This window comes from Microcaecilia unicolor, chromosome 2 (assembly GCF_901765095.1).
Source record: "Microcaecilia unicolor chromosome 2, aMicUni1.1, whole genome shotgun sequence".
Lineage (NCBI taxonomy): Eukaryota > Metazoa > Chordata > Amphibia > Gymnophiona > Siphonopidae > Microcaecilia > Microcaecilia unicolor.
This window is the reverse complement of record NC_044032.1, coordinates 183,081,241-183,657,956: the sequence shown is the minus strand read 5'-3', so window position 1 is coordinate 183,657,956 and position 576,716 is coordinate 183,081,241. Positions and strand designations below refer to the sequence as shown.

The 576,716-nt window shown below is 42.9% G+C and overlaps 3 protein-coding genes across 4 annotated transcripts in view; 1 reads left to right on the top strand and 2 right to left on the bottom strand.

Annotated features, from left to right (window-relative positions):
* Nucleotides 1–90,988: 90,988 nt before the first annotated feature.
* PRDM6 (PR/SET domain 6) lies at nucleotides 90,989–349,320 on the bottom strand. Of its 2 annotated transcripts, none has more exons than XM_030193545.1 (8): nucleotides 349,216–349,320; nucleotides 348,318–348,729; nucleotides 334,526–334,833; nucleotides 207,811–207,938; nucleotides 185,564–185,688; nucleotides 175,147–175,486; nucleotides 121,052–121,228; nucleotides 90,989–91,860 (listed from the first exon to the last, which is right to left on the bottom strand). In XM_030193545.1, exons 2-8 carry the CDS (start codon nucleotides 348,721–348,723, stop codon nucleotides 91,746–91,748), a joined length of 1,599 nt encoding a protein of 532 aa, XP_030049405.1. In that variant the 5' UTR covers nucleotides 348,724–348,729; nucleotides 349,216–349,320; the 3' UTR covers nucleotides 90,989–91,745. The 2 variants fall into 2 exon arrangements, with proteins under 2 accessions (XP_030049405.1, XP_030049404.1); XM_030193544.1 differs by having other exon boundaries at nucleotides 349,220–349,320.
* Nucleotides 349,321–411,089: 61,769 nt separating this feature from the next.
* On the top strand, nucleotides 411,090–458,510 carry PPIC (peptidylprolyl isomerase C). The gene is made up of 5 exons (XM_030193542.1): nucleotides 411,090–411,267; nucleotides 429,588–429,701; nucleotides 449,233–449,326; nucleotides 455,485–455,669; nucleotides 457,400–458,510. The coding sequence occupies exons 1-5, from the start codon at nucleotides 411,145–411,147 to the stop codon at nucleotides 457,532–457,534; spliced, it is 651 nt and encodes a 216-aa protein (XP_030049402.1). The 5' UTR covers nucleotides 411,090–411,144; the 3' UTR covers nucleotides 457,535–458,510.
* A 2,129-nt stretch (nucleotides 458,511–460,639) lies between these two features.
* SNX24 (sorting nexin 24) overlaps nucleotides 460,640–576,716 on the bottom strand; it is a 349,428-nt gene continuing 233,351 nt past the window's right edge. Inside the window, exons 5-7 of the mRNA XM_030193543.1 lie at nucleotides 482,171–482,203; nucleotides 481,504–481,568; nucleotides 460,640–460,920 (exon numbers count right to left, since the gene is read on the bottom strand). Coding sequence (XP_030049403.1) covers nucleotides 460,850–460,920; nucleotides 481,504–481,568; nucleotides 482,171–482,203 — 169 coding nt within the window. The 3' untranslated portion in view covers nucleotides 460,640–460,849. The remainder of the gene's footprint in view (nucleotides 460,921–481,503; nucleotides 481,569–482,170; nucleotides 482,204–576,716) is intronic.

Here is a 576,716-nt window from a genome sequence, read left to right as displayed (position 1 = left end):
GTACCGGGAGCCTGTGGCTGGAGGAGATTGTTCTATCCTTGACTGCACAAGAGAGGTACCTGGTTACAATCTGTATTGTATCACCTCACTCTCTCCTTTTCTCTAGCATATAAACAGAGACGGATTAAGAGGCATAGGCAAATAGGCATGTGCATTGGGCCCAAACGTTTAGGGGGGGCCCTATCAGATGTGCTGAGGACTCAGGAGCCTTGGATTGCCAACTGTCTTTTTTTTAGGATTCTACAAATTTGTAAATTATTGGGCTCAAAGTCAGAATGATGGCTAAAGTGTCTGGATAATTTTCACAGTTTAGCCCTCTGTAGCTCACCACTCATCCTCCCCTTCAGTGAATACACTGTGGTAAGATCCAGGCAATGAGGAGGCTTCTAGTCATAGGAAGGAGGGGCTCAGCTGCAAGAGCTGGAATAGGTGGATGCTGACCCCAGTATGGGGTTTTGGAGAGAACTGTGGAACCAGTGAGTATTGTGGGGGAACTGATTGTTGAAAGGGAGTAGGAATTTAAGAGGAATGAAAGAAAGTATGAAGAGTCTGTTGCAGGATGAGGAAAAGAAATGGTGGCAAATGCACTTGTATATGTTTCTGTGTGGTATAAATAGAGCCTCCCTTTGAAAATGTTGGCTGAGCTTCCCTTTAAAAATCTTCCCTTTGAAAGTCCACTGCTACAAATGTACCTGTACACATACTAAATGACAGGAAGTTTTCAGACCAGGGAATTTACCCAGCTAGCTGTTAAGTTTCTTGGGCAAATGCCTTTGAACACAAGGAAGTCTTGCCTTACCAATTTGCTTCATTTGAAGGCGTGAATAAAAAAATAAAGGAGATTGAACTCCTGTCATATGAGGAAAGGCTAGAGGTTAGGGCTCTTCAGCTTGGAAAAGAGGCGGATGAGGAGAGGTATGATAGAGATCTACAAAATCCTGAGTGGTGTGGAATGAGTAGAAGCGAAAAAATACAAAGACCAGGGGACACTCAATGAAGTTACATGGAAATACTTTTAAAACAAGTAAGAAGAAATATTTTTACACTCAATGAATAATTTAAGCTGTGAAACTCATTGCTGGATGATGTGGTAACAGTGGTTAGTATATCTAGGTTTAAAAAAGGTTTGGACAAGTTCCTGGAGGAAAAGTCCATAGTCTGCTACTGAGACAGACTTGGCAAAGCCACTGCTTGCCCAGAGATTGGTAGTATGGAAAGTTGCTGCTATTTGGGTTTCTGCCAGGTACGTGTGACCTGGATTGACCACTATTGGAGACAGGATACTGGGCTAGATCCTACCACAGTGTATTGGTCTGACCCAGTATTGCTATTTTTATGTAATACTGCCTTTTCTCTGTCTATATCCTTTCATAAACACCAAAGAAAATGATTTTTTTTTTTATTTTGTTGCATCTATTTGTGACACTTTTCTACCAGAGGCAATGGAGGGTGAAAATAACTTGTACAACTTCTTTAGTTTGACTCGCTGCTGCAGAGCTGCCAAATTACCCAGCTCCAGGAAGGAGGCCAATCTGGTGCCTGAACTTGCATGCCAATTTGTAGTCTCTGATACTACCAAGTTAAATCAGTGCTTCATGTCCCATAATGTACCAGGACAGGGTTGCAGAAATCCAGGACGTCGGATGACGTCAGAAGAAGGCGGGACACTGAGTGAACCAATGGAAGGCTAGAGACGTCGGGACTGGGAGCGCCGCCTCCTTCACTGACGCTGCGCTGCCGGAGGAAGGTAAATTTAAAAGAAAAAAAAAAAGGAAAGGGATCTTGGGGGGGAGAAGAGGGTGGGCAGTTCCTACATGGGAGCGGGAGGGGCAAGGTAAGCACGCATCAGCACGGCCCTGGGGAAGGAGGCGTGGCTGAGAAAAGAAATAAATTCGGAGAAGGGGGAAAAGAAAATCCTGGTGGGGGGGGGGGGGCACAAATATATGTTTGCCTAGGGTCCAATATAGTGTTAATCCAGCCCTGCGTATATGTATGTATGTATCTATCTATCTTCATATTCAAGTCCTCCAATCTCTACTCATATGTCTTATGGCACAAACCAGGTACCACTTTTGTCACCTTCCTCTGAACCACCTCAAGTCTTTCTATGTCCTTGAAGAGGTGTAGCTGCCAAAACTGAATCTAATACTCCAAGTTGACTCTCACCCACAACTTGTACAGGGGCATCAACACCTCCTTTCTTCTGCTGGTTTTGTCTCTCTATACGGCCTAGCATTCTTTGGGCAACAGCCACCACCTTGTCACATTGTTTTGCTAGCTTGAGATTCTCAGACACTATTAGCTCAAGGTCTCTCTCCTGATCCGTTTGTGTCAGTCTCTCACCCCATAGTGCATATTGTTATTTTGGATTTCTGCAACCCAAGCATCACTTTGCATGTCTTCACATTAAATTTTAACTGCCCAACATTTGACCATTCTAATTTTTGTAGATCTTTTCTTATCTAGGACTACTGTAAAAGTGTCCAACCAGGTTTGAAATTTGGGAATTTCTCTGGACTCTTCTTTATCTTTGTTTTAATACTTTATTTATAAGCTTTTAACAACAAAACTGAACAGCAAATGCAAAGACAAACACAAGGCGATCAGAACTCCCTCCCACCCCCTTCCCATACCACCCAATAGCAAGACAATAGTTCCATCCAGTAACACAATATAGAACAAATCAACCATTTAACACCCAACTCCGAGACATATGAATCAGCGTGGACCAGAAAGGCTCCCATCATAATTGCAGCCTGTGGTCTAACGTTGTGTCCCAGTCTTGCACAGCTACCCGCTCCAGCAATAATAATTGAATCATATAGCAACACTAATGGGACAAATAAAGGAGGTCCGCTCTCAACCACTTAGCCAGGATGGCTTTCAAACCCAGGAGCACCACACGCTGAAGAAAAGGTTTCATACCTTTAGGAATTGGATGAGAAATATCATAAATCCTAAAGAGGGATGAGAAATATCATAAATCCCAAAGAGGCTGTAAGTGTTGCAGTGCCACATGACTCTCGTATGCAAAAAGCATATAGGCGAAGTGCTGGACATGTATGAGGAGCCTGATGGGGACAGGCACCTCTAGGCACCAACCCGCTCAAAAGGCATGCCAAGGAGCAATATACATCCGGAAGAGGAACTTATAACCCAGTGAGTATCATCTGTGCTCCAGTTCTGTAAAGACTTCACATAACGTTGTAAGTGCTCAGCTTCACACTTCAACTGTAACTCAGAACTTCACTTTTGGGCCAAAGCCACATAGTCCACTTCAGGCTCTCGCTCCTGGAGGTACTTATGATGACACCACAAGGGCACTTCCAACTGTGTCCAAACAATACAGCTTTATAGGAGTTTTACAGACCTCCGAAGACAACATCGCTGGGGGCAGTTGTGCGACATAATGTTTCAATTGTAAGTAAGGAAAAACATCAATCACTCTGAAGTGATGTTGATCCTGCAGAGAGGATCAGTACTGCATAGAACCCTCATCCGAAAGCACCTGATATATATAAGCAGAGCCTCTGTGCAAGCCAACCCTGAAACATCTGCGTTGTGTGACCAGGTATAGGTAAAAGTGGGGAGGTGTAGGGAAGTACACCATGAGTTCAGGCAAGCCAGCACCAGGATACCACATTTGCAGCAGGGGTCAACTCGACTCCCTAATGACTATGAAAATCACAGATTTTTGAAATTTTTATTAAAATGAAGAACAGTTGTCAGTGAGCAAATTGTGGCTCAGGTGCTAACCTGCACCTCCACTGAATGAATGACAAATCCTCAGCCCAACAAAAAACTCTACTTGTCTACAACTCTACATAATGTCACATCACCATCTTTCCTCATAATAAGATAACTATACATGTGCTACAACCTCTGTGGTAAACATGTTAAAAAATGTTCTTCTATGCTCTTCACTTAATGTAACTTGCACATGCCCATCTTCAAAGAATGAAACATTGAAACTAGAACACTTATCTTTGTGTAGATAAATCCAAGCAGGCATTTTGTGGCTCCACACCACTGCATCATGGATTTCAAGTAGGACCATGTAAGATCAAAATATAACCTTATGAATCAGCATGCCAGCACAACAATTTTCTAATCATAATTGATTTCCAGAAAAAAATCTCACTTATAGTGGCTCCAATCGTACAGCATGTCCTTTTGAGTGCTACAAAAAATGGTGTCTTGGCAACTTTTAAAACCCCATATACTCACCTTAAGTATACTTTCCTCTTGATTGGGCCAGACATATGTCCATCAAAAAGTAAAGCCAATCCAAGTCACTTCCTCCTTAAAGTTTTCAAGTGTCCTTAAAGTTGCTGCATCTCAAAGCAGATATAGTTCAACTGGAAAAAGAACAGAGAAGGGTAACTAAAATAATTAAGGGGATGGAATGACTCTCATGAAGAAAGGCTAACGAGGTTAGAGCTCTTTAGCTTGGAGAAGAGATGGCTGAGGGGAGATATGATAGAGGTCTATAAAATCTTGAACTGAATGGAACAGGTAAATGCAAATCGTTTACTTTATCAAAAATTACAAAGACTAGGGGACATGCCATGAAGTTACATAGTAGCACATTTAAAACAAATAGCAGAAAATATTTTTTTCACACAATGTGTAAATAACGAGAGACGCTCAACTTGAAAGGTTGCTTCTGTGCCAAGAGCTGTATCCCCCTGGTGCATGAGTTGAAGCCCCAGCATCTTCCCCTAAAAATTTACAATGACAAATGTGTGCTTACTTAGAAAGAGAGCATCATGCTTGAATCAATTACCCAGTCATGCACCTTTTGCAAGGTGCAATCAACTTAAAAGACAATGGGAGTGGCCTAGTGGTTAGAGTGGTGGACTTTAGTCCTAGGGAACTGGGTTCAATTCCCACTTCAGGCACAGGCAGCTCTTTGTGACTCTGGGCAAGTCACTTAACCCTCCATTGCCCCAGGTACAAATAAGTATCTAAGCCACATTGAGCCTGCCATGAGTGGGAAAGCACAGGGTACAAATAAAAAAAAAAATAAATAAGACTGGTGAAAGGGAGGGGCCAATAAAACAACATAGGAATCAGATTTTGTCATAGAGGCTTCTGGACCAGTCTACATTAAGGACAGTTTAATATTCTGTAACACAGTTGAATCCTTACAGAATTTGGCTATGGCAAGGAACTTCTATTTGCTAAACTTTCCCAGTTATCTCTTCATGAGCTGTTAAAAGTCTGAAAGAAGTGTTAATAATCTTAAGTGAGAAAGTTGTTCAGGGTCTCCAAGATGTGCAGCATTTTATACTAGCTACAGGATGTGGGGAGAATATAGTGGAAAGTGCTTTCAATGCCCTCATATCTACTGCTAGCTTGGATTTGTCTTTCTAGAAGTATCTCAATCTGATGTATCATTAGAGCTACATGAATATGGACTTGATGCTTCAGTTCTACTTTAAGTATAAGGATGTTTCTTTTCATGGCCATAAAAGAGAGTATTCCCAGTTTAGGTTGTTACTCCAGGTGGCCATTCAAACTTTTATTTTTTCTGAAATTACCATTAAGAGGCTATTAATATAAAACAGAGAAAATCGGCCATTTTATGGCTGTGGTAAAAATGGCCTTAATGCGCATAAGGGCATGCTAAGGCCACATTTTGCCGCAACTTTGTAAAAGGACCCCTAAATGTATTATAACTTATCATGGGAACAAATTTACTTTTATTAATCCTTTTCATTTTGAACCTGTTTTTTATTGATAAAATTGTGGTTGAATAATGTTCTAATGTGCTGAATATCTCGCTGTCACTTTATGAGGTAAATACGTATGAGTAGGGGTTCACACTAGAATATATCATGGTTGTTTACTTTTTCTTGATGTTTTATTTTAATTTATGTCCCCCTACACCTTCCCCATGTAGACTGATATTTGGGGTAATTCATTTTTCCTATTTTACTTCATTTTTTCCCTTTATTTGTTTTTTTGTTAATAATTAGTGTTTTTTATATTTTTTGTTTTTGAAACTGGACAAAATTTCAATTAAAAAAAAAAGAAAGAGTGTGGGTGTGTGTGTTTAGTGTTTTTCTATTTGGTTTACAGCGTTAGAACTGGACTGACCAGAAATAAAGACGTGGCATCGAGTACTGAATGATTTCATGTATTTCTGAATCCAGCCTGCAAAGCCAAACATACATAGTTATGAAGCGCAATGAGAATTACTGTCATGGTAATTAAATTTGATGGCTATGTTGGAAAAGTAGTTTAAGTACATATTGTTATCAGTTGGCACACAGTTCTTCCCAGATAACCAAATTTCTCACATCCTTCATAAAACACTGGGAATGTGAGCAATGCAGAAGAATTTCAAGTACTAAGAAACCCCACCCCTGCCTGTATTCTATTAAACGGCCTATTTGGTCTGATAACCATTCACGTTCCTCAGAGAGCCTGTGTACACAATATAAATAGACCAAATAGAAAAGAAAGATTAGCAGATGCAAAACAAGGACTGCATTTCATAATCATCCCATTTTTATTTTCTTTATTAGGTCACTGTTCTGTTCTCTACTTTCCCACATGCATTAAGGTTTTCATCGAATGCTGTGTTGTATGTATAGATTTGGTACTATATTTAGCATGCGGCATCATAAAAGACTTTGGGGGGGTCTTTTACCAAGGGACGCTAGTGTTTTTAGTGTGCGCTAAACACTAGAAACACCCATAATTCCTTTGGGTGTCTCTAGCATTTAGTGCGTGCTTATTTTTAGTACACTAAAAACACAATCACGTCTTTGTAAAAGGACCCCTTTCTGTCTGCTCCTGAACAGCCTATGATGAGATGTCCAAAGAGGGTGTTGGATATTATGTAATCTCACCTTGGACGATTGAGGCTAGATAACTGGGCTCCAATGAGATTATGGTGAACACTTTAGTGATATTTTACATTACATACCAGCTTCTGAGAAACAGCAGTTTACAGTAAATTAAGTTAGTAACCATATATATTGTCATTATTATACATCCGTGCTTCTCAACCCTCTCCTAAAGGCACACCTGGCCAGTTAGGATTATCACAATGAATGTACAAGAATAAATTTGCATATAGCAGAAACCCATAATATGCAAATATACCTCATATATATTCATTGTACTGATACTGAAAATCTGACTGGCAAGGTGTGCCTCCGGGAGAGAGTTGAGAAGCACTGCAATACACCCATAAAAATACAGTAATACATTTCTTCTTGTAAACTAATTTAATAAACATTTGAACAGTTATCTGAAATTTATGTTCTGTTTGCCTTCTTTTTAAATAATCATCAAAATTAAATACATTATACTAGAAATAGAGGGGTAAAAATCCAATGCCAAACTGGTCATTTTTGATACAGAAAAATGCCCTATTTTAGATTTTTTTTGTGCTCAGTGCATCTTTCTTTTAAAGCCGTTTTCAAACAAAAAATGTCCAAGGGAAAAACGCACAAAAGCAAGACATTGAGATGTGTGGGGGCCAGCAGTCTTACTCAACAGGCCACACAGATATCCCAGCAGAGCAGTGGGCAGCCTAAGGAGAACTGTAGTGAACTTTATATAAAAGGTCCCAGGTACACATCTGTCACGAAATGCCTAGCCACCCGCCTGGGGTTACCCTGCGGCCACTTAGAGGATCTACCCCAGCACAGCTCAGGTCCGCCTGCTTGCCACTTGTGCTCTACACTAACACCTCCTTCCCACCGACTGGGTCACAACCACCTCTGGGCAAGTCTCCCGCTCTCCAATTATCCCCAGTGATTTCTAGGTTACTGTAGCCACACTCCCAGTGGTCCCACTGTTCCCAGAAAGCACTCACAGACCCAACACACAAACCACCAGGATTTTTTATCAGTCCAGACAAACAGGGCAAACAAACAATTTTGTTTATTCTCTTAAAAAACTATTGAACAGTGGAACAAAATAGTGCAATTGGCAAACAATAACAGGTAACTGAAATAAGGATCAATCATAACACTAACTAAATACTTGCATACTTCCTAGAAAGTACTAGGAGAGATCAGGGCATATATCTGTTCACAGAGCTTCAGCTAAAGAGATCTCTCTCTCCTTCTCCCAGGCTGAAACTGAAGCAACAGCCAGCATCTGCAGGGTAATTTCAAAATTCCATTTCAATCAGAGTCCAGAAAAGTTAAGTTTCAAATAAAAACTGGTTACATTACTAAAGGCATTTTCTATTATCTGTGTGTCAAATAAAAGAAAGAGAAGTCAGTCCTCTGTCACAGCTTCAAGCATAAACATGCACCATCTGCTGACCAAACAGGAGAAATACACATCAGACATATTTAAGACAGGAAAATATCCAATACATTTTACAGGCTTAAAACACACTGTTTCTTCATAACATCACATCATAACCTTATATTGTGTGGTGAACCCTCCAGGAATAGCAAAAAAATATACTGTACCCAACTGTACACCACTACAGTAGCCCCTATGCCTGCAGGTGTTACCTATATGAGGGTTTAGTAGGAATTTTATAGTTTTTGGGGTGCTCACACTTTCCACCACAAGTGGAGCATGAAACTTCTTTGTCTTCCCCTTTCACAAACGCTCTGCTGTGTCTGGTAGCTAGATTTGTGACCCCTGAAGGTAAGACTCACATTGCAAGTTTGGTATCTGAAGCGCCATGTGAGGACAGGGCACAGAGTATTTGACTTCCAGGAGAGACAATGAGAACTGGGTTTACAGGTCCCACGACAGATTCTCTGGATCTGATTTGGAATGTTTGGAATGCCATTCAAGAGTTCAGTGTGACTCTGAAGAAGACTGCTTTGGAGGTAACATCTTTGGTCTCTATAACACCATCTCTCTCAAGGAGACCTGTGTGTGTGTGGGGGGGGGGGGGGGGGGGGAGAGAAATCCCTTCAGAGCTTGAGTAAACAAACGCTGCACAAAGCAAACACATTCTGGACCTATATAGAAAACCTGTTCAAATGAAAGAACAGGGGATGGGCAACTTCAGTCCTTGAGGGCTGCAGGTATTCAGGATATCCCCAATGAATATGCATATGCACCAGTTATCTGAGTATCTTGATTTCAATCTTGTTACAATATAGCTATTCAAATCCAACATAACTACTACACTCTATAAATAGTTATTTTATTGTTTTATTGAAAATAAACAGTATTACAATACAGTTCTTATAATCCCATTATAATCCAACATCTATCCTCACCATCACCTCATACACAAAATTCATACCACAGTCAAACCTGTAGGAACTGCCTGCTGTACTTTATAAGCTTCGTGACTTATACCCTTAACATACTCAGAATGTTCCATCATTCTATTACAAAACATTACTGATGTTTCTATCAAAAAAATCAAGTATTTTTCTTTAAATGAATACCCCTCTCATTATGTCTCAACACGTGTCCATCATATATCCATGGATAAACCACTAGTCACTTATCTTTAGTACTCGATTTCAACTTCCTAAATCCTGCATGTGTCCCTGGTTCCAAAAGTCTGCAATCCCACATATAGTATCTCCACACACCATATCCTGGGTGGATTAATTAAATTATTCCAGCAACCATCAATTCACTTTTCTTCCAATGTGTTCTTTTGCCAACTTGAAGAACTTTCCAGTGCTCAAAAACGCCGTCAAACCCTACACAAATTTGCACTTCATTAATGGTGTCATCTAAATTTTGACTAAAAAATACAGATTAGTGAGGCTGTCAGATTTATGCCTATATAAATTAGTAAACTTTTCAACTTTTATAAATGTAGACTTTAAAGGTTTTCATACCTTGCAGTTATATATCAATGGTCTAGCCGCTATACCCAAGCAAAATTCCAACCGGCAGCAGGGTCAATGGCGTCACAGAAGTTGACAATGCCGTGCATGCGCAGATCTCACACTGCTCATTTTGAACTCTAGCCCACCCACTCCACTTCCTTATTCAATCCTAAAGGGACCACAGTCTTCCACTCAAAAAGAAATCGCTGTTCCATTTGAAATATTTTTTGTATAATATTGCTCCCCTTTTTCACATCAAATTGAAGTAACACTACAAATTTCAAATCTGCGATTACATGATGCTCTTTAATCCAAAGTTCTACCAGTGGAGTTTCCACTTTTTCCAATTGAATGTTACTCAAATGTTCGGCTAGTCTGTTTTTGATCTTCTTGACTGTCTGTCTTATATACATTAAGCCACAAGGGCATGTAATGACAAATAACAAAAGATGACACATAATTTGTTCTTGACGTTAAATACAATTTTTGTAGTGTGCATTGATTGGAGATTGAAATCCATTGTGTTTCTATGGCATGCATACAATATCTGCCATCACACTTAACTTGTCCACTGAAGATTTTGTCTCTATTTCTCCTACAAGATCATCTTTCTGCATCAACATTTCCTGTCTGTACTCCCATCACCTTCTTCCCTTCTCATCATCCCCTACCCCAGTCTCTATTCCTACTCTTTCCTCTCCCTCACCATTTCTACTAATAATCTCCTGATCTGATTTTAATCAGGCATCTCTAACTTGCCTCACTAGGCTCATTTCCTCCTCTAATGTAACCACCTGTTCCCTAGATCCAGTCCACTCTGCCTGGTTCAAAATCACTTCCTAAGGCCTGGCTCCCTTTGCCCTCTCTATCATTAACAGCAGTTTGTCCTCTGGTGCTGTTTCCACAGCTTGGAAAACAACCATCATCTGGCTAACTTTGAAGAAATTTTACTTAGAGCTCTGTCGAACTACAGATTTACCTCTAATCTATCTTACCTCTCCAAACTCACTAACTTCACCCAATTGCTTCAGCATGTTGAGTGCTCACATGTCCTACACCAAAGTCAATATGGTTTAGGCTGGGCCATAGCACAGAAAGCCTGGTTACACTTCTTATCAATGATCTTAATATAAAATAAGTGTTATTGTTTTATGCTTTGTCAAATTAATATGGTTTTTGTTTTATGTGGTATTAGTCCCTACATCGACTTTTATTTTAAAACACTTTAAAACCTTGGCTGTGTTAAGTAAACGGTATGGTAAATTACTAAATCAAATCAATCTCCATTCAACCTTTGATTCAGGTAAGGTGGCCCCAGTGGTCTTCCTGAACCTGTCTGCAGTATTCAATTTTGTAAAGTAGACCACAATATTCTTTTGGCATGTCTATCTGCCATTGGCATTACTGGAACAGTCTTTTCTCACTGGTCATTCTTTCTTGGTTGCTTCGCCCTCCTCCAATTCTGCCCTGTACCCACTATTCTGTGGTGTCCTCCAAGGTTCTGTCCTAGCTCCAGTTCAACATTTGTCTGAACCCCCTTGCAACTCTTGTTCAAACCCTTTCACTCTCTGCATTCTACAACACAGACTACATAATCCTCATCTCTTAGCATGACCCTTACAGTCTAGACCTTACTACATTTCAGTCTTGCCTGAATTCAGGTTCTGATTGGCTTCTCTCCCACCATCTAGTCTTAATCCTTCTAAGATCATCACCTTATGGACCACTGGCCATCTCTTATGTCTTTCACATGCCTCCTCTATCATTGGCACACCAATCACTCTGATTAACTTTCAGATATTTAGGTGTTCACCTCTCAACTATCTTTCCAGATAGCCCCTGTTGTCAAAACCAGCTTCTTGGCCTTTTGGAGTTGTATAGATGAGACTGCTTGCTTATCACTTCTCTTTGCCCTAATCATCTAGGTTCAATTACTATAACATTGCATATGCTGGTGTCATTTATGCTGTCCTCAAAAGATTGCAGTTGGTACAAAATGCCTCTGTTTGACTTCCCATTCATGCACAATATTTCAATCATGTCACTCCATTATTATTCTGTTCCCATTCCAGTCTCTTTTCGGACTCAGCATAAAATCCTGACTGACTCATGTAACGTTCTGTAGTAAATCCCACTCTTATCTTGCTGCAGTAATCACCCCTTAAACCCCAACTAGGGCTCTGCCCTCTGTCTCCAAGCACTCTCTCTCCAATCTATCATTTTCTTTTTTTCGTTCTCAGCTAGATTCTGCCAAACAAAGTACATTCTTCTACATTGCTCCATTCCTCTGGAACTCTATTCCCCCTATGCAAAATTCAGGTCAGTCCTAAAGATCCATTTGTTTCTCCCAGGCATTGCAGGGATTTTCCTCATCTGTTAGGATCACACAGTGCCTGTAACCTATTCTAACCCACCCTTGCTCCTTCGCTGCCTTCCCCATTCTTACCTCCCCGATAGCTTTTCTACCTATAGTTTGTAGTTGCTTTCCTTTTCTTATTATTTTTTACATTGTGAACCAATTTGATTGCTTTTATAGAAAGGCAGTGCATAAAATACCAGTAAACCTAAACATACACATAATCTGTTTGATTCAATTCCATCTTTATTTTTATTTATTTATTGCATTTGTATCCCACATTTTCCCATCTATTTGCAGGCTCAATGTGGCTTACATAGGTCTGTTATGGCATTGCCATTCCAGGGTGTCAGATACAAGTAGTAGTTCAAGGGAATAAGGATGGGGAAGAGGTTCTAAGAGGATGGATATAGAAGGGTGACTTTCAGACTTGGGCGGATTGGTGAGGTGGTATAGTTGAGCTATAGGTCTTCTTTGTAGGCTACATAAAGGGCCACCCCTTCTCTAATGTGTTTCACCCTATCATTGCAATATAATTTGTTTCCTGATATTGCAGTATCCCAGTGGTTACCCCCCTTCTGCTAGGTCTCCGAGATGCCTGTTATATCTACCTCTTCATTTAGTGCTATATACACTAACTCTCCTATTTTACTTTTTAGGCTTCTATCATTTGTATACAGACATTTCAAAGTGCATTTTTGTTTGTATCTACAACCTGCCTAGCTGTTCGCAGGGGTAATTTACAATCGTTACGCTCTGTTTGCTGTTCTCTTAAAGGCACCTTGCTTACTTTTGCCTTTGTTACAGCTTCTATTTCAGGATGCCCTAACGTCCCTACTTTGATAGTATCCATTAAAAATACTTTACTCTGAACCATGCAATCCTCAGTGACTGTCAGCTTTCCTCCAGGTACTGCTGTAATAGCTTCACTAGTTTAAAAAATATACTGACTGCTATATGAGGCAGGTATTAAGTCACTTGAGGGTCCTTTTACAAAGCCGCAGTAAAAATTGGTCTGTGGTAGTGTGGGCGCGTCTTTTAGGCTCGCGTTGGAACGTTTTTTTACCACAGCTGGGAAAAGGGGTATTTTTTTAATGGGCTGGGAAATGGGCCTGCGCTAATATTAAAACTAGTGCATGCCTATTTATGACCCGAGCCCTTAATGCCACCCACTAACCTAGCGGTAAGGGCTCACGCATTACCCAAGCAGTAACCATGCAGCGCGCGCCAATGTGGGCTCATGCTGCCAATTACCACCAGGGAACGCCCCCACGGTAAAAAATTGAAAATTATTTTCTACAATAGGATTTGGTGTGTGCCAAAATTGGAATTTCCACTGGGTGCATACACTATCACAGCGGTAGTGCCAACGAGGAAAATCTTTTATAAATTCAAAGTTTTACTATATATAAATGTTGATATTTTCGGTCAACAAGTTATATGTACATGTCTTATTTTATTTTATGTAATGGTGAGAAAAATCTTTTATAAGTTGGAAGTTTTTTTATATGTGCATGTTTTAATTTTATGTATAATTGATATATTTATATGTTGTTTTGTGTTAGACCCCTGAGGCAGGCGCTTGTGCCACGGCCCGTGTCGGGTCATTTCCGCAATAGAGGGGGGCACTGATTATTTCAATCGTGAAGGCCTAGTGTTGCTTTTTTTGTTTTTACATCAACATAAACCACATACATACTTAATGGAGCAGAAAAAAACAATATTTTTAAATATAGTTACATTATGCCACAATCCATCAGAGTCATTATTTTGATTACAAGAGTAATCAAAATGCTGGTTGGTGGTGGGTTGCTGGGTGGGGGTGAGCTCTTCACTGCCTAGGGCAAAAAAAGGGTATATTTAATCATTAAATATACCTTTTTTTGCCCTAGGCAGTGAAATGCTTACCCCATCCAGAAGCCCACCACTACCAGCCAGCATTCTGATTACACTCTTGAGTCTGGACGTATTACATGACATGTTAAAATTAAAAAAAAATGTATTTTACCTGCTGGGCAGCTTCTTGCATGTGGTGCAGAAGAGAACCCTGGCTCCTGTACCTGTGGGGCTGCGGGGGAGTGCTGCTGCGATCAATTCGAGAATCGAGAGGAGACTAATAAATAAAATCATCTAGACCCAGCCGGCAGGCACAGTGTGGGCCTTGGAGAATCCGTGCTCGTGACACAGCCGGCAGCCTTTCCCATGCATCACTGCGTGTGGCTCCATCATGCCGTGTGCACTGCGGGGAGCAAGGCAGTGCAACAGGCAGCTGAGCTTCCTTACATACCAAAATAAACAAACCAGAGCGGCACAGGCGCAGCGGCCGAGAAGGTAATAGTTGGACAGATCGGAGACTGAGTACGAGCTGTGCGGCATGGGATGGCAATGCAGCGCTGGCCTACGAGGACTAGAAGAGCTGCCAGTGCTGACTGCCAAAAAGCAGGCAGGAGGTGGCTGAGCCGCGATGGCAGAAAGGTTGTGACTGTGTACTTTTTGGTGCTTAAACTGAGTGGGCCTGAGTCAAGGTTGTGTGGGCCCAGACCCACCTGTAGCTATGCCCCTGATTGTGGCTATTTTTCAGCTCAGCCTTTGATTGGAGGATGCCAAATGGTAAGGCAGCACTATGCTCTTACTTCATGCTCTTTCAGATCTGTGAGAAATAGAAGATTAAAGAAATCCACTGGAGTAATGCCCCAAACTAACCAAACATAATTCTAGCGAAAGCAACATAAAAATAAGTAAATAACTATTTCAAACTAAATATATTTGTTCACATCCTTTTGTGAGATATTAAAGTTTGAAAATAGCACATTGTGTCAGCAAACAGTAGCTTAATTGGTAGGAAAGGTTAGGAATGATGACATGCAGGAGCTCAGGAATGATGACATGCAGGAGCTCAACACTTTAAAACATTGTTTTCTTGCAATGATTCAAACTTTCTAATTGATTAGAAATGGAACCTTAAATTATTGCCAGGCGACTGATTGGTAGTTGCTGTATTTGTAAGGAAAATTGATGTGATTATGAAAATGGAAAATCATTGTATGAAACAGTTTTAGCTCTGAAACTTCTAGTTGGAATATGGCCATAAGCTGCATTTATTTCATTCAATTTTGCATTAATCAGCACACCTTGAAGATTATGTTCTGTAATTTTATTTAGTGGTCCATTTATTATACACATTAAATGTTAAGTGTTTTGAAGAGAGGGAGTAAAAATCTAGTATAATGCCACAACACGTTACAGACAAAAGCCTTGATTACTTTCGATTAGAATGGACTTCACTGTTCCTGTTTTAACACTTTCCCTACAAAGTATTTTCTTGATCATTTTCTAGGCTTCTTTTTACAAATATCAGGTAAACAAGAGAGTATGTATTTCTGAATAAGTCAGTTGCCAAGTACATTTTCTTAGGGGCCTTTTTAATAAGCCACGTAGGTGCCTACGCACACCCAACGTGCGTCAATTTTGAGTTACCATGTGGCCCTTGCGGTATTTTTGACACGTGGCCGCTATGCGTGCCAGAAAATATTTTTATTTTCTGTGCATGGGCAGTAATCGACATTTTACGCATGTAGACCATTACCGCCCAGTTCCCGCGTGAGACCTTACCACTAGGTCAATGGCTGGTGGTAAGGTCTCAGACCCAAAATGGATATGCGGCAATTTTCATTTTGCCGCACGTTAATTTTCGGCAAAAATTTTAAAAAGGCATTTTTTACGCGCACCCAAAACACGCGTCTACACTACAACAGGCCATTTTTCAGCACGCCTTTGTAAAAGGGCCCCTTAAATTGAAGAATGATATGGTATCTGACTACTATACTTGAATGTAACTTACCTTGAGCTACTGAGAAAGGTGTGAGCCAAATTTTTAAAAATGGGCAATGTGGGGATTGCTATTGATAAGAATTCCTTCAGCTTTAGTTTGAGGAACTCCAAATTGGTCAGATTTTCATGCCAACCTGAATTAATTGGTATGAAATTTATTTGCATCCAATAGATACACTATCCCCTAGATTCTATATAGGTCGCCAAAATTGGGCACCCAAATTTGGGCATGGATCCCAGATCTGCATGAAAACTAATTAGTTAATGAGCCATTAACAATCAATTATTGGTATGAATTGGCGCTTGTTAGAATATAAGAACATAAGAATAGCCATAATGGATCAGACCAATGGTCCATCTAGCTCAGTATCCTGCTTCCAACAGTGGCCTATCCAGGTCACAAGTACCCAGCAGAAAGCCAATTAGTAGCAAGATTCCATGCTACCAATCCTAGAGAAAGCAGTGGCTTCTCCCATATCCATCTCAATAACAGACTATGGACTTTTCCTCCAGGAACTTGTCCAAACCTTTTTTTAAACCTAGATACATTAACTGCGGTTACTACATCCTCCGGCAATGAGTTCCAGAGCTTAGCTATTTGTTGAGTGGAAAAAGTATTTCTTCCTATTTGTTTTAAAAATATTTCCGTGTAATTTCATTGAGTGCCCCCTGCTCTTTGCACTTTTTGAAAGAGTGAAAAATTGATTCACTTTTACCCATTCTATACGACTCAGGATTTTATAGACCTCAATCATATCCCCCCTCAGCTTTCTCCTTTCCAAGATGAAGAGGCCTAACTTTTTTAGCCTTTCCTCATATGGGAGTAGTTCCGCCCCCTTTATCATTTTGGTCATTTGGGATTATGTGCGGTTCTGCCCTGCTATATTCTATAAAGTGCACCTAAATTTTATTGTGCGCAACTCAAAAGGGTGCATGGCCATGTGAGGGTCATCTATGCACCCAACTGCCATTAGTTGTACCCCAGCATTTACACATACACTCTGAAATGATCACTGCATAAACATGCAGTCCAATAAAAGTAACAGCACTAGAATGTGGTAATTGAAACACCCATCAATAATGTTATGAGTGTAAATTAAACCGCAATATAAACAAAAATATAAGCTGTGCTCACCTCCAATGCAATGTATGCATAGACTCCTGATGCAGGCCCAAGCTGAAACACGTCCGTGTAGAGTCATTCGAAGGTTTGGAATAAAGTCATTCTTGTTCTTTTCAACCGACTGAAAATAATAAGAAACAGCATAAGGATTGTCAAGTCAAATGCAAAGCACGGATACAGCAGGCAAAGAAGGACTTCAAAAAAAAGATTGCATCGGAGGCAAAAACTCATAGTAAATTTTTCTTTATGTATATTAAAAGCAGGAAGCTGGCAAAAGAATTGTTTGGACCGCTGGATGACCGAGGGATAAAAGGGGCGATCAGGGAAGAAAAAAGCCATAGCGGAGAGATTAAATGAATTCTTTCCTTCGGTCTTCACTGAGGAAGATTTGGGAGAGATACGCGGGAGGTGGTGGAGAGCAAAAAGGTAACGGAATTCAAACATGCGTGGGATAAACATAAAGGAATCCTGTTCCGAGGGAATGGATCCTCAGAAGCTTAGCTGAGATTAGGTGGCAGAGCCGGTGCTGAAAGGCGGGGCTGGTGGTTGGGAGGCGAGGATACTGCTGGGCAGACTTACATGGTCTGTGCCAGAGCCGGTGGTTGGGAGGCAGGGATAGTGCTGGGCAGACTTATATGGTCTGTGCCCTGAAAATGACAGATACAAATCAAGGTAAGGTATACACAAAAAGTAGCACATATGAGTTTATCTTGTTGGGCAGACTGGATGGACCGTGCAGGTCTTTTTCTGCCGTCGTCTACTATGTTACTATGTTATGTTGTTCTTTTCATCACCTCCATTGTGGTGTTTTCTTGCTGTTTGCTGTGGAGTGTGGTTTACTTGCACCAGCATTTACACCAGGTTTCAACAGGCATAACTGCGGTAACCAAAGTTAGGCAAGAGATCTGCGCTAAACTATTTTTCTATAAAGGGTTCTTCACACAGAGCGCTCTGCAGAATACCAGTTTAGTGTGAATCTTCTAGGCGCCTAACTTTGGGTGCCATTTATAGAATTCCCCCCTATGTATGCAAATCTGTCTCATTAGGAATTGAGGCCTTCAAGGACTGGATTTACAAACTGATGATTGGTTTGAGGCCCCAAGGACCAGATTTACACACTCTTGACCAGTTTGAGGCCCCCAAGGACTGGATTTACACTCTCTTGCTGAATAATGCACAATTGAATCTGGAGCTTTAATAGCCTGTGCTGTAACTGGGAAATGCCTGAATTGAAAAGCAATTCCTGTACAATATGTTCAGGTATGTTGCATCTTACATACATAAGTACATAATTATTGCCATACTGGGAAAGACCAAAGGTCCATCAAGCCCAGCATCCTGTTTCCAACAGTGGCCAATCCAGGTCACAAATACCTGGCAAGATCCCAAAAAAGTACAAAACATTCTATACTGCTTATCCCAGAAATAGTGGATTTTCCCCAAGTCCATTTAATAATGGTCTATGGACTTTTCCTTTAGGAAGCCGTCCAAATCTTTTTTAAACTCCGCTAAGCTAACCGCCTTTACCACATTCTCTGGCAACGAATTCCAGAGTTTAATTATATGTTGAGTGAAGAAAAATTTTCTCTGATTCGTTTTAAATTTACTACATTGTAGCTTCATCGCATGCCCCCTAGTCCTAGTATTTTTGGAAAGCATAAACAGACGATTCACATCTACCCGTTCAACTCCACTCATTATTTTAGACCTCTATCATATCTCCCCTCAGCCTCCTTTTCTCCAAGCTGAAGAGCCCTAGCCGCTTTAGCCTATCCTCATAGGGAAGTCGTCCCATCCCCTTTACCATTTTCGTCGCCCTTCTCTGCACCTTTTCTAATTCCACTATATCTTTTTTGAGATGCGGCGACCAGAATGGAACACAATATTCGAGGTGTGGTCGCACCATGGAGCGATACAAAGGCATTATAATGTCCTCATTTTTGTTTTCCATTCCTTTCCTAATAATACCTAACATTCTATTTGCTTTCTTAGCCGCAGCAGCACACTGAGCAGAAGGTTTCAACATATCATCAACGACGACACCTAGATCCCTTTCTTGGTCCATGACTCCTAACGTGGAGCCTTGCATGACGTAGCTATCATTCGGGTTCCTCTTTCCCACATGCATCACTTTGCACTTGCTCACATTAAACATCATCTGCCATTTGGACACCCAGTCTCCCAGTCTCGTAAGGTCCTCTTGCAATTTTTCACAGCCCTCCCACGATTTAATGACGTTGAATAACTTTGTGTCATCAGCAAATTTAATTACCTCACTAGTTACTCCCATCTCTAGGTCATTTATAAATATGTTAAAAAGCAGCCGTCCCTACTCAGACCCCTGGGGAACCCCACTAACTACCCTTCTCCATTGAGAATACTGACCATTTAACGCTACTTCCTGTTTTCTATCTTTTAACCAGTTTTTAATCCACAATAGAACACTACCTCCTATCCCATGACTCTCCAATTTCCTCTGGAGTCTTTCATGAGGTACTTTGTCAAACGCCTTCTGAAAATCCAGATACACAATATCAACCGGCTCACCTTTATCCACATGTTTGTTCACCCTTTCAAAGAAATGTAGTAGACTGGTGAGGCAAGATTTCCCTTCACTAAATCCATGTTGACTTTGTCTCATTAATCCATGCTTTTGAATATGCTCTGTAATTTTGTTCTTAATAATAGTCTCTACCATTTTGCCCGGCACCAACGTCAGACTCACCGGTCTATAATTTCCCGTATCTCCTCTGGAACCTTTTTAAAAAATCGGCGTTACATTGGCCACCCTCCAATCTTCTGGTACCACGCTCGATTTTAAGGATAAATTACATATTACTAACAATAGCTCAGTGAGCTCATTTTTCAGTTCTGTCAGTACTCTGGGATGAATACCATCCGGTCCAGGAGATTTGCTACTCTTCAGTTTGTAGAACTACCCCATTACATCCTCCAGGTTTACAGCGAATTCATAAAGTTTCTCTGACTCGTCAGCTTCGAATACCATTTCTGGCACTGGTATCCCACCCAAATCTTCCTTGGTGAAGATCAAAGCAAAGAATTCATTTAATCTCTCCGCTAAGGCTTTGTCTTCCCTGATCGCTCCTTTTACTCATCAGTCATCTAGCAGTCCAACCGATTCTTTTGCTGGCTTCCTGCTTTTAATATACCTAAAAAATTTTTTACTATGTGCTTTTGCCTCAAACGCAATCTTTTTCTCGAAGTCCCTGTTAGCCTTCCTTATCAGCACTTTGCATTTGACTTGACATTCCTTATGCTGTTTCTTATTATTTTCAGTCGGTTCCTTCTTCCATTTTCTGAATGATTTTCTTTTAGCTCTTATAGCTTCCTTCACCTCACTTTTTAACCACGCCAGCTGTCATTTGGTCTTCCGTTTTCCTTTTTTAATACACGGAAATTATTTGACCTGGGCTTCCAGGATGGTGTTTTTGAACAGCATCCACGTCTGATGTAAATTTTTGACCCTCACAGTCGCTGCTCTAAGTTTTTTTTCACCATTCTTCTCATTTTATCATAGTCTCCTTTTTTAAAGTTAAACGCTAATGTATTTAATTTCCTATGTATACTTACTTCAAAGCTAATATCAAATCCGATCATATTATGATCACTGTTATCAAGCGGCCCCAGCACCATTACCTCCTGCACCACATCATGCGCTCCACTAAGGACTAGGTCTAGAATTTTTCTTTATCTCATCGGCTCCTGTACCAGCTGCTCCATAAAGCTGTCCTTGATTTCATCAAGGAATTTTACCTCCCTAGCGTGCTCTGATGTTACATTTACCCAGTCAATATTGGGGTAATTGAAATCAATGCTGGGAGGCGGGGCTGGTGGTTGGGAGGCGAGGATACTGCTGGGCAGACTTACACGGTCTGTGCCAGAGCCGGTGGTTGGGAGGCAGGGATAGTGCTGGGAAGACTTATACGGTCTGTGCCCTGAAAATGACAGATACAAATCAAGGTAAGGTATACACAAAAAGTAGCACATATGAGTTTATCTTGTTGGGCAGACTGGATGGACCGTGCAGGTCTTTTTCTGCCGTCGTCTACTATGTTACTATGTTATGTTGTTCTTTTCATCACCTCCATTGTGGTGATGCACTGCAGATGTTTCAAGAAGATGAAGTGTTTGTGACTCAGTGGAACATGATTTTGAACAGGTGTAAAGAGGTCACAGGAACAGATTGTAATTGAGAAACAGCAATGTGATGGATTATTAAAAGCACAAGAGACATCTAGTACCTATGCAGAAGATTTGAAAGATCTTACATATAAAATTGAAAAATTTCAAAAAGAATTGAAAGTACAAAAAATAAAAAAATTCCATCGTGATGAACGAGATTATGGGGAGGGATATGTATACCCATGGATGAAGAAAGACCAAGGTGAGAGAGGTAACAAGAAACAGACAAGATTTCAGTTTGCTTCTAATAGTTCCTCTAGTGGGGAAGAGATAAATGATACATCTGGGGAAAAAGAAACCAACACTCAAGGAAAATATGGAAACCGAGGCTGGCGTGCTCGAGGGAGAATGAATCGAGGTCAAAGTCAACGACCTCAAACGAGATCGCAGAGACACGCTCAGCAGTGGTAAATATATCAAATCGAACCCTAAGTAGAGATGAGATTAGTGTGTTGAGTAAGGGTCTCACATTAATTCCCACGGAATTTCATGATGTTTTTCAAATAAGGATGGAATTAGAGAAATTCATCCGGAAATTGAATTTAAAACTGTATTTCTCTACATTGGATCAAGAGCCGATGCCAGATAGATCGGTAGTTAGTGAACCTTCTAAATGGACCCCTATGGGGGCTTTAGATGCTGGCTTACTTACTTTTAAAAAATGTATCCTTCAAGAATTAGAAGAAATGGAATCTGGACTGCCTAAACGGAGTTTAAACTTACATAAAAATGAGCGTATAGCTTTGTTTAATTTAAAGAACGATACAGATATTGTGATTCGGAGAGCCGACAAAGGTGGAGCGGTGGTTATCCAGAACACAACAGATTACATGGGGGAGATATATCGCCAATTAACAAATGAGGATACATATTTTGAAATGGATGTAGACCCGTCAGATCAGATTCAACAACATTTACAAGATCTTATAAAAGAGGGAAGGAGTGAAGGGTTTTTGACTAAAAAAGAATACTCTTTCTTGGATTTTCAAGGTTTTAAAATCCCGGTATTTTACACTCTCCCTAAAATTCACAAAAATGTAAGAAATCCCCCGGGCCGCCCTATTGTGGCGGCTAGAGGTTCGTTGCTCGAACGTCCTGCTCAATACATAGATAAGATACTGCAACCATTTTTACAGAATATTAAATCTTATATACAAGATGGTTCTCATTTTTTGCGTTTATTTGAAATGAAAAAAGCAGAAATAAGCAATACCACGATGTTAGTGACTTTAGATGTGGTAGCGTTGTATACGTCAATTCCTCAAAATGAGGCTATTCAGATGCTGGAACGGATTTTGGAAAGCAGGGCACGTCCTCATCTGGTTCCCACTGATTTTGTATTGCACTTGATTGAGATCACGTTGACAGAAAATTATTTCACGTTCAACAAAAAATATTACATACAAAAAACGGGAGTTTCGATGGGAGCAGCATGTTCCCCTACGATTGCGAATTTATTCATGGAATCCTATGAATGTAAATGGGTTTATGAATCCTCATGGATGAGTTTGATCAAAAGTTGGTGGAGGTATATAGACGATATTTTTATGCTATGGGGCGGTACATCTACGCAATTACAAGCTTTTGTGACATATTTAAATGGATGTCATGCCAATATTAAATTTGAATACTGCAGTAGTTATGTAGCCATTTCGTTTTTAGATGTACAATTAACTAAGATCAGAAATAAATGGGAAACATCGGTATATGTTAAAGCTACCGATCGTAACACTATGTTGCACTTTCAAAGCATGCACCCGAGTCACTGCAAAACGAATATTCCTTTTGCCCAATTTTTACGGTACCGCAGAATTTGTTCCTCTACTGACATGTATTTTCATCAGACATCTTATCTTCAACAGAAGTTAGAAGAAAGAGGATATCCTGAAAAATTAGTAAAAAAAGCGAGGAAAGGTGCCTCGTTCAATCATAGAGAATAGTTATTGCATCCTGTGAAGGATAAAGACGAGCGAGATGAAATGGTTACATTTGTAATGAAATATAATGCACATTCAAATAAAATGGTGAAAATTATTAAAAAACATATGGCCATGCTGAAGATTTATCCTTGTTTCCGTGATTTTAAAATCATGTTTGCTTACCAAAGACAGAGTAATTTAAATGATGTTCTGTGCAGAGCTGACACGTGGAACAGACGTAGTACTAGTAATATAATTAGGGGACATCATGGCGTCTGTGGCCATTGTACAGTATGCTCAAACATGATGAACTCAGATGTATTTGAGGATGTTCATACAAGTAGAAGATTTAGATTAAAAGCTATCACTGATTGTCAATCTAGGAACGTGATTTATCTTTTGAAATGTCCTTGTGATCTGTACTATGTGGGGCAAACGTCACGTATGCTGAAGACAAGATTAATTGAGCATCGTCATTGCATACAAGCTAAAAAAACATATGAACCTTTGGTGTCTCATTGTTTATTGAAACACCATGAATTTGCAGAATTACGATGTGTTGTGTTGGAACAAATTTACACTACTGAACGTAGAGGAGATGTGAGGAAATTATTAAGACAAAAAGAACAACGATGGATTTATGCATTGCAAACTGTGATTCCTAAGGGTTTGAACATATCAATAGAATGGAAAGCTTTTTTGTGAAAGATTTCTAACCTGATGCAAAGTGAGAGGTATCCTGGCACAACATTGACGTCATGAAGGAAATGACGTGATAGGAAATGACGTTGGAGTGTGTGTCGTATATAGGGGAAAGAAGCCATTCGAAGTTCAAAGACGCCAACAAGAGGCAAGATAGGGGTGAAAGTTTGAAGCTTGAAGATTTAAAATACTAGCCCTTGAAATAGCCCGGTGGTGGCGAAACAGGGTTCTCCTGTTGGGCGTTTAAGTATTGGACATCATGGAAAAGAATGGATGTTCAGAAGATGCAAGCTAAGTTATATATTTTGAATAGATTCACCGTTATTGTGGCGTGATAAATAGCCTCTACCTTTTTGTATTGGTTAAGGTGTATGCACAAGTATTTTATGAATAAGAAGAGTGGAGTTTTTTTTGTGAAGACTAGTGATTGAAGAAAGGAGTTCTCTTAACTTGGAAAAGTATTGCTTTAAAGAGAATTTTCCGGTGGTTTCTGAAGTCTTTTTTTCTCCACGTATTTTTCATAAATATATGTGAATTCACACCTGCAATACAGGGTCCTAAATAGTAGAATAGGTTTAATTGATTTTGGATACATATTCTACTAATCCTTAATATATATCGGTAATTGAAATCACCCATTATTATTGTGTTGCCCATTTTGTTTGCGTCCCTAATTTCCTTTAACATTTCTGCATCCGTCTGTTCATCCTGGCCAGGCGGATGGTAGTACACTCCTATCACTATCCTTTTCCCCTTTACACATGGAATTTCAATCCACAGTGATTCCAAGAAGTGTTTTGTTTCCTGCAGAATTTTCAATCTATTTGATTCAAGGCTCTCGTTAATATACAATGCTACCCCTCCACCAATTCGATCCACCCTATCAGTACGATATAATTTGTACCCCGGTATTACAGTGCTCCACTGGTTATCCTCCTTCCACCAGGTCTCAGAGATGCCTATTATATCTTCATGACTTCTCAGTGTTATAATTGATCCATATTTCAGTTACCTGTTATTGTTTGCTAACTGCACATTTTTTGTTCTGTCTTCAATTTTTATGAGAATAAACAAAATTGTTTGTTCGCTCTGCCTGTCTGGACTGATAAAGAATCCTGGTGGTTTGTGTGTTGGGTCTGTGAGTGCTTTCTGGGAACTGAGGGACCATTGGGAGTGTGACCTCCAGTAACCTAGAAATCACTGGGGATAATTTGAGAGTGGAAGACTCACCCAGAGGTAGCTGTGACCCAGTTGGTGGGAGGATGCTAGTGTAGAGCACAAGCGACAGGAGCAGGCGGACCTGAGCTGTGCTGGGGATAGACCCTTTAAGTAGCTAGGCATTTCGTGACAATAGCCATGTTTTAAAGCTCTTCCTAAACCTCTGAAAGGAAGTTTCCATCCTTAAATCAAGCAGTAAAGATTCAAAAACTTGAAGCCATAAGAGAAAAGGATGATTTATTTATTTATTTATTTGTAGCATTTATACCCCGCTCGATAGCAGGTTCAGTGCGGCTTACAAAGTATCACGGAGATAATACAGGTATGGAAACAATGTATCACAGAGATGACATAATTACACAGAGTGAGTTCAGTGCTTAGACTCCTTAGTTTCTTCCATGATTATACTCAGTATTTGATGATCTGGCATCTTCCAACCTAATCTTGGAAGGAGGAGATAAGGCTAAAAAAAAACTTCCCGTGATGACCATAAGGTCTGCAGTGGCTGATAAGGCACCACTGCTGGGACAAAATAAAAAGGGAGAACAGTAAAATAAACTTTAACAGTAAGCATCAGGATCTCAAATTTGACTCTTGTGGAAATAGCTAATGCTCGGCCCTCAGCAGTGGAACCATATGGTCAATACAGGAGCTTTCCGGCAGTATTTTGCAGTACCTAACATGTTTCAAGTTTCAAGTAATGCCAGCCAGCAGAGAATTACAATAGTCTAGCCTGTTCAACAGGAAGGCATGAATCATAAGTCCGAGATAACACTGTATTTCAATAGGGATAGATATACCAAATAATCCTCCATGCAAACATTTCCTTAGGAACTATAGTTGAGACGTAGCTCTTCAAAGTCAATTGACTAACTCCAACTCCCAGAACTGAAATAGTATCATTAAGCACACTAATCTTAGAAGTCCTATTCATGAATCACATGCAGATAAGCCGACATTTACAATATAAATGGCATCTTCATGTTAACTGTGGGTCTGATATTTAAAATTATTTAAATGGCCAGGAGAGACTCTTGGTCATTTATTTCACCTGCCTAGAGCTAATCAGGCATATTCAGCAGCACTTAAATGGATAGTGCCGCTGAAAACGCCCAGTTAGCTCCCAAGCCAAAACCAGCTATTTTGGGGGCAGTCTGAGGGCAGACTCAGCAGAAGACCATTCAGTGCTGAATAACAGCACTTAACCAGCCAAGGTAACCACATAAATTGGACTGTGTAAAAATTAGTCCTATCTTTTTGCAGATCACACGTGGAGGGGCATAATCGAACGCGAACGCCCATCTCCATGGGCGTCTATGTCCGAAAATGGGTACGTGAAGAGGCGGGACAGACCGTATTTTCGAAAAAAATGGTTGTCCATCTTTTTTTTCGATAATACGGTTTGTACCGGCCAAATGCATCGGATTTGTGCGGATTTGAGCTGGGCGGTATCGTTTTTCAGCGATAATGGAAACCGAAGGTGCCCATCTCAAAAACGACCAAATCCAAGGCCTTGGGTTGTGGGAGAGGCCAGGATTCATAGTGCACTGGTCCCCCTCACATGCCAGGACAGCAACCGGGCACCCTAGGGGGCACTTGTAAAACGTAAAAAACAAAAGTAAAATACCACCCAAGTCCATAGCTCCCTTCCTTTGGCTGCTAAGCCCCTCAAATCCCCCCCTAAAACCCACTGCCCACAACTCTACACCATTACCATAGCCCTAAGGGGTGAAGGGGGGCACCTACATGTGGATAGAGTGGGTTTTGGGGGCGGTCTGAAGGGCTCCCATTTACCACCACAAGTCGAACAGGTAGGGGGGGATGGGCCTGGGCCCCAGCTGGGTGAAGTCCACTGAACCCACTAACAACTGCTCCAGGGACCTGCATACTGCTGTCAGGGAGCTGGGTATGACATTTGAGGCTGCCATACAGGCTGGAAAAAAAGGTTTTTCAAGTTCTTTTTTTTGGTGGGAGGGGGTTAGTGACCTCTGGGGAGTCCGGGGAGCTCATCCCTGATTCCCTGCGGTGGTCATCTGGGCAGTTGGGGCACTTTTTGGGGACTTCGTGAAAAAAAAAGGGTCCAAAAAAAGTGACCCAAAATCGCGGTAAAACCGCCTTTCTTTTTTCGATTATCGGCCGAAGGCGGCCATCTCTCCTCAGCCGATAACCACGCCCCAGCTCCGCCTTTACCATGCCTCCGACATGCCCCCGTCAACTTTGGTCGTTCCTGCGACAGAGTGCAGTTGAAGACGACCAAAATTGGCTTTCGATTATACTGATTTGGTTGCCCACGGGAGAAAGACGCCCATCTCCCGATTTGGGTCGAAATATGGGCCTCTTTCTCTTTCAAAAATAAGCTGGCTAGCCAACTATATTTTTGCCACCCCTTACATACCTGGAAATTCAAAGCTGGAGCTCGGACTTGGCCCAGTATTGAATTTCCGGAGATAATCTGGCAGCAGTCAGCAAAACACTGATTGCCGCTGGCTGAATATCGGGCTCTATGATTCTAGAAAGGCTGCAACATGGATGTGGATGTGATGGGTATATATTATGGGTGGTGCCCATGTAGAACCAATTTTGCAAAGCCACCTGTGTGCAGAGTGAGACATTTATATGTTAGGATTTACAACAGCTATAAGGTAGATACAACTTCACTTGTCTTCTGGAATTGCTTGTGTTGGTGACGACTGGAGGAGATCTGATTGTGAGTTGTCTGTCTCTCTGTCCACATAAGTGTGTCTTTGGTTGCCGTTTATTCCACTCTACTGTGTTTTAACCTTTTGATTTACCTGTTCATCCTATTTCCCGCTCCTGCCTTTCTTCAACGTATACATATTGAGATCTTTAAAGTCTGTCCCCATACGCTTTATGATGAAGACAGCTGACCATTTTAGTAGCCACCCTCTGGACCGACTCCATCCTATTTATATTTTTTTGAAGGGGTGGTATCCAGAATTGCACACAGTATTCTAAATGAGGTCTCAGCAGAGTCTTATACAGGGACATCATAGCCTCCTGTTTTCTACTGGCCATTTCTCTCTCTATGCACCCAAGTACCTTCCAGCTTTTTCTGGTACCATTTTCTACCTGTTTGGCCACCTTAAGATTGTCACATATGATCATAACCAAGTCCCGCTGTTCTTTTGTGCACAAATGTTCTTCACCCCCTAAACTATACCGTTCCCTCGGATTTTGCAGCATATTCTGCATTTTTTAGTATTAAATCCTAGCGGCCAAATTCCACACCATTTCTGTAGCTTCACTAAGTCCTTCCTCGTGTTATCCACAATGATACTGAGCTTGATAGACTTTTGTTCTGACCAAGTATGGATGTTCTTATGCTCTAATCCTAAATCTGACTGTTCTGTCCCTGACTGATTACAAACTACTGACAGCCCTTCACCACCCACTTCCTTCCCTTCCAATAAAATAAGACAGTTGGGCTGACAGCCCCCATCCTCACCCCTCCTACCTGATGCAAAGGAAAAGACAATGAGACGAACAGCTCCCCATCACCCCCCCCCCCCTCACATGAAAAACCGACAGTACGGCCAATACTTCCCACTTTCCTAACTTTTCTGTGGTCATCAGTGCAAGTTTTGAAAATAATGGTTTTTTTTGCCATACTTTTCTATTTGTGTGCCATTATTTCAATATATTTATGTGCAGTACACTTTGGTTTTAGAAACATGAGGACCCATTTTAGATAGATTGTAATCAATAGAAATCAAACAAAATAAAACATGGAAAAGAAAATAAGATGATACCTTTTTTATTGGACATAACTTAATACATTTCTTGATTAGCTTTCGAAGGTTGCCCTTCTTCGTCAGATCGGAAATAAGCAAATGTGCTAGCTGACAGTGTATATAAGTGAAAACATTCAAGCATTACTATGACAGTCTAAGGAAACAAAGGGGCAGACGATCTGCAAGCTCCAAGATGGAAAATATACAAAGCAGATCGTTGATGGATAAAAATGATTTTAATAATAAATTAGAATATGCATACAATAGCCCAGTAGGGCGAAACACGGCCTGTGTCGGGCTATTGTATGCATATTCTAATTTATTATTAAAATCATTTTTATCCATCAACGATCTGATTTATATATTTTACTATGACAGTCTGACAGGGTGGGAGGATGGGGGTGGGTAGGAGGTATGCATGGGGACATCAAAGCATATCATTGATGTCCTCATGCATACCTCCTATGCACCCCCATCCTCCCACCCTGTCAGACTGTCATAGTAATGCTTGAATGTTTTCACTTATATACACTGTCAGCTAGCACATTTGCTTATTTCTGATCTGACGAAGAAGGGCAACCTTCGAAAGCTAATCAAGAAATATATTAAGTTATGTCCAATAAAAAAGGTATCATCTTATTTTCTTTTCCATGTTTTATTTTGTTTGATTTCTATTGATAACCTTAAGAGTGGACTAACACGGCTACCACACTCCTCTACTTAAGATAGATTGTAGAAATTGGAATTGATACATCCAGGTTGAAATGTGTACAGTTTGGTACTATTTTAGAAAAGGATCTACTGATGTAGAGCCTTTTCTAATATGCAGGAGTGCGCATATAAAAAAAAAAAAATCAATAAAGGAAAATTGGCTGACACACATTGAACATGGTATGTCAGAACTTACATGTGTATGTTAACCATTTTGAAAACCTACATATTTGGATGCTGCCAATTAAATACAGAGGTTACGTTTAATCTTTATTTTCTGCTTAGGAGGGGAAATACGCAATGAGAGATTATGGAGGATACCACCCTTAATAACCCCCAATAAAGGGCAAGCTGAATCAAACATTTTACACGAGCAGCTATAAATCCTGATGTTGAAATATTGAGACATATATGTGCGTTCCCTTTCTGAAATGGGGAACACATATAGATTTTGGTCCCTCTTAAGCCTGTCCAAACCATTGCCCCTTTCAATTTACACATAGTATGGATTTCCACATGTAAATAACACTTCTCTGAAATCAGAATCTATGTGTGTATGCCATATTAATGTGTAAATACTGCTATAGTATTTACATGTGGAAATCACAAATGGAACTTCTAAAATAAGGGTCAATATGTGGTAATTCTGTTTTTAAGCAGCAATCAGAACAAGTGGAAAAGTTGCAAAATATAGATTGCAAAGGACAAGAAACTCAGCACCTCCTGGGCTGCGGATAAGTACATACCAGATTTATTGCTTTAGGCTTCACTTAACACAAGACTATTTCTACTTCAGAAAGCAGTCAAAATCTTTGCTCTTCTCCCAAGCCTTTAATGGAAGAAGAAAGTAACTAGCTAGTCACAAACACCAACTGAACATACTATAGAAGGACTTTCTTATCCACTCCTTCTCTAACTGAATTCATTTTTCTGCACCTTTTGTCACTTCATGTACAATTTTTCCTGAAGTTAGCCACCCTTATGTTCTACCTATCTCCTGTTACTGTATCTTATATGTCTTTGTTCACTTCTGCTAACATTTTTTTCTGTCTGTTAAGATGTTTTAATATGTATTGTGTTGACGTTGTAAGTAGTATACCATGCTATAATGTGTATTGTTATTTGAATATGTTTACTGCTGTAATTGTCTATTGTCTATGTTCAGTTTACTGGGTGAATATCTTCAAAAAGGTGGTAAATAAATCATAATTAATCATTGAAAATTCTATAAAACTGTTACTGTTCTTGGAGCCACACAAAGCTGATGAAGCATCTAGATGAAAGCAAATGTTAGGTTTTCATCCAGGCCCAAAAAAACGACCCACTGGTCAAATCTGCAGCAAAATCACTGTAAAGGTTTTGAAAATTTATAATCCATACAGAAGAAACATTGTTATAAAAGCCTTACCAGGTCTATAGGGTATTCTAAATTCCCAAATGTGAAGCCAGGACAATTTATGGCAATGTTACTAGATGCTGGGGCCAGGCAAGTTCACAGTATTGATCTTAGTTGTGTTTAAATTTCTCTTCCTTTCTGGCACTTTAGCCTTAGTGGAAAGAAATCATTTACTCATAACAGAGTTAAGCATTTAGTAACTCATGGGTTCTGGGGCTAAGATTAGGAAGTTAAACATTGTTTTTTCATAATTTGTATTTGGGGAACAATTTTATAGGGGGTCACTTAGTTTTACATGGCAGGAAAGCAAGTAAATGGTGCATTCTAGTCATGTATGTGTATAAGTTAGTACTTAAGTGCTGAAATTACCTTTGATACAGAATACTAACAGAAAAGTACATGCCTAGATTTCATGCCATTGCCACATTTTCTGCCAGTGGTCATATGTATAGGCGGAGTTTGGGCAGAGTGTATGTAAATTCTAGAATCCTGTAATTTGCATGCATTCTAGCACACATTTAGGTGTGGGCATGTACACCACCTATAGGGCAGTCGTAATTGATCACACTCAAATATATTCACATTTTCAGCCATTTTTGCAAATATTCTATTAAAAAAAAAGTAGGTGTCTACTTATAGAATAGGCTTGAAATAGGCACCTGCTTGACATCTTATCCTAGGTGCTCTGTTGTAGAATTATGATGTACAGCAGGGGTTTATTAACCCAGTCCTCGAGACACACCTAGCCAGTCAGTTTTCAGGATAGCCACAATGAATATGCATGAAACTGATTTGCATACAAGGAAGGTAGTGTATCTTGTGCATATTCATTGTGGCTATCCTGAAAACCTGACTGCCTAGGTGTGTTCCGAGTACTGGGTGAGAACCCCTGACCTAGAGGGAAATTCTATAACAGACGTCCATGTAGTGCCTGTTCTATAAAAGAAAGTAGCTGCCTCCGAGTGTAACTGGGTATCTATGTGCAGATGCAATTAGACATGAGAACTTAACGCTGGCCAGAGACTTGGTGTAAGTGTTCATGCCTAAATATTGGAGATACATGTGTAACTTATAGCATTCTATAAGGCACACACATAAGATTAAGCCCTGCCCCCCTCTGCCCAGACTCCACCTATGTGAAATATGCACTATATAAGATGCGTGTATTTACTGAATAGCACTTCGGCGTATTTTTTTACATTTACGCACATAAGTATGTGCACACGCATGCACACACACACACACACACATTTATATATATATATATATATATATACTAGTAAAACAGGCCTGTTTCTGACACAAATGAAATGGGTGCTAGCAAGGTTTTCCTCGGAGTGTGTATGTTTAAGAGAGTATGTGTGAGAGTGACTGTGTCAGAGAGAGAGAGTGAATGTATGAGTGTGTGTGTGTGACAGAGAGAGATTGAGACTGGGTGCGAGTGTGTCTGTGAGAGAGAGAGTGTGTGTGTGAGAGTGAGAGTGTTTGCCAGGTCCCCCCCTCCCAGTTCCAGGGTCGTCCCCCCCTCCCCTCTCGTCCCCTCCCCCGAGTTCCAAACCCCTCTCCTCCACTGAGTTCCAGACACCCCCTCCCTCCCCCGAGTTCCAGGTCCTCCTCCCCCGAGTTCCAGCCCCCCTCCAGAGAGAGTGACATGAAATCAACTCTGGCTAGTCCACACACCACTGCAGCCCAGCCCTGCACCTTATCACCTCCTGATCCAAAAGTTGTTTTTGTAGTTTGGATTTCTTTTGCCTCGACAGCAGGTAGGCACAATGATGGAGCCTGCAGTAGTGTAGGAGGTCCAAGATGAATACAGGTGAGGCAGAGCAGGCAGTATCAATGCCTGCAGCACATGGGACAGGTTTTCTTCAGTCAGGAGGTGTGCTGCTGTAGCGACGGCCAGTGTCTTCTCAGCTGGAGATCAGCAGTGCTCCGAGGGCAGGAGGGCGGAGTGAGAGGGGTGGGAGGGCGGAGCGAGAGGGGCGGGAGGGTGGGACACGGCGTGAGGAACTGATCCAGGTGGCTGTGTGTTCAGAACAGCAGGGCTCCGAGGGTGGGAGGGCGGAGCGAGAGGAGCGGGAGGGCAGGACACGGCACGAGGAACTGATCCAGGTGGCTGTGTGTTGAGATCAGCAGGACTCCGAGGGCAGGAGGGCTGAGTGAGAGGGGCAGGACACGGCGCGAGGAACTGAGCCAGGTGGCTGTTTTTTCATATCAGCAGGGTTCCGAGGCGGAGCGAGAGGGGCGGGAGGGCGGACCCTGTCGTTCACGTTCGAGTACGCTGTTTGGGCTGTTTTTTCAGTCCGTTGGTGTGCCTCGTGCTGCTTTCATGTGGTTGGCCAGTGTCGCTGGTGAAATACCAGGAAGTACTGACGTCAATTCATGAGATGGAGAGCACGAATGCCTCAAGGTTTAAGTGCCACGGAGTCAGCTTCAGAACGTTGGAGGTGCTTTTTATTATATAGGATATATATATATGCCATTGTTGTAATGTAATTTGTACATGTACTCAGCGCATAGATGTTAGCACTTATTTTACAGAATTACACACTTAGGGCTAGATTCTATATATCACGCCTAAAAAAACCGGCGCTGGAAAAAAATATGCCTAGGCGTATTCTATAAAATACACTTAAATTTAAGTGTACTGTATAGAATATGCCTAAATTTCTGTGTGGTTTATAGTAAATGCCGAATGCCCATCCATGCAAGTAAATTTAGTCACGGGCAGTTACACCAAGTAAAACTTTGTGTAAATGCTGATGCCTAAATTAGGCAGACTGGGTGTTTTCTATAACAACATGCCCATGACCCGCCCATTCCACACCCATGGTCACGCCCCCATTTCAACTGTGCAATTTAGAATTTACGCATAGTACATTACGTGATATGCTAACACAGTTGTTCACGTGAATTCTAATGAATGCCAGTTAGTGTCAATTCTTGTTAATTGACAATTATTGGCACTGATTGGCTTTTAAACTAATTAAGTTGGGCAAGCAAATCCAGAATAAAACCGGATTTGCACGCGCAAATTAAGTCATGCTGTGTAGAATCCGGGGATTATTGTATAAACTACTTTTCTTTATTTTTTTGTCTTTTTAAAGGGGCTTTCTCCCTAGCCTCTTAGTATTTCCTGCATCTCCTTTTTAATTCCATAGCTTTTTCTTTTATTGTGAATGATTGCACATTATTTTAAGCTTGAGTTTGTTGTTGTTTATGTCTTTTCTGGTTTCTGAGTTTTCAGAGGTTGTATTTAAATATATTATAAAAAGAAAATTAAAAAAATAAAATAAAATAATGCATGGGACCATTACCCATATATGTGGCAGCAAATTTAATAAAATGATCTTTCTACATATAACACACAATTTTACATATAGAAAGCCTTTATTAAATTAGGCTCATAGGTGCTTGAGCACAGTTAGCATATCCTTCCTTATCCAAATCTGTTTTTGTTGTCTTCATCTTTGGTTCTCTACCATCCTAGCTAAATAAATGTACAAGATCCCTTACTTAGATAACTCTAGGGGCCTTTTTATAAAGGCGCGTGAGGGCCTACGTGCATCCAGTACGTGCCAAATCGGCATTACCACCTGGCTACCACATGCCCCAGGCAGTAATTCTGAATTTGGCGTGTGATGAAAAAATATGGTAGAAAATAGTTTTCTACCGAGGGGGTGTTCCTGGCAGTAATCAGTAGTTGACGCATACTGGACAGTTACCGCATGGGTAACGCGTGAGCCCTTACCACTAAATCAATGGGTGGCAATATGGGGCTCAGGCCATAAATAGTTGAGCGCTGGTTTTCATTTCACCGCACGTCCATTTCCTGGCCCCCCAAAAAACCTTTCTTCCAGACGTGGTGGAGAAATGATCCAGCGCATGTCCTATACATGTGCCCACTCTACTGCAGGCCACTTTTTGGCGCCCTTGTGTCCTTAACAATGCCGAAATTAAGAAAATACCATGAATTTAATGATCATCCCTTAGCTGCTTCATCAAAGAGATCAAGCATTTTACCTCTGTCAGATTTTAGGATGATGCATGGGAAAATGAAACTACAAGTGAGGATACCTTTCTCATTGGAATGGAATGGCATTCCAAGGTATTATATGATAAGTTCTTATATATGACAGATCTGATTTCTGTCCTTGATGGTTTCTTCTGCAGTCTCTTTTTCTGTCACGAAAGAAAGGAAAACTTACTGGCCTAGAAGAGCCCCTCATGTTGTTTCAGAACCCAACCCTTTTGCAGGGAGTTCTGCCAACTACAGTGCCAGGCAGCCAGCCTACAAAACCCACGGGGGCACTGATAGATGATTTAGTACTGATTCTGACATATATGATTGATTCGTCTTCTTTTTCTTAAAAATGACTAAGAACTGAAAGCCTTGCCCTACTCAGCCAAGCTTCCCACACATATCCTTTGAACCTCCAGTGCTGCCCTTGAATCCAAATATCTGTTTGACTCCATTTACAGTTATTCATCTCATAATGGGAATAATTTCCAGAAACTGGACTACTACTACTACTATTTAGCATTTCTATAGCGCTACAAGGCGTACGCAGCGCTGCACAAACATAGAAGAAAGTCACTGCTCAAAGAGCTTACAATCTAATAGACAAAAAATAAATAAAGTAAGCAAATCAAATCAATTAATGTGAACGGGAAGGAAGAGAGGAGGGTAGGTGGAGGCGAGTGGTTACAAGTGGTTACGAGTCAAAAGCAATGTTAAAGAGGTGGGCTTTCAGTCTAGATTTAAAGGTGGCCAAGGATAGGGCAAGACGTAGGGGCTCAGGAAGTTTATTCCAGGCGTAGGGTGCAGCGAGACAGAAGGCGCGAAGTCTGGAGTTGGCAGTAGTGGAGAAGGGAACAGATAAGAAGGATTTATCCATAGAGTGGAGTGCACGGGAAGGGGTGTAGGGAAGGACGAGTGTGGAGAGATACTGGGGAGCAGCAGAGTGAGTACATTTATAGGTTAGTAGAAGAAGTTTGAACAGGATGCCAAAACGGATAGGGAGCCAGTGAAGGGTCTTGAGGAGAGGGGTAGTATGAGTAAAGCGACCCTGGCGGAAGATGAGACGGGCAGCAGAGTTTTGAACCGACTGGAGAGGGGAGAGGTGACTAAGTGGGAGGCCAGCTAGAAGCAGATTGCAGTAGTCTAAACGAGAGGTGACAAGGGTGTGGATGAGGGTTTTGGTAGAGTGCTCGGAAAGAAAGGGGCGGATTTTACAGATGTTATAAAGAAAGAAATGACAGGTCTTGGCAATCTGCTGGATATGAGCAGAGAAAGAGAGAGAAGAGTCAAAGATGACCCCAAGGTTTCGAGCTGAGGAGACGGAGAATGAGAGAGCCATCAACAGAAATAGAAAACGGGGGGAGCGGGGAGGTGGGTTTGGGGGGGGGGGGGGGGGAAATGAGAAGCTCGGTTTTGGTCATATTTAATTTCAGGTGGCGTTGAGACATCCAGACAGCAATGCCAGACAAGTACGCTGAAACTTTGGTTTGGATGCAAGGTGAGATATCAGGGGTAGATTTGGGAGTCATCAGCATAGAGATGGTAGGAAAAGCCATGGGATGAGATTAATGAACCAAGGGAAGAAGTGTAGATAGAAAAGAGGAGGGGACCAAGAACAGAACCCTGAGGTACGCCGACAGGCAGAGGGATAGAAGTAGAAGAGGATCCACCAGAGTGAACACTAAAGGTGCGGAGGGAGAGGTAGGAAGAGAACCAGGAAAGGACAGAGCCCTGGAATCCAAGTGAGGACAGGGTATCGAGAAGTATGCTGTGATCGACAGTGTCAAAAGCAGTGGAAAGATCAAGAAGAATGAGGATGGAATATTGACCTCTGGATTTAGCCAGTAATAGGTCATTGGAGACTTTAGTAAGCGCAGTTTCGGTTGAGTGGAGAGGGCGAAAACCAGATTGTAGTGGGTCAAGAATAGCATGTGAGGAGAGAAAATCAAGGCAGCGGCAGTGAACAGCACGCTCAAGTAATTTGGAGAGAAAAGGAAGGAGGGAGATGGGTCGATAATTAGAGGGACAAGTAGGGTCGAGTGAAAGCTTCTTAAGGAGAGGTGTGACCACAGCATGTTTAAAGGCAGCAGGGACAGTCGCAGTGGAAAGTGAGAGGTTGAGAATGTGACAGATAAAAGGAATAAGAGCAGGAGAGATGGCATTAAGAAGGTGGGTGGGAATGGGATCAGAGGAACAGGTGGTACATTTTGAGGAAGAAAGGAGAAGTGTAGTTTCCTCAATAGTAACTTCAGGAAAGGAGGAAAGGGAATGAGGGGAAGGAGAGAGAGGGGAATGGACTAGTGGAGGGAGAGGTGGTGAGGTAGAGAAAGCAAGGTTTATCTTTTGAACCTTGTTGTGAAAGAATTCAGCAAGGGTCTGAGGAGATAATGAAGGGGGAGTTGGGGGAGGGGGCACCTTGAGGAGAGAGTTCAATGTGGTGAAGAGAAGTCGAGGATTAGAGCCAAGAGAGTTGGTCAGTTGGATATAATAATCCTGTTTGGCATGTAAAAGAGCAGATTGGAAGGAGGTCAGCATGAACTTAAAGTGTAAGAAATCAGCAAGGGCCCGAGATTTCCGCCAGAGGCGTTCGGCGGAGCGGGTACAGGAACGTAGGACTCTAAGGTAACTAAATGGACAAAGTTATTTTGAGGGATATTTTGGAATGTGTGATAAGATAGAGGGATGTGTCATAAAACTTTTGTATTTCATTAGATTAAAATTTTCTAGACAGATAGAAGCCCTTTTCAAAGCAAACTGAAGGATTGTCCCTCCAATAGAAGAGAGTTGGTCATCACAGAAATGAGAGATTTCCTTAAAGATTGTCCCCCTCTCTATATTATGATGAGGTCCCTAAGCATCATGGAGTGGATAGATAAGGCATGGCCTAATATTAGAGAAATACATACTGACCTGAGTGACAATGAAACCACAAGGGTCACTCTTACTGTTGAAACAACTTTATTCATGGAAGTGACTAGTGGGTCATTTTTTTCACTCCAGAACAAAGGTACATAAGTACATAAGTAATGCCACACTGGGAAAGACCAAGGGTCCATTGAGCCCAGCATCATGTCCATGACAGCGGCCAATCCAGGCCAAGGGCACCAAGGTGGGTTTTTTTCTTCAAAGCATGCTCTTTTGCAGAGTGCAGGTCACAAGAAGACCGATATGCGTTGGATGGCAAACTGCTGAATTTGCTAGAATTGAAGAAAAGCGGATCATTTTTAAATAATATGGCATTTACTGCACCTTGTAAACCCATATCAACTTAGATCACAAAATGATTTACGTTGTAAAGAAGCAGAATCTTTGGGGGCAATATTCGTTAGACAAAACCCAGCAGGCACTATAAATATAAAGTCAATATTCAGCAGTACAGCGAATGTATAATTTAAAAAATGTGTATGTTAGGTGGCGCCATTGAATATACCCATAAATGGGGCATTTCTGTAAGTGGGCACCTCCCAATAGATCAGAGGTGTCGAATCTCGGACCTCGAGGGCCACAGTCCAGTCGGGTTTTCAGGATTTCCCAAATGAATATGTATGAGATCTATTGCATGCACTGCCTCCATTGTATGCAAATAGATCTCTTGCATATTCATTGGGGAAATCCTGAAAACCTGACCTGGCAAGACAAGAAAGCAGATCAGTAGTTGATATACACAAATTTTATTAGTAGAGTCGCACACAGAATATATTGCCCAACACAGATCGTGTTTTGCCCAGCAGGGCTGCGTCAGGGGCTACAAAATAATAAACAAATAAAATAGGTTTGAAAGCCATATCAAACAAATAAGTTTTCAGCAAAACCTTAAATTTAATAAACAACAATTTGGATTGAATTTGGGGGAGGGGGGCCGAGGGAATTCCAGAGTGAGGGAGCAAGAAAATAAAAAGCAGAAGAATAGGTGGATTCATAGTGTGCAATTCTGGGAAGAACTAGCCAGTGAGAATCTAGTGAGCGAATGGCACGAGAGGGCATGTAGGGCATCACTATGGAAGCAAGATAAGCTGGGGTACCAATGTGTAGGGCTTTGTGAGTTAGGCATAAAACCTTAAACAAATGTCTGTATTGCACTGGGAGACAATGCAGTTGAAGAAAAAGGGGGGGTAACGTGATCGTATTTTTAAGTCAAGGCCACTTTGAATCCAAATGAGTCGAAGGACTGCTGCAAAATATCTTCCCATGCGAGGCCGCAACACTGCTGACCAGTGTTTGTTAATTATATCTACCTCACCAGCGTGCCTTCAAACTGTTATTGAGGGCATCCTCAAGGAGGTGGGCATTTCAAAATGCATTCTCTTCATGTACTGAGAATGCTTTATCTTTCAAGCATGCTGCTTTTCCTCCCATCCACTTTCCCCTTTCTGTCATGAGCTTGGGTAGAGAGGCAAAGAGTAGCAAAAAAAAAAAAAAAAAGCCAGAATGATGACGATGTCCAAGTCAGAGGTCTCCAGGGGCCGCCATTGGTCCCCAGACCTTGCATTGAAGAACATTAACCTATTCTATAACTGCATCTGGACACCTTAGAGCTGGTATAGCTGAGCACGCCTAAATGTGGCAACGGTGCATGTAACTAATAGTATTCTATAGGTTGCATGTTCACTCAGAGGAAGGAAAGGTGAGTAGTGGAGTGCATGAAGGATCAGTGCTGGGGCCAATTCTTTTCAATATATTTGTGAGTGACATTGCCAAAGGGTTAGAAGGTAAAGTTTGCCTTTTTGCAGATGATACCAAGATTTGTAACAGAATGGACACCCTGGTGGGAGTGGAAAACATGAAAAAGGATCTGCAGAAGCTAGAAGAATGGTCTAATGTTTGGCAATTAAAATTCAATGCAAAGAAGTGCAAAGTGATGCGCTTAGGGAGTAGAAATCCATGGGAGGCATATGTGTTAGGCGGTGAGAGTTTGATATGTACAGACAGGGAGAGGGATCTTGGATTGATAGTATCTGAGGATCTGAAGGTAAGAAAACAGTGTGACAAGGTGATGGCCGTAGCCAGAAGGATGCTATGCTGCATAGAGAGAGGTGTAACCAGCAGAAGAAAGGAGGTGTTGATGCCCCTGTACAAGTCATTGGTGAAGCCCCACCTGGAGTATTGCATTCAGTTTTGGAGGCCGTATCTTGCTAAGAATGTAAAAAGACTTGAAGCGGTGCAATGAAAAGCTACAAAAATGGTATGGGATTTGCATTACAAGACGTATGCGGAGAGACTTACTGACCTGAACATTTATTCCCTGAGGGAAGGGAGAAACAAGGATAATATGATACAGATGTTCAAATATTTAAAAAGGTATTAATCTGCAAACAAACCATTTCCAGAGATGTAAAGGCAGTAGAACTAGAGGACACAAATCGAGGTTGAAGGGGGGCAGACTCAGGAAAAATGTCAGGAGGTATTTTTTCACGGAGAGGATGGTGGATACTTGGAATGCCCTTCTGCGGGAGGTGGTGGAGATGAAAACGGTAACGGAATTCAAAAATGCGTGGGATAAACACAAAGGAATCCTGTTCAGAAGGAATGGATCCATAGAAGCTTAGCAGAGATTGGGTGGCAACACCAGTAATTGGGAAGCAAAGCTAGTGCTGGGCAGACTTCTATGGTCTGTGCCCTAAAAATAGCAAGGAGAAATCAAGGTCAGTTATACATATAAAATAGCACATACTTGAGTTTTTCATGTTGGGCAGACTGGATGGATTGTAAAGGTCTTTATCTACTATCATCTACTATGTTACTATCAGGCTCATTTTTGAAAGAGAAGGACGTCCATCTTTCGACATAAATCGGAACATGGACATCCATCTCCCAGAGATGTCCAAATCGGTATAATTGAAACCCGATTTTGGACGTCTCTAACTGAAGTCCATCGCAGGGATGTCCAAGTTTCAAGGGGGCATGTCGGAGGTGTGTGAGTATAATGTACTGTTCAATGTTTATGTCCAAAAATACAATAGAACTATAAAAAATAAAATCAGATTAGGATCCCAAGACGGTGTCTGATTAACAGTGTGAGGTTGGAATTCTGCAAGCCACCTCTTTAATTTATTACCTTTTGGGATCTTCATTCTTTCTGCATTTTGCTGCAAGGATTCCTGGAGCCTCTTCAGCAACTACTTCATCTAATTTTAGCCAGATATCGCTGGATACCCATCTGCATACTATACCTCAGGGCATTCCTGCTGTGCCAGGTTGGGGACTTGGAGCTGGCTCTGGCAGTGAAGTTTCACTGAGCTTTCCATGCCCTGTACTGCCCTTGAAACTTGCTGATTCCCCCAGAACTGCTTTGCAAGGAACCATGGGCGTAGTTTGACTGTTTCATTTGGGGGGGGGTGGGGGAAAGAATAAGAATAAATCATTAAAAGGCAGCTGCTGCAGTAAAATCCCAGCATTAGTTGTGTAACACAGGAGTGAGCAGGATTGGGCATGGCATGGAGGAGGTGGTAAATGCAGCTGTGTTACCGGCAGTGAAGTAGCACAGAGCCCCATCATTTGGTGAAGCGGCACCTCCCTACATATTCCCCCCCTTCTGATTCCCACAACATCCACTCAGCATCCCTCCCGATAACCCTGCAGCATTCAATCTCCTCCCTGAACCCTTCACAGCATTCAAGATCGTCACCAACTCCCTCCCCTCAAAGCATCCAGTCTCCTCACCCAACACCCCTCACACATCAGATCCACTTTCCCAAGGATCACCCCTGAAGGTCTTATCCCCTGTGCACAAAACCTCATCCCCATCCAAAAACTCCGCATCTGAAAAACATTGTGAATCCCGAGTCTGCCCTTTCCCCCCCGACCCTCCCCAGAATCTATTGATGGGTTGCCAGTAGTGATACAGTGGTGCCTGGGTGGGAGCAGCCCCCCTCTGTTCCCACCTGGGCCTCAGCTGGGATCCTAGCAGTAGTATCGCAAACAGAGGGGAGATGGGCAAACTGAGGGGGAGTTGATAGCTTTCTTCAGAGGTAAAGTTTCTGGAAGTAGGTGGGGTTTTGTTCATGGGGGGATCGAGCCTTCAGGAGGGGCCTTGGGATGGGGGATGCAATGAATGAGGGTTGTCGGGTGAGGAGGCTGGGACGGGGTCGAGAAGGGACATTCGATGCAATGGAGTTTCAGGGGGGATGTGTCGGGAGGGGGGAGAATCAAAAGGCTGGGAAATGTGTTGGAGGGGAGGGGGTGCGCTGTGGGCCAGCACCACGTATCAGTAGTGCCTGTGCAGTAACTGTTTGCCCTGTGTACTAAATGCAGGGCATGACCCTGCATTTACTGCACTGGCTTTGTACTTAACCATACCTTAAGTTTTGCACTTAAGGTGCGGTAAGTGTAAAACCATATTGCACTTTAGTAAAAGAGTCTCATGGTCTCATATCATTTTAAAATGCAAGTGTAAATAAAAAGATCAACTTGCCTGTTTCTTAGCATTATTCCTTCATGTCCAAAACTTCCTTCTCTAAAAGCATCCTCCAGTTGTTCCATTAGGATGTCATCACAGGCTTTTGGTGACAATCAGCATAGTAGCACCTCAAGTTGTTTACCTGCTTTACAGTGGAGCTGTTGACAAAGGGAGCCTTTGGAAACCCCAAGATCCATTTCTACTTTTGAATGCAAAAGAATGAGAGAATGGGAGAATGTTATTCATTCTGTTTTGATCTGACTGCTGAATAAGTTATTTTAAAAATGTGCTCTGTAGGTAGTACTTTGCTTTGAGAGCACAGCAGAATCATCTTGCTGGTTCTTTAATGGTAGATGAGTTGCCTATAAGACACAGGCAAGCAAGACAAGAAAAAAAGAGGTGACAGCAAAGGCCATGTTTATTGATCAATAAATCACAGTCACTGTAAAATGACCTGCAGATTTCAGGATGCTTAGGTCAAAGAACCCTGTGCTATTCTGCAGCTTCACCTCTTTACCCAAGCCTCTTAATCAAAACTGTGTAGCCAGAAAGAACACCAAGCAATCAAGGTTTGGGATGATTGGACCAGTTGCATGAAATTAAACATCAAACCTCTGGGCATTAGGGATGGATTCACCATTCTGGTTCAACTAGATTCTCCTGTTATTTCAACTACAAAGAAGCACAATTGCAATGGAGAAAGAAAGCACTATGAAAGGAAGAAAAATCTGATGAGAAAATAAAAATGTTATTTACATACCATCTACCTATGGATTGTCATTGAATTCATTTAATGCCAGAATTTTACTTTTTTTTTTTTGAAGGAGGTATACAAAATAAGGGGCACTTTTACTAAGGTGCATAGACGTCTGTGCGTGTCCAATACATGTCAGTTTGGAACTACTGCCTGGCTACTGCATGCCCACATGGCCATGTGGGGGGAGCACTTAATGCCACCCATTTAAGGTTGCGGTAAAGGCTTCTACGCTAACCCAGTGGTAACCGGGTAGCACACTGGGCTGCCCGATTACCACCGGGTTAGCAGCTGTGGAAATGTTTTTTTGAACATTTCTGCTAGTGTGCAAATGGCATGCACTGGGGCTGGAACTACCAGTGTTTTTGTGGCACTATGCTTGATGCAGTTCCTGTCTGTTGAACTCCGATCTGCCATTGTCCATTAAAAGTTTGAAGGTATTATGGGGGGTCTTTTACTAAGCGGCAGTAAGTCCAATGCGGGCTAACCGCGCGCTATCCCAGACATACCGATGGGCTACTGCAGCAGCCCAGCGGTAGTTCCCACCCCTAGCACTCGCTATTTCCAGTGCTACAAAAGTGTTTACCCAGTGGCAATCGGGCAGTGCTGCATGCTACCCAGTTACTGCCAGGTTAGCATGGGAGTCCTTACTTCCATTAATTCCTCCCCCCTAAATAGCCACGTGGCAAGTGCTTCACTTGCCGCACAGCACTTTCTTTAAAAAAAAATCCTTTTACCCGCTGCGGTAAAAGGGAGCCTCAGTGCATGTCAAAAACACGCACTGATGCCAGCAAAGGCCCCTTTTGCCGTAGCTTAGTAAAAGGACCCCTATATTTTTAAAACTGTTCAACAGGATGGGATTATATTTGGAGTGTGCTTACAGCATGTGTTGTGATATGCTCTTAGTTTGCAAAATCAACCCCTGAAGATGCTTTTATGCAAAACAAGCACCATGTCGGGTTGCAGGTTTTTTTAACAGCTTTGGGCAGAGGAACATATAAGGTTTAATTAATCACATGAATGTGGAGTGCAGGGCCGGTCTTAGGCAGGGGCAACAGGGGCAGTCGCACAGGGCCTCGCGCTCTTAGGGGCCCCGCATCCCTGGCACGTCTGTCCCCTTGTCTCGGAACACCTCCCTGCTTCATGTCTTAATGTGCATCTGCGTTTCAGTAGAGAGCGGCAGGCAGCAGCAGCAATTTTCAGTTCCCATCGGCCACTGAAACCAGAGCCTCCTCACTGCTGCGTCCCGCCCCCTTTGATGTCACTTCCTTCTTCCGCAAGGGCGGGATGCAGCAGCAAGGAGGCTCTGGGTTCAACGGCTGATGGAATATGAAAATCACTGCTGCTGCCTCCAACTATGTATTGAAACGTAGTGGATGCATGTTAAGGTATGGAGAGAGTGGATTTTAATTTTTAAAAACCTTTGTTTACAGAGGTGGGACTAAGTAAGGGAGGGGCTATGTGGGAGGCAGAGCAGGGTGGTGGCAGGCAGGGGAAGAGGGCCCCACTGAAGTGGTTTGCACAGGGCCCCGCAATTGCTAAGACTGGCCCTGGTGGAGTGGATTGAATCAGACTCAAGGCTGACTGGGAAGCACATTTGGTGTTGAAGACAAGATTTTAGACTGAATAACAACTCTGTTATCAAAGGAATCCCGAGAAGATGGTTGTTCTATGATTCTGGTATAATCTTGCAATGTAAACTTCAACACTGGCGAGCGTAATATTCAAATGGAGTGATTGAAAATGGACTCCGCTGCTAAAGTATGGATTGATATTTTATTGAGCATGAATAGTGCTGCCTATTAGCTTTGAACTGTTTTGACCTCAAAGGTTACAGGTTTATGTATATTTTCACATATTATGTTGATAAATTGATTTTAGCACAATACACGTTTAGGGATTGTAAGATTTTTTTGTGAAAATTGTTAATAAAGTTTTTTGGATTGCATAAACATTGCATAGTTTCATAATATATTTGATGTAATAATTGTAACTATATTGAAATTAGTAATACCCAGTAGTAATATATTATAATAACTATGCACGAGATAGATTTGCATGCACACTGCTTCAGTTGTTTGCAAATCTATTTCATACATATCCATTAGTAATATCTCATAAACCTAAGCAGATTGGTGTTCATTTGTACTGGGCATTACCTACCCCTTGTTCAAGTAGATCTTTTTCAAGAAGAAAAATCTCAAAAAAAGGTTAGGCTGTTTCTTTGGTCTTTCCATAAAAATCTCCTTTTGCCTATAGATGAAAGACATTGTTAAGGCTGGCTGTAGCCACCTTCTGAATTTTGTCTGCTTTTTGAATGTTTTCTTTAAATTTATTTCCATATCTTGGTCTAAATTTGCTTATAATAGTGGATGTATGTATTAGAACAATTTTCTTGAATTGTTTTTCTTAATTCTTTATTTCTTTAGTTACATCAGTTACATTCATAGTGATGTGATTATATTATTTGGGGTTATTAATAAATAAGATAAAATAAAAAATCTCCTTCTGCCATTCCATAATATTTTTCTTACGATCTACCATAAAATATGTGGTAGAGAAAATATCTTAAACTCATACGATTTATGGAACGAGCTGTTTGACCTCCACATCTCAATGATATATGGTTGGTTCTTGCAGATGTCACAGAGAAGCAGCTAGTTTATGCTGGAATGGAAATAGTGTGAACCAAGCCCTGGGGAGACTTCAAATATTTATTACAGTGCAGAGTTCTAGTGGCCATATTGGTCCTCGAGAAAACTGGGATGTTTGCAGGCTGTGACATCTCTTACTGGGCCACAGAGCTGACTCAAGAGTGATAAACACCCTAAGCAAACCTTCAGCCTTAAAATCCAATCCTCTCTACCACACAAACACAAATTTATGTTGGCCATGAGTATAAGTACGTATTCTGCATTTATGCTAATGGATTTATTTTACATCAAAAATGAGAAAATAACTGTATTTAAAAATAATATATAAAGAGACATTCAAAATGCAGTATTCTGAGGTAAAACTACCACTTATTGTGAAATGTATATTCTAGTAACATGCTGTATGGTGGTGAGAACCAAAACAATTACTGAAAATCCAGCAAAAAAACACTTGGCACCTATGTTTCAAATACACCATGCCAAAACAGCACCAAATCTCAGGACTCACAGAGTACTGTGAAGGCAGATCTGTACATAGTACACTGGGCCTTAGGCCACCAGGACACCTCCTACTGGGAAAATGGAACAAGCCAGACTTTGACAGATCACTGCAGAGGAACTACATGCAAGCAGAATCCTTCACCATGGATAAACATGCAGAACCCAGCCAGATCCTCACCCAGTACAGAATAAGGAGCCACACAGAAATGTATAGACAAAATTGATCTGGAAAACCCAAGAAGCCAGCCTGTGACAGATTCCAACATATAACCTACATGCCAGCATATAGCATGCACTGTAGAAATAAAACAGAGAAAGGCATGTACTCTTATACAGAGCAAAATACAAGGACATAAGAAATGCCTGTTCCCAAAGCTGACATATTCCAGTCACTAAAAACTCAAAATAAAAGAGTTTTCTTTGTATCCTGTTGTCTGATTATTTTATTTTTCTAATCCTTTTGGTCCTGGACTTTTTTTCTCTACTTTTCTCTTGATGATCTTTTCCTAAGTCCTTTTTCAGAGTGTCTTCTATTTTTCTCATTTCTCCACTGCCTTCACTCACTTCCATCTGTCTCTTATTTTTTTTTATTACATTTGTACCCCGTGCTTTCCCGCTCATGGCAGGCTCAATGTGGCTTACATGGGGCAATGGAGGGTTAAGTGACTTGCCCAGAGTCACAAGGAGCTGCCTGGGCCTGAAGTGGGAATCAAACTCAGTTCCTCAGGACCAAAGTCCACCACCCTAACCACTAGCAACATTCCATGTAGAAGTCGGCCCTTGCAGATCACCAATGTGGTCGCGCAGGCTTCTGCTTCTGTGAGTCTCATCAGACTCACAGAAACAGAAGCCTGCGCAGCCTTCTACATGGAATGTTGCTAGTGGAATAGCAACATTCCATGTAGAATCTCCAATAGTAGCAACATTCCATGTAGAATCTCAAATAGTATCTATTTTATTTTTGTTACATTTGTACCCTGCGCTTTCCCACTCATGGCAGGCTCAATGCGGCTTACATGGGGCAATGGAAGGTTAAGTTACTTGCCCAGAGTCACAAGGAGCTGCCTGTGCCTGAAGTGGGAATCAAACTCAGTTCCTTAGTTCCCCAGGACCAAAGTCCACCACCCTAACCACTAGGCCACTCCGCCACTCCCTTAGCCAGACTCCCATTCCCCCTTTTATATTCTCCATCATCAGTGACCCCCTTCAAAGATTCACTGCCTTTACTCTATATGTCACTGCCTTCAAAGCCCCCTCTCCCTTTCTACTGCCTCCTATCCCCTCCTAGTCCCTTCAGGTTTTTCATACCATCTCCCCATATCTTTCACCTTTTTTTTATTTCAGATAGTCTCATACTCTACAGACAATTTGGCACACCCCTGCTCAAAACTTCTCTCTATTGTTTTGTTCTCACTGTCCTCCTAACTGCAGACACCCCATTCTGCCCCTCCTAATCCCTGAGCACCCCGCTTTCCATTCTACACAATCACCATCCAAGTACTAGGTCCCCACGTTCTTTCCAATCCCCAGCAATCTGGGAGTCTGTGCTTTTCTGATCTACCGCCCAATCACTGCATCCCCATCTCACTCTTAGTCCCTGCTCTCTCACCATCCCCAGGCCCTGAGTATTTGCTCTCCTGTCTCCTTTTCGTCTTTTTCCACCATTCATTCCTCCCTGCATCTGTTTCTTTCTCTTTCCCAGCATCTGCCCCACCTCTTGCTATCCCTCCTCTAGCATCTGTTCCCCACTATCCTTCGAACTTATTAAGCAGCAAGAAGAGCAGCTAGTGTCAATTGCTCTACTCCCTACCCTCTGCTGTATGTTAAGTACATGCACCACAAACACTTTCAATATTTGTGGGCGGGACTTCCTATTGCTGATCTAGAAAGATCAGACACATAATGCCCTACCCGAAAGACTGCTTTTTAACAGGTGTCAGTGCACTAGGGTGTGAAGGGATTGACTCCCGTTGCTCCTCTGGCTAGTGGTGAATGGCAGGGAGTTGAAGAGCAGGAAGGCAGACAGAAGGCAGCTGAGCTGATTGGACCACTCTTCACATTTGCCACTGTATGCTACCACCTACTTCACCTAGTGGTAAAAGTCGCCCTGCTGGACCATCTTCAGTACTTTCTAAAACTATTTCTTGTGCATGTGTTTTTGAGATCACATGGATGCCTTTTTTAATTGACTTCAGAAGGAAGGACATATGTGATCTGACAAATTCATGAGCAAGAAACAATTTTGGCTAAAGTTCAGGTTGGTAAGAGATAATTCCAGTCAGCCAAAAAGATTTGCTCTATTGATTTACAACATGTTAAGAATTCAGCGGCAGTCCACTCCTATAAATTGTTGTGCAAAGGTTACTTCCTTAATTCTCGTTTCCAGCAATACTTTTTTAAAACTGTAATGTTACATTTTCAAATACTTGACAAAGAAGTGCAGTTTTTCTTGATTTATAGTTACTAATTCCTCCTAGCCACATGGCTGAATTTTTTTCTTCCACAGCAAGTCTTGAGACCATTGGGTGGAGTAATTGGGCCATACCTGGCAACCATGTGCTTAACTTCACCATTTCATCCTTCTTTTCAGAAGAATAGGGTAGGCAGCCAGGAATCAGTTGTTTCCTTTGCTCTCCTGCAGGATTTCAGTGTTGGACAACTGAATCCATTATTGGATATCTTAAATATGCAATGTTTGTGTATGATGGGTGTTCTGTATTAGAGGCCCTTTTACACTTTAGAGCTACCATGGCATTGTCACATACCAATCTGGCACTACTCTGCTTAAGATAAGTACAATTTATAATAAAGTTTACAATTTAAATTGGACGGATTACAAGATTTACATATACAAGAAATTGTTAGTATTTAAGTCATAGAGGGGCATTCTCGACCGGGGACACCCACCTCTAACGGCGTCCATCTCCGAGGACGGTGCCGCGAAGGGGCGGGCCAACATAATTTTCAAACGAGATGGGCGTCCATCTTTCGTTTTGATAATACGGTTGGGGCCAGCCAAATGTCAGAGATGGCCGGCATCAGTTTTCGCTGATAATGGAAACCGAGGCCGGCCATCTCAAACTCGGCCAAATCCAAGGCATTTGGTTGTGGGAGGAGCCAGCATTTGTAGTGCACTGGTCCCCCTGACCTGCCAGGACACCTAGGGGGCACTTCTAAAAAAAAAAAAAAAAAAATACAAATAGCTCCCAGGTGCATAGCTCACTTACCTTGGGTGATGAACCCCCCAAAACGACTCCCCACAACTATACACCACTACCAAAGCCCTAAGGGGTGAAGGGGGGCACCTACATGTGGGTACAGTGGGTTTCGGGTGGGTTTTGAAGGGCTCCCAGTTTCCACCACAAGTGTAACAGGTAGGGGGGATGGCCCTGGGTCCGCCTGCCTGAAATCCACTGCACCCACTAAAACTGCTCCAGGGAACTGTATACTGCTATGATGGACCTGAGTATGACATTTGAAGCTGGCATACAGGCTGCCAAAAAAAGTTTTTAAAGTTGTTTTTTTGACGGTGGGAGGGGGTTAGTGACCACTGGGGGAGTCAGGGGAGGTGATCCCCGATTCCCTCCAGTGGTCATGTGGTCAGTTCAGGCACTGTTTTGGGACTTGGACCTGAAAAAAAGGGACCAAATAAAGTGAACCAAATTCTTACCAGGAACGCCCTTCTTTTTTCCATTATCGGCCGAGGGTGTCCATCTCTTAAGCATGCCCCGGCACGCCCCTGTCCCGCCTTTGCTACCCTTCCGACATGCCCCTGGGAACTTTGGCCGTCCCGGCGATGGAAAGCTGTTGGAGCCGGCCAAAATCGGCTTTCGATTATACCGATTTGGCCGGCTTCAGGAGATGGCCGGCCATCTCCCGATTTGTGTCGGAAGATGGCCGGCAATCTCTTTCGAAAATAAGCTGGATAGTGAATTGGTGAATTGGCGAATTGGCATTTGAACCCTTTGAGAACCGATGATGAGGTGGGTGCCGAAATCCTTGCATTGAAAGTTTTATATATGCAGGGTGCACCACTGAGGTTTTTGGGGCTCGTTAAAATTTCTTGTGGGATGATATTGAAGATACGGACTTTTAATTAAGCGTCTCCCACTGTAGTATTAAACCTATATTGAAGTATTTATTTTAAGTTATTCAGCATATTTAGCAAAAGCAGTTTAGGGAACAGTTACTATTACAGTTTCATATATAATCTGTTTTAGAGTGTAGGCTAACATTTAAACTCACTGTTTTAGAGTTTATGATAGCATCAGTGTAGAACACAGCTAGTAGTTAAAGGAAACCTCTGCTTAGTAGAGACCAGCTCAAGACTCTACAACATAGTTGAGACGATAAAAGCGTTCTGCTCATAGGACCATGCCAAGGATTTGAAAGACATAGACTTGAGGGCACGGCACACACTGCAGTGATAAAATACAGTGCCCTGTTTACTAAGTTGTGCTAGCATTTTTAGCGCACGCTAACCGCTAGAGACACTCATATATTCTTGTGGGCATCTCTAGAGTTTAGCGCACGCTAAAAATGCTAGTGCGCCTCTAGAACGGCTTAGTAAACAGGGCCCATTGGCATTTGCTACATGATGAGTAAACATTTCCCTTCCTGTTGGTATAGGAGTCAGTATGGTTCATGTACTGGCAGGAAGGGAGATAAACAAAACAGGCTGATCCCCTGATTGCCTTCCCTCACTCCCAATCCTCTCCCCCAATTTTCCTTGTTCCCACGCTCTTCACCTCCCGATCCCACAAATCTCTCTGGTGGCCCGTGGGACTCCCACTGCCCACAAATGTCCCTTAGTCCTTGAATCTCTTCCCCAATATTCTCCCCATACTATCAGATCCCTCCTCACATGCACCTCCAAAACTGGAAGGCAAGACCAATGTCCACATTTGAAATTCAGGAAATCAGAGTCTTCTTTGTGGGTGTTAGGCTGCTGTTGGTTTAATTCTCTGGTTAGTAATGCATGTCCATGTTCTCTGAGGCCAGAAACAGTGAAAACAGAAGGACTGCATCAAGGAGGAGATTTTATATCAAAGTAAAAAGGTGTTTTTGAAATATTCTGTATGAATTTGCAAGAAAAGTGAACAAAAGTTGTAAATGCAGTCTGCGGAGCTTATAAGCATGCAAGGTGGAAAGATATTGCAGAAAAAGGGCACTAAAATAGAAAAATATATTCTGCAACTTCAGTAAATCTCTCCTAAGTGTGCTGATTAAGACACTCAGTAAAAATGTGTGAAGTTTTTAAACAAGCATATGAAGTATTCGGGGGGGGGGGGGGGGGGGGGGGGGGGGGGGGGGGGTTAAAGGGCAGCCTTGATTTCTCAGAGCAATCTCAGTTTAATTACTAGCCTTTGTATTACAAATCCAGTAATCCTGGGGATACTGCACTGAGAGCAGCTGCCCCTCCCCTCTATATTCTGCCTTGCTCATGAAATCAGAGACACTGTAGTCTCTCTTAGACAAAGGGAGATAAATTGCACTTTACTGGGAAACTATCCAAACTCTAACTTTGTTAAAAGCTGTCTCATTAACACAAGCATGGCTGCTGAAATGAATATGTAGACTGAATCAAAGCATAATCTAAGCACAACTAGAGCACCACCGAACCCATGATATTCCATTTCTGTTGAAACCGAATCTGTGACCGAAATTGGCTGCTCAGTTTTGGCAGTAACTAAAACTATAAATGAAACTGCCCCACCACATCTGACCAAAAAAGCCCCCCTCTGGAGCCCACCCCCCAGTGGTGGCCTCCTAGTCTACACCCCTCATCCCATCCAACCACCAAAGATCCTCCCCAGGCCTACCTTAGGAAGCCCTGGTGATCTAGTAGCCTTTTCAGGAGCAGGAACAAACCCCACTCATTCCTGCCCATGCTGCTGTTCTGATGCAATGGCTGCTGAGACGTCCTGCAACAGTCTTGCGAGACTGCTGTGGAATGTCCTGCAGGCATTTTATAATTGGAACCAGCATGGACAGTGAATCAACTGCTCATGCTGGTTCCAATCTTAAAATGGCTACCAGGACCTCCTGCAGCAGTCTTGCGAGATTGCTTTGGGAAGTCACGACAGCCATTGCATCAGAGCAGCAGCTTGGGGCAGAAACAAGAGAGGTTTATTTGTGCCCCCGAAGAGGCTCCTAGACCACCAGGACTTCCTGCGGTAGGCCCAGGGAGGGCCTACGGGTGTTCGATGGGATGGGGGGAGAATGATTGCGGGAATGGAGAGTGAGTTTTGGGTTTAAGCTTAAAAGCTTACCCAAATAACCCAACTTAATTCTCGAACTCAAACCACACTACCCATACTCCAATCCTCTCCCACACATCCCTCCCTATTGTCCTACTCTTTCCAACTGGATCATCTCTGTGATACTTCATACCATACTCTGTGTTATCTCTGTGGTACTTTGTACCACACCTTGTACCTTACTTTGTGTTATCTCTATGATACTCTGTACCACATCCTGTAAGCCGCACTGAGCCTGCTATCGAGAGGGAAAGAGCGGGGTATAAATGCCATAAATAAATAAATAAATAAAATGTACCAACATTTATGGCTGAAACCCAAACCCGGATTTCAGTCTGGTTTCGGTGCCGAATCCAAAACCAAAACTAGCCTCTAAGCACAGCATTTGAAAAACCTGTTCAGTGTGAAACAGAGCACATCCAGAAGAACCTATAAATTGACTCAAATGGTAAGGGAGAACTATCAAGCAGATGAAGAGAAAGAACCCTCACAGACTAATGTATTTGAGTGGGTTCTTTCTCTTCATTTGTTTGACATTACCAGTTCAGAAGAGATGCTGTGAAAAGGACTTGCTGAAGGAAGAAAACTTTCACTTGTATTTTAGCTGCTGGGAAATTGCATTTCAACTTGAGAAAAGATAAACTTAAGTAGCTAACTCAGTGCCTTTATTTTAAGTTATTCAGCTTATTTAGCAAAGGCAGTTTAGGGAATAGTTTTAGCATTTAAAGTCTCTATTACAGTTCCATATATAAGCTGTTTTAGAGTGTAGGCTAGCATTTAAATTCACTGTTTTAGCATTTATCATAGTATCAGTGTAGAGCACAGCTAGTAGTTAAAGGAACCTCTTCTTAGTGGAGACCAACTCAAGACTCCACAACATAGTTGAGGTGATAAAAGCCTTTTCCCCATAGGACCATGCCAAAGATTTGAAAGACATAGGGTTGAGAGCAAGGTACACACTGCAGTGGTAAGATACAGCCGTATGCTACATGATGGGTAAACATTTCCCTTCCTGTCAGTGTAGTAGCTGGGAATGGTTCATGTATTGGCAGAAAGGGAGATAACCTCAAGAAGCATGAAACATACAGTTTGCTAACAAAATGGCTAACACAGACTATTGGGGGTGGGGAGAGGCTACAAGAATCTCAAAATGTAAATAGCAAGGCCTCAAAGATCAAAAAGCATTGGTCTGACCAAATGTGTCAGTTTTCCCCAAAGAAATTCCCAGATATTATCATTAGCCTCAATAAATCGTCAAACTGCAGAAAAAAGAGAGCAAACAAAAAACTCCCAAAAATGGAGAAAAACGTTGCTCACCAAAAACATGGAGAAAAATAGCCAAAACCCACACAGTCTGTTTTAGTCATCAAAAAACAAACATTCCCACATCAAATCCCCATTAGTCCCAATAAACACCACTGGTAATTCATGAATTATATCAAAATACAGTTCCACTAATACTTAGCTTGTTGTAAAGATCAGGGAAGTTTGTCCCACATATAGTAAACCACAGGGACACCAGATAACATAAATTACTCTCACAGATTCACAAGTTGTCTCACTCTTAAACTGAACCCATTTGTTGTTATTCTTATCATAAAATGAGGTACATTCTTCAGTAATCGATCAGATAGAGCACTTACCACATTTCTGATGCCCCCCCCCCCACCCAGTTTTACTGAACTGATCGACCAAACATCAGACTTACATAATCTGTCAGCTAAAAAATACTTAGACAGCGAGAGCAGTGCTGGATCTTTTCTCTTAACACTGTTGAACCTATGAGTTTGAATATGGCTGTGGAGTGGCAAGCCTTTTATTGAATACTTCGCCTTTAAGAATTGACCAGTCTGTGATTGGCTGTTCCTGTGCGGCCATTTTGGATAATCTTTTGAATTTTGGTTCCACCTGCTGAAGCAGTGGGTTTGCGAGACAAGTGCCCCTTGTCGAGGTTTTGGACAGCAGGAATATGTTATGCATCACAGCACTGGAAGAGAGTTCTTTTATGCACTGGAGTAGTAGTGGCTTTGACGATCCGGTATGGGGACAGGATGCCTCTTCAGTCAAACTAAATATTTGTGCAACTGTATTTTGATATAATTCATGAATTACCAGTGGTATTTATTGGGACTAATGGGGATTTGATGTGGGAATTTTTGTTTTTTTGCTGACTAAAACAGACTGTGTTGGTTTTGCCTATTTTTCTCTGTTTTGGGGAGTGTTTTTGGTTGCTCTTTTTTTCTGGAGTTTGATGATTTATTGAGGTCAATGATAATATTTGGGAATTCCTTTTGGAAAACTGACACATTTGGTCAGACTGATGCTCTTTGAGCTTTGAAGCATTATTTAAATTGTAAGATTTTTGTGCACTCCCCTCCTCATAATCTGTGTTAGCCATTTTGTTAGAAAATTGCATGTTTCGTGCTTCTTGAGGTTATTTTGAAAGTTTGCTACCGCTTGTGTATTTTTTCAGATTTGAAATTGATTGGAAGGGAGATTCAGGTTGATCCCTGATTACCTTCCCTAATTCTAAATCCTCCCCCCCCCCCTCCTAATTTTCTTTGACTCCTCACACTCCTCACCTCCTAACCTAGCAAATGTCGCTGGAGACCCATGGGACCCCCGCTGCCCACAAATGTCCCTTAGCCTTTGACACTCCCCAATATTCTTCCCATACTACCAGATCCCTTCTCCCATGCCCCACCAACATTGAAAGGCAAGAGCTATGCTTCTGCCTCCATGCTTTCATCTTGAGAAATGGTGGTGTCTTACTCCATGCTGTGTGACCTGATGCATGAGGTTAGGCATCATCATTTTTCAAGATGGCATGGTAGAGGCAGGAGTGTGTGGGCATTGTGCCTGCCTATCGATATTGGAGGTGTGAGGGGGATATTGGGGGTACAGGTAGAGTGTGGGGAGATTAGGAGGTAAAGGAAGGGGCCACAGGCCACCAGAGACATTTGTAAGGATAGGAGATTAGAATATCCTTTAGTTCAGTGGTTTTAATTGAGATTTATGGTTTATGGTTTATATTAGCTGAGTCAAAGCAGATTATGAAATAACATACACAAAGAACTATAAAATAAATAATAGCATAACTAAATTGGAATAAATATAAATAATCAGGCGACAAGCACTAGAAGTTTTTCTGCATTGGAAGTAAGATTAGTGCAGGGAAATTTTGAGCAAACTTCTGCACTAAAGAATGGCACACATGATATTACCCTGAGTGGTATGTTCTTTCATTATTACCGTACATATTTGTTAACATTTGAAATGAACGTTTGCATAAGCATATGCTATATTCACCCTTAGCACAAAGCTGAATGGTCACTGCTTAAATGAAAAGGGTTTAGGAGTGATATGATAACCATTCTTTATCTTATGCCTTTCAAATCTGTTGAAAATTGAGTAACTGGAACTGCTAAAAAAGTGAGCAACCAGGGTGTTTAAAAGCTGTGTGGTCACAAATCTATAAAGGCAAGTGCCCTGCTGGTGTCTGTGTTGTCTCTTACTGCAGACAAGATTAGTGGTAAAAACAATTGGGACAGCAGTTAGTATGGAAACAGTGCTTCCCCTCTTTGGTCATAGAGAGCAAGGCAATAGAAAATAGAAAAAATAAACTGAACACTTACTGACCATCAAGCAGCCCAGTGTTCTTCTCCTTACCACTTGAGCTTGTCAGATTTATAAATTACACAACTCCCCCCTCCCTACATGTACCCCCCCCCCAAAAAAAATGCAAATTAATTAAAAAATGTTGTTAGGTCTGAAAAAAATGTTTGCAATTTAAAGCATGGCACAAATTCTGTGCACAGCAGAACCTCCTAGACTGCCCACCACAAAATTAAAAGAGTGTCAAAACACTGATCCAGAACAAAAGTGTAAGGCATGCAAATGAGCCGTTTAACATATTAGGGTGTTAATTGCCTAAGTGGCACTGCAGTAGCGTTCAGATGCTCATGTTCTGGGTTCTTCCCTCAGAAACTGTTAGAAAGCACAGTTTAAGACAAAAAAGCATGCTGAGTCCTGTTTTATAGTCTCCTTATGTTATCTTTTCCTATCTTTTATTTTATTATATTTTAGGTTTTTTAAAAACCTTTTCCTGGTTATTTGGGACAACAGAATACAGAGGTTATTTTGCAAACATCTCTACATATAAGTAATGGCATTTACACTTTTGTGTAGACCTACAAATGGTGATTTCAGAAAACTGATGTTTTTATGTGGAGATGAACACTTTGCAGAGATTTCAAGGGAGCGTGGATGGGGTGTATGTATGGTGAGCCCTCCAGGAATAGCAAAAAGTCTACTGTACCCAATTGTACATTACTACAATAGCCCTCAAGCCTGCAGGTGTCACCTATATGTGGGTACAGTAGGTATTTTGTGTTTTTTGGGGGTGCTCATACTTTCCACCACAAGTGCACTAGTTAGAATGGAATATGGACCTGGATCCCCTTCTCTACACTCCACTGCACTGACCACTAGGCTACTCCAGGGACTTGTTTGCTGCTCTAAGAGTACTGCCCATTATATCTGATGCTGTCATAGAGCCTGGTATGTACCATCTCTTTCACTTCTTATGGGAGTGGGAGAAGGTCAGTGACCATTGGGGCCATGCCTTCATCCCTTCAATGGTCATCTGGTCAGTCTGGACACCATTTTAACACTTAGAGCCAGATGCACTAAAGTCGTCGTTAGAGCCGTTCCCTACCGAATTCCATAGCAAATTGGTAGGGAACGGCAATGCAACAAAAAAAGGGAATGCAAATGAGCTGCTCGTTGCAGCTCACTACATTCTCTACTCCCTCTTAAAACGGTCGTAGAATCGGCCGGTAGAGCATGCGCAGAGCAGCCAAACGTTATGCTGGCTGCTCTGCGCATGCCAAGGACATCAAAAATAAAACAAACAAACAAAAATGAAGTGCCTATGGATGTCCTTATGGATGTCCTTTATAGATGGCGTTCGCCCCCCCCCCCGCCCGAGGTCGCTGCCGCCACTCCCCCTGCATTGAAAGAGCTTTCCGCAGGCCGGCCCCCCCCCCGAAGTTGCTGCCGCCGCTCCCCCCTCTCTTGAAATGACAGCTTCCCCGCCATCCTCTGGAAGGTCCTAATTTTACATTACCCACACAGCATCTTATATGGCCAAAAGTTATGTGAAGAAGGCCTTAACTCATAAGGATTATTGAATATTGGCCCCAAAGTGTTTTATTGGGATAAATATAGGTTTACCACATAAATATTGCCCTCTTGAGCGCATGTAGTTTTCCCAGCACAAAAAAGGAGGATGGATGCAGGTCAGTTGAGGGAGAGTATACCCAGAGGTTGCTTTTTCAAACCTCTAAGCATACTTCTTCTAGCATCAATACAACTGCAAAGCACATGGATACGTTTATTTATTTAAATAATTTTTTATCCCACACTATCCTACCATTCTAGGCAAGTTACAAAAAGCATACATAATAAAATTCATCAAAACATAACCAAAACAACCTAGGTAAAACAATACACAATGTGATACAATAAATAATTAAAGTGAAAAGGCCTTCAAAAACAGATACGCCTTAAGCTATTTTCTAAACTGAATCACAAGGCTAATTTGTCGTATTTTAAGGGGTAGTGTATTCCATAAAATGGCACCTTCTACACATTTTGTATCAGTGTTGTATATACTGGTGGCATTTTCAAACAAAAGGTCCCCAAGGTGTTTCCCTTTGAAAATGAGCTTGTAGTCCCTTGGGGTGTTTCAAAATTGTCCTCACAGCACGTTGTGTAGAATACTTGTATTTGGTATCTTAGCACCTAAAACTATGTGTGTCCATTTACTATGGACAAAACTATGTGTGTCCAATGAAAACATGGTGAAATCCTGGTGCAAAGATTTAGGTGCACTGAACCATATTGTATAATTATGCGTATAAAATTTGGAATGCTCATGAAACACTCATTTCCCCACCTATAACCACGCCCCTTTTTGCCTGTCTGCATTAAAATTTAGAAGCAATGCATTACAGAATACGCTTAGCAATTTGTGCATGTAAATTATAATTATTGTCAATTAATGCTCATTATTGCTTGTTAAGTGCTGTTAACAATGCTGATTGACTTGTTAAGCCAATTAAGTTATGTGCGCACTCATAGAATCCGCTTGGATTTTGGTGCAGAACGCTAGGCGCACTATATAGAATCTGGGGGAAAGTCCCATTGCACATGTGTACATTGTTCTTATGCCTGTGCTCTGCCCAAATTCTGTCCCAGACATCCCTATAGATGGGTCACAAAAAGTATACACCTTATTTCCTTCATGTGTACTGTTACATATATGACACTGGACTCATCTTATAAAAGCTCTCATATGCCAAAAAAAGTTTATAAAATTATCCCCAAAAAGACTTATTTTTTCCTTTGTATGTTTTTTTCTTAAATTCTAAATGAGATTTATGACATACATTTAATAGTATGGTACATAAATAGTGCTATAAGCAACAGGGAAACCACTTCCTTCCCACTCATTCTTTCCAGTGTAGGAATTTGAAGAAAGCAAGATTATGATGATAAATCACCTAAACCATATACAATTATGAATACCTGGTGACATCAACTGTACTTCTGAAATTCATATAAAAGCTAAAATATGTGGAGGACACTTAAGGGGCTCTGGGGCATTATAGTGGAACTGGGAGCCCTGGTGCATTAAAGGGCTTGGATTAAGATGGCATCCTGGCCTTGTTGGTAACTGGAAGGCAGCCATTACAGTCGAGATTCTGACACAAAAAAAAGCAGGGAAAGTCTAGCTATTAAACTTTGCCCCATCTTTTCACTGCTTGTGGTAAGCCTTCCTGTCCCTTTTAAATTCAAAGCCCATACTTTCAAGCTGCCAGTATTCTAGGTTCTTTTGAGAACTGCCAGAAACCAAATTTGGCCTGTACTTGTAAAGGTGGGGTGCTTCCTGAATAAGGTTAGTCTGGGCCAAAAAGTGAGCCTCCCTGCCAGCCAGTGGCATGTATTTTCCAGAACACTGAGGAGTCCTAGCAGGAAATATCAACATCCATCACCAATCTTGGGCAAGTCTTCTGAAAAACAGAAGTCATAAATGATGGTCCACCAACGCAGGCTGGAAATAAGCATCAGAATTCATCAAGCAGCATAATAAACTATTGACAGATACAGAAAAACAGCTAGATAGATCACAAATACAGTGAGAACTACAAAGGTGTAGGGAAAAGGAATGTGATTTTAATATATCACCTTTCTGTGGTTATAATCAAAGCAGTTTACATATTATATACAGGTACTTATTATGTAAGTGGGGAAATGGAGGGTTAAGTGTCTTGCCCATAGTCACAAAGTGCTGCAGTGGGAATTGAACCCAGTTCCCCTGGTTCTCCGGCTACTCCTCCACACCTACATCAGCCTGTAACCCAAGACCTGAATGATGAAACAGGGAAAAATGAAAAGATGAGAAATTTGGCAAAAGACAGTAGAACACATACAATAAACAAACTGGACAAACTAAACATGTCAGTTAAGTGGAGCACAGCTGGAGGCAACTCCAACACAATTATATGGTGGAGGATCTTCATAGCAGTCTTTGCATCTCTTGCCATGGGAAGAGGGTATGAAGGGTCTGGATTGTGGAGATTTGCGTCTAACACAATCATATGGTGGTTATGCCAAAAATCCTGCAGACAAAAAGACACATTAAGATAATGGGATCATTGTAAACACTATGACATCCCTACACCAGATGCACAGTGAGAGAGGGCCAGAGAAGCATAGAAAAATGACATCAGATAAATACACTATGGCCTGTTCTGTCTGCTCATCCATATCAATTACTAAGCTCCACAACCCCTTCTTCTCCCTCAGAGATTCTCAATGTTTTTCCCCAACCTTCTTGAATTCAGATACTGTTCTCATCTCCTCCACTTCCACTGGGTGATTGTTCCACACATCTACAATCCCTTTCCATAGAAATATTTCCTTGGATTACTCCTGAGTCTATCCCTTTCACTCTTATCTTATGCCCAGAGTTTACTTTCAATGAACGAGGCCCACTTCCTGTGAATACATGCATTGTAGTTTTTATATGCCTGCCTCTATCATATCTTTCCTATTTAGCCTTTCTCCAAAAGTATACATATTAGCCAGCCAATATTCAAAACAATATTCAAAATGATTTAACCAGTCAGAAATAGCCGCCAACCGGTTAAATTGCTTGTTCACATCTATCTAATCATTTTCAGCAACACTTATCTCCGCTGAAAATGACTGAATTCAAAAGTGGGCCTTCCAGGGGTGGAGTTGCATTGAGTGCCGATATTCAGCATCTCACCACATAAGTAAACCATTTAAATTAGACCTATCTTTAAGCGACTTGGCTTATGTGGCCAAGGGCTGAATATTGACTTACCTGGCCAAAGAAAAACGGATATTCAACGGACAGGGCTCGGCATTGAATATCCGGGAATAATGCTGGTGGCAGGCAGCAAATTTCTCACTGCCACCAGGTGAATATTGGGGATAGATCTGTCAATCTGCCTCCATATGCTCTATGAGGAAGACAACTGATCATTTGACTGACTCCATCTGGTTTGTATTCTATTGAATGTGTACTTCAAAAGAGGCTTCATTGGAGACTTATACAGAAGTGCCATCACCTGCTTTGTCCTGCTGGCTATTCCTCTCTGTATGCATCCAAACAGTCTTCTGGATTTTGCCATCACCTTTTCTACCTGTTTGACTACCTCAAGTTCATCAGATGTGGTCAAGCCCAGATTCCACTTTCCTTTCATGCTCAGGAGTACTTTGCTTACTATAATGTATTTTTCCCTTGGACTTTTGTAACTCAAAAGCATGGCCTGCATTTTGTAGCATTATATCTTAGCTGTCAAATTCTGTTCCATTTCTTAAGTATTGCTAGACCCCTCCTCATGTTTTCTGCACTTTTAAAGATATCAATCTAGTTGCAAATTTTGGGTAATCCATGGAACTGATTCCAGTCACCTATTTATTTTATTTTATTGTACTTTCTGACAAAACTAAAAATTAAGGCTGCACATTAATCACAATTAGCACCATGATCAACTAATTATTTATTAGTCATAATTTTAAAAATGAATTGCAACTAATAAAATTCATTGGCCACAGAGTCTCCCCCCAGCATCTCCCCCACCCTTCTTCCCTAAGGTACCTTTAATCAGTCTTCTTTGTCCTGGCAGCGGCAGTGATACTCTCTCGCTGCCTGCATCCAGCTTTGAAGCTTTCCCTTTGACCCACCTGTCCCTTTTGATGCAACTTCCTGTTTCCTCAGGGGCAGGTGGATCAGAAGCAAAGCTTTGGGGCAGGCTGCAGGCAGCGAGAGAGTATCACTGCAGCCATGGCTCAGCTACCTGGTGCTTGCCTTGAGCTTGCATAAGTAGGCCAGCAGGACAGTGCCGCTGGTGCTCAAGCACTGCACACTCAGCTTGAACTACACTTTGGTAAAATGCTCTGGGGTGTGCATGCTGGTCAGTACGCAAACCTCCATCAGCAGCTTCAGGAGAGGCTCTGCAACAGTTCGAGCAGCACAGGCAGGCTCAGCTAAGCCAGAGGCACTGTCCTCAGCGTGGCGCAACTCTGCTCCACCTTGTGTAGTGGTCCACAGGGCCCATCAGGGTGGCCTGAGCCCCTGGCGTCTCCACGGCAGCCAGGGACATAGTGTGGGAGTGCAGTGGAGGGAAGAAAGAGAGAGAGAGAGAGATTGTACACCAAGAAGGGGGAGATGGGAGGAAATGAAGAGAGAGAGAGAGAGCTGAAGGACCTGAGGAGGGAGGGCAGGGAAGGATAGATAATGGACAATGGGAGGGTGGAAGTGAAGAGAAGGAGAGAAATATTGGACCTGGGGGCAGGAGAGAGGGAGATATTGGTCCTCTAATCATGTTTATTTATTTATTTGTTTGTTACATTTGTACCCCACATTTTCCCACCTATTTGCAGGCTCAATGTGGCTTACATGGTACTGTAATGGCGTTTGCCAAGTCGGTTGATAACAAATACAAGATTATATTGTGGTCTAATGAGGTAGGTGTGGATCAGACACCTTGAAGGTAGAAGGGAATGAGGATTGTATATTGTCCAGGACGATCATAGGTTATGCTGTGTTGCTGGGTGTGGGATTTTAGAACTCACTTGCCCTGTACCTTTTATCCCATCTTTAATTTCCTTGCCTCTTGCTTGTTCTGTCTGTTTGTCTGTTCTATTTAGATTGTAAGCTCTTTGAGCAGGGACTGTCTCTTCATGTATGGTGTACAGCGCTGCGTATGCCTTGTAGCGCTTTAGAAATGATAAGTAGCAGTAGTAGGATCGAGGGGGTAAGCCTTTTTGAAGAGGTTGGTTTTTAGTGATTGCCTGAATTTTAGATGGTCGTTGTTTTCACAACTTTTGGGAGTCCATTCCATAGTTGTACGCTTATGTAGGAGAAGCAGGATGCATACATTGTTTTGTATTTAAGTCCTTTACAATTTGGGTTGTGTAGGTTTAGGTATGATCGTGATGATCTGATTCTGTTTCTGATTGGTAGATCTATTAGGTCTGTCATGTATCCTGGGACTACGCCGTAGATAATTTTGTGCACCAAAGTGCAGATTTTGAAGGTGACCCTTTCTTTGATTGGGAGCCAGTGCAGCTTTTCTCGGAGGGGTTTAGCACTTTCGAATCGTGTTTTACCAAATATCCGCCTGGCTGCTGTGTTTTGGGCAGCTAGGCTGATAATCGCAATTAAAATGTTTAATTGTGCAATTAATTGTGATTAAAGGTTTTAATCAAAATGCAGCCCTACTAAAATCATACTCTACAAAGTAAAAAATAGTGAAACCAGGACAAAATAGCAACGAACTTAGCTACCAGCACAAGCCTGTATGGAGAGGTGAGTTTTGAATGCTCTATATAAAGGTAAATGACAGAAAACCAGATCTAGCTACAAATGAAAAACACACATCCTTTGACTTTGTTTATGGAAAATATCAATGCCATGCTCAGGTTCAGTCATATACAGTCAGTAGATTAGCTGCCTCCGTATTCTATTCTTTAATGACTGTCTCGCTTGCAAAAATGACCCTTCTGGAAGTTCCAGTTATTTATTAAAAAAATATTTATATTCTGCATACTCCCACAGTTCTAGGTGGATTTCAAAGCATGTACATACATAATTAAAGGATAGTCATTAAAACAACACAAGCATCTTAAACAAACATAAACAAATGATAAGCCCTTATTAAAGGAGTCAAATCAGCATTCCAAGTATGCAGCATAACTGTACACTCCTCCCACACACTAAAGCAGGTATGATAGTAGTGTACCTCACTGCGGGTGTCTTTTACTAAGGCGCGCTCAAATTTTTAGCGCACGCTAAAATTGTGGGCACGCTAAACTTTAGAGATGCCCCTCTATGAAAATGCTTGGCTCATGACGAAATGTATTAGCCATTTAAGAGGTGGATATGTTGATCTGATGATCCTTTTATGACTGTCTGATTATTTAGACCTGGATACATTAGAGATAAATTAACAGAGAAGTTGAGCATATATAATGAGTAATTGAAAGCTCCCTTCACTATATGAAAAAATAAGGGTGTCATTGTTGGCTTCATAGGAATGCATTGGCATCTCTAATTTTTAGTGTGCGCTAAAAACGTGAGCGCACCTTAGTAAAAGACGCCCTACATTTGTCAAAATTATTTGATTTTGGCAGGTGACACGCTCACTTTGGGGTTTTCAGCCAATCAGAAGTGAGGACATGCCCAAGCAATGCCCACTCCCAGCCCCCTTTCATGATGTCACCATCCAGGCCATACCCAAGCCAAGTCCACTGACCTCCCCCTTGTATGACATCATATGATATAACATCTTGATTCCACCCATACCCTGCTCCTTTTGCATAGCCACGCCCCTTGCACCACCTTATTTGTGTAGCTCCTCCCCATACCTCACCTCTTAGTACATAAGCACATAAGTGTTGCCATACTGGGAGCATCCTGTTTCCAACAGTGGCCAATCCAAGTCACAAGTACCTGGCAAGATCCCAAAAGACTACAATACATTTTATGCTGCTTATCCTAGAAATAACCAGTGGATTTTCTTAAGTCCATTTTAATAATTGCTTATGGACTTTTCTTTTAGGAAGCTAGCCAAACCTTTTTTAAACTCTGCTAAGCTAATTGCTTTTACCACATTCTCTGGCAAATAATTCCAGAGTTTAATTACATGTTGAGTGAATAAATGTTTTCTCAGATTTGTTTTAAATTTACTACTTTGTAACTTCATTGCATGACTCCTATTCCTAGTATTTTTGGAAAGAGTAAACAAGCGATTCACATCTACCCATTCCACTCCACAGTATTTTATATACCTTTATCATATCTCCCCTCAGCCGTCTTTTCTTCAAGCTGAAGAGCTCTAGCTGTTTCAGCCTTTCCTCATAGAGAAGTCATCTCATCCCCCTTATCATTTTTGTTGCCCTTCTCTGTACCTTTCTAATTCCATGATATCTTTTTTGAGATGCGGTGACCAGAATTGTACATAATATTCAAGGTGCGGTTGAGCCATGGAACGAAACAAAGGCATTATAATATCCTCATTTTTATGTTCCATTCCTTTCCTAATAATTCCTAATATTCTATTTGCTTTTTTTGGCACCGCAGCACACTGAGCAGAGGGTTTAAAAGTATTGTGAACGATGACATCTAGATCCCTTTCTTGGTTGGTGACTCCTAATGTGGAACCTTGCATGACGTAGCTATAATTCGGGTTCCTCTTTCCCACGTGCATCACTTTACACCAGGGGCGCATCTGGAATCTGGCGGTAGGGGGGGCCAGAGCCAGAGAGAGGGGGCACATTTTGCCTCCCCCCGCCGTCGCCTCTCTCCACCCCCCCCCCGCCGTCAACCCTCCCCCGCTGCTTACCTTTGCTGGCGGGGGGCCCCAACCCCCGCCAGCCAAGGTCCGACCCGAAGTCTTCATATTTTGTCTTCCTCCGATTCCTCTGTGGCCATACTGTAAGTAACGCTGCTGATTCGTTGAATCCAGTTCGGAGTCTGACTTTGCAGCACATTGTACGCGCATACAACGTGCTGCGACGTCAGACTCCGAACTGGATTCAACGAATCAGCCGCGTTACTTACAGCATGGCCATGGAGGAGTCGGAGGAAGACGAAATATGAAGACTTCGGGTTGGACCTCGGCTGGTGGGGGTTGGGGCCCCCCGCCAGCAAAAGTAAGCAGCGGGGGAGGGTTGACGGTGGGGAGGGGGGCCAGGGTGAAATCTGCGGGGGCCCAGGCCCCTGTGGCCCCACGCAGATACGCCCCTGCTTTACACTTGCTCACATTAAACATCATCTGCCATTTAGACGTCCAGTCTCATAAGGTCCTCTTGTAATTTTTCACAATCCTCCCGCAATTTAACGACTTTGTATCGTCAGAAAATTTAATTACCTCACTAGTTACTCCCATCTCTAGGTAATTTATAAGTACATAAGTAATGCCACACTGGGAAAAGACCAAAGGTCCATCGAGCCCAGCATCCTGTCCACGACAGCGGCCAATCCAGCAGCCAATAAATATGTTAAAAAGCAGCGGTCCCAGCACAGACTCCTGGGGAACCCCACTAACTACCCTTCTCCATTGAGAATACTGACCATTTAACCCTACTCTCTATTTCCTATCTTTTAACCAGTTTGTAATCCACATTAGAACACTACCTCCTATCCCATGACTCTCCAATTTCCTCTGGATTCTTTCATGAGGTACTTTGTCAAATGCCTTCTGAAAATCCAGATACACAATATCAACTGGCTCACCTTTATCCAAATGTTTGTTCACCCCTTCAAAGAATTGTAATATATTGGTGAGGCAAGATTTCCCTTCACTAAATCCATGTTGGCTTTGTCTCATTAATCCATTCTTTTCAATATGCTCTGTAATTTTGTTCTTTATAATACTCTCTACCATTTTGCCCAGCACCGATGTCAGGCTCAGCGGTCTATAATTTTCCAGATCACCTCTGGAACCCTTTTTAAAAATCAGCGTTACATTGGCTACCCTCCAATATGCCGGTACCATGCTTGATTTTAAAGATAAATTACATATTACTAACAATAGTTCTGCAAGTTCATTTTTCAATTCTATCAATACTCTGGGATGTATACCATCCAGTCTTGGTGATTTGCTACTCTTCAATTTGTCAAATTGCCCCATTACATCTTCCAGGTTTACAGAGATTTGATTCAATTTCTCTGACTCGTCAGCATTGAATACCATTTCTGGCATTGGTATCCTTGGTGAATACCGAAGCAAAGAATTCATTTAATCTCTCTGCTATGGCCTCATCTTTCCTGAGTGTCCCTTTTACCCCTCTGTCATCTAGCGGTCCAATTGATTCTTTTGCCGGCTTCTTCCTTTTAATATACCTAAAACGTTTTTACTATGCGTTTTTGCGTCCAACACGATCTTCTTTTCAAAGTCTTTCTTTGCCTTCCTTATTGGCGCTTTGCATTTGACTTGACATTCTTTATGCAGTTTCCTATTATTTTCAGTCGGATCCTTCTTCCATGTTTTGAAGGATTTTCTTTTAGCTCTAATAGCTTCCTTCACCTCATTTTTTAACCATGCTGGCTGTCCTTTGGTCTTCCTTCCTCCTTTTTTAATACATGAAATATATTTGGCCTGGGCTTCCAGGATGGTATTTTTGAACAGCATCCATGCCTGATGTAAATTTTTGACCTTCGCAGCTGCTCCTCTAAGTTTTTTTTTCACCATTCTTCTCATTTTATCATAGTCTCCTTTTTGAAAGTTAAATGCTAACATATTGGATTTTCTGTGTGTACTTACTCCAGAACTTATATCAAATCTGATCATGTTATGATCACTGTTATCAAGAGGCCCCAGCACCATTACCTCCTGCACCAGAACATTCGCTCCTCTAAGGACTAGGTCTAGAATTGTTGGCTTCTGAACCAGCTGCTCCATAAAGCAGTCCTTCATTCTATCAAGGAATTTCACCCCTCTAGCATGTACTGATGTTACATTTATCCAGTCAATATCGGGGTAATTGAAATCACCCATTATTATAGTGCTCACCAGTTTGTTAGCCTCCCTAATTTCTGATATCATTTCTACATCTGTCTCTTCATCCTGACCAGGTGGATGGTTGTACATGCCTCTCACTATCCTTTTCCCCTTTACACATGGAAATTCAGTCTATAGGGATTCCAAGATGTGTTTCGTATCCTGTAGAATTTTTAGTCTATTCGATTCAAGGCCCTCCTTGAAATACATTACTATCCCTCCACCCCTTTTTTTGCATAGCCCTGCTCCCCCACCCCTTCTTGTGATGTCACAGGAAGTGACATCACAGCCACACCCCTTTTCAAGATGGCGGCCACTACTGTATACATCACGTCACTTCTTGTTCCATTACTAGTCACTATCTTGGATGGGTCATGTGATGGAAAGTGTCTTCAAAAAACCCCAACACTGCCCACTACAGCCTCAATGGAATTTAGTTGTGCATGCTTAGCTTAACCTTTTTTTCTCATAGGAAAGAAAATAGACATTTTGTTTTATTTTTCTTATAATTTTTTTTTCTTTCAAAAGGATACCTTGTGCTTACTTTTAAAGCTGCTGCTTTACTTTTTTTCTCACAGGAGAGAAAATATTTTAGTTTATTTTTCTTATAATTGTTTTTTCTTTCAAAAAGATGCCTTGTGCTTACTTTTAAAGCAGTTTTTACTGAATGACATCCGTTTTAGGTTTCAAAACAAAAGAATAGACTGACCATCCTCCTCCTCTTTGCTTTTAACTTACATAAGAAACTGTAGGGATCTGACTCATTAGGTTTTCAGATCTGCTTACATAGGGGCAGAAGCCTGTGGGCTGTGCCTGCAAGAGCTGGCCCCCCTCCTGGAATGGGTAACTTGGCAGCTCTGAATAACCTGGCAGTAGATGAGTTCAAGAAATTAAGAGAGTATCTAGAGCAGTGTCAAAGACAGGGGAGTTTTCTGATATTCCCCACATGTGGAGTAGCATTTTACAAAGGAAGTCCAACTCATATCGCATATAGATGTCCATTTCTCATGTATCTTAGAACAGGATTTGCTGACATACAGCCTGTTCTAAAATATGCAGGAAATGGACATCCAAATGTTGGCTACATCAAGAATGAACTTCCATTTTACAAACTGAAACATCTAAACTATGACATGGACAGCTTTGTAGCAGTATAGAAAGTGTCATATTATAAAATATTCACAAAGCTGGCCATGTGGAGTAACCTAGTGGATAAAGCAGTCAGCTGTAACCCAGAGCAGAGATTCAGAGGTTGGCTGGTTCAAGCCCACTCAAGGTTTTCGTAATTTGTTTTCTTTTTCTTTCCCATCTCTCCCCTTTTTTAAATGTTTTAATTGTGAACCTTCCAGGTACAGGAAAATACCTTCTGTGACTTCCCTTTCTCCATTCACTTGAAAACTGCTCAATTAGAGCACCTTTCTGTAATCTGGACATGCGAAGTACAAGGTTTAAATATGGACATTCCTTCCCGTTCTGCAATTGGAGTTGGCCATTCATCTTTTGACCCCTCTCTAGTTCAGCCTAAAACGTCATCCACGCCATGAATGTCTAAATACTGGTTTTCAGATGTCCAAAACATGAATAGAGTTTCTAAAATAAGCTACATAGTAAGGGGAAGAGAATGTGAACGCAATTCTAAAACCATTTCTGTATGCAAAGTAGTATTATAGAATTAAGGGGTGAAGTAGCCTCCAAAAGGGAATTCAGGATCCCAGTAAGCTTCATAGCTAACATGTTCACTTGTGAGGAGGGCTATAATTATGATACAGAGGAGGCTCATGAATAAACTGAGCAGCCTATGTGTGGGCCCCAAGATGGCTGACTGAGTCAGAAACCAGATGAATGATGGGATACAGAGAGATTAATAAAAATCACTCCAAGGCAAGAAAGGTTCTTACTAGATTGATTCACGATCAGTCCTATTCACTATTTTTATTAATGACTAACTAAAAGGAAATGGTAAAAGAGAGGTAGTAACTGCTGGGATGAAAGGACCCACACAGCAGGAAGACTGATGGTGGGGCCAACATGGAAGACTGAAAGTAGCAGTGACCTGTCTCGCTCTATCACTTTCCTCAATGAATGTCTGACTAGAGTCTCTGCTTGGCTTAACACAAATCTCCTTTTTCTTAACGCTACAAAATGTGACTCTATCTGCTTTCGCTCCTCACACGGAACTATCCCTCCGCCCCCCCCCCCCCCCCCCCCCCATTGAGAATCAATCTTTACCTTTTAAAGATTTCATTAAGATTTTAACATTATCTTTGACAATAAACTCATTTTCAATCACAAATAGACTCGGTCATTCGGGCTTCGTTCGGTCATCTCCACCATAGTTGTTCAGTAAGGCTTTTCCTTCCAATTTCCCTTCTTTGGCCTTATTCATATAGTAACATAGTAGTCCATCCAGTCTGCCCAACAAGATAAACTCATATGTGCTACTTTTTGTGTATACCTTACCTTGATTTGTATCTGTCATTTTCAGGGCACAGACCGTATAAGTCTGTCCAGCACTATCACTGCCTCCCACCCATAGGCGTAGACTGGGGGGGGCGAGGGGGGGCAATGCCCCCCCAAACGACGATGACGTGGACTGGCGCTAGAAGTGAAAAAAAAAAACAAGCAGGCACGCGCTCGTCTCCGTCCGCTTCGCTGCTTCCCTGGCCTCTCTGTCTGCGTCCCGCCCGAAAGGAAATGACATCAGAGGAAGGCGGGACGCAGACAGAGAGGGCAGGGAAGCAGCGAAGCGGACGGAGACAAGCGTGTCTATCTACCCCCTCTCTTCCTACCCTCCGGCGCAGGCAGCACCAATCTTCTCTAAGTCTTTCTTGTTCCTGGCAGCGGTAGCGACGTACACGCTGCCTTCAGCTCTGCCCCGAAGCCTTCTCTTCAAGTTCCTGTTCCCGCATAGGTGGGAACAGGAACTTGAAGAGAAGGCTTCCAGGGCAGACCGAAGGCAGCGTGTACGTCGCTACCGCTGCCAGGAACACAGAAAGGCTGAAGAAGACTGCTGCCTGCACCGGAGGGAGGGAGGAAGAGAGGGGGTAAATGGAGTCACGATCCTGGACCTCGCGGGGGGGGGGGGGGGCAGCAGAGGGAAGATGAATGGGACTGGGATGGTGGAGAGCAGAGAGAAGGAGTAAGAGATGGATGGGACTGGGAGGGGTGGGTGGGGAGCAGAGGGAAGGACCAGGAATTGGATGGGACTGGGAGGGTGGGAAGCAGTGGGAAGGAGCAGGAGATGGATGGGACTGGGAGGGGTGGGAAGCAGAGGGAAGGAGCAAGAGATGGATGGGACTGGGAGGGGTGGGTGGGGAGCAGAGGGAAGGACCAGGAATTGGATTGGACTGGGAAATGAGGTGAGCAGAGGGAAGGAGCAGGAGATGGATGGGACTGGGAGGGGTGGGAAGCAGAGGGAAGGAGCAAGAGATGGATGGGACTGGGAGGGGTGGTGAGCAGAGGGAAGGAGCAGGAGATGGATGGGACTGGGAGGGTGGGAAGCAGAGGGAAGGAGCAGGAGATGGATGGGACTGGGAGGGTGGGAAGCAGTGGGAAGGAGCAGGAGATGGATGGGACTGGGAGGGTGGGAAGCAGTGGGAAGGAGCAGGAGATGGATGGGACTGGGAGGGGTGGGAAGCAGAGGGAAGGAGCAAGAGATGGATTGGACTGGGAGGGGTGGGTGGGGAGCAGAGGGAAGGACCAGGAATTGGATTGGACTGGGAAATGAGGTAAGCAGAGGGAAGGAGCAGGAGATGGATGGGACTGGGAGGGGTGGGGAGCAGAGGGAAGCCTACTGGAAAGAAGACACTGCATAAAACAGAAGACACTGGGACCAAAGCGAATAGAAAAACTAAATGATCAACAAAGGTAAAAAAGTATTTTATTCAGAATATATTAATTGAAATATGTCAGCTTTTTGAAATGTGCATCTGTGATATTTTGCCTGTAAATTTCAATTCCTTCCTCCATATTAGCATATTCATTTGCATATGTATATATGCAAATGAATATGCTAATATGCTCCGCCCCATCCTTTGCCCCCCCAAATGAAACAGTCAAACTACGCCTATGCTCCCACCACCGGCTCTGCCACCTAATCTCAGCTAAGCTTCTGAGGATCCATTCCCTCGGAACAGGATTCCTTTATGTTTATCCCACGCATGTTTGAATTCCTCTCCACCACCTCCCGCATATCTCTCCCAAATCTTCCTCGGTGAAGGCCGAAGGAAAGAATTCATTTAATCTCTCCGCTATGGCTTTTTTCTTCCCTGATCGCCCCTTTTACCCCTCGGTCATCCAGCGGTCCAAATGATTCTTTTGCCAGCTTCCTGCTTTTAATATACATTTAAAAAAAATTTACTATGAGTTTTTGCCTCCGATGCTATCTTTTTTTTGAAGTCCTTCTTTGCCTGCCATATCCGCGCTTTGCATTTGACTTGACATTCCTTATGCTGTTTCTTATTATTTTCAGTCGGTTCCTTCTTCCATTTTCTGATGTGATGCATGTGGGAGAGAGGAATCCGAACTAAAGCTACACGATGCAAGGTTCCACATTAGGAGTAACCGACCAGGAAAGGGATCTAGGTGTCACTGTTGATACATTGAAACCCTCTGCTCAGTGTGCAGTGGCGGCCAAGAAAGCAAACAGAATCCTAGGCATTATTAGGAAAGGAATGGAAAACAAAAATGAGGGCATTATAATGCCCTTGCATCACTCCATGGTGCGACCGCACCTCGAATACCGTGTGCAACTCTGGTCACCACATTTCAAAAAAGATACAGTGGAATTAGAAAAGATACAGAGAAGGACAACAAAAATGACAAAGAGGATGAGACAACTTCCCCATGAGGAAAGGCCAAAACGGCTAGGGCTCTTCAGCTTGGAGAAAAGACGGCCTGATTATTATAACTGCCTTTTTGCTGGAATCCCTCTTCAATCTTTTAAGCTCATTCAGCTCATTTAATCAACATCAGTCAAGATGCTGTATGGTGCACACCATTTTGACCTGGATTGGCCACTGTTGGAAACAAGATGCTGGGCTTGATGGACCTTCAGTCTGTCCTAGTATGGCAATAGTTATATACTTATGTACCCCTCTGCTTAAGCTTGAATACTGGTTTCCAGTTACTGCATGTATCACTTTTAAACTTCTCGCTTTGATTTATAAATCATGCTCGCCCTCTGCTCCCTCAATAAACTTCTCCTCTCCTCTCCATTTCCTCTGTTCTGCTGATCACAATCTTCTCTGGCTGCTGTCACCCTGTGAACTTTATCTAACCTCTTCACACTCTACTGCCTTCCGCTTGGTTGGCCTAAAACTGTGGAACAACCTCCCACGTCACATCAGGAACCAATCAACTCTCTCAGCATTTAAGAGATTGCTCAAATCTCATCTGTTTACACAAGCTTTTGGCCAAGGTAACAACTAGTTGTGTATTTTTTTTTCTCTCTCTCCTTTTCTCCCCTTTTCTTTGATTGCATTGTAAACTACTTTGAAACCTAGTACAGGCCACATGGCGGTGTGCCAAGTGGAAATAAATAAATAAATAATTGTAGAGACAGGAAGAACTGGAAGGTGAGAAACAGTGAAAGGTAGAAGTAGATTGAGGAAGAAAGAAAAGAATAGGATGAGTTGAGGTGTGAGTAGAAGGAGAGAGTGAAACAATAGTCATGTGTGGATGGGATTTAGAGGTAGATGTAAAAGAAATGAAGGAAAATAAGATGAAAGGAAAAGGGATGCCGAGGGAGGGAAGGTAAGAGATAATTAAAATGAACAAAGTTAGGAGAAGAAATTCCAGAGGAAATCATAAACAAAAGATTGCAACTAATGCAAAAAAAAAAGAAAAGAAAAGAAAAAACATCCACCCAGATAACAAAAGTAGAAAAAACATTTTACTTTTAGTTTAGCGATGAAATATGACATAATGATCTAGTAGCTGGCTCTTATGGCTTTTGGGGTATACTGAATTCACTGCAACTATGACGGCTTGTATTGGATCAATTATTACCAAAATAATAGGCATGAACAGCTTACACACAATGTTTAGGAGAAATAAGAGTGAGATGCTGATATGGATCAAGAATCTTTACCTTTATTGAAATCCAGTGACAAGTCGAGGTGGCCATGTTTCATCTTTAGGTTGCCTCAGGAGAAACAAATGGACACAACACCTTTCTTTAACATCTTTCACAGAATACAATCCTCTTGATCAAAGGCTCAGAATATCAAAAGGGAAGTTCTTATGTGGGTTGAACGACTGGGTTTTGTTCTTGTAAGAGCTGATGCAGATGTGTGCATACCTATCTTTGCCCGGTTAGCTATCTGGCACTGGCTCTGAATATTGCTTGTGTCCAGATAACTTCCTGTTATGGCCTGAGGGGTTCTATGGTTCTCCTTCCCCTAACCTCCCCAATTATAATTCCCACCCTTCCTCTCCCTAAAGAAACCTACATTTCCCAGCAAGATCCCTGACCCCCCAGCTTTCTGGGCCTACCTTTAAAATGATTGGGTCCATTGGGCAGGAGCAATGCCCACTTGCTCCCACCCCCTGCGGCTCCTGCTCTAAAGGCAATCTCGCAGTACTAGTGCAGTGCTAGTACCATAAGACTGCTGCTGCAGGTCGTGGTGGTCATTTTAAAGCTGGAGCCACAGGGGGCAGTGGTGAGTTGGCATTGCTCCTGCCTAATGGACCCTTATACCATCAACAATCTTAAAGGTAGGAATGTGAGCGGGGGCTTTGGGTGTGGGGGATTTGCTGGGGATCTAGATCTCTTTGGGAAGAGGGAAGGGGAATCAGAAATAGGGGGTGGGAGGTAGCATTGGAATCATGCAGTGAAAGCACCTACTTTTCTTTTTGCAGGTCCCGGACAATATTCAGCCAGGGCTTGTATAAGTGTCTTATCTGGGCCCTGGTTGAATATCAGCTGGGATCTGCATAAAATCCCTTGACCACCACATGCCCTTATGACCCTGATATTCAATTCCAGTGCACAGACATGGCCTGGCATTGAATATCAAGGCTAAATTCAGCCAGCGGCACTCAGCTTTTAAAAAGACGCTGACCGCCTCCAGCTGAATATTGACTGATTGGTATATGCAAATCTGTCTCATGCATGTTCATTGTGGTGACCCTGAAAATGGAACTGGATAGGTGTGCCTCTAGGAGAGGGTTAGGAAACACTGCCTTAAAATCTGCTATGTATAATAGGTCTTTTACAAGAGCATTACTATGCATCAGATTAGGGTAGATAGAACTGCTGGCTCAAGCTAGTATTTGCTAGCAGTCTTGAAATCATAAGTACATAAGTATTGCCATACTGGGACAGACTGAAGGTCCATCAAGCCCAGCATCCTGTTTCCAACAGTGGCTAATTCAAGTCACATGTACCTGGAAAGATCCCAAAACAATACAATGCATGTTATGCTGCTTATCCTAGAAATAAGCAGTGGATTTTCCCCAAGTCCAATTTAATAATGGTCTATGGACTTTTCCTTTAGGGAGCCATCCAAACCTTTTCTAAACCCCGCTAAGCTAACTGCTTTTACTACATTCTCTGGCATTGAATTCCAGAATTTTATTACAAGTTGAATGAAGAAATGTTTTCTCCGATTCGTTTTAAATTTACTACTTTGTAGCTTCATTGCGTGCCCCCTAGTCCTAGTATTTTTGGAAAGAGTAAACAAGTGATTCACATCTACCCGTTCCACTCCACTCATTATTTTATAGACCTCTATCATATCTCCCCTCAGCCGTCTTTTCTCCAAGCTGAAGAGTCGTAGCCGCTTCAGCCTTTCTTCATAGGGAAGTCATCCTCATAGGGAAGTCGTCCATCCCCTTTATCATTTTTGTTGCCCTCTCATTAATGAGAGATTGTGTTCAGCACCTGACAATTTATGAAACAGTACTGCTGGAATGAAGTATCTGGGTATTTTTTTTAAAGAAATAAAAATTATAGAAGTGATGTGCATTCAAATTTAATCCTGATCTTTACTAAAGCTAAATGGTCTTTTACCTTGGTCAGTGAAAAGAGGATCTGGTATATTAAGATGAGAGAAAGAAAAAAAAAAAAAGGTAATCTACTCTATATTGTCATAAATGGTTCAGTTTTATATAGATTCCCTTCATTGTACATATTAGAAGTCATGACAAATGGGCATTACAAAGAGAATGAATTGTTGCTGATTTTTGTTTTTCCAGTTGAGTGGGAAAACCAAAGCAACAGTGATGACCCAGTAGAGGTTTGACTTAACCTGGCACAGATCCTCACCAGAACTTCCAGCGTTGAGATTTCTCATTGATGGATTCTGTGCCGATGAGAATGTTTTGCTGTGACCCTGGATAGGCCAGACTTGTTGACTATAAGATTAGAATAAGTAGTAAGAGTGTCTAATTCCATTATGTGACTGTTGGAGAGAAAGATCCTACACTGATAAACTTTGGAGCAAGTTTATTAAAGTTTTCATGTGATGCACAAATTGCTCCAGACTTTCCATGAAAATATCCTGGTATCCTCAATGTTATAACTACCACAGAAAAAAATGGAATTAATATTAGAATTGATTAAAACAATAAATCAATTCCTCAGTTTTCTTGAATTCAAAACAAGTAAAATAAAAAAAGCATGATGTTTTGAATTTGCTTTCGGGAGTGTGTGTGTGTGTGTGTGTGTGTGTGTGTTGGGAGGCAGGGTGTGATACACAGGATAGAGTCTGAATTTCATAAGAAACTGCATTTTTCTTGTAAGAACTTCCAAAACTAGTTTAGGGGGCCCAACAGCCAGTCAGACCTTCAGTATATCCACAATGAATACTTACCGCTTTGCACTCTTTTATGTGGTCATTTTTTTCCACTTCTGGATAGACAACTAATGTGGGGTCAGTTTCTCCAATTTCCGTCTGTGAATTCGACTTTTTAGACAGCTATCTTCATCTTTGTCTTTGTCTCTATTTGGAATTCTCTTCCTTCCTTAGGGGCCCTTTTCCTAAGGTGCGCCTAAAAGTGGCCTGTGCTGGTGAAGGCGTGTGTTTTGGACGGACGCAGGTCAATTTTTCAGCACGCCTGCAAAAAAGACATTTTTTTTTTGGTGGCCGAAAATGGACATGAGGCAAAATTAAAACCAGTGCGCTTCCATTTTCGACCTGAGACCTTACCGCCACCCATTGACTTAGTGGTAAGGTCTCACGCCCTAACCAGGCGTTAAGTGGCCAGCGCGCTTAAACTGCTGATTAAACAGCTGTAGAAAATAGAAAATATTTTATACCGTGTGTTTTTGGTACATGTCAAAAATGGAATTACCCGCCCAGGGCACGCAGTAGCCGGGTGGTAGTTCCAATTTGGCATGTGTTGGATGCACATAGGTGCCTAGTGTCTTAGTAAAAGGGCTCCTTAGTGCACTGTCAAGGAGAGTATTGGTGCTTTCATAATCAAATTAAAACTTCTTTGTTTAGGAAGTGTGTAGGCTGAATTGATTTTATGATATGTTTGTTTGTTGTCCATGCCAGATAAATTATTCTGGTAGTCTCTAGCTGTTATCTGCATTGAACTGTAAAGGATATTGCAGAATATAAGACCAGTGGTGTGCTGGAGCCGGCTCACAGCAGCTTGCAAGAGCCGGTTGTTAAATGTTTTGGCATCTTGCGAGCCGGCTTGCCTCTCCTCCCCCTCGAGCTGCAGGGTCACGGACTCCCAGTGCTAGTGCTTTTTTTGTGCCGGTATGGCGTACCAGCACCTTTTTTCCCTGCCCCGGCTCACTTGCCCGCCCTCAGCTCCCTGATAGCCCTCCTTTCCTTCCTGCCGCTGCCCTGCATTTAGATCTTTTATTTTACCTTGTCATGGTGGCGGCAGACCGGCAGTGAAAGCAGCAGGCTCACCTCCAGCCTTCCCTTCCCTCTGTGTCCCGCTCTTGCCGAAACAGGAAATACATCAGAAGAAGGCGGGACACTGAGAGGGAAGGGAAGGCTGGAGGCAAGCCTGCTGCTTTCACTGCCACCACCGCTGCCACCGCCGCAACTTGAGTTAAAATAAAAGATTTAAACGCAGGGCGGTGGCAGGAAGGAAAAGAGGGCTATCAGGGAGCTGAGGATGGGCAGGTAAGCTGGGGCTGGGGTTGGAACTGGAACTCGGGGGCTGAAAAGGGGGGTAGGTGGAGGCTGGGGCAAGTCACTGCACATGGATGGGAAGGGAGGATAGGGGGCAAAGGAGAATCGCTGGACATGGATGGGAGGGGAGGATATGGGCAAAGGAGAATCACTGGACATGGATGGGAGGGAAGACAGGGGGGAGAGAGGAGAGTTGCTGGACATGGATGGATGAAGGGGAGGGCAGGAGAAATGTTGGACATGGATGGAGGAGAGGGTAAGACAGGAAAGAGATGCACATGGATGGATGGAGGGGAGGGGAGAGAGGAGAATTGCTGGATATGGATGGAGTGGAGGGCAGGGAAGAGAGGAGAAATGTTGGAGGGAAGGAAAGACAGAAGAAGGAGATGCACATGGATGGAGGGGAAGGAAGAGAGGAGAAATACTGGACATGGATGGAGGGGAGGGAGGGAAGACAGAGGAAGTAGAAAGGCTGGAAATAAATGGAGGGGAGGGAAGACAGAGGAGGAGATCCACATGGATTTAGGGGAGAGAAGAGAAATTCTGGACATGGATGGAAGGGAGGCAAGAAAGAGGAAGTGAGATGAACATGGATGGAGGGAAGTAGAGAGGAGAAATGCTGGACATGGATCATGAAGGGGGAGAGGAAAAAAGCTGGACATTGATGGATGAGAGGGAAGAGAGAGAAAGGAGATGTATATGGATGGCCAGGAGGGAAGAAAGAGGAGGGAGATATCTTCCGAGACCGCCCTTGTAAGTCTTGGCAGCCATTTTAAAGAAGGAGGGTCAGCGCCGGCAGCGGGCAGGAAAGACTGGGGATCTTTCTTGCCCCGAAGAATCCACTAGACCACCAGGGACGCTGCCTTCAGGTATGCGCTGGGAGTGGGACCCTTTGGTTTGGGGGAGCGGGGAGGAGGTCTGTAATAGGTAGGTGAGGTGGGGTGGGGAGGATACTGTTAAATGTTTTAAAATGCCACCGGCTTGTGCATAGGGATGTACACAGAGGAAATATAATAAGGGAATAACTTTTCATAGGTAGAGTAGCAATTTGTTATAAATCGTAATCAGTGTGTCATTTGGAGGGACTGGTTATAGGGACACCCTAACTCTGTTATTGGTGCAGAGATTTTTTTTTCTCCTGGTAAATCAGGTGCTCAACGTTCAGAGTTTCTACCTATTTATTTACTTATTTATAGCATTTTATCCCACATTAAACATGAATTAGATTGGAGCCTGGGAGCATTTAAATTTTTTTTCCCAGAGAGAGTAATGCATTGCCCCCACAGGCTCTCTCTCTGGGTATAGCCAGCTCTACAATTGGGGGGGGGGGGGGGGGGGGGGGGGGGGGGGGGGGGGAGAGCGCAGAGGTGGACCAGGGAGAGAGCCTGTTGTTAAAAATTTACCAGCACACCACTGTTTAAGACCGACTTGGAATGTAATGTAATGACAGAAATTTGCATATGCTGGATTTCCCAATGTATGCAAATTTATCTCATACATATTTGTAGAAAATATTCTGAAAATTCAATTGGTTGTGGGGTCACCAGAACAGGTGTGGGAAGCTGTGATCTATGTATTAATCATAGCTGCCTAGTGATTGCTGATTACCCATGAGATTTTGGGACAATCATTTTTAAACTGTTATTTGAAAGAATTACGATGGTTGTAGTCCTATTTGTTATTAAACAAATCTGAATTCAGACTGTGGTTCCCAGGATACATAGAAGGTTAATTTTAAAAATAAACAAGCTTGGCTGATGACCACATTGTGTCCTGTGGGCCTATGAATTATCCTTGAGCAGAATACAAAATGACGCTAGTGAAATCAGTTTGCAAGTTGGCTAAAACATGTTGGCTAAATGTTCAATACATATTTTGGTCTTGCTGGTACGGGTCGCCTCACTTACTTCCAAGTCAACCCCAGCAAAGTGTTATAGTCTTGGTTATTTTCAATTTCTTGCAGAAAGTTACGAACATAATTATTGCCTTACTGGGAAAGACTGAAGGTCCATCAAGCCCAGTATCTTGTTTTCAACAGTGACCAATCTAGGTTACAAGTACCTGACGAGATCCCCCAAAACTCCTTACTTCCTAACATTTCTCACTCAAAAGCCCTCACTTTTATTAGTTTCCCCATTGGTGTCCCAGCCAGCTTCAAACCTGCGACCTTTAGATTACAAGGCAGCAGTCTTCCCGCTGCATTTCTCTACATTACACCACATCCTGGATTGTGTTTTCTGTCAAAGTAGAAACAGAGAGGCCTGTTTATTAAGTTCCATTAGTTGTCTGAAACAGCTTGTAGCATGGGCTAATAACATATACCACATTAAGGGGGTGATTCTAAAAGGAGTCACCTAGGTTTAGGCATATAAGTGCTGGAATTGAAGTCATGTATGAGCATTTGTTGACACGTGCATAAATTACTATTTTCTAGCTATCTCCTGATTGATAAGTGTGCACCAATATTTGATGGCAGGTACTTTTTAGGTGAGTATTCATATGAGTAGAGTTTGGGAGGAGTATGAGCAGGGCATGCATGCATGTGTGTATATTATAATACAATAATATATGTGTATTTTAATAACCTAAGCATGAGCTGTTACATCAGCACCATGGCTGATAATAATATTAAGTGCTTCTGCCTAAAAATGGAGGTGTGGAGGAGTAGCCTAATGGTTAATATAGTAGGCTAAGACCAAGATGAATTGTGTTCAGTTCTCATTGTAATTCTTTGTGACTCTGGGCAAGTCACTTAACCCTCCATTGCCTCAGGTACAAGATAAATAACTGTATATAATATGTAAAACACATTGATTGTAACCACAGAAAGGTAGTATATAAAAGCCCTTCCTTCTTCCTTTTAATTAAATATAGGTGCATTTTAACTTAGTAGAGTAGGTTCCAAAAAGTTGTGTTCTTAGGGCCTCAAAATAAATGCTCCCATATAGGATTACCCTCTAACTGTTAGGGGTCCTTTTACTAAGCTTGCAGGAAAAAGGGCCCTGAGGTAGCGGTGGGGGCCATTTTTCCTGCATGCCAGGGCCTTTTTTAACACAGCAGATAAAAAGCCCCTAAAAAAGTGTCCATGTGGTAAGATTACTCTTATTGCATGTCCATGTAGGGAGGAGTACTTACCACCACCCACTGAGGTGGCGGCAAGGGCTCCTGGAGTAACCAGGCAATGTGTAGCGATGCCGGATTACTGCTGGGTTAGCACCGTGCTATAAAAAAAAACACACATTTTTTCCTGCACGCTGCAAATGGTTCACGCTCAAGGCAGAACTACCGTCGGCGGCTGCGTTGGATCAGCGGTAGCTCCGAGTTAGCTTGCGGTAAGCTCGTGTTGGACTTACCGATGCTTTGTAAAAAGGCCCCTTAGGTATTTCACACGACAATTAGCATGTGCTAATACAGAAAATGCCCTTTTGAAGTGGGCAATGGGCAGGGACTGTGCCTTATAGTTAACGCAGAAGTGGTTACAGCACATTAATCGTTATGATGAAAGATGACACAATCAATTAATATTACCTCAGAAGTTGTAGCTAACTGCATTGAACCTTAACAGCTTATTATTAATCAGCAGTAGTGATGTTTTTCTGCATTAATCCCTAGATTCTATACAGGTTGCTCAAATTTGGGTGCAAATTTCTGATGCATGCACTAACTAATTAGTCAAACAGATGCTGACAATCAGTTATCGGAGTTAATAGGTACTTAATTTGCATCCATTTGGATCTGCCCTAGTCACTATTCTATAACATCTGTGCCTAAATTTCATAGCTTGCAACTGGGAAAGGGGTGTGGCCATGGGAGGGGCATGGGCGGGTCAGGGGGCTTTCCAGAAATTAGATGCCGTGTTACAGAATACTTGGATTTGTGCGCCCAACTGCCATCACTTGAGTGCAAGGATTTAGAGCGGGCTTCAGCAGGCATAAGTCCTTAGGCGCTGGAATCCGCTCTAACTGCCATTTCATAAAGATCGCTTAGTGCTAAGCAACCTTAACAGAACTGGCACTTAGTACAGACCTTAACGGCATCTAATTTTGGGCAGCATTTACTGAATCCGGAACTAACTGCACAGCAACCCTTCCCGAAATACTGGGAATGTCCCCCCCCAACAGCACAGTTCCCATGAACTAATTCTGGCTATTACTTCACAGTAAAGGTGAACACAGCACACTTTATTAAACAGGGGCCAAAGTATCGACATGTGTCATAGACATTTTAAATACTCAAATCCAGGGCTCTGATCTGTTTGTCCAGTAAACCACTTTAAGATGCACGTAATAACACTGATACCATTATTCTTTCACCTCTTTTCATTTTAGAACTTGCCGTGCAGTGATTCATGAAAATTCATGCATCATATCATTTTTTTTTGTGCGTTGTTTCACACACTGGGCTTATATGTAGGTGAGTCAGGTAGAAAATGATGGCAGTACAAACTTTGTTACAAAACAGTAACATACTAAATGATGGCAGATAAAGACCTGTACGGTCCATCCAGTCTGCCCAACACGATAAACTCATTTACATGGTATTTTTATTTATTTATTTATTGCATTTGTATCCCACATTTTCCCACCTATTTGCGGGCTCAGTGTGGCTTACAATACATTGTGAATGATGGAAATACAATTTGTCACAGTACGGTTATGGGTTACATTGTGAAGAGTTATGGGAAGACAAAATCAAAGTCAAGATATCATTTGGGAATAGAACAATGGAAAGTAACAATGGGGAAATGATAGGGCGATAGAACAATAGCAAGAGGGCATTAGGGTATAACAATTTTATCTGTGGGTAGAGTTTTAAGTGTGGTGAAAGTATGGGGAAGAGGATTCAGAAGAGAGTGTATTGATGCAATTCTATTAGTGTGTGTGTGTATTTCATGTGTTTTGATCCTTGCAGTAAATTTTCTCAAAGAGATGAGTCTTCAATAGTTTACGGAAGTCGGTTAATTCATAGATCGTTTTCAGGTTGTGTGGTAGTGTATTCCAGAATTGCGTGCTCATATAAGAGAAGGTTGATGCATGCATTACTTTGTATTTTATGCCTTTGCACTTAGGGAAGTGGAGATTGAGGAAAGTTTGGGATGATCTTTTAGCATTTCTGGGTGGCAAGTCTATTAAATCTGACATGTATGTAGGGGCTTCACCGTGAATGATTTTGTGAACTAATGTGCATACTTTAAAGGTGATACGTTTCTTGAGTGGGAGCCAGTGTAGTTTCTCACGTAAGGGTTTTGCACTTCGTATTTTGGTTTTCCGAAGATGAGTCTGGCTGCTGTATTCTGGGCTGTTTGAAGTTTCCTCAGTATTTGCTCTTTGCAGCCTGCGTATAGTGAGTTGCAGTAGTCCAGATGACTGAGTACGAGTGATTGCACTAGGCTGCAGAAGACAGATCTCGGGAAGAATGGTCTTATTCTTTTCAGTTTCCACATGGAGTAGAACATCTTTTAAAGTATGTGATACTTTAAATGTATACCTGAGTTTGAATTGTCCTTGCCATTCTCAGGGGACCGACTGTAGAATTCTACCCAGCACTGTTCTTGTACTAAGTTCTGGAGCTAACATCGAAGCCCCTTAAAATTTATACTCCAGCCCATCCCTATCTATTCAGTCACAGTCAGGGCATAGACTGTAGAAGTCTGCCCAGCTCCCATTTTGTTTCCCAATTACCGGCGTCACCATCCAATCTCCGCTAAGATTCCACGGAACTATTCCTTCTAAACAGGATTCCTTTGTGTTTATCCCACGCATGTTTGAATTCCATTACCGTTTTCATCTCCACCACCTCCCGTGGGAGGGCATTCCACATCTCCACCACCCTCTCTGTGAAAAAATACTTCCTGACATTAGTCCTGAGTCTGCCCCCCTTCAACCTCAATTCATGTTCTCTAGTTCTATCACCTTCCCGTCTCCGAAAAAGGTTAATTTGCAGATTAATACCTTTCAAATATTTGAACGTCTGTATCTTGTCACCCCTTGTTTTTCCTTTCCTCTAAGGTATACATGTTCAGGTCAGCAAGTCAAAATGCTTATCTACAGCTTCCTGAGGAAGCTGCAATATTGCTTTTGTGAAGATTTTAGCATATGTATTTTAACTTTGAGGCCCTTCTACCAGTGGCATAGCTACAGGTGGGCCTGGGTGGGCCACAGCCCACCCAATTTGGACTCAGGCCCACCCAAAATTGTGGGTGGTGGGAATCCCCAAAGCCTAAAGATTTCCTCCTTCTCAGGCAGCCAATGCTCTTCCAAACGGCAGCTGGCACCACACACTCTGCACATGCTCAGTTTTCACCAGGCGGAGGCACTGAGCATGTACGGACTACTGTCAGCGGCGTCAGCTCAAGTGCATCTGCTGTGTGGAAGAGCACTGGCTGCTTGAGAAGGAGGAAATCTTCAGCTGGTGCAGTTTGGGGATCGCCACCACCACCTCAGATATTTAATATTTTGTGTTTGAGGGTAGGGGAAGAGGCAGAATTCAGAGAGCAGAGTGGAGGGGGGCCAGGAGGGACTGAATTCTGTGCCCATCCATTTTGGGCTCAGGCCCACCCAAATTTGGCTGCCTGGCTACGCCCCTGCCTTCTACTGAAGTGTGGTAAGCAGTTACTGTGTGAATCGGTGTGTGGTAACTGTTAGTGCGTACACCTGACGAATCAAGGAAGGATTCCTTATCAAACAATACTTTCCAAGAAGAAGGGAAGGGACGTTAGGCAACCAATCCAAACAGGACTCCAGAGGTTAATGAAGTAAAAGTTGTTTATTGCAATAAACAAATTTAACTTCATTAACTGTTGTTGCATAGTCATGGTCACTGTTCCCTCTGAGCTGAGCAGGAGTCCTCCAACTGCATTGCTGCCAGTGGGAGGCGGTGCTACAATATTGCATTTTCAACCACTAGGGACAGGCAGGTTCCCTTGAGTCCTGCAGAGCTTGTCTGTCCCTCACTTTCTAAAAAATGTGATAGTGAAACAGCACCCCCTACTGATAGGGCTGTAGGTGGAGGACTCCCGCTCAGCTTAGAGGGAGCAGACGTCATGGTAACCATTACCATGCTGGCATGACAGTGCACACTAATTCACAGACAGTGTTATGGGGTGGGAAATGGGCTGGTTACAAGCAAGAAATGGGCTTGGATTACGCTGTACAATTAACGCACAGTAACTTATCTAATAGGAGGCGGTATGTGCATCCTCACTGTTTGTACTTGCACTTAAACACTTGGTATTTCTCTGCTCAGCAATTGTATGGGAAAAAGCTTGGAATGCCCCAAAACAGTTACCGCAGAGGCTTTGCACATACCATGTGCTAACTTGGGCACTTACCATGCAGTAAGAGCAAAGAGTTACTGAGCTTTACTACAAGGACCCCTTTGTAGAATTGTGCATTGCAATGACTCAGGTAAAATGATAAAGGTGATGGACCTCCTCTCATATGAGGAAAGGCTGAAGAGGTTAGGGCTCTTCAGCTTGGTAAAGAAATGGCTGAGAGGAGATATGATTGAGGTCTACAAAATACTGATTGGTGTAGAATGGATAAAATTGAATTGATTTCTCAGTTTTTCAAAAAGTACAAAGACTAGGGGACACTAAATGAAGCTGCATGGAAATAATTTTAAAACAAATAGGGGAAAATATTTTTTTCTCTCAAAGAATATTTAAGCTCTGGAACTCTTTGCCAGAGGATATGGTATCAGCAGTTAGCGTATTTAGGTTTGGACAAGTTCCTGGAGGAGAGGTCCAAAGTCTGCTATTGAGACAGACATAGGGAAGACACTACTTGCCCCGGGATTGGTAGCATGGAATGTTGCTATTTTTTGGATTTTTGCCAGGTACTTTTGACCTGGATTGGCCACTGTTGGCAGCAGGATACTGGGCTAGATGGACCACTGGTCTGACCTGGTATGGCTATTCTTATATTCATTGACATCATTTTACAAGGCAAAGGAAAAAATGCCCATGTTAAAATTGCTCTTTGTAAAAGAAAGCACAGTTTTGCATTAGTTCTAACAGTGATTTTAACATGCAAACTTACTTTTACAAGTGTTTGTGCACTATAATGTATAGGGGCCAGTAGAGAAAAGTATACAAATATTATTTAGAGATTTGTACAGTCCAAAAATGTTAGATCTGTTTGGCTTTTTTGCCAAACCTTTGGGCATTTTTGCCAGACTTTGGGCATTCATTTCAAACATTTGTTTTAATTACCTTTTGAAGACATAAGGAAATTGATTGTATCATGTTAGTTCATAAATAAGCACCTGTTAAATTGAATGGATAATATTTTTTTCTGCACATAAATTCTGTTCACAGTTTGAATTTTCAAAAGAGACATGAAAATAAGACCCCCACCCTGGAGAATACCTCCTCAAAGAGCCAGCAAACTGACATATGCACAGACTGTACACACTCCAGCCATTTGTATCTTTAAAACTAAAAATCCAAATTCAAATTTGGAAAGGGAAATCAGAGGCCCCCTTCAAAACCAGGATCTGGTTCAATGCTTCTTTCTGTCTGTGTGAGTGGGCAATAAACCTATAAATGTTAAACATAGCGGTCTCTTTTAATACCAAATCTGTTCATAAAAGAAAATGTAATTTTAAATAAACTAAAAGCCTAATCAAACTTGTTTTGCATAGGACAGTGGTTCCAAAACCTGGTCCTGGAGGCACCCCAGCTAATCAGGTTTTCAGGATATCTGCAATGAATATTCATGAGAAAGATTTGCATTTACAGGAAGCAGTGCATGCAAATTTATCTCATGAATATTCATTGTGGGTATCCAGAAAACCTCAGGACTAGGATTGGGAACCACGGGTATAAGATTTTCTATCACAGAAAAAGAAAAGGTTGAGTAACTAATCTGTTCAGTTTCTTGCAGCATGTATTACAGTGATCAAAATTTACTAGGACAAACTCATTTTGCAGCAGATAAAAACAGTGGGCTGTCATCCTTTATGAGACTGAAGGCAGGCATTATATTTTTCTGCACGTGTCAAGGTACAGAGGCCTATGGGAGTTATTTTAGAAGCAGCTCTACCTGTAAAAATGAGCATTTAAATATATAGATTATATACATGTGTAAATAAAAATTTCAGAAAGCTGCTATTTACACGTTGAAATCCATACCACGCAGAGATCTCAAGGAGGCTTGGTGGGGCATGACTTGGGCAGTTCAAAAACCTACACATGCATTCCCCAGTTTCTGATCTGTAATTTTCAGTTTTGTTATGTGATTTTATGGTGTATGTAATGAAAATTATGAATTTAAGTTGTTCTCCTCCCAGAACGGTAGATGTGTGGAGTAGAAATCTTTTAAACAAAAATATACATATGTGGGAAAAAATATCCCCTTCAGATTTTACACTAGCTCAAAGGCACACGCAGAGCTTTAAAAAGTGTATGTTTTACCCATGTTTTTACTTAAGATTAAAAGATATATTCGCTTTAATCTCCCATTGTTGATTTCTGTCTCCAGAACAAAGCAAAACAAAAATTGTAGTCTCATACCATTTAAGGGCCTAGTAGTTATCAATGTGGACTAATGAAAAAACATGCTGTTTTAATACTAACTCATGCTGTTTTAGCACTGGTCTCATTTTATGCAGTGAAAACTAGTTACTAATAACTGGGATTGATAGTAAACGAACACTTCTTAACGGTAGCCATGTTGATAACGTCCCTTTTACATATCTAGGGGGCCCTTTTACTAATCTGCGTCAATTTTGAGTTACCGCCCAGCTACCGTGTGGCCCTTGCAGTAATTTCATTTTTGATGCATGTCCTCTACGCGTGCTGGAAAATAATTTTTATTTTCAGGCACACAGCAGAAACCGGGCGGTAATTGTCATTCTACACGCGTAGATGATTACTGCATGGTTAACGTGTTAGAACTTACTGCTAAGTCAATGGCTGGCGGTAAGGTCTCAGACCCCAAATGGACACGTGCCAATTTTTATTTTGCTGCATGTCCATTTTCGGCATGCTGAAAAATGGATCTGCGTGTGCCCAAAACCCATGCCTACACTACGGCAGCCTATTCTTTGACGCACCTTAGTAAATGGACCCCTAGGTTTGTAAAATGAGACAGCTACATGTTGACTTACAAAATCATAGCATCTGCATGCTTATTTTTTCCACAAGAGGTTGTAAAATGGCTACTCCTGCTGTGCATGCCAGCAAGTACACGGACACTCCTGCATGTCCAAATAGGCATTTTCTAAAAGGTTCCATATTCAGTAGAGCCTTTTGTAAAATATTGCCGGAATTGAGCATGTCCCGACCTGGGCACTGAAATCCAATCTTAGAGCTCTTTTTACTAAGCTATGGTGAAAACTAGTGCGTGCTTACCGCAGCTTAAAAGAGTTTACCGCTTGATGGGCTGAGGCATCCCACAATAATGTTGCAATCTCTGGCGGTCTTTAACAAAGGCACACTAGCGTTTTTAGCGTGTGCTAAACACTAGAGATGCCCATAGGAATATAAGCATATTCACTAGGCACATACAAAATTTTAAACAGTGAAGGGAGTAGTTCAGTCAATTATCTCATTATACTCAGCTTCAATATCATCTTAATAATGTCATATTCAGAATAGCATGGTCTAGTTCAAGTTTTTTTTAAACCACTTGAAGAAAACAAGAGACTACCTTGACACAGCGCATTGCGAAACATGGATCTATGTCGGAGAATCTGGGTCTCCACTATGCAAGCTGAAGCTTAAAAGCTTAAAGCTAATTACAAAAGTTAAATAGATATCAAGCTTAACGTATAGCTATGAGAAAAAAAAGAAGAAAAAGAAAAAACTCTTGAAAAATATAAGTAAATAATAAGGATCGATGAGGATTACAATAACACCTCTAATTTGTGCTTGGCTCACTTAAGCCATTATTGAGGTAGTTACGTGGATCTGATGATCCTATTAAAAACTTGAACTAGACCATGCTATTCTGAATATGACATTATTAAGATGATATTGAAACTGAGTATCATAGGAATATAAGGGCATCTCTAGCATTTAGCGCATGCTAAAAAATGCTAGCACACCTTTGTAAAAGGACCGCTTTATGCGCAAATTGCATGCTAGGAAATAATTTACACAGAGGGAATGTCTGGGGGTGGAGAGTGGACATTTCTGTGCCTATCACCACATCTGCATTACCGTGTGCTGATTAACGCAGCATTAGCGCCTAAGCCCTTCCCCCGGCTTCTATATATGGCACCTGAACATTCACATGGAAACCCAAGAATATTCTACAGCAATGCACATAACTTAATTGGTTAACTAGCTAATCAGCACCTTTAATTGAATGTTATCAAGCAATTATCAGCACCAATTGGCATTAATTGAGATTTATGTTCACAACTTGCTAAGTGTATTCTATAGCGTGATACGCCTAAATTCTAAGTCGCATAGATGAAAATGGGGCATGGCCATGGGTGGAGCGTGAGTATTTCTAAAATCTATGACCATTATTTTAGAATACATCCACTCTGTGCCTAATTTAGGCATTGGGATTTCCACCAAATGTGGCCTAAATGAACGCGACCAAATTTAGTCACGTGGTGAGCCGCTTGGCGTATTCTGTATACCGTGTGGAAATTTAAGTCTATTATTTGTGTACTTTAGAGAATACGCCTCGGTGTAATTGTTTTCTGCGCGGATTTTTCAGCTGCCATATATAGAATGTAGTCCTTACTGCCTACGAAATAGGTGTCGGTAAGTGCTCATGTGCTAATTTTTGTTAATGGATGCATGCTAAAGCAACATAAACAAACGGCCATTAATTTGGAAAATGGAAAATTGGTCAATTTCTGGCTGCACTAAAAATGGCCTTAGTGCACTGGAAAGACCTGTGTAAGGGTGTGCTAAGGCCACTATTTAGCACAGCTTAGTAAAAGGAGCCCTTAATGTTTTATGAAAGCATGTACTGCAGGGGAGGGGAGATATACGAAAGGGAACACCCAAGTTACATATAAACTGACAATACCAGGAGACTATAAATCATGCAGTAAGAGTACTCTTACTGCGTGGTCATGGGGGGGGGGGGGGGGGGGGAAGGGAAGCACTTACCGCCACCCATTGAGGTGGTGGTAAGGGCCCCTGCGGTAACCAGGAAGTGCGCAGTGATACTCGATTACCAACAGATTAGCGCTTCGCTATTAAATAAAAAATATTACACCAGAAATGGCATGCGCTCGAACCAGAACTATCATCAGCGGCCACGTACGATATCCTAGAACTACTGCTGGCCCAACATAGCCGCTGGTGGTAGTTCCTGCTCGAGCACGTGCCATTTCTGGCGTTACGGGAAATATTTTTTTATTTAAGAGCGTGGCACTAATCTATTAGTAATCGGGCACCACTGCGCACTGCCTGGTTACTGCTGGGTTACCAAAGGAGCCCTTACCACCACCTCAATGGGAGGCTGTAAATGCTCTCTCCCCTCCCCCCACCCGCAAGACCACGCAGTAAGAGTACTCTTACTGAATGGCCATTTTTTAGGGGCTTTTTATCCGCTGTGGTAAAAAGGGCCCTGGTGCGTGGGAAAAACAGCCCCCACTGTTACTGCAGAGCCCTTTTTCCTGCAGCTTAGTAAAGTTTACAGTTCCATAGTATTTCACATGATTTCACTCATTGCTTTTTGAGTTGATTTGGTTTTATGAAACCACAAAAAACAAATTTACATTATTTAACCTTTTTGGCCACGTTTCACTTAATAGTGCGGCATCAGGGGTCAGTGGACATTTTCAAAGTACAAGAACAGTATGACCAAAGTCTTGCAACATAGAGAAATTAACCAACCACTCTATAAATATCTTTCTCACAAAATGAGGGCAGGGAACCACCACAGTCGCTGAAATAGTTGCAAGTGCTTTTGACTGTTTCATCGGCAGTGGAAGCTTTATGGAGTGGCTGGTTAATTCCTCTTATATTGGAAGACTTTTGCCATAATGTTCTTGTGGTTGAAAACATCCACTGACCCCTGATGCAGTCTTATTAGGCAAAACATGGCCACGACAAGCATATGTTTAGTTATAAACTTTGGAACTCCGTTCTGGACTTCTTTGTTTCCTGGTGCTTCCATTGTGGTAGGTTAGCAACAAGCCTCCATGTTTGTTTGCCATGATCTACCTTTCTGCAGAAGAAACATGAAAGCTCTGTGCTCTGAGAGGGCATCTTCACCCACACAATTGCACAAAACAAAATAGTTTTTATTTCATTTGTAATATTGCAACGCTTTTGAAAACTTCCTGCTTTATAGCCACAAACATAGGCGATGAAACATTTCACATGAAAAGTGCACAAAACATGATTTGAACGGGAAAGGGGGAGGGGCATTTTGAAGGTGGAGGATGGGTAATAGCATGTCCTTCTGGCCTGAAGCTAATGGAGTCTTGGCTGTGTTTCTTCAACGCTTGCCACCTCACCCAATCAGACACAACAATTTCTTCTGTAACCATGTTGTGATAAAACAAAACAAAATGATCATAATAATAATAATCATAATAATAATAATAATAAAAGGAACTGCATCAGGGTCCCTTTGAGTCATGCTACAAAAAAAAAGGTGCAACATTAAACAAGTCCATGTGCATTCGCAGTTATAACTTTTGGCAGGAGAACCCGGTAGATTCCTTGCTTTGGTATTAAATAACAATTAAAAAGGCTTTTAGAAATAAAGCTATACATAGTGGGGGCTTAAAAGGTTAGCAGTCCCCAGGTCACTTGTCCGTTGAAACAAGTCTCATCCCTAGTCATAAATAAATAATCTCCTTCCTGGTCTCTCTTCCACGCCAGGATCAATATCTCTTAACATCTTACTTATTTTATTACTGCTTTTGGTTTTCTGGGGCTGATTGAAAGTTGCTCAGAGGAAATCTTTGGTTTTGCTTAAGTGTCCGTGACATTTAATCATGACTTTCCTTGCAGTTTAATTCCAACCAGTCAATCAGTTAATCCACTTCAATTGATTCTGTGCTCTCTGTTATTGGCTTGCACTCATTGGGCATCCTCTGGTGTCGGCTCAGCTGGGTGGCCTGTGTGAAGCTCCTCTCACACCTCTCGCACCTGGTGGAGGCAAGAGAGAAAATTGAGACTGGGGAGCTGCACTGTGGTGTGATGGGCTTTGTCTCATCCTGCCTAATCAGAACAGACACTCAAAAGTGGCTTTAGATTTCACTGGCTCAAGAGGTTTAATTGGTGGATACTTCCAGAGGCCTTGAGGCCTGTGATGGGACAAGGCCTGACTGATTCAGAACAGAGGAATCTGTCAATAGGCAGGGGGGGAAGGTGATTTCTCCAGAGAGGCCTGTCCCCCCCTCTAGCTCTGATCACTGTCACTTCAAATAGACAAAGAACAAAAAGAGATTTTTAGGAGTGAGTCATCAAAGAAACAGCTTGTCTGCAGTTCTCTGTTCTGTAATCCCAAAGAGAAATTGATGACAAATAGAATTTCACTTTCTGATAATTTAAAATCTGGCACTCAACTAGCTGAGGCAGAGAAGAGCCATAGGGTGAAAGAGAGAGATTCTTATAGTACAACCAAGAGAAATCTGTTTCTATCCTTGAAATGATTAAGCACAGTTTTTTTAAAACAGCACAGTAGTAGGATGAATCAAGTTTTCTGCTGTTCCTCCCAGAAGCTGTTATTTGCAAGGAGCAAGGTTTGTTTCATATACACTCCTCTCACAGGTTATAATTACAATATGTTACCATTCATTTTGCAGCTGCACAGTTGATTTTCTGTTTGGCATGAGAAATAAAGATAAGCAAATGAGTGATAGGTGACACCCTTTTATTGAACTACGTCTAAATGGACTAAAATGACAACCACACTACCACGCTTGGAAATAGATGTTCAGTTTCCAATTTGCAATGAATTCAGATTTAAAAGAGCAAATATTCATTACACACCTCAAAAATGTGATAGCAATTGAGATTTGTAGGCCAAAGAGGAATGTCTCATTCTCTTATTGACTCGCTTTAGAGTTGCAGAATCTTTAGAAGGCAGTTTGTAAAAATATAAGTGAATATCATGTCTGACCACCTTGGTACTATCTTGGTACTGGCAGGGTGGTCTGGGGGTGGATCTATGGCAGAGCTTTAAGTTCTCCAGAGCCTAGGTACTAGCTCTGAATATTGGTGATACCTGGATAATTTCTGGTGGCTGGCAAATACTCCAATTTCCAGCACTGGTAACTGGTATTTGGGTATATCTCAGCATTGAATATCCAGGTATAGAAAAAAAAAGCATGGCGGCCGACATTTATAGAAACACCGACCAGCATGGGTTAAATATATCATATAAGATGGATTTCCTAAATCTGTATTGGCATTTAGGTGAAAAAATGGCCGTCCAAGTTAGGATGTTCAAAATTTGCAATGGATTTTATAGATGGCTTGCTGAACATGGAGCCCTTTCTAAAATGCATACAGGGCCACGGAAAGAAAATACACATCAGAAGAAACCATTTTGCAAAGAAACTTAGAAAAACAAGTGTGGTTTCACTTGGGTCTTTGTGCATATAAGTAGACCCATTTACATGTGTAAGCAGCGACTTTACTACGTTACATGAACAAGTGGCATTACGTACACATGTAAGCAGGGCTTTTTTTGAGGGGGTTCTTGGGGGTACTGAGTACTGGCACCTTTTCCATTGTCTGCTAAAATTGACCCATGGAACCCAAGTTTTAAGGATAGAGCTCGGGTTCTACATACCAATTCTGTCTTGTCATAGATTCTGTGACTGGTTGCAGGGGGCCTGGCTATTATGGGGTGGGTCCCTCAGTGATCACCCTACTCCTGAAGGGTAGCCTTTCATTTGAGTACTGGCACCTTTTTGGCTAGAAAAAAACACACTACATGTAAGTGGTGGGTTTTGCAGAGCTGCAGGTCCAGTGGAAACCAATTAAGAAGATGAAGCTAGCTAACTCAAAGCAGGTGTAAAGGCTGATCTTGAAATTGTTCTAGGTACATACGCACTGTTGTTCTAAGATACAGGATATATATATATACTCCTAAGACATGTTCAAACCATGTTCCTGATACAGCTCTATAAAATCTGTGTGCTGCTGGTATATACATATATGTGGCACCGATGCCCAATTTAAGGGCCAGATTCTATATAATTCAGCACTCAACGCTATGACGGGTGCTTCAGGATCAGCACTCTATAGAACAGTGTTGAGTGCCGAATTCAGTGCTCAATTTTGGGTGTGAGGCCTTACACCGCCTGAAATCTGGCATAAATCCTGCTGTGCAAACTGGGCATGGATCCTCACTATTCCGTAACACTGCATGCATCTTTTGTGAATGCATCTGACCCACCCTTGCTCCTCCGATGGCCACACCCCCTTTTGAGTTGCACACGATCCAATTTAGGTGCCCATTGTGGCAGAATAGTGCGTAGCCAGGTCAGCGCCCAAATCATTAATTAAATCATTGGAGCCCATTAACTAATTAGCTTGTGTACCCAAATTTGGGTGACCATTGTAGAATCCAGGGGTAAATGTGTAACTGGCTTTTTTTTCACTCATAACATTCTTCACGAATTGCCTCCATATTCTCCGAGCAAAAGAGGACAGGGTTGAGAACATTTCAGACTGTGCATCACCATAGCCACAGTATCTTTACATCTATATATTTTTTCCAGATATGTAGATCTGTTTACCAAATATTTTTCCATCAGCATATTATAGAAAACTTGAGCATTACATGTAGGACATGACACACAGTATATTTTCTCATATCCTTTGCTAAGATGTATAAGTTAATCAACTCAATGTAAGGTTGAGAATAAAGGTCTTCAATGAATATCTAATTACTTCTGGAAACGTTTAGAACATTCAGTTTACACCATCTTATTTTCTCATCTCTTTGAGACAATTAAGGTGGAGTTCTATACAGTAGACACTAAGGGCTCTGTTTACTAAGCCGCACTATAGGTGTGCTAGGGTTTTTAGCACACAGTTGTGTTTGTAAGCAATATATGGGCGTCTCTAGCATTAGCATATGCTAGTTTTTTGCTAGGACTAGGGGGCACACAATGAAGCTACAGAGTAGTAAATTTAAAACGAATTAGAGAAAATATATCTTTACTCAACATGTAATTAAACTCTGGAATTCGTTGCCAGAGAATGTAGTAAAAGCAGTTAGCTTAGCAGGGTTTAAAAAAGGTTTGATGGCTTCCTAAAGGAAAAATCCATAGACAGTTATTAAAATGGACTTGGGGAAAATCCACTGCTTATTTCTAGGATAAGCAGCATAAAAAATATTGTACTGTTTTGGGATCTTGCCAGGTATTTGTGACCTGGTTTGGCCACTGTTGGAAACAGGATGCTGTGCTTGATGGACCATCGGTCTGTCCCTGTATAGCAACAGTTATGTACTTATGTAATTGCGCGCCTTAGTAAACAGGGCCCTAAAATTTATGCACCAATTATACATAAATATTTTGAATACAAGCATATCAATGCATATGAGGACACATACATGCATATATGCCAAGAAGCTGCCTAAGCACTACCCCTGATTCTATAAAGGGTGCAAAAAATTGTGCATGCAGATTTAGATGTGTTCCCAATTTGTGCGTGCAATTTTAATTGAATAAAGAGCAATTATTGGCACTACTTAGGTTTAAATGGGACCAACATATGTAAAGTTAGGCATGGGATTTGCACCTAAAATTTACATATTGTCCAAAAAAGGGGACGAAAAATGGGAGGGCTATGGGCGTTTCAGGGTGGAAAAGAGCATGGCTTCAAGTTACATGTGTAATTACAGAATATTGGTGCTCTGCGCATAAATGTAGGCACGGGTATTTGCACCATGTTCTTGTTGGTGCAACTGGCCAAACATAAATTTATGTGCCATTCTCCACTTAAACATGTATTCTTATAAACCGTGCCAAACTTTAGACGCAGCTTATAGAATACTGCGTAAGCAGGGATTTTTGGTGCCAATTTTTTAGGTGCCATTTATAGAATCTAGACCTATATGGTAACTACATGTATATCTTCAGCAATGTGTGGTTTCAAGGTAGGTGTACACATGGGTTGTGGCTGGGCAAAACCATAGGCAGGGTGCACAATTACACACTAGATTCAGCAAATGATGCACAAATTTAGACGCTGAATAAAATGAGCGCCGGGTGCTATTTTATAAATAACACTCTGAGTTGGGTGTCGTTTATAGAATAAGGTGTAGTGCCAGGATCCATGCCCAACTTTGAGTGTGAGGATTTACACCAACTGAAACCTGGTGTATTTCCTCACGCGTAAATTAGGTGTGGATCCCTCAAATTCTATAACAGAGCGCACATCTTTAGTGAATGCCCTTGACCCACCTATGCCCGTCCCATAGCCATGCCCTTTCTTTAGTTGTGAGCTAAAAGATTTACGCATGCATCTTTATAGAATAGCACCTAGCAAGATGCACGCGTAAATCCAAACTGTTGCCAATTAGTACCAATAACTGATTGTTAGCACTTAAATATTGCCAGTAATTGACTCATTAATTAAATTGCACATGCAAATTGGACGTGTGCCCAAATTTACAGCCCGCAACTTTGAGCACCATATATAGAAAACTCCCCTGATAACTTATAGAATACTATAAGTTGCATACATATTGCCAGAACTTAGGCGAGAGCATTAATACCAGTTCTATGGCTGGCATAAGGGCTTGTGCCTATCTGCATACATGTGTATAGACCATATTAAGCTTGCATTCCATCAAGGAAAGCAAGTGCCTTATTTCCTTTGTGGAATGGGCACCTAAAATATAAAGCTATAGAATTACCCACTTTGGGCCCGAATCTATATATGGCGCATACTATTAACGCGCTTTAGGCAATTATGCCTAAGCTTAGTCTAAATACTGCATGTTAATCTACACACAGTATTTAGAATACGCTTAGGCGTAGTTCATACACATAAATCTACGTGTATCCATTTACACCAACGAAAAGCTGGTGTATAGATATAGAATACACCTAGATGCCATAACTCTAGGTGAACTGTTATAGAATCCAGGGGTTAATGTGAAAATTATTCTCTCTTGTCACCTAGGGATCCTTTTACTAAGCTGCAGTAAAAAGGGGCCCTGCGCTAGCGGCGGTGGCCATTCTTGCCGCACTCTAGGGTCCTTTTTACCGCAGTGGGTAAAAATAGTCAACAATGAAATGGCCACATGGTAAGTTCACACTTGCTGCATGGCCATTTCGTCGGAGAGCACTTACCAGAACTACCACTGGCACCCACATTGGGCCGATGGTAGTTCTGGATTGCCGTGCAGCAAGCCTGCAGTGGGCTTACCGCTGCTTAGTAAAAGGACCACATAATCAGGGGCGTAGCTACTATGGGGCCACGGGGGCCTGGGCCACCGTAGATTTGGCCCTGGACCCCCCTGCCGACGACCCTCTCAACCCCCCTCCCACCATCAACCTGCCGTCGCCGTCTGCTACCTTTGCTGGCGAGGGACCCCAACCCCCGCCAGCCGAAGTCTTCTTCCTTCGTTTTGTTTCTGAGGCTGACGTCCTGCATGTTGTACGCGCAGGACGTCAGAAACAGAACGAAGGAAGAAGAGGACCTCGACTGGCGGGGGTAGGGGTCCCCTGCCAGCAAAGGTAGGCGATGGCGGGCGGGGGTCGAAAGGGTGTCGATGGGGGGGGGGTCAAAGTTGTTGTTGGTGGTGCTGGTGACATGGGGGTGCCGGCAATGGCGGCGGGGGGGGGGGGGGGTCGGCGGCGCCGGGGAGGGGGCTAAAATTTGCCCCCTCACCTCAGGCTCTGGACACCCCTCCCGCTGAAGTCTGGCTACACCCCTGCTCATAATGACTGCTTTTTAAAAATGTGCTATAAATAGAAGTGGATAAATATGATGTTGTGACTCTTATAAACAGATTCAGTAGAATACAAAAAGAATATGGTTGTGTATGTAAATATGTGTGCATATAGTTGAGTGTTTGTATAAATATCGGGGTCAATATGCAGCTGGCAGCATTGAGCGTTTTGCTGACCGCCACTGATGTTATCCCTGGATATTCAATGCCAGGTCAGGTCTGGCCTTCAAATTGAGGGCCCCTTTTACCAAGCTGCAGCAAAAGGAGGCTGGCGCTGGTGTCAGTGCGTGTTTTAAACGCACACTGAGGCCCCCTTTTACTGCAGCTGGTAAAAAGGAAGTCTTGCTTTCCTACAGGAAATGGCCGTGTGGCAAGTAAAGCACTTGCCGCGTGGCCATTTCAGGGGTGAGCCCTTACTGTCACCCACTGAGGTGGCGGTAAGGGCTCCCACGTTAACCCAGTGGTAACTGGGCAGCATGCGGCACTGCCTGATTACCGCTGGGTACACTCCGGCGCTACAAAAATAAATACATTTTTGTAGTGCCGGAAATGATGGCGCTCTAGGGGTGGGAAGTACACTTAGTAAACGGAGCCCTGAATATCCGGTTTATGCGGAGACGGCTAATGTGCAGCTGCTTAAGTCAATATTCAGAACTTAAATGGCTATGAGTTAGCCCATAAACACGGGACTGTGATTTATGCTGAATATTGGCACATAACCGCTAACTGCTGAATCTGCCCCCGGAAAACACCCCCAAATAGCTGTTTTCACTTAGGTGCTTACTGCTAATTTTCAGCGGTGATAACCCATTACGTGCCGCTGAAAATTTGCAGACAGCCCCAAACAAGTGATTTAGCCTGTCAGGGGCCAGTTAAACCGTTTTAAATGTCGACTGGATTGTTTTCATGAATTCAATATATGGAGACTGCAGTTTCATTTTTTCTATACTGCTGTGCCAGCCTGGTATGTTAGCACAGAATACTCTATGCTGTTCTGCTTGTCTTTCTGGGAATATTTTGAGCAGTCTGCTTCACTGTTAAAAACTACACTGTGATCTTGATGAATGTAGAATGTCAGCGTTAATGTATCCGAGCTATCAGCTCAATGAGAATAACTCAGAACTATTGAACGGCTAATGATTTCTGGTGTATTCATTAGCGTCCCTGTGCAGATCACCCTCTCTCTGGAGCTTCTGAAGCGCTGATGACACATTAGTCTACTGCTGATTGTTTATTAGAAAACTGATTAGTTACTGGATTAGGGTGCCAAAATATACTACCTTTCATCGCTTGACAAACTGGCAAATTATTATATTTGGGAGAGGGGGCTGGGCGTTTGTATCATGAAGGCAGCAGAATCAATTTCTAGCCCTCGGACCGGCTGAAGCTATATGATATATAGCCATTCATACAGATTTGAAAGTAAGTTATTTTAAGCTTTCTCTCACCTCTCAATGTCTCTGTCCTTACTGCTAGTTAGTTATTTCCAAAGTGAGAAAATATAGAAAAACTCATCCCAATTTTATGTTCTGTTAATAGAACATAAGGGAAGTAGTAGGGGAAAGCAACAAAACAGATGAAGGGGTTGAGCAACTCCCTTATGAATTAAGGCTAAACAGGTTAGGGCTCTTCAGCTTGGAGAAAAGATGGCTGGGAGGAAATATGATACAAGCTTATAAGATCATAAGCATTTGTTTACTCTTTCAAATAGTATTACAGCTAGGGGATAGTTCATGGAACTGACAGGTAGCAAAAAGTCTCTTTTTTTCACTCAGTGCACAATCAAGCTGTCACATTTGTTGCCAGAGTTGTGGTCAAGGATAGCTGTGGTTTAGACAAATTTCTGGAGGAAAAGTCCATAAGCCATTATTAGTCATTGGTTTCACCTTTGCTTCAGGGAGAACATGGGTTGCCACTTTCAGCTCGGATTCATTATAAGTTTTGTATTCTTGTTTTCAAATCTCGTTTTCCATCTTCTCTGGACTATCTTTCACTTCTGTTTATACCCTATGATCCTTCTCGGCCTCTTATGTTTTCTACTACTAACATACTTTGGTTACCACCACCTTCTGTTGTTTGTCTTGATGTTACTCGCTCCGCTGCTATCAGTTATGCCAGTCTACGGCTCTGAAACTCACTTCCTGCCCACGTATGCTCAGAATCCTCCTATGTGAAGTTTAAGGCAGCTCGAAAGACACACCTATTCATGATCACATATCCTACTACTCACTAACTCTGTGTGTTTTCCTTACCCTACCTCTAGTCCTCTTTTCTTTCTTTAAGCAGCTTTCCTTTGTTGTAAACTGCATAGAAGCCATTATTTGGCCCATTGCAGTATATCAAGTTATTGTAAATAAATAATAAATAGACTTAGGGGAAAGTCATTGTTTATCCCTGGGAGCGGTACAATTAAATGTCCTGCAGTAGTATAGGCATGTGTTTTGGGCGTGCACAGATCCATTTTTCAGTGTGCCTGCAAAAATGCCTTTTAAAATTTTTTTGCCGAAAATGGACGTGCGGCAAAATCAAAATTGGCACGTGTCCATTTTGGGTCTGAGACCTTACCGCCAACCATTGACCTAGAGGTAAAGTCTTATGCGGTAACCGGGCGGTAATGACCTATGTGCGTCACATGCCACTTGGCGCTCGTCCGATACCCGCATCTAAAAGTTATTTTTCAGACGCATGCCAAAAATGAAATTTCTGCAAGAGCCACGCGGTAGCTGGGTAGTAACTCCATTTTGGCACATGTTGGGCATGTGTAGACGCTTACATGGCTTAGTAAAAGGGCCCCTAAGGCTGGGCTCACTGAATCTTTGATCTGACAAAGTATGGCACAGTATCAGGCCTATTTTCGAAAGAGAAGGACATCCATCTTTCAACACAAATCAGGAGATGGGCATCGTTCTCCCAGGATCACCCAAATCGGCATAATCGAAAGTCGATTTTGGGTGCCCTCAACTGCTTTCTGTCACGGGGATGACCAAAGTTCCCGGGGGCGTGTCAGAAGCATAGCGATGGCGGGACTGGGGCGTGCTTAACACATGGGCGTCCTCGGCCGATAATGGAAAAAAGAAGGGCGTCCCTGACGAGCACTTGGCCAACTTTACTTGGTCCATTTTTTCTTGCGACCACGCCTCAAAATGGTGCTTTAACTGACCAGATGACCATCGGAGGGAATCGGGGATGAGCTCCCCTTACTCCCCCAGTGGTCACTAACCTCCTCCCACCCTAAGAAAATTTTTTTGTAAATTTTATGCCAGCCTCAAATATCATACCCAGCTTGATGACAGCAGTATGCAGGTCCCTGGAGCAGTTTTAGTAGGTACTGCAGCGCACTTCAGGCAGGTGGACCCAGGCCCATCCCTTCCCCACCTGTTAAACTTGTGGTGGTAAATGTAAGCCCTCCAAAACCCACCAGAAACCCACTGTACCCACATCTAGGTGCCCCCATCATCCCTAAGGGCTATGGTAGTGGTGTGGGGAGTGGGTTTTGGGGGGATTTGGGGGGCTCAGCTCACAAGGTAAGGGAGCTATGCACAGGGAGCTTTTTCTGAAGTTCACTGCAGTGCCCCCTAGGGTGCACGGTTGGTGTCCTGGCATGTCAGGGGGACCAGTGCGCTACAAATGCTGGCTCCTCCCATGACCAAAGGGCTTGGATTTGGTCGTTTCTGAGATGGGCGTCCTCGGTTTCCATTATCGTCGAAAATCGGGGATGACCATCTCTAGGGATGATCATCTCAAAGGTTGACCTAAATGTTGAGATATGGGCATCCCCGACCGTATTATCGAAACAAAAGATGGATGCCCATCTTGTTTCGATAATATGGGTTTCCCCGCCCCTTCGCGGGGACGTCCTGCGAGGATGCCCTCAGGAAAACTTGGGCGCCCCGTTCAATTATGCCCCTCCACATGTCCTATTGTGTCATCAAATCCAGGTACGTAGATACATATGATTCCCACATCCGGAAAGGTCTCTTTCTGGTCAGAGAGGTAGACAAGACTGAACAGAATGGTATGAAAGAGGGTATAATTGTACTGAGGCCCTAACTTTGCAGAGAGACCCAAAATTTCAGAGATACACTGAAAAATAGAGAACAAAGGGCTGAAATAATTTTTAGGAACGCTGGTCTAAAGTTGCCAATATATTTCCAGAAATGGACTTCAAATTTGAGTAAGGAACACATCTTATAAGTATATGCCAAATGTTAACCATGAAGGGTAATTATATAAAACGTTACCTAGGTTGGGAGGCCAAGTGGCCATCTTTTGGAGCCTATATTATAAAAGACACACAGGAGCTTATTGTGCTCATTTTCAAAGCAGATGGAAGCCTCAAAATGCCTAAAAAAAGGTCCATCTGCTAAAAACATCCAAATCCCAATTTTGGAAAGTCAGAATTTGGATGTTTCACCCTGCAGTTCATCCAAATAGCAAGGGTGTGTGTTGTGGGCGTGGCTAGAGAGGGCCCAAAAAGAGGACGTCCATGTCTAAAAAGAAGGACGTTTTTATCTAGAACTGTTTCAGTCACGTCCAAGTTACAAAAAAGTGCTTTGACTGAGCAGCTGACCACTGGAGGGATTAAGGGATGATCTCTCTTTAATCCCTCAGTGGTTGCTGTCCCCCTCCATCTCCCCTGAAAGTGAAACCTGAAAGGAAAACCAGGCTCTGTCAGCTGCAGGTATTATGGGCATTCTGAACAAAGTGACAAGCAGGACAGAGGAATAGCCTAGTGGTACCCACTGTAACTCTAGTAATTATTTTTCTGGGGCTCCCTCCAGGAACAGAAAAAATACTCACTGCACCTAAAGATATGACACCTGCAAGCTTGAAGGATACTGAAGTGGAGTACATTCAAGTACGGTAGGTATTTTCTCTGTTCCTGGAGGGATCACATTTTCAAAAAAAAATTTAAAGTGAAGTTTGACCCTGTGCTCCTTGGTTTATAGTCCACTGCATTAACCACTAGGCTACTTTTCTGTTCTAGAAAGAAGTCTGTGTGGCTATTTCATTAAGAATGCTGCCAGACAGATGCCCCTGTGCCTTGTTTCCCCCTGTTTATAATTTAAATGTTTCAGTTTCTAAAATGGTTGTTTAGGATGGATGTCTCCTCGAAAATTGCTGTGAGATGGATTTTTCTTTTAATGTTATGAGCAGGATATCCTAATTCTGGCTTGGATGTTCTTTGAAAATGCCCCTCCACATATCTATATATAATACTAGCACAAATCCTGAAGAAATTGCGGGTAAAATAAACCCAGGTACATATTGATACCTGCTCAGAAACCGGTTAAATTTCCTATGTAGAGAACACAACTGTTTGTTCATTTGAACGACAAGGTTACCACAGGAGTTTTATCCAAACACTGCGTCTGTCTTTGTCGACAGACACGCTCATTTTGAAGAATTTCTTCAAGTTTTTGAGGAATTGGACTTCTTCATTTCGCATACTTCATAATTATAGCCCGACCCCTGAGGCAGGCGTTGTTTAACGCCGAAACATGGCCCGTGTCGGGTCACTTGTTAATAAAGGACTCCTGTTGTCTCAGTCTTGAAGGCCCAGTTTTGCTTTTTTTTGTTTGTATACTTTCTGTGTATGCTGCATCACCCTCTCTGTTTGCTAGGTGTAGAGAACACCCATATGCCTGTATTTCATAAACTATAACTGTTCAAACGAACTCAATCTACAAACGTTAAACTTTGAATGCTCTGTTATGCATAATTTTATTGACCTAGATGTCTGTTTAATATATAGTTTGGAACACAGGCACATGATACAAGATACCACGTAATCTGGCTCATGTGTCATATTCCCCTGGATTCTATATAGTGCACTTAGATTTAGGCACCAAAACTGGTGCAAAGTCTATAACACTGCATGTAACTTAATTGGCTTAACAAGCTAATGAGCGCTGATATGAGCACTTAACAAGCAATAATGATCACTAATTGGCATTGATTAGAATTTAGGCACACAACTCACTATGCATATTCTGTAATGATGTGCGCTAAACTTCTGACGCACACAGACAAAGAAAAGCATGGTTATAGGCAGGGAAATGGGTGTTTCATATGCATTCTGAAATTTAGGAGCCTAGTTATAGAATATGGCCCAGTGCACCTAGATTTAGGCATCGATTATAGAATATGCTTAGTTGATATTTCAGCGCCTAAATCTACAGGTGGTGCTAAGGACTCCCTCAGGAGATGGCCACATGGCAAGTATTTAACTTACTGCATAGCCCAGTGGTTCCCAAACCTGGTCCTGGAGGCACTCCAGCCAGTCAGGTTTTCGGGATATCCACAATGAATATTCATGAGAGAGATTTGCATGCAGTGCCTGCATTGCATGCAAATCATGAATATTCATTGTGGGTATCCCGAAAACCTGACTGGCTGGAGTGCCTCCAGGATCAGGTTTGGGAACCACTGGCATAGCCATTTCCTCTTTTTTTTTTTTAAAAAAAAACCTCCTTTTACCAGCTGTGGTAAAAGGGGGCCTCGGTGCACAGCAAATCCAAGTGCCAATGCCACCATAGGGCCCCTTGGAAAAAAGGCCCCTAAATAAATGAAATGATTTTATAAATGTTAACGAAGCTACACTATGTTCCCAGGTCTTGACTTTTTCTTTTAAAGGCACAGGAGACTCACGTTACAGAACAGAGACACTTTGGTGTCTTTTCAAGAATAATATTTATTTTAGGGCTAAAGAGAGGCAAGAAATGACAGTTTAATAGCTTAGACCTGTCTGAGGGCTTATTGCTAAACAGACATGATGGTTTGAAAATCAGCATATGCTTAGTTGATATTTCAGCGCCTAAATCTACACACTGGGATTTATGCCATGTTTTAGTTGGTGTAAATGGATGCGCTCAGATTTAGGCGCTGAAATATCAACTAAGCATATTCTATAATCGGTGCTTAAATCTAGGTGCTGATTATAGAATACGCTTAGTCGGCACTGATTTCAGTGCCAATTTTTTAGGTGCCATATATTTAGAATCTCTTTCATTATGTCTCACTCTTTCCGTTATTCCGATAAACAATGTTTTAATGACAGAGATTTGTTATGTCTAGACAAAACTCCAATAAAGGAGTCCAATGAATATGTCACCTGTGTGATAAAATATAGAGCAGGAGGCACTCAGGTAGTAGCGATTATCAGAAAGCCCTGGAATGTTATGTCAAGTCTTCCAATGTTTTCTGATAAAAAAAAGTGAGATTAGCTTTATCAGTGTGGCAAAAATCCAAAAGAACAATTGAGAGCTCCAGTATTAGAAGACAAATCAGTTGTGGAGAGTCAGGGGGACACACTCCCTGTCTGATGCGTTTGGCATATGAAATTAAGCTGTCAATACCGGTTTTTGTTAATCCAAATGATGGCAAAGAGTTATAAACTGAGACATAATGGGTTAGATTCTATATATCATTCCTTCTATCTTGCTGCACCTTATGCCTGGAACCGTCTTCCTGAGCCCATATGTCTAGCTCCATCTCTACCTGTTTTTAAATCTAAGCTGAAGGCTCACCTTTTCACTGCTGCCTTTGGCTCCTAGCCGCTACTCATTTGCCTTCCGCCTCCCCTATTCGTCTTTACCCTGTAATTCCCTTGCCCGTAATGTCTTGTCTGTCTGTTTTATCTAGATTGTAAGCTCTTTGAGCAGGGACTGTCTCTCTATGTCAAATGTTCAGCGCTGCGTGCGTCTGCGTCTTTTTCACAATAAAAGGAGGGCTATTATCTCTTTCTTGAAGGCCCAGTGGTGCTTTTTTGTCCGTGCTGTATATTTGTATGCTGTATTACCCTCTCTTTTGTTACAGCGCTATATAAATACCATTAGTAGTAGTAGTAGTAAAACGGCGCCAAAAAATACTCCTAGGCATATTCTATAAAATACCCCCAAATTTAGGCGTACTTTATAGAATACGCCTAAATGTCCATGCGGTTTATAGAATACACTGTAGCAAATACGTAAATTCAGCAGGAAATACAAATTGTTACTCCAGGAACCATTCATGGATTAACACCAGACACATGAATGGTAAGGAGAGGTGAATTGAAACCTAAGGATGAGCAATTGATCATTGCAGCCAAGGTCAGCGGATTACGGACAAAAGAATGTAACTCACCTTGAGCTACTACTGAAAAAGATGTGTGCATAATCCAAATAAATAAATAAATAAATAATTGTGTATTGTGTTGAAATTGTAATCTAGCATACTATGCCATACTGTGTAATGTTGTTTGAATATTTTTACTGTTGTAACTGTCTATAGGTTATGTTTGAGTTGTTCTTGCTGTACACCGCCTTGAGTGAATTCCTTCAAAAGGCAGTAAATAAATCCTAATAAAATACATAAATAAGATACAGCAAACATTAAAAAAAACTGGTGCAATGACATCTGCAGAGTCTGTATGAAAGAGCTAGAAACAGTTACTCATGGCTGGCTGAAAAGTGCTGATGGTGCAAAATGTTTATATAGAAAGGCACAACAAGGTGGTACGTCTCATTCATTGGAAACTCTGTAATCATGACTTCAATGTACCGACAAAACATTGGGATCATGACCCTAAGAGAACTGTGGAAAACGAAGAGGTTATGATCACCTGGGACATCCCCATCTCAATTGATACAAAATTGGATGCTAGAAAGCTAGATATAGTAGTAAAAGAGAAAACCACCAGAACGGCATTGGTTATAGAGGTGTCGGTCCCGAGCGATTATTCGGTGAATCACATGGAGAGAGGAAAGATCCTCAAGTATCAAGAAATGCAGTCTGAGACTAAGGAAATGTGGCAGAAAGATACAGAAATATTTCCCATTAAAAAGAACTTCCAAATGTACCTGAATAAGCTCTTTGGCACAATGCAAGTACTATGGTGAACATTAGCAGTAAATTTGAGAGACTGAGATCATACTCCATATGCCCTGGCTTAGGAGTGAGGCTCATTCGTGTCATGGTATGCACAAAACTAACCCATTTTGAGAAATTGCCCCCATGAATGATCTGTGATTAGTTGAAAGATGATATAAATGAAACTAAACTAAAATGCTGACCTATATTTAGCTGGTCATTAGAAAGAACGCAATGTGGTGTGCTGTGACTATGGACTTAGAAACAAAAACTGTTTAATTTTTATGAAAGCAAGAGTTTAATGGCCTTTTTTGTGTATTGTTTGATAGCTATATGCCCAGTTTCCCTGACGCAGTGATGATGACACTGCAAAACACTGATCACCACTGGATTGAACACAGTGGGCTTGCACATTGCTGTTTTAAACACCAAAGTTTGTTTTTTTGATTAATCACAGTATGATAAAAAGATGATATAGAGGTTTATAAGTTTAAAAATACAAAAGGTTTTTAATGCTGTATTTGAATGCAGCGTGAATACTGTTTTCTAGTGCTCTCTAAGGGCCCCTTTTACCAAGCTGCGGCAAAAGGGGGCCAGCACTGGCATCAGCATGTGTTTTACATGTGCGTTGAGGCCCCCTTTTACCTCAGTTGGTAAAATGGGAAGTCTCGCCTTCCTGCAGGAAATGGCTGCGCAGCAAGTAAAGCACTTGCCACGCGGCCAGTTCATGGTGGAGCCCTTACTGCCACCCATTGAGGTGGCGGTAAGGGCTCCCGTGTTAAACCAGCTGTAACCAGGTAGCGCGCGGCACTGCCCAATTACTGCCGGGTACACTCCAGCACTTCAAAAATAAATACATTTTTGTAGCGCCAGAAATGATGGTATGCTAGTGGTGGGAAGTACCGCTGGGCTGCTGCTGTAGCCCGACGGTACTTCCAGTATAGTGAGCGGTAAGCCCGCATTGGGCTTCCCGCCGTTTAGTAAAAGGAGCCCTAAGTTTCTGAGGCTTTTCCTTCTGTTTTCTCACATTCACATTCAAAGTTGAAAGTTTGTAGATTGAGTTCTTTTGAACACAGTTATAGTGAAGTGTTATTATCAGAGGTGACTGCTTTAAATTTTACTCACTGACTATTTGCTTGTATTTCATAAACTACGTGGCAGAGCCGGTGGGGGGAGGTGGGACTGGTGGTTGGGAGATGGGGCTAGTGCTGGGCAAGACTGCTATGGTACAAATACAGATACAAATCAAAGTAAGGTATACACAAAAAGTAGCACATATGAGTTTATCTTGTTGGGCGGACTGGATGGACCGTGCAGGTCTTTTCCTGCTGTCATCTACTATGTTACTATCATGACTCTGCCCATGCTCTACCCAATATCTGCCCTCGAGGATGCCTACACCAGAATCACATAAAAGTACACACCTTCTTATCATTACATGTGCTGTTACACTGGGGTAATTTTTATAATATGCATTTTGCGAGTGTTTATAGGTATGCGTGTGAAAAAGCTCTTATGAAATTACCCCCCAAAGAAAGTATCCAAGCCAGAAAAGTAAAAAATCCTGAAGATTTCTAAATGAAGGCTAGAATATCAAATGAATATAAGCAAATAAATATATAGATATTAGATAATTTTGCCTAGGTTTGCGAATATGCAATAGCTGATATTAATATTAGCATAATAATTTTTCCTTTTTGGGCAGCCAGCTTTGGAACGCTTTACCAAGATCCATCCGAACAATCAAAGGCCATTTACCCTTCAGGAAAGCGTTGAAGACCCATCTCTTCAAGAAAGCCTACCCTAATGACCCAACTTAACTAAAGCCCACCCACATGATTCCTGTCCTACAATTGTTATACCTTAGACCATGTCTCCAATCTCCTTATGCACATCCCCAATCTTTTCCTCTCCATCTTTCTATGCCTTACCTTCCCCAAATTCTTCTCCTGTTACACATCCTATCCTTGTTTACCTCTCCATGTCCAACTTACATATCCTTTTACCCCTCTATTACTATGTTCACCACAATTTGTAATTGGAGGAGTGGCCTAGTGGTTAGAGTGGTAGACTTTGGTCCTAGGGAACTGGGTTCGATTCCCACTGCAGGCACAGGCAGCTCCTTGTGACTCTGGGCAAGTCACTTAACCCTCCATTGCCCCAGGTACAAATAACTACCTGTATATAATATATAAGCTGTATTGAGCCTGCTATGTGTGGGAAAGCGTGGGGTACAAATGTAATAATTATAAAACTAAATTTACCAATTTTGGACACCGTTAAAAATTCTCGGAGTTACCATTGATCGGCACCTAACACTTGAGAACCACACGAAAAACACAACCAAAAAGATGTTCGATTCAATTCAATGTGCAAATTAAAAGAGTAAGACCATTCTTCCCAAGGACCGTCTTCCGTAATCTGATACAATCACTGGTACTCAGTCACTTAGACTATTGCAACTCACTATACGCTGGCTGCAAAGAGCAAATACTGAATATTTATTTTATTTGTACCCCACGCTTTCCCACTCATGGCAGGCTCAATGCAGCTTAGGTACTTATTTGTACCTGGGGCAATGGAGGGTTAAGTGACTTACCCAGAGTCACAAGGAGCTGCCTGTGCCTGCAGTGGGAATCGAACCCAGTTCCCCAGGACCAAAGTCCACCACTCTAACCACTAGGCCACTCCTCCACTCAAAAAACTCCAAACAGCCCAGAACACAGCAGCCAGATTCATATTCGGAAAATCAAAATATGAAAGTGCAAAACCCCTACAAGAGAAGCTACACTGGCTCCCACTCAAAGAATGCATCACGTTCAAAGTATGTACCCTAGTTCACAAGAACATACATGGCGATGCCCCAGCATACATGTCAGACCTGATAGAGCTACCACCCAGAAATGCTAAAATATCATCCCGTACATTCCTTAATCTTCATTTCCCCAACTGTAAAGGTCTAAAATACAAATTAATGCACACATCAACCTTTTCCTATATGAGTACACAATTTTGGAACGCGTTGCCACACAACCTAAAAACTATCTATGAACTAACCAACTTCCGCAAACTACTGAAGACCCATCTCTTTGACAAGATATACCACAATGATCAACACATGTGAAATTCCCCACACTTATCCAGAAATGTCTTATAATGTTTTCTGTTATATTACTATCATGTATTTCTTTACCATGCAACCAATATCCTTCTGTAACACCATATATCTATTCTCTTCTTATTTCCACTATTCATGATGTATTGTAAGCCACATTGAGCCTGCAAAGAGGTGGGAAAATGTGGGATACAAATGCAATAAATAAATAAAAATTATGTCTGAGGCAAACAAAGCAAAACTGGTTTATTTGAAGGAACAGACCCCTAGTGAATACAGCGCACCGATGTCCCAGATTTCTCATGAGAAGTTTGTGTATACAAGAAGACAACTATGCAAACAGACATGTTCATATTTCACGGCAGCGTAAAGGAGCAGATCGCAATAGAAGAATGTCTTTCAAAACGCTTTGAGGCCCTTTTACTAAGGCGTGCCTAAAAGTGGCCTGCGCTGGTGTAGGCATGTGTTTTGGACACGCGCAGGTCCATTTGCTCACCGTGCCTGAAAAAGGCAATTTTTAGTGCCGGAAAATGGACGTGCGGCACAATTAAAACCAGCGTGCATCCATTTCGGGCTGAGACCCTACCGCCACCCGGGCGGTAAGTGGCCAGAGTGCATAAACTGCCAATAACCGTCAGGTAAGTGCCAGGCGGTAGAAAATAGAAAATATTTCTACCATGCGTTTTGGGCATGCATCAAAAATGGAATTACCGCCCGGGGACCACGGTAGCCGGGTGGTAGTGCCAATTTGACATGTGAAAAACAGAAAAGCCTTTTCTGTTTTTTACGCTTTTCTGATTTACTGCTACATTTGATTTGCATTAATTATGCTTCACTACAGCTAATAGGACTTTTCACATACTGTGTAACAGTTACCACACGGCCTTTAGACTGTTTCTAGCGTCATGTATTGTACCCTTAATGCAGGCTCAGCCAAAACATGGCCATGTCAGGTTTTATGCTCTTGTAATTTATTATTAAAGTGTTATTTATTTATTGGTTCATTTATTCAGTGCATTTTTTTCTAGCAAAAAAGGTGCCGGTACTCAAATGCTAGGCCACTCTTCAGGGGTGGGGTGATCACTGAGGGACCCATCCCACAAAAGCCAGACCCCCTGCAACCAGTCACAGAATCTGTGACAAGGCAGAATTGGTTTGTAGAGCCTGAGCTCTTTCATTAAAACTTGGGGTCTATGGGTCAATTTTAGCAGACAATGGAAAAGGTGACGGTACTCAGTACCCCCAAGTACCCCCTCAAAAAAAGCCCTGCATTTATTTATTCTGCTGCTTTTCATCTTGTTGGTCTGCTGCTTTCTGACTATTCTTTTATCTATGTGGACCGGTTGACTCTGTCCTATCTCACGACTTACATTTCTGTACATAAATTAGATCTGGTGATATCATGAGACTGTTAACAGTCTCATCTCATCACTTGTTTGTGTATTTTTACTAGAATATGAGATTGGCTGTTGACAGCTGAAAGCAAAAAATGTTAACTGCCAAATAAAGTTATACTGTAATGTTCCAACTCTAGGTGATATGCAGGAAACATAGCCCAAGAGTCATTGCACATCACCACTTGTTTTAAATAAACGGCCAACACACATAGAAAGGAAAAGATAACATTAAGGGACCTTTTACAAAGGTGCAGCAAGCCTACCGTGGGCTTGCTGTCTGCCAATTTGTCACTACCGCCAGGCAGTGGCGTAGCAAAGGCGGGGCGGTGGGGCGGTCTGCTCTGGGTGCACGCTGCTGGAGGGTGCAGAGAGCAGCCGCGCGCCTGTCGGCTCCGCTGGTTCCCTGCTCCCTCTGCTACAAATTGGGGGGGGGGGGGGGGAGGCCCAACTTGCCAGGATTTACACCTGGTTTCAGGAGGTGTACTTCCTGCTGCTTAATTTAAGTTGCGGGAATCGGTGCTCCGTGCTATTCTATAAAGGGTGCTCATCCCGCAATAACACTGAGTGTCAAATTTTCCTAGCACCTACTTTTTGGTGCAGTTTACTAAATTTGGCCCCTTGTGGATCAAATTCTATAAAAGGTTCCTTAAAAATTGGTGCAAAAAAAGCGATTCTATAAACTATGCCTAAAGTTAGGTGTAGTTTATATAATATTCTCACATGCTACTCCTGTGACTAAATTTAGACGCACCCATTTAGGTCACCTAAATCCAGGCCTAAATACCTGTGCAACAACAAAAGGGAGGCGGAAGATATCCAGAAAGACCAAACTAAAATCCCAGATGTCAAAAAGCCAAAATCCTTTATTAAGACCCTACACTGTCCATGTTTCGGCTAGAGAGGCCTTCCTCAGGGGTCTACAATTTGGCATATCCAAAGGTGCTCACAAATTGAGACAATCTCCGGGTGCTATCCAAGCAAAACATAAACTCGCTTGGCTTTTTGACATCTGGGATTTTAGTTTGGTCTTTCTGGATATCTTCCACCTCCCTTTTGTTGTTGTCTTGTTTTTTGCGGGAGATTTGGACTCTCTTTGTTGTTGCTAAATACCTGTGCCTAACTTAGGTGCTGCTCAGGTGTATTCTATAATAGTGCACATAGTTTTTTTGAAATGCCCATGGCCCGTACATTCCACGCCCATGGCCATGCCCCCTTTTTGGTTGCACACATTAGAATTTACACGCACCATGTTATAGAATTCACCTAGAAAGTTGTGTGCATAAATTCTAATTAGTCATTTAGTGCTGCTAATTGGTTGTTAAGTATCAATTTTCAGTGCTGATTGGCTTGTTAATCAATTAAGTTGTGCACGCAATTTGGCCATGCAGTTAGCACAAATAACGTAATGTGCCATTTATAGAATTTGGGGGTATGTGCATTAAATATGGCCTTTTAAGTGCTAGCTCTATAACTATTCACCTATATTTATGTGACGTCTATTCTAAAAAGGAAAATATGTGTCAACTTTCCTTTACTAGTATAACTGGGTATATTTATTTATGTATTATTTAATAGGATATATTTATTGCCTTTTTGAAGAAATTCACTCAAGGCAGTATACAGCAAGAATAAGTCAAACATAAGCAACAGACAATTACATCAGTAAAAGTATTCAAATAAATATAAAGTATTGCATAGTATACTACATTACAATGTCAACACAATGCGTAATAAGACATTAAATAGACAATATAGGGTGTAAGCAAAGCTTGAACATATAGATAGATAAGATAGAGTAACAGGAGTAAGAAAATAAGAGGCTAATTTAAAGAAAGTTGCAAGTAAGGTCCGAAAGGTGCTTGACTATTAGCTAGGGTAGGAGTGGATAAACTTGTCCTGCTATAGTATATACAATACCAACATCAATACATCTCTTATATACCGCTATATTCCCATATCTGGGTCCAATGTGGCTTACATCAAATAACATAAATACAATATAGCATCAATAAAATTCATCATTAAAATTCATCACAACTGATCATCAAATTCATAATCTAGAGCTTCTTATCAAATAAAAAACTTTTAAGCTTTTTACGGAGATCAAAATAAATCAACTCAGTTCTAATTCCCAAAGGTAAAGAATTCCGATAGGAAACTGCAGAAAATGAAAAAATAGTATCAACTATCCTGGAAAACCTTATTCCTTTAAAAACTGGAGGATGAAGAACCATCACATTTTGCAAACGGAAAGAAGGTCTAAAAAGAGGTAAACAAACCAGATTAGTTACTAGAACAGATGTAAGACCATAAATAGCCTGAACTGGAAGCCAGTGCAATATTGCTATATGAGATGAAATACTATCAAACGTTTTAAGTTTAAAAATCAACCTGGCTGAAGTATTTTGGATTAGTTGAAGTTTCCTTTACAATTTAGCACATAAACGTAGGTAAAGGACATTACAGTAGTCCAAGTGTGTCAATACCAACATCTGCACTAAAAATATAAAAGCAGACTGTTCAAAATATGATCTAACTAATCTTAGTTGTTTCAATTTGAACATCGCCTTTTTTCCAAAGCTAGTTTATTTGCGGCTGATATGCACTTAGGGGGTCTTTTATAAAGCCGCAGAAGCATTTTCAGCTCGTGATAAAAATCAGCTGGCAGCAAACGCTGAGACGCCTGGGCATCTCAGCGTTTATTGCCAGCTGATTTTTACCGTGAGCTAAAAATGCTAGTGTAGCTTTATAAAAGACCCCCTTAGGCATGAGCACTTTATCCAGCCATAGATCTGGTACAGAATATGCAGATAACTTATAGTAATCTTTATGTTATGCATGTAAGTGTGAGTCCCGCCCACATTCTACCCAGACTCCGCCTATGTGTATGCTCACCTGTAAAATACATGCTATGTACAATACCTGTTTTTAAATAACACTTTGGCGGATTTGGGGCATTTATATACATATCTGCACACATACATGCATATATGCCATTACTATAAACATTTATGTGGTACTTTGCATATAAATGTTAGTGTATATTTTATAGTAGAACAGGAAAAACCTCTATGACGAATCCACACAGTACAAAGAAAGTAGAGGCTGACTACAGACTAAGACCAACTCGGGAGATGATGATGGAAAATTTTTTGATAATTCAAGGGACCCGACACGGTCCGTGTTTCGATGCACACAGGTGTCTGCCTCAGGGGTCACACAGGATATTCAGTAGAGAAGAGAACCAACAGCATAACGGCAGGAAATACTGCTCATGTGTGCATTGAAACACGGACCGTGTCGGGTCCTTTGAATTATCAATAAATTTTCCATCATCATCTTCCGAGTTGGTCTAGCCTGTGGTCAGCCTCTACTTTCAGTGTACATTTTATACAATTAATCCCTTAGGGGGTAAATTCATAAGGAGTCGTCTAGTAAGGTACTTTATTATTATTATTATTATTAACATTTGATATGCAATTTCTCATAAGAATGCATTGAAGCAGTCTACAACAAAATTTCACATTTGTATCAAGTACTCAATAAACCCCACTCTGGGCATTTTTTAAGGAGGGAGGTCAGATGCTCATAAGTAGACACATAAGCGTATACATGATCATTTTCAGATTATGAGCTATTCTGTAACAATGGTGTGCACTTGGGCAGAGTTTGGGAACAGCATGGGTGGGGTACACAATATATAATACTCTAATGCATGCGCGTTCTTTAACAATCTTGGCACAAGCATTTATACCAGTTTTATGGCTTCTGTGATTGCACCTAAAAGATAGGCAGATTTTTCACCTATTATGCTAGTATTCAATAAATAAAACTAGGCACCTACCTACATAACATAAGAACGTAAGCACCGCCATACTGGGAAAGGACCAAGGGTCCATCAATCCCAGCATCCTGTTTTTGACAGTGGCCAATCCAGCTTCAAGAACCCGGCAAAACCCATTAAAATTTTTTTTTAATAATGTTCAATGGCCTTTGCCCTCAGGAATCTGTCCAAACCCCCTTTAAACTCCTTTTTTTTCGTAAATAGTATAGGGTCCAAATAAGCACATTTTATAGAAATATTTTCTTGGGGGTAATTATATAACAGGATGCCTATTATAAGCAGGTGCCTACTTTTCTTTATAGATTAGTAGCGTAAGTGGTAGAGAGCTGCATACATGTATTCACGACCACCTACATCAGTCCTATAATTGGGGTAATTGCCCATACCAGCATGTATGCATGAATGCACATTAATTACAGTAGTCTATAATTTATGCACATACATATGTGTCCTGCTCATACTCCATAAAGGAAAGTGGGAAATGGACCAATGACTTAAGAGACTGGGAACTGGGTCTTTTCGATGATTGCTTAAAAATTTCAAAAACCTTTTCCACAAAACAACAAAATATCAAAATATGTATTTGGCATAAAGCAATAGTTGTCTCAAACACATTTCAAAGAGCTCCAGGATCTAATAAATCCTATAGAGCTGAAATAGATCGTAACGATCACAAAGAGCTCCAGGATCTAAGAAATCCTATAGAGCTGAAATAGATCGTAATGATCTATTTCAGCTCTATAGGATTTGTTAGATCCTGGAGCTCTTTGAGGCCTTTTTCCTTCCTTGTCTGAAATGTGTTTGTGACAACTATTGCTTTATGCCCAATACATATTTTGATATTTTGTTGTTTTGCGGAAAATGTTTTTGAATTTTTTAAGCAATTAAGTATTTCCACACCCACCTTATACACTCTTTTCGATAATTGCCACTGCTGACAGTACTACGTGACGTGCGGTTGCATGTTTACTTTGCAAGACTTTTCAAAGGTCTTTTTTAAGACCATTTTGTTTTCTATTGAGAAAGTTGGCTTATTTTGTCAAACACACCATAAAGACTCCTGAGGCAGGCCTGTGGCCGAAACACAGATCTGTGTCGAGTCTGTAATAAAATATTTCCTGTATGTGATCCAGCTGTTCCAGTCTCTTAAGTCATTGGTCCATTTCCCACTTTCCCTTATACTCTATTGATTACGTGGGATTCTGTTGTCCATCCACCCAGGTGGATTTTCCTTCCCTGCTCATACTCCACCCATACTCTACCATACACACGCTCACTGGCAATGTGTGTGCCATCCGAGCATGGTCCTTTTCCTCTAGTTGGCTCATGCATGAAAATGACTAGAATATCACCATTTATGTAAGTTTTTGCTGCCTAAAACTAGACAGCTCTATATAGAGTTACCACCTACCTGAAAATTGAGGATTAAAAATTTATGCATTTGTTGCCTGCCTGCCAACACATAATTTGTTTTGAATAGCAAGCCCCTTTGCCTTAAAATATCTTCCCTTTATTTAAGATGTTTAACCTTTCTGCATACTTCAGATATACCTGTGTAGTACTTAAGCAGCTGTGTGTTGCCGATGAACCCAACATCATCAAGTCTTGATATTACTGCAAGGCTTACCAAACTTGCCCTCGTAACCTCACAGCCTGTTGGGTTTTCCTGATATCAACAATGAATATACATAAGAGAAATTTGAATATGCTGGGTCTCCAATTTATGTACATTTATTTCAAGTGTATTCATTGTGGATGTGCTGAAAACCTTATTGTGAAGTCACCATGAGAGATTGGGGAGCCTTGTGTCAGAGCAAAACACACTTCAGATTTCCACCAAAATGGCAAAGACTTGGATCTTTAAGGAGCCCTTTTACTAAAGGGCATTAAACCCTAATGCACATTTGGCATGCCAAAAAAGGCTTACCGCATAATGCATTAAAGCATTTTGCAGCAATTTGCCTGTTAGTGTGTACTAATTGAGCGTTATTTATTTATTTTATAATTATTTTGGAAGGGAGCGCGCCATGAGTGGGGAATGGGCATGTAAGCATTATGCAGCTAGCACATTTTGATTAGTACACTCTAACTGTATAATGTGGACTTAATGGGAGCACTTCACACTTCCTAAACTGGAGGCAGTAACCCCAAAATATATATCGCACCTTAATTTCTGTGTGGAAATTGAAGCATATTCTATAACAATGTACGTAACTTAATTGGTCAACTAGCTAATCAGCGATGTCAGTTGGATGTTAACAAGCAATTATCAGCACAGATTGGCATTAGGATTTATGCACACAACTCACTAAGTGTATTCTGTAACGTGGTGTGTGTAAATTTTAAGTCGCATAGTTGAAAAGGGGTGTGGCCATGGGCAGGGTGTGGGCATTTCTACAAACTATGCACATTATTATAGAATACACCAGCTCTGCACCTAATTTAGGCATCAGGATTTATGCCAAGTAAAACATGGCCTAAATGGGTGTGACCAAATTTGTTCATGCAGAGATGCGTTCGGTGTAATCTATATACCGTGCAGGAAATTTAAGCCTATTCTATAAAATTTAGGCACACATTAGAGAATACGCCTAGGCGTATTTTTTTTCTGCATGGATTTTTCAGGCGCCATATATATAACCTAGCCCTAAGTGCTTCTGCATTAATTTTTTGCAAGTGCCGCATACTAATGGAAGATGGGCATGAGACCTGCAAAAAAGCAATTTAAAAAGCCCCAAGTACTGCTGTGGAAAATCTGGACTTAATATGGGGGAAAGTCCTATGATAAAACACATTAAACCCAGATCTTAACATATTTTAGTAACAGAGCCTCTAAATTTATTCTGAATTATCATTTGTTTGTTTTTTCTTCCGAGTTATCCATCAAGAAGGAACACTCTGCTTAGAGCCGCTGTTCTTTTCAGCAAGATTGCTTCTTAAAGACACTAAACACAACAACAGAAGCAGCAGCATGAGACAGAAAGAATAGGCCCTACTCAGATTTAGGTTTTATTAGTAATCCTAGTCACTCTGCTAAAATTAGAGAAGTACACAGGGAAAAATTAGTTTGTTTTCTATTCATATGGTTTTTTTCCCCAATTTTGGGAAGCTGTTTTCAGTTCATTTCACACATTCAGGTTAATACAAATTGTCTAATACACATTAGAAGTTTGCAAACATGCAGATGGACTTTGTACTGTATGTGTTAATTTCCAGGTTAACATGCATTAAATTGATTTTGTGGACACAAACATCTTTAAAGACATGCTAACAAACCAAATACATGCTGATGGATGCATCCCTATTAACGAGCTGTCTTCCAGATACGTAGCCTGTGGTTGTGGATGAATATGAAACCTCGGTGATGTATGCAAGACAGAAAACCTGGTAAATTGTAATGTGTAGCTGTGGATGGGAGCTCAGGATACCATAAAATGAAATATATACCATGGGCATAATTGGGGAGGAGGCATGGGGATGTAAAATAAGAACAAACACAGCTGTGCCAACCTCAAGAACTATATAGATGGCAGAGAATCAGAGCATGCACGGTGCTGGCAGTCTTATGGCCCCACCTCTTTCTATTGCTTGATTCTTTTGTTAAAATATAAGTGTACATAGAAGGATGTGAGGGGCTGGGAGATTGGCAATACTGTGGCCCAAGCTATTGGGTACATGGAATGTGGGAAGAGTCATGCAAGACTTGAAAGGAGAAGACAGGAGGAGAGATGGTGGAAAAAAAAACAGGTAGGGGATTAGTGAGGTAGGGAAGGAGTGTGATGGGGTGAGGGTGATAGAGATGGTGGAGTTATGGGTTTGAGCTAAAAGGGGAAGGGAAAGATGAGTCACAGGAAAATATGAGAGTAGAGGGAGGCGGAAGAAAAGAGATGAGGAAGGGGGAGATGGAAGGGAAAGAGGTAAGAGAAGAAGGCAAGAGGAGGGGAAATATGAAGAAGAAGACAAGAAAAGGGTGAGGAGGAGAAATGAGTTGGAAAGGATGGAAGGAGGAATGAGAGGAGATGGAGAGTTAAAGGAGAGAGATGAGGGGATGGTATAAAAAGGAACAAGGAGAGAGAAGGGAGGGAAAATAAGTGGATGGGGTAGAACTGGTGAGGGGGAATGGGGGAGAAAGAAGGGTAGTGTGGAGGAGAGAGATAAGTAAGGAAGAGTGAAGAAAAAGTGAGGGATGTGTGATAGGAGTGGGGGGGGGGGGGGGGGGGGGGGAGAGCAGTATTTGATAGGTGGGGAAGAGTGAGGATACGAGAGGATGAGGTTTATTCATTAGGACTCCCTACCCTATCCCCCCCCCCCAGCCAAAAAAGCAGGCAAACTATACCTATGAAGAAGCAGGCTGTGACATGGCCTTTCTTGCCTGTATTGAATTACAGAAATTAATTATGCAGACATCATCCTCGAACTGCTATATATACCCCAGATCCCAGACAACAACCTCTTCCCACAGACAAATATAAAAAGAAAAATGCTGCATGAATGTAAAATAATGCTGCTTTTTTGCAGTCACCTGTTTCTGTAGAACAGTAAAGTGATTGCAGGTCACCTTCACAAGTGATATATGGCATGAACTCCAGTCTCTAGTCTATTCTATAGCACAGAGGCTCAGTTGGAATCCATAACTGGCTATCCATTAAAGAAAAATTTAAAAAAAAATCCCCATCCGTTATCTGCACCCAAAGTCGTAGCTAATCATGCCTTCCTACATATGTACGTATGTGATCAGGATGAAGCTAACGTCAAAACCATTGTCCATAGCAGGCTACTTCTTTTTTTCTGACCTGCAGCATGGCGGAGAAAAGTGAGCATTCTCCAAACATGGGAGTCCCTCGTCATACCAAAACACCAACCACATGCACTGTTGTTGCTAATTTTATTTTATTTATCAGCAAATCATGGCAATATGTGAAGCATTTTACAATAAACAGGTAATTTGACAACTTATCAAAAGCTCCCAAAATGAATCAGCATGCTCCTGGTTTTTCGTATTTATTTATCTAAATTATACCCCCTTTTTAGATGGAAAATGGGAGTCTAAAGTTCTCTTTTCCGGGCTGCTCAATGAAGATAAATCATACATGCAGGGAGATTTTTTGGAGAGTGTGAGGGGAAAGGTTACACCAACGGACTTTTAAAGTTTTGCACTTTTTAAGTAAACATGCACTTGAATGTCCCTCACAAATAGAAGCGGGAGGAAGCAGCAGAGGTTAAGAGAGCAATGCCTTGTAAACAGAACATTAAGCACACAGAGACACTGTAGGAATTTACTCTGTCCATCTGAATTCTTTAGCACGAAAACATCTGGTTATCAAAAATATTCAAGTAAAGGAAAAAGGTTGTTAAAAAAATAATAATAATGGAATGGCTTGAAACAGGGCAAAATGTCTGCTTTTATTGGAAACATGACAAAAACAGAATGTTAAGAAAAAATATTAAGCAGAGTCAACAAGGTTACACGTAAGTAACACCTTCGCATTAAAAGAAATCTATTTTCCATTTTGACCCTGAAACCTCTTCAATTAATTACTAAAATCTATTTACACAGCAACCAGATAAAATCAATCAAATTGCTGGCACTATTTTTGGCTTGTGTTAATATGTTCGCTTCTCACAACCAGCCATTTTCTGTTTAGCCAAGATCTTTCTGAGTCAGCATGGGAGACACGTTGGATAAATTTAATGAGTGTCATTTTTTTTTCAACAGACACGCACACACACATATACAACCTTTTTCTTATTTTCCCCCCACAGTGTGTAAATAGATCATGTTAAATTATTGACATGAAGTAATCAAACGTTGCTGTTTCGGTTGACTATGGACAGCCCATCAAGACAAAACCAAATGATCCCGTGTCAACGGAATTCTGAAACCCAGACTTCCTCAGTGTTCTCTATATTCCTTAAAATTATGAATAAGTTGTCATTTAACTAAAACAGTGATAGGTCTGTATTGGATGGCAGAATTTTCAAGCAGCTGCATGTTATAAATCTGCAGCTGTGTCTGACTGGATGAGTCTCAATTCTGGGTCATGATTTAAACCACAGTAACCCATGTATGTGAATCTTGGTCTTGACTTTTTCATAAGAGCTTCTCCCATGAGCTGGGCTGGATGAACCGCTGCTGGTGGGCAGGTGGCATGCCGCTTCCCCTCCCTGTTCATTTGCTGCTAAAATGCCTTAATGCCACAGTTACTTACTTAAAAGGCTTTTCCCCTGTGTGAGTCCGGATGTGGTTGTTGAGTGTTGTAGCACCAGCAAAGGCACGACCGCAATAGCCGCACTTGAAAGGTCTATCACTGGAGTGGGTGACAACATGATTCCTCAGTTCTGATGGCTGGGAGAAGGACTGGGAGCAATGGCCGCACTGATAAGGCCTGGAACAGGTAGAAATATCACTCAATCACTATTCCATTCTTCAACAAAGGATAAAGAGCAGTTGGGAAACGTCAATGAGTCTTTATACAGGTAACCAGTGCCACATAATGTAAAAAGAAATCACACTATAGAGATTAGCTGAGATATACTTAGCCCTAAATAGTGGGTAAAGCGGTGGGGTAGCTGTGTTAGTCCACTTTTAAAGGTAATACATAGAAGTGAGGGATTAAGTTGGTCTAATAAAAAAAGGTATCATCATATTTTCTTTTCTTTGTTTTATGTCTATTTATTACCCTGAAGTGAAAACCACAAACTACCATAAAGAAAACGACACCGAAAAAGACATTCTCCAGCTGATTTCCATCAAACAACACCATCAACCTAGTATACATGAAGGATTCCACTGTTTTCTAGATTATGTTGCATTTTTGGCAAGAAGTGGAAATGTATCTGTTGTATTACTAGTGGATTTCAACATAATAACTTGATACTTTCAAACTACAGTCGACTAAATAGGGTGTTTAAAAAAAACTTGGTACTATGTTTCATACTTGGAAGGTCTGTGTATTGTATATTTTATTTAATTAATTTTAATTTATTTTATGTATTTAGGGGCCCTTTTATTAAAACAACATGTACTAATGGACATTAATGCACTCTAAATGCTGCATATCCTATTTTCTACCCATGGCACTCAGCGCATGGCTTTACTAAAAGCACCCCTTAATTTCTGACATACCACCTCTGCAAGCCTGAAAGCTATCAAAGCGGTGTACATTCAGATACAGTAGACATTTTTCTGTTCCCGGAGGATTCACAATCTGAGTTTGTACCTTGTAACATATTTTGGGACTCTATTTATAAAAATAATATCAAGTTTAGACTACTTATGATATAAAATACATATATATTCTTTAATATGTGTAATAATAGTATGTATTATAACTAGAGCAGTTGCAAAAAAGTTCTGATGAGGGGATGATTGATTATGCAAAACATTTTCATATAAGCTTTAGACACTGATAAAGAGAGATACACATATGGTCACAGCCCGTTTAACAATTAAAGCCTGACAGATTGTATAAACTTAGGGCCCCTTTTACTACACAGCGCTAGGGATTCCCATGTGACAAACGTGACGAAGCCCATTCGAAGTGAATGGGCTGCATCACATTTGCTGCTCCGGGAATCAGTAACATGGTTTAGTAAAAGGTGCCCTAAGTACCTGAGCCAGTGTCTTAGCCACAGGTGGGCTTGGGTGTGCCCAGGCCCTCCCCCCCCACTTTGAACTTAGGCTCACCCAACAGTGGAACAGTAGTAAGGTGACTAGCGGGGATCCCCAAGCCTCGCCAGCTGAAGACTCCCAGCATCTCTTCCAGCAGGAGATCGGGGGGGGGGGGGGTCATTAACTCCACTCTTCCAACCCTGTGATACCTTTAAATCCTTTAGTTCTTCACCGGGAGCGAGCAGTAACATATTTACCCTGCTCACATCAGCCTGAGCCTCCCTTTTGGTGCAACTTCCTGTTTACGAGACCAGGAAGTTACATCAGAGGGAAAGTTTGGACTGGGCATGAGCAAGGGGAATGGTGGGGGAGGGAGAGATGCCAGGTGGGGGCAGGGTTGTCGTGCCCACCCACTTTGGGCTCAGGCCCACCCAAAATTGGGTGTCTGGCTACACCCCTGATCCTGAGCCCTCCTTATTTATTTATTTATTATTTGGATTTATTTACTCCTTTTTTTGAAGAAAATCAGTGAAGGCACTGTACAGCAAGTGTCCCCAGATGAAAGCAATAAACAATTTCAGGAGACAAACAACAGTATATAATTTATATAATTACAGCTCCATTATATCCCACCTTTTAATGTCCAGCTTAGAATTGGGTAGAAGGACATGACAAGAAGGAGGTGCCTTCAGTATCCCACCTTTGAACAACCTCTGGAACAGTGGCCACCATAAACAAGTAAAGACGTGACCCAGTGAAAGATCATGTTGATTGGGCATCACTAGATATCCAGCTAGAAGCCAACAAGGCTGCCAGCCATCTGGGTCTCTGTTGGCTTGCCTTCTGGCAGCAGCTTCCAAAGCTTGGTCCACATGCAATGAGAAAAACAATTGATGATCTTGTTGCATATCTTGTTGCAAATCCAGGAATATGCCTAGTGTGGGCCACTATGCTTTGCTGCTTTAATACAAATGCCCTCATTGGTTTGGATTTTGATATAGATCACCCCTCTTTCAATAGTAGTTCAAGGTGAGTTACATTCAGGTACAGGAGGTATTTCCCTGTCCCTAAAAGGCTTACAATCTAAGCCTCTCTAGCAGCTGCCATGTGCTAATGCCGACACAAGCCATTCACTTTGAATGGGCTGTGTAGCCATTGATGAAGTCTAGATTCCCTGGTTCTTAGGCTGCTGCTCTAATCATTATGCTTCCCCTTCAGGTCAGATGCTAGGGTACATTTCAAGACTGATGGTTAATGATTTCAACCACTGCCAGGTTGTTACACCAGAATTCCACGCCCTTTTTAGTCATACAATTGTCCCAAATTTGCAAGGCAACCACAATTGAAAAGAACTCTTAAGAAGATGATATTTCAGGTGGTCACGGAAACAAACCAATCACAAACTAAGCACAATGTCTATACTCCCTCAAGTGTTGGAATAATGCTCCAAGGGTCTATTTACTAAAGGCTTGCTCCCATTCTGTGTCTATCGGGAAAATGCTTAGTAGATAGGGCCCTTTAAATCTGTGTTGGGCATAGGGTAAGACAGCCATACTATGACTCCATTGAAACTCACCATGAATGCTTCCATGAATGCCAGGTCTTCACACAGATGCTTCACACTCTTATTCAGTGGTGATTAAGTTTCACATGTATTGTAGTGAGGTTGAGCTTTAGAGGGATAACCCTGTAAGCAAAAGCTACATTCCCAATAAAGGAGCTCATGTGTCTGAATGATGCTTTGTGGGTTTGGTGCACTAATGCAGGGAGCTTCACTAATTTGTCACTATCCAGAAATGTTATCATCTTTGTTGGTCCTTCCAGTTTTCCTACCATTGAGGCATACCAAAATTCATGGAAAAGCTCCTGGTAGGCTGTGCAATCTTGTGAGCCACAAAAACAGGAAGTTACCTAGATAAGAAGTCAAATTTGTGATTCCCAAACAACAGGAAGGAAACATGGCATTTTATTATGATGTATATGGGGAATATGTATGACCTTGTTATCTGCATGTCGTCATTTGGGCTTAATCCCCTTGTGTCCCAAAGCTGTAAACACGCTATGTTTCCTTTCTGTTGTTTGAATGCCACAGCACAAGAATAAATGTATGTAGACTCTTCACTTCTGACTTCTTGTGGTCTAATGGATTCTAGTGGTGGAAATGTTGTGAGTACTGTATAAACCACCATGACACATTAATCATACTCTGATAGGTTGGCCTTTAATCATAGATATTTGACAATAAACATGCTCAATGGAATTAAGACTTAAGATAGGTTGGTGTACTATGATATTTGATGACAATGGGATGGCATATATGCTGGCAAGTACAGCGATAGGTATAGCATTGCATATGGGTTCCGTACTGGTGGGCAGGCCTTGTCTTCTTTGCACTTTTTCCTTTCTATTCCTTCCATCCCTGTAATTGTCACGTAGAAATCCAGGTGCCATCCTTCACCCTACTCGGCTGTCTGGCTCCTTGACTGGCCCTCCCCTATAATATGTTAGCACGGAGATCCATCTTCCTCAGTACCTGCACCATGCAACAGGTGATACAAGTGATGTACACTCATAAGAAACTTCTAGGCTTTAAGGCACTTACTGCAGCTCTTTTGTCAAAACAGAGTTTGGTATTGCTGATGTAGGTGTGCAATGACTAAGGCCCTGACCAGAGCAGCCAGATTTGTGTATAAGAATGTAATACAAATGTCATGTGCCAGAAGTGCTTCATGTGAGAACTCCGCTCTCATATCCCCCTACTGATTGTACACAGTGGTATCCCATTGCAGAGAATGTGAGTTACTGTGATTCATGCCATGCATGTCATCTATGACTCATCTTGACTCAATGTTTTGACCTATAGCAGTAAAGGTGTTGTCATAGCTCTTATAACATCCCATATTTATCCCAATACCATATATGTACCGCGGTACCCATATGAATGTCTGTGAAGAGTGTATGATCAGATATCAGAGAAATGGTAGTATATAAATGAGGGGTATATGTCATATATAACAGGTACTGGGCCTGAAGCCACCAATAAACACATGAGATCGAATTATAATTACTTCTGTATTAATAAACTGGCCCCAACAATGGGCTTTTTCACATGTATAAGACATTGAAGAAGCATAGTAAACAACATACAAATAAAAATAAAATGCAAATGTTCAGCTAAAGATAACAAGGCTGCCTACTCACTGTGGCCCAGGAGGAACAGAGCTATGTGTCTCCAGCTGCTGTACCACATCTAGGAGGGCATATAGCTCTGCTCTCATTTGTTCCAGACGGGTCATCTTTTGACCCATCAAGCTCAAGATGTCACAGAAGTCCTGTGTTATTTTCTGCCACATAGCTGTTATGTGATACAGGACTTTTAGATCACTGAACTCAACAGTATCTGGTCCAGTAAGGAGGCAGTGTTCGGGGTGGGTGACCAGGCACTAAAGGGAATTCACAGCCTATCACTCTGTTTCCATCTCCTCCTCCTCCACAAATGAAAGGATTTTTTTTCCTGCTCCTTGATTCTCTGTTCCTCCTCTCTCTTTGTAGGCCCAGTCTACTCTTCCTCCTCTGCTGCTTCTTTCTTCTCCTTCTCTTTCTCCTCTCCTTCTGTTTTTTCTGCCTCCTCATCCTCCTCTTTCTCCTCCTCTTCTGCTGCTGCTTCTTCCTCCTCCTCTTCCTCCTTCTCCTCTCCTGCCCTTCTGCTGTTTCTTTCTTGTCCTCCTCTTTCTTCTCATCCTCTGCTGCCTCTTCCTCTGCTACTTCTTGCTCCTCCTCCTCTTCTTCCATTTCTCCAGCTGCTCCTGGGAGGAACTTCTTGCAGACCTATCAGCTGTTAGAATAGAAACATACAGATTAGAATATGGAGCAAGTATTTGACTTCCTAGGAACAACACATGGCAAAGAGCACCAGAGAGGAAAATAATGGCCATGGCAATGATGATATCCTCAGGACAACCTAGCAGTGAAGACATAGCACTTATTATACATTGATGGACAGGGTGGGGGTGGGGAGTTGGATCTACATGCTGAGTGCTTCTAAGTAGTGTAGTGGCTGCTGTTGTAGCCTTACCCATAAATGGTGTAGCCTGGAGTAATACTATGTAATGTTTCAGATGCTGTTGCACTGCCATAACTCAGGATCTGCCACAAGGTTTGCTTGTCTCACCATCTGCAATGGTTATAGTGAGCAGCCCTTGCAAGAGCTCCCTTAGAGCCCATACTGATGGGATTCATTGCAGCTGGTGATTTCATGACTTGGTTCTTGTTTTTCAGACGCCATTTGACTGTGGGAGCTTTATCGTTGTTGATGGGTGGGAGACTGTACATGTGGCAGTTTCAGCCACGTGACTGATATTTGACATGACAGACTATGTGCTGTGTGGGAGCCAAGAAGCATGGAGATTCAGCTCTGCATGTGTAGGAACATTTTGTTGATGGGTTAGTGGCACTACATCACTGACTGCCTTCTCCCCAAGTGTGTGTGTGTGTGTGTAACTAATATGTGCCAGTGTGCAGACCTTAAAAGGGGTCTGTGGCCAAGCTCAGTGGTATGGGCATGGCCTGGCACTGTAAATATATTTACACCTTGATGCTATCACTGCAGTGATAGGCACCCACTTTCTAGTAACGATGCTCCTACAGCAGTTACATACCTTCCTCCTCTGCTAGCTCTTGGTGCATTTGCTGCAGTACTTCAGGGTGGGTCCTCTCAACAACCCTGAAGCACATTTTAGTGCCTCTATGTCCAAGTCAATCTTAGAGTGCCTAGAGGGAAAGAGAGAAGTGAACATTTTTAGTGACCAGCTACCTCAGCCTAGATACTCAATGACACCCTCAAACCACGTATTAACCTGCTAGAAAGTGGATGGATATTAGTGTGTTAGTTTAAGTGGGTCCAGCGCCATGTTGACAGGCAGGGTTTGACTCATGCTCCTATCTTAACCTACTGATAGGATATCATTTATGAGAAAAATGGTATTCTGAACTTCAGGGCCGTTTTTGACAGCTCTTTGGATGTGATACACAATTACTTTGTATGTACAAATTGGATATAATTGCATAAAACAGTGTGCATGCATTATTTATGTGTTCTGTACATAAGTTGGGGGAGGGGGGGGTCTGTCTGCCTCCCAGCCATACTTAAGGGGCCATGCCGGCTGACAGATTCTATGTGGCTGTTGTGTCCATGTGAGCAGCAATTAGGAGACATTGGCCTCTGACCATATGGCTTAACTGTACAGCATGCCTACTCTAATGTTTTCAAGACCTGAGGCAGCATGACACTCTATTTCTGTGTGAAGGGCAGGATCTCCTGCAGGATGGCAAAGGAATCCTTGCATTTCTGTAATTTGCTGAATACCCGATAGGTGTCATTCCTCTACTAGATTGCTATATAACAGTCATTAGAGTAGGTGTATAGTTAAATTCTTTATGCTTACATCGCCAATGTCATCTGGATGCACTCCCACACTCTCCATACTCCACCATTGTCCAGGCACTACCCTCTTGGGTGGAAAAGGGTGCTCTCATTAGAGAGCACCAGATATACCAGGAGATCACTCTCAGCATTCAAAAAGTTTCTCTCCCCCCTCTCCCCCCCCCCCCCCAGCTGCCATTTTGTTGCTCTTTAACAAATGCCCACTAGAGGCTGCTTGAACAGATCAACAAGGTTCCCCAGTGCAGGCAATATTACACAAATCTACAAAGCAGGTAGACACATATAAGCCTAAGGGTCAGTAGTGGATAGAGATCCTGGGGAACTGGGTTCAATTCCCTCTGCAGCTACATGTGACCTTGTACAAGTCACTTAACCCTCCATTCCTCCCAGGTACAACAAACTACTAGGTTGTGAGCCCATTTGGGACAGTGTCAGAAAATAATAAACTGCTTAGGTCTAGGTGGTATATAAATACTTAAATAAATAAAATAGTTCCCAAAAGGCCCTTACATGTGTAAACTACATATGCAGTGCACTGCTATAGTCATATTTCCATCTGCAAATATCCATCGACCACAGTAGGTTTGGCACGTGCGGGTTTCTGCCCCGGTCCAAGATGCATGTGTATCTTTATTTTTGACAGTACATCCATGTGTTTGTCCCCTTCTTCAAACTGGGGTACTGTTCATGTCAAAGTGGTGTTATTCAAGATCTCTTTCATGTTTATCTTTAGTGGGACTTTTTTTTTCATTCATATATTCCAGGGGTGAAGATATGCTGCTCTCCTTAAGAAGCCTTCACTTGACCCTACTTGTCCCTCTAATTACCGACCCATCTCCCTCCTTCCTTTTCTCTCCAAATTACTTGAGCGTGCTGTTCACCGCCGCTGCCTTGATTTTCTCTCCTCACATGCTATTCTTGACCCATTACAATCTGGTTTTCGCCCTCTCCACTCAACCGAAACTGCGCTTACTAAAGTCTCCAATGACCTATTACTGGCTAAATCCAGAGGTCAATATTCCATCCTCATTCTTCTTGATCTTTCCGCTGCTTTTGACACTGTCGATCACAGCATACTTCTCGATACCCTGTCCTCACTTGGATTCCAGGGCTCTGTCCTTTCCTGGTTCTCTTCCTACCTCTCCCTCCGCACCTTTAGTGTTCACTCTGGTGGATCCTCTTCTACTTCTATCCCTCTGCCTGTCGGCGTACCCCAGGGTTCTGTTCTTGGTCCCCTCCTCTTTTCTATCTACACTTCTTCCCTTGGTTCATTAATCTCATCCCATGGCTTTTCCTACCACCTCTATGCTGATGACTCCCAAATCTACCTTTCTACCCCTGATATCTCACCTTGCATCCAAACCAAAGTTTCAGCGTGCTTGTCTGACATTGCTGCCTGGATGTCTCAACGCCACCTGAAATTAAATATGACCAAAACCGAGCTTCTCATTTTCCCCCCCAAACCCACCTCCCCGCTCCCCCCATTTTCTATTTCTGTTGATGGCTCTCTCATTCTCCCTGTCTCCTCAGCTCGAAACCTTGGGGTCATCTTTGACTCTTCTCTCTCCTTCTCTGCTCATATCCAGCAGACCGCCAAGACCTGTCGTTTCTTTCTTTACAACATCCGTAAAATCCGCCCCTTTCTTTCCGAGCACTCTACCAAAACCCTCATCCACACCCTTGTCACCTCTCGTTTAGACTACTGCAATCTGCTTCTTGCTGGCCTCCCACTTAGTCACCTCTCCCCTCTCCAGTCAGTTCAAAACTCTGCTGCCCGTCTCATCTTCCGCCAGGGTCGCTTTACTCATACTACCCCTCTCCTCAAGACCCTTCACTGGCTCCCTATCCGTTTTCGCATCCTGTTCAAACTTCTTCTACTAACCTATAAATGTACTCACTCTGCTGCTCCCCAGTATCTCTCCACACTCGTCCTTCCCTACACCCCTTCCCGTGCACTCCGCTCCATGGATAAATCCTTCTTATCTGTTCCCTTCTCCACTACTGCCAACTCCAGACTTCGCGCCTTCTGTCTCGCTGCACCCTACGCCTGGAATAAACTTCCTGAGCCCCTACGTCTTGCCCCATCCTTGGCCACCTTTAAATCTAGACTGAAAACCCACCTCTTTGACATTGCTTTTGACTCGTAACCACTTGTAACCACTCGCCTCCACCTACCCCCTCCTCTCTTCCTTCCCGTTCACATTAATTGATTTGATTTGCTTACTTTATTTATTTTTTGTCTATTAGATTGTAAGCTCTTTGAGCAGGGACTGTCTTTCTTCTATGTTTGTACAGCGCTGCGTATGCCTTGTAGCGCTATAGAAATGCTAAATAGTAGTAGTAGTAGTAATTTTACATTGCACCTACTATACAGCTCAACAAACACCTGGCATTTCTCTACTATCTCCGGGAGGAGGGGGGCACTTGCTTTTCAAAATCCCAACTTGTGTCTTGATATTGTTGTCTCCTGGCTCATGTCTCATTAGCCAACTTTATATTTACAAAAACAGAAGCCATCTGGTTCTCTAGCAAGAAATCTTCCATCCAGTTCACACCAATAATAGCTAAAGATTAAAATGAAGGAGGCTGTCACTATTCTTACTCTCATTCCTGATGGTCAGCTACTTCTTAGCACTCCAGGGGGTCCTTTTACAAAGGCATGCTGAAAAATGGCTTGCGGTAGTGTAGGCGTGGGTTTGGGGTGCGCGTCAATCCATTTTTCAGCGCACCTGTAAAAAAGCCCCTTTTTTGCCGAAAATGGACGTGTGGCAAAATCAAAATTACCACGCGTCCATTTTGGGTTTGAGACCTTACTGCCAGTCATAGACCTAGCAGTAAAGAATCTGGGCGGTAATGACCTACACGCATCAGATGCCACTTGGCGCAAGTCTATTACGTGTGCCAGAAAATCAAAAATATTTTTCAGATGCGTGTAGCAGACGTGCACCAAAATTGAAATTACAGCAAGGGCCACGCAGTAACCGGGCAGTAACTCCAATTTGGTGCATATTGGGTGCGCGTAGGTGTCTATGTGGTTTAGTAAAAGGGGCCCCAGATTTCTTCTCTAACCAAAAATGCCTTGTACCTTTTGAGAAAGAATTGCTGCTTGAGAACAATTACAGATCACATATTTCTCTGTGCCCTGATCATGTCTTTGTAATAATTGGTCTTTATTACTGCAACTTACTCTAGGGCTGACAGTCAAACACTGACGGATGAGTGTGCAACCTGATGACATGCAGCCAGTATGTATTCTTCCTTCTCTTTCTAACCATAGTTCAGTTATAGAGTCGCCTTGCTGAGATTCGATATAGATGTCAATCTTTGACGGTACCCAACAAGACTTGGGGAGAAACTTTATTCTCTCCCTCTCAGAGATGAAAAGACAGAATCCATCAGCTGCTGCTGAAGTTTAGGCTACGCTCCCTTTTGATCCCCTGCAAGAATTAAATTCAAAATTCTTATGTTAGGCCATCATGCTAGCGAAACTGGTTTCCTTCTCTGTATAGCATCTGTATTTACCCACTATACTCTATCAGGATCTCTCAAATCTATATGGTGAGTTTCTATTATTTTTATTAATGTTATGAGATGATGTAATGTTGCACATATTTTATCGATTTGTATGTATATTCTATATTTAATTGTTCAAAACACATTTATATACTGCAACACAAATAATATCAATAAAAAAGTAGTAAAGCATGAGCAGCACCTGGTCAAAAGAAACCAGACAAAAAAGCTCCAAACAAACAAAAAAAGTTCCCGACATAAAAGTCCCTGACAAAATAGACTCCCGACAAAAGGGCCTGATGAAATAGATTTATTTTTGAATGATATGAATTTGAAGGGTACAAAGAAGTGGAGGAGCCATAAATTACTGAGAAAGTCCACGGCTTGTCACTTGAAAGTCCTGGCACCTGCCTACAGCTTGACTTCACTATCCACACTTGGTATCTAGTGAGAAACATAAATCTGCTTGAAAACATAATCCAGCTTGATTAAGAGTCTATTTTGTCTTGGGTTGTTTTGTTGTGGGGGTTTTTTGGGAGGTTTTTTTTGTCATGGTCTGTTTTGGCTTTAGTCTGTTTTGTTGGGGGGGGGGGGTTTGTCGGGTTTTTTTGGTATGGTCTATTATGTCGGGGTGCCAGCATGAGCATCTCTAGCGTTTAGGGCATGCTAATCATTAGCATGCATTAAAAACGCTACTGCGCCTTAGTAAAAGACTCCTAAGGGCCCTGTTTACAAAGGCGTGTTAGCATTTTTAGCACACGCTAGCTGAGGAGACATCCATAGGAAAATTATAGACATCTATATGGTTAGTGCATGCTAATTTTTAGTGCATGCTAAAAATGCTAGTACACCTTTGATAAACAGGGAGGTAAACCATAAAGCTCTATTAAACTTTACATGTTGGCTATTATATAACAATTTAGTTAATGCCTCTGGGGTCCTTTTACTAAGGTGCGCTGAAAATGGCCTGCGGTAGCGTAGACACACTTTTTGGGCGCACACCGAATTATTTTTTAGCCAAATGGATTGAAATATATAATAATATAGAGAAAACCATGATAAACAGATTGAAATGCATAATTATAAAGGCATAATCATGATTTATACGGGTCTTTTCCACGTGCTAAGACCACTTTTTGCTGTGGCTGGAAAATGTCAAATTTTCCATTTTCAAATTATTTATTTATTTATTTGCTGCATTTGTACCCCACATTTTCCCACCTATTTGCAGGCTCAATGTGGCTTACACTATGTTGCAAAAGGTATAATCATAAACAGAGTAAGAGGTATGGTCTAATTTAACATATTATTGTGTAAGAAATTAGGTAGAATTATTTACATAACACAAAATAAAACAGGTAAGATATAATGACCAATAGTGATAATGTGATTAACATAATCAAATTAGAAGGGATCAGTATTAGTTGGTTTAGATATAGAATGGAATCAAGTCATTAAGGAGGATTTTTATTGTAAGTCTCTTCAAACAGGTGTGTCTTCAATAACTTCCAGAAGGTTGTCAAGTCATGTGTTGTTTTTACAGCATTCGGTAGTTTATTCCATGATTTTGTGCAGAGGTATGTGAAGGTAGATGCGTGTAGTGATTTGTATTTGAGTCCTCTACAATTGGGGTAGTGGAGGTTTGAGAAGGTACGTGATGAACTTTTGATGTTTCATGCAGGTAAGTCAATTAGGTCTGAGATGTATGATGGAGCTTCTCCATGGATGATTTTATGGGTTAAGGTGCAAACCTTGAATGCAATTCGATCTTTTAGTGGAAGTCAATGTAATTTTATATGTAATTTTAAATTTAATTATAATGGTCATGTGCCAATGTTGCCATTAGCATGCAACCATTAACAAAAATTAGTGAATGAGTCCTTACTGCCACCTATTTTGTAGGTAGTAAGGGCTCATGTACTTATCTTGCACTAATCCAGTTGCACATGGTAATGTAGCTGCACTGATTAGCACAGACATGCCCAGTCTCTGTCCCCAGACACATCCCTGAAGCAAAAAACCTAAATTTTATTTTTTAGCGTGCCAGAAGTGCACGAACATGTGATCTAGTGCCTCCAAACCTCCCCCCGTACCTTGAAATGATGAGGAGGGAGTAGCACTCCCTCCTCCTTTCAGCGTCACCTTCAAAATGGTAGCGCCCTGCCCTGCGCAGATGCGCTGCCATGCTACTCCCTTCTCATCATTTTAAGGTATGGGGGGGGGGGGTCGTGAAGCATTAGACCATCAGCCCTTTCTTCTGTCACGGGGGTTGGGTCTTCTGTCAGGGGGTTTGGTCTGGGGGTCACGCCTTCTGTCTGGGGAATTGGGTCAGGTCTTCAGTCGGGGTTCGGGGGCGCTAGATCAAATTGATCATCAGGGCCTCTCCAGGGATGGAGGGGTTGGGGAGGGTCTGGAGGTCTACCGGATCTCTAGCCCCTTGCGTTGTTAATGTTTGACAACTCCGGGCTTTTTTTTTGGGGGGGGGGGGCAGCCCAGACCTGTCAAACAACTTCTGTGGGAGGATTGTGCCTTGGGCACATGCCCACGCACAATCCTCCTCCTGCAGAAGTACCCCAATGATCAGAGCTAACAGTGCGTCTAAATTTGCATGGTATTAGCTCTGATCATAGGGGCATCATTTCTCCACGCTGTTTGGAACAGCGAGGGGAAATTGATCATCAAGGCCTGAGAGAGCAGGCTTGTATATTTTCTGTGTATTAAAGAACAAGAAAAGTCAAGGTGTCATCCTGAGGGATATAAATGAGTCAACACTGAATAGTGGTTTCAGGCATAACTGTCACTACTTGCATGTCTAAAGCCAATGGCTAATACAGTCTTAATTGCTGCCCTTTTAACAAATGTGTGTGTTTGTGAAAATAAGTAAGAACCCGAACGAGGACAACAACTCAATTAAGCACAGAATAAAGCACACATTCTCATTTGTCATGCGAGCTTCTTAATTGCGCTTCTTTGCATGGCTGATCAGAGATTATCATTTCACAGTGACTCGGGGCGCTGAACACCTTGTAGAAAACTTTCTGACTTGATAAAACAGCTTGCATGGCTGGGTACTGCCTACAATTTGTTGTTTACATTTGAAAACATGTTTTACTGTGATGAAAGAAGTTTCACAGATTTATATGAACACTGCTGCTGTAAGTAGCATCACCTAGCCTAGATGAAAAAGACCGTGGGCCAGATATTGAGAGAGGGCACATAGCACATAAAGCAACAACATCAGCGCTTAACTTTATGCTTCTATTGAAAGGTTGCTGCTCCATGTGTGTGCAAGACACAGCTGTGTTGCCACTCATATGCATAAATTAGGACTGCTTTTACACTGGTCTAACTTATACATATAGGCAAAGCCAGTGGCATATCCATTCAAGGTGTGTGTGCTGCATAAGGTCAGTTCCTTCCTTCTTCCTACTGCTGTATCATTCCCTTCCCGTCTCAGCCTTGCAAAGCTCTTGCAATCCCTTACCCCTCCCCCAAATGCCTTAAAACGACCTCCAGTCTTTGCCTGGGCAGCACCAGCACCAGCGGCACTCAAAGGCTGCCTGTGGCCTGCACTAGGGCGTTCTCTCTGAACTGTTCCACCCCTTCTGATGCAACTTCCTGTTTCCTGAAGGGCAGGACTTTTCGGAGAGAAGGTCCTGGTGCAGGCGCTGCCCGGATAAAGACTGGAGGTGATTTTAAGGTACCGGAGGAGGGGTAGCATCGGGAGGGAGATGCCACTATCAAAGCAGCTAAATTTCACTCCTAAACATATAACTTTCATGCTGACGTCAAACCAGCCTCCACTCCCCAAGCATACACATAAGTTTTATGCACAGGGCAGTCTATGCATAAAATTATGTGTAAAACCATAGCACATTATATATACATGCTTTTCCTGTTTATCACATATTTATTTAAAATCTTGCTATATTATGTCTCTCACAAGGAATCATAAAAAAGAAGAACAACAAGAAATTATTTAAAAATTAAAAAATTGTGTGTCAGCACCAACTGGTATAAGTCTTTTTTTTTGGTTGATAACACCCTCATCGTCCCCGTCTCATCTGCCCGCAACCTCGGTGTCATCTTTGACTCCTCCCTCTCCTTCTCGGCGCATATCCAGCAGATAGCCAAGACCTGTCGCTTCTTCCTCTACAACATTAGCAAAATCCGCCCTTTCCTCTCTGAGCACACCACCCGTACTCTCATCCACTCTCTCGTTACCTCTCGCATTGACTACTGCAACCTACTCCTCACTGGTCTCCCACTTAGCCACCTATCCCCCCCTTCATTCCGTTCAGAACTCTGCTGCACGTCTTATATTCCGCCAGAACTGATACACTCATATCACCCCTCTCCTCAAGTCACTTCATTGGCTTCCGATCAGGTACCGCATTCTATTCAAGCTTCTGCTACTAACCTACAAATATACTCGATCTGCAGCCCCTCCCTACCTCTCAACCCTCATCTCCCCTTATGTTCCTACCCGTAACCTCCGCTCTCAAGACAAATCCCTCCTTTCAGTACCCTTCTCCACCACCGCCAACTCCAGGCTCCGCCCTTTCTGCCTCACCTCACCCCACGCGTGGAACAAACTCCCTGAGCCCATACGCCAGGCCCCCTCCCTGCCCATCTTCAAATCTCTGCTTAAAGCCCACCTCTTCAATGTCGCTTTGGGCAACTAACCTCTACACCTCTACCCAGGAAAGCTAGACTGCCCCAACTTGACATTTCGTTCTTTAGATTGTAAGCTCCTTTGAGCAGGGACCGTCCTTCTTGGTTTATTTTGTACAGCACTGCGTAACCCTAGTAGCGCTCTAGAAATGTTAAGTAGTTAGTAGTAGTAGTCTTTTAAAATATTGGGTGGATAATTTTATTACCAGAGACGTTAAGTAGACGCAGCAATAGGAATAGCAGCAATTTTTAAAAAGAGAAAATATATGTACTTTCCATGATAAAAAACATTACTCATAAGTGGAACCAGTGGCAAAAGCATAACACATAGATTTGCGGCAGCTCCAGAACAGCCATAAATATACACATGAACAGCTGCTGGGCATAAATACATAGTAGCAAATATTGAAGGCCGAAGTGGAGAAGGATTCCATTTGAAGAGCAGTTGAAAATGAGGAGGGTGGTGAGTGCATTTGCACTGAGGAGGTGGTAAGTGCAGCCGTGCTATCTGCACCTGTGACAGCATGTGGTAAGTTACTGTCTGTTGACTGCAATGCACAGTCCACGCCAAAGGAATTCACTACCGCTATTAGATGTGAAGCTAATTATTTAAAATTTTGGAAAAACTAAAAAGCCTGGCTGTTTGAAAAATATTTAAACAACTGATATTAATTTTTAATCATTTAAGATAATCATTAGCTCCCAGATTCTATAAAGTTTCTATTTAAGGATTGTGTTAATAATATAGCAGGAATTCAAGTCTGAATTTACTCCGATTCAGAGGTTGATGTGTCATAAATAGTGTTCCTAGGAGTGAATGCTTATGGATTTTGTAATGAGTGTATGTTGTAAATGGTATATTGGAATTGCTTTTACTTACTTAATTAATTATATTATATTATATTATATTATATTATATTATTGCATTAGCAGATTTCTATCCGAAAGTATCTGTGAACTCTAAGTGTGTGACAATCATAATAATAAATTTTGAAACAAACTGAACTAAAAGTACACATAAAAATAATAAAAGGCTAATATCACAAAAACATAAAATCCCACATTGCACAATTTAACTTTCAAAAAGAAGACTACGATAACATGAGGAGAATGGTAAGGCATGGATGCTATTTAAAAATACCATCCTGGAAGCCCAGACCAGATATATTCCATGCAGTAAAAAAGGAAGAAGGAAGATCATCTTGGGGGGGCGTGACAAGATGGCGCCGTTGAGCTGAAGACGCAGAGACTGATCGAGCGTTTGTTGAAAAGTTTTTCCTCTTACCTGCTATGCCGCATACAAAAAGAAAGGGGAATGTTAGGGGTAAACCCTCCACCACCTCGACATCTTCCCCGAAGCAACTTACAATCGACAGCTTCGCTCTGAGGCAGCCACCAAATCAGCCTGGAGTTGAATTTCTGCTAGATGTCGGGGCAGGAAACCCGACACCTCAGGAAAACAATATAACACTCTCTCCTCCAGCGCCCGACAACCCACCGTGCCCTGCCTTACTACGGGAAGGTAAAGCTGTTAATCAAGACCCGGAAGGCGGAGAACTTGGTCTCAGCGGAGGAGGTTTCCTCCCGGAATCAAAGGCAGGAGGGACAGGAGGTAGGGTGGAAATCCCGATGCCTCCTACGGTGGTTACTCTCGAAGCTCTTTGGCAGGCTATGGAAGGTCTGAAAGATATCGTAACTAAATCTACTCAACAAACAGCAAACTTAATTGTAACTGTGGATCAACTCTCTAAATCAATAGATAATTTAAAGGAAGAATTCAACGATCAGGTACGGATGTCTCAAAAAGATATATCTAAAATGCAAGAAAATATGTCTGTGATAATTAAAGATAATTTGAACATTAGACAAAAGATCGAACAAATAGAAAATTATAACAGGAGACTGAATATGAGAATATTAAATTTTCCTAGACCAATTGGAATTCTTCCTCTGGAACTCTTTAAAAAATATTTGACTGAAAATTTGAAAATGTTACCTCAAAACCTTCCCCCTGTGAACAAAATATATTATCTTCCTAAAAAATTCCAGGAAGAGAACCATGCGGCTCTGGATCATGGAAATCCTGATGAATTGAAAGATATTTCTTTAATTTTGGAGGACTCTCTATCCGAAGTAACAAATAGGGCTACACTTTTGGTCTCATATGTGTTTGAACAAGATTTAAATGCGGTAATGAAACTTTACTTTAAAAATATGCATCAAACATTTTGTGGCCAGAAGATATGGATATTTCCGGATGTTACCAAAGTCACACAGGATAGAAGGAAAAAATTTTTGGATTTAAGAGAGGAGACACGGTTACTGGGTGCTACGTTTTTATTAGCTTACCCATGTAAATGTATTGTTAAATATTTAGGACTTAAATATGTTTTCTTTATGCCAGAACAATTGAAATCTTTCATAGACCTGAAAAGAGTAGTAAAGACATAACATCTGAAGGGCAAATTTCAAAGTTATTTTGGTGGAGAGGCAGCCATGTCTTACTTTAGTACCTTTTTCTTCTTTTTTAAATTTAGATTTTTCCTGATCTTTACTTTTACACCCCCTCTCAAACAGATTTGTGGTCTAAGGAAGAGACAAAGAAATAGATAACAACTTTTCCTTTTTTGTTATGGAGATATACTATGATGTTGGTATATATGTATATATATTTCTTTATTTCTTTGTGCTCTGAATTACATGTAACAAGTTTTATGCTTGTGTTAATTATATAAATGAATAAATAAAATAATAAAAAAAAAAAAAGGAAGAAGGAAGACCAAACAACAGACGGCATGGTTAAAAAGTGAGGTGAAGGAAGTTATTAGAGCTAAAAGAAAATCCTTCAGAAAAAAGAAGAAGGATCCGACTGAAAATAATAGAAAACAGCATAAGGAAATGCACAAAGTGTTGATAAGGAGGGCAAAGAGAGACTTTGAAAAGAAGACTGTGTTGGAGGGAAAAACATATAGTAAAAACATTTTTTGGTATATTAGATTCAGTTGGACCACTAGATGACTGAGGGGTAAAAGGGGCACTCAGGGAAGTAGAGAGATAAATGAATTCTTTACTTTGGTCTTCACCTAGGAAGAAGTGAGAGAAATACCAGTGCCAGAAATGGTATTCAATGCTGATGAGTCAGAGAAACTGAAATACATCTCTGTAAACCTGGAAGATTTAATAGGGCAATTTGACAAACTAAAGAGTAGCAAATTGCCTGGACTGGATGGCATACATCCCAAAGTACTGATAGAATTGAAAAATGAACTAGCAGAGCTATTGTTAGTAATATGTAATTTACTTTTAAAATAAATCATGGTACCATAAGATTAGAGGGTGGACAATGTAACAGCAATTTTTAAAAGGGTTCCAGAAGTGATTTGGGAAATTATAAACTGGTAAGCCTGATGCTGATGAGGGCAAAATGGTAGAGAATATTATAAAGAACAAAATTACAGCACATATACATAAGTATGGATTAATGAGACAAAGCCAACATGGATTTCTTCAAGGGAAATCTTGCCTCGCCAATCTATTATTAAACATGTGGATAAAGGTGAGCCAGTCAATATTGTGTATCTGGATTTTCAAAAGGCATTTGACAAAGTACCTATTGTGGATTAAAAATTGGTTAAAAAACAAAACAGAGTAGGGTTAAATGGTCAGTAATCTGAATGCACAAGGGTAGATTGTGGGGACCGCTGCTTTTTAACATATTTATAAATGATCTAAAGATGGGAATAATTAGTGAGATAATCAAATTTGTAGATGACACAAGGTTATTCAAAGTTGTTAAATTGCAAGAGGATTGTGAAAAATTGCAAGAGGACCTTATGAGACTGGGAGGTTAGGCATCCAAATAGCAGATGACGTTTAATATGAGCAAGTGCAAAGTGATGCATGTGGGAAAGAGGAACCCAAATTATAGCTACGTGATGCGAGGCTTCCACATCAGGAATCACCACCCAGGAAATGGATCTAGGAGTCAACGCTGATGATACATTAAAACTATCTGCTTGGTGTGCAGCAGCAGCAGCTAAGAAAGCAAATAGAATGTTAGGTAATATTAGGAAAGGAATGGAAAACAAAAATGAGAATGCTATAATGCCTTGAATATTGTGTGCAATTCTAGTCATTGCATCTCAAAAAAGATATAGTGGAATTAGAAAAGGTACCGAGAAGGGTAACAAAAATGATAAAGGGGATGGGACAACTTCCCTGTGAGGAAAAGCTAGGGCTCTTCAACTTGGAGAAGAGAAGGCTGAGGGGATATATGATAGAGGTCTATAAAATATTGAGTGGAGTGGAATGGGTAGATGTGAACCGCTTGTTTACTCTTTCCAAAAGTACTAGGACTAGGGGCCACGCAATGATGCTACTAAGTAGTAAGTTTAAAAAAACCAGAGAAAATATTTCTTCATTCAATGTGAGAGAATGCGTTAAAAGCAGTTAGCTTAGCAGGGTTTAAAAAAGGTTTGGCTAACTTCCTAAAAGTCCATAAGCCATTATTAAGGTGGACTTGGGAAAATCCACTGCTTATTTCTAGGGATAAGCACCAAAAGATCTATTTTACTGTTCTGGGATCTTACCAGCAGTGTTGTTCAAAGTACTTGGTCAAAGTACCTAGGTAAAAGTAAAAATAAATGTATATTTTAATACTTAAATAAACGTACAGTGAAGAACACATTAAAAATGTAATTAAGTGAAGGTAAAAAAATGTATTGCCTAATATAATACTTTTTGAGTAAAAAGTAAAAGTACCGCAACTTCAGTGATTACAACTGTTATGATATCAGTTTAATTGTCAGAATTATTGAAATATGTAGCAGAACTATTGATTATGCTGAATCAGATACAAATATATACTGTACCAATATAAAAATACAGTTTTAAAAGACTTATTGAAACTGCAGCAGAGAAATTGATCTAAGATCCCAAGTCCCTCTTTCCCCCCTCCCTCTGGGAACCCTTAACAAGACTATTCAATCACAAACAAAAGGCTATTCAAAAACAAATACAGGGCTGCTTCAAAGAGTTTTAAACTTCCTCTGATCAAAAGCCTTCCTGAGGGTGAACAAAGGATCAAGGACAACCAGCAGACACAAGGAGACAGAAAGACTATGGAGGTATGACTCCACACACCTATTGACAAAAGGGAAGCATAAATAAGACCATCTGCTGGCTACCTCAGACAAATCTTATCAGATCTGCCACAGAGGTCCAAACAGGAAGCCTTTTGCTTCAATAGACCATTTGTCAGCAGAAGTCCAGACAGGAAGTCTTATGATGTCATGAAACATTAAACCAAGTGCAAATACCCAGGGTCCAGTGCAAACCAGGAAGCAAGTGCTGAAATTCATGTGATCGTGTCTTCCTGCAACTTGCAATGTATAAAAGGCAGGAGCTGTTCCACACAGAGACAGATTTTCTTCTCCCTTGCTGCAGCCCTGATTACCTCCCTGCCACTGCCACAGAGACTTTTCCTCCTCCTGCAACCATGTGCTCATATCTCAGCTAAATAAGCAGGCATCTCCAGACAGACTCTTCTCTTCGGCTGCAGCCCAGATCCTTCTCCTCTGCTGAAGCCCTGCTACTGCTCAGATAGGGCCATGCCTAGGGTCTCTGGCACCCTCCTGCAGACTATCAGTTGGCGCCCCCCCCTCCACCCCCCGGTGAAATGATCGCTCACCACTTGCCACACTAACAGGAATTGTCAGCAATATTCTTAGAAACAAATTGCTATACATTGCAAAATAAGATAGCAGATGTAAATTCTCAAAGTGGACATATTCCAAACACTAAAATGAAAATAAAATGATTTTTTTCTACCTTTGTTGTCTGGTGACTTTCTTTTTATGATCATGCTGGCCCAGTATCTGATTATGAAGCTATCTGTCCTCTTAACTCCGTTTCCAGGGCTTCCTTTCCATATATTTCTTTCCTTTCCTCCTTTCTTCTTCATTTCTGGTCCTCAGCTTCTGCCTATTTTCTTCATCCATGTGCAGTTTTTCTCCTCTCTTCCTTTTCCCTCATTTCATCTCCTTCATCTCTCTTCCCTCCCCTTTATGTCCAGCAATTTCTCCTCTCTCCCTGAGCCCTGCCCTGCAATCCATATCCATCCATGCCCATCTGTCCCCTGCCCCCTCCATTCATCCCTATCCAGCAATTCCCATCTCTCCCTGAGCCCCACCCTCCCATCCATCCATGCCCATCTGTCCCTTGCCCCCTCCATTCATCCCTGACCCTATCCAGCAATTCCCCTCTCTCCCTTCCATGAACCCTGCCCTCGCATGCTCCTCTCTCCCCTGCCCTCCTGCTCCCATGTCCCAACTGCCCGCCCTCTTCTCCCCCCTTCCAACATCCCTTTCCTTTTTTTTCTTTTAAATTTAACTCAATCCGGCAGCGCAGGCGCAGTGTCAGTGAAGGAGGCGGCACTCCCAACGTGTCTAGCCTTCCCTTCGCTCATGTTCCGCCTTCTTCTGATGTCAAGGAAATGATGTCAGAAGAAGGCGGAACATGAGCAAAGGGGAAGGCTAGACAGTAGACACGTCGGGAGTGCTGCCTCCTTCACTGACGCTGCGCTGCTGGACGGAGGTAAAATTAAAAGGAAAGGGATCTTCTTGCTGCGGGAGTGGGAGGGCGAGGTAAGCATGGTGCGGCGGCGCCCCCCAAAGGACGGCGCTCCCCTGCCATGCTTACCCCACTTACCGTATTGGCACGGCCCTGGCTACAGACTCTCTCACCTCTTACCTCATGCTGCTTATCAATCAGCTGGACCACAGCATGCTTTGTAACAAGGACTTTCTTGTAAGTTAACCTGATTTAAACCTGTTACCTTGTTTTAAAGCACAAATTCTCTGTAAAGGTCCTTAAGATTACCTCTTGTTTGCAACATTGATTACATTAACCGTATTATAAATAAACCCCTTTTCTGAAGCTAAATATATGGTCTTTTCCTGTTCTTTGCACATGTTCTTAGACCTGGCAATGAAGGTTAATGTAATTTAATAAATATAGCATTTACTTCCTCTTATTCTTGCAATTGTGAATCTTATTACCTTAATAGGTAATTGGTGGAGAAATAACTAATAAATATATATCTTAAAAATTATAAATACAGCGAATGCTCTGAGCAATTTCCCCAAATTAAATATTATTTCTTGTAACACAACTATTGTTGATGTTTTTAATCCCAATAACTTTACTGCTCTACAATTCAATCCACTTTGCTTTTAGTAAAACTACATTTCTGAAAATGACTGTCATCACACAATTGTGCTTGTAAGTGGACAGTTCAGTCTGATAAAAAAATTCCTTCAGATCAGGCCAGATTGCAATATTATTGATGTCTTCTGACTGGGTCTGCAGGTTTTGATCAAGAGAATCTCTGAAACAGTTGATTTCCATATAGCAAAGACTACTTTATCAACATTATTTTCATTATCATCTGCATTAGAAGTAGTGCTGTCTAATTCATCACTTGCATATTCATCTTTATCTTCATTATCATGATGATAATGAAGATAAAGATGCTGTCCAATGGCTTTTGCAAAGTTGGAATCATTGCCTATTGTTGTTCTAACAATTTTTCGCCTGCTGGCAAACTCTCCCCCTGTTTACTAAGCTGCATTAGCGGCTGCCAGTGTGCTTTTAATGGGCTATGTCGGCATTGCTGCGTGGCAGCCACTAGTGGAGCTTAGTAAACAGAGGAGTCTGTTTGAATATCTTCAGGAACTGATTCAAGAACATTTTAGGGCAGACTGGATGGACCATGCAGGTCTTTTTCTGCCGTCATTTACTATGTTACTATCTAATGTATGAGAACCCTTCAGACCTAATACCAGACAAGCAGATTTACTCTCTAAAGACTCTGTCAAGTGGACAGTCACCACAGTATAAAAGTTTCCATGGGATGACCAGCAGTCTGTTGTGATAGAGACATATGTCTGTTCACCAAGAATTGCTAAATAGTTTCAGCTTCATCTCTGTTTTAAATTGACCAACTCATCACTATTCTGTTTAGCTGAAAACCAGTGACTAGTTCAACAAACACAGGCAATTCCATTGTTCTTATAGGCTATATTCACTGAACAGCAACATTTAAGATGAGATGATCCACTGTTTGCATGATGAGGTTTGCAATAGCAAAATCCTGTCCCTGGTTTGGCTGTTTCATTTGGTTTACTGAGGAATCATCATTTACTTCACTCTCCCGCTTTTACATTTTACTTTTAACTGCAAGCATCAGATTTAACTGAGTAAAAGTAGAAAATTGGTGAAATTATTACTTTAGTAAAAGTGAAAATAACACATGTTATCCTGTACTTCTTTACAAGTAAAAGTGACAAATATTTACTTAAATACAGTAACTAGTTACATATACTTAGGGCCTCTTTTACAAAGCCGCACTACCGATTCCCGGTGCGGCAAATGAGAGGAACCCCTTTCAATTCATATGGGCTTCCTCTCATTTGCCAAGCAGGACTCGCTACTAGTTACTATACAACACTTCTTGCCAGGTATTTATGACCTGGATTGGCCACTGCTGGAAACAGGAGACTGAGTTGGTGGACCTTTGGTCTATCCGAGTATCCCAGCAGCACTTATGTTCTTATCTGAACCTCAAGAAAAGCTTTCTGAAACATGTAAGCCTTCCATTGCTTCCTAAAGGAGAGCAATGAAGTCACCTGCCTTAATTTTAATGGAAGGTTGTTTCAGACAGTAGGTCCTGGTGGTGAATTTTAGAAATTGTTCTATGAAGTGTCGGTATCTAGATGGACTTGGTAAAATGTGGAGACAGAACAAACTTCTACCCTAATACCTCAGTGAACATGTCAGTTGATAAATTTTCAAACAACACAATGATCAAAGGTGCATCATTGCAAAGAGCTTTATAAACTAAAACCAACACTTTAAACTGCACACACCAAGTAATAGAAAACTAATGTAATGCCTATAAAACTGGAGTAATCTGTGCTAATTGTGATACTCCCATATTACACGAGCATTTAATTTAAATGTTAGCATTTATATTCTGCTTAACCATTAAATTCTAGACGGAGTACAATCAACTGAGAATCCATAATAGAACAGTCATTTTACATAAAATTGAAAAATAGAGTACAGACAAGTTGAGATTAACAAGGAAACAGTGGGGCAATGAAACAATGAAAGCAGGGATTACAGACCTAATAAGCATTCTGGACCATTTGAAGAGCTTGCAGTAGTCAAACTCTGGACTACAGCACAGAAATTCTCAAGGCTCAAGAGCTTTTCCAATCTAGAAACAATTCTGAGTTTATAGAAAATCATCTTTATCACAACTCTTATTTGTGATTTAAAGAGAGAAAGAAACAAAATGAGCATAGCCATCTAAGTTACTGCTGCTTACTTATGAAAATCTGTGCATGCCATAGATATAAAGCATCACCCAGAAATGTGGTACTGTATTCTTCAGTTGTAGGAAAGATTTTTAAAAACCATACAGATTATCCACTCAACTCATATTACCTAATATAAGTCCATCCATCAGAATGTAAGAAACTTGAATTGAAGTTTATTATCCTAATATGGGCTATGGAGTGGAGGAGTGGCCTGGTGGTTAGAGCACTGGTCTTGCAGTCCAGAGGTGGCCAGTTCAAATCTCATTACTGCTCCTTGTGATCTTGGGCAAGTCACTTAACCCTCTATTGCCTCAGGTACAAACTTAGATTGTGAGCTCTCCTGGGACAGAGAAATATCCAGTGTACTTGAATGTAACTCACCTTGAGCTACTACTAAAAAAAAGGTGTGAGCTAAATAATACCAAACCTTTATCTTTTAACTGCAGGAATATTTCCCTGAGGCAGCAGAGCGAAACATAATGCTATGTCAGATGGACATTTTTCTGTGTGGGATTCAGAAGAAGATTTTATTTTAAGATAAGTGCATGCCTTTAGTATGTTTTTGCAATTTAAACTGTTGCAAACATATGCTGGATTTTTGGACGTTTTCAGATGTAGACATCACATCGAAAATGCCCCTCATTAGGATCTTTACTGCTGTAAAAGATATACAAGAAATACAGACAAGACAGTGCACGTAGAAAAATCAAGGTTTGCCAACAAAGAATACAAAAATGTTCTGTACGGAGACTGAACCTTTTTAACTGATATGAGTATATTAAGATATGTCATATTCCATCTGTAACAATTGATTTTTTCTAATGGTAAGAAGGGCTATTAACATTTATTAGCCACTGGTTATCTATTTCAGCTGTTCCCATAGTCAACAACAAGCCACTTATTAAAATCAATTAATCTTTTATTCTTGTAAGTGCTGCCTAAAGTACTGGATATGATTAATTTCCCAAGAAGTCCTCTTTGAATTGGGTTTTTGCAATGAAAGTACAACTGCATCCACTTAATGAGAAACAAGACAGAAGTCCAGTTACAGTGTATGTGATTTCTGTGCCAGGAAAAGTCAGATTCACTGCTCAGACTGACGAGAGCTCATGGAATGTCTACAGCACATACTGCAGTCTGCTATACTTCCTGCTAGGTATCTTTTAGTTGGCTTGACCCGATAAAGCAAACCACTCTTGGTTTAGGGGATCTACATTCAATTTTCCAAGGATATGGAGCAGAGAAAGGCAGGGATCAAACGGCAGAATGCAACAGGGGAAATCGTTCTCAGCATAATTAGGAATGAAAAATCATTTTTATTGCTTATCTCAAGAACTGAGGTCTCGCTTGCAGACACTGTGCCTCTGATATATTCCAGAATTTGGGAATTACTAAACAAAAAAAGAGTTTTCCATGTGCACAGAATGGGGAAACTCTTTCCACAGATATCATGAGATGTGCGATGTTTATCTTCTTAAAATAGTAATGTGGCTCTAATGCTCTTTTTAGAGTTCTACAGGCAAAGCCATTAGAAGAATTACAAGCTCTCCTACTGATTTAGAGACAGCTACCACTCATTGACCACTGATATTTGGCACATGTGTCACTAATATATGGTACTTAGAAGAAGTACAAAACTACAACCTTACATCATAACTCTTACCTCCATCCCCAAATCCTACAAGTTCCTCTCCCACCAATCACACAGACCACAGTTCTTTCACATCCTAGTTTCCTAAAACACACGTTTTTGCATCTCATAACACCACCAACTCCTTCCCCACCTCCAGATCACTGCTCCTCTTTCCACTTTCTTTATCTCTCCCAAGGAGGTTTGAATGACAGGAGACAGTGTCACATGACAAGGCTGAAGCTATCTACACCCAAGGAGGTTTCATTGCTTCCCTAGGCAGCCGCCATCTTGATACACTCAAAATACATTACTTTGTATGGTTGCAAGCTCCACCTACTGGTTTCTGGCCAGATAATGGGCCAAGTTTCTATCTGTCTTCATCCTGATCCTGACTTTATATTGCTTAATGTGCACTGGAACATCCTGTCGGCAGAATTGGAGAGAAGTACAGAGATCGTAGATGCCTGTTAAAGTTCCTTGCTCAGACAAATGGTGATGGAATACACGAGGGAAGGGTTGACTCTGGATCTAGGGCTCACAAATTGAGGAAGTGTTTTCAATGTCCTGGTGGGTGCCCACCTAGGCAATAGTGATCATCACACAATATGGTTTGATATAAGAGCAAAGGCAGCTTGCAGATGCACAAAACTCAAAGTGCTGTATTTCAGACGTACTGATTTTGGTAAAATGGGGGAATACCTGAAGAAGGAACTGATTTCATGGGCAGGCGTAGGTGAAGTGGAAGCACAGTGGTCTAAGCTGATTTAAATATGGCAACTGTCTTGTACAAAAGGAAAGTAAGCAAAAACAAGAGAAACAGGAAGCCTATATGGTTCTCCAAACAAGTGACTGAAAAAATAAGGGCATAAGAAGCTTCGTTCCAGAAACAAAGAAGAATACAACAAGAGGATCACGGAAAAGATTACCAGATTAAACTCAAAGAAGCGAAGTGGGAAATATAGCTAGTGAAACACTGGTAGAGGAAAAAATGGCTAAAGATGTAAAGAGAGGTGACAAGATCTTTTCCAGAAATATTGGGAAAAGGAGAAAAGATAGGGATAGACTTGTAAGACTAAAAGATGCAGAGAATGGCTATGTGGAGAGTGATGAGGACCAGTAAGCCTTATGTCTGTGCCAGGCAAAATAGTGGAAACTGTTATAAAGAATAAAATTACGGAACACATAGACAAACATGGGGGGTTCAGCCAAGGGAAGTCTTGCCTCACCAATTTGCTTCATTTCTTTGAAGGTGTGAATAAACATGTGGATAAAGATGAGCCGGTTAATGTAGTGTATCAAGATTTTCAGAAAGCTTTTGATAAAGTTCCTCTTGAGAGACTCCTGAGAAAATCAAAGAGTCATGGGATAGGAGGCAATGTTCTGGTATGGATTAGGGATTGGTTATTGGACAGAAAACAGAAGGTAGGGTTAAATGGTCATTTCTCTCAATGGAGAAGGGTGGAGTGCCAAAGGGATCTGTACTGGGACCGATGCTAGTTAACATATTTATAAATCATATGGAAATTGGAACAATGAGTGAGGTAATTAAATTTGCAGATGACACAAAACTATTCTAGGTTGTTAAAGCACATGCAGTCTGTGAAATATTCCATGAAAACATTAGGGAACTGGTAGATGAAATTTAATGGAGACAAATGCAAGGTGATGCACATTGGAAAGAATAATCTGAATCATAGTTACCTGATGCTAGGGTCCACCTTGGGGGTCAGCAACCAAGAAAAAGATCTAAGTGTAGTTGTAGATAATAAGCTGCAATCTTCTGCTCAATGTGTGGTGGCAGCCAAAAAAGCAAACAGGTTGCTAGGAATTATTAGGAAAGGGATAGCAAATAAGACCAAAAATACTATAATGTCTCTGTATCGCTCCATAGTACAACCTCACCTTGAGTACTACATTCAGTTTTGGCCACCATATCTCAAAAAAGATATAGCAGAATTAGGAAAGGTTCAAAGAAGAGCAACAGAAATGAAAAAGGGGATGGAATACCTGTCATATGAGGAAAGGCTAAAGAGGTTATGGGTCTTTATTTTGGAAAATAGACATGAGGAGAGATATGATTGTGATCTACAAAATCCTGAGTGGTGTAGAACAAGTAGAAGTAAATCAATTTTTTACTCATTCCAAAAGTAATGGCAGACACTCAAGGAAGTTATATAGAAATACGTTTAAAACAGGAAATGTTTTTTCACTCAATGAATAGTTAAGCTCTGGAACTCTTTGCCAGAGGATGCAGTAACAGCGGTCAACGTATCTGGGTTTAAAAAAGCTCCTGGAGGAAAAGTCCGTAGTCTGCTATTGATACAAACTTGGGGAAGCAACTGCGTACCCTGGGATTGGTAGCATGGAGTGTTGCCACGATTTGGGTTTCTGCCAAGTATTTGTGACCTGGCTTGGCCACAGTTGGAAAAAGGACTGGGCTAGATGGACCATTGGTTTGACCCAGTATGGCTACTCTTATATTCTTATGTGCTAAACAAATACTTCTCTTCAGTGTTCATGGAAGAAAATCCTGGAGAAGGACCATGGTCGGCTGCCGAGGGTATATCTGGGAATGGAGTGGATATTGCGCCGTTCACGGAAGAAAACTTTTATAAACAGCTTGAAAATCTGAAAGTGGACAAAGCTATGGGGCCAGATGGAAATCATCCCAGGATACTGAGGGAGCTCAGAGAAGTCCTGGTGGGATTTTTAAATAGATCTTTAGAGATGAGAGAGGTTCCATGGGATTGGAGACAAGCTGATGTGGTCCCTCTTCACAAAAGCGGAGACAGGGAAAAAGTGGGAAACTACGGGCCAGTAAGCCTCACGTTGGTGGTAGGAAAAATAATGGAGTCACTGCTGAAGGAAAATATAGTTAACTTTCTAGAAGTCAATGGGTTACAGGATTCGAGGCAACATGGCTTTACCAAAGGAAAATCTTGCCAAATGAATCTGATTGACTTCTTTGATTGGGTGACCAAAGAACTGGATAAAGGGCATGCACTAGATGTAATCTACTTGGATTTCAGCACAGCCTTTGATATGGTCCCTCACAGAAGACTCATGAATAAGCTGAGAGGGCTGAATTTGGGACCCAAAGTGGTGAACTGGATTGGAAACTGGTTTACCAACAGGCAGCATAGGGTGGTGGTAAATGGAATCCGCTTGTAGGAAAGGAAGGTGAGCAGTGGAGTGCCTCAAGGGTCGGTGCTGGGGCTGATTCTGTTGAATCAAGGCAATCAAGAGGTACTCCAACAGTCACTGTCAATTGGACACCTGACCCAGCTACCTAATAAAATCCGCCCCCACCGCTTCATAACAGACCTCACATCCTACTTAAACTTCATACTTCAACAAGGTACCTTCCCTAAAAAAAAAGGCAACATCTTACTCACCCCAATACCAAAAGACACTAAGAAAAACACAAGTGACATTACCAACTACCATCCAGTAGCATCTATCCCACTGGTAGTCGAATTAATCGAAGGCTTGGTAACCAAACAACTAAATGATTACATAGACAAATTCACAATACTACACGAATCACAATCAGGATTTCGTCCCCAACACAGCACCGAAACAGTATTACTTACTCTCTTAACTAAATTCAAGCAAGAAATAGCAAGAGGTAAAAGCATACTTCTCCTACAATTTGACATGTCCAGTGCATTCGACATGGTCAATCATAATATATTACTCCACGACTCCTAGATTACTTCGGAATCAGTAGAAATACACTCAAATGGATCAAGGGCTTCCTATCCACAAGAACATATCAAGTTAAAGCTAACACAAACATACCTGGAATGACCTACCGTAATAGGTGGTGGAAATGATAACAGTAACAGAATTCAAAAATGCATGGCTTAAACAGAAAAGAATCCTGTTTAGAAGGAATAGATCCAAAGAAGCTTAGCAGAGATTAGGTGACACCAGTAACTGGGAAGCAAAGCCAGTGCTGGGCAGACTTCTACAGTCTGTGCCCTGATTGTAGCTGAATAGATTTGTATGGGTTGGAATGGAGCTTTTCAGGGACCTCGATGACAACTTCAGAAGTTTTAGAACAAGGACCATGCCGGGCAGACTTCTACAGTCTATGCCCTGAAAATGGCAAGGACATCTCAAGATCAGGTATACATATGAAGTATCAAACTCATTGCATAAACTGTGTTACTATCCTGCTTATTTTCGAAGGAGATCGCCGGCCATCTTCCGACACAAATCGGGAGATGGCCGGCGATCTCCTGAACCCTGCCAAATCAGTATAATCGAAAGCCAATTTTAGCCGGCGCCAACTGCTTTCCGTCGCGGAGCCGGCCAAAGTTCAAGGGGGCATTTCAGCAGGGTACAGAAGGCGGGACGGGGGCGTGGTTACAAGATGGCCGGCTTCGCCTGATAATGGAAAAAACAAAGCCGGCTCTGATGAGCATTTTGCTGGCTTCACTTGGTCCCTTTTTTTTCAGGACCAAGCTTCAAAAAGGTGCCCCAACTGACTAGATGACCACCAGAGGGAATCGGGGATCACCTCCCCTTACTCCCTCAGTGGTCACCAACCCCCTCCCACCCAAAAAAAAAAAATATATATATATTTTTTTTGCCAGCCTCTATGGCAGCCTGAAATGTCATACCCAGCTCCCTGACAGCAGTATGCAGGTCCCTGGAGCAGTTTTTTGTGGGTGCAGTGCACTTCAGGCAGGTGGACCCAGGCCCATCCTCGCCCTACCTGTTACACTTGTGGTGGTAAATGGGACCCCTCCAACCCCCCCCCCCCCACCCACTGTACCTACATGTAGGTGCCCCCCTTCATCCCTTAGGGCTATGGTAGTGGTGTAGAAACTGATGCCGGCCATCTCTACAGCTGGCGCAAATGCTGAGATTTGGCCAGCTCCGACCGTATTATCGCAATGAAAAATAGCCGGCTATCTTATTTCGATAATACGGTCAGGGTGCTGCTTTACGGCGCCGGCCATATAGATGGCCAGTGCTGTTCGATTATGCCCCTCCATGTTACAGTTGTTTTCAGGTTATAGAAATTGTTTTTTGTCTTTACCTTCTGACCTTGTGAGAAAACAATTATCCAGACCAGTATGCATGAAAATGGCCTCTTAATATGGTCATTCTTAAAAGTATGTGCGGTGCAAGCTGGCATGTACTTGCAGAGTAGGCCTGCTTAGGGGTGAAGTTAAGTCAGAGCATAGGTGGAGTCACTGTTTACATGCATTAAATATATGAAACATTAATGCCTACTTACGATTTAGGTGCATAAAGTACATGGTAACATTTATGTTTGTAGCACAAGAAACAGTAGAGATGATCAAAAATGTCAATGGTGTATAGCTGACTTTTATTGAACGTCTTCAAAACATGACTCAACATAGCCCATGTTTCAGCTGTAAGGCCTGCATCAGGAGTCTTAAATTTCACAATGCAGACACTGGAGAAAGCTGTATGGTCAGGCTGTGCAGAGGCTTTGGGTGAGGGGAAAGAAGAACTACATTCTAGCGGTTTACCTCAGCAGACAGTGTGAGGCAGAAATCAAGTCTTCTGGGAGAGGTAATTCCAGTCCCCATTTATGTCTACTCTCAAGTAGGCATAATATCTATGTTTTCAGGGGTCCTTTTACAAAGGTGCGCTGAAAAATGGCTTGAGGTAGTGTAGGAGCAGGTTTTGGGAGAGCACCGACCCATTTTTCAGCGCACCTGTAAAAAAAAGACCTTTTTAAAATTTTTGCTGAAAATGGACGTGCGCATCCATTTGGGGTCTGAAACCTTACAGCCAGCCATTGACCTAGCGGTAAAGACTCACGTGGTAACTGGGTGGTTATGACCTACACGCATCAAGTGCCACTTGGCATTCGTCCGATATGCACGTCTGAAAATAAAAAATATTTTTCAGATGAGTGTATTGGATTCACACCAAAAATGAAATTACCACAGTAGCCACACGGTAGTTGTGCGATAACTCCATTTTGGTGCACGTTGGGGGCGTGTACATGTTTACACAACTTAGTAAAAGGGCTCCTCAATTTAGGCAGGATTTCTGCAGGATTTTTATAAAAACACAGATTCAGAGGCTAAAATAGGAGTTTTCTTGCCCAAAAGATTGTTAAAAGGCTATCTATTTGCGGCTGGCCTGAGGGATTGCAACCAGTTACCCTTGGTGATTAAACAGCAACGTGACAGTTTCTTTTAAGACCGTGTTAAAAAGTTACTTGTTTTGGAAAACCTATTCATTGAACTAGGACTGAAATGAGAGATGGCACTAGTCCAGCATGATATAGTGATGACCTGTGTTATTTGAAGTTGTGTTGTTTATTGTAATGGATTGTTTTGCAGTATAATGTTTTAATTATGTATTTATTTTATTTATTTAGATTTTGCTCACACCTTTTTCAGTAGTAGCTTAAGGTGAGTTACATGCAGGTACACTGGATATTTCTCTGTCCCAGGAGGGCTCACAATCTAAGTATGTTTTCCTGTTCTCTGCCGTGGGTAAAGGCAGAGTATAAGTAATAACCTAGTGGGCCCTCCTCTCGGAATGCTCCTTCTATGCCCATTTTTCCACACACATAAAATTAGGTGTACACTGGAGTGTGTGCCTAGTTTTATTCATGTAGCTCCTCTGAAAAGAAACTCAAGTGACACTTAAGATATCCGGCACAGCTCTGAACATCTAAGTGCCGCTTGACAATTGACCCTCATATCTCCAGATTAAACTACTTGGGATCTCAGAGTAGCACGGAACCCAGAGACTATATGCACAGGTCTACCAATGTGTAGGCATAACCTGACATTTTCTCAACCGTGCTACATTATTGTCCAAATGGACTGAACATACAGTTGCAATCACCAACACCATGTTGCAGCAGCAAAACAAGTACAAAACTTACTAAAATGTACCTCCATAGTCCAAGTAATGGCATCTTTTAGACTATCCAACTAAATGAGCGCTGGTAGATACTATGACGAAGGAGGAAGCAGAAAGATTCACCACACTAGCATGCCCAGCTCCAATACTTATTTTCACCAGCAAGCACTTTAGAGATATTTTATGGAAGTACTGTTAGATCTGTCAGATAGCCTAATGGTAGAAGCCTGTGTATCTGACAGATCCAACGATACTTCTATAAAATAAATAAAACAAGTAAACAAATAAAATTTTAAGGATTTCTGAAATAAAGCATATGATGACATAGACCTAATGTCAGTTGGCAAACCATTCTAATATTTTGTTGAAAGATATGCTAAAGTCAGATCATTCAATGTTTTAAATCTAATGCCTAAGGGTGATGGGAAATCCAAATCCCAATAACTTCCTTTTATTCTTCTGCTTCTCATTTTTGGTAATAAGATCCACTGATTTATATAACCAGGCATTTTTCCCATTTATAAACAAATAAATCATTTTGCAAATTTTAAAAATCCCTCTCACTTCAACAGGAAGGCAATACAATGCAATATACAGTGGAGTCATTTTCTCATATTTGGATTTAGATAACATCAATCTAGCCACTACATTTTGTAATGTCTGAAATTTCTTCTTCAAAGAGTTTGAACAACCCAAACACAGTACATTGCAATAATCGATTTGAGACAATATGAGGCATTGAACTAGAAGTCTAAAATTATCAACATTAAAGCAATATCGTATTTGCCTTAATTTCTTTACCCCAAAAGTCTTTTTTACCAGTGACTGACATTGTTTCTCTGACATCAAATGTTGATCTATCAGAATCCCAAAACGTTCAATTCAGTTTCAACCTTCAAATAAACACCATTAAGGTGCAACCGTATGTTTCATGCATCAATTTTAGGTGCAGATAAAATCAAAAATCTGGTTTTATCATGATTAAATTTAAGATGTACACAATTTGTCCATTTCTCAACCATGGATAATCCTTGTTCAATCATCATATTAACATCATCTTTATCTTAAAAAAAAGAAAAGAAAAATATAACGTAATATCATCAGCATAGGTAAAACAATTAATGCCTTCTTTCTCCATGTAAAATCCCAAAGATGACATCAAAATGTTAAACAAAATTGGAGAACCTTGAGGAACACCAGTATATACTATCCATTCATCTGATAGAATTCCATTCATCTTCACACAGTAGGATCTATTAACTAAGAAACCTCTAATCTAATCTAATACCTGACCCCCAATTCCAAATGCATCGAGTACATCCAATAATACTCTATGATCTACAACATCGAATGCACTAGAGAGGTCAAACTGCACCAATAAAATTTGTTGACCATAACTCATTGATTTCCTGAAGGTATTAACTGAAGTACCTAGCATCGTCTCAGTAATAAAAGTTTTTCTAAATCCTGACTGATTTTGATGTAACAAATTATGCTGTTCCAAATAATCTACAAACTGAGTTGTAACAATACTTTCTAAATTTTTAATATGCAAGGGTATAGATGCCACAGGTTTATAATTTGTTACATCTCCTAAGTCATACATCATATTTTTTGGAACTGGAGTAAGTACGATTTTGCCAAGTTGTTTAGGAAAACAATCAAAGATTCCATAATCCATTTATACCCTAACTGCAAATAACTTTTAGATGGACATCTTAACAAATAAACCGGACAGCTATCAATCGAACACTGAGATCTAGAGTATTTCAGTAAAAGACTTTTAAAATCCCCCTCATCCACAGCATGAAACCTGATCCAAATTCTTTTTACTGCAACTTCCCTCTTCAACTGTCTCAAAATATCACCACTAGAGAAGATGTCCTCATATGTCTGTTGATCAACCAAATTACAATCTACAACTGACCTGATATCCTTAATTTTAGCATCAAAATGGTAAGCCAATTGTTCTACAAAGAAACTCAACATCGCTAAATTTAATGATCTAAGAACTCAGGAGGACTCAGAATATAAACTCAATGCACAACTCCCAATTTCTGCTTCACAGATTCAATCTGTGAAGTGGCATGGAGCAAATTTTTCAATGCAACCTACTTTGCCAGAGTTAATTTTCTAAGCTTTGTCTAAAGGAAATATAATGATTGCTTTAATGACATGATGCTGAAATTGCTCAAGTTCTAGATAGGACGCACATACATGTGATTTTGTTATATGTGATATACTGTAAATAATAATTGTAGTATCCCATGAAATGGGTATTACTAAAGCAATAGATTTATCCAGAGCCCTGGGTGAGAGAGGTTTTTGCTAGAGGGCTGGAGTGGTAGGATGTTCCTGGGAGGAAGGAGGCCCAGCCCATGTAGAGTGATTTTGAAATAGAATGCAGGAGAAAAAGTTGCCCTTGTAGAGAATGACAAGGGGGAAGGAGTTACAAAGGGGATAAAGGTTGGAATTTTTCCCATGAATGGGGACTTTAGTTGCCTGATGGTCCCCTGCCAAGAGATGAGGAGGAGAAAAAGGGACTTCTAGATGAGGAGTATGATCACTTGCTGTAAAGGAGGGTTGCAGCTTCTGAAAGTAGCAACTGGGAGATTGTGTGTGCTACGGGTGGGAAGAGGAGAGACCCAGCCTGGGAGCAGGGGATTGGCGCCAGGGAGAGCTCGGTCCCAAGACCAGGGTGGATCCAGAAAGGGGTCACTGCTGGCAGAGGGTCAGACCAGAGGTGGGTCTGAACAGAATTTGACTCTGTACAGAAAAGGAGGAGAAACAGTCAGGGGGAAGAACACTGCCCAAGGGATAGGCATGAACAGGAGAATTGTATATACATATATGTTCCTTATTGGGAACTTGCCCTTGTAAATAAACTTGAGGAGAGAAGTGGTAAAGGCATTCCCCTGAGGAACAACAGAAGAACTGGAACAGAGTTTGTGTTTACCTGGAGTTGGATCACAAAAGATAGTTTGATGTTGCTTCCATTGCAAAGTTGGTAGATAAAAATTGGAGTTCTTGCACAGACTATGGATTACAGTGTATCCCTAGGGACTGAGAGGCGAGAGTGAACTGATCCTCGAGAACGTGTCTCCCAAACTCCCAGATCTCTGTTCCGGACCATTGACCCCCTCCCAAGCTGGACTGCATGTGTGCTGGAATTGATGAGTGAATGAGGGGAGAGTAGCCTTAAATGTGACTGATGAGACGCAGGTTACATAATGAATTATCTAAGTGGTTACTCCATAGTTGACTAGTTCCCAAGAAAGAAGAATCACTACATCTTTTGTAAGTCAAACAATACGTTCAGGAGCAATTCCAGCAAATGATAAACAAATGATGAGAAGAGAAAACAAGAAACCTGCAGGATAAACTGAGCTGTATAGGACCATGTATCACATAGCATAGCACATGCTCATTCAGCATATAGGAGGCAATTCTATAAGTGACTGCCTCCATTTAGGTGCCTTGGGACTGTTTAGTATGTGTTCTATAATGGAACTGAGATGCCTAGATTCCGTTATAGAATATTAGTATAGCCCAATATCAGTGCACTTAATATTTAGGTGCCCCTAGTTACACCAGTCTTAGAGCTGGTGTATGTGTGAGCACAGGAACAAGCATAATTGACAGTATTCTGCACGCTACCTATTTAAGTGAGAGTCATGCCTAAGTCCCGCCAGTACTTCTTTCCTTTGTGCGCCCCCTGCAAATACGTGGTATGTACGTTGTGCAGATATTTGCAGAATAGTGCATTTATATGATATGTGCACATAAATGCTAGTATTCTAAACATTTACCCATGCAACGTATCTGTAAATGCACTCATCTAGGTTACAGAATTGCTCTTATAGAGGACAATTGCAAACAAAGGTATCAAGGAGGCACTATTTGAAGCCTAGTCTATATAAAAAAGTTGGCACCAGTGGTGTTCCTAGATCGGTTGGCACCCGGGGCAGAACGCCGCTGTGCAGTGGCATAGGAAGGGGGGGCAGGAGGGGCGGTCCGCCCTGGGTGCATGCGCTCGGGGGGTGCCGGCCCCGCTGGTTCCCTGCTCCCTCTGCCCCGGAACAGGTTACTTCCTGTTTCGGGGCAGAGAGAGCAGGGAACCAGCAGGGCCGACGCAGCTCCGAGTGACATGCACTTGGGGCGGATTGGCCCTCCCGCAGGTAAGAATGCGGTCCGGGGGGGAGGTTCGCTCCATAGGGGGGGTGCGTCGCAGAGGGGGGGAGGTCACGTCGCGCTGCACCCGGGGTGGGGGGGTGCGCAGCGACGACCCGCCCCGGGTGCCATTAGCCCTCGCTACGGCACTGCCGCTGTGCATCCCCCCGGTGAATCATACCTCCCTGCAAATCACTCCCCCCCCCAAGCACATTGCTCTAACCTCCTGGGGTGCAGGCAGCAGTCGCGTGGCTATCGGCTCCACCAGTTCCCTTCCCCAGAACAGGAAGTAATGTCAGAGGTAGCAGGGAACCGGCGGAGCCGACAGCCGCGCGGCTGCTCCCTGCGCCCCCTTGCAGTGTGCACCAGAGGCAGACCGCCCCACCACCCCACCCTTGCTACACCACTGGTTGCTGCCTACCACTGTTCCCTCTAAGCTGATCAGAGTCCTCCACCTACAGCCCTGCCAGTGAGTGGTGCTGTTTCACTATCATATTTTCAATAGTGAGGGACAAGCAAGCTTTGTAGGACTCCAGGGAACCTGCCTATCCCTAGCAATCAAAAACAGAATATTGAAGCACCCCCCCCCCCCCCCCCCCCCCACTGGCAGCAATGCAGTTGGACTCCCGCTCAACTTAGAGGGAACAGTGGCACCTGCTTTTTTTTTTTTAATAGAATACTAGAATAGCAGGGCAAATATGCATGTATATTTTTAGGCAAAACAGCTTATATCAGCCATAGAGCTGGTGTAAATCATTGTTTCCCCAAGTACGATCCTGGAGTACTGCTTGCCAGTCATGTTTTCAGGATATCCACAAAGAATATGCAAGAAAGACACTTGCATATAATGGAGACAGTGTATGCAAATTAAGTTCATGCATATTCATTATGAATACCCTAAAAACTTGATTGGCAAGGGGTACTCCAGGACCGGACTTGGGAAACACTGGTGTAAATGCTCATGCTTAGAATGCTAAAAGGAGTATGTAAATGATAGCATTCTATAATTTATGCTTATAACTGTGTACCCCCCCCCCCCCCAACACTCTGCCCAGACTCGTGTACGCTCACCTTCAAAATATCTGTGGTAGCATTTAGGCAATATTTTACAGAAATGTGTAGCCAGAATATTGCCATTTATGTACATTCTTGGTGCCTAAATTGTAGTAATGTTAAAATCCTGACAGACAAGGCCTAAATTATGAATTCTTGGGAAGAATAACATTTCAATTCTCTTCTAAATCTTTCTTTCACTATGTCCCAACATGCTCTGAATAATGTACCCCAATAAAATACTAGTAAGCCTGAACATAACACCATCTTTGCCTGAGTTCAGTAAAACAGTCAGTCAAATGTTAGCAAGAAAATACCCAGGTCCAGGTAGCATACCATCCAAGATTTTCAAATAAGGAGATAATTACAATCTCCTAACACTTGCACAGCTCTGCCAATATATTTGAAGACATGGGTCTTTGCCCCAGAATTTCAAAGATGCATTAATTATCCATCTGTATAAGAGGAAAGGCGGCAAAAAAACATGGAATTTCTCTGCTGTATACTGCTGGGAAAGTACTGGAAAGAGTAATTTTTAACAGAATAATGGACCAACTTGCTGACAGCATCTTCCCAAAATAAGTGTGGATTGAAACATGCCTAGGGATAATGAGCATGGTGTTCTTGGCTAGACAAACTCAAGAAAAATGTCGAGCAAAATCAAGATCTATTTGTGGTCTCTATTGACCTGACAAAGGCCTCTGATACAATCAATCACAATGGTCTGTGGGAAATTCTCCAGAAACTTGGTTGCCCAGAAATTTTTGTTGTCCAAGGTACAGGAATGCAATGAATTCTCTTAGTCCTTCTCACTCTCCAATAGCACAACACAAGGCTGCATATATTGTCTTTTCCACGATGCTCCTGTATGTCTTCCAGAACATGGATTGGGGAACTTACATTCAGTCATGAACAGGTGGAGGGATGTACAGCCTCGTGTCTACAGACTAGCTCTACGATGGTGGAATAAGTGGGCAAAAATTGTTTGCACATGATTATGCACTACTAGCCTACTCACTGGAGGACATCCAGATTAACATGCACGATTTTCTCAGCCAGTTAGATCTTTGGGCTCTCGAACAGTCTGAAAAAAAATAGAGGTCATGTATCATCCAGGAGTTCTCACCCTAGCCCTCAGGACATACCTCGCCAGTCAGGTTTTCAGGATATCCACAATGAATACTTATGAAATAAATTTGTATGCACTACTCTCATTGTGAGGAAATATGTCTCATGCATATTCATCATGGATATCCTGAAATCCTGATTGGCTAGGTGTGTCCTGAGGATTGCGTTGAGAACCACTGATTTAAGCCCTATGTCAAGCCTACGGTTTTTATTGAGGGCGCTCAACCAAGTGCATCTGGTAAATTCTGGAAATATTCTTTTTAACCCTGCAATACATTTCAAAGGCAAACTCTTCCTTTGGCAGACTCTGCCATCATCCACATATGACAGAGGGGTGAGACTGCTCACTAAAATCAAGGTGTACCAGGCAGTAGTGTTGTCCATAATGCTGTTCAGGTGTGAATCTGGGATGCTATACTACATACACCTCAGGCAACTCAAGCAAATCTATCAGTGCTCCTTGCTGCACGCCGAGGCTTCCTTTTACTGCAACGGGTAAAAGGATTTTTTTTTAATGGAAATGGCCGTGCGGTACATAAGTATTGCCATACTGGGAAAGACCAAAGGTCCATCAAGCCCAGCATCCTGTTTCCAACAGTGGCCAATCCAGGTCACAAATATCTGGAAAGATCCAAAAAAAGTACAAAACATTTTATACTGCTTATCCCAGAAACAGTGGATTTTCCCCAAGTACATTTAATAACGATCTATGGACTTTCCTTTAGGAAGCTGTCCAAACCTTTTTTAAACTCCGCTAACCACCTTTACCACATTCTTTGGCAACGAATTCCAGAGATAAGCACTTGCCACACACCATTTCCTGGGAGATCTCTTAATGCTTCCTGTTTAGGAGGAATTATCGCCGGGTAAGCCCCTGGCACTACAAAAATAAAATTAGTTTTTTAGCGTCAGAAATGGCTTGTGGTACACACCGGCACTACCGCCAGGCTCCTGCAGTAGCCCGGCGGTGGGGCCGATTTGCCACAAGCCATTGCCATGGTATCACTACTGCGGCTTTGTAAAAGGGCCCCCCAAGTGATTTAACCAGTCAGCAGCTGGCTAAATCGCTTTGAATATCAGGCCCAGTATAAATAGGGAAAAATGGGTGAGGGAGGAGAGAGAGAGGAGGGTTACATTTATGCACGTACCACAGCTTGCTAAGGCACTTGCAGTTTGTCTTATGATTATACAAAATGATTATTTTTCCCCGAGTGTGTGTTTGTGTTTGTACTTTTCCTGTTGAACCTGATGGAAATGAGGCGAATAAGGGATTCAGAGGGTATGAAAATAAAGTAGTGTAGAGAGTGAAGTGTGGGCAGCCTTTGGTTTCTTGACCTTTGCACTGGTGTCATGGATCACACATACACAATGCAGTTTCCCTGTAATTTTCAACCACCCAAGTGTCTTTGCATATCTGAAAAGGGATAGTCACGGCTACCCACAGAGAAACAAAGCAGCAGATAGCAGGCCAAGCCCAAAATGCTTCATTATATGTTTATTATTTCCCAATTTGCTGATTATAACCTCCCTGCAACCTGTGCTCCGTTTTGAGAGCTTTCCCACCACGTTGATATTTACCATAGGTTCTAGGGATGTGAATTCATTTTTGAATTAATGGTAAAAATGTGACAGATACGTGAATTTTTGGGCTGCATACTTTTAAATGAAGTGAATAGGAGAGAGGCCAGTTTGAACGAAATCCTCATTTAATCCATTTATTTTCAGCTGCAATTTGCACCCGCAGAGAGGTGGAGGGCAGAGAAACCAGAGCCACTTTGGCAGGAAGAGAAGGAATAAGTACAAGGCACTTCACAAATGATGTCAAAACTTTGTGACAAGCAGCCAAACAAGTCTATCCCCTGCCATCCTTCCCCATAATTCCATGGCTGATGATCAGCATCAGACTAGGAAAGTGAAACAAAGTTATAACAACAGCATCATTTTCTGTCCAGCATTCAAACAGAGAGGACAAAAAAGATACTAGCCTGGAAGGGCTCTGAAAGTGACACAAATAGTACCAGCACTGTTTTTCTTTCAGTGTCACAGCAAACTGACTCCTGCAAAAATTTCTTAATTTCTCTGAGTGTGGATCCAGAGCCATATACTAAGCAGAAATGATTAGTAGTAGCAGTAGGGCAAAAAGAAAGAGAGAGGCAAGCTGATTCTTTATTAGTGTCATAGCAAAGTGACTCTAGCTGTAAAAATCTCTCAGACTATCTGAGGGTGGGAGAAAAACAAACAAACAACACAGGACAAAGAGATACATGCAGGCTGGTTCTCTGTCAGTATCACAGAAAACTGACCCCCCTCCCCCGCTGATATTTAGTCAGTGACAGTCAAGTGTTTTCAAATGCCTGACTGTTGTCAGTTGAATTTTGCAAGGACATTTAACGCCAGGCATAATCTGAGCACCCGAATTGAATACCCAGTCTTAGATGACCACCAGAATTTATCTGTGTACAGGTGATATTCAGACTGGTACCCAGGTAATTGCCCAGATTAAGTTAGGACAGCTTTATCCAGGCACTTCCCCCAATTAGAATATCTCTGTTAACCAGGTAGATCCTATCACTGCCCTGATTCTGCCTGCAGTTTACCCCCAGGCTACCCCTGCAGTACCTGATAGTGCCACCACAGACACACTGGATCCAATATTCAGACCGCAGGAGGGAGTCTGGTTAAATCCCACGGGCGGCAGTCAGCCTGGATATTCAATGCCGGACCATTTCCGGTGATCGGCATTTAATATTCGGGTGTTTTTTGGCTGGTTTGAATTTAACTAGCCAAGCCAATATTCAGGGCTTGCCAGTTAAGCTCAAACCGGCCAAAGATATTCCTGCTATTTCAGCGGCCTAATTTGGCCGCCAAGCTTAGTTGACGATGCGCTGAATAATAACAGATAGCTGGTTATATCACACGATATACCTGGTTATCCGCTAAGCGCTAATCGGTGATATTCAGTGGGAAATAACCGGCTATCTCCTGCTGAATATTGTCAGCTAGCCGGTTAAATACCATTTAACCGGCTAGGATGGCTGGTTAAATGGTTTTAAATATTGGAGGGACTGGCTTTTCAGCAACACTGTGCAGTTAGGTGCTGCTGAAAATCCAGTCATGGCCTACTCACTGTGATTTAACCAGACAGAAGCTCTCCTGCTGGCTGTCATTTGCTCTTCTTTCCATGTTTTATTAATATGTAGACTACATCTGATCTGGGCTTCCAAAATGTTTTTTTAAACAACGTCCATGTCCGATTTAAAGTTCTAACTTTTGCAGCTGAGCCTTTCAGCTTTTTTAAAAAACAATTTTCCTCATTTTATCATAGCTACCCTTTTGAAAATTAAATGCTGCTACAGTAGATTTCATTAGTGACTGCACTCCACAGTTATTTAGTCAATTTGATCATGCTGCTTTCTTTGTTCTACTACTTAACAATGTAATCACTCTTAAAGTTTTACTGTGTCAATCTACTTTATTAAACCCTTATATTTAGATTACAAATACAATTAATTAAAACTTCCTCAATCCTAGCCTCATTCATACACACAATCACTCCTACAATTCAAATCGTACTTGGTTATTGCACATAAAGCGCACATCGTAGTACATCTATGAAATGATGACTAATCTTCATATACAACATCATCCTGTCTTTAATTAAATGAATATTTCTCATCAACTGCCTGTGGGATATGTCCAATTATCTCATAACCCTGATACTTCTGTTCTTCTTTCCTTTTTTCTTTTTTCACTGTCTAACAATATCACATAGGTACCATCAAAGTGCCTTCTTGTTTTTCCATTGAAAATGTGTTCTTATATTGTGCCACATCGTTTACGACTTATGATAAAAGTCAATTCAATTCTGATTCTAATCAATTACGTCTATATCTTCTCTGTTCTTCCATTTGTCTTCCAATCTCTCCTCGAGTCTCCTCTCCTTTACTTAACACTCTCCTCCCTCTGGAGGTATGGGTCCAAACTCCTGCCACACCCTACACAAATGTGTTTCACCGAAATGCGTCTTCAGGGGTTGTAACTTCACTCTGCTCGCTTATGTTCCTAATTATATTCAGACAGGTCCCAGAGGAACCCTCGCTGAGAATAGGGAGAAAATGGCGACCAGGCGTCAACTGACGACATTTTCAATGGAAAAACAAGAAGGCACTTTGATGGTACCTATGTGAGGGCTTGGGGCCTGGAATTTAATTTAAAGAAGCCACAAAACTGAAGAGCAACTAATACCCTCACATCAGCTCTACTTAAGGAGGTCTTTTACAAAGGCACGCTAAATGCTAGAGATGCCCATAGAAATATACTGTGATATACTATGCATACTATTATAGCTACATTTAAAGGAATTTTTATACATCAATACGTTTTTTTGAATGTGAAAGTTAAGTAAATAGAAAATTTAAAAAAAAGAAAAAACTTTTGTGGATCAATGAAAATTTGCGCCACACTGCCGCTGAAAAGAAACAAAGATTTCTAACAGTGTGAGCTGCAGGATATTCTGATGATCCCCTCTACAAAAATTTAAAATTTCTAAGTGGTATCTAGTATGATATTAAGAAAAGTGCTGATAAGTTGATATGTAACATCTAAGAAGCGAGCTCCTTTATTAATTGTGCACTTATTAGTTTCATATAGTGTCTGGGATGGTGAGATTTGAACATATGTGATGTATAGTTCCCACATGAAAAATTTGTAAATGGTCCTAGGAATTGGATTCATAGGAATATATGGGCATCTCTAAAGTTTAGCACATGCTTATTTTTAGCGCACTAAAAATGCTAGCACGCCTTTATAAAAGGGGCCGTAGATGACTAATGCAGAAATTTCTGTATCACTATAAGGATGTGGTGTACCCATACAAGTACAACAAACTGGCTTGCTTTGGCTAAGTATTCTCAAGATATGCAATGGTACAAAGCATGTAGAATACTTGCTTCCGATACCCATAAAAAAAGAAACAAAATTCTTCATTTACTTGGGAAGCTATTAAGGTGGTCATTTTAGAAGTCCTGTTCACATTTTAGACCTCAGACAGCCTAAAAATACTCGGCATCACAATTGACCGCAACCTTACCCTTGAGAGCCAAGTAAACTCCGTAATAAAGAAAATGTTCTATTCAATGTGGAAACTTAAACGAATAAAACCTTTCTTCCCGAGGGAAATCTTTTGAAACCTAATACAATCAATGGTCCTAAACCATGCAGATTACTGCAATGCAATCTATGCGGGATGTAAAGAACAACTCGCAAAAAAACTCCAGACCGCCCAAAACACAGCTGCCAGGCTGATATTTGGTAAATCACGCTTCAAAAGTGCTAAACCCCTCCGAGAAAAGCTGCACTGGCTCCCAATCAAAGAACGCATTATCTTCAAAATCTGCACCTTTGTCCACAAAATTATCTACGGCGTAGTCAAAGGATACATGACAGACCTCATAGATCTACCAATCAGAAACAGAATTGGATCATCACGATCATACCTAAACTTACATTACCCAAATTGCAAAGGACTTAAATACAAAACAACTTACGCATCCAGCTTCTCCTACGTAAGTGCACAACTATGGAATGGACTCCCAAAAGCTGTAAAAACAATCCATGACCATCTAAACTTCAGAAAATCACTAAAAACCAACCTCTTCAAAAAGGCTTACTCCACTGATCCAACGTAAATCCCCCACACCCAGCAACACAGCACAACTAATGATCGTACAGGACAATATTCAATCTTCATTCCCTTTGACCTTCACGGTGCCTGACACACATCTACCTCTTTCGACCACAATACAACCTTGTATTTGTTATCAACCGACTGGCGAATGCCTTTACGGTATTATGTAAGCCACATTGAGCCTGCAAATAGGTGGGAAAATGTGGGGTACAAATGTAACAAATAAATAAATAAACCATCATTTTGGCATATATTTTGTATATATATCTAAATCGCGGTTTTAGGAAAGCAGAGTATAACATCCAAATTGTGAAAATCGCATTTGGCAAGGAGGCATGGTGTGAGCATTTTTGGATGGGAGTAGGGCAGGCCAAAAAGACACATGTGTATTCCTCGATTTGGCTGGCAGCCCTGTAGATGTCCCAGCCACTGTGACCTCATCAAATTGAGCCTGAACCAGTGGTGCTCTGGAGCCTGCTTGCAAGCCAGTTGTTGAGCCCTCCAGTACAGCTTGTGGAGCAAGAAGAGGTCACAGCAGGTCACTTCCTCCTCCTGCGCCAGCTTAGACCCAACTGTTTATGTGAACCGCAATCCCGCAGTTCACATAAACAGTTGGATCTAAGTTGGTGCAAGAGAAGGAAGTGTTCTTTTGTGCAGCCGGTCCCTTCCTCCTTGCCATAGCCAGCAGGGGAGGAGAAGAGAAAGCGCATCCCAGTCTCACACCTGCTTGCGGTCCAGCACCTAAGCCCTCCCCCCCCCCCCCCCCCGTGTTTACTTTTTGTAAAGGCATCTTTCTCCACTAGCAGTAGCCGCTCCTGAAGCCTTCCCACCACTGCGTTCAACCCCTGTGGATGTCACAGGAACTGACAGCGGCAGCGGGAAGGCTTCAGGACCGGCACTGGCAGTAGTGTGTGAAACGTTACTGCTAGCAGCAACCTCTGGAGGGGAAAATGCATTTACAGGTAAACACAGGGGGAAGGGGGGTGTAGGATCACATGAGGAAGAAAATGCTGACTTGCAGGATGGGGGATGGCAGGAGTGGGACGCGGCTGCATCGGGCTCCTCAGAGGAAGGGCTAAGATCAACCACATGAAACTACATGATATATACATAATTAAAAGGGTGAGTATGCCGTGGGGTGGAGAGTTTGGGGGCAGAGTAAAATGGTGAGTGTGCCATGGAGAGGGTGTTTAAGGGCAGAGAAAAGGGGTGAGTGTGCCATGGGATGGTTTTGTGGGGGGGGGGGGGAGGGGGTTGGGGGCAGAGTAAAAGGGTGAATATGTCATGGGGTGGGGTTGGGGACATAGTAAAAGGGTGAGTGTACCATGGGGTGTGGGTTTGGGAGCAGACAAAAGTGGTGAATGTGTCATGGGGTGGGGTGGGGGGTTAGGGACAGAGTTAAAGGGTGAATGTACCAAGAGGTGGGGGGGAGTCTTCCCGGGGTTTCCTTCCTGCTAAGACCGGTAAGGGAAGGGCAGCATTGCTCTATGTGCACCAGGGGGGCTTTTTGTGGGGGGGGGGGGGAGAGCCTCTTGTAAAACATTTACCAGCACATCTATAATGCCCTGGGGCCCCTCCGAAGGGACACCACCTTGTAAGTGGTGGAGGGGCTTCCGTGTTTCAATGACTCAGAGGGCTATGCTGTAGGGTTACCCATATCAGACAGGCCTCTGAGGAGAAACCAGACAAAGAGTGTCCCAACCTGGAGGATCCAAGATGGCGTTGAGGGAGGACGTATGCTAGTTGAGTTCCCGTTTTACACCAGAATGCCTGAAGAAGAGGGCGCGCTCCCCAGAGAATGGGGAAGAGAAAAGGCAAAGCCGTGGTGCTGTCCTCCTCGAACACGGCTGGGGTTCCCACCACTTCTCAGTCTATTTTGAAGAGATTCGGGGTCATAACGTCGGGGATATCGGTTCTTGCTTCGGGGAACAGCAAGGCTTTATTGCCAAATCTCAGTGGAGGGAGTGACTTTGAGTCCCCCTGTTGGCACGACCACTCCAAGACCCAGAAATAGTAATGCTTCGCCGTGGAGGTCAATAATGGAAACACCCGAAGTGGGTTAGGATTTTCATGGGACCCGAGGAGGTCCTGGCGAAGCATCGACTCAGATAATAAACCAACTGGGGGATTGGAGAGTGAGCTCTTCCCCCCGAAGATATATGGAGCGGTTTCTGTGGAGAAATTGGACTTAGTGAAGCCAATAATGTAATAATGGACGTACTATAGGAACTGCAGCAGAATGTGAATAACTCTCTTCTTCAGATGTTTAAAATTTTTCACAATGTGAGTTAAAGAATTTATATTAATACTTATCTAACAAAGTGGAAGTCCAAGATATAAAAATAGAGACTTTGATTACAGAAATGGCTTCTCTATGAAAATCAGATAATTTGGTAATGAAGAATAGTTATCTTTCTTGTAAAAATTGGACTTTCTGGAGAACCAATTAAGGGAAAATAACTTGAGAATGATAAATTTACCTATAATATCCTATATATCATCTACTGAATTCTTGAAGAAATATTTCTCTGATACTTTGCTAATACCTTCTGATAGCCATCTTTTGGTGACTAAAATTATATTTCCTTTAAAATCTTCTTTATCAGAGAAAAGAGATGTAAGTTTAACTGACATTTTGGAAAATTCAGAAGTTATAGATAGAGTTATTATTAGTGACTTTCGTCTTTGATTTAGATAGGAACAATGTTTTGAAATTGTATTTCCGATACATGGGTTCAAAGATGCATATATTTCCTGACACATCAAGGAAATCGCAGACTGGGAGGTGTGAGGTCTTGGCTTTTAAGCCAGGAATCATTGCCCTAGGTGGGACCTTCCTAGCGCGATTCCCTTGTAAGTGTTTTATTTCCTTATTACTTATTTGTTTGAACCTAAGAAATTATAAGAGTTTGTAGAAACAGATGAAGAATCCTCTGCAGCAACTTCCTTCAGTTACCACTGTACCGGCTGCAATAACCGATTAACCTTCCTCCCTCAGAAAATGTGAAGTGTAAGATTAACCATTTTGAGTTTTTCTTACTTTCTTTAAGGTTGTTTTCCTGATCTTGGATCTTCCAATTGTGGACAATTATGTAAATATATATTGTTGAGAGAAAATGTTTTCCTTTTTATATTAATTTCTGTATTTCCTCACATTTATGTGATAAATGTGAATGTAATTAAGTAAAATGATAAATAAAATAAAATAAAAAAAATCTATAATGCCCTGGGGGACTTCAGGAGCTCTTTCTGAAATGAGGCTAAGTATAGTTTTAGAAGACTAGGAAAAGATTTCAAAATAAAGTTATCAAATGGGGGAAAAGAATGCTTGTACAATGCATGCTTCTGCCAAATGTAATTGGTGCGTACACATCCTTTCCTGCATTTATTTTAGAACAGGCCCCTTTTCTAAAATACTAGTGGGTGCAGGGCAAGGAGGCATGGCACCACATAACATAGGCAGCTGTGACCATTCCCCATGCCCTGCCATTTCTGTCTTTTGCCTTTCCCATTTGCCTCGGCAGGCGATGGATAGCTCTCTACCAGATGAGGATTGACCAGTGGTAAAACATTTGGCCGTAGCTTTATTGATACATCAACATGTATTAACAACTTAGTACACACTCGCACATTCACTCTCTCACTCTCACACACACTCTCTCAAACATACACACTCCGAGGAAAACCTTGCTAGCGCCCGTTTCATTTGTGTCAGAAACGGGCCTTTTTTACTAGTAAACCATAAAATTCTACAGCTTTGTCACCCTCTTATCACCATGCATCTCTCCCTGTCTCTCATCCACCCAGCTCCCATGTTTCACACCTTACCCACCCCTCCCTCTTCCCGTGAGGCTGTCCTTGGAATGCATTGATGTTTCACTTATATATACTGTGATTTACCAACATTTGCTTATTTCTGATCTGAAGAAGAAGGGCTACCTTCGAAAGCTAATCAAAAAATGTATTAAGTTAGTCCAATAAAAAAAGTATCATCTTATTTTCTTTTCCACGTTTTATTTTATTTCTATTGATTACCTTTAAAAGTGGACTAACAAGGCTACCACATCACTCTACTCTAGTGGAATTTGAAATAAATAGCCAGACTGAATGTCTCAATTCCAATTTCTATGTCCTTTCTAAAATCTACCTCCACATGTGCTTTGGCTGACATTGCTGTTAATGTTGTGTAAGTTAAAAAGTGGTTTAATAAGGATGTCAGGAGTGGGATAGAGAAAAGGCCCCACAAAGCTCCACTGGGTCATGTGTACCTGTGTTCCATGAGTAGTCACACTGACACGCATGTTCAAGCACCTTTCTGATCTCATTTGCAACTTTCTTTAGTCCCTGATTTTCTTGCTCCTGTTATCTATCCATATGTTCCATCTTTGTTTACACCCTATGCTGTCTATTAAAATGTTTTATTGCGTATTATGTTGACATTATAATGTAGCATACTATGCCAAACTTCGTATGGTTATTTGAATATTTTTACTGCTGTAATTGTCTACTGCTTATGTTTGACCTATTCTTGCTGTACACAGTCTTGAGTGAATTCCTTCAAAAAGGCAGTAAATAAATCCTAATAAATAAATAAATTACATAACTGGGTGCTTCCACTTAGGTGTCCTGATTTGGTGTGAAAGGAGCCAGTTCAATAATGATCTAGGTACTGAGGTGTCATGAAAGAATACTAGTGTAACCCAGCATCAGCGCACCTAACATTTATGTACCTGCACTTACCCCTTGTGTAAATTTAGGTGCCTAAAAGTAGTAGGGATGTACATAATTTACAGTACTCTGTAAGTTATGTTTATAACTTGGAGCCCCGCCCATGTCCTGTCATGCTCCACCCACATGTACGCCATCTTGGCAGTTAAACACCATAGCACTTACAAATGTAAACATCCTCAGTGCTATTCGATAAGGATGAATGTAAGTGCTAAGTTTTTGTGCATTTACTAGCAGAAGGGCATGTAGCCACAGGTATAGAGTTATAGAATTGCCCTTTGGTGTTGGGTAACCAACTCTATAATCTTAACCAATTATCTCATTTCCAAATCAATTTTTTTTTTCAGTTAAACTCTTTTGAATTATGTATTCCTTCATGTAGCATTGGTTTGCTGGTGTTTACTCAAAAATAACTTTTCTTCTCAGATATCTAAATATAACAGCTCCACAATTATAAAAATAAATTTAGCTCATCTCTGTTAAGAATACAGCCAAAATGTTATATATCTTCAGTGTATTTTTGAATGAATGACTTTGAGGGGCATTTTCAATCTGACACCTAAGTCCAATTTTGGACATTTGACTGAAAACATCCAAAAATCAAGTGGTGAACATAGTGATTTTCGAACCAGAAAAAGTCTTTTTGTTTTGAAAATGGCCATTTGCTAGATGTTTTTGTGCTCAGTGTGTCTGTCTTTTAGGACCATTTCCACACACACACAAAAAAAAAGGTCAAGGGAAAAATGCACAAAAACAAGCCATTGGGATATATGGGGGGGGGGGGGGTGGAGGGTGGACCCAGCATTCTTAGTAGACTGGCCACACAGACATCCCAGCAGAGCAGTGGGGCATCCTAGGAGGTAATTTTGCAAAGCATTTTCCAGTTATAACGCGTGTTTGACATGAGGAAAATGACTCATAAAAACTGCATGGGTGCATATATGCATGATAGTACGCAGACAACAAAGGTCCTACATATACTTTTATAAGATCCATGTTGTCATGTACATATGTGTTTTATAAAATGAGTGCATGTAGGCATACAGCACACACATTTACGCCTGTCTCGGAGTACCTATGCACTGTTGGGGATTACTTAATTCAATAAGACAGCTACGGTGCCTTTATCAAGCAGCAATGAGATAAGTGCATTTCTGAGATTCTTCTGTAGGTACCTTGTTATAAAATTACCCCCATGTATAAGCTGATAAAATTAGATCAACAATGCAATCACTCAGATATGCTTTCAATGTCAATGCACATTCCACCTATGTTTCCAATTCTGTACCAAAGGAAAAGTCACCAGAAACTATGTGTGTGTGCCTATGCATGCATTATGCATCCTCTGTAACCCCATACGTGCTATGTGCATGTATCAGAGATTTATTTTTTTAACATTTAAACAATGTTACACCACTATTTCAGTCATACATTCTGCTGTTGTATTGTTTCCCCCCAAGGTACCCCATAGTTGTACTTTTGTCTTCATCAGCTGATGAAGTAGAGACAAAGTCGCTCAATTTTGCATTGCATTAATTTCATTTTCGCCTTTTGTTTTGTCAGCTATCATGGCTGTCAGAGAAACAAGCTTTGATTCATGAATAATGGTTCCATTATTGCCACTGTGCCACTGGCCAGAGTACCTGAAATTTTAATTCACTTGTTCAGCTAAATTTCATCCCCTGTTCATGGCCATAAAATTCTTTATTGACAAACTTTCAAACCAACTTTGACTCTGAGGTATCTAGTCAACATTTTTCTTCTGTATGGATATTAGTTTATTGAATAAGTGGCATCTGTTTTCCTCCACATCAACATGGGAGTAGGTATTTCCTTTTTGACAGCTGTGCACGATTTACGGTTTTGCATGCTTCGAAGAAAAATAGGGCTAAGCAAAAAAATTCCAATTCATTACCTCTTCGTACTTAATTAAATTCAGACACATTGCATACTATAGGTGAACCCTGAAATTTTGAAGGAACGACAACAGAGAGAGGGGCATATTATATTATCATTGGAAGCCCAAAGGAGGGGGCTGTTTAATTATTTTTTTTTTCATCTGTGATAGCAATAGATTTTGTTCCAACTTCCTGCACTGTCACGGACAGAAAAATCTTGCAGAATACAATACTTGTACTCTTCGTAGCTGCTTCTGGATGTTTTTACAAAGAGCATGGCTCACCTCTGAATATTATTAGCTCCTGGCAAAACTAAGGGCCCCTTTTGCTAATGTATGTTAAAATTTTGCAGTTTATTTATTTATTTATTAGGATTTATTTACCGCCTTTTTGAAGGAATTCACTCAAGGCGGTGTACAGTAAGAATAGATCAAACATGAGCAGGAGGCAATTAGAGCAGTAAAAATATTCGAACAACAATACAAAGTATGGCATGGTATACTACTTGCAATGACAACACAGTATGTACTAGAACATTATAATTGGTAGTGAAGGGTAAGGTGATTGATTTGAAGAAAGTTGCACGTGAGGTCAGAGAGAAGGTTAAATATTATCTCAGCTAGGGTAGGAGTGGATAAACATGTCCCGCTGCAGTATGTGCAGCCCGAGTCAATCCTTGTGTGTGTGAGTGAGACTAACAGGTTAGTTACTTCTTCCATTAAAGGCATGGTTGAAGAGCCAAGCTTTCACCTGCTTCCTAAAGTAGAGGTAGTCTTGTGTTAAGCGGAGCCTTTCAGGCAATGCATCCCAGAGTGTGGGGGCTACTCTGGAGAAGGCTCGCTTGTGGGTATCACATCGTGTAATGTCTTTTGGAGAGGGTGTAGTTAGTGAAAGTCCTTGGGAGGACCTTAGTGTCCTTGGCGGTGTGTGGCGGATCATCCTATTCTTCAAATACTCGGGGTCATTTCCTTTCAGGGCCTTGAAGATTACAGTTGCATTGTGTTAATGACAAAATGAGCACACAGTAACTTTAAAGCCCAGCATCTTCCCCTCCAGTTAACTCAGGGGCAATACACTCGCAGTGTGTTAAATGCATTGCAGATCACGTGGATGTACTTAACTCCACTATCAGGTGGCATTAACTGTTCTACATTTACCTCAGCATATTACCATACTGCACATTAAGACACAGACCCTGCCGATCTCCCCTTTACATTTGTCGGTTAACATAGGGCTCCTTTTTTTAAGGCATGCTAAATGCCATGCAGTCCATTATATTCCTATGGGCTGCATGGCATTTAGCACATGTTAATCATTAGCATATGCTAAATCCATTAGCGTACCTTAGAAATTGGTGCCATGTTCCAAGCCACTGCATTAATTGTTAGTGTGGGTGTGTGTTAACAGTTAGTGTGTGCTACTTTCACATTAAGGGCAAGATTCTATAGAAGGCGCCTACAAAATCCGCACGGCAAACACTTCCGGCTAAGCGTATTCTATAAGTGGCCTAGTTGATATCCCCGTGCCTAAAACTATGCGCCTCCTTTTGCACCAATGAAAATGTGGCGTAAATCCCTGCCCACAAAATGCCCATTTCTTCCCCATGACCATGCCCCCTTTGAACCGCACGCATTAGAATTTAGGCGCAGTTCATTACAAAATACGCTTAGCGAGTTGTGCAAGTAAATTCTAATTATTGCCAATTAGTGCTCATTATTGCTTGCTAGGTGTTGTTATCAACGCCGATTAGCTTAAGGCAATTAAGTTATGCACGTTGTTATGGAATTTCAGTGCACAATGCTAGGCGTGCTATATAGAATCCGGCAGAAAAGGGACAATTCTATAAGTGGGTGCCTCCTTTTAGACACCCCAATGCTGCATGGTGAGGTTCTATGCTATATGAGCATCTGGGCACCCAGATTCTGTTATAGAATATTAATGTAACCCAGTATCTGTGTGCCTTTCATTTAGGCTCATGCAGTTACACGAGCCATAGACCCGGTGCATGCACTGGGTGCGGCTAAATGTGGCAAGGGGATATATAACTTCCTGTATTCTTTAAGTATCATGCATAACTAGGAGGCCCAGCCATGCTCTGCCCAAACGTACACTCCGTTACATTTGTGCACGATGCCACTTACAAGTAGCCTTATAGAATACCACTTACAGGCGTAAGTGAAAAACTTTTTGTACAATTATGTGTGCACAGGGACATGCGTCCTTGAGCACTTTGTTATAGAATTGCCTTTCATTTGGTTAATGTACTTCAGTTTAAAAAAAAATGAGACCCCCAAATGACACAGAGATTTCAAATAACTGCTGCTCAATAGTTTTACATATGAAGGAAAAAAAAGCACATATGTACAACACATTACCATTCCTGCCCACTTTGCCAACATTTTACAATTCAGTGGAATCCATACAGGTTTAGTTCCCTCTTGACTCAAACTTCTCCAATCCTGGCAGCTAACTCACTGCTCCCTCCCCCATGGAAATGGTGATTTATTTCTCTTTACCTGTCCGGATTCTGTGTGCAGACATGCATCTGTAAGAGAATGCGTTGGGTGAACGTTTTAAAGCACTGCCCACACTTCCACAGGTGCCAGTCACTGAATTCAGAATTGAGTTGGCTCGTTGAAGTCGGGCTTGCGAGAACTCGTTGGTTTTTGATGTTGACCTGGTTAAATCCTCCATCAGCTGGCCCAGACTTATCCAAAAGAGAAAAATTTCTGGTGCACGGAGTCTGTGGGAATACAATGGACCGCTGCAGGGCAGCAGAGGGTAGTTTATTTTTGTTAAAGGGCTGCAGTGGGTCTTGTCTGGACATGGCCTCCATCACAGGAGAAGGAACATTCACTGCAAAAAAAAAAAAAATACAGTTCAAATAAATAACTGGGGTTTTTGCCATATTTGCATTTACATACAGACAAAAAAAACATAACACCATGTTCCCGATGTTCAGCGCTATTTAACCAGCCAGGAACAGCTCCTGACCAGTTAAATTGCACTTAACCAGCTATCCACAAACATTCAGAGGCAGATAGCCGGTTATGTCCCGCTAAATATTCCTGGTCACTGCTTAGCGGCTAACCGGTTATATCATGCGATATAACCGAATATCTGTGAATATTCATTGCATCACCAGCTAAGTTTGGTGGCCAAATGGGGCCACCCAAATAGCAGGTCTATCTTTGGCCACTATCCGCCCAAAATTTAAAGGGAAATGACCGCCAAAACAGCACCTAACTGGCTATCTGGTGATATTCAGCGCCAGATAGCCAGGGCTGAATATCGCTGGTTAGCAGCTTAAAGATAGCCAGTTATATCACACGATATAGCTGGCTATCCCGCAATTTTTACTGCGGAGCCGGCTAAGTTTGGCAGCCATATTTGGCTACCACAATAGATGGAATAACTTTGGCTGGCTCCAACTTAACCGACAGACTGGTGCTGAAAATCAGCTTGGGCAGTTAATCTGGATATTCAATGCCGGTCACCGGAAACAGCCTGACTTTGAATATTTGAGTTCAGTGTGGACTGCAGAGACAGCCGGGCTATCTATCTCGGTCTTAATATCAGGGCCTATAAACTTAACTGGCCAGTCCTGAATATTTGCTTGGGTGGTTATGTTTAAACCAGCCAAAAATAAACTGGAAATTCAATGCTATTCACTGGAAATGGCCCGACACTGGATATCCGGCCTCACCCACTACCGACTGTGGGAGTTAGAGCCGGGCTGCCTCCCTGTGGTCTGAATATCTGCCCCCATACATTTATTTCTGTGTATTGCAGAAAATAATTGAATTTCACTAATGCGCTTTCTGGATTTTTTGGATGCCCCGAGTATGGAAATCTAGCATGGCAATGCATAACAATTTCTGCAGCCAAAATGAACATCTACTGAAAGAGTAAGACAGAAAAAAGAGAAAGGGCCAAATGTACTAAGTATTTTTTTTCCTGATTCACAAAATTATACTTAAATCCTAATGCACATTTTACAGTATAACACTCTAGAAAAACATACAATAGAATAAGCTTTTGTTTGGACAGCCTAGAAACGTAGTTTAAATGCCCAAACCAAATGAAATCTTTTAAGGGGAACAAAGGTGATAACAATGTAGGTATGAAGAGAAAGGAGAGAAGGAGCCAGGAGGTTAGCAGATTAATAAAATGGTGACAAAAAAGCATCATGGAGTAATTGACTAACAGTGTTAGCACATGCTATCTGTTGCAGGGTCTTTTCTATTCCTATGGATCTTGCAGCAGATAGTGCATTCTAGGATTTAGAAAATGGTCCCCTTAATGAATCAGAAAACCCATGTTTCTAATAAGTCTTTTTAAGGGCAATCAGGTAACCGGAGAGTGCATGGTAGGAACCTATTCAATAAAAGAAAGTAGGTGCCTGCTAGTATAACTGGGTATAGATGCAGATATACACTTAGGTGTGAGCTCTTATGCCATCCATAGGTGATGTAAGTATTTAGCACCTACATGCCGCAGAGTGGAGTAGAGGAGAGGTGCCCGGTTCAAATCCCACTGATGCTCCTTGTGATCTTGGGCAAGTCACTTAACCCGGCCTCCGTTGCCTCAAGTACAAAATTAGATTGTGAGCCCTCTAGGGGCAGTGATATACTCAGTGTTCCTGAATGTAACCCACTTTGAGTTACTACTGAAAAGGGTGTGAGCAAAATACAATTAATATAATATAATATAAATATCTCCATAAAGTACAATATTCTTAAACTTACTGTTAATCAGGTAGTGAGCCCTTGATGCCCAGGCCGAGGCCTAGCATAGGATCTTGGCCAAGGCCTAGGGTAGACCAAACGGGCACTACGCACAACCCCAGCCACCAAGCCCCGCATACACAGGTCAATCAACTAGCACCACCAGAAAATGGGAGATAGAGCATTCAGGCGGGCCTCACGGCCTATTGGGAACCCACTCGTACAGAGTCCAAGCATGCAGGCCTCACGGCCGAACAGGAACCGAGGCATACACTGGGAAGGGAGAAAGAACAACGAGGGGTTCCCAAAGGGACTGGAGCACAAGCAACGCACACAACGTTAGCTAGAAACATAAGGGAAAGGGCAACAGACAGAAGCTTCTATAGGATTACACAAGGCTGTGCCACATGGCAGTCAAGGATAGTGGAAGCCACTCAAGGGAACACTCTAGGCTGTACTATACAGCACACAAAGGTAAAGGGAAACCACATATAAGAATACACAAAGCTGTGCCAGACAGCACACAAGGGTAAGGGAACTGCTTAGGAATATACAAGGCTGTGCCACACACAAGAATGCACAAGGTTGGCCCCACAATACACAAGGATAAGGGAACTACTTATAGGGATATACAAGGCTGTGCCACACAGCACTCAAGGATAAAGGGAAGAGTAAGCAAACAGAGAAAGTTGCCTTAACATACAAAGATCAGATAAAGAGCACTGCTCACCAATCAGGAGACAGACTCAGCAAACAAAGGGGAAAACAGGCTAAGGGAAAAGGCTACTCCTGAAACACCGAACCGCAGGAAGCAGAGCTATACGGAAGACAAAGGTGAGAAAAGCAAAGGGAAACTTAAACAAACAGCATACACACACAGAATCAACAAACTACGAGGAGAGCAAGCCAAACTCCAACGTATACACAAAGTGCCCAAGCACAAACAGAGAGACAGAAGCAGGCTTCAGCTGACAGCAATCAAATGCTAAAGCAGGGGTTGTAGGGAGATGTAGGCTTAAATAGATCAGGCTTCAGATAATAGCTCAACCCCTGCCAGGCCAATCAGGAGCAAGTCCCAAAGATTCCCCTGTCTGCTAGCTGAATCATAACACTTACAAATATAAGTTTGAGTTCTACCCATACTCCATACAAGCTCTGCCTATGTGTACACCTCCCCCACCCCTTGGAAATACACACTATGTAAGTCACATGGGTATTTACAGAATAGGGTACAGTGGAATCCTGATATAATGCTATGATTGGGATCCATAAAATATCATTGCTTTAAATGTGGGGTTGTGTTACTGCAGGGGTCAATAGAACATGAACAGAATTGAACCAAAAATTGCAAAAGGAGCTGAATGTCAAAAAAAGGGGAATCAAGAGATGATATTATTATATGCAGATTTGTGTTATTACAGGGCACATTATATCGGGGTTCAGCTGTAGTTACAGAATAGGGCAGGGGTGTAGCCAGACACTCAATTTTTGGTGAACATGGACCCAAGGTGGGTGGGCAGCAGAACCCCTTCCCCGTCCCACAGGCGATTCAGTTTATGAGGAGAAGGAACAGTCAAAAGATGATGCTCAGATGAGTGGAGAGTTCATAAAGGACAGTAAGGAATAAGAGTATTAGACAGAAACAACGCAATACCTGAATAGAAAACCTGATGAACTGTCTGCAGCTTCATTTTAACCACAATTTCTGTAGCTTATGAAGGGGCAATTTAATAGATAAACATGGGCACCTACTTGCCTTCCCAATGTAAGCAACCTGTTTTAAAATAACATCCAGTATTCAAAGTGATTTATAATATAATATAAATATAACGTTCTATTATGTATTGTGTTGAAATTGTAAGTTGTATACTATGCCATACTTTGTAGTGTTATTTGAATACTAGTAAAAAAGGCCCGTTTCTGACACAAATGAAACGGGCACTAGCAAGGTTTTCCTCGGAGTGTGTATGTTTGGGAGAGTGTATGTGAGAGTGTCTGTGTGTGAGAGAGAGAGTGAAAGTGTGAGTGTGTGTGTGTGAGAGAGAGAGAGTGAGTCTGGGTGTGAGTGTGTCTGTCAGAGTGTGTGTGTGAGAATGAGAGTGTGTGCAAGTGCGAATGTGAGAGTGTGTGTGTGTGCGAGAGAGTGTGAGTTTTATTATAGTAGATATATAAATAAAGAATATCTACCCCCCAAAATTGTAATGCACCCAAGATCAGGAAGAAAAAGGATTACATCACAGCCTTCAGAGCTGCCAAGGACTCATGTCAAGAGCTTCCTCCTTGACACACACACAAAAAAAGAGGAACAATCCGGAAATCTAAAACTATTCAAGGCAAAATGAAGAAAAATGATAGCCGCAGACAGATCACTGCACGTTCCCCAACCCTTAATTAAAAACATAGCACTCAGCTGACCTTAGGGAGCTCTATAGGCGCTCTGAGTCAGGATATAAGAGACACACCCTCTCCGAGCAGCCCCCGGCTTACAGCCCACGCCAACGGGGCTAGGCAGGATTGCCTACACAACCACCACCCCGTGCTGTACCGGGCCTAGCACCTCCGCCTTCTCTAAACCACCAGCACTCCCTACCACCCCTCATTTCCTCCCTACCTGCACATAGTTGTTCTCACAATAGTCAGCGACACGGCTCAAGTTTTGGTAGCTTTCTATGAGCGCCCCCTTTGCCGGCGGGGATTTCCTCCTCTAGCAGCATTTGCAGTTTGGCTGACTCCAGCGATCTTCGGCGTTGCTTGCTAGCCTGTGCAGGGCGGGGTTCTGTGCATCTGACGTCCTGGACATGCAGGACGTCAGACGCACAGAAGCCCTGCCTGCACAGGCTAGCAACGCCGAAGATCGCTGGAGTGAGACTCAGCAGACAACACAGGACTTCTGCTGGCGGGGTTTCGGGTCCCCTGACGGCAAAGCAACGCAACGGTGGGTGGCTTGGGGGGGGGGGATGTTTTGTTGGGGGAGGTGTTGGGGGGGTGTTGCACCTCCTGCATTCTGTGGGCGGGGCTACTTTTCAACTGCAGCTTTGGTGGGTGGCTTGGGGGGGGGTTTGGAGTTGGTTTCCCTCAAGATTTTTTCCGCGGGTGGGTTGGGAGGTTGGTAGGCTGCGTTTCCTAGGCAGGGGGAGGAGTAGGGAAACACGCGACTCCTCCACCTGCTTGGTTGCGATCCCCATTCCCTTCCTTTAGTTTACTGTTCTGAAGACAACGTTCTGACGTTTGACGTGTGGGCGGGGCACGGGTCAGTGGAGTGGCTTCATCACCATGAATCCACAAACTCTTCAGGGAGTGATTGAGTGACTTCAGAATGTTGTCTTCAGAACGTTGAGGGTGAGTTTTATTATAGTAGATTTTACTGTTGTAATTGCTTATTGCTCATGTTTGATCTATTCTTACTATACAGCGCCTTGAGTGAATTCCTTCAAAAAGGCAGTAAATAAATCCTAATAAATAAATAAATAAATAAATAAAGCAGCAAGAGAGGCTCCTGCCCAATAAAATCGCTCTCAAGTGGCCATCCGCTGATATTCATCAGTACTTAACCAGGTAGTGCTGCTGAATATCAGCTAAGACTGAAGAAAGCAAATCCATCTTGTGAAGGGGGCATTCTGGGGGAACTTGGGGAGGAGCCATAGAGATACAATTACCAGCAATACTCAGTGCAGATGCCTGCATAGCTAACTGGGCAAGTAGAACCACAAAAATAACTAACTAAGCAAAGTTAGAACTGCTATATGGGTGCTGGCAACTTCTGGGTTGCATCCGCTGGATCACCATGCCAATCCTGCCCCCCCCCCCCCCCCGATCTCCCTGATACCTTAGTTGCAATCCACCCATACCCCCTGTTTGATTCACACACACATACCCACCAAATCAGCACCCTCTGATGCGCCTCCTCCAACCTACCCGACCCCTCTCCCAATGCTGAAATTACAACATAGGGCCTCCTGATATTCCACCCATTCACCCAACTCCTCTCCTGATGGCCAAAAATATAACAGAGCCCCTTCTCCTGAAATGCCTACCTCCTACTCAACCCCCATCCCAATGGCCAAAAATACAACAAAGAGCCCCCTGATGTTCCTCCCACTCACCCAACTCCTCTCCTGATGGCCAAAAATACAACAAAATGCCCTCCACTGCTTCTCCCACCCACCTGACCCCGTCCAAATGTCCCCAAAGCCCTCATTCCTCTCCCTACCAATCTGATTCCCCCCCCCCCCCCCCCCCAAGAAGTCCCAGGGCTTACTCGGGAGCATCCATAGTGATATACTTAGACAGGGTAGAGGTGGTTCCCCTCTGCTCCTACTCAATCTGGCTCTAGGTGCCATTTGGCACCTGATCCCGCAATAAACTAAGCTGCAGTAAAATTCAACATTTTCTGTTGCTTAGTAATGTCCATCCTAAATAACACAATGCTATGCACTTTCTAAACTTTTCTCTTCTGCTCTCATGGAGTAAAAGATACTCAGGCCCAAACCAAGTTTCCAAGTTTATTCAGCATTTATTACACCGCTCTATGGGAGCCGTCAGGACGGTTTACAATCTAAAACAGAAAGCAGGGAAATTAAAGGAAAAAGGACAACAGACGAGGACATTATACAGTAGAAGCAGGGGAAGAACTACGATCAAGATAATAAAGGGTGGGGGGGAACAATAGGGACACTCTAAAACAGCCAACCACTTCAAACACGCAGAAAAGGATTACTTATAAGCCTCTGCTCTCATTGTTCAGATCTCTTCTTGATATACAAATAAGGAAAATCAAGTCAGTAACATATACAATGAGCTTGATTTACTTTGGGGAATGTGTCACAGAAGCAGCAGCTACAGCAGAACACCCCCCCCCCCCCCCCCCTCCACCAAGCATCCCAGCAATCCATGGGCCTTTCTGACAACCTGCTTAATCTGGGCTCAAATTAAATCAAATCGTGGGATTAAATTGTAGTAGAGAATTTTTAAGTACAAAAGAAAAAGTTGTCTCAGGGTACTCATTTAACTGGTATTAGCTGGTGATGTGGTTGAAACTCCATCATGGAAAAGTTTTATGAGCAGATTAGGTAAACATCTGTCAGAGACAGTGCAGGCCATTAATAGGAGAAGCCATACTGCTACAAAATAGGAAGTGGAAAAACTAAAGGAGAAATATATAATATAGATCATAGTCTTAACAATTATAAAAATCAAATACCAACAGATACAGTAAATATATATAGGGGCTTTTTAACTAAAATGAGGTACATCTGAGATCAGGCCTACCCAGCAGTGGTGTACCCTTGCCGATGCCAGCATTAGAGAGCAAGCTAGGCTCCAGCCACTGTGTTTTTATGTCCCTCAGTGCCTGTTTAAAGCTTTCGCTCTGCCATGTCCCCCCCAACCCTGATGCAATTTCCTGGGAAGAACACGGCAGAGGAAAGGCTTCCAGGCCAGCCGGGAGCAGCAGCAGCAGCAGCACAGGGGATGGGTGATAGGAGAGAGGAAGCATTGTTGGGCATGGGGGTGGAGGGGAGGGAGAGAAGGAGAGATGCTGAACAGGGGAGGGGGAGAGAGCAGTGGCATTCCTATGTCGTCTGCCACCCAGGGTGGATCGCCACTGTAACCCCCTCTCCCCAGCGCATCACCGCCCTGGCGCATCACCTCCCCCAGGCACATCACCCCCCCCCCCCCAGCACATCACTTCCACTTCCACTCCCCTCCAGGCACATCACCTCCTGGGGGTGGAGGGAGAAGTTACACAGCTGTCGGCTCTTAGGGTTCCCTGCCCCTCAACAGGAAGTAACATTAGAGGGAGCATGGAACCAGCGGAGCTGACAGCCTCATGGCTGCTTCCTGCATCCCCTTGCAGCATGCACTTGGGGTGAACTGCCCCATCCTTGGTACACCACTTGGAAAGAAAGGGATAATTGTTGGGTGTAGAGTAGGATGGGGAGGAGAGGAGAGGAGAGTGAAGGAGAGATGCTGCAGAGGAGTGTTGAAGGAGAAGAGAGGAAGAAATGTTAAATCTGAAATGGAGGGAGAGATGCTGCAGAGGGGAGAGAAGGATGACGGAGAAATGTTGGACATGGTGGTGGAAGGGAAGGAGAGATGGAGAAATGCTGCAGGGCACAGATAGATGTTAGACTTGGGATGCAAGAGAGAAAGAGAGAGATGGTGGACAATGGGAGAAAGGGAAGAGGATAAGGAGAGGGAATGATGTTGGACATAAGAGTGGAGGAGATAGAAGGAGAGATGCTGCACAAGAGGGAGGAAGAAGTTGGGAGATGTTGGATCCAGGGGCAGAAGGAGTGAGAGAGAGATGCTGGACTATTGGTGGGAGGGAAGACAGAGGGAGAAATGCTGGCCCATGGGGGAAGGGGCAAAAGGAAAGAGAGAAGTGACAGGAAGATGCTGGGAGGGAGTGTAGGGTGGGGAGAGGAGAAAGAGGGAGATGATTCTAGGCTAGAAGGGAGGAGGGAGACTCTAGAAATGGTGGAACCATGTGGGAGAGGCCAAGAGGGGTGGCAAGGAAATGAACGAGAGGAGGATAGTAATTACAGGGGGTAGAAATTTGATAATGGGGAGTTGATTGAAGATGGAAAGGAATGGAAGGCTGGGGAAGGAGTGAGATGGGGAATAGGAGAGCTAGTAAGTGAAAGAAGGAGATGGAAATCTGATAGGTATCTCAAAAGTTAAAGGAAAGAAAGGGGTTAGAAAGAGGGTGAAACTTTAGTGGATAAAGAGCAGAAGAGAAAGAAAATTGAGGAAAGGGCTAAAATGGAAAAAATGATATGTCAGAGGCAAGTGCACTGAGGGAATGGAACAAGAGAGAAGAAAAGACAAATGGACAGCAGCTACTTGAAGGAGAATCAGCAGAAAAACAGGAAAATGGAAAAGAGAAACTGAAGCCAATATGACAGAAAAATAAAATAACCAGACAACATAAGGCAGAAAAGGCATTCTTATTTTGAATGTATTAACTGAAATATGTTAGCCTGAGAAACGTGCATAATGGATGTCATTTTATTGTGTTCAATAGAAAAGAAAATACATTTCTATTTTTATTTCTCCACTAGTGCAGTACATGCCAAGGTTCCCAGTTCAATTTTTGTCTACATATTTTTATTTGTAATTTATGATCCCTTGTTCTGTATTTGATGAGGGTCTGTTGGTGTGATTGTAATGGCAGGTGGGGAGATTGGAGAGGAGACAGGGAGGAAACGGAATTGGGGGGGGCTTCTTTATTTTCCCCATGGGTCCTAGCATGTCTAATACCAGTCCTGACCCTTGCAGTAGCTAGTGGGAATCCCCAAGCCCCAAAGCTGAGGACCTCTCTGAAGGCAGCTAAAACTCCCTTGTACGAAGCTTGGCAGATGACGGCAACATCCTTGAGCCACCGATAACTAAGCATGCATGGGGTGCTGGCATTGGTGACTCAAGGAGTTGCTGCTGCTGCTGCCAAGCTTGGTGAAAGAGAGTTCTGGCCATCTTCGGAGGACATCTTAAGCTGACAGAGCTTGGAGATCCTTGTGAGCTAAAGTATATTTTGAGTTGGGAGGTGCCGGGAGAGGGGTGGAGAATGTGGAGAGGAAGGGGTCAGGGGCAGGGAGAAAATTTTGTGCCCACCCACTTTGGGCTCAGGCCCACCCAAAATCGGCTGTCTGGCTATGCCACTGCCCCTTATCGACTAGGTTAGGGGTGCGCTGGGGTGGAGTGTGGTCAGAACATCAACTTAGCTGCTTAGCAGCGATATTCAGTCTACTAACAGGCAAAGTAACCACATAAAGTTAGGATGGCAAAACACTGGTCTGAATATCAGTCAATGCCTGGTTAACTTCCGGGTCAGCACACAAACCCAGGTATTCAATGCTGGGAGCCACACATGCCCCTGTGTTGAATATCTGGGGTTAGGTCAGTTCACGGCTAGAACCAGCTTGCAACCCGCATACCACCACAGGCTGAATATTAACCTGATTATATCATTTTCCTTTAGTTCTGCACCTGTGTTTTCGAAAAAGGATTCTGCTTGATGGCAGAAGATGGACTAGATAACCTGCCTCATCTTTTAAAGAAGTTTAAAGAAGGCCCATTAAAATATTCATAGCTTAATGTTTTTTAATGTGAGAAATTCCAACAAGAGATGAGGAGTTAATAAGCAAGGAAAAATACATTTTCAAGCTATAAACTCTGCAATCTGGCAAAAGCAACATTATGTCCTTACAGTTTTCATCTTGCGCGATGCACTGCAAAGGAATTCCGAAGAAGGAAGTGTAGCTATCATTGTACCATACCAAGAGCTCCGTGCCTCTGGGGATATCGATGCAGGCTCTGTAAAATATGCTTGACCTGTTCAAGACAAAGCAAGACAGAGACCATATCAGCCAAAATGCAGGAATCCTTTTCCTCTGCACAAATGATACATCTTTTAAGTTTTTGCTAATTAAAAAAAAAAAAAATCATTGTTTATGCCATGACCACAATCCGACGGATATTCAGACCGCGGGAGGCAGGTCAGCTAAGTGCTGCGATCGGCGCTGAGCCTGTATTTTCAATGCCAGGCAGTTTCCAGAGACCAGCATTGAATATCCATTTTTTTTTAAATTTAGCTGGCTTAAACTTAACTGTCCAAGTTAATATTCAGAGCTGGCCGGTTATAGCAGCCAAAGATAAGATTGCTATTTAGGTGGTCCAATTTGCCTGCAAACTTAGCCAGCAAAGCTCTAAATATTCATGGTTAGTCAGTTGTATCACACGATATAGCCAGTTAACTGCTATGTGCTGCGTGCCTATATTCAGTGGAGATAACCAGCTATCTCACACTGAATATTAGCACTTAGTCGATTAAGCGCTATTTAACTGGCCAGGAGACATTCCTAGCTGGTTAATAGCGCTGAATATCATCCAGAGTGTGATTTCTGTTGCAATATATTACAGTCTAGTCTCTAGGAACACATTTGTAGTTCAGTATTTCAGGCTGCTTGCTGTTTTGCTTTCCTATGGTTCAAAGGCAAAGGTGGTAGAGCCTGGCAAGGGCAGGAAACACCATTTACCAAAATGGTCCTGTTAGCCCAGGAAGAAACGCCCAAAATGCAAGTCGTGATTAAGTGCAATTAATCATGCGATTAAAATTTATAACTGTTGCCCGCCCCTAATTAGGATGCTTCAACTACTCAGTCTTCTGCAGGAAAAATAATGTCGCAAGATGCAGAGTGCATAACATATTTTTATACTGAGTCTATAAAAAACTTTGGTATAAAGAATTGAAAGATCTCTACTAGAGAAAGCTCTTCTACGCTTTATCCTCACTGATGGGAAGAAATGATTGAGAAGTTAAATAGAGAATACAACCTGGGTAGCAGTAATTATCAACCCATACACTTCTTGATTCAAAGAAGAGAAGGAAGAAGCATAGCAAAATAAATAACATGACCTTCACGACAAGTGACTATAGCAAAATAAAGAGCACGTCAACTCCAAGGCAATGGCCATTCTCCACTTCCCACTACATTGTGCATTAGGCAGTTAGGGCTAAATTCTATATATCATGCCTAAAAAATTGGCACTCAAAAATATATGCCCAGAAGTATTCTATAAAGTATGTCTAAATTTAGGCATATTTTACAGAATATGCCTAAGTTTCATCGCAGTTTACTGAATATGCCTAGCGCCCGTCCACGCAACTAAATTTAATGTATACCTTGGAGGAAAGGAGAAACAGGGGTGATATGATACAGAGGTTCAAATATTTGAAAGGTATTAATCCGCACATGAACCTTTTCCGGAGACGGGAAGGCGGTAGAACTAGAGGACATGAATTGAGGTTGAAGGGGGGCAGACTCAGGACTAATGGCAGGAAGTATTTTTTCACGGGGAGGGTGGTGGATATGTGGAATGCCCTCCCATGGGAGGTGGTGGAGATGAAAACAGTAATGGAATTCAAACATGCGTGGGATAAACACAAAGGAATCCTGTTTAGAAGGAATGGTTCCATGGAATCTTAGCGGAGATTGGGTGGCGACGCCGGTAATTGGAAACAAAACGGGAGCTGGGCAGACTTCTATGGTCTATGCCCTGATCGTGACTGAATAGATAGGGATGGGCTGGAGTGTAAATTTTAAGGGGCTTCGATGTTAGCTTCAGAACGTAGTACAAGAACAGTACTGGGCAGACTTCTACGGTCTGTGCCCTGAGAAAGGCAAGGACAAATCAAACTCAGGTTACATATAAAGTATCACATATTATGTAAAATGAGTTTATCTTGTTGGGCAGACTGGATGGACCATACAAGTCTTTATCTGCTGTCATTTACTATGTTACTCACGTTAATCATGGACAGTTACGCCGAGTAAAACTCGGTATAAATGCCAATGCCTAAATTAGGTGCATACTGGGTGTATTCTATAATAACACTCATATATTCTATAATGATGCTCATAAAATAACTCTGCAACATGGTAGACACCCCGGAAGGGGTGGATGACAAGAGGAAGGACCTAGCAAAACTTGAGGAATGGTCCAATATTTGGAAACTGAGATTTAATGCTAAAAAATGCAGGGTCATGCACTTCGGTCAGAAGAATCCGAGGGAACGGTACAATATAGAGGGTGAAGTGCTTCTGTGTACAAAGGAAGAGTGGGACTTGGGGGTGATTGTGTCTGATGACCTTAAAATTTCCAAACAGGTGGAAAAAGTGACGGTCATATCCAGAAGGATGCTTGGGTAGATAAGGAGAGGGATGACCAGCAGGAACAAAGAGGTGATTGTGTCCTTGTATAAGTCTCTGGTGAGGCCCCATTCAGAGTACTATATGCAATTTTGGAGACCGCACCTACAGAAAGATATAAACAGGATGGAGTCGGTCCAGAGGGTGGCTACAAAATTGGTAAGCAGTCTTGGACATAAAACATAGGGACAGGGTCAGGAACCTCAACATGTATAGGCTGAAAGAGAGGAGGGAGAGAGGAGATATGATAGAGATGTTCAAATATCTCAGGGGCATTAATGTACAGGAAGTGAGCCTTTTTAAAATGAAGGAAAACCGTGGAATGAGGGGGCATATGATGAAGTTAAGAGGAAATAGGCTTAGGAGGAATCTAAGAAAGTATTCATTCATGGAAAGGCTTGTGGAAGTGTAGAATGGCCTCCCAGTAGAGGTTGTGGAGACGAGGACTTTAAGAAAGTGTGGGACAAGCATGTAGGATCCCTTCGGAAAAAGGAAGAGTTAGTGGTTATGGGGCATGGGCAGACTGGATGGGCCATTTGGTCTTTATCTGCTGTCATGTTTCTATGTTTCATAAATTTTAGAAATGCCCATGACTTGCCCATTCCACGCCCATGGCCACACCCACTTTTCAGTTATTCGTCTTAGAATTTATGCACATCAATTTACAGAATACGCTTAGTTGTGTGTGTAAATTCTAATTAATGCCACTTAGTGTCAATAATTGCTTGTTAATTGGCAATTATCAGCACTGATTAGCTTGTTAGCTAATTAAGTTGTGCGTGTAAATACAGAATACAACCAGATTTGCATGTGCAACTTAAATCACACTACATAGAATCTGTGGGTTAATGTGGGAATTACTGCACGCTAACTGTTAGCACACGCTAATTCCAGCCTTAACTACATAGTACACTTTAGTAAAGAGGTCACTAAGGGAACTGGTAGTAAGAGCTCATGGCAAACAAACCTAAAAGAAAAAGGAGTCAATTGAAAAGGTCTGACTGTTCCTAAAATAGACAATACAAGAGACAAAAGAATGAACTGCCCTTATGCACACAAAATATAAAAAAAAGAAGAAGAATGGACCAACAGCTAGAGTAACTAATGTGTGCTACAGGGCCGTAGTTAGCTACATGTGACTGGTGAGGCTGCACAGGGGGGCAAGGGAAGCTAGGGAGCCATAATTGCGCCCTATCCATTGGCTTCCCTTGCTGCCATCATAAAAGTGGGCAAGGCGGGAACATGATGGGAGTACTTGGAGGCGTGTTACACAGATTTGCAACGCTCCTAGTGTGCTACCATGTTAGGACACACTAATGCAATTCATATGCATTGAATCAATAAAATAACTTATTTTAATGGTGTTAGTGTGCCCTAATGTGGTAGTACACATTAGTAACTCTGTCTGTCTGCTGGCTTAATGAGTTGTTCAATGCTCAGAAACTGAACTGGAATCTCACGAAAAGTAGAAAATAGATTACACCATGATGGGAATGGATTTTGGCTTATGCCTTTTCCAGTTTTGGCTGAAGGTGAGCTACAGTCAGGTCCAGGAGGTATTTACCTTACCCCAGTGGGCTTACAATCTATGGACCCTGTTTACTAAGCTATGCTAGAGGCACATTAGCATTATTAGTGTGCACTAACAGGGTAGATGCCCATAATTTCTTTTTTTGTTACATTTGTACCCCGCGCTTTCCCACTCATGGCAGGCTCAATGCAGCTTACATATTGTATACAGGTACTTATTTGTACCTGGGGCAATGGAGGGCTAAGTGACTTGCCCAGAGTCACAAGGAGCTGCCTGTGCCTAAAGTGGGAATTCGAACTCAGTTCTTCAGGACCAAAGTCGATCACCCTAACCGCTAGGCCACTCCTCCACTCCTATGGGTATCTATATGGTTAGATATTCCTATGGGTATCTATATGGTTAGCGTCAGGGGCATAGCCAGACTTCGGTGGGAGGAGGGTCCAGAGCCCGAGGTGAGGGGGCACATTTTAGCCCCCCCTGGCATCGCCGACCCCCCCTCCGCCATTGCCAACCCCCCCGCCGCCGCCGCCACCACCACCACCACCACCAACAACAACAATTTTGACCCCCCCCCCCCGCCGACGACCCTCTCGACCTCCCCGCCGCCAACCCTCCCCCGCTGCTGCTGTCGCCTACCTCTGCTGGTGGGGGACACCAACCCCCGCCAGCCGAGGTCCTCTTCTTCCGGCGCAAGGCTTTGTTCAGTGCAGGACGTGCAAGACGTCAGACTCAGAAACTGAACGAAGCCTTGCACTGGAAGAAGAGAACCTCAGCTGGCGGGGGTTGGGGTCCTTCGCCAGCAAAGGTAGGCGACGGCGGGTTGGCGGAGAGGGGGGGGGGTCGAGTGGGTCATCAGCAGGGGGTCCAGGGCCAAATCTATGGGGGCCCAGCCCCCCCGTGGTCCCACGTAACTATACCACTGGTTAGAGTATGCTAATTTTTAGCATGTGCTAAAAATGCTAGCGTACTTTAGTAAACAGGGCCCTATGTTTGTGCCTGAGGTAATAGAGGGGTACATGACTTGCCCATGACCACAAGGAATGGCAGTGAGATTTGAACTGGGTTTCCCTGGTTCTCAGCCCATTGCTCTAATCATTAGGCTATCCCTGCCTTATAAAGAAAAATAGTAAAAGTCCAATGTAGAATCAATGTAGGAAAATGTTTTGAGGAGCAAGTCTGATTAGCTGACGTAGGGGTCCTTTTACCAAGCTGCGGTAAAAAGGGCCCTGCACGAGTGGTGGGGGCCGGTTTTGCCGCACACAGAGACCCTTTTTACCGCAGCAGGTAAAAAGGCTGAAAAAAAGAAACGGTCATGCGGTAAGATGTCACTTACCATGTGGCCATGCAGAAGAGGAAAGACAGATGTCCCAGGGAAACTCCAGACCCCTCTTTTATATGGCAACATCATATACTGGCTGCATAACTGTCTTTATTTGAATTTTCCAAGATGTGCAATGGATATATTTTTTGACATATAAATCAAAATGTATCTGTATGTCAGGAGGAGGAGCTAGGATGCTCCAAGGTTATATGGCTAACCTTAATTATACAAATGACTAGACTGCAAAAAAGTAGCAAGGATATTCAGCAGTCGAACTTATACAGATATCACCATTGACTATCACTGGACTTAGGGCCCCTTTTACTAAGGTGTGCTAATGGATTTACAGCATGCTAACTATTAGTACACACTAAATGTTAAGAAGCCCATTTTATTCCTATAGAATTCTTAGCATTTAGTGCACGCTAAATCCATTAACACACCTTAATAAAAGGAGCCCTTAGAGATCAATATTCAAAGGGTTTATTATTCCTTATTTGTTTAAATAAAAAATGAATCATACAGTTGATTTCAAAGTTACCTACTTAAATCCTTTTTTTTTTTCAAAATTTGAAGCCAATCAACACTAAGGTTAGCTCAAGATTTTTAATATTGAGAAATTCTTTTCAAAAGCTATAGAAGTATTGAAATAAAGAATAGGATTTGGGAGGTTTTTGACTGATGAAAGAGAATATGGGGCTAGATTCGGTAAATGGCGCTCAGAAATTAGTGCCACAAAATCTGCGCTCAATGTGCTCAAAGATGAGCGCCCATTTCAGGGGCGTAGCCAGACTTTGGCAGGAGGGGGGGTCCAGAGCCCGAGGTGAGGAGGCACATTTTAGCCCCCCCCCCGTGCTGCCGACCCCCCCGCTGCTGCCGCCACCACCACCAACTTTGACCCCCCGCTGCTCACCCTGCCAAGAGTCTCAACCCCCCTCCCACCACTGACCCTGCCGAGAGTCTCGACCCCTTCTCCTGCTGCCAACCCTCCCCCGCCTTCGCTTACCTTTGCTGGCGGAAGACCCCAACCCCCGCAGCCGACCCCTGCCAGCTGAGGTCCTCTTCTTCCGGCGCAAGGCTTCGTTCTGTTTCTGTGAGTCGGCTGGTGGGGGTTGAGATCCCCCGCCAGCAAAGGTAGCCGACAGCGGTGGCGGGGGAGGGAGGGTCAAGAAGGTCATTGCCAGGGGTCCAGGGATAAATCTAAGGGGGCCCAGGCCCCCATGGCCCCACATAGCTATGCCACTGGCCCATTCTAGAAGAGTATTGAGTGCTGATTTCAGTGCCCAAAATTGGGCAGCAGGACTTACACCTGCTAGAACCAGGTGTAATTCCTGATGCCCAATTTGTGCACACATCCCCAGTATTCTAGAACACTGCGCGCAAATTTTAGGAATGCCCCTGACCTGCCTATGCGTCTCCCATGCCTCTTTGTGGGTTGTGCACTATGGGATTTGGGTGCACTTTGTTATAGAATAGCACGTAGCAAGATGTGCACATAAATTCAAATTGATGCCATTGAAAATTAGCACCCAATTATTGGCAGTTATTGGTTCGTTAGCCAATTTAGTTGGGTACACATCCAGGAGATGGTGTCCTTGAAGTGCTGTTTGTTTCTGCTTTCTCTGGACATCTGAGGTCTTTCCCTCCTTTTTAATAATATTTTATGACCCTTAGATAAAGAGAGATCTTTTTGGTTTTGCACTTTGTGCTTTTGGTGGTTTGCTTTGGACACAGTGTTACTCTCATCACGTATAGAAGATCTTATAGGGCACCCTGAAATGGACAGTTTTAATGGGACCTGTGTCAAAGAGAAAAATAGCTCCAGAACCCCCTGCCCCCCCCCCCCCCCAGTAATGTTAGTCAAGTGCTTGGCCAAATGAAGACAGAAAAATTATCTCTTTACCTGATAATTTTCTTTCCATGAGTCTTCCCAGACCAATCCAGACCAAGGGTTATGTTCATCCACCAGCGGATGGAGACAGAGAAAAAGTAGTGTCAGGTTTTCAGGTTCAGAGCCTGCGGGGCCGGGCTCTAGAGCAAACGTAAGCCCTTGGGCTGCTGACGAGGAGCGACAGCAGCAGGCAAAACCCACCAACCAACGCTGGGCAAGCACACTGGCACCGGCAGGGACTGCAGGCACCGCCCAGCGAGCCGGAACACATGGACTGGAATCCCCCGGACTGGAGGACACAGGACTGGAACACTGGACTGGAATCCTCCGGACTGGTGGACACAGGACTGGAATGCTGGACTGGAACACTGGACTGGAATCCCCCGGACTGGAGGACACAGGACTGGAACACTGGACTGGAACACACCGGACCGGAACACACTGGACTGGAGCACCCTGGACTGGAGCACACTGAACTGGTCCGTACAGCTTCACCTGCACTTAGCCACTGCCCCCAAGGGTTGAGCCCCTGGGTTCGAGTGGCCGGCAGGACTTACCGGATACGGGATGACATAGGGACCAGGACTAGAACAAGCTGGAAACAGCAGTACTCCTAAATCCTAAACTGACATAAGTGCTCCCAAGCCCTAACCAACAGAAGAACTCCAAACAGAAACCAACAAAAGTGTTCCTAACAATAACCAACAAAAGGACTTCCTAAACCCTATACTAACAGAAGTGCTACCAATAGCACCACTAGGAAAAGCAGGGGAGCCACAGGGAAAGAGCAGGGAACCTAAACACATAAACTATCGTGTTTTCCCGAAAATAAGACACTGTCTTATATTTATTTTTCCTCCCCAAAACGCGCTAGGTCTTATTTTCGGGGGTATGTCTTATTTTCTGGGAAACATCGGTCGCCCCCCCCCCCCACCCGAGGTCACCTGGCCCCCCCTCCATCGCTCCCGGAACTAACCTGAAGCTCCTTTCACCTTCGCAAGTTCGGATTCGGAGCAGCAAGCAACAGCAGGGCAGACCTCTCCTTCCTTCCGTGCCCCGCCCTCGCCTGACGTTATGTTACGTCAGGCGAGGGCGGGACATGGAAGGAAGAAGAGGTCTGCGATGCTGCTGCTCCGAATCCGGCTTGCGAAGATGAAAGGAGCTTCAAGTTAGTTCCGGGAGTGACGGAGGGGGGGGGGCGCGACCTCGGGTGGGGGGGGCGGCCTTGGGTGGCTCTCGGCGGCCCTGCTTAAAAAAAAAGTTTGGTAGGTCTTACTTTTGGGGAGATGTCTTATATTTTAAATTTGCAGGAAAACCCCGGTAGGTCTTATTTTCGGGGTAGGTCCTATTTTCGGGGAAACACGGTAGCACAGGTGCTCCTAAGCACCAAGCACAACAGCTCTACAACCCTAAACTAACTACGGTGCTCCTAAGCACCAAACTACCAGCAGAGCTCCTAGCACTAAAAGGGAAGACAGGGGAGCCACAAGGGAAAAAACAGGGAAGCTAAACACAGAAGTCAGAAGTGCTTCTAAAGCACCAAACACAGAAGTGCTTCCAAAGCCCCAGACACAGAAGTGCTTCTAAAGCACCAAAAGGGAAAGCAGGGGAGCTACAAGGGAAAAGCAGGGAAGCTAACAGTAACACAGATCAAAAGTGCACACTGCACTACCACTAACCTGGACCTAAAGCAAACGACTAAGCAAACGTTGCAAAGGCCCTGAAGGGAGGAACACCACTTCCTTATCAAGGCCCTGCCTGATGATGTCACCACTATCAGACCCAGGCAGACAGTATACTGAAACAGAGCTAGAGCTAACTCAGGCTTAACCCCCACAGCTGCAGTATAGCAGAGCAATTAGAGCCACGCTGGAAGCAACCAGCACACAGAGGCAGCTAGCTCAGGTAACACACACTGCTGCAGTATAGTAAAGCAATTAGACTCATGCTGGGAGCAGCCAGCCCACAAACACAGAGCCAGCTCTAGCAACACAGAAAGAAGAAACAGAAGCCAGCACAGAAGCTGACCACCAGAATAAGGTAAGTCTGGGAGAGGTCACAGCCACAATCGTAACAAGTAGTTCCAAGTGAATTGACCCTAAAGGGTATCATGAAGCATAGCATGTTCAGTATGTCGAATAGCCAAGCAATGGTGCTCCCAACCCCATGATGAGCAATATGGAAACAGCCAGGGGCCATTGTCATACAGGAATGATCCCTATAAAGGAGTGAGGCATTTTTCTACTGATATAGAAGTAATTCCACCAAGTCAGGAGACACGATTCCTGATAGGAAAGGAGGAACAAATGGAGAAGAAACCAGTCCTGAAAGAAAACACAAACACCATGCAGAGTCCAAAAATCAAATAGAGAAGAATTCTGGACTGGTCTGGGAAGACTAAAGCAAAACTATTATCAGGTAAAGACAATTTTTCCTTCCTTGTCGTCTATCCCAGACCAGTCCAGACCAATGGGATGTAACAAAGCAATGCCCCAAATAGGGCAGGAATAGCATAGCAGAAAAGAATTCCTATGGAAGCATCGAAGACTGCCACAGCAGGAGAAAAAAACCACTGAGTAACCTCAGGAACCAGAGTGAAAACTACTGGGAAGAAGATGCAGAAGACACCCTTAGGTGAGAACAGAAGCATGACAACAAGACTAGTATACAATAGCCTACAAAGGACAAGACTGAACCAAAGGCTACTATCCAGCATGGAAAGAAGCATGGAGTAGTAGGAAATAGCTGTTGAGCCTAAGGGCCATTTGAGAAGCCAGGACCTGTACGCAGGAAGGTCAAAGACAGGATCCTAGTTGTGCACAACAGCAGTTCTACACCAAAGCCTGACGTGACTGCACCTTCAGAGAATGTGTGTACAGACTACTGATAAAACATACCCTCCATGAGCCTCCTACAAATGATGAATAAGAAGGACTTGGAGGGAACACTACACCCAAGGCTAGAGGGGTAGAGGTGAGTAAGAATCCAAGCAACACATGAAAACAATATGTTGGAAGCCACTGACAGAATGAGAAAACCACTGCAGATCACACCATTGGAAGCTACCTGTGGCATAAAGATGTAGCCCTACAAAATGGCTCGCAACATGACCAGATGACCACCGGAGGGAATCGGGGATGACCACCCCTGACTCCCCCAGTGGTCACTAACCCCCTCCCACCCAAAAAAACTTTAAAAACTTTTTTTTCAGCCTGTATGCCAGCCTCAAATGTCATACCCAGCTCCATCACAGCAGTATGCAGGTCCCTGGAGCAGTTGTTAGTGGGTGCAGTGGACTTCAGCCAGGTGGACCCAAGCCCATCCCCCCCTACCTGTTACACTTGTGGTGGTAAATGGGAGCACTCCAAACTGCCCCCAAAACCCACTGTACCCACATTTAGGTGCCCCCCTTCAGCCATAAGTGCTATGGTAATGGTGTAGAGTTGTGGGGAGTGGGTTTTGGGGGGGATTTGGGGGGGATTTGGGGGGCTCAGCACCCAAGGGAAGGGAGCTATGGACTTCAGAGGCAGTTTGCTTTGTTTTTTTAATTGTTACAAGTGCCCCCTAGGGTGCCCGTTTGGTGTCCTGGCATGTCAGGGTGACCAGTGCACTACAAATCCTGGCCCCTCCCACAACCCAATGCCTTGGATTTGGTCGTTTTTGAGCTGGGCGCCTTTGGTTTCCATTATCGCTGAAAAACGATACCGCCCAGCTCAAATCCGCACAAATCCGATGCATTTGGCTGGCACAAACTGTATTATCGGAAAAAAGATGGACGCCCATTTTTTTCGAAAATACGGTTTGTCCCGCAACTTCACGTACCCGTTCTCGGAGATAGATGCCCATGGAGATGGGCGTTCGCGTTCAATTATGCCCCTCTGTGTGTACTACGTGTATAACAGTAGGGCAGGCATGAGGGGGAGAGGAGGGACTCAGCACTGCCAGGTGTCACCCTAGCTGGGGGATGAGGGATCCAGCACCACTGGGTGTCATCCTGGCTCAGATAAACTCCACAGAAATCAAACGAGCAAATATCAGCATTCAACCCCGTTCAACTGACACCTGGTATTAGCCAAGGCAGGAACCCAAAACATAAGCACCAAGAAGGAGCCACATGATCCATCCAATATCTACTAGGAGACAGAGAAAATACTGAACATGCTATGCTGCACGATACCCTTTAGGGGGCAATTCACTTGGAACTATTTTTTCTCTGTCTCTTTCCGCTGGTGGATGGTCATAACCCATTGGTCTGGACTGGTTTGGGACAGATGCAAAGGAACTGCTGTTACAAGTATTAGCCTGAAGTTCAAGATAAGTGTATGAAAGACTGGTAAGCCTTAAATTTAGCCTTTCTGTAAAGAACTGGCTATAGCAATTTGTCCCTTGTACAACAGTGTAGATATAAGGAGAATTCTTCACCACATTTTTTATGACAGTGAGATATGCACTTGTCAACATATTTTGTCACTGCAAAGTGGCTCTTCACAACAGGATCATAATGATCGATAAAAAAGTGCAGATTCTCAATATTTTACTTGAAGCTGCAAAGATTTCATTTGTCTTGTTTCATTCCTCACTTACTGCCATCCTGTCTCACGAGGGCACTGCTGGTTAAGCAAATGTTTTTTCCCAACATTCCACAAATAGCTGGCAAAAACTCCTGCTTCTCCTTAATTCCCCTTTTTCTGTCGCTCTTTCCTTTTCGTTCTTCATTTCACTCCCTGCAGTATGTACCACAGTTGTAAATTTTGATAATTTTTTTCTTTCCACCGCTACAGTTTTTTTTTTTAAGAAAAGCACTAACACAAATTGAAGTTGTACCAAGCAGACAAATCTATGCGCCTCCTGTGCTTGAGCAAAATCCTCTCTGCTTTGCCCTCTTAACTTTACATCTCTCAGTTTGGCCTCCCCTAACATAAACACGGCAGTGTAGCATTAAACCTACTGAAAATCAAATGATACACTTTACTGCTGAAAGAGCAGAACTCTTTTCTAGCAATGGGTGGTCTCCAAGGGTTGGAGTAAGCCAAAGTCAGAGGAGGGGGGGGGGGGGTGAACAAAAAGTGTAAGCATACACCGTTTCTTACAAGCAAACGGCGTTTCCAAGACTCGCACACATCTCTGCGTGCTGAAGTACATCAAAGAGATTTTTTTCTTTTCGGATAATATTTCCTTTGCTGACATCTATTTAGTAATGTGGTTGGATGACTCATAAAGATAGCTTCATGGCGTCCCAACACAGTTGAAGCAGAACACATGCCAACGAACATTATTGTCAGCTTCAAAACAAAAAACAAAGTGTTCAGCGAAGGGTCAATCAATCACAGGTCCCTTTGAAGAAAATTCCATTTAGATATTACAAATCATAACACACAGAATTCAAACCAGCTGACTTTTTGTGTAGAGGACATTCATGTGCAACAAAAATTGGGTGGACCCTTCAGTATCCAGCCTTTCTTTTTTTTCTTACACTGGGACACAGTCATCAGTGATGGATGCCAGGATTTTTATTATTGTTATTATAATTTTACTTTTTAAGTTCATTTTATGAAGATCTGGGGTAATCAAAAACAGATCAGCTTAGAAAACTCTAAGCTAAAAGACATCCACTGGGAAAAGAAAATGATAAGATGCTTTAATATTGAGTCCCCTGCCTACCTTTCTCTTCCCTTTTTTCCCCCCCATAATTTAATGCTAAAAGAATCTCACTGCTAGGGCCAATGCAAAGGTATTATTGCCCTAGGCCAGTGGTTCTCAAGTTAGTCCTGGAGTACCCCTTGCCTATCAGGTTTTCAGGATATCCACAATGAACTTGATTTGCAAACACTGCCTCCATTATATGCAAATCTCTTTCATGCATATTCATTGTGGATATCCTGAAAACTTGACTGGCAAGGAGTACTCCAGGACCAGACTTGGGAAACACTGCCCTAGGCAATACTTCAGCCTTGTGCCCCCCCCCCCCCCCCCCCAAGTAACTTTCAGCCCCCTAGTTCACTTCACTTCCTCCCTCGGATTTTTACAATTAAACTCAATGATGATCACCCCAAAGCCACACCTCGCAGAAGTATTCTGTAAAAACATAGACTTGGACATTATAGTTTTAAATATTAAATTTTACTTCACCTATATCTATCTACACACACATTCATACACAGCATACATATAGGGAACGACATTCAAAGTGATTTCACCAGGCAGGAGAGGATCCTGGCCAGTTAAATTACATGTGCAGGACTAACCCCTTAACTGGTTAGTGCTGTTGAATGTCAGAACTAACTGCTAAAGCCAAAGCCACAGTTGCGTAGCTATGGGGGGCCTTGGGGGCCTGGGCCCCCCAAATTGGATCCACGGCCCCTGGTTTGGCTGGCAGGGGTCCACAATGCCCGCCAGCTAAAGTCTTTCTCCAGCACTAAAACCAAACGTACGCGACGTGAGAGTAAGCAGGGCAGGCAATGTGCAGAGAACAACACTGGAGAAAGGATTCAGCTGGCATTGTTGGGGACCCCCGCCAGCCAAGGTAGGTGGGGTTGCAGTGGGGCAGGGGTTGCAGCAGGGAGGCAGGCCAAACTGTTCCCCCCCACACACACACACTTTGGGCTCCGGACCCCCCAAACGTTGAGATCTGTCTACGCCCTTGCGTAGACACCTATTTTGTAGGCAGTCCGGGGATAGAGATGGCACTTATGAGGTTAAGTGCCAATATTCAGAACTGAACCACTTATGTTAATCAGAGAACTCAGGCTGCATAAAACTCAGTCCTATCTTTATCCAATTTCGCTTAAGGGGTTAAGTGCTCCATATGGCCCTTAACCTGGTAAGGGATAGCCAGCCGCAGAAACCCAGATTTTCAATGCCGGTACCTGGACATGGCCTAGAATTGAATATCCGGATGTAATGCCGGTGATGGTAAATAAAAAACACTGACCACTGCCAGATGAATATTTACAACAACAAAAGCCAGAAACAAAGAACTTCCACAAAACAAAACACACAAACTGCACAGGAGTGGAATGAGCCGGCAGCAGCAGTAAAAAGTGCACAGGCCCTTACGGAAACAGGAAATGAGGGCGGGACCAGAGCTGAGAGAGGGGAAAGGCTGAAGCGCTGAGCCTGCACGCTTTCCACTGCTACTGCCAGTGTAACCCCGACGAGGTAAGATGACTTTTGAAATTCGGAGGGAGGGGGGCCCTGGAACTGGAAGGGAGGGAGGGAGGGAGGGAGGGAGGGAGGGAGTGAGGGTGACCGAGGAGGACCCTGGAACTTGGATGGAAGAGGGGGAGGGAGGACCCTGGAACTCGGAGGGGGGGGGGGGGGGGAGTACAGTACATATATGAACTTCGACCAGACCAATATGACAAAAATATTCGAACCCATGAACAAACTACTGAAAACCCAGAACAAATTGGCAACAACTGAAACACCACCAACTGCAGACGAGCTTGCACAATACTTCAAAAACAAAATATGCAACACAAAATATGCAACACAAACGATATATTGATGATATCTTGTTTGAAAAGGTGATACAGGATCATTACATTTTTTGACTGGCTAAAGACTAAGGATCACAATCTTCATTTTAAAATACAATATAATGAAAAGGAAATCCGTTTTTTGGATTTATTAATTAAAAATGATGATTATCATTTCACAACTACATTATTCAGAAAATCAACAGATCGCAACGCATTTTTGCATTGTAATAGTTATCATCATCATACATTGAAGAAAAATTTACCTCTGTCAATTTTTAAGGTTAAAAAGAATTTGTACCAATTTTGAGGACTTCACTTAACCAATCGAAAATGATGGCACACAGATTTCAAAATAGGGGTTATCCTATGAAACATATTAAAGCAGGGTATCTTAGAGCAGCCGCTGAGGATCATGACCTTTTACTTAACTCAAGACCTGAAAGGCAAGCGCCAGATATCGTATGTTTTGGCGTAATTCCGCCTGTGTCAGGGGTCAGAATCGTTCCAAACTCCTGTTGTCTTGTGGAAAAATGACAAGCCTTAGATAAAGATAAGCGTCACTCTAATTGTCTGCACAACTACGAGAATGGTATGGGATTTGCGTTACAAGACGTATGAGGAGAGACTTGCGGACCTGAACATGTATACCCTGGAGGAAAGGAGAAACAGGGGTGATATGATACAGACGTTCAAATATTTGAAAGGTATTAATCTGCAAACGAACCTTTTCCGGAGATGGGAGGGCAGTAGAACGAGAGGACATGATATGAGAGTGAAGGGGGGCAGACTCAAGAAAAATGTCAGGAAGTATTTTTTCACAGAGGGAGTGGTAGATACTTGGAATGCCCTCCTGCGGGAGGTGGTGGAGATGAAAACGGTAGCGGAATTCAAGCATGTGTGGGATAAACATAAAGGAATCCTGTGCAGAAGGAATGGATCCTCAGAAGCTTAGCCGAGATTGGAGGCGGGGCTGGTGTTTGGGTGGTGGGGCTAGTTCTGGGCAAGACTTCTACGATCTGTGTCCTGAAAATGGGGCTAGTTCTGTGCAAGACTTCTACGGTCTGTGTCCTGAAAATGGCAGATACAAATCAAGGTAAGGTATACACAAGAAGTAGCACATATGAGTTTATCTTGTTGGGCAGACTAGATGGACCGTGCAGGTCTTTTTCTGCCGTCATCTACTATGTTACCACGTTACTATGTTACTATGTTAATTGTTGAAGAGTATTGTCGCTTCTCAATTGGAGGAGCGCCATTGGTGAAGTGAATACCACCAAAGTATTTTCTTTACCGACAGTGTTCTGCTGGTCGAGAGGCGGCAATGCTTTTTTGCGTTTGTGCAGACAGAGTGACATCATTACGTCTCCTCCGATTTTTGAGAGGAGCCTACTCTTCCTACTCTTTGCTTCTAGATACAAATCAAGGCCAGGTATACATATAAAGTAGCACAAATGAGTTTATCTTGTTGGGCAGACTGGATGGACAGTACAGGTCTTTTTCTGCCGTCACTTACTATGTTACAAGATCAAACCTTGCAAAACCACAAATAAACATCACAGACTACCTACAGGACTGCAAAACACATGACAACCACACCACAGCAGACAGAATATGGACCAAAACAATGGAAGATCTAGTAACACAGCAACTAATGGAATACTTGATAAAATTCTCAATTTTTCATAAATCCCAATCAGGTTTCAGACCACAACACAGCACTGAGATGGTCATAACCACTCTGATAATAAAATACAGAAGCATAATATGACAAAGGACAAAACGTATTACTGCTACAATTCGACATGTCAAGTGTGTTTGACCTGGTAGACCACACCACACTAATGGCACTGCTTGACAACATAGGAATCAGAGGTGCAGTGGCAACATGGTTCAATGACTTCCTAAAGACCAGATCCTACGTTGTAAAGATGTCCAACCAAACATCAGCCTCATGGTTCTCTGAGTGTGGGGTACCACAGGGATCGCCAATGTCACCAATACTGTTCAATGTAATGATAGCACCACTCGGGAAAAAAACTGGAATTAATGGGCTTCAATCCATGTATATATGCAGATGATATCACCATCTTCATACCTTTCCAAAACAATATCACAAACATACAGGACAAAATTTAAAAAAAGGATTGGACCTCATGGAAAAATGGACAACTCAAACTAAACAGAGACAAAATGAAATTCCTAGTACTATCCAGCCCACACAATCCCACATCCTACCAAAAATTCACAATCAACCAACAAACATACCACATTGAAGCACAACTTAAAAATACTAGGAATCATTCTCGACAAACATCTAACACTGGACAATCAAATATCAGCAGTAACATCAAAATGCTTCAGAACACTATGGAAACTGAGACAATTTTTCCGGATACTGGTCCAATCAACAATACTATTGCAACTAGATTACTGCAATGCAGCATATGTAGGGTGCAAGGAAAACACACTAAAATTACTGCAAACAGTCCAAAACACGGCAGCAAGACTGATTTTCAAGAAATTGAAATACAAAAGAGCAACCCCACTGTTTGAAACACTACATTGGCTACCAGTCAAGGCAAGAATATTTTTCAAAGTGAGCACCCTAATCTTCAAGATACTATTTGGACTGGCACCTGAATATATGCTTAACATGATTGAACTATCTTCAAGAAATGCCAGACCAGTAAACAGAAACTACCTACTCCTACATCTACCCAACTGCAAAAACATCATTTACAAAACTATCTACACAGCAGGATTTAGCTACCAGGGTTCCAAATGGTGGAATTTGATACCAAAACCCATAAGAAGCACAACGAATCTCCTCCAGTTCAGATAAGAAATGAAAATGTACCTCTTCAAAAAATTCTACAGCTTATCACAAAGATATTGTCGCCTTCATTTCAAATCTACTTCTTCAAAAACTATGGGCCCTGTTTACTAAGCCACGTTATAGGCACGTTAGCGTTTTTAACACGCATTAACCATGTGCGCATGTTACCCGTGTACCTACATTATCCCTATAGGTGCCTACAAGGTTAGTGCATGCGCTAATTGAAGGTGCATTAAAAATGCTAATGCGCCTTAGTAAACAGGGCCTTATATGAATAATCATCACCAAAATTCTACAACTGAACACAAAAGCTACCACTACCTTTTCCTCATCAAATTTATCTCTTCAAAAACTCTATGAATAACCAAGATGCCCTCTCTACATTGCACAACACTATTGTAACTCCACCAAAATGTAAATTGTAAGCCACTTTGAACCAAAATTTGTTTTTGGATAATAGTGGGATACAAGAATGCATAAATAAATACATACATAAATACATAAATAAATCTGTTTCAATGGGTGTGAGTAGTTGCACATCATCAGCATAGATGTAAATTTTGTGTCCTTCAACCGAAGTACCTCAGCCAGAGGTATATTATTGGGGGTTGGTTGGTTGATATGGATTTTTCCATTGGGGTTTTTATGTGTTACCATGCTTATAGCTGCCTGGGTTACTATAAAAAGTACTTGACTGGAGACCATTTCTATTTTTATGAAGTAGTGAGCCATCCTGAACAGCCCTAGAGGATGATACACAAATGTTTAATATTAATAAAATTAATTCCATATCACTTTTCATTCTTTAGTTAATATGGGGCCTTATGCAGCAAATCCACAGGCACAAAGTGGGACAGATCCTTTTTGAATAAAAATAAATCACTCAGCATTGTGGTAAGAGTTTTTTTTTTTCAAGTTTTAGTACTTGTTTTAATTCCTTGATGTCTGTCTAAGAAGGGGGTGCAAGCAGCACCCATTCCTCATTCCCTCCATAACTCAGCTTGTCACACAACAAGAATGCTGTCCTTCACTGGGGCAGTTCATTTTTTTTTCCTTAGGAGCTGACCTCCATGGCACGGGATTAATGGTTCTTTCTCTACAGGCTAATCTTGCAAAGATGTTTATTTTAATAATAGCACACTTTCAGTTTCTTAATGTCCCTTGATGAGTAAGTATGTGCTTGAATTTAAAATACAGTATGGAATGTCAATGGCATTTCTCACTTTGTTGTATATTGTTTTTTTAAATCACAATTCACATTTATTTTATATACCACAAATAAAAAAATAGCTAAGTGGTTTACATTGTGAAATATCTGGGGTAGGAAGAAAGGAAAATGAAAACAAAAGAGGGCCTAGGTTACATTAATGTGTATATACAGAAAATTAAACAGGATAGTGGCACCTAAACATAGAAATAAAAATTATGTCACATAAGGAGAGTAGGAAGTGCAAAGAATAGATGTGGACCTTGATGAGGCTCCCCTATCATGGGATGAGAAAAAAAATTGCTATCAGGTTGAGGATGGGAATGCCTTAGAAAATAAATTTGTCTTGATTATTGCTTCACCTACTAATTAAACCACAAACAACATTTTAGAAAAAAGTCCCTTGCCAGGTCAGCCAGAACCATTTTGATGCATGAAACTGTGGTACAGCAGTGCCTGGCAATTAATCCTATCCTCTTTGGCACTCCACTAATGGAGTAACATGCAGCGAGAAGAGTCTGGGTTATGGGCTTGGAGGTCTTTTTCTAAATATTTGTCCCTACATATGCCCATGTTTCTTCACCTTACCCCAACAATATCTGTCATTCTCCTCATTCTCCCAACACCAATGCCCTTCTCCTATCCCCTGTATCAGGCCCATCTCCAAGCCAAAAGTCCCATCTGCCACCTGTTAGCCCCCAGTCCCCTTTACCCAGCCCCAGCATCAGACTGGGCTCATCAGCCCCTTCTCCTATCTGCCCAGCACCACTAAATCCACTGCAGAGAAGGGAGCTCCATTGTTAGCTCAAGCCAGTCTAGCAACTGACACCATGCAGGAATTGAAAGAAGAGAATAAATACTTCCTGTACCGCACATGAAGCAACAAGTAGATTCTCTCTGATATTAGCAGTTCTGTGGTGCCAGCAGCCAGAGCAGCTGGAGTGAAGACAGGCGCTCCCCACTCTATAGTTGATTTAGTGGCGCCAAACCAAGCAGATAGTAGAAAGGACCAGCTGGCACAAGTTTTGGTGGAAGCAAAAAGAGGCTGGTGTAACACAATAATATGAAAATGGTGGCCCACCCAAAAGTGACATTCACCACCACAATTATTTTCTACCGGTGCATCTGGGATATACATTTAGAAAGATCTGCATGTTTTGCTTTCTAAGTGCTGCAGAGACTCTATGGCAATGATTCTCAACCTTTTTTCAGTTAGGACACACTAGATGGATGATGCTCATATATGTGACACACTGTATATATGACCCTCAGGGACCTTTGGTCCAACACAATATAGCAGTTCTTATGAGTTAATGTAACCATGCTGTGCATCCACAAAAGTCCAACCACCCCCCCCCCCCCACCCCACCCCACCCAACTAGGACATTTCTCCATGGAAGTCACAATGCAATTATTCTGATTCTCATGTCATCGGAGTGTTATTAGGAAGGGTATGGAGTCCAGGTGTGCGGATGTTATAATGCCGTTGTATCACTCCATGGTGCGACCGCACCTGGAGTATTGTGTTCAGTACTGGTCTCCGTATCTCAAAAAAGATATAGTAGAATTGGAAAAGGTACAGCGAAGGGCGACGAAAATGATAGTGGGGATGGGACGACTTTCTTATGAAGAGAGGCTGAGAAGGCTAGGGCTTTTCAGCTTGGAGAAGAGACGGCTGAGGGGAGATATGATAGAAGTGTATAAAATAATGAGTGGAATGGATCGGGTGGATGTGAAGCGACTGTTCACGCTATCCAAAAATAATAGGACTAGAGGGCATGAGTTGAAGCTACAGTGTGGTAAATTTAAAATGAATCGGAGAAAAATTTTCTTCACCCAACGTGTAATTAGACTCTGGAATTCGTTGCCGGAGAACGTGGTATGGGCGGTTAGCTTGACGGAGTTTAAAAAGGGGTTAGATAGATTCCTAAAGGACAAGTCCATAGACCGCTATTAAATGGACTTGGAAAAATTCCGCATTTTTAGGTATAACTTGTCTGGAATGTTTTTACGTTTGGGGAGCGTGCCAGGTACCCTTGACCTGGATTGGCCACTGTCGGTGACAGGATGCTGGGCTAGATGGACCTTTGGTCTTTCCCAGTATGGCACTACTTATGTACTTATGTACTTATGTACTAATCAGTCTACCAGGGTCATTGTGAAAGGCAAAACCTAAAGAAAATCCAAGCTCAGCATACATTTAGCAAACACATCATACAACAGTAGCACTAATGCTATGATTCAAACAGCAAGAACCCTACCTATTACCCCTGGGGAAATTTGGCACAAAATGAAAACTTCCCCCAAGGTCTCCAGCTTCTCTCTCCTTTCCTTCTCCTACTCGTTTCAAGCTTCTCTCTCCTTTCCTTCTCCTACTCGTTTCAAGCTTCTCTCTCCTTTCCTCCTCTTCTCTAAGGTGTCCAGCAACACTCTCCTTCACTTCCCTAATGTGTCCAGCATCTCTGCTTTCCTCCTCCAGCCAAGTTGTTCAGCATTTCTCCTTCTTTCCTCCCCCCAAGGTGCTCAGTATCTCTCTTCTTTTCTTCCCCTCCTCTAGATGTCCAGCATCTCTCTCCTTCCCTTCCATCAAGGTGTCTAGCACCTTCCCCCTCCCCTTTATCCTGCCACTGCTGTAACCACTGTTGCCTCCCTACCATCATGGGATCCCAAAGGAAACATAGCACAAGTGAGCCTTTGAGCATTTATACTTGCATGGTCAAGGTATGCCACATTAAAGGGAACAGGACATGGTAGGCCTTGAGTATATGCACATGAACAATCAAAGTTCTATCACTGATAGTGGCTTTACAGGGCTGCTCTGCCACTATCTTTGGTGGCTGTGCCAGTGCTATGCTGCTATCTCTTTTCCCACCCCCACCGCCAGCCTGCTGTCCTAGGCAGATGCCTAGTCCACCTATTGGTAGGGCAAGGTCTGCCTTTTAGAATAGGTTACCTTTCATCAATATGTTTATTCAGTTACAGTAAACCTAAAACCATCTTCCCTACAACATCATCTCATCCAAGTATTGAGAAGCTGGAGCTCTGCCTGCCTCTGGGGTCCTGAATTTAGAACAGGGAGCATTTCTGAAATTTGCTATGCTGGACATTCTGGATTTTGATTTTTTAGTTAAAAGCTTAACTTCCTTTCCACATTTTTCCATGATTAAATTGTTTGCATGTGCAGAAGTTCTTTCCAGGAAAAATCAGTGGAAAGAAATTGTCATCAGTTTGACCAGAACCTTTTGGTAATGTTGCGGTTTTCCTGTAAGCTTTTTGTGGCACAAGATTCATATAGTGTGGTACAATAGCTTCAAAGCGCAATGTACAGTAAAAAACATAAATCCTTTATCTGAGGCCTGTTTATAGGTTCATATCTACATATCTGTATGCCTGTGTTATGTACATGGGTAGCTTTGAATGTCTATTAACAGTTCTTTTAGTGTTTATTTTAACATTAAATGGAGGCACATACTTTACCTGTACTGAACTACTGTTAGGTTCTGCTCCCCGCAGTGTCTTGCACATCGAACATACCTCATCCAGCTTGACTTACTGGGTTCCCCGCCATCAATAAAGTGCTGTAGGGTCCCATCTTGATCGTATATCTGTAGAAAGATGAGAATATTAAGCAGTTAGAAGAGATCACCAGCTTCTAGTTTCTTTGATTTGCTAGTGTTTCAGCTGAAGAAATGTACTGCCATGAAGATCAACCAGTGGTTTCTAAGGATGTGCATTTATTTGAAATCAGGTTCATTTCTCGTCTCATTTCATGTTGTTTTCACACTGAAAGGATACAACATCCCACCCACCCACCCACCCCCAAAAATTGTTTTTGTTTTTTCCTGTGTTGTCAATAGTGTATATTGCTCAACTGTGCACACTAATGTTCAATAATGTGCACTATTTATCAATAGATACACTATTGAAGAATAGTGCACACTACTGAGTAATAAAGCACACTATTTGAACAACACATTTAAAAAATTAAACAACATTGGAAAATAAACAAAATGAAAATGTGTGGCTTGCACACCCTAGTGATTTCACGGGTACCACTAGAAACAAGGCTGAAACAGCATTGAATGATCGCTCGTGCTTTGTCTTATCAAACCAACCTCTTTTTTTAACATTGAACATACCTGTGGTAACTCAAAAGATGTCATTATATTTCCCAAAAGAACATTTAGCTAGTTCTGACAGAGTACCCATAATGAATGTCTGGACAAACAAGAAAATCTGGATGTAAAGACTGCCAGTAAGTGGCACTGTCCTAGAACCAATGTCAGAACAGAACAAAAAGTACAAGTGGACCTCCAGGAATAGGACAGAGAGAGTGCTTTATTGAAAGGACCTGACAAGGGCCGTGTTTCGGCAACCAAGCACTTGCATCAGGGGTCACAACAAAATTCAATGTCCAAGTACAAAAGCTTTTCAACGCGGTCACTTCTCTTGTAGTTCAGTTCCCAAGTAGGGTTTCTCTCTCCTGCTCTGTCAGATTGAGGGCCAAGCTTCTGCTCCACTCCTGGAGCAATGGCGGGTTGATTGATGGCCAGAATCATAAGGAGCTGAAGTGGGAATTGAACTCCGTTCCTCTGCTTCTCATGGCACTGTGTTAGGCCACTCTTCCACTTCATTTTCAATCTGGGACTCTGCTAGGCCTGAATTTAAGATTTTGGCAGGACAGGACAGTAAGGAAGAAGAGGGAAGTGCCAGAGCCCTACAGCAAGCAAGAGCAGGCTCTTCAACTCAAATATCTGGTGCCCTACACAGCTGTCTGTGTCTAAACCTGAGCCTAGATTCCGCCACAATATAAGAGCAAAGAAGAATTACTAAATGAGAGATTCACTGCTCAGTCACGCAGAGGCCCTAGGTTTCCATCTGTTTAAATCAGGGGTTCTCAACCAGTCAGGTTTTCAGGATATCCACAATCAATATGCATAAGATGAATTTGCATGCACTATCTCCATTCTATGCAAATCTGTCTCATGCACATTCATTGTGGGTATCCTGAAAAACTGACTGGCTAGGTGTAACCTTGAGGACTGGGTTGAGAACTCCTGGTTTAAACTAAAAGGACAGGTAATTAATCCCACACCCTGAAGAAAAAGCTAAGCACTTAGAACACAAATAATAAAAAATGAAGCGTGGTTAAAAGATTACTTTCAAAGATTACATGTTAATCAGAATTGTAATAGAAGCCTAATTTTTGTTGCTGAGAAGCAGTTCATCCAGTAAGCATGTAAATGCATATGCATGGATGGTGGTGGTAGTTTAGGAGACAGACTCACTTTTTTGGTAAAAAACCAAATAATTTTGTGAATGAAATACATTGCCCTGTATTCTCTACTGATACAAATAACATTGGAATTGATTCCTGGGCTATTCCCCCCTTGATACTGTGTAAAAAAAAATCAGTGGTAGGAAACACTTTTCTAAAAGTACCTGAATAGGTTTCCCTAGAAGCAAAGCCTATACTTTGGAAGAATCAAGCAGTCGATATTCAAAACCATTTATCTGATTAATTTTGTGATTTAACCTGTTTGTTAAATATTTGTTTTTGGTCACCGAACACATAACTTTAGGCTGGGCATTTCAACATTCGCCCAAAAGTTATCCACTTAAAATGATGAGGAGTTGAAAGTGTGGCAGAATGTTTTTTAAAAACTTTAGCTGGATAGCGGCAATATTCAGCCATTATTTGATTAAAGTTATCCCTGGCTACTTTATGATTATATTCAAAACATTTTGGTGTTCCTTTCTGACTGTGGATTTTATTGTAATATTGTAAACCACTTAGGCTTGTCTGTCAGATTAAGCAGTACAGCAAATGCTAAATAAATATAAATATAGACTGATAAGCTGATCAGATATCTATTTATTTATTATGTGGAGCCTCATTTTACATGGAACATAGAGATCAGAACTGAGTCACCCAGGTCAGAACTTGGTCAATTCCAATGGTATTCTACAAAAGGATCTGTCAACACACAGCCTTTGCTACAATACCTGTATGAGTCGAGTGCACATGTATTTGCCAATACATGCAATGGAAGCATTCGTTTTACAAATATAGATATGATATTTTGCAACTCACATGTGTATGTCAGCCATTTTCCAAACCTATACATGCGAATGCTGCTAATTAAATACATAGGACACAATCTTTATTAGCAATTTGGCGGGGGAAAAAATAGTGGGAGATTAAGCAAGATATCTCCCTTAGGGACCCTTTTACCAAAGGGCAGAAGGGCTACCACCGGCTTGGCATGTGGCAAATCAGCCCTACCGCCAGGCATGGGCAGGATGGGTCTGAGGGAAAGCTTCAGACCAGGCCGCAAACAGCATATGTGCAACACTGTTGCTGCCAGGGACCAACAAAAGATCACCTTTAAGGTAGACCTGTGCAGGGGTTGGGGATGATGTTGAATCGTATGTGGGGGGGGGGGGAAAGATGCTGGATCATGCCAAGGACAGGGAGTGGAAGAGAGCAGAAATGGTGTTTGGAGGATACAGGAAATATTGCAAAGTGATTACTTTTTTTTTTTTGGGGGGGGGGGGGGGGGGAAGTATCTTTATTAAATCCAAGAGTGAGTACACTATACAAATCACAATTTAAACAACCAAATAAGCACACGAAGTATAAAAGTGCAGTAAACAAAACCAATTACATTTTTTATCACAATTAATAATTAATGCATTAATCACAGAGCTAACTGTGATTAACTTGCAGCCTTAAAAAACACAAAAGAAAGCAAAAACAGACAAGAGGACATCATGCCATGATTCACTAGGGATGGGAAAGGAAAGGGAATGGGACTTGATATACCACCTTTCTGTGGTTTTTACAACTACATTCAAAGTGGTTTACGTGGAGGGGCATAATCGAACACGAACGCCCATCTCCATGGGCGCCTATATCCGTGGGCACCTATTTCCATGAATGGGACAAACCGTATTTTCGAAAAAAGATGGGCAAATGCCTAGGAGTTTTTCAGCTGGGCGCTATCGGTTTTCAGCGATAATGGAAACCGAAGGCGCCCATGTCAAAAACGGACAAATCCAAGGCATTGGGTCGTGAGAGGGGCCAAGATTCGTAATGCACTGGTCCCCCTCACATGCCAGGACATCAACTGGGCACCCTAGGGGCACTTTTACAAATTAAAAAAAAAACAGTAAAAGAGCTCCCAGGTGCATAGCACCCTTCCCTTGTGTACTGAGCCCCCCAAATCCCTCCAAAATCCACTGCCAACAAGTCTACACCATTACCATAACCCTAAGGGGTGAAGGGTGACACCTACATGTGGGTACAGTGGGTTTTGGGGTTTTTTGGAGGGCTCAGCATTAACCAGCACAAGTGTAACAGGTAGGGGGGGATGGGCCTGGGTCCGCCTGCCTGAAGTCCACTGCACCCACTAACAACTGCTCCAGGGACCTGCATACTGCTGTCAGGGAGCTGGGTATGATATTTGAGGCTGGCATACAGGCTGGAAATAAAAAGTTTTAAAAGTTGTTTTTTTTGGTGGGAGGGGGTTAGTGACCACTGGGGGAGTCAGGGGAGGTCATCTCTGATTCCCTCCGGTGGTCATCTGGTCATTTAGGGCACTTTTTTGGGACTTGTTCGTGAAAAAAAAGGTTCCAAAAAAAGTGCCCTAAATTCTCGCTAAAAACGGCTATTTTTTTCCATTATTGGCGAAAGCCGCCCATTTCTGTTCGGCCGATAACCACGCCTCAGTCCCGCCTTCACCATGCCTCCGATACGCCCCCATCAATTTTGGCCGTTTCCGCGACGGAGTGCAGTTGAAGATGCCCAAAACCGGCTTTCGATTATACCGATTTGGCCGCCCACGGGAGAAAGATGCCCATCTCCCGATTTGGGTCAAAATATGGGCGTCTTTCTCTTATAAGGTGGATAGTATATACAGGTACTTATTTGTACCTGGGACAATGGAGGCTTTTTTTTTTTTTTTGTTACATTTGTACCCTGCGCTTTCCCACTCATGGCAGGCTCAATGCGGCTTACATGGGGCAATGGAGGGTTAAGTGACTTGCCCAGAGTCACAAGGAGCTGCCTGTGCTGGGAATTGAACTCAGTTCCTCAGGACTAAAGTCCACCACCCTAACCACTAGGCCACTCCTCCTCTTAAGTGGCTTGCTCAGAGTCACAAGGAGCTGTAGTGAGAATCAAACTCAGTTCCCCAGGATCAAAATCTGCTGCACTAACCACTAGGCTACACCTCCACTCCATGAACACCCCTATCCACCAGTAGTCAAATGCCTGACTAAAAAAAAATAAAGCTTTCAGCTGCTTCCTAAAAATAGTATAGCAGGTCAGCTAGCCTAAGTCCTAGAAGCAACCTGTTCCACTTGACAGGGCTCTCCATGGAGAATATTTGCTTCCTACATTCAGCTAAGTAAATCTGTCTAATAGATGGACTGTGCAGCAGTTTTGCATCCCCAGACCTTGGAGATTGTGCTGGTTAACAGATTTTTAAAACTGAATAAAAATATTGGAGTATATTATTGCCCATGACACAATAAATCAAAGTCAAAATTTTACACTTGACTCTCCAGAAAAGTCAGCCAGGAATATATTTGAGCATATTGAGAAGTATCAGCTTACAGTCATGCAGCAGAATTTGTTACTAACTAGTAGAGAAGCTTGTATACCCAAACTGAAGGCACTGCAATAATCAAGACATGAAACAAGTAATTGCAAAATCATTCCAAAGTCAGCGGATAATAACATATGTCCCAATCTTCTTATACAACGCAACTTTAAAAAGGCTGACCACACAATCTCTTTAATGTGTGCCGTTATCAAAAGAGAGACACTGTACTTGGGACATGATCTTAATAATTACCCATCAGGACAGGTATCTCCCTAATTCTATACACTTGGGCACACAATTTGCGACTAGCCTGCAAAATTGCATGAACAAGTTATAGAACAGCACTTAACTTAATTATTTAAGTGGGCACTAATTGTCTTTAACTGCCAAGAATGACCCTTAAGTGATGTTAATTGGAAGTAATTTTCTGTTACATGTGTAACTGCACTTAGATGCTATTTTATAAACCAGGCACCTAAGGGGCTCATTTTCGAAAGAGAAAAATGAGTAAAATGTGGCATAAACCAGCATTTGTACGTTTTTCTTGCCAAAACATCCAAATCAGCGTTTTTGAAACCCATTTTCCAGACATTTTTCTATGCAGTTCTTCTGAAGTGCATGCAAATCTCAAAGAGGTGTGTTAGGGTGTGTTAGGGGTGGGAACTCTGCATTCCTAAGACCTGGATGATTTTTAACCATAATGGAACAAAACGAAAACATCCAGAACTAAAACTAAGATGTTTTAAGCTAGACCTAATAATGACTAAGCCACAATGAACTGCCCTAAATGACCACTGGAGGAATAAAGGAATGACCCCCCCCCCCCCCATACTCCTCTAGTGGTCACTGACCCCCTCCAAGGACATAAAAGAAACCGTACATACAGCCTCTATGATAGCTTCAGATGTTATAGCCAGTCCTCTTAGAACAGTAAGGAGGTCCCTGGAGTAGCCTAATGGTTGGTGCAGTACACTGTGGAGAAGGGGACCCAGGCCCATAAACCATCCTGTTACACTTGTAGTGGAAAGTGTGAGCCCTCCAAAAATGACCACTATTGTACCCACATTTAGGTGACACCTGCAGCCATAAGGGATATTATAGTGGTGTACAGTTGGGTACAGTAGGTTTTTGGTGGGTTTTGGAGGGCTCACTGTACAATATAAAGGAGCAACGGTGAGATGTAAACCTGGGAGCTTTTAGGTGAAGTTCACTGCAATGCCCTCTAGGGTGCTCCACTGCTCTGCTGGGATGTCTGTGTGGCCAGTCTTCTAAGAATACTGGCTTCTCCTACATCCTAATGGCTTGATTTTGTGCGTTTTTCACTTGGACTTTTTTTATTTTAATGGACCAAAAAGATAAACGCACAGAGCAAAAACATCTAGCAAGTGGCCATATTTTTTTTTTTAAGTTATACGTTTTGCTGTTTCAAAAATGGCTATATTTGGTGTAAATCCTCATGCAAATCCCCCAAATTCTATAATAGTGCATTCATCTTTAGTGAACCCGCTCATGCTCCTCCCTTGGCCACACCCCCTTTTCAGCTGCACACTGAAAGATGTATGCACAGATCTTTATAGAATAGCACTTAGCAAGATGCACGGACAAAACCAAATTGTTGCCAATTAACACCAATAATTGATTGTTAGCGCTCAATCATTGGCGTTAATTGTCATTACTCTGTGCACGTAAATTCTGCAGGCATCCAAATTTGTATGCACAATTTTGAGCACCATATATAGAATACAGGGGATAGAGTGTAACTGCAAAGTGGGTATTAACAAGGAAGGAGCACAAAATAGCCGGCTATGGCTTTAGCAGTCACTGCTGATGTTCAGCGTCAACATAACTTGAAAGAAAAATTGTATGCCATCAGTGAAAGCAGCATACCGAACACCTAAACCACCAAGTAACCTGCAAACCAGGGTGACATGCACATTGATTAGGACAGGGCAAAGCCTTGAGGGACACTGGTCTTCATCTGAACTGAAGAACACAAACAACCATTCACTTCTACCAACTTCTATCAGTAATAAATAAACCTTAAAACAGTTCCTCCCAGCCTTATTTCATCATGACACAAGATAAGAATATGATGATTTATGGTGTCAAGCAGTAGTGCCATGATCTAACTGGCTTATCTGTGTATGTTTTTAAATCTAGATAACTTTATTCAGATATTTTTAACCAGACATCATTTGGCTACAAATTTGGCTCCCTAAGTTTTAGCATCTTGAATAGCCAGCTGTCAGAAGTGCTTTCTTTTATCTCCTGTCTTTTAAAACAGAGTTGAGGAGTCGTCCCTGGCTTAGAACAGCAGCCAGCGTACCAAGGCTCAAATCATGCTTCTTCCACTGATGCTCTTATTGAGTTTAGGTGAGTCACACTGCCCTCTGCCTCCCCAGGTACCAGCTTAGATTTAGCTCATTATCAAATCTGACGGTTCACCTTTGATAACCATCATCTCTGAAGCAGGGAGTTGCACCTGAATTATAGCTCACCTTCAGCATAGGTTTGAGAAGGTGAGTGATTAAATCCAAATGCAAAAACCAGTGCAGGATACAGCACACCAGGGATTTCTGACTCCTTACCAAGGATTACTGCAGCTATCACCAAGTTATGCAGGGAGGAGGGTTAGAGAATAAAATGGAAATGATCTAGATAACTGTGTGAATAAAGCTTACAGCAAAATGGAGGGGGGCTCTCTGGCCAGTCGCTAAATAATTCTAATCCATTATTGGTTGCAGCAGGTTATATTTACAACAACAAATTCTCTTAAACAATCAGCTCTGTATCACAGTATTTATCTATCACACACCCATTACAGGAGCACCTCCATTTACGCGCCCCTATGCCACGCAGTGAAAACCTATTTTATAATGGCATCTGGGTGCCCAGATCCTGTTATAGAATGATAGCATTGCCTGGTATCAACATGCCTTACAATTATTAATCTGGCAAAACTGTGGGCACCTAAATGCACATGTAAGAGCCCTACCCTGTGGTCCATCCATGCTCCACCCATGGGTACACCTCCTTGCAGTTATAACTTATGCGCTATGCCGCTTGCATGTGCTCTTACAGACTAGCACTTAGGCTAAGGCTGCCAACTGGATCCAGATTCACAGGGCAGGGTTGATCCAGTCTTGAGTTTACCCCGTTGCATGCATGGACTTGTAGTTATGATATGATATGATATGATATGATATGATATGATATGATATGATATGTTGCTTGTATACTGCCAACTCCTATCAAAAGCCTGCCATGAGTGGGAAAGTGCGGGGTACAAATGTAACAAAAAATGGTGGCTCAAAGCGGTTAACAAAATTAAAGCATTACTGGAAAAGAATTAAGTAAAACATTTCTTTAACTAGAACGTCTTTAGTTCTTTTCTAAGAACTGTGAGTAGAAATTGCATGTAACAAGAGCCAAAACTCTACAGCCTGAAAACTAAAGGAATTCTCCAATATTTTCTTAAAACTAATTCCCACAAATGATGGAAACAGAAGGAGAAAAGGATCTTTGGATATAGAAGACCTTCTAAGAAGTGGAAAGTCAATCACATTTAACAGATACACTGGGGACAATCCAATAAACACTTTAAAAACAAAACAGGAAAGTTTAAAGTATATTTGAGCCTGTACAGGAAGACAGTGTAAAGAAATTAGGGCAACTCTATCAAACTTTACTTTTTCATATGAAAAATAAGTTTAGCAGCCATATTTTGAAGGATCTGGAGCTTGGCACATAATTTAACTGTAAAAGTAGAATAGAAACTGATTTCCCCATTGCATTACCTAAGAATGCAAGACTACAAGTCCCAGCATGCACTGGGGTAAACCCAGGACTGGATCAACCCTGTCCTGCAAATCTGGATCCATTTGGCAGTCTTAACTCAGGTACTCTCCTAGCACTTACATGCCTAGATGAACACTTACCCATAAAAGTGCTAGTATTCTGTAAATCTACATGCTCCAGGGGTGCACAAATGCTGTTTAGTGTGTTATAGAATGACCTTTTATTTTGTGCAAAAACAGTATGTCAACCTGCTGACATATCCACTTATGTAGAATGCAAAAATACAAGTCTTGTATTTACAAGTCTTCCAATTACACCCAGTCCTCCCTGCCAGGGGTTTCAGAAGGTATCTCTGGATATATCCACCCTAGTTGGGGCAAAGTTCTAGCTGAGTTGGTGGCCCAAAGAAGCAGTAGGAAGCTGTCAGGAAAATAAATAAATAACATTGGTAAAGGATAGCATTCAGTTTTTAAGAGGACAAGTTTCACTTTCATCTTGTTTCAGTCATGTGAATTTCGTTTTGGCAGTATTAACTCGCATAGCAGAGAGAGGATGAGCTGGATCAGATCAGAATTATATCTAGGGCTTCTATTCATAGTTGTTTATAAATTGTAACCGTAGGGGGTCAATATTCAAAGCACTTTAACCAGGCAGGTGAGGCTTCTGGCCAGTTACATTGCTTGTCAAGGCTATCTGCTGATGTTCTGTGGCACTTAACTGGTTAGTACCGCTGAATATCAGCACTGACTGCTAAAGCCATAGCTGGCTATTTTGTGGGCGGTCCAGGGGCGGAGTCGTCACTTTTGTGGTTAAGTACAAATATTCAGCACTTAACTTTCTACGTTAACTGGACAAATCAGATCACATAAAACTCAGTCCTATCTTTACTCGGTTTCAGTTAGGCACTTAAGAACTGAATATCGCATATACCCACATAATAGACAGCCAGCTATACAAACCTGGGTATTCAATGCCAGTGCCCAGAAGCGTAGCTAGGTAGGGCCCCAGGGAAGCAACTGCTCCCCCAAATGGACTTCTGATGGCAACAGTGCCTATTTTTCAGGTGGTCTGGCATGCCTACGCAGTGCGCGCACACACCTACATGGTCCATGTTCCGTTCATCCTGGCATCACAATCTGTCTACACTTCTGCCAGTGCCCGGAGTTGCCCCAACTTTGAATAACTGAGTATAATGCTGGCAGCAGCCAAAACACGCTTACCACCTGTGGCAGAGTATTTACCCCACAGGAGGCCGAATTTCAGACCATGGGAGTTAGACTGGCTAACTCCCATTGTCATCGCTGAGCCCCAACATTCAATGCCAGGACATTTCCGGTGACCAACATTGAATATATGGTTTATTTTTGGCTGGTTTTCAAGATAACTACTACTACTACTACTATTTAGCATTTTTATAGCGCTACAAGGCGTACGCAGCGCTGCACAAACATAGAAGAAAGACAGTCCCTGCTCAAAGAGCTTACAATCTAATAGACAATAATAATAAAGCAAGCAAATCAATTAATGTGTAGAGGCAAGAGGAGAGGAGGGTAGGTAGAAGCGAGAGGTATAAGTGGTTACAAGTCAAAAGCAATGTTGAAGAGGTGGGCTTTCAATTTAGATTTAAAGATGGTCAAGGATGGGGCAAGACGTAGGGGCTCAGGAAGTTTATTCCAGGCATACATTCTCATACTGTCTTCTCTTACCGCTCCCCCCATAAGCTTTTCATACTGTCTTCCCTTCTGTCCCTACACACTTTTACTTCTCACCAAGCCACTGTCCAACATCTCTTCATCTCTGTTCTCTCCCTCTCTCACATTGTCCAGTAAATCACTCTTTCTCCCTCCCCTGCACCCTTAGGTCCAACATCTCTCCTCTATTCCCTCCCTCCCTCCTGTCCAACCACTGTCCAATAACTCTCTCTCCCTCTCCTCTGCCTCCAAATCCAGCATTTCTCCATCTGGCTTCCTCCCCTTCCTCCCACCCATTGTCTAGTATCTTTCTCTCTCTCCCCTCCCTTCTCCTGATCCAATATCTCTCTTCCCTCCCTTCTGCCCAGCCACTGTTCAACAACCACACTGTTCAACAACAACACTGTTCATAACCAGGCAAGTCAATATTCAGACATAGTCAGTTATCTCAAAATTGGCTAAAGATATTCTACTGTTTCACGAGGTCAAATGCGGCCGCTAAACTCACTTTAAAAATTGGCAGATATCTTGTTATATGGTGTGATATAAGCAGCTATCTGCTAACCAGGGATATTCAATGGGGGATAGCCGGTTATCCCCCGCTGAATAACGGCTGGTAGCCGGTTAAGTGCTATTTAGCTGGTCAGCAACCATTCTAGTCACTTAAATAGCGCTGAATATTGTGGGGGGGGGGGGGGGAGGTGTTTATTTTTCAGCTAATTAGGGCTTCTTTGAGGGCACAAAAAAATCTGTGTTTATTGGTTCTTTCGTGCCAAAAGTACTGTTGCTGGACAGCTTTTCTAGTGGAATGAAATATATATCTTTGTGCCACTTAAGAGTCATTAGCGCAGAAAAGACACCAGAAATGATGGAGGATGCCAGGGGAGGAGGTGAGAGTACTAGGAAAAGTGATGTCTTTTTGGCATTTATCCAATAAACATCTGCTTTAATTTTTTTACATTGAGGTATTTAAATTAGCTTAGTTTATTTACATACTTGCTATACCACCCCTCACAATAAATGTAAAAATTAACAAGGAGGAGACACAACAGGGAGTTTACGGACAGGGATAGCATATAGGATTTGCACATGATGTGGGCTTTGCTTCTGGAGAAGGAAAGGTTGAATTAGCCCTCTGAGATCAGTACTTCTCCAATAGCCTTAGTGAAAACAAGGGTTTTAAGATCTAGCTTGAATTTAGTGTTTAGTGTTTTATTGGTTAAAACCTAAAACCAAGTGTGAATTATATTATAATAGTGGCAGATCCAGCCCGGTCTAGTTTTCAGAATATTATATATCAGATATATCTGCCAGAAATTGAAGTAGTGCATATAAATATATCTCATGCGCATTATTGTGAATATCCTGAAAACCAGACCTCTTTTTGGCATTGTTTTCTTTCAGTACTCCAAGTTCTGGAACATGGTGACACCGAGTAGTATGTGGCAAAGCAAAAACCGACAGAAGAGAGCAACTTCATACAGCTGAGGCGAAACTGACCACAATCAGTGTGTCGGAAACTTGGACACTGAAAGTTAAGCTTGTGTTTTCACATATTTTTCTCATTAAGTTGTTACTACCTTGAATAGGGTCACCAAACAGATTCTAAGACTATGTGAAGTGATTTAAGAACCGGGGGTTTATTATGCCGATGACATAATTGGTACCCCGGGCAAATCCTACCACCCAAAGAAAACTTTGCACGAGGTGGAGGAGTGGATCTGAGGCTTTTTCCTCCTGTTTTAGTCATACTCCACATAGGTTTGTGTTTTTAAAAATAACTTATTGCTGGATATATATTAGAAAGACAAGAGTTTATATATTGGATTGTTTTATTTCACACACAGAGGTAAATTCCCATAATTGCCTTTCATTTCTTGTGTAATTGGGTTGGACCTCTGCAAAATTAATTTAAACAGACAGAAACAAATGTGTAATCAGAAAATCCATCTTTGAAATATACCAGATTTTGAAATGCAGTTTGTTTCTGCTGGTGCATAACATGTAAAAGGCCGAAGGTGAAACTAAATATGGCATCCAGTGAATTCTGTGCCACAGGGACAAATCTGCTTACAGTTGCACAACACATTCTGAAGAATGTCTATCAGTGGTTCTCAGCAAAACCTGCTACTATTTGCTGGCCCTGCGACACACCTCCTGGGTGCTCGTGACACACTAGTGTGTCGCACGCAACCAGGAGGTGTGTCGCAGGGCCAGCACATAGTAGCGGGTTTTTAAAAAAAAACATGTGACATGTCTCTTTCTCCTCTCTCCCACCGCACAGACAATCAATGCTCTTTCTCTCTCCTTCCCTTAACCCCCTCCCCTCCTCGAGTGCAACATAGGGTGTCTCAAATACCAATGTGCACAGCTTATGGAAAATCAACCAGAAGTATCCCCCTCACAACAAATCACAAAAATGTGTAGGCAAAAGAAAAAGTAGGGAGCAGACCAAATGTATATCCAAATAGTGGGTTTATTAAAATATAAAACACTCGACGCAGCTCAGCATTGTGGTGCCTGCCTCAGGAGTTAATCAAATACTCTCTCTAAAAAACAACAACATAGATATACATATTAGCAAATCATCTCTATAAAGAGCTACACAGATATTTATATATCAGAGAAGATATATATAAAAATATATACTACTACTACTTAACATTTCTAGAGCGCTACTAGGGTTACGCAGCGCTGTACAATTTAACAAAGAGAGACAGTCCCTGCTCAAAGAGCTTACAATCTAAAATTGAATTAAGTACATAAACACTTTAAATATATCACTAAAACATATTAAACTCAATAAAAAGCCAGTAAAAAAAAGTAATCAGAAAGATGTAAACACTATATAAATATAAAATGTTACAGAAGAGACAAAAATAATTTTTATATATGCCATCAAAATAAAATTAGAACAAATAACCCTAAAAGAAAATTATAGAATCTTTAAATATTTGGAAAATGAAATTACAAAATGCCACATTAAAAATATAAAAAAATATAAATTTCATAAAAAAAACATATCAGCCAATGATGATAACAACAAATAATAGGCTGGCATAAAAGGTTACAGCATCTATCAGAAGTGAATAAGATTCCATATTTAAAAATCATAAAGACCAACCTTACTAGAAGAGGCATATTTATGTACACCTACTCACATATAGCAAAGACCAGACAAGTGACTGTGCTTTCTTTTTGGCCGATGTGGGTTTGTGCTATTGTTCTACAACACGTCAAAGAGTACCACAATGCCATTATAGAATAGTCACTGTCCCTGTGCTTCATTGGGGCATCCAAAAGGAGGCACCGTTTTCTAGAATTACCCCTTTAGTAAATGGGGCCTACAAATTGGTGGTTTCATACTGTTTGCAAATTCATTACTCAGTGAGATTATGGGGCTCTTTTACTAAGCTGCTCTAAAAATGGCCAGTGCTATCACTAGCGTGGAGCTTTCCTGCATGCTGAGGACACTTTTAGTGTGGTTGGAAAATGGCCGCATTTCCCATTTTCTCAATTAATGGTCCCATTAGCGCATGGCCATTAGCATGGGAGCACCTACTGACACTTATCTTCTGCTCTCAAAATGGTGGCCGTGACTGGGGCATCGCTACTGCCTTGTCTACCAGGGATGGTAAGATAGGCCAAGGGGAGGGGGGGGGGGGGCTCTGGGTGGCAGGGAGGCTTTCGAGGGAGGGGTCTAGGAGGTCACTCATTGTATTTATTTATTTTGTACTGCAATTGCAAGTAATGCAGTTACGATCTTGAACAATAGTTTATATGGTAAATAGAGTGCTCCAAATAAATGCTTTTAATATCAACTTTTTGCAGGACTATAAATCTGTAAATTTGGGATGATAAGATCCTTAGGAATTAGCCTCTCTGTGGAGTTATGATGTCAGCTGTCACTCCGAGTGTGGCACAAAGTCAGCCACTATAAAAGCACCATGTCTTTTGGTTTCAGTTTTCATTAGCTGCAGTCCATGCGTGTGGAGGCTATTTTGCTTTGAGGTAAAATATGGTCTTCATTATTTAAATTAATATATTCTGGCTCGGATACTGTGGGTTTAGCAGAGGGACAATCCCTAGTGGCCCTCACTGGTTCACATTCACACAACCAACCTTGAGTTTTCAGTTTCAGCTGAAACCAGGTGTTGAGTTACGGCTGCACTTTCGGTTTTGGCCAAAAGCTTTCAGACATTTTCAGTGGCAATTTCAGTCTTGGCCGAAACTGTAAAAAAGCAGTTTCAGTTGGCCTCTAAACGTAGCCATGGAGGGGCCTGGATATTCAATGCTGGGCCATATCCAGGCATTGAGTATGCAGGTATGTGTGGGCAGCAAGCATTTAACCAGTTAAGTGCCAATATTCCGCCTTAACTGATTAAGTTAAACCAGCCAAAGATAGGACTGCTATTTATGCAAACCAATCTGGCTAGCTAACTTACCCCCCCCCCCCCCCTGTTTACAAAGTTGCGTGGCACTGCTGACACAGCCCACAGTGAATGGGCTGTGTTGGCATTATGCTAGCATGGCTTTGTAAACAGAGGGGTTAACCAGTTACCCCTGGATTCTATATAGTGTGACTTAAGTTGTGTGCAAAAATCCAGTCATATTCTGAGTTTGCATACACAACTTAATTACTTAACAAGCTAATCAGTGCCGATAATTGCCACTTTACAAGCAATTATTGACACTAATTGGCATTAATTAGAATTTACATGCAGGACTGTCTAAGCGTAGTCTATAATGTGATGTGTGTAAATTCTAAGTCGCATATTTGAAAAGGAGGCAGGGCCATGGGCGTGGAATGAGCGGCCCATGAGCATTTCTAAAATCTGTGCTCGTTGTTATTGAATACACCCAGTCCATGCGTAATTTAGGCGTTGGCATTTACACCAAGTTTTACTTGGCATAACTGCCCGCAACTAAATTTAGTCATGCGGACAGGTGGTAGCCGTATTCTATAAACTGCACAGAAATTTAGGCTTATTCTATCAAGTATGCCTAAATTTAGGCATACTTTATAGAATACACCTAGGCGTATTTCGTTTTGGCGCCAATTTTGTAAGTGTGATATATAGAATCTAGTCCATAAGGGCTGAATATTTGCACTTAACTGGTTAGGTGCCAACTCCACCCTGAGTCTGCTCCAAACCACTCACTGAATAGCCAGTTTCGGCTTAGGCGGTTAGTACTGATATTCAGTGACTCTATCCAGTTAAGTGCTGCTGAATATTAATGGATAGCCCCACAGAGGTGGCTTAACTGGGCAGGGGCCCTGTTTATTAAGGTGCGCTAGCATTTTTAGCGCGTGCTAACGTTAGAGAAACCCATATATTCCCGTTTACTAAACCACACTAGTGGCTGGTGGTTCGCTAATGCCGGCATCGCAGCTGCTAGCGTGGCTTAGTAAACAAGGGCGGTAAGTTTTTGCCTGAAGCAATGGAGGCTTAAGTGACTTGCCTAAGATCACAAGCTACAGTGGTACTTGAGCCAGGCTTCCCTGGTTCTCAGTCTACTGATCTATCCACTAAGCTACTCCTCCATGCCACCACATGAGGAAATCCACAAATAGAGCCTATTTCTCCTGTCTCTTTTCCCAATTTGTTGACACCATCTTTTCACATCACAGTTCACATTAGGGGAAGCCAAGCACTGGGAATGCTGTGGGGTTCCTCTCCACATCTACCCCATCCCACTCCTGCAGAGAGCCATCAACAGACCAATTCACCACTTCATCAGAGCCCTGCTGAACATCCATCACCAGCCAGAAGGCAGATCTCTAAGGGAATGGAGTGCATGTGCAATTAAGCAAAACAGAGACCATAGGTTTACATACAATAAACTAAGTCTCAAGCACAAAGTGGCTTTTATTGCTGATCAGGCGATTAGGGTCAGGAAATAATAATCTAATACATAATCACTGCAAATGCAATTTTTATCTCAATCAGAAGGGAGAAACGCCCCCCCCCCCCCCCCCCCCCACACACACACAAAATTCCCCACTCCCTGCACAGCTGTGTTTGGAAATACATGGGCCATCTATTTTCTAAGTAATATGGCATGCAAGTGTGATGTATTCTGGAAACTCGAACCTCCTACATCAACTGCTATAAACTTCTCTCAAGGATCACATATTCCACTCAATTGTAGCTGCTAACATCTAATCCCATTTAACACTTCAAGGGGCTCATTACTTCCAAAATGCCATAACCAAGAAGCACTGCATTGACTTCCAAGAATGTTTATTTCCTTCTGTCAAACAAGTAGAATCTTGAGGTTTTGCTATCTTTGGACACTGCTTAGTAATGTGAGTGGAGAGGGTTCACTGTTTTGGCTGTAAGCAGCACGTGGCAATATGTAATACAGCTGCGATAGACAAAGAGTTGTAGCTGAGACACCAGTGAGAGTAGCAGGGGAAAGAACTGTCCTGGGAAAACACAATCAGGGAAGTTACTGGCATATAAACAGCTATGGGAGGTACACATGAGATGCTGACATTGTGTCTTATAGTGCAAGGTACCAGTGGGAATGGTAGTGAGTCAAATGTGAATAATATACTGAAAGATTTGGCAGTAGCCATTGTAAGCTAAATTTGTAAAGTGATAGGCCAAAGTTTAGCAAGCAGCCCTGAGAAGATTGTGCCTTATAGCTGCTGTGGAAACCATGACAAGGGCCTATGATTCTACAATTAGGTAAACTGAAGCTTGAGAAAGGGTGCAAGAGAGAAGACAGGTTGAGGTCAAGCTTAGGTAGCAGTAGCAGAAGACAAGGGACCCACAAAACTGGAAAGCTTGAAGACTCCTCCCTAGGCTCTTGACTAACTGCATCTGCTTATGAAAGGCAAACAATATGAGGGCCTGTGCTTTCATTGCACCTATTTTTCTGTGGGGAATTCTATATTTAGTACCGAAAGTTAGGCGCCAAAAAAAATCTGCGCTGAGCTCCTGTTCTATAAAGGGTACCCAACTTTTATAGAATACTGGCATAGCTAACTTTGAGTGCCAGACTTACGGTTGATAGAGATAGGTGTAGTAGTAGTAGTAGTAGTAGTAAGTCCGGCGCCCAAAGTTAGGGATGGATCAGCAATTTTATCTATAACTTGGCACTTAACTTTTGGGAACACCCCATGACCCACCTATGCCCCTCCCATAGCCACATCCTCTTTTGGGTTGTGCATGCGAAAAGTTAGGTGCCAAGTTATAGAACAGTGCGCAGAGGAGATCCATGCGCAACTTCTACTAAGCCCCAATTAGCATCAAGTAAGTGGCCAATTGGTGCCCATTTCTTCATTAAGTTGGATGCGTGCCTTGGATCCATGCGCAAATTCCAGCTCCCAACCTTGTGCGACCTTTATAGAACCCAGGGGATAGTGTCTATTCTTGGCACCTAATTTAGATCATGAGACCCTTCGGCTTGATCAAATGTTTTTCCCACAGAGTTAGGAGTCATTCATTAGTCAGGCACTGTGTAGATGCAATTTGAGGAGTGGTTGGAAATGGGAGGTTCATAGGTCTTCAAATATTATGGCATAGATGGTGTTATTATATGCTAGTGAACACTGCCCCCTCCCCATCCCACCAGGGATTTTAGGGAGATAGATTAATTTGCTGGAATAAACTGCTTTGAGAGATAAAGGAAAGAGCTATTGTTGAAAGGTGCTTTCAGCACAAGTAAGCAAAAGTTACAAACTGGGAAGAAGTGATGGGTTTGCAACATATAGAAGCCCTATTGTATAAGAAGAAGAAACAATGACCCTCTAATCAGAAATCACATCGTCATAGGCCCAGTATTGTTGGGATGACATAAGGTGACTGGATTGGAGGGGATTCATCCAGACTCACCACTTCTTAAGATGGGATGAGGACTTTAGCCCAGGGGGAATGGATCCAAAATGATTTAAATGGACAGAGGATAGCAGATCCAGGGAGGAGATAGTAAAAAGTGTTCCCAAGCTCTAAAAATCTTCTCCCTTCTTCAAGAAGAGCATTACCTGATGACACAAAGACATCCATTTTTGAGGGCTCTAACTCCTTTGGAGACTTTCTTATCTCAAGGTTTTAAAGGGAGAGGATTACTTACTAAACTGTATGACATTATTAGTAAAACATCTGCAAGAGACCATTTCCTGTGCTAGTACAAATAGGAGAAAGAAAGTGGAGTAGTATATGGTTTGGTTTTCCTCATTAGGAGAACCATGTGCCCAGATGTTCTTCCTTATTCCCTGTCACAAAACGCCTAGCCACCCGCCTGGTGTTACCCCGCGGCCACTTAGAGGGTCTATCACAGCTCAGGTCCGCCTGCACCTGCTGCTTGTGCTCTACATTAGCACCCTCCTCCCATTGACTGGGTCCCAACTGCCTCTGCCTGAGTCTCCGGCTCTCAGTGTGATCCCTGGTGATTTTTACATTGCTGAGTCCACACTCCCAGTGGTCCCACAGTTCCCAGAAAGCACTCAGACTCAAAACACAAACCACCAGGATTCTTTATCAGTCCCGACAGGCAGAACGAACAAACAATTGTGTTTATTCTCAGAGCCGGTCTTAGCAATTGCGGGGCCCTGAGCAGACCAGTTTGGTGAGGCCCCCCTAGCCCCATGCCTAGCCCCACCCCTGCCTAGCCCTGCCCCCTGTCAAGAAGTTTTTTTTTATTATTTTTTTTTATCTCTGGTGAATCTCCTTTCCATAAAACATGTTAAAACAACAAAAACTGAAACTGACTCGCTCACTGTCTCTCTTTGTCTCTGTGAAACACGCACATTCACTATCTCTCTACGAAGCACACACATTCACTTTCTCTGACCCTCTCCCTGAGAAACACACACAAACTCTCTTTCTGTCTCTGAGAAACACACACATTAAATATATCTCTGATTATCGATGAGAAATACACACACACATGCGCGCGTTCACTCTCTCTGTACCTTCTGAGGAACACACACCCACACACACACTTGGAGTCTAAATAAAAGTGAACCAGATACATGATATAGACTATACAGTATGAGTACCATTACTGCTTAGATCTACCATGTTATCTATTAAAATGTGCCTCACTATCTACCCACCACATAAACTTCTGGGCTGGGCACTGAGTTCCATTCCTGGCTCAGGTCTTTCATTCTGCAGTGTTATTTAAGAACCCAACCCAATACAATACATCACACATTACAGGAGCGAGGTTTCTAGGTCTAGGGTGATACCACACAAAAACATCTAGTTTTCTTGGGAATGATGATGATCCCCAAGAAAACTAGATGTTTTTGTATCCACCTAATACACCTAATAAGCATGCATTAGAACATTCAACTAACATAGATATGATGAGCTTTACAATAAAGATCTTTTTGAAAATTGCTAAAATGTTTATAAAAAGGACAACCAGCAGAAGTTTAAAATTTGGAAAATGAAACCAACAAAGCAAACAGTCACATTAAATTTTTTTTTTTACTTCGTAACAATCAATTAAAAACAAAGCTTTCAAGCCTTGCGACCTGTTACTGGGCGCGTTAAGATGGGGCAGACGTATTAGCTGCAGATTTGGGGTAAACTTTACCCGGTAAAGTAAACTGCAGAAAAAGAGAAGAAAAACATAAAACAGAAGTAAATAATGCTAATACTGGTAAGAGAAGTGTTACAGACCTCTGATAGAAATTCTCATGTTATAATGAAAAGCTATACAGTTCTACATTCAGGATAGTAACACGAAGAGTTATAGGAGTTATAGAACTCAGGAGGAAAGATGTTTGCAGTCGCAGAACCGTGCTGAGGTTTTCACACATTTTAGCGACAAACAGGACCCTCAGCCCTTCTGTTGCCTCCTATCTCCTCTTCGTTGTTCTCTGAAGTCCCTTCACTCGGGAAACCCATTGCCATCCCCAGCCCACTGCAATCCTCCATGCACCTTACACAAATACCTGCACTGGAGTTCTGTTCCTTTTTCCCTGGCTCCTTGTGTTTGTGGGGGAGGGGGGAAGGGGGCCGTAAAAAAAAGTGGCCCAACTTACAGCAGCTCTGCAGCTGGGCTGAGAGTCAACTCAGGGTAATCCTGACTGGATTGTGGACTGTGCCAACACCATTCACCACAGCAGCATGAAGATGGTGACCCAAGACTCCTGAGAGCAGTTGGACGACCAGATTACTCACAAGATGCATTCACATGGCCGCTGCAGTTCTGGACTCAGCCACAGTTTCTTCACGTGGCTGAGTTGCTACAGAAAAACAGCTGTGATTGGTCAGAAAGCCCTGTCTGCTGCCCAAAAGAGTGCTCCTGATTGGCTGGCCAGACAGAGGAGGACTGTTTGGTTGCCGTGAAGCCATGTTCTCGATCTAACCTCCTTAGTAAAGACAAAGCCAACCAAAGGAATATGGTATGGTATGACGGGGCAGGGGTGTTCCAAAGGGGGTTCAGCGAGATAGACTGAGAGCAGCTACGTCATGATGCTAATGCCGACGTGCCATCACGGGGCCCCTGGGAGCATTAGGCCCTGTGCAGCCGTGCCTGTCGCTTCTGCCTAAGACCGGCCCTATTTATTCTCAGAACTTGGAACAGTGACAAAAATGTGCAATTGGCAAACAATAACAGGTAACTGAAATATGGATCAATTATAACACTACCTAAACATCTATATACTGTCTAAACAGTACCTGGGAAGATCAGAAAACATATAATTCACCGAGCCTCAGCAAAGAGATCTGTCTCTCTTTCTTCCTGGCTGACTGAAGGCAAAATCAGTACACTCTAAAGGAAATGAGCTCCTGGGCCAATCAGAGCCCAGTCAACAAGATTTGAAAGAATACTGGTGATTGCTTCAGGACTGCTTATGTTAAAGAAAAAGAACATTCAGTGAGTTCCCTATAACAGCTTTACAGCAAAGAAATACCACCTGCTGGCCAAATAGGAGAAATACACTTCAGTACATAATTAAAAAAAGAAAAATATCTAATACATTTTACAGGCTTAAAACACACTGTTTCTTCACAGTGTGTTTTAAGGCCTTCAGACTTAGTATCCTCTCAATAAAGGATTCCAGTAATGGTAAGGGGTTGTCATTGTGTACCTACCCTCCCCCCCCCCCCCTCCCCTTAGTCTCAGTTTCCCCTCATCCCTCAAGCTCCATTGAAATCTCTGATTTGGCAAGGTAGCAAATTCAAAATAGTTCCCCCAACCTCAAAGTACCTGAGCTAAAGAAGGTCCTGCCTTCAAAAGCTTGTCAAAAAATGTATTAAGTTAATCCAATTAAAAAAGGTATCAACTTATTTTTCTTTCTATTTCTATTTATTAAACTGGACTAACATAGCAGCCATACTACTTTATCCTTACGCAGTGTATTCCATATTTTTAATTATTATTTACTAATTAATTCATATTCTCAGCTGCCTACCCACAAGAGGCCCAAGGCAGTATACAAAAAATAAGATAATAAATACTATATATTTGTAGAAATAAAACAAAGATATTTACCTGTAGCTGGTGTTCTCCGAGGACAGCAGGCCATTTATTCTAGGTGACGTTTTCCGATGGAGCCCGATGCAGATGCTGAATTGCTAGCACTAGAGAGTACAACCAAAAACAACTCCTAGGGGAGGTGGGAGGGTATGTGAGAATAAGTGGCCTGCTGTCCTCGGAGAACACCAGCCACAGGTAAGTATTTTTGCTTTCTCAGAGGACAAGCAGGCCATGCTATTCCCACATGTGGGAATTCCTAGCTATCAGGCTTACCGAAAACAAGAAAGCACACAATTTGAATGTGTGTGTGTATCTGCCAATGGCCACCTATAACCTGTTAGGGTCAAAAGAAACGAAAAGCTGGGTGGACTGTCTATGGCCTTTAGTGCACTCCAGATAGAGGTTAAGGCTCGCTTGCAGTCTAAAGTATGTAGTACACTTTCGCAGATGGTGTCCAAAAATGCTTTATTTCAATAGTCTTCAAGAACAACAAAGGGGACCTGACAAGATCTAGCGATAAGTTCTAGCTGGCAGTAAGGTCTCAGACCCAAAATGGACGTGTGGCAATTTTCATTTTGCCACACGTCCATTTTCGGCAAAAATGATAAAAGGCATTTTTACAGGTGTGCTGAAAAATGATTTTGCATGCGCCCAAAACACGTGTCTACACTACCGCAGGCCATTTATCAGCGCATCTTAGTAAAAGGGTGCCTAAATTTCTTTTTGTTACTAGACAAAAGAAAAAGGCATTTCCAGGGAAGGATTTTTTTTTTTTTATTTAATTTCATTGGCAGTCCTATGAGGCATATCCATAGCCACAAATAACACAGCCATATCCTAACAGTCAGTGAATTATATTATGCCCAATCAGTATAATGATGACTCAAGTGATGGTAACATGGGAGTTTAGTATTCCTGATTCAAACAGTTTTGACAGTAAAATAAAAATATGAGATTTTCCCAATAGAGATATTTTGCTTTAATATTTTCAGTTAAAGTGGGTTCTTTCAGTCAGTCTTTGAGCTCTTGAAGGGCCCCTTTTACCAAGCTGCAGCAAAAGGGAGCCTGTGCTGGCATCGGTGTATGTTTTTCACACACGCCAAGGCCCCCTTTTACTGCAGCAGGTAAAAGGGAAGTCTCATTTTTCTACAGGAAATAGCCGTGAGGCAAGTAAAGCACTTGCTGGGCGACCATTTCGGGGGAGGGGGGGGGAGCCCTTACCACCACCACCCACTGAGGTGGCGGTAAGGGCTCCCATGCTAACTCGGCGGTAATTGGGCAGTGTTGCCAAAAATTACCACCGGGTGCATTCTGGCGCTACAAAGCGAATGATACATACCTGTAGCAGGTGTTCTCCGAGGACAGCAGGCTGATTGTTCTCACGACTGGGTTGACGTCCACGGCAGCCCCCACCAACCGGAAGAAAACTTCGCGGGCAGTCCCGCACGCAGGGCACGCCCACCGCGCATGCGCGGCCATCTTCCCGCCCGTGCGCGACCGTTCCCGCTCAGTTGAATGACAAGCAAAATGAGTAAAACGCAACTCCAAAGGGGAGGAGGGAGGGTAGGTGAGAACAATCAGCCTGCTGTCCTCGGAGAACACCTGCTACAGGTATGTATCATTCGCTTTCTCCGAGGACAAGCAGGCTGCTTGTTCTCACGACTGGGGTATCCCTAGCTCTCAGGCTCACTCAAAACAAGAACCCAGGTCAATTGAACCTCGCAACGGCGAGGGTATAACAGAAATTGACCTATGAAGAACAACTAACTGAGAGTGCAGCCTGACCAGAATAAATTCAGGTCCTGGAGGGTGGAGTTGGATTTAAACCCCAAACAGATTCTGCAGCACCGACTGCCCGAACCGACTGTCGCGTCGGGTATCCTGCTGGAGGCAGTAATGTGATGTGAATGTGTGGACGGATGACCACGTCGCAGCCTTGCAAATCTCTTCAATAGTGGCTGACTTCAAGTGAGCCACCGACGCTGCCATGGCTCTGACACTATGGGCCATGACATGACCCTCAAGAGTCAGCCCAGCCTGGGCGTAAGTGAAGGAAATGCAATCTGCTAGCCAATTGGAGATGGTCCGTTTCCCGACAGTGACCCCTTTCCTATTGGGGTCAAAAGAAATAAACAATTGGGCGGACTGTCTGTGGGGCTGTGTCCGCTCCAGATAGAAGGCCAATGCTCTCTTGCAGTCCAATGTGTGCAACTGACGTTCAGCAGGGCGGGTATGCGGTCTGGGAAAGAATGTTGGCAAGACAATTGACTGGTTAAGATGGAACTCTGACACCACCTTCGGCAGGAACTTAGGGTGGGTGCGGAGCACTACTCTGTTATGATGAAATTTAGTATACGGAGCATGAGCTACCAGGGCTTGAAGCTCACTGACCCTACGAGCTGAAGTAACTGCCACCAAGAAAATGACCTTCCAGGTCAAGTACTTCAGATGGCAGGAATTCAGTGGCTCAAAAGGAGGTTTCATCAGCTGGGTGAGGACGACGTTGAGATCCCATGACACTGCAGGAGGCTTGACAGGGGGCTTTGACAAAAGCAAGCCTCTCATGAATCGAACGACTAAAGGCTCTCCAGAGATGGCTTTACCCTCTACACGATAATGGTAAGCACTAATCGCACTAAGGTGATTCCTTACTGAGTTGGTCTTGAGGCCAGACTCTGATAAGTGCAGAAGGTATTCAAGCAGGTTCTGTGCAGGACAAGAACGAGGTTCTAGGGCCTTGCTCTCACACCAAACGACAAACCTCCTCCACTTGAAAAAGTAACTCTTTTTAGTGGAATCCTTCCTAGAGGGAAGCAAGACACAGGAGACACCCTCAGACAGACCCAATGAAGCGAAGTCTACGCCCTCAACATCCAGGCCGTGAGAGCCAGAGACTGAAGGTTGGGGTGCAGCAACGCTCCGTCGTTCTGCGAAATGAGAGTCAGAAAACACTCCAATCTCCACGGTTCTTCTGAGGACAACTCCAGAAGAAGAGGGAACCAGATCTGACGGGGCCAAAAGGGCGCTATCAGAATCATGGTGCCGTGGTCTTGCTTGAGCTTCAGTAAGGTCTTCCCCACCAAAGGTATGGGAGGATAAGCATACAGGAGGCCGGTCCCCCAATGGAGGAGAAAGGCATCCGACGCTAGCCTGCCGTGTGCCTGCAGTCTGGAACAGAACAGAGGCAGCTTGTGGTTGGTCTGAGAGGCGAAAAGGTCCACCAAGGGGGTGCCCCACTCTCGGAAGATTTTGCATACCACTCTGGAATGGAGCGACCACTCGTGCGGTTGCATGACTCTGCTCAGTCTGTCGGCCAGACTGTTGTTTACGCCTGCCAGGTATGTGGCCTGGAGGAGCATGCCGAACTGGCAGGCCCAACGCCACATCCCGACGGCTTCCTGACACAGGGGGCGAGATCCGGTGCCCCCCTGCTTGTTGATGTAATACATAGCAACCTGATTGTCTGTCCGGATTTGGATAATTTGACAGGACAGCCGATCTCTGAAAGCCTTCAGTGCGTTCCAGACCGCTCGGAGCTCCAGGAGGTTGATCTGAAGATCCTTTTCCTGGAGGGACCACAGTCCTTGGGTGTGAAGCCCATCGACATGAGCCCCCCAGCCCAGGAGAGATGCATCCGTCGTTAGCACTTTCGTGGGCTGTGGAATTTGGAATGGGCGTCCCAAGGTCAGATTGGTCTGAATGGTCCACCAGTGCAGTGAATTGCGGCAGCTGGTGGAGAGGCGGATGACATCTTCTAGATTCCCGGTGGCTTGATACCACTGGGAAGCTAGAGTCCATTGAGCAGATCTCATGTGGAGACGAGCCATGGGAGTCACATGAACTGTAGAGGCCATATGACCCAGAAGTCTCAACATCTGCCGAGCTGTGATCTGCTGAGACGCTCTGGTCTGGGAAGCCAGGGACAGGAGGTTGTTGGCCCTCGCTTCTGGAAGGAAGGCCTGAGCCGTCTGAGAATTCAGCAGAGCTCCTATGAATTCCAGAGATTGGGCAGGCTGGAGATGGGATTTTGGGTAATTTATCACAAACCCCAGCAGCTCCAGGAGGCGAATAGTGCACTGCATGGACCGGAGAGCTCCCGCCTCCGAGGTGTTCTTGACCAGCCAATCATCGAGATATGGGAACACGTGCACTCTCAGCTTGCGTAGATACGCCGCCACCACCACAAGGCACTTCGTAAACACCCGTGGGGCAGAGGCGAGCCCAAAGGGCAGCACACAATACTGAAAGTGCCGTGTGCCCAGGCGGAATCTGAGATACTGTCTGTGAGCTGGCAGTATCGGGATGTGAGTGTATGCGTCCTTTAAATCCAGGGAACATAGCCAATCGTTTTTCTGAATCATTGGCAGAAGGGTGCCCAAGGAAAGCATCCTGAACTTTTCTTTGACCAGGAATTTGTTCAGGCCTCTCAGGTCTAGGATGGGACGCATCCCCCCTGTCTTCTTTTCCACAAGGAAGTACCTGGAATAGAATCCCTGTCCTTCCTGCTCGGGTGGTACGGGCTCGACCGCATTGGCGCTGAGAAGGGCAGAGAGTTCCTCTGCAAGTACCTGTTTGTGGTGGGAGCTGAAGGACTGGGCTCCCGGAGGACAATTTGGTGGAAGGGAGGCCAAATTCAGGGCGTATCCACACCGCACTATTTGGAGAACCCACTGGTCGGAGGTTATAAGAGGCCACCTTTGGTGAAAAAATTTTAACCTCCCCCCGACCGGCAGATCGTCCGGTACGGACACTTTGAGGGCGGCTATGTTCCCGTGGATCCAGTCAAAAACCCGTCCCCGGTTTTTGCTGTGGAGGCGCAGGGGGCTGCTTAGGCGCACGCTGTTGACGGGAACGAGCGCGCTGGGACTGTCCCTGTGCCTGACGAGGCCTTCGGGCCGGCTGGGTGTACCTACGCTTGGTATAGGCGTAGAGTGCAGCCTGCCGGGCCCGGGAAAAACGTCCACCTGCTGAGGTGGATGCTGAAGGCGCCCGGTGGGAGAGCTTGTCGAGGGCGGTCTCCCGCTGATGCAGTTGGTCCACCAGCTGCTCGACCTTCTCGCCAAAAATATTATCCCCCCAGCGAGGGAGGTCGGCCAGTCTCTGCTGGGTGTGGTTATCCAGGTCAGAGGCACGCAGCCATGAGAGCCTGCGCATCACTATCCCTTGGGCCGCAGCACGAGAAGCCACGTCACAGGTGTCATATATACCCCTGGACAGGAACTTTCTGCACGCCTTCAGCTGCCTGACCACCTCCTGAAAAGGCCTGGACTGCTCCGGCGGGAGCTTGTCAACCAGGTCCGCCAGTTGCTTCACATTATTCCGCATGTGGATGCTCTTGTAGAGCTGGTAAGACTGGGTGCGGGTCACGAGCATGAAAGATTGGTAGGCCTTCCTCCCAAACAAGTCCAGAGTGCGAGACTCCCGCCCCAGGGGCGCCGAGGCGGTATCCCTCGAACTCCGTGCCCTCTTGAGAGCAGAGTCCACGACCGCCGAGTCATGAGGCAATTGGGGCCGCATTAACTCTGGGACCGAGTGGATTCTATATTGGGACTCTGCTTTCTTGGGGATGGTGGGATTAGATAGTGGTCTCAACCAGTTCCGAAGCAGTGTCTCTTTGAGGACATTGTGCAACGGCACCGTGGAGGACTCTCTAGGTGGTGATGGATAGTCGAGGACCTCGAGCATCTCAGCCCTCGGCTCATCCACAGAGACCACGGGGAAGGGAATGCAAATAGACATATCCCTGACGAAGGAGGCAAAGGAGAGGCTCTCAGGTGGCGAGAGCGTTCTCTCTGGTGAAGGAGTGGGGTCGGAGGGAAGACCTACAGACTCCTCTGAGGAGAAATATCTGGGGTCCTCCTCCTCCCCCCACGAGGCCTCTTCCTCGGTGTCGGACATGAGCTCGTGCAGCTCAGTCCTCAACCGGGCCCGGCTCGACGTCGAGGCACCGAGGCACCGTGGCGTCGAGCAGTGGACTCCCGCGCCGGCGGGAATGAAGCTCCCTCCATTGACGTCGACGGGGACTCCACCTGCGTGGTGGTCGAGACCGGCGCCGCAAGCGGCGTCGGCGTCGAAGGCCTCGGCACCAGGCTAGAGCACGCCGGCGCCACAGTCTGGCGCATCAGCCCTTCCAGAATCCCCGGAAGGATGGCTCGGAGGCACTCGTCCAGGCCAGCTGTCAGGAAAGGCGAGGGGACCGGTAGAGGCGTCAGTGCCGGAAGCTGTTCGGGTCCAGGAGACTGCACCGAAGTGCTGGCACCCTGACGTGGCGGTACCTCTACTACAGAGGGGGACCTCTCCTCTCGACGCTGCCGCTTCCTCGGCGTCGACTCATCCCCGGCGCCGGGAGCCAGATGCGTCGTGGGCGACCGATGACGGTGCTTCTTCGCCTTTTTGCGGTGCCCGTCATCGGCGCTCGGTGGAACTGAGGAGGAGGAAGTCGATCCCCCTCGGCCTCGAGGACGTCAACCCAGTCGTGAGAACAAGCAGCCTGCTTGTCCTCGGAGAAAAATAAATACATTTTTGTAGCGCTGGAAATGATGGTGCGCTAGGGGTGGGAAATACCTCCGGGCTGCTATGGTAGCCCAACGGTACTTCCTGTATAGCGAGCGGTAAGCTAAGAAAAAAAAGTATTTGCTCATATTATCTTATTTAAATGTATAATAAAGAAGTAATGAATTAATGATATGCCCACACTAATGGAAGTCAGAATTCTACAAATAGACAACAATACTTTTTTGTTGTTGTTTTTTTTTTTACAAGATTGGGTCAAGTACATATACTCAAATTAGTATTTTTGTTCAGATGTTAACCATTGGACGATGTGACACTGACTAATGAGCATATAATACAATACAATGTAATGGACATTTATATCCCGCACTTTCCCAGTAAGAGTTCTGTGCAGTTAACAGGTAAAGAAGCTAGGTATACCTATCACAAATACATTTTCCAATTCATGTATTGTTGACAAATTTCCCAAAGTGATAGGTTTTTAATGATTATCTGAACTGCATGTAATTTGTTATTTTTCTAAGATCGGTTGGTAAAAAATTCCACCAATAAGCAGATTGATAAGAAAATAGACCTGAAAAAATTGTCTTATGTTTGATACTTCTTGTATCTGGGAAGTGCAATAATGAAGAAAATCTTCTTAGAGGCTTATATTTCTTGGACAGAAGAATGACAAAATTCGACATATATCCTGGAGCAGATCCATGACTAATAAAATAAATCAAAATACATAAGACCCTGTTTACTAAGCCACGCTAAGGGCACGCTAGCATTTTTAGTGCACACTAATAATAGGTGCACGTTAACTGCTGAAGTCGCTCATAGGAATATATGGGTGATGTTAGCGTTTAGTGCACACTAAAAACGCTAGCGCATCTTAGTAAACAGGGCCCGTAATTTGAAAATGATCCATTCTTTTACTGGAAGCCAATGTAATTTTACAAACAAAGGAGTGATTCCTTAAAATTTGGAAGATTTATAAGTAAGGCGTGCTAACATATTTTATAGAGTTTGAATTTTTTTTTATAATTGAATCCTTTTGCTCCAAGGTACAGTATATAGAGTTATGAGTCAATGTGGGCCAAAATTGAAGTTTGAACTGCGAGTTGGAAAGAAGCTTGATCATAACTAGCTCTAACTCTACGTTACTTTCTTAGGGACCCTTTTACTAAGCTGTGTTAAAAAGTGGCCTGTGGTGAGGCCATTTTTAGGGAAGCAGTAAAATGGCAACCATTTGTATTTCTACATTAATGGCAACGAGCTAATTTCCCAATTATTGCATGGCCATTACATGAGCCCTTACCACCACCTATTTTTTAGGCAGTAAGGGCTCACGCGCTAACCCGTGCTAATCGGCAGCATGCGGCAATTTGCTAATTGGCGCAGAGCACATCTAATCTCTGTGACCAAACACAACACCTGTGCTAAAATATATTTAAGCCTTTTTAGAGTGCAGTAAGCACATGCTAATGCTAATTGCCACTTTTAAAAAGGGTTCCTTAGTAATCTAAATACCTTTGCAGGTACAGCTTTTATCTAAGGTTCAAAAGTAAGATAATTGTCAAAAATCACACCTAGAGGTCCTTTAAGTGGCCTGCGCTGGTGTAGATGCGTGTATTGGACGCTTGCAGATTCACTGTTCAGTGCACTTGCAAAAAAGACCTTTTCTTTTGGCCAAAAATGGACGTGCAGCAAAATGAAAATTAGCATGCGTCCATTTTGGACCTGAGACCTTACCACCACCCATTGATTTAGCAGTAAGGTCTCACACATTAACCAGGCGGTAATCGTCAGTGCGTGTACAAGGCCAATTACTGCCCAGTTAGCACCGCATGCCGGAAATTTTCCAACATGCATAAAAAATGAAATTATCACCCAGGCCACACGGTAGCCAGGTGGTAGTTCCAAATTGGTGCGTGTTGGTCGCGCATAGGAGCCTACGTTGCTTAGTAAAAGGGCCCCCAAAAATCTTAAGTTGGGATTCCAATGTAAAAGTAACTAACAGATTATTACAGGTAATAGGGTTAAAGGGGCTGCTTAATACTAGGAATTCTGGGGTCAATATTCAGACCGTGGGAGTTAACCCAGTTAAATCCAACGGGCAGTGCTGAACCCGAATATTCAGTGCCAGGCCATTTTTGGTGGAAATTGAAAATCCAGTTTATTTTGGCCAGTTCCAACTTAACCAGCCAAGCTGATATTCAGCACTGGCCAGTTAAGTTGGAATTGGCCAAAGTTATTCCAGGTTTTCATGTGGCCAAATATGGCCACTAAACTCATGCTGAATATCGGCAGATAGTCAGTTATATCGGGCAATATGAACAGCTAGCTGCTGGCCGTGAATTTTCAGCAGGTCATGGCCGGTCATGTCCCACTGAAAATTTGCAGACAGCATGTTATGTGGCATTTAACTGGCCAGGTGCTGATCCTGGCAGGTTAAATGTTTTTGAATGTCAGAGGGTCTGTCTTTTCACAATTAAGTTTTAGTCTAAATTCTTTAGCCCAGCACACTAGAGTATCTAGACTATATTTAATAAGACTCAGAATTTTCTGAGGGACAATAGTGAAGGGTACTAAAATAGTGATATCGACGGTATAAATAAAAATATTGAGTCCCAGTCTGAATAGCTTAATTCCTAGTTGGGACATCAGTAGATCAAACAGGATTGGGGACATTCCACAGTTTGGAACCCTTGACAATCACAAAACATTATCATTTTTTACTTAGTATGATCCATTTGTCAAAAACTCCTAAACCGTTTCAGCACTACCCCTCTGATATCATAAAAGCCCAATAAATTTAACAATATTGTGTGGTCAAAGGTGGAAGACATACCAAATTGCATGATCGGGACCTGTCTTCCTAAACTAATACCATCTCTTATTAGGAAAACATTTTTATCAAAAGCAAATCAATTGGTTAACAAAATATAGTACAGTTTCGATTATCCAACCTAAATGACACCGACCCATTGTTGGATAAGTGAAAAGTCATATAATATGGAAAACAATAGTAACCCCTCAAACAGAGCTCCCGATTTTCAAAAATTCTCTTACCAAAAAGGTGACTGAAACAACTTAGAGCTGACAATGATGTCACCAGGGGGTCTGTCATGTATGCCGCCAGATGGTCGGATTAGCAAAGATCATATAATCAAGACAGTACTGTATAGCATTTACAACTGCAAACCCATCATTAAATTTGGAATATCCAATAAAAATATATTTACTTTACTTGGGATTTTTGGAAACCAAGAATCTCATCTGCCGAAATTAGTGACGTAATATACATTCTGACAAGTGAGGTAGCAGTAGGTTCCTGCTTTTCCCTCTTTGCCTCACAACTGCACAGACACAAATACATACCACTCACCGTTCTGGTTCATTTACATTCAATATTTCCTTACAGGAACATTAGGGTAGTGTCACTCTACTCTGCCAGTAAAATAGTTTTGCACAAAGCAAATGCTATGTGAGCCACATGGAAATACTCATTTGCTCATTAGAATTTTAGAACTGCAGAAAGAAACTGAGTAGATCCTATTGCTGGATATTTGAAATTTTGGCCATTAAATTTGAGACACCCCACTAAGGTAACATCATATGCTCCTGAAGCAGACACAAGCCGAAACATGGCCATATTGGGCAGGTGATTTCTGTATCAGCAAATGGACTATACATTATTAAAGATTTTTTTTTAACAATATTGCTTTCTTTTCTTGAATTTTTCCCAACTTTATTTTCTGCCTTTGACCTTATCTCAGCACGTAGCCAGGGGGTACAATCAAGAAATGTTTTGCCAGAGAGCCATCTATAACTTAACTGGCTTAGCACTAATTGCTTAGAAAGTCTGGACTGACCCAGTTTAACTTCTGTGTAAGAGTTAAGAGAAGATATATAGCCTCTCAAAACAGCAGACAGGCTGGCTCCTTCAAGCCTGCCACCAGTGCTCTTCCAAAGCCAGACACTTTGATCAGATCAGGGCACCCATTACACAATGGGCACATTTCTTCTTCTATACTCAAGATCTTATCAAAATCAGGGATGAAGTACATACATGTCACTGTTGTTGGAATAATGTATTGTATTTTACATGCATTGCCTGTCACCAATTTTTTCTCTGTGATTACTCTGTGACCTCTGATGTAAATTGCTTAGAGAGGTCACACCCATGCAACTTCCTGTGGGGGTTAGGCACAGCACATGGAGCTCATGTTCTCTCCTAACCTGAGAGAATCTATGGTGGTGTGAGCATCCATTACCATCTAAGCACATGGAAAGAGCTGATAATCCAAATGTATAGTATTATGTATATATAAGCCTGTGTGAATATAATCTAACAACAAACTGTGAGTAAACAGATGTTTTGTTACTTCAACTTTAAAGTGACTCAGCAGTGAATTATTCAGGGGTGTATGAGAGAGATGAAGAAAGAAATTAACATTTCTAAAGCTGAAGCTGTGTGTATAAAATCTGCTAATTATTTACTACAAATAATCCAACAAAAGGGTTATGGGCCCAGGGCCAGGAATTGAAAAAGAAGAGAAATATTACCAGGCAGTAAAAAAGCCACATTTTTCTCTTAAGTTTTAAAAGAAAGATTCAGTCTGTCTCTCTCTCCCCCCACACACCAAACAGCAGGCAAGGCTAAGAAAATGGCTGAGGGAGGAAATTCACCATTTTTCTACTCTCTCAAGGTGCCTAAATTAACTGAATTTAATTATCAGCAGTGGGAACTAAGATTCATATGTCTCCTTCAAGCAAAGAAACTAAATATATGCTTAGACCAAAACAGAACAGCTGAAAATATGGCTGAATGGGACAATGCAAACTATTATGTGAAGTGCATGTTTTTGGAAGCTCTCTCAGAGAAACAAGCCATATTAGTGGAGGGAAAAGATACACCAAAGGACATTTTATATAAACTGAGAACTATGTATGCAACTACATATGCAAAGCAGCAACCAATTTGGTTGGCAGAGTTGAATGAAACCAAATTAAGGGATAAAAGTAAATGTAATGATCACATTATGCATCTTATGTCTTCATTTCAAAAGCTAGAACTTTCTGGAATTCCCATGTGTGATGCATTGAAAAGAGCATTTCTTTTTACCTCACTATCAAAGAAGTTTGATGTTTTTAGGTCTGTAAATGAAGCCATTGAAGGGCAATCTTTTGAACAGGCAGCATCAAAACTAAGGCAGGAATGCATAATAAATGATTCTGAGGAGATGTGTTCTCAAAGCAAGTCAGAGAGAAATGAAACAAATTTCTTGGCAAAGAACAGAGGAAGGCGGAGCTATGGGAAAACTCCACCCAAGGGCAAGCTGATTTGCTACTTATGTGGAAAGGAGGGACATGTATCTAAATGGTGTAAGGAAACACAAAACACTCCCTCTAGCTCACCTAAGCCAATGGAACAAAAGAATTCTCCAACCAGGAAATGTATGAAAGACAATGATAAACATAAGGGCTTTCTAATGGCAGAAAAATCTTTGACTATGGTAAATAATAATTCAAATGAAAGTACTTGGATTTTGGATTCGGGGAGCACATGCCATTTAACCAATTCTAAGGATTTCTTTCAGGAAATGTGTCCAGAAGAAGGTATTCTTAATACTGCAAATGCAGGGACTGCTAAGATCCAAGCAAAAGGCATTGGATTCTTAAAATGCAAAGTGTCTAATGAAGTTAAAGAAATTCCTGTAAGTGATGTCTTGTATATTCCCCAAGCAGTTTGCAATATGCTTAGTGTATCTACATTAGATAAGAAGGGATTTGTGATTCATTTTGAAAACAGTAAGTGCACAATCTCTAAAAATGATGAAGTGTATGCTGAAGCTTTTATGCATAATGATGTTTATAAACTGAGCATTTCAGGTGAAGCCTCACATATGGCGCAAGTAAGGAAGAATGATGGTAAATGTAGTCTGGAAATCTGGCACCGCCGCCTGGGACATCGTGATTTTAAGGTGATCCAGGATCTTCACAGTAAGCAACTTGCCACAGGCATTCAAATCAGTGCAGATACTGGTAAAATGGAGAAATGCATAGACTGTGTTACTCAAAAAGGTGTGAGACCCTCATTTCCTGCATACACAGGAAATAGGAGTAATAAAGTGCTGGACTTAATACACAGTGACTTATGTGGACCGTTTAATATCCCATCATTGGGAAATAACAGATTTGTGCTAATATTCTTGGATGATTTCTCTAGATACTGTGTGGCCTATTTGCTGAAAGAAAAAAGTCAAGTCACAGACATGCTGAAGAAATACGTAGCCATGGTGAGCAATAAATTTGAAAGAAAACCAAAGGTTCTTCAGACCGACAATGGTGGTGAGTTCACTTCACAAAGCATGCGCACATTTCTAGAACAAGAAGGCATTCAGCATATCACAACAGTAGCTTATACACCAGAGCAAAATTCTGTTGCAGAGAGAAAATTTAGGTCACTTGTGGAAATGACCAGATGTATGCTGTCAGATAGCAATCTCCCTAAAAGACTATGGGGGGAAGCCATTCTCACAGCAGTGTACCTACAAAACAGAATGCCAACTAAAGGCGCTGAGCGCACACCACATGAGACATGGCATGGTAGGAAGCCAAACCTGTCACACATAAGAACATTTGGAAGTACAGCATATGCTCATGTACCAAAGCAAAGAAGGCATAAGCTGGATTCCACAACAGAAAGGGGCATTTTAGTTGGCTATGCTCCAGGACACAAAGGATATAGAATTTTGAATCTGAAAACTGGCATTGTTGGCATAAGACATGTTACATATTTTGATGAAAACAAAAGGGTTGATAAAGGCTGGATTATCCCAGATGAGCCTTATCATCCAGAATATGAAACTAGAACCATAATAGACATGCCAGTGCATATAAATGCCATACCAAGGCAGATGTCTGAAAGCAACTCATCTGTACCTAACGAGGAACAGGCAGAGGAAGCAGACACAGAAAGGATCATCGCAGGAGACAGTACAGTTGGAGAAGGGGAATCAATTGGAGAAGGACTCTCAGATTTAGAGGATGCGGAAAGGTCAGACCAACCTGTTGTCAGACGCTCATCCAGGGAAAACAAAGGTGTTCCACCCCCAAGACTGTCTTACCTAACAAAGTCAGCAGAAGCTCAAGAGCCCTTAACATGGGATGAGATTGAGAAAATGCCAGCAGAAGAAGCTGCTGAATGGCGTAAAGCTGCACAAGAAGAAATTGATGCATTGGATAAAAATAATACTTGGATTCTTACAAAATTACCTCCTGGCAAGAAAGCTATAGGATGCAAATGGGTATTCAAGTTAAAAAGGAATGCACAAGGAAAAGTGGAAAGGTATAAAGCCAGATTAGTCGCAAAGGGATATCTTCAAAAATATGGAGAAGATTTTGATGAAGTGTTTGCACCTGTAGTGAAACACACGACAATAAGAACACTTCTGAGCATTGCAGTCTCAAAAGGCATGCAAGTCAACCACATTGATGTGAAAACAGCATTTCTTCATGGAGATATAACTGAAGACTTGTACATGGAACAGCCAACAGGTTTCATAAATACAAAACAAAGACAGCTAGTGTGTAAATTAAACAAAGGTCTTTATGGATTAAAGCAAAGTGCAAAATGTTGGAATGATAAATTGCATGAAATATTGACAAATTTAGGATTTAAGCAAGGTGAAGCAGATAAATGCTTGTACACTAGGTGCAGAAATGGACAATATGCATACATTTTAGCTTTTGTTGATGATCTGCTCATTGCAAGCAAAAGTGAGCAAGAGTACAAGGACATTGTAAAATATTTAAACCTCAATGTTGAGATAAAAGAACTTGGTAATGTGTCATACTATCTTGGTATAGAAATTGAGAAACAAAATGATGGTTCTTATCTTCTAAGCCAGAAGCAGAAAATAAATGAGCTTATTGAAAGTTTAGGTATGCAAGATGCCCAAGTTGTAAGCACTCCCATGATCACTGATTTTCTGAAGGATGAAACAGTAAGAGAACCTTTACCAGATAACATCCAATATAGATCAGCCATAGGTAAGCTTTTATATCTGACTACCACATACAGGGCTGATATAGCAAATGCAGTAGGAATTTTGAGCAGAAGGGTCAGCTCACCTACCAAATCAGATTGGACTGCAGTTAAAAGGATGGTAAGGTATTTAAAAGGTACCATTGATTGTAAATTAAAGATTTCAGCCAATAGTAATCCAAAACTAATATGTTACTGTGATTCAGATTGGGCAGGGGATCATTCTGATTATAAATCCACAAGTGGATATGTGTTTATGTATGGAAATGTACAAATTTCATGGGCCAGTCATAAACAAAGTATTGTGAGTCTGTCTTCTACAGAAGCTGAATATGTGGCCGTATCGGAAGCATGCAGAGAACTGATGTGGATTGAAAAACTTTTGCTGGATTTTGGAATAGCTGAAAAGAGACCAATCCAGATAATGGAAGATAATCAGAGCTGCATCAGACTGTCACAGAATGACAAGGTTCAGTCACGCACCAAGCACATCGCAACGAAATACCACAACGTGCGAGAGCTGGCGAAAGAAGGGGTCATCAGTCTACACTATTGTCACACCAGTGAAATGACAGCTGACATCATGACCAAACCGTTACCCAGAGAACGTTTTGAGAATCTGCGTATAAAGCTTGGACTTTGTGTGAATTAATAATTGCATGACAGTTATGCATGAGAAGGGGTTTGTTGGAATAATGTATTGTATTTTACATGCATTGCCTGTCACCAATTTTTTCTCTGTGATTACTCTGTGACCTCTGATGTAAATTGCTTAGAGAGGTCACACCCATGCAACTTCCTGTGGGGGTTAGGCACAGCACATGGAGCTCATGTTCTCTCCTAACCTGAGAGAATCTATGGTGGTGTGAGCATCCATTACCATCTAAGCACATGGAAAGAGCTGATAATCCAAATGTATAGTATTATGTATATATAAGCCTGTGTGAATATAATCTAACAACAAACTGTGAGTAAACAGATGTTTTGTTACTTCAACTTTAAAGTGACTCAGCAGTGAATTATTCAGGGGTGTATGAGAGAGATGAAGAAAGAAATTAACATTTCTAAAGCTGAAGCTGTGTGTATAAAATCTGCTAATTATTTACTACAAATAATCCAACAACTGTATGGTCACAAAACAATCTTTACAGATATCGCAGGTAGCAATCAAACGCGGTGAAGATGACAATGAAGACACAGTTTTTTTCAATCGAAACAGCACGTCCAGAGTTTATAGAAAGTCGTGCTCTTATCCAATACCGCCTTTGGTACGTTGTGATTTGTGTACAACATCCTTTATAAGACTGGATTCCTGAGGCAGGCCCATGTCGAGTCGTATCTTGTTTGGATTAAAAGTTTAATCAGCACCAAAGTAACTGTCTGTGTCTTCATTATTTATTTATTTATTTATTATTAGGATTTTATTTACCGCATTTTTGATGGAATTCACTCAAGGCGGTGTACAGTAAGAATGGATCAAACATGAGGAATAGGCAATTATAGCAGTAAAAATATTTACAACCCGCAATGTCAACACAATATGCAATAGAACACTATAATTGTCATCTTCGCTGTGTTTGATTACTGTATTGTCACACCATTTCAAAACACTGGCTCAGAGGTCATTCATGCCCAGATGTGCTAATCAATTTTCCCACAGATTCAAAACCCATGAGTAAATTTGGGAGCCAATACTCAGCCTGAGGCGGTTGACCTTTTTTAAAATTGTAACTGCTGCAATTAAAATAAAACAAGGTATTTGGCCACTGACATCTAGATAGACAGCTAGTGCTGAACATCCAAAATCAGTGCTGACAGCAGTGCTATCCATACTGCATCCATACTGCATCAGACCTAAGGGCCATCTAACCCAGTATCCTGCTTCTAACAGTGGCCAATCCAGGTCACAAGTATCCAGGGCTGCCGAGAGACTAGGCCGGGCCCAGGGCAAGGCCGCCTCGCCTGTGCTCTCCCCCCCCCCCCCCCCCCCCCCCGCCGCTGCCGCCCCCCCCCCCCATTGCTCCCCCTGCCGTTCCCTGCCGCCTCCCCACCGCTGCTGCACCCCCCCCTGTGGCACCTCCGCCGCTGCAGTCCCCGGTCTCACCTGCCTGCCTCCATGTGCCAGATACTTGCAGGGCCGCCGAGAGGGGGGCAGGGGGGACAAAATTCCCCAGGCCTGGGCCTCCAAGGGGGGCCTGGTACCGGGGTCAGGCCGCCAGTGCTGCAGTTCCCGGTCTCACCTGCCTGCTTTCTCGACTCTGGGCCCCCTACATTCGAAGCAGCAGTCACAGATTGCCTCCCTTCGGCCTTCCCTCCCTGTGTCCCACCCTCGTCTGATGTAACATCCGGTTTCCACGAGGGCGGGACACAGGGAGGGAAGGCCCGAAGGGAGGCAATCTGTGACTGCCGCTTCAAATGCAGGGGGCCCAGAGTCGAGGAGGCAGGCAGGTGAGACCGGGAACTGCAGCACTGGCGGCCTGACCCCGGTGCCAGGCCCCCCTTGGAGACCCGGGCCCGGGGAATTTTGTCCCCCCTGCCCTCCCTCTCGGCGGCCCTGCAAGTATCTGGCACAATCCAAAATCCAGTTAGTGGCAATATTCAAACTGCTAATGGATAGCTATTTTTTTTTGCTGTCCTAACTTTGCTATCCGGTTAGCAGTCTGATAACTAACTGGATAACTTCTGGTGCCTCCCAGAGGCCACATCCTGGCACTGTTCAGATAGAGCTGAGGTGGTCAGAGGGAATATTCAGTATCTAGTTAGTGCTAATGAATACTCCGCTGGCCAGCAGTTATTTGGTAACAGCATCTGCTAACCACATCAGGGCCTTTGAATATCGGATGGATTTTAGAGGCTTTTTTACTAACAATGCCTGTCAGTTTGGAATTACTGCCCATCTACTGCATGGCCCTGACAGTAATTTCATTTTCTACGCGCTTCCAGTAGGATGTCCATTTTTGCCCCCCCCCCCCCCCCCCAAAGGCCTTTTTTGCAGGTGCGCTGAAAAATGAACTTGTGCGTGTCCAATACACGCATCTACACCAGCGCAGGCCACATTTTGGCGCACCTTAGAAGAAGGACCCTTTAATTAGCGGTTGGCAAGGAGTTTTTATAATGCAAAAGTTCAACTTTTTTTTTCTTTTGATTTTTTATATGCCACTTTCAAACCTGAAAGCTTTCAAAGTGGTGTACATTCCAGTACAGTAGATATTTGTTCCTGGAGGACTTAGTTTCAACTTGTGCCTCACCTTCTCTAAATCTTAATTTGATGCCCCTTTGTGTCAGCACAAAGCTATGTTGGCAGAGAACAAACTCAGTGATAGTGGGTTTCTTCTAAGGAAACTTGAAACTAAACGCTGGAGAAAACAAATGAATTTGAGATCCTCCTCGGCATGCTTCTGCAGCCATTCAATAATCTAAAGAAATCAATCTTGATTTTTCAGTACTGCATAATGTCCGGTTCATCCAAAACAGTTGTCTGCCATTAGTCACATCTGGCTTATATATCCTGCAATACCTTTTTAATAAGCCTTTCCATTAATTTACCTGTCAGTCATTTACCAAATGTAAAATACTTGCAAAAATAGTGGGCTAACAAGTTCTTTCAGAAGATGATAAGTAGAACTGTAAATCTGGAAATTCTGGTCCAGTTCTCCCTGTCTACTAACAAAATAATGTTTCAGATAATTCAGGTGAGAAAAAGAGCAAAGCGGTCAAGAAGATCTCACTTTACTGTTCTGATTTCTACATCATTTTCTTTACCTTTAAGTGAATTTGGTGCTCATGAAGGTTCTAGACTGTGGGCACTATCAATTATCACATACTCAGGAAATAAGTAAAACACAGAAATGGGCCTCATTTGTGTTCCAGGGGGAGCAGTTCCAAGAGTGAGAAGAGAATTCAGTAGTTAGGCCTATGCAACCTTTGACCTCACTGCCAAGATAGCTATCAAAAAGTAGCATTAAATGCCAAATTATGGGGCCGTTTTACTAAGGCGCATCGAAAAAAGGCCTGCACTGGTGTAGGCGCATGTATTAGACGAACGCAGGTTCATTTTTCAGCGCACCTGCAAAAAAGGCCTTCTTTTTTGGGCCAAAAATGGATGTGAGGCAAAATGAAAATTGGCGCGCGTCCATTTTGGATCTTAGACCTTACCGTCACCCATTCACTTAGCAGTAAGGTCTCACATGTTAACCGGGCAGTAATCGTCAGCACGTGTACAATGCTGATTACCACCCGGTTAGCACCAAGCGCCAGAAACCTTCCAACGCATGTAGTGGGCATGTGTAAAACATGAAATCACCACTAGGGTCATGCGGTAGCTGAGCGGTAGCTCCAAATTGGCATGTATTGGGCGTACGTAGGCACCTATGCGGCTCAGTAAAGAGGCCCCTAAGTTTTTTTCTATTCCTGGAGGGCCAAAAATAAAAAAAATGAAAAATTTGAACCTTGTCCCTTGGTTTACAGTTCACTACACTAACTTTTAGGCTTCCCCTTAAACCTGCTTCTCGTCTTGTTAAGAATTCCTATAACACCTGAACTTGGACCTTCAGTAACTGCTGTTGGATGCCCTGATTTTGGTCCCTCCCGCCGAGAGGGGGGGCAGGGGGAACAAAATTCCCCATGCCCTGCACCGCAGTCCCACCTGCCCTCCATTGTCGACCGTCTGCCACCGGGCCGGGCCCCCTGCATTGAAATCACAGCGCTTCTCACCTCCATGTGAAAGTGCTGCAGGCAGCAGGGCAGCAGATTGCCTCCCTTCAGGCCTCATTCCCTCCCTGTGTCCCGCCCTCATCTGACGTAACTTCCGCAAGGGCGGGACACAGGGAAGGAGGGCCAAAGGGAGGTGAGAGGCGCTGTGATTTCAATGCAGGGGACCCGGCCCGGTGGTGGACAGAGGGGGGTGGATGGAGGGGGAGTGGCAGCTACCTCGGGGGGGGGGGAAGGGGGAGCGGCAACCTCGGGGGCGGCGGGGGCAGCCTTGCCCTTGGCCCGGCCCAGTCTCTCAGCGGCCCTGCCTCCCTAGTCCTCTCCAAAACACACCCACAACACTCCCACTTGCTATTTGGACATAAGGCAGTGTCAGATATCCAAATCCTGCCTTTGGAAAATCAGAATTGGGACGTTTCAACCACATGGTCCCAAAAAACAGCAAGGCAGACGAGCCGCAAAATCAAATGTGGAAACAAACGAAGCAGATCAGCAATAGTTCAAATCAAACTTTATTATAGGGTGAAAACCTAATCAAAGGCACGACACAGGCCGTGTTTCGGCCAAAAGAGGGCTGCGTCAGGGGCTAAAATGTGATCTTCATCAACAAAATGGTTAAATGATGTTTGCATTAGTTATCACCATATATGATTAATGGCCAAATGACTATGGCACCATACCAGATTAAAAAAACTGAAGTGTGTGGTTACACGCTGTCATCTCCTGGAGAGCAATTCTACTTTTGACAAAGCAACTGTGCTAATGCGTTATTAGCCAATTTATTTATACATGCATCTCAGAACAGCGTGCAATTTTACACGCTTAAATTTGGGTGCCATATATAGAATCTGGGGGAGGTGTGGTAATTATAAAGAGCACACAACTGGTTGTCAAAAAATATAGAACTGCAAGAATGTCAGGACAAAAAGGGAAGGTAGCCTTGGAATAAGATTAACAAAGGTCAACACAGAGCTAAAAAAAAAAAAAAAAAACAACAACAGGCAAATGTGTAAATTCTTTAGCGTCCTTCTTTTCTATATTTCCAGATTACAGAAATGTAGAGAAAACTCAAAAGAATTGTTTCTTCTGAAACAACCAAAAATTCCTGTGGAAAACGATAACTCAGACACTCTTAGCTTCCTAAGCTCATAGATGATTAATCAGGAATTTATTCATATACCCTCAGATTCTATATAGTGAGACTGAAATTGCATGGGCAAATCCAGTTATATTCTGGATTTGCACATGCAATTTAATTACTTAACAAGCTAATCAGCACCGATCATTGCCAATTAATGAGCAATTATTGATACTAATTGGTATTAATTATAATTTGCATGCACAACTTGCTAGGCGTATTCTGTAAAGTGGTGCATGTAAACTCTGTTTGCTGCCAGAAGGGGGCTTGGTCATAGGTGTGGAATGGGCGGACCATTGGCATTCCGAAAATCTATGCATATGGTTATAGAATGAATGCACCTACACTGCATCTAACTTAGGTGCTGGTATTTACACCAAGTTTTACTTTGCATAAATGGACGCACCTAGAGTTAGGTGCAGGCATGGCTGCCAGGAGTATTCTAAATCTTATGCACTTTTTAGAAAGGTTTTAAAAACGTTTTCATTTGATAAATAAGTTGTGAATTGGTTGTTTTAGAAAGTAGACTTTTAGGTTGTGTTCATTTTGTAAATTTCCTTTTATGTGGAAAATTCTCTTCGCTTCTGTAAACTACTGTGAATTCTATTACTTAAAAATGAGTGGTATGCAAAACCGAGTTAGAATAAAATAGGCGGAAATATTTTTGGTGCCGATTCTTCGGGCCATATATAGAATCTAGTCCATAAGCCAGAAAGCTATTGATATGAGAGGTAGGTCTATAGTTCTTCATTACTCTACCCACTGAGCAACCAGATTTTCAGAAAGACCAGCCAGCCAGAGAAACACAGGGGTCCTTGTACTAAGGTGCACCAAAAAATGGCCTGCGCTGATGTAGATGCATGTATTAAAACGTGCACAGATTCATTTTTCAGTGCGCCTGCAAAACAGGCCTCTTTTTTTTGGCCGAAAATGGACATGAAGCAAACTAAATATTGGCACGCGTCCTGAAAGGAACGTAAGACCTTTGAAGTCAGAATGATTAAATATTTTGACACCCACCAGACAGGACTTAACAAAGATCTGGGTTTTCTAGCCCATTATAAATCATAAAATTGTACTGCTTTGTCACCCTCCTATCTCCATGTATATCTCCCTGCCTCTCATCCACCCAACTCTTCCTGTCTCTTACCTATCCACCCCCATCCTGTTAGACTGTCACTGAAATGCTTTGATGTTTCACTTATATATACTGTCATCTACCAACATTTGCTTATTTCTGATCTGACGAAGAAGGGCAACCTTCGAAAGCTAATCAAGAAAAGTATTATGTCCAATAGAAAAGGTATCATCTTATTTTCTTTTCCATGTTTTATTTCTATTGATTACCTTTAAACGTGGACATACACGGCTACCACACCTCTCTACTTGATTTAAAAATCAGAGTAGCAATTTTGAATTTAATATGCTATTCCTCTGGCAGCCAATGCAGACTTCTTAATAAGGGCGAGGCCTTTTCAAACTTACCTACCCCGAAAATCAATCTGGCACAGGTATTTTGTAATACTTCTGACTTATGAAGTAATGTAGACAAGACCCTAATATACAGAGAATTACAATAATCCAGTTGCGGTAATAAGATTGCCTGGGCTATAATTCTAAAATTGCCAGACTTCAAAGATGATTTCACAGCTTGTAACTGACACAACTTTAAAAACATTTAACTAAGTCATTCATTTTTCTGGGCTTCTTGCATGAGTTTTGAATCTAGGACAATACCTAAAAGTTTGGATTTATTTTCAATATGGAGCAACTCGCCCGACGGTAAAATTATCGTTTTGTTATTGAGTTGATATTGGGCCCCGAACTATACTATTTTATTTTTTGCTTATTGAGCTTCAAAAAATTATCAGAAGTCCAATTATCCACCAACTGAATGTTGTGTTTCAAAATTTGAATAGTTCTGTATAATCTTCTAATACTGGGTTTAATATAAAAATATCAGTATGGGGCCTTTTTACTAAGCTGTGGTACAAGTGGCCTGAGATAGTGAGGGCACGTGAAATTGGTGCACACTGGGCCATTTTTTACCGCGAGAGGTACAAAGGCCTTTTTTGAATGGGGCAGTTAATGTCCGTGCGCTAATATTAAAAGTAGCGCATGGCTGTTTACTGCCTGAGCCCTTACCATCACCTATTTATTTGGCTGTAAGGGTTCACGCGCTACTCGTGAGGTAATTAGGCAACGTGGCAATGTGGCTGCACTGATGATTATTGCCAGGAATGCCCCCTGTGGTAGAAAATAAAAAATTATTTTCTACCCATGGGAAACTGCACGTACCAACTTCTGAACTACCGCCAGGCGCCCACGCTACCCTGGTGGTAGGGTCAATTTAGCGCATGCTATCCACGCAGTAGCCCTACTGCAGCTTAATAAAAGGGCCCCTATATGAGAGAACAAACACACCCAACTCATGCATACATACACGTTGTACTTCTATACTGCATAATACCTCCAGATTGAAAGCGGTTTACGTACAAGAAACCAAGTCAAACTCTTGGGATTTCAAAGGGAAACAAACCTACCAAAAACAGTGGTTTTGAAATTGTTCTTAAAAGAGGAAAAATCTAAATGAAAATTTATTTACACAAGGATACAGACTAGCACCCTAAAGTTAGCCAGTTAAGTCTTTAGTGATATTACAGAACTATATGAATTCAATGTGCTATTCTTGGCAATTATATTTTAGATTAAAATGTACCTTTGCTGAGCAGCTACATTTGACCTCCTAAATATATGAGACAGCTACATTTGACTGTTCAGATATGGAAGCTGATGTAGCAGAAAGAGGACCAAAGAAGGAGCTATGATGACAAGGAGCAAAAGAAAGAGGGCCAGGAGCCAGGATGGACAATATAGGACCCAGGGAAGAAAGGAAACATGACCAGTATGTATAGGGGCCTTATTTCCAAGTTTCTACCATGGGCTGAATATGTCTAGCAGTGGCCTAAGAATTATATTCCGTTTGGCAGGTCATGAAACATCATCCCAGCCCATTTTAAACTTAACTTGACGAACAGCATATACTGGTAGCTCTTGAAAGCTAGCACAAATATATTAAGTCAATCTTTTTAAAAGGCATCACCAACAACAGTGCTTCCCAAACCTGGAGCTGGAGGCACCCAAGCCAGTCAGGTTTTCAGGATATCCACAATGAATATTCATGAGAGAGAGTTGCATGCACTGTCTTCACTGAATGCAAACAACTCTCATGAATATTTATTTTGGATATCCTGAAAACCTGACTGGCTGGGGACCCAGGTTCGGGAACCACTGACCTACAACATTTCTCCACCTTTATTTTACTTACCTAACTGAGGGGTCCTTTTACTAAGGTGTGCTGAATAATGGGCTGCGCTAGTGTAGGCATGTGTTTTGGGCGTGCACAGATCCATTTTTCAGTGCGCCTGTAAAAAAAGGCCTTTTTAAAAAGTTTTGACGAAAATGGACGTATGGCAAAATAAAAATTGGCGCACGTTCATTTTGGGTCTGCGACCTTACCATCAGCCATTGACTTAGCAGTAAGGTCTCTCGCATTGACCGAGCGGTAATCGCTTACATGCGTCAAGTCGGAGTTACCGCCCGATTTTCGCTGTGCCCCAGAAAATAAAATATATTTTCTGCTGCGTGTAGCAGACGCATGTCAAAAATGAAATTACCACACGGGTCACATGGTAGCCGGGCAGTAAGTCCAAATTGGCACGCGTTGGGTGCGCAGAGGCACCTATTCAGCTTTGTAAAAGGACCCCTCAGGGGCCCTTTTACTAAGGCGTGCCCAAAAGTGGCCTGCGCTGGTGTGGGCACATGTTTTGAATGCGTGCTGGTCCATTTCCTGAGCGCGCCTGGAAGAAAGGGGATTTTTTTTAATGTGCCGGAAAATGAATGCGCGGCAAAATGAAAACCAGCGTGCATCCATTTTCAGCCTGAGACCTTAACACCACCCATTGACTTAGCAGTAAGGTCTCATGCACTAACCGGGCAGTAAGCATGCAGCACATGCCAACTGCAGATTACTGCAGGGTAAGATCCCTGCAGTAGAAAATAAAAAATATTTTCTATAGTGTGTTTTGAGCATGTGCCAAAAATGGAATTACTGCCTGGGGCACGTGGTAGCCGGGCGGTAGTGAATTTGACACATGTTGGACACATGTGGAAGGGCATAATCGAACGCAAACACCCATCTCCATGGGCGTCTATGTCCGAGAACGGGTACGTAAAGGGGCAGGAGAGACCGTATTTTCAAAAAAAATGGGCGCCCATCTTTTTTTCGATAATACAGTTTCTGCCGGGCAAATGCATCGGATATGTGCGGATTTGAGCTGGGCAGTTTCATTTTTCAGCGATAATGGAAAACAAAGGCGCCCAGCTCAAAAACAAACAAATCCAAGGCATTGGGTCGTGGGAGGGGCCAGGATTCGTAGTGCACTGGTCCCCCTCACATGCCAGGACACCAACCGGGCACCCTAGGGGGCACTTGTAACAAGTAAAAAAAAAAAAGTAAAATACCTCCCAAGTCCATAGCTCCCTTCCTTTGGGTGCTGAGCCCCTCAAATCCCCCTCAAAACCCTACACCATTACCATAGCCCTTATGGCTGAAGGGGGGCACCTAGATGTGGGTACAGTGGGTTTTGGGGGCGGTTTGGAGGGCTCCCATTTACCACCACAGGTGTAACAGGTAGGGGGGGATGGGCCTGGGTCCACCTGGGTGACGTCCACTGCACCCACTAACAACTGCTCCAAGGACCTGCATACTGCTGTGATGGAGCTGGGTATGGCATTTGCAGCTGGCATACAGGCTGGAAAAAAAAAAGTTTTTATTTTTTTTTTTTGGTGGGAGGGGGTTAGTGGCCACTGGGGGAGTCAGGGGTGGTCATCCCCGATTATTTCCTCCGGTGGTCATCTGGTCATTTAGGGCACTTTTTTGGGACTTGTTCGTGAAAAAAAAGGGTCCAAAAAAAGTGACCTAAATTCTCACTAAAAACGGCCATTTTTTTCGATTATCGGCCGAAGGCGCCCATCTCTGCTCAGCCGATAAACACGCCCCAGTCCTGCCTTCACCATGCCTCCGACACGCCCCCATCAACTTTATTCGTTCCCGCGACGGAGTGCAGTTGCAGGCGCCTAAAATTGGCTTTCGATTATACCGATTTGGGCGCCTTTGCGAGATGGGCGCCCATCTCCCGATTTGGGTCGAAATCTGGGCGCCCATCACTTTCAAAAATAAGGCCGATAGGTGCCTAAGTGCCTTAGTAAAAGGGCCCCTGAACTAGCAGAGCAACACACTGGCAAATAAATTCATGTGGCAAGCTTTGTTGCAAGCTAATGGGAATAGCAAAGTGATCGTAATAGCAAAGTAATTGTCTTGAAGTGTTAAAAAGACAAGAAAAAAAATGGCAGGTCCTAGTGATAAAATCATGATGGCACATTAGATATGAACATATTTAAATAGACATCACAAAAAACATATTTAACTCCAACTGAAGAAATTAAATGGTAATTCTCAGGGATCGAGAGATTATATTGCTTTCTTTCTTTTTATTAGTCCCACTGAAGCTGGAAGCTGGATCTGTCACTTAACCTATCACCATATTGATGGCTTTTGCACAGTGTGGTTATCAACTTCCCCTTCTTTGAAGACCTCTTCAATTACTAGGATGGCTGCATAACTCTAGATTAAAGCAGGTTAAGCGTTCAAGTCATGGTCACAGGATCCCTGTGAAGTAGGAGAGTGGCTCGCTCCTCTTCCTTTGTCTACCTGCTTTTTCCCTCCATTTCTCACAGGAGGTGACAGAAGCTATCAGTACAACATGGGCCAGGGGCCCATCAATCAATCTGAGGTTCTTTCCAGATATCTCCTGTCAGCTGATCAGAGGACACATTTTCCATTATCAGGCTCTGCTCTGTGATCAGAACAAGCCACTGAACCTTAAGACTTTTCACTTGGCAAAAACACATGTACTGGGGGGGGGGGGGGGGGGGGGGGGGAGCCCTGACAGTTAATTCATTTCTCTCCATTGCCGAAGCAGATGATATTTGACGGCTGGGTCCCACCCTCTTTGATGTTGTAGCCTTTTGAGAGTGTCCTGCTGTGAAAAAAATTTTAGCCATCCAAATTAAAGAGAAATATTTCTACATCCAGCTGTTAACTGTGACATGTTTGCCATTTTTCAGCATCCTGGCCTAGAGCCATCTTGCAGGCTGTGCTGTAAAGATATCTCTCTTGCCTTTATAGCAACAACGTCCACAATGTGTCAGTGTCCCCGGCCAGTTCCTAGCTAATGCTCACCACTGAGAAAATTAGGAAAATACAAGTAATATTAACTATTGCCTAAGAAAGCACTATTTATGCATACCCCTCAAAGAATGTCTAAAAAGTTCAGCCAATTTCCTCAAGTAGGCACCAAAAAAAATTTATATCTATTTCTAACAAAATAAAATATTAACTTTCCTATAGCTCTCATAAAAGACTGACCCAACTGAAGTCATGAAGTCTCAGTGTGCAGTGGGGCCAGTGAAGGCAACGTGAGATCGGTCTGAATGTCATTAGAACCCACATCAAATGAATGGCATTTGTTCAACAGGCCCTGCTCTGTTTAAATTTTATCAAAACTTCTCAAGAGGGTTTGAATAAACATTTAGGTTTAAGTAATCAAGAAAACCTGTATCTGCTTATATTTATTAAGTGTAATTTTTGGAGTTACAAACCCCCCTGTCATGGGTTGTGTATACTGGATATGAAGGGTATACTCCATCATTACAATACCTGCTCCTTCCCCCCTCATTTCCATCTGCTGAAGAGGATAACAACCAAAGAATCTCTTTGGACACAGCTGTCTTCATCCAATATATTTTCGTCCTTTCTAATTTTTTGCTGGTAGGGCAAATGGAGGGGCATTTTCAATATGACGTCTAAGTCCAGCTTTGGACGTTTTGCTCAAAACATCCAAAATTCAAGTGGGGAATATAGGCATTTTTGAAACAGAAAAATGTCCATCTTTTTTTCTGAAAATGGCTATTTTCTAGATGTTTGGTGCTCAAAACGTTTATCTTTTTGGTCCATTTTCGAATTAAAAAAAAAGTCCAAGTGCAAAGTGTAAAAAATTAAGCCATTGTGATGTAGGAGGGGCCAGCATTTTTAGAAGACTGGTCCCCCAGACATCCCAGGAGAGCAGTGGGATATCCTAGGGACCACTACAGTGGACTTCATATAAATGCGTCCAGGTCACCATTGCTCCCTTATCTTGTCTGCTGAGCCTTCCAAAACCCACCAAAACCCCACTGCCCCCAACTGTACACCACTAAAATAGCCCTTATGGCTGAAGGGAGCACCTATATGTGGGTACAGTAGGTTCCTAGTGAGTTTGGGAGGGCTCACAGTTTCCACCATAAGTGTAACAGGTAGGGGGAGATTCGGACCTGGGTCCACCTATCTACAGTGCACTGCACCCACCACTAGACTACTCCAGGGATCTGCATGCTGCTCTAATATACCTGGCCATTACATCTGAAGCTGTCATAGAGGCTGGTAATATTTTTATTCACATTTTTTGGGGGTGTAGGGGGTCAATGACCACTGGGAGAGTAAGGGGGGGGGTCATCCCTGATTCCCTCCAGTGGTCATCTGGTGATTTAGGGCACCTTTTTGTGCCTTATTCATTCTAAAAACAGGTCTAAACCAAAACATTGAAGTTTCAGTCCTAGACGTTTTTGTTTTGTTCCATTATGGCTGTAAAACATCCAAGTGTTAGAAATGCCCTAATCCCGCCCCAAAATGCCCCTGACACTCTGCCTTGTGATTTGGACGAACTGCAGTGAATTGCATAGATGAACGTCTGCAAAATAGGTTTAGAAAAATACTGATTTGGACGTTTTTGTGAGAAAAACATCCAAATACTGCTTTATGTCACTTTTTAGACGTTTTTCTCTTTTGAAAATGAGCCCCAAAGACCCCATAGGCAATTAGAGGGTAATACTCAACAGGTCGCCTACAGTTAGGAGACGGGATGATGTGCACTAAGCACAAATTCTATAATGGCAATTATGCACACAATTTCTGTTATAGAATACTAGTGTCAGTCTACCTAACTTTAGGCATGATCAATTACACTGGTGTAATGGCTGGTGTAAACGCTGTAAATTTGGCGGGAGGGGGGTCCAGAGCCCGAGGTGAGGGGTTACATTTTAGCCATTATTGATCCCCCCCCCCGCCATTGCCGACCCCCCCTGCTGCCTCCGCCGCCAACTTTGATGACCCCTGCCGATGACCCTCTCGACCCCCCTCCCGCCGCCAACCCTCCCCCACCATGCCGTGGGTTACCTTTGCTGGTGGGGGACCCCAATCTCCGCCAGCTGAGGAGGTCCTTTTCTTCCCGCGAAGGCTTCGTTCTGTTTCTGACATCCTGCACGTTGTACTTGCAGGACGTCAGACTCACAGAAACAGAACGATGATACTAAGATTTGCAACAGAGTGGACACCCGGGAGGGAGTGGAAAGCTTGAAAAAGGATCTGAGGAAGCTAGAAGAATGGTCTAAGGTTTGGCAATTAAAATTCAATGTGAAGAAATGCAAAGTGATGTATTTAGGAAGTAGAAACCCACGAGAGACTTACGTATGTGTTAGGCGGTGAGAGTCTGATAGGTACTGAGGGGGAGAGGGATCTTGGGGTGATAGTATCCGAGGATCTGAAGGCAACGAAACAGTGTGACAAGGCAGTGGCCGTAGCCAGAAGGTTGCTAGGCTGTATAGAGAGAGGTGTGATCAGCAGAAGAAAGGAAGTGTTGATGCCCCTGTACAAGTCGTTGGTGAGGTCCCACCTGAAGTATTGTGTTCAGTTTTGGAGGCCGTACCTTGCGAAGGATGTTAAAAACATGGAAGTGGTGCAAAGAAAAGCTACGAGAATGGTATGGGATTTGCGTTCCAAGACGTATGAGCAGAGACTTGCTGACCTGAACATGTATACCCTGAAGGAAAGGAGAAACAGGGGTGACATGATACAGACGTTCAAATATTTGAAAGGTATTAATCCGCAAACAAATCTTTTCCGGAGATGGGAAGGTGGTAAAACGAGAGGACATGAAATGAGATTGAAGGGGGGCAGGCTCAGGAAAGATGTCAGGAAGTATTTTTTCACGGAGAGGGTGGTGGATGCTTGGAATGCCCTCCCGCGGGAGGTGGTGGAGATGAAAACGGTAACGGAATTCAAACATGCGTGGGATATGCATAAAGGAATCCTGTGCAGTAGGAATGGATCCTCAGAAGCTTAGCCGAAATTGGGTGGCAGAGCAGGTGGGGGAAGAGGGGTTGGTGGTTGGGAGGCAAGGATAGTGGAGGGCAGACTTATATGGTCTGTGCCAGAGCCGGTGATGGGAGGCGGGACTGGTGGCTGGGAGGCGGGAAATACTGCTGGGCAAACTTGTACGGTCTGTGCCCTGAAAAAGGCAGGTACAAATCAAGGTAAGGTATACACAAAAAGTAGCACATATGAGTTTATCTTGTTGGGCAGACTGGATGGACCATGCAGGTCTTTTTCTGGCGTCATCTACTATGTTACTATGTTACTATGAAGATGTGCCCATCGCTAAGAAATATTTTCTACTTTTAGCACGTGGGTAGTGCACGCTCAGCACAAAACTACCATGGGATGTGAGGAAGGGAGTGTCGGGTCCTAAAAACTAATCAAGAAATCTGTTGCTAGCCCAGTAAAATGGTATCACTTTATTTGTTTTCAGTTTTGCTTGTTGAACTTTATTCCCATGCATTCCACACATCTGTAGTCCATGCAAAATCCCCACATGCTTTGCAACATGTGTGCAAGAAATTAGTGCAGAGGGTGGTTGTGGCTACAGATTTGCCTGCTGAGTGTTAGCTGGTTGGACTCTGGATTTAATTATTTGGCTTTCCAAACCTGTACTCAAGATGATTTACAATTTATGTACAGTAAGTAAGTCCCTGACCCACAAAGAGTCTATAATCTAAGTGGGACAATGGCGAAAAAAATCAGAGGGCCCCTTTTACCAAGCTGCGGCAAAAGGGGACCGGCACTGGTGTCGGTACGTCTTTTACATGTGCGCTGAGGCCCCCTTTTACCACTGCTGGTAAAAGGGAACTCTCGTCTTCCTACAGGAAATGGCAGGGCTGCAAGTAAAGCACTTGCCGCGTGGCCATTTCGGGGGGAGCAGTGGCGGTAAGGGTTCCCGTGTTAACCTGGCAGTAACCGGGCAGTGATTAATGCCAGGTACACTCCAGCACTACAAAAAAGAAATTATTTTAGCGCCAGAAATGATGGCGCGCTATGGGTGGGAAATACCGCCAGGCTGCTACATTAGCCCGGCGGTACTTCCTGTACAGCGAGCGGTAAGCCTGCCTTGGGCTTACCACCGCTTAGTAAAAGGAGCCCATAGTGATAACCTATGCCATAATTATCCACTAACAGGTAAGTAGATTAATGTAGAGCGTGGTAAGCACAATAGCTGGTTCCATCTCACACATAGCGAGTGGAAAAGCTGGTTCACAATTTAAGTCCAGATCCCAGTACCTCTAGAAACTGGTATAATGTTTATTTCCACATTCTGACTGTTCTGCTCAGGGTAATAATATTTTATTCTATTTCACACCTCTCCATCTGATGCTCTAAACATGGTACTGTAGTTACATGTTGCTCCTGGTTAGATTATTCACTTATTGCAGGTAATATGTTACTCAGCTTCCTTCTTGATCACTAAAACTTAAGATTTCTAACACACACGAAATCACTGGTCAGGCTCATGTACATTAGATGATTTTAAGGATTATTGTGGCTTTCCAGTTTCCAACAGCTCACACCACATAACCCCATGATGTGCCCCCACACCACTGTGATCATGCACATCGGTGCAGGATTTGCTACTCACTGGGCAATGCCATCTGGCATGCGCAAACGCTACAGAAGAAAGCGTCAAACTTGGTTTTCAAATGTTCTTCATACCCGATGATGCCCAGTTCTGATTTCCAGGACCAGAATTGCAAATCTGTGGCAGAACAAGAATTACATTTGAAGCAAAGAGCTGGCACATCTCAATAAGAATCAGTCAATGTGTAACAAGCAGAGAGCCTTCTGCTTATCATCCTGCGCTTTATGAAGTACACACAAGAGAGCATCCAAGAACGAACCCTTCTTTTATAAGCTCAACCAGCGCCAGAAAATGTTCATCCTAATAAAGCAATGGTTTCTGAAGGGTTTGTCTCTTCTTTTTGTTCTTCTGACAGTTATGTCTCTAAAGAAATGTGTCAGGATTTGAATTATATTTTTTCAAGCCTATTACATTCTTTCCCCTTTAAAGTTAGAAAATCCAATTGTCAAAATACACTATCCTGCAAAAAAACCAGTACCCTACCTGCAGTGCTGTTGGATAACTTATATTTCCAATGTTCGCTAGCTATTCTTTCAAATATTCCTAGAGCTCAGGCTGGTGGTTTATTTGCCATTTATTTCTCTGCTGAAATTATGCCATTTACAGACAGTAAGGTTTCTTTTATGTTACCAGTCAAAAACATGCAGGATATGCCAACAGGAAAAATGCAAGGCTGTAAAATCAAAGAACACCCAATCTCCCAGCAGAGGTGGTGAGGGCAAAATAGCTACTGTATAACAACTGAGAAAAGCATGGGATGGACAGGGATGGACTAGTCACAGTAAAGCCAGAGGAGTAGCCTAATGTAGAGGCCGATTGAATTTCAGGGTTGGTTTCGGTACCGATAGTGACCCAAAATCCAAGTTCGGATTTCTGCCAAAAATGCAAGTACATTATTGACTGAACCTGAAATTTCCCCTGCTCCCTCATCAGAGTAAGTCCAAAGACCTCATTGCTGCCACTATCCACCGCCCCCCTCCCCTGTAGAGACTTGGCCCAGACAGGCTGGGCTGGGCTGGGCCAGCCACCTGCCCCACCCCCACCCCCTGGCAGCCATTTTGATGGAGGAACCGGCAAGGGCAGGAGCGAGATAGCTGCTGCACCAAAGAGGCTAATAGGCCACCTGGGAAGTTAAAGGCAGGCTTGAGGAGGGCCTTTGGGTGGGTGGAGGGTTGGTTCGGCAGCACCCATTCTCCTCTGAGGTGGGGGGGTGGTCGCCTAACCAGGTCTCTCTAGGCCGAGTCTCTGAGGGGGTGGGGTAGTGGCGGCAGCACACTCCCCCCACCAGCAGCAGCAGAACCCAGTCTCTGCGAGGGGGGGGATTGTGCAGGCAGCCTAGAAGGCCCAATGCTTGCTGGGTGGGGGGGGGGGGGGTGGGGGGGGGGGGGGGGGGGGGGAGAAGGCAGTGCCATTTTCATTTTCAGGTTCAGTTTCAACTGAAACCAAACTGCAAATTTTGACTGCTGATTCAGTTTCGGTCGAAACCGAAAAACCTGGTTTCAGTCGGCCTCTAACCTAATGTTTAGTACAGTAGGCTGCAAACCTGAGAAACTAGGTTGGATTCCCACCGTGGCTCCTTGTAATCCTGGAAAAGTCACTTTACCCTCCATTGCCCCAGGTATAAAATCCTAGATTGTGAGCCCAGTAGGGTCAGAGAAAGTACCTGCGTATAATAAATGTAAACCTCTCTGGCTGTAGCACCAAAAGGCAGTATATTAAATCTATGACCCTTTACTCTTCTGTCTGCATTCAAATTTTGCAGTAACTGCACATTAATGGCCAAAATTAACATGCAGTTCCCCGCAAAGCCTCTGGTTAACTCTTGGTATTGTGCCCAGCATCAGATCACCAGAGACAATACACTTACCTTGCATTAAGGGGGTAATTTTATAAAGAGGGTGCCAGCACCTTAAGCACCAGAATACTGGAATAAACGTGTAAATGCCAATATTCCAGTGATGTGCCGTTCTATAAGATGGTGTCCAGGTGCACCTAAATGTATAGTTTGAAGTGGGGCATACACATGGAGAGAAGCTGGTGGAGCATGGATGAGACACGTGGAGGGGCATAATCGAACAGGGACGACCATCTCTAAGGGCACCCATCTCTAAGGACATCCCGGCGAAGGTGCGGGGAAACCCGTATTATCGAAACAAGATGGGCGGCCATCTTTCGTTTCAATAATACGGTCGGGGATGCCCAAATCTTAATATTTAGGTCGTCCATAGATATGGTCGTCCCCGGTTTTCGGCCATAATGAAAACCGAGGACGCCCATCTCAAAAACAACCAAATCCAAGCCCTTTGGTCATGGGAGGAGCCAGCATTCGTAGTGCACTGGTCTCTCTCACATGCCAGGACACCAACCCTAGGGGGCACTGCAGTGGACTTCACAAATTGCTCCCAGGTGCATAGCTCCCTTACCTTCGGTGCTGAGCCCCTCAAAACCCACTCCCCACAACTGTACACCACTACCATAGCCCTAAGGGGTGAAGGGGGGCACCTACGTGTGGGTACAATGGGTTTCGGGTGGGTTTTGAAGGGCTTACATTTACTAGCACAGGTGTAACAGGTGGGGGGGGGGGCTGGGTCCACCTGCCTGAAGTGCACTGCACCCACTAAAACTGCTCCAGGAACCTGCATACTGCTGTCATGGAGCTGGGTATATCACAAAAAACGTTCTTCCTTTAAAATATTTAATTTCTTTTATTACAATACATATATCACATAAAACCACTTATACTGTGTAAGTTCCGGAACTTGCCCAGTCACACCCTTCACTTCACCACCCATTCACTTAAACCTTGTGTGGGCACATTTCTATATATCCATAATCTGTGTACATGCTCCCCAATTGTTGTTTCCTCAATTTCAAATCTTCCACTTGTGTCTTAGATATAGTCATTTAAGTTGCTGAGACGCTCACAGAGGGTCCTGTGCTGGACTCATGATTCCTAAGGGAAATGTTCCTCCTGAAGAAGAAGTGTTCGAAATGCGGTCTCGCATGGAGGAACAAAAGAGAGAAGGTGTGAAGAGTTAGACGGTGCTTAAAGTCTGGAAACAGTATGTAAATTCCAGGAAGCCCTTGACACACTGCACTGATTCACTCTGCTGAACTAACACTACTCCAAGAAGAGTGCTGGAGAGACTTTGTTGTGAACACTGTGCTCCTGCTTGATGTGATTTAGAAGATTTTTATGATTTATAAGGACTATAATTTGAACTTTTAAGGACGATATCTAAGACACAAGTGGAAGATTTGAAATTGAGGAAACAACAATTGGGGAGCATGTACACAGATTATGGATATATAGAAATGTGCCCACACAAGGTTTAAGTGAATGGGTGGTGAAGTGAAGGGTGTGACTGGGCAAGTTCCGGAACTTACACAGTATAAGTGGTTTTATGTGATATATGTATTGTAATAAAAGAAATTAAATATTTTAAAGGAAGAACGTTTTTTGTGATATAGTTTTGGGATCTGTTCTTCTAGTTTAAATATTTATCCCCAGTAATATATATATGGAGCTGGGTATGACATTTGAGGCTGGCAAAAAAAAAAAAAAAAAATTTATCACATTCTCTGGCAACAAATTCCAGAGTTTAATTACACGTTGAGTGAAGAAATATTTTCTCTGATTCATTTTAAATTTACTATTTTGTAGCTTCATTACATACCACCTAGTCCTAGTATTTTTGGAAAGAGTAAACCAGCGATTCACGTCTACCCATTCCGCCCCACTCAGTATTTTATATACCTCTATCATATCTCCCCTCAGCCGTCTTTTTTCCAAGTTGAAGAGCCCAGGCTGTTTCTTTAGAGGCATGGACGTGTCAGGGGTGTTTACTAAAGATACACGCAGTATTATAGAATTTGGAGAATCTGCACCTAATTTACATGATGGCACGCTAGGGGTGGGAACTACCACTGGGCTGCTGCGGGAGCCCGGCTGTACTTCCTTTTTAGCAAGCGGTAAGCCGCTTTGGAAAAGAGACCCAAAGTTAGTGGTAAAATATCACATGTTAATGGTAGCCCAGATTGATAACTATGCCCCCTCAGTGTCGAATTGCTGTGTTGTCCACTGCTAGCTCATGCATGGGCTTAACACACGCCAGTAAAAGGGGTCGAAGACTGCAGGTGGCTTAAGTAAGGAATATTTTGTGAAAGTATTTGAACAATGCACAAGACTCTCATTTCTAGACTAGGGCACGAAACAGAAAGGAAACTGATGAACCCAAATTCTAGAAAGAAGATGAAGGCAGGCATGCACTAAAGAACATGTGGCAGAGCGTACAGGAAAAAGCAGGTCACAACATTGAACTCATTTCAAACAGTGGATTTTTTTTTTCCCAGAAGGGTTTTGCCACCATCACAGAAGGGAGCAAACCGTTTTAAAATTGGGGCCCTTTGAGAATGACTTTTGCCTCTTCACACTTCTTCAGCTCAGTGCTGAGCCAAATATAAACTGGCTTTTAAATAGACACTCCTTAAAGTGTAGAAATGTTTCTTGTTCAGAAAGAGAAATTGTTCTATATGTTCACAGCTCATGATTGAGGGTGCTAAATTCAAAAGCCTGATATTCGAAAGATTTATGTTCCTAACTTTGGGGGCTATTTTACTGAAATGCATTAAAATCTGGAATTAACATGTTTTAATGGGGGACTTTCCTGCCTGCTAAGCCCTGTTGAAAGCAAGGGGTTTTTATTTTTTGCAGGTCCTGTGCTAATTTTTCCATTAACATGTGGAACCTGCAAAAAATTAATGCGGGAGCAATTACCACCTCCTATTTGGGAGGCTCTAAGGGGGAGAATCTATATATGGCACCTAAAAATTCGGCGCGGAAATCAATGCCGACTAAGTGTATTCTATAAGCGGCGCCTGGATTTAGTAATGGTATATAGAATATGCTTAGTTGATATCATATGAAAGGAGTTTCATCCTCTTAATCATTTTGGTTGTCCTTTTTTGAACCTTTTCTAATTCCATTATATCTGTTTTGAGATACAGCAACCAGAACTGCACACAATACTCAAGGTGAGGTTGCACTATGGAGCAATACAGAGAGGTGTATTTTCAAAGAATTTTGAATTACAAGGATACGTGGAGGCATATTTTCAAAGCACTTAGATTTACAAAGTTCCATGGTAACCTATGGAACTTTGTGAGTCTAAGTGCTCTGAAAATGAGCCCCACAGGCATTATAATATTCTCTGTCTTATTTTTTTATTCCTTTCCTTCTAATTCCTAGCATTTTTGGCTGCTTTTTTGGCTGCTGCCACACACTGGGCAGATTTCAGCATATTGTCCACGATGACACCTAGAACTTTTTTTTTGGCGTGCTGACTTCTAAGGTGGAACCTAACATCAGGTTACTATGATTTGGATTATTTTTTCCCAATGTGCATCACTTTGCATTCTCCACATTAAGGGGCCCTTTACAGAGTAGCAGTAAGCCCAACGCAGGCTTACCGCTAGCTCTTTCAGGACTACTGCCGGCCCAATGCAGCCACTGGCAGTAGTCCCACCCCAAGCGTGTGCCATTTCTGGGGAAAAAGAAAGCTCCTGGAAATGGCTTGTGCAGCAATAACCCAGCGGTATTCGGGCATCTCCTCATACTGCCCAGTTACCGCCAGGTTAGCTTGAGAGCCCTTATCGCCACCTCTAAGGGTGGCCTTAAGGGCTCCCTGTCACATGGCCATGTGGTAAGAGTTCCTAGGGACCCCCCCCCCCGGGTGCAGTGCAACCCCCCCCCCCCCCCCGGCAAACCCCCCCCAGGTGTACGCCACTGGAGGGGGGTGCCGCGCGCACTGTCCGCTTCGTTCGTTTCCATGCTCCCTCTGCCCCGGAACAGGAAGTAACCTGTTCCGGGGCAGAGGGAGCACAGAATGAATGTAGCGGACAGGCGCATGGCACCCCCCAGCGGCGTGCACCCGGGGCGGACCGCACCCACTGCCCCCCCCCCTAGGAACACCACTGTGTGTGCCTGAGGTCTTTTTACCCGCTGTGGTAAAAAGGGCCCTGGGATGCAGGAAAAGCAGCCCTCCACTGCCAGCACAGGGCCTTTTTCCAGCAGCTTAGTAAAAGGGCCTCTAAATCTCATCTACCATTTGGATGCCCAGGTCTTCCTGCAATTTGTCACAGTCTGCACGCATTTTAATGACTTTGAATAATTTGTGTCAGCTGCAAATTTAATCACCTCACTCGTCGGTCCCAGTGCAAATCCCTGGGACACTCCACTATTCACCCCTCCTCCATTGAGAAAAATGGCTATTTAAATCTACCCTCTGTTTTCTATTCATTAACCACTTCCTAATCCTTATTGGGCCCCTAATATTTTTTTCAAAAACACTGAACTCCCAAATTTAACAAGTCTGTCCACAGTGGGCTGGATCTAAATATTTTGAAGACTCCTGAATATGTGACAAAAAGCAAAACTCTCTCTTCTCTCTATTTTTCCTGTTATGAAGGTTATACATTTCTTTTCTGTTTTCCTCTTCTTTTTGTCTGGCTTAAAGTGCTCAGATGGTGTTCCAATGGGTAGTACAAGAAATATTAATACACTTGGAAACTAACAGCTTGCGTCTAAATAGTTTCAAGCAAAAAAAAAAAAGTCTTCAAAACAATTTGGCTGGAGAACAGCACTGGATTGAATTAATCCACATAAGCAAAAAATATGCAAAGCAACAGTCACCCAATGCATATTTAATACAGACAACTGGATTGAAAGAAAATGGAAATACTTTCTTAAATTCAAAGTTGCTAGCTGTTTAATTTGTGAAAAGCCCTTTGATGTCCTATTTTACAGTTTAAGCATTATTTTTAAGGTTTCTATTGGCCTGATTTTATAACAGAACACCGATGTGAGAAGTCCTAAAAGTGCCCAATTTAAGAATCTCTACTTATAAAAGGCACCACCAACGTTCTAAATGAAGCCTCCAGCCGGAAGTGTGAAGGGGGAGAGATATCCGGTTTCCCCATGAGTGTCTGCCCCGCCCTCGCTCTCTCCGTAACACAAACAGTGAAGGAAAACACAGCAAAGCACGAAATCAAATCGCTCTCTCTGTAACAGTGAAGGACTCAGAGGGGGGAGGGAGAGAGGGCAGAAGCCCTCACTATCTCTGTAACACAAACACAGCACAGCAAGAAACTTAACACTGAAGGACTCAACTCCGAGGGGGGAGGGGACAGACAGCACAGGGGACAGACAGCACAGGGGAAGGGAGAGAGGGCAGGGACACACACACTCCCACATGCACACAGAAGAAAACCTTGCTAGCCCCCATTTCATTTGCATCAGAAACGGGGCTTTTTTACTAGTAATTTATAAAGGCAACATAGGTGTTTATGCGACTTTATAAAGAGTCAGCCCCAATACTGCACTAATGCAATTCAGAAATGTATGCCTGCTTTGAAGGGGGTTAATTTTATAAAGGATTTTTTTTTATGGGTAAAGGGCCCTTATACACACCTAGAAGGACTTTCACAAAATTACCACCAGGGTTACCCCCGGATTCTATATAGCGCACCTAGAGATCTGTGCTGAAATCCAAGCATGTTCTGTAATAGCACGTGTAAATTAATTGCCATAACAAGTCAATCAGCATTGTTAACAGCACTTAACAAGCAATAATAAGCACTAAGTGGCAATAATTAGAATTTACACGCACAACTCCCTAAGTGTATTCTATAATGCACTGTGCCTAAATTCTAATGCGTGCAGGCAAAAAGGGGCATGGCTATAGGTGGGGAAATGGGCATTCCAAAATTTATGTGTGTAGTTATAGAATACGACTTAGTGCGCGTAAATCTGCACGCCGGGATTTCCGTCATAATTTTGTTGGTGTAAACGGAGGTAGGTACTTTTAGACGCTGTAACATCAAACAAGCATATTCTATATAACGCACCTAAATCTATGCACTACTTGTAGAATACGCTTAGTCAGCACTGTTTTCCAAATGAATTTTGTAGGTGCTATATGTAGAATCTCCCCATTAGCGTGTAAAGTATGTGCAGTATCAAGAAGGCAAATGCTTTTCTGCAACCCATATGTAGGTACATTCAGAGGCACAGTCTGAGTACAGCATGGGTGGAGTTGCAATTTATGTACTATCCTCCTAATTCTCTAAACTTGCGTGCTCATTTCTACGCTTATGACCTGATTCTATAAATGACGCACAAATTTACACGTGCAAAATTGTGTGCTGTTCTGAGATGTGCATGCAACAATGTTGGCTAATGAGCCAATTAGCACCAATAATTGGGTTCTGACAATCAATTATTGGTGTTAATTGGCAACAGTTTGGATTTGCACTCACATCTTGCTAAGCGCTGTTTTATAAAGATCCATGTGTAAATTTTATAGCACGCACCTCAGAAGGGGGCATGGTCATGAGAGGGGCATGGGCAGGTCAGACGTGTCCATTAAAGACGTGCGCAGTATTACTGAGTATTGAGGATCCACACCAGGATTTGCACCAGGTTTTAATTGGTGTAAATCCTCATGCCCATAGTTGGGCGCAGATCCTGGTACTACGTGCTATTTTATAAAGGGTACTGATCTCAGAATACATAATACCATTCAGTGCCAGTTTTTTTGGGCGCCACATTTTGAGCACCATTTACTGAATCCAGCCCATAATGTGCAAAGTTGTGCATACAACCAACGAGCATACCACATCGAAACATAACTTAAAATACTAAGAATCATTCTTAACAAACATCTAACACTGGATAATCAAATATCAGAAGTAACATCAAAATGCTTCAGAGCACTATGGAAACTGAGAAGAATAAGAGACTATTTCCCTAGACAATCTTTCTGGATACAGGTCCAATCAACGATACTATTGTAACCAGACTCCTGCAATGCAGCATATGTGGGGTGCAAAGAAAACATACTAAAATTATTGCAAACAGTCCAAAACACGGTGGCAAGACTGATTTTCAAGAAATCGAAATACAAAGAGCAACCCCACTGCTTGAAACACTACATTGGCTACCAGTCAAGGTAAGAATATTTTTCAATGCAAGCATCCTAATCTTCAAGATACTATTTGGAATGGCACCCGAATATATGCTTAATATGATTGAACTATCCTCAAGAAATGCTAGCCCAGAAAACAGAAACTACCTACTCCTACATCTACCCAACTGCAAAAACACCATCTACAAAACTATCTACACAGTAGGATTTAGCTACCAGGGTTCCAAATAGTGGAACTCGATACTAAAAATCACAAGAAGCATCACAAATCTCCTCCAATTCAGAAAAGAAATGAAAACCTACTTCTTCAAAAAATTCTACAGCTAATCACAAAGATATTGTTGCCTTCCTTTCAAATCTACCTTTTCAAAAACTCTATGAATAAACATCACCAAAACTCTAAATAGCAGTTTTATAATTGCTATTAGTTGATATTTTACAAAATGTGTGTGCAAAATCCATAGCACACAACTGCAAGGGGTGTGGACCTTGGGAAGGGCATGGGCAGGTCAGAGGCATGCCTAGCAGTTACACAGGGTAAGACAACTAGCACTTATATATATTTTTATTTTTGTTACATTTGTACCCCACGCTTTCCCATTCATGGCAGGCTCAATGTGGCAATGGAGGGTTAAGTGACTTGCCCAGAGTCACAAGGAGCTGCCTATGCCTGAAGTGGGAATTGAACTCAGTTCCTCTGTTCCCCAGGACCAAAGTCCACCACCCTAACCACTAGGCCACTCCTCCACTATGTATACCTAACTGCTTACATTTCGGTGTGAGCATTTACACCAGCCATCGAGCTAGCCTAAGAGTTTGCTTCTAAAGTTAGGCACTTACTTGTAGACTTACAGTAGTATTTTATAATGGCAACTGTACACATAGTTGCCAATATAATGCACATCTTCCTGGTGCCTAACTTCAGTTGATGTATAGAAAATTACTCCCAGCGGGGCAACTCTATAAAATGCCAAATTCTATAACAAGATCTGGGCAGCGGCGTAGCAAGGGCGGGGCGGTGGGGGCGGTCCGCCTCGGGTGCACGCCGCTGGAGGGGTGCAGAGAGCAGCCGCACGCCTGTCGGCTCCGCTGTTTCCCTGCTCCCTCTGCCCCGGAACAGGTTACTTCCTGTTCCGGGGCAGAGGGAGCAGGGAGCCAGCAGAGCCGAGAGCCGTGCGGCTGCTCCCACCAGCCAAGAATGCACCCGGGGGGGGGGGGAGGTTGATGCGCTGAGGGGGTGTCATTGCGCCGGGGGGGGGGTCGTGCTGCACCGGGGGGAGGAGGTGCGCATCAGCAATCCGTCCCGGGTGGCAGTCGACCTAGGATCGTCACTGGATCTGGGCACTCAGATTCTGTTCTAAAAGACTTGCATAAGTTGCCATTTAGGCACCATTAAGGCACGCTCACTTATGCTATGTCTCCGGCAAGCACGCCTGAATGCTGCTGTTTGATGTGTAAATGAATCTATTCTAACATGCACATGTAATTGTGGGAAATGCCCTTGCCTCACCCAGGCCCTGCCCATGCAAACACTTTCATGCATTTGTGTGCAATTCAAGTTGCGTGCTAAGTTTATAGAACACCACTTAGCACCCAACTAGCACTTGTGCATCAATCTGTTACATTCAGGCACATAAGTACTTGTGTTCTATGATCTGAGCATGTGAATGGTGTGTACATGTAGGCGCTCCATTATAGAATGAGGGGGATTGTTTATAAAATCAGAATGTAAGAGTAGCCATACTGGGTCAGATGAATGGTCCATCTAGCCCAGTATGCTGTTTCCAACAGTGGCCAAACCAGGTCACAAGAACCTGGCAGAAACCCAAATCGTGGCAACATTTCATGCCACAAATCCCAGGGCAAGCTTCCCCATGTCTGTCTAAATAGCAGACTACGAACTTTTCCTCCAGGAACTTGTCCAAACCTTTTTTAAACCCAGATACGCTAGCCGCTGTTACCACACCCTCCAGCAAAGAGCCTATCTATTAGTTGAGTGAAAAAATATTTCCTGCAATGTACGTGTGTATTTGAAAGTTTTGCCAACTTCTGAGCAGACATAAATGTCCTTGGCTTCAATCCAGTCATGAGTTCTGCTGCTTTAGTCCTAGTATTATATAAAGACACTTAAAGTACCTATTTGTCTTTATAAAATAGGCTAGAAATAGGCACTCAGGTGACCTTCACACAGAGCTCAGAAGAGGTGCTGTGAGAAGATTCCAGACAGGTATGAAATTGCTGGGAAATTGTTTTTAAACTTGGGGAGAGCTAGACTTAGAATTCAATAGGTAACCTCGGGGACTTTATTTTAAGTTACTCTGCTCACTTAGCAAAGGAGTGTAAGAAATAGATTTTCTTAGCATATAAAGTTTCTGTTACAGGTCCATAGGCTAGCAGTTAAGGGGGTTATTGTATAGCTACTATAGTATCAGTATAAAGCACAGCTAATATGCACAAGTGTAAGTACACACAGGAAATCTAGTACGTTAGCAATTAACTTTCAAAAAGGAGACTTTGGAGCTCATTTTCAAAAGAGAAAAACATCCAAAAAGTGTCATAAAGCAGCATTTGAACATTTTTAATCTCAAAACGCCCACATTGGTATTTTCGAAACCTATTTTGCAGACGTCTATCTATGCAATTCATTTGCACCGTGTCCAAAACACAAGGAGCCATGTCAGGGGTGTTTCAGGAGTGGGTTGAGGGTGGGCTTAGGGTGTGCCTAACACTTTTTTTTTTTGTTACATTTGGACGTTTTACTGCCGTAATGGAACAAAATGAAAATTTCTAGTGCTAAAACTTTAATGTTTTAGAATGAATAGGACACAAAAGGTGCCCTAAATGACCACTGGCGGGAATCAGGGATGATACTCACTTACTCCCCCCGGTGGTCACTGACCCCCTCCCACCCCCCAAAAAAATTATGAATAAAAATATTACTTACCAACTTCTATGACATCCTCAGATGTTATAGCCGGGTCTATTAGAGCAGCATGCAGGTCCCTGGACTAGTCTAGTGGTCAGTGCAGTGCATTGCAGACAGCTGAACGCAGGCCCATACCTCCGCCTATCTGTTACACTTGTGGTGAAAACTATAAGCCCTCCAAAACTCAGCAGAAACCCACTGTACCCACTTATAGGGTCCCCCTTCACCCATATGGGCTATTGTAGTGGTGTATGGTTGGGGGTAGTAGGTTTTGGAGGGCTCAGCAGAAAAGATAAGGGAGCAACTGTGAGATGTGTGCCTGGAAGCATTTATATGAAGTCCACTGCAGTGCTCCCTAGGTTGCCCCACTGCTCTCCTGAGATGTTTGGGGGACCAGTCTACTAAAAATGCTGGCCCCTCCTACATCCCAATGGCTTGATTTTCAACATTTTTCACTTGTACTGTTTTTTTTTTTTTTTTTTTTTTCAAAAATGGTCTGAAAAGATTCAATTTAATTCAATTCAAATCAATTCTTGTATACCACTAATATCCCCTTTCCAATATTCAGTGCAGTTTACATGCTAGGTGAGACAAAATCAAATAGTGTTAGTGTGAGGTTTGACAAGCATTAGAGACCATTGGATTAATGCATGAGACTAAAAATATTAAGGATAATGGATGATACTAGGAGGTAGAAGTCATGATGGATTGTTATGAAGCAGTCTATGGGAAGAGAAAGGATTTTAGCCTCTTCCCGAAGTTGAGGCAGCCGTTTTCTGTTCTGATGAAATAGGTAAAGAGTTCCATAATTTGACTCCAAGATCAGGGAATAGAGAGCTGAAAATCTTCTGATTTCTAATTGTCTTTTGGAAACGGTGATGCAGTTGTTGTTTCAGTCTGTTAGACTGGACCATGTGTCATGGTCGTCCACGTGCTGACCCATCATATATGGGGCCAGGACGTCCACGTGCTGACCCATCCATATATGGAACGTGCATGTAAGGACGCCCATCACGCATGGGCATCCATATAAGGCGATGCACGTTTTCCAATGGTTATTCACTGACAGGCAGATGATCAAAAGCCCCGCGCTGTTCCAAACAGTGCTCTAAAATAGCGCTGGAACCACGTGGGGCGCTATTAGACCTATGATCAGAGATAATGCATGCAAATTTAAGCAGCAAAATTATCTCTGATTATGGGGTAGAAGTGTGGGAGAATTGTGCCTGAGCATGCGCTCAGCACAATACTCCTGCACTTATTTGACAGGTCTGGGTTGGAGACCAATGAAAAGAGAAGGACGTCCATCTTTAAATCAGAAGATGGACGGCCTCAACTGCCCTGTTGCAGGGACGGCCAAATTTCAAGGGGGTGTCGGAAGTATAGCGATGGGGCAGTTGAGGACGTCCAAAATTTGAACATTTCTGCAATGGGCAGTTAAGGACGTCCAAAATTGGATGTTTCCATGAGAAAGACGTCTTTCTCATAGAAACATACAATTTTGGACGTCCTTAACTGCCCATTGCCGAAACGTCCAAAATTTGGACGTCCTCAACTGCCCCGTCAGAGAAACGTCCAAATTTTGGACATCCTCAACTGCCCTCGGTGGCAGGTTTGCTGTAGGGGGGAATTGAGCCCGCCAGCATGCTCACCATTCCTCTGCAATGATCTGCAAACCCTAACGCCAGCTTGGAGCTGGCGTAGGGTTTGTCACGGCTAGTGACCCAATCTTTGGCGCGCTGGATGCTGATCATTGGGGATGAATGCGTTAAGCGCTGATTAGCATGCATTTGCAGGCTACTTGTGCTAAGAGCCCTCGAGCGCGTTGTTTCATGCGCTCTAGGGCTCTGATCATGGGGCGATAGTAAACACCGGCGCTAGTATGGCGCTAACAGCCTCTAGCACCGACATTTCCTTTTGATCATCTGCCTGTGAGAAACATAGCTCTGAGGCGCGAGCCAAATTTCAGTGATGCTGAAAATTTGTGCTTAGTGCACCTTTGCATGAAGCACCGGCACATTCTTTTTAGGAACCACCACCACCTGCCCCCCAGGACTGTCTCGATTCAAGCCTGGTGTCAAATAAGAGACAAACTGGAAAGGTAAGTGTTTGCTTCCCACCCCCCCCCCCCCCCCCCCCCCCCCCCCCGGGCTACACATATAAGAGCTCCCTCAGCAATGTAAGCACTAACTATAGTCTGCATTCAAGGGTAATCAGTGATATGTGCACATGCACATTCATTAATAGAATCTATGTACTACAAAGGAAAACCATTCCCACATCCCTACAATACTGCACACAAACGGTACGCTCTGTCCTCATGTCCACCTCAATGACATCACCTATACCAATGTAATATCCCCCACCCCCAATCAGTGTTGTGTATCTCTGTAGCCTAGTGGTTAGTGCAGTGGACTTTGATCCTGGGGAACTCAGTTCAATTCCCACTACAGCTCCTTGTGACTCTGGGCAAATCACTTAACCCTCCATTGCCCCTGGTACAAAATAAGTACCTGAATATAGTTGCAAAAACCTCAGAAAGGCAGCATATCAAGTCCTGTTTCCTTTCCCTTCCTATTTGATTTCCAAATGAATTTGTGTGCTGAAGGCTAGAAGGGCTATCCCCTGACTCCTGGTGTACAAACCTATATCTTGCAGAAGATTTGGCATTCGGAGGGACCTCGAGTCCCTCCGGCGGAAGTTCCGCCGAATCAAGCGGGAGAGACCTGGCATGATAAGTGCAGTGAGACGGCGCTTCAGGGCTCGACATAAGTATTATAAACAGGGCACCTGTACTCAGCGGGCCTAGTAAGATGGCAGTGCTGCAAGAAACATGTCTTTGTTACTGTATTTTGCACATTAATATTCTTTATATTTCATGTACCTGGATGTCTGCAACTACATGCACTGTACTTGCAGAACAACCAGATACATCAGAGAAGTCCATAGTAATAAGGACGTCTTTCTCGTAAAACCGCCGAAGGACCATATGACAAATGTTGGCAAGAGTGAATGTTGGGGGCGTCTTTTGGCGGTTCTGGAAGATGGGCGTCCTTTTTTACTATACTTTGGGCGTCCCTGATTTGGGCATTTTGCACTGCGATAATGGAATGTCTAAGGACGTCCATACTATTTTTCGATTATACCTACCTGATTTTGGCCGACTTCACGATGGCGTCCTAATTTATACTTGGACGACCTTTCGAAAATGCCCCTCAATGCAGGCTACAAGAGTTTTTACAATAAACAATAAACCCTGCCCGCTGTGCAAATGTGTGGGTACTCTATCCACGTTCACACCAATTTTATAAAATACTCATCTGTATCACAACTCTGCTGTGGCTCCACCTAAACCAGTGATGTCTTCCCATGTACTTTCTGTGCATGTACTTTTTATGCATCAATACAGTCACACAATATTATAAAACCCCTTTTATGTGAGTAAAACAAATGTTCCTGTGGAAAAGGCTTTATGGAATTATGTCCATTATTACATTTGTGCATGCAGTAAATATACTTTGTTTGGAAGGGATGGAGGATATAACCATGAAGTACAACAAATGTTGTAATGCCAATTTACAGGCCACCAATTGAGTATTTTGCCCATCTTTGTATCCAGTTTTAATTCAAAGAGTTCTTTTTCCACTATAAAAATGTTTAATATGAGTAAGCCATTAGGAATTCAGAAGTGTTCTTTGCTGCTCTGAAAAGAAAATCAATGATGGAAGGAGATGTACTTCTAAGTTACCCCTGATCCAGAACGAGTCTTATCCATAATCAATTGGGGAAAAAAAAACTGTTCTGCAGCAGAAATAAAAATCTATACAGATATATTTTGCTCCAAAATTGCACTTCAGATAATAAGGAGGAGGGAAAACAGAGACACCGAGAGTATGGTAGCATTTAGGGCCCATTTGACCTGCCCAATTTAATTCCCAGTAGAATTCCATAGGCTGCACTCTGCCTCTGTTCAGTTCTTTGCAACGGAGGATGCTCTGTGCTTATTGCATGCTTTTCTGAACTCTGTTACTGTATTCGCCTCAAGCAATTCATCTGAGAGGTCATGGGGATTGTTGGAAAACTTTGTCATACGGCAGGGAAGGGGACTTGGGTGTTGGAGTTAGTGTTGGTCTTGGAAGAATCAGGGGGAAATGACAAGGCCTGAAATGGCCTGTGGATGGGGATGATGGTAGCCAGTCCTTTAACACATTCTAGGCAGACTTGGGAGTTAACTCATACATCTCCTTAGGCTCAAATAATATTTTTTAAATTTTCTCTTAATGCAAGGAAAAACAATTCTATAAAAAAAATTTTTGTATATCAAAATGTGCTCAGTCCGTGCCTGGTGCAACCATTATATCCCCAGGGAGAATATGTGGTCATGTCACAGTTAGAACCATCACTGCACATTCGATGTTCCACCTCCTTAAATGTGCAGTGATGGTTCCAACTGTGACATGACCACATATTCTCCCTGGGGATATAATGGTTGCACCAGGCACAGACTGAGCACATTTTGATATACAAAAAATGTTTTTTGTAGAATTGTTTTTACTTGCATTAAGAGAAAATTTAAAAAATATTATTTGAGCCTAAGGAGATGTATGAGTTGATTTGTTAGACTTGGGGTATTTATGTGTGTGCTTCCATATATAGGTTTATAGAAGACTTGGGATTTAGCCAGCTATGGGACATAGTTATTACTACTACTACTATAAATCATTTCTATAGCGCTACCAGTCGTATGCAGCGCTTTACAATTGAACATGAAGAAAAGACAGTCCCTGCTCAAAAGAGCTTACAATCTAAATCAGGACAGACAGACAGGACCAATAAGGATAAGGGTAGGACAGACAGGACACATAGGGAAAGGGACTATTGAAGAGAGGAAGACAAGATAAAGGTTACGAGCAAGTGACAAGTTAGAAGTCAAAAGCAGCATCAAACAGGTAGGCCTTTAGCCTGGATTTGAAGGCGGCCAGGGATGGAGCTAGACGTAACGGCTCAGGAAGCCCATTCCAGGCATAAGGTGCAGTGAGACAAAAGGAACGGAGTCTGGAGTTAGCGATGGAGGAGAAGGGTGCAATTAGGAGAGATTTGCCTAGTGAACGGAGTTCCTGGGAAGGAGTGTAGGGAGAGATGAGGGTGGAGAGGTAGTGAGGGGCTGCAGAGTGAATGCACTTATAAGTCAATAAGAGGAGCTTGAATTGTATATGGAAATGGATAGGGAGCCAGTGAAGTGACTTCAGAAGAGGGCTGATATGGACATAACGACTTTGACGAAATATTAGTCATGCAGCAGAATTTTGAACAGATTGAAGCGGAGAGAGGCGGCTGAGTGGAAGACCTGTGAGAAGTAAGTTGCAGTAATCTAAGCGAGAGGTGATGAGAGTGTGGATGAGGGTTCTGATAGCGTGTTCAGAAAGAAAATTAATGTTATTAATGTATGTTACCATTAGGATGTGTTATTTTATCACTAATTAGTGGTATTTTAGCACAGGTCCAATTTTATGGAATGAGATCTACAATGACACATCCTAACGGTAGCCCACGTTGATAACTCCTCCTCTAAATGTTTAGTGTCACTTCAAAAAGTATGTCTTTATTCTTGGCAATTATGGGGTAAATATTCAACCGGTGCCGGTGAGCATTTTGCTGACCGCTGCCGATGTTATCCCTGGATATTCAATGCCAGGCCATGTCCAGGCTTCGGCATTAAATATCTGGTTGATGTAGAGTTGTCTCACACATGGATGCTTAAATCAATATTCAGGGCTATGGGTTAGTGCATAAAGATAGGACTATGTTTTACGCGGTCCTATTTATGAGTTACTCTGACTGGCTAAGTGCTGAGTATCGGCACTTAACCAGCCAAGTGCTGACTCCACCCCTGGAAAGCCCCCCAAAATACCTGGCTTTCATTTAGGTGTTAACCGCTAATTTTCCAAAGAAGCACAAAGGGGGGTCCTCACAAGTCTCACAAGAAAAGCCCAGCAGGGCTGAAAACGAGGAAAGTTCCAAATGACCAAGGCAAGGAAGCAGTAAAAGCATCAGAAAATTTATTTGCTCTCACCCCTGCTGGAACCGCTAATTTTCAGGTAAAAGACACGGAGGTGGAAAACTGTCTCTTTTGCCCAAACAGGAAGAATTTCAACTGGGCAGACTGAATGGGCTAGTTTGGTATTTTCTGCTGGCATTTGCTATGCTCCTCCTGTGTTACATTTCACGTATTCACCACAGTTACCATGAAGAAATATTTGTTAATGTTAATCGTGCGTGTATCCCACTTTGAATCTCATATCACGAGGGCTTCCCAAGCTGTCCTAGTAACTCTCCAAGCAGGTCAGGTTTTCAGGATTACTGCAATGAATGTGCATGAAATAAATTTGCATATGTTGAGGGTAAGTTTCAAAGCTTTTTCCACTGATGATCTTTTTGCCCACATAAAAAGCCTTGTCAGAAATGGTTTCCCTTCCATTTGGGTTAAGGTATACATGCTGTGTACCTTTTACCCACCCACAAAATGAAGTAGTAATGGAGTAAAAGGGCATCAGAAAGCTGTCTCCAACCAAAAGCACCATCATCCCACCACACATAGGCCCTCCTCAGGCCTACCACAGAAATCCTGATGGTCTAGTTGTAGCCAGGCAATAACTTCAAATTGTCGCACATTGGGTGCGCGTAGGCACCTACACGGCTTAGTAAAAGGGCCCCAAAGTTAATACTGTGAATCTTGATCCCTAGAGGAAAAGTATAACCACAAATAAAGCACATACCCCTGGATTCTATATAGTGTGACCAAAATTGTGAGTAAAAATCCAGTCATATTCTGGATTTGCATGTGCAATTTAATTACTTAACAAACCAATCAGCACCAATAATTGCCATTTAACATGCAATTACTGACACTAATTGGCATTAATTAGAATTTACATGCACAATTTGCTAAGCATATTCTGTACAGTGGTTTGTGTAAATTTTAATGCGTTCTATTAAAAAGGGGATGTGGCCATGGGAGTGGAATGAACGGGCCTTGGATGTTCGGAAATCTATGCGCAGGGTTATAGAATACACTTGCTCCACACCTAACTCTAGGCACGTCTATTTACTTGGTGTAAATACTTGAACCTAAGTTCGGCGTGGAGCAGGTGTATTCTATAAACCTATGCATTCTGCTCCCATGGCCACGCCCCCTTTTTGATAGCATGCATTAAAATTTACGCACGTATTCACTAATATGCCATTTATAAGTTACACCAATGAGGGTGGAGGTGAGGAGAGTTCCAAATGACTAAGGCAAGCAAGGAGTAAGAGCATCCAAGAGTTTATTAGCCACAAAATACTAATGCAAAGACCCTACACAGGCCGTGTTTCAGCTCAAAGTCTCCATCAGGGTTCGTAGCAGTGCAAATATAGTCAGGTTCACACAGTTTATAACTGGGGAAAAAAAACTCTAAAAGCACCGGAACAATATGTGCTTTTAAAACAAGGCAATCAGGCGTCTGTGCGAAAAAAAATTCAGTGCCGATTTTTCAGGCGCCATATATAGAATCCAGTCCATAATGAGCAAGTCTATATTCTAGGTGCCCACACTTACACTCCCATTGCACACGTCAATGTCTGGAATACTAGCACTTATGCAGAAATGAGTGCACCTAGCTATGTAAGGGGTAGCAGGACACCTAACTGCTGTTCTGTAAATACCTTTGTAACCTACAGGGTGCGCATTTCTAAGGCATGGAAAACTACTTTGTGCATGCTTATTTTCATTAAAACGAGCATGGACGCAACATGAGGGGAAGAGCAGGACAGGCAATGCGGTGGAGACCAGCGCTGGACAAACTCTTCAGCTGGCTGCGGTCCCCAACTCCCACCAGCCAAACCAGGGGCCTCAGAGCCAATTTGAGGGGCACAGGTCAATGCTTTATTCTTTATGCATATTTGCTATACCGTTTTGACTAACATACAGAGAGCTAAGCAGTGTAGAGACTAAGATTACAAATAACAGAAGTTTTAAGAAAAGGAACTGCAATATCAGATAGGAGAATACGGAAAAGTAGACCTAACAGACATACTATACAAACCAGGGGGGGAGGGGGAAACAAAAAAGGTCAAGAAAGGGAAAGTGACCAGGGATGGACTTAGTGAAGGGAAATCTTGCCTCACCAATCTATTACATTTCTTTGAAAGGGTGAACAAACATGTGAATGAAGGTCAGCCGGTTGATATTATGTAATCTGGATTTTCAAAAGGTGTTTGACAAAGTACCTCATGAAAGACTCCAGAGGAAATTGGAAAGTCATGGGATAGAAGGTAGTGTCCTATTGTGGATTAAAAACTGGTTAAAAGATAGAAAACAGAGAGTAAGTTAAATGGTCAGTATTCTCAATGGAGAAAGGTAGAGAGCGGGGTTCCCCAGGAGTCTGTGCAGGGACCGCTGCTTTTTAACATATTTGTAAATGATCTAGAGATGGGAGTAACTAGTGAGGTAAATAAATTTGCTGATGACACAAAGTTATTCAAAGTTGTTAAATCAAAAGAGGATTGTGAAAAATTACAAGAGGACTTTACAAGACTGGGAGACTGGGCGTCTAAATGGCAGATGAAGTTTAATGTGAGCAAGTGCAAAGTGATACATGTAGGAAAGAAGAACCCGAATTATAGCTACGTAATGCAAGGTTCCATGTTAGGAGTCATTGACTAGGAAAGGGATCTAGGCATCGTCGTTGATGATATATTGAAACCCTCTGCTCAGTGTGTGGCGGCGGCTAAGAAAGCAAATATAGTGTTGGGTATTATTAGGAAAGGAATGGAAAACAAAAATGAGGATGTTATAATGCCTTTGTATCACTCCATGATGCAACCACACCTCGAATCTTGTGTTCAATTCTGGTCGCCGCATCTCAAAAAAAGATATAGTGGAATTAGAAAAGGTGCAGAGAAGGGCGATGAAAATGATAAAGGGGATGGAATGACTTCCCTATGAGGAAAGGCTGAAGCAGCTAGGGCTCTTCAGCTTGGAGAAAAGATGACTGAGGGGAGATATGATAGAGGTCTATAAAATAATGAGTGGAGTGGAATGGGTAGATATGAATCACTTGTTTACTCTTTCCAAAAATACTAGGACTAGGGGGCACGCAATTAAGCTACAAAGTAGTAAATTTAAAACAAATTGGAGAAAATGTTTCTTCACTCAACGTGTAAAACTCTGGAATTCCTTGCCAGAGAATGTAGTAAAAGCAGTTAGCTTAATGGGGTTTAAAAAAGGTTTGGATGGCTTTCTAAAGGAAAAGTCCATAGACCTTTATTAAATTGGATTGGGGAGAACCCACTGCTTAATTCTATGATAAGGAGCATAAAATGCATTGTACCTTTTTGGGATCTTGCTAGGTACTTGTGACCTGGATTGGCCACTTTTGGAAACAGGATGCTGGGCTTGATGGTCCTTCGGTATGTCCCAGTATGGCAATACTTATGTACTTATGAAGAAGAAAACTGGGAAAATCATGTCATAAGGGACCTTGGCATATGGTTTGACTCTTGCTTATCATGCAGGAACAAATCAAATTAATTGCCTTCGATCAGTGGCCATATGGCTACATTACAACCATCTATTCCTCAGTTATCTGGAACAGCGCCCAATCAATATCATGGGAGCAACACTGAAAAATAGTTCCTCAATTCTCACCCATAAAAAGATGCAAATGATATGTACACTGTTTAACTGAATGCAAGGGGGAGGAACATGGCTGGTGCTTACACACAAGAGTTTCACAGTAAGCAGGGCTCTTGTATTCATGCACCAGGCAAACTCAAAAGCAAAGCACACATTGTCACTTTTCGTCTATGCCTTTAAATATAAGCTTTTCAATTTTTTTTCACCTGAAAAGCTTATATTTAAGAGTTTTTCACTTTTGTGTTTGCTCTGACTCTCATACATGCGTTTCTCACAACCAGCGCTTAGAGGCTTGCACGGGCTTCCTTCTGTTTTCAACTTTAAAAAAAACCCGGCAGTTTTTAAAGAAAATAATCATGGAAAATACTCTTTTCAAACATCCCAATGTTTTGTGCGCTGCTCTCTGAGCATTGGGAGGGAATAAGAAATGACCTCATTAACATCCGGTAGACTACATTTGCATGCTGTTTGCGCTAATCTTTGGTGCACACTATTGTCTCCTGTGCTAGAACCCTCTGAGCATTCTGTGCTCAAGAAATGCCGGTGCTAGTCTGGGGCTAATTGCCTCTAGCACCAGTTTTAGGTTTTGAGCATCGGTCCACAAGAGTGTACCACTGGTGTGGTGGGGGTAGAGGGTGAGAATCGAGCTTCAGGGTGTAATGTGGGGGAGGGGAGGGGAGGGGAGAGATACAATGATAACTGGGGAGGGCAGGAGAAAGAATGAGAGGTAAAATGTGTGCCTAGGGCAGGAGTTCTCAACCCAGTCCTAGGAACACACTTAGCCAGTCAGCTTTTCAGGATACCCATAATGAATATGCATGAGATAGATTTGCATAGAATGGGAGTAGTGCATGCAGATATCTCATGCATATTCATTGTGGGTATCCTGAAAACCTGGGAGGAATAAGAATAAAAGGCAGAGAGGTATGTGTCTGGGGGGGGAGGGGGAGGGAGAATGAGAGGTAGGGGTGTTGCATGTGCCAGAAAACTGTAGGGACAGTCAGAATTAGGGGTCTTGCTGGGAGTGAAAGGGCAAGAGAACTACAGTTGTGTGAGAAAGGGAGCTGGGGAGGGAAAAGGCAGGAGTAGATTTTAGGTCTTATGATGTGGAAATTCTGTGCACAAATATTAGAAATAAACTATGCAAAAGTTTACAGAATGCGCAGAATTCTCAAAAACGTTGCACAGAATTCTGCCAGAATTATTTCTTGAATTGATTACTTTAGCACTATCTACAAAGGCTTCCCTCAAAGCTCTCTTAGTAAGTCCCTTCAATTAATCCAGTCTACTGCTGTGTATTCATAATACTCACTGCTATGTTCATATCTCCCACTTGTTGAAAACAGAACACTGGCTCCCAATCTCTGCCCTCATCACTGTGGTATTTAAAGGTCTCCATTCTCAGTTGCCCAGCTACTTAGCTGATCATTTGATCCCATATTTCCCAAACTGCCCTCTTTGCTCATCACATGCTTCTCTGCTTACCCTTCCTCTTCCATCTCATATTTGTTTAGACATTACAAGAAACAGCCTTCAGTTACCTTTGCTCCTCTCTATGGAACTCTTCCTGGATGTTCATTTTGAATTGTCTTTTAAGAAATGTAAAGAAATTGTCATACCTGGCTGTTTCAAATGGCCAAAGGCTAGCCTTCCTGCCTGGTTCCTTCATGTACCTTAAACAGCCTCCTTTCTCCTCCTTTCCCTCCCTTATTTGCCCTTGCTCCCCAAGTCACATCCACTTCCCCTTTACTTCCTTTTCTCACTACCCACTTCCCCACTTTTCCACTTCTGCCAAGTTGTTCATCCTATGACCTTTAGCCTTCCCCCTTCCTTCCCCTGATTTTACTGTAAACCGCTTTGCTGTCCCTAATATAAAGCTGATGTAAATAAATACATTTATATGGCCTCAGCTGACACAAGACTATCCTATAGCTCTGGAACTCCACTATCCAATGAGAATACCTTTCCCAGAATCCCTCTCTCTTCCTTTATACCACTGGGACAGAATTTCTCTGTCCTTCTTCTGGGAAATATTCCTTTCTTTAACTTGAAGTACTGTATGTTTCACTCTCTTTTCTCCTCTAAAATGATACATCTCAACTGCTGTCCAATCTTTCTTCCACGGTTCTTCACATACCATCTCCTGAGAGAAACCATCTTCTACACCAGAGCTTTCCCAAATGGGATCACAAAATCTGCTTTTGGGGTCCCGACCTAGGTGAGCTTTCCATAGCTGCATCATTATTCTGCATCTCCAGGGTGGTCTCACAATTTTATTTGGTCGCAATCATAGGGTTACAGTCACAAACCAATTGGGAAGCACTATTTTACACATTTGATGGGGTGTACAGGACTCTACCACTCTCTGTCTACAGGCTTATAAATGTGACCAAGTTAGCCCCTGTGATAAGTTTGGACTACAAAATGAACTAGGGCAGGGATACTTATTATTGCAAGGTGACAATTTACAAAACATTATAAGAATCCCTGCCCTAGGATGTTTTGCAGTCCAAACTTGTGTCGTATCCATTCATTTCCTTTCTAGGCACAAATCATTCAGATGGGAAAGTAGCACCATTAATCTTGAATTAAAGATCAGCACTAAGGGTCATACTGCTGCTTTTTAAATATATTTTTATCTTTAACATCAGCACTAACAAACCATAACTGAGCATTGTCAACTTTAAAACAGAAGTACTAGCTATCATAGATCCATTAAAACATCTTCATCTCATTTGTTCCTTGACTGTGTTGTGTCTTGTTTGGGTCAGACTTTTCAGGAATTTTTACAACTAGCCATGCTCTTAAACACTTTTAAGATCTGGAATTAGTAAAGATGACAGGAGATATTTGTACTGAACAAACTTTTGTGAAAGCACCAAGCTTGGAACAACACATTTCCATTTCTGCTCAAAATGTTAGGTTTAGTTAACACCTCAATTTTAATTTTTCTCCTCTTGAGGGGTCAATTACAGGATATAAACATAATTCATGACATTTAGTGCAAAGCATAGTTTTATTGTGTTAATGGAAGCAGGAACTACACAACTTAGAACTTAACTGGTTTTCCTTGGTGATCCTTGGAGAGAGGCAATAGTGACATTGCAAGCAGTTCATGGGAGGAACTGCTCACCAGCGGACATCACTACACATCTGGAAAGATACATCTGGAGTTTATCCAGGTAGTACAAGAACATGTGAAAAAAGAGGTGACATTTCTTAGCAACTTTTTCACAGTTACTTGATCACTGGAGGAATCTTCATAGAAGTAGAGGCCATGGGGGGGGGGGAGGGGAGAGGGTTAAATAACAAGGGAGAAACAGAAGTGGATTCCTAGTGTGACAACTGATAAACCACCCAATGAGTTAAATCAATGCCTTCTCGTTCAGTCTTGGTTCTTGTTTTACTATCTGATCTGCCAATGTGCTAGCTACATATCAAAGTGGAAGGCAGAAAACCTTTTCTGATTGATAACTGTCTGGCGTCTCCCCGGCAGACCAGTCAGTTTTCCTACACATTGCACACATTGCCAAGCCATTATTTTAAAAAAATATATATATATTTCTCCTTTTTTTAAGTCATTTAACAGAACACCAAAACAGTTTGGCTCACCCTTGACCCTGCAGAGTGTACATCATCTTGTCAACATATAAACAAACATTGATGGGTCGTATTTTAACAGATCCTGTAAATACTGATATCCAATTTATCAACCATGGCTCAGCCATCTGACAGCTAGTAAGGTTCTGGGCAATATTTTGCATTGTTATTTGTACTTTAAAAGGTGGCAGTTTTGTCCAGTGCAAGGCAGCTGAGTATAGCCATGGTCCCTGTGGAGGCCACATGGAGCCCCACTTCCAGCAGCCCTGCACTATGGCTACACACAGAACATCAAGGATGCTTACATACAGGAAAGGATGAAAACAACGCAAAGCAAGAAAGACCACCAAAAATATGTGTGCTGGGATGTTGCGCTTACCATGAATTCCATGCAGAATTGCCATTATAGAATACTAACATTGGTCCACAGTTTCGCACCTAATTTTAGGTACAAGTATTTATGTCGTGTCAAAGGCTGGTGTAAGTGGAATGGAAATGGAAATTGATATACCGCCTTTCTTGCTCATGCCTAACCTCTAGTACTCTATAACACATGCACATAGGTGTGCCCCTGACCCACCCATGTCGTGCAAAGGAATCGGTGCATGCAACTTCTAGAATAGCAATTAAGTACAGTTGTGCATGCAAATGCTAATTGGTGCCAATTAGCACCAATTGACACCAATTTAAGTCAGTAATTGGCTGTTAACTCCAATTAACTGCCAATTACTACATTAAGTTGTATGTACAACTGCCCTTATTCTATGACTTTTGTATACAAATTTACATGCTAGACATAAATTTGGGTGCACAAATTTATTGAATCTGGAGGTAAAAGGGCAGTTCTGTAACCAGATGCCTTCCATTCTATAGTTGAACAATCTAATTTGAAGAGACCATGAGGGGCATAATCGAACGAAAACGTCTATCTCCATGGGCGTTTATCTCCGAGAACGGGTCCGTGAAGGGGCGGACCGAACTGTATTTTCGAAAAAAATAGACGTCCATGTTTTATTCGACAATTTGTGAGCTGGGCGTTTTTGTTTTTCAGCGATAATGGAAAATGAAAGCGCCCAGCTCAAAAACAAATAAATCCAAGGCATTTGTTCGTGGGAGGGGCCAGGATTCGTAGTGCACTGGTCCCCCTCACATGCCAGGACACCAACCGGGCACCCTAGGGGGCACTTTTACAAAAACAAAAAAAAAGGTAAGAGAGCTCCCAGGTGCATAGCACCCTTCCCTTGTGTGTTGAGCCCCCCCCAAATCCCCCTCAAAACCCACTGCCCACAAGTCTACACCATTACTATAGCCCTAAGGGGTGAAGGGGGGCACCTCCATGTGGGTACAGTGGGTTTGGGGGGGGTTGGACGACTAAGCATTAAGCAGCACAATTGTAACAGGTGGGGGGGGGGAATGGGCCTGGGTCCACCTGCCTGAAGTCCACTGCACCCCCTAACAACTGCTCCAGGGACCTGCATACTGCTGCCAGGGAGGTGGGTATGACATTTGAGGGTGAAAATAAAAAGTTGTGAAACATCATTTTTTGTGGTGGGAAGGGGTTAGCGACCACTGGGGGAGTCAGGGGAGGTCATCCCCGGTTCCCTCTGGTGGTAATCTGGTCATTTAGGGCACTTTTTGGGGCCTTATTCGTGAAAAAACAGGGTCCAGGAAAAGTGCCCTAAATTCTAGCTACAAACGCATACTTTTTTTCCATTATCGGCGAAAGGCACCCATCTCTGTTCGGGTGCTAACCATGCCCCAGTCCCGCCTTCACCACGCCTCCGACACGCCCCCGTCAACTTTGTATGCTTCCGCGATGGAGTGCAGTTGAAAACGTCCAAGTTCAGCTTTCGATTATACCGAGTTATTCGTTTTTGTGAGATAAACATCCATCTCCCGATTTAGGTCGGAACTTGGGCGTTTTTCTCGTTCGATTATAAGCAGGCATGTATCACTTGTGTAGGGATCAAATCACTCAATAACTTCCATATTATCCCAAACACTATATATCAGATCATTTTTTACACATAATCCATATAGAAGCAAGTTCTGAGATGCAAACCTCTTCCCTGAGGAAGAATTTCGAAACTTGGCCATGTCGGCAGAGGTTTGAGTCAGGAGAAGCATTGCTGCCTAAAGCCACTTAAAAGCTAAGTTATACTATATCAGTTATTTTGAAGATTTAATATATCTAAGAAGAATACTATTTGAGGAGAAATATTTGAAAATGTAGAAAAAAAATTGAAAAATTTGGAGAAAAGCGGGTTGATCAATGACGAGGAGAACAGCACCATCGCTATATTTGAAATATGGTTTCCATTCTATAGTGGCACCTGGTCACCTAGGTGACATTACAGAATACTAGCATAACCCGCAGTTACACCAGCCATAGTCCTGGCTTAACCGAGATCAGGGAAATACAGTTGGACAGTAGCGTATCCAATCGAGGTGTGTGTGTTGTGTACGCAGCCCCTGCCAGTCCCTCTCTTTTCTCTCCCACCGCATCTCTCCCTTCTGTTCCCAGCCCTGCCCCTCAAGGATCTGCAGTTCCCTCCCTGTCTAGCTTCCCCCTCCCCCCCCCCCCCCCCCCCATGCCTTAAAATCACTTTCAGTCTTCACCCGGGCAGCAACAGCGACAGCGGCACTCACAGGCTGCCTACGGCCTGCACGGGATTTTCTCTGGCCCGTTCCACTCCTAATGCAATTTTCCTGTTTTCTGAAGGGTAGGACAGTTCAGAGAGAATGCCCCGGTGAAGGCCCCAGGCAGTCTATGAGTGCTGCTGCCACTGGTGCTGCCAGGGCGAAGACTGGAGGTGATTTTAAGGCACGGTGGGGGGGGGGGGGGGGAGGAGTGGGAGGAGGGAGAGAACTACCAGATGTTTGCGGGAGAGTGAAGGGAGGGAAATGCAGACGCACCCCCTTGTCAAAAATTCCTGGCTACGCTACTGCAGCAGGAATACACATAACTTGGAGTAATCTGTAAGTTTCAAATGTAACTGGGAGCCCTGCCCATGTGTACACCCCTCTGGCAGTTACATGCTATAGCATTTACAGGTGCCCTTACACAAATAGCTTAGAGCACTTAAGTGTGTGTAAGTACTAATTGTCTCTCTCTCTCTCTCTCTCTCTCTCTCTCTCTCTCTCTCTCTCTCTGCATTTATGTAACCACAGACACATAGTTATAGAATTGCCCTTAAAACCCCTTCCTGCATTCACAGATGCACAGACCCACTTATTTATTTACCATTCATCTCTTCTTGTCAACATTTATTTTGACAGTTTATTGTTATGTATTTCTTCTGATGTCCATTTATCTTGTGCCCATTTGTAAGTCTTACAGTATATCTTGTGGTAGAATTTTTCTATGGATCCCCAAATTAGACGGCTGTGTCTTCTCTATGGAAATGTGAGATCCAAGTCTGACTACATCCGGCACATTGAAATATTTACCCTTGGGACTGATCTTATAAAGCAGAACTCAGTATGGAACTGGTATGCAGTTTGTTGTGCATATTGGAAATTAGGAAATTGAAGGGGGTGTGAGGGGGGAGAAAGCCAAACTTCAAATCCCTGCTGGGCTCTCTCTCTCTCTCTCTCTCTCTCTCTCTCTCTCTCTCTCTCTCTCTCTCTCTCTCTCTCTCTCTCTCTCTCTCTCTCTCTCTCCCTTTATCTCTCAGAAACTTGGGTGATTAATATCCAAACACCACACTCCATGCATAGCTGTTTTTCTGAAGAAAAGATTTTGCTTGAAATAAATGTCTTCTGTGGAAATAATTGCACATACAGTTCATTTGCTAGAGACAAATCCAAATATTCCATTTATTATCCACTACTCTTCTAGAGCTGAGTCAACAACTTAAGCACCCTCCAAAAGGCGAGCACGGCAAGTACATTGTTATCAGGGCTTCTTGTTTATATTTTGCTTTCAAAACCAAGGACTTCTGGAGTTTGTTGCATCTCTCACTATTCCCCAAATGATTGTTTCTCAGGTGGGAACATCTCTAAAGTTCCCCTCTAGCACAACTCCTTCCAATAGACCCTAGTACTGAGATGTCTTTGTTCCTGCAACGGTTCTGACACTGGAGACTACAGGCAAAACGTCTTTCCTTCTCACAAGTTGCACCAGTTAGGCATATTAAAAGTATGATTAGTTATCAGCCAGTCTCTTCCTCTTTCACCTCTTTGGTACACAGCTGCTGTTTTGGGACTCCAAACATCCTCTGTAGATCCTGCAGTGGACCCCTCTCCTAAAGTGAAAAAGTTCTCATCTGACAAATCAAGGTAAGGTATACACAAGAAGTAGCACATATGAGTTTATCTTGTTGGGCAGACTAGATAGACCGTGCAGGTCTTTTTCTGCCATCATCTACTATGTTACTATGTATGTTACCAAGAATGTCTATCTTTGGAAAGGAGAGCTCCTATTGTCACTTCCTTTCCAAAGGCTGTCTTCTAGAATTACTCTGTCTCCCACTAGGGACATTAGGTTCAGTGAGGAACCTGCTAGAAGTCATGGCAGCCATTTTGAGAGCAAAGCCAGCATGGGCAGGAGCAACTGAGGATCATTACTGCCCTGACTACACCACCAGGGATTGTAAAGTAGATCGGGAGGAGGAGGGCACGGGTAGGGAGGGTATATGTGGGTGGATGGATGAAGGCACTTGAGAGGGGATCTGGGAGGGATGCCTACTCAAGTTCAGGGGGGATGGAGGAGGAACTCTCTTGAGCTATGGTACAAAGCACAAATGTTGGCTTCTGCTGAAAACACAGGGCCACTTCAGTCCGAAACTAAGAACAGGCCAAAAATTGATTTCAGGTCAGTTTTGGTGCCGAAACTGAACCTTGGTCAGCCTCTATGCTTGCCTACACCTGAAGGAGATACAGCCTCGTGAGGTACTTTGGATCTCCCTTCCAAATTTCTGCCCTGGAGCCCAGTGTGTTTAACACCAGCCCTGCTTCCCCAGTAGCCAAAGCTCCCCTCTTTCCCAGTTGTTACCACTGGCTTACATACAGCCAGGGTTCTCCTTCTGGAACTACACATCAAGCGCTTCAGGCCAGCTCATTCCTAGCAATGGGCTTTAGTTGCACTGTCGCTGTTCTGCCTCATGTTCCAGGTTCAAGCAAACCACCCCCTCTCCAACCTTACTGGTTGACCCAGACAGAACTGACTTCAAGGCCAGTTGTGAGCTTCCTTTTTCATGCAGCCAAGTAACAAACTCTGCAGCCCTGGATTAATCATTAAGGGGGTCTTTTATTAAATATTAGCTTGAGTTATCTGCAGCAGGGCCCATTTTATTCCTGTGGGTCCTGCTGCAAATAACTCTCGCTAACCTTTAGTAAAAGACCCCCTAAACAAAATAAGCATGTGCTTAGGGCACCAAGGGAAGGGGACACCACAAAGTTTTTTTCCCCCCTAGCTATCATGCCCTTAAATCTTTCACTGCCATACCCATTATCCAATATGAATTTCAGTGTTATTCTAATTATTATAAATATATATGATGTTTTGTTTCGTACAATATATTTCTAACATAACATTGTAGATGACGGCAGATAAAGACCTACACGATCCATCCAGTCTGCCCAACAAGATAAACTCATTGTATGTGATACTTTATATGTATATCTGTCCTTGAGTCTTAGGGCTCTGTTTACTAAGGTGCACTAGCATTTTTAGCACATGCACAAAATTAGCGCACATTGTGTAGGCACTCATAGGAATATTGTGGGTGCCTACACAGCGCACGCTACATAAGTACATAAGTATTGTCATACTGGGAAAGACCAAAGGTCCATCAAGCCCAGCATCCTGCTTCCAACAGTGGCCAATCCAGGTCACAAATACCTGGCAAGATCCCAAAAAAGTACAAAACATTTTATACTGCTTATCCCAGAAATAGTGGATTTTCCCCAAGTTCATTTAATAATGGTCTATGGACTTTTCCTTTAGGAAGCTGTCCAAACCTTTTTTAAACTCCGCTAAGCTAACCGCCTTTACCACATTCTCTGGTAACGAATTCCAGAGTTTAATTACACGTTGAGTGAAGAAAACTTTTCTCCGATTTGTTTTAAATTTACTACATTGTAGCTTCATCGCATGCCCTCTAGTCCTAGTATTTTTGGAAAGCGTAAACAGACACTTCACATCTACCCGTTCAACTCCACTCATTATTTTATAGACCTCTATCATATCTCCCCTCAGCCGCCTTTTCTCCAAGCTGAAGAGCCCTAGCCGCTTTAGCCTTTCCTCATAGGGAAGTTGTCCCATCCCCTTTATCATTTTCGTTGCCCATCTCTGCACCTTTTCTAATTCCACTATATCTTTTTTGAGATATAGTGGTTAGTGCGTGCTAAAAGCATTAATGCTCCTCTACTGCGACTTAGTAAACGGGGCCCTTAATGTTTTTCAGTTAAGCAATGGAAGAGTCGAGGGGCACCATTGTTGGGCTATGCTTAGACATCAGTTGGCTTTAATCTGGCCCTGAAACTCCACTTGAGTTCAGAGCAATATTTTCAGCACTTCTAGTATTTGTTTGTATTTTTAAAGTTTCAGGTTCTACAATACTAATTTTCAGGCCTTCTGGCTGGTTTCATGGCTTTCGATTTAGATAACATTAAAATGTGCACACACAAAAAAAATAATAATAAATCTAGCTGCCTTGTATACTATTTTCACAAAACTGCCAACATACATAGATCAATGTATTTTCACCAGCCACGGCTGATCTATTGAGCACAGCTGCTGTCATGTGTGGAAAGAGCTGTACCGCCTCTTAAAAGCTTGTCTGCCCTTCTGTGACCAACACAAAACAAGAAAAATGAGAGGAATATAGCTGCAGCCAGATGAGTGGCGTAACCTTGTTTACTTTTACTGGTCAGAAGTTTTGTATGTCTGGCTGCCCAGACCAGTTGTACCTCGGTCTGCAGCCCTCATTGAATGTCTAGACTTAGCACTGTTGCACAAGCTGGAACTGAGCTACCTTAGCAGATACTGAGAGAGATGGAAGATGTTAATAGGTGATACTAACAAGAAAAAAATAATAATAGCCAGGCTCGGATGTGAAAAAACAAAATACCAAAGCAGTGAAAAATGAAAAAATACTGAAAGTGGGAGGAGAAATTCTGAACGGAAGCAATTTCCAAGACAATACTTAAAATAATTCCACTATTCCTGAAACATCAACTTTTTAAAAAGTAGGGCAAAGCAGAAATCCTTTCCAAAAAATGTTCAAATAATTCACTAAGCATTAAAACTAAATCAGTATCATTCTTCTTTTCTAGTCTAGCATTCATGATTTAAGAATAAATTGTGTCATTTGCTTAATGCTATACAAATTCTAAAATAAACTGTATGACAATTCCTGCTATTTAATCACTTCCTCCATCTTAAATCCAAGTGTACCAAGGTGCTGCTGCACTGTTCATCATCAGAATCACTCCTCCACACTCCCGTGCAGGTGCAACCCTCATACTTGTTGAGTCTGAGTGCAGCATGAATAAGTTGAAAAATGAAATTAAAAAAAAGATTTCAAAACTGGAAATGTGATCCTAATAAAAGCTCCTCCTCTTATTGCAAAATGGCACAGAGCTGCACACAATAAAATATATGATGGTGAATAGGAAAGGAAAGGAGACCAAGATGTAAGATCAACTGAGGAAACGATCAAGCAGAAAGGCAGACAACCTCATGCTTTGGTCAGATAATATTATGGCTACTTTAAATATTAGTTGAAATAACAATCATGTACAGTGCATAAAAAAACACATACCTAGTTTATTAACAGAAACAAAAGAAATACCACAGTGCTTCTCATGATTATGAGTTCAGTCCTCATTCTGCAATGATTCCATAGCTGCAGGGATGGATCACAAATTTGTGGGTCCCTGGGCTAACTAGCACATAGGACTCTCCCTTCCCCTTCCCAACCGCAACTGCCAAGTACATAGTTTTACTATCTATCACACAAGGAACACAATATATATATGCAACTGTACAAGTGTTTTCAATTTACACGAGTATGTGTATAACATCAAGTTATTGTTAGTGGTATAGGGTACTGGCATGAGCACTAATAAATGGTAAATGTCAGGGTTGCAGCAGAGTTTATAAATAGATTTCTCACGTTCCTGAAAAACACAACCACCAGACTGTACAGGTAGGCCCATGCGGGGATCCATCCCTGCATAGCTGCAGCAACTGACACTGATTTCAGAATCTCAGCAAACATCCTTTTACCTTCTACCACTGCTTATTTTGCCTTTTTCCACTCCTGCTGCTGTTGATTTTGCTCCTATGGCTGCTACCTGCACCACTCATGTAACCCTACGCTCCACTCTTGCCAATTCTTCAGTGCTAGATACCAGCACTTCCTTCAACAATGTCCATCTGACTTGTGATGCAGTCAATAACTTTGGGGTCGATCTTCAAAGCAATTTAACGGGGCAGGAGAGGCTCCTGCCCAATTAAATCACCTGTGTGGGTCTCTCCGTTAATATTCAGCAGCACTTAAAATCAGCAGTAACAGCTAAAGCCATAGTCCATGACTTTGTGGGGGTGGTCCAGGGCGGAGTCAGCACTTTGTCCAGTTTCAATTAAGGGTCCTTTTACTAAGCCATGGTAAAAAAGTGGCCTGCGCTAGTTTTGGAACGTGAAAGTTGCCGTGTGCTAGGCAACCTTTTACTGCAATGCGGAAAAGGCCTTTTTTTCAATCGAGCATTAAATGACTGTAGGCTAACATTAAAATTTGACCAGCAAAAAAACAGGAAAAATAGGAGACCGCAACAAATCTCAATAAACAAAAAAATCTTCCAATACAAAGAAAGTGTCCAAATTTATTAAATACTCATCCACAAAATTGTAGACAAAAAAATGCAGTAGTACACAGCATTTCTTCCTTATCTCTTCAACATTATTCAATTCAGAATCAGTTTTTAAAGCGCCTGTGATGTAGATAAATTTATCAGCGTCAACAGAAAATATCTGCTGTACAAGAAAACCAACGGTACCCGTGTCACATGGCTTCATTAGGGTCTTAAGCTGTACAGGCAACCAATCTACAAAATAAACCAAAAAAACCCAAATGTGGCCACACTGCCGATTATTGCATGGAACGCCTCCCGCAGTAGAAAATAGAAAATTATTTTCTACTGCGGGAAATGGTGTGCGCCAAAAGCAGGACTACCGCCGAGCATCTCGGAGCTACCTGCGTGATAGCTCTACCACACCTTCGTAAAAGGACCCCTTAGGTGGTTAATTGCTGCATATTGCACTTAACTGGATAAGAGATACACAAACCTGGATATTCAATACCGCTGACCTCCGCCAGCTCAATATTTACCTGTGTTCTTGCACTGCAGTACCAGCATTATGCTGTTCAACTGGGAGAAGGAAGAGAGAAGAAAAAGGGCATAATAAAGAGAAAGCAGAGGAGTGGGAATCAAAACAGGAAGGATGGCAGGGGGGAAGGGGAAAGGAAGGCAGGGAGAGGACAGATTGAGAAATAGAAAGAACGAATTTGGTTGGAGAATGAAAATGACATGAAAACTCTTGTGAATATAAACTGAAAAAAACAACAATAAAAGACTTGAAACAAAGAAAGGAATCTGCTGCACAACTAATGTCGTTATGCTCATATTAGCGCTCTCCTCAAGTCACTTCACTGGCTTCCTATCCATTTCCGCATACAGTTCAAACTCCTCTTACTGACCTATAAGTGCATTCACTCTGCAGCTCCTCAGTACCTCTCCACTCTCATCTCTTCCTACATTCCTACCCGGGAACTCCATTCACTGGGTAAATCTCTCTTATCTGCACCCTTCTCCTCTACTGCTAACTCCAGACTCCGTTCCTTTTATCTTGCTGCACCATATGCCTGGAATAGACTTCCTGAGCCGGTAAGTCAAGCTCCATCTCTGGCCGTTTTCAAATCTAAGCTAAAAGCCCACCTTTTTGATGCTGCTTTTAACTCCTAACCCTTGTTCACTTGTTCAGAACCCTTATTTTATCATCCTCACTTTAATATTCCCTTATCTCTTGTTTGTCCTGTTTGTCTGTCCTAATTAAATTGTAAGCTCTGTCGAGCAGGGACTGTCTCTTCATGTTCAAGTGTACAGCGCTGCGTACATCTAGTAGCGCTTTAGAAATGATAAAGGAAACAAAGAATGAAAGAACAGGCAACCACAACCAGATGCAGACACCAATGGTTAGAAATCTATGTATTTGATTTATTTTTTTTTTTTAGAGGAACAGTAAGTACTATATAATTCAATCTGCCCATTATTTAAATTAAATGTCCTCTAAAACGGCACAGGCAGCTATCCAGCACTAAATATTGCCAGTTAGCAGCTTAAAGATATCTAGTGATATCACATGATATAACCGGCTATCCCCTGATGTTTAAAAGTGGACCGGCCAAGTTTGATGGCCATATTTGGCCACCACAATAGGTAGAATAACTTTGGCCAGTTTGACTTTAACCAGCCAGCGCTGAATATCAGTTTGGCCAGTTAAAGTTGGACTGGTCAAAGTTGAACCGGATATTCAATGCCGGTGACTGGAAATGGCCCAGCATTGAATATCCAGGGATAAAGCCCAGCTGTCTCCCGCAGTCTGAATATCGGGCAGAATGAACTTAACACTTTGTTAAACTATTTTTTACTGTTTTGTTTGTGTTTTATTTATTGTATTTTATTTGCTCATTTTGAGGTCCTTTTACTAATCAGTGGTAGGCACTAACGCGTCACTTCTGCACACAAAAATGCAGTACTGCAGGGTGCGCTCCTGCAGTAGTTCAGGCATCTGCGCATACTTCTCCGGTGCTAATAAATACAAAGCATTTTTTAGCACCAGGGGCCCATTTGGGGGTGGAGGGTAGGCGTGCCCAGCGCTAATCGGTTAGTGCTGCTATATTTCCATACACCAACTGATTAGCGCATGGTTAGCACATGAGCCCTTTCTGCTTACTAAATAGGTGTCATAAGGGGTCACATGCCAATGGCCAGGCGCTAATTTGGAAATTAGCACCTGACTATTCATGGGAAATATGGAAATGCGGCCATTTTACAGCCACTCTAAAAGCGGATCCAGTGTACGGGGAACCCCACATGCTAATAGTAGCGCACGGCCCCTTTTAGTGCAGCTTAGTAAAAGGGCCCCTATATGATTATTATAATAATTTTGTGTTCATTTTAGAAGCTCTGTTCCTGGTTGGACATCTAAAAATAGGCATTTAGACGTCTATATTGTATAGATGTCCAAATCTCAATTTTATAAAGCCAGAATATGGACATCTAAAATTGCAGTATATCCATACGGCAAGAGGATGTGGTCTGAGCGTGTTTTGAGTGGAATTAGAAAAGGGCCAAAAGATAAGTATCCAACTCCTATTGCAGAAGGGGAAGGACATCCATATCTAAAAATATGAACATCAATATTTAGACCTGATACGTGGCACATCCAGATTACAGAAAGATCAAGGAAATCTCAGTAGGTATTTTGTCTGTCCCTGGAGAGTTCACAATTTAAAAAAAAGAAAAGAAAATTAGAAACAGCTACAGTGTGACTTGAACCTGTCACTTCTGGCTCGTTGTGATGGTTCTCAGCTGATGGCTCTAACTATTCGACTCCTCTACATGGACATACCACTTGCAATTTTATAATATGAATGCTCCTTTGCTGTCACAAAGACATTCATGTGCCTTGTTCCCCCCCCCCCCCCCCCCCCCCCCCATAGTTTAGACGTTTCTATTTGTAAAATGGATGCTCAAGTTGGACGTCCATTTCTCATGTATTTTAGAACAGGCTGTATGTCAACTCATCCTGTTCTACCATACATGAGAAATGGACGTCTATATGTGATGTACAGACTTGGATGTCCTTTCTACAATTCCACTCCACCTGTATGTTTTATTGCCATTTGTCTACATTTTTAGATAGTGCAGACCACAAAATGTTTTTAAATATATAAACGTACAACAATAAACACATTTTTGCACAGGTGCTGTAGAACTGATGCAGAATCTTGAAAACCGCATCACTCTGCTTTCTAGTCCTTTCTTCAGGATCTAGCACTGAATTGCTGCAGACAACCAGCGGCCTTAACTAAAAGAATGAATGGGAGGGGAGGTAGGAGGAGCCACCACCAAAGCTGGACAGATATGCTGCGGCCCCCCTCGCCCACTCAGGCAGACGCCACTCCTCGCCCCCTTACCTTCCTGCATCTTCTCCTCCCTCAGTCTGTCACTCTCACTGCTCCTGTGTGACGGGACCCAGGTTATCGTGTTAATGCAATCACCCAGGTCCTGACACACAGGAGCAAGAGAGAGACAGACCCCAGCGCCGGGCCCTCCTGGTGAGAGTGAAATCTGCTAAGCAGTGCAGACGTGCTAAGTGGCAGCATGTGGACATGAGGAGCAGGAGGGTCCAGAGCAGACCTGCAGTGGATAGCCCCTTCTAGAAAAAGGATACAAGGACTCGGCATTGCTCAATAAAAGTAGATTTTTTTTTATTACATTTGTACCCCATGCTTTCCCACTCATAGTAGGTTCAATGCGGCTTACGTATTATATACAGGTACTTATTTGTACCTGGGGCAATGGAGGGTTAAGTGACTTGCCCAGAGCTGCTTGTGCCTGTAGTGGGAATTAAACCCAGTTCCCCAGAACCAAAGTCCACCACTCTAACCACTAGGCCACTCCTCCACTCAGAACTTGGAAACCAGACCAGGTGAGAAGCAGCAATAACAATATTATTATTGGTCAATTTGATGAAGTGAGTGAAACTCAAGAGGACTAATGGAGACAGACTCCAAGACCACAAAAAGAAATAGGTATTGTTCCTTAACAGAGGTACAGATAACATCCATAAACTATTGGGACTTGACTGCCTATAGAAAGGGCTGCCCAGAATACCTGGGACACCCTAGAGCAATTCTGTGATCAAGCCATTCTGAAGGCAACACAGCACACAATGGCCGCTCAAGCAAATCAGCAAGTTCTGATAATGTCAGAGGAGGTGGCAAAGCACCGGACTAAATGTGTGATGGCAGTGCTAGAGGATAAGACGGCCAAGTTCCAGTCAATGCTGGAAAAGATCAAGAAGACACCTGCAGGACATAGTTGATGGATTACAGATAATGATCAATGGATCACTGCACATGAAGGGCTAATTTTAATAAGAGGTCACTAACATTTAGGTGCAAAGAATGTGTGCAAATGACCAAAATACTGGTATGTACAGCATATATGTGCAAATGTGTATGTAAATGCCAGTTTTCTGCTTATACACTACTCAATAACTCAATAAAATGGAACCTAAATGCCATGGCATGTGGTTTGAAGGTGGGCAAAGTCTGGATGCAGCATTGGCAAGGCACACATAAATTATAGAATACTATCTTTTATGCGCCTTTTTTTTAGCAATCTAGGCGTGAGCATTTAGACCAGTTCTATGACTGATGTAAGTGGTCATGCCTAAATTATACTCATATATTTGTGCTGCTATGCTAGTATTCTGTAAAGGAAAGTGGATGCTCTCCTTTTATAAAATTACCCTCAAATGTCAATGGAGCGCTCAGCGTCCCAAGTAGAGCAGTTAAAAAGAAGAACGCCTTATTGGAGGAGCTCTAGAAATGTTAAGTAGTAGTAGTAGACATTAGACAATCAAGAAAAAACAAGCCACCAAAACAAAACTGGCCTGGTGGGACTATCAGAGTCTCTCTGCATGAAAAGACCAGCTGAGGTTGTGTAATAATATCTTGCAATATTACAGCTTCTGGGAAAAGGCAGGAAATGCCTCCATTTTGAATCAAAAAAGAAGTGTTAAACTGTGCTTTGGTTATATGTCATCTTGGACCTATGTGAGTGATCCACATAGGACTAAATAAATAACTTAATTAACCCTTTCAGTCCCAGTCTATTTCACCATAAAACTACTTCGACATACCTTTATGTCAGCAATCTTATCTACATTATGCACACTTATTTATTTATTTATTGGTGCTTAAACTAAACCTTTTCCTTACTTTCTCAACTTAACTCCCTCTCTTTCTCACATACTCCCAACCCCACAAAAGACTTTTTCAGGCATATATTATCCTCATAGTTAGAGCAACAGATTCGCCTTCATAATTCCTTCTCTATCAACCTTCATGATAACTCCCAACACTCATGAATTCATTTAGACATATATCATTATGGACTCTACAGAACTAAACAGAGAACACATGACACAAGAATGCACAATAAAATGCTTTTTATTTGAACAACTTTACAGACAATAAGCAGAACTGTTCCAGCTTGTTGTTTTTTCACCTCCTTCCTAGTGGGGTAGAGGATTCCTGATTCTACATTGTTTCCAACTTCCTAATCAGGACGATGTGTTTTGCAGGTAGGAAAGTAAAAACGCACTTACTTTAACCTTCAGTGACTACATCAACTACTTACTTACTACTAATCATTTCTATATTCACTACTAGACATATGCAGCGCTGTACACATTATATGCAGGTACTTTCTCTGTCCCTAGTGGGCTCACAATCTAAGTTTTGTACCTGGGGCAATGGAGAGTTAGGTGGCGAAATGAGGGGGTCATTGAATGGGCTGTATCGGCATTGTCGCATGCCATCAGCTAGTGTGGCTTTGTAAACAGCAGGGTATGTCTATGGAGGTTTTTTACCTCTGGTTTTCTTTCTCCATAATAATTTGGCTTTTTCAATTATTAAATTGGATGTTTGAATTTTGATTATATAAGAAAACTTTTTTTTTTTGGAGATAGTTAAACTTTGATGATTGGTGCCATCCTTTTACACTGGAATGCTTTTGCAGAATAAAGTGTGAGATTCTTAGGATAGTTTACTTCTCCAGAATTTACTGTTGTGTATATATACAGTTTTTATGGCTGTTTTATTGTGATCTGCCTAGTGTTTAGGCAGAATATAAATTAATACATAAAATTATTTAATTTGACAGGCTTTTTTTTTATCAGTCTTCAATCATTCCTCAGTTAGACTGACAACAGAGGTTTTTGTGATTTTGGATGATTGTTCTGTTGTTCCATCAGGTGGTTTACGCTAAAACGCCATGCTATTTTGCAACGGTTATTCCTTTGTCTTCATCTGGGAGGAGGTTAAGATCTGATTTTACTAAATGTTTAGCTTTAGGATTAGTGCCCACTCTGCATTACGCTGTCACAAGGGCATCAGCATTTTCAATTGCAGCTGCATATAAGTGGTAGTAGTCTGTAATTTAAGAAAATGTTAAAAATGTAGCTTTATTGTCCAAGCTTCTTTTTTTTTTTTGAGGGGCAATGTATTGATGGAGAGTTTACATGGCAGCACTTTGATGTTATGTATGATGATGGAGGATATATTTGTTTTGGAGTCTGTGTTATTTTTAATTATAAGCGGGTTAGAAGGTTTTAAAATAAATAAATAATTGAAATCACCCATTATTCATGTTAGCTTCCCTAATTTCCATTAGTAATTTCATGGTCTGCCTATTCATTCTGGCCAGGCGAATGGTAGCATACTCCACCGCTGTAATCTTTTCCATCACACATGACATTTTTATTCAAAAAGATCCCACAGAGCAAATACAGCCTAGATGGAGTTTGAAGCTGTACGTGAGCAAGAGATAGTGGAAGAAGGTAGGCTGCTCGGGATTATGCAATGAGGAAAAGGAAGGCCAAGCAGGTTATTAACCCTTCATCCCATGCAGATATCTTTACCAAGTCAGTCAACCTTGGAAGCATTTGGAGTTATTCCAGTTGGGGCATTTCAAGCCATCAAGAATGTTCCATTGGATGGAACAGAGTGGCAAAGGGGTTTTGTTGAGCTCCCATATTTGCACTGCCCCAATAGAATGCTGGACTCAGCATTTGACATAGATGCCAAAGTCAGGTGAGAAAGGAACTTATATAAGAGCATAAGTTATAGCAATACTGGGTCAGACCAATGGTCCATCTAGTCCAGTATCCTGCTTCTACCTGTGCCCAATCCAGGTCAGAAATACCTTCCAGAAACCCAAATAGTAGCAACATTCCACGTTACCAATCCCAGGGATAAGCAGCAGCTTCCTCTGTGTCTAGTTTAATAGTAGGTTATGAACTTTTCCTCCTGGAATTTGCCAAAACTTTTTTTAAACCCAGATATGATAACGACTGTTACCACATCCTCCAACAACAAATCCCAGAGCTTAACTATTCGTTGAGTGAAAAAATATCTTCTCCTATTTGCTTTAAAAGTCTTACAATGTAATATGTATTTATATAGCTGGATTTCTTATGGTGGGGTTGAGCCAGGACTAGCACAGTATCACCACACTCTACACAAGCTGCTGCTCTTTTTAAGGGGTTCCCTTTTAAGGAGACAATCTAGCAAATAATAAAAGAAAAAAACCTGTTTACATGTATTCAAAGTACATTGCATCAGCCAATATGTTTTCCCCCCTTCTCTGGCTCCTCTACTGTTTACAAACTAGGTCTTTCCTCTCTGAATAACTAAACTGTTTCTCATGCTGTCCTACTTGCCTAATTAGTTATCCAGGCACTGACATTAGATATCGACAGTGCCCACATAACTTCCAGGTCAGCTTCAACTCTACCCTGAACTTCCCCAGAATGACCCAGATATTGCTACACCAGTCAGACATAATATTCAGTGGTACTCTCTGGTTAAATGTCGCTGAACATTATGGCCTGACCCAGTCTGCGCTATTGTTACTGCGTAGGATCCTCTCTTGCCCAGTTAAATAGCGCTGAATATCAACCCCTAAAATTTTAGAATTTGCCATCTTTAAAAGGCCGCTGCTGTCTCTGCTGTCTAGTCTTTCTGGCCCTTGAAGGCAGGAGCATCCCAAGTTGGAAATATGCTCTGTGTGACATACTCTCTAGCATTCCTGCCCTGCCCATTATGTCATGGTCAAGCAGGAGAGGCAATGGACAGGGCACAATTTGGTGCTGCCACACCACCTGCAGATAACTCACTATGGTCCTGTCCTCCAAAGTTGTCTGATGTCCCTTCATCCCACATCTCACCCACCCACCCCAGTCTATGGCTTTCTCTTATAAATTGGTTGTGGACAGAGTCCAGTTTACAGAGCTTTCCCAAAATACATAAAGTGGTTCCAACACTCAAATGATCCCCACCCAATCACTTTTTTTTCAGAGCTTCACACCCTCTCCCCCAGCAGCTTTATAAAGCCTCCTAAGAGGCCACATCCCTTGCAACTTCACATTTTGATAAATCCCACTTATAACCCAGTTGGTTTTGTTCTTCCCAACTTCATATATCCAATTTGTTTTTTTGTCTATTGCTCCTATCTGTCTTCTCAACCCAGTCCTCAAACGTACCTAGGTAGTCAGGTTTTCAGGATATCCACAATGAATATGCATGAGACAAATTTGCATGAACTACCTCTATCGTATGCAGATCTCTCTAATGCCTATTGTGGATATCCTGAAAACTTGACTGGGCATACACTAGATTATAAGTTCTGGGGGAAGAGACTATTATATGTATCTCTAAAGCGATGCAACATGCCTGAGTAATATAATCAGGATCAATATAGATGTGCCTTTGCTTGTGGCAAAGCAGTTGACATCTCTCTCAAGCCACATTAGCTGGTTCTAAACCTTGTCCAGAACCAGGTTACCACTGTAACGTTCACACAGGAATCTTGATCATGTTATTAGGGGTGTGCTCTCTTCCCAAACACATTCACTCTCAGTTATTCATTTTAGAAAGTTTCACACTGATCCAGAGGATGGAAAGCTTCAGGCTCTTCTCCTCACCCTCCAGGAAAGATCTCTTGCTGATTCTCTGTCTCTCAGCCATTCTGGGAAAGAACAAACTTGAATCTTTCCACAAAGGTCCTTAGAAAACATTTAGAAGACCATTTTCAATTTCTATACATAAAATTGGCTTTGATGTGCAGAAACTATGTAAGCCACATTGAGCCTGCAAATAGGTGGGAAAATGTGGGGTACAAATGCAACAAATAAATAAACTGAGTTTTTGAAAATTGGCAATGCATGCTATTTTTCATGTATGACCAATACATGTTTAACCCCTGATCTGTGATCTCTCACCACAGGTGGAGATTACGCTGTAATGAGACCCAGGCTACATACTTCATAGGAGGCACCATGGTCCTTTTTTAGGTATACCACCCATGCTATGCAGGGTTCTGGGATGGGACCAGCAAGGCTGGGGGCTATTGACCCCTGGGATGACTTGTTCAGCCACTTGCTTTCACTTCCACAAACTCACAGTCCAGTCCAGGGCTTGCTCTGAATCATTAGAGTTTACTGAAAGTCTTTACATAGTAAAGACAATAAAAGGAATTTATTAACATGCAGAGGATAAAATAGTAAAAGATACAGGTCATCTTCTTATGTACCTCACTGGAATTCCCCTCATTTGATGCAGGAACTCCAGCCTTCTCCAGCTCCTCACTTTACCTTTTCTTCCATAACCTCAATTTAGCCACAATTTCTTCCAGTTTACCCCTCATCTTCTCTAAAGACTCATAGGCACTTGTGTGTCACCATAACATAGGCTAAAAATAAGCACCTTCTGGCTCTCCCAACCTAGGTGACATGTTGTAGAATTATCCTCAAAAAGGTCATACATAGTAGTTAGTAGGACCACTAGAGGGCTCTACACTCCAAACCTGGTAGAAACCAAGAGGTCTCAACACACCTAACGAAAAGGCATTTCCAAGGATGCAGTTGGGGTGGAGAGTGTACTTGCACAAGTGTTGTTGAATTAAGTACCCACACAAAGAGCAGGTGCAAATGTGTGGCTACTTTTCCCTAATTTTCAAAGGAAACTCTTCCCTTTGAAAACTGATGTAAAGTCTGCAGACTTTACATTGAGGCACACTTTCTGAAAGTTATCCCCTACTGTACCCCAAGAAGGCTAAACAGGATTACGCTACTGCCACCTCTGCCTTAAGGGCTGGTTACCTATAGGCAAAAGGAGCAGCTACCCCAGCCCTGCGTAAGCATAACAGAAGGCCCATAGCAAAAATGACTGAGCACAAAGGCCTGCTGCACCAAAGTTTGGTGCACGCTGATGTTGCTAGCCTGCTGACTAGGTCCCTCCCATGAGGCAGCCATTAAGATAAGCTTTAATTCTGCAGTCTCAGCTCAGCTTAGTCTCAGCATCAATGTGCATTTAGGAAGCTTCCTGCTTTCATGCCGTCGGTGCAGAATGAAAAACAATGGAGAGGCTACAGGAGACCCGGTTCAGTACATGATGAATACATGCACTGACAACCAGTGCAGAGAAGAAAGACAGATGATGGCATTCTGATTTATCACCTCGGTCTCATCCCCAAGCCATTCAGTTTATTTATGAGCCTCCTATGAGGAGCAGTATCTAGTCTACTTAGATCTCAGCTAAGCCTTTGATACTGTTCCTCATAGGCTTGGGAATGGGACTAAGGGTGGTAAATTAGATCAGAAACTGGCTGACTGATAAGCAGCAGAAGGTGGTAGTGAATGGAATTCACTCAAAAGAAAAAGAAAGGCGAGTAGTGGAGTATCTCAGGGATCTGTCATGGGGCTGATTATATTCAATATATTTGTGAGTGATATTGCTGAAGAGTTAGAAGGAAAAGTTTGCCTTTTTGTTGATGACACAAAGATTGGCAACAAGTCAAAAAGAAGGAAAAGGACTTCCACAAGCAGAAAAAATCAGGTTCAAACAGTGGAAGATACCAGGACAGGGAGAAATGCTGATGGGGAGAGAAGGGGCAAGTAGAGAGATGCTGGATGGAGAGAGAGAGCAAGGGAAGAAATGCTGGATGGGGAAAGAGGGGACAAAAGGAAGAAATACTGGATGGGGAGAGAGGGCTGTGCCGCAGCGAGGTCAGCTGACACCCGGGGCGGGTCGTCGCTGCGCACCCCCCCCCCTCCCGGGTGCAGCACGGTGCACCCTCCCCCCTCCAGAGTGCACCCCCCTCCGGAGCGTGAACTTAAGAGGGAAAGCGGCGAGGGATGGGCGGGAGAACCGAACCGCCCCAAGTGCATGTCATTGGGAGCTGCGTCGGCTCCGCTGGTTCCCTGCTCTCTCTGCCCCAGAACAGGAAGTAACCTGTTCCGGGGCAGAGGGAGCAGGGAACCAGCGGAGCCGACACCCCCCCAGCGGCGTGCACCCGGAGTGGACTGCCCCACCGCCCCCCCTTCCTACGCCACTGAGAAAGGAGACAAGGGGAGAAATGCTGGATGGGGAGAGAGGGGACAAAGGGGAGAAATACTGGATGGGGAGAGAGGGGGTAAGGGGAAAGAAATTCTGGATGGGGAAAGAGGGGACAAGAGGAGAAATACTGGATGGGGAGGAGAGTGGACAAGGGGAGAAATACTGGATGAGGAGAGGGGGCAAGGGAAGAAATGCTGATGGGGAGAGAAGGGGCAAGTAGAGAGATGCTGGATGGAGAGATAGGGCAAGGGGAGACTTGCTGGATGAGGAAAGAGGGGACAAAGGGGAGAAATACTGGATGGGGAAAGAATGGGTAAGGGGAGAAATACTGGATGGGGAGAGGGGGACAAGGGGAAAATACTGGATGAGGAGGAGAGCGGACAAAGGGAGAAATACTGGATGGGGAGAGAGAGGACAAGGAGAAATAGTGGATGGAGAGAGAGGAAAGGGAAGAAATACTGGATGGGGAGAGAGAGGACAAGGAGAAATACTGGATGGGGAGAGAGGGCACAAGGGGAGAAATATTGGATGAGAGAGGGGTCAAGGGGAGAAATACTGCATGGGGAGAAAAGGGGCAAGGAGAGAGATGTTGGATGGAGAGAGAGGGCAAGGGGAGAAATGCTGGAAGATTGGATAATAAGAAAGAACTAAACCTGGATAAAGGCAGAAAATAAAATTGAAGATAGAAAAATGACAAACAGGAAATCCTGGCAATAAAGTTAAGAGAAGATGAGGAATGTAGAAACCAGAGACTGGGACCAACACAAATGAAAAGAAGTACATGGTCAGATAAAAAAGGTAGAAAAAATAATTTTAATTTTATTTTAAGATAAAGTAGTGTGGTAGCTGTGCAATTTTTTTTTGTTTGTTTGTTTTATTTATAGTTGTTAATTTGTAATATAGTGAATGGAATATTTTGAAAACTTGACAGAAAAGTCCCAACACTGGCTGTGTTTTGGCACATTATTGTGAGGTATTCAGATCACCATTTTGGCTTCAGACTTCTCTAGTCACATGTAGTTTCTTTGTAGGATCAGCTTGACAGGTCCCCCGAGGAAAGCAGAAGGCCGAAACATGGCCAGTGTTGGGACTTTTCTGTTAAGTTTATCCTGCTTGATGCATAATATGAAGATTGTATTGAAATACTTCAATCACTTTTATGGAATAAAGAGACTTTTTAACTTGAACATTATCCTGGTGTCTTACACCGTATGTACTGCTTTTTTCACATCTTTGGGGTGTGGGAGGGCGTCAGTGACCACTGAGGGAGTAAGGGGGGTCATGACTTAATTCCTCCAGTGGTCATCTCATCATTTAGGGTACCTTTTTGTGACATAGTTGTGATTGATCTATACCAAATATTCAAAAAACAAGTCTGTATGCTCCTTGCATCAGGTGGGTTAAGAATCAGTGAAGCCAGCCAGTGTCCAAACCCTGCTGGAGATCCTAATGACCCTGGATAAGTCATTAAACTCCCTGCTGCCTCATAAGTGCCAATTTACTAGATACAAAGTTGGGGGTGATTCTATAAGGTGGCACCTAGTTTCAGATGCTAACAACCTGTGAAAATATTGGTATTTTAGTTGTTTACATGTGTAATTAGTCATCTATGCTCATTATAAGCAATGGAAAGAAGGAGGAAAAACAAACAGAAAGGTAACTAGTGGGAAACGAAGCAAGACTAGAGCAGGACTCCTACATATACACAAACACACAGACCGGAGTGGGACTCCTACACACACACACACAACGCTAAAAAAAAAAAAATAACGCCAGTCGAGGAAACTGACAACTAGTACTGGAGAATAACTAGAGAGACCTCATACAGGGTCCCCACAAGCAGGGCCGCCGAGAGGGGGGGACAGGGGGGACAAAAGTCCTGGGGTCCATGCCTCCAGGGGGGCCCGGTGCCGCCGCCGCCGGGCCCGCCCTCCGTCACTCCCAGAACTAACCTTAAGCCTCCTTTCACTTCGCAGCAAGCAGCAGCAGGTCAGGCCACTCCTTCCTTCCATGTCCCACCCTCGCCTGACGTAACGTCCGCGAGGGCGGGGCACGGAAGGAAGGAGGAGAGGTCTGCCCTGCCGCTGCTTGCTGCGAAGTGAAAGGAGGCTTAAGGTTAGTTCCGAGGGCCCGGCCCGATAGCGGGTAGAGGGGGGCCCGGCGACCTCGAGTGGGTGGCCGGTGACCTCAGGTGGGCGGGACCCGGCGATCTTGGGTGGGCAGCGACCTGGGGGGGGGCGGCCTTGTCCCGGGCCCGGCTCCGGCTCTCGGCAGCCCTGCCCACAAGGACCCCCACACCCAATAGGAGAATAATTAGAGGGTCCCTACACAGAGTCCCCATAAGATCTCTGCACCAAAATGCCCAATAGGATAATAACCAGAGGGTCCTTACATAGGGTCCCCATAAGGACTCCACACCTAAACGTCCTATAGGAAAATAACTAGAGGGTACCTAAATAGGATCCACTTTAGGGCTTCTGACAGGCAGCTCCCCACATCTAAACGCATCTCAGAATGGCAAACCTAAGAACATGGGCTTCCTATTAGATGATAATAATATGAATAACCGGAATACTAGACGCATCAGCTAATGAATGGAATAAAATCCCCATATGTATCACTGACTAATGAAGACCCCACCATCAACTAGAAGAACCAAAATATAACCCTCACAACAAAAAAAGGGACAAACCAACAACCAACAACAAAAAGACAAGCCAGAACAACACACAACAAGATCACAATCTAAAAACAGACAGACCACACAGGCAATTATAGATTATCAAACACACCAAAATCAGTTACGATACATATACCAAGATACTCATAGGATATATAAATGCACGATTGGCAGTCAACAAGACAGTCCTACTGAAAGACTGGAATAAAAGGGAAAAACTAGGATTACTACTCATAACAGAAACATGGTTACACCTAGAAGACGACTCAGTACTGCTGGACCTATGCCCACCAGGATACAAAACAATACACATCAACAGAAACAAAAAGATACGAGGGAGAGTTGCAATAATATACAAATCCACTTTCACCATTGAGTCTATTGCTAAACATTTATCCAACTGAAATTTTGGCATGCAAATCCATTGACACAACACTCGTAGGTCAACTATGTATCATACTGTTCTATCGACCCCCAGGTAACTGGACAAACTCCCAAGATGATTTCATGGACTTTGTATGAAACACCTGCATAAACCAACAAAATGTCCTACTAATTGGTGATTTCAATCTGCATCTAGACAAACAGAACAACACTAACACCAAAACGCTAATGAACTTCCTAAATCAAAAGAACTTCACAAAAGCACAAGGCACCTCATCCCACACAAAAGGCCACATATTGGACATACTAGCCCGCAGGTTACCAGCAAACATGGGAAGAGGTACCATGGTCAGACCACAGCAAGCTCACTTTTATATTGCAATGGAAAGCAAACAGAAAGAACTGAAAACCAAGATCACCACATACATTCACATCCAGAGGGAAGATGGACAACCACACCTTCTGGATAACAGCAATGAATGAACATAGTAACTTAGAACCAAATGACCTCCATTTCATGAGAAACTGGGATGAAGCATGCAAAAACACTGGATAAAATAGCACCACTTAAAACTGAAACAAGAAACAAAAAACACCCAACACCCTGTTTCAACAATGAGCTACTGCATATGGAAAAACTATGCAGGAGACTAGAAAGAACATGGGCCAAAAACAAAACAGAAATAAACAAAGACATATGGAGAAAAGCTATAAGAACATACAAACACAATATAAAGAAAGCCAAAGCGGAATATTACAACACATACATGAATCCAGAACAAACTAATACGAAAAGAATATTCAAACTCATGAACAAGCTACTGAAAACACAGGACATACTGGCATCAACTGAAACACCACCTACTGCAAATGAATTAGCTCAATATTTCGAACAAAAAATAGCAAAGACAAGATCTAACCTCGCGATACCACAAGCATCCATCACTGACTTCCTACAAGACTGCAAAACCAACAACACCCACACCATGGCAGACAGAATCTGGTCCTCATTCAAACCACCCAAAATGAGCACAGTAAAGGCACTACTGACAAAATACACTCAAAGTGTCTGCTAGAAAAATGCCCTAACTACTTGATGAAAAACCCACCAGAATTGTTCATCAAACGCATCACCAAACATATCACATACATATCAAATGCATCACCAAACATTTCACATCAACAAACATATCACATACATGTTAGCAGAAGGACAATTCCCAAAAGATAAAGGCAAAATAATTCTCACTGCAGTCCCCAAGAACACAACCAACAAGATCAGCGATCTCACAAATTACAGACCAGTGGCCTCAATACCACTATTGACCACAATGATGGAGGGATTGGTAACACAACAACTAATGGAATACAATTCTCAATCCTACATAAATCCCAATCAGATTTCAGACCACAATACAGCACCAAAATGGTCCTAAACACTTTGATAATGAAGTTCAGAAGCTTAATAAGCCCAGGTCAGAATATACTATTAATGCAATTCAACATTTGAAGTGCATTCGATCTAGTAGATCACACAACACTGATAACCTGGCTCAATTACATGGGAGTCAGCGGTACAGCGGCTGCATGGTTCAAAAGCTTCCTAAAGACCAGATCCAACACTGTAAAGATGTCCAACCAGCTATCAACCTCCTGGATCTCTGAATGTGGGGTACCACAGGGCTCTCCAATATCACCAACACTGTTCAATGTAATGATGGCTCCACCAGAAAAAAAACTGAAGATAATGGACTTTAACCCATTCTTTTACACAGATGATGTCATCATTTACATATCTTTCAACAACAATATCACAGAAATAATGGACAAAGTTAAAACAGGTCTGGACCTTATGGAAAACAGGGCACAAACTTTCAAACTCAAATTAAATAGAGACAAAACCAAATTCCTGGAACTGTCAAGCCTGCAGAACCCCACAGCCCACCAAAACTTCACAATCAACCACCAAACATACCTAATTGAAACACAGTTTAAAATACTGGGAATTATTCTTTACAAACATCTAACACTAGATAGTCAAATATCAGCAGTAACAACAAAATGCTTCAGAACACTATGGAAACTGAGAAGGATCAGAGACTATCTTCCAAGACAATCATTCCAGATAATAGTACGATCGATGATACTATCACAACTAGATTACGGCAATGCAGTATACGTTGGTTGCAAGGAAAGCACACTGAAATCGCTGCAAACAATCCAAAACACTGCACAAGGTGAATTTTCAAGAAATCAAAATATGAAAGAGCTACCCCACTACTCGAAACACTACACTGGCTGCCAGTCAAGGCAAGACTGATCTTCAAAGCGAGCACCATCAACTACAAAATAATTTTTGGTTTGTCTCCTGAATATATGCTAGACTTGCAGGGCCATTTTCGAAAGAGAAGAGCGCCCATCTTTCGACACAAATCGGGAGATGGGTGTCCTTCTCTCAGGGTCGCCCATATCGGCATAATCGAAAACCAATTTTGGGCGTCCTCAACTGCTTTCCGTCGCGGGGACGACCAAAGTTCCCGGGTGTGTGTAGGCAGCGCACCTAAGGCGGGACGTGGGCATGCTTAAGAGATGGGCGTCCTCAGTTGAAAATGGAAAAAAGAAGGGCATCCCTAACGAGCATTTGGCCGACTTTACTTGGTCCATTTTTTTTCACGACCAAGCCTTGAAAAGGTGCCCGAACTGACCTGATGACCACCGGAGGGAATCGGGGATGACCTCCCCTTACTTACAACCCCCTTACTTACAACCCCCTCCCACGCAAAAAAAAATTTTTTTCCAGGCTCTATGCCAGCCTCAAATGTCTTACCCAGCTCCATCACAGCAGTATGCATGTCCCAGGAGCAGTTTTTAGTGGGTGCAGTGCACTTCAGGCAGGCTGACCCAGACCCATCCCCCCCACCTGTTACATGTGTGGTGGTAAATGGGAGCCCTCCAAAACCCACTGTACCCACATGTAGGTGCCCCCCTTCATCCCTAAGGGCTATGGTAGTGGTGTACAGTTGTGGGGAGTGGGTTTTGGAGGGGTTTGGGGTGCTCAGCACACAAGGTAAGGGAGCTATGCACCTGGGAGCAATTTGTGAAGTCTACTGCAATGCCCCCTAGGGTGTCCTGGCATGTGAGGGGGACCAGTGCACTACGAATGCTGGCTCCTCCCACGACCAAATGGCTTGGATTTGATCGTTTTTGAGATGGGCGTCCTCGGTTTCCATTATCGGCGAAAACCGAGGTCGTCCATCTCTAAGGTCGACCATCTCAACATTTAGTTCGACCATCTCTAAGGTCAACCTAAATGTTGAGATTTGGGTGTCCCCGACCGTATTATCGAAACAAAAGATGGACGCCCATCTTGTTTTGATAATGCGGGTTTCCCTGCCCCTTCGCTGGGATGTCCTTAGAGATGGGCGCCCTTAGAGATGGGCGTCCCCATTCGATTATGCTCCTCCACATAAAACTAACCCCAAGAAACGTAAGCCCAGAAACCAAAAGAAGCCTACTTCTTCACCTACCCAATTGCAGAAACATAACTTACAAATCTATCCACAAGGCCAGATTTAACTACCTGGATTCCAAATGGTGGAACTCAATACCAAAGATCACAAGAAGCATCACAAACTATCTTCAATTTGGAAAAGAACTGAAAACATACCTCTTTAACAAATTCTACAACAAATAATTTAGGTATTAATGTCTATTCTGATTACTAATCATAAACCATTACTATAAGTCTCAACCAAACTGTAAAATATAAACAATACTGTAACTGTTAACCAGAATGTAATTTGTAAGCCACTTTGAACCGAAGCTTGTTTTTGGATAACAGTGGAATACAAGAATGCACAAATAAAATTAATTAATTAATTACCTCATAAAATATCGACCTGCATACAAGTATGCACGTTGTTTCATGGTGCATATTTTGATGCTGGATGTAAGTGATCACACTTTAAATCAAGGTGCATTTTCAACCAGTTACACTAGTATTTCAGAGAGAAAAGTAGGCACCTACTTTTCTTTATAAAACTAGGTGCCTTAATTACCACTTTTACAGATCTGCCAAGTCTCCTGCTTTTGCAGGTCATCTCCTGCACTCCCGCAGAGAAGCTGGGATCTCCACTGAGCGGCCTACCTATCCAGTGGCAGTAGGCACGACTTCATAAAGCACCATCTCCTGCTGCCGTTAATACCACAGCAGAAGGAAATGATGTTTTATGAAGGCGTTTCCTGCAGCCGCTGGATGAGGAAACCACTCCTTTTGCTGCTGACTGTGAATCAACCCTGCTGGAGTGGAGCAAAGGGTTGAGATGGGTGAATCAATGGGCGGAGTTATAGGTGGGGCTGGACAAAGCAAGGGTGGGGTGGGACGGAGCTAGGGGCAGACTGGGGCAAGCCCTAGATGTCCCGCTGAGTGGGTCAGCCCCCTTGGCAGCTCTGCTTTTAGTAGGTGCCTTGTTATAGAATTACCCTCCACAAGGGAGAAAACCTTTAATAGAAAGACTGCAAGCCCTTTGAGGATAGGAAAATACTTTGTATGGCTCAATAAAACTCACCTTGAGCTTCCAATAAAAGGCATGACATCAATCAAAATGAATAAATTGTGCTCCTTTATTCTGGATTTGGTGAGGCCCTGAGTATGTGACCAAGGTGAATGGAGAAGAACACGAAGGGCGGAAGCAGTACAACTGGTGGACAGAGTAGAGCTTCTTCAGTTTAAAGAAGCATGAATGAATGGTGTTGGAAATGTGAGAAAGGATCATGAGAAATCCTCTCTTCACACCTCCTAACGCCTGCTCCGAGCTGGTGTTATTTTTTGCAGCAGTAAGAGCGGCTTTGTTTTGTGTGCTGTTCTCTGAGCATTGGGAAGGAATAAGAAATGAGCTCATTAACATGCATTTGACTACATTAGCATACGATTTGCACTAATCTTTGGTGCGCTCATTGTTTCCCGCACTAGAGCCTCTGACCATTCTGTGCTCACTAATATGGATGCTAGTTGGGTGCTAATGGCCTCTAGAGCCTTCATTTGCTTCTGAGCATCGGGTCCTGAGAGCACAGATTAAACATTGTGAGAACAGATAGGGGTGGGATGCAAGGAAAGAGAGAGAGGATTAGATGTGAGTGGTGAGGACAGATTGATCTACAAGTGGGTAAATAGGTCTGGATGTACAGATGTGTTTGCCTCATGTGAGTATGTAGGTACAGTGTATGCGGGTGAGTGTGCCACTGCATGAGTAGTGATTGGATGCTCTGTGTGTCACACCCTGCCTTTCTCTCTGATCTCCTCTCCTCTGTCTCCCCCTCTCACCTTCCTCTCCTCCATTCATCTTTCCTTTTTTTCTTTCCTTCCTCCCTTTGAGTCTTTCTTCACTGGGGGGGGGGGGGCAGAAGTGAAAGGGGATGTCATCGACATATTCACCAGCGCTACAAAGAGCCTGGCCAGCTTGATTATTAAGCAAATTAGACGGTCACCTAGGATGGAAGCTTTTGGTGAAAAGGGGGAAAGAGAGCAAAAAGCAACCGCACTCATAATGAAAAAGTAGCTCCTGACAGCCATACAAGCTCAGAGAACCAACTTTAAGGCACAGAGAGCATGGGCAGTTTTAAAATAGCTCACTTATCTAGCTTTGGGGGCCTGTCCTTGTTCTGTGAGTAAATGTAAATTGTGTGGTATCTGTCTGAGTTTCATAGAAAAGTATGTTGTCTGAATATGAGCTTTTAAAGGATTGCTCTGGGAGGGGTGATGTTGGCTTCAGAAATGCATGTGCCTCCTGCATAGGGTGGAATGTTCAAAGATCCTTTTGATGTAGCGAAAGACACTTGAAAAGGTATCTCGGAACATTCACATGTACAGCATTCGGTTTTTGCTGCACAGGAAATCCAGATGAATCATTCAGCCTGGACCAGTCACCACTTCAGAGCTCAAACTGAATTGACTGTAAACCAGTAAACATGTTGGTCTGTTTTGATATAATAGAAAATAAAGACCTTCGGTTCAGCACAGTCACTACATTTGCAAAACATCTCATCCCAGCGTGATAGGAGCTGGGTCCGGACAGAGAACCCAGAAAGGCTTTCAAAATCTCCCCTGGATCATGTCATTCCACCCTGGATTTGAGAGCCTTAAGCAGCTATGGATGACACAGCACTGGCCCCTCTTGTCACTCAAAAACTGCAGACTGCTATTGATCTGCATCAAGATGTCATACAAAACCCATCCATCACTCCCGCTGACAACTTGGCAGCTGAGCATTGAGTTAAATCTTCTCACTTACATCGCTGCCTTATTGTTTAAAAACATTGAGAAATTCAGTAAAAATAAAATCCACAACAAAAAAGAAAAAGATTCATGATAAAGACTGTGAATTCCACATACATACTTAAAAGATGACCCTGGCTGGTGAGGAGCTCCTAGAAAGGTGTTGAGCTGCTGCTGCTGCTGCATTGTCCATCTTCAGCCTCCTCCTTGATGGGATTACAGCAAATGTCTAAGGGAACTGGGTTTCACAGGTCTACACTTAAAATACAATCAGACACTATGCATAGAGTGGAGTGGCCAGAGTCCAATTTCTCCCACACCCAACGTCAAATCCAAGCTGAGTTCTTGTGATAATATCTGAGAAACCACCCAGACATTGCCATGAGATCAATATCTTATTTAGTCCCTTTGTCAGAAGCATATCATACTAATTTGTAATTCACTGAAAAAAAATTTCACAAGGCTAATAAAGATATAAGGGAGAGTCATCCTTTTCTAGGAGTCTCCGATGTCATAACAGGTGATCATCTGGCATCCAGTGATCACCAGATGGTGTGGTTTAATATTAAGATGGGTGTGGAGAGAGCTCATTCAAAAGTGAGGGTTCTAGACTTCAAAAAAACTAACTTTTTTCAGATGGAGGATTACCTCAAGGAATTGTTGTCTGGATGAGAACAACTGGAAGAAGTTGGAAAGCACTGGACAAAACTGAAAGGAGCTATTTAAAGGGCAACAGACCTTTTGGTAAGGAAAGTAAATAAAAGTAATAGAAAAAGGAGGCCACTTTGGTTCTCAAAAGCAATAGCTGAAAAGGTAAAGAAAAAGAAGTTAGCCTTCATAAACTACAAGAGATCACAGAAAGAGGAAGACAGGTGACAATATCTGGAAAAGATAAGAGAAGCTGGTAGAGTAGTCAGGAAAGCAAATATGCAAATGGAAGAAAAAATAGCCAATACGGTAAAGGGGAGGGGGGACAAAACATTTTTTAGACACGTTAATGATAGGAGGAAGAGAAAAAGTGGCATTGTGAGACTGTACGTCTAGCTCCATCTCTACCTGTTTTCAAATCTATGCTGAAACCCCACCTTTTCACTGCTGCTTTTGGCTCCTAGCCACTACTCATTTGCCTCCCCCTTGTTCCTTCTCACCTAGTACGTCCCTCGCCTTTATTGTCTTGTCTGTCTGTATTTTTAGATTGTAAGCTCTATTGAGCAGGGAGTTCAGCGCTGCATGTGTCTGGTAGCGCTATACAAATGCTAATAATAATAATAAGGGGAGGAATATGTAGAAGCTGATAAAGATAAGGTGGAATTGCTTATCAAATATTTCTATTCTATGTTCACAGTGGAAGGGCCGGGAGCAGGACTGCAGAAGACAAACACAAATAGGAATGAAGGGGTGGTAGTCCCTGAACAATTTTCAGAGGACTGTGTTCATTAGGAGCTGGCTAAACTAAAGGTGGACAAAGCGATGGGGCCGGATGGCATACATTTGAGGGTACTGAAGGAGCTTAGGGAAGTTCTAGCAGGTCATCTGGCTGACCTTTTCAATGCATCTCTAGAGTCAGAAGTGGTCCTGGAGGACTGGAGAAGAGCAGATATGGTCTCTCTCCACAAAAGAATAAGTAAGGAAGAGGTTGGGAATTGCAGACCAGTAATTCTGACTTCTGTGGGAAGTAAGTTAATGGAAGCACTTTTAAAACAGAGAATATTAAAGTTTTTGTAATCCAATGGATTACTGGACCCGAGGTAACATGATTTCACTAGAGGCAGTTCTAATCAAACAAATCTGATTCATTTCTTTGACTGGGTAACCACAGAGTTGGATCAAGGGAAAGTGCTAGATGTGGTGTATTTAGATTTTAGCAACGCCTTGACACGGTTCTGGATAGAAGACTAACAAATAAAACTGAGTGACCTCGGTATGGGCCGTAAAGTGACTGACTGGGTTAGGAACTGGTTGAGTGGAAGGTGAGTAGTGGTACATAGAGCTCTTTCTGGAGAAAAGGATGTTGCCAGTGGTGTGCTACAATGTTCAGTTTTTAGGTGGTTCTTTTTAACATTTTTGTAAGCAATATTACTGAAAGGCTGTCTGGTAAGGTTTGCCTCTTTGTGGATAATACCAAAATCTGCAATACGGTAGACACCCCTGATGGTGTGGATAATATGAGGAAGGACGTAGCAAAGGTAGAGGAATGGTCTGGAATTAGGCAGCTTAGATTTAATGCTAGAAAAAAAAAGGGTCATGCATTTGGGCTGCAAAAACCCGAAGGAATGATACAGTTTAGGGGGCGAAGAACTTTTGTGCACGAAAGAGGAGCAGGACTGGGGTGTGATCCAGGCTTCGCTCCTTTTCTCTCGCGTCACCTTATGCCTGGAATAGACTTCCTGGACCTATACGTCTAGCTCCATCTCTACCTGTTTTCAAATCTATGCTGAGAAAACCCACCTTTTCACTGCTGCTTTTAGCTCCTAGCCACAATTGCCCTCCCCTTGTCCCTTCCTCTCTTCTCACCCATTACTTCCCTCACCCGTAACTGTCTTGTTTGTCTGTATTACTGATTGTAAGTTCTTTTGAGCAGGGACTGTCTCTTTGTATCAGGTGTTCAGCGCTGCATGCGTCTGGTAGCGCTATACAAATGCTAATAATAATGATCTTAAGGTGTCCAAACAGGTAGAAAAGGCGACAGCAAAAGCTAGAAGGATATTTGGGTGCATAGGGATGTAATGGTATCAGTTTATTACTGAAATATGTAGCATATTTGCTGGATTATATATACACCAATATATTTGTGTATCTTTTAAAAATATATATTTGACACGGCAGCAGAGAGAATAGTTTCATTTCAAGCCCCTCTCTCTCCATTCCTTTTTCTGGGAACTTCTGAGATAGTTAACTACACACACTTAACAAACACAAAAGAGCTTCCTCTGCCCTCCCACCTAACAAAAGATGGACTAAGGTGGACACCTGAATAAAACAAAGAACTCAGAGGAAGCATAAACAGGACATTTGCTTGTCAAAGGTATACCTGCCCCTCCCATCAGCTTCCAGACATGTGCAGAAAGGAAGGACTTGTAATGTGTATCTGCCCCAGAGACTGAACAGGACATCAAAAAACATTTGCCAGCAAAGTCCAGACTGTAAGTCTCGTGATGTCATAAGACATGGGACCAACTCAGGCGTCGTGTGCAGACCAAGATACCACAATGCTTTGCAAATGCTCAAGGGTCGTGTGGAAACCAGGAAATCAGGACAAAGATCCACATGGCATATCCTCCTGCAGTTTGCAAGATATAAAAGGACAAGCTGTTTCCCCAAGTTTCAGATTCTCTTCACTGCAAGCAAGTCAGATTCTCTTCACTGCAAGCAAGTCAGATTCTCTTCACTGCAGCAAGGCAGATTCTCTTCAACTGCAAGCAACTCAGATCCATTCACTGCAGAAGCCCTGATGCCTTGCTCCTGAAACATGTGCTCATCAACCAGCTGGACCACAGCATGCTTGTAACAAGGACTTGTAAGTTAACCTACCTGCTACTTTGTTCTATTTTAAGCACAGATTACCTGTAAAGATCTCTTAAAACCTACCTCTCGTGTGCAAGTGTATATTAAATCAATCTTTTTGAAGCTAAAAATACGGTCTCTTTGTGTTCTGAATATATATATACTTAATTTATTTAATTTATTGCAATTATCACCTTTGGTGATTGGTGAAGAAATTAATATCCTAAAGCTTATAAATACAGCACCTGCTCTTAAATTATAAACAGTAGCGAGTGCTCTCGAGCTCTTTCCCCAAAATAAATAATTTCTTGTAACAGGGAGAGGAACAGCCAGTAGGAAAAAGGAGGTGATGATGCCCCTGTATAAGACTCTGGTGAGTCCTCATTTAGAATATAGTGTACAATTCTGGAGACTGTACCTTCAAAAAGATATAAACCGGATGGAATCGGTCCAGAGGGCAACTACTAAAATGGCCGGTAGTCTTCATCATAAAGCATATGGGAACAGATTTAAGATCTCAATATGTATACTTTGGAAGAAAGGTGGGACAGGGGAGATATGACAGAAACATTTAAATACCTGTGCGGCATAAATACACAGGAGGTGAGTCTCTTTCAACTGAAGGGAAGCTCTGGAATGAGGAGGCATAGGATGAAGGTGAAAGGAGATAGACTCAGAAGTAACCTGAGGAAATACTTCTTCACGGAAAGGGTGGTGAATTCATGGAATGGCCTCCCGGTGGAAGTGGTGAAGGCTAAAAACAGTATCTGAATTTAAGAGAGTCTGGGACAAGTATATAGGCCAGGGGCATAGCCAGACTTTGGTGGGAGAGGGGTCCAGCGCCCGCGGTGAGGGGGCACATTTTAGACCCCCCCCCGGCGCCACTGACCCCCCCACCATTGCCGACCCCCCCATTGCCGAACCGCCACCACTTTTGACAACCTCCCGCCCTCTAGACCCTCCCCCCCGCGAACCCTCCACCTCACGAACCCTCCACCTCGCGAACCCTCCCCCGCTGTCACCTACCTTCGGTTTTGCTGGCGGGGGACCCCAATCCCCGCCAGCCAACGTCCTCTTCGTCCTGCAGTGAAAAAAGTCTTCGCTCTGTTGCATGCTGACGTCTTGCATGCGACAGAGCGAAGACTTTTTTCACTGCAGGACGAAGAGGACATTGGCTGGCGGGGATTGGGGTCCCCCGCCAGCAAAACTGAAGGTAGGCGATGGCGGGGGAGGGTTCATGGGTGGAGAGGGTTGTCGGGAGAGGGGTCCAGGAGGAAATCTACGGGGGCCCAGGACGTCAGCATGCAACAGAATGAAGACTTTTTTCATTGCAGGACGAAGAGGACGTTGGCTGGCAGGGATTGGGGTCCCCCGCCAGCAAAACCGAAGGTAGGCGACAGCGAGGGAGGGTTCATTGGGGGAGAGGGTCATCGGGAGAGGGGTCCAGGAGGAAATCTACGGGTGCCCAGGCCCCCTCAGGCCCCACGTAGCTAAGCCACTGATATAGGCTCTCTAAGGGTGTGATATGGAGAGTAGATGGCAGAGATGGGCAGACTGGATAGGCCATATGGTCTTTATCTGCCTACATTTTTCTCTGTTTCCATGTTTCTATAAAGGAATATGAACCAGTAGCTGTGTTTCCAGGTGAAACTGGTGAATTCTGATCCCACATCTATTACTTCACAAAAATCAATGAAGTAAGACATTCACAAAGTATTGGAGAGCAGCTCTGGGGAACCCCCTGGGGATTCTACAGGGAAAAAAACCAAGGCTTTCCTGCTGTGCCCACCACTTAAGAAATGAAATGATTACTGTCTGCTTGGTTAGTGGCAGGAAGAGGAGGGTGGGATTATCTGTGTTCTTTTGTCCTAAACTGCTTTAGTTCACCTATTTATAGTAGAATTGTGGAGCAGAAAATCTCACATCTTTTATTAGGGTTTATGAATGGCTCAGGGCAGTGGGTTAGTAGTTAGTGGAGGATTGGAGGCTCTCTGGTCCTGAACAGATGGTCTCTGACTCAGGGGGTCCCAGGCTAAACCAGAAAGCCTCCAAGTTTTTAAAGTTAGAAACAGCAATAAAGCTGGTGAACCTTCCTAACCATGTTTCACACAGTTGCTTAAGTTTAGTGCACAGCGTTGCTTCTTGTTTAGTGCTCATTTTTGGTCTTAGCATGTTTCTGGAACTCCTGATGCATTTTCACCATATTAACTTACTACATTGGGGATTAACTCTTTGTAGCCATTTTTCCTCACATTTCATTCTATCGGGCTTTGTGTGTCAATAGAACTTGACTGACCTGAAGCTCTTCCTCTTCCCTTTCTGCTCTGCAGGCTAAGCCAATGCAAGTAACAGAACAGCACAGAAACAGAGCAGTCTGCTGACTTAAAAACCCGTGCCAAGGTCCACCTGCTGCATCAGGACATAGATTGCATTTTTGGTTCAAGTCTTTCACTGTCAGGATCGGGGATGCTCATGCGCCAGACCCCAGACCTGAAACAACTGAAGGATGGCATCCTCCCCTTCACTTTCAAAGCCACACACATATGCCCATATACACAAATTCTATCTCTCACACACACACACACACACACACATATTCCTACACTTCCATATCTGCTCTTAAATGTGTATATTTTTTATACTGTTTCACGGTAGTTAGGTTTCAATTTACTGTTTTCAAGTTTACCTCATTAAGGGCCCTGTTTACTAAGCTTCGCTATAGGCGCACCTAGCATTTTTAGCATGCACTAAAATTTAGCATGTGCTAAACGCTAGAGACACCCATAGGAATATATTGGTATCTCTAGCATTTAGCGCTAGCGCATCTTAGTAAATAGGGCTCTTATTGTATTTATGTTTATTCTTGGTTATTTTACTATTGTTATGCCCTTTACAAAATTGTTTTATGTTAAATTATCCCTTCTGTACATTGCCGTGAGTGAATCTCTTCATACAAGTGGTTAATAGATCCAAATAAATAAATAAATAAATATTCAGTTATTTACTATACTCGGCCTATATTCCTAAGTGGATTACAATTGTACATACATAAAACAATAAAACATACCTTCAATATATGACAAATGTGCCAGAAAGTCAACAATTCAAAACAAATTGTCCAAGTCACTGAAAAGCTTGAGTAAACAAATTTGCTTTCAACTGTTTCTTAAATGCATTCACTGTTGAAATAATTCTCAGTTCCATAGGCATATTGCACTCTCATACACACATGCAAACCTAAAGCCATTTTTGTAACTATACTATAGTATTATTGTAAGCCACTTTGAGCCCGCAATCAGTGGGAAAAAGTGGGGTACAAATGTGATAAATAAATAAAATTTATTTATTTATTTGTTGCATTTGTAACCCACATTTTCCCAAGATATGATATGTTAGGTACATATCTTTGTGAATGGTGCTTGTGCTTAGTACGATATTAAAAAATTCTAATTTTCTGTCTGTATCTTCCACCTCCCCACCCCCCTCTTGAAAGTACACAATTTTTCCTGTTAACTATACTAATTAAGTCTACATTTTAGATAAGTCCTTTATTTTCCAGTACTTTTTCTATTTCTTCTATTCTTCCAGCTTTCCATGACTTCTAATGTGCCATTCAAAGCGAGATCCAGCCCGATGAAGTGGACTCCTAACAGGTCCTATACTCAACAGTGATACCCTTCTGGTTGACTGAGCTGCCTTCAGTCTCTGGAAATATATCATTCGTCTCTTTGTTAATGAGAACACTGAGAAGCCACAAATAAAAACAGGCCATTGACCAGGCCATCGTAATTCAAATAAATATTTACAACTGGTTTTTGCACAAATTATTTATCTTTCAATATAGATTAAAAAGACTAGGCACGATGCAATAAATGTCTACAACTGCCACAAATCATGAGTGAATGGCACAAAAAAAGCAAACAACTTTCCTCCTTCTCCCTGTGAACTTTCACTAGAATCCCATCTTCTGGGACTCTTCACTGTGCAGGGAATCTGGTCTCAATGCATGATGACCTTGAGGTGGGGAGCAGCCCCTGATACAGTGGCATCCTCCCTTAATGAGCAAGGACTGTGGATGCTCTCCACAGCACTCCTGATGTCAATGGTCATTGCTGAGACCTGTCTATACCACACCGAGACAATCAATTCTGTAAGTGATGGCAATAATCAGGGAAATTGCCTAATTTATAAATCTGTGCGTACAGCGTTTTAATGGATGCCCGCTCTGTAATGCTGATGCCGTCAATGCTAAATGAGCTGGTGTCCAAACTGTCATTACACACGCACAAAAAATGATAAAGGTGATCAGTCTTGCAGGTAAGTAAACCTCATGGATATTCAACTCTATGATGTGCAATCATTCACTACTGTTCGCTTGCAGCGGTGCCCTGCAGCACAGTGACAGACAGGGTACAAAGTGCCCAATTAATTTCTGCATTTGCCTACATGGCCTTTTACTTTTTTAAAAATCCTTCAAAAAGTTATTAAAATCTTTAAACTGAATTTTAATTTTAACAGAAATACAACATCTGGTTTCCTTTTCCTCTCTTCGTTTTGTTCACAACGAATGCCATGGCCATCTCTTTCTTTTCCAAAATATTGCAGTCTGGCTGGCAGCTGTGCATGGTAAATGTTACACTCTCTACTCCAGGCTCCTATCAGAGTGCCGACAGCAATGCAGAGACAGGGCAGCTCCTAAGCAAAAGCTTAAATCTTTGCCCTGCATGGGAGAAACTTGAGCCATGTCCTTAGCTGTTTCCATAAACGCAGTTACACATGAGATTGCTATTCTCGGTTAAACCTTAAGCAATTGATTTCGCCCAATAGTGTGCTGTCAGTGCTTTACTTACTGCTCAATCTCACTAACCTGACATTTATGGTGTACTGATTGGCCTCTGTCACTGGGGCTGGTTGTAAATTCACTTTGAAAAGCTTTGTGTTAACAGCCTTCAACCAGGCTCTGAGAAGAGTAGGCAGAGGCAGGCTGACAATTGCTTGACCTCCTGCCCTTATTACAGTGAGTAAATCAGGCTTTGAGCCATTAGGCTGGAGCCTGAGGCCTACACAGAAAGGATTGACATGACTAAAGGTCAACCTCTGTCACACATGTGTAACAATTTGGATAATGGAATTCTGTAACTTATCTGGGAAAATAAAGGTGGCAAACACTTACAAGAGAAGCATAGGACAGGCCAGATTCTCTGACTGCTGTGATAAATACAGTAAGTGAGTCATTTAGAGGACCTAATTGCTTGAATAGTATCCTCAAGCAGCACCGGAAAAGGCATGAAACATTATTCCCTATGCAAATTAAGAAAATTAGTGTAAAAAATATCACGTATGTTTTTGCTTTTGCAAGGATTGGTCAATATTTCTGTCTAATCTTCTTGTACATTGTTATCCTAAATGGATATATGACCATCAGTTCAAGAAACACTTAGATATGCAGTGTGCTTTGAGAATTAGCAGGCTTCTTTCCTGTATTTCTATTTTTTTTTTTCTTGGATAATCTACATTAACGAGCCAAGGACACGAATATTTTTTGTCTCGGTAAGCCAATTATCTCCACCAATGAGAAACGCCTTTCAGACTCGGGATATGATGCCGACACTCTCCTATCTTTCCCCGTGCCTTCTTCTCTTAGTTTTGTTTCTCTAGCTGACAATGTGCATGAAACATTCGAAGCAGACAGCATGTGTTCATACATTTCTGGAATTATTTCGATTTCAGTTCCCTGTTTTACCACCATGACAAGATGAATTGAAGAAGTTAAAAACAAGAGAGAAAATGATCCTCAATCAACGGTAAAGATGGATGGGAAAAAGGGAAAATGCAAGTAAAAGGGAAATGCAGAAGGAGTGGGATTTGATATACTGTCTTTCCGTGGTACAGTCAAAGTGGTTTACATTTATTATCTGCAGGTACTGTTTCTGTTGCATCTAAAGTTTTGTTCCTGGGGCAATGGCGGGTTACGTGGCTTGCCCAGGGTTACAAGGAACTGCAGTGGGAATTGAACCCCGTTCCCCTGGTGTGCAGGCAACTGCACTAACCATTAAGCTTCTCCTCCAAAATACATGGGTCAGTTCATCTAAGGGATTCACTCTCCTAAATCAACCTGTACCAAGCTCCAGGAAACAAAACCAGCTCTAAAGCAAGACATGCCGCATGCAATCAGAATATAAGTAACTAATCCCAACGAGAAAAAAACAAAATCATCAGTGCCAGCAGCAGCAGAGTTAACTTCAGCAAAGTCGCAGACACTGAGGCCAGAATACTTTCATGTAATCTGACTTATTACAAACAATCTAAAATACTATTTCACACTATCCATTCCAAATTTTAAAGTCTTCACTTTACATTTACTGAATGCCGTGGTACAATAAAGACACTCTTTATCCTGGTGGTCCCTCCTCTCTCCTAATGCTTCCAGCTCAGTCAGAACCAGAACTGGGATCCTGGAGCAATGAGCCTTCATTTTCACAAGTACCCTGGGAGTTTCCCCTAGCTTAATAGATCCCAGCCTGGTCACTACTGTAACAGTCCAGAAGCCCGGTGCCACACACCACGGCTACCAATGGAACTCTAGGCTACAGGTTCTAAATGTGGCAACCAGCTGTCGTCTTTAATGATAACCATGATTCCTCCCCTTCCTTCTCCCTACCCCCAGGGGTTATGAACCTTGCTTCTGCAAAAGTTTTGATACAGAATCAAATGAGAGGACCTCCTGCATGGTTATGCATAACATTTGCCACTAGACCCATGGCATCATCTTCCTTAAAATTAAGTCAGACAACTCAAACAAGCTGTTACAATGCCTAGCTTAAAATACAGTAGCTGCAATACCAAGGTTTACCATTTACAGCCAAATTAATGTACACAGAGGTGATGCACAATCCAGAATGCTGGGCTGACAACCTGCTGGGAAACAGAACTTTAGCTCCAGAAGATAAGTGGCCCTCACCACGCTGGATCTCCAAGTGCTTTGCTCTGCCAGGTTAGACTAAATCAAGTTTGTCACCCAGATCTCTGTCTGGAAAATACTGCAGCAAGTGCTCAATCTAAAGGGGAAAGGCTCTGTCCTACGACAGATATTTCAAAGGTGTATCGATAGAATCCAGTAGCATACTTCATGCAATGCAGACCTTGTTAACACGACAATGTCACATTCCACATACAAAACACAGTAATGGTAATACTACCGTCACATTGTCTTGATGAAATAGGGATTAAAAAGGGAAAGGGGAAGGGAAATAAGACTTGATATACTGCCTTCCTGAAGTTTTTGCAACTACATTCAAAGTGGTTTACATATATTCAGGTACTTATTTTGTACCAGGGGCAATGGAGGGTTAAGTGACTTGCCCAGAGTCACAAGGAGCTGCAGTGGGAATTGAACCCAGTTCCCCAGAATCAGTCTGCTGCACTGACCACTAGGCTACTCCTCCACTAGCAACATTTTGTGTAGAAGCCTGCCTTTGCAGATCAGCAACGCGGCTGCGCAGGCTTCTGTTTCTGTGAGTCTGACGTCCTGCACATATGTGCAGGACGTCAGACTCACAGAAACAGAAGTCTTCGCGGCCGCGTTGCTGATCTGCAAGGGCAGGCTTCTACATGGAATGTTGCTAGTGGAATAGCAACATTCCAAGTAGAATCTCAAATAGTAGCAACAGAATCTCAATAGTAGCAACATTCCATGTAGAATCTCAAATAGGGAAAGGGAAATAGTATTAGATATACTGCCTTTCTGAGGTTTTTGCAGCTACATTCAAAGTGGTTTACATATATATTCAGGTACTTATTTTGTACCAGGGGCAATGGAGGGTTAAGTGACTTGCCCAGAGTCACAAGGAGCTGCAGTGGGAATCGAACTCAGTTCCCCAGGATCAAAGTTCACTGCACTAACCACTAGGCTACTCCTAGGGCTGTTTCACTCAGGGGCCTTTTTACAAAGGCATGCTGAAAAATGGCCTGTGGTAGTGTAGATGCGCGTTTTGGGCACGCGCAGAATCATTTTTCAACGCACCTGTAAAAAATGCCTTTTTAAAATTTTTGCCGAAAATGGACATTGCTCGCATCCATTTTGGGTCTGAGACCTTACCGCCAGGCATTGACCTAAGCAGTAAGGTCTCACACGGTAACCGGGCGGTAACGGTCTACACGTGTAAAATGCCGACTGCCGCCCGATTACTGCCCACGCACCAGAAAATAAAAATATTTTCCGGCGCGCATAGCAGACACGCGTCAAAAATGAAATTACCACAAGGGCCACATGGTAGCCTGGTGGTAACTCAAAATTGATGCACGTTTGGCAAATGTACATGCCTAAGCGGCTTAGTAAAAGGGCCCCTCAGTTCTATAAATTATATTGATCATTACTGAAAAATATAATAAGTATGATAGCATTGTTAACAGATTCGGCCTCTGATTTACAGTAACATCAAGACTTTTTCCATTATAGTGGAAATCAAGGTCAATAAAAACAAACATAGAAGGTAATCTCTTTTTGTTGAACTAACAATACATTCCTCGACTAGCTTTTGGTATCATTGTATCCACAAATTATGGTGAGCCAGAAAAACTTTATTCAACAAGCCCATGATTGTTCTAACAAGCAGCAAGCAGAGCTTCAGATTTTCACCCATACCCCGGTGCCACACATGCAGATACACAACTCCCACAGACAGGCCTAATGATATTTCAGCTGGTCGATGGCATATAAGGAGTGTGTTCGAGTAAGCAGAAGCAGCAACACAAGCGGCGCAGCAAAGGAAAGACTCCGAGCAAATACTACCACTAACCAGGAGGTCATTTCACGGACCTTGAAGACCACAGCCAAGTTGAGAATGTGTAAACCCCCATGGCACACTAAAGCCTTACTAGATGGTCACTGTCCCTACTTGCGGCATCAGATATAACTGCTTTTAAAAAAGCATAGTCTTGCATTTATTCATAGTGGCTGCAAATTCAACCTAAAAGCAACTTTAACTTGGACAATGAGTGTTTACTGGGTTTTGATGGTCCCTACACCAAGAATGCCTGCACCAACCAACAAAAAGCTCCCTTTCGTTCAGATGACAAATAACAGAAGCAGACCAGAACAGAAGTCACCTTTGCAAAGGGAGCGGCAGGACTCAATCCTTATCACTGCGCTGCTATTACCAGTACTTTCATGTGAACAGCCCTAGCTATGTATGGTGCTCACATCAAGTCTGGAAAAATAGGTCGTTAACATTTCCTACAGAGCTGCTGTTTTTATTTGAAAAGTCACAGCTGAAAGAACACATCACCATTTGAAAAACCATAAGGACCATGACACATTTGCCTTTTAAATTCCCAGATTCGTTTCCCATCAAACTATAAGTGTCCTGTGTACACATTCCTCAGGTCTGCATGTATTAAATTCCGATGTTAAGCAGAAAGGGGAAACCTTGTGCAGCTAGATTGATTTGTCTCTGGGGAATAACGGCACATTAATTACTGAGATAATGTTTTCAAATAAGTAGGATTGAAGTGGGCCTTTTCAATTCTTTATTAGCAAACACATTGGGGGCGAAATTATCTCACTCTCATCAATAATGCTTCATCCATTGCTGAGAAAGTTTCTGTTTTCTTTGCAGAATCATGTAGGGCAGGCCTTTTGCCATTCCTTCAAAAATGAAAATTACCAGCATTTGGTTTTATCATACTTGTAAGCATCATTGGCAGACATACTTCAGTTACCAAGGAAAATATTTACGTAATCCGCCCTGCACTGTTTTTATTTTAAACAAACCAAGGTTTATTGTACAAAGAAAATGCTGGATCCGATAGCCATGGGACATAAAATAGCAAAAATGACTAACTATGCCGATATAATAATCTCCCTTCCTTCCACCGATCCCTCTCTCCTACAAAATAATAAGAAAAAGAAAATACTTTTGGCCTTTAGCTAAAAATAACTTTATAGTTTCTCATGAGTCCTCATACTGTAGGTGTCAAAAGAAGTTGTGAGGTAATGGGATGTTGTTTCCAAGTCTCTGATCTGCTGTACATTGAAAGTGAATGACAAAAAGCCGCTTGATAATGAAAAGACGGAGGAAGGGATGAGTGCGGGGCACTTGGTACAGAACTACATAAAGTTGCATTCTAATGCTATCCAAAAAATAACTGGGGGGTCCTTTTACAAAAGCGAGCTGAAAAATGGCTTGCGGTAGTGTAGGCGCGGGTTCTGGGTGTTCATTTTCAAAAGAAAAACAATGGCTCAGAAGCTGTACAAAGCAGCAGACCTTTTTCACAGGAAAACATCCAAGTCATGATTTTCAAAAGCTCAGATTGTCGAGGGGGGTCGGGGGGACTGGAGGTCCACTGAACCTCCAGCCCCATGTCAGTGACTTGGGGTGGGGGAGTAGGGGTTCCTGCTCCTGCAGAAGGGGGGTTGCACTGGGGGGAATGGGGGACCTGCTAGCATGCAAATGCATGCTGGACAGGGCTCACCATTCCTCCCCAATGGTCTGCAAACCCTAACGCCAGCTTCGAGCTGGCATAGGGTTTGCTATGGACAGTGCCAATGTTTGGCATACTGCTCGCTGATCATTGGGGAGGAATATGTTTAGCATGCATTTGCATGCTACTTGTGCTAAGAGCCCTGTTTAGCATGCATTTGCATGCTAGTTGCGGTCAGATCCCGCAAGCGTGTTGTTTCTCACACTCGGGGGCTCTGATCGTGGGGCGGTAGCCAGTGGCATTCCGAGGGGCGCTGACACCCGGGGCGGATCGCTGATGCACCCCGCCCCCCCCCCGGGTGCAGCGCCCCCCCCCCTCCCCCATGCAGCAGGACCCCTCCCCGGTGAAGGGACACCCCCCACCCTGGCAAAAGAAGCCCCCCCCGGGTGCACGCCGCTGGGGAGGTGCCGCGCGCTGGTCAGCTTCGTTCGTTTCCATGCTCCCTCTGCCCCGGAACACGTTACTTCCTGTTCCGGGGCAGAGGGAGCATGGAAATGAATGACGCTAACCGGCGCGCGGCACCCCCCCAGCGGCGTGCACCCGGGGCGGACCGCCCCCCACCCCTTGGTACCTCACTGGCGGTAGCAAATGTAGACACTAGTATGGCACTAATAGCCTCTAGTACCGGCATTTGCTTCTGATCATCAGCCCATGAAGGAGAAAGACAGAAAGAGACAAAGAACGGAGCCAGAATCAAGTTTTAGTAGGAGGGCAGAGAATTACCTGGAGGGGTTGTATCTGGATAGTAACAGAGAAAAAAATAGAAACTGGGGGAGGGGACTGAGAAAGGTGAGGAGGTAAAGGAAAGGTGGATCAACCCTGTAGGAGTGGGAAACACAAGCTAGAGAGAGAGAGAGAGAGAGAGAACTGGAAGGTTTGAACATAGGACAGAGATGGGGGTTGAGCCTGAGGGATGGAGATAATGAACTGGGTGGGAAGGAGCAGCTGAAGCCAAGAAAGTGAGAGAGCAAGGGGAAGGGGCCAGGACTTATGATGGGGAAATTCTACATAAATATTTAAAAATTCTGCATCAGTGAATAATCATTTATTTTCTATATTGCATTTTAAAATAATTACTACTCAAAATCAGTGATTATATTACATTATTTGGACATATAAATTATGCAGAATTTTACAGAACCTTTTTAAGTTTTTACACAGAAATCTTCCTGGTTTAATTATAACTGTGTAACCAAACCCTCCAGCCTCTATTCATCTCCTGCCTATTGCCGTTTACAGTTGTACTGGTCCCTGATCACATTTTCTGCACACATTGGAGCACAAGGGTGTGTGAGTGCTCTGGGGTTTGAACAGCTGCAGAAATAGTCTTGTGGATGCTCAATACCCACACAGCACAACTGACAAACCTGCTTATAATCGAATGAGAAAAACGCCCAAGTTCCGACCTAAATCGGGAGATGGACGTTTATCTCACAAAAACGAATAACGCGGTATAATCGAAAGCCGAACTTGGACGTTTTCAACTGCACTCCATCGCGGAAGCGTACAAAGTTGATGGGGGCGTGTCGGAGGCGTGGTGAAGGCGGGACTGGGGCATGGTTAGCACCCGAACAGAGATGGGCGCCTTTCGCCGATAATGGAAAAAACGTATGCGTTTGTAGCTAGAATTTAGGGCACTTTTCCTGGACCCTGTTTTTTCACAAATAAGGCCCCAAAAAGTGCCCTAAATGACCAAATTACCCCCAGAGGGAATCGGGGATGACCTCCCCTGACTCCCCCAGTGGTCACTAACCCCCTCCCACCACAAAAAAAATGATGTTTCACAACTTTTTATTTTCACCATCAAATGTCATACCCACCTCCCTGGCAGCAGTATGCAGGTCCCTGGAGCAGTTGTTAGGGGGTGCAGTGGACTTCAGGCAGGTGGACCCAGGCCCATTCCCCCCTACCTGTTACAATTGTGCTGCTTAATGCTTATTAGTCGTCCAACCCCCCAAACCCACTGTACCCACATGTAGGTGCCCCCCTTCACCTCTTAGGGCTATAATAATGGTGTCGACTTGTGGGCAGTGGGTTTTGAGGGGGATTTGGGGGGCTCAACACACAAGGGAAGGGTGCTATGCACCTGGGAGCTCTTTTACCTTTTTTTTTTGTTTTTGTAAAAGTGCCCCCTAGGGTGCCCGGTTGGTGTCCTGGCATGTGAGGGGGACCAGTGCACTACGAATCCTGGCCCCTCTCACGAACAAATGCCTTGGATTTATTTGTTTTTGAGCTGGGCGCTTTCATTTTCCATTATCGCTGAAAAACAAAAATGCCCAGTTCACAAATTGTCGAATAAAACATGGACGTCTATTTTTTGCGAAAATACGGTTTGGTCCGCCCCTTCACGGACCCGTTCTCGCAGATAAACACCCATGGAGATAGACGTTTTCGTTCGATTATGCCCCTCAATGCCTCCTTCCATCACTGCTGCTCAAACTCCCCCCCCTGCATGAACGATTTCTACCCCCCCCCCCCCCCGCCTAACACACACACACACACATCATCCTCTTCAATATTGCCCTGCCTCACCCCTTTGTTAGAAAGGAAAATGGTAAGGTGGAGGGAGAAAAAGAAAGGGAGGAGGTGCAGAGAGAGAGAGAGATCAGAAGGGAGAAGTGCACACTCACTTTCCCCATAGCCAGTCCTCTCTCACACCCAGCGGCACAAGCTACAGGTTGAGAAAAGAAATGTGGCATTCCACAAGGTTCCCCTTTATCACCTATAATATTTAATATCATGATGGTTTCATTGAATTATTTACTGGAAGCTCATGGTTTTAATTCCTTCATCTATGCTGATGACATCACAATTTATATTCCTTTCAATAAGGAATTATCAAAAATTCTATATGACATTAAAATCAGTTTAGATTTGTTGGACTCCTGGGCAGCCAATTTCAAGCTCAAACTCAATAGAGAAAAGACGACTTCCTGTTTTGGGGCAGAGAGAGCAAGGAACCAGCGGAGCCGACGCAACTCCCAGCGACGACGTGCACTCGGGGCGGAGCGCCAGTGGTAAGAATGCACTCCGAGGGGGGGTGCACCATGCTGCACGTGGGGGGGTGCGCAGCGGCGACCCGCCCCGGGTGTCAGCCGCCCTTGCTACCAGGGCCATGCCAAGGGTCTCTGGCACCCCCCTGCAGACTACCAGTTGGCGCCACCCCCCCCCCCCCCCCGCACCTGCCTGGCTCCAAGGCAGCGATTCCCCTCTCTCCCCTGCCCTCCCGCTCCCATGTAGGAACTACCCGCCCTCTTCTCCCCCCCAAGATCCCGTTCCTTTTTTTTTTCTTTTAAATTTACCTTCCTCCGGCAGCGCAGCGTCAGTGAAGGAGGCGGCGCTCCCAGTCCCGACGTCTCTAGCCTTCCCTTGTTCGCTGCTCACTGCCCCGCCTTCTTCTGATGTCAAGGATGACAGCCTTTTGTCATTCCCGTGTCAGAGGGTTAAGGACAACAGTGCTGGGTGTGTGGGCAGCACTGAGATCCTGAAGCTGTTTTCTGTGGTTTTCTACCCCATGTCATGACAGGATGCATAGCCGACTTTTCTTCACCTCCATTTCAGTCATAAAGAGCATTCTATCATCTCAGAGAGCTGTGCACATTTGTTGTATTTCAATAGTAACATAGTAGATGACGGCAGAAAAAGACCTGCACGGTCCATCCAGTCTGCCCAACAAGATAACTCATATGTGCTACTTTTTGTGTATACCCTACTTTGATTTGTACCTGTGCTCTTCAGGGCACAGACTGTATAAGTCTGCCCAGCACTATCCCCGCCTCCCAACCACCAGCCCCGCCTCCCAACCACTGGCTCTGGCACAGACCGTATAAGTCTGCCCAGCTCTATCCTTGCCTCCCTACCACCAGCCCTGCCTCCCGATCTTGACTAAGCTCCTGAGGATCCATTCCTTCTGCACAGGATTCCTTTATGCTTATCCCACGCATGTTTGAATTCCGTTATTAGAGGAAAGCTATTTCCACATATTGAAACACAAGTTAAGTTAATGTGATCATAGCTATCAAACACTACCTTGTATCCTATTAAACAAGAAAAGCAGAGTTGAAAATGAAGAATCTAAGCAAGTATTCATGAGAACAAATTAACTTTTTTTTTTTTGCCAGTAAACTATGGCGTCTGTTCCCCATCCAAGACACAGTGTTAAAACAGACTTTCTAGACCTGTCAGTGATCACTGCTTGCTGATGGACTCAAGTAAAAGCCATTTTTAGACAAGGTAGAAGCTGAAACAGGCAGTTGGTTGTGCTAAACAGGGCCCACAGTGAAGTCCTACATGCATGCTGGGCAGGTCTTTTGGAAAATGGGCTCCTGATTTTGGGTTTAAAAAATAGATCAGGCCAGCAAATGAATGGCTATTGCAGAAACACATGATCTAATTCATTTATAAACCTTCTTTAAAGTCACTGAACCTGGTAAAATAATGCAGCACATTCTTCAGCATTTTCTTCCAAAACCTCCCACAAAGATAACTAGTGTTTAATCCATGAAGGAGAAAGTCTGCATGCTACCAACTAGCAATTAAATGGATGAAAGCACCCAGCAATCACAGGAGCAATGAGTCACAGGTGTTCTAGGCAGCAGGAAAGGAAGAGGGAAAAGTTGGCAGACTTACTTCCCACAAGTGCTGTGTGTTCCTGACAGCCCCAGCTTGCACCTTCTCTGGTGGAAGAATGACTCCCTGGAATGGGCCAATCCACGTGCCCTGCTGGATCCTCTGAGCGGCACAGATGCCATAGGCCAGTCCTGGCACAGTGCTGGTACAAAGACAGACCTCCCGAGGCAGGTCCCTCAGCCAATCGGGGATTTCAGGAGGAGGTGCAACAGCTGCGGTGCTGCTGGTGCCCACCAGGCGGCGCAGCGAATGCAGGGGCCCATGCATGGGACACTCACCATTACGGTTATCTGCGCACATGTCGCAACCTGCAGAGGGACAGAAGAGAAGGACAGTGTCACACTACGACCTGAAGGGGGAGTCAAGAGCCAGGGGAGTGTGGGGCTGGAGCTATAACATGCAAAAAGAGGCCTACACAGCTGGGACCCCAAGTCTGGGTTTTAGACACACATATCACAGCACTGGGAAGAAGAGAGAGGATTTGGTAACAGTAGACTAATTGTGGCATATCACAGGATGAAGGAAAGGAAGGATGACAAAAAGAGAGGTTAAAAGCCTGTGGGTCATATATGAAACTGTAACATGTATGTAGTAGTGCACAGCTTGTAAGAGAAAAAATGTACAAGAAAGGGAACATTTATTTGGGTTTCCCTCATGCCTTTTTTTAGTAGCAGCTCAGGTATTTCCATGTCCCTGGAGGGATTACAATCTAATTTTGTACCTGAAGTAATAGAGTGTTAAGTCACTTGCCCAAGATCAGAGGGGGCAGCAGTTGGATTTGAACCTTGGTTTCCCATCCACTGCTCTAACCACTAGGCAGGTCTGAATTTGTGGACAAAAAGGAAATGGAGCTGTGGAGCTAGGGAGGGGGCAGGAGCACCAACAGGGCTTCCAAGTTACCCAGTTCCAGGAGGGAGGAATCTGCAGCATTGCTTTCAATGGGATGTAACTGTAAAACTAGGAGTGGCCAAAAGTCTCCCTTCTCAAACTGCAGCTCTGCACCAGGAGAAGGGGGAGGGGGCTGGATTAGGGCACAGAGGTGACTGTTCCCTGCTCCAGGTTTATTGCCTTCCCATCTCTTTCCTGGAAGCTGCTTGGAAGGGAAGAGCTGGAGACATTAGGCCCTGCTAGTAGGTCACACCTGACTGGCAGGCAGACCTGTTTTATCCGCCAACTTTTAATGCAGGGCAAAACTCCTAAAATAGCAATCCCCTAAAGACCCATCAAGAGATTCAGCCTGTACAATGGATCTGAGCTATATGTGCCCCCCCCCCCCCCCCCCCCACACACACACACTAGTAGTAACTCTGGCCCTGGATCCCCCTTTGCCTTTCCAGCCCTTATCCAGAAACATCCTACCCCTCTCTCTCCTACCCTCTATCCCAGCTCTCTTTCTCCTACTCTTCCAAGAAGCAGCTCCTAATCTCCCTCTTAACCCCCTGCACAGCAACAGCCTTCTGTCTTCTCCTCACTCCAGCAACATCCCCCCACCCCCACTCCACTCCGTACTGGATAGCCTCCCCACCCTCTCCTTTAATTTTGTCTGGCTCAGTAAAGACAAGTTCTTCAGGCCATGCTCTCAGCTGCCAAAAAGCAGATAAAATAAGTATGGGTCCTGTTTGACTGTGAATGTTTACAGGCCCTGAGGTAGCCTCACCCCTTACTCCAGCAAAGACTTCCGATGCCCAAGGAAATGCATGTAAGAAAGAGGATGCTACAGTGCTGTTCAGAGGGTTCAGGCCGACAGGCCCCAAGCTGCTTTTCTATTCCATTGTTGCTACTGTTATGGTCCTGCTGCAAGAAACCTGATGATCTTCTTTAAGGAATAATTCTTGGGGCAGGTGCCCCACTCATTCCTCCCCCATCCCTCGACTCAACACTGGGACTAAGGATGCACATCCCAACTGTCAGGCACAGGATATGACCACCAACAAGCAGGGCCGCCGAGAGGGGGGAGCATGGGGGACAAGGTTCCCCGGGCCTCCAAGGGGGGCCCAGCGCCACAGTCCCCTCCTCCTGCCCCCTCCATCCACCACCAGGCCGGGCCCCCCTGAATTAAAATCATAGCGCCTCACCTCGACCTCGCTCCGTGTGAAAGAAGCGCAGCAGCGGCAGTCTGCATTTTGCCTCCCTTCGGGCCTTCCCTCCCTGTGTCCCACCCGGGACACAGAGAGGGAAGGCCCGAAGGGAGGCGAGCTGCAGACTGTCGCTGCTGCGCTTGTTTCACACGGAGCGAGGTCGAGGTGAGGCGCTATGATTTTAATTCAGGGGGCCCCGCCCGGTGGTGGACAGAGGGGGGTGGCGACGACGACGACCTCGGGGGGGGGGGGCAGTGGGGGGCGGGGCAGCAGGGGCGAGGCCCCGGGGCGGCCTTGCCCCAGGCCCGGCCCAATCTCTCGGCGGCCCTGCCAACAAGACTTCTCCTTATCCAGGATAGTGTTTTTGTCTTTCATCTTTGAATTCCAACATCTTGAGTAGAACTGCATTCAAGATCTCCACTTAGTGGCCTCCAGTACCCATTTTTCCTAAGCCTCTCTACAAGCTTCTCTAATAAGCTAAATAACCAGCACTACTAGCATGACAGTGAAGCTGTCCACACCTATTTCCTCTTACAATGACTATGTCCCACCATATCGCCCCCTCCTGTGGAGAACAGGTATGACACAAAACAACAGATGGCCTGATATTTAGGGGCTCTTTTACTAAGCTGTGACTAACTTGTGCTTACGGCAAGTTAAAAAGTACTACCATGGGAGCACGCTCAGGCGTCCTGCGGTAGTTTTGGGATTGGCACGCACTTTCCACATGCTACAAAATATTTTTCATGTTTTTAGCGTTGTGACCATGTCTGAAAGTGGAGAGTAAGCACGCTCTTCGCTATTCGGTTAGCACAGCTACATCACCATATGCCAACCGACAAGTGCGTGGTTAGGTCAGGAGCCCTTACTACCGAGAAAATAGGTGTCGGAAAGGGCTCACACAATGACCATGCACTAATGGGGAAATTAGCACATAGCCATTAGAATGGAAAATGGGGCCATTTTACCACTGCGCTAGAAGTGGCCTCAGCGTGCACGAAAGAACTACACTGAGGATAGTGCAGTCGGTTTTTAGCGCATTTTAGTAAAAGTGCCCCTTAGTCTGAACCAAGCCACAAGCAAGTGGAGCAGAAACAAAGTGAAACAAAATAACTCAGCCTACCCAAACATTTTATAATTTTGCATTTCTAGACTTATTTTAGCTTGTAGTGTTTTATAACATTTTTTTCAGGGTCAATAAGCCCCTTCCCCTTACAGTCTAAGTGGTTACTGAAGGTATATGGTCACCTTACTTTCTAACTCTTCTTACTTTCTTACCTATCTATATGTTCCATCTTTGCTTTACCCTTCACTATCAATTAAAATGTTCTATTACGTATTGTGTTGACATTGTAAGTAGTATACTATGCCATACTTTATATTGTTATTTGAATATTTTTACTGCTGTAATTGCCTATTGCTCATGTTTGATCTATTCTTACTGTACACCGCCTTGAGTGAATTCCTTCAAAAAGGCGGTAAATCCTAATAAATAAATAATATAATAAAGTGACTTGTCCACAATCACAAGGAGAGTTGGGGAATAAGTGTGATTTGAACCCCTTGCTCTGACCATCACTCTACTCCTTCCTTTTCGATGGTATAAGCATAGGGGAAAGGCTACAGCCACTCTCCGTCTAACAGAGCCCATTCCTATACCAGGTCCCTCACCTTTCTTTATTACACTCCTTCCTTAACCCATCTAGCACTGATTTCTCAAAACACATTCTCAAAATCCTGAAAGGTAACTTTAAAACCATACAAGAACGTAAGACCTTTGAAGTCAGAATGATTGAATATTTTAACACCCAACAGAAAGGACTTAACAAGGATCTGGGGTTCCTAGCCCATTATAAACCATAAAGCTGTATTTCTCTGTTGATCACCCCACCCCTCACCTATCCACACCCATCCTATTAGAATATCAATGTTATGCTTTGATGTCCCCATGCATACCTCCGACCCACCCCCATCCTCCCACCCTGTCAGACTGTCATAGTAATGCTTGAATGTTTTCACTTATATACACTGTCAGCTAGCACATTTGCTTATTTCCGATCTGACGAAGAAGGGCAACCTTCGAAAGCTAATCAAGAAATGTATTAAGTTATGTCCAATAAAAAAGGTATCATCTTATTTTCTTTTCCATGTTTTATTTTGTTTGATTTCTATTGATAACCTTAAGAGTGGACTAACACACTCCTCTACTCAAAACACATTCACACTGGAACAGAGAGAAAGGAACCATGGTACTGAAAACCACATCAGAGGAATGAGATAATCTGTGTCTGTTACAGGGGGATAACTGTTTTTTTTAATTGCAAAACTTCCAACCTGTTTGAACCAATGTTTCATTTTTTTAAATCACAAAACCTATGGATTTAACATCTAACTAATGTTGCAGATACCCTCATAGATCATAAATGCCTGCAATGACTGTAAGTGATCATTTCCCTGTGCCCCTTCTCTTCTCTCTCGTCTGCCAAGAACTGTTAGTATGTCCACATCCAACCATCTGGGAGGTTCTGCAGCTTCACTGCCCGGCACACATTCACTGGAACTTGCATAAGCAAGCAAGAATAAAAACTGGGTTATTTAAAAGTCCCTGCAATTCAATGTTCTCCCACCCTTCAGACTCATAACCCTCACATTCTTTAATCTATGCCACTGATTATCTCATGGAAAACAGCCCCACTAAAGAACACTTATATACTAACATAGTAACATAATAGATGACAGCAGAAAAAGACCTGCACGGTCCATCCAGTCTGCCCAACAAGATAAGTTCATATGTACTACTTTTTGTGTATACCCTACCTTGATTTGTACCTGTCCTCTTCAGGGCACAGACCGTACAAGTCTGCCCAGCACTATCCCCGCCTCCCAACCACCAGCCACACAAGTCTGCCCAGCACTATCCCTGCCTCCCAACCACCAGCCACGCCTCCCACCACCAGCTCTGGTACAGACCGTATAAGTCTGCCCAGCACTATCCCCGCCTCCCACCACCGGCTCTGGCACTTGCTCCTCTTGAGTGTCTTGAAATGCCCCTGTGCCTTCCCTTCCCTCCCAGACCCTGCTGGGAGATGGTTCAGGGCTGTTGGTGATGCTGGGAGGTAGAGGGGTAGGAGGAATAGTTCTAGAAACTTCAGGAAAGCACTGATGGCCTTTGCACAGGAATTTTGCATTTCCAGGACACCAAAATAATATTTCTTATTGTTGCCGGGAATTAGGAACGGTAGAACTTAATTTTTTACATTTCCTTGGTAAGGATAAGTCATAGGAGCCAACTTTTCAAAAAGATTAAGGGATCTTTTTACTGAGCCACGGTAAGTGCTAGTGTGTTCTTACTGCAGGATGCGCTGAGGTGTCCTGTGGTGACTTCTTAATCTGCGTGCACTATCCGTGCACTGAAATTGTTTTTGTTTTTTGCAGAGGGGGCGTGTCTGGGAGGTGGAGAGTAATCGTTTCTGGGTTAATCAGTTAGTGCAGCTACATTACCACATGCTGATTGGTGCAGGATTAGCGTATGAGCCCTTACCACCTACAAAATGGGTGGCGGTAAGCGTTCACATGCTAATTTCTATTAATGGCTGTGCTTCAATGGAAAATAGAAAATTGGCCATGTACTGCTGCGGTAAAAATAGCCTTAGTGCGCAAGAAAGATCCATATAAGGGCACGCTATGGCCATTTTTTACCGTAGCTTAGTAAAAGGACCCCCCAAGTTTGTTAAATGCAATACAAATTACCCCACTGTGGACACTGCGGTGGAGCTTGCTCAATAGTGGGGGTGCTCAGCACCCAGAGAGCTGGTTCCCCGGTGCATATTTTTTTTCTTAAATTTGTCGAACTGCTCTTGAATGATTTGTAATAAGTAAGGGAAAAATAAGTAAAATGGTTGACAGTCATCCTACTGCATTTCCCTTATGATGCAAAAATCTGTTTTTTATTTCCTGCTGAGAATCACTCAGACTCCAGCAACCACAAACATAATTGGAGGTGCAAATCTCTGTGCTGTATTGTTTAAACATGTATCAAACAAGTTGGGAGATGGCTACCAGCAGCCCCATATTCTACTCACACCCCTAGAGAAGAGGTTTTTAATATAGCAGAGCTAGGTGGAGGTCACCTCTTTTCAGACAGAGACTGGCACCAGGAGGTAACTTTCTTTGCATATCATTTAGCATTTAGAAAGCGTTGGATAATATCAGTCTCCAGAACTGTTTTGAGAAAGGTCTGTGCTCAATCTGCTCTCAGTTTCACACTTCTTGGGCTTCTGTCTGTCTGTCTGTCCAGCTGAGCTGCCCTTGGCTGACTCTCTGCTTCATTCCAAGATCCCCCACTCAAGTTGCTGAGGGGTACCGGAGAAGCAGCAAAAAGAAAGATACTGTAGCCCTTTAGTGCCCAATGTTTCCGTAACAGATTGATGGGAACATTGGACACTAAAGGGTTTAAAATTGGTCTCAGTACAATAATACAAACAGCAGAGACTGCTTTGGGAGTTGGCACCTCTGGGGAGAAGTAATTTTGGGGGGAAGTCATGTATCCTGGGAAAGAAATGCATCCTCAACCTTTGGTTGTTGAATTACCTTCTGTCCTTTTAGTTCTGGAGGAATAAACTCCATGAACTTATGTTCTGGGAATCATGTAGGGCCCAAGAGACAAAAAAACATTCTTGCTGTCTGGGATGCCTACCTACAAAAAAAATCTCACCTACAACATGTAGTCAGGTTTTAAATCCGTTTACATTAGGTTCCTAATTGGGGTTATAGATCTGTAGATTTCAGGTATAGTTCAGGGGGGGGGTTCTGTTGGGGGGTTGGAATTTTCCAATTTCAGCGGATCGGGGCTCTAAAAGCCAAGGCCTCATCCATGGCAGTTATCTTCTATGGTTGTATATTTTGCCTTGCTGGAGTGTTCAGTAGTAATTGGGGAGAAGAGTTGTATGGGGGTTTTGTTCCTCTACTTCTTGTATTGCTCTGTATTGGTATTTAATAACAGGAATTATGAATCAATAAAATGATAGCTTGGGTGGAGTGGGGTAGGGGTGGGAGAGGGAGAAAATTGTTAAACTATTTGATGATGGCCTTCATTCTTTTGTTCTTCCTCTACGTCTTGCTATTCGATTTCCTTAGTACCAAGATTGTTGGCTGTGTTTAGTAGGAGGAGTCATCGATAAAAATGTTGATACATATTAATACAAATACCAGGAAAAGAAATGGATTGACACCCTACATTTTTGGGACTTCCACAGTCATGGGTGTGTCTGATTCGGAATCTTTTCTCCAGCTTGCAAGGGTTTTCGGCAGACTAAAAGAGAGCATCCAGCTTCCTAGCCACAGACTGACCGACATGGCCTATGTCTGCAGATCAGAAAGGCAAATTATCTTCTAGCATCTAAAGGCAATTCTTCTGATCTTCTGTGCAGGATATTTTGCCCTATAAAGTGGGGACAGGACCACCTTCTCTCTTTCCCTACAAACCCAAACTCTCACGCCAGGTTCTGCAAGTAGAGGGGGTTCAGTACCAAGGGCACATCAGTAACTATTCTTCCAAACAGGGCAGAAAGAGGATTTGGGGCTGGAGAGTGGTGGTGGATCCCAGATACATGGACTGCAGGCAGCAACCCTGTAACAATGTGAGGCTGCCATGGACGGCACTCTCTGATATGCTTTAGTGTCTAATCTCTCTCAACAGAACATCGAAAAGAAAATAAGATGATACCTCTTTTTATTGGACTAACTTAATCCATTTTCTGAATAGATTTTGAAGGTAACCCTTCTCCTTCAGATCGGAAATTGAAAGTTTTGAGGAAGAATTCAGTTTCATTTCCAAGCCAGGTCTAATATCACTGAAACTGCTATGCGGATTTTTAAAAATAAAACCGATTAAGGATGTTTCTTGAGAAGGGCTCTGTTTTCTAAAGATGTTTGTCCAGTGACACGTGAGTGTGATAAAATGTTTGTAAAAATCACTCCTTGCTTATTTCAGCCTTGTAGTGGAAAGAGCGGGCTTCAGTTGGTTTTGGTAGCCACTGGAGTGAATAAACTTTCTTCTGCCACCTAAGCACCCGAGACCTGCCCTTCCCCTCGGCTCTGCCCTCTCTTCTCCTTCACCCTCATGTACCAATGGCAGGGCTAAAAATCAAACCATTTCTCATGCAACTCTTATTGTACAGTGGTGTATAAATATGTAAGAACTACCCTGAAAGTCTCTAAGTCCCATGCTTCCCCAAACACATACCAAAGCTGTACAACATTTCTAAAACTGCAGCCTGAAAGTTGCACTCTCTTATAGACCCCCAGCTCCCTTCTGCTCTTCATTCACTGGCACTCTCCTAACCTTTCTGTTGAGCTACAAAATCCCCGGCCACAAAGGAGACGAAATATCATGCAGGGCACAGACTCAAAACAATTCTGAGAAATTAGGATGTTCCGAAGTCCTGATTTATTTTGACTTCATTGCGAGGGCTTAAGATGACATCTAGCCTTTACATTTGGAAATCCAGTAGTAAGGACGGGGTGCGTGAAGGAGGAAAGAACTGGTGATTATTGTGTAGAAAGTATGAACACCTTTTCTAAATGCCAGATGCGACACGGGAGTGAGGGTGGGGAAGGGGGGGTGTCATTCTAATATATTCAGTTGTCATCTATTTACACTTGATTTCTAGTAAGACATTATCGGAGTCTTCCTATAATGCTGGGACGCATCCCAGAGCTCAGTGGATCTTTTCACGGCCAAAAATCATTTCTCTTCAGCTTTCTGAAATATAGAATCCTAGAATTCTCTCACTCAGCAAAAAGATGAATATTTATTCAAGATCAATATTTTATTATTTGCGTTACTAAAGAGATCGGCTACTTTGACTTTTCTGGATTTGCTGTGTCTCAGTGGTTTTTCCAAATTTTGTTGCTTACAAGATTGCTCTGCATGTTTCACTTTTTAAAAATTCATTACAGAGTGTAACTCTCTCTCTCTCTCTCTCTCTGTATATAGATAGAGATGCATCTGTCTATATGTATGTATATGATATGTTGGTCTGCAGTGGGTGAGAGGTCTCGGACAAAGTGAATGCTGTTTTAGATTCTTTAATTTGTAATTTGTCAGTTTGTATTTGTTATCTTTTCAATACATTTTATTCTTTAATTTATTTAGGGCTACATTTTGATCAAAATTTGTAATCACAATTAATGGTATGCTATTTCTTTATTTCCCCTCCCCCCCCCCCCCCCCCCCCACTGCAGCTCCTTGTGACTCTGGGAAATGAAGGGTTAAGTGACTTGCCCAGAGTCACAAGGAGATGCAATGGGAAAGCAAATAAATAGATAACATACCTTTAATCACAAGATTAACCTCGATTAAAATTGTAATCAAAATGCAACTCTACAGAATTTATATAGCTTTATATAGTTATTCATATGGTTATCCATTTTTAGTTATTTAAACATATATACACACAAACTTTTAAATAGATAATATTCCATTCCATTTCTTAACTTAATATATCGCTCGTTACTTAACAATTAAGTGGTGCACAGTTATAATAGTTATAACACTATGTTAGATAATAATATAGATTGATAAATAACAAGTGTCTGTGTTTAATGAGGAATTGCTTTGTCCTTGTAGCTCCACTTTATATCCAGCCTCTGTAGCACCTCTGCATTGTCCCTTTTCCCCTGCAGCAGTGAGTATTTAAGACAAGGAAAGGGTGTCATCCCTTTATTTCAGATATATTCCTGCTTTAAGTATTGTACTAAAATTCAGTCTAGAAAGTAAGGTATCTTGCCTTCTGGGATAAGAAACCCAAACAGAAGGAGAGACAGCAGGTGTTGGATGCAGATTATTAAGATGGCTTGGTCGGTGAAAATTAAGGAAGCTATCAAAGTTTTTATTTGAATTTTGTGTGTAAGAACCATGTAATTATATTGGTGTGAGCAGAGACTGCCCGTAGGGCAGATGTGGTCTGAGGATTACAACCTGGGGGTGGGGTGGGGAACTGGACAGAGACTGGGTGGGCCATGGACTGTTGTCTGCCTAATTTCTACTGCTTTTCTTTTTCTTTTGGAGGGGGGGGGGGGGAAGAGGTAGCAACAAACTGTATGAAAAATAACACTGAGAAAAAGGGGAAAATCCTGTAGACTTTATTTTTCCTTCGATTGGCTGAACAGTATTTATGAATTAAATGTTTGATGTCAATACCAGCAGGTGGATAAACCTTATCCCCCCCCCCCCCCCCCCATGCACAATGTAGAGATGATGAATAGGCGCTGGGAGAGGCGATCAATGGCCAGTCCTTCCTGGCTCTACTCTCTCCTACAAAACCATAGGGCAATTAATTGTGGCTTGTCCCCTCATTCTTCATCTCGTTGTGGCACATATCGATGGAGATTACTGCTGATGGACCATTTTATCACCTTAAATAAACAGTCACCACCTTTTCTAACCTCAATCTAATATATGACTGTATACAGGGGGCGGACGGGGGAGGGATGGCTTGCATACACTTAGGACACAGGATAACTAGATCTGGTTTGCGATTTCTTTCCTTTTAACATACATACTTTTTTTTTTTATTCAAGTAGAAATCCAGACACGTAGTTCTCGACTGCACTGCGCGGTCATTTCCCTCGCTTTTAACGGGAGATGTACAGAGCAGGGCAGAATCGTCACATTTAAGAAGGAGCTGTAAAAAGTTCCCTGTTAAATGGTAAGTTTGAAGTATCTTTTTGTCCACATAATTCTACAACACCGTTGCGTGTTTATTTCCTTTTTTCTTAGCAGACGTTTCTGCACTGGCTTCCGTAAGAAAATAAATATTAGGGATGACAGAGGTTTGCGGTAACTGTCAGAAAATGCTCCGAGGAGCTTTGCTGCTTCACTTATCTGTATAAAGTGTATACGTTGTATATGGACGTTTAAAGTGTTCTGGTACTCAAACGTCAACTATTTGGCCCTTTCTTTTTCTGTCTTTTTAATTCAGTACACCGCTATTGTAACTTGGGAAATCTGAGTGTGTTTGCCTGTTTATCAATTCGGGTCCAAGCCCATCCTGTGCCACCCCCGCCTGCCCTCTCTGCCTTGGACTGGGCGGGAAGGGTCACGGCCTGGGCTCAGCCGTGGCTGCAGCAGGCTGAGAAGGGGGTTCAAAGCATGTGCGGTGCCCCCCCCCCCCCCCCCTCAGCCAGATCATTGTAAGAAGAAGGATTTTTGACTTGTTGAAAGCCTTTGAAAAGGACGGGATGCCATCGGCTTTCTGCGATTTCCTACTTTAAAGAAAGCCAACTCGGAAGCAAAACAACCTGCTTGAAGAGTTTGATCTCTGTCTAGATCACCTAAAGGGAAAGCAGGGGGAATCAATGTTCCTGGAGTTATTTATATAAACACATTTAGGAACGCGCAAACGTCGCTTTCCAGTTTTAGCGCAATGTTGCAACTAAACGGTTAGCTGAAAAGCCAACGCAAAAGTACCTCTCCCGGGCTGAAACGGGGGTCCTAAGGTGTTTAAAATCAGTAGGGGGGGGGGGTCTTTCTTAAATTGCCTGTTGCAGAATGATTTCCCAGAGTTTTCACAGAGGCAGGCAGCCTGATAGATCTCCGCATAGGGCTTGGCAGTTGCAGAAGTTAATATATATATTTTTTGAGGAAAGTAGGCAGGCTGGGGAGAGAAACTGCGAACGTTTCCCTGCCTCTGGCTGTCCTGCAAACTTATGAGCCCCTGAGAGACGACTTTAATAGATAGATATTTGCAGAACTGCTATAAGAAATGAAACAGAAATGGTCTGCGCTGTTTGAATGGCAATTAGAACAAATTAGTTTAGGAAAGCTATGAAGGAATAGAATAGGATCCCTGTCTGGTCGGAGTGAAAAATATGGAAAGTTTGTTAATATGAATAAAGGAAGGAGGGGGAAGACATTGAAACCCCCAATGACAACCCAAGGCGCATTCTGAAATACACAACGAGCACACAGCATCTATTAATCACATTACTTATATTGGTAACGGGTCTTCTCTGCAGACAGCTTTCCCTAAGCTGTGCAAATTCTTTAGGATTTATTACGATCAAGTGTTTGAAGCTTGCATTCCTTCTAAAAGCAACACCAGGAAAACTGAGACCAATTTCAATGTATATATTACAAATAATTTGGCGGTCTAAAATTGCAGAAGATTCCCCGAAAACATGTTTGATTTTGACACACTTATTATACACAGATGCAGCTGACACTTGGGCTTCCTCGGTGACTTACTTGTCTGCTGCTTTGCAACACAATTAACTAGCGGATACACCGTGATATGTTAATAATTCGCTCACACGGGGGCAAAAAAAAATTCTCTTGTAATTTAACCTGCAGCTGAAATTATGCTAAACTATTGAGAGCAGATTCTCAATTTAGCCAGCTCAACGATACCTAAGCAATAGCGATATATTTTATAAATACTATTTTTTTCAGTCATTCTTAAGGGGAAAAAATGTCCAAAACGAATGTTACAACAAAACAAACATCTGAAATTATCTACGTTCAGATAAGAATTTTTAAGCAGGAACATTAAACCACAAAGCAAATATTAAGGCATGGTTTCGAAGAATAGAGGGTGGGTGCAGAAAAAAATGAAACTTTGGCTATGTGGGGTTTTAGGCAGAGATGGGGTGGGGGGGAGCTGCTAACTGGGTGACAGTTGCTCTAGTAAAGTGGATGTTGGTAGCAATGAAGGCTGTTAGAGCAGGGCTAAGGGCAGTAGGTACTGGATGTACTGGTCTGACAGAGTGGCGGGGAGCGCTGCTTGCACTGGCATTGGATGCTGGGTGCACTGGGTTTGACATTGTGGCAGAGAGTATACCATGTGCAATGAACTGATGCAGTGGCAGGATGTGGTTATTGATGGCAGTGGATGCGGGGTGTACACGACCGATGTGATCAGTGCATTGTTTTCTAGCGAAAAAGGTGCCGGTACTCAAATGCAAGGCCACCGTTCTGGGGTGGGGGGTGATCACTGAGGGAACCCACCCCACAACAGCCAGGCCCCTGCAAACAATCACAGAATCTATGACAAGGCAGAACTGGTGTGTAGAGCCTGAGCTCTTTCATTAAAACTTGGGGACCATGGGTCAATTTTAGCAGACAATGGAAAAGGTGCCGGTACTCAGTACCCCCAAGTACCCCCCTCAAAAAAAGCTCTGATGAAAGTGGATGCCCCTTGCACTAGTGGGCGCTGCTTGCACTGGGCTGATATAATGGCATTGGATGCTGGTTGCACTGGGTTTTACATTGTGGCAGAGAGTAGCAATGAACCGATGCAGTGGCAGGATGTGGTTATTGATGGCAGTGGATGCCGGGTGTACACGACCGATGTGATGAAAGTGGATGCCCGTTGCACTAGTGGGTGCTGTTTGCACTAGGCTGATGTGATGCCAATGGGTTCTGGCTGCACCAGGGCACTGTTTGCACTAGGCTGATGTGATAGCAGGAGCTACTTGCACTATTGGCAGTGAGTTCTGGATGCACTAGGGTGATGTGATAGCAGGAGCGCTATTTGCACTGTTGGCAGTGAGTTCTGTTTGCACTAGGCTGATGTGATAGCAGGAGCGCTACTTGCACTATTGGCAGTGAGTTCTGGATTCACTAGGCTGATGTGAGGGTGCTGGGTAGTGGTAGTGACTGCTGGTGGCACTGGGTCCCTGAGATATGAGGAAAGATTATCACTGGTACATACGGTTGTTGGGGTCGCTGGTGGGGTTGCTGAGGGGGATAATCTCCATCCGCTGCTGGCCGTACAAGTAATAGTCCAGTTCCTCAGAGCTGCACCGCAGGCGGGCCCCCGGCCTCTTCTCCGGGCCCTTGGAGCTTGCTGGCTCTTTCCTGGGTGGAGCCGGCAGAGCGGGGGTGTCGGAATTGGGGGGCAGCGAGCCGAAACCAGTAGCTGGTCCGGGGGTGATGCCCCGCAGGGAGGAAGAGGAGGAGAGAGCGGCCGGGCGCTGGCTGCTGTCGGGTGGCTGCAGGAGGCTCAGGGCTCCGCTCTTCAGGCCGCTCTGCGGGACAAGTTGCTGCTGCCAGTGCTGCAGGTAGGACGGATCCAGCTTCAGGAAGGCCGAACCCCCGGGATCCCCCGGCTTCAGCATGGCCACCTGCAAGAGAGAGAGACACACACAGGAGGTGAGTGGCCGTCCTAACGCAGCCAAAGCAACTGCGAACACTGCAGGGACCCCATCCCACCATCCCACCATAGCAAACCAAGGAAGTTTCTGTAGATAGAAAGCAGGCACCTATCTGCTAAATCTCCCCCCCCCCCCCCCCCCCACCCTGATCCCACCAGAGGAAGGTAACTGCAGACACAGAGCAGAGGCACAACAGCAGAGATCCCAAAATCGCCCTCGGGACGCCCTGATCTCACCAGAGACAACAAAGTACACTAATAACAAACACACAAAGTGTGTGTGTGGGGGGGCAGAACTGCTTATCTCCCCCCCATACCTCACCCAGTCCGCCCCTTCCCGTCACCCGTGCCGTCCTCTACCACCCGATCTGAACTCTCCTACCCCTAGAGCCCAGGAACCCCCCCATGAATAACGCAGGGAGGGGAAGGAGGAGATCAGGGGTCCGCACCTACCTACCTACCTGCTGCTGCTGCTTCTGCCTCCCTCACTGCCAGCCAGAGCCGGAGGAAAACCCAGCAATGGAGAAGCAATGGGAGCGGCTGCGAGATTCAGGCGCCGGGGCTGAGCTCAGCCCGTAAGTGAGGGAGGGAAGGAGGGTGGGAGAGTCCGGCTGCGATCACTGGCACACGTGGGACACACACACACTGCTCTGCTCTCTCCTGCCCTTCCTCCACTCATGTGCTGTGGGGGGAGGGGGGGGGAGAAGGGATTAACATAACATCACAAATACACAACTATAGACTAGACTTTTTCGCGGGGGGGGGGGGAGATGTTCGTGTTCTGTTTTGCTTTTTCTTTCTCACTCTCTTTTAGGAAGGGGGCGTTTATCACATTTTGGATTTTTATGAAAAAGGCTCTTAGCTGGTGTTCCTTCTCTCCTCCCCCCCCCCCCCCCAAGCACAGCTTTGGAAGAGAAAGTAGACTCCATTCTAACACTGTTCTGCAAAGAATTCCTCATAATATTTTGATAAGGAAATCAGTTAAGTGGTCCTATAATTCTTTCGGCTCCCCTACCCCCTCCACTTTTCACTCTTCGGTCCTACTAAACTCTGTTCAATACTTTGCATGATGCTTAGGAACAATTATTGTGAGTGGTGGTAGGTAGCTTATAATTATAGAATAAAGAATAACTATATGAGAAACATGCACGCAGATAGGTGATGTATAGCAAGAAAAAGAATGCTTTTTGCCCGGTGCTGTGCAGTTTGTCCCTACCTGTCATAGCGGACGGATTTACCAAAGTTTGGCATTCAGTTAATACTCATGCGATTTTTTTTAAACCCTGTTTCATAAGTTTCCTTTGCCCTCGAAGTTTGGTGGCTTTTGCCACTTATTATTATTATTATCATCATCATTGTGCAGGCTATCCGTTTAGGACAGACTGAGAAATCTAGTTCTTTGCGCGATGCTTCAGAAACGTCTTTGCCTATTTAGAGTTTATTCTCTATCCTACGGCTTCATCTTAGCAGGGGGAAAAAAAATCCTGATCGTTACGAATTTTCTGCTTAGAAAGTTTCTAAGCAATCAAACCTCAAAACAATGATAACTGATTTCCTTTGCCTGCCTTCCCCCCCCCCCCAACCCCCCTTCAGTTCTGACCAGCTGTTGAACCGGGTTTGCAGCGGGGATTTTTTTTCCCAAACCTTTTCCCTCTTGAAACTGTGCAGTGAATGATGGAGAAATCTGACATTTTCCACCTATTTTTCGTTCTTCATCCTTAAAACGAGAAGGATACAACAAGGATTGCAAGTGTTGATGTTTAAAGGTACTTTTTATGTCTTTACACTTCATTATAGTGTCTCTTGAACCCCTTGACTTGCAATAAGTCTTTCTTTTTTTTTTTTCCTCTGCATATTTCGGGTATTTCTTTCCCATACATTCTCTCCGAGCCTGGGAAAGCTGCTGTTTGGATTTTGTCTCTGTCCTGGCAGGGGCATTTTTACACAAATTTGACCAGAGCCGTTCTGAAAATGTTTCGACTGGCGTCGTTTTGACAAGGTGATCCGTCATCCGCCGCACAGATTGATAACACCTAAATTAAAGACAAGCACAAGCAGCAAGAAAACAACACTTTATTGGGAGGCTAAAACCAAAACATTAAAAAAAAAATTCTCTATTATCATTAATCAATTTTATTGTCAGACATTTTTTGCTTTTATATATTTTAAAAAGATCAGAAATTGTTAAAGGAAGAAAAGAAAAACAACCCTCTACCCCCCCCCCCCTCCACCATCATCACTTTTCCACATTTTGATTACTCAGAATATTGCTAAACACTTCTTAGACCTCTAAGAACCTCGCATGGATTTTATTTTCGTTTTATTACTTTTTATCCTGATCTCTTCTACATTCCTGACAGATTTCCCCATCTTTAAACATAATCACTTTAGACTGGGTCCAAAAAAATCCCTTCCTTTTATTATTAATTATTTTTTTACACCCTATAAAGCTTTTTCTTAGCATTCTTTTTATGTTCCTGGATGGGAGTAAATGTTCAATCCGTTTTAAAAATGTGTAAAAAGTCATCGTAAATAAGAGCTCTTTGTGCTCGCTGTTAATTTAATATTCTTTAACAGGCACTAAACACATAGCACATAGGGTGAGGATAATTTATTAGCCTATATTAATACACGGGGAAACGATGTCGAATGTTTTCAAAAGTCAGTATTTTCACCAGTATTTTTTAAAAGACGCGTTAATATTAATGAATCTGTTTTTAAAATATAGTGCCTGGTGCAATCTTTATCATCTTTGATGGCAGCAATTTTTTGTGATAAGTACAATTTTTTAAAATTATTTTTGATATGTGCAGTTTGAAAACATTTTATCATTATGTATGAACACATACATGATTTTTTGAATTGTTTTTTTTTAAAGTGTGATGATTATTTACTTATTTTTCTAAAAATCAAGGATCATGTTCTAGCCTACAGTCCTGCCAAACTGATTAGACCTGATTTCACCCCTACGTTTTACCCCCACAGACATTTTGGAGGTTGGGAGCCCAAGGAAGTGAGGAAAGATTCTCTTGTTTCATCTGCCTGCTGCTCTTTCTCCCTCCCTCCCCCCCCCCCCCCCGCACCCACCCCCGCCTCCTCTTTCTGTCTGATTGGAAAGGCTCCTATGGGAGAGAGAGATTGCCCAGCTCTTAACGCAGGCACTCTGCTTGTCAAAGTGTCCACCAGCCGGATGACCAGGCTACTGCTCACCCTATAAGAAATTATACAAGCCCTGTAGATAAAGAAAAATAATCTAGTAGCCTAATTGGCTCGATTCATTGGTGATCGTCATCAAACCTGGGGCACATTTTAAGAACACAAACTGGAGTCTCGTGTCTAAATTGCCAAGTTTTACATGGATTAATATCTTAATATAAATGGAGGAAAAAGACCTCTGACACTCAAGTATAAAGCATATATATATCATGCCTTCCCATATGGGGTTAAATTGTTCTGAATAAATATTAGCTTATTGAGCACTTAACTTTCAAGCACTATATTCAGAAGAATTGTAAAAATGACATATTGACTGATGACAGCAAGACAAAATAATACAAGAAGAAGAAAATAATAAAGAAAAAAAGGACAAATTTATTTTCTTACTGAGGTTGTTCTTAGACCAATGAAAGAAATAGGGAAACTCATATGAGAAGGCGTGATATACATCTGAGGTCTTTCCCCTCCGTTTATATTACTACGTCTTAAAACATGCTAATTTAGCCAGCAGACGACTCCCGTGTGTAGTTTATCTGTGGTTTACTAATGTAACAAGAACCCGGTAGATTCTCTGAAAAACGTGCAACTTTCCCTGTTTGAGTGTTGCACATTTTCCAGAGCCCAGCCAGCATCGTGATTTCGATGCACCGGCCTTTTCTTACCGTCCTAACTTTTGAGAGCACTGGCCTGTAGGAGGAGGAGGAGGGTGCGTGGGGAATGCAGAAAGAAGCAGAGCAATAGATTAAAGTGCACCGAAAGATGAGCAAAGACTTTAGCACCTGAAGCGTCACTTGCCCGGCTCCCTGTCCCTGAAGTGGGCCAGTGTGGCCGCCCTTTCCCGCCAACCAACTCTCCTGCACGTCCTAAGGAATTAAGTACCCTACCCAAACCGGTGTCTTTACAGTGGAGCTGCTTCATTTCCTTTTCTGCTTTTTCGTAGGTGTGCCCCGATCTCCATTCCTCGCCTACATCCCTGTTTTCCTTTCTCGCATCTCCGTTATGTCGTTCAGATAGTTCTGGCGGTTTGCCGTGCGTGTGTGTTTTGTTTTGTTTTTTTTTTATTGCAACTCTCCGCAGTCGTTTAGGAGACGATTAAACCCTTTATACAAATCGATGACTACCGAATCGAAAAGCTCAGATTTTTTTTGTTGTTGTTGAACAGAAATAACTAAGTAGTTCAAGTGCGACCAGAACGAGAGAAACAACGGTGAGGGGATTTTTTTTTGTCTTCATTGATTAATGGCCTTTAAAATAAAAACTGCGAAGAGAAGCCAGGATCGATATATTAGCTAACGGAAATAATTTCCCAGGGAGATAACACAAAATAAAAGGCTTTCTCAAGAAGGAAGGTGGTTTTTTTTTTTTGTGGGAGAAGGGGATGACTAGGATGTGACAGATCAGATCAGGGGGAACCCTGTATTTGATTCCATTTGACATACAATTAAAACGTTTGCATTTCATATTAATTAATTCTTCTGATCTTAGAGAAGACAAATGGTCGGTTGGCTTTTGACAGGAGTCCGATAAAGAATTCAGCAGCTTTTTCTTCCTGCTCTAGGCGTCTGCTGATTATAGTTTTAAGGTCATGGTCGGCTAAGTTAATAATTCATTAATATAGACATTTATTCAGATGGGAGACTAGGAGATGCTTCCTCCCGCCCCTCCTCTCCCCCCCCCCCCCCCGAGATTTATATTTCCTTGAAGACGTGAAGGTGGGAGGGAGGAGAAATTTAATGAAATAAATATTAATCTAACACATCTTGCTCTACCGTGACAAAAACTTGTTGAAAGATGTGACATCTAATCAGGCAAAGATGGATGGGGATAGAAATTCTCCCATATATATATTTGCTGAACATCATCTGCACTTAAACTGGTATTAGGATTATTATTACGGATGAAACCGTAAGGCTTATTTATTCAGGTGATTGCGTTCAAGTTGTTCCATTGGACTGCAGTTTCCAGAAGAAGGGATTGAAAAATCAGCGCTGGAAACAAACTTTTGCGTCATTCTAAGAAAACGCCTTATTTTTATGGGTTGATTTCTTTTTAAATGGATCAACGTAAAGAACAAGTTTCAGGGGAAAGTACTTCGTGTTACCTAAAATCTTAGAAAAAACCGGGGCTTTGTAGCAGAAAGAAAGTAGAGCTGAATTATGAAGTACGTCCCCTTCGCAGAAAGGGCCAGGAAAAAGGAACACAGTGCACATGGCAGTTTTAACCGGAGATGTCAGCAGGAAGATGAGATCACTGTGCAAGAAGCATATACAAGCCTTATACACCTAAGCAGAGACGGACACGTTTAATGAAGCGGCAAGAACAGTACATGGAAAGTGAAGGACGCATTCCACTCCTTACTGTGGTCTGTTTCTGTGCAATTCCTGACAAGTTTAGTTCCTTCATTACTCAGAGCCACAGGTACCAGTGCTATGGGTACTTGATCATCACCAGTATCGAACAAGTACATAAGTAATGCCACACTGGGAAAAGACCAAGGGTCCATCGAGCCCAGTATCCTGTCCATGACAGCGGCCAATCCAGGCCAAGGGCACCTGGCAAGCTTCCCAAACGTACAAACATTCTATACATGTTATTCCTTGGAATTGTGGATTTTTCCCAAGTCCATTTAGTAGTGGTTTATGGACTTGTCCTTTAGGAAACCGTCTAACCCCTTTTTAAACTCTGCCAAGCTAACCACCTTCACCAACTAACTTTATCCAAGGAGGGGGTAGCACCTCAACCATTCAGAAAAGCTGGCACCAATGAAAACAGTAACCACCCCTAAACTGTCTTACTTCAGATGTGATTAATGTAGTGTGAGTCTAAAGGAATTTAAAACTCAGCATGTAAGACAGATTTGTATTTTATTTCATGAAATGATGTCCATAATAATCACCTACACATGCATAAATGAATCAAGTGAGCACCAGAGACATATTTTTAAAAACCAGGTTGGGACTGGGAGAGTAGCTGCGGTAAAACAGTTCATTCTTGGGGGCATTTTGCAGCCAACCAGGCTTGAGTTTAGGGTCTGCAGGCAGAGAGGTATAATTATAGAGACAACTTTAGGCTGTCAGATCAGTGTGGAAGAGGACTCAAATTTGTAACACAGCTGACGGCTGTTCCACAGCCCATCACTAGAGGGAGCTGGCATTCACCCTTTAGTCTGTCTCTTCAGTGGGCTGGTGTGGACTCGCAGTCTACCTGAAGGTGTAGGCCCAGTATCCCCACTTCCTCACCTTCTCTGGTAGTCTTTATGGCACCTTCTGACACTCTGGGCATGAGCAACAATACTCCCTCAAACGCGGTATATACCTGGCCAAAAAAATCAGATCAGCAACCTGTCCACGGTTTGTGCTTCTGCTAGATGCCCCGCAAGGGGATGGGAATGGGCCAACACCAGTATAGATCTTCTAAAGATCTCTGGGACCATAACCTGCTTCTGTTCTCTCTCCTACAAACCCTTAATTACTCGGTATAAGAGTGTTAACTTTTTGGTAAGCTGGATATTGGCTCCCCCCCCCCCGTGACTGCTGGCTCTCTGTTTTATCCCAATATGTCTGTAAGGTGGGGTCCTTTCTCTGCTCCAAGAGGAACTGATAGAACTTCCTCATTACTTCTTCCCCAACTGCTTGCACTTGCCTCGAGGGAGTTAGCCCCTTCCACTTCTCCACTCTTCTGGGACTGGGACTTTCAGGATTTCCCCGGGTCTCCTATCACCCCTGATGCCACAAAGGGAAAGATATTTCCTAACTAAAATGTATCCGACCCCTCACGGGGCTAATCCGTCGACTGACTAGACACCAGCCCTCCTTCAGGGTCAATGCTTTCTGCATTCCTTTCCAATCCCAGCCTAAAATTACTACTACTACTACTATTTAGCATTTCTATAGCACTACAAGGCGTACGCAGCGCTGCACAAGCATAGAAGAAAGACAGTCCCTGCTCAAAGAGCTTACAATCTAATAGGGAAGGGTAATCGTTCCAAGACAGCAACCCTTAGGGGAAATATCTTTCCTTCCCAAGTGAGGTCTATCCCATACGTGGGTTCCTGTCTAGTATCCCCATGGACATAACGGACCTATACGGTTCCTGTGAAAATTCCCACCATTTCTCCCAAACCTGACCTCTTAGCCAGTGGTCCGGAAACCAGATATTGATTACTTCCCGTGTCAAAGAAAGTCATTAGGTCTAACTCTGCCACCCTTACTCCTCTTTTTAAGGGCTGTTCCCACCCTCTTCCAGCTGGCAGGATCCAACAGACCCCAAGAAAGAACAATCAAGGGGCACTCCCATTTAAAATGTCCTACTTCCTTGCAACTACAGCACCTTAGCAGGGTCTAACCTCAGGTCGGGTGGCAGCCTCTGTGTTTTCCCCTTCCCCCAATCTCCCCACCTCATTTGATGGTATCTACTACTACTTATCATTTCTAAAGCGCTACTAGACATACGCAGCGCTGTACACTTGAACATGAAGAGACAGTCCCTGCTCGACAGAGTTTACAATTTAATTAGGACAGACAAACAGGACAAACAAGAGATAAGGGAATATTAAAGTGAGGATGATAAATAAGGGTTCTGAACACGTGAATAAAGGTTAGGAGTTAAAAGCAGCATCAAAAAGGTGGGCTTTTAGCTTAGATTTGAAGACGGCCAGAGATGGAGCTTGACGTACCGGCTCAGGAAGTCTATTCCAGGCATATGGTGCTGCAAGATCAAAGGAACGGAGTCTGGAGTTAGCCGTGGAGGAGAAGGGTGCAGATAAGAGAGATTTGCCCAGTGAACGGAGTTCCCGTGGAGGAATGTAGGAAGAGATGAGAGTGGAGAGGTACCGAGGAGCTGCAGAGTGAATGCACTTATAGGTCATTAAGAGGAGTTTGAACTGTATGCGGAAATGGAACTGAGCAGAGGGGCAGGGAAGGGGAGAGATGCAGGACCTACAGGATGGAAGAAGAAAGGTGCAAGTACTGCTCTGCTGTACTTTTTTGGGGAGGGGGTGATGGACAGAGAAGAGGAGGTGCTGAACCTAAGGTGGAAGAGGGGATTTTAAGATGTGGACCAACTGGTGGGAGGGAACGAGAGAGACTGGACTTGGGAAAGGGGGATAGACACTAGACCATGAAGGGGTGGTGGAAATTGAGAGGGAGATATATTGGCCCCAGTAGGGGATGCAGGTGGAAGGGAAGAAAAAGGGGAGCGTCAGAAAGACAGAGAAGAGGTGCTGGGCATTGAGGGAGCATAGGGATAGGGACACACAGGAACAATGCTGAGCACAGAGGGGAGGGGACAGGGGCAATGCTGATCAGGGGGTGAGGAATAGGGATACAGGGGCAATGCTGATCAGGTGAACATTTTCTTCAGTGGAAGACAGCACAGAAACAGAAGGATACATGATAAGAGTGAGGGACTGACAAAGAAGCTGAGTTTGTCAATGGAGAGGTCTGAAAGGAGAAAAACACAGAGAGGTCAGTATTCAGCCACACAGTCACTATTTAAACATATATGAGTAGATTTCTTCAAATGAAATAACAGATCTTGGCCACTGGGGGCAAATTGCTGCTGCTGTTTCCCTGCAACTGTGTAATATTTTCTTTATTGAAATATGTTTTCTTTGATTCTGATCAGCTGAAGTTCTATATAGACCTTAAGAGGTTGGAATTTCCCTTATCTAGTGTTGGAGATTGTGCCTTGGGGGCAACTGCATGAAGAGATAATTATAAATGGTTCTCTTTTTAGTGTTTTCAGTTTATAATTTTTTTGACATGTTTGCACAGTTAAACCCTGCTGAGCTGGCTGGCTGCCGATATTAACTGGGTACTGCTGCTGAATATTTCCACTAACTAACCATTCCCTAACCAGTTAGGTTAGGGGCAGAGTTTGGGTGGAATCACAACTTAGGTGGTTAGCGATGATATTCAGTCCACTAAGGAGGAGATATGGCGCCTAAAAAATCAGCGCTGAAATCAGCGCCGACTAAGCATATTCTATAATTGGCACCTAGATTTAGGCACCGATTATAGAATACTAGTAAAAGAGGTCCGTTTCCAACAGAAAGGAAACGGGCGCTGCAAAGTTCCAGGGCCCCCTCCCCACTCCTCCTCCCCCCTCCTCCCTCTCTCTCCCCCCTCCCCCTACTCATCCGACCCCCCCTCCCCCAGGACCCCATCCTCTCTCGTCTGAGGACTCCCACCCCCTCCCACCCCTCCCCCTCTCTATCGTCTCAGGACCCCCCTCTCCGATTTCCACTGCCCAGCGCCTCCTTCCCTCTGTCTCTGTGGCCTCCGAGTGCAAGGAGGATGTGAGCGAGTGCCCCAGCCCTTCGTACTTGGCAGCTGCTGTTTAAAAAGTTTTACCTCCTGCTCGGCTGGCAATACTCAAGTCCACCAAGTATAGACGCCGCTTCAGACAGGCTGTGGTTTGCTGTTCCTCTAGTCCTCCTAAATATGCCTAACTGTTTAATTTAATGATTTCTCTTGCTCTTCATCTGATTGCATTACATTGGAAGAATAATCAGCTTGTATCATATCACGAATGGTGGAATCTGCTGTGTTCTTATAGGCGATATGAGGAAATGGCTGCCAAAAGATTTGGTTGCATCTCCTCCTTCCATAGAGCATGGTCGCTGCTAGACAACCACGTATCTTGTGAAGGGAATTAGCTCTCTAAAGTATGTTGCGCATACTGTTCTGTTTTGTTTTTATCAGCTCACTGACCTGTATGTTTTTGGGTTGTTTTTTTGTTGTTGTTTTTTTCTCATTGTTCCATATTATATGCTGTTATATGTTTTTATAATTATTGTGTTGCTTTAAAATCAATAAATAAAGTAAAGAAAAAAACCTACTGGTCCTGTTATACTTTTTAACCTGTCTAGTACTCAAGTTGATTCCTTTTACTACCTTGGCATTATTTTAAATTCTAGACATGAATTTTATATTCAGATCTCTCAAGTTGAGAAAAAAATGTTTGGGTTTTTTTTTTTTTTTGGCTTCACAGACTATGTTCTATCCGACACTTTTTGATTTTGCCTCCTTGCAGACCCTAGTACATGCCTTCATTATATCTTGACTCGACTACTGCAATACAGTCTATGCTGGCGTACCACAGTCCCAACTTCATTGTTTATAAAAAATTACAAAATTCAGCTGTCTATTAATATTTAAAGCTAAATACTTCGATTCTGTCACTCCCCTTTTGGTTCTGGTTCACTGTCTCCCCATGGTATTCCGTATATGATTTAAAATTCTTATTCTCACCCATAAGGCACTGTACCTTGGTAGTCCACCCTATCTTGCATCGTTAGTTATCCCATATACCCCTTCCCAGGCTCTACAATCTTTGGATGCTAATTGGTTGGTCCTACCTCCTCCTAAGCAAGCCCATTATGAGTTCACCTGGAGCTCTGCTTTTTTCCTTCTTTTATTTTTTGTTTCTTAGGATTTATTTACCGCCTTTTTGAAGGAATTCACTCAAAGCGGTGTACAGTAAGAATAGATCAAGCATCTTATCCCCTTGCCTTTGGAATAGCTTACCTGCTGATATAAGATCTGAAGTTTCCCTATCCAAATTTGAGGCAAAACTTAAGTCCTTCTTCTTTTCAACACCTTTTGGATTAGGTTCCAGTTAAGTACTGGTCTCATGAAGTTTGTACTGAAACATCGTGCTCCATCATTCACATTACTTTCCTAGCCCTTCCCATCCTCCCCCCCCCCCCCCTTTCTTATCCTTTGTTTTGTTTTTTTTATTTTATTGTAGCTTGAATGATTGTCTCCTATTTGTAATGGAGTTCTTTTCTTGATTTTGTGTTGTTTTATATTATTGTAAACTGCTTTGACCTTCTTTTACCTAAAGCAGTATATCAAATCTCTAAATAAACATAAACGTACTGCTTTGAAATGAATAAAAACCCTTAAACACCAGATTGGCAAACTTGATATTAGTCCGATAGAATATGCCACATAGAGGATCAAAACAAATGATTTAGAACATGGTAATAAATTGGGGGAATTATTAGCAAGATAGCTGAAAAGGCAATAAACTGATAAGTGGGTTAATAGAATCATCTCTAAAACGGGGGAGGATAAAACTTCTCATGAAAACATTGCTAAAAATGTTTTTATGAACAATTATACACCTTGGAACTTACTTGTCCATGAGAAGAAATTCAGAACTATGTAAAAGGATTGAGACTCCCCAAAATAGACAAGAAAGATCACGTTACCTTGAATTTCCCCGTATTAGAGCAAGAAGTAGTTCAAGTGATCTAGGGTCTTCCATCAGACAAAGCCCCAAAAGACAGGTTCCCAATGGAATACTATAAAGTTATGAATCGTGAAGTATCAGGGGGTTCTTGCTAACCTCTTTAATGATGTATTACAAAGTGCCCCTCTTCCCAAATCTATATATAAGGCAAATGTGGTTGTCGCTTCAGAAGCCAGGAAAAGATTTATCTTCACGTGCTAGCTATAGACCAATAGCACTGTTAAATGATGATATGACAATTTTTGCAAAGATGGTAGCCAACAGATTGGATAGAATTTGCCACAAGTTTATTCATAGAGAACAAACTGCATTTATTCAAGGAAGGCAACTTAGAGATAATGTTAGATGGTTCATAAAAAAACTTAATTGATATTATTGCAAAAAGACATGAAAAAGCCCTCTGCATAGCTATCAATGCAGAAAAAGTGTTTGATAGGGTGGAATGGCCATACCTATTTGAAGTCATGAACCAAATGGGACTGTGAAGGAACTTTGTTATGTGGGTGAAATCATTTTATGCAGAACCAAAAAGTGCTATCCTGGTTAGTAGTTGTAAATCCAAAGAATTCCCACTTACTAGAGGGACTAAGCAAAGTTGTCCTATGTCCCCACTTGTATTTGCTATTGCAATAGAACCCTTGGCTACTAGAATTAGCTCCTCGGTTGATATAGCCCCTATAGAAGTTCAGGGAAGACATCATAAAATTGTATTGTATGTGGATGATGCTCTTATTTTTATGTCTAATCTGCAGAAATCATTACATAAGTACATAAGTAATGCCACACTGGGAAAAGACCAAGGGTCAATCGAGCCCAGCATCCTGTCTACAACAGCGGCCAATCCAGGCCAAGGGCACCTGGCAAGCTTCCCAAACGTACAAACATTCTATACACGTTATTCCTGGAATTGTGGATTTTTCCCAAGTCCATTTAGTAGTGGTTTATGGACTTTTTATGTTGTCTGAATTATCACGATTTGGCCAGCTATCTGGCTTTAAAGTTAATATTGACAAGACGGCAGCCTTACTTTTTAATATTAAACCTACAGATTTTCCTACATTTCCCTTCAGAGTAGCAAATAGGGGGTTCCGATACTTAGGTATCACAATATCTGATAACACCAAAGACTTGTTCCATCTTAAATATGACAAACTTACTAAACAAACCACCTTACAGACTTAGACCGATGACAAACTCTTACCTTAACAAGGTGGGGAAGAATAGAAACACTGTGGATGATGATCCTCCCCAAATTTTTATTCTTATTTGCACAATTACCAATAGCTATTCCCTCTAAGCAATTTAAGCAGTGGGGCAAACTACTGAGAGGATTTGTGTGGGAAAGGAAAGGACCCAAGTTACAGTGGACCACATCACAACAGGATAAATTATCAGGTAGCTTGGGGGTTCCTAAACTTAAGCAGTACCACCAGGCTGCCATAATAAAGGCTGTTAAAGACCACTATATAGAATCCCCTTCAATACACTGGGTTCAAGTGGAGAAACACTGTATACATCCCTACTCTTGTTTTAATATTTCGACGAAATTCAGTATAAGAACCAGTTCAAATTATAGTTGAAATATCTTTTCCTAATCTCCCTGTTTGAAAAGTCAACAAATGATTGCAAATTTTCAGCCTTTTAATACCTTTAGGAGATGGAAAAGAGAAGAAATTGTCATACCCTTTCCTAAAATCCCTGGTGCTTATTGCCAACTTGAAATGGTCATAAAAAATAAGACAGAACCAAAGCATATAAATCCTTATAAAGAAAACATAACAACTTAACTAATCTTCCTGGAAATATTTACATATCTGTCTTAGGGGCCCTTTTACTAAGCAGTAATAAAAAGTGACCTGCGGTAATCTGGACGTGTGAAATTGGCACGCACTGGATCATTTTTTATCACGGCTGGGGAAAAAGGGCTTTTTAAATGGGTGCAGTAAATGATCATGCGCTAAAATTAAAAGTAGCATGCAGCAATTTACTGCCTGAGCACTTACCGCCAACCATTGACTTAGTGGTAAGGGCTCATGTGCTACTTGTGTGGAGGAGTAGCCTAATGGTTAGTGCAGCAGGCTTTAATCCTGGTAACCTGGAGTGGAGGAGTAGCCTAGTGGTTAGAGCACCAGTCTTGACATCCAGAGGTGGCCAGTTCAAATCCCACTGCTGCTCCTTGTGATCTTGGGCAAGTCACTTAACCCTCTATTGCCTCAGGTACAAAATTAGAGTGTGAGCCCTCCAGGGACAGAGAAATACCCAGTGTACCTGAATGTAACTCACCTTGAGCTACTACTGAAAAAGGTGTGAACAAAATCCAAATAAATAAAAATAACCTGGGTTCAATTTTCACTGCAGCTCCTTATGACTTTAGGCAAGTCACTTAACCCTCCATTGCCCCAGGTACAAAAACAGATTATGATCCCTCTAGGGACAGAAAAAAGTACCTGCATATAATGTACAAAATATGCCTGGTAGAACTATGGAATTGATTAGTAGTAGTAATGCTGCTGATTACCACTGGCTTTGAAACTACCACTGGGCACACGTGCTACCCCTGCAGCAGGGTCGATTTGGCGCACGCTATCTACATGTTAGCCCTACTGCTTCTTAGTAAAAGGGCCTCTTAATTTCCTAAAAAGGAAAAAGATTTTCCTGATTAAGCAGTTTGTGTTTCTAATGTTAATTTACTGTCTAAATAAATCCCTAAAATGTTAATGCAAGATGACAACATACCATTTTTCCAGTTAACTGTTATCATTGAATGTATCAAACTAGATGAATTTCCAAAACATATGAACGTTGTTTTTCCTACGTGCGAAGGCCATTTTTACCAAAGCAGTAAAATGGCTGATTTTCCATTTTCTGCATTAATGGCCATGCACTAATAACGACATTAGTATGCAGCCATTAAAAAGGATTAGCGCATTAGGACTTACCGACACCTATTTTATAGGTGGTAAAGTCTCATGCGGTAATCCTGCGCTAATCAGTTAGCATGTGGTAATGTAGATAGGCTAACTGATCAACACAGAACTGCCCACGCTCTGCCCACAAACACGCCCCCCAACTCAAAAATGAAAAAAAATTTTGTGCACACAGATTGCACGCACTGATTTCAAAGTTACCACAGGACGCTGGAGCATGTCCCATGGTAAGCCATTTTAAACTGTGGTATGTGTGTACTAGCGCTTACTGCAGCTTAATAAAAGGACCCCAATGTTAGGAGCATAAATACTGTGAATATTGGGCCCATAATTTTTAGGTTCACTCAAACATGCCCATCAGATGCCATTTATGCATGCCAGATGCATTCATGTGTACACAGTTCCTCTTCTAAAATTGCTGCCTACATACCAATTTACATGGGTAAATGGTGGTTTTTACATATGTAAAACTTCTAAAAATGCCTCTATAAGTTATCCCCTTAATTCTATAAAAGTCATCAAAAATTGCGCATGCAAATTAATTGAATAATGAGATAATTGTTGAGCAAGCAATTATTGGCACTAATTAGATTTAATTGGCATTTAATGCATGTAAATTTATATGTGGGATCCATGCCTAAAATTTACATGCGACCTGGAAATAGAGGGCACGGAAATGAGAATCTTATAGGCATAATAGGCATTTCTAAAATTAATGCATTGTTATAGGATAACGGGGATATGACCCTAATGTAGGTGTGTACATTTCCACCAGGTTTCAGTTGGTGCACATGGCCGCGCCTAAAGTTAGGCATGATTCCTGGCCATAAGCATTATTCTATAAACCGCGCCTAAATTTTAGCGTGCCTTACAGAACAGCACTTTCTCAACGCTGATTTTTTTGGTGCCATATATAGAATCTAGCCCTATATGTTCAGGGGTTGAATTTTGCTGCTGAAATCACTTTTTCACCCTTGCTTGCTTTGCCCCAAATTGTGTCCCTCCTTTGAGTGTATAACTTTATCAATATTTTATGAATAAACCCCAGGATTCTATATAGTGCATCTAGAGATCCGCAACAAAATCCAATCATATTCTGTAACAACACGCATAATTTATTTGGCTAACAAGCCAATCAGTATTGATAACAGCACTTAAGAAGCAATAATGAGCACTAATTGCCAATAATTAGAATTTACGCACACAACTTGCTAAGCACATTCTATAATGCAGTGCGCCTAACTTTAATGTGTGCAGCCAAAAAGGGGCATGGTTATAGGCAGAGAAATGGGCATTATGTGGGCATTATGAAATTTATGTGTAAAATATTTAGTGAAATTATTTACACACCTAAGTCTACTTGCCGGGATTTATGCTGTTTATAGTGGAGTCTGTTCTTACATGGCCCCCTCTGACAACCTGGTATCAGTGAGGGCTGTAATTATGTGGGAATTATTTCTCTGATATATTTTTATTTTTGTTATATTTATACCTGTGCTTTCCCACTCATGGCAGGCTCAATGTGGCTTACATATACAGGTACTTATTTGTACCTGGGGCAATGGAGGGTTAAGTGACTTGCCCAGAGTCACAAGGAGCTGCCTGTGCCTGAAGTAGGAATTGAACTCAGTTCTCCAGGACCAGAGTCCACCACCCTAACCACTAGGCCACTCCTCCACTCCATATAGCTACTTACCATAAGAAATATACTATTTGGAAATGTGGTGCAAATAGGGTTTCTACCTCCATAAACCCACCGTGATATAAAGGACAGAAGCTATGTTCCGTACAAGGGGATAGTCTTTATTCCAATATAGATAATAACAAAGCAATCAGGCAATAGAGCAATTAGACAAAGTAATTAGGCAAGGTAATCATACAAAGTAATCAGGCAAAGTAACAAACAGCAATTTGTTACGAGAGGAAGAGAGAGAGAGACCACTGTGATAAAGAGTCATTCAGTTGACCCCTCTGACTAGATACAACACAACAGTGCCTTATATACAGTGGATTGAGCATCAATTCCCCTCCCAACTTGCAATTTCAGCTGATTTCGGTGTTATTCAGCTAATTTCTGTCTTACTGAATTGTTTACATAAAATGGAACACACTATCTAAATGTTACAGCACAGAGAACCTTTGTTTATAGAACACAGCATTTCCAAGGTTTCTTTTACTGAAGGTTTTGGTCGCCATTTCATTACAGGAATTTCCCTAGCACCCATGTTTATCATAGTGTTATCTAAAATCTCAACACTTCTTCCCTCTCAAAGTGTAAATACATTCTTAATGTCCTTATCTGAGCTGGCACCAATTCTGCCAGGGAGGGGACGAGCACTCCTTGCTGGTTCAGCATGACCTTGTATTCACAGCATTTACAGCTCTCAGCAATAATACAGAAAGATGAAGTTTGAGCCTGTAGCTATGTAGGTCATGGGTCATAGCTGGCCTGTCAGTATCAGAAAGGAGCAAATCAATTCTATGCCATGTTTTTGTTTGTGCAAATGGATGCACATAGTTTTAGGTGCTGAGATATCAATTAAGTGTAATTCTAATTACTACTCCTAAATCTAGGAGCCACAGAATACACAGGCAAAAAAATGTTTCTGCTCGGATTTTTTAGGCGCCATATATAGAACCCCCCTCAAAATGGGTAAATGAATACATACAAATGGGAAGTTTGGGGGGGGGGGAGTTTACTACACAATGCACTGCCATCTACTGCATACGTTCTTTTGACTATCACCCAAAAAAAGTTTATTGAAAGAAAATTAAGAGCAAGCCAGATCATATGGAAATTAATATTTATTGAGCCGGTCACACTTTAGTTTGCACAGCAGGTACCCCCCCCCCAAAAAAAAATAAAATAAATACGGTACCCCTTCTTCCCTCCTCCCAAAAAAAACACAAAAACAATGGGTGGCAAGTACTGCCCTGCAAACCTACTGAGCAGATTGAATGGACATTATCAGTCTTTTTCTACGGTCATCTACTATATTGTATATTACATAATTTTTTTTTTTGGGGGGGGGGGGTTATGAACATGGGCTACAGTTAAGACAATTTATTTTACCACCTGCCTCATTGCATAAAATAATCCGGACTCCTTTTACAAAGCAGCACTACCAGTTAGCATGTGCTGAATGCGAAGAAGCTGATAGGAATTGAATGGGCTTCTTCACATTCAGTGCACCTCTCGTCGGTAGCACCGCTTTGTAAAAGGATCCCTCTGTCTTAACTAATCCCAAAAGTACTGGCTTTGAAAATGTAATTCAATTTAATTTAATTCAATTTTAGTTTCTGACTTTTAACATTAGCAATAGCTTCAAGGCCAATTACAACACTATAAAAACAAGCGGGTGAAGCATGACTCATAGCATTCTTTCCAGCACCTCTGAGAGTGTATGAGTGTGTGTATGTGTGTGTACGTGTGTGTGTGTGTGTGTGTGTGTGTGTGTATGCGTTGTGATAAGGAAGAGGCTATCCTACCCTGGTTAGGCCCCAAGAGGGCGCTGTTCCCCTAAAATGTCCAGGGAGAAAGGCTGGGGGAGTCATAAAAGGGAGCCAGAAAGGGGGTATAGCAGGAGGTCGCTAGGACCGAGGAGAGTCCTGGGGATAGAAACAGGTGCAGCAGGTTATGGGCTGGGTCCTGTTTGGCTATTAACCACTTATACTCCACCTGAGTGGTGAGGGAGAAAGGAGAGCTGGCAGCTGAGGAAGAGGGCTGGTAACTGAAGCAGTGAGATCCCCATGAGAAGTACTGGCTGTGCCCTTTGGACTGGTGGTAGAACTGTGTGTTCCCAAGAAGGAAGCTGGCTGGGGTAAGAAGGCCCTAGAGTATCAAGAATAAGAACTATGTGTTCCAGGAGGTACTGGGTGTCCCAGAGGAAAAGACTGTGTGTCTAGAACAGTGAAGAGGGACTGTGGGGCCAAGATGAAGAGACTGTGTGTCTAGAGCTGTGTGCTACAAGGAGGGACTGTGTGTCCAGGGACTGAGTTAGTACTGAGCCCAAAGGCCTGTGTGAGAGGGCTCAGGGGGAAGAAATCTATGGATAGTGAACTGTGCAAGAAGAAATGTTTAAAATGGAAGATTGCACTGAGTAGGAAGAAATGAAATGGATAAGCTGGAAAAACTGTTTAAGCTTGTGAAAGTGTTTTAAGCTAAAAGAAGTGTGCCCCAGAGGCTGGAATAAAGATGTGTATGAAAATAGCCTGATTGGTGAGACCTGACTATGTTTGCCTTTTGAGAAGCAGGTCACCCTGAGCAGAAAAGGGTAGTAGAGTAATTTGCATAAAATCTGCATACTGAGAACCAGCTCACCCTGAGTGAAGAGGGACCTGGGATCCTGAGTTGGGAGCTTCCTCTTCACAATAGCCTCATCATTTTCACAGCGTGCAGTTTCTTGTGACTGTGGCAAGTCATTTAACCCTCCATTTCCTGTATATATGTAAGCCACTTTGATTGTAACCACAGAAAGGCAGTGTATCAAATCCCATCCACTTTCCCATATGCTCAAAGCATTTTTGTATACTTTCTTTCTAATATTCCATCAGATTGTAAAGAATTTAACTATTGTTCTGCCTTCAACATTCCAAATTCCCTCTCCTGATTACTTGACCTTCACATTTATCCATCTCAAGCTCTGTAGAAAGCCAAGTCCTTAGCTTATTCTTATTCTCCACTGCTAATTACAGACTCAGTTCCTTTTATCTTGCTGCACCATATGCCTGGAATAGACTTCCTGAGCCGGTACATCAAGCTCCATCTCTGGCCGTCTTCAAATCTAAGCTAAAAGCCCACCTTTTTGATGCTGCTTTTAACTCCTAACCCTTATTCACTTGTTCAGAACCCTTATTTCATCATCCTCACTTTAATATTCCCTTATCTCTTGTTTTTCCTGTTTGTCTGGCCTAATTAGATTGTAAGCTCTGTCGAGTAGGGACTGTCTCTTCATGTTCAAGTGTACAGCGCTGCGTACGTCTAGTAGCGCTTTAGAAATGATAAGTAGTAGTAGAATGTTAAACAACTAATTTATAATTTTAAAGCAATAGGTGTACAACCCCATTTTAGATAAAAGTAGTATTTTAGAAAAGGATCTGCCAACATAGAGCAGGAGTGCATGTATTTTACAAAGATACATGCTGAGAAACTGAATGGAGGAACTTGGCAACTTACACACGCAAGCTACACAGGCAAATAAAGTATTTCACAACTTAATGCATGTAAGTTGTGAAACACCAATTTGCATGTATAGCATACACATTTTATTTTTTATATACCACTTGCATATGTAAGTTACACATGCATGTTGGTGTTTTACAACTGACATGTAAGGTACATGTGTATGCTACTTAATTTGCAAATTTTATACATATATACAAACCACATTAACACCAGAGGCTGCAATACTTCTATTCATTTGGGGGGGGGGGGGGGGGGGGATTAGCAATGGGGCAATAAGGAGGGAGAACTCCATGAATCCACCCTGTAAAGGACTGGCCCCAAGGAGCACATTTTACAAGGGAGCAGCTGTAAATCCCAACATTGATATATGGGAACTGTATAAGGGTTTATAGAACACTGCCCCTCACCCTTAAGAAAAGTCCCTCTCTAACTAGCCTGGGCCACCTTAAAAGCTCTGGTCCTGCCCCAGGAGGAAGTGAGCAGGGAGGGGCGGAGTCAATAAATGAAAGATTAAAAGACAGTTCCAGGCTGAGGTTAAGGACAAACTTGCCAGGGTTGCGGTTAAGCAGAACATATCTATATCTATCCGTGTACACACATGCAGAACCCACAGATACAGGTATGTTAATATTTTCCTATCCTACTATTTCATTTTCTTTGTTATTAATTCTATTCTGAAAACTACAGTTTTGTTATTGGTTTCTCTCTGTACTGCCAAGTAATGTCTGTAGCTGTGGGCAGGGTTAGATTAAACCATTGGCAAATTTGCACATACTTTTGTCCATATGTTTGGGGGGAGGGAGGGCTGTGAAATGTGGTTAGAACCCAGGAAGTCAGGATTGCCAACTGTCTGCCTTTTTAAACAAGTCAGAATAATTTTATATTAATGTCCAGAAGGTAGAACAATAGGTAATTTGGACATTATTCTGAGTTTAAAACCTCTATCTGCATTTCTGTATTCCTCTCCACCCCCCCTCCCCCCCCCCCCCCCACCATGTGAATGATCCTGCCGTGCCTGTGTCCATTGTAACTAGCTGCAGAGACTCCAGGTAGGATTCAGCCACTGTTGGGTATGATTTCAAACCAAGTAAATTGAAATGATGTTTTAAAATCATTTTGTATGATTTTTATTTGAAATCACTCTTTTTTTTTATTATTATTATTTATTTATATTTTGCAATTATATTCAAGACATACAATCTTTTCAAAACACACCAATGAATGTGATATAGTAAAGAAGAAGAAATTATAACAATAAAAACTCTAAATTACAATTGGTGATTTTAGCCCACATTATGAGGATCCAAAATTAAAGTTAAACCAAAGGGACTTGGCATAATAGGAAACAATTTCTGATAACATCTCAGGCTCTACATTTTCTATTTTCTGCTAAGACATATGGACTTATCTAGCTGCCTTCTGGGCTTTAAGAAAATCATTCAGTTGTTTATCATCATAGAAAATATATTTCCGATCTTTAAACATTACCAAGCATTTACATGGAAAACGAAGCTGAAAACGTGCCTGTAAAGAAAGCACTTCCATTTTCATTTCCAGAAATTTCTTTCTGCGTTGTTGAGTCCATTTCGATATGTCAGGAAATATAGAAATTTTACCACCAAGAAAATCTACATTTGCTTTCTGAAAGTAATTCTTTAACAGCATTTCTTTGTCTTGCAAGAAGACAAATGTCACAAGCAATGTTGATCTCAATTTTATCTCTTCCCTGGATTGCTCCAGGAGAGCCGTTAGATCTAACGTGGGCGTTTCTCCTTTCGATTGAGGCTCTTGTAAAGTTTCTGTAGTATTTTTCACCGGTAAATAGAATACTTTTTGCAATGGAGGTAACATCTTTTCAGGATATTTTAATTGTTCCTTCAAAAGTCTGAAGAACATCTCTTTCGGCGAAATCATAGCGCACACCGGGAAATTGAGTATTCGTAGGTTCAAATTTCTCATATTATTCTCTAAATTCTCAATTTTCCTAGAGATCAACAATTTTTCAGCCACCAATTGCAATTGAGTAGCTTGTATTTTGGAAATGTTCTGTTCATTATTCAGTTGTTTAGCGGAAAAAAGTTCCATTTTGCTTTTCATGTCTTTAATCTGAGAAGAATTATTCAATGATACTGTGATAAAAGATGTACAAACCTTATGAAGGTTTTCTAGAGCAGTCCATATCGCCTCCAGCGATATTTCGGCCGGTCGTTTCAGAGGCTGAAGCGCTTCCGCGCAAAGCAGAGATTCCGCTTGCTGGTCAGCGTCAGTCTCTGGGGCTCGAATTAGCTGGCTCTCCTCCCAATTCTCTCCCATAGCTGCTGTTTCCATCGGAGCCTGCCTCCCCTTCAGGGGCACTATACTTCCGGCCTCTGGGAACAATGCTCCGGTAGCTTGTGGGATTAGTGGGGTAGCAGGACCCAGCGGACTGAGCGAAAAATCGCTCTCCAAGCCAGTATTGTCCCTCGTACTGGCAGCGGATACGCCCGCAGGTGTAGATGCCAAGAAAGCTGAGATAGATGTTTGCCTTGGTCCTGGGGTCTCTGTCCGAGGGAGAGGAGGTCCCCTCGGTTTCCCCTTTCGCTTAGGCATGCTCTCTCAGAATTATGGGTAAGAAAGAAGAAGGTAACGCTGAAATTTAAAAATAGTTCTAGAGAGCAAGAATTCTCTGCTTCCTGTCTATTCGGCCATCTTGGATCTCTCTGAAATCACTCTTTTACCCTGATATTGATTTTAGATTTGAAATCACATATTCAAGTGATTTTGTATCTTTTTTGTTATAAAATCAAAAATAATTTGCTGATGGACATTGATTTAATTTTAGGATTCATGGATTTATTACTGTGATGGTCTAAATTCAAGCCTAAGCTATCAAAGTCCATAAACCCTATTTATATATTAATTCTTGCCATACATGGACTTTTAATTCACATGTCCACACTTATCGATATTGATGGATTAGTCTATAATCCTGTCCCATGACAATTACATGTAAAAATAGTACCTTGCTCTGCCAATCTTTTTCATGTACTGTTACTGTCCCTAATGGGCTCATAAACTAGTATTATATTGTACCTAGGGCAATGGAGGGCTAAGTGACTTGCCCAGGGTCACACGTAGCTGCAGAGGGAATTGAACCTGGTTCCCCAGGATCTCAGCCCACTGCTGACCGATAGGCAGCAGCAGGAATGGAACCCAGTTCCCCAGGTCTACATCCCGCTGCACTAACCATTAGGCCACTCCTCTTTAGTGAGTTTGGTTTTGATTTGAAATCTTGTCAAAATGATTATACCCAACACTGGATCCAGCCAATGGGAAGACAATGGGAGCAGAAGACTGGAAGGCAGATCTAGTCATAGGAAGAGAGGAAGTGATCTGGAGGAAGTTTCTGCAACTGGAGGGAGGCAGAAGATAAATTTACCCCCCTCAAAAAATGCCACAATACATTTCTATAGAAGCAGCAGCTCTAACAGCTGCAGTACACATATACAACTAAATTCTATAAATGGCACCGATAAATCAGTGCTGAAAAATGTAAGCGCTGAGCACTATTCAATAAATGACCCACATCCTTTAAAGCCTAACTTTAGACACCGGCAATTAGGCCTGCTGAAAGCAGGTGTAAATCCTGGCACCTAAGTTAGGTGCTGATTGAATCTATTCTGTAACAATGTGTGTAAATTCTGGGAATCCCCCTCCCCCAAAATGCCCCTGTCCATACCTCCTTGAAATTACACGCTATAGGAGTTCTGTGCACAGCGTTATAAAATACAATGTGTACATAACTCCCAATTAATGCAAGTTAACACCGTTAATTGGTTAGCAGCCAATTATTGATGCTGATTGGCTCATTAATCAATTAAGTTGCACATGCAACTTTAGTCACCTTAAATAGAATCCATAGGCTATTGTTTCACAATAAAGCTATTGCACTTTTCAAACTGCCTTTCCCTCTCGTCTCCTCTCCTGATCACAAACATGTAGAAAGCACACACACAGAGCACTGAAACAAATACATACAAACACATACAAATATGTACATCTCCATGTTCACACACACACACACACACACACACACACACATTCAGGCATGCATAGACACATACTAACACACAAACATATATGTACAGACACACACACGCACATCAATCCCACTCTCACAACATATACACATTTGCATGCAGAGGTAGGAAAGAATTCTATAAGCCATGCTCCACACGCTTTCCTCACTTGTGTGTCTTCTGCATGAGAAACAGTACTGCTCCGACATATTTCAGACTGACTTAATGGAAATGTGCAAAGCAACAGTGGTGAATAAAATCTGGATTTATAATACTATTCAGCTTCCATATCAGGAAACAACTAAAAAAACTGTCACTTTCTTTTAACCATGTTGGCTAATGTCAGACGATTTGACACAGAGCACTGCTGAACTTTAACAAGCACTAGATTTTCTCTTGGCCAGGAATGAGACAGGGAATGGACCCAAGAAACCAAAGAAAGCTTTTTGCAGGGTCTTTTGTGTACAAATGTATATACCATGCTTTTCCTATTTCAAGCGGTGTCAACCACTTGCACTTCCAAGACTGGTGTGACTGTTCCTTTCTCAGTTGTCGCTGTCACAAAAGTAAAGTCCTAAGGAGAATGAACCCACCGAAGTCAGTTAAAGGCTGACATCTTTGATAAACTAATAAAATAATGAGAATGTTAATGTTTAGAAAATCTTGCAGGCTCTGGAACACAGCAGTATATGGACTTTATCAATATGATGTTTTAATGAGAGAATGCCACTAGCTTCCCCTCCTCCCACCGATCCATCATCTCCAGCCAACATCTTTTTGCTTCTATTAACATATCCATGTTTCAACAATAAAAGAAACGGCTTCATCTGTTTTATGTTTAGATTCTCAAAGCAGGGAGCATGCTTTTTGGTATACACAGAGAAACAAAGGTTTTGGAACAAATTATATAGGAGATAGAATTTCCTTAAGCAAAATATACACTCACACCCCAAGTATTTCTAGTTGTCCTAGGAGATCGGTAATCATTCGTAGGCCTGTAGACAACTCAGTGGTGTTGCTTGCTGCAAACAGTTCTTGCAAAGACACTAACAAGACTTGTTAAGAGATGGCATTAGTGTACTAGAAGACAAGTAAAGAGATGTAGCAGGTTCTTCCATGCAGCACAGCCGGCTACCCTCCATTCAAATACAGACACTAGGCCAGTCTCAGTCGAAGGACGTTATTAGCTGGTTCTGGTCAGAAGTCAGAGGAAACTTTTTTTCAGTACTTAACATCAAACTCTCTTTACTGAACACGCATAAGCAGAACAATTCTATAAGAGCATGTGGATCATTACACACACCACATGCCCTTAAGTGTTAAGATAATTCTATAATATAGTTGTTAAGTGTATAGTGTGTAACTGCAAGGGAATGGAGAACAAACAGAGGCAGGGGTTCTATGATGTAAGTACAGCAGAACAAACAGTAGACCATCAAGACGTAGTAAAAATATTTTAATCACACTGAAAATACACTGCCTGACGTGGCCACATTTTGCCCAATCAGCTGCATCAGAGGCAAAATTAGAGGGGAAATCAGCAACACACTTCTCTCTAGAGGTAACAATCAGGTTGGATAGGCCCTGTTGCAAAGTTTTCCCTCTGACACAGCTGATTGGGCCAAATGTGGCCATGTCAAGCAATGTATTTTGAGTCTTTTTACTACTTCTTGAATTTGGTGGTATGCTGTTTGTTCTACAGCAAGGGAGCGTATACATGGCTGGAGCATGAAAGGGGCAGGAGCATTTTTCCATGATACGCACACACTTTATCGAATGATTACGGTTGCAGATCATGGAACACTTAGACACACTCACTTATACCTGCCATTGATGTGGCATGAGTGAGTGCACCTAATGTTGTGTGCACATCATTGGCCTTATGCTAGTATTTAGATCAGCACCTGTGCACACAAGTGTCAGTACAGAATTGGCACTCAACGCATCCCAGGGAAAGGGGGAAGAAAAAGAAGAGGAAAGTATAGGGGAAGGGGTTGGAGAAAAAGAATTTGCCAACAGTTTACTCCAGGGGCGCAGCCAGACCTCGGCGGGAGGGGGGTCCAGAGTCTGAGGTGTGGGGGGGGGGCACAGTTTAGCTCACCAACCACCCCACTGGCAGTCTAAATGAAATGTTGCAAGCACTGTAACCTTTGAGCATCTCCTTGTCAGTCTTTTACTAAAACTGGCAGTTGTAGCTATTTGCCCACAGTAATACATAAGAAAAAAAGGTTTCAGAAGTATGCAACTGATTTTACTTGAACGCTGCATGATGTGCTGGGGGCTATTAGTATATTCTTAACAAGTCTTTGCACTAAACAGTGTCCCAATTTGCTTTCCCTACTGTGCTGCTAGTAAGAAGCATGAAGTGTTTGGTGTAGGCTGTGGTTGAACATCCGAAGAATTCCAGCTCCAGTAGTTCACTGCAGAAAGACTCTCCAACTTCTCTAGCACTGGGCTGTCTTGAAGTCCTCACCATGCATTCATTACCCCTTAATTACAAACACATAATAACCTTAATCATTGCACAGAGCACAGCAAATAGACTTCCACCTGGCTTCTCTAGCAGGATCCAGGGCCGCTGAGAAACTGAGCCAGGGCAGGGCCGCCGCCACTGCTGGCAGCCCCCCCCCCGGACCGCTGCTGCCCCCCTGACCACCCCATAGCCAGACTATAAACATTGGGGGGGGGGGGGGCAGAGCCTACATTGGGAGCGGCACATTTTGCCTGCCATTTGCTGCAACTCCACATACCTTGGCTGGCAGAGGTCCCCAAGCCTCCCCCCCTCCCCGCCAGGACAAGCCTTCCTCCAGTGTGATGAGGGGAAAGGTAGCCGCAGGGCAGGCAATGTGGCGGAGAACAGTGCTGGAGGAAGGCTTCTGCTTGCGGGGCTTGGGGACCCCGCCAGCCAAACCTGAGGCCCTGTATCTGCTCCTCCTTAGCTTCTAAGGGGGGAGGGGGGCTGGCACTGGAGTTTACTCTGTCCTGCTCCTGTCGGAACGTGATCACCCGGGTCCAGTTAACAGCAGGAGAGAGACAGACCCAGGTGCCGGGCCCCCCTTGGAGGCCAGGCCCAGGAGATTTGCCCCCCCCCCCCCCCAGCAGCCCTGGCAGGATCAACTGCCTCAAAGAAAACCACGCAAAGATGGAGGTGCACTAATTCCCTACATCAGAAGGATGCAGAAGCAAAAAGTAGGGAGAGTAGGCTCTTCTCAAACACCGGAGGAGACGTATTAATGGATAGAGTGTCTTTATTGCAAGATATCAGAATCAACTCGACATAGCAGCCGTGTTTCGGTCCCCATAGTGCCTGCCTCAGGAGTGTTTTGATGTATGGCTGATTATAAAAAGAGATATCCTTATAAAATCACTATACACAACAGATATCAAAAGACGTACAAAAAGGATCCCCCATAACGAGCTGACTCCTAAACTGTACCAGATACAACTATTATGGAACTCTAATTTGTTTATTTTAATTACACCCTCATTACTGAATATTATATCTTGTCCTGATCTCATTATGTTATGTTTTATCTACTTATCCATTTCTAATTCTACATTATATTCTTATGCACCTTATTTGTAACAGTTCTGAAATTCTTATTCGTTAATATGATTGCTATGATATTCTTACGCATCTTATCTGTAACAATATTTTGAAATTCTTATTCCATTAATGTGATTATCGTTGTAACATATTGTAAGCCACATGGAGCCTGCAAATAGGTGGGAAAATGTGGGATACAAATGCAGCAAATAAATAAATAAATATCAATCTAACTTAATCTAATCAATCGTTGACGCTATTTCGGTAGTCCAGTGAGATTTCCTGTCTAACTTCGGGTTCGATTCATATCTTTTGTGTATAGTGATTTTATAAGGATATCTCTTTTTATAATCAGCCATACATCAAAACACTCCTGAGGCAGGCACTATGGGGACCGAAACACGGCTGCTATGTCGAGTTGATTCTGATATCTTGCAATAAAGACTCTTTATCCATTAATACGTCTCCTCAGGTGTTTGAGAAGAACCTACTCTCCCTACTTTTTGCTTCTGCAGGATCTACTGGCTGCCTGTGTTCAGTGTTTATTTACAAGATCTATACCAACTTAAAACTTCGTACACTTACAATTTCTTCTGTCAAATAGCACATCATTTATGAGGCTAATTGCATCATTTGCATTAACTTAATTTGTAGTTGAATCATAATAGGCTTACAAGCTATGAATTCTAAAATGTATTCATGCTGATGGGACATACCCAGGAGCCCCTCAACCAGGAAAGAGGGGTGTCATCCAGAGGAGGCTTGAGGATCCTTCAAACTGGAAAGAATGGTATCCCTGAAACCAACCCTGTGAGTGAAACGCTGAGATTAGAACAGAAAAGTTCCCAGCTGTAAGTAACAAAAGTGCAAGCAGAAGTATTTGGCCAAATTGTTCAGTTAAATAAATCACCTTCAAAGTTTATACAATGCTGTATTGGCTTTATACTAGCAGGAGAAAAGAAAAGTGAGAGATTAAGAGGCATTGAAGGGACCAGAGAGAAAATCCAGCCACACATAGCACCGCATACCATAAGAACAAACGTCTTACCTGGCGCCAAGTGGTAACTGATATCTCTGAGCAACTCAAAACAATCCATTTCAAAGTTTTCTGATTCCCATCCACCAACACTGGTAAAGAATTAAGTAACCAGTTCACACATCATTATATAAAAAAGTATTTATTGTATCAGCTCTGAAAGACAGGGATTCAGCAATCAGATTCTCTGTCTGAACTACAAGCAGTGTGCTATCTCTTATACTTTCCATAAGTACAACCCAGGATAATATATATGTAACCTCCCTTAGGGGTTAAATACTTTGTTTTACCTGGGGGGTGGTTTTGAGGGTCCTCCGGGGCACTCTGGTGGTCCACGGTGGCTGTTTTTGTTTTTGGGGGGGGGGGGGGGTTCTGCCATTACTCGCCTTGTGCTTGTCCCTGGTGGCCAATGATCACATTGGTGGCCAGAGCTGCTGTTTCTGGGGTCCGGAGGCGCTCCAAGGGTGGCCAGGATGTCTGGGCATCTTCTGTCCATTTTGGGTCTGATTCCAGCTGGCATTGGTGGCCAGTGGCCAGTGAAGGGCTTCCAGAGGGTCAGGAGTGGGGAGAATGCAAAAACACAACCAGCCGCAAAGGCACGCTGGTCGCGAATGAAGAGAGGCAGGCATCAGCCCGACAGGAAAATGGATGGCTTTGGGCCTGGCCTACTTGGTGGGTGTCCCGTTCCGGGCCCTTACCTGGGCTCCCGCAGCGGGGAGCGAAGGTCGACGGAGGCCGCGGGATCCAGGGCGGCGAAGACGAGCCGCCGACGGGGCCGGCGCTGCCGCGGGCCGCTCCGAGGCCGGCGATCCGCTGGAGCGAGCGCCGGCCTCGGAGAAGGGGATACGCCGGCCAAGATGGCGGCGCCGGCGTCGTCGTCTCCCTGCGCTGGAGCGGACCAGCGAGCCAGCCCCGCCTACTCGCGCCGGATTGGCGCATTGATGAGGAGACCCCGCCTGCCAGGCAGGCTGGCCAATCCAGGCGTCCCTTGCCTGCCTAGGCCGGGGGGATTGGCTCCAGCTGATTGGAAGGGGATGGACTGGCGGGGGATTTAAACAACGGAACGGGAAGAGTCCAATGCTTCCATTTCGTATGTCAGAAGCCCACACAGTGGATCGGAAGTGTTACCTTCGGAGACTGTGTTCCTCTTCAAGCTAGCCGTCCTTGCTAGCCACCTTCAGAGACTGTGTTCCTCTTCAAGCTAGCCGTCCTTGCTAGCCACCTTCAGAGACTGTGTTCCTCTTCAAGCTAGCCGTCCTTGCTAGCCACCCTCAAACCTTGAGTTCCTCTTCCAGCTAGCCGCCCTTGCTAGCCGCCTTCAGTAACTGTGTCCCTTTTTCAGTGCTAGCCGTCCTTGCTAGCTGCCCTTTAGAGACTGAGTTGCTGACTACCTGCCAGGCCGACCGTCACCCCGCGGTTCCAGCAGTCCTGCTGGCCGCCTGCAGCTGGGGGCTCAACCCTCGGTGAACGGCTGTCGCCGCGGGTGAAGATTCGGGGTGCGCGGCGGTCCTCGGAGGTCTTACCGGGCCTCAGGGAACCTAAGGGCTCACCAATAACCGCAACAGGACAGTGGGAGAGGACTGAGCGTGTGCAAAAGTTTGCACACGCTCAGTGCATTCTCTGGAGCTCTGACTAGGCCCAAACTGAAGCCAGAGGTTCGATTTTTGAGCTGCCTGACCGGAGTTCAAGAGAGTTTCACGGTTTCCGTGGTTTTTTGTTTAGGGCTCTGAAATCGCTGCAGAGTCCTTTGGGAACTGAACCAACAGTGGTCACCAGGTGAAGGGACTCCAGGAGCCAAGGTAAGGGGTCTGGTGGCCCAAGGTTTTGTTTGTTTTTTCTTTTTTTAATTTGTGGATTTTTGGTTTGTGTAGTTCTGGGAAACAAGGGGTTAATTTAATTTCTTTTTGTTGTTATAGGTTTTTGAAAACCTCTTGAGGACTACCGTGGTTTAAATTTGAGAGAAATTTATTTTTAATAGGGGAATTCACATGGTGGTTTAAATGGGAACTGTGGTGGGTTCTGTGATGAAACCTCGACAGAGGAGTTGTAGGAGAGATTAAATATATTAATCGGAGGTATATCAAGTAATTTTGGGACATTTTAAGTAGTTTTATTTTAGGAAAAGGTGAGGTGTCTTTTAGAAATGACTACTTTTGAAATGTAAAACCATTAAACTGTTGGTATAGTAGTGCTTATTTAACCTGGTGTTTTTAGTGAAAATTGGTATTTATTTTCCCATGAAAATGTTTTAAAATGTAAAAATTTCCATTATTTCCTAAAGGAAAACTTTAAAACAAAATGGAGATTCAGCTTGAGTAGAAAGGGTTCTAAGAAAGAGAGAAAAAAAATAAAGGTTCTAAATTGACATTTTGATTGGCTGGGAGATGTCAGCTGACCAAGCTAAGTCTATGTTTCCTTTGAACAGCTCTCTTGTCTGTTGCTCAGAAGTGCAGTAACAGCTGAAGTGTGTGAATGTGTTGTGCTGGTTGGGTGTGCTGGTGTTCAAATTTCTTAACTGAAAGTTCATAAAATGAGGTTTTTTTTTACTTAGGGAGTGAGACTGAGGCAGAGTACATGAGTGTGTTTTATTGGTGTGACTGAATTTTGGGTATCACTGGTGAGAAAAAGGCACAGTGTTGCTGTGGCTCAGAGGTGCTAGCCCAGTTTGTTTTTTGTTTTTTAATTGCACTTGTGAGTGACTGCATAAAAGAATTTTGTTAAAAAGGTTTAAATGTGATTCAGGGACCTGAGAAAATTTAAGGTCTTGTTCCTTGAAAGTGTGTTTGGAATAGTAGTAGTAGTAGTAGTAGAATGAGAAGAAATGGGAGGGAGATAAGTTTATAATAATTCTGGTTTGTTTCAGAACCTGTTTTAAAGTGATTCTGAGTGAAACTACAAAGTTGCTGTGATTGACACTGAAGGCTCTTCTTAGTGTAATGGAAGTAAAGTAAAGAGCAAGGCCTGAAAGACAGGGCATATTGTCTTTGTTTATTTTTACAGTTAGCAAAACCACAATTTTTGACTAAACTCCACAGATTATAAATGAATTATATTTGTGTAAGGAGACAGGGTGTTGCCTCCCATTTTAGTTGTTTAGCCAGGTTTAGGTAACTGAGAAAGAGAGAGAAAAGAAAAACAACAGAAGACGTCTCAGAAGATCACCTGGAAAATCAAGGACCCCCCACACAAGAAAGAATGAAGAGTTCCTGGCACAAGAGAGAAATCTACAGTTGCATCTAAACACCATATGAAAGGAGATTTTGTGAGGGAAAGTTAATAAATGTACTTGCCTGACCTGGGTCTGAGCTGAATTTCATTGGGAAAATCCTGAAAATACAAAACAACAGCACAAAGAATCAAATTATTTATTAAATGTAAAGTGTTTAAATCAATTTAAAGGAAATTTTACACTAATAGTGTTATTCAAACATCAATACTTATCTGATAGTTCCTGTGTTTCTTGGTACGAAGAATATGTCTATTAAAAGAAATGAAACGGTTCCGGTGACGTCATGAGCTGAGGAGCAGCAAGCATCCGAAGCTCCGAGGCCCCAACCCCACAAAAACTTAATTTGAGCAGATTAAAGCGTTGCAGTGCGACTTCAATTTATGGAAAAGTATCTTAAAACCTCACCCCTAACTATGGCGCAAAAATCCGCAAAGAAAGGGAGTAAAACGGGCAGCGGAGACGCTAAACAAATGGAGGAGACCGCAATGCAGGGGCCTGCATTTACAGAGACTCAACTTTTACAGCTCACGCAGGCGATTGAACGGGCTTGGGAACCAAAGTGGATAGCCTTGAACAACAAACTGGAGGCTTACCAGACAACCTTGGATGGATATGGCATTCGACTAGGAGACTTGGAGACCAGGGTCTCAGCAGTACAGGATGACTCCCGCGGATACGGACCCGATATTGTAACCCTGAGACAACAACTAGCGGATCAACGCAACCTCCTCGATGATTACGAAAACAGGGCGCGTAGAAATAATATCCGCATTGTGGGGTTGGACGAAGCATTGCCAGAACGAAACCTTGAAACATGGCTAGAGTCACGGTTATCCAAAGAACTAGCACTCACAGACACGATGGGCCCAGTTGTGATCGAGCGGGCGCACCGCGTGGGTCGAAAGGCGGAAGATCGGGCCCGACCACGTGTTGTGGTAGCAAAGCTGCTGAATTACCGCCACAAGCTTGAAATCCTACAAGGGTTCAAAATTAAGCGAGAATCGCTAAAATATAATCACCGAAATATTTTGATCTTCCAGGATTATTCAACAATTATACAAGAGAAACGTAAGAAATTTCACTCCCTGTGTTCAGCGATGGCACAAAAGAAGGTGCGGTTCCGTCTACAATATCCAGCACACTTAAAAGTGTTCACGCAGGAGAGATGGCACACATTTCTCACAGAAGCAGAAGCAAGACAACACCTGATTGATAACAGGATACTCGAAAACGCCTGAACTGAACTTATTATAAGGACTGGTGAGACACACTGCAAGGCACATATAGTGAATGTTTATTTAGTTATAATGTGTAATGTATGGGAGACATGTGGGGTTGGGGACCCCGATAGTTCACTGGGGTATCACACCATCCGCCTGGCATGGCTAGACGGCTGGAAATAGGGCTCAAGTATGGGTGGGAGGACGGAGGGACGGGAGGGGGGAGCGGGAATATTGGGGGGGAGGGACCTACTCCAGCTATCAAATATTGGGACATGGACAAGGAGTCATTAAAGGGAAAAGATATTAAGGTTACACGAGGAGAAACATTACAAGGCAAACATGAGGGGTCTCTCACACTGTCATTTATTAATGGGCAAAAGGAGTTAAAAAAATTAATACAGACATGCCACTCAGAATAATAACATGGAATGTAGGGGGCATATCATCCCCTATCAAAAGGAGTAAAATATTAACGGCCCTAAAAAGACATCGAGCGGATATTGTCTGTTTACAGGAAACGCGACTTAATGAAGTAGAACATGCCAAATTACAACGGTTGTGGGTGGGTGAGTGTTATGCAGCTAAGGCCACAGGACGCAAGGGAGGAGTAGCAGTACTCTTCCGTAAAGGCCTGGCAGGCAAGGTACAAATTGTAGAAAGAGGGACGCTCCATAATATTGCGAGTATGGATACAGGGTTTTGAATTTTTGCTGGTCGGAGTGTATGGCCCTAATGAATGTGACAGAGAGTTTTATCATACTCTGGGGAGTAAATGTCTTCAACACTCGAAGGGTAGACTGGTAATCCTTGGGGATTTTAATTTAGTTCTCTATCCTAAAGAGGACACCACCAACCCTCAATCGGTACATTACTCAGGACAAAGGGCAGGGGAGTTACAAAAGTTTATGGAGACGCTGGGTTTGATAGATGCATGGAGGGTGCTCCACCCAGTAGAGCGTGATTACACGCATAGATCTAGGGCACATGACACATTATCGAGGCTAGACTATATCTTATTAGAAAGAACTATATTTCATCAGGTAAGGGCAGCCTGTATAGGACCAGAGGAAGTATCGGACCATGCTATGGTGTGGATTGACTTAGAAATCCCAGGGGATAGTGCAGGCGGTGTGGGATGGAGATATCCAGCATTCTTAGTGACCCTCAATTTCAAGAGTATCTGATGGCAAAATGGGGAGAATATGCCCTGTACAATAAGGAACATGCTCAGGAGGATCCGGTCCTGTTTTGGTCGGCCTCCAAAGCAGTTCTTAGAGGGGACATTCTTGCTTACTGTAGTTTGAAAAAAAAAAACGCCGAGCGGCGACAATATTACAGTTGGAAAAACAACTAGCTGGTGCTAAGCGTAACCATATATGCAGACCCTCCCAGACTACACTAGAACAAATGAAGACTTTACAAATTACTCTTAATACCCTGTTACACGAAAATGAGCGTAGATCCTCGATATATTATAAATATAAATTACACCGCTTTGGGAACAAGGTGGGACGACTCCTCATTAAAGTTATAAAGAACTGGGGAGGATCCAGGGTAGTGTCAGCAATACAGGACGAGCAAGGTAAATTAACAACAGAACAACAGGAAATCGAAAAAATCTTTACTCAACATTTTGCAAGGCTGTACTCTGATGAGGCACTAACAAACGAAAAATCCATACAAGAATACTTAACACAGGCAGGTATAGTCAAAATAAGCCCAGAGGACCTCGAAATGCTTAATGCTCCCCTGACCCTAAAAGAACTTCAACAGACAATAAAAAAACTAAAATATCGATCCGCACCGGGCCCCGATGGCTACACGGGGGAATATTATAGAGCCCTGCCCCTGGAGGCGCAGTTAGCATTATTAGCGCATTACGAGGAAGTAATAGAGACAGGGACATTTCCAAAATATGCCAATTCAGCATTAATTACACTAATACCTAAACCAGGGAAACCCCTGAATAGAGCAGAGGACTTCCATCCTATATCTCTGTTAAATGTGGACACTAAAATATTAGCAGGAATGCTGGCAGAAAGATTGGCAAAATGTTTACCTAAATTGATCAGTTCAGAACAAGTCGGCTTTATTAGAAATAGACAAGCAACACATAATGTTCGACGCCTACTCTTGGCCATGGCATCATGCCAAGACAAGGAAGTCCCCTTAGCAGTAGTGAGTATAGACGCTGACAAAGCGCTTGATAGAGTGAGTTGGGGATACCTTTTCCAGGCTATGAAAGTGATGGGAATTAAAGGGTGGTTTATGCAAGCAGTTAGAGCTCTTTACTGTAAACCTACCGCTCGAGTATTAGTTAATAGGATAAAAGGAAGTGAGTTTGACATAAAAAGGGGCACTAGGCAGGGTTGTCCCCTCTCGCCAGCGTTATTTGTGCTGTCCCTGGAACCGATGCTCCGCACACTGATGAGTAAAGAAAAAATTACAGGGGTATCGATGGCAGGACAGACCATAAAGGTACTGGCCTTTGCGGATGACTTGTTATTGACGGTGACAGACCCCGCCAGATCTATGGCCCCCTTATTAAAAGAAATAGAAAACTTTGGTAGGATTTCGGGGTTTAAACTAAACCTAACTAAATCAGTAGCCCTCGAGATAGTACCGGACATACACAGGGGCTGGAAAGACAAAATTCCCCTTACCTGGGAACAGACTTCTATCAAGTATCTAGGAGTACGAGTGCCAGCAGATCTGTCCCAGCTTTACGAACTAAACATTCGTAAACTACTATATGAGACTAAACAGACCTTGCAGGCTTGGAAGGCACTTCCTATATCCCTATTGGGTAGGATTGCATTGTTTAATATGGTTATTGCTCCGAGATGGATATACATCTTTCAAACAATACCACTATACCTGAAAAGGGGGGACGAACGTATACTGCATCGTCACTTACAACATTTTCTTTGGAAAGGGAAAAAGGCATGGCTCCCTATCTCGTTGTTAAGTATACCGGTGGAATATGGGGGATTAGGACTATTGAATATAAAGTTCTTGAGCATAGCATGTGGCATGAGACATATAAACGATTGGTATAGGCACACCGAAGATTACACTAACACGTCTTTAGAACTGGGCCTAATGCGAGGGATACACTTTAGTAACTATCTACATGATGCGGGAGTGCCCATGCCCCAGGCCTTGAGAACTTCTGGGATACTGACCACTGCTAGGGCAGTTTGGGGATGGGTGTGCCGACTACATCAATTTTCAACCAAAACTACACCATATCTGTCTATATGTGATAATTACGCTTTTATGCCAGGGCAAATGTATTCCATATTTCGGAGATGGGAATCCAAAGGTATTAAATATCTCCTTCACGTGGTGAATAGGGAAGGCCACATTAGACCTTTCGGGGAATTACAAAAAGACTATGGACTGCCAGCAAGCGATAAATTCTTTTATGGACAGCTAAGACATTATATATCAACACTGAAATGGACAGCGCTGACAGAGGACGTACAAGAAGAACTCTCCTCCGCCTACTCTTTGGAGTCACAGCAGAAAGTACCCATGGCATACCACCATAGACACATAAGAGACACAGCCTTGGAGCTGGACTACCAGGGTTTAGCGCAGGCCTGGACTAAGGACTTACAAATGACAATCACGGCACAACAGCTGCAAGCCCACATTCTTCATATAAGAAAGGTTACAGATTCTGCTGTGCATTGGGAATTACAATACAAGATGGCCCTCCGTTTACATATCCCACTGAAGAGAGCATTCTACATGGGACTCTCACCTTGGGGTGAATGCGCAAAATGTGGTACTCTTGGTGCAACGGTGGGTCATATGTTTTGGCACTGCGTGGGTGTCCAGAAGTTTTGGAAAAAGATTATAACCAATGTGACTCGCACCTGGGGGCAGCACTGGTATTATGATGCTTGCATGCTATTTGGCCACCCGCAATTGGGGAAGGCAGCTAAAAGAGGTTACAAAGCATTTGTACTCAGAGCTATTCTGATTGGCAAACAAGCGATACTCTCAGAGTGGATGTCAAATCAGCCACCTACTTGGCAACAGTGGCGTACCCGAATGATACTTCTACTGCGAATGGAACGTATGGCTATAAAGGATTTAGACTTGAGGCCGGGCAAGGCATTTCAGCAACGATGGAGCCCATTTTGGAATACAATGACTCCGGCTGCCAGAAGTCACCTATTAAATTTCTGAGACTGTATATTTACGTGCTGGAAGATAATTTGCTAGATACTGGAGTAAGGAGGGAAAGGGGAGGGAATAGGGTAGATTGGGGAGGGAGGAGTTTAAGGGACGGGGAGGAAGGTGGGGGAAAAAACAAAAATATATATTTGTCAAGCTACAGAATGATGAGATATTTGGTTATATTACTTGATTATTATTGAATGTTTTATATCTTTGTAATTCTCTAATAAAAAGGAGTTAAACATAAAAGAAATGAAACGGGTAGAAAATTAGTATAACTAAATTGATATATTAGAATTCACATCTAAGTCTGAAGTGATATATTATTGTTCAGTTAAAGAAGAACTGTTAAATATTTAATTTTCTAACTTGTAATAAAATACAATTTGTTAACAATTGATTCTGGATCCATCTATTTAGGTAAAATCCTAAAATTAGTTTCTTTTTCCTTTCTCAAACTCTGAGTACAGGAGATGAGGTTAGTTTTATTTGTACTCTCCTGGTTTTTTTAGAGGTGTGACTCAAGATATTAGACACGATTACTAGCATCAGGTACCTTAAACAACACACACACACACACACGCTGAAACAGAGAGAGAGGTAACATATACATGGCTCATTAGTGTATACACGTAATACTGATTAGTAACATGACACTTGCTAATCTTGCTAACTGCCTCTGCCAATGAGTAATGCCCTCCAACACAATCTATTTTGGCAGAAGGTGCATAAAATGATACAGGCCAGACATACATGGTTTGCAAAAGTCGGTCAAGAGGTAGATTGAGGAGGTCAATACCTGACGTTTTTACACACTTTTGAGGAAAGCAAATTCTGCAGAAAACCAGTTTGTACCTGTATGATAGGGCTATTCTGTATGACAGGTATCCTATATAATAAAAACCAACCTCAACATTCTGAAGCTGACTCTGTGGCTTCAGTGAAGAGTTTGTAACCTCTGAAGCTCAGGCTCCATCTCTGTAAGCTCCGCCCTCGCGTCCAAACGTCATGACGTCCAGCACATCTAAACGTCATGATGTCGAGGGCGGGTCAATCGCCATAAAAGAATCGCGCTTCAAAAAACAGAAACAAACGGAGGTCTAAACTCCCGACGGAGGAGTACCAGCGAGGCAACAACAAAAAAAAAAAAAGGAAAATGTAGCTCCGCCCTCGCATCACAACGAGATGACGTCGAGGGCGGGGCGGTACACACAGCAGCGATGACAGAGGATTTGGAGGAGATCCCGGAACCCCCCTCGGTATTTCGGAATGGAAAGCCTGCCCAATCTCTTGCAATAACGCAAGCATGGAGGAGGAGGAAGTCAGGGAAGGAAGACAGAAACGCTTAACAGAGGGAAAAGAAGGCAGGGAGGGGGTCCTCACACCAGAGAGATGGGGGTGTGGACCCTGCGAGAGGGGAGGGGCTCACACTCACTCAGTAGAGGGAGGGAGGAAAAGGAGGGGGGAAGGCCAACGGAAGGGAAAGGTAGGATGGGGAGGGAAAGGAGAAGGGGGAAAACCAGACTCTCTGTCAAACAAACTGTATCTCTGAGAAAACTCTGTCTCTCTCACTCACTCGCACACAGTCATTCTGAAACACACACACTCACTCACAGATACACAAGCACCCCGTCTCAATCTCTATGTGACACACAATAGCACAGTCACTCACTCTCTCACACAGTCACTCTCACACACACACTCACTCAAACATACACACTACGAGGAAAACCTGCCTAGCGCCCGTTTCATTTCTTTCCTACATGACCATTTTGTTTCATTTCTGAATAGATCCCTTCCTGTACGCTTGCAATGGCCTTCAGTGAATACTTGCTACTATACTCATCCACATTCCTTTCTATTTTACCCTGACTGATAGGCCTATGATTTCCTTCAGTATGATGCAGGCTCAGGTGTCTAAATTGGTGCAAATGTGTTTTTCCCAACTGAAAGTCTTGAGTAAATTGAGGCCTTTGTTGCTGAAGTATGATTTTCAGATTGTGATCCAAAGTTTAGTGCTTTCTAGGATGGACTATTTTAATAGTTATAAATGATTGTTACTATGATTCTGTTTTCTGCAGCAGCAAGAAAGAGGAGGAGGGGGTGGCTTGGCAGCAAATTTCTTTGGCTGACAGGGCCTCGGCATCCCCAGCAGCAAAGGTATTTTTATTTTGCTAGTGAGGGAGGGAGGGAATGCCTTGCTCCTCCCCCTAGTCCACCCCTTTGTCCCCCAAAATCAGAGGGCTGGCTACGCCCCTGTGATATTGTCAAGACCTTAAGATTTTTGTAGTAACATAGTAACATAGTAGATGACTGCAGAAAAAGACCTGCATGGTCCATCTAGTCTGCCCAACAATTTAAACTCATATGTGCTACTTTATGTGTATACCTGACCTTGATTTGTTTCTGCCATTTTCAGGGCACAGACCATAGAAGTCTGACCAGAACAAGGCCCACCTCCCAACCACCAGCCCCGCCTCCCCCCACCGATATGAGCAAGCAAGATAAAAAAATATATCTGTAAGGAAAAAACCATCATTTTCATAGGACAATTGAGATCAGATCATCATCAACATCACTGATCTGAGTGGGAGCATAAGACTGAACACTACTCCCATTATTATCCTGTTGTCCAATTTGCCAGCTTTCCTAGTTTCTGTAAACATTTCTTCATCTGTCTGTTCGTTCTGTCCTGGTGGACCGTAGTACAGCCCTACCAGTATATGCCTTCCCTTCACTCTCCAACTCAGCAAAAGCACAAACAGGTCCAAAGATAGGTTGTGGCTTCACTTCTTTGCATTTATAGCAGGTCTGAATTGGATAGGGATGCCTGCAGTAATGCTTAATGCCCCACCATTAGCATATCTAACCTGAACTGTGTAGTGATACCACTTGCAGCTGGGGAAAGAAGTGAAATCCTTTATTTGAGCAATAAGAGTTTTACTATAGTCTGACGTTACTGGACACTGGGTAAAGTGCTATGTGGTTGGTGAAAGGTCCAGCCAGTTCTAGAACAGAAGGAGGATCCCATTGTTCAGTATTACAAACAGGGTTTGGTGATTAATTCTGGAGGGAATTATTAATCCCCTGTGTAGGATTAAAACCTTTTTTTTTGTTTGTTTCTGCCTCCCAGCCTAGACCCTTGCTGTGAGGGAGTACAAGTCTAGCCAATTAAGCCCCTTAGGTAGAGTGGTTAATGACATCTGATTATCCAAAGCTGGACATTCTGAATAAAAAGGTTTAGGAAAGTCTACAGTTTTCAGGGTCAATTAAGTCCTGTGCTGTATTGGAGTGCGTGGGAATAGGGAACTCACTGTCCCTATTCTTGGAGGCCAGGAGTATAGGAAAAATTTGGGCTTACTGTGTGATTCCAGCTGGGTATTCAGTGTTTTCTAAATCTAACATTCAGAGTCCCACACAACTATCCAAAGGCTGAAGAAACTGTGAGAACCACTTACTGCAGCCACTCTTCTGGGAACAACAGATTTCACACAAGACCATCTATCCATAATGCTTGTTCTGGAGCCTCCGAAGCCCTGAGCTCCCAGAGCAACATAAGAGGCTGTAAGTGATAATCTTCTTCGGTGCTACTTGACACTATTGTTCTGAAGGGAATTATACTGATTATCAACATATTTTCAATAGAAGGAGAAGTTGTTAAGAGGAGTTAAAGTACTGTGTAAATAGTTTGCCTTGTGCCTCAATCAAATTAACTGCCACTGTTGTTACTGAGATCCATTTGCTCTCCCTAAAGACATAGGGGCCCTTTTACTAAGCCACGTAAGCATCTACCTGTGCACAACGCGTACCAAAATGGAGTTACCACCCGGTTACCGTATGGCTCTTGCGGTAATTTCATCTTTGGCGCATGTCCGATACACGAGGCTGAAAAATGATTTTTATTTTTGGACGTGCATATTGGAGGCGCGTCAAGTGGCATTTGATGTGCGTGGGTCATTACCGCCTGGTTACCACGTGAGACTTTACCGCTAGGTCAATGGCTGACAGTAAGGTCGCAGACTCAAAATGGACGCATGGCAGTCTTGATTTTGCCACACATCCATTTTCGGCAAAAATTTTTAAAAGGCCTTTTCTACAGGCACACTAAAAAATGGATCGGTGCACACCCAAAACCCGTGCCTGCAATACCGCAGCCATTTTTCAGCGCACCTTAGTAAAAGGACCCCATAGTAAAGAAGTTAGTTCAGAACACAGTTACTGTAGTGATCTGACTTATTGTGTGAGAGAAGAGGGGAAAGGGAAATGGGACTGTCATTTTTGCAACTATTGTGCAAGGTGTGTGGTATTGCCTCCAACCTTCTGGTGTATGCCAGCCCCGGGTCTTGGTCCCAGCTAATATAAATCTGCTTATGTACGGGATAAGCTCTGATCCCAGGCACACATACTAGACAGCTGCCTAGGTGAACTCTAAAAACCCCAGTTCCAATATTTTCATTAAGATTATTTTATTCTCTTTGTTCTAAACTTGATTACCTACATATTTCTAGTCAAGGTCTAAACTTCTAGGACTGCCCTTGCTTTCCTTAGTAGCAGTTATCTTTCTCTTATCTCCCATACCTGAGAGCATCACCTTTGTGTTGTATCTGTTCCCCAACAGACCTCTGAGCTCTAAAACCAAATCCTGGACTCATGAATTAGTAATGTGCAGTGCTAATGCTGAATTATGGAGGCAGCCCCACCACTGCACCATTCATCCCCAGCCTAGCCTTTTCCTTTGGCTTGTGTTATTCAGAGCTTTTTATTTCGCAAGGCTCAGAAGCCTGTGGAATTAAATCGCCATGCTGTCACACAGCTACCACCAGCAGCAGAAAGAAGTTGAAGCCGCTGGCAGCTCAGAGCCCCCAGTGGACATTCCAAGCTTTGCAAAAATAAAAGTCCCAGAAAAGATTGAGCCCTCCCAATACAATTCATCGAAGTAGAAGAGAGGAAAATTGAGTGAATATTAATGATAAAAATCCTGCTCAGACCTCAGTGCCTAGGGCTGTGAAACAATTTGCAATAATGTGATTATGACCTTTAGAAAGTGGCTTTTTCCACAGTTAAAGCTGTGCATTGGTTTATGTTGTAGACTGGATGGCTTTCCATGACTTACAATTTATTTTGTGAATTTAATTTACTATATTTGCCACATGGAAAAAAAAGAATAAAAACTTTTGTTCGCATTCTAACTTGGACTTTGTAATGAAAGCCTGGGGAAGTTCAGATTCAACTAAAACCAAAAATACACACAGATTGTCTAGGTGGGTCACAGGGGAGTTACTGAATTGTTTGCTTTTTCTTAAAATGTCCTGCAGCATCAGTTTCATGCTCCAAAGATTTTGCTGTCCTTTGCGTCTCAGAGCATTCACATCACTTCTAGCCATCATCTGGGCTGTTCAAGAAACATTGCTGATGAGTGCAGGGGGTGGAAGGTGGGGGTGGGGTTCTTCTCCCTTATGGCTTCAGGCATTTTTGAAAATTTATGTATGCTGTGATGGGTCTGGGAGAAAAAGACAATGCCATAGTGACAAGGAAGACAGAAGAGTTAAGAGGCTAAAGGCACCTCTGCCTCCTGTGATGGACCTTTAATAATCAGTCTCACGTTCTGTGATGTCACAATAACTCCATTATATGCTTGCCAAAGGGTAACCACCACATGCGTGCATGAAGATGTAATTCTAATTCTTTTAAAGAAAAATAGAACCACATCTTCAATACGCAACAGAGCAAAACAAGGCTGGGGGCAGGGAGATTGGGACATTGCTCTGGAGTTGTGTTTTTTAAGACACTGATTTTGGGTCTCTGGGTAAGGGCATAGAGAAGGGAGCCATTGCATTCTGCATAATGTTGTCCTGTGAGCTGGAATACCTAGTTATGGGACTGATTAGCCCGCCTACAAATGAACACCAAATCATTAGGAGCCTTTTGAACCAGTCATGTTGAATTTATATAAAAGAGTCTCATATCAATGATATCATAACCCATATTTCACATTTCAACTTTATTTAATATACTGCAAATAATAAAAAAAAATACCATAGTACTTTAAATTAAAAATCTTAAGTTAGGGATAAAGAAAATGGGAAAGTCACATAAAGAAGCCTAAATTGCAATGAATAATTTTTAAATTGTGAAGGATAAGGAACAGAAAAGGACTATTATTCTTAGGCACAATAAGAAGGGAGATAGTGAAAAGGAATACATGACTGACTGTGAGCAGGATGCTGTGCGAGGGTAGTCTAGTCGACAGTCATCATTAACGTCATGGATCACTCATTAGTACATGGGGTTAAACTTGAGTAAAATAAAGAGTCTTGAGGACGGCCTTTAAACTTAAGTTCTAGAAGAAGTTCCATATTCTGGGAGCTATAACACTAAAATAAGAATTCCTAGCAGCACATGAACGAATCTGTAGATGAGAAGAGATAACCAGTATGTTCTTAAGTGCTGTTGAGATGAACTAAGGAATATATGGGATAAGTAATCCATAAAGGAAGGAAGGAAGACCACTGTGAAAGATGTGGTAAGTAAAAAATAAGATCTTAAAGGCTATATAAAAAATATAGGAAGCCAATGATCACTTACAAGAAGAGTACTTTCTTTCCACCACGGACTAGCTTCACTGCCATATTTTTTATAATCTGTAATCTCCTAAACTAGAACTTTGGTAGGCCTTGAAGAAGATCCCTTGTTTTAAAATGTCTTCTTTCCCAGCAGAAACTGTTTCTCAATGTAAGGACATAAGCATCGCCATACTGGAACATAGTGAAGGTCCATCAAGCTCAGTATCCTGTTTCCAGCAGTGGCCAATCCAGGTCACAAGTATCTGGCAAGATCCCAGAACTGTAAAACAGATTTTATACTGATTACTAGATTAGAGGAATCGTCTAAATGTAGATTCAGATCCCAGAGTAATATCAATTCCATAAATTATGTGGTACAATATGTAATTCTTTCAAGTAGCTTTTGCTGGATAGTTTGCCAGTATGTAGGTGGTCTATAGATTAGCACTAACCCTAAAGTACCCTTCTTATAGACATTCATAAACTGACAAATCATAGGTTCTAGGTTGTCATCACAGTAGCTATCGATAAATTTGATGTCACAAAAAGATCTACAGATCAAGGCAAGCCTTCTTCCCTTCTTTTCTTATCTTGGGAAGTTTATGGCCTTGTAGGCAGCGGGACAGATAGACACAATATAAGGCAAGATGAGATCAGGAACCTATGTCTCCATTATGAAAACCAAACCTGGGGATAAGTCTGCAATAAATTATCTCACTACATGGGCCTTCCTGCACACTGACCTGGCATTGAAATACACACATTCAGAGACTTCATAGTCCAATGGGACAGTTTTGGTGTATCTGTATGGGATCTTGACTACATTTTGAAAACTCATCCGTTCTCTCGTCCATCTGAAATTATCCCTTCTGACCCCAACATGAGTACTTACGGTTCCTAAGGTATGAACAAATGTCTACAGTATAGTCAGTCAGAGCACTGCTCAAAGCTGTTACACAAAGACGTACACCTTGGCTTGCACCTTAGGCTGCACGCCAAGTGGCGGTGCTCTACTAGCTGCCCATGGAAAATTCCAGCAGCGTCTTTCATCACAAGGGGGGTGGGAGGAGCTTGCTTCTACGCTCAACTGCTGTTGTCTAAGGATTGAGCGGAGTTTGCTCCCATGCCCTTCCACTGCTCGCCATGACCCAGAAGAGAGACAAGAGCAAGTGTGAATGAAGTCAGTGTAGCGAGGCTCAGCAGTTTTTTTTGTAGAACGCAGGCTGAGTTTTAAAATTCCCGCAGCATCTTTAAACAACACTTTGAAGCCTTTAGTATTCTGCTTTAGAGTTACCCACGAGGTTTATACACAAAGGTTACATGTGAAGAGACATACAAAGGGACAGAACATGTCCCTTTGGCATGCCCCTTTGGTGCAACATCTGAGGCGCGATGCCTCAGAGGTGGCACCCTTTTGAAGAGGACTGCTGTTGATGTCACTAATAAACAGCTCTGAACTGGAATCACTGCTTCTCTTCTCTCCTGATTGCCTGATGAAACTGCTCTGTTGTTGATGGTAATTTGCTACTCTTCAGTTTGTTAAATTGCCCCATTACATCTTCCAGGGTTATAGAGATTTGTTTCAGTTTCTCTGATTCATTGGCACTGACTACCATTTCTGGCACTGGTATCTCCCCTCAAATCTTCCTCAGTGAAGACTGAAGCAAATAATTTCATCTCTCCGCTATGGCCTTAAAGGCATGGATTTGATATACTGCCTTTCTGTGGGTACAACCAAAGCAGTTTACATATACTATGTGCAGGTACTTTTTCTGTCCCTTGTCTTTCCTGAGTGTCCCTTTTACTCCTCGGTCTTCTAGTGGTGCAACTGATTCTTTTACTGGCTTCTTGCTTCTAAGATACCTAAAAAAAAGTTTTTACTATACGTTTTTGCCTCCAATGCAATCTTTTCAAACTCTCTTTTTGCCTTCCTTATCAGCGCTTTGCATTTGATTTGCCATTCCTTATGCTGTTTCCTATTATTTTCAGTTGGATCCTTCCATTTTCTGAAGGATTTTCTTGTAGCCCTAATTGCTTCCTTCACCTCACCTTTTAACCATGCTGGCTGTCATTTGGCCTTCCCTCCTCCTTTTTTAATACATGGAATATATTTGATCTGGGCTTCCCGGATGGTATTTTTGAATAGCATCTATGCTGCTCCTCTAAGTTTTGGGTTTTTTTTTTTTAACCATTCTCCTCATTTTATCATAGTCTCCTTTTTGAAAGTTAAATGGTAGCATATTGGATTTCCTATGTGCACTTACTCCAGAGATTATATCAAATCTGATTATATTATGATTACTGTTATCAAGTGGCCTCAGCACCATTACCTCCTGCACCAGATCCACAAAGGACTAGGTATAGAATTGTTTCCCTTCTTGTTGGTTCCTCAGTCAGCTGCTCAATAAAGCAGTCCTTGATTTCATTAAGGAACCTTACCTTCCTAGCATTCCCTACTGTTACATTTACCCAGTTAATATTGGGGTAATTGAAATCACCCATTAATATTGTGTTCCCCAGTTTGTTAGCCTTCCTAATTTCTGATCACATTTCTGCATCTGTCTGTTCATCCTGGCCAGGTGGACGGTAGTGCACTCCTATCACTATCTTTTTCCCCTTTACACATGGAATTTCTATCCAGAGGGATTCCAAGATATGTATTGTGTTCAGCAGAATTTTTAATCTATTCAGTTAAAGGCCATCTTTAACATATAATGCTACCCCTCCACCAATTCAGTCCACCCTATTAGTGCGATATAATTTGTACCCTAATATGGCTTCCTTCCACCAGGTCTCAGAAATGCCTATCATCTCCAACATTTCATTTAGCACAATATATTCTAACTCTCCCATCTTATTTCTTAGGCTTCTGGCATTTGCATGCAGACATTTCAAACAATGTTTGTTATTCCTATATATAACTTGCTCATCAATTGACAGTGATAATTTGCAGTCTTTAAAGTATGTCTGTTCTGTATTTAAAAACACCTGGAGGTATATTTTCAAAGCACTTAGTAACCTATGGACCTTTGTAAGTTTAAGTGCTTTGAAAATTAGCCTCCTAGTCTACTGTGGTCTTTATTGCAACGTTGCTATCAAGATGCCCTGTTTTCTCTGTTTTGGTATATCTTTTAAAGATAAGTACATAACTATTACCATACTGGGACAGACCAAACTATGTGCTTTTGAACAATTGTCGGCCTTCCCCCAGTTTCTAGTTTAAACCGTTGAAAACAGGATACTGGGCTAGATGGACCATTGGTCTGATCCAGTATGGCTATTCTTATGTTCTATTTCCTTTTTAAATATTGATGCCAGCAGCCTGGATAAGGTGGAGCACATCTTTCCATAAAAGGCTGCCCTTTAACCAGAATGTTACCTAGTTTCTAACAAATCTAAAACCATGTTCCCTGCACCATCCATGCATTGAGACTCTGGAGCTCAGCCTGTCTCTTGGGCCCTGTGCTACCCTGGAGCTTCTGGATTTCAGCTTTCTACCTAAGAGCTTAAATTTGGCTTCCATAACCTCCCTCCCACATTTTCCTATGTCATTGGTACACACATATACCAAGACAGCAGGCTCTTCCCCAGCACTGTCTAAAATCTTGTCTAGGTGACGTGTGAGGTCCGCCATGTTTGCACCAGGCAGGCAAGTGACCAAGTGATCCTCACATCCACCAGCTACCTATCTATATGCATAATGATCAAATCTCCAAATTAAATGGCCATCCTAACCCTTCCCTCCTAGGCAGAAGCCCCTGGAAACACATCCCCAGTGTGAGAGGATATTGCATCTCCTGGAGGGTAGTTCCTGGCTACAGGATCACTTCCTGCTTCTCCACGGTGATGCTCTCCCTTCAGGTGACCTTTCTCCTCTCCTCCATAGCAGCAAAGAGGTTGCTAGACTGGTGGTGGGACTTCTCTACTATGTATCTGTAGGCCTCCTCCATAAACCTCTCTTTCTGCCTCAGTTCCTCCAAGTCTGCTATTCTAGCCTCCAGAGATCAGACCTGTTCTCTGAACTCTAGGAGCTCTTTTTGCTGAGTACACATGTACGACTTCTCACCAACTGGGAGATAATCAAAATCCGACACACTGCAAAAGACTGGATAGCTCCCATCTCACTGTTGGACTGCTGCCTGCATCTTATTATTGACAATTTCTTAATTAAGTTCCTAATGGATTGGGAATATGTAAACTGAAGTCCCCTAAGATTGCTAGTTTTATGCTAGACTATGCCAATATTTAGTTTTATTATTATTATTACTATGTTCCCCTCTATGGATCTAAGTAGACTGTATTTCTAAGAGCTAATTACTGGCTGAGAGAGATGCCCTAATTTCATTTGCAGCCTCCTAATTGTTTCAAGGGCCTATAAATCAGAGATCAATCCAGGGGTGGGTGGGAATTAAAGTCTTGTGCATAATTTATAATTTTTAACTACCTGAATGTCTCCATCATATCCACCCTCTCTTATCTCAACCCTATATCTCCTCTCATTTCATAGCACCTTTGATGCACCATTCTAGTAGCTCTTCTCTGGATTGCCTCTGCTCTATTTTTTTTTTTTTTTGGGGGGGGGGGGGGGAGCAGTCTCCAGAACTCCAGATGAGGTTTCACCAATGACCAGTACAGAGGCATTACCTTCTTTATTCTTCTGGTTATGTCTGTCCCTATGCTCCTCATCATAGGCGCCCGGTATAAGAGGTTTGGACAGGCTAAGCCTCCCCTGCTGTGCTCTGAGAGGTTTAAATTGTTGATTTACCTCCATCCTCACAGCAGGAGTTGCAGTGAAAGCCCTCTAGCCTTGTGTAACCAATTGTAGAAATTGGTTTATGGTTTGTTTACCTTACTGCTGGGAGAGCAGGGGGAGGGGGGGTTGGCTGGGTTGCCAGGGAGATATTTAACGAGGATGACTTCCTGACCTGCACTGAGAACAGATAGCAGCAGAATCGGACAACCAGACAACAAAGGTAGAAAAGATCATTTTATTTTCATTATAGTGTTTGGAATATGTCCACTGTGAGAATCAGGTGCTCAACATTAAAAGTTTATATTTATTTACTTATTTATGGCATTTTATCCCACATTAAACATGAATTAGGGTGTTTTGTGGCTCTACATGAGAATTGTGATGATATGATCTCTTGTTTCATATTGTTGACGGTCTGCATATTCCGTATGGGTGGTATATTGGTGTATTAGGTTCTGCCCAGTGTAATATTTATGGTACAGTAAGGTTCTGAGTGTTTTTGGACAAAGTTGTGCATAGTGTTTTGCAGTTGAGCGATTGTGGTTAGAATATGCTTTCAGCAACCACTTTATTCTTTGACATATGATACATATCTAATATCTAAAATTAATAAAAGGTATTAATTGTGACTTTTATTTTTATTTATTTATTTTTTTCTGTGTGTTATCAGACAATTATGGATTTAAGCTCCACCCCTGGCCCCACCCCTAACCCCGCCCCCTTTAGCCTCCCCAAACAGTTGGGCCACCGACCGCCTATGCTCCTCATCATTCACCTGGCTCTGGCTATTACCATTTTACACTCTTATGCAACCTTGAGATCCTCTGATGTGACCAACCCAAGACCTCCTTCCTGTTAACTGTAGCTCATCTGGTCTGTTGTGATTCCTTGCTCCAAGAAATACTCGCCAGAGCAGAGAATTATATTTATTTCAACATGTGGTCTTCATGACCTGCAGTCATCTAACAATCATTATGATTTCATTGCCACTTGTTTCAGAAAGTTGCATTTTGAACTTAGTAGCTTCCACACACATTCAGGTATGATGATGCTTTTCCCTTCGTATGTTTATTCCCCTTTTTATGATGTTCTCCAGCTGGATTCACTATTTTTATTTCTCTACCATTTTTCTCATTGTGCTACAGCTATTTGTTGATGACATTTCCCTTGGCAGAGCCTCATAAATAAACGTTGAAAAGTATGTGTGAAATTATAGTAGTCTGACAGCATGTTCTTTTACTCCTAAATTTATGCCATTTTTTTAAATTTGTAATGTCTTGTGCATATTTTTATAACTTTGAGAACTAACATGAAATACAGCTTTCCAAATATGTGAGTATAAACCACATATCTCACCCACCTCCTTTTACTTTTCAAAAGCTAGATCATTCAGATTCATTGCAAAAGATTGATCAACAGGCAATGATGGCTTTTTGCTGTAGAACAGTGATTCCCAAATTGGGTTCCTGGGAATCCTAGGTTCCTTGAACTCTCTTCAGGGGTTCCTCAAGAAATTAGATTATAGAATCTGTTTGTGTGAACATATATATGTTTACATAAATTGAGGGTGCCTCAATCTATATAAAAAAACATTTTAGGGGTTTTGCAGACCATTGTTCCCTCTAAGCTGAGCTAGAGTCTTCCAGCTGCATTGTTGCTGTTCAGTAATGTGTTTTCAATCACAAGGAACAGGCAGGTTCACTGGAGTCCTGCAGAGTCTACTTGTCCCTCACTTTTAAAAATGTGATAACAGCACCTCCCACTGGCAGAACTGTAGATGGAGGACTCTCAGTCAGCTTAAAGGGGACAGCAGAATCCGCCATAGTAAAAATTTGGGAATCACTACTGTAGAATATAAGGATCCTCCTCTACCTTTGCCTTTGGAACAAAACACTGCTCACATCTCCTGAAGAATTATACCAACTACTAAAAAATATATAAAAAGCCTAAGATGCTGGCTGTGTACTTAAAAAAAGGTTAACAAATATCAGCCAAGCAAGTACGCTGTTATGCACTCAGAACCCATCTGTTTTACAAGGACTGCATCGGATGACAGGAGGAGCCTAAGAGGCATATTTTCAAAGCACTTAGCCTCCCAAAGTTCCATAGAAACCTATGGAACTTAGCCTCCCAAAGTGCTTTGAAAATATGCCTCTAAGTCAACTTTAGAGGGGTTTTACTTGAAAATACAGTAAACATAAGGTACTTTTCCAAAGCTGCATAAAAGGCAAAACTTCAAAAAACAATCCATCTGCTGCTTACTTCATTATTGATTAAGACTATAAAATGACGTTATTTAGCAAGGGATTTTGTTTTGGTTTGAGTTTTGTTGTAGCTAAATTCTCCAACGAACTTCAGCCAAGCACTCAAATTCCTAGTGGGACACAGAGTGTATGTGGCAATGAAGCTTCATGTTTATTTGTATAAGGGGGATGTCCTGGTTTTGGTGGATTCACATCCTAGGGTCCTGTTTGCTCAATGCATATCCACCACATTTCTTGCTCTCTATTCTCTCTGTCCCAAACAGCACCAACCCTTCCTAAGAGGGATAGGATTTCTCTATGTATGCACATCAGCATGGATATACATTCCTTGTCACTTTGCCAAGGGGAAGTCACTACTCTGAATCCAAGCATAGTTTATATAAATAAAGATTATTCCATTATACAGGGTGCTCGTGTGACTTTATCTGGACAATGGTATGCAGCTCTGCAAAAGTATAGACAAAGTGAAGGTAATCCAGGGGAAGGTTACCAAAACAGCACAAAGTCTGTGCCAGAAGCCTCATTTTAAGTCACTTGAGACAAACCTTGCTGGTAGGATGTCAAATAAATGCAAAATATTTATTTTTGTTACATTTGTATCCTGTGCTTTCCCACTCATGGCAGGCTCAATGTGGCTTACATGGGGCAATGGAGGGTTAAGTGACTTGCCCAGAGTCACAAGGAGCTGCCTGTGCCTAAAGTGGGAATCAAACTCAGTTCCTCAGGACCAAAGTCCACCACCCTAACCACTAGGCCACTCCTCCACTTTGAATGCTAAGCATGTACCCTAGAGGGGAGAAGAAACAGGAGAAATATGATACGTATTCAAATATCTGAAATAAATAAGGCACAAGAGGGAAATCTTTTTCGTTGGAAAATACTGTAACATCTGGAACAAGGAGTCATGATATAAGGCTCCAAAGAGATAGACTCAATGAAGTATGGTTTATGGTTTATTATAATTCTCTGTACTGCAAGGTCAAGAAATATTTGTTTTTGCAGAGGAAAGATGGTGAATTTATAGAATGCCTTTCCAGAAGGCATCGGACAAGCACTGATCTTTAGTTGTAAAAAGTGAAGAGATCATGGAAGGGCAACCTAGTGTTGAGACTGCCAGAATGAATAACAAAGCTGGTAACGTGTAACGTTGGAAATCCTAGCAGAAGCAGCAGCATCTTTTCAGCTGGATCTGTCTACTAGGCTGTGATGACAGAATTAACCAACAGCTGTGTTTGTCTGGCAGGCTGCCAGTATATAGTAATATCCAGAAGTCCTGACAGAAATGCAGGTGCTAAAATAGTGGGACCTGTCTAGCATGTTTCTAACTCCTCATATTGACTAAGCCATTGTAGCAGGTTGTTGGTGTCAGAGTTCAGGTTAAGGTGCGTTAAACGCTAATGCACCTCTAGTGCACCTTAGTAAACATACATAGTAACATAGTAAATGACGGCAGATAAAGACCTGTACAGTCTATCCAGTCTGCCCAAGATAAACTCATTTTACATGGTATGTGATACTTTATACCTGATTTTGATTTGTTCTTGCCATTCTCAGGGCACAGATTGTAGAAATCTGCCCAGCACTGTTCTTCTACTAAGTTCTGAAGCTAACGTTGAAACTCCATAAAATTTACACTCCAGCCCACCCATATCTATTCAATCACGATCAGGGCGTAGACCGTAGAAGACTACCCAGACCAGTTTTGCTTCCCAATTACTGGCGTTGCCACCTAATCTCCGCTAAGATTCCGTGGATCCATTCCTTCTAAACAGGATTACTTTGTGTTTATCTCATGCATGTTTGAATTCCATTACCGTTTTCATCTCCACCACCTCCCGCGGGAGGACATTCCTGGAGGGTTCACAATCAGATCAACAAGAACATACCTAAATCTTCACTACCCAAGCTGCCAAGGACTCAAATACAAATCAACTTATGCAAGCAGCTTTTCCTACATAAGCACACAACTGTGGAATGCACTACCAAAAGCTGTGAAAACAACATACGACCATCTAAACTTCCGGAAATCACTAAAAACCTACCTATTCAAAAAAGCATACCTTACTGACATAACCTAAAAGCCTGAACCCTGCAACACAACTAACTAAAGCTAGAATTGGACTCAACACAACTCGCTACGATTCTCAAATATGTCTGTAACACAAGTATCTATTCTACCATAATACCACTCTGTATTTGTTCTTTACCGGTTGGCATACACCTACGGTATTATGTAAGCCACACTGAGCCTGCAAGTAGGTGGGAAAATGTGGGAAACAAATGTAATAAATAAATAAATATTCACCACCCTCTCTGTGAAAAAATATTTCCTGACATTACTCCTGAGTCTGCCCCCCTTCAACATAGGCGTTAGGTTTGTTGCAGCCTCTCTCTGGAATGCCCTGCCCCTCTCAATTAAGACTGAACTCTCACATAAAGCATTCAAGAGCAGCCTATGTGCTCAAGCCTTTAAGCAGATGTAATTTTGTCTCTTTTCCTGCTCTTTACCATGCAGTGCATTACCTTTTGGTTGTTTTTTCCTTCCCATTTGTTCAGGCTCAACAAAATATATTATCATTTTTCTTTCTTTTTGTTTTGTTCCTCTTTGTTTCCCTTCCATTGTTTTCTTTCACCCATTGTCTTGTTGTTTTTACCTGTTTTCCCCCATTTTATGATTTTGTAAACCATTTAGATATCTCTGTATGACTTTGCAGTATTTCAAAAATAAAGTTGAACTTGGTAGAATGGATTAAAGAGCTGAGCATTGGGGTTTTAATTAATTTATTTATTTGGATTTTGCTCACACCTTTTCAGTAGCAGCTGAAGGTGAGTTACATTCAGGTACACTGGGTAATTCCCTGTCCCTGGAGGGTTCACAATCTAACTTTGTACCTGAGGCAATTGAGGGTTAAGTGACTTGCCCAGGATCACCAGGAGCAGCAGAGGGATTTGAACCGGGCACTTCTAGATGTCAAGACTGGTGCTCTATCCACTAGGCTACTCCCCCACTTTATACTAATGGGTGGTTAGTGTGAGTTCATAGTGGTGGCTTGAGATTAAGCAGATGCTAATTCACATGCTAACTTTGTAGCATGGAAAGAGACCAGGAATGGGAGGGGAAAGCATGTGCACTGCGCCTTGAGTTGTTGCATAGTAAATTAGAAGCCGATGAGCGTTAGAAGCAGTTAGCATCAGACTATTGAGCGTGTTAATGTGCACAGGATGTTCAGAATGCTCTAGCGTGGGTATTAACATGTGCGCCAAAGATGCTGCAAATTGTATTGAAATGGTATTTAAATGAAGGTAAATAAGGTCAATAGTATTCCTTCCCATTGCTCAAACAGAAGCGCTCCAATGCCCAGAAGCAAATGCTGCCTTAACGCTGAAAACGTAACACCAGCTGAGGGGTGGTATTGAAGGTTTCAGGAAATTTCTTGTCAACTTGGCACATTAAACTGTGGGTTTTGTCTTCTTTTCCAAGGGGAAGGAATCCCGTGGAAGTTTTAAATGCTGTAGTGAGAAACAAACACGTGTGAGTGGGAGTAAAACCAAAAATGAAAGCACGAAGCGGCATCTGTTGTCCTGAGCTTAAACATGAAGTGCAAACAATTTTTGAAAGGCTCATTTTTACAGGCACAGAAGAACAGCACCGATGTATGCTTGCACTTCCATTTCTTTTGTCTGGACATACACACAATAACCATTAATTGCAAATCCTATGCACCTATGCCAGGCACAAAAATGCATATCATTTGCATAGAATTTCTTTTGAACATTGCACCTGGTTTTGAGCATCTGTCTCTTAGTTAATGCACAGTAAGTATAGAGGCATATTTTCAAAGCACTTTGGGAGGCTAAGTTCCATAGGTTTCTATGGAACTTTGGGAGGCTAAGTGCTTTGAAAATGAGCCCCATAGTGTCTCTGAGTTAACTGTATGGGGAGACACCGAGTACGCTCCCCAACATTTAATCCTCTTAATTAAGTGAAGAGGCTTTACAGTTACTAGGTCTTCATTTTTGCAACTAGTCAACAACAACTGCATATTTTTTTTTTACTCTACTTTAATAAAATGACCCTTAAATCTTTCTGTATTTCAGTGTCCAGTTCCAAACTGGGTTTTTTTCTTTCCTCATGCAAGATGAATTGTCAGCCATTAAGAATTTTTAAAAGCAGGTTTTTCCAATCTTTGCAAGCAAAGCAATATTATAAACAACAACAATAAAGTGTACTGTTCACCTCTCCGAACAAACACATTCGCACAATCTTTGCTGGTGCATTGTTAGTGAATGCTGCTCAGCCGACAGGCACATGCCTCTTCTGCTCCTAGCCTAGACAACAGTTTCAACTGTCAACATCTTCATGGCCTATGGATTCTGGTATTCCTTTCTATTTCCTGCAGGTACATTTTTTTTTCTTTCTATCGCTGCATTTAATAAGTGTTGGGAGGAAGAAAACATATTTATACTTATCAGATTTCTTTATGCTTTTCTTTGTCTTGTCAGCAATAGCACAGAACTCCTGTCTAGCAAATCTACAGGGATCATATGTTTCTGATTTTGTGTCAAACAACTTTTTTGAACTATTGATTTTTCACTTGAATGGTCTGGACTCTATAGGAAGCGCATACTGGATGTGAATTTGAAGGGTGAGAGCATGTACAATAAAGCAACTGTGAGAGGTTTGCAATAGAGGATTTCTATATTCTGCCTGTTGGAAAAATGTTTAGGGGTTAGTCTTCAAAGGGTTAGGGATGATCAGGGCTTTTTTTGAGGTGGTACTTAGGGGCACTGAGTACCGGCACAACCTATACTCCAGGAGGATGAATTACTGAAAGAGATATTCCCATCCCCACCAGTACTGGCCTTCCGACAGCCACCCAATTTAAAACACAAGCTAATCAGAAGCAAACTTCCATCACAGACTGAAAAGGAACAGAAGGGCACACTTCCCTGTAATTTATCCAGTTGCAAACTATACCAAAATATTTCACAGGACCCCAAAGTCATCCACAAAGGAAAGATATTCAACATAAAGGGATCTTTCACTTGCTCATCTTCCAATGTGGTATATATCATTCAGTGTAAAAAATGTAACGAAGGATGCTATATTGGAGAAACAGGCCAGATGCTTAAGACAAGATTCAATTTACATAGACATCATATGAACAATACTGGTGCCAGCAGGGTTCCCACGCCTGATGGTCAACATTTTACAGGACCAGGACACTGTACCAGTGACTTCACAGTGAGAATCCTGAAAGGTAACTTTAAAACCATACAAGAACGTAAGACCTTTGAAGTCAGAATGATTGAATATTTTAACACCCAACAGAAAGGACTTAACAAGGATCTGGGGTTCCTAGCCCATTATAAACCATAAAGCTGTATGTCTCTGTTGATCACCCTCCCCTCACCTATCCACACCCACCCTGTTAGAATATCAATGATATGCTTTGATGTCCCCATGCATACTTCCTACCCACCCCCCTCCTCCCACCCTGTCAGACTGTCATAGTAATGCTTGAATGTTTTCACTTATATACACTGTCAGCTAGCACATTTGCTTATTTCCGATCTGAGGAAGAAGGGCAACCTTCGAAAGCTAATCAAGAAATGTATTAAGTTATGTCTTTTCCATGTTTTATTTTGTTTGATTTCTATTGATAACCTTAAGAGTGGACTAACATGGCTACCACACTCCATTGTCTGTTAAAATTGACCCATGGACCCCAAGTTTTAATGAAAGAGCTCAGGCTCTACACACCAATTCTGTCTTGTCATAGGTTCTGTGACTGGTTGCAGGGGGCCTGGCAATTGTGGAATGGGTCCCTCAGTGATCACCCCCAGGGCCACCGAGAGGGGGGGCAGGGGGGAAAAATTCCCCAGGCCCGCACCGGGATCTCTCTCCTTCTCCTGATCCCAGGCTGCAGGCGCCACAGTCCTCAGTCTCCACTTGCCTACCCTCAGCTCCGTCGACAGCCCCCTTCTGTCTGCCACCGGGCCCTCTGCATAAAAAAAAAAATCTCTAATTGGCAGCACAGCTCCTCGCGTCTGTGTGAAAGCGGCAGATCACCTTGGGCCTTCCCTCACTGTGTCCCGCTCTCGTCTGATGTAACTTCCTATTTCCGTGGGGGCGGGGCACAGTGAGGGAAGGCCCGAGGAGAGGCAATCTGTCGCTTTCACACAGAGGTGAGGCGCTGCGCTGCCAATTTCAAGATTTTTTTTAATGCAGGGGGCCCAGTAGCAGACAGAAGTGGGCTGTCGACAGAGCTGAGGGTAAGCAGGTGGAGACTGGGGACTGCGGCGCCGGCGGCCTGGGAGCAGGAGAGGGAGGCGACAGTAGTAGTGATTGGGGGGGGGGGCATTGGCGGCGGTGGCCCTGGGAGCAGCCTTGCCCCGGGCCCGGCTCAGTCTCTCGGCAGCCCTGATCACCCCCCCCCCCCCTTGAAGGGTGGCCTAGCATTTGAGTACTGAAACCTTTTTTCCTAGAAAAAATGCACTGGGGATGATGGTCATTTAACTGGATTAGCGCTCCATAACCAGGGAACCAACATGTTCTAAGTCTAGAGTTCAAGATTTTACTTTAGTGAGGAAAGTCATATATTTGTTATATAAATGAACAACATTACAGGCAACTACCTTTAAATACTTAAAAGGTGTTGTTAATATGACATCAGAACCTTTCATGCAGTTCAATATCATTATTAACAGAAAACCACAAGTTACAGATTTAGAAAGAATTCTGTTATGAAAGCAAAATATTGGCTGGCCATTGAGCCTTTCATAACATAAGATAATACACTATAGTATCCATCACAGAGAATTACCACTTTTTCTGTCTCACCATTTGATCCCATGTTCCACCTCATGCACTCTCTGTTCATCACAACAAAACCTTCTAGTTCCATCATTTCTTCATATCCTCTTGGTATATTCCATGACTCTATGTTTAGCATCACAGGCCTGACACTTCTTTGTCTTGAAGACTCGCATCAGAAATTCAAAACTTCTCTTAAAACATATTATTATTATTATTATTTATTGCACTTGTATCCCACATTTTCCCACCTATTTGCAGGCTCAATGTGGCTTACAAAGATCTGTTATGGCGTAGAGAGTACAATTGGTGTTACAAAGAAGACAAGGAAAACAAGAAGATTTGGTCAAGTAGTTATAGAGAGATACATTCAGAATAAAGGTGTTTGAATGCTGATTCTCTTTTCAACAGCTGAAACATAGTAACATAGTAAATGAGGGCAGATGGACCTGTACAGTCCATCCAGTCTGCCCAACAAGATAAACTCATTTTACATGGTATGTGATACTTTATCTGTATACCTGAGTTTGATTTGTCCTTGCCTTTCTCAGGGCACAGACTGTAAAAGTCTGCCCAGCACTGTTCTTGAACTTTCCATATTCATTCAATTACAATCAGGGTGTAGACCGTAGAAGTCTGCTCAGCACCGGTTTTGCTTCCCAATTACCAGCGTTGTAGATCCATTCCTTCTAAACAGGATTCCTTCATGTTTATCCCACGCATGTGAATGCAGCAGAGGAGTGCCTTCTGTTCTTGTTCTGTTTTCTTCACATAAATTGTAGTTCACTCTTCTTAATTCTTATACATACATTTACATTGTAAACTGGCTGGATGGCGTGTCTACAAGTGGTATAGCAAACAAAATGAAGCCTGAAACATGATGGGTTTTTCTGTTATTATGTTGTAATCTGCTGAGATTAAGCATTGCTTAAAGCAGTGTTCTTCAATGCAAAGCCCGGGGACAAGTGGTATCCCCTGGAGACCTCAGGGGCGGCCCTCAACATTCTGCTGCTCTCTGCCTCTTTTTTCCAAGCTCACAACAGAAAGGGGAAAGTGGAGAAGAGCTGCATGCTTGAAGGAGAAGGCATTTCTCAATGGCCACAAGGAATATATTTGGAAATGTCCAGCTCCTTGAGGATATACACACACACAAAAAAATTTGAAGGCAAGCTGGTGGGCTGGATGCCATTAACTGATCCACAGTGTTGAGGCCTCACATGGGAAGTTATTCGGTGGCTAGCTTCAGCTTATTTTGGATCCAAATTAGCAAAGACAACTGGCTTAAAGAGTGGTGTATAAATTGTAATAGCAATAATAATAAATAAGGTACTGCTTCAGGGCCATCAGGGGGCTCCACCTTACATTCCAGCTGCACAGAGGAAGGGAAACTAATTCAAAAAGGTTCTAGGCCCCTGTCAACATGTTCTAGGTCAGCAAACTGCAGTGACCTGCCAGGAAATTAGCAGTAGGAAAGAATAGTGTTAAAATCACATAAACAGCAAATTCTTGCAGTATATACATTAAAGCTAGCAGAGAGGTCTCTGGAGTATCTAAACATATCAGTGTTTCATCTGCATACAGAAAAATAGCTTGGAAATAATCCTCATCTTTCATACCTTTAATTTTGACTACCTAACCTTGGCTGCAAATGGCTCCACTGCTAACACAAAAGTCAAGACAACCAGAGTATCCAGAAACAGAAAATAGAGTTTAACTGACCACCATTGATTAAAAGAGAAATGCTGTAGATGGTAACAAGTATAAAGTCTCCAATCCCCATTCCAAATAGCAAATGTAGCCATTGTTGAAAAAGCAAAACGTCTAACTCCCCCCCAAAATACTGTTTGTAACAAGGTTTTGTGCTCTGTGTTTACCTTTTCAGGCCATTTTATGTTTCAACAGTTTTTTATTAATAAAATTAATTTGATAACTGGAGAACGATATTACAAGTACAACTTCAAGTATCAAAGCATAGGAAAAATAAAAAAAAAATAAATTCACTAATAGCAAGTAGAAATTCTCTGTTAAGTGTCTTACTTAAGTGAGGAAAAGACTTCAGATACTCGGCTCTCGCGGATCTAACTGCCACATGAACTGGGTCGCTTAGCGTTTACCTTGAAAAGTATTTTCTATGAGTAAAACTGCTGGCGAGTATCCTCATAAGTCAAAAAAACCTCAATCTCTAATAAGTCTAGTGCCTTTATTTTTCTTGGCAAGTTATTGATAAGAGTGTACTTAGCTGCTGTGCAGTTATGTTGTCAGTGGGTACGCCCAACAGTGAGCTCCTGTTTCGCTGAATGCTTCCTAAGGAGCTAAACCCATCTGTATCACCCTGAAAATTAAATACACAGCATTACTATACTAAAGAGAATAAGAAATCCGTGGATAAATAAAAAACTAAGAATAGCCTACTCGCGGAATCAAAACTTAAGAGAAATTCTTCAAGAAAAAAAATCTGACCTCTGACATCGAAGACAGTCCGGGACATAAATCCTGTTCTAAATGCAGTTTCTGTCACCTAATGATGATCACAGATAAATTCACCAATCCAGTTGATAATAGAGTATATAACCTTAAATTTAACACCACTTGTGATTCCACTCATGTGGTCTATATCTTAAAATGTACTTGCCCTAAGATTTATGTTGTCAAAACCACACGTCTGCTCAAACAAAGGCTTAGCGACCACAAGCACAATTTAAAATATTCTCGTACAGAAGCATCCGGGTTTGCACATAGCATAGAAAAAGGACACAAGTTTGAAGATCTTAAATGTGTAGTAATTGATCATGTCCCTGCATCCTTACGAGGTGGAGATAGAGATAGATGATTAATACAAAAGGAGCAACGTTGGATTCACAGATTGAAAGCGTTAGTCCCTAACGGGTTGAACAGTAGAGTAGAACGGAAAGCTTTTTTGTAAGTTTTTTGTTAGCTACTGTAGAAAATTAAGTATAGGATTTATCTCATATCCTATATTTGTTGGCACAAACATTACAAGTTTCTCAGGATGGTCAGTTCCCTTTAAACCCCTACTGCACTCTGATTGGCTGCTATCATGGGCGTTTGGTTTAAAATGCCGCCGCCATTTTGAAAACAGACAGAAAGACTGCACATAAAGATATCAGGTAGGCAAACAGTCAGAAGGACAATGTTGTTGTTGTTGTTAAGTTCCGTCAAGTCCGTGTTGACTCATGGTGACCCTGTGGATAGTTGCCCTGAACTGTGTTCAGTTTTCAGCCAGATGGCTAATTGTTCGTAGAGTGGCATCCATAGCTGCTGTTATTGTATCAATCTATCACATTGCTGGTCTTCCTCTTTTGCTTTGACTTTCACCCTTGCCAAGCATGATGTCTTTCTCTAAAAATCTTTCTCTTCACATAATGTGTCCGAAGTTTGAAAGTCAAAATCTTGACATTTGAGATTCCAAGGAAAGATGAGGTTTGATCTCATCCAATGCTGATTGAAGTACTCTTCAGACAGTCTATGGTACAGGCAGTGTATTCTTCTCATGCACCATAATTTGAAGGCATCAATGAAACCCACCCACCATCTTTAGGAGCTTGTTTCTTCTAATGTTAAACTTAATAAAGAACTGGGGTAGTCTTGTGTGAGAGTATATACACACAGTTCATAGCTTTGGAAAGATTTGAGTGCTTGGTTAATTATTTTTTTTCTGTCCTGGGCTCCATAAGTGATGTCATCCATGCATGATGACTATATACCCTGCCACTTTGTTTTCTCTGAATGAGGGCTATCTAGGAAGAAATGTCTCCAAATGGGTCAGTTTTGCACATAATGTCACCAATGGCAATTAAAATACAAAGCAAAGTCACAAATGTATATTGCCGACCCTTAAGTTTCAAGCTTTTATTTGCCATCTATTTTATAATTATGTGGCTTTTCAGGGTGACGCTGTCTGCAAGAAGGGTTGGGAATATACTTTTGTGGCTTTGCTTTCAGCTTTGCACATACCATGACAGTAATGAACCTCACTCCTAAGCCAGGGTACAAACTCAATCTATCAAATTTACTGCTAACATTTGCCAAAGTATTTGCTTTGTGCCAAAGAGCTTCTTTCTGGAATTCATAGGATGTAACATATATAGACAGTTTATCAAGGTTTGCTTGGATATTGCTTTTAATCAGGCTTGTGGCATCCAATATGATGGGAATTATTTCTATATTTTTCTACCACATTTTCTTGGTCTTTGATTGCATCGCTTGGTATATGAGGATCTTTTCTCTCTCCAGGCAATGTGCAGAATAATTACTTTGCACCGACACCATATTGTCATGTTCTGATTTGATTTGATTTATTAAAACTTAGTTAATCGCCTTTCCTCAAGAAGATGCAAAGCGATGTACAAAAGTCAATAAAATAAACTGAAAAAGGAAAAGAACGCCAAGTATTTTTAAAAGAAAAGAGAAAAAAAAAAGAATATGGGGGATAGTGAGAGAAGTGGAAGGGGGAGACTGCAATGCTGGTGGATCCCGAGAGGGCTGCTAGGATCTAATTAGATAGAAAAACCCTTTTCAAAGAGAAAAATGAGCACACAATAGAGTTTATAACTGCTTTTGCTACCAGCTACAATAATTTTTAAGCTCTTTTAGTGATATTCAATTTTTATTTCATGATATTTATATCTAGATATGGGAAGCTTTGAAATAAATTAAAAAGCTGTCAAGTAAAAAAAATATTTTGTCCTCCCACTGGAACAGCTTTTGACTTTTTACAGATGTACCACGCATAGGCAGTCACTTATTTCTAAATAATCTTTTGCTATTGCTTTCAATACCGTTTTATAGTTTTGGGTGTACTAAAACCACCACGGCAAGCTCCGCCTACTGGCTTCAACTGACTGGGTAGGTTCACTACGACTCCTGTTGCCTTCAACTCCTTGGATTAAACCTCCTTGATTTGCGCTATGCTCCTCCTTCTTCCTCACCTCCACTCCTCGCGCCAGGCTCCCCCTCCAGCTCGCACCACATACGTCAAGAGTTCCCTGACCAGAGGGTAAATAAGGGAGGCGGCGGGCGCATGCGCAAAGGGGTAGATTCACGTGGCTCGCGCTTCGTAGGATCACCCTAGTGTGGTGGTGCTCTGGTCTGTGGGAAATGAAGGGTGAAAATGATACAGGGCTTGTGCTGCGGTTTTTGCTTTTACTTTTCTTCTCCTTTGTCCTGCATCCCATCGGAGCGCAGGGCTTGAAGAAGAGGGGACCCACCGTGACAGACAAGGTGACGTTTAAAGTGGACTTTGAAAACAAAAAAAAAATAAAAATGAGGGGATGATGACTATAGGAAACTACCGTGTGTACGTGCGTGGGGGGGGGGGGGGGGGGGGGGTCTGAGGGTTTTAGAGGGGACGATCGAATTCTCTTTCCTTAATCCCCAGCTGCAAACGTAAGTGGACGGACGGACTATCGTGGAGAGGGCAAACTTTCTTACATGAAACCCTAAATAATCCAAATGCAAAGCTGAGAGTCGAATAGAGGCTGAGCTCGGGTCAATTTTGGACCTGGAGGGTACTGCCACGTCAGGGGAAAGGCATTTTAAATAAAAGATGCAGCTGAGATGCTCTTTTCGAGCTACAGCAAGCGGTGTCTGTGCTTGATCAGCTCCCAGTCCTGAGTGGCTCTGCTCTGCCTGACTGTGATGATCCCTGCGGAACCGGAAATGAAAAAGGATACTTTCTTTATAGAGTGCTCTAAGTGGTAGAAAGTTACCAGTGAGTTATTAAAACCGATTATTCCCTAACTTGTCTTAATACTCTTTTATAAGCCTGTATCGGTCCATAGTTTGAAACTTTAATAGTTGCAGATAATCTGAGTTTTACTGTTTCTCCCTCTCCAAAATTTCAGTACCGTCTCTTGTGCATCTTTTCTTTGAATTTAAATTTTGTGAATTTTTTTTCTTTTTTTTTTTTTTTTTGGGGGGGGGGGGCTGTCTTTCAAGAAGTTGTATGATGGGCAGTGTTTGTCAACTGCCTAGAAATGTTTTAATAGGCAGGTATAAATACAAATGAAATGCTCTGAGCTTCTTTCATGGCAAGCGGGGATATGCATGGTGTGTACAAAAGTGAAAAAGGGGATCCAGAACCCCTGTTTAAACTGATAAGAAGGAAGGCTGCATGACTATAAATGGCCTTATTGCCACGGTGCTACCTGGCCTAGAGTGAGGTATAGTACTCATGTTCTTGCTATGGATGTGCAGCTAGGTAATTTACATTTTGTATCACTGCTTGTGCCATTTTGAAGTTTTTGTTTTGTTTTTTTGTTATGGGAACACAGTGGACAGTTAGCAAAGAGCACACCCTCTTTGCAAAGTGTGCACCTTTTCAGAAGATGGCACCCTTTTGACACATGAAAAAAAAACAACCAAAAATTTTGGGTTTTTTTTCCCCCCTGTCATTTTAGGAAGAAAACATCATAGGAAATGTTTAAAACGAATGCACATCCCTAATTCTTGCTGCTATCCATATTTAGTGTCAATGCCAGTTTGTGATGGGTACAAACAGTAAGCCTTAAGCCCCTGGAGAGGTACATGTGATTGCAAAACCACTGACAGGTAGACTCTATGCCCATGCAAAAAAAAAAAATGGTTGGAGACTGAAAAAGTGGGGTAATTTATTAAGATATACAGGAAAAAGGATAGTTAGTAGCTCACATCAGTTGCTTACTGATGATACAGGGAATACAAAAAAAAAGTTGAGTATTGAGCTCTGGTGGGTGATAATGGTAGACTAGACAGCGTGATTGTTTTACCTTATATAGAAGGGGTGGCTTGTGGGGGTCATGTGCAGGAACCCTCTGTGGGGGCTTATTTGCTTAAGTCAGGAGCAGCTGAAAAGCAGCATCATACATGAAGAATATATTCTACAGCAGAGAATAGGGGGCACCTTTTGTCAGCTCTTAACCTGACATACAGTTGAAACAGATAATATAGTACTATGCTATCACAAATAATTTGCATTATATGAAGCCTCATTTCACATAGGATGTCTTAAGACAGAAAATGAATGTCCTTATCAGGTTGTTCACAAGTTCCTGTGTATTTTACAAAAGTCTCACTGAGGGTGGAACCTTTTGCAGTTTCTGAAGAACATGCAGATGTACATGTGTATCTGCCAACACATAGGATGGGAGCAGACATTAAAAAAATAAAAAAGAGCAACTCCACTCAGGGTGCTAATACTTATAAATACTTGTACTTATATGCATGTATCAGTTTTACAGCTTAGGTATGTAAGCACTGGAACTTGCAAGAACCTTTTTTTTTAATGTTTTAAGGTCAGAGGGTACGCACAGTGCCCCCCTACTCACTCCTCAAAACCCAAGGTGCAATTGAGCAGTTAGCTCACACTTATGCGTGATCCCCTTGTAAAATGAGAAATACGTATCTTAAAAGTCCACCCACAGCACCCCCACTTAAAATCTGTACATGCTGTGTGTAGCTGTACATGTGTAAACAGCTGCTTTTCTAAACTTGCCACTTACCCATGGATGCTCATTTATTTATTTATTACTTTTGTATCCCACATTTTCCCACCTAATTGCAGGCTCAATGTGGCTTACATAATACCGTAGGCGTATGCCAAGCCGGTAAAGAACAAATACAAAGTGGTATTATGGTAGAATAAGATACTTGTGTTACAGACATATTTGAGAATCGTAGCTAGGAGGAATTGAGTTGAGTCCAATTCTAGCTTTAGTTAGTTGTGTAGCATGGTTCAGGCTTTTAGGTTATGTCAGTAAGGTATGCTTTTTTTTTTTTTTTGAATAGGTAGGTTTTTAGTGATTTCCTGAAGTTTAGATGGTTGTATGTTGTTTATATGTGTAAATCAGTTTTTATATATTCATTCATTTCAAAAATTTATATCATGCAAATCCATAAAGCAGGGACACTTACCTATAGTAGGTATTCTCTGAGGACAGGCGACCATTCGTTCTCACATGTGGGTGATGTCATCCATGTCAGCCAGCACTGAATGCTTAAAAAGCATAATGCAGTTTTAAAGACACGCGACAGCATCCCCACCGTGCATGTGCATGTGCAAGTGCCTTCCCGTCTGCCACAAGAGCATGAGGCCACGAGAGCATGAGATCAGCAGTACAATAGTATAGCTATCAGGACTGGAGACAACTTCAAGGGGAGGTGGGAGGGTATATGAGAATGAATGGTCTGCTGCCCTTGGAGAATATCTGTTACAGGTAATCCCTGCTTTCTCCGTGGACAAGCAAGCCATATTCTCACAGTGGGAATCCTTAACTACCAGGCTCACCAAAAACAAGAACAAGTCGCTGACCCTACGAGCTGAAGTAACAGCCACCAAAAATATGACCTTCCAGTTCAAGTACTTCAGAAGACAGGAATTCAGCAGCTCAAAAGGAGCTTTCATCAGCCGAGCAAGGACAATGTTGAGGTCTCATAACACATGTGATGGTTTGATAGCGGGCTTTGTCAAAAGCAAACCTCTCGTGAAACAAACAACTAGAGGCTGTCCTGAGATGGGCTTACCTTCTGCATGCTGATGGTAAGCACTGATTGCACTGAGGTGAACCCTTAGAGTTGGTCATAAGACCAGACTCGGAAAGGTGTAGAAGGTATTTAAGCAGGGTCTGTGTAGGGCAAGAAATAGGATCTAGGGCCCTGCCCTCACACCAGATGGCAAACCTCTATTTGAAAGAGTAATACCTCTTAGTGGAATCTTTCCCAGAAGCCAGCAAGACCTTAGAGACATCCTCTGGAAGATGCAAGGAAGCAAATTCTAAGATCTCAATATCCAGGCTGTGAGGGACTGGAGGCTGGGATACAGAAGAGATCCCTAATTCTGCGTGATGAGTTGGAAACCACTCCAATCTTCAAGGTTCTTTGGAGGATCTGAAGTTATCCTGCGACCTGGATTGGCCACTGTTGAAAACAGATACTGGGCCTGATGGATCTTCAGTCTGCCCTAGTATGGCAATGCTTATGTACTTAAGGAGATCTACCAAGAGGGTGCTCTATTCTTGGAAGATCTCGCTGGTAAAACTCACATTGGGTGACCACTTGTGGTTGCACGACCTTCTCAGTCTGTTGGACAGGGTGTTGGATTTGCCCGCAAGGTATGTGGCATGGAGAACTATCCTGTTCTGAAAGCCCAGTGCCACATCTGGATGGCCTCCTGACACAGAGGATATGATCCGGTACCTCCCCTGCTTGGTGGTGTAGTATATCATAACCTGATTGTCATTTGAATGAGTATAATTTGGTTGAACAGCCGATGGCTTTTAGAGCATTCCAGATTGGCAGTATCTCCAGGAGGCTGATCTGATTTCTGAGATGACCAAGTACCTTGGGTGTGAAGCCCATGCACATGAGCTCCCCACCCCAGGTGGAATGCATCCGTCATTAGCACCTTCTGGGGGTGAGCAATTTGGAATGGAAATCCCATAGTCAAATTGGTTCGAATTGACACCAGAGGAGGGACTGGACCAACTCCAGGGTCACTCAGATGACATCTACTAGGTTCCTGGAGGCTTGAGTCCACTGGGCAGTTCTCATGTGACGACATGCCATGGGTGTGACATGCATCATGTAGGCCATGTGGTCTTGCAACCTCAGCATCTGCCGAGCAGTGACCTGCTGGCTGGCCTGAACCCAAGTGGTGATTGTGACAAGAGCATGCACTCTCATGCCTGCTGTGAGTCTAGCAGGGCTACAGTGAACTCCAGTTGCTGAACCGGGAGCAGATGGGACTTGGTGTAGTTTAAAACGAACCCTAGCAGCTCCAGCACCCAATTAGTTCTCTACATAGAATTCTGAACACTGTCCTTCGACGTGCTCTTTACCAGCCAGTCATCCAGGTAGAGAAACACATGGATTCCCAGACTGCATAGTGATGCTGCAACTACCACTAACTTGGTGAAAATTCTGGGAGCTGATGCGAGGCCAAACCACAACACGCAGTACTGGAAGTGACGTGTTCCCACCTGAAATCTGAGGTACTTCCAGGCCACAGGAAGTATCGGGACATGAGTGTAGGCATCCTTTTAAGTCAGAGCATAGCCAATCATGCTCCTGAATCATTGGGAGAAGGGTGCCCAGGGAAAACATCCTGAACTTTTCTTTGACCAGGAATTTGTTCAGGGCCACTATGTCTAGGATGGGACGCATCCCCCCTGTTTTCTTTGGCACAAGAAGTACCTAGAATAAAATCCTTTCCCTTCCCCTGGTGGAACGGGCTCGACCGCATGAGCCTTTAGAAGGGAAGAGTTTCTCTGCAAGTACCTCCTTGTAATGAGAGCTGAAGTGAGATGCTCTCGGTAGGCAATTTGGTGGACTCTGGCGCCAATGCAAAGCGTAATAGATATGGACTATTTGAAGAACCCACCGGTCAGAGGTTACAAGGGGGCCATCTTTCTTGGAAAAAAACGAGTCTCCCTCTTACCAGTAGGTCATTCAGGACAGTTACTTTGTGGCTATGCTTTGCTGGAGCCAGTCAAAAACTCATTCCCTTTTCTTACTGGGGAAACGGCTGGGCATTGGGTGTATGCTGTTGATGAGAATGAGCCCGCTGGGTCTGAGCCTGCTGAGGCTAATGAGAAGGAACACATCTACACCTCTGTGAGTAGTAGGGACCCCTTTTTCAACTTGCCGAAAAACCTCCTGGATAAGGAGGAAAGTGCAGAAGGCACTCGGGAGAGAGTATCAATGGTGTCAGTGTGTTTCTTGATGAGATCAGCAACCTCCTCCACCTTCTTTCCAAAAAGGTTACCCCCCCCCCCCCAGCATATGGCATCCACCAATCTCTGTTGGACTGCAGGGTCCAAAGAGACATGCAGCCATGAGAGTCTGTTCATCGCTATACTCTGTGCAAAGATATGGGATGCCACATCAAAAGTATTGTAAGCGCTCTGGCCAAGAACTTATGACACGCCTTCTACCGCTTAACCAGCTGGTGAGGAGATTCAGGCTGCTCTGGTGGGAGAGAGTCTGCTAAATCAGACAATACTGTGCACCAAGTTCTGCAAGTAAAGGCTCGTGTAGAGCTGGTAAGACTGTATGCGGGAGATGAGCATAGAGGCCTGATACATCTTCCACCCAAAAGAATCCAGGGTTCAAGCTTCTCTGCCCAGGGGTGCCGAAGCATAGTCCCTGGAACTCCTGGCTTTCTTGAGTGTGGACTCCACCACCAGGGAATGATGAGGCAACTGAGGCCTGTCAAAACCTGGGGAACTCTGGATCTGATACATGGTATCAATCTTTTTGGGCAGGACTGGGACCGAAAGAGGGGACCTTCAGGTTCTTCACCTGAGCATCTTTCAGGATCCAGTGAAGCAGGACCGTCACAGCCTCTGTAGGAGGAGAGTCGTAATCCAGGACATCAGACATCTCAGCCCTGGGCTTGTCTTCCATCTCCAAACAAATTGGAATGGCAACTGCCATTTCCTTGACAAAACCTGGGAAGGAAAGGCACTTGGGTGGAGATTTCCTCCTTTCCTCTGGAGAGGAGAGGTCTGATGACATACCATAGGACTCCTCTGAGAAGCACCTAGGGTCCTCATCAGACGTCTATGAGTGTTCCTTATCGGTATCGCCAAAGAGCTCTTCACGGGAGGGCTGAGATGAGCCAGCCTCGAGATAGAGAAACTACATCCTTGTCTGGAGGGTCATCGAGGTGCAGGCTCCAACTGCGACTTCGACAAAGCTTCCTCCACTGACGTCAAGGGGGTGCCAGCACAAGCGGCTGTTGACGCCAGCACCACATGTAGCACTGGGGTCAGAGGCCTCACCATAGGCTGAGGGCCTTGCGAGGCAGTAGGAAGAAGCATGGCTGGTACAAACACCCCAGACGCTGATGCACTCTGCTACAGGTGCCCCGCCAAATGCTCATGGAGCGTGGCCTGGATGTACTCATGGAGGGCCGCCATTGGAAAAGGCTGGGGCATTGGTTGAGAAGCAGCCTGCTGAACCATCGGGGTTGGTGCGGGTGCCTGGTCCTGGCTGCATGAAGGCCCACATGTCGGCACCTCCACAATGGAGGAAGAGCGATCTTCCCAGTGCTGACACTTCTCAGGGACCTGATCCCTCGGGGCCCTGGTGCTCCTGCCATCATGCATCAAGGGGGACCGATGCCAGTGCTTCTTGGCTTTCGCCCAGTGCCAGTCATCGATGCTCCTTAGTGCTGATGAGGATGTCAAATCCCTACACCTTCTTGGTGTTGGGTCCGATGCTGATCAGTCCCAGGGGCCCTGCAGAGCAGTTGAAGTTGAGGCAGGTGGAGAACTGCTTGATGCACGACCACTCCCAATGTTAGTTCTGTGGGGTTTACAAAACATACAAATAAAATATAAATAGACAGAAAGGAACAAACAAAACTCTGCCTCAGAATCCTCAAATAATTAAGACTCTAGAAATGTCATCTGAAACAGGCAAGTTTTAAGTTTCTGCCAAAATGCAAGATATCCATCTTCAAGTTTATTTATTTGGATTTGGCTCTCACCTTTTTCAGTAGTAGCTCAAAGTGAATTAGAAATTGCCCTGTCCTTTCTTACAATCTAAGGAGACCTTTTATTAATGCTTAAGGCACACTAACAGAATTAGCGTGTGCATTTCTCTAGCTTTGAGCACACGCTTAGGTTTAGTAAAAGGCCCCTAGATTTGTACCTGAAGCATTGAAGGGTTAAGTGACTTGCCCAAAATCACAATGAGCAGTAGCAGGATTTGAACTAGGCTTTCCTGGTTATCAGTCCAGTGCCCTAAAAGACAATAAAACCTGCAGAGTGAAGTGGTTTTCATATTTTAAATACCTGAATCTTGGTTTGTGATGGGTGTTCTAGTCAGTCTTGGGAAGCGCTGTAACACTTGTGTTTTACCTTTTCCTTTGATACCCCACTGAGTCCTCCAGACACTACTTTGGCAGTGGGAGGGAATGGGTTGCTGTGCTAAGCAGGACACATCCATCCAGTGGTGAGGAATGCTCTGGAAATTATGCTTTTCTGGAACAGCCATTTGCTTTATGCAGTTTTTGCTGTGCTGAACGTGAATGCACACAGAATAGCCATAACTTTATTACCACAGGAAGTTACATGGGTATAAAGTAGGCACAGAGAATACTTGCATCAATTTTTATGTGACCCAGGTGTAGGCATATTTAGGGGAGAGATTTGGAGCATGAACGGTGTTGTGAAGCACATATGTGCTTATGTTTACACCAACTTCTGAGCAGGTGTAAATGTCTGTGGTGTGTTGTACTCATGTTTATTGAAGCTTTTGTGAGACTGTTATAACACACAGGTGCCTTGTAGTCTTTGTAAAATAGGCATTGACTTAGTGTGTGTGCCAGCTACACCTTTTGGCCTCCAATCATATTTCATGTACATACAGTAAGGAGTGGTTAGCATGTGACAACTCCAAGCTGGAATCCAGGTGGAGAGAATTTTTCATATTAACGCACGGACCCAAACATAGAAACTAGTGTAAAATGAAATTGTTCATGTGATGGATTTGTTCAAAGTGATACTAACATCATTGTCTGTAGAACATCACTTAAAAGTCAGCATGAAGTTGATTTGTATTTAAATAATGAGTTTTGTGCTTGTGAAATGTGCCAGATTGATAACGGTGAAACTTAAGGCCTCATCATATCCCCAGTGGGGGTACAGTCCGGTCAGCAGCAAACAAGCTTCTCTGACAGCTGGCTTGACCTTGCACTAGAAGGTCATTACTAAAGGTGAGAAGGTAGGTCACTCTCTCGGCTAGTTCATGTTGTGGCTTCTATATGGAGGCTGCCAATTAGTAGAGATGTAGACTTGTCCCATGGGAAGTAGACTGAGATCTTTAGGGAGGGGATGTGTGTATTTGTATTTATTTCTTTCATTATTCAGATTGACCAGCATCTAATGCTGAAGAGATGGAGTTTCTTTTCAGAGGTGTTAGCTGAGAGACCTGTGCTACATAGCTACAGTTTTGAGTTCTTAAAAATGAAAGTCATCAAATTGTAGGCGATTACCTTTTTTTGGATGAAGGTTAAATGATTTGAGATTGGGCGATTGCTGCCATAGTTATAAGTTTTTTTAAAAATGTTCATGACATACAGTGGGGGAAATAAGTATTTGATCCCTTGCTGATTTTGTAAGTTTGCCCACTGACAAAGACATGAGCAGCCCATAATTGAAGGGTAGGTTATTGGTAACAGTGAGAGATAGCACATCACAAATTAAATCCGGAAAATCACATTGTGGAAAGTATATGAATTTATTTGCATTCTGCAGAGGGAAATAAGTATTTAATCCCTCTGGCAAACAAGACCTAATACTTGGTGGCAAAACCCTTGTTGGCAAGCACAGCGGTCAGACGTCTTCTGTAGTTGATGATGAGGTTTGCACACATGTCAGGAAGAATTTTGGTCCACTCCTCTTTGCAGATCATCTCTAAATCATTAAGAGTTCTGGGCTGTCGCTTGGCAACTCGCAGCTTCAGCTCCCTCCATAAGTTTTCAATGGGATTAAGGTCTGGTGACTGGCTAGGCCACTCCATGACCCTAATGTGCTTCTTCCTGAGCCACTCCTTTGTTGCCTTGGCTGTATGTTTTGGGTCATTGTCGTGCTGGAAGACCCAGCCACGACCCATTTTTAAGGCCCTGGCGGAGGGAAGGAGGTTGTCACTCAGAATTGTACGGTACATGGCCCCATCCATTCTCCCATTGATGCGGTGAAGTAGTCCTGTGCCCTTAGCAGAGAAACACCCCCAAAACATAACATTTCCACCTCCATGCTTGACAGTGGGGACGGTGTTCTTTGGGTCATAGGCAGCATTTCTCTTCCTCCAAACACGGCGAGTTGAGTTCATGCCAAAGAGCTCAATTTTTGTCTCATCTGACCACAGCACCTTCTCCCAATCACTCTCGGCATCATCCAGGTGTTCACTGGCAAACTTCAGACGGGCCGTCACATGTGCCTTCCGGAGCAGGGGGACCTTGCGGGCACTGCAGGATTGCAATCCGTTATGTCGTAATGTGTTACCAATGGTTTTCGTGGTGACAGTGGTCCCAGCTGCCTTGAGATCATTGACAAGTTCCCCCCTTGTAGTTGTAGGCTGATTTCTAACCTTCCTCATGATCAAGGATACCCCACGAGGTGAGATTTTGCGTGGAGCCCCAGATCTTTGTCGATTGACAGTCATTTTGTACTTCTTCCATTTTCTTACTATGGCACCAACAGTTGTCTCCTTCTCGCCCAGCGTCTTACTGATGGTTTTGTAGCCCATTCCAGCCTTGTGCAGGTGTATGATCTTGTCCCTGACATCCTTAGACAGCTCCTTGCTCTTGGCCATTTTGTAGAGGTTAGAGTCTGACTGATTCACTGAGTCTGTGGACAGGTGTCTTTCATACAGGTGACCATTGCCGACAGCTGTCTGTCATGCAGGTAACGAGTTGATTTGGAGCATCTACCTGGTCTGTAGGGGCCAGATCTCTTACTGGTTGGTGGGGGATCAAATACTTATTTCCCTCTGCAGAATGCAAATAAATTCATATACTTTCCACAATGTGATTTTCCGGATTTAATTTGTGATGTGCTATCTCTCACTGTTACCAATAACCTACCCTTCAATTATGGGCTGCTCATGTCTTTGTCAGTGGGCAAACTTACAAAATCAGCAAGGGATCAAATACTTATTTCCCCCACTGTATATGTATCACATCCTATTACTAAAGACTGTAATTTGTTACTTCAGTCCTTATAGCTTGTATGCTTGCATACTCCACGTACCATGGATTTGACAGATTAGCAGATGTCATTAATGAGATTTTTTTTCAGCTTGTTTCTTGATTTATTTCCCTCGTTTTATATTATTTCTAGGTTGTTATCGTGTTTTTATTTTGGATGGGTTTTTCTAAATTAGCACCATTTTTCTTGAAAGATTGCTTATATGTTTACTTTCTGGCGGTATACACATCTCTTAAACCATTCAATCCAAATCAACCATATTTGCAGGATAAGTATAACTATATAAAAATTAGCAACTGCAATAACATTTTGGTCTAGAACTTTTATGGCTGTAGTTCAAAAGCCCATAATTTGGTGTGTGTGTGTGGGGGGGGGGGGGGGGGGGGGGGGGTCAGTTAAACTTAAGAACCCAGTCCAGTCCTTATCAAACCTCAGGGGTCACAACCCAGCCAGTCAGGTTTTCAGGATATCCACAATGAATATGCATGAATAAATTTGCATGTGCGACCTCCATTCTGTACAAATTGATCTTGGGCATATCTTGAAAACCTAACAAGGTATGTCCTGGTTGAAAGGCACTAGGCTAGATTTATAAGTTTAATGGAGAATTTTTTTTTTCAATTTTCATAGACTGGTGGAGGCAGTATATACAAGTTGATCTTGGGCATTTCTTTATTACATTACAATAAACACTAATAGCCCACACCTACCTGAAATTAGTTCAGTGTGGCTCTCAAAAGAAGAACAGGGCACAAAAACTTAAAACCAATTTCATCACAACAAAAACTTTTGGAATAACCAAGTTTTAAAAATGTGCAAAAATCCTTATAATTAGTTTGATGACAAACAATCACTGGTAGCATATGCCACCATTTCGCAGCCTGGTAGAAAGAAGATAAGGAAAATTCCATCTTATAAGTTAATTGTAAAGGGAAAAGATACTGAAGAGTCAATGTCTAGAATAGTGATACTTACAAGGTACAAAAATTGTCAAGGCACATCATCAGTCTTTTAAGGATATATATATTTTATCATTTAACAAATAAGTATTAAGATTAAGTTCATAATTAAAATGTTGACCATTGTGTTATCTTTATAGCCACAATTAACATGCTTTCAAAAACAATTTTAAAGCAAATCTCCCCACCAACCCACCCACACAAACAACCACCCTCTTATCTTAAAAAAAAAAAAAAATAAATCAGAAGGAAATCTGTGCTTGGTGATGTTTCATGATGTACATTGTCTGAGGGCAGATGGTTATCAAGCATACCCTAAAGATCTCCTCCAGTATTTGAAGCCACAACCTATTCTTGCTCTTCATTTAGTTTATTTTTGTTATATTTGTACCACGCTTTCCCACTCATGGCAGGCTCAATGCGGCAGGCAATGGAGGGTTAAGTGACTTGCCCAGTGTCACAAGGAGTTGCCTGTGCCGGGAATTGAACTCAGTTCCTCAGGACCAAAGTCCACCACCCTAACCACTAGGCCACTCCTCCACTAGCAGAGAAACCAGCCTCACACAGATAAGATGTTGAGAAAGGAAGAAGTGCTTTAATCGTCATCTTTATGATGTTGGGGTATTCCGCTTGGAGAGACAACCAGAATGAGGCCATATCTGTTGAGTGTTACAGTTTCTGGTTTCTGTCAGTTCATCTTCTTCTGCAACAGTTGATTCTGCTGACTCGCTGGCTTTTCCAGCTTCTCTTAGCTTTTCCAGGTAGTTTTGCCTGTCTTCCTCTTTCTGTGATGTCTTGTAATGTTTGAAGGTGGTGAGAGGCTAGTACAGTCCTTAGGGAACCCTGCAGGAATTAACTTCCATGCCCGCAGGATCCCCACAGACCTGTAGTGGTTGAAAAATGCTGCGCTAGAAATAATATAATTATTGTTAAACATAGAAACAAGATTAATCATGTATGGTGGTGCTTGGCTGGACAGGGTAAGAAAAACAAAACAACATATGTAAAAACTGAGTGCGCCTCTACTGGAAGCCAGTAGAGCTTACAGAGCAATGGTATAGCACTTTCAAACTTGCAGGTTTTACATATTAATCGAGCACCTGTGTTCTGCAATGTTTGCAGTCTATGACGAATTGGTGACTGGCACCCTACATAAACAATATACATTAATCTAAACGTGATGATTATGTGTCACGAGGAATGGGTTGAAAACCACTGACCTAGGCCCAGATGCATCAACCAAACGTAAAAAAAGCAAAAACGTAAAAGCCATTACCGAATTTAAAAAAACGAACAATGCGCCAAAAAAACAAGTCGCACATGTTCGGTGCGGTATTGTAAAGAACAATGCATCAATCCCCGTTGGTAATCGGCTCCTAAAGCATGCGCAGAGCAGTCAAGTGTTATGCTGGCTGCTCTGCACATGCCAGAAACGTCAAAAGACCAACCCCCCCCCCCCAAAAAAAAAACACAAACACGTGGATTGGGAGGGGGCAAAGGCGCTCGTCAGAAGCGTCCTGTATGGACGGCCTTGCCACCTCCCCCCGCCCGTGGTCGCCGCTGCTGCTCCCCGCTTCCTCCGCCAGCATTAAATAAAAGAAAACAAAAATCAAAGCTTCGGCCCCCCCTCCCTTCCTGTCTCGCAACTCTTTCTTTCCCCACACAGCTCCGCCTCCCGCCATCCTCCGCCCCCGCCGGCCCCCCTGAGATCGTCGCCGCCGCTCCCCCCTCCTCCGGGCCCCCCCCCCCCGCATTACTGGGCCCGTGCAGCCTCTGACCTCTGGATGAAGGCGCTGCACGGGCAAGAAGACCAGATCACTGCAGTCTTCAGGACGTCTCTCTCCTTTTTCTTCCATGACCTGGCCCCTCCCCTATCTGACGTAAGAAACCTACGTCAGACAGGGGCGGGGCCAGGTCAGGGAAGATGAAGGAGAGAGACGTCCTGAAGACTGCAGTGATCTGGTCTTCTTGCCCATGCAGCGCCTTCATACAGAGGTGAGAGGCGCTGCACGGGCCCGGTAATGCGGGGGGGGGGGGGGGGTCCTGGAGGAGGGGGGAGCAGCAGCGATGATCTCAGGGGGGGCGGAGGATGGTGGGAGGCGGAGCTGTGTGGGGAAAGAAAGAGTTGAGAGACAGGAAGAGAGGGGGGCCGAAGCTTTGATTTTTTTCTTTTATTTAATGCTGGCGGAGGAAGCGGGGAGCAGCAGCGGCGACCACGGGTGGGGGGGGCAAGGACGTCATTAAAGGACACTCCTGACAAGAGCCTTTGCCCCCTCCCGAACTTTTTTCAGTTTTATAGTGATGCAGGGGGAGCGGGGAGCAGCAGTGACCTCAGGCGTCAATAAAAGATGCCCCTGATGCGTGTTTTCGCCCCCCCCCTCGCTTTTTTTGTTTTTTACATTACAGTTTTCAGTCGGATAGCCCTAACGACAGGTACAGACCTGTCGTTAGCTTTCCAGCACTTTTCCTGCGTTAGGGTAGGCGGAAAACTTTGATGTATCTCGTTTCTATGGGGTTTCTACACAATTTGCTCATCTGCATTCCGTTTTCTTTTCTGCTACCGTGGTCGGAAAATGGCCTTTAATACATGCCACAGTTCGAAAATTCTTCGTTAGAGGGTCATTAAAGTTTAGTGCATCTGGGCCCTAGTCCCAAATTTAAAAATACAATAGAGAATCTTCATTCTTTGCATCCAGCCGTGTTTTCACAACTCATCCAACATCTGTGGATTTCCTCATACTAAAGAATGCATGGCACAGTTGCTGCTAGAGAGTTGCACGGGGACAGAAATCTTACCCATCCCCGCCCGTCCCCGCTGGAATCTTACCCGTCCCCACCCATCCCCGCAAAAATTTAAACCATCCCAACCCGTCCCCACCCGTCCCCGCAAGAATTTAAACCATCCCCACCCATCCCCGTAAGAATTTAATAGTACATAAAAGAAAGTTCCAGTCAGCTCCCTCAGTCTCTCTCTGGATTTGAGCCACAGCACTGTAGGCAAGGAAGGAACGGAAGTTGGAACTTGGAACACTCTGGTGCGCACATGTAAGATTTGTCTCTGATTCACTGGCAGTGTGTGCTGAGAGGTCGCCACATGCACGCGCCAGTAGGTCAGGTGACATCTGATTCTCGTGCCTGTGTCAGAGCTGAGGTCTGTGCACCAGCCTGGGAGCAAAGAGTATTAATAGTAACATAGTAAGTGACAGCAAATAGACCTGAACGGTCCATCCACTCTGCCCAATAGTCACACTCATGATCAATTCATCATTAAATCAACGAGTGTGATATTATATACTTGATTATGGTCTTTCTTTCGTGTTTCTGGAACAAAGACCACAGAAGTCTATCTGGCCCCATCCTTATGTTCCAACTGCTGGAGTTGCCATCGAAGCCCACTCCAGCCTATTCATGTTCTCATTTGTGGGACACAGACCATAAAAGTCTGTCCAGCACTGTCCTCATGTTCCAGCCACTGAAGTTGCTGTCTAAGCCCTTTCCAGCCCATCCTACACCAGATTGCCATGTATGAGACACAGACCATACAAGTCTGCCAGGTATCAGCTCTAGTTCATCACAGCCAGAGTCCCCATCTAAGCGTCACTTGACACATCCACACACATGCAGCCATTTAAGGTTAGGTTTTATATAACTTCCATTTTCTAATTAGAGATCCTCTGTGTTCATCCCATGCCTTTTTGAATTCCGTCATCATTTGTGACTCTACCACCTCCTTAATGGAAGACTTTCCACATTTATGCTGTTAAAGCAAAGAGGAGGAGGAGGAGACAGCACTCAAAGAAATTGGTATTCGGTAGATGAGAGGCTGGTGCAGGTGGAGCTTACAATTCCACGGGAAGCCCACAGAACTGGTTCCATCCCCGCGGGAACCCCGCAGGAACTGACTCCGTCCCCGCGGGAACCCCGCAGAACAGCTTCCATCCCCGCGGGAACCCTGCAGGAACTGCCTCCGTCCCTGCGGGAATCCCGCGGGTTCCGCGGGATTCCCGCGGGGACGGAAGCCGTGCAGCTCTCTAGTTGCTGCTGTGTCAGACTCCAAATTACTGCTTCATAACTAATGAAAGCAAGAGAATTTAAAATAAAAACTTTGCCTACATTCAGCATTTTAAGGGTAATTTTCATATTTCAGTGGATATCAAGGCGATGAAAAATGTGACAAGGTGGTGGCTGTAGGCAGAAGGATGCTGGGCTGAATAGAGAGCAGAAGGAAGGAGGTGTTAATGCCCTTATAAAAGTTGTTGATGAGGCCCCACTTACCGTACTGTGTTCAGTTTCAGAGGCCATATCTAGCTAAGGACAGAAAAAGCCTTGAAGCTGTCCAGAGAAAAGGGGCAAAAATGGTACAGGGTTTGCGCCAAAAGAAGAGACTTGAGGACCTGTATATGCAGGGCTTCTTTTTGTGCCAGTACATACTGACACCTTTTTTTTTTAACCTGTCCCCCGCCAAGCCTCCAGCTGCAGCTATCCTGACCTGCTCTTCCCCCTCCCCACCCCCCATGTACCTCACGTACCTTTCAATGCGATGTTGCCTGCATCGGCCTAGAGTCATCTCTGCCACACCCCTGCAGAAACAGGAAGTTACATCAAAAGTGGTGGGGCTCAGCAGAGAGAAGGACTTCAGCCATCTAGCTTGTTATGATTAGCGTATGCTGTTAAATGCAGGAGCACTTAGCACCTCCTAAATAGGGGCCACCAGGTGCACCTATGTTAAAATTTCACCTGGACCGGATGGCATACACCCCAGGGTACTGAAAGAACTCGAACATGAAATTGCTGATCTGTTGTTAATGATCTGTAACCTGTCATTAAAATCATCCGTAGTACCTGAAGATTGGAGGGTAGCCAACGTAAAGCTAATTTTTAAAAAGGGTTCCAAGGGTGATCCGGGAAATTAAAGACTGGAAAATAGTGGAAACTATTATAAAGAATACAATTACAGAACACACATACATACAAGCATGGTTTAATGGACATGTCAGCATGGGTTCAGCTAAGGGAAGTCTTGTCTCACTAATTTGCTTCATTTCTTTGAAGGCTTAAACAAACGTGGACAACGGTGAGTTAGTTGATATTGTGTATCTGGATTTTCAGAAAGCTGTTGACAAAGTTCCTAATGAGACTACTGAGAAAATTAAAAAGTCATGAGATAAGAGGCAATGTCCTTCTGTGGATTAGGAATTGGTTATTGGACAGAAAACGGAAGGGTTGAATGGCCATTTTTCGCAGTGGAGGAGGGTGAATAGTGGAGTATCGCAGGGATCTGTACTGGGACCGGTGCTATTTAACATAATTATAAATGATCTGGAAAACAGTACGACGAGTGAGGTGATTAAACTTGCAGATGATGCAAAACTATTCAAAGTTCTGAAAACAAATGCAAATTTTGAAAAATTACAGGAAGGCATTAGAAACTGGAAGACTGGGCATCCAGATGGCAGAAGAAATGTAATGTGGACAAATGCAAAGTGATGCACATTGGGAAGAATAATCCAAATCATAGTTACCCGGTACTAGGGTCCAGCTTAGGAGTCAGCATTCAAGAAAAAGATCTAGTTGTCATTGTAGACAATAAGCTGAAATCTTTTGTCTAGTGTGTGGTGGCGGCCAAAAAAAAAAGCAAACAGGTTGGTAGGAATTATTAGGAAAGGGATGCAGAATAAGACCAAGAATATTATGTCTCTTTATTGCTCCATGGTTCAACCTCACCTTGAGTATTGCGTTCAATTCTGGTCACCCTATCTCAAAAATATATAGCGGAATTTAGAAAAGGTTCAAATAAGAGCAACCAAAATGGTAAAGGGGATGGAACTCCTCCCATGTGAGGGAAGTCTAAAGAGGTTATGGCTCTTCAGCTTGGAAAAGAAATGGCTGAGGGAGGATATGATTGAGATCTATAAAATCTTGAGTTGTGTGGAACAGGTAGAATTTTTCTCTCTTTCAAAAAGCACAAAGACTAGGGGACACAAAATGAAATTACATGGAAATACTTTTAAAACAAATAGGAGGAAATGTTTTTTTCACTCAAAGAATAGTTAAGCTCTGCAACTTGCTGCCAGAGGATGTGGTAACAGCAGTTAGTGTATCTGGGTTTTAAAACATTTTGGACAAGTTCCTGGATGAAAAGTCCATAGTCTGTTATTGAGATGGACATGGGGGAAGCCACTGCTTGCCCTGGGATTAGTAGCATGGAATGTTGCTACTAATTGGGTTTCTGCCAGGTACTTGTTACTTGGATTGGCCACTGTTAGAAGCAGGATACTGGTCTAGATTGACCATTGTTCTTACGACAGTGCCCTGTGGCACCTTGTGGACCATCAGATTTATTGAGGCAGTTTTGAGGACAAGAGTCCATGTCAGATGCATGAAGTTCAATTTAGGAGCTGGATAAAAATATACATAAAGAAGTAGTTGCAGAGCTGAGAAGAGGATACAAAGTGCAGATCAGGGTGTAGAAAGGGAATATCATCAGCATAGTTAGTAAATTGATAGCTGTAGTGGGTGAAAAAAGTCAGATTGGCTGCTTACCTACATAATGTTATACCATGCAGTTATTTTTTTTTAATTTTGTTTAGTTGGAGCTGGATTAAAACTAAGGAGGTGAGAGCTCATTCTCATACTCCAAAGGTAATAAGAATACAGAAACAACTTGTGCATTGCAAATTAAACAGAGAACAAGTTTTTTTTTTTGTACTTTGTTTCAAGCTCTAGATGCAGGATTTATTTGAGGTGGGATCAAAAAATTGATGTGTCTCTCATTTGTAAAAACATTGCTAGGAACTTCAGAGATATTTGTTTTCCTTCATAGGTTGAAGCAAACATAGTAACATAGTAACATACAATATTGAATTTTTTTCTCCTTATTTTTTTATAGGTGTTTTTTGATATAAAGATTGGAGACAGAGATGTTGGCAGAATTGTAATTGGTTTGTTTGGAAAAGTTGTACCAAAGACTGTCAAGAATTTCATCACACTGGCAACTGGAGAAGTAAGCTTATATCTGTGGGGGTTTTTTTCCCATTGGTATTTTGAAATGGATCACAAAATCTGCTGCTCTTTATAGAAACTTGTAGAGACAACAAGATGTTGTTGCTTGAAAGCAAAAGTGTCATCCGCTGGATTCTATATAGTGCGCCTAGAGATCAGCGCTGAAATCCAAACGTATTCTGTTACAGCATGTGTAAGTTAATTGGCATAACAAGCCAATCAGCATTGTTAACTGCACTTAACAAGCAGCAATGAGCACTGACAATGATTAGAATTTACATGCACAACTCGCTAACCGTATTCTGTAATGCACTGCGCCTAAATTTAAATGCACGCAGGCAAAAAGGGGCGTGGTTATGGGCAGGGAAATGGGCATTTTGGGGGTGTTTTAAAGTTTACATGTGTTATAGAATATGGCCCTCTGCGCCTAAACCTACACTCTGGGATTTACGCCATGTTTTTGTTGGTATAAATGGATGAACGCAGTTTTAGGCACTGTGATATCAACTAAGCATATTCTATATACTGCGCCTAAATCTAGGTGCCCGCTTATAGAATAGGCTTAGGCGGAAATGTTTTCCGTGTGGATTTTCTTGGCGCCATATATAGAATCTGGCCCCATATGTGCAAAGTTTGTAATAAATGAGGTAGACAGACATATATTTAAACACACTACTGTAAGATCTTGAATGCCAAACTGTTTTGATATTTTACTGTATTACTGTAAAAAATGTTTTTTAAATTTGGTATATTAAACTTCACTTCTCGTTTTCTCCATTTCACATTATGCGTACAACCATTAGATGTTACCATTTGTATAGGAGTTTGCATATGGTTATACCAGTGTTCGTTATGTGAATTTCTGTCTTATAAGTACATAACTAAACATTAGAGGGTTTTGTTCCTTATATAGACAGAAAATAAAGTCAACTGATGCCCATAGGCATTAACCAATGGTTGGGCAGCTTTAAAAAGGCTTGATAACATTATACCCTGATCCAGTCTCCCTGTGACTTCAACTGAGCTAGACTGGTCTGTTTCCCTGAGAAAAAGGGATTCTCAGTTGGACACATGAAAAGTGTGAGCTGGGGATCACCAGGAGGACTAGTTGTGAAACAAATTTGAATGAATGGTGGAGGTAAAGGAGGGAAGAGAAAACCATGGTGATCTTGTAAGTGAATTCCCCATTCTCCCTGTCTTCTAGTGAATTCTCTTGGGTGCTGCTGAGCCCTGACTAAACTCTGCACAGCTCCAGTGTTGGCTCTGGTCACGGAGCAAATAGTGCTTCCATGTCCTTAAGGATCATGTTCATATACTAGAGATCCTTAAGGACATACAATAGCATTGTCAGGATTGCATGCACTTGTCTTTTCCCTAGAGTACCACCTGCAAATACCTGGCCTCAGAAAATGTACTGAACTTTCTCCAAGTACATACCTGCACAAGCTTTGATTGTCATGCACATGGTGCTAGCTCATGGGTCCGTATGGGAAAAAGGCCAGGCCATGTTTTTGATGGTCTTGTCAGATTGCATCTGCAGCTTTATATATGATGCAGAAGTCCTTGACCTCAGCAATTCTGAACTTCAGTGAAGTCAAAACACTTCTCACACATGGGTGGGTTATACCAATCAAATAAAAAAAGATGGTTGACGACAGTCAAAAATGCAAGTTTCTAGAAGTTCTTGACATTAAGATTTCCCTACAGCAGACAGGCTTTTCTGTTGGGCCTACAGACTTTCTGTGTGTATCTGTATTCTTCTCCCCCACTGGTGGAGGATGGTAGTTGCAATCATAGTACATGTGGAAAGGTAGAAGACTGATCTCCTTCCCTTCCAGTTCTCCTTTCAGACCACAGAGCAAATCTGTCTGAAAACTGCCCCCTCCCTTTTTTTTTTTCTCACAGATTCTGACTCCTCCTAGGGATTCTGTTGTGGACACTTACATAAACGTTGGAGTTCCCTCCTATCGGAGATGGGATTATGCAAATATACTGAAACACTTCTTCGCCTGCGGAGGGTAAAAGTTATTAAGATCAGGCTCTCTACATGCTAAAAGAGCAGGCTTATTCTTCAGTAATCTGTTCACAAGGAAAAGGCACAGGGAATATAGTTGAAATATCAAATCAATAACAGCAAATGATTACAAGGATAGGTAAACGTGACATCTGCAAACATGGGTTGAATTCAAATAAATATTACGTGTCCTGTTCAGTCAAGGTATATACATCACAGAAATGTATGTAAAATTTCCAGTCTCGCCTCAAATTCTATTTGAGACCTGGTCCAAATCCAAATCAGCGGGGCTCTGTTGGCAATTCATACAAGTAGTTGTTTATTTTATTTTCCTCCCTTCATTACTGGATTTATTTTCTTATTCCAAAAGTGCTCTTTTTCTAAACATTAGTCATACTTGATGCAAATTGCTACTGCTGTTCAGAACTTCTTACATTTTTGGAGATGCCTGCATTACCTCATTCGAACAATTAGCAATCCAGCTATTATTTCACCACCCTATTTACTTTTCTGATTAAAGTTTTGAAAACTTGGAACCTCAGTACAACTGTACCCTCTTTACCATTTTTCTCCCCTCTCACTTTAGGCTTGACTGAAAGACACAAGCAAAGAAAGAAAGATAGGAAAGAAGAGGATTGCTGAGGACTGATAGGGTACACAGTCCTCTCACATGGGTGTCATCATTCAGCAGGCCTTGGGTTCGAGCTGTTCAGTCAAAGTTCAGAACTCTGAATATAAGAGTAGCCATACTGGGTCAGACCAGTGGTCCGACTAACTGAGCATCCTGCTTCCAATACCTGGCAGAAACCCAAATAGTAGCAACATTCCATGCTACCAATCCCAGGACAAGCAGTGGCTTCCCCCACTCAATAGCAGACTATGGACTTTTCCTTCAGGAACTTATCAAAACCTTTTTTTAAAACCCAGATATGCTAACCACTGCAACCACATTTTCTGGCAAGTTCCAGAGCTTAACTATTTGTGTAACTGAGCATGTGCGGCACTTCCTCCGTTGCATTATGCATGCGGGCCCCCTTCCAATGTTTTCATGGAACATAACACAGTACTTTCAGCAAGCTCTCATCTCCTTTGTATCACCTGAGGTTCCCCCCCCCCCCCCCACACTTAAAATTTGCAGCTCTTGACCCTTCGCAGTTTCGCAGATCAAGATTGGCCGAGCCCTAGAAATTGTAACAGGGTCTGATGGTATCACATCAATGCAGAAGCCTGAAGACATGTCAACAATGGTTTCCACTGCATCAGTTTGGATCTCCAATGTATTTGAGGAAGCTCCATCAAAACAGAGCAGCATTGAAAGTTGACTGCAACTATCAAGGAGAACCCTCACTGAGGTCTTCTCTCCTAGCTGAGCTCATACTTAGATAACTCAAAACTCAGAAGAGAGACACGGGAACTACAGTCATAACAAATTTGATCCTGCTTCTGTGGAAATCATCCATGGGGAAACTAGTTTAGTTTATAACTTACCTAATGCTGCTGATGCACAATCAGGAAATTCTATTGAGATAGACATGGGGGAAGCTAGAAGAGGTGCTTGGAGAGGATTTCCAGGGCAGGACAAAACTTCACTGGTAAGTTATTTGCTGAGAAATTGCTTTTAAACTTGGTGAAAGGTAGACAGAGTTAAATAGGTAATGTCTTTTAAAGTTACTCTCCTTATTTAGCTGAAGGCAGTTTCTGGAATAGGGTTTTTGTTTGCTTAGTATTTAAAGTCTATTACAGTTTCATAGGCTAGCAGTTAAGGGACTATTCTAGAGTTTTTACCATAGCATCAGTGGAGAGCAGAGCTGATAAGTCACAGGAAACTTCAGTTTCCTTGTCATCAGCAGCAGATGAATCCATTAACTGATGGGTTGTAGCCGCCTACCAGCAGGTGGAGATAGAGAACACTGAAAGACCATAGTGCCGCTAGGACGGCTAGCCCCAACTGCCTTCAGTATTTCTCTATCTCCCAGCAGGTGTGGACGTAGCTTGATCAGCTCCTGGATTTCAGACTGCCTGGGGTGGCTCCTGTGCTTTGCCAGTTGAGCAGGGGTGTTGTGGCTGGTGGTGCCCACTTTAAAGGCATATAGGTTCACCGTTTCCCTGCCTTACCCATATCCCCTGCCTCCCGGAGTCCCTCTGTTGCTGCCTGCCTCCAACTTTCCTCACAGCGTTAAAAAAAAAAAGCAAAAAAGCTTGCTTTTACTGCGTGGCTGTTCTTAGGCTTTTTCCAGTGATCCTGGTTCTGTGCAGCTTGACCGGAGCTCGTTGACTCAGTCTTCTGAGGTGAGAGTGGTGCCCAGCTCCTCCGGAGAGGTCCCGCGGACACCGTTCCGATCGGGGTAAGTTTTGGTGCGAAGCCGCCATTTTATTGCTATATTCACGTCCAGTGAAAAAACGGACGATGGCTACTGAAGGAGTTAAGCGCTGCTCCCGTTGTGGTAAACGCAGATCAGCAGCGGGGCTGTGTAAAACGTGCTCCTTAGACGCTCACGCTAGTTTGAGCATGCCGAGCAATGTTTCTTTCCGCTCGATGGAGCTGGCAGCGGGCGCCACTTTGGAAGCGCCGCATGCCTCGACCCTCGCGGTTGCAGAGGAGTCTGAGTGCAGGGGGACGCCTCGTTTAGAGGCTGCCAGAGGAACTCCTACATCCATTTCTCCTAATTCGGAGGCGGAGGGTCAGGGAGAGTTTTTCTCCCCTGAGTTTGTGCTTTTAATGCATAAGGCTTTTATGATGAAAAGAGCTCTGCCGCAGGTGTCTGACACTGTGTTGCCTCCTGGCTTCCCTCCGGGTGTTGATGCCCTGGGGATGACTTCAGAGGTTATTTCCTCCCTCAAGCGCTGGAAACACGCTAAACATAGACAGGAAAATTCCCCGTCTGAAAGTGGCGCATACCCTCCTCCCCCCCCTCCCCCCCGTAGTCGGGCTGTGGAGAGTCTGAGGGACGGATGATCCAGAGGAGGGTGCCTGTTTGCCACTGGATTTGGATGATCCCAATGCGGTCCGGATTTTCCACCGTGACGAGCTGCCAGCTCTCATTACTGACGCCTTGCAGGACCTCTCGATTGATGATCCTGCTGAAGGCGACGCCTCCTCTGTTAATCTGAGGATGGCGAGTACTAAGAAGCCTACTCGGGCCTTTCCTGTGCCAGACTCCATCCAAGAGCTTATTTCTGCTCAATGGTCTGACCCCGATGGGCCTTTGAAAATGGCCAGGGCTATGGGTCAGCTTTACCCTCTGCGTGAGGAGCACTTGGCCCCTTTGGGGATGCCTAAAGTGGATGCATTGGTCACGGCAATGACAAAAAAAGACCACTCTCCCAGTAGAGGGAGGAGTCGCTTTGAAAGACATTCAGGACCGGCGGCTTGAGTCCGTGCTGAAGTGGTCCTTTGAAACTGCGGGACTTACCTTGAGGGCGCCTATTTGCAGTTCCTATGCAGCCCGAGCATGTCTTTCCTGGCTACAGCAGGCGGTGGAACAGCCCACCGATGGTGCGGGCCCCCTTTCTGAGGTGGCTCCGCGGATGGAGTCGGCCCTGTCATTTTTGGCTGACGCCCTGTATGATCTGGTCAGAGCTTTGGCTAAACAGATGTCTGTGGCGGTGTCCGCCCGCCGCCTTCTTTGGCTGCGGCATTAGGCGGCTGACATGGCTTCTAAGCAAAGACTGGTGAGACTACCCTTTTGGGGCCTCCTGTTATTTGGAGAGGTTACCTGAAGATAGGCCGAGGCCTTCTTCCAAGGGTTTTGTGTTTCCCTCCTCTTCCAGACCTCGCTTCCGTGAAGTGCGAAGGTATCACCCGGGGCGCTCTGCTGGGTTTTTTCAACGTGCCCGTTTTCAGCAGAGGAACTCCTTTCGCTCGGACAAACGTTCCGCAGGGGCCGGTTCAAGCTCAGGAGTTCAGGGGCGTCCTCCACAATGATGGTCCACTCCTCCTTGGCTGCAATAGGAGGACGTCTTTCCCACTTTATAGAGGAGTGGACCAAGATTACCTCAGAGCAGTGGGTCCTGGACCTGATCAGAGAAGGTTACCGACTGGAATTTGGTGCTCCGGTGAGAGACGTGTTTGTGGAGTCCCGATGCGGCACTGCCATAAAACGGGCGGCGGTAGAGGAGACCTTACAAGTCTTGCTGCACCTCGGAGCGGTGATTCCGGTGCCTCCCGCCAAACGCGGCTGCGGCCACTATTCCATTTATTTTGTTGTGCCTCGAAAAGGCGGGTCTTTCAGGCCGATCCTCGACTTACGAAGAGTAAACGAGGCTCTCAGAGTACGACATTTTCGCATAGAAACCCTGCGCTCTGTCATTGCGGCGGTACAGCCAGGAGAGTTTCTCGTGTCTCTGGACCTAAAAGAAGCATATTTGCACATTCCTATCTGGCCTCCACACCAGCGTTTCCTCCGCTTTGCAGTGTTGGGAAAGCATTTCCAGTTTCAGGCCTTGCCTTTCGGCCTAGCCACAGCTCCCTGTACCTTTTCCAAGGTAATGATGGTAGTAGCTGCCTGTCTCAGGCGAGAGGGTATCAGAGTTCACCCTGCCACAGCCAGAGTGGTGGCAGTCCTGCAGGCGCTAGGCTGGGTGGTCAATATACCCAAAAGTCACCTGACCCCCCTCTCAGTCTCTCGAGTATTTGGGGGTCCGGTTCAACACGGCATCGGGGTTGGTCTTTCTCGGTGCAAGCTTCAGAATCAGGTCCATCTGCTCCTGCAGATGCCTCACCCACAAGCTTGGGACATTGTGAGGCCTCTGCAGATTGCCCTGCTTCAACAATGGTCTCCGATGTCCCAGGAATATCAACGCAGACTAACGTTGCTCCCTGCAGTCCAGCTCAGTTTGGAGTGGTGGCTCTCCGACAGGATGCTGCGCCAAGGAATGCCTCTGGCGTTTCCTTCCTGGTGCCTGGTGATAACAGATGCCAGCCTTTCTAAAGACTCTGAAGGAGCTTGCTGTCCGGGTTCCGTCAGACAACACGACAGCGGTGGCATACATAAATCGTCAGGGCGGCACTCAGTGCAGGGCCCTGGCCGCGGAGGCCGCTCAGATTTGCCACTGGGCCGAACTCCACGTGCAGCTTCTGTCAGCAGCTCACATAGCAGGTCAGAGCAACTTGCAAGCCGATTTTCTCAGCAGGCATCAAATCGACCCGGCGGAATGAGAACTGGCAGAAGAAGTTTTTCTTCAGATTTGTGCCAAATGGGGGACAGCTGGAATGGATCTAATGGCGTCAAGTGCAAATGCTAAAATACCTCACTTTTTCAGCAGAAGGAGAGATCCTCACTCGGCGGGGTTGGATGCTCTGGCTCAACCCTGGCCCTCGGGCCTCCTGTATGTGTTCCCTCCTTGGCCCTTTTTAGGACGAGTCCTACTGTGGATTCGACAGCACCGAGGTCTGGTGATTCTCATCGCTCCAGATTGGCCAAGGCGTCCGTGGTATGCAGATCTCCGCCGGATGTTGGTGGACGCGCCGGTGCATTTGCCCCTGGTGCCGAACCTGTTGGTTCAGGGTCCGGTGACTATGGAGGATTCCTGCCGCATTTGGTCTTACGGGCTATTGAGAGGGCACAATTGAGAGACAAGACTACTCTAATAAGGTCATCTCCTCTCTCTTGCAGGCCCACAAGCGGTCCACCTCTGTAGCTTATGCTCGGATCTGGTGCAAATTTGAGGCGTGGGGTGTTTCAAAGCCAATCATACCCACGTGAGCTACAGTCTCAACTGTGCTGGACTTTTTGCAGGAGGGCTTACAATTCCCTGCGGGTGCAAGTGGCAGCATTATCATGCTATCGAGAGAAGGTCACTGGCTTGTCCCTTGCTGCTCATCCAGACATTGCCAGATTTCTCAGAGGGGTGCTTAGGCTCCGTCCTCCTGTCCAGTTGCCCTGTCCGGCCTGGAACCTGGGGCTAGTGTTGAAGGCTCTTCAGTGTTTGTCCTTCGAGCCGCTTAAGCGGGACCCTTTTCTGCAATTCTCGGAGTCTGGAGTAACGGTTCGTACAGTGCCTTCCTTCCTGCCTAAGGTGGTTTCAGCGTTTCACCTGAACCTGCCCATTTTTCTTCCTTCCTTTTCTAGGGAAGAGTTCCCGGACTCCTTTGGGCAGTTACATCTTCTGGATGTCCGCAGGGCGCTGTTGCAGTATCTACAGATGACAAATGATTTCAGGACTTCTGATCACCTTTTTGTCTTGTTGTAAGGTCCTCGGCGTGGAGATCCAGCACCTAAGGCCACTGTAGCCCGTTGGCTCAAGGAAGTCATTTTTGCGTATCTGCTTTCAGGTCGGTCTCCGTCTGAAGCGTTTAAGGCGCATTTCCACGAGAGCCATCTCCTCCTCGTGGGCTGAAACGGGTGCACTCTCTCTTCAAGAGATCTGTAATGCGGCTACTTGGGCTTCTCAGCTCTCTTTTGCCCGGCATTACAGGCTGGTTGTTGCAGCGAAGTAGGACGCTGTTTTTGGAGCTCAAGTATTGGCTCGTGGTGTGGCCTGTTTGCACCCTAAGTAGGGATTGCTTTTGTACATCCCATCAGTTAATGGATTCATCTGCTGCTGATGACAAGGAAGGGAAAATTAGGTTCTTACCTTGGTAATTTTCTTTCCTTTAGTCACAGCAGATGAATCCATGATGCCTCCCTGTCTGACTTTGTTTTTTGTTCAGATCTTTCATGCAAATATAAATCTCATTGGGAGAAGTTGGAAAACAGTTATCAGAATTTCTACATGATGTTCTACTACAGGAGGTTGAGATCGTCCCTCCTTTCATGCTCCTGTTATGGGGCGATTGTTCGCTGTGAGGAAAGTTTATATTATTATACCTTTATGGTTCACTCTGCTTTGGAAATCTCAAATACTGAAGGCAGTTGGGGCTAGCTGTCCTAGAGGCACTATGGTCTTTCAGTGTTCTCTATCTCCACCTGCTGGTAGGCGGATACAACCCATCAGTTAATGGATTCATCTGCTGTAATTAAAGGAAAGAAAATTACCAAGGTAAGAACCTAATTTTCCCTTAGAGTTTAATTCCCTCCCACCCATCTGCCCTGGCCTGATCTCTGATTTATAGGCCCTTGAACCAATTAGGAGGCTAGAAAGTTAATTAGGGCTCTCTATTAGCCGGTAATTAGCTCTTAAAAATAGTCTGTTTGGGTCTATAGAGGGGAACCTACAAATAACAATACAAAAAATAAAAATAATTAAAAAAACCCTAAATATTAGCGTAGCCTAGAATATAACGAACAACTGTAGGGGACTTCAGTCTACAAATTCCTACTCGCTTAACAGCTTAATAAGTTATCAATAATAAAATACAAGACAGCAATTTAGCAGTGAGATGGAGGCTATCAGTCGTTTTTACAGAGTTTCACATGTTTGATTATCTCCAAGTTGGTGAGAGGTCATGTGTGTGTACTCGGTGCAAAGCGCTCTTAGCGCTCAGAGAACAGGTCTGATCACTGGAGGCTAGAATTGTGGAAGAACTGAGGCAGACAGAAAGATATTTAGAGGTGGCCTACAGGGACATAGTAGAGAAGTCCCACCTCCAGTCTGGCAACCACTGTGCTGTCATGGAGGAGAAAAGTCACCTTGGAGAGGCAGAAGTGATCCTGTAGCCAGGAAGTACCCCCCCCCCCCCACAGGGGATGCAATATCCTCTTGCACTGAGGATGTGTCTTCAGGAGTTCTGCCCAAGAAGGAAGGGTTAGGACAACTGTGCTAGCTGGATATTCAGTCATTAGGCATGTAGATAGCTGGGTGGCTGATAGATGTGAGGATCGCTTGATCACTCGCCTGCCTGGTGCCAAGGAGGTGGACCTACTGAGATGGGGGATGGGAGGGTCATTGCATAGGGGGGTCCGTGGGGAGGGCTCAGAGAGCTGCTAATAGCCCTGCAAAGGTGTGTGGGTCCTGGCTGATATTCAGCCGGGTCCTGCACAAGCTCCGGTGGCCAATGCAGCAACATTTAGCCCCGGATATTCAGTGCCAGGACCCACCCATGGTCCCACACTGAACATTGGGGGCTAATCTAGCCAGTGACAGTCAGCATTTACATAATTCTGATTGCCATCAGCTGAATGTTGACTGGAACATTTACCAGTACTATAGATCCAGACCAAGAAACTTAAAGCCTAATATCAGCTGGAGTTGGACAGTAGAACAATAGAGGAGTCGAAGGTTTGGTGTACTGACTCCACAGCCCTGGCTAATAGTATGGCCAAATACCAGGTTCCACTGCTATTTTGTATTATTACTGATCACAACATAACGGTGGTGCCCTATCTCTCTTAGCTGTGATATTCTGCTATCTACTTCATTTAGCTCCTCCACTCCCATGCAGCAACATGCATACATCACGAGGGAAGGAAGTGAGACTGGAGCAGACAGAATACATCAGAGAACTACCCTGCTCTAATTGAGCCCCTCATGTCATTTGTCAGGGGCTGATGCAAAGGAGAACAAAAGGGTGCCAGTATTGAGTGGTGCTGAGTACCAGCTGAGCAAAAACAGTCTTGTCTTCTACACTTCTCAGAATCTGCTTTAAAAATCAATTCTGTCTGGGTTCACCTCAGTGCAACTGGCACATATCACCATCATGTAGAAGAGCAATTCCCAGTTTTTCCAAGGGTGAGACTCACCTACATTTTAAAAAATGTCAAACACACCATCTTCCAAGAAGTATGTTGCATGGTCCTAGGAGATGACTTGTATGGCAAAGAAAAACTAGAGGAAGAGAGGGAAAGAGGAGATGATGCTGGGTGCTTCACAAAACAGGGTCCAACTACTTGGACCTTACATTTTGTATGTTAATTCCCATACTTGGGTTCAGGATATGTCTAGTAGAAAGAGGTACATGTGTGATTACACATTTTCAGACTGAAAGATGCTCCTCTCCTGCATATTTAAGAGCCACTGTTTGGTGTCTCGTATTCCAGCTGTATGCTGATTCAGAGGGTCTGGACCTGAGCATCAAGCACACCAGATCAGGTGTGAAGACATATTGGTTGTGAAATACTCATGTAGAAGATAATACCAATGTCCTATGCAGATTTTAGTTTTGCTTTATGCCGGGCTTGCTTCCATCAGGTCTTCCACTGTCTCTTGTGATCTTGGTGAAGGCAGTTATTAGGGCAGTTTCCAAAGGAATTTGCTCAGAATAGACTGAATGGATGTGATGACAGAGTAGCTTAATGGTTAGTGCAATGGGCTAAGAATCCTGGGAACCTGGTTCAAATCCAACTATAGCTCCTTGTAACTTTGGACAAGTTACCTACCCTTCCATTGTCCCAGGCACAAAACTTAGATTGTGAGCCCACCAGAGACAGAGAAAGTACCTGAAAGAATCATGTTTAACTGCTTTGATTTGTACCACAGAAAGGTAGTATGTAAAATAATCTAATGAATTAAAAAAATGGCGTGGTGGTCAAAATGAAGCATCAAAAGTTATGTCTGTCTGGTCTTTCTTTGTAGCTTATTTTAGCAATTTTTCATCCTATTTCTCTCTTCCTAAATGGTAAAAAGGAAATACTATAATAAAAAAATCACTATAAAGACTTCTTTATGTATACATCCAATATTTAAAACCACAAAACTTTATTATTAATGTTCACAAAGCTTTCTACAATCACCAAACCCTCAGATTGCATGAAGAACATGATCCATGCTTTTTGTAGCTTCAGCCTACAGCGCTTCCTACTCCAATTTTGCTTCTGTTTTGATGGTTGTTACTTAAGAATCTCCCGATGACGCTTTTAATGAAACATGAGCCCATGTAAAGATTCTAAGACAAGTTCTTTAAATGTTTATTTGTGACTTTGAAAAATCTTTTACAGAAGTCAAGAGAGAGTTTGGAAGAGAACAGTCTTTACGATTATTAAACAAAGACACTAATAATCTGGAACTCGCATATTGAGATCTACATACGGAACATGCAGGTTGTAATAATCGATGGCCTAACAGTTGTGTATGAAGCATTCTGTCCTTTTTCGGTACAATTATCACAGACTCTAGAGTATATTGATGGCACACAAAAAGCATTTGAGATTGGTTTAAACATTAGCAATAAGTATATGTATTTTTTGTACTAGAGTTATTTTGTATTAATTTGGGATCTTGTAATAGGGTATTATAATTAGAATGGTGAACGATTATGTTTTGTGTGCAATCTGAGGGTTTGGTAATTGTAAAAATCTTTGTAAACAGTAATGGGTAGGATAGAGATTTTTTTTTAAATATATTGAACAAGAAAATAAAGTTTTGTGTTTTTAAATATTGGATTTAAGTATTGGATGTATACATAACAAAGTCTTTATAGTGATTTTTGACAAAAAAAAAAAGAAAATGCATACCTACTCCATGGTGCCATCTGTTCCTGTGGCCTCCGGACCGATGGATTGGTTTATCACCAGCAGTGTTGAAAAAACCGGTGCAGGAGCCGTGCTGTGAGCGAGTCTGGGGGGGAGGTAAGTCGACTGAGTGTGAAGTCCTGGCAGACCCTGCACTCCAGACCGGTGCTTTTCGGGGAGGGGAGCTGAAGGCCTGTGGCAGAGTTGGACACGGCACTTAAGTTAGGTCAACGGGGTATGCCTTTTTGAACAGGTTGGTTCTTAGTGATTTCCGGAAGTTTAGGTGGTCGTACATTGTTTTCACGTCTTTTGGTAGTGCGTTCCACAGTTGTGCGCTTATGTAGGAGAAACTGGATGCATAAGTTGATTTGTTTTTGAGTCCTTTGCAGCTTGCGTAGTGGAGATTTAGGTATGTTCGTGGTGATCCGATTGTGTTTCTTGTTGCTAGGTCTATGAGGTTTGTTATTTAGCCCAGGGCTTCGCTGTAGATAATTTTATGGACCAGGGTGCCGATTTTGAAAGCAATACATTCTTTGATTGGTAGCCAGTGTAGTTTTTCTCAGAGGGGTTTGGCACTTTCAAATTGCGTTTTTCCAAATATAAGCCTGGCTGCTGTGTTTTGAGCGGTCTGAAGTTTGAGTTCTTCTTTGCATCCCGCGTACATTCCTTTGCAGTAGTCTGCATGGTTTAGTACCATAGATTGTATCACGCTACGAAATGTTTCCCTCGGGAAGAATGGTTTCACACGTTTTGAGTTTCCACATTGAGTGGAACATTTTCTTAGTTGTAGAGTTAACTTGGCTCTCAAGTGTAAGGTTACGGTCGATAGTAACGCCGAGGATTTTCAGGCTGTCTGAGATAGGGAGGGTGTAATCTGGGGTGTTTATATTAGTGGGTTTGTTCGTATTGTATTGGGATGAGACAGTGTGTTTTATCTGTATTGAGTTTTAGTTGGAATGCATTTGCCCATGAATTCATGATGTTTAGGCTGAGCTTGATTTCATTGGTGATTTCTGTCAGGTCATGTTTGTAAGGTATGTATATTGTGACATTGTCTGCATAGATGAATGGGTTGAGACCTTGGTTGGATAAGGACTTGGCTAGTGGTGTCAACATTAGGTTGAAGAGGATTGGTGATAGTAGTGACCCTTGAGGTACTCCGCAGTCGGCTTTCCACAGTGATATGTTTGAATTTGATTTCACTTATGTCCTGGTGGTTAGGAAACCCTTGATCCAACTAAGTATGTTTCCACCAATACCGAAGTAATCTAGGAGTCTTAGTAGTATATTATGGTTTACCATGTCAAATGCACTAGACATGTCGAATTGAAGGAGAAGTATGCTTTTACCTGTTGCTATTTCCTGCTTGAATTTGGCCAGGATTGTAATGAGTACTGTTTCAGTGCTATAGAGGGGGTGAAAATCTGATTGTGATTCATGTAAGATTGAGAATTTGTTTATGTAATCACCGAGGTGTTTAGTTACCATGCTTTCCATCGGTTTGACTGCTAGTGGGATAGATGCTACTGGGCAGTAGTTGGTGAATTCACTTGTCTTTTTCTTTGTGTCTTTGGGAAGTGGGGTGAGTAGGATGTTGCCATTTTCCTTAGGGAAGAGACCTTGTTGGAGTAAGTAGTATAGGTGGGATGTGAGGTCTGCTATGAAGCGGTTGGGGGCGGATTTTATTAGGTAGCTGGGGTAAGTATCCAATTTGCAGTGAGTGTTGGAGAACTTATGGAAAGCTTGGGTAACTGTTTCGGTGGTGAGGAGAGCGAAGTTTGACCAGATTCGGTCCCCTGGGTATTCTCCAGGGGTTGGGTCCAGACTGTTAATGAAGTTTTCAATATCAGTATTGTCAAGAGGGAGTGTGTTGCGCAGGTTTACAATTTTTTCATTGGAATATTTAGCGAGTGTAGATGGGATGTCTGTGTTGGTTGTGGTGACCAAGGTGGTGTCTAGTAGTTTGTTTACGAGTTGGTATAGTTTCTTTGTAGTCTGGTCCTATTTTGGTTCTGTAATATGACCTTTTGGCCTGTCTTATTGTGTATTTGTATTTTCTTTGTAATTGTTTCCAAGCGTTGAGCGTGTGTTCGTCTTTTATTTTTTTCCATGCTCTTTCGAGTTTCCTGTATTGTGTTTTTAGTTTTTTCAGTTCGTCGTTGAACCATGGTATCGAGATATGTCTTTGTGATGTTCTTGTTTGTAAGGGTGCTATTTTGTCTAGTATGCTTCTGCATCTTTTGTCCCAGTTTGAGAGGTAGTGTATGGAGTCCGTTTGTGTTGTCCATTCGCTATAGTATATTTGTTGCCAGAATGTTTTCGGGTCTATTTGAAAAATACAGTCCATGAGCAGACTCTGTGTTTCATTAAGTTTCCCAAGGTATCCTTGGTTGTTCCATCTAACTTAAAAAAGATATTTTTTGTAAATACTGAAGATTCCAGAAAAACCTTGTTCCCCCCCCCCCCCCCCCCCAATATCAAGAGCTTATTATATACCACCTTTTGTTAGGAGAGAAAGGGGGCAACTAGTGACACTTGGCTCTGACATTTCATTTGATGTTTTGAATGTGACTCAGCTTATTGAAAGAGATGAGCTGTCTATACCAGCCACCTTAATTGTACATTTTGTGCTAGAGCCCAATAGGGACTGGATATTAAAACTATTTCTGGGATAAGCAGTATAAAATGATTTGTACATTTTTGGGATCTTGCCAGGTATTTGTGACCTAGATTGGCCACTGTTGGAAACAGGATGCTGGGCTCAATGGACCTTTGGTCTTTCCCAGTATGGCAATACTTATGTACTTATAAAGCAATGTTTGTTATTCACAATCTTTTTTTATTTTTTTATTATTGTAATAATGTTGGTAATCTAACAACCAGACTTAAATATGTCAAACTTCCTAACCTTATTCCTCTGCAACAGAGAAAGGAAAACCAAATTCTTTTGAAGATTTGAACCGATTGTTAATTTTATTCCCCTAAATGTTATTGATCGAATGTTTTAAAAAACTGATTTCTGGGGATATTTTTATACTTTTTTTATTATAGATTTTTAAATCACTTTGTTTTTAAGTTTGTTTATTTTTGATATACCGCAAATCATATAAAAATACTTCTAAGTGGTTAACAAAATATTTAAAAAGCAAAATAAAAAATAATTAAAATACAAACAAGGCAAACAGGGAAGACAAAAAACACATACAATAGGGAAAGAGAAGAAATAAGAATTAAACTAAATTACAGAGCCATAAACAAACATGTAAGGGGGAAGTGTGTGTAGGTAAATAACAGAGATGTACTGCAACAAGTGAGTATAGAAATGTGGAAAGAATAAAGTAAGAGTCAGGTTATAAGGAATACTTGTTTAGCCTCCCTCCCTTTACAAATGCCGACAGTCTATTTTAAGTGAATGGGCTGTGTCGGCATTGCCACATGGCTTTGTAAAAGGGGGCCTTAAAGACATAAGTGTTAAGAGCAGTTTTAAGTCTTACGTGTTTATTAACAAGTAGGCATTATATAAAATAATTAGGGCACTTGCTGTGAAAGAGTAATCACTGTGTAGAAAATCTGAGTTCTCCTTTAATTGCTTCTGCATGGCACGAGATAAGGGCAGCATTAAGAACCTTTGCATCAAGTCAGCATGCTTACTCTGACAATGGAAGTTAACGGCTCTTCTGCTTAATCCTGTAACAAAACATATATTTTATGTTTAAATACCTTTCAGATAACTGCACCAAAACATCTATAATGTAAACATTTCCCAGCAATCCAGTGCGCTGTACCATCACTTCTGCCTTGCATGCACTCCTTAACCTTTATCGCCTGCATTGGTATGTTAAATACTTCAATTTATTAAAAATATTTGTTGCGCTAATCATTTTGGTATCCTTGTGGTATCAGAGAAGAAGGAACCTCTGATCTGGCAAGTTTATCCATGTCACTGCAAGAAATATGGTGTCCTTGTTTTGAGTTCTATGTTTATTTTACTTACAGGACACACCTAACCTGTCAGGTTTTCAGGCTACCTGCAATGAAAATGCAGGAGATAGATCTGCATAGAATGGTGGAAGTTCATGCAAATTTCTCATGCATAATTTTGGATACCCTAAAAACTTGGCTGGCTAGGTGTATCTCAAGGACTGGGTTGAGAACCCCTGGCTTGCATAAATCAAGGTTGGCTTGGTGGATCCATGTCATATCTGTGCACTTCCATGCCGAGGGATTTGGTTTGATTCCTGCTTCAGGTCTTTTATGCTTCAAGCCATCCAGAGTAGGGACATCCTGGAGGCATTTTTCACAGCCCCTTGAACTGGGGGATAGGGAGGGAGTTGGTCATCACACAGTGCCATGGCCGAATCTGCCTGCTCAAAAGAATGACCAGTGGTCTTGGTGGGTAGAGCAGTAATCTATCATTCAATAGTTCTACTTTAGGGGGGCTTTTACAAAGCCACGCCAGCATGTTTAGCTCGCAGTAAAAATTAGCTGGCTGTAAACGCTGAGATGCCCATAGGAATATAATGGTTTGTAAAAGACCCCCTTAGATTGTGAGCCCACTAGCGACAGAGAAGTACTTGTATGTAATATATAAGCAAGCCATTTTGGTTGTACCACAGAAAGGTGGTATATCAAAATCCATGACCCTTTACCTTTGACTCCCAGTGTGACCTTAGGAAATCATTTCAGGATCCTTTTTACTAAGCTGCTGTAAAAAATTGGCCTTAGTGCGCCCTTACTCAGGTTTTTCCCCACACCAAGCCTTTATTTTTATTTTTACTGTGGCTGCAAAACCCTGATTTTCTATTTTTTGGGAGCACTTACCAACACCTATTTTTTAGGCAGTAAGTGCTCCCATGTTATCCATGTTCTAGGCGCACCTAAAAAAATAATTACCATGTGGTTAGCGTGTGCCTATGGCAAAACTAATGCGGAACACTTTAGCATGTCCCATGTTAGACCATTTTTGGTGCATTAGGCTGCATTTAACACCTAACACAGCTTAGTAAAAGGCCCCTTCATCTCTTGATACCTCTCTGATTCTTTTTAAAACAAGGCCTTTGGCTGACTCTGATGGTCCCAATCAACAAATTAAAAATTAATTCAGCAGCACTCAACTTTATTTTCCAAAATGGCTCCTGATAAATAAAGAGTTGGCTGAGCGATAAGGCTGGAAACCAGGAGTCAAATCCCAGTTCTTCTACTGCCACACAAACTCACTTTATCTACAGGTTCCCTGGATACCTGTTTAGAGTGTAAGCTTGAGCAGACGCTCATTGTGCCTATATGAAATTTGCTATATAGTACCCTTCCTACCAGAATACAGATTATGGCGCTATTTTGGGTACTGGTGCCCTTAACTGACTCTTAAGCATACAGTCCACTCTTCATTCGCCTTTCTTCTTAGGTGAATTTTACTTGTATTACATCTGGGCACATGAATTGGAAACAGGAAGGGAATGCATACATGAGGGGAAAGGTTAAAAGGAAGACAGCACTATAGCTATCATTTGCTTTAATTTTCTGCTTGAGAAATAACACTTTTTGAAAAACAAAATCTCTTACTGTTGCTAAAGTTAATGCCACTGAAACAGTGGCAGTTCTTTAAATAAATCAGGTATCCTATATAATAATCCTCACCTCCAACGTTCTAATGTGCCTGGTACCGTGGCTTCCTCGGAGGTGGTCTGCTAGGCAGTTTAGAATGCACTGACGTTAGTGATGTCACTGACAGCTGATTCCAAGACAAGGGGAGGAGTAGGGAAACACGCTCCGCGTGTTTTCCTACTCCTCCCCCTGCCTGGGAAACAGCTGTCAGTGCTCCCCCCTCGGTGCAACACCCAAGCCCCTACCCTGCAAAACCGCGAACCAGGCAGGGGGAGGAGTAGGGAAACACGCGGAGCATGTTTCCCTACTCCTCCCCCTGCCTACCAATCAGCTCTCAGTGCCCCCCCTCGGCGCAACACCAAAGCCCCTCCGCCCTGGCGCAGCACCCAAGCCCCTACCCCCCCTCGACACATCACCCAAGACCCTCCCGCCAGCGCATCACCAAAGCCCCTACCCCCCCCCCTCTCGGGCACATCAACTCCCTCACCACCCGCAGCCGCCAATACTAACGCTGTCCGGCAACTGCTGCTTCTCCTGTGGAGCAGCAGCGGCCAGTACAAAAAGAAAAAAGCCAAAAAAAGATTTTTAACCTGAAACGCGGCTCCGTAGACAGCCATCTGGCATTGGCTGTCGTCACTGCAGCCGTTCCTCCTCTCCCCTCTACGTCACTGCCCCTGCAGGAAGACCCCGGAGGAGCGCAGCGACGTCAGAGGGGAGAGGATGAGCGTCTGCAGAGATGAAAGCCAATGCCAGATGGCTGTCTACGGAGCCACGTTTCAGGTTAAAAATCTTTTTTTGGCTTTTTTCTTTTTGTACTGGCCGCTGCTGCTCCACAGGAGAAGCAGCAGCGGCCGGACAGCGTTAGTATTGGTGGCTGCGGGTGGCGTGGGAGTTGATGTGCCTGAGGGGGGGTAGGGGCTTTGGTGATGCGCTGGGGGGAGGGTCTTGGGTGATGCGTCGAGGGGGGGTAGGGGCTTGGTTGCTGCACCGGGGCGGAGGGGCTTGGGTGTTGCGCCGAGGGGGGGGGCACTGAGAGCTGATTGGTAGGGGCTTGGGTAATGCGCCGAGGGGGAGGGGAGGGTCACTGGACATGGGTGGCTGGAGGGGGGCAGGGGAGGGGAGGGTTGCTGGACATGGGTGGCTGCAGGGGGAGAGGAGGGTTGCTGGACATGGATGGCTGCGGGGGGGGGGGGGCGGGGAAGAGGGAGGGGGGGAGAGGGTCCTGAGACCAGATGGGTGGCTGCAGGGGAGGGCAGGGGGGTCACTGGACATGGGTGGCTGCAGGGGGAGCAGGGGAGAGAGGAGGGCCGCTGCACATGTGTGGCTGCAGGGGCAGAGGAGGGTTGGTGAGGAGGGGGTCCTGAGACCAGATGGGTGGCTGCAGGAGGGGGCAGGGGAGACAGGAAGGATGCTGCGGGGGGGGGGGGGGGATTACCTTGCTAGCGCCCATTTCATTGCCTACCGAAACGGGCCTTTTATACTAGTGTACAATAAGATTTATGTTTACTCTTTCTTTTCAAAAACAGCACATTTATCTTTAATAAGGGTGTGACTCCCTAAACCTATCTTTATTCATTTCTTTTCAGAAAGGATATGGCTACAAAGGAAGTAAATTTCATCGAGTGATAAAGGATTTCATGGTTCAAGGAGGAGATTTCACCGTTGGAGATGGTACAGGAGGTAACATATGACTATACTGTCCCTTAAAAAATAGTCTGTCTGGCTTAATGAATGAGCTAATAAATTCTAGATTTTATTCAGGTATGTGCAGAAATATTGGCTGATCCAGTCTTAAAGGTGCAAATGTGCTTTTCATGAGCGTAATGTGTTGCATGTCCATTAATGGAAAAAAATAGAAGATCAAGTTTTACAGCCATGGTAAAAAAACAAACAAACAAACAAATTTAAGGCCAGTTTTAGCAGTTTAGTAAAAAGGACCCTGAAATGATTTGCTCAAGGTCACACAGGGAGTCAAAAGTAACAGGTCATGGATTTGATAAACCACACCTTTCTGTGGTACAAAACGGTATATATATTTATATATTACATACAAGCACTTTTCTCTGTCCCTAGTGGGCTCACAAACTAAGGGGCCCTTTTACTAAGGTGTGCCGAAAAATGGCCTGCGCTGGTGTAGGCGCATGTATTGGATGCGCGCGCAGGTCCATTTTTCAGCAAGCCTGCAAAAAAGGCCTTTATTTTTTTTTTAACCGAAAATGGACATGTGGCAGAATAAATATCAGTGTGTGTCAATTTTGGGCCTGAGACCTTACCACCACCCATTGACTAAGCGGTAAGGTCTCACACGTTAACCGGGCGGTAATTGTCAGTGTATGTACACTGGTGATTACCGCTCAGTTAGCACCACGCCGCGAGGGACCGAGAGGATTAGGTCCACTCGGACCTGTTCCCCTCCACACGAGCTGGCGGCTGCGCTGGGAGTGGCCCGCCCGCTTCTACGGGCGGGAGGGGAATTGAGAGCAGATTGCCTGCTCTTCTGCGGAAAGTGGAGAGACCGCGGGTGGGACCCCAGGAGACTGGGACTTTGCAGCTGAGGAGCCACAAGAGACCCGACATCGGAGAACCAGGTTAGGACTGGGCAACACGTGAGGGAGACGGGGGCTTTCTTGGCAGGAGAAGCGTGCCTTAAAGCTATAGTCTCCTGCACTGTATCTGTCTAAAACCGGAGGGATTGTGAACCCGATCTAGCCTTTCCTATGACAGTGCCTACCAAATAGAAGAAAATCTGCTTAAAGAGTCGGGATTGAAAAGAAGGAAAGAAAAAAAAAAAAGCCTTAAACATGAGAATGGCCACAATGGAATAGACTGTAGTTCCATCGAGGATCGAGGCCAGGATCCTGTTTCCGGTAGTGGCCAGTCCAGGTTGCGAACGCCTGGCTACATCTTAGGGGAGTGAAACAGATTTTATGTTGATTGTCCCAGAAACCAGCAGCAGACTTTCCCAAGTTCATCTCAATATCCATCTTAATATCCAGCCTAAGATCTAACACGCACCCAATCACCACAACACGGTCTTATTAGTAGTTCATAGTGAGCAGAAACCAATATGAATACCTTAAAACTACTTCTAACAGTCTACTCCTTAACACTGATCCACCTAACATTAACCACCCCATTATCAGAAAGCAACATTATACCAATACTACACAATCATCAAAGCTTGACTAGATACACCACACCCTCATCCTACTGACAACAGCTCTAACAAACGAAGAACACCAACATGTGGACAATCACAGCAGAAAGGAAAGAAAGGTCCTAAGAAACCCATCTTAACAAAGACACGACAGCTAATAAAAGTCCATACAATACCAAACACAGAAGACCCATTCCAAACAATCCAAGTGGGCTACATTAACGCCGGATCCGCTGTAAATAAAACAGAAATAATCACAGACTGGATCATGTCAGAAAACCTTGACCTACTCTTCATCACTGAAACCTGGATCCATGACCAAAAGGACCCCCTAATTCTAGACCTGTGCCCACCAGGATATAAAATCACGCACTGAACTAGAAAGGAAAAGAGAGGTGGTGGAATAGCACTAATCTATTGATCCCACTTCACCACCGCCGAGTCCATAACACCTCAACTTGAAATTGCCTCAGTTAGAATCCACAACAAAACCCTACGTGATCATTTGAATTATATCTTGTTTTACAGACCGCCAGGTAATTGGAACAAAAGCCAGACAAACTTTATGGACTTCATCTCAAATACATATGTAACTAACTCCAATATACTAGTATTAGGAGACATCAACCCGTACTTAGAAGACACAAACTCTACTAACGCACGAGAATGTAAGGAATTCCTCCACTTATGGGATCTGAACTGGCCACAAATGCAAGCAACCCACATCAAAGGGCACACACTCGATCTCATCTCACATAAACTCTCAAAAGACCAGAACCTAACAATAACAGACATTAATTGGACAGAAACACCCTGAACCGACCACTACAAACTAAACTTATCACTACCCTGGCGGAAGAAAGGACTACAACAAATACAAGAACAAACATCCTACAGCACAAGAGGTCAAATAGACATGAAAACATTTTGGCAACTGATGTACAATAATGAATGGACAGCACAAACGCACTCCATATACTACCTCATAGATTGGGATAAAAGATGCGAAAGAATATTAGATGAAATAGCTCCCTTATAAACAAGAACGTCGCACAAAACCAACGTGATACCATGGTTCAACGAAGAACTGAAAAAACTTAAAACACAATACAGGAAACTTGAACGAGCATGGAAAAAAACAAAAGATGATCTTACATACAATGCTTAGAAACAAATACAAAGAAAATACAAATACGCAATAAGACAGACCAGAAGATCATACTATAAAACCAAAATAGGGACTGATCACAAAGATACGAAAAAACTATACCAACTCGTGAATAAACTCCTAGATACCAACTTGGTCACTACAATGAATACAGACATCCCACCTGCAGATAAACTCGCCAAGCATTTTAATGAAAAAATCATAAACCTATGCAACACGCTACCTCAAGACAATACTGACATCAAAAACTTCCTTAATGAGCTGGACCCAACCTCTGGTGAATACCCGGCTGACCGAACCTGGTCGAACTTTGCCTTCTTGACTGCCGAAACAGTTACCCAGGCGATCAGGAAGTTCTCCAACTCTTACTGCAAACTAGATACCTGTCCCAGCTACCTACTGAAATCTGCCCCTGATCGCTTCATAACAGACCTCACGTCCCACCTAAATTACATGCTCCAACAAGGTCTCTTCCCCAAGGAAAATGGCAATATTCTACTCACCCCAATACCAAAAGATACCAAGAAAAAAACCAAATGAAATCACTAACTACTGACCAGTAGCATCCATCCCGTTGGTAGTCAAACTGATGGAAAGCAAACAACTTACAGATTATATAAGCAAATTCTCAATACTACACAAATCATAGTCAGGATTTCGCCCCCTCCATAGCAGCAAAACATACTACTCACTCTCCTAGCCAAATTCAAACAAGAAATAGCAATAGGCAAAAACATCCTCCTCCTCCAATTCGACACGGTAAACCACAACATATTAATAAGACTACTAGACAAGTTCGGGATTAGTGGAAACATACTCAGCTGGATCAAGGGTTTCCTAACCACAAGAACATATCAAGTAAAGTCAAACTCAAACATATCATCACCGTGGAAAGCAGACTGTGGAGTACTACAAGGATCATTGCTACCACCGACCCTCTTCAACTTAATGATGACCCCACTAGCCAAGTCCTTATCCAACCAAGGCCTTAACCCTTTCATCTACGCAGACGATGTCATAATATACATTCCTTACAAAACCAAACTTGACAGAAATCATCAACGAAATCAAGCTAAGCTTGAACATCATGGACTCAAGGGCAAATGCATTTCAACTAAAACTCAATAAAGAAAAAACACATTGTCTTATCCTCTCATCCCAACACAGCACGGACAACCCCACAAGTATCGACACCCCAGATTACACCCTCCCCTATCTCAGACAGCCTGAAAATCCTCGGCGTTATAATGGGCCGTAACCTAACATTGGAGAGCCAAGTAAAATCCATAAGTACATAAGTAATGCCACACTGGGAAAAGAACAAGGGTCCATCGAGCCCAGCATCCTGTCCACAACAGCGCCCAATCCAGGCCAAGGGCACCTGGCAAGCTTCCCAAACGTACAAAGATTCTTTACATGTTATTCCTGGAATTGTGGATTTTTCCCAAGTCCATTTAGTAGTGCTTTATGGATGTGTCATTTAGGAAACCGTCTAACCCCTTTTTAAACTCTGCCAAGCTAACCGCCTTCACCACGTTCTCTGGCAACGAATTCCAGAATTTAATTATGCGTTGGGTGAAGAAAGATTTTCTCTGATTTGTTTTAAATTTACTACACTGTAGTTTCATCGCATGCCCCCTAGTCCTAGTATTTTTGGAAAGAGTGAACAGACGCTTCACATCCACCTGTTCCACGCCACTCATTATTTTATATACCTCTATCATGTCTCCCCTCAGCTTTCTCTTCTCCAAGCTGAAAAGCCCTAGCCTCCTTAGTCTTTTTTCATAGGAAAGTCGTCCCATCCCTGCTATCATTTTAGTCGCCCTTCGCTGCACCTTTTCCAATTCTACTATATCTTTCTTGAGATGCGGCAACCAGAATTGAACACAATACTCAAGGTGTGGTCGCACCATGGAGCTTTTTTATTCATATGGAAATAATTGCCTCCGTTTTTGTTGGTTTCGGATTTCGACGATTGTTTTCGGACGGATTATCGATGAAAACCGAGGTATCACTGTATTTGGAAAAACGCGATTTGAAAGTGCAAAACCCCTCCGCGAAAAATTACACTGGCTCCCTATCAAAGAATGCATTGCTTTCAAAATCTGCACCATGGTTCACAAAATTATCTACGGCGAAGCGCCTGGATACATGACTGACTTAATCGACTTACCAACCAGAAATGCATCTGATTTAACACGAACATATCTAAATTTACACTACCCAAGCTGTAAAGGACTTAAATACAAATCTACCTATGCATCCAGCTTTTCCTACATAAGCACTCAACTTTGGAACATGCTACCAAAAGCCTTGAAAACGACGTACAACCACCTAAACTTCCGGAAAATACTAAAAACCATCCTGTAGGCATACCCTTCCAATCCAACTTAAATGCCTGAACTTGGCTACACAAGAAAACTAAAGCATCTAATGAACATAACTCTACTCTTCCGCTCTATGATTCTTATTGTGGTTCTGCCATATAAACTTCATCTTACCATAACATCACATTGTATTTGTTCACACCGGAACCTGTAAACGCCTTTCCGGTACTATGTAAGCCACATTGAGCCTGCAAATAGGTGGGAAAATGTGGGATACAAATGTAACAAATAAATAAAATTACAGTAGTGCTCAGTTATATTACCAAAGAAATCACACTTAAATCTACAATGCTAGATAGCTTCTGTATAATGTTGTTGAATAAAATGATCATTTACAAATGATACATTCTAGGAAACATTTTGTTCAGAAGCATTGTAACAACAATTCAGTAATTTCAGTCATTAGGTCACAGCCTTTGTCACCAAGACATGATTATGCAACCTGGGGAAGTGTATGCAAAGAAGTACAAAATAAAAAGCTGTGGCTGTGACGTCTGAAACTGCAGATGGAGCTTGGACCAAACCCTTAGTGAAAATGCTGCTGTTTCAAAACTGTGTTTTTTGACTACACGACATGCATATCGTCACATGCATGCAGTCTGTTTCAGGCAAATTCCTTTGAAAACTGTCCTAATAACTGCCTTCACTGTCTAGAAAGTATCAATAAATTACCTCAAATTTCGACACCCTTCTTCACACCCTGTTTGACCTCGAGAGGGTTTAAGAATCCCTGCTGTATTTAACGTATCAAACAAATGCATTACAATGCAGCAGATATCCCTTCCAACTTTCCATTCTAGAAATAGGAACTTGTGCTACTAATGGATGTTCGACCAGGCACCAGCTGTAGCCAAGATTTAGCTCATAGTCTTACAAGAACCTTATTATAAACTAGGCCTGTATAGATTTGGCATGATTTACCTATGTAAAAATTTTTTTAAAAGGAAGTGGGGAGAGGCGTTTAGCAAGGTATGTACTTTTAAATCAACTTCCCAACAATTTATTTTGTAAAGGTTTTCTTAAGAACACTCTGACATATCTCCATGATTAAAACTTCTTCTTACTTTCTGCTGAATGTAATAAGATGGTAGTACATATATTTTTTCCCATTTATATTTTGTCTTAGGTAAAAGTATTTATGGGGAACATTTTCCAGACGAAAACTTCAAACTTAAACATTATGGCATTGGCTGGGTCAGTATGGCCAACGCAGGTCCAGATACCAACGGTTCCCAGTTCTTCATCACTATGACCAAACCTTCCTGGTTGAATGGAAAACATGTGGTGTTTGGCAAAATCCTAGAGGGCATGGTATGTGTTCCTGTGCAGAGAAAGGTACACTAGTGGGAAGGGAAATGTTTTGAAGTAGAGCATATGGTCACAGGATTGCAGTGATGCCTGGAGAAGTGGAGATGAGATACTTATTTTTTTGAGCAGAAATTTCCAGAATGAGGGGGTGGAAAGGGAAATTGTCCAATACCAGGCTTAATTTTCTTAGAAAGCAGAAGATCTGCTGATTACAGGATAAGTATCAGCATTTATCAAGGGCAGTCAGATTTTTTTTTTTTTAACAGAATTGAAACTGGCAATGTCTGTGTGTTGTGGCTTCCTACCCTTGAGTTAAATTATTTACAGCTTTGCAAATTGCCATAATAATTACAGCCTCTAAACAGCTGCAAAATATAGCATTTTCAGAGCTGCTGTCCCAAAACTTCCACCCTATTTAGAAAAATGTGCAGTTTTCTTCTCTGTACTTTCCAGGCAAGCATGCCTGTGGGGATAGTTTGCCAGTTTCTCATATATTAAAAAATATGTAAGTCTTATATTTGTATAACAAATTATGGTGGAACCATTTATGGGAAATATAACAGACAAAGGGGACTGATAATATAGGATTAATAAATGAAAAGGTATCGTACAAGATCTGTTTTAGCATTCACCAGTTGCCTAACTGGGCCCAATTCTTTGGCAGAGATAGCAATGTAATCATACACCTGGAATTAAAGCTTATAACTTTCAAAACCATATGTAATTTTGTCTCAACTGTACCATCAAACATTTAAAAAAAAACATATATGCCATTTAATAAATGTTCAAAAATCAATTAAAAAACATAATTCCTTTTCAAAAACAGTTATCTCAAGTATTCTTCAGTAAATGCTTTTTACATCCAAGCCCAGTGTCTTAAGTGAAAACTGCTTCCGTGGCATGCCAGAATACAGCATGCCTGCACTGGGGGGGTGGGGCAATGAATAAGGAGTGCCAAGGCAGACCTTGTATACCTTTTCATCTATATAACCCACACAGTCTGTCTCCTTCATATGTTTGGTATAGTGTTTAATAGGAACCATTTTTACCCCTTTCGCCCTTTTGTTTTGGTTTGTCCAGCATACATACATACATACACACAAATGAAATGAAATGGAGGAGCCCACGTCTTTGTTCCCTTGAGTTGTTATGATTGTATATTCGATCAGCATCTGTTGCGGTGAATAGCTTATAGACTATAGGTAGACAAGTTATGTGTCTGTAATTTTTGTGTATACTGCGTCTATACCTAGGATTTCTGATTTGCGATTTTAACTAACATCGATATAACACCTCCAAGGAAAATAAAATAATATATATGCTTATTGGATAGACCTTGGGAAACAGCACTTCCCTAGCCTGCCTTGGATTCTCCACTCCTCAGCTGCAGAAATGTATATATTTGATTTAACCAGGAAAGCTACCGAGCAGTAGTACCTATCAAATAAACACTGATATTTTGCACCCTTAAAAAAAATCCCTAATTCAAATAGACATCAAAATTTACACATTATAGCCACAAAAATAGAAACCCTAGATACACCCAATAGCCATCAATATGAATGGTCTGATGCCACTACATGGGATATTCCTCTTGGATACTAAATAGAATAAACCTTTGAATGACTGGAGCCTTATATTTTCCTGGCACGCTGATTCAAAAAATGAAATAATCATATGCCAAGACATGAAAGGAGATTAATGTTTATGTTCTTTGTGTATTCTTTCAACAGGCTGTAGTCTATGCAATAGAAGTTCAACAGACCGATGCTAAAGATCGTCCTGTTCAAGACTGTACGATTGTTAATAGTGGCAAAATAACTGTCAAAGAACCATTTGTGGTAGAAATAGATGAGTGGAAAAACTAGCAACAGTGATGGACACTGAGAGAAAACAATGTACATGAGTACTAATTTTTTTAAACCCAGCAACTCTTACAGCACACCAAAAAAATACCAGCCACCAGAGACGAGTAAGGAACACAAATTTCCTTTCCAACAACTTGACTTGTTAAGTATATACTATGGCATTAATGGTTTAGGTTATATAAGCATTTTTCAAAAAGTGATTGTAACTGAAAGTGTTTGTATACCTTCTGTTTTTTTGTTTGTTTAAAAGACTAGATGCTTTTATTCCTTTTAAAAAATAGCTTTAAAGAGCCTTAGTGGTAATGTACTTTGCCAGGCCCTAAACCTAGATTCAGTTTTGAGGTTGGGTTCCCCCACTGTACAGGCCAAACAGTGCTGGGGTTTCTGCAGTGATCAGTGCTGACAATGGACTAGATGAGGATAGGGCTGGGGTAGTTCAAGTCATTGGGCAACTGTGACACCTAGTGGCTAGACTTAGTGCTTATGACTGCAGGGTTCTAGGAGGAAGACTAGCACTGTGATAATGGTCCTAATAAGTAAACTGGGCTAGATGATATGAAACATGGGGCAAAATCCCTGTCTAGTCACAAAGGATGACTCATGGCATCACATGCCAGGTTCCAGTTGAGGTTCCCCCCTCCCCCTCCATTATCTTACCTGGCATGTGGAAACCAGGGATGCACAATTTATCAAAACACCTGTTCACAAATGTCTTTTTCAAGTACTTTTGTACAGAATTTTGTTGTATACAAAATTGGAGATCTCTTTTTAACCTGGATAAAAACAACTGTTAGGTTTAAATCTTTATTTTAGCTTTAGTAAAAGGTCAAAGATCATTGGATTTCTCACCTATGTGATGTGTAGCTCAGTGGAATTCTGCATTTTGTACACAGTTCAACTAAAAATGTATTCACTTCGGCCTCTTATGTTTTGTTATTAAACTGAATACACACATGCACAAATCAGATGTGATTTTACTGAAAAAAAAAAAGAAAAGCTCACGCCAGGTATTATGCTGGAATTTATTGCATGATACATCTCATTGTCCAGTTGTGCACATACATTCTATAAGTATTTAATCCATTGGCTCCTTTACAACAGAGCTGCAGTTTTACATAGCAGTCCTGGGGACCCACAGCCACGCTGGATTTCAGGACATTTTAAAATCCAAAATCCCTAACTCTTCTTGACCATCTCTTCTTAAACATGTTTGTACTGTAATACTTAAGTTATTCATCACTAAAAATTGTCATGAAGAGTGTGTCTCAACTAGACTAAGTTCCATAAGGAAGGAACTGTTGTATTTTGTGTGTCTGTCCAGTGCTAAATGTGCCTTTTAGTGCTATAAAAGTGTTTAACCACAGTAGTAGAATATCCACAGACTTGTGTGAATGTTTCAATTGTATCCAATACAGATATCCTAAAAGGCTGTGGGATCCCAAGAACCATGTTTGTGAACTACTGTAGCATCTCTTATCGTCCAACTACCTTCTGGCTGTTAATCTGCTAAACACAATTTTAAGACTCTTAGAATGCACATTGTACAAGTTGGCACATTAGTTCTACACCAATATGGAAATGATTTAGAAAAACACTGGCTCATTTAAAAAGGAAAAGTAATACATGGTTCACAGCATTCCATACTAAACTTGCTGGTAGAGACAATACCACAAGAGTTCCCTGCAAACGCAGATACCTTTTCTTTAACCTCTAGGTTTGTCTCTGCATAAGCAGACTCGCTTATCACCAGTGCATTCATTTTTCAAGATAATTGTGATTTAGTTTAAAGGTTTGTGCCAAAATATTTTGGCAGTATTTCTTTTGCAGATTTGTCTTCTCCATGCTCAATACTGTGCCAGTTAAGCCCAGATAAAGCTATAGCACAATTCTTTTTATTTATTTTTATCTAACACTTCAAAGGTAAGTTAGTTAACAGAATCAAACTGGTTTGGTTCCTTAACCAACTCTGCTGTGTAACAAAAGAGACTAGTCAAAGAGCAGCTTTACCACAGGTGGCTCTTTAAATACTCAATTTTACTCAAGATACAAGTTCATGCTATCACTTGGAGGCACCATGTACACATACATATAACAGCAGACGCTGCACTAGCTGGAAGAAAAAAAATCAGTTTTACTTATCACATCTAGTTACTGGGTCTACGGATGTGGGTCCTTTGTAAAACCTTACAGCTAATTTCTCACCTTGATCTTTGTGTTGCTAATGGAGTAATATTGCAATTGATCCACACAGTTAATTAGAGATGGCTAGGGGCCAGGCCATTATTAGCACAGCCATGGTGGGTTTATTCTATGCCATGAAATCAAGTTAGCCAGAGAGCCGGGCATGTTTTCTAAACGGTGTATGCAGGTAGTGCGCTCTGGTCATCTGTGGCATTATTATGGAGCTCATGACGTCTCTTGCTGATGCTCAAGTCTGGTTAGGTAAAGTGATGGCTATATGTAAACAGAAATGGACAGGGCATCAAAATAATAAGGCAGAACATCTTTGTTACCTAAGCAGTAAATAGTTGGGGCGTTGCCATGATAGTTCACCGGTTAGCAATTGATTTGGTCCTGATGCTTTATAAACACTTCACAGTAATTCTAAAGGACAGTTCTCAAAACAACAGTTATTACAAAAACATTTCAGTGCCAACAATGGTTAGTGTAATTCAGTGTAAAATTCACTTAGCTTTTAATGTCCGACTCTAGTTTTGTGAGTAATGCTTTAAGTACAGTCCCCTTTTCTGTGAGAAGCACCGTTCCATTAGAATACTTAAAAATAAAGGAACATGTACCCCCTAAATATATAAAGAGTGCCAAAACATACGTGTGCAAATTTGGGCTCACATCCAATTTGTGCATATTTTAATTGAATAACGAGCTGAGTGCCAACTGCCTTTCTAACAAGCACTAATTAATTAACATATCTACACCTAAATTTTACATGCGAGTCGGAAAGGGGGCACAGATCGTGGGCGTGACTTTTAGTTACGTGAGAAATTATAGAAAAAAGGAGGCTCCGTGCGCAACCATTTGCACCACGTTTTTGGTGCAAATGGCCACGCCTAAATGTAGGCCCAATCCCTGGGCTTAAGTGCTATTCCATAAACTTAAGTGCAGTTTTCAGAGTTCTGCTAAGTGGGTTGTTTTTTTTTTTTTTCAGCACCAATTTTTTAAAGGGCTGTTTACAGAATTACACCCTTAGTGTATTGAATGTAACATATTACAAATGTTTTCTGAGCATGATAGCATTTTCATAGTTGTGTTTAGTGTTTATTACTTAAACTCGCTGTAGCTTCTCTTCACCAACTTCTAGCTGGTCTGCAGATGTGGGTAAAATACTCCATGGAGAACCCCTTCAATAACTACATTTGGAACGTCATCTGAAAAACAGGAGAGAAAAAACTGCTTTTCTGTGTTCATCGATACCATATAAATGCTTCTGTAGAACTTAACTAGGCAAAGCTCTCTGTAATTTAGGTTACAGTATCACTGTAGCGTTTATTCATGTTGGAGATGAGCGATTAGTAATGCTGTTTCAGCACTAAAGCCACTTTGGTATAACCAAGTACTGCATAATGCAGGGCCAGGTTTGTAACTTATTGATTTAAAGGGATGTTCTAATGCTTAATACTCTAAGCTTCAGCTCTTTATCTGACGCTTTTCCCACAAGGAAGACAGATTACACCAGCAATTCAATTTCTAACAAAATCCCAGTATAGTTGAAGGAGTTGCAGAATTTCTAGTAGAAATACTTCAGAACATTATTTCAATTCTGCCTTGCAATTGTTAAGCCTTCCTGAAGAATCTTGCACTTGCACTATCACACAAGCTTTCTTCCTTCCTATAAACATCCCTTAAGTGAACATATAATGAGATGTTATTTTAACAATAAACATGATGAGAAAATTTTCTAATGTGACCAGTTGGATATTTCCCAGTGGCAAGCACTGACACGTTCTAAATTAAAAAGCAACATTCAAATTCTTCTAATAGGAAGTACAGTACCTCATAAGTGCTGCAGAAGAGGTTTTCCTGTGACCACTTACTCCAGTGTTCTGATACCCCAGTGCTTGCAGGATTTTCCCATGGAAGTGTATGAATTTCACCTATATACTCCTGAGTGCCATAAGTAAGCATCTTTTTAAAGGAAATCCTAGTTACGGTATCAAGACAATCCTTGTTGGAATTTTTTCCTCAGAAACAAGGTGACCATTCTTCAGGGTGGAGCTTTACTCAGGCCTATTAAACTTATTTAGTGACTGCATATTAGTAAGTGTCACTAGCGCACACTGCTATTTTCTAATGGACCTAGGGATTCATGTGGTGAGCTCTGCTATCCTGTAGCAAGTAGTTTCTGATTTTCCAAGCTAATCTTATTCTTAATATGGGAATTTTTTAGTACAGAAAAATGAGAAGTACAGTAACTAGGGAGGGGTATTCATTAGAAACAAACACCCGTTTGCTATCAAGAATGCGCAGTATATGCATTTAGTGTACACTCTTGCTAACATTTTATTTGAAAATGAAACTGAATACAAACAGGAAAAGGTTTTGGGAGCCCACCTCAAACAATAACCGCACTAAAGGAAAGTGCAAGTAGGCATGCAAAAGGCCAAATGCTTAATTGCTGCTAATGTTAAAAACTAAGTAAATAAATACATTTTGGTGCAGGTTTTATGCCCTTTATAAGGCTGCTGCAAAGATGCACTGCAGGAGAAAGGGTCATCTGAGGTGAAATTCGGCACTTGGTCCTAGATGACCCTTTTTGGCACACATCCCTGGTAGCCAAGTGGGACCCTCAAACCTCCTACCTCCCTGATTCCACAAAGCTATAGCTGGTGGACTCCCCCCCCAACTCATGAAAAACAAGATGTGCCTGTTCTTATGTTTTAAACCCTCCCATGGTGCTGGAAGAAGAGCCACAGGAAGCAGTACAGAGCGGTGGGAGCAAACACACAAGCTCCCACTGCTAGCAGTGGCCCACTCCAGTGATGTCATCTCACCGTGACAGCTGATATCATCCCTGACAGGATTCATCAGTTGTAAGCAGTAAACTGGATTTCACCACGAGGTGGTGACCTATTGGTATTTAATGCTGTTAAGTTGATTGCAGGCACAAAAATATTTGATCATGTGAGTCCACTTTTGAAGATGGAACACAAGTTTCGCATATGCTGCAGTTTGCAGTATAAAACACTTGTTGTCCATACTTTTCAACATAAAGGGTTGCCACTGTTTCTCTCTGGGTACCTAACACCTTATGCTACTTCTTGCATTCTTCCTTCATCTCGTCAAAATTATCTTGCTATTTCCTTTTGGATGTATTTCGTTAATTCCATGTTTAACATTATAGGTCCCACCTTGTGGAATGGGTTTCCTTTAATTATACGATTATAGTCATCATTTCAAAAATGTAAAGTAGACCTAAAGACATACCCGAGCGAGCCTTCTCCGGAGTAGCCCCCACACTCTGAAATGCACTCCCTAAGAGGCTCCACTTAACACAAGACTATCTGTACTTCAGGACGCAGGTGAAAGCTTGGCTCTTCAACCAGGCCTTTAATGGAAGTAGCTAACTTGTTAGTCTCAGTTACACACACAAGGAATGACATAGGCTGGACATGTTTATCCACTCCTACCCTAGCTGAGATATTTAACCATCTCTCTGACCTCATATGCACCTTTCTTTAAATTAGTCACCTTATTTTCTAACTCCTCTTACCTAGCTATATGTTCCATCTTTGCATATACCCTACACTGTCAATTAAAATGTTCTAGTACGTATTGTGTTGACATTGTAAGTAGTATACTATGCCATACTTTGTATTGTTATTTGAATATTTTTACTGCTGTAATTGTTTATTGCTCATGTTTGATTTATTCTTATTGTACACCGCCTTGAGTGAATTCCTTCAAAAAGGCGGTAAATAAATAGTAGAGCATTTGAAGCATGATTTTCCCCTTCCTTCTTTGACCCGATTTCTAGGAGCTGTGGGGCAGGGGTCTATAGAATCTGTAACAGAATGGTATTTTTTTCTCTTCTTTACTGTTTACACTGTAGCTGTTTCCTTCCCTCTCTTTTTTTGTAATTGATTGCATTGTAAACCACCCGTTTGGCTCGACTATAAGGTATATCAATATAAACTTGAATCTGAAACCCTAAATATATTCGTACAAAAAAAAGCTTTAAAATGTCACAAAGCTTAATGCATGCTGTATGGAAGAATGGGCCAAAATAGTGATGTGAGAGACTGATTTCTTTAAACCAGTCACAGAAAATGTGGACTTCATTCACAACCAACATTCTCCCACACTCAGTGACACAAAGTGTGTGTGTGTGGTGGTGGTGGTGAGGACAGTGACCCTACACTGTAGTAGTGGAGGCAGTATATGGCATAAATGACATGTCAAAATAAGTTGTTGAACCATCTCCCTCTGGCTTTCTCTAACGAAAAGTACGCTCACCCTGCCTCCTCGGCAGCTGGGGAATGAGCATAAGCCAATGCCAGGCTGAAGTAGTGCAATATCAGCTGGAGGATGGAGAGTTGAAGGAGTCCCCCTTTTCCGTTGCTGCCATAGGGGCCCTTCATTTGAACTTACGCCACCTTAGCCTTATGGAAAATGTATTCTCAGAGGACAAGCAGGCCATATTCTCACATATGGGTGACATCATCCATGTTGGCCAGTGCGGAGCATTAAAAGTAAATATGTCTTTAAGAGCATGTTCAGCGTCCCCATTGTGCATGCGTGAGTGCCTTCCCACCTGCCACAAGAGCATGGGACTAGCAGTCTCTTCTTATCTGCTGTGAGGAGAGGACGTGCAATTTGCGGCTCCTCACACAATTTGGTGTGTGACTTTTTTTTTTTTTTTGAGCATGTTGTGCCTTCCTTAGGAAATTTTCTCTCCTTTTTTTTCATCGTTTTTGTGCATTTTTCACCTTTCCCTTATTGTTTTAGGTATTTATTTCCTACTTTTAGGTTTCCTTGATTTTATCATATTAATTGATTTGATTTGCTTACTTAAATTTTTTTTTTTTGTCTATTAGATTGTAAGCTCTTTGAGCAGGGACTGTCTTTCTTCTATGTTTGTGCAGCGCTGCGTACGCCTTGTAGCGCTATAGAAATGCTAAATAGTAGTAGTAGTAGTAGTATCATGCTCTTTAGGCCCTCTTAGGCTTCAGCTCTAGTTGGAACTTGTCCCCTGTATTCTTTTTTGGCGCTTTATCCCTTTTTCTGGCACCATTGAGCCATTTGATTTGGCTGCAGCTGTTTTCCCTCCTTCCATGACATCGAAAATTCCCAGTGGCTTTAAGCGCTGTACCCAATGTAATGGATCATCTTAGAAAAGACACTCATTCTTGGTGTCTTCAGTGTTTGGGGCCTGAACATACCCCTTCCAGCTGTGTTGTTTGTCTTCATATGAAGAAAAGGACTCAGCTGGCCAGAGAGGCTCAGCGAGAAAACATTTTTGGAGTCTGGTCCAAATCTTCAACATCAGTATCAGCATCGACATCTAGAGTTCCACCGGCATCGGGTGCATTGTTCCATATGGCTGCTAGGCTTGTCTCAGACACTGGTAGTGGGCATGCATCGAGTAGGTCTCCACTTGCCTCAATGCGGACTGCTACGCAGGGCCCCCTGGGCACATCAGCATCTGGGTTCTTGCACCTGCCATGCCTCTTGCTGCTGCCCCACCAGGCCCTCAGTCTGCAGTCAGGCCTCTGATGCCACTGCCACTCCAGTGTCAACAGCCACCCATGCTGGCACCCCCTTGACATCGGTGGAGGAAGCTTCGCCAGAGTCGAGGATGGAGCTGACACCACGATGCCCCTCTTGAGGGCATGGTTCCTCTTTATCGAGGCAGGCTCGGTCTCGGCCCTGTAGGAGTATTTACCTGAGATCTCACCTTTGCTGGTCTTGGCCTATACAGCCAATATGGACACTTCTGCCTGTGGCTTGCATACATTTGTATTAATCAGAAACCAGCTTTTCTACAAAGGAAAAATTGCTGCTAAGCATACCATGATGACTTCATCCAAGGACATATTATTTGTTGCAAACTAGCCCAGTTATCTCCTGGGAAGAATGGAGGAGAGAGACACAGATGGCTCCAGGAGTATGGGATCAGACAGGGAGGTTTGCATGCCATCGATAACAGTTTCATTGCTACAACAAAGGCTCTCTTCATGACCATGAAGCTGGCTGGACATTATTACACCGTCTGTAATTGGTCCACAGGTATCATCCGACCCATGGAATGCCAAAAAGTTGGACTGAAGAAGAGAAAGAGAAAAAGAGAGGACCAGAAGACTGGCAGAAGGATAGAAGGCTCAGAAAGAGCAAGAGACTGATTTCCTAAACACCAGTGAACTGCATACCTTGTAACAAAATCACAAGGTTAGCTCAGCTACAATATACAGCCTTACCTAAAGACTGTGTCATCTGCATCCAGAATACAGATCTCGGACTTTATTCCTGGACTGAGAGACTCGCTGAGGCTTCAGCTTGAGTCTCAGAGGAGGAATCTGTTTCTTTACCATTGGAAGTCTGCCACAGACGGCAAGATGAGATAACAGGATATACTACCTATGGTCATGGGGATAATTAGTCCTTGGTTTTTGTCTGAGCCAGATGGGTTTTATGTCATGACTTATGGTCTATGAATTTAGCTGCTAACTGTGTATGTTGTACTGTATTTTAAAACCTGTGGCGAAAGGTACAGGGATGCTGTTCAGAGTTTCCAGCCACAAACCTGTACAGTGGCAGACAAGTGATGGCTATTTACTTCAGACCAGGGAGCGGAGGAGTAGCCTAGTGGTTGGTGCAGTGGGCAAGTCACTTAACCTTCTATAGCCTACAGGTGTGTGGATTATAGTGAGAGAGTTTTGTGTAGTTCCACTCTCCATATGCCGGTTGTACAAAAGCTGCCACAAGTTAAGCAACTGGAAATCAGTGAAGCATTCTAGGCTGGTTGCCAACCTAAGGCTCAAGAGTACTATCAGCTTACACTATAGAATCATAGCTGCAGCACAGTTTATAAATGAACATAATGTGGGAAAAATTGTCCACACCTCAGAGGGCTTATGCCTATTGTCGCTGAAGTTATATTCTCTTGATGTTAGAAGATCATTGAAGTCCAATGGATTTTAGAATATTAGAACTATCTGTATTCTTGTGTAAAAAAATAAAAACTAGTCAACCAGCTTCTCAGAATTTCATTTCCTGATGTATCATAGACTGAATTTCTGAAGCTCAGCGAAAGAACAAAGCTTCATTAAAGTTCAATCTGTATGATCAGTAACTATATCCTTTGAAGAAAAGGCTCAAGAATCAGCAGAAGGAATATGTAAAGCAGCAGTCTGGTGTTCAATACAACATTTACCAGACATTTACAAAATCAGTAGATGGTATTCAATCAAGCCAAAGATTGTCAGGAGATTATTCCAAGATACAGCTGCTCTCATGTAAGTACCCACATCATAAACTGGTAGACAATATAATACAAAAATAAATTCTATGTTAGTCAATTCCATTTTCTTGTAAATTGTCAAAAATTGTCTAGATCACCAGAACAGAATTCCATAATACTAACGTTCAAATATACTGAAATTATAAGGAATACAGTGGTCTTATGAGGCCTGGTTTTGACCATCCACTATCTTTGAGATTCCTTTTCACTGCTCAAGTATAAACTGCACGATGGATGGAGGGAGGGGCAAGAAGTGTCAAAATATAGATCATAAAATAGTGGTGAAAGATTTGGTCTTTTTAAGGTGGTTATAATTTGTACCCTATGGTCAAAACTGATACATTTTTTAATACAAAAACATAAAACTTAGTTGCAAAAAGAGGATATGTGTGGCCATTTGTAATGCCTCTCTAACCTGGCTGGAAATTAGTATCCCGGGTATTGACACAATGCTAAATTATTGAAAGCACTCAATTATCAAACCATGGGTACCAATGTTTAAGTAGTTTCTTGTTTACCTGATCAGGTTGTCTCTTTACTCACCAGCCAGCTGAATGATAGATGCTAAGTCATTAAAGTGATTTGAAAGAACTTTTTCCTCCCCCCCCCCCCCATTCCTGATATCCCCTATTTTTGCATATATATCACATTGAATGATTTCTGATCTTTAAATAAAATGCAGTACTGTCTTAGTCACAGGGAATCTGAATATACACGATACAGCAGGGGGCCCCAGCCCAGTATCCAAAGGACAAGATCTCTCTCTCCAGCAGCAGCAGTACTGTTAGCAGTGACAGCTGGACAGTACAGGCCAGCAATGGCGGCAGAAAACTGATGAGGCAACTTCTCCCATCTCCCCAGGATTCCTGCAGACCTGGAGGTCATCCCCACAGGATTCCCCCAATCCCTGTTCCCATGCGGATTTGTACTAGAAGAGTGACTCCCCAAAAGGCCAGTCTCCTGCTGTAGAAACCAGAACATGCTGGATCACCAAATACAGCAAGGCCTTCAAAGGGGCAAACTCCTTTAAAACTGCTAGCTGGCAGCAGGGGCGTAGCCAGACACCCAATTTTGGGTGGGCCTGGGCCCAAGATGGGTGGGCTGAACTCTGCCCTATCCCACAAGTGCTTTGGTCTTTCCCTCTCTCGCCTTTATACCATATGGTCTCTCCGACATCCCCCTAACCTTTTAAATAGCAGACTTTCACCGGCAGCGAGCAGCAACTAATACACACTGCTCATGTTGGCCCCACAGCCTTCCCTCTGATGCAACTTCCTGTTTCCGCATAGGTGGGAATACATCAGAAGGAAGGCTGTGGGGCCGGTGTGAGCAGTATGTATCAGTTGCTACTCGCTGCAGGCGAAGATCTGCTATTTACAAGGTATGCAGGAGGGATAGTTGGGAGTTTTCGGCTGGTGGGGCTTAGGAATCCCTGCCAGCCACATCAAAGGTTTGCTGCTACTGAGTGGGCCTAAGCCCAAAGTGGGTGGGCCTGGGCCCACCCTTGTCTACGCCACTGGCTGGCAGTGACCCTAAATGTGCTTTTCAACTCTAAACCCAGGACTAATGCCTACCTTCCTCCATTAAGTGTTGTGCTAACACTTTCAGGATATAGTATCTAAGCTAGAAATGGGCAAATAAGTGAGCAGAGGGACATCCATAATCTTGGAATGTATGCAGCCTGCCACTACATTCCCCTACCTTCCTGATTCCTTACTGCCCCCCATGTCCAAAAGACTGAAAATGTGAAACCCTTATTGTCTTTAACGGGCAACAATGAAGAGTACATTTGGATGACCTCCCAGTAGTGTACTTAAATTTTGCCAGGTCCATTATGCATATTGAACCAGTGCTTGGGACTTGATCAAAGTGGGAAGAAGGCTTCTTTATTTTTCAGTCTTGCTAACTTTGGTGCCTGTGGGGAATACTGCAAAAGTTTATTAATAAGAAATATGAGACAGCTGGTTTAAGTACTGGATTTTTAAGAAGGAAGTTGACTACAGCAAGGCCTGAAACAGCCTACAAGCAGATGTGGTGGAGGCCTGTAGCAGACTTTGTGCATGCTGGGCGGAAGGAGAGCCACTTATAAAGGGCAGTGGTAGGAAAAGGTTGAGAAATCAGGTAAAGGACCTTGAGGAGAAGATAGCTGGTGTTGGGCTGCATATGGGTATTTATGTAAACATCTACTCAAAGAAGATAATCGCAGTTGGTCATACTTTATGGCTCACTTTGGTCTTTTAACTATCATCATCTACAATGTTGCTATTGGGTACACAAAAGCTGCTGCCATGTGTGGCCCATGGTCCTATACATTAAATATCAGGGGGTGCATTTTAATTCTTTGATAATGTAACACATTGAGGGACCCTTCTACTGAACTGCAGTAAGTTTTGCATTTACTGCACAGGTAACACAAAATTACTGTATGGTAAGTGCAAAAGATGTGCGGTAAATGCAGAAGGCATAGCTACCATCTACCCTATATTTACTGCACAGGGCAGATATTACTACTACTACTACTTAACATTTCTAGAGCGCTACTAGGGTTACGCAGCGCTGTACAAATTAACAATAAGGACGGTCCCTGCTCGGAAGAGCTTACAATCTAAAGGACGAAATGTCAAGTTGGGGTAGATAAGTTTTCTGAGAGGAGGTGTAGTGATTAGGTGCCGAAGGCGACATTGAAGAGGTGGGCTTTGAGCATTGATTTGAAGATGGGTAGGGAGGGGGCACGGCGTATGGGCTCAGGGAGTTTGTTCCAGGCATGGGGTGAGGCGAGACAGAAGGGACGGAGCCTGGAGTTGGAGGTGGTGGAGAAGGGTACTGAAAGGAGGGATTTGTCTTGAGAGCGGAGGTTACGGGTAGGGACGTAAGGGGAGATGAGGGTAGAGAGGTACGGAGGGGCCGCAGATCGAGTGCATTTGTAGGTGAGTAAGAGAAGCTTGAACTGTATGCGGTATCTGATTGGGAGCCAGTGAAGTGACTTGAGGAGGGGGGTGATATGAGTATATCGGTTAAGGCGGAAGATAAGACGTGCGGCAGAGTTCTGGATGGACTGAAGGGGGAGTAGATGGCTATGTGGGAGGCCGGTCAGGAGTAGGTTGCAGTAGTCAAGGCGAGAGGTAATGAGAGAGTGGATGAGAGTTTGGGTGGTGTGCTCGGAGAGGAAGGGGCGAATTTTGCTGATGTTATAGAGGAAGAAGCGACAGGTCTTGGCTATCTGCTGGATGTGCGCAGAAAAGGAGAGGGAGGAGTCGAAGATAACACCGAGGTTGCGGGCAGATGAGAAGGGGACGATGAGGGTGTTCTCAACTGAGATAGAGAGTGAAGGGAGAGGGGAAGTGGGTTTGGGTGGGAAGACAATAAGTTCAGTCTTAGACATATTCAGTTTCAGGTGGCGGTTGGACATCCAGGCAGCAATGTCGGATAAGCAGGCCGAGACTTTGGCCTGGGTATCCGCGGTGATTTCTGGTGTGGAGAGATAAAGCTGGGTGTCGTCGGCATAAAGATGATAGTGGAAACCATGAGATGAAATCAGGGAGCCTAAGGAAGAGGTGTAGATTGAAAAAAGAAGGGGCCCAAGGACAGATCCCTGAGGAACTCCAACAGAGAGCGGGATAGGGGAGGAGGACGAACCATGAGAGTATACTCTGAAGGTACGATGGGAGAGATAAGATGAGAACCAGGAGAGGACAGAGCCCCGGAACCCAAGGGAGGACAGTGTGACAAGAAGTAGGTTGTGATTGACAGTGTCAAAAGCGGCGGAGAGGTCGAGGAGGATGAGGATGGAGTAGTGACCTTTGGATTTGGCGAGGAATAGGTCATTGCAGACTTTAGATAGTGCCGTTTCTGTTGAGTGTAGGGGGCGAAAGCCGGATTGGAGAGAATCGAGGATGGCATGAGAGGAGAGAAAATCAATACAGCGGCTGTGAACGGCGCGTTCAAGTATCTTGGAGAGGAAGGGTAGGAGGGAAATGGGGCGGTAGTTGGAGGGACAGGTAGGGTCAAGTGATGGTTTTTTGAGGAGTGGAGTGACCACAGCATGTTTGAAGGTGTCCAGGACAGATGCAGTGGAGAGAGAGAGGTTAAGTATATGACAGATGGTGGGGGTGATGGTAGGTGTGATGGTGTTAAGTAGGTTGGTGGGGATGGGGTCAGAGGAACAGGTGGTGGCTTTCGAGGAGGAGAGGAGATGGGTGATTTCCTCTTCGGTGATAGCAGGAAAGGAGGAGAAGGAGGGCTGGGTAGGTTGGATGAGAGAGAGAGATATAGGCTGAAGAGGAGGAGAGGGAGTAGTGGTGAATTCGAGGTTGATCTTCTGGACCTTGTCACGGAAGTAGTGGGCCAGAGATTGAGGAGAGAGTGAAGGGGGGGTGGGAGCAGAGGGCACTTTGAGGAGGGAGTTGAGGGTGGCGAATAGACGACGAGGGTTAGAGCTAAGGGAATTGGTCAATTGGATATAATAGTCCTGCTTAGCGAGGAATAGGGAGGATTGGAAGGAGGATAGCATGAATTTGAAGTGAATGAAGTCAGTAAGGGTGCGAGATTTCCTCCAGAGGCATTCAGCCGAACAGGCACAGGAGCGAAGGTATCGGGTGCTAGAGGTCAGCCAGGGCTGGGGATTGGTACGTCTTGTGGGCCGGGAGGTGGACGGTGCAAGGGTGTCTAGAGCAGAGGAAAGAGTGGCATTGTAAGTGGAGACAGCTTTGTCAACGGATGTGGAGGACAAGATGGAAGGGAGGAGATCAGAGATAGTAGAGGATAAGGTGGAGGGGTCAATAGCCTGGAGATTTCTGGACGTAGTAGTTAGTAAGTGGAGACAGCTTTGTCAACGGATGTGGAGGACAAGATGGAAGGGAGGAGATCAGAGATAGTAGAGGATAAGGTGGAGGGGTCAATAGCCTGGAGATTTCTGGACGTAGTAGTTAGTGTTGGGCGAGAGTGAGGGGGAGGGTGCTGAAGTGTGAATGTGATAAGGTGGTGGTCGGAGAGAGGAAGAGGTGAAACGCAGAAGGTGGAGGGTGAGCAAGAAGAAGAGAGGACGAGATCAAGACAGTGGCCAGATTTGTGAGTAGGGGTGGTGGGGCTCAGTTGGAGGTTGAAGGAGGAGGTAAGAGTGAGGAACTGAGCAACTTATGAATCGGAAGGGTTATCAGTGTGGATGTTGAAGTCACCGAGAATGAGGGATGGGGATGAGGGCTCAAGAAAGACTGAGAGCCAGGCATCGAAGTCGGTAAGGAAGGATGGGAGGGATTTATCAGGGGGGTGGTAAATGACTGCAACTCTGAGTGGCAGTGGGTGGAATAGACGGATGGAGTGAACTTCAAAGGATGAGAAGCTGTGAGACTGAGGTAGGTGGAGAGGTTGGAAGCTGCAGGCGGGCGAAAGTAGTAGTCCGACGCCGCCACCGCGGCCGACTGGGCGGGGCGAATGGGAGAAAAGATAACCTCCGTGGCATAGGGCTGCGATTGAGGCAGAGTTGTCCGGGGAGAGCCAGGTTTCAGTTAGGGCAAGCAGATGAAGGGAATGGGAGATGAAGAGATCGTGGGTGAAGGGAAGTTTGTTGCAGATTGAGTGGGCGTTCCACAGGGCACACGAGAAGGGGAGGGAGGAGGGGGGGAGGAGGATAGGGAAGAGGGTAGTAGGTTTTTCTTAGCTTAATGGTTAGTGCAGTGGCCTGAGAATAAGGAGATATGGGTTTGATCCTTGTACCTCTGGGCAAGTTACGTAACCCTCCATTGTCCCAGGTACAAAGTAAGTACCTGTATATAATATGTAAAGCATTTTAATTGTAACCACAGAAAGGTGGTATAACAAGTCCCATCCCTTTCCCTTTTTGTGGTAGGGGTAGGATTTCTGAGCAAAAAGGGGTGGCATTTCCTTGGCAAGGGGTAAGGATGGACTGGTGCCAGGGCTTGAAGGGCCCTCTTGAGGTGGCGGTAAGTTCAGCTTCGCTATTGGCAGGACACCTAGCACACGGTAATGACCCATGTGCTAGTTGTCACAGGTGGCCACACCTCCACCTGCTTCTGTCACGCCTAGACCCAGCCCATTCCTCCGTTAGGCATCTAATGTGATGTTTTTAATGCACAGGCTTCACTTTTAGCACATTTGATAGTAGCATGGACCTGTGCTCGTTTACCATGCTGAAAACCCTACGTTAGCTGCTTAATAACAGGGCTCTTTAGAAATGGGAACAGGAATCGGGGGGGGGGGGGGCACTCACTGGTTGGGATGTGGGGGCTACATTGAGGGATGTCCCGGTCTTCACATTGGATGAGAGATTATGGGAGTGTGGTTACAGAGTGGTTATGCAGGCCTACATGGCTGGACAACAGTTCGCCCATGTGGGAACCATGCAGGAGGTTAGGTGTGTTAAGTGTGGACAGTCTCCTCATACTCTTCATGCCTTTTGGGACTGTCCGGGGGATGCGCGCATTCTGAGAACGCATCCGGAGATACTTATATAAAGTTATGGGGACCCCTGTGGCTGGGACTTGGGCATATTTTGTATTAGACACGCAACAAGCTTTTCGTACACAAACAAAGGGAGCCTGTTTATTGTGCCGCAGGTTGTGCCTAGTGGCTTAAAAGTGTATTTTACAATGCTGGATATCCACAGAGCCACCAGCTTATTGGCAGTGGCGAAACCAGGTGCATTTGTTGGCAACGTGGGAATCTAGAGAGGCGAAGGGCTCATGGAAAAAATTACAACAATTTACGCAGATCTGGAATCCTTATATACAGGAATTGAGTCCAAGGGGACGTAATATCCTTCTTAATTTGACACAATAATGTGGTGCAAGCCTTACAAGCTAGTTATGAGTGTCAATGCTTATCCTTGCTTAATTGAAGGATCTAAGGGGAAGGGGGGAGGGGAAAAGGGGAAGCTCACTTGGGCTATCAGAGAACAAGTCCAGGTGGGATGGGAAGGGGGGGGGGGGGAAGAAGGGAGGGAAGGGGGTAGGGGGAGAGGGAGGGTGGGACTACCTCCAGGTGTTTTGGGATGGGGGTGGGGAGTTAAAATATTGGAAAACTTGATGACGATTTGTAAAGCTTGAACTTGTTGTTCATATTCTTATATGAAGGTGTGGTGTATTTTGTTATGTCATCAATAAAAATGTTGAAACATAAAAGGGCTCCTTAGATATTAAAGAATATCAGAGGTATCAAGCAGAACATATGTAAATTAGGGAGACACTCAGTGCTATGTCATGATAATTTTTCCTACTAGCCATTCCTCTCCCTATGCACCCAAGCATCCTTCTAGCTTTTGCCATCACCTTCTCTACCTGTTTGCCTACCTTAAGATCATCATATTTGATCACAATCAAGTCCCGCTCTTCTTTCATGCACAAAACTTCACCTCCTAAACTGTACCATTTCTTTGGGTTTTTGCAGCCCAAATACATGACCCTGCATTTTCTAGAATTAAATTTTAGTTGCCAAATTCCAGACCTCTAGCTTTGCTAAATCCATCCACATATTATCAACACCATCAGGGATGTATACTCTATTGCAGATTTTGGGTTCCAGAAAGCAACAAATCTTACCAGACAGCCTTTCAGCAATATCACTTACAAAAATGTTAAAAAGAACCAGCCCAAGAACCGAACCGTGTGGCACTCCTTTTCCTCAGAGTAAGACCTGCTTCTAGTGAAACCATGTTGCCACGGGTCCTGTAATCCATTGGATTCCAAACAGGTGCCTCTTCCCCAAGTCTGAGATCCAAAGGTTGCTAATTTAAATATGGCAGCACATCTTATGCTTTATGAGATTTATAGCTATGACTTAACCTGCTTTCTTCTTCTTCGTTACCGGATGATGACTGTCTTTTACCCTTTCTTGTTTCTCCTTATATCTGTTTTCTCTTTGCCACTCTCTTTACCTTTCCTATAAATATTGTAGTTTATTTTCTGCAAACTCTTATTTATGATTACTGTGAACCGCTATGATGGCATTTGCCCTTAACGGTGTATCAAAAAATAAAGAAACTTGAGCGTTTCTATTAATTTACTAACTAGAGAAGTCAGACTTACCAGCCTGTAGTTCCCAACCTCTTCCTTACGTCTGCTTTTGTGGAGATCACATCTGCTCTTCTCCAGGACCACTCCCGACTCTAGAAAAGCATTGAAAAGATCGGCCAGCAGAGCCACTAGAACATCCCTAAATTCCTTCAGTACCTTTGGATATATACCATCCGGCTACAACACTTCGTCCACCTTCAGTTTAGCCAGCTCCTCTGGAACTAACACCCTCCATTCCTATATGTGTTTTGTGTTCTCTGGTCCTGCTTCCAGCCCTTCAGCTGTGAACATAGAACAGAAATATCTGTTGAGCAATCTTTATCAGCTTCTTCATATTCCGGTTGGGAGAGGTGAACAATGGGAGAGAGAGAGAGAGAGAGAGAGAACCTGTCATTTAACACCCACATTAAAAGGTAACCTCAGCATGCAGGAAACCCACGTGCTAGTAATAGCGCAGGCCACCTTTTAGCACAGCTTAGTAAAAGGGCTCCAAAGTTTCTAACTGGATAACACCAGGTCGGAGAAGAAGAAACTCTTTACGTCTCTTTTGGGTTTCACGAGAGATATCTGGGAACACCATAATCTTAGATTTCAAATAATTCTTATCCTTAGCATTAAAATAAGATCTTAATAAAAAGTCTACACTGTTGGAAAATGAAATTACCAAAGTCCCATGGACATTTCCTGAGCTATCAGTCGTAACTCTGTTTTCCACTGAATCCACTATGATATCCCTTCCATACTGCCAGAGCACTTACCCTCTGGTAGAAAATAAGCACGCAACAAATCTGGTGGTATCTACAGAACTTCCAGAACATATTTTTAAATCTAATCATTACATATTAGGTAACGATGGGAAGTTTATAAATCTTAAATTTAACTGTGAATAATATTTTCAGTTGACTCGATCTTAACGCGCACTGCAGAGGGATCTTTAATACATAATGCCCAAGCAGATTGTAGCTGACGCACAGCTTGATGCATAGTTTCAACCTAATAGGTCTCAACACTCAATTGAAAAATCTCGGTTTCTTGCTTAGTAATCCTTCTTTCCAAAGCCTTAATTTGTGGTATCAAACTATTAATAACTGGAAGAACTGTCTTAACCAAGTCAGAAATTGATATCCAATGACATCTCAGCTGGGTTTTTCACAGGTGTCTCAGGAAGTTCTTGTAGGACATTGCTCATATCATCTCCTACCTTGATACCGACTTCAGCTTCTATCAGCGTCTGTTGGACGATTTCACCAGTGGAATTTGCTCCAAGATCTATGTAACTGGAAAATTCCTCATGGAAAGCTTCATTAGTGCAGCAATCCACACTGAACTATCTTCATCCTGCTTGACAAACCACAATATTTCCAGCGGTTGTTAGAGATCTTGAGCAGGAAAGCTAGTTGCTCTCGTCTGCAGAGGTGAGGTCCTAGCACCTGGGCTCAGAGTGAACTCAGGCCAATGGAGTGTTCCACTGCACCTTCACCGGCAGATGAACCTCACAGGCTCCGCTCTGGGTGTAAGTTCTGGCCTTCTGGACCCCGAGCAAATCCATCCATCAGATCAATGACTAGCACAACTGGTGGCTTAGAGGCTTTCAACCCTTGGCCACCTTTTCATTTGCCCATTGCTTATAGACTAATAAAAAAGGTTTGAGGAAGAAATGGCATGGCACAGCACTACAGCAGCCATCCTGGATCCCGGGGATGCACTTCTCAAAGCCACTGGGGGCTTTTTTTCTGGGACTTCTCTTTTGTAAAAATAGCTGCTTCTAAATCAAATACCTTGATTAAATATCCCAAGCAGGAGCCCAAAGTCCTCTACATAAAAAAAATCCCAAAAAACTAGCCCAAAAAACAAAGGATAAACATCGAGAAAACTTAGAAAACTAATCTGTAGCAAAAAAAAAAAAAAAAAAAAAAAGTCATCTTAAGGTGAGCTCTGGTGATGTGTGTCTGACTGGCTCCACAGAAAATGGTTCCACATAACAGCAGCAGGAATGTACAGTGAGGCGACTGAACAGTTTCTAGTCTATATATATAAAAGGCAACCCCAACGTTCTGAAGCCTCCACAGAAGTTGAAGCGCCCGAGATATCCGGTGTGCCCTGGAGTGTCTGCACCGCCCTCGCGTCAAAGCGTCATGACGCGTCAAAGCGTCATGACGTCGAGGGCGGAGCTATTGACACTCGAGGGCCGAAACGGCCCACAGCGAACAAGGCAAGTAGCTTCGAGGGACGGAGGGAGGGGGCCCCTTGCTAGCGCCCGTTTCATTCCGCTCAGAAACGGGCATTTTTTCCTAGTATATAATAAACTGGAGAAGTTTCTCCGCGTGTGCTCCACTGGTGATGCCACCCATGCTGTGAGCCTTGCTATCCTGCTCATCCTTGGAGAACCTGATTGTTTTACTCAAATTGAGGCACATTTTCAAAGCACTTAGCCTTCCAAAGTTCCATAGGATTCTATGGAACTTTGGAAGGCTAAGTGCTTTGAAAACATAGAGGCATATTTTCAAAGCACTTTGGGAGGCTAAGTTCCATAGGTTTCTATGGAACTTTGGGAGGCTAAGTGCTTTGAAAATGAGCTTGATAGTGTCCTAATGTTTGTGTTTGTATGCCTGTCTGTCTGCATTCACTAGACTGTAATCTTCAAAGGGCAGGGATCTGTCTTATGTGTGTCTCTGTACAGTGCTGTGCAAATCTAATAGGGTTGTACAAATCAAAATGAGTTATAGTAATAACATATGATCAGAATGAAAATTCTCCAATGTCATTTCAACTATACTTTCTCCAAATAGACATGAAACAGTATATCATTCAGATCCATGGCTGTCTCTCTATAAGGTAGAAAACAGAATAAGAATTCAAAGGTTTTTCTGTCCAGTAATGCTAAAAGTCATCGGATGGATTTCTGTTGTGGACTGTGCTTTACTTACTGGCCTAGTAGGACTCTTGGAGACAGAGGGCGCTCCTAAACTCACAGCTGCTCCCTGATGTATGTTGTCCCAGAATTGCTAAGTACAATAATTCTGATCTTTTCCCTACTATGGCTATACAGTGCTATCAGATGGCATTAGAAACCCATGGGAGTGCACGTCAACAAAACTGACTTAATAGTTTGGTTGTATCGATGAACTTCTAGAAAGTTTGTGCTTAGAGCTTAGGAGACTTTTCATTTTAAACATACAGTAAGGTGCAAAGATCAAGTTATCATCTCCCATAAGAGTTTATCACCTTTATACAATAATGTATCACACAAAAACTAGTCAAGGCACAGACATGCAAGTTTTACACAATTGGGGTCATTTACTAGAGATAACATGTTATTTGCCACAAGACCCATAAATCCAGTTATTTGCAGGCAGGGCCGGTCTTAGCAAGTGCGGGGCCCTATGCAGACCAATTTGACGGGGCACCACCCTAGCCCCGCCCACCCTAACTCCACCCCACCCTAGCTCTGCCCCCACCCTAGCTCCAGAGCCGGCCACCCCTCCCTCCGAGCTCCAAAGCCCCCAGCTCCAGGGCTTGTCGATCCTGCACAGTCAATGCCAACTGAAAACAATGTCTTTTTCACAAACACAGATACACCCTAATCCACTATAGAATAAGTAGTAATATTTAAACTTTCTATTTAGACAAAAATTAAACTGAACCCCCAAGATGCCAGACTCTGCATACAATACAACACCACAGAAACAGAAAATGTCCCCTAGTACTGTGCAAAATATAAAGACAACAGATGTAAAGTTGAAAAAAAACTAACAAATACTAATCACCACTTTACAAATTAACAAATAGAAATAAAACAAATATAGAAAATAAAATAATATCATTTTATTGGACTAATACATTTAGCTTTCAGAGGCCAAAACCTCCGTCCTCAGGTCAATACAGTATAGAGCTGTTACAGTATCCTATCCTGACCTGAGGAAGGGGGCTTTGTTCTCCGAAGATTTGTCAAAATGTATTAAAATTAGTCCAATAAAAAGACTACCTTATTTACATGTTCTATTATAAACATTTATTAACACAGCTACAATACTATATCCTAAAGCAAAAAAATAAAAATATATATTTTATTTACAGTTTGTCGTCTCTGGTTTCTGCTTTCCTCATCTTCTTTTCACTGTCTTCCTTCCATCCAGCATCTGTTTTCGCTCTCTCTCTGCCATCCAGTGTCTGCCCTCTCTGCTGTCCCCTCCATCCAATGTCTGCCCTCTCTCCCTGCCCCTTTCGTGCACATGTGCCCTCTATCTCTGCCCCTTCCATTCACTGTCTGCCCTTTCTATCCCTTCCATCCACTGTCTGCCCTTTCTCTCTGCCCCTTCAATCCACCATTTGCCCTCCCTCTCCCATCCATCCGGGTCTGCCCTCCCTCTCGCTCCCCCTTCCATCCAGGATCTGCCCCTCTCTCTGCCCCTTTTTTTCAGCCCCCAGTTCCAGCCCCACTATCCCACCAGTCCCCCGTTTCAGCCCCAGCCCTTTTCTCCCACCAGTCCCGAGCTTCAGCCCCCAGCCACTCCTCCCTGTCCCCTTTTCAGCCCCCAGTTTCAACCCCAGTCCCCAGCCCTTTTCTCTCACCAGTCCCAAGCTTCAGCCCCAGCCACTTCTCCGTATCTCCTTTTCAGCCCCCAGTACCCACAGTTTCAGCCCATGCCCCTTTTCAGCCTCCAGTCCCAGTACTAGCCCCCTTATCCCACCTACCCTCCTTTTCAGCCCCCTTCATCCACATGCCTTCTATTAGAGCCCCCCTTTTCAGCCCCAGAACCATTCTCCCACCTGACCCATGCATGCCCTATTTTCCCATATGGCCCCTTCTCAAACCCCAGTTCCAGCCCCCTTCTCCCATCTGAGAACCCCCATCCCACACCCTTCTCCCATCTGAGTCCCCCTTACCCCCTTCCCCCCATCTGAGAACCCCCACCCTGAAACCTTCTCCCATCTGAGTCCCCCTTACCCCTCCCCCCATCTGAGAACCCCCACCCTGCAACCTTCTCCCATCTGAGTCCCCCTTCCCACCTTACCCCCTCCCCCCAACTGAGAACCCCCATCCCACACCCTTCTCCAATCTGAGTCCCCCTTACCCCCTCCCCCAACTGAGAACCCCCATCCCACACCCTTCTCCCATTTGAGTCCCCCCCCGACCCACCTACCAACTCCTGCTGCACCCACTAACTTTTAAAAAAAAATTGAGAATCGCTGAGTAGCAGGCAGCGCCTCACGTCTGCCTTGCTAGTAAAAATCTCCTGCACGTCGTCGGGCTGGCCTTCCCGCATTAAGTCCCGCCCTCCTCTGAGGTAATAGGCTCTTCCCGCATTAAGTCCCACCCTCCTCTGAGGTAATAGCCTATTACCTCAGAGGAGGGCGGGACTTAATGCGGGAAGATCCTATTACCTCAGAGGAGGGCGGGACTTAATGCGGGAAGGCCAGCCCGACGACGTGCAGGAGATTTTTACTAGCAAGGCAGACGCGAGGCGCTGCCTGCTACTTGGCGCTTCTCAAATTTTTACAGAACAGCGATCGAGCGTCGGGGGGGGGGGGGAGCGGCGGGCAGGGCGACCCCAGGTGTGCCGCGCGGGGCCCCCTTGAGCGCGGGGCCCTATGCGGCCGCCTCGGTCGCCTCGCCCTAAGACTGGCCCTGTTTGCAGGGGGCCCAGCAGCAAATAATGTGTATTAATAGAGTTAGTACACACTGGGGTCTTTTTACAAAGGCATGCTGAAAAATGGCTTGCGGTAACATAGGTGCGGGTTTTGGGTGCGCGCCGATCCATTTTTTAGCACGCCTGTAAAAAAAAAGGCCTTTTTAAAAATTTTTGCCGACAATGGATGTGCAGCAAAATGAAAATTGCCGCACGTCCATTTTGGGTCTGAGACCTTACCGCCAGCCACTGACCTAGCGGTAAAGACTCACATGCTAACCAGGCGGTAATGACCTATGCACGGCAAATGCCACTTGGCATGCGTCCATTACGCACACCCGAAAATAAAAAATATTTTTCAGATGTGTGTATCGGATGCACCAAAAATGAAATTACCTCAAGAGCAACGTGGTAGTCGGGTGGCAACTCCATTTTGGTGTGCATTGGGTGTGTGTAGACGCTTATGCGGCTTAGTAAAAGGACCCCGCTATTTGTAAATGACCACAATATGAAAAGCCTGAAATAGGCCATAAATTTTTATTTAAAAATATGGTATTTAGGAGCAATATGCAAAACTGGTGGAAAAAATAGGTACAAACTGTGTGCATTCACAGATTAGGTAAAGGATACAATACAGGAAAGACTTTTAAGTCCCTTAGACAGAACTGGCCCCAAATAAGATTCAAGTTCCCTTTGTGCAAGAGCTCCTGCTTTGTTGGTAGATTACTAGAATTTAGCCTAGCATCACTTTGGAAGTCCCATATTACTAATAATGTGGTTTATGTGGTGAAGGGTCAGACCAGTAAAGAGCTGTTCACAGATGACAGGTTTGATTACCGTTGGCTGCAGGCAAGACGTATGGATCCCTTAGGAACAGCAGCACAGGTTGGTGGGACAGCTTGCTGGAAAGGCCAAAAACAGGAATGTAAGCAGACAGTTAACAGAATAAAACAAATTCCTACAAAATAGCTTTGACAAAGAACGTGAGAGAGTGATTTAATGTTTTGCAGTTACACATCACCATGTTTATCGTTGGCTCCCCATGCTAATTTTATAGGTTATGACCACATTTGAGTATGTCATAGAAAGCGTATGCATGTTTGAGGAGGGAGAGGATAGGGAAGGTTTTGCATAAAGATGGGATCAATTTACTTTTACTGGTTTATGTCTATGCTTACAGCTTATTTGAATATAAGCAAGAAGAATTTATTTTCCAGACTTACTAAATTGCTTATACACTATAACTGCCTTCAAACTGAATCTTGACTTAAGATATATTGTTCATTAATGTCATGTAATCAACCAAGCAACCCCTGCATATCTTAACAAAACTAATTACTTCTTGTCTCAGACATCAGCATTTCTTAAACCAACCTCCCATAAAGATTACCGTGTGCAGCGTAACTTGTAAAATACTCAGAGGTCATTTAATTTGTGGGGATACTTTTCATTTACACCAAGTGTTAATTACTATATCTGTGATTAGACAGCCCATGAGTCTCACCTTGATTCTTCCAACTCTGTTTCGTCAAAGGAACTGAAAGTCAATTTAAAAGATTAAACAAAAGAAAAAAGAATTTGCTTTAAAGTTAAAATGACAACTGCAAGAAAACATACTTCTGTATAATAAATCTACACATCACAATCTGAAGTAGTCACTCTGTCTCATGTAAGTGTGCTACTACTAAGTCAGTGTTTCTGAGGTAATTGAAGCGCTATTTCCTGCACCTATAAAGGATCATGTCAGAAAAAGTGTCTCAAATAATGTCAGATGGAATGGAATCCGAATCACTCCAAAAAAATCCCCAAAAGAAATCAGGGCACACGTTATTTAAAAACCAGAACGCCAGTCCTGTAATTTAACACTATTCAAAGTATTTTGTGTGAAGAGAAGAGACCTTCATAAATAACTTTCAAGCCATACATACTGCCATTCCTCCAGTTTATCGTTTATTTATTTACTATACCGTTTCTTATTGCTTTCGCAAAACAGAACGGTTTACATCAAAAAACTAAAATTTATATTAAAAAAACATAGCTAACCTAGCTAACAGTAATATCATCATGCACCTAGGGCCTTATTCTATAAAGGTTAAGCTCCTAAATTTATGTTCCTAAAATGTACGCACCTAAATTACAAGTGTAAATGTATGCTCCTAATGTGTGTATGGGAGTGGAGGAGTGGCCTAGTGGTTAGAGCACCGGTCTTGAAATCCAAAGGTGGCCAGTTCAAATCCCACTGCTGCTCCTTGTGATCTTCTTGGGCAAGTCACTTAACTCTCCATTGCCTCAGGTACAAACTTAGATTGTGAGCCCTCCTGGGACAGAAAAATATCCAGTGTACCTGAATGTAACTCACCTTGAGCTACTACTGAAAAAGGTGTGAGCAAAATCCAAATAAATAATTTAGGGCCCCTTTTATAAAGGCACACTAGCTTTTTTGGCGCATGCTAAAAATGGGCACGCTTATCACTAAGACACCCATTATAATCCTACATTTAGAAGAATAGCATAACCTTTATAGAAAAAGGCCCATAATGTTTGCAACTTAGTAAACACGAGTCTGATGCTTGTATAACAGGCCATAAAAATTTCACAATACTTTTAAACCATGCCATAACATTCTTTTAAATATCAATATCGCACAGTACTTCTATGACTTGTCCAGCGTTTCCCACAACCTGACTGCTTTGAATTTCTTATAAACTGATTCAAGGGCTGAGGCCCAATAAGCAACGGTGACAAAAAATAATCTCTCAACGTTGCTGCAAAATTTTCAGCTATTTTGAGATACTGCTTTTTCACAATCACATTATTGCACCTCAGCCCTCAAAGTACTTTATGTGAAATTTAACATGGCAACAGGTTTTGGGGACTGCTGGAGAAGGTGTTCCACACTGATATTTAATAGAATGTTATGGCATGGAGGGGGCTGATAAGGAGCCCACCGAGAAATGGATGCATAGCGATTCATTCCCGAGTTTCCTGTATAATTAATTACTCTATTGGAACAAAACTTTTTTGAACTTGAGTGTCCTGCGACTCTAACATGCCTCAGCATAAGTCTGGCAAAATAGAAGGCGCACTGTACTTACTCAAGGTGGTTGAAACATGATCCGCTGTAATCCACCAAGGAAGATGCCATAAAAACCCGGGAGACAATGGCCCAGATGCACAAAGGTCCTCATTAAGAGTCCATCTGTATTTCCAAATTGGTAAAAATTACGGATTCAGAAATACAGAAGGATTCCCAAAGTGAATTGCATGCAAATGAGTTGCTCGCTTCTTTTACGAACAGAGCTCATTTGCTTCAGATGTCTTTCATACACGCAGACAAGCTGTGTGTATGAAAGAAAAGTTTGTAGCCTTTTTGTTTGTTTGTTTTCTGCTGGATCTTACCTTCAGCCGCTTGCAGAGAAGGAGCAGATTTTCTGTTGAGCTTGGTTTGGTTTTCCACAGGCTGTTTAGAAATCTGACACTCCCTTGCCTTCTCCCCTAATTACCAGCAGTTCTTTCACTCTACACACAGATCCATTCTGATCAGCCTGCGATCCCTGCTGCAGGTGACCAGGGCAGAAGTCAGAAGAGGATGGAAGCTGCATGTATGAAAGCCAGCTTTTTTTTTCTGTTGGCTGCGATTCTCCTCCACCTCAGAATTTCTTCCCTCCACTTCGTTCTTGCAGTACTGGCAGCTCCTGACCACCCATTAAATTTCAATGGTAAAGGTAGGAGCTGCTTCTGTGTATTGGGTGATACTGTGATAGGAAAAGAGCTTGGAGAACCCTTTTGTGCATGTCTCGCTGTACTCCTTGCTAAAACCAGTTTAAAAACCACGTTGCTGGCTCATTAGGTTTTGCGCGTCTGGGTGTATATCGCTGAAGTTGTGGAACAACTGCAACAGATTTTGGAGATGATGACAGAAAGTAAAACGGATATTAAAGACACCAAAGTAGAAATCATTCATCTTATCAGTCGTCTCTCTGCTACTGACACGCGGCTTCATGTTTTGGAGCAAAAATGTAAGATCGTTGATGAAGTTGCTGTACATCAAAAGATGGACAGTAAGGCTATGCAGCAAATGAAGGAGGCCATGGAAGATTATGGTAATAGTAATCGCTGCAATAATCTGAGAATTCTGGGCCTGTACAAGAATGCGGAGGGAAATGATCCGGTGACGTTCTTTGAAACCTGGCTCCTGACGGTGCTCAACCTAACTTTGACAGGCCCTTTGAGCTGGAGAGTGCGCATTGGGTGCCGATGAAGTCAGCCATGAGTAGTCAAGAGGTCACGTTCCATTGTGCTTAAAGTGATACACTACCCTCATGTGGAATCCATACTAGCTAAAATGAGAGATCTTAAAAAGCTGGTGTGGCAGATCAGACAATTCATATTTTACTTGATTTCATGAAGGAAACCGCTAACAAAGTTGGAGATTTCTGGCGCTGCAGCCTCAGCTCAGAGCCTTGGAGGCTCAGTACGGGCTTTTTGGCACCTGTGCACGTGAAGATTACTTATCAGAAATGTACTAAACATTATGTGGATCTGGAACAAGTTAAGAGATTCCTGGTACAACAAGAAGCATTGGCACACATGCACACTGGAGATTCTCCAAGGCACTCTTGGGCATTATTTAAGTTTATTGTGTACTATACTGTTCCTTTTCTTTCACTCTACCCTTTTTCTTAACATTGTTCAATATTATATATTGCATTTACTATTTGCAGTTTTAGAGCACTGACAATTTTATACTATGGTTGGAAGCTTGAGATGGGTAATTGTGCTTCCATAGGCTCCCTTTCATGTTCTGTGTTTACTGTCGGTGGCTGTCTGGGGGGAGGGATGTGGGTGGGGTAGAGGAGGAGGAGGGAAGGGCTGTGTTGGAGTGAGTGAGAGAGACTGATTTATATGAGTGTAGGATGCATAGTATATTGATAGTGCTGCATGCGAGATCTCTTTTAGAATGGTGCGCTCTTGGGTTTTTGGGATAGGCGATGGGCACACCCTGCTTCATTTCTCAGCGTAACTGCATATAGGTGATGTCAAGTTAGTTTCCCTAAATGTTAAAGGGGTTACCCATCTCATAAAGCAAAAAAAAAATTATTCTGTACTTTAAACACCTGGGAGCACACACACACATTATATATATATATATATATATATATATATATATTTTTTTTTTTTTTTTTTAAGAATCCCACTTAAATGTACTTGAATCTAAGAATCTGCATGGGTTAGCTCCTTCTTATCTAGCAAACTGGGCTCAGACCACTGCTAAAAACAAAAGTGCTCTCTCTACTTAAATCTTTTGGAGCCCTGTCAAGACTATTCAGTCAGTTAGCAAAAAACTGAGGTTATGCCCTTAAACACTTATTGTACAAAAGATATGATTTCTCTTTTTCCCCTGCAATGGTGTTTGGCCATTCAATTTTGTTTGAATTGGGTAGACACCATACACTTGAATGTTAAAACTTTGCTAGCTACAGTACAAAATGCCTGTCAGACCTGGTCTACTACTACTACTATTTAGCATTTCTATAGCGCTACAAGGCGTACGCAGCGCTGCACAAACATAGAAGAAAGACAGTCCCTGCTCAAAGAGCTCACAATCTAATAGACAAAAAAAAAAAAATAAAGTAAGCAAATCAAATCAATTAATGTGTACAGGAAGGAGGAGAGGAGGTTACAAGTGGTTACGAGTCAAAAGCAATGTTAAAGAGGTGGGCTTTCAGTCTAGATTTAAAGGTGGCCAAGGATGGGGCAAGACGTAGGGGCTCAGGAAGTTTATTCCAGGCGTAGGGTGCAGCGAAACATGGTTGTGTCGGGTCCTAGATGGGTTGAATCTGTGACTACAAATAAAGGTCCTAGATGTTTTAAACCTTGAAAATCCTCATAATTTTTTACCTCACTTTTTTGGATTATCTTCTCCTTTTCTGCTTTATCCAAATACTATAAACATCTTCTTACATTTGCACATCACACAGCGCCTACCATTCTATCGTTATGGGAATTGGACACTAGCATGTCCCTCAGGCCTGCCTTGTGGACACAATTCTGGAGTAAGGTCAATCGACCTTTGTATTGTGTTGGTATATTACAGTCTCTTTATTATGTGATGAACAAGGCCATTTGGACTCCTGTTAAAAGCCAAAACACACATCAGACTAATATCAATTTATGCTGGTCTTGTAATCGCCATGCAGGCACATTTCAACATATGATATATGAATGCCCAGCAGCATTTACTTTGTGGACTATCTGGGATGTTCTCTTGAACTTTTTGCCACTCCCTACAATGGTGACCTACTCAATCATCATTTTTAAGTCCTTAGCATAATCTGAACCACTTCCAGAGGATGGAAATACACTTTTTGATACAGTATTTTAATAGTGCTAGCCATTGAAGTGATACTGATGCACTGGAAAAATATTGTACAATTCAATGCTCAACACTGGTGGCACTATGTCAGTCTGGTTGCCCAATATGAATGATGCCTGGCTGAGTGCTCTAGAGTGACATCTTATTTCAAATGAATTTGGTTACCCTTTTTGAATTTCTGTGGTAGTTCTGATGTACGAGTTATATTATTTGGTGCTTTTTACCTGCTTGCTAATTCACGTTATTACTACTACTGTTTATTGTTATTGTACTCCACGAGAGATCCAGTAGGTTCACTTATGCATCTTTACTCTTATGCTCTGTGATATGCTGACCAGTTTTGTTCTAGTTGTGTTTGTATTTGCATACTTTCTTATAAAGGCTAATAAAAATTTATTGCACAAAACTAAAAAGAATGCTACGGCATGTTTTAAAAGTGTTGTGAAATGTTTTTTGGCATGCTATACAAGCATCTGAATCATATTTGCTAAGTTGCAAACACTATAATGCTTCAATGTACACAATACTAGCACATACATGCATAAGTGTACACTTACCCACGAAAGTGTTAGCAGGGTATCTAAGTGCAATTCTGTAAGTGTGAGCATAAGTGGCGTGACATGGCATGAAAATGCAAGGGGGTTGTATGCATGGGTGGGGATCAAGTACATAGCTTACAGAATACTGCAAGTTACAAGTATCCCCTGCTGCATCTACTCAACTGTAGTTACACCAGATCTATGGCTGATGTAGCTGCAGACTACACTAGTATTCTGTAACAGAATTTGGGTGCTCAGATGCCATCATAGAATAGGATCTCACTGCATGGCATCGAGGAGCCTAAAAGAAGGGGCCCACTTAAGGAATTAACCCCTATATGCATGATATTGTTAATGTTACACACATGGCTTGAATCAAGCACATATACTTGGAGAGAACCTATGATTAAAAATTATATCTAGCCTTTATCGATAGCTGGAAGAACGGCTGTATATATGGTTTGGAAGTCACTTATGAAAGTTTCTCTTCACACAAAATACTTTGTGTAGCGTTATATTACAGGAGATGGAATGGAATGGCACTGCATCCGTTCCTGCAGTATCTGACATCAAGATGGACCTTTATCAGCTGATCTCTCTTATCACTGAACCTTAACTATGGTTGGATGCTACTGTACCCTCAGCTATCTCCTTTCTTTTCCGCATCTTCTGTTCTTGAAGCTATAGATTGGGCACAAGGCTCTTCTACTTAGCAGCATGATCATACACTTCAGGATTATTTATGACCTCCAGTTCTTCTGAACTTTTTTCTTGATTGCTACTGTTTTACTTTGTCCTCCTTGGCCCAATATCTATCTTCACTGACGACCTGGGATTTCTCCATTGTAGCCATTTATCCTTTTCTTAGACAATTCTTCTTGGAGATTTCAGCTTCTATAACTCCCTAACTTCCTTACTATATTGTTCTTGCTTTGCTTTTACCCTCTTTCCAAACTCACCTACACTCTTGGCTGGTTGTCTTCAAAGTTTCTTTAGATTTCAATTCTGTTATTTTTATAATATTAAGGCTAAGTTTATTAATTTTCACTAAAAGTAATAATTATAATCAATTCATCAACATTGTCAAGAAGCCAATCCCCGCAATTTAAACATAAATTCAATAAGCTTTTCATATATCTTTATTGTTGATCTCCAAATCTGCTTTCTTTCATTTGATAGAACATATCCTTTCCCACTTTCTCAATCACCTATTCCATTCTCAGTTGGTCAGCACCTCCACTTTTTTCATTCTGTTAGACCACCTAGTTGCATCTAACATGGTTATTCATTCTGCTGTCCTTCCCACTTTCCACCTTGGTCTCTGGCTCTAATTTGGCTTTCTTCCCATCTCACTGACCATTCTTTTATGGCTCTGACAAGGTCCTTTGCTTCTGATTTATCTGCTCAGTTCAAAAGTTCTGTTTTAGGCCCTCTACTATTTTCTACATTCATGATCTTGGTTCTCTCATTTCCTTTTTTGGCTGTCACCAACATTTTGCTATTTGACGCTCAGGTCATTCTCACTTTCTCATCTTCCTGTCTGTCTTCAGTTTCAGTTTGGATATGCTACTAGTTTACATCTTTGAATGCATTCAAGGCTAAAGATATTTTCTTTCCATCAGCCCTCAAACATTATGCCCATTTCCTGGTTTTATCTTGACAGAATGCCATTTTCCTTTTCTGAGTGTGCATGGAACTTGTGCATTCTATTTAACATCCCAAATATCCACACTAGGCTCATTACTCAGCTAGTAATTATATAGTGTGATCCTCTTTTAATGTTTTCCACCATATTTATTCCTTATATCATCACATTACACCCTGGTTCATGCTCTGGTTTTATCTAAAATAGATGATTGAAACACTGTTTATTGTGGAATTAGTTACTGACTTGAACCATCTGAAATTTGTACAAAACAGAGCCAACTTTTGTATTAATGCTTCTAAGTTCTGTCACATGCTGCTCTTCTCTCAGCATAAATGGTTACCTATAAGTTGTTTTTACTAGCTCAAAGTATTTCACTCTGGTCTTCTATTTTTTTCATCACTAATTATTCCTTACACCTCTACTAGAACTCTTCACTCTCAAGGAAGAAACCTGTAATAAAAAAATCCCCTCGGTTTATTGTGCTCAGCTTTACCCTACAAGAACATTGGCTTTTTTCTACCTTGCATCCACACTTTGGAACTCATTGCCATTTTTATTTCAGGCTGAATATTCCTATAAAAATTTTTAAAGGCGTTCTAATGGTGATTCACCACAGCTGCAAGTTGTGCTGCAGAGTGTGCTGGAGACTCAGGAGCTCTGCCTGTTTCTTGGGCCCTGCGTGTGGAACAAGCAGCACTTCTGAAAATGCTACCCTGGAGGTTCTAGATTTCAGTTTTTTTACCTACGAGCCAAAATTTAAGAAATTATCCCCCTGGTTTAATGACTCTCTTTTAGAAATGAAGCGTAAGTGCAGATGGCAAGAATGAGTCTAGGCTAAAACTAGAGCCATGGACCAATGGATTCTTTGGAAAAAAAAACAACTCTTAAAAGAATATAAGCACTTAATTATTAAGGCTAAAACTACTTCTTACTCAAAGCTTATAGGTGAAATATATTCTTTGGTTAACAACTTATTTAACACTCAATCTTTTTCTAAAATTAATGAATCCCTGCCTTTCATCAGATCAACTGGCAAACTATTTCGAACAGAAAAGAATTAAAATCAGACTGGAACTATATAGCTCCCCTTCTTCAAGTGAGCTTTTCTTGAATCAACATGATGTCATCCTCTTGCTTGCAAGCTGACAGAATTTGTTCTGCATTTCACTCTTTTTCAGTGGACCAAGTCAGACAGTTATTATACAAATATGCCAGATTGCAATGTCTGCTTGACATTTGTCCCAACTATCTGTTTGGTCAGCCCCCACACTATTTTTTTTTATTACCAACACTCCTTTCTTACTTTAATGTTATCCCTGGGTCTATTTCCTCTAAGAAGTGGCAATATTACCCCGACTCTTATCCCTAAAAATTCCCAAACAAGCCAAAGTATTGTTTCCAGTTATAGACCTGTAACCTCAATCTCTGTATTTGTCAAGGTCATGGAAGGACTGGTCTCGCAACAACTAATGGAATATCTCCAACTCCATTCCATTCTGCACAAATCACAATCTGGATTTAGACCTTCCTACAGCACCAAAATTGTTCTTACCACTCTCTTAGCCTGCTTCAGATGGGAGCTCAGTATTGGTAATAAAACTATAGTACTCTAATTCGATATGTCTAGCGCATTCAATACTGTCAACCACAATATTCTCTTAAATATTCTTGACCATTATGGTATTTGTGGTGCTGTCCATGATTGGTTCTCAGGATTTTTGAAATCTAGATCATAACAAGTTAAACAATTAGGCACTCTCTCTTCGTCCTGGCTTTCTAGTTGTGGAGTACTCCAGGGTTCTCCCTCATTCTCCCATCTTATTTAACATCATGATGATTATTCTTGGTAATCTACTTGAGAGCAATAGTCTTTTATTTGTGTTGACATCACTATTTACATCCCATTTTCTAAAACTCTTTATATCATTAACAACATTAGCCCCCCCGTTTACTAAAGATTAGCTTGAGCTATCTGCAGCACGGCCCATTTTATTCCTATGGGCCCCGCTGCAGATAGCTCGAGCTAAGCTTTATTAAACAACCCCCTAGATTAGGTACCTCATTAACTGAACCTGGGCTTCTAATTTTAAATGGAAATACTGAGAAGACTACATTTTTATTAATAACAAATCCTTATCATCTGAATACTCTCAAAGATTTTACAATTCATAATATAACTTAGCCTAGCCTCTTGTATCCTCAATGAAAATCTTAGGGGTTAGAATTGATCCTTTTTATCCTTAGAAAGTCAAGTCTCGAACGTTGTCTCTAGTTCCTTCAATATGCTTTGGAAACTAAAGAGATTGCAATCATTTTTCACAAGACCAGTCTTCCGTACCTTAACCCAATCTCCTGTTTTAACAAAAATCGACTATTGTAATTCCATCTATGATGGAATTAAATGCGCAAAATCTGGAATTCTCTTCCTAAACAAATTAGATATACTGACGATTATAGGTTATTTTGTAATTTATTGAAAACTTACTTTTTTTTAGCTCAGTCTTCAACAATATTAGAACCTCAGTGCTGAATATCATTTAGTTCCTTATATTTCACTTCTTCCTGACACCCTACTGAATTTGTCTTTATTACTTCCTATATAATATTATTATGATGTATTCTTTAAATGTAACTCTAATTTATTTCTTTTCTTTTACGTTTATATTATAAGCCACATTGAACCTGAGTTCCACTTGGGCTAATATGGAATAGAAATGCCATAAATAAATAAATTTGGCTTCCAGAACCTCCCTGCCACATTTTCCTATGTCTTTAGTACCCATATAAAATCTTATCTAGGTGTTGCAAGAGATCCACCACCTATGTACCAAGCAGGAAAGTGACCAAGCAATCCTCACGTTCATCAGCCATCAAGCTATCTACATGCCCAATGATCGAATCTCCAACTACAATAGCCATCCTAACCCTTCGCTCCTGGGTAGTATGACTCAATTCCCTCTTTAATATATAGTGCCAATCCTCCTCCAGTTAAATTCACCCTATGACTTCAATATAATTTGTACCCTGGTAGCACAGTGTCCTTTTCGTTATCCTCCTTCCACCAGGTTTCTGAGAATCCTATTATACCTACCTCTTCATTTAGTGCCATATACTTTCACATGTTATATTTGTATACAGACTTTTCAAAGTGTGTTTTATATTTGTATCTATAAGCTGCTTAGCAGTTAACAGGGATAATATGCAATCTCTGCTCTTCCCTTAAAGGCTCCTGGCTAACTTTTGTCTTTGTTGCAACCTCTCTATTGGGATGCCCTAACTTCTGTTTTGATAGTATCCCGCAAAGATACATCACTGAACCACATGCTCATGAGTGACTACTGGCTTTCTCCCAGGTTCTAATTTAAAAACTGATCTCTTTTCTTTTTAAATGTTAGCACTAGCAGTCTGGTTCCACCCCGGTTAAGGTGGAGCTCATCTTTTTTGAATAGGCTCCCTCTCCCCAGAATGTAACCCAGTTCATAACAAATATAAATCCCTGTTCCCTGCACCATTGTCTAATTCATGCATTGAAACTTCAGAGCTTTGCCTGCCTCTTGGGTCCTAAGTGTGGAAGGGTGAGCATTTCTGAAAATGCCACCCTGGAGATTCTAAAGTTCAACTTTCTAAGAGCCTAAATTTGGCTTCCAGAACCTCCTTCCCAAATTTTCCAATGCTATTGGTATTCATATGTATAAAGACAGCCAGCTCCTTCTCAGCACTGTTTAAAATCTTATCTAGATGACGCACGAGGTCTACCTCCTTTGTACCAGGAAGAGAAGAAGCCAAGCAATCCTCATGTCCACCAATGTACCTAGTAATCAAATCACACTAAAATGGCCATCCTAACCCTCCCTACCTAGGCAGAAGTCCCTGGAGACATGTGTGTATGAGAGGATATTGCATCCCCTGGAGGGCGTCCTGGTTACAGAATCACTTCTTGCTTCACCAAGATGATGCTCTCCTTTTAAGTAACCTCCTTCCTCCAAAGCAGCACAGAGGCTGCCAGACTGGAGGTGAGGCTTCTCTACTATGACCCTTTGTCTCTCCTCCATATACCTCTCAGTCTGCTACTCTAGCCCTCAAGAGATCAGACTTGTTCTCAGAGAGCCAATAGCTCTCTGCACCAGGTGCACACATACGACCTCTCACCAACTGGGAGATAATTGTACATGTGACAGTCAATGAAAAAGTCCACTTACCACCCCTCTCGCTGCTGGGACTGTGTCTGCATCTTAGTATTTTGAATTGTCTTGTTCCAATCCAAAGCAACAACAACAACAAATAAATAAATCTATAAAGCCATAAACAAATTAGTTATTGAAGGGATAAACATAGCCCCCACTGTGGTACCAGAAATATGAATATAATACTGATTTCCATAAAGAAAAAAATTCTGTTTTAATGCTATAGAAGCTAAAGAATATAATTCTGTAGTGCTGCATGTGGTCTATGGTGTTGTTTCCGGATATCTCTCACAACTGTTAAAGCTTTCTCCTGCAGTACAGATGTCTAAAGAGACTGTAAATCAAGAGTCACCATGTTATTGTAGAGTTATCTTGAAACTGCTGCAGAATTATCAAAAAATGTGTGATATCTTGTATACAAGATGAAATCTATAGCACAACTTCAAAAACTGACCCAAATAAATATCAACACATTCTAACATAAAGCATTACTATAAATATTTGGGTGCCCTGGAGAGTAAGTTAAAGCTTTATACACTTTAGGAAGAATATATAAACAGTGGTATCTTTGAAATAGCTGTATTCAAAAACCATATTCCCCTCAAGGACATAACACTCTTATCTAAAGCTTACTTAGTGAGCATTTGGATTTCATTTTTCTGGTAGCATTCCCCAATCAAAATCCTTCTTATCTACTACAGCTATTGCTCCACCTCTGGTTAGCTCTTTGTACCATCTAGAAGAAAATTTGTCTTTCAGTCCCAGTTAAGTTTGAATAATATAATTTTGAACACTGATCACACTTCCAAATTTCATTCAACACCAAGTTCTTAAAAATGAACAGCACTGGATCTAAAGGGCCAGGAGGAATCCAAAATAATTTCCCTTTAACAAATGATTTATCAGTAAGCAATAGCTAATACTAGTTTTAATTGATTTTGAAAAGTAAATGCATAATCCAACTCAAAACTGGGAACAGATCATATACCTGGAACAAAAGATAACCTTTTGGCATGAAAGAGATGGCCCTTGTTTAAAACTACTATACTACTACTACTTATCCTAATGGTTATAAAATTCTACGTACCCCTAGACAAGGAAAAAGAGGAGGTGGTTTAATAATCCTTTATAGATATTTCATTAATATTAAACTTTTGGAAAAAGTTTTCTCCCCTTCCCTTGAGGTTACGTATTGTTCTGTCTCTGAGTCTGCATTCTCAGGCACATTATACTGTATTATAGTATATAGTCCTTCAGGCAAATGGGCAACTTGAAGAGATATTCTGACAAAGCTGCTAGCAAAATATACTTCGCAATACTCTGCAACGTTGTTTGTAGATGTTAATTTACACCTTGAAAATACATCACATATCCAGGCTCGGGAGTTTCTAGATTTTTTTAAACATACTATTATTATTATTACATTTGTACCCTGCGCTTTCCCACATAATGTAGGCTCAATGCGGCTTACATAGTAATTTGAAATACAAAGTTAATAGAATTTTAATAAAACAGTAAAAAACAATGTAAAGTTGGGATAAGTAGTGTATGATAAGTTGAGCTAGATAATATATGACTAGGATAGTGTAATTTGGGAGAAAGGTTAAGGAGGGATAAAATTAAGGAGAGATGGAAAGAGAAGGCTTTAATTGTCCCTATGTATCTAAGTTGCATAATAAGGGCCACAATTTTGACATCCTTGCAATGTCCTGCCTTAACTCATCATATTTATTTTTTTTATATATAACTGTACCATGTTATCATAAACTAACCATTTTTGTTTGAATTTAAAATTTATTGGTGAGAATCAGTTGCTAAAAAACGTATTTTAAAACCACCTAGGAGAATTATTTAATAACTGGTATGATTATGTTTCAGAAATACTTAATAATATAGCACCATCTAAAATAAAAATTAAACCAACACGTTAAGTCAGAGAAATGGTTTGATGATTAACTACTAATTCTTAAAAAGGAATGCAGAAAATGCGAATGAGTTTGGAGAAGATATATGTTCCAAAAAACTAAAAAAATCTGGCATTCTAAGATTTCGTTGTATAAACAAATGATCACTAAAAAGAAATAAGAGTTTTATTCTAATCAGATTGATGTCAATCAATTGAATATTCATAAGTTATTTCAACTGGTTGACTATATGTTTAATGTCACAAATTTGACTTCTGAAATGGGCATTATTTTAACTTCTGCTTTAACCTTGGCTTCTTATTTTGAAGTAAAGGTGGTAATTATTCAGAGACAACTGAAGACAAAGATTTCAGAAGATTTTATGCCTTTGCATTATATGAATGATGTTCCTGTGGACAGGTTATGGTCCTGTGACTTTACACTTATGACTCTTGTTGATGTAAAGTCTCTAATGAAAAGATATACCAAATCTAATTGTAGCTTAGACCCTTGCCCAGGTTACTTACTAAATACTGCAGATGATGAGTTTCTAACAAACTGGTTTAATCAATGTTTGGTAGAAGTTAGATTCCTAGAGAGTGGTAGAGAAATTGTTTTAATACCAATTCCGAAAAATCCAAATGGAAATTTATCTTTACCTAATAATTATCATCCAGTGGCATCTATTCCTTTACTCACTAAGATCATGGAAGGTTTTATTTCTAAGCAACTTAATGATTATTTGCTGGAAAAGAACATTTTACATTTATCTCAGTCGGGATTCAGTAAAAATCATAGTAGCTTCAATCATTACACATGGTAAAGCTTTACTGAGCTGAGGGTCCAAGGCTACAGTGATTCAATTTGATTTATCATGTGCGTTCAACCTGGTCGATTACAATATCTTGTTGACCAGGTTGAGCAATATCAGTATTGGTAATAGGGTGTTAGCTTGGTTTGAAGAATTTATGTCAACTTGCAGATATAAAGATCGTATTTTTTCTAACATCTGGAGCTCACGTTGTGGGGTTCCACACGGTTCACCCTTGTCCCCATCATTATTCAATATCTTACTCCAGTCCTTAGGTGTTATTTCAGAAAAAATGTAAAGTTCCATATTATATTTATGCAGATGATATAACGATATTGTCCCCAATTTTAGGTGACTGATGTGCTACTTTACACAATATTACTTTATGTGTGCATACAATTGAAAACTGGATCCTGAATAATTGCCTAAAATTTAATCCTGAGATAACCAAATTTTTGTGGTTCAGTCCATCTGATTCCATTAAGTTAGCTCAACATTTTTGAATTGGTACTTTTTTCATACTAGACTCATGTTGAAGAATCGTGGGAGTAGATGTGGATTGTTCTATTACATTATCTAATCAAGTTAAATCTTTGATTAGTAAGTTTTTCTACATGCTAAAAAAACAAATCAATATGTAAACCTGAAAAATTCAGACTATTAGTACAGTCTATGGCTTTGTCCAGATTAGATTACTATAATATTATTTACATAATCTGTTCTAAAACATTAACTGGTTATTTACAACTGGTGCAGAATGCAGCTGCTAGATTGACATATTTTGCCCAACTTCAGACTGCATTTCCCCATTGCTTAAGAAATTACATTGGTTACCTATTAATGCTAGAGTTCAATTTAAATTGTATACTCTAGAACTTCGGATCTTATATGGAGAAGCCCCATTATATCTAGTTGATTAGGTAACCCTTCTTTCTACCAGAAACAGTAGCAAGACTCGTAATCAACTGTTACTCCATTTTCCATCATTTAAGCAGGCTAAGAGTCTTAAAATCTTTAATTCTTCTGTATATTATCAGGTTGCATATGTTTGGAATTCATTGTCTTTATCAGTTCGTCGCATATCAAATTATCAAATATTTCATAAGACTTTCAAAACTTATTTATAAAATACTTTCAATTATAATACTAATTATGTAATCATACATTATTGCTAATTCTGGGAAACTGATCCTGTTGTCTTGCCATGTGATCCGCATAGAACTAGCAATGGTAATTACAGAATACAAGAATCATGTAACATAATAAAACTTCTGACTGAATCTGTGTTTATGTGTAACAGGGTAACTTCTTGGCTTATTCCCCTGGACATGCCAACTTCATCATCTGTCTCTGCCTACTCTGTCCAAAAAAGATTGAAAATTATTCTCTGCTGCATTTAGAGTTTTCTAATTACACATCAAACATAATTTTCGCTGTACTTTACTTTTCAAATTGTCTTCACTAACATTCATGCATGGATAAACATTGCCTTCAAATCTTTTTATCAGACATTTTTAAATCTTTCAAATCTACATAGTAATTTTATTTATTTGTTGCATTTGTATCCCACATTATCCCACCTATTTGCAGGCTCAATGTGGCTTACATAGACTTGTTATGTCATAGCCATTCCAGGTTACCAGATACAGTTGGCAAGTAATTCCTTACAACTTTGTTACAACTGAAACAGAAGAAATGGATATTTCACAAAGTTTTCCATCATACTATTTGTTGAGCCTCAGGTAGACAGTGCGATAAAACTGAGTCACCATGAAGTGACATTAGATGGTACATTTGAAAGGAAATGGAAAGAAGTTCTGTCCCTAAGAAGCATTAAAACAAGTGAAATGAAGACTTCCGTTAGGCACTTTTTACTTAAGATGGTGCTTTTAAACACTGAAAAAATTTTTTGAAGTAGAAGGAAGTCCGTGCAAGCCCCTAAGCGCCAATACTGAGCAACACATTTTATTAATTATTTATTTATGTATTCTTGTATCCCACTATTATCCAAAAACAAGTTTCGGTTCAAAGTGGCTTACAATTTACATTTTGGTAGAGTTACAATAGTGTTGTGGAATGCTGAGAGCGCATCTATAGTTCATGTGGTTATTCATAGAGGTTTTGAAGAAATAGATTTGAAGTGGAAAAGGTAGTGGTAGCTTTTGTGTCCAACTGTAGAGTTTTAGTGGTACTTATTCGTATACTTTTTGAAGAGGTAGATTTGAAAGGAAGGCGACAATATCTTTGTGATTAGCTGAAGAATTTTTTGAAGAGGTAGGTTTTCATTTCTTTTCTGAATTGGAGATTTGTGCGAGGGTCCGAGCAAACCCGAAAGTGAAAGCACACATTGGCACCCGTTTCCTGCATTTAAATATAAGCCTTCTAAGTTAAAAAAATTTTTTTTGAAAAGCTTATTATTTAAAAGTGCAGAAAACAGATGCTAATGTGTGCTTCACGTTCGAGTTTGCCTGGTGCATGCGCTCAGGAGCTGGGCTTACCGTGAAATTCTGTGCATACACTAAGCACGTCTCCCCTCCTTCCTTTAACAGTACACATATGATTTGCATTCCATTTCCTTTGAGCATTGGCGAGCTAATTTTCTGCTCTGTTCTGGCGGTATAGTTTCTGCGCTGTTGGCTTACCGTGGGAGTTTTGAGCATTGGGGCATTGGTATCCTACAGTGCAAGCTGTTATTACATAAAAATATATGCAGCTGGAGGCTTGATTTCGAACTATTTTACACACATGCCTTGTATAAGTATCTAGATCTCATGCTGCACAGATATATTAGAGTTATGAATTCAACTGTTAAAAAGTTTCATTATATTCTCTACTGAGAATAATTTCAACAAGTTTACTGAAATATTGTCTTGTATAAAATGATGCAAGCAAGCAAACTGCAATACAGTACAAGGTGGTGGACAACGAGGCATGGAGCTGAAGGAAAAGTGACCTGAAATGTGTCAGTGTAAGAGATGAACATGAACCTCATGGTGACAGATTCTAGCTACAGAATGGATATAAAGAGTGGTTTTATTTTTCTTGTATCATTTTTCTATTTGACAGCCATTAATAAATAAGAGCACCACAACAAAACCAATCATCGTGATGAATGTCACTATATAAAAAGGCGACTATTGGTTTGACTGTGGGTCATTGCTTTATGACTTCCGAGTCATCCTTGCTCAATTTATTAGTTAACAACATTCTTTTGTCACAAAAGTCAGTGAAGAGGGAAAATCGGGTCTGACCTTCAGGATGTGTTTATTGTTGAGGGGATGCCATTGAACACTGCAGTATTTACTATCAAGAGACATCTGCCCATGGTATGGTAGCAGCTTAGAAAGAAGAAAAAAAAACCTATACATTTGGAAATCTAATAAATATTTTATTGTAGGTTTCTTTGGTAACCACCACCCATTCCCTCTCAAAAAATTACCCCCCCACAAACTAAAAAAAAAAAAGCATCAAACATACTTACCCATAACTTTCTGCTTTTGGTAGCGATGGCCAATGTCGCACATTAAGGAAATCAAGAAATATTTTGGGGAGTTCTTCATTTTCTATAACAACGCTCTGTAATCAGAATACAAAAAAATAACTCAACTCTCTGCTTAATTACACCCAAGGCTGAGAGCATAGAGATGACAAGCTAACCACATTAAAAACCCCTAGTTAGGCTTGACAGAAAAACCAAATACCTCATGTTGTTCACCAACCACAAGATAGGACACCACAGCCCATATCAAGAAAACAACTACTCTACAAAGGGAATGATCAAAGCAGAATATGAAGTCTCTATGCTGCTTATTGAAAGTTAGTATTTCATTGCTCAATCTACCTTTGCAAAATTGGTTTTGAAAAAAATATTTAGATAGTTATAAACATCTCTATGGCAAATTTAAGTCTTTTGCACCATTAAAAAAATGGTAATATAGACGGCATTAAAATGGACTTTCATTTTGAGAACTTGACAAGTTTAAGCTAGATTTTAGATCCTACTTTTAGGTTTTGACATTCTCCCATGTTTAAGCTTCTTTTTGGATGAGCCGGTCTGGATTGATTTTGTCCTTTTATCACCTTACTGTCTGCTTGTTTCTTTTTAACTACTGGCATTTATGTAATATAGTAAGGGGCCGATATTCAGATTGCGAGAGGGAGCCTGGCTAACTCCCGCGGTTGGCAGTCAGTCTGGATATTCAATGCTGGGCCGTTTCCAGTGACTGGCATTGAACATCTGATTTGTTTAAACTTAACTGGACAAGTTGATATTTGGAGATAGCCAGTTAAGTTTAAACCCGTCAAAGATGTTCTAGCTATTTAAGTGGCCCAATGTGGCTGCTTATAATAGCCGGCTATGTGCTGAATATTCGGGGTAGTTAGTTATATCGTGTGATATAGCAAGTTATCTCCTAGCAGCTAACTGGGAATATTCAGCAGGGGTTAGCCAATTATCACCCGCTGGATAGCTAGTTCAATGGTTTTGAATATCGGGGGGGGGGGGGGGGGGGGGGGGAGGGTAAGTGTATTGTTACCGGTTTTGTCTGTACTGTTTATGTTGTGTAGTCTTTAAATATTGTGAACTGCTTTAGAGTGCTTAGCAAAGGCGACATATCAAGCTTCTAACGATACTAAAATAAATCTCATTTTCAATGTGATAAGTATGAAGAAGTAATGTTATAAGACAGTGGTTTTTTTTGTTTTGTTTTATTGTTGTGGGTTTTTTTTTTGGGGGGGGGGGTGGGGGTTGTGACAGATGTAGTGTCTTTGCTAATGGAACAGGACTGGCTAGAGCCCCCAACATGTATTTCAGAATAGCACTTTAGACCACTAAGCAGGTCGAGACATCCACCTCACAAGATATTCATTTTCTTTATTAGGCTTTATTAACCAACTTTATGATTAGATTCACCTTTAGATATCTGCAGTCTCATCTGGAACTACTGATGAAAACTAGCAGGCAACGGACTTTCCTTTTCATCTACTTTGCGGCTTTTAGGTATTACCATCGATTCTTCTTTGACAATGGAATCTCAGGTAGGTATTTTAGTTAGACAAGCCTTAGACCACTTGTGAATGCTGATACTACAGTGCTCACCAATCTTTCTGTGGCTGTGATTCCACAAATTGCACAGCCACAGAAAACACACAACCTCCAGGAAGCGTAAAGTCAATGATGTCCTATGAGGCACCCATCCAGTCGTGACCTCTTCATTTTGGGGTCCCAACCCACAATTTGGGAAGCTCTGCAGTACTAATTTAGAAATACCATTCAAACTATAATTCAATCAGAATTGGTGTATGCTAATCTAGCCTGCCTGGGGATAACAAAACAGCAAGAATCATTGCTCCACGAGAGTCAAAAACACCACTGTGAAAATGATTTTAAATGTCAGAAGTTGGTAACATGCTACTCTATTTGGTACAATTAACAATGGCTTCCTTTCCATGCTTGCATTATTTTTTAAATTGTTGTGTGTTATTTTTAAAAGTTCTGTATGGCATGACCCCAACTTAGAATCTCAAAATGGTTCCCGTGAGATTGCCGCTGGATGTCTGGAAGCCATTTTGATGCAGGAGCTGGCATGGGCAGGAGTGAGGACCACTCCTGCCCCCATTAGCCACCAATGACACAGTAGGCCTGGGGGGGGGGGGGCTCTTTCTGGTCAAGGGTGGGGAGGATAGGACTAGTTTCACTTCTGGTTGAAACCAAGAGGTGAATTTTGGACACAGATTCAGTTTTGGCCAAAACCAAATATTCCGGTTTTGGTCAGGTTCTACTTAAAATCAGGTTGTTTCAAAAGTATCTCTAATTGGATCTTGGATGTTCTGATTACTGAGATGTTTAGAGTTTTGTTAGATTCAATTTTTGTGTTAGCTGGTACTGTAGGGGTTTGATAGATGGGATTCAATTGTATATTATGGAACATTTTGATGTTTGCATGCTGTGTTTAACTTACTGGGATAAAGCAAGATATAAATAAGTAAATTAAAATCATATGTAATAAAAATATCTCTATGTTAAATCAGTATTTCTAACACACATGTCCATATGCTAATGAGAAAGACAATTCCTTTAAGTCCATGACAAAATTTCACCTGTCTACAAGTACCAAATAGGGTTTAACTGGTTCCCTACACTATAAATTAAATTGATCAATCACCCCTCATCTTTTGCAGAGGAACAAAGGGCCAACATTCAGGGATGTTTTAGACAGCAGCAGTTATGTTGCCTTCTTAGTGGCATGTTTCTTAAAAAAAAATATAGACCCTTATACACAACTTTTATGTGTACAAGTTACTACACACATAAAAATTAGGCATTTTTGAAGAGGAGAGACTGGCTACACGGCGAGGGCCAGCCCAAAGTTAAAGCAGAGCTGTGAAATTCAGTTGTTCTGTGTTTAATAAACACACAAGTTAGAACACAGAAAGAGTGAGCCTAACTTGTAAACATAAGTGCTGGCACCTATACCTATTATTTAGCATTATTAGTTAAATGGATAGGGCCGCTGAATCTAAAGGGGAAGTAAAGACCCAGTGCTTAACTATCTGCTGGCTGGCCCCACCGAAAATCCAGCCGATCGTATCGCAATGTTCACTGGATAACTGGGGCCTTTTGTGCTGGAGGGCGGGGGTGGGTGGGAGGAGTGTGTACGGTAATGGGGTGCAGTTAGCGTCAGCCACCCTTGGCATCATCCACCCCTCCGCACCGCTTCCCAGCGCCTCCTGTACAGAAAAGTAACCCTGGTAGCACTACCAACAGCTCTTGACCTCAAGTAAAAATATCTTTGTTTAAGGTACGGGCTGCTTTTTGTGCATTGCTTCTTAACTGCTGTACATCCCATGGAATGCACATTTAAATACTGATCTGCTCATTTAAATACATTTGCATAGGATTCTCATCCGCTGCCATGGACATTACAAAACCTGCAAAGCCACTTTGTGTAATGTCCACTTGCTACCATCCTAGCTAAACTGGCTACAGCCAGTCAAAAACGTACGGTGCTCGCCCGGTAACTTTTGTGCATCGGGCCGTCAGTCACAAAAACACAGCCAATCCCCGCCCTCCCCCCAGATATACATACAGACACACACACTCTTATAGGGACTGGAAATAAATGCACTGCACACAGCACCCACACCCTTAGTACTGATAGGATGCCCTTTAAATGACTAACATAATCCTACAGCTTTCTTAATGGTTACCATGTATTCTGTCAACTAATAACTGTTGCTAGGCTTGTATTAAGCCACATGCAAACTACACACATGATTAGGACTCTAATGTTAAGGAGGCCTGTCAGATGTGCTCAGGAATCAAGAGATCAGGATTGCCAGCTGCCTGTCCAGAAGCTATTATTTACTTGGATTTTGCTCACACCTTTTTCAGTAGTAGCTCAAGGTGAGTTACATTCAGATACATTGGATATTTCTCTGTCCCAGGAGGGCTCACAATCTAATTTTGTACCTGAGGCAATGGAGGGTTAAGTGACTTGCCCAAGATCACAAGCAGCAGCAGCGGGATTTGAACCAGCCACCTCTGGATGTCAAGACTGGTGCTCTAACCACTAGGCTACTCCTCCACTCCAGGATGGATGTTTTCAGAGTTTTAAAGCCTTTATCTGCAGTACTCTGATCTTCCCCTCTGTTGAGTGAGCTTGCCCCCTCCCCTCCTCCTCAACTTCCACCATCACTAGCAGCAGAGACTGTGAGTAGTATCCAGCCAATGCAAAGGCACTGGGGGGGGGGGGGGGGGGGGGGGGGGGAGGGGGGAGCACTGAAAGTCAGCTCTAGTCATAGGAAGGGAAAGGATGAGCTGAGGGAAGATTCTATGCTGTACAAACTTTTAATTCTAGGAAACTCTGCCCATGCTGGAGATGGTGTAATCTTTTATTAGCCAAATCATGTTGCGTCCTTGAAATTTGAAGGCCCCTTTTACTAAGCTGCGTAAGCATCTACGCGCGCCCAACACGCGCCAAAATGAACTTACTGCCCGACTACCGTGTGGCTCTTGTGGTAATTTCATTTTTGGCGCGCGTCCGCTATGTGCATTTGAAAAATATTTTTTATTTTCTGCCGTGCGTAGCGGACACGCGCCAAGTGGCATCTGATGCGAGTAGGTCGTTACCGCGCAGATTCCTTACCGCTAGGTCTATGGCTGGCGGTAAAGTCAGACACCCAAAATGGACGCGCGGCAATTTTGATTTTGCCGCACATCTATTTGGGGGGGGGGGGGGGGGAGGCATTTTTGGTACATGCGCTGAAAAATATTTCAGCATGCGCCCAAAAACCCGTGCCTACACTACCGCAAGCCACGTTTTATTGCAGCTTAGTAAAAGCATCCCCGAATTTTAATAAATTCCAGGTTGTAATCTGGACTGTATTTTCTTGTGGTATCACTACTCTTTTTTGGTGACTTGTGGTTTCTGAAATGAGACACCTCTCTAATTGTATCTGGCAATCTTTTATTCTGCCATCACAGTTTTCATATAGAGAGATAATTCAATACTGGTTTCAGGGTTCCACAGAATCATTCAGCATTGCTGCACAGTCATCTAAAAACAAAAAGCAGCCCAGAAAACTAATGTGCACTGCAACCTATATGAAAAAAAAACTTTTTGTCACTCCAAGACCAGCTACCAAAATATCCAATGTATCCACTGTCCTTTTGTAAATGTAGGTCCCTCAAAGGAGCATTCAGCTTTTCCACCTGAATTTACTACCTTTAACAGAAAAAGATAAATATATCAGTCCAGAAAATTAAATTCTAATTCTGCATAATCCAAAAGTAATTTTTGTTTATTAATTTTATATTTTTGAAGAAGAAAAATATAAACTAAAGTGCTTTTGTAAAACATGCCAATAATCATTGTATTAAAACATCAAAATACAATTATTGGCATGTTTTAAAAAAAAACTTAAATGGGGCAGGAGGGGACGAGAAACATGTTAGCACTTTGAAATGTTGTTTGTATTGAATGGGCACAATCATTATCATGTACCACAAATCACTGGAAACCCAATTTTTCTCCTTATCAGCTTCACAAAACCATGTTACCTCTGGACACCATTGATTAATTGAACATGTACATGAATGAAGTGACATCCCAAATACTTAATTGACAGTTATTTTTTCTCCTTCACTGACTAAAATACAGTCACAAATTTACAAAGGGACTTGTTCTGCCTTAACCTCAGCTAGATGCCATCATGCAGTAGAAAACAGTGTTAAAATATCACAGGATAATGCTGTGCGACGGGGGAGCCGTATAAACAGCATAATGATTTCCCTCGAGCTTCCTTTGCAGAAAATTGTCACTGAAGCCAGCACAAATGGTGACATATCTTCACAGAGGACACCGGGAAAAATCGAACCCTGGCATTCTAGTTAGGTCCAAAATCTACTCATCAGCCAATTATAATGGTAACTGAACATCTTGCTGAAAACTTGGACAACATCACTTTGATTCCCTTCTGAGATTACTAGAAAGGACTGGATAGTTTTCAAGTAAAAAGGTTTATAGTAAACATTTATTTTCAATAAACTATCACAGCTCCATGGGATCCTAGGATAAAGCAGGTTTGAACTAAGAATATTAAGTATGTGGGGGTAATCTAAATTCTCTCTAGCCCCATCAACAGGATTTTCAGTTCAGCCTGCTTTGCTTTAAAAATGATATCAGAATTAGGATGAAAAAGTTCATGAGAGTTTATCCCCCTTCCTTGCCTGGCTGGAGGCTCGCAGCAAAAAAAAAAAAGAGGGAGAGAAGAAAAATCAATAGTGCCTAGCTAAGGAGCTTGGAGTGTCAAGTCTCCAGTGGGACTGAAGTCCTTCAGCTCTCAGAGCACTGGGCGAGTCTGTGCTCCCCTCATTATCTGCTCTCCTGCTTCACAATCTGATTAAAAAAAAAATGTATCTGAGGTTAGCAAAAGAAAAGCATGAAGAGAGAACAGACAATGGAGTTAACCTTCTAAGAGTCGGCGGCAGTAACTGAAGGCCAGGAGAGCCCTGGCACAGCAGAACACCTGTCTTGATTCCTCCTTCCCCATTCAGCTCTGTGTACCAAATGGAAGTAATGGGCTCCAGAAAATTTCAGTTGGCAAGTTAAACAAACAAGATCTGTCTTCTTAGTTCTAATTTTTATTCTGCACTTTTGCGGTCCCTCAAAGTATCAGCCTGCACCACTACCTCCATGACACAGTCAGCATTACGAAGACCAGAGGTTCCTGCTCTGAATACCAGGCAGACACTTCAGTAAAACAGATCGGAAATGAGAAAGGTGTGACGGGAGTTCGTTCATTGATTTGTGTAGTTCTTTCTTAAGATAGAATTACATATATTTAATGTATAAAACACACCTTACAAGCAAAATCTATATAGAGCAGTTTATGACATTTAAACACATTCACAAACAATATATATAAGCTGAAAAGCAGGGCTGTGGAGCAGTGCAGAACTTACCTTACTTGCCACCCAGGGTGGAGCTCCCCCTTCTGGGCGGGGCACCCCTCTCTTCGAAGCAAGGGGGTTTGCCGAGCAGGCACATGGCTGTCGCCTCTGCTGATCCCCTGCTCCTTTTGACATCAACTTCCTGTTCCAGGGCAGGGGACTGGAAGAGCCTACAGCTGTGTGCCTGGTCTGTGCATCCTCTTGCTGCCTGCACCTGGGCAGACTGCCCCCACCACCCCGCCCTTGGTATGCTAGAGCCATAGAGTCGGTACACCAAACTTTTGGCTCTGACTCCTCTATTTTTCTAGTGTCAGACTCCGGCTAACTCTATTAGGTGGCAGTAAGGGCTCACACGATAAAATTTTGGTAATGGCTTCTATTTAGATCCTTAATCTAAATTTCAAACATCAATCCACAATCTAGCACAATCCCCCAAAACTTAGATTTTCTATTTTTAATATTTCACCTGTAGATAATGTAATTTCTTTAGATGTTTATTGCCAAAATACCTGCGTGGACAAACCCCATAAAAATTTTGGTTGGAGACTTAATTTTTTATGGCCTACAGCTTGGATTTACTGGACCAATGATGACAGGGAACCAGCCCTTAAACTTTGCTCCATTTTCTTTCATTTTGACTCTGTTTTGTTGCAAACAAAACAAAGAGAAGAAGTAACCTTTGCATCCACGCAAACCAAAAACACAAACAGCAAAGGTGACAAGAAAGTCCCAAAACATATGGTGCAATATAGCAATTTATTAACTCATCAGGACTCAACACAAGCCATGTTTCAGCCATAGGGGCTTGCCTTAGAAGTCTACAAATAAAAATATACATATGCACAAGCAAATCCCTTATGGGCCCTTTTATTAAGGCGTAGGAGGGCTAAAACGTGGGTAGCGTGTGCCAAATCAGCAGTACTGCTGGGCAAGTACGTGTGCCCGGTGGTAACTCTGAGTTTGGCGTGCGCCGAAGCCCGCGGTAGAAAATAATTTTCTATTTTCTACCACGGGGGGCATTCCTGGCGGTAATCAGCAGTTGGTGCACTCTGCATGGTTACCACACAGGTAGCACACGTGAGGGCTCAGGCCGTAAATAGGCACACGCTAGTTTTAATTTCAGCGCATGCTCATTAAAAAAAAGCTCTTTTTATCCCAACTGCAGTTAAAAAAAAATGGCTCAGCATGCACCCACACTACCCAGGCCACTTTTTACCGCAGCTTAATAAAAGGATCTCTTAAACAGATGACAAATATGTAATAAAACAAATATAACAACAGATATGAAAAATACATCTAGATCACAGAATGTCCAAATGAATTAGCCTACATACATATGAATAAAAAATGTAAATGAAAAATATTAAATGACAATTAAGAAAACTAACAGTAAAAATAAAAAGCTGAATATGCGAAAATCATAAATGAAACATGCTTACATACTAACACCAAATGTATCGCCGTACACATTGCATTGAAAACCAAGGGAACCGAAATGACAACATCCGCACCATGTGAATAAAAAGTGCTTAAATAATGTAAACGAGACTGGACCCGCAATGTCGGCAGCGGGATAATTAAAACAAAAATGCCTAATGGCAGCAGGATAATTTTAAAAGTGCCTTGATTTTCAAATTCTATTCGGTTTTTCTGTAGTGCAGTCGTCAAGGTTTAACCAATAGGATTGTGCTCCAATTCTAGGCAGATTGAATTTCATATACTGCTTTGCATATGTAACAATGAGAATGATAGCGTTCTTGATTCAGCACAACTGCAGCATGTGCATGCAATCACTTTAAAATACATTTTAATACACCTTGTGAATACACTGTTTCAGATTGATTAATATATAAATTTCTTCACTATTTTGAAGTCGCCACATGTAGATATGGTTCCTTTTTATAATAATTGATAACTCACAACATGTTTATATATCACATTTAGGTACATCATTATTAGGCTTTTTTTTTTAATCCCGCTGCCGACATTGTGGGTCCACTCTCGTTAACATTATTTTTCAGCGCACCTGCGAAAAAATGCCTTTAAAAAGTTTTTGCCAAAAATGGACGTGTGGCAAAATGAAAATTGCCGCGCGTCCATTTTGGGTCTGAGACCTTACCACCAGCCATTGACCTAGTGGTAAAGTCTCACATGGTAACTGGGTGGTAATGACCTACGTGTGTCAAATGCCACTTGGCGCGTGCCCAATATGCGCATCCAAAAATAAAATAATTTTTCCGGACGTGCGCAAAAAATGAAATTACCGCAAGAGCCACCCGGTAGCTGGGTGGTAACTCCATTTTGGCGCACGTTGGACACGCGTAGACACTTACACAGCTTAGTAAAAGGGCCCCTTAAAAACCAAGGGGGTCTTTTACCAAAGATTAGCTCACATTATCTGCAGCTGGGCCCATAGAAATAAAATGGGCCCTGCTGCAGATAAATCAAGATAATCTTTAGGAAAAGACCTCCCTAACTTTTCAAGAACACTTTTGGCAGTCTTACTACTACTACTTAACATTTCAGTCTTCAAAAGAAATGGAAGGGAAGGAACGTATTATGTTTAAGTATGCTTTGTTACATTGTTATTTGTTTAATATTATTCTATATATCATATTGATTGTAAACCGCTTTAAAACCTTGTTGTATTAAGCAGTATATCAAGTTAATAAATCAAATCAATAAACATAATGACAATACCTGCTGTAATTAGGTTAGAATTACTACAACAGACTTCTGAAAGCAACCTTGACTTTAAAGATCATAGTCACCAACTGAGATACAGAAAAATTATATCTTACCTGATAATTTTGATTTCTTTAGTCCTACCAGACCAATCCAGAACATTGGGTTATGTCCGTCTACCAGCGAATGGAGAAAATGAATTAAAGTAATTCTTTGTGAGTCACCCCTTAAGGGTATTGTGCAGTCATGGAATGTTCAGTATCTCAACTAGTCAAGCAGTGGTGTTCATAATCATACTGTTGGTCAACACCAAAATTCTAGACCGTATAACACACAGCCAATACCCACACTAATAAAGGAGGCATATAATTCACTGACATACAATGAGTCAAGAGGTGTACAAGATAGCACAAGATGACAATGATCTGAAGTTTGTGAAAGAAGGCAAAAAGGAAGGAAAAAAAACAATACAGAGTGACCTCGAGCAATCAGGGTGGGTGTCTAGACTGATCTGGTAGGACTAAAGGAAAGAAAGTTATTAAGTAAGACATAATTTTTCCTTCCTTACCCCCCTGTTTACTAAAGCTTAGCTTGAGTTATCTGCAGCAGGACCCATTTTATTCCTATCAGCCCTGCTGCAGATAACTCGCTGAGTGTCCATACCAAACCACTCCAGACCACTGGGATTTAGCAAAGAAGTGCCCAAAGGTGTGGGACTAGAGAAGTAAGCCAAATAAATTGTCCCCTGACCTTCCAAAGCAGAAGGGCATAAACTGACTCCAGAATGAGGAAGGCAAATTGGAGGTAGTAAGCTAACAATCGTAGTTCCACAGGCAAAAGAATGCCTATCAAAGATGACAAATGACCGCTTGGAAGAATGCAAGGTGCTAAGTAAACCAAGTGCCCATAGAACCGTAAACTGACACAGAAGCAGAAAACTGTACCTCTTAGGAAGACAACAACCAGAAGATAACAAAAGGGGAGAACTAGATATAACCAGTCGAACTGGATAAGTAAAAGAATACAAGCACCTGGAGCACTTTATTAATTCAGTATTCTTATTCTATATTTTCTTTGTCCAATTACTTATATTGCTTCTTTTCAATTTCCAATTCATTTGAAAAGCAGCAGTTATAAATATTTGATGATTCACACAGCAGCAGCAACAATAAAAGATGATATAAGATGTGTTTACATCCTGACAAATCCACAATTCAATGGTAGCTTAATCATTGATATGTCAAAGCACTTATCTTTATCCCATCAGGGTCCTCCGTTTCACATAAGCTTTGTCAGGGGAAGGAAGTGTCTGTGAAGATAACCCTCTATAAGAGAGCTGCTTGCTCTCACTTAATTCATGGCACAAAAAAGATCTTGAAAACGTTGCACTCAACTCTAATGTTGTATAGAGCACTGCCAAATGAATTAAAAAAACTTAAAACCGCTCAAGGCAACCTACTATGCCCAACAAAAACTGCCAACAAAGGATTGCTGCATTCAAAAAAAATGTTTCAAAATGGCACCACAAAAATATAGATACCGTCAAGAAAATCCACCAATCACCACATGATGCTGTCACCAATACCTAGCACAGAATGGAAACACACAAGAAATAACAATTTTAGAAACATAATTTAAAAAAAAAAATGCTGACCATTGTATGTTCACATTTAAACCACAAGGTTCTACTGAGTACAATTTGTGAATCCACCACTGCTCTCATTGAATCAACCACCAAGCAGGTGGGTTTTCAGACTCTCTTTTCCTCTGACAGTTTTTCAGGGAGCAGTGATTCTGGGGACAATTTTTTAGAAGGACGGTATCAAAGACAAATGAGAGGTCGAGGTCGCAGAAGAGGCAAGAGAGGCAAGTGGATCAACAGCAACCACAGACCAGGTCACAGTATCGTGGGAGACAGTAGGAATAAATCTGTGGTCCTTTCAGTTGATGGACAAAGGCTTATCTTTGCTATCAAAAGGTTTGTCATACGTTCCAGCAAGAAGGTTTGATTCTTTTCAGTTTAAGATTGACCAAGAATGATTTCAGGATATTATAATTTAAGATTTATTTTGATGGTAAAGACATTCATGTAGATCAATCTATATTGGCATCAAAGACAAATTGGATGCCTCCTATTCCTCTAGATCCTCTAGATAACGCATTTAAAACTTTAGTTTTCTGCAATGTGGACAAGTATCTTCTCAATAATAAGAATTTGATAAAAAGATAGTTTATCAAGCGCAGAACTGATGTCTCTCAATAGGCTTAGGTTACACCCTGATACTGTCATCAAAAAAAAGCGGACAAGGGGGGTGCTGTCATTATTCAAGATCGATCGAATTATTTTCAAGAGATTCTTTCCCAGTTAGATGACACTATTTACCAGAAGCTGTTTAAAGATTCCACTTCAGTGTTGCAATCCAAAATTACCAAACAAGGTATGGAAAATATTCTTTTAAACCCATGTGAGTTCAGATACTTAAATCAACAACATCCACTTATTCTTCAGATATACATTTTACCTAAAATACATAAAAGATTAGACGAACCTCCAGGGTGACCAATTATATCATCTAAAAGATCACTTTCAGAACCTTTATCATCTCTTGTGGATTTTCAAGACCTTTGGTATCTCAATATGCTTCATATTTTAAAGATACAACTCATTTTTTACGAACTTTTGGATTCTTGTCAAGTTACAGAACATCCTTGATGATGGAATGTTAGACATCAAATAACTGTATACTTCAATTCCACAGAATGAAGCTCTAGTAGTTATTGAAGAGGTGCTAGAAGGCAGATTGCGTCCTCATCATGTTCTTACTGATTTTCTGGTGAAGTTAGCTTTTTTGGCATTGAAGAAAAATTTTATAACATAACAGTAGCCGTACTAGGTTAGACCAATGGTCCATCTAGCCCAGTATCATGTTTCCAACAGAGGCCAAGCCAGGTCACAAGTAACTGTAAGAAACCCAAATCGTGGGAACACTCCATGCTACTAACCCCAGGGCAAGCAGTAGCTTCCCCATGTCTGTCACAATAACAGACTATGGACTTTTTCTCCAGGAACTTCTCCAAACCTTTTTTAAACGCAGAAACGCTAACCGCTGTTACTACATCCTCTGGCAAAGAGTTCCAGAGCTTAAATATTCATTGAGGGAAAAAATATTTCCATGTAACTTCCTTGAATGTCCCCTAGTCTTTGCACTTTTCGAACAAGTAAAAAAATCGATTTACTTCTACTCATTCTACACCACTCAGGATTTTGTAGACCTCAATCATATCTCCCCTCATCCGTCTCTTTTACAAGCTGAAGAGCCCTAACCTCTTTAGCCCTTCCTTGTATGAGAGGATTTCCATCCCGCGTATCATTTTGGTCGCTCTTCTTTGAATCTTTTCTAATTCCACAATAGCTTTTCTGAGATACGGCGACCAGAACTGAACACAGTACTGAAGGTGAGGTTGCACTATGGGGAGATTTAGAGGCATTAGATCATTTTCAGTCTTATTCACTATCCCTTTCCTAATAATTCCTAGCATCCTGTTAGCTTTTTTGGCCGCCACCACACATTGCGCAGAAGATTTCAGCGTATTATCTACAACATCATCTAGATATTTTTCTTGGTTGTTGTCTCCCAAGGTGGGCCCTAGCATCAGGTAAATATGATTCGGATTATTCTTTCGAACGTGTATCACCTTGCACTTGTCCACATTAAATTTCATCTGCCATTTGGATGACCAGTTTTCCAATTTCCTATGGCCTTTCTGCAATATTTCACAGTCCGTAAGTGTTTTAACAACCTTGAATAGTTTTCTGTCATCTGCAAATTTAATCACCTCACTTGTTTCAATTTCTAGATCATTTATAAATATGTTAAATAGCACCAGTCCCAGTACAGATCCCTGCGGCACTCCACTATTCACCCTCCCCCATTGAGAGAAATGGCCATTTAACCTTACCCTTTTTTCTGTCCAGTAACTAATTCCTAATCCACAACAGAACACTGCCTCTTATCCCATTACTCTTTAATTTTCGCAGGAGTCTCTCATGAGAACTTTGTCAAAAGCTTTCTGAAAATCTAGATACACTACATCAACGGGCTCACCTTTATCCATGTTTATTCATACCTTCAAAGGAATGAAGCAAGTTGGTGAGGCAAGACTTCTCTTGGCTGAATCCATGCTGACTCTGTCCCATTAAACTATCTGTGTTCCATAATTTTATTTTTTATAATAGTTTCCACTATTTTGCCTGGCACTGACATCAGGCTTACTGGTCTGTAATTTCCCAGATCACCTCTGGAACTCTTTTTTAAAAATTGGCATCACATTAGCCACCCTCCAATCTTCAGGTACTACAGACGATAACAGCAGATCAGCAATTTCATGCTTTGTTCTTTGAGTACCCTCAGATGGATGCCATCCGATCCAGGTGATTTACTACTCTTTAATTTGTCAATTTGGCTCAGTACATCTTCCAGGTTCACCGAGGTTTCTTTCAGCTCCTCCACATCATCACCCTTGAAAACCATTTCTGGTACAGGCAGATCTCTTATATCTTCTTCATAAAGACCGAAGCAAAGAATTCATTCAGTTTCTCCGCTATGGCCTTGTCTTCCTTCATGACCTTAATGGTCCCATGGATTCCCTCACAGGCTTTCTGCTTCTGATGTACCTAAAAAAGTTGTTACTGTGAGTTTTAGCCTCTGTGGCATGTTTCTTTTCATAATGACTTTTAGCCTTGTATCTGACTTGCCAGTGCTTATGTTGCTTCTCATATTCTTCATTTGGGTCCTTTTTCCATTCTTTTGGCTGTAATAGCCTCTTTCACTTCACCTTTTAACTATGCTGGCTGCCATTTTCTCTTCTTTCCACCTTTGCAAATATGTGGAATGCATCTAGTCTGGGCTTCCAAGATGGTATTTTTGAATAACGTCCATGCCTGATTTAGCATCCTAACCTTTGCAGCCGATCCTTTTAGCTTCTTTTTAACCATTTTCCTAATTTTATTATAGTCACCCATTCAAAATTTAAATGCAGCTACAGTATATTTCCTTTGTAGGTTCATCCCAGATAGTAGCTCAAACTTCATCATGTTATGATCACTGTTTCCCAGGGGACCCAACACCGCCACCTCTCGCACTATGCTCTGCACGCCACCAAGGACCAGATCCAAAATGGCTCCCCCCCCTCTCGTCGGTTCCTGGACCAGTTGCTCAAAGAAGCAGTCATTTATTACATCTAGAAATTTTATCTCCCTGGTACTCCCTGATGTAACATTTATCCAGTCAATACTGGGGTAATTGACACATTATTATAGTGTTGCCCAATTTGCCAGCTCCCTATTTTTGTACACATTTCTTCATCTGTCTGTTAGTTCTGTCCTGGCAGATGGTAGTACAGCCGTACAACAATACTCCTTCCCTTCATACATGGAATTTCTATCCATAATGTTTCCACACTAATCTACTTCATGTGGAATGTTTATTTTATTTGACTCAATTCCCTCTTTAACACATAGCGCAATCCCCCCCCATTTGATCCTTTTTATCACTTCAATACAATTTTACCCTGTTAACACAGTGTCCCGTTGATTATTCTCTTTGCACCAACTCTCTGAGATGCTTATTATATACTAGTATAAAAGGCCCGTTTCGATAGGCAATGAAACGGGCGCTAGCAAGATAATCCCCCCCCCTGCAGCGTCCTTCCTGTCTCCCCTGCAGCCACCCATCTGGTCTCAGGACCCCCTCCCCACCAACCCTCCTCTGCCCCTCCAGCCACGCATGTGCAGCGGCCCTCCTCTCTCCCCTGCTCCCCCTGCAGCCACCCATGTTCAGCGACTCTCCTCTCCCCCTGCTCCCCCTGCAGCCACCCATGTCCAGCAACCCTCCTCTCCCCCTGCAGCTACCCATGTCCAGCGACCCTCCTCTCCTTTCCCCTTGCCCCCCCTGTAGCCACCCATGTCCAGCGACCCACCTCTCTCCCCTGCCCCCCTGCAGCCACCCATGTCCAGTGACCTCCTCTCCCCCTGCAGTGTCCCTTCTGTCTCCCATGCCATCCCCTGCAGCCACCCATCTGGTCTCAGGACCCCCTCCCCACCTCCCTCTTCCCTGCCCCCCCTGCAGCCATCCATGTCCAGCAACCCTCCTCTCCCCCTGCAGCCACCCATGTCCAGCGACCCTCCCCTCCCCCCTCGGCGCATCACCCAAACCCCTACCCCCCCCCTCGGGCACATCAACCCCCTCGCCACCCACAGCCGCTAATACTAACGCTGTCCGGCCGCTGCTGCATCTCTTGTTGAACAGCAGCGGCCGGTACAAAAAGAAAAAAGCCAAAAAAAGATTTTAAACCTGAAACACGGCTCCGTAGACAGCCATCTGGCATTGGCTGTCATCTCTGCAGCCGCTCCTCCTCTCCCCTCTGACGTCGCTGCGCTCCTCCGGGGTCTTCCTGCAGGGGCAGTGACGTGGAGGGGAGAGGAGGAGCGGCTGCAGTGTCGACAGCCAATGCCAGATGGTTGTCTACGGAGCAGCGTTTCAGGTTAAAAATCTTTTTTTGGCTTTTTATTTTTTGTACCGGCCGCTGCTGCTCCACAGGAGAAGCAGCAGCGGCCGGACAGCGTTGGTATTGGCGGCTGCGGGTGGCGAGGGAGTTGATGTGCCCGAGAGGGGGGGGGGGGTAGGGGTTTGGTGATGCGCAGGGGGGGAGGGTCTTGGGTGATGCGCCAGGGCGGAGGGGCTTGGGTGTTGCACCAAGGGGGGGCACTGAGAGCTGATTGGTAGGCAGGGGGAGGAGTAGGTACTCCTCCCCCTGCCTGGCTCGCGGTTTTGCAGGGCAGGGGCTTGGATGTTGCGCCGAGGGGGGGGCACTGACAGCTGTTTCTCAGGCAGGGGGAGGAGTAGGGACTCCTCCCCTTGCCTTGGAATCAGCTGTCAGTGACATCACTGATGTCAGTGCATTCTAAACTGCCTAGCAGACCACCTCCGAGGGAGCCACAGAACCAGGCACATTACAACGTTGGAGGTGAGAATTATTATATAGGATACCTCATCATTTAGTGCTATATACTCTAACTCTTCCATCTTATTTTTTTAGGCTTCTAGCATTTGTATACAGGCACTTCAAATTGTGTGTGTGTGTGTGTGTGTGTGGGGGGGGGGGGGGGGTTGGATCTACAAGCTGCTTAGAACTTGATGGGGATAATGTGAATCTTTTATCCTGCTCTTTCATTAAGCACAAATGGCTTACTTTTAGAATTGTTTAAACCTCTTTACTGGGATTCCCTAAATATCCTGTTTCAAAAGTATCCTTCAAGGATATTCCACACTGAACCATGCACACCTCTGCTCCCCCCCTCCCATTCTAGTTTAAAAGCTGCTCTGTCTCCTTTTTAAAAGTTAGCGCTAGCAGCCTGATTTCATCCCAGTTAAGGTGGAGCCCATCCTTTCGGAATAGTCTCCCCCTTTCCCAGAATGTCGCCCAGTTCCTAGGAAATCTAAATCCATCAGCCCTGCACCACCATCTCAACCATGCATTGAGACTTTAGAGCTCTGCCTGCCTTTTGGGTCCTGCACATGGAATGGAAGCATTTCTGAAAATGCTACCCGGGAGGATCTGGACTTCAGCTTTCTATCTAAAGCCTAAATTTGGCTTTCAGAACCTCACTCCCATATTTTCCTATGTCATCGGTACCCACATGTACCAAGACAGCCGGCTCCTCCCCAGCACTATCTAAGATCCTGTCTAGGTGACATGTGAGGTCCACCACCTTCACACCAGGCAATTCTTATGTCCACCAGCCATCCAGCTATCTACATGCCTAATGATCGAATCACCAACTACAACAGCTGTCTTAACCCTTACCGCCTGAGCATAAGTTCTTGGAGACATATCCTTGGTACAACAGGATAATGCATCCCTTGGTGAGCAGGTCCTGTCTACAGGAGTATTTCCTACTTCACCAGGGTGCTGCTCTCCTTGTAGGAGACCTTCCTCCTCCAAGGCAGAACAGGGGCTGCCAGACTAGAGGTGGGACTTCTCTACAATGTGCCTGTAGGTCTCCTCTATGTACCTCTCTGTCTCCCTCAGCACCTCCAAGTCTACTACTCGAGCCTCAAAAAAATGGATCCGTTCACTGAGAGCTAGGAGCTCTTTGCATCGGGCACACACATATAACCTCTCACCAACTGGGAGATGATCATACATGTGACACTCTGGATAACACCCCTCTCGCTGCTGGACTGCTGTTTCTATCTTATTATTGTTATGATTGGGGTCAGAACCCCTCTCAAACTTACCTCTTTCCTGGGGGTCAGCTTCTTAGCTGGCTTCTGTTTCTTTTCTCTTTCTGAGCTGGCTCTGTCTCTCTGTGCTGGCAGCTTCCAGCAGCATGGCTCTAATTGTTTCACTATACTGCACCTGTGTGTGTGGACTGAGTTAGCTCTACCTCTCTTTGGGGGTACTGGCTTCAAGTGCTTCACGGTTTTGCATTGGTGTGGGTTGGGCCTCTCTGGGTCAGTGTGCTGTTACCTGGGGCTAGGGAATGTGACATCATCAGGGTCAGGGAGGGCCTTGATAAGGAAGTGGTGTTGTTTCCTTCAGGGCCTTTTGCAACAGTGGTGTTTGCTTTAGGTAGGGTGGTGCAGTGTGCACTTCTGACTTTGTGTCTAGTTTCCCTGCTTGCTTTTGCTAAGGGCCAGGTTAGTGTTAGTGCAGTGTGCACTGGTGAATGTGTGTTTAGCTTTCCTGCTTTTCCCTCTTGGTTTTGGAAGCATTGCTGTGTGTAGGGCTTTGGAAACTCTGTTGCTGATAGAAGTACTTCAGGGTTTGGTGTTGTTAGGAACACTGCAGAGTTTGCTGTTAGAAGTACTTCTGGTGTTTGTGCTATTGGGAGCATTGCAGTCTTTGCTGTTGGTGTTTGGTGCTTTAGAAGCACTTTTGGCTTATGTGTTAGCTCCCCTGCTTTTTCCTTGTGACTCCCCTGTCTTCCCTTTTAGTGCTAGGAGCTCTTCTGGTTGCTTGCCAAAGTAGTGCTTAGGAAGCACCTTGTTAGTTTTGTATCTAGCTGGCTAGAGCAGTGCTTAGGTAGCTTGTTAGTTTTGTGTTTAGCTTTTTAGTGTAGAGCTCTGCTTGTAGCTTGGTGCTTAGTAGCACCTGTGTTAGCTTGTGTATTTAGTTCCCTGCTCTGTTAGTTTAGGGTTAGGAAGTCCCTTTGTTGAGCAGGGCTTAGGATCTCCTGTTTAGTATAGGGCTTAGGAAGTCATTTTGTCAGTTTTCTGTTAGGAACACTCCTGCTGGGTTAGGGCTTGGGAGCACTTAGATCAGTTTAGGTTTAGGAGTACTTCTGTTTCCAGTCCTGGTCCCTGTGTCATCCGGTATCCGGTAAGTCCTGCCAGCCACTCGAACCCAAGGGCTCAACCCTTGGGGGGGGGGGGGGGGTAGTGGCCAAGCGCAGGTGAAGCTGTGTGGACCAGTCCAGTGTGCTCCAGTCCAGTGTGTTCCGGTCCGGTGTGTGTTCCAGTCTGGTGCGCTCCAGTCCAGTGTCCTCCAGTCCAGGGGATTGCAGTCCGGTGTTCCAGTCCTGTGTCCTCCAGTCCGGGGGGATTCCAGTCCATGTGTTCTGGTTCGCTGGGTAGTGCCTGCAGTCCCTGCCGGTGTGCTTACCCAGTGTTGGTTGGTGGGTTTTGCCTGCTGCTGTCGCTCCTTGGCAGCAGCCCAAGGGCTCACGTTTGCTCCAGAGCCCGGGCCCGCGGGCTCTGAACCTGAGAACCTGATGATTATTTTGAGTTTTTCAATAATTTAAAACTTGCGAAGGTACTAAGGATATCAGTCTAATATAGCTTATATGGTAAATTGTGTAATTTATCTAGTGCTTTCTTCTTAGAAAGTAATGAAATGTAATTAAAATTCTATATGAGGACTCCTCCCTTGTTATCCTAATTAGAATAAATGACTATAAATGAAGAGTTGTGCTAGGGGTGGGCGAGCATTAGGGGAGGGTGGGTGGGATTGAAGACTAAACTAAGCCCTGCTGTGCCTTCTAGAGGATATCTGTTAATGTTGTAGGCTGTGGCAGAAAGTTCAAGTTTTAAAACTATAGGGAAAAGGGTTTTATACTATGGAAACTAAGCTGTGCTGCAAAACTAAAGTTAAATCTCTAAACTGGGGTTTCCTGTGACTATCATCTCTGTATTCCTTATATGAATTGGCTAAGCTGTGCTCCAACCTAAGGTTAAAACTAAAGTTAAAACACTATACTGGGATTTCCTGTGACTATCAGTTCTGCTCTAAACTGATAAGTAAATAAGTATTACCACACTGGGACAGACCAAAGGTCCATCAAGCCCAGCATCCTGTTTCCAACAGTGGCCAATCCAGGTCACAAATACCTGGCAAGATCTCAAAAACGTTCAATACATTTTATGCTGCTTATCCCAGAAATAAGCAGTGGATTTTTCCCATGTCAATTTAATAATGGTCTGGCCGGCCAGACCTTTTTTAAACCCTGCTAAGCTAACCGCCCTTCACTACATTCTCTGGCAAGGAATTCCAGAGTTTAATTACACGTTTAGTGAAGAAAACCTCTCTCTGATTCGTATTAAATTTACTACTTTGTAGCTTCATCGCATGCCCCCTAGTCCTAGTATTTTGGGAAAGAGTAAACAATTCACGTCTACCCGATCCACTCCACTCATTATTTTATAGCCCTCTATAGCTTATAGAAAGTTATGAAAGAGACAGGTAACCAATGCTTCTCATGGGGGGGAGGGGGGATGATGTGATTGAACTGTGATGCACTACAGAGAAGATGTATTGCTGCATTTTGGACTACTTGAAGTCGCCGAATGCCCTTTTTGGGGAGTCCATGAAGTAGGGCATTACAGTAGTCAAGGGATGTGAGTACTAGGGAATGAAGGACACGGAGTGCTGAGGAGGTGAGCAAGCGTTGGACAGAGAACGTTTTTAATGTGAAAAAGAAGTGACACCCAGGAGTTTAACCAAGGACACTAATGAAAGAGGACTTGGCTATGATGACGGGGCAGGCCAAAGGACAGGAAGCAAAGCGGGAGTGAAGGAGACCTGTACATCTATATATATAAAAGGCACTTTGAAGCCTCAAGCTGGAAACTTGAGGCGCCCGAGATATCCGGTTTGGCCTGCAGGCTCCAGTCACTGTAGCTCCGCCCTCGCGTCAAAACGCGATGACGTTGAGGGCGGGGCGGCCCTCGCAACCACGTCACTGAGGGACAAAGGGACGAAGAGGAGAGGTGTGCAACTCGGAACGGAGGCACGGAGGGGGTGTCTGCAACTCGGGAGGGAGCGAGGACGGGGGGGGGGGGGGGGGGATTACCCTGCTAGCGCCCGTTTCATTTTTGCCAGAAACGGGCATTTCTTACTAGTTTCTTATAATTCAATACAAGTTTGTGATTTTGAAACCATGTGGCTGCCTGATCCAGATTGAATGGAGGTAACATTTGAGGGGTCAAGACGTGCCAGGAGTTGGATGTCATCAGCATAATCAAAGACCTCTATCCCCAGGGACTCTACGAAAAGCAACAGTCTTCATTTTCTTTCCATTTCTCAGATCTTTCTTTTTATCCAAGAATTTAAAAATTACTATTCTGCGTCAGAACAAAGGTTCATCAAACCCAGTATCCTGTTCCTAACATTGGCCAATCCAGGTCACAAGCACCCGGCAGATTTCCTAAAAGTAGCAAGATTCCATGCTACTTACCTCCAGGGATAAGCAGCAGCTTTCCCCTTTGGTAAACTCTAATAACAGTTTATGGACTTGGCTTCCAGGGATTTGCCCAATTCTTTTTTTTAAACACCTGTTCTTGCTTTTAAATCTGACAAGAGTTTCCTATGTAGACGTCACTTTGCGCAAGTACAATTTTTATTTGGTGCTGGTTCAAGGCTGTTGCTGCAAAATGTTTAGGGGGCTCATTTTTTCCCAGACCCAGTGTATATCTAGATATATAGTATGGTGACCGCCACTGCTGATACCTATTTAAGCAAGGTCTAAATTAAACATATAGCGCATCCAGATAGTGACTGAAAATCGTTGCTATTCAAATAATCTCGCAGTACCACCCTTGCTTTTCCCCTTGGTTAGAGAGATTTTCAGCCCTATATTATAGTGGCTGAAAATGCACATGTAGTAGAATGTTACATTCAATAGGTGAATATATAAACACTGTTTAAATATTGGTTCATATATATGTCCTGCCTTCGCTCCCCATAGGCAAAAGAAAAGTTTAGATTGATTACTTCATAGAAACGCTAGTAAAGGAGACAAGTGGATAAAATCAAGCAAATACCTCTGCAGTCACTTCGGTATCCTTTAGACATTAAAATGGATCGACGGTCATGCTTGCTTTTATATTTCTCAGTGCAGATTTTAAAAGAGGAAAAGGTAGATCTATTCTTTAACTTCTTGTTGACTGTGTGCTACTCTGTTTATAGGCTAAAGTCAAGTTTCTTCCATTTTTTCTCCCCCCCCCCCCCCCCACACTAAAGTGCAGTGTGATACTTCAGCTGGATGTTTGATGCATGGGGTTCTTAGTCAGAGTACCCCTGCCGCTTGCCTTACTGAACAGAGACCTATTATTGATTAGCTATCACACTGCTATCAGAACTACTCTTAGGATTCAATTTTTTTGTTGTTTTGCATATTTTATTGATCAGAAGTGGTAAATGAGCATCAAGCGTGCAAGCAGACGATGAATTGTTTACTTGCATAAAAATAACCTTTCAATAAGAGAAGATGCATGGCTCACACTTTGGTGCCGTTCTGCTGCCCGAAGCAGATGGCATTCAGCTGCTATTGATCTGCTCCACCTCAGCCCCCAGTTGCAGAGCTGCATGCAACTAGGCATGCTCATTTCAGTTCAACAGGATGATTATTTTTTATTTTTTTAGGGGATAGGATTGGAGATGGGAAGAGTGGAAGTGATCAGCATCCCTCCCTCACCCAAGCAGAAAAGAAAATATGAAAATGTCTATTTCCATGGGTAATAGAGAAGGAAGCAACTTTCTGTTATGCTAGAATTATGTGGGGTTTTTTTGCCATAAACTGCTGTTGAGAAAGTGCACTAAATTGGATCACACCACAGGAAGTAATCATACTTTTTAAAACACTTCTAGATTTGGGGCTTGCAACTACCCATGTTCTGTTCACCTGTAAGTAACATTTGTTGAACTCACTTCAAATGTACTAAACAAAATATTAGTATGTATAAGTTGAGAGGGGCCACATAAGACCTCTTTTCAGATGCTGATGTACTGCAGCATCCTTTTTTGGTTGGGCTTGTAAAAGGTAGCATAACCTACATTGACTTCAGCTCTCGCTTGAAGCATTACTGCTACCAGAGCTTTACATAACAGAGTGAAATATATTAATATTTCTGATGTGGGTTGTCTCTTGAAGTGTTACAACCCCAGCTCTGATTTTAGCTCTGATTACTTTACTTAAGGCCCCTTTTACAAAGGCACGCTAGTGTTTCTAGTGCGTACTAAAAATTAGCGTGCACTAAACACTAAGACGTCCATTATATCCCTATGGGCATCTTAGTGTTTAGCGCACGTGAATTTTTAGCAAGCGCTAAAAATGCCAGCGTGCCTTGGTAAAATACCCCCTTACTGTATTCATCCAGGGGAGCTTGAGTAGTCGCATACCCGAAAATGGTCAATGCTTCCATGACACAAGGAGGGCTCAGAGGCTGAAAATTGAAAAATATAGGCCAAAAATTGAAAAATGAAAAATGATTGAAAAAAATGAATAAAATGAACAATACAAAAAAAGAGAACATGAAGAGAAAATATCCTGAAAAGAGAAGGCACCAAAAAGGGAAAAGTCTGATGTATGAGGAGGAATTTTTAAAAACCTCTCTGCTCCATGGAAAACGATAGACTGCTAGTCTCGTGCTCGAGCGCTGGGTGGGGAAGGCACCCGCAAATGCACAGTGGGGGCACTGCCTCAAAGATTTAAAGTGGCAGTGCTTTTGGCAGTGTCCACATGAGAGAATATTATGTCTGCTTGTTCTTGGAGAAACTTGCAGTTTAAGGCATTTGCTGGCATGCTATATGGAGCTTGGAATGACAGAAAGTAAGGTGACCAGATTAAGTTTCTCTAACCAGATGCATTAATTCTGCTTTTATACAGCATAAAAATAGACATTCAAATTAAAGCTCTTGCATGGTATAGTTATTATCTACATACGTTCTGGCCAGCAGCAACATGGTTTCTTACACACTCTGTTCATGTATTTAAAACAAAAAGTAACCTTTCAAGGGGGACCTTAATATTGAAATGACCCCTAAATACAAACCAAACCAGAAATCAGTATTGTGCATTTGGGTGCCAATTTTTACTTTCAGCTGAAAAATGCTTTTTTCACAAGGGTCTGTGTAGGTGGGGCTGATTGTAAAATCACAGCCTTGATTTCTAGCCTAACCTACTTCCTGTTTTCCTCTGGAGTCATCCTATCAATATAAAAATTGGATAAAACAAGGAGACATTGAGCAATACTTGAAAGCTGGGACAAGTGACTGACAACCTCCTCGAACCTCACCAGGTTCTGCAGCTGTCATATGATGATCACTTTCAAAGTACTATTATTTGGCACCAGGATATATAGATTCTTAAAACAAATCCGCCTACAAATCAAAACCTACACCTGGCTTACGTTTTATTTCCAGACATAGGTCACATGGGACCATGTTTTATGGTTTATGTGGTGTTTCATTCCTCCTTCACTCATTACTCACTATGACCCCTCAAACCTAGGTCCAAACGGTAGTTCTGCATGGGGCCAGGTATCAAAAGTGAGCCAACAAGCAGCTGTCACCATTAAGTGATAACATACGACACAGCTTAAAACAGCATCTTTTATCATCAAGTGTCTCGAAATACTTCCCTGATCTGATTGACAAAATCACTTCAAAGTCACTCTATGAAACACAAACACACACCATAAATAAAGCACAGATAGCTGTAAAACGTATCACAGAAAGTGCAATTGACCTGGAGCCTGAATACCTGAATCACCTTTCTTTCTATATGTCTCGAATTGTTCACCTCTCCCTCTTCATATTTTTACATTTCTTTCTGCCTATCTTTATCTGCTGCGTTCATTTCTTCCCTTCTGCACAGATCGGATTACCCTTAAATTCTGGATCACCTTCTTCTTCTTCCTATTCTCTATTAATTCTAGAAATTGATTTGCATCCACTGCCTCCATAATATGCAAATCTCTTTCATGCATATTCATTATGGATATCTTGAAAACCTGACTGGCCAAGGGGGTACTCCAGGACCAACTTGGGAAATAACTGGTCTAATACATCACCACAGGTTGTTTAAAGATCAGAAACAATTCAGTGTGACATATATGCAATAATAGGGGAAATCAGGACAGAAAATCTTTTTCACATCAGTGTAAGTCCCACAAATAGTGTTGACATTGTTCCACAACTTACCCCTTCCTAAGGCTGCCAACTGGATCCAGATTCGCAAGACACGGTTGATCCAGTCCTGGGTTTACTCCAATGCATGCTGGGACTTGTAATCTTGCTTTTCTTATGGAACACATAGTAAATGACGGCAGAAAAAAGACCTGCATGGTCCATCCAGTCTGCCCAACAAGACAAACTCATATGTGCTACTTTTTGTGTATACCCTACTTTGATTTCAATAGGGGAAATCAAGACTATAAGTCCCTGCATGCAATGTGGTAAACCCAGGAGTGGATCAACCCTGTCCTGTGTATTTGGATCCAGATGGCAGACTTACCCTTTCCTCTAATAGAAGTGAAACACTGCTCTATTTTTGAAGATCTCATATTGCTACATTTTTGGTACATGAAAATGTGTAAGAGGGGAGGCTCCGATTTTATGCTAGTTTACCACCCTAATAGAAAAAAAGATGCTAGATAAGACAAGGACCACCTAGTCTCTACAAATCTATACCCTTCTTGGATGCTGCAGGCCAACAAGATCATACTAAGCAGTCTATAATCAGAGAGGCATTCATTGAAGAAGGCTTCCCAGAAGCACTTAACACAATTATTAAAACTTTTCTGAAGAAACCACCTCCATCAAATAACTCCCCAGTTTCAGACCAGTAACCAATTTGCCTATTGTGAGTAAATATAAGTGGTACTGATATAGGTTTAAGGATTCCAGAGAAATGATAATGTGTTGAATCTTCAGCAGTCAGATTCCTGAGAGGCCATAGCACAGAAACGCTGTTGGCCTCATTACTGAATGACTAAGAGGTACCTTAGAAAGAATTAGGGTCTCTTCTCTCTGGTGATTTTGTTAGATCTTTCAATAGCCTTTAGTAACCATGACATTCTGTTGAGGAGGCTACAGCAGTTGGGAGGTAAAGCTCTCAGACTCTTGTGAGAGGTAGATGCCAGAAAGTCACTTTTTATGAAAGAACTTTTGGTGTCGTGGACAAGCTGTCTTTGGTTTTCCACAGGAATCAGCATTATCACTAATGTTTTTCAATGCCTCTCTTCATCCTCTAGGATCTATCCTAAGGTATTTTGGTTTTTGATTTTGCCTATATGCAGGTATCATCTAGCTGGTAATCTCAGTGGGAAAGAATCAAGAGTATAACAGTGAGGCTGGGGACTGGACCATATCTTTTTTTTTTATAAGAGCAATTTTCAAATATACATCACTTCAAAAACCTCCATTAGAAAACAAGAAATCTCTAACTATAAATAGGAAATATCAACTACATAATTCACCTACAAATCAACTACACAATTCACCTACAAATCAGATAATATAGACACCAAGATTTAGGAAAATAAGCTAAAAGGAAATAATCTTTACCCAATACCTTCTTTCATCCCATTTATACAGCAAGTTAAAAAAAATCAGGAAACCTTAACTTGAACATGAATTTCTTCTCTAGCTACCAAAAAATCCCTCAGCTGTTTTGGATCAAAAAACATATAAGATTTAGATAGATATACAACCACACACAAACAAGGAAATTTCAAAACAAAATTTGCCCCAAGAGCCAAAACTCTGTAGTGAAGAACCAGAAAATCCTGGCACCTCTTTTGAGAAATTCTAGAAAGGTAGGGAAAAAGTCTCACTTTTGATCCAAAAAAATCATTAATATGCCTTAATAAAGACATGGAACAGTGATGGCGAACCTATGGCACGCGTGCCAGAGAGGGCACGCAGAGCCCTCTCTGTTGGCACGCGTGCCGTTGCCTCAGCCAGTTCCAGCCCCCCTCCAAACAAAAGTCATACCTGCATCAGGCCTCCCTCCCTCCCACCCAGCACCAGGCCACCCGAGCACCAGGTCGCCCACCCTCCCTCCGAGCACCAGGGCCCCCCCTCCAAAATTTAAAAGTCATACCTGGTGGGGATTAAGGCGGCGTCGGCAGCAGCAGCAGCAATGAATAGCACTGGCTCGGCGTGCCTTCAGCCTTCCCTTCTGTCGTTCAAGTGTTGGTCCCGCCCTCATTTCCTGTTTTGCAAGGGCAGGACCTGCGCTTGAGAGACAGAAGAGAAGGCTGAAGGCACGCTGAGCCAGCACGCTTTTCACTGCCGCTGCCGCCTTAACCCCGACCAGGTATGACTTTTAAATTTCGGAGGGGGGGCCCTGGTGCTCGGACGGGGGCGGGCAGGCGGTTGGCCTGGTGCTCGGGCGGCCTGGTGCTGGGTGGGAGGTCTGATGCCTGATGCTGGGTGGGTGGGATGCCTGGTGCTTGGTGGGAGGGATGCCTGATGCCTGGTAGGAAGGAGGGATGCCTGGTGCTGGGTGGGTAGGAGGGAGGGAAGGAAGGAAGCCCCGGAAACAGAGTTAAGAGGACAGATAGAGAGCAGCAGAATCAGAGACTAGGACCAATATGGATAGAGAAAAAAAATTAGCAGACAACAAAGGTAGAAAAAAATCATTTTATTTTCATTTTAGTGTTTGGAATATGTCCAATATGAGAATTTACATCTGCTGTCTTATTTTGCACTGGGTATACTGGAGCTGTAACAGCTTACAGAAATTATTTATAATGAAAAAAAATCATGTTATTTTTTCTCCTATACTAGTATAATATTTTCAATGATGTCTGTTTATATGCACCATGGCTGGTGTAAGGGGTGTGGCTATCATAGGGGTGGAGTCATATGTGGTGACCCCGCCCATAATGAGTACTGGCACCTGTTATTCAGGTTAAATTGCCCTGTTGGCACTTTGCAATAAATAATAAGATTTTGGGTTGCTGTTTGGGCACTCGGTCTCTGAAAGGTTCGCCATCACTGACATAGAATATTGTTGCGGTCCATTTCTAACGCAAAAGTCACAATCATAGTTGTTCTTTGAGTGACTGCCTCTAAGGACAATTCCAAAAATCCTGTCAGGTCAAAAGAAGGCTGACCTAGTTGTAGGTGGTCATCTGGAGCTGCAGAATGTTTCAAAGGCAAATAATAGGCTTGCACAATTGGTGGCAATGATTCAGATGGTAAATTAAGAATCTCTTTACAATACTTCCTGACCATATCTACAGGAGTTACCAAGGGTGACCAAGGAAAGTTCAAGAAATACAAATTATTGCGTCTCATCAGATTTTCTAAACAGAAGATGAGACTGCCAGCGAAATATAGCTGGAAAGCGATGACCACAAATGCCCGCAATCTAAGCAACGTGGAGGGGCATAATCAAACATCGTGATCTATTTTGACGGCGGTGCAACAGCTGGCCAGAACCGTATTATCGAAAAAGATGGCCGGCCATCTTTTTTTCCCCGATAATACGGTTTAGCCCGGCCAAATGCCAGAGTTCGCCGGGTTTGAGATCACCGGTTTTGTTTTTCAGCAATAATGGAAAAAATGACGGCCATCTCAAACCCGGCGAAATCCAATGCATTTGGTCATGGGAGGAGCCAGCATTTGTAGTGCACTGGTCCCCCTCACATGCCAGGACACCAACCGGGCACCCTAGGGGGCACTTCTAAAAATGTTTAAAAAATACAAAAAAAAAGCTCCCAGGTGCATAGCTCCCTTACCTTGGGTGCTGAGCCCCCCCAAATCCCATGCAAACCCACTCCCCACAACTCTACACCATTACCATAGCCCTTATGGGTGAAGGGGGGCATCTACATGTGGGTACAGGGGGTTTTGGGGGGGGGGTTGGAGGGCTTAACATTTACCCCCACAAGTGTAACAGGTAGGGGTGGGGGGGATGGACCTGGGTCTGCCTGCCTGAAGTGCACTGCACCCATTAAAAACTGCTCCAGGGACTTGCATACTGCAGTCAGGGAGCTGGGTATGACATTTGAGGCTGGCATACCGGCTGGTAAAAAAAAGTTTTGATTTTTATTTTTTTAGTGTGGGACAGGGTTGGTGACCACTGGGGCACTACGTGGAGATCATCCCCCATTCCCTCCGATGGTCATCTGGTCAGTTGGGGCACCTTTTTGAGGCTTGGTCATGAAAATAAAAGGACCAAGTAAACCCGGCGAAATACTGATTAACGTCGCTTTTTTTCCCCATTATTTGCGAAAGCCGGCCATCTGGTAGCCAAGCCCGCCCATATCCCGCCTTCGCTACGCCGACACACCCCCTTGAACTTTCGCTGGCGAGGCGAAGGAAAAGCAGCGATACTGTAAAAAAAGCCGCTTTTGATTATACCAATTTTGCCGCTTTTGAGAGATTGCTGGCCATCTCCCGATTTATGTCGGGAAATGGCCGGCGATCACTTTCGAAAATAAGCTTGAAAGTACATTATCTGCAAGCCTTGATGTTAGAGGCAGTCTTAGACATTGTTGCTATCACAGAGACATGGTTCAATGACTCCCATAAATGGGATGCAAATATACCAGGCTACAATCGATTTAGGAAGGATAGAGATGGTTGTAAAGGTGGACGAGTAGCTCTGTATGTTAGGAACAATATCACAGTGACTGAAATGCCAGGAGCTTGGGGAAAGGAAGAAGCAATATGGATCACCTTGAAAAGAAATTATGGAACTCATGTACACGAGTGTTGTCTACAGATCTCACAATCGGAAAACTAGATAAAGATCTGGATGGGAAAGAAAAGAGAGGTGCTGTTGCTGGGAGATTTCAACCTCCCAGATGTGGACTAGAAAGTTCCATCTGCAGAATCGGAAAGAAGTAGAGAGATCGTGGATGCCTTTCAAAGTGCTCTGCTAAGACAAATGGTGACAGAACCCACAAGGGCATGTCCAAGTGGGAGCCCAACTGTACAGCAGCGATCATCGAACAGTTTGGTTTGATATAACAGCTAAAGCGGCGGCCACTCAAAACTCAAAGTCCTGGATTTCAAACATGCTGCCTTTAGTAAAGCAGGGGAATACCTGAAGAAAGAGCTGATGGGCTGGGAGGACATGTGAGAAGTGGAAAGGCTATGGTCCAAGCTGAAAGGAGCTATAAATATGGCTACTAACCTTTAAGTAAGGACAGTAAATAAAAGCAAGAAGAAAAAGGAAACCAATATGGTACTCCAAGCAAGTGGCTGAGAAAATAATGGCTAAATAGTTGGTGTTCAGGGAGGAAGTGACATCACTCGACTAGAAGGCGGTGTCATTCCCTAGCTTCTCTACACTCTAGCATCAATCACCATCCAACCGCACTCATCCATACTCAGACTTGATTTGACCTGTTGGCGTTTGTTTTACCAGTGGGCTCATTTTCGAAAAAGAAGGACGCCCATCTTTAGACATAAATCGGGAAGATGGACGTCCCCAACTGCACTCCGTCGCAGGGATGGCAAAGATGTCTCCGCTTACACTCTGCAACAACATAGGGCAATGGAAGCCCATTCTAGATTTTCTGGTGTCTGCTAATATCAACTATCGCTGGTTATTTCCTTTTGCCTTAAGTTTTCCTGCATGAAGCTGGAGTGGCTTCTTCTGCACTCCCACCTATGATGGTGGCTCCAGCTATGAGGAAGAAGTTACAGCGCTAGCAGCAAGTGACAGAAAAATTCTCTTACTGCAATTTGACATGGTTGATCACTCAAGACTACTTCAACTACTCAACAAATTTGGCATTGGAGGACCTGTGAAGAATTGGCTAAAAGGCTTCCTGACAACTTGATCGTACCAAGTAAAAATGGGAAACACAGCTTCCACAAAATGGATAGCAGAATGCGGAGTCTCACAGGGTTCACCACTATCCCGTAGCCAACACACTTGTGAAAAATGGCTACATTTCATTTTACGCCAACATCAAAATCTACATCCCATTCGAAATGGATATTTCTGAAATGAAACACAAAATCCAATCAGGCATAAACACCATGCAAACCTGGGCCTCGGCCTTCAAACTCAACAAAGACAAAACCTAATGCCTGCTATTAACTTCACACCACCGCACAGACACCACATCACCAATTGAACTGGAAGGACTAAGATTACCGATATCCGATCACTTGAAAATCCTGGAGTCATTGTAGACCACGAACTGACCCTAGAGAAACAAACCACAAAAGTCACAAAAAGCATGTTTAACATCATGTGGAAACTAAAACAAATAAGAAACTGTTTCCCTAAATCCATCTTACGCACATTAACTCAGACCATGGTATTGACCCACATGGATTACTGCAATGAAGTTCACACGAGCTATAAAGATTCAATCCTCAAAAAAATACAAACAGCCCAGAACACCGCCACAAGACTCATCTATGGCAAACTCAAATTCAAAAGAGCCCACACATTGTTAAAAGCTCTTGTAATGCATCCCTGCTGGTATGAAGCAGGTTGCAGTCTTTTCTTGTCTTTGAGGAGGCTGATGAAAAGCAAGCCTCAGAAAACACAAAAACAAACAAACAAACAAAATCCCCCCAATCCGGTCTGGGATTTCAGTATTGCTTATCAGGGTAGCTTCCAGTAATTCTTTGTAGAAATAGTTCTGCAGTGCACAGTGCTTGTCTGTTTGTTCTTCTACTATCCAAAACAAAGGAAGGCACACTTCAACCTTCCCCATCCGGTAAAGCCCTTTTGTAATCAGTTTGTTTAAGCTTTGTCCTTCAGCAGGGCTGGAAAGGTCAGAGGGAATTTTAAACGTTTCCATCCTCTGAGCACAGTCCGGTCTCCAAAACAAAACACAAAAACGGAACCAAAGCACATATACTGTTTGCCAGTTTAAAATTTATTTCACAGTTTCAAATAGTTAATAGCTTTTCACACTTTCACAGACAGCCTCAGCATATTTCTCCATGGGCTCCTCACGCCACCGGTCCTCCCACTGGGACAGTGTGAAAAATACTGAGTTTTTCCAGGCATTGAAACTTCCAGAAGCTGGTTTCATTCACTCTGGAGACACCTCCATTCTCTTCTCCTCTTCAGAAATCCTTGTCTCTGGACAGTCTGAGACACCACCTGATCAGCCCACTCCATCTTGGTCTCTTCACTTCCTATTTCCTCTTTCTTATTAGCCCATGGGGGGCCCCTCCCTTTCCTAGCTGTAGCCTGTGTCCATATTATATTGCCTAGTCAGCCAGGGAGCCTGGGTTAATTCGGGATCCTGAGCTGTCTGCAGGGATTGCCTCTGAAATTGCCAGGGATCTATCTGTCTGGGTCCCTTCCCTTTCTCTGGCCATGCTAGGTTTCCCACCTCTTTCAAGATACTATGCTGGGGCCGGAGGTAATACAGGTTAGAATTTTCCCTGCTCTGCCTGTCACCCATGACCCTTAGGCAGAGCCCATGAGTCATTACATTCTGCACTGGCTCCCTATCAAAGAACAAACATCATTCAAAGTATGTACACTAGTCTACAGAATAATCTACGGATTAGAACCAAATTACATGACAACCTTAATCAACCTTCCAACATGGAACGCAAAACTAGACACCCGTAACTACCTGACTCTTCACCTCCCACAATGCCAAGGCATCAAATACAAAACCATACATGCTTCGAACTTCACCTACCTAAGCTCACAACTCTGGAACAAGCTACCTAAAGCTTGTGAAAAATTACAAGAGGACCTTACGGCACTGGGCATCCAAATAGCAGATGATGCTTAAAGTGAGCAAATGCAAAGTGATGCATGTGGGAAAGAGGAACCCGAACTATAGCTACGTGATACAAGGTTTCACATTACGAGTCACCGACCAGGAAAGGGATCTAGGTGTCATCGTTGATGATACGTTGAAACCCTCTGCTAAGTGTACGGTGGCAGTTAAGAAAGCAAATAGAATGTTAGGTTTTATTAGGAAAGGATTGGAAACAAAAATGAGGATGTTTTAATGCCTTTGTATCGCTCCATGATGCAACTGCACCTGAAATACTGTGTGTAATTCTGCTCACCGCATCTCAAAAAACATATGGTGGAATTATTAACAAAAGGTACAGAGAAGGGAAACAAAAATGATAAAGGGGATGGGATGACTTCCCTATGAGGAAAGGCTAAGTGGCTAGGGCTCTATAACTTACAGAAAAGACAGCTGAGATATGATAGAGGTCTATAAAATAATGAGTGAAGCAGAACAGGTAGACATGAACCACTTGTATACTTTTTCCAAAAATACTAGGACTAGGGGGCACACAATGAAGCTACAAAGTAGTAATTTAAAACAAATTGGAGAAAATATGTCTTCACTCAACGTGTAATTAAACTCTGGAATCAGTCGACAGAGAATGTGGTAAAAGCAGTTAGCTTAGCGGGGTTTAAAAAAGATTTGGCTAATTTCCTAAAAGAAACGTCCATAAGCCATTATTAAGATGGACTTGGAGAAAATCCACTGCTTATTTCTAGGATAAGCAGCATAAAATGAATTGTACTGTTTTGGGATCTTGCCAGACACTTGTAATCTGGATTGGCCACTGTTGGAAACAGGATGCTGGACTTGATGGACCTTTGGTCTTTCCCAGTATGGCAACGCTCATGTTCTTATTCAAGGATTTTGGAGAAAGGTCACTCATTACATGTATGTTATTCTAGCGAAATGAATTGAGGAATCACCTGAACAATCATTGCTGGACAGAACTGGGTCCTTCTGAAGACATGACAAAAAGGGAACTCTGTTATTTAGGAAAATGTGTATTTTGGCAAGGAAATGCATATTGTAATCTTGGACACAAACACCTCCTGAATATTGAAAATGGAGCGATGAGTTACATTTGTTGACTCTATGGAAAGCGGAGGCTCCCGGTATCCCAAATGTAAAAAATTGTTTTTACAGATCTGGAATCCTTATGCTCAGTCGATGACCACACTTGGGAGAAGTCTTATATTAAACACCTATGATAGTATTTGGAATTGTACTATATTGAAATATCTTTAACACATTGTAGTTTGGTTCTCTCTGGGAAAAGAGGTGGGGGGGGGGGGGCAGGGGAGTGAGTGCACTCATTTAGTTTCAGGATGCCATCAGAACCAAGGTCTTCTGGGGCACTATTCTTGGCCACGTTTTGGTCTTGGTAAAAGGGGGAGGGGATAGGGGTTGGGGGGGGGGGGGAGTTGGTTTTGCTACAAATTGTTTCCCTCAGATTGTTGCAAGATTAATGTCCAGCCCTATTAAATGTATACTGTAGAATAGGAGAGATTGTTGGATCTGCATCAGATCCAGTGGACTGAGAATTTATTATTGTTACAGTCATAAAAACAGTCAATTGAGAAGGTCAGAGGAACTAAAGCACTTCTATTCTTAGTTCTAATTTATCAAAGAAGAACTTCCTCAACTAAAATCATATTAATTTTTTTTCATTTGAAATACGCATTTCTACTAAAATCCTGGTACAATTATTCATGATTCATACATTGTAACACCAAATGATTGTGATGAAATGAATAAGTATATGGTTGTGGCTATAGCTCGGAGTCAATGACCCAACTGGCAGCAAGGGTCTAATTTAAAAGGCAGAAATTTCCAGTGCATGCTCTGTTAACCACTGTGAACCTGTTACTGCTCTAAAGGGAATTGTTTGCTTCTTATTAGATTTTCTACAGCACAGCCATAAGTGATAAATGTACTGCTGTACTCACTGTCAAGTTAATCAATGCTGCCAAAGTTTTGTTGACCTAACAGTAATCCATAAAGTGAGAGGCATTTTCTCTATCCCTATGACATCTCAGTTCACAGTGGAGAGAGGAATGCAAAGAGCCACTTTTGAATAAGAAGTCTTAAAAAAAAAAATGCTTACTGTAAATTAGCACACTGCAATAACCCTTCACTTGTTTGAGAAATTACCTAAAAAAAGTTACAAAAACACTAGAAAATGTAGATCAATGATTAGAACACTAGCAAACTGATATTTTTACAGATAAGACTGTCTACAGCAGAAAAGACAGATGAAAACTGTCTTTGAAGCAAGAGAACTGGTCTTTGCATGTCTGGTGAGTGTCCTTCAGTGTAGTACTTACAATATAATACCGAAGAGTAAGAATAATTACATATAAAATGACAGAACTGGTCTATTTACACTGATAGGACTCATTCATAACAAAATGGATACCACAACTAGCATCTTTACTTGGGAAATAGAAAACAACCCCCCCCCCCCAAAGGAAAAGAAAACGCAGGAAAGGTGAGCACAGACCTACATACAAAAAGCTTTCATGGTTTGATAAGCTTTACAGACGTAGGAAATATGAATTTCCATACATTTTTTTTCTTCAGGGTTAGTTTGCTCTGTGTTTTGCACACTCAGTACTTCTATTAGCTTGCTCAGCACACACAATTGCTACTTCTTGTGTTAATTGACCTCAGTGGTGACTTTTCTCACATGATCCACTTTGTTCACGGCTCACCTTGCCTCCTCATCGATCTAAAAGAAAATTTTATTCATTTTACAATAACATTTAAATATTTATTTTTTTAACCAAAACTGAATTAAGATAAAAATGAACTTAGCTTTTTTGGTATCAGTTCTTATTCCCAAATCCACTGCCAACATGAACCGCGTTTTGCTTGGCATTAAGCCAACTGGTTCATCAGGATGCGGCAGGCAACAGATCCTCACCATGATGGAGTTGGCTTAAAGCCAAGCGAAAAACATGGCCCGGTGTTGGCAGCGGATCTGGGAATGAGAACTGCTAAGTTCATTTTTATCTTAATTCAGTTTCCAGTGTTGGTTTAAAGGATAAAAGATACAAAAAGACAAGTAGTTTAAATGTTATTGTAAAATTAATAAAATAAATGAGGCGGCAAGGCGAGTGGCACATGTGAAAAAATTCACCACCGAGATCAATTAACACAAGAAGGAGCTATTGTGAGTGCTGAGTGTGGTTACTGTGGCTCCCGCTCTTTATTGTTGAAAATATTCTGACAGTTCAAAGTGATTTTGCACACTCAAGGCATTTGTTTCTGCCCCAAAACCTGACAAGCTTCCACAGAATAAACTGAGGAATGTAAGCCATGCTCAATCAAAGGTATTTCATTGTGTCTTCCATACCTTGACACCCACCCCCTCCCAAAAACCTAGCAAGGGATGCAATTACTGGGAGGGAAAAAGGGTAACATAAGTGCACTGGTGAATACTTATTAACCTTTTTTTCCTCCTCCTTGTCGCAGGATGACAAATGAACAGCATCAGCCTGTGAGGACCACATTTATCACAGTTGTTCTGCAGCACAGTCACTCGTTTGGCTGTTACTTCATTCTCACCGCTTAAACAGATGTGACTTGTTGTGGACGAAGAGCAGTTTTGATATTAAACTGCTGGTTAACCTCCATAAATAACCAAACAATGATTCTGGTTGAAGGGTTTTCAGGTTTTCTGTGCAATTTGAAATAAAGAATCCAGCAAAGCTAACAGGAAGGCTATCTTTGTCCTCAGGTACTGCATGATACATACTATACAAGCTATTTATATATATGCATGTATAATACTATAAAGCAAATACTGACATATGATAGCATCAGTCACCTTGTATTTTACACCACTGGGACACTAAGCCATAAAGGAGAGCCACAGACCTTTCCATTTTTCTCTGTACGACAAATAAATGCACACAGAACTGTATGTACATCCATCACCATGAGGACCTTACACTAATTCATGACAATACTTTACGTGGCAATGCAGGAAAGACAAGCGAAAACTAGTGTTTATGCAGATATTAAGCTCATGCAGATATTAAATGTACTGAAGCATTTCAAGAAAAGCACTTTTAAAATGGGGGGGGGGGGGGGGGGGGAATTGACGGCATCACAGAACGTCAATTCACTCATAGGCAGGATATATCAGATTTCCTTGGAATAACAAAAGACTGTTGCATGCTTGTAAGGACTGCATGTGTAGGCACGTGCCTGCTTATCAACATACAGAATTTATAGTAATCTTCAGCAGGGACTATCCAGAAGTAAGGAGACTCAGGGGAGAAGCTATCAATGTTAAGATGTGTTATTTTACTATTAACTCCAGTTGTTAGTTAACAAGGTCTCATTGCAAAAAAAAAAAAAAAATGGGACCTGTGCTAAAATAGCACGTTAATAGTAAAGTAACTCGCTTTCATGGTAGCCCACTTTGATAACCGTATTACTAAAACTGTAGTTCACTTATCACAGCTTCTATGTGACACAACACAGGGCCAAGACTACCGAGGCAGTCTCAGCTCCCAGCAATCCATGCTTCTCATCTCTTGCTTACAACTAGTCCTCAGTGAAATGATTGGGAACATTATATACAATACTTTTCATTTTCTGTTGCTCTGTCCAGATGTTTTCTCGCATTTCTGCCCACTTGACTACACCAGAACAGATGTATTGTTTTTGTGGTATCATCAGCCTCCCTCTTCATTTCCATTCCTATCTTGTTAATTTTATTGGAATTCTAGTGAAAATATTACTTCATTTTCTATTTCATTTTCCCTGAATTTCTGTCTTTTTGTTGTCATCTTTCTTTTATGTGGAAGATGAAATATTTAGATGAGAAGACCATTTGTCTACAGCCTTTCCTACATCTCAGCTCTCACCTACCTTTACACCTGCTTCCCTGACTTGGAATGGCGCTATAGAAATGCTAAATAGTAGTAGTAGTAGTAGAATGGGTCTCTATGCTTCATTTTCAGAACCCCGAGCCTTATCCCCTACCATCCCAAATCTCTGGACCTGATTCCCCTTGCAAAACGCCAAGTTTCTTTCCTTGCCACCTTTAAGTCCAATCTGAAGAGAAAGACACACTCCTTGAGAAGGGAATTTCCTATTTCTACCATTGCTCCATTCTTGTAGTTCTTTTCAGCCTCATCCCGTATGTCTCCTTTGCCAATAATTTAAACCTAAAGTTAATAATCTGCAATATTATATTAATGCATGCTAATACTATTAATGTGTTCTATTTTACCGCAGGTCACATTTTAAGTTACTATTAATGTGCATTAATGTACACTAATGGCAGTTCACATTAGTATAGTAGAGTCTCACTTATCCAACCTTTGCTTATACGACATACCTCGGTGATGTCACAGCATTGTCACTGAGACGCACACTGGTTTCTCTTTAGTCATCCTGACATGTTTAGTTAAAAGGCAGAAGCAACAGGTAAGATTCTTGGGCATATTAATTTTAAACTCTTTTACTGCTTCCTCTTGTGAAACATGCATTCGATATACTTCGATTTGATCTCTCATCCACTTTTTCTTTATCAACACTTTATCATCCACTTTTTCTTTATCAACAACCTGCCCGTTCCATTTACGATGGATAATCAGGACTCTACTGTAATTCTATTTATTAAAAAATATTTATATTCCATTAATCTAAAATTCTAGATGGAGTACAAAGCACATTGACAATTTTTTAAAGCTGAATACATACAAATATCCCAGCTAAACCCCAAGTAAAGCTGATCATCAAACCCACATTCACTCCTCTGACTATTGTATCATATTTTTAATCAAAGGCTTCTTGGAAAAAGAATGTTTTCATCAATTTTCTAAACTGTAGCAAGCAATTTTCAAATCTTATGACACTGAAATGCATTTCACAGTATGGGTCCCGCAAACAAACATGGTCCACCTCAAGCACATGTTGTATAGGCATTCAATTCAATTCTTGTATACCACTAATATCCCCTTTTCAGGGTTCAGTGCGGTTTACATTCTAGGTGAGACAAAATCAGATAGTGTTAGTTTGAGGTATGAGAAACATTAGAGACCATTAGCGTAATGTATGAGACTAAAAACATTAAAGGATGATACTAGGAAGTAGAAGTCCTGATGTATTTTTATGAAGTAGTCTTTGGGAACAGAAAGGTTTTTAGCCTCTTCCTCCTGAAGTTGAGGTAGCTGTTTTCTGTTCTGATGGGAATAGATAGAAAGTTCCATATTTTGACTCCAAGTACGAGGAAAAGAGCGCTGAAAATCTTCTGATTTTGAATTGTCTTTTGAAATGGTGATGCTAGCATTAGTAGTTATGGTGAAGTGCTCTTAGTCAGCAGTTCAGAGGTGAAGCCCTGTAAGATTTGAAAAACTAAACAAACAGCTTTGAACCTGAGCCTTTCTGCTATGGGAAGCCACTGCAGTTTGTTTAGATTAGTTGAAACACTAGTATATCTATTCAATCTGTATATTAGTCTAGCAGCTGTGTTCTGTATGATTTGCAGTGTTTTTCTGATATTGACACTTAATATCAAGAAATAGAACGTTACAGTAATCCACGTGAAGTAGGACTAACATTTGGACTAGTAGTGCGAACACTTTTGGTCGAAGAATGGTCTGATTAGACATAGCTGTCTCATTTTGAATAGTGTTTTCTTCCATAGCTGATTAATATGGGAAGAGAAGGTGAGTGAAGAATCAAGAAAGACCCCTAATACTCTGGTTTCAGATTAGACTGTAAAGCTTTGACATAGAGGGGAGATACTGGACAGGATGGAAAGCGAATGCTACATACCTGTAGAAGGTATTCTCCGAGGACAGCAGGCTGATTGTTCTCACTGATGGGTGACGTCCACGGCAGCCCCTCCAATCGGAAACTTCACTAGCAAAGTCCTTTGCTAGCCCTCGCGCGCCCGCGCGCACCGCGCATGCGCGGCCGTCTTCCCGCCCGAAACCGGCTCGAGCCGGCCAGTCCAGTATGTAGCAAGACAATACACTTCAAGGGAAGACACAACTCCAAAGGGGAGGCGGGCGGGTTTGTGAGAACAATCAGCCTGCTGTCCTCGGAGAATACCTTCTACAGGTATGTAGCATTCGCTTTCTCCGAGGACAAGCAGGCTGCTTGTTCTCACTGATGGGGTATCCCTAGCCCCCAGGCTCACTCAAAACAACAACATTGGTCAATTGGGCCTCGCAACGGCGAGGACATAACTGAGATTGACCTAAAAAATTTACCAACTAACTGAGAGTGTAGCCTGGAACAGAACAAACAGGGCCCTCGGGGGGTGGAGTTGGATCCTAAAGCCCAAACAGGTTCTGAAGAACTGACTGCCCGAACCGACTGTCACGTCGGGTATCCTGCTGCAGGCAGTAATGAGATGTGAATGTGTGGACAGATGACCACGTCGCAGCTTTGCAAATTTCCTCCATGGTGGCTGACTTCAAGTGGGCTACCGACGCAGCCATGGCTCTAACATTATGAGCCGTGACATGACCCTCAAGAGCCAGCCCAGCCTGGGCGTAAGTGAAGGAAATGCAATCTGCTAGCCAATTGGATATGGTGCGTTTCCCTACAGCCACTCCCCTCTTGTTGGGATCAAAAGAAACAAACAATTGGGCGGACTGTCTGTGGGGCTGTGTCCGCTCCAGATAGAAGGCCAATGCTCTCTTGCAGTCCAATGTGTGCAGCTGACGTTCAGCAGGGCAGGAATGAGGACGGGGAAAGAATGTTGGCAAGACAATTGACTGGTTTAGATGGAACTCCGACACAACCTTTGGCAGAAACTTAGGGTGAGTGCGGAGGACTACTCTGTTGTGATGAAATTTGGTGTAAGGGGCCTGGGCTACCAGGGCCTGAAGCTCACTGACTCTACGAGCCGAGGTAACTGCCACCAAGAAAATGACCTTCCAGGTCAAATACTTCGGATGGCAGGAATTCAGTGGCTCGAAAGGAGGTTTCATCAGCTGGGTGAGAACGACATTGAGATCCCATGACACTGTAGGAGGCTTGACAGGGGGCTTTGACAAAAGCAAACCTCTCATGAAGCGAACAACTAAAGGCTGTCCTGAGATCGGCTTACCTTCCACTTGGTAATGGTATGCACTGATTGCACTAAGGTGAACCCTTACGGAGTTGGTCTTCAGACCAGACTCAGACAAGTGGAGAAGGTATTCAAGCAGGGTCTGTGTAGGACAAGAGCGAGGATCTAGGGCCTTGCTGTCACACCAGACGGCAAACCTCCTCCAATGAAAGAAGTAACTTCTCTTAGTGGAGTCTTTCCTGGAAGCAAGCAAGATGCGGGAGACACCCTCTGGCAGACCCAAAGAGGCAAAGTCTACGCCCTCAACATCCAGGCCGTGAGAGCCAGGGACTGGAGGTTGGGATGCAGAAGAGCCCCTTCGTCCTGCGAGATGAGGGTCGGAAAACACTCCAATCTCCACGGTTCTTCGGAGGATAACTCCAGAAGAAGAGGGAACCAGATCTGACGCGGCCAAAAGGGAGCAATCAGAATCATGGTGCCTCGGTCTTGCTTGAGTTTCAACAAAGTCTTCCCCACCAGAGGAATGGGAGGATAAGCATACAGCAGACCTTCCCCCCAATCCAGGAGGAAGGCATCCGACGCCAGTCTGCCGTGGGCCTGAAGCCTGGAACAGAACTGAGGGACCTTGTGGTTCACTTGAGATGCGAAGAGATCCACCAGGGGGGTGCCCCACGCCTGGAAGATCTGTCGCACCACACGGGAATTGAGCGACCACTCGTGAGGTTGCATAATCCTGCTCAACCTGTCGGCCAGACTGTTGTTTACGCCTGCCAGATATGTGGCTTGGAGCACCATGCCTTGACGGCGAGCCCAGAGCCACATGCTGACGGCTTCCTGACACAGGGGGCGAGATCCGGTGCCCCCCTGCTTGTTGACATAGTACATGGCAACCTGATTGTCTGTCTGAATTTGGATAATTTGGTGGGACAGCCGATCTCTGAAAGCCTTCAGAGCGTTCCAGATCGCTCGCAACTCCAGAAGATTGATCTGTAGATCGCTTTCTTGGAGGGACCACCTTCCTTGGGTGTGAAGCCCATCGACATGAGCTCCCCATCCCAGGAGAGACGCATCCGTGGTCAGCACTTTTTGAGGCTGAGAAATTTGGAAGGGACGTCCCAGAGTCAAATTGGAGCAAATCGTCCACCAATACAGGGATTCGAGAAAACTCGTGGACAGGTGGATCACGTCCTCTAGACCCCCGGCGGCCTGATACCACTGGGAGGCTAGGGTCCATTGAGCAGATCTCATGTGAAGGCGGGCCATGGGAGTCACATGAACTGTGGAGGCCATGTGGCCCAGCAATCTCAACATCTGCCGAGCTGTGATCTGCTGGGACGCTCGCACCCGCGAGACGAGGGACAACAAGTTGTTGGCCCTCGCCTCTGGGAGATAGGCGCGAGCCGTCCGAGAATCCAGCAGGGCTCCGATGAATTCGAGTTTCTGCACTGGGAGAAGATGGGACTTTGGGTAATTTATCACAAACCCCAGTAGCTCCAGGAGGCGAATAGTCATCTGCATGGACTGCAGGGCTCCTGCCTCGGATGTGTTCTTCACCAGCCAATCGTCGAGATATGGGAACACGTGCACCCCCAGCCTGCGAAGCGCCGCTGCTACCACAGCTAGGCACTTTGTGAACACCCTGGGCGCAGAGGCGAGCCCAAAGGGTAGCACACAGTACTGGAAGTGGCGTGTGCCCAGCTGAAATCGCAGATACTGTCTGTGAGCTGGCAGTATCGGGATGTGTGTGTAGGCATCCTTCAAGTCCAGAGAGCATAGCCAATCGTTTTGCTGAATCATGGGGAGAAGGGTGCCCAGGGAAAGCATCCTGAACTTTTCTTTTACGAGATATTTGTTCAGGGCCCTTAGGTCTAGGATGGGACGCATCCCCCCTGTTTTCTTTTCCACAAGGAAGTACCTGGAATAGAACCCCAGCCCTTCTTGCCCGGATGGCACGGGCTCGACCGCATTGGCGCTGAGAAGGGCGGAGAGTTCCTCTGCAAGTACCTGCTTGTGCTGGAAGCTGTAGGACTGAGCTCCCGGTGGACAATTTGGAGGTTTTGAAGCCAAATTGAGAGTGTATCCTTGCCGGACTATTTGGAGAACCCACTGATCGGAGGTTATGAGAGGCCACCTTTGGTGAAAAGCTTTCAACCTCCCTCCGACAGGCAGGTCGCCCGGCACTGACACTTGGATGTCGGCTATGCTCTGCTGGAGCCAGTCAAAAGCTCGCCCCTTGCTTTTGCTGGGGAGCCGCGGGGCCTTGCTGAGTCGCACGCTGCTGACGAGAGCGAGCGCGCTGGGGCTTAGCCTGGGCCGCAGGCTGTCGGGAAGGAGGATTGTACCTACGCTTGCCAGAAGTATAGGGAACAGTCTTCCTTCCCCCGAAAAATCGTCTACCTGTAGAGGTAGAAGCTGAAGGCTGCCGGCGGGCGAACTTGTCGAATGCGGTGTCCCGCTGGTGGAGAGACTCTACCACCTGCTCGACTTTTTCGCCAAAAATGTTATCCGCACGGCAAGGCGAGTCCGCAATCCGCTGCTGGATTCTATTCTCCAGGTCGGCGGCACGCAGCCATGAGAGCCTGCGCATCACCACACCTTGAGCAGCGGCCCTGGACGCAACATCAAAAGTGTCATAAACTCCTCTGGCCAGGAATTTTCTGCACGCCTTCAGCTGCCTGACCACCTCCTGAAAAGGCTTGGCTTGCTCAGGGGGAAGAGCATCAACCAAGCCCGCCAACTGCCGCACATTATTCCGCATGTGTATGCTCGTGTAGAGCTGGTAAGACTGGATCTTGGACACGAGCATAGAGGAATGGTAGGCCTTCCTCCCAAAGGAGTCTAAGGTTCTAGCGTCCTTGCCCGGGGGCGCCGAAGCATGTTCCCTAGAACTCTTAGCCTTCTTTAGGGCCAAATCCACAACTCCAGAGTCATGAGGCAACTGAGTGCGCATCAGCTCTGGGTCCCCATGGATCCGGTACTGGGACTCGATCTTCTTGGGAATGTGGGGATTAGTTAATGGCTTGGTCCAGTTCGCAAGCAATGTCTTCTTCAGGACATGGTGCAAGGGAACAGTGGACGCTTCCTTAGGTGGAGAAGGATAGTCCAGGAGCTCAAACATTTCAGCCCTGGGCTCGTCCTCCACAACCACCGGGAAGGGGATGGCCGTAGACATCTCCCGGACAAAGGAGGCAAAAGACAGACTCTCGGGAGGAGAAAGCTGTCTCTCAGGAGAGGGAGTGGGATCAGACGGAAGACCCTCAGACTCCTCGTCAGAGAAATATCTGGGATCTTCCTCTTCCTCCCACGAGGCCTCACCCTCGGTGTCAGACACAAGTTCACGGACCTGTGTCTGCAACCTCGCCCTGCTCGACTCCGTGGAACCCCGTCCACGATGGGGGCGTCGAGAGGTAGACTCCCTCGCCCGCATCGGCGAAGCTCCCTCCGCCGACGTAGTCGGGGAGCCTTCCTGGGAGGTGGCCGCGGTCGGTACCGCACGCGGTACCGACGTCGGGGACCTCAACCTGGGCGATGGGCCAGCCGGCGCCACGCTCGACGGTACCGGTGGCGCAAGCACCGCCGGTACCGGAGGGGTAGGGCGCAACAGCTCTCCCAGAATCTCTGGGAGAACGGCCCGGAGGCTCTCGTTTAGAGCGGCTGCAGAGAAAGGCTGAGAGGTCGATGCAGGCGTCGACGTCAGTACCTGTTCCGGGCGTGGAGGCTGTTCCGGGCTGTCCAGAGTGGAGCGCATCGACACCTCCTGAACAGAGGGTGAGCGGTCCTCTCGGTGCCGATGCCTGCTGGGTGCCGAATCCCTCGGCGACCCAGAGCTCTCGGTGCCGACACGGGGAGGAGACCGGTGTCGATGCTTCTTCGATTTCTTCCGAAGCATGTCACCAGAGCTCCCCGGCACCGACGAGGAGGACGTCGAATCCATCCGTCGCTTCCTCGGGGCCGAGACTGAAGAAGGTCGATCTCGGGGGGGCTGTACCGCAGGAGCCCTCAGGGTAGGAGGAGACCCACCCGAGGGCTCACCGCCACCAGCAGGGGAATGGACAGCCCTCACCTGCACTCCACCCGATGCACCACCGTCCGACGACATCAGCAGACGAGGTCCTGGTACCACCGACGTCGATGCAGCTATCCGATGTCTCGGCGCCGATGCAGAGGCCCGATGCCTCGATGCACTCGATGCAGGGGCGGCCGAGGAAGATGGTCTGGACGCTGACGACGTCGATGCACTCGAAGATCCCGGTGCCGATGCCGACGAAGAGCCCGAGAACAACACGTTCCACTGGGCTAGTCTCGCTACCTGAGTCCGCCTTTGAAGCAGGGAACACAGACTGCAGTTCTGAGGGCGGTGCTCGGCCCCCAGACACTGAAGACACGACGAGTGTCGATCAGTGAGCGAGATAACCCGGGCGCACTGGGTGCACTTCTTGAAGCCGCTGGAAGGCTTCGATGTCATGGGCGGAAAAATCACGCCGGCGAAATCAAAAGCCGAAATGGCGAAATTTGAAGCACCAAATTTAGAGGGAGAAAAAATCTCGACCGAGGCCGAAAAGAGGCCTACCCCGACGACGAAAGAAAACTTACCGGGGCAAAAAAGCTGGAAGTACGGGGAGGATTTACACGAAACCCGGCGGGGGGTTTCCGGAGCACTTCCCGACTAGGACAAAGCTTTCCCGAAGGAAAAAAACACGTTCAAAACAAATTGGACGCGCGAGGTCGACTTTCCGGGGCTCGACACGGCGAAAACACGACCGTACCGAGTGCGGACAAAAGAAGACTGGCCGGCTCGAGCCGGTTTCGGGCGGGAAGACGGCCGCGCATGCGCGGTGCGCGCGGGCGCGCGAGGGCTAGCAAAGGACTTTGCTAGTGAAGTTTCCGATTGGAGGGGCTGCCGTGGACGTCACCCATCAGTGAGAACAAGCAGCCTGCTTGTCCTCGGAGAAAAGGGGATATAGAGAAGATAAATGGTGGACATGGAGAGAGAAGAAATGTGAAGTGGACAGGAGACTCTGGCAAAAGAATTAGAAAGAAACAGAGAAATGAAGAAGAGAGACACTGAGGGGGCATAAATAAAAGGGGTGCCCAAGTTTTCCTGAGGACTTCCTCGCAGGACGATCCCGCGAAGGGGCGGGGAAACCTGTATTATCGAAACAAGATGGGCGTCCATCTTTCGTTTCGATAATACAGTCGGGGACGCCCAAATCACAAAATTTAGGTCGACCTTAGAGAGAGTCGTCCCCGATTTTCGGCCATAATGGAAACCGAGGACGCCCTCTCACAAACGACCAAATCCAAGCCCTTTGGTCGTGGGAGGAGCCAGCATTCGTAGTGCACTGGTCCCCCTCACATGCCAGGACACCAACCGGGCACTGCAGTGGACTTCAGAAATTGCTCCCAGGTACATAGTTCTCTTACCTTGTGTGCTGAGCCCCCCCAACCCCCCTCCAAAACCCACTACTCACAACTGTACACCACTACCATAGCCCTAAGGGGTGAAGGGGGGCACCTACATGTTGGTACAGTGGGTTTGTGGTGGGTTTTGAAGGGCTCACATTTACTACCACAAGTGTAACAGGTGGGGGGGATGGGCCTGGGCCCGCCTGCCTGAAGTGCACTGCACCCACTAAAACTGCTTCAGGGACCTGCATATTGTTGTCCATTATCGGTCGAGGACGCCCATGTGTTAGGCACACCGCAGTCCCACCTTCGCTATGCTTCCGACATGCCCCCGTGAACTTTGGTTGTCCCTGCGACGGAAAACAGTTGAGGACGCCCAAAATCGGCTTTCAATTATGCCGATTTGGGCGGATTTGTGTCGAAAGATGGGCACCCTTCTCTTCTCTGTATAGCAGTGCAATACTCCCACCTCTTTTCTTGTTTCTGCTCCAGTAAAAGATTTTGTAGCCTGGTGGGCATAGGGACCAAAGTAAATGGAAAAATAAAATGCTGACAATAGGTAGAAAAATATTTTATTCTGAATGTATTAATTAAATGTGTCAGCTGTGGCAAATGTGTATCTCTGATATCTTACATTTCAGTTTCTATTTCTCTAATACTGTTGTATATGCAGTCTGACATCTTGAGGTTTGTAGTATTCTGTTAGTGTTTAGTTTCTATGTAGTGATCTGTAGCAGTCTGACCACTACTGTTTTTTCAGCAGGAAGTATATTGGTATTCTACAGTGCTGCTTTTTTTTTTATAGTTAGGGTTACTGCTATATGAATCTTGGACATTCTCTCTCCATAGTCCCTGCTGCCCAAAAGCAGCAAGCCTTGAAAAGCTTATGGGGCCACTGCAAGTGTTCTGGTTTTGATGGTAGGCCCTAAATGTGGTGAGGTTGACAGTGGTCCCCCCCCCCAATGAAGGCTTTAAGTGACTTGCCTGAGGCCACAATGAGCTACTGTGGTAGCTGAACTTGGACCCTCTGATTTTAAACAAAAGTTATGGAGGTGGAGGCATTACTTTTCATTCGACCCTTGTAGTTGGTCACAACAGGTTTTTGTTCCATATACTTTCCCAGCCATCTATGTATCTAAAACCTTATTATTTAAACCACATTTGGAGCCCTTTATTTAAGGTGGCTGTATGACAGGCTCTCTTCTCCCTTACCACGAACTAGTAGTAGTACTTCTAATAAGAACCTTTTCCGGAGATACGAAGGCGGTAGAACGAGAGGACATGAAATGAGATTGAAGGGGGGCAGACTCAAGAAAAATGTCAGGAAGTATTTTTTCACGAAGAGAGTGGTGGATGCTTGGAATGCCCTCCCGCGGGAGGTGGTGGAGATGAAAACGGTAACGGAATTCAAACATGCGTGGGATAAACATAAAGGAATCCTGTTCAGAAGAAATGGATCCTCAGGAGCTTAGCTGAGATTGGATAACAGAGCCGCGGAGCTGGTGGTTGGGAGGCGGGGATAGTGTCGGGCAGACTTATACGGTCTGTGCCAGAGCCAATGGTGGGAGGCGGGGATAGTGCTGGGCAGACTTGTACGGTCTGTGCCCTGAAAAAGACAAGTACAAATCAAGGTAAGGTATACACAAAAAAGTGGCACATTTCTTGGGCAGACTGGATGGCCCGTGCAGGTCTTTTTCTGCCGTCATCTACTATGTTACTATATGTTACTATGTAATAAGGCTTTAGTTTTAACCATGGTTTTAACCTCTTCTCACAAAACCTGGGAATCTCTTTGCACTATAGGGGAGTTGTTTCTGGGAACAAAAGACCTGACTAGAAACACCACCCCTTTTCTAGGAAACTATAGCATCAGGTTAACAAATCTTTACTCTCTTCTCTGATTGCCTGTACTTAATATGCTTCTGCCCTGAGTCACAGGAGACTCACAAATAACTTGAGGATTCCTGGTACAATAAATTTAAATGCAAGAAAGTTCTTTTCTTTCTTTTTGTATTATTAACTACTATAGGTCAGCACTAGCTATTTATTACAAAGTATATAAAAAGAGCAAGGCAAACTTTTAAAGCTACAAATTAATGAGAGGCAAAAACTGAGCAATGTTTTGTTTTTACAGTTATAAGATTGGCAGAGGGCAGAAGCTAGGCGATTTTTAGAAGCAACAAAACAGACAAGGTTCAAGTCAATTTTCAGTGGCAGCTGTGAGGTCTTTTTTTAAATGCCAGTTGCAGTGTTTATTCAGTGCCACTGTATGATTAGGCAGCAGTATTGATATACCTATATAGATAATGCCTAAATATCAGAACATCAAAAAGACAAAGTAATATCATAAATAAATTAGCAAAAACAAAATGGGGAATGACTAAAGAGCCAAAGAAGTGCCAACCAAGGGACATTTATTAAAAAAGCCACAAAGATCAACCCAAAAAATATACAGTCCATAGGAATCTATAAAAATTAGTTTTGATATCATTTTTAGATCCCTATGGACTTTATGTTTTTTTGGGTTGATCAATATCCCTTGGTTGGTACTTCTTTGGTCATTCCCCTTCCTGTTTTGTTTTTCCTCATAATGGCTAAACACCACCACTGTCATTACCCTAACTTCAAACTGGCTATCCAGATAGTATCATGGTAATTACAGGTATTTGGATAGTAGTGCTTAAATCCATGATTAGGACACTAGGAGGGGCAATTTCAAAAGAAACGTCCAAGTTGCGATTTGGACATCCTAGCAAAACGGTGAAATCCAGGGGCAAGGAAACCAGTATTTTCAAAAAAAAGATGGACATCCATCTTTCGTTTTGAAAATACTGTCAGAGACTTCCAAATTCTTAAACTTGGACATCCCTAGACATGGACGTTTCTGACTTTCAGTGATTTTCGAAACCAAAGACGTCCATGTCAAAAACGTCCAAATGCAAGCCATTTGGTCGTGGGAGGAACCAGCATTTGTAGTGCACTGGTCTCCTTGACATGCCAGGACACCAACTGGGCACCCTAGGGGGCACTGCAGTGGACTTCATAAAATGCTCCTAGGAACATAGCTCCCTTACCTTGTGTGCTGAGCCCCCCAAAACCCACTACAGTACACAACTACCATAGCCCTTACAGGTAAAGGGGGGTACCTATATATGGGTACAGTGGGTTTGTGGTGGGTTTTGAAGAGCTAGCTGTTTACTCCACAAATGTAACAGGTAGGGGGGGTATGGGCCTGGGTCCGCCTATCTGAATTGCACTGCAGTACCCACTAAAACTGCTCTAGGGACCTGCATGTGCTGTCATGGACCTGAGTATGACATCTGAGGCTGGCACGACATATTTTTAAACATGTTTTTGAGGGTGGGAGGGGGTTAGTGACCACTGGGGGAGTAACAGGAGGTCATTACTGATTCTCTCCGGTGGTCATCTGGTCATTTCCGGCACCTTTTTGTGCCCTATTAGTTAAAAAAACAGATCTGGGTGAAAATGTCCAAGTGTTCCTCAGGGACGTCCTTGTTTTTTCGATTATGGGTCAAAGATGTCCAAGTTCCGCCTTCGCTACGCCTCAAACACGCCCCCTTGAACTTTGGACATCCTTGCAACGAGTGCAGTTGGAGACATCCAAAATCGGGTTTCGATTATACCGATTTGGCCGTCTCTGGGAGAAGGACGTCCATCTTCCGTTTTGTGACGAAAGATGGACGTCCTTCTCTTTCGAAATTGAGCCCATAAAGGTCCTTTTTACGCAGCTGGTAAAAGGGAAGTTTCGCTTTCTGTCAGAAAATGGCCAGGCGGCAAGTAAAGCACTTGCCACGTGGTCATGTCGGGGGGGGGGGGGGGGGAGTCTTTACAGCCACCCATTGAGGTGACAGTAAGGGCTCCCATGTTAATCTAACGGTAACCAGGCAGCGTGCAGCACTGCCCAATTAGTGCCAGGTACACTCCGGCGCTACAAAAATACTTTTTTGTAGCGCCGGAAATGACAGGGTGCTAGAGGTGGGAAGTACTGCTGGGCTGCTGCGGTAGCCCGGCGGTACTTCCTGTATAGCAAGCGGTAAGCACACGTTGGGCTTACCACTGCTTAGTAAAAGGAGCCCTAAGAGGAAACGTAATCAAGTGGGCTACTCTTAAGATGTGTTATTTCACTGTTAATCTCAGTTATTAGTAACTAGGACTCATTATATAAAGTGGGACCTGTATTAAAATTGCACAAATCAATGATAAAATAACACATCTTAAGGATAGCCCACGTTGATAACTTCCCCCATAAATGTACAAATCCTGCTGAACACTAATTTGTATATTTCTAAGATACAATTTCTTTTCTCCAAGTGAGAGAATATAGGGACAAATTGAAGGGTCACACAAGACATTCACTTCAACAGTTAGTTATATGCAAAATATTCATTCAGTAACAAGGATGCTTACACCTTTGACTTATATGTAAGAGCAGAACTAATTGCTCTCAGTTAGCCTGTTCCTCTTTGATAGCTTATTTATCAGATTGGCAAAGAGAGAATTAATTGTGCTTGCTTAAAGCAGTTTCTTTAATTGAAAACATCACAGTATTTTAGCTCACTTTGTTCTCTAGCAATTAAGAACAATTTGCAAAAGTGTTCTTTTCTTCTTTTTAGCCTTTTTTTTTTTTAAAGAAAATCCCTGATTAGAATTCTAAAGACAAAAGGAATGACAATACTACAGAAAACTATTGGTTGGACTGGAAAAAAACCAAGAGCCAAATTACTTAGCACAAAAAATGCAAACAATTCTCCTTCATTTCACTACATACACGTCTATTATGAAGGGAGATGGCAAGGTTTCTTAGGAAGAGCATCCCTCCACCTCTCCTGTTATACAATTATCCTTCCCAAATAAGCAAAATCAACAGAAGAAGAAATTATTTTTCTTGATTAAGCTCCCACATTTCTCCTGGGAAGAAACAAAACAAACAATTAATCTTTTCTTATTTGTTCTCAGAAGAACTGGCACTTCTGAACAGCAACATAGCCAGGGTACCAGTAGCGGCCAGTCGGCAGCAATTAGGTTTGAGCCAAGAATGAATGGACTCAAGTCGGAGGGCCTAATCTGCTGAGAGTTTCTGCTAGAGGGCAAGGTTACACTGAGAAAATCCCCTGCTGTAGAAATATGCCTGAAAATTACTACCTGGCTTCAGTATAATTAACAAGGCCTGGGAATTAATATGAGCCAAGTAATTGGAAAGAATTAACAGGAGATATATACATTAATCTTTACCAGTTACACAGTGCTTAATGAAATTAAGGTTGCACTGCTTGCATACTTTGCTTAAAGTCCACAAAGAAAAAGTTTTCATTTCACCTGTAGAACTACAAGAATGAATTAGATAAAAGGGGGTGGGGGAGAAGGTAGGGGAATGTGGCAAACATGGTTGACCTCTGGTTTTAGAACCATTAGCGTGTACTGGGCAGTGCCCGAGTAATCCAGATGGGAAGAGTTGTCAGGAAGTAAAGGGTAATGAGAAAAAACCAGAGTAATAATATTATAAAAATCACCAAGATGAGAATGTCACTCAAGGAATGTACATGCTGCTTTTACAGCTATCCTAATTTGAAATCCACAAACTATTCTAATCAAAGAATGGCTTTGAGAAAACTAATGCAGTTTTCCTACAGAACAATATTACAATTCGATATCTAATCTTTCTTGGCATCTCCATATACTCCTCTATAAACTCTACACTGTAATGACCTGTTCCTTGCTAAATCCAGAGGCCACTACTCCATCCTCATCCTCCTCGATCTATCCGCCGCTTTTGACACTGTCAATCATGATTTACTTCTTGCCACACTGTCCTCATTTGGGTTCCAGGGATCTGTCCTCTCCTGGTTCTCCTCCTATCTCTCCCACCGAACCTTCAAAGTACACTCTCATGGTTCTTCCTCCACCCCCATCCCACTCTCTGTTGGAGTTCCCCAGGGATCTGTCCTCGGACCCCTTCTTTTCTCAATCTACACCTCTTCCCTGGGCTCCCTGATCTCATCTCATGGTTTCCAGTATCATCTTTATGCTGATGACACCCAGCTGTCTCTCTCCACACCAGACATCACCGCGGAGACCCAGGCAAAGGTATCGGCCTGCTTATCCGACATAGCTGCATGGATGTCCAACCGCCACCTGAAACTGAACATGGCCAAGACCGAGCTTATCGTCTTTCCACCTAAACCCACTTCTCCTCTTCCTCCGCTCTCGATCTCAGTTGATAACACCCTCATCCTCCCCGTCTCATCCGCCGGCAACCTCGGAGTCATCTTCGACTCCTCCCTCTCCTTCTCTGCGCATATCCAGCAGACAGCCAAGACCTGTCGCTTCTTCCTCTTCAACATCAGCAAAATTCGCCCTTTCCTCTCTGAGCATACCACCCGAACTCTCATCCACGCTCTCATTACCTCCCGCCTTGACTACTGCAACCTACTCCTCACTGGCCTCCCACTTAACCATCTATCCCCCCTTCAATCCATTCAGAACTGATGCTGCACGTCTTATATTCCGCCTGAACCGTTATACTCATATCACCCTTCTCCTCAGGTCACTTCACTGGCTTCCGATCAGATACCGCATACAGTTCAAGTTTCTCCTTCTTACCCACAAATGCACTCAGTCTGCAGCCCCTTATTACTTCTCTACCCTCATCTCCCCTTACATTCCTGCCCGAAACCTCCGCTCACAGGAAAAATCCCTCCTCTCAGTACCCTTCTCCACCACCGCCAACTCCAGGCTCCGCCCATTCTGCCTCGCCTCACCCTATGCTTGGAATAAACTTCTTGAGCCCTTACGCCAAGCCCCCTCCCTACCCATCTTCAAATCCTTACTCAAAGCCCACCTCTTCAACGTTGCTTTCGGCACCTAACCTTTATACCTTTCAGGAAATCCTGACTGCCCCAATCTGATGACCCCTACTTGACTGTTTGTACATTAGATTGTAAGCTCTTTGAGCAGGGACTGTCCTTCTATGTTAAATTGTACAGCGCTGCGTAACCCTAGTAGCGCTTTAGAAATGTCAAATAGTAGTAGTAGTAGTAGTATACTGCAATCAGACAAGTAATCACATATAACTCTTATGGCTTAAATTGTTCAGCACAATATAATCACTGATTTTTGGTAGGCTATTTATTTGTATATAATTTATATACTAACATTAAAAAATAAACATTAAAAAAAGAATACACAGCAGGGAGCCATAAGATAAAGGGAAAGCCCAAGCAAATGTCAGGAATTTCACAGCATGAAGGAGCAAGGTGACTACTGCCAGGCAGAAGAGAAGGTGGGAGCAAACAGAGAGGCCAATGCAGAAAGCAGTTCAGTAGAGCCACTGACCACATGGCTTACTGTGAGCTTTCTCCAAAAAACTGCCCACATGATGAAGTATTCAATGGGCTTGCAAATTAATTCTGTGTTAAAATGCAGTAGTAACCCGCAGCTCACTGCAAAAGGACTACTTTGTCAGTTGGTGACTGGTGATTGGCTTACACTGACAAGTAGAATGACATTTAAAAACATACAGTCAGCATTCTTTTTTTATAATCAACCCTAAAGCCCCCTCCCCCTCGAACTAATGACCCCAATGGCACCCACCACAGTCCAACACCCATCCCTCTGATATTTAAAAAAAATATATTTCCTAATGTTTAGAAGCACTCCTCCCTCCATCCCCACCTTCCCTGGTGTCTAGTGATCCAACGTCAGTATAAGGAACACTGCCGGATTTGAACAGTACTTTTATTGTTGGGGAGGGTTGTAAGAAAGGGGGGGGGGGATGGATTGAGGATAGGGGGCAGGGAGAAAAACATACAGGAATCTTTGTATTGGTAGTTGCTGTGGTACTTTGTTGTAAATTGTATGATAATTATCTTTTGTTACACTGTGTGCTTTGTCTTCAATAAATATTATGTGCAATAAAGAATTGTTCTGGCAACTTGTAATGGAACCCACATGGGAGGGAACCATACTGGATCTACTGCTTATGAATGGGGAAAGTGTTTCTGATGTTATAGTAGGTGATCACTGGATGGTGTGGCTCAATAATAAGACAAGTGTGAAGAGGGTTCATTGAAAAATGAGGGTACTAGTCTTCATGAAAGAAACTGTCAAGATAGAATACCTCAAGGTGTCATTACCTGGATGGAAACATCTGAAGAAACTGAAAGGAGATATTTTAAGGGCAATGTACTTTTTTTTTTTTAATTAGAAAAGTCAATGAAAAGCAAGACCAAAAGGAGGCTGCTAGGCTTCACAAAAGAAATAACTGAAAAGGTAAAAGAAAAGGTTAGTGTTCATATACTACAAGAGATCGTAGAAAGAGGAAGACAAGCAACAATATCTGGAAAAGCTATGGGAAGCTGGTAAGGTAGGCAGGAAAGCAAAGATGTAAACGGAAAAAAACAGCCAATATGGATAAAATGGGGAGAAAAAACTTTGGTTCAGGATCTAAAATGAGAAGAAACCTTACAGGCTCATGACTCTAACCTGAACGTCAAGTGTGACTGCAGAACTCATGATCTGTTGTGACATTCATGCAGCAGAAAGAGGAACGGGCATAGGTGGAAACACAGAGTAACATCGTTTAGCAACATGGTGGTCACAGACGTTTTGGTGAAAAACAGAACAAGATAACTTCTCAGGAAGATGACTTAGTCTTCCAGTAAGAGCTGGTCTATTAATAACTTTTCCAGTAAATACTAATCAACTCATTATCACAGCCAATCAGTGTTAACTATGACATTAGCATAGATCCAATAAGGTGTAATTACTGTCATTCTGAGTGGACATATAAAAATGAGCGTACTTCCTGCTTCAAGGGGGTGAGACAGTCACAGTCAGCACCTTTGTGCAAACAGGACTGCACTCCCATGAGAAACCAATCAATTGGCAAGTAATCCTATTGCTTTCTCATAAGTATCCTTGAGTCTTTTATATCTGCAAATTGGCTTTAGCTGGTAATTTGGGCTGAGGGTGAAAAAGACCCTAAATTAAAGCATTATAAACTCAGACACAGAGAACACCTATGTGTAGCTGTGATACTGTACTCCCATAAGCAATTGATTGTACATATATTTGGAGAATAATAAATAAAAGTATTTGATTGGATATATATTCTTTGGAGTCTCAGATATAGCAGTACTTTTGTATAGCAATGTTCTGTACTTCCAGGGAGATATCACTGATTTGCTAATTATACAAATACTTGATAAGAACTAAGCTAATTAAACTCCTAGCTGATGCAGCCTTGGGCGATTTATTTCTTCCTATGTATTGGTGGGTGAACTGCCATATTGGGAGGGATAAATTGACCCTAAAAAAATTCATTTAGTGTTAGGAGGAAGTACAAAAGTGACATTATCAAGACTCAAGGGAGAAGGGGAGGAATATGTAGAAGCTGATGATAATAAAGTAGAATTGCTTAACAATTATTTCTGTTCTGTGTTCACAGATGAATGGCCAGGAGTAGGACTGCAGAAAGCATATAGGAATGGAAGTGAAGTAGACCTCAAACAATTTTCTGAAGATTGTGAAGAGCTAGCTAAATTAAATTAAAAGTAGACACTCATGGGGCTGGTTGAGAAACACCTAAGGTTAATAAAGGGATTCAGAAGTTCTGGTGGCTCCACTGTTTGACTTTTTAAATGCTTCTTTAGTTTGAGTGTGGTCCCAAGGGACTGGAGAAAGGTGGATGTGGTCCCTCTTCACAAAAGCAGAAGTAAGGAACACGTTGGGAACTACAGGCTGGTAAGTCTGATCTCTGTGGTGAATAAATTAATAGAAATATTGTTAAAGGAAAGTGCAGTTTCTGGATCACAGGCAGCATGGTTGTACAAAAGATGGTCATGTCAGACAAATCCGATTAATTTGTTATGACTTGGTAACCAGAGAACTGAATCAAGGATGAGTACTGGACATGGCATACTTAGATTCCATAAAAGTCTTTGACACAATTCAGCATATACAACTTAAAAATTAAACTAAGCACCCTTGGTGTGGGTCCTAAAGTGACCGATTGGATTACAAAATGGTTAACTGGGAGGCAACCAAAGGTAGTGGTACTACAACTACTTATTTCTATAGTGCTACTAGACGTACGCAGCACTGTACACTTGAACATGAAGAGACAGCCCCTACTCGACAGAGCTTACAATCTAATTAGGACAAACAGTACAAATAGGAGTGGTAAATGACATTCATTCTGAGGATAAAAAAATATTACTAGTGGTGTGCTGCAGGAATTAGTTCTAGGTCCAGATTTTTTTTTTACTTTTTATTTATTGAAACTATACAATTACATAACAACAACAAAAGGGAGGGTCTGTTGTTCCTTCAGTCTCCTCTCACAAAAACTCTTATCGTACAAGTTTCAAAAAAACTTAGTATGATTTATGGTTTCTTGCTTTTGATAAACTGCTTTACCTCTGAACAACAAAGCGGTATACATAGCTAAATTCAATATTAAAACATAGAAAAGAATGCCATGTCAAGATAGGAATGCAAACTTAGAATAGGTAAAGAATACAGGAATAGATACAAGAGGGAATGGGTGGGAACTAGGAAACAAGTCAAAGGAAAAGAACTAGTAGGGAAAGACTTGCAGACATCATTGATTTATTTATTTAAAAATTTTGAATCTGCACCATCTACAATTCTGGGCAGAGTACAAAAAGACAAACAATTTTATTCACGTACCAATAAGGACTAACATATGACTTCTAAACTCACATCCATAACAAAAAACAAGCTCATAAAAAATTTTAATTATACGTCACAGTGTGATATCACAAAAACAACGGTTTAAATCGATATCACTATCCTAAGAAATATTGAACGCTCACTGAAACAGCCAGGTCTTTAAGACCTGTTAAAAATCATTCAAATTATTCAATGTTCTGATCTCTCAACGTAATGCATTCCACAAATTTGATTCTACAATATAGAAGATCAAATTTTTATATTCATCAAGGTATATCATCTTAAAAGATGGAACATCTAGCATGTTAAGAGAAGCAGATTTCAATGACCTTGATGGCTGATGCAGATGAAGACTTGAGGTAATTAAAGGAGAGATTTTATTCACCGTTACTTCTAAAACCAAAATCAAAATTTTACACTGTATTCTAAAAATCAACTGGAAGTCAAAGTAAATGAACCAGTGCTGGAGTAATGCGATCAAAACGCCTCAACCCTAAAGGAACTCCCCAACTGTGCCAATCCACCAGGCTGTAAATTAAAAGTTCTCTTAAACAGGTAGATTTTCAAGAGATCAGAATTTTTGAAAAGAGACCTCAAGTCTCTGATAGTGAGGGAAGGACTTCCTTAATGCTGGTGTGATGAAGAAAAAGGCCCAGGTACATGTTGAAGCTCTCCCCCCCCCCCCCCCCCCCCATCTCCTGAACCCATTCCCAGCTTTCCCACCCACCTGCCACTTGGTTCATTTTAATAGTTTTGTGAGTGAAACTGCTGGTAAGATTTGCCTCTTTACAGATAACACCAAAATCTGCAATAGGATAGCCACACTGGATAAGATTAGGAGGGATCTAGCAAAAATTTTAAGAATGGTCTAGAACAGGGGTGGTAACCCATTGTACATTGTCACTTTTTCCAGATTTAATTACAATGTTCACGTGCCACCATACATTTCCTCTCTCTGCCCCCACCCCCACACTGCATGATTTATTTTTAAAAAAGTATATCCCACATCTACAATTCTATGTGGCTTACAACATTACCACACTTAATAAACCATAAATACAGAAATAGATAAAAACAAAGCATAAATCATAATAATGAGCTTATAAAACATGTGTCCATGAACCCCCAACCAAACTCCTCCCATAAATCCCACAGACATTAAAATCATTCAAAAGATCTAAGAAACAAATAAGGCTTCAATTGCTTCCTAAAATGTAAATAGTAAGTAATATTTCTTAACTCAAGTGGTAAAGAATGCCACAAAATCACCCTCACAACCCCCAAAAATGCCGCTCTATAGGTCTTAATTCAGATATAGAGCAAATAAGGGCCATGCAATAACTGCTTATCCGCAAAGCATAAAGGACAGGCACGTTGATAAGACTGAAGTAAACAACTAATTATCAATGGAGCCTCCTTATGCAATACTCCGTTAACCAAAGACAAGATCTTGAACTGAATTCTCCAAGACTGGCAACCAATGGAGACTTTTCAAAACTGGTGATATATGATTAAACTGCGATCATCCCAACAACACACGAGCCACTGTATTCTGCGTAAGCTGCATCACCCGAAGGCAATGTCCTGGTCCTGGTCTCCTTAAATATAGGGCATTACAACAGTTGCATAATATAAGCTTGTACCACTAATCTAAAATTCTCGTTTTATAAGGGTAAAAAGGCATTAAGGGGTCCTTTTACTAAGGTGGGCTGAAAAATGGCCTGCAGTAGTGTATACGCGTGTTTTGGACGCGGGCAGAATTATTTTTTAGCGCACCTACAAAAAATGCCTTTTTAAAAGATTTTTGACGAAACTGAACGTGAGTGAAAATGAAAATTGTTGTGTCCCCATTTTGGGTCTGAGACCTGTCTCACACCTGTCTGCAGGTACTGTGGGTAATAAAAGGAGAAAATAGGTGTTACCTGATAATTTTCATTTCATTAGTCCTTCCCAATATTCTATAAGCTATAGGTAATGACTTATGTGTGCTAAATGCCACTTGGCGCGCATCTGATACGTGCAGCAGAAAATACAAAAATGAAAATACCGCAAGAGCCATGCCGGTAGCCATTTGGTAACTCCATTTTGGCATGTGTTGGGCATGTGTAGACGCTTACGCGGCTTAGTAAAAGGGCCCCTAAAATTGATACCCTGGCTAGCGGAAAAGCCCAAGCCCAAGAGCCCACCCCAGTGAAAATGTGTCAAGTCTAGTCTGCTGTTGCGTAATAGTGCCTTATTGTAATCCTCTTGCTGTTTTATAGTGCCCTTTTGGGCCACGCATTGTTGTTTTGGTAGTTCTCATTATCCACATTACCCTTCTCTACCCAAGCCCCTCATTCTGTCTGAGCAGTGAACAAGTTGGTGGCGCGCTTCTAGCTGCTAACACCAGTACTCCCCACACAGGCTCAGTTCACGACATGTCCAGACGTCCGATATCAGCAGTTAGAAGCATGCCACTTTCCCACTGCTGACGGCATGGGGGCTTGGATAGAGAACATCTTCAGCTGGCGGGGCTTGGGCATCCCTACCAGCAACATCAACCACGCGAGTCACTAAAAACCTCTTGCTGATATGCGTGTCATAGGTTGCCATCCTCGGGTCTACAATTTGGCAGCTAAGATCCAAGTTTAAAAAACGCAGGTTCATGCAGTTGCGTTGTAAAAAAAATTTTAAAAACCCAAAACCCGAGGAAGTTGTGTAATATAAGGGACGAAATACTTCTGTGATTGAAAGAACAGTGAGACCTGAGGGTGATTATATCAGGTGATCTTAAGGTGGCCAAACAAGTAGAAAAGTTGAAAGCAAAAGCCAAAAAGATGCTTGTGTGCACAGAGAGAAGCATGATCAGCAGGAAAAAGGAGATATTGCCTCTGTACGCATCTCTGTTGAGATCTGATTTAGAGTACTGTGTAGAACCCTGGAGACTGAACCTTCAAAAAGATATAAATAGGACAGAATCAGTCCAGAGGGTAGCTACTAAAACAGTCAGTAGTCTTTGTCATACAGCTATGGGGACACTTAAAGATCTCAGTATGTATACTTTGGAAGAAAGGAGGGAGAGGGGAGATATGATAGAGATGTTCAAATACCTCCATAGCATAAATGCACTTGAAAGGAAGCTCTGGAGTGAGGGAGTCACAAGATGAAGATGAAAGGGATAGACTCAGGAGTAATGTAAGAAAATATTTCTTGAGAAAGCGTGGGAAGATCATATCTGAATTTAAGCAAGTATGGGACAAGCGCAGAGGATCTCTAAGGCACTGGAAATACTGTAGAACTTATTATTTGCTACAGACGGGCAGATTGAATAGGCCATATGGTCTTGATCTGCTATCGTTTTCTTTGTTTCTATGACTGTGGGAAACAAACCAAAAAATCTGGGAAAAAGTTCCGAGAATGACCCAAAAAGACCTGAAATTTTTTTTCCATGCACATCTCTTGTTTTCTCCATGCTATTTTTTCTGCTCTGTCCTCCCTTGCCGGGCATCAAACCTGTCTATCCGCATCTGCATAGCAATTGGCCCCTCTCATTTTACCTATGTGCCAGACCTTAAGTATGAAATGGTTTCAATCTCACAGCAAAGGACATATCACCAAGTGTCATCTCTGGTCAGAGTTCCTACAAAACAGCACTCTTGAACAAGGAGAAATGAGGTGTGCTGTACAACTAAGATATATACAAACACATGCTCTGTTCTCAGCAAGACATAACAAACCCACAGGGTTACGTTATGCAAACAGACTATTTCTAAATTTGGATCCACTTCTAGGAGCCTCTTTTCCATCTCTATCTCCTACTTTTTTTTCTCTTTGCATTCTCATTCAGCTATCCTAAAGTACCAGTGACACATGCTTGCTAAAGTTCAGTCAACCTGAAGAAAACATTCCCTCATATTCTACTCCTGGTTGTGAATTGTCCACACTGTTATTTTACTCCTGTATTTCTCAGCTTAAGCAGAATTAGGTATACAGAGAATCCACTTTATATATGATTAGGAATGCACTTCTAAAGATTTTCCAACCTTCTTGCTTGTATTCTAGAACATGGATTTCTACTGGCTCAACAAGGGAAGAGCTGATGTTGCCAGAAAGAGTAGTGGCTACATGGACCAGTAGAAAATTTTCCTCATCTGGTGAGCCTCCACTATCCATGTCAATAGGACTCCAAGAAAAGCTCATGGTCATGCTGAAAGTGGAAGTTATTGTGCCGACAGCAGTACCTCCTCCACTGGAAACTGGGACTAGGTCTGCCAGAGCTATGGCAGGTCAACAAATCACCACTACTCTGGAAGGTGTATGGCAGGCAGTAACAAAATTGCTATGCACTGCTCCAGACTGTATCTGAAGAATATTTTAACATCTGCTGAGTTTCAAACAGTGTTTCGAGCTTTGATTCTAGTAAGGGTAGATTATTGTAATTCTTTGTTACTTAAATTGCAGTCCGCTACTTTTAAAGCACTTCCAAGGAAGGGCGCAAAACCAGCCTAGGAAGTGGAACCTGGTTCCTCCCTTTATAGAATCTAAAAGGGAGTCACCTCCTGCTGTATCCCCAACAGGTTCCATTAGGAGGAGCAGGAACAACCCAGAAAGTGCTAGGCATAGGGGGGAGGGTTTCTTTCTATTGAACTTAGAGACGCCTGGTCCTGCACAATGTCTGTGATCATAGGCACTTCCTCCAACTTGAAAATAAGACTTTATCCATAGGATCATGTTGAAGGGTACTAGATTTGGATGGGGGGGGGGGGGGGGGGGGGGCTTTCCATGTTTTTCTTTTTTTTTTTTTAATTGAAATTTTAATTTACATCAAGCTTACATCTTGAAATACAGAAAGACAATTTAGTTTCCAAATTTTTATACATAATAGTGTCAGTAAAATAATAGAAATAAAAATATAAGATAGGAAATCAATACTTGTCTATAGTCCACAATATCAGGGGGTTATCACAATTTCAAGGAAAACATATAAATCATATTTATTTATTTTATTTATTGCATTTGTATCCCACCTCTTTGCAGGCTCAATGTGGCTTACAATACATCATGGATACTGGATATAGAAGTGAATATACATTAGGTTTACAGAGGGTTTGTGTTACATGGTGGTGAATTACATGATGGTGTTAAAGCAAAAGACATTATAAGACAGTACTAAAAGTTCAAAAGATTATACAATTACACATTTTGATCTTTGTGATTGTCACGTCTGTGGCCGTGACCACCCTCATACTTACCCTATTTCTGGGAGTCAGTGGCTGTGCTGGCTTCTACTTGTCTCTGTGTCTGTCTCTGTCTTAGTTTCTCTCTGGCTCTGTGTGCTGATTGCCCTACTGAACCTCACCTGTGTGGGCTATGCCTCTTCCAAGATGGCTGCCGCCTCTTCGTCTCTGCCAGTATCCAAGATGGCTCCCGCTGTTACTTTCTATGGGATGCCTGCTCTGAGTGTCAAGCCTCTGTTTGGTTGCAAGGTGATTGCTGCACCTGTGGCTCTGGTGTTGATGGGCTTTATTAGTCACCTGAAGACTACAGTCCTGGCCTTTGCATTGCCATTCCCTCCGCAGTGCTTTAGGTCCCGAGGTTAGTGTGCTTTTAGCACCGTTTGCTTTCCTTGTCTTTTGCTCTGGGGGTTTTCAGCCCTTCTGTGTTTTAGGTTCTGTGGGCTTCCAGCCCTTCTGTATTTATTGCTCTGTGGGCTTTCTACCCTTCTGTGTTATTTGCTTGTGGGTTTCCAGCCCTTCTGTGTTTTTTGCTCTGTGGGCTTCTTACCCTTCAGTGTTATTTGCTCTGTGGGTCTCCTACCCTTCTGTGGGTTTTCAGCCCTTCTGTGTTTATCGCTTGTGGGTTTCCAGCCCTTCTGTGTTTGCTCTGTGTGAGTTTCTATCTTTGTTTCCAGTGCATGACTAGTTAGCTTAAGCACCGTCTGGCTTGTTGCCTGTGCTTAGCTCTGCTTGTTCTCTGTGTTTGTTCCTAGTGTTAGACTAGCCAGCTTAGGCCCCGTCTGTTTGTTAGCTTGTGTTCAGCTTTGCTAGTTCTCCTGAGTTTGCTCTGTGTTTGTTCCTAGTGTATGACTTGGTAGCTTGGGCACTGCTTTGCTTTGTCAGCCTGGGTACAGCTTCCCTGTGTTTTGCTTTATGTATGTTTCGTGTGTATGACTGGTTTGCTTGGGCAGAGCTTTCCTACTAGCTTGTACAGTTGACTAGTCTTCTTGTGTTTAGCCTGCTGGTTTTCTGTGTGGGTGTCTTTTGCTTCTGGAGCTTCTGCCCTTGTTCTATCTGTTGCCAGTCCTCCTTGGCACTGAGGCTCCAGCTGTAGTCTTGTTCCTGGTCCTGACCATTGCTTTGGATCTGCCTACTGCCGGAACCCAGACATTTTCTGCCTTGCCTTCGCCTAGGTGCCAGGGGGCACTCCTGGATCTTCATTCCTGCTGTTCCTGTAAGCCCTACCGGCTGCCAGAACCTGAGGGCTCAACCCGAGGGGGAAGGCAGTCAAGTGTAGGTGAAGCCTAGGTCCAGTCCGGGTTCCAGTCCAGCGGGTTTCTCTCCTGTATGTTCCAGTCCTGTGGGGCCACTCCAGTGTGTCCAGTCCAGCGGGCCCCACTCCAGTGCGCACCCGTCCGGTGCGTTCCAGTTCTGAGTATTCCTGTGTAGAACTCCAGTCCGGGGTTCCAGTCCAGTCTTGTCTCCTCTCTACCTTGTAGGTGATCTTGCCTGCCACTGCCGCTCCACGGTAGTGGCCCAAGGACTCACAAAACCAGTGCTCCTGGGGGAAAAGCCTGACAGTGTGCCCAAGGTCTTCGTGCACGCGACAGAATGCAAAGGCCATGAGTCCGGCAAGATCATCCGCCCAGCGGGGACTACCGTCCATGTCCGAGTTCCTCACGAACCATCCAGAGGTAGTCCTTAATTTGTGGTCCGATCCCCATATCAACCCAATTTTTTCTGTGAATCGTTTTTTGACCCTCCGCGACTACCGGAAGAAACTTTTGTCTGATCCAACCCTGAGAGATACTTTGGAAGCGGCAGCTGAGCGAAAGCGTCTCCAGAGGTGTAGGGTCCGCCATAGCCCAGTTTCGGATATTGATCCTTTGACTCAGCTTTATGAATACCGCTACAGACTTCTCGAGGAGCCAGCCCTGCGGGATACTCCAGAAGCGGAGGCTGAACGAATACGCTGTGGAAGGCCCACGCTCGGGGCTTCCCAGCGGGTGGTACAGAACAATCAGGGTGCCCCTCGCAGTTCAGCTCCTGTTCGGGATGTCAAGTCCAGCCAAGCTCCTAAGCCGGTCCGAGGGGTACTTCCTACCAAGCCCCTGACCCCAGTTCAAGTAGCGCGGCCGCTTAAGAGCCTGAGTCCAGTCCAGGGGATGCTTCATACTGAACCTCCAATTCAAGTCCAAGTAACGATGCCACTTAAGGCTCCGAGTCCAGTCCGAGGGAGGCTTTCGATGGAGCCTCGGATTCCTGTTCGTGTGGTGCTCCAGGTCGAGCCTCCAGTCCTCGTTCAACTGGCACGCCCTCTGAAACCTCTGAGTCCAGTCCGTGGGGTGCTTCTGACGGAGCCTCAGATTCTTATGCAAGTGGCGCTCCAGGTCGAGCCTCCAGTCCTCGTTCAAGTGGCACGCCCTTTGAAGTCTCCGAGTCCAGTCCGAGGGAAGCCTTCGATGGAGCCTCAGATTCCTGTGCAAGTGGCGCTTCGGGTCAAGTCTCCGGTTCTTGTTCAAGTGACCCGTCCAGTCAAGCCACTGAGTCCAGTTCGAGGGGGGCTTCTAACCAAGCCTCCGATGCCAGTCCACAGGGTGGTTCAGGTGGCACCTCCGCTTCCAGTCCAGAGGGCACCTCCTATCAAGCTCCTAAGGCCAGTTCGAGTGGTGCTTCAGACCGAGCCTCAGTTAAAGTCCGGTTCGCGGGGCGCTCCCAGCCAAGCTCCTGAGTCCAGTTCGAGGGGCCCTGCCAGTCAAGCTTCGGATTCCAGTCCGGGTTCCAGTCCCGGTTCTACTCCTGTTCAAAGTTCCAGTTCCAGCCAAGATGCTGAGTCTGTTCCAAGTTCCAGTTCCAGCCAAGAGGCTGACCCTGCTCCGAGCTCCAGTTCCAGCCAAGATGCTGAGCCAGTTCCAAGTTCCAGTTCCGGCCAAGATGCTGACCCTGCTCCGAGCTCCAGTTCCAGCCAAGATGCTGAGTCCGTTCCAAGTTCCACTTCCAGTCAAGATGCTGAGTCTGGACCGAGTTGCAAGTCCAGTCAAGATGCTGAATCTGCATCGAGTGCAGAGGTCAGCCAAGATATTGAGTCTGCTCTTGAAGATGAGATGACGTTCCAAGAGGACTGTGATAGACCTTGTTTTGATTCAGCCTGGGAGAAGACCTCCGAAGCAATAGCTGAGAGAAGGTGTGTTCAACGGCTTGGGGCCCGGAGAAACCCATTTTCTGCATTTCAGCCGGCTAGCATGCTCTGGGGATACCAGGGCCGTCTCCTCTTGAACCCTGCTCGGCGGATGCCGCCTGAAGCTAATGCTAGAGAGACGTCCCAGTCCGGCCAGAGGGGTGTGTCCAGCCCTGCAGCTGAATCAGTTCCAAGTTCCAGTTCCAGCCAAGATGCTGACCCTGCTCCAAGTTCCAGTTCCAGCCAAGATGCTGAGTCTGTTCCAAGTTCCAGTTCCAGCCAAGATGCTGACCCTGCTCCTAGCTCCAGTTCCAGCCAAGATGCTGAGTCTGTTCCAAGTTCCAGTTGCAGCCAAGATGCTGACCCTGCTCCGAGCTCCAGTCCTAGCCAGGATGCTGAGTCCGTTCCAAGTTCCACTTCCAGCCAAGATGCTGACCCTGCCCCGAGCTCCAGTTCCGGCCAAGATGCTGAGTCCGTTCCTAGTTCCACTTCCAGCCAAAATGCTGAGCCTGCTCTGAGTTCCAGCTCCAGTCAAGCTCCTGACGCACGCCTGGGTTCCAGTCCCGGTGTGCTTCTTGACTCTAGTCCGGGTCCCAGTCCCGGTTTGCTTCCTGAGTTCAGTCTGGGTTCCCTCAGAGAAGGGTTCCTTTTGAACATGGTTCCTCTTGATGCATCCAAGTTCCTGAGTTGGCCCAGCGGTGATTGGAAGGAGCCTCCTGTTGACAAGTTCCGCTCCTGTCTGCCAGTTTTGAACTTCTTTGTGACTTCCAGTCCAGTGATCCATGTCTGGGGGTTGAAACCGATCAGAAGGTTTCACCACAGTTACCCCTGGACACCTGATCTCCTCAGGGAGACCGAGAGGGGGGTCTTGAGGAGGGGGTACTGTCACGTCTGTGGCCGTGACCACCCTCATACTTACCCTATTTCTGGGAGTCAGTGGCTGTGCTGGCTTCTGCTTGTCTCTGTGTCTGTCTCTGTCTTAGTTTCTCTCTGGCTCTGTGTGCTGATTGCCCTACTGAACCTCACCTGTGTGGGCTATGCCTCTTCCAAGATGGCTGCCGCCTCTTCGTCTCTGCCAGTATCCAAGATGGCTCCCGCTGTTACTTTCTATGGGATGCCTGCTCTGAGTGTCAAGCCTCTGTTTGGTTGCAAGGTGATTGCTGCACCTGTGGCTCTGGTGTTGATGGGCTTTATTAGTCACCTGAAGACTACAGTCCTGGCCTTTGCATTGCCATTCCCTCCGCAGTGCTTTAGGTCCCGAGGTTAGTGTGCTTTTAGCACCGTTTGCTTTCCTTGTCTTTTGCTCTGGGGGTTTTCAGCCCTTCTGTGTTTTAGGTTCTGTGGGCTTCCAGCCCTTCTGTATTTATTACTCTGTGGGCTTTCTACCCTTCTGTGTTATTTGCTTGTGGGTTTCCAGCCCTTCTGTGTTTTTTGCTCTGTGGGCTTCTTACCCTTCAGTGTTATTTGCTCTGTGGGTCTCCTACCCTTCTGTGGGTTTTCAGCCCTTCTGTGTTTATCGCTTGTGGGTTTCCAGCCCTTCTGTGTTTGCTCTGTGTGAGTTTCTATCTTTGTTTCCAGTGCATGACTAGTTAGCTTAAGCACCGTCTGGCTTGTTGCCTGTGCTTAGCTCTGCTTGTTCTCTGTGTTTGTTCCTAGTGTTAGACTAGCCAGCTTAGGCCCCGTCTGTTTGTTAGCTTGTGTTCAGCTTTGCTAGTTCTCCTGAGTTTGCTCTGTGTTTGTTCCTAGTGTATGACTTGGTAGCTTGGGCACTGCTTTGCTTTGTCAGCCTGGGTACAGCTTCCCTGTGTTTTGCTTTATGTATGTTTCGTGTGTATGACTGGTTTGCTTGGGCAGAGCTTTCCTACTAGCTTGTACAGTTGACTAGTCTTCTTGTGTTTAGCCTGCTGGTTTTCTGTGTGGGTGTCTTTTGCTTCTGGAGCTTCTGCCCTTGTTCTATCTGTTGCCAGTCCTCCTTGGCACTGAGGCTCCAGCTGTAGTCTTGTTCCTGGTCCTGACCATTGCTTTGGATCTGCCTACTGCCAGAACCCGGACATTTCCTGCCTGTCTGCCTTGCCATCGCCTAGGGGCCAGGGGGCACTCCTGGACCTTCATTCCTGCGGTTCCTGTAAGTCCTACCGGCTGCCAGAACCTGAGGGCTCAACCCGAGGGGGAGGGCAGTCAAGTGTAGGTGAAGCCTAGGTCCAGTCCGGGTTCCAGTCCAGCGGGTTTCTCTCCTGTATGTTCCAGTCCTGTGGGGCCACTCCAGTGTGTCCAGTCCAGCGGGCCCCACTCCAGTGCGCACCCGTCCGGTGCGTTCCAGTTCTGAGTATTCCTGTGTAGAACTCCAGTCCGGGGTTCCAGTCCAGTCTTGTCTCCTCTCTACCTTGTAGGTGATCTTGCCTGCCACTGCCGCTCCACGGTAGTGGCCCAAGGACTCACAAAACCAGTGCTCCTGGGGGAAAAGCCTGACAGTGTGCCCAAGGTCTTCGTGCACGCGACAGTGATATATCTCGTCGAAGAGATAGGTTTTTAATAATTTGCGGAAATTGGTCAGTTCATAGACCGTTTTCAAGTTACGTGGCAGCGCATTCCAGAGCTGCGTGCTCGTATAGGAAAAGGTAGATGCGTGCATTGATTTGTACTTCAAACCCTTACACTTGGGAGGATGAAGAATGAGGGGTGTGCGGGAAGATTTTTTTGCGTTCCTGGGTGGTAGTTCTATTAGATCTGACATGTAGGCTGGGGCATTACCATGGATGATTTTATGGACTAAAGTGCAAAGTTTGAACGTGATGCGTTCTTTTAGTGGGAGCCAGTGTAGTTTTTCTCGTAGGGGTTTCGCGCTTTCGTATTTTGGCGTGCCAAATATTAGCCTGGCTGCCGTATTCTGAGCTGTCTGGAGTTTTTTTTTGAGTATTTGCTCTTTACAACCAGCGTTGAGTGAGTTACAGTAGTCCAGATGACTGAGTACCAGTGATTGTACCAGATTGCGGAAGACAATCCTTGGAAAAAATGGTCTAACTCTTTTTAGCTTCCACATTGAATGAAACATCTTTTTAGTTATGTTATTTGCATGGTTCTCAAGTGTAAGATGTCGCTCAATGGTGACTCTGAGGATTTTCAGGGTGTCCGAAACTGGTAGGTTTAGTTTAGGTGTGTTGATGGTGGTAAATTTATTCTTATTGAATTGCGAGGTGAGTACCAGGCACTGGGTTTTCTCAGCATTGAGTTTCAGCTGAAATGCATCTGCCCAGGAATTCATAATATGTAGGCTTTGCTTGATTTCATTGGAGATTTCCTTTAAATCTTGATGGAATGGGATGAAGATCGTTACATCGTCAGCGTATATATATGGGTTTAGGTTCTGATTCGATAGTAATTTAGAGATCAACTTCTAAATTTAACTTGGCGGTTGGTATAGGCAGTCCAGGTAATACATATATTATTTATGGGGTTGAAGTTGTTAGTGTCCCTGATAGTGGAACCTGTGGGTCTCTCAGCTTAGCTTCCAAAAAGGAATTCAGTTGCTTTGCCTCAAAAAATACATATTTGATTGAATTCAATTTTATCACCCACTTGCAAGGGAAGTTCAACCAAATTAATGCCCCAAGTTGCAAAACCTTTGGTCTCAGTTTAAGAAATTCTTGTCTTTTCCTTTGGGTGGTCCTTGAGACATCCGGATATTGCTTTTTTTTCCCATTGAAAGGAAAAAGTTTTTTAAAAGAAAGTTACATGAAGATGAAAGAAGCTGCACACTACTTATGGCTCCTTCGGTGTTCCGAAGGGTTCTGAAGGAGAGGTGGTGAGCTACAGTGGAATTTGAAGATCAAGACACCAGATTACTGGCGCTGGAGGGAGCTGCCAGACTCCTAATGCTGCTGCTGTCATTGCTGCATGCCCGGAACAGCATAAAACACGCCTTGCCTGATCCTTTGTACTTTACTGAATCTTTTATAGCTTATGCTGCTAGAAGAGATCTTCAGTCTAAGACTGATAGGTTGTTATCGATTCCTTCTGCTAAATCCTACTGATTAACAGAACCACATAATCGCTCCTTTACCATTTGCATATCATTTGAATGGAATCATTTAACAGCTGAGATCAGAACCATGAAAAATTGCTGCAGTTTTTGGAAACAGGTGAAGTTATCGTTTTCTAGGGCTTTGTAAGTTTAATGTCCCATGACTGGAACTGGTACTGTATTTGTTTTTGTAAGTAAGAGTGGTAACTGATTTTGGTACTATGCTTGCATTATATTAATGCAGGGGGATGTCATTTTTGCTTGGTTTTTGCTTTTATATGTTTTATGTATGTTTTAATTGTACCCTACCTTGATCTGCAGATACTGTGGGTAATAAAAGGAGAAATTAGGTGTGACCTGATAATTTTCATTTCATTAGTCCTTCCCACTATTATATAAGCTGTGGGATAGTAGTGTCCAACAACCAGCAGGTGGAGATAGAGAACTGAAAATTGAGCAGAGACATATCTCTCATGCTATCTAGTTCACTTCCTCAGTATTTACGTAGACAAGCAGTAAGGAAAACTCAGAATAAACTAGGGCTGCACAGAAATACAAACTGTTTAATCGAGCAATTGATCGCAATCAGGTTTTAATCATGTGCCTGATTGCAATTACAATTTTTAATCGTACAATCCAAAGGGCACCATCTTCTCCCTTCCCCTCCCTTGGCACCATCTTCTTTCCCTCCATCCATGATCACCATTTTTTCCCTTTCCCTCCCTTCCCTTCCACCATCTCCCTTCCTTAATTCTTCTATCCCTTATTTCCAGTATCTGTCTAACACTCCCCCCCTGCATATCTCTTTCTTTCTTCCACCACAGTCCCCCTCCCCCTGCATCTTTTTTTTTCTTTTTCTCCTGTAGCAGTCCCCCCTCCTTCTGCAAGCGATAATCTTTCTCTCTCTCTCTCTCTTTTTTTAAAATCTCGGCCAAAGAGGTTCCTGGCACCTCTTCTAGTTCTATAACTCCCCTACGGACCCGGCAGCTCCTCTCCCTGCTTGCAGTAGGTTCTTGCAGCGCGGCAGCTTCTTGGTCTGGCTGTTCTTCACCCATGGCAGCTTCCATTGTGTAGCTTCCCACTATTCCAGAACCTGTGGGATGTTTAAAAGCAATCCCTAGAGAGGACTGAAGCCCCAAAACTGGCTTCCGGCTGCGCTACAATGTCCATCCTGTAGTGCTTGTCAAATGTATGCAGCATCGACCATGTTGACGCCTTGCAAATATCCATTGTACGTCTCACAGAATGAGCCTGCAAGGCCCGAGGGGCCTGCTTCCCCGTAACCAAATAAACTGACACAGTAGTCTCCTTCAGCCATCTAGCAACTGTGGTTTGGGAAGCCACGAGGCCAAGCCTCTGTTTACCAAAAAGCACAGTATGTCCGATCTGCAAAACTCATTTGCAACTTCCAGATATCTAAGGAGGACTACGCTTCAAGGAAGAATACTGAGCCTCCCTAGCTTCTCTGTGAAAGGATGGAAGCTCCACAGATTGATTCAGATGAAATTCTGATACCACTTTCGGAATGAAAGAAGGAACCGTGCGCAAGAAGAGCCCTGCCTCTGAAAAGCAGAGAAAGGGATCCCAACAAGAGAGAGCCTGAAGCTCAGAAACTCTAGGTGCAGACACAACAGCTACCAAGAACACTGTCTTTAGCATAAAATCTTACAAGGAGACCTTCCAGAGTGGCTCAGGAGGAGGTCTCTGAAGAGTCCGAAGGACTAAATTAAAGTTCCACTCTGGACATGGCGTACGAAAGGGAGGCTGCAAGCTGCCCGCTCCCCACAAGAATCGAATGATATCTAGGTATTCCACACTGTTCTGAGCTCCAAGTGATTTATCGACCACTGAGACTTCTGTTCTGTCCAGGTGTCCTGTGCTAGATGGAACGTGTAATGAGCTCCACAACCTGACTTGCTGGTGTCCATTGTCACCACCTCCCATTGTGTTATTGGAAAGGGAGCTCCGATGGTCAAATTCTGAGGTGACAACCACCATTGCATATGGCAACCAACGTCCAAAGGAAGATGAAGATCGTATTTCTGTGACACTGAAGACCGGCAACTGAGAAGAGACTCCTGTAATGGCCGCATATGAGCCCTTGCTGAAGGCACCACTTCCATTGCCACCATAACTGACCCCAGAACCTGGACACAGTCCAAGACCCTGGGCCTGCCTTCAATAAGATGAATCTGTTGAACCAGCTTTGACCTCCTATGTTCCATGAGGAAGATCCTCTCTCTTGCTGTGTTGAATAGAATGCCCAGATAGTCTAGCATCTTCGATGGGGTTTGTCTGCTCTTCTCAAAATTGATTACCCAACATTGCAGAAGATGGACAACTTTGTCACTGCCATGCTGTCCAAATAGGATGACGCACTCCGATTTCCTGGTGTTGAAGGAAGGCCACTACCACTACCACCACAATAACCTTGGCAAATGTTCTAGGTGCTGTGGTGAGACTAAAGGGCAAAGCCCTGAACTAGAAGTGACAGTCCAGCACCACAAAATGTAGAAACCTCTGATGCAGTGGCCATATGGGTATATGCAAATATGCCTCTTTGATATTGAAGGCAGTGAGGAATTCAACCACTTGAACCGAGGCTATGACTGCTCTTAGTGTTTCTATACGAAAGCAGCACACTCAGAGACAGCAGTTTTGACCTTTGAGATCTAAGACCGTGTGAAAAGTGCCTTCCTTCTTTGGGACAATGGTGTAGACAGAGTATCTGCCATGTCCCTATTAGACCTGGGGAACTAGAACAATGGTCCGGAGAATCAACAAGGAACCTACAATGGCCTGAACCTTGATCGCCTTGGTTCTCTTTTGATAAGGAGACTGCAAGAAGACAGGAGCTACCAGGCGAAAGAACTCCAACTTGTAATCTTCTGTAAGAATATCCAGAACCCACTGGTCCATCTCATCGCCCGGCTCCTCAAGTCCTGCTGGCCGCCCGAACCCAGGGGCTCAACCGCTGGGGAACAGTGGTCGCTGCAGGTGAAGTGCTGGGTTTCTGAACGCTGGTCTCCAGATCAGCACAAGGGCTCACTTATTAATTCCTGATCTTTGTGACACCTAGATTCAGCAAAGGCCATCTGGAATGATCATCTGGAGAGGAATGAGGGTAGCACAAAGTGCTAAGTGCAAAAGGGGAAAAACAAGAACAGGTGTTTATTTATTTGTAACCTTAATATTTTTAAAATAATTTATCTGTAACCTGAAATTTTCTAGGCCACATATTATACTGTGATTAAGATTCTGAACAGTACTATCCTTTTCTGACAAGTATTGTCTTTAACATACAACTTCACTGCTCAAGCATCTTAAGAGGAGCATATTCCAGGCCATTATCTAACAAATGGCAGCACAAAATGCTCAAGTATACAGGAAAAAACCCCCACCATTGCTTCTGTGAAAAAAGAATCTGCTTTAACTTTCTATGCATTGATTTGATGTTATATCAGAGTGGCAATGTCAGAAAACTGATGTACAGCATTAAAATTATAAAATTACTCTTTTTCCCTTTCTTCTTCCCTGAGCAATACCACCTCAGATCAACTAAGTGATTCTAGGCCAGGCAATGAAAGGAAAAATGTTATGCATGGCAGACTGTGCATCTTGCATCTAGCTGATAGAAGCAATGATGGATTTAAGTTATTAACAGATCAAAAAAAGATGGATGGTGCTCTGCTCCCCCTAATCTACATCATGATCTAGATCTATTTAAAGATACCTAGTGTACTAACAAAGTTAGTGTTTCGATAAAAATCAGTAGAATAATCTGCACTGTTACATGGAGTCTGTATCGATCAATGAAATCACTTGTACTGGGAAAGTACCTTTAAGTGGTGACAATCTCAGCCATTAATATTATTTAACACACTATTCACAGCCCTTAACGAGGACAAAGAATAGTTTCTCTTTGTACTTAAAACTCACAGCACAACTGCTGGGAGTCTGTCCTTTAATGGGTTTTACAATGTTTGAAAGCTGCAGCCTCCTTCCATGTTAATAAACAAGTTGACCTTACACCAGGCCTTACACATTCTCTATTAGGCCCCAATGATCAAATTCTCCATGCTTTTCTGAACAGCGCTGAAAAATTAGCACTGCAACAGCGTGGGGAATTAAAGCCCTGATGATCAAAAATAGAACACAAATTTATGCACGCTATTAGTTTTGATCATCCCATGGGCACAATCCTCCCCCAGGATCTGTTTGACAGGAGGAACGGGCTGTCAAAAAAAAAAAAGCCCAGACCTATCAAACATAGGGGCTGGAGGTCTCCCCATCCCACCCCAGGCAAAGAAGCTCCCCCCACAAGTGTATGAAGAGGGGGGGGGCAGCTGGAGGTCCAGCAGTTCCCCAAGTTCCCCAACAGAGGCCCCCCAAACCCCCGTACCTCGAACAGAAGGAGGAGGGAGAAGCACTCCCTTCTCCTTCCACCGCCGCCTCCAAAATGGCAGCACCCTGCCCAGTGCATCCTGGGATGCACTGGGTGGGGCTTCTCTACCACATAAGGGAGTTCCTACCATAAAAGGGAGAAACTCCCTTCTATGGTAGGAATGAACTGAGCAGGGGGTGAGGTTCGAGGGGGCACAGACCACCAGGGGGGATTGGGGAACCGGAGGTCCACCAGACCTCCAGCCCATGTTGGGTGGCCTGGGGGGGGGGGGCTTCTTGACCCGGGATAAGGAGGCCGATTAGTATGTTGGACAGGTCTCCCCATTCCTCCCCAATGCTCTGCAAACCCTAACGCCAGCTCCCTTGTTTGGCACGCTGCCTGCTGAGCACTGGGGAGGAATATGAAATGCCCTGTGTTTTTTTTTTGTTGTTACATTTGTACCCCGCGCTTTCCCACTCATGGCAGGCTCAATGCGGCTTACATGGGGCAATGGAGGAGCTGCCTGTGCCTGAGGTGGTAATCGAACTCAGTTCCTCAGTTCCCCAGGACCAAAGTCCACCACCCTAACCACTAGGCCACTCCTCCACTTAGAATGCATTTGCATGCTAATTGCAGTCAGAGCCAGCAAGCTTATTGTTTTATGTGCACACTAGCTCTGATCATGGGGCGTGAGCAAACACGGGCACTAGTATGGCGATAATAGATTCTAGTGCCCATTTTTGCTTCTGATCATCGGGGCCTTAATCTAGGAGCCAGTGGTCGACACCTTTCACCCCCAACCTTTACTATTGAAAAGACAGGCATCCTCTTGCAGGTCTGCTGCAGATCCTTTAGGGTCTCATTTCTGTTTTCACATTCTGTATCCAGTAGGCCCCCATTCCCTAAAGAGTGATGTCAACAGCAAGCAGCATACCAGCCCCCTCCCCTCCATTAGATCCCTTTTTTCACTGAAGCAAGGTTTTACTTTACCATTATACCTAGGATTTACCCAGTGGTGTGCTGGTAAATGTTTAACAACAGGCTCTCTCCCCAGCCCTCTCTGTGCCCCCACCAAATTGCAGAGCTGGCTATAGCCGGGGAGAGAGCCTTGGGGGGGGGGGGGGGGGGGGGGTGGCAATGCATTACTCCAGGAAAAAAAAATTAAATGATCCCAGGTTCCAGTCTAACTCATGTTTAATGTGCGATAAAATGCCATAAATAATATAAACTTTTTAATGTTGAGCACCTGATTCTCAAAGTGAACATATTCCAAACACTATAATGAAAATAAAATGATTTTTTCCTACCTTTGTTGTCTGGTGACTGTTTTTCTGATCATGCTGGCCCAGTATCTGATTCTGCTGCTATCTGTCCTCTTAACTCCGTTTCCAGGGCTTCCTTTCCATTTATTTCTTTCCTTTCCTCCTTTCTTCTTCATTTCTGGTCCTCAGCTTCTGCCTATTTTCTTCATCCATGTGCAGTTTTTCTCCTCTCTTCCTTTTCCTTCCTCACTCTTCCCTCCCCTCCATCCATGTCCAGCATTTCTTCTTTCTCCCCTGCTCTGCATGCACCCATACTACCCAGCGACCCTTCTCTCCCCTGCCCTGCATGCACCCATACCCAGTGACCCTCCTTTCCCCTGCCCTCCACCCACCCATGTCCAGCAGTGACCCTCCTCTCCCCTGCCCTGCATGCACCCATACCCAGCGACCCTTCTCTCCCCTGCCCTGCATGCACCCATACCCAGTGACCCTTCTTTCCCCTGCCCTGCATGCACCCATACCCAGTGACCCTCCTCTCCCCTGCCCAGTGACTCCCTTCTCTCCCCTGCCACCCCTCCCAAGTTGTTCACCGGTGACTTCTCCTCCCTCTCTCCAGATCTGTCCCTCACCGACCTGACTCGTCTAATTCTTAAATTTTGTACCGACTTGTGAGCCGGTTGTTCCCTAGTGCGAGCCGGCTCTCCTCCCTCCCGCCCGCCCTCCCAATCCGGTCCCTCACGTCACCGACCTGACTCTTCTAATTCTTCAGGGCAGGCAGTCTTGCCTGCCCACTACCAGCGCTGAATCTCCCCTGCCGGTTCGCGCTTCAAAATGGCCGCCGAGACTTCAGCAGAAGTCTCACGAAGCCGCCTCTGGAAGTCTCGGTGGCCATTTTTAAAGCGCGAACCGGCAGGGGAGAGTCAGCGCTGGTAGTGGGCAGGCAAGACTGCCTGCCCTGAAGAATTAGAAGAGTCAGGTCGGTGACGTGAGGGACCGGATTGGGCGGGCGGGAGGGAGGAGAGCCGGCTCGCACTAGGGAACAACCGGCTCACAAGTCGGTACAAAATTTAACAACCGGCTCTTGCGAGCCGGCTCCAGCACACCACTGGATTTACCTCTGTGGTTCACTTAGCTGTGGCACAGGTCTACTTCCACCAGTCTACCCTTCTCTCTCATCACCTCCACTACCCTGCTATCCCTCATTCCCTATCCTACCTTAACCTCCTTTTCCTCATTCCCCTTTCCTCCCTTTTCAATCCCATGTTCCAAGTTCATCTCTCTTCATCCACTCCATCCTCCTCTATGTTCTCCTTCTCAACCCCGAGTCTCTCTACCTTCCTGGTCATCTCCTCTCCTACACCACCAGTGGGCAGACTCCAGGAAGAACAGGACTCATTTCTCTCTTCTATGATTTGTTTTTAAAATGTTTTCTCAGTTTACTTTCTTCCTTTCCCCCAGTTTCTCTTCTTTCTAACCCAACAGAATTATACAGAGGAATCAAGAATATTTCCAATAATTTAATGGTATCTGACCAAATTTAAAACTGGGGGAGGGGAGACTGGTGAAAAAAAGGAGATGCATCGAGTTTGAAATAGACCAGATCAAATTGGGTGGGGGGGGGGGGGGGGGGGGGGGGTCAAAAAAAGAAAGTCCACAAAAATGGCTCAATGCATTTCCATCTAGGAAAAGCAGTTTCACTTCTGCAACCTTGATACAGAGAACCATAACAGAGATTTGCACTTTTCAAACTGTCTCTTCCTCTACTCTCCCAGTAACAAACACAACACACACACACATACTGGATTTTGCCGCTGCTGTTTGGCTACCTTAAGATCATATGATCACTCCCAGGTCCCCTATATTGTATTCCTCCCTTGGAATTTTCAGTCCAAATACATGACACTGCATGTAAGTGCAAGGGGGAGAGCATGTGGATAGAAGATGAGCGGGGCTCCCAATGACATACATAAGAGCTTACAGGATACTGTAAGTTAAACGTATTGTAGCCACCTTTAGGCACCCATAGTTACATCAAATCTATGACTGGTTTAACTGCCCACGCCTCCATGTAAAAATGCACCAATACCGGGTTATAATGCCCAGATGCCATTATAGAATAGAATGTGACCATGCAGCATCAAAGTGTTTACAATGGTGTGCCTACTTATAGAATTGCCTCCATAGATTTTAATAATATAGCAGCAGAACAGATGG

Excerpts from the sequence above, each read along its gene's own strand:
- PPIC (XM_030193542.1), top strand. The coding sequence starts at position 411,145 with ATGAAGGGTGAAAATGATACAGGGCTTGTGCTGCGGTTTTTGCTTTTA. Across the intron at positions 411,268-429,587 it reads GACCCACCGTGACAGACAAG|GTGTTTTTTGATATAAAGAT; the intron begins GTGACGTTTAAA and ends ATTTTTTTATAG. Across the intron at positions 455,670-457,399 it reads GCAAAATCCTAGAGGGCATG|GCTGTAGTCTATGCAATAGA; the intron begins GTATGTGTTCCT and ends TTCTTTCAACAG.
- PRDM6 (XM_030193545.1), bottom strand. The coding sequence starts at position 348,723 with ATGCTGAAGCCGGGGGATCCCGGGGGTTCGGCCTTCCTGAAGCTGGAT. Across the intron at positions 207,939-334,525 it reads ACACACAGCACTTGTGGGAA|ATATACGATCAAGATGGGAC; the intron begins GTAAGTCTGCCA and ends ATCTTTCTACAG. Across the intron at positions 185,689-207,810 it reads CTAACAGTAGTTCAGTACAG|GTCAAGCATATTTTACAGAG; the intron begins GTAAAGTATGTG and ends TGTCTTGAACAG.